At 38.3% G+C, this 566,816-nt stretch overlaps 23 protein-coding genes across 61 annotated transcripts; 4 read left to right on the top strand and 19 right to left on the bottom strand.

The window, feature by feature from the left end:
- Positions 1-37,218: 37,218 nt before the first annotated feature.
- LOC308683729 (protein mono-ADP-ribosyltransferase PARP14-like) lies at positions 37,219-52,738 on the top strand. Of its 2 annotated transcripts, XM_081354410.1 has the most exons (20): positions 37,315-37,494; positions 37,783-37,901; positions 38,134-38,164; positions 38,417-38,535; positions 38,856-38,886; positions 39,716-39,919; positions 40,800-40,838; positions 40,943-41,176; positions 44,870-47,274; positions 48,007-48,228; positions 48,482-48,691; positions 48,872-48,980; positions 49,120-49,269; positions 49,392-49,454; positions 49,587-49,769; positions 49,941-50,144; positions 50,255-50,872; positions 50,964-51,115; positions 51,232-51,406; positions 51,489-52,738. In XM_081354410.1, the coding sequence occupies exons 1-20, from the start codon at positions 37,320-37,322 to the stop codon at positions 51,767-51,769; spliced, it is 5,724 nt and encodes a 1,907-aa protein (XP_081210536.1). In that variant the 5' UTR covers positions 37,315-37,319; the 3' UTR covers positions 51,770-52,738. The 2 variants fall into 2 exon arrangements, with proteins under 2 accessions (XP_081210537.1, XP_081210536.1); XM_081354411.1 differs by lacking the exon at positions 40,800-40,838 and having other exon boundaries at positions 37,219-37,494.
- Positions 52,739-97,043: 44,305 nt separating this feature from the next.
- LOC308683410 (uncharacterized protein) lies at positions 97,044-123,510 on the top strand. Its single transcript, XM_081353881.1, has 33 exons — positions 97,044-97,306; positions 97,696-97,814; positions 99,901-99,931; positions 100,218-100,421; positions 101,295-101,528; positions 101,656-102,375; positions 104,099-104,332; positions 104,461-106,146; positions 106,238-106,300; positions 106,403-106,585; positions 106,690-106,896; positions 106,980-107,579; positions 107,665-107,816; positions 107,946-108,120; positions 108,441-108,720; positions 110,248-110,328; positions 111,911-112,167; positions 112,657-112,775; positions 113,833-113,860; positions 114,146-114,349; positions 115,203-115,436; positions 115,565-117,969; positions 118,209-118,445; positions 118,665-118,874; positions 119,044-119,152; positions 119,494-119,643; positions 119,735-119,797; positions 119,901-120,083; positions 120,181-120,387; positions 120,488-121,093; positions 121,179-121,330; positions 121,471-121,645; positions 121,970-123,510. The coding sequence occupies exons 1-33, from the start codon at positions 97,132-97,134 to the stop codon at positions 122,248-122,250; spliced, it is 10,764 nt and encodes a 3,587-aa protein (XP_081210007.1). The 5' UTR covers positions 97,044-97,131; the 3' UTR covers positions 122,251-123,510.
- A 111-nt stretch (positions 123,511-123,621) lies between these two features.
- On the bottom strand, positions 123,622-125,490 carry hrh2b (histamine receptor H2b; the record flags this gene model as incomplete). Its single annotated transcript, XM_081353880.1, has 2 exons — positions 123,622-123,954; positions 124,870-125,490. 2 exons carry the CDS (start codon positions 125,488-125,490, stop codon positions 123,622-123,624), a joined length of 954 nt encoding a protein of 317 aa, XP_081210006.1.
- Positions 125,491-142,651: 17,161 nt separating this feature from the next.
- LOC308683554 (uncharacterized protein) lies at positions 142,652-151,604 on the bottom strand. Of its 2 annotated transcripts, XM_081354040.1 has the most exons (5): positions 151,194-151,604; positions 145,293-148,169; positions 144,936-145,010; positions 144,444-144,488; positions 142,652-143,601 (listed from the first exon to the last, which is right to left on the bottom strand). In XM_081354040.1, exons 2-5 carry the CDS (start codon positions 148,103-148,105, stop codon positions 143,109-143,111), a joined length of 3,426 nt encoding a protein of 1,141 aa, XP_081210166.1. In that variant the 5' UTR covers positions 148,106-148,169; positions 151,194-151,604; the 3' UTR covers positions 142,652-143,108. The 2 variants fall into 2 exon arrangements, with proteins under 2 accessions (XP_081210166.1, XP_081210167.1); XM_081354041.1 differs by lacking the exon at positions 144,444-144,488 and having other exon boundaries at positions 151,194-151,539.
- A 9,123-nt stretch (positions 151,605-160,727) lies between these two features.
- Positions 160,728-162,814, bottom strand: cbln17 (cerebellin 17). The gene is made up of 5 exons (XM_081354020.1): positions 162,624-162,814; positions 162,470-162,511; positions 162,189-162,251; positions 161,937-162,065; positions 160,728-161,857 (listed from the first exon to the last, which is right to left on the bottom strand). The coding sequence occupies exons 1-5, from the start codon at positions 162,793-162,795 to the stop codon at positions 161,574-161,576; spliced, it is 690 nt and encodes a 229-aa protein (XP_081210146.1). The 5' UTR covers positions 162,796-162,814; the 3' UTR covers positions 160,728-161,573.
- Positions 162,815-196,805: 33,991 nt separating this feature from the next.
- Positions 196,806-356,515, bottom strand: LOC308684032 (protocadherin gamma-C5-like; the record flags this gene model as incomplete). Of its 21 annotated transcripts, none has more annotated exons than XM_081355038.1 (5): positions 196,806-198,602; positions 200,663-200,781; positions 202,533-202,591; positions 338,967-341,290; positions 341,395-341,458. In XM_081355038.1, 4 exons carry the CDS (start codon positions 341,217-341,219, stop codon positions 198,370-198,372), a joined length of 2,664 nt encoding a protein of 887 aa, XP_081211164.1. In that variant the 3' UTR covers positions 196,806-198,369. The 21 variants fall into 21 exon arrangements, with proteins under 21 accessions (XP_081211164.1, XP_081211161.1, XP_081211152.1 ...); XM_081355035.1 differs by lacking the exons at positions 338,967-341,290; positions 341,395-341,458 and adding exons at positions 201,806-201,859; positions 263,466-265,879; XM_081355026.1 differs by lacking the exons at positions 338,967-341,290; positions 341,395-341,458 and adding exons at positions 201,806-201,859; positions 243,265-245,924 and having other exon boundaries at positions 196,806-198,599.
- On the bottom strand, positions 211,030-213,221 carry LOC308684185 (protocadherin gamma-C5-like; the record flags this gene model as incomplete). Its single annotated transcript, XM_081355303.1, is given in 2 exon segments — positions 211,030-211,064; positions 211,067-213,221. Coding segments are annotated over 2 exon segments (2,190 nt in total).
- On the bottom strand, positions 215,370-217,901 carry LOC308684184 (protocadherin gamma-C5-like; the record flags this gene model as incomplete). The annotated part of the gene is made up of 1 exon (XM_081355302.1): positions 215,370-217,901. The coding sequence occupies one exon, from the start codon at positions 217,899-217,901 to the stop codon at positions 215,370-215,372; it is 2,532 nt and encodes an 843-aa protein (XP_081211428.1).
- On the bottom strand, positions 227,671-230,184 carry LOC308684183 (protocadherin gamma-C5-like; the record flags this gene model as incomplete). Its single annotated transcript, XM_081355301.1, has 1 exon — positions 227,671-230,184. One exon carries the CDS (start codon positions 230,182-230,184, stop codon positions 227,671-227,673), a length of 2,514 nt encoding a protein of 837 aa, XP_081211427.1.
- On the bottom strand, positions 239,706-242,177 carry LOC308684181 (protocadherin gamma-C5-like; the record flags this gene model as incomplete). The annotated part of the gene is made up of 1 exon (XM_081355299.1): positions 239,706-242,177. One exon carries the CDS (start codon positions 242,175-242,177, stop codon positions 239,706-239,708), a length of 2,472 nt encoding a protein of 823 aa, XP_081211425.1.
- Positions 269,419-271,798, bottom strand: LOC308684180 (protocadherin gamma-A11-like; the record flags this gene model as incomplete). Its single annotated transcript, XM_081355298.1, is given in 2 exon segments — positions 269,419-269,470; positions 269,472-271,798. Coding segments are annotated over 2 exon segments (2,379 nt in total).
- Positions 286,454-309,936, bottom strand: LOC308684179 (protocadherin Fat 4-like; the record flags this gene model as incomplete). Its single annotated transcript, XM_081355297.1, is given in 12 exon segments — positions 286,454-289,984; positions 290,590-292,914; positions 293,947-294,937; positions 296,060-296,271; positions 297,303-298,656; positions 299,497-299,624; positions 300,749-302,181; positions 304,478-306,798; positions 307,006-307,013; positions 307,534-308,943; positions 308,945-309,873; positions 309,876-309,936. Coding segments are annotated over 12 exon segments (13,587 nt in total). The 3' UTR covers positions 286,454-287,569.
- On the bottom strand, positions 348,528-352,338 carry LOC308684178 (protocadherin beta-7-like; the record flags this gene model as incomplete). Its single annotated transcript, XM_081355296.1, has 2 exons — positions 348,528-348,533; positions 349,927-352,338. 2 exons carry the CDS (start codon positions 352,336-352,338, stop codon positions 348,528-348,530), a joined length of 2,418 nt encoding a protein of 805 aa, XP_081211422.1.
- A 1,372-nt stretch (positions 356,516-357,887) lies between the features above and the next one.
- LOC308684031 (protocadherin alpha-C2-like) lies at positions 357,888-427,885 on the bottom strand (the record flags this gene model as incomplete). 5 transcript variants are annotated; one of them, XM_081355025.1, is made up of 4 exons in its annotated part: positions 357,888-360,607; positions 373,621-373,709; positions 379,541-379,599; positions 425,519-427,885. In XM_081355025.1, the coding sequence occupies 4 exons, from the start codon at positions 427,883-427,885 to the stop codon at positions 360,297-360,299; spliced, it is 2,826 nt and encodes a 941-aa protein (XP_081211151.1). In that variant the 3' UTR covers positions 357,888-360,296. The 5 variants fall into 5 exon arrangements, with proteins under 5 accessions (XP_081211151.1, XP_081211150.1, XP_081211149.1 ...); XM_081355024.1 differs by lacking the exon at positions 425,519-427,885 and adding an exon at positions 421,831-424,203; XM_081355023.1 differs by lacking the exon at positions 425,519-427,885 and adding an exon at positions 403,609-406,073.
- On the bottom strand, positions 399,088-401,530 carry LOC308684034 (protocadherin alpha-2-like; the record flags this gene model as incomplete). Its single annotated transcript, XM_081355049.1, has 1 exon — positions 399,088-401,530. Exon 1 carries the CDS (start codon positions 401,461-401,463, stop codon positions 399,088-399,090), a length of 2,376 nt encoding a protein of 791 aa, XP_081211175.1. The 5' UTR covers positions 401,464-401,530.
- On the bottom strand, positions 407,128-409,536 carry LOC308684177 (protocadherin alpha-2-like; the record flags this gene model as incomplete). The annotated part of the gene is made up of 1 exon (XM_081355295.1): positions 407,128-409,536. The coding sequence occupies one exon, from the start codon at positions 409,534-409,536 to the stop codon at positions 407,128-407,130; it is 2,409 nt and encodes an 802-aa protein (XP_081211421.1).
- LOC308683728 (protocadherin Fat 4-like) lies at positions 409,714-421,055 on the bottom strand (the record flags this gene model as incomplete). The annotated part of the gene is given in 6 exon segments (XM_081354409.1): positions 409,714-409,725; positions 411,173-413,290; positions 413,334-413,429; positions 413,433-413,480; positions 415,301-417,640; positions 418,637-421,055. Coding segments are annotated over 6 exon segments (6,978 nt in total). The 5' UTR covers positions 421,001-421,055.
- A 226-nt stretch (positions 427,886-428,111) lies between the features above and the next one.
- Positions 428,112-484,100, bottom strand: LOC308683408 (uncharacterized protein; the record flags this gene model as incomplete). The annotated part of the gene is made up of 6 exons (XM_081353879.1): positions 428,112-428,123; positions 428,819-429,877; positions 476,205-478,633; positions 480,424-480,536; positions 480,717-480,778; positions 481,686-484,100. 6 exons carry the CDS (start codon positions 484,098-484,100, stop codon positions 428,112-428,114), a joined length of 6,090 nt encoding a protein of 2,029 aa, XP_081210005.1.
- A 12,149-nt stretch (positions 484,101-496,249) lies between these two features.
- Positions 496,250-503,090, top strand: fgf18b (fibroblast growth factor 18b). The gene is made up of 5 exons (XM_081355020.1): positions 496,250-496,660; positions 499,394-499,433; positions 499,537-499,714; positions 500,870-500,976; positions 501,176-503,090. Exons 1-5 carry the CDS (start codon positions 496,629-496,631, stop codon positions 501,458-501,460), a joined length of 642 nt encoding a protein of 213 aa, XP_081211146.1. The 5' UTR covers positions 496,250-496,628; the 3' UTR covers positions 501,461-503,090.
- A 1,372-nt stretch (positions 503,091-504,462) lies between these two features.
- On the bottom strand, positions 504,463-522,335 carry fbxw11b (F-box and WD repeat domain containing 11b). 4 transcript variants are annotated; one of them, XM_081355015.1, is made up of 13 exons: positions 522,150-522,335; positions 519,449-519,505; positions 516,144-516,384; positions 515,085-515,271; positions 514,771-514,861; positions 514,282-514,419; positions 512,777-512,895; positions 512,374-512,623; positions 510,306-510,424; positions 509,267-509,377; positions 508,538-508,616; positions 505,408-505,572; positions 504,463-505,321 (listed from the first exon to the last, which is right to left on the bottom strand). In XM_081355015.1, exons 1-12 carry the CDS (start codon positions 522,186-522,188, stop codon positions 505,411-505,413), a joined length of 1,593 nt encoding a protein of 530 aa, XP_081211141.1. In that variant the 5' UTR covers positions 522,189-522,335; the 3' UTR covers positions 504,463-505,321; positions 505,408-505,410. The 4 variants fall into 4 exon arrangements, with proteins under 4 accessions (XP_081211141.1, XP_081211142.1, XP_081211143.1 ...); XM_081355016.1 differs by having other exon boundaries at positions 516,144-516,363; positions 522,150-522,294; XM_081355017.1 differs by lacking the exon at positions 519,449-519,505 and having other exon boundaries at positions 522,150-522,225.
- A 430-nt stretch (positions 522,336-522,765) lies between these two features.
- On the bottom strand, positions 522,766-529,749 carry etf1b (eukaryotic translation termination factor 1b). Of its 10 annotated transcripts, none has more exons than XM_081354853.1 (12): positions 529,510-529,684; positions 529,057-529,165; positions 528,135-528,243; positions 527,814-527,989; positions 527,438-527,577; positions 527,215-527,353; positions 526,935-527,125; positions 526,721-526,850; positions 526,399-526,569; positions 526,236-526,300; positions 524,271-524,418; positions 522,766-524,193 (listed from the first exon to the last, which is right to left on the bottom strand). In XM_081354853.1, the coding sequence occupies exons 4-12, from the start codon at positions 527,974-527,976 to the stop codon at positions 524,111-524,113; spliced, it is 1,230 nt and encodes a 409-aa protein (XP_081210979.1). In that variant the 5' UTR covers positions 527,977-527,989; positions 528,135-528,243; positions 529,057-529,165; positions 529,510-529,684; the 3' UTR covers positions 522,766-524,110. The 10 variants fall into 10 exon arrangements, with proteins under 10 accessions (XP_081210979.1, XP_081210978.1, XP_081210974.1 ...); XM_081354852.1 differs by having other exon boundaries at positions 528,125-528,240; positions 529,510-529,670; XM_081354848.1 differs by having other exon boundaries at positions 528,135-528,240; positions 529,510-529,625.
- A 12,660-nt stretch (positions 529,750-542,409) lies between these two features.
- Positions 542,410-557,817, bottom strand: trpc7a (transient receptor potential cation channel, subfamily C, member 7a). The gene is made up of 12 exons (XM_081354223.1): positions 557,280-557,817; positions 550,300-551,062; positions 547,579-547,761; positions 547,329-547,493; positions 547,008-547,224; positions 545,665-545,898; positions 545,204-545,468; positions 544,025-544,220; positions 543,715-543,936; positions 543,564-543,641; positions 543,407-543,482; positions 542,410-543,130 (listed from the first exon to the last, which is right to left on the bottom strand). The coding sequence occupies exons 1-12, from the start codon at positions 557,678-557,680 to the stop codon at positions 542,991-542,993; spliced, it is 2,940 nt and encodes a 979-aa protein (XP_081210349.1). The 5' UTR covers positions 557,681-557,817; the 3' UTR covers positions 542,410-542,990.
- A 3,547-nt stretch (positions 557,818-561,364) lies between these two features.
- avd (avidin) lies at positions 561,365-564,457 on the top strand. The gene is made up of 4 exons (XM_081353782.1): positions 561,365-561,535; positions 561,643-561,853; positions 563,164-563,284; positions 563,371-564,457. Exons 1-4 carry the CDS (start codon positions 561,446-561,448, stop codon positions 563,411-563,413), a joined length of 465 nt encoding a protein of 154 aa, XP_081209908.1. The 5' UTR covers positions 561,365-561,445; the 3' UTR covers positions 563,414-564,457.
- Positions 564,458-566,816: the final 2,359 nt, after the last annotated feature.

Raw genomic sequence — 566,816 nt, 5'->3', positions numbered from 1 at the left:
ATTCACTTTTACATGGTGTTTGAACATAAATGTGTGTCAGCAGTGTTTGTACACAACCATAATGCTAAAAATCCACCCACTCGTCTTTTTTTAATCCCCATAAATCATGTCTCAGAACAAGTCGTTTGCAGATTGTAGCTTTTGTGATGTCACAAATGCTTAGGCCCTGCCCATGACTGCTGACAGACTCCGCCCTATTCGCATAGACTCCGCCTCGAGTGAGCTGTACACAGTGCCACATGTTTATCTTCTCGCCAGAGCATTTAACAGCAGCATTCAAGTAAGAAATGTATTCTTATTAAAGCTATACTAAATTTATTCAATCAAGACCAGTGAGTGATTTTCTGTTTTTCTTTTGTTGTTTTATTCATATTATCAGCATGTATAGCAGGTACTGTATATTATGCTGCTGTCACTTTAATACAGATCTAATATACACATGTGATTTCTTTACTTGCTGTTTACGTTCATAGACATAACCGACTGTATTAATGTGAACCTTGTGTGTATTTGACAGTTTAAGCGCAATAAGACGTGAAAGAGAACTTAGTTTAATACTCACGGGACGCACCGTCTGACATCCAGCTTCGGATGTGTGCGTTCAGAAAACCATATATCAGAAGTTAGACAGATATGGCTTTAAAACGCATGCAGATAATAAACTTTTTTTGAATTTTAACAGATTATATAAGTTTCTGTTCCATTCTATTCTATAAATTCCCATTATATTCTAATCTTTTCTGTTAAAGATTATATTTCATTAACATTTTTTTTACATCTATCTATTCTGCTAGCCTCTTTCTATAGAATAAGTTTCTATTCTGTACTATTTTACTCATTTGTTTGATTATATTTATTAATATTCTGCTTTATTTTCCTAGATTCCATTCTATTAAAGTTTCTACTATAGTCAGTTGAATTATACTTTATAACTTTCCATTATATATTCTGTTAAAGATTATATTCAGAATATCAATAACATTTTGCTTGGTAAAATATTGCTTGTTTGAAATATCAATGTTTCCAACCCCCAAATTCCCACGCACAACCCACTCCAACCTCTTACCCTCATTTTTCATCCTTGCCCTAACTGAGGGGAACCCAAAATAGTCAGACAGAATACGAGGAAAGTGATAGAGAAAGAGGGAAGAGGTAATGAGAAGTGACAGCTCTGATAGATGGCAGGATGATGCCGGAGGAATGAGACAGATAAAGTTAAAAGAAAATATGGGAAGAGATGGGTGATCTGTCTCTGTATTCTCCAGAGAAAAAGACCCTGGAAATATCACATGTGTCTCCGCAAGGGTTTCAGAAGAGATTTCAACAATGTCTCAAACTGTGCTCAGATAAGATACCAAAGTCTGCAAAGTAAGAGATCTGAAATATGAACTTTTCAAATGTCTAAACTATGTGCAATGAAATCCACATTATTTGTATATTTATACTGTACAGTATGTCAACAACTGTTTAATTTTAGATTAAGCTGAGACCTGAGAGCTCCTTGGAAACAATAACTTCTATGCGGTAAAATTTACCTTTAGGCATAAGGCGACATTTTTTTTAATGTCACTCTAAATATAACAGTAACTTGATAATTGACTATTTGTTTCTTTGTTTTAAACCTTTATTTCAGTAGGGGGTTTGTAAAGGTTAGGTTTAGCATGTCCCCAGAGCAGATGCTTCTTATTCTATTAGACATGCTCAGAAAAGCCCTTTTATGTCCTGTGTTGCATATTGAAATATTTTTGGACTATGTGGGTGGAAGTGCAAAGTGGATCGAGAGCATGCAAGACAGAGTGAGAATTTTGTATTTATTGATTAGGAGATTTAGATAAGAATTTAGACTTCAGTCTCCAGTTTTCCTTTTATATTTCAGTTCTGCCTCTGCAAGATTCTGAATCTTTTATGTGCACAGATGAAACTAAAAGAAGTTATATTCCTACCTAAAACAAAAAAGAATAATGTTATCACATAATTATGAAGTAACATGTGCAGTAAAACTGCAGTAAAATTCAGTGGTCACAATATGCGATAGTATTCTGTAAAGCATTTCAGAATGCTTGTGTTTGTGTGTTTTATGTTGTAAGAGAGCAGCAGGATTCATTCAAAGCAGGAGTATCAGCTCACAACAGCTGCAGTGATGTTCAGTCCTACAGAGATGTGCTTCAACTCTGCAGGTTTAACACCCCTATTTCTGCAAGCTGCTGGATGCATTTGATGCAGTCAAATGGCATTTGAAGAGGAAAACAATGATATATTCAGAAAAAAAGCATGTTACAAATAAGTATATGTTTTCTTGTATAAGTGCTTCATAATGTATTCTTATGTTATGAGTATTGTGTTCTTAAAGGGATAGTTCGCCCAAAAATGAAAATGTAATCACCCTCAGGCCATCCAAGATGATTATGTAAATTTTCATTTTTGGGGCGAACTATCCCTTTTAAATGTTTATATGAATACATCTTGAATTGCAAGATCAATATCTAGAACAGGGCAATTAATTATAATATAATTTAATATAATAATGTAAAAATCTGAAGACTATTTAATATTGCTGTTTAATAAAAAGTGTAAATTATATAATAATTTTAACTAAAACATACAAAATAAAGCGGAATCTAAAGATAGACCCAATAGGCACAATATACCCTTTGGCGCATAAAGTCCACTGGAGTGGACAAAATGTATTTTCTGTCACAGAAAAAAAATTACAAGAAAAATATGATTAAAATCTGGATAAAAGTATTTCTAACATCTTTATTATATATTTTTTGTACCTGTCTGGTTTTCTGAGAATAAGAGGATTTAACACTTGTTCCTGAGGTACTTGATAAATCTCCTCTTTCTTCCGCCATTTTGAATGTATGATGCAATGTCTCTAAACAACAAAGAGATACAAAGACAATAATTAAATGGAATCGTAGACAACCCTTTGGGGGTTCACACTTGGTGGTTGGGACATGGCACTACAACTTAAATGGCCCAAAATGGCTTCCAAATATCTGTACACTGTAGTGGACGCTATGCATGAAAGGGTTAATAATCCATACGAGCAAACAATCCAAAAGGCAGGCGAGCAAACGCAATCTAACATTAACGTGACCAGACAAATGAAAATGCAAACACAGCAACTTAAATAGGAAGGCAAACGAAGGTAATTAATGACACACAGCTGAACAGAATGACTAATATCAGTAACCATAGTAACTCAAGAGTGGTGGGAAACTAGAACAAAGGAAACATGTGACTAAATATAAACAAACTAAAAGTCTATGAAATTAATTTAACAGAACATAACTGTGATAGTACGCCCCCTCCTGGAAGGAGCGACCTCGTGCCGTATCAGAAGAGAAGAAGGAGGGAGGGTGGGGGTTTAGGAGGTGGACGAGGAGCAGGTGAAGGGCTGCAGAGTGGAGCCATAATGGTGACTTGGCTGACGACATTCGGGGGGCGACTGACCGAGGTGAAGCCAATGAAAGTGCAGCTCTAAGCGCAGATGGAGTGATGGGGCGCTGTTGACCTGGGTGGCCACGACAGCGCGGCAGCGACAACTCCCTGAGATGGAAGTGGGGATCCGGAGGGCTGAGGTTGAGCTAGAGTGACCGAGAGCGGAGGTGGAGCCCAAGGGAGAGCCAGTCCGCAGCGAAGGCATGGCGATGTCCGACCCTGGTGGAGCATGCAGTCCGAGGGATCCCGGCCACTGAGAGGAGGTAGAGGTGGCACTGGAGGTACAAAGGGCAACTTTTTGAGCGATGTTGCTGTCAATTTACTTGCCTACGACGGGAAAGTGCCCTAGCAACATCGCTCGGCAACATTGTTCAAAAAGTTGCCCTGTGTATCATCACCTTGAGGGATCGATGGGGGACGATGATGACTGAGTGGCAGGAATGGCTGAGGACTGAGTAGGAGAATGGAGAACAGCACAAAAACCAACAAAAAACATAGCATTCCTGATAGCAGTCTGAAGAGGATGTGGGAGAGGGAGGCTGGACGGGGTTAACAGGACAGAAGAAGACAAAACACATTCTGGCAAGATCAAGGGACACAAGGAATTCATATCTCCACACTTACATGAACTGTCTATTAGGTCCAGCTAGTGCTCACTCTCAGTGGCTGGAGGTTTGGGCGGGGCTCACTTCCATGACGCCAAAATACACACCTGGTCAGACTCACTGAGGTGCTTCGACTCCAGGGTGATGATGGGCGCTGTCCTCCCTTCCTTGGGAGTAGGCTCACACATCGTGGCAGGTGGAAGCTTATAGTCGATTGGGGATGGTGACAGGCTGGGCTCTGGGTCAGGCTGTAGCTGAGGTGTGGATTGGGAGTAGACACTCTCCAGACACCTGATGATGGCCTCCCTCCACATAAGTCCTTTGGTGTCTGGGAGGTCTACTGGCTGGTAGTAGTTTGCCCTGATCCAATATAGTGATTTGAGGGTTTCAGATGATAGATAGATAGATAGATAGATAGATAGATAGATAGATAGATAGATAGATAGATAGATAGATAGATAGATAGATAGATAGATAGATAGATAGATAGAATCTTTGGTTGACCTCTAATTTTTTATATACTTTAGAAAGTGGCTCCTAAAATATTGAGCAGCAAACATCTCCTTCCATATTTTCTGATCTGTTAAACGATCCTCCAGCTTATGATCCTCCAGTGTGCCCAGTAAAAATGCCATCCCGTCCCAATCTATCCCACAAAGTCTGTGCACCTCAAAAATGTCTAAATGTTCCTTGAAACACACAGACTCACACCAGACACTCAGTTGCCATTGCATCACACTGTCTGAGAGCACCCATCTCAGGCTATTTTTTACTGCTAACCATTTAATGAAGCTGCCACGGCTCACATTTACACACAAACACACAGTGATAAACGCACACATGCTTAGGGCAAGAAACTGCACTCAGCACTGTTGAATTAACCTTCAGACTTTAGCTTCCTTGCATCTGTTCTATCCCACTGCACTGAACGACACAGTCTTCTAGACCGCTAAGAGCACACTTTAGTGTGAAATTATAATTAAAGAACTGAATCTATTATAACAGAACTTTTTTAAATACTTAAAAAAATAAACAGACTACCAAATAATCATAGATCATGAATGAGTCAGAACTGCAGTATTTTTGCTGTTCCATTTTAGACGGAAGCAGTAGGTACAACAGAACACATAAGACCAGATGAAGTTTATTTTGAGTAAAACAATATAATAATAATATATCCTAATATATCAAATGTCTAACTACCTTACCTGCCCACCTGAAGAGTGTGCTTGCTTGCCCTCAATGGACAGACTTTCAGTTTCAGACAGACTGTACTGTCTGACTGACTCATTCACATTCAGTTGCAGCTTGAGTACACACACCTCTTCAAACACTCTTGTCCTTTTCCAGCACTCTTCTTACTCACCTGTAATATTTGAGCTGTACTTATCTTCAAAACTTCTTAGTTTTGTTTATAATCCAAAGCCTATTTAGAGTACTTGACTCCTGCAATAGTATCTGCTATTTGTATTTTGAGTTTAGTACTTTTCACAGTATGATCTTTCTGCCTACAGATATAGTTTTGTGGTCTAGGACATTAGCACCCAAAACACACCATATACTGGTCACTAGCAATGCTGCTTCTGGTAACTGAAATTTGCAAATGTCTGGGGTTATGAATTTCACCATGGTTCCCTGAGAAGGGGAGAACGAGACGCTTTGGGGAGCGCCTCCAGCGTGACCGGTGTCTGAAGCACGTGTCTAAATGCAACAATAACATTGGGCGGCGACAGCCTATGACCTGTTGTACAACTTCTTTTGTCTGAAGGAGACGTGGGCAGGCAGAAACGAAGCATGGCAACGGTTCTCAGGGAACCGAGACGTTTCCTTTCGAATGGGAACTCGCACTTGTAACACACAGCAGATGGTCAGATCACCAGCTATATCTCTCTGTATGTTAATGTACTGAAATTAGCCTGTCTTCTGCTCTGAGACCTAATTAAATCACTGGTGTCCTAATCCACAAACACCTCTATTGCCTCAAGATTCTGCCTTCCTGGATACCAGACCCAACGGCGCCGATAAATGGCGCAAATCATTAACTGCCTAATCTGAAAACAGAGATTCCTTACTGCTGACCTCGGAATTATGGCTTGGCGAACATCCGCTGACCAATAAGAGCAATCTCGAGAGAACCCCAAGGATCCTCTCTCTGACATTTATTTACATTTAGACACTCATTTAACACGCTCAGAAAACAAAGAGCTCTGTCTAACCAGATGTGCTAAACTGATAATCTCATCAAGACCAGAAAAGCGCACACACACATAACCTCTCACCCCTCCCTCAAGGACGAAAGTTCAGCGCCAAGCCTGAACTCTCGAACTGTGTCAACACACACACACACACAGAAACACACAGATCCTACCACGTGTGAATCAAAATCATCTTGTGAAATGTTTAAAATGTATTCTCTTGATGTATGCATGATCCCTTGTCCCCAAATATTATGCCTATATAGTTTATTGATTTGTAATCCATTTGATGTGACTATAATCGCGAAAAATCATGTATCCATGGGTGACTATGTCATAGAGATACCATTCGTGGTATCATTGTGTTCCATAAATCCCAACGGTGTGGAATCTTTAACCCAAAATCTCCGAAGACGCATTATTTTATTAAATCCAGTGTTATTAACGATAGGAACAAATTTAGCTTCTCCTTAACTATTAGGAAGGGGCGTGAGCCTCCACAAAACGTCAGGAGGTAGTCACAATCGCCCTTCCAGGCGATTGGGTCACGCACCTAAAGAGGCTGGGCTTAACCCCTTCAAAATGCCGCGCTTCTCTGATCTCAGTGCACATCGCCAGAGAGAGAGAGACGACACGCCTTCTTCCATCCTTGGAAGCTTCGTTCGCGTTTATTTTCATTTTTCTTCCCAGTTTTATTTTCTTCAAACTACCTTACTTCAGTTTTGATAGTCTCCTTCAACCAACCCAAGATACCAACTTAAAGCTAAAGATCCTTTTGCTGAGTTCCGCTCGCTTCAAGTCGCTATAGCAACTAGACGCTGTAATCACGTGACTCTGCTTCCGTCCAACACAGACGAGACCACACAAAGAGGGCCGATCTACAACTCAGACGTAACGTAGACCTTAATTTCCAATCTGAAGTGCTGTTTAAAGTGTCTAATATTGCTGTGCCTGTTGGGGTTTCATGTGAATGACTGAACTGTTCTACCTATCTCTCATTTCTCTTCACTCACACTTACACACTCTTTGACGCACACATCTGCACCTACACACACCCATACACGTCCACATCTTCACGTGTTTCCTAGACATAAACACACGGCCACATGCTGCTAAAGGCGTGCTCCTACACACACACACACACACACACACCTCTCCTTACCACACTCTCAGTGTACACACACAAAACCTTTTCTTAAAATTCTCTCTCTCTCTCTCTCTCTCTCTCTCTCTCTCTCTCTCTCTCTCTCTCTCTCTCTCTCTCTCTCTCTCTCTCTCTCTCTCTCTCTCTCTCTCTCTCTCTCTCTCTCTCTCTCTCTCTCTCTCTCTCTCTCTCTCTCTCTCTCTCTCTCTCTCTCTCTCTCTCTCTCTCTCTCTTATATTCTCCCTTTTCTTCCCCTACTCTAACCTTTGATCTTACGTTTATTTTGTTATATTCCTTATTTGCGATCGTATATTGTTTTGTTTATGCATATTTACTCCTGTGTGATTTAAAATTAGTATATGTAACCAGTAGCTCGTTTGAATAAACTTTGTTAAATCATTTGAATTAAGTTTGCCTGTTTGTTTCAATACTGAGTCCCTGAGTAGTGCAGATCTTTACCTCTTAACGCTCTACGATAAATTTTGCTATTGAAAGAAATCTCAAATGGTCTAAAACACTAAGATAAGTTATTTTCTTGTGGCCACAGAAAAGAAATTGTCTATCAGTGTTAAAGACGTGAGATTTCCGTTCAGATATTGTACCTTTTGTGTGCTGGACATACAGTTCGTACAATAAATGAACATTCTTCAACTTATACCTACAATTTCCCCAAATTGAACATATTCTACCCGTCTATATCAGGGAGTACTACAAGTAATTGTGTAACCGCTGATATAAGCCGAGGTTTTGACCAATTCCCTATTTGGTAATTCTTTAATTCATGAAAGCAACATATGCATATTCACATTAAGGCTAATTTGAGCTAATTAATTCCCTAACATAAGTCATTGTTGTTACACACTGCATCCTAGGATGCTTTGGGGAACAAATACCCACTCTGCTTTGCTGCAGGAATGAATGCGGTAACCGCTGAAATAAAGTCAATGACTCCATGGAACTAGATCAGGAGTCACCATTTCCAGTCCTAGATGGTCCCCAAAGCTCAGGGCCTGGTATTCTTCCGAATACTTTCAATGGAATGTGGGAAAGGATAAAGAATATCCTTTGAAGAGATCCATTTTCAAGAAAATATATCTTGTTTTTAAAATGTTTAGATATTGTAGCCTATACTGAAAAACAAGAAAACAAAATAAAAATACAAAAGTGTGGGTCTTTTGCAGCACTGACTTCTTCGGAATACCAATGGCTTCTAACTTTGGTTAGTTTATGGGGGAGAGAACGAGAGAGAATGTAAATGATCTAGATTGAGTTAATATGATAAAATAAGGTGGTGGTATGACATAAATGTAGAGTAATTTATGAAGAGATGTAATAATACATTAGAATATAATGAGATAAAGCGAGACTAATTTGTACTCACAAGTCAAATTTATAAAGCTATATGACACCTAATGGATAACACCACACCACCCCTATGCTATCCTGCTACAACTGGAAATGCAGTCACTGTAAAGTAAATTACCACAGCCTCTATTTAGCACAGCGTTATATGTGATAATGGACAGAGTATGTGTGATTTAAGTGCATTTGATAGGTGACAGATAGCAGGTGTCAGCCAGTTGTGGCACCACATCTCAAAAGTGAACTTGGATGTAGGTTTCAAACTGACAGAAAGGTACACACCTGCGAAAGCTTGAGCTTTCGGTCACAGCTGAGAACGCTATAGAAATGGTTCAAATGGGTTAGTTTATAGAATCACTGCTACGAATATACTTCTTTTTACTTGTTTACATCTGGTATTAGCAGGCGTTTCAAATGATCTCACTGCTTTTTTTTCAGAATTCGTTAAGACAACCCCCCACCCTCTCCTATTTCGGCACTTTTGTTGGAGTGCCAATGAGTGAATACTTACTTAAATGAACAAACTCATGTTCATGTGGCTTACCAGTGAGTGGAAAAGAAAGGAAGCAAATTAAAAGGATAAGGAAAGCAGCTGCGATTTCCACTGCAATCAATGTATGTGGTAAAATGCAGCAAAGATAAAATTGCTTGTTTTGGTGTTCTTTCTTAAATAATGTTCACATGTTAGTGACTGGTCGGTGGTGCTTCTGAGCGTTTACTGTGATGTGGTTACCTACATGCGTGGTTTCATTGAATAGATGAAGTCTGAAGTATGCATGCTGCAGCACCAATAAGCATTTCCCAATGGGTTATTGAACCAAAGAACCGGTTATAAATTAACTATTAAAAAATAACGGAATGAGCTGGTTCTAAGTGTTAAATTTTTCAGAGCATAACCTCAACATGACCAAAAAGCTGACTTTCAACTCTGCCTGTTGGTTTGATTTGTCAATTTCAAAAATATTCTTTGGTAAACAGGGTTGTTCCAATGTGGTCCATGATGCCCTAGGCATGTTCATAAACCTATTTTAATCTCTTTATTTTAACCATCAAACATCTTTAGGGTATAGTTAATTTGAGCTATGGTTACTCATCAAAATTGAGTGGGAATGTGATTCATGATATACGTGAAGAAGACAAACAATAGGCCTACATGAAGAAGCTTCAAGCTTCTCATGCACTCAATTGCTCTCAAAATACCAGGATTTGGGAGGGTAATGGCAATGCAGCATGTATCCACTTTCTCCTTGTGTGCTGGAAGGAAACAGTGTTAAACCTAATATCACCTGAAGTAAAAATAGACACTGTCTTCTAGTTCCTGACTCGCATGTATGCCCCTGAATGAAACCATGTGATGCGGCTCTTCTCCCCCATCTCCCTTTATTCCTCTCTCTCCTCCCTTTTATTTTCTCTCTACACAATATAAACAATTTTAAGAAACGTACAATCCACTGTGCAGGCTTTTTCTAACACCCAGCTCAGAAATATCCCAGGCTCATTTTACATTAAGAGCGAGAGACATAACGTTGTGCTTGTTTCACTCATATTCACTCGTTTAGGTAATTGTTTTCTTCATGTTCCCCTGGGGAAAGAATGTGTGCTTTAATCATGCTGCTTCTCTTCAGCGCTCTGACCATCCATGTCCAAGAGAAATCCCTCCAGGCTCTTTCTGTCATCATAATCTTGCTTAATGTGGATGTTTTTTCCTGGTTGCTGGTCTCATGCGATTGGCCATGTTCTGGTGTTTTACACTTTTGGGGTTCTTTGCAGACATATGAAGGTCTGTATTGCATTACACTCTAAATAAAGGTTCCAAAAAGAGGTTTCTGTAATGCCACAGAAGATGCATTTTGGTTTCCCCTAAGAACATTTCAGTGAATAATTGTTTAAAAAGAAATTCATTTTAATAATCTGAAGAACCCTTTTCCACTATAAAGAACCTTTTGTGTAGTGGAAATTGTCCATGGATGTTAAAGGGTCTTTGTGGAACCATTGATGCCAAAAATAACCTTTATTTTTAAGAGTGTGTTGGATAAGTCTTCAGTCTTGCTTCCTTCACCTTTTGCAATGAAATCAGGCTCTGCTAAAAAAGAATTTTAATTTAATATACCATTATACTGCTTCATTTTAAGCTATCATTGTCATTCTTGTAAAATGTATTGAGAGCATTTGTGGAACCAACGGTTTGTGTTACTTGAATATTGCAGTAGGAGTGCTCCTTGATGATTGGACCATAGTGTCATGTGACCCATTACATCAGCACATTTCAGCTGCCCTGAACAGAAACGGTGAACTAATCAAAGTCTCGCCCTTGTGAGTAAAATAGAGCACATGTTTTACGATCATTAATTATGAAAGACTAAGAGTAAGCAATGGAGATGCTGGCATTAGGAAATTTACATGGAAATCAATGCTGTGAGGTTTAAGGGCAGGGAGATCCAAGAGAGTGTTTGGGCTAAATTTACGTAGTGCACAAACACTAACACTCAAACGCACATCATAGTTACGTAACCAAAAGAGATAGACCGCTTTTAGAAAACAGTGTTTCATACATCACTGGGCCGGAGACATTTTCAGTGGCTCGCTCTCTTTTTCTCTGAGTCACATAGTGCTTCTTGTTGTAATATTTGGTTATGACTGTCATAACTCATCTTCTGAAAGAGTGAAAGAGAAAAAAGTGATCCACATAGTGTCCATGAACAACCCACTCACATACACCAAATCCATGTCCAAAGCTCTTCAGGGGGTAAAAACAGCCAGAGGTATAATATTTTATTATGCATTTATATATTTTGTATCCTGGCTGCTCTTTTCAGTGTAATAAAAGTTAATTAGGATCTTATTTTGTAATGTTCTACAGAATAGTGAAAGTCATTCAGTTTTGGAATGAAATGAGCGTGTATATTGATAGATTTTTCCTTTTTGGGTGAACTATGCCTTCAAGTTGTGAACAGAATCATTCTTTTGGACCAACACTTTTCAATGAATTGGTTGATCCAGTTCACAAAATCAATCTGAATGATTTGTGTAATCTGAATCTTGAGTTCAGCTCACTGGCTCAATAGGGTACAAGTCATATGGACAACTTTTATGACACTTATAGTACTTTTGAGTATTTTTTGAAGCTTAAAAGCTCCAGTCCAGTCATTGCAACTGCATTAAAAAGAGAAACTAGTATAACCATAAGTACTTCTTTTGTGTTCTACAGATGATAACTCATACAGAGGTTGGAATGACATTAGGGTGAGTTAATGCAGGTTTCTTTTGATATGTTGAATTCATCCTTGCAGAGGTCATCTTTGATGCGCATGTTACCAGTGCTCCATCTTTATTGATCCTAGAAGTGGAGCTTAAAAAAATGCTCACAGTCCTACTAACTTCATTACTTCCTAAAACCAATAGCAGAAATAATGTACTGTCCTCAACAAAACTTCACGCTGACTTCTCCTTCGATCTCTGTAACAACACTGCATACAAAATCAATGAAGCATAGTCAATCTTCTCTCTCTCTTTCTCTGTTTCTGCTTCAATTTCCAGGGATGAGCTTTTGTGTACAGATGGAAAGATTGTAGAGGGGGAGCTTAATTCAATATTTCATGATGGATGGTTGAAGGGGGACATGGGTTGCATGTGTTGTGCCATACCACTAATTTGTGCATATCTGCATGTGTATGGTCTATATTTCACTAGTCAGACGTGTGATCTATAATGAGGCTTTGCCAACATTAATTCTATTATCTTGTCTTATATATTAGGTACACAACTGCATGTTTTAGTCGCACCTCCAATGTTTGTGAATTCTACGCTCCCATGCTTCTTTCTCTGTGAAGAGAAGTAATTGCTGAAGCTTTGTGTAGGGCCAGGACTCAGTGCTGTCAGTAATAATCTTTTATTTAGGGCCCTGCTTGCAAATGAAGAATTGCTATTCCACCCCTCACACAGACGCTGCCCTCCTTCCCTGTCTCTCATATCTATACAGGTAGGTGAATAAAGGCTAATAACGTTAAAGAGCTGTTACTGAACTTAAGCTGGAAAAGGTGACATGAGATCAAACAACTAATAACAGCCCAAACCTCAGGAGGAACACCTTGTAATAAAAGTTTGCATGTACTTTAATGTGATTGGATGAATGGTAATTACAAGATTTATGCATTCAGGTCTAATTACAGAAGAGAGAGAAGAGGCTTAAACTTTTAAACCTGCTCCATTTGACCATGAGAGGAAAGCCCTGAGGTACGAATGAGAGGCCAGAAAGTGTATCTTAAAAGCTTTCTTATACATATGAATTTAATTAAAAAAGACTGAAGAGAATGACACAAGTAAATAAATAATGTTTAACCATGATATTTATTATATTTTGATGCAAATTTAGTGTTAAAACATTCTATTCGTCATTGCGTGAAAATACTATTTCACAAAATAATTTGGATGCCTTGTGACCAATGTCTCAGTTTTAACGTTGATATCCATGAACTAGTTAGTTATCAGACAGTCAGGATAAGGCTTTACTGCCATCTGTTGGTTGTAGAGTGCTGTTTAACCCAAAGGGGCGGTTTCCCGGACAGAGATTAAAGGGATAGTTCACCCAAAAATGAAAATTAGCCCATGATTTACTCACCCTCAAGACATCCCAGCTGCATATGACATTCTTCTTTCAGACGAATATAATCAGTCATTTTAAAAAATGTCTTGGCTCTTCCAAGCTTTAAAATGGCAGTTTCTGTTTTGAAGTCCATAAAAGTGCATCTAGCCATCATAAAAAGTTTTCCATGCGCTTCCGGGGGGTTAATAAAGGCCTTCTGAAACGATGAGTTTTTGTAAGAAAAATATTCATATTTAACACGTTACAAAGTAAAATTCTAGCTTCCGGCCAAACGGCCATACGCAGTCTACCCTTGCGAAAAATACGTTTATTCAAGTGTTCTATTAGTATACTTCTTTTAAACTAAAAATAAGAAAGAATATTTTCAGTCTACATTTTATATACTTCTCAGAAATATACTTATGTACTAAATATACTTAAAATTACACTTAAGTGTACTGGACTTATACTGAGAGAAATATCCAATAATGTTTGGCCTGTACTTGTACTCAAAATTTTGAGTAAAATATACTTGAAAGTATAGTTAGGTATTCAAAGTACTTGGCTTGTAGTTGTGTTAACTCTTTTGATCGAGTAGCCTATTAAATATACTTTTTTTACATAGTTTTTCATATACAGTCTTATGAAACTTACATTGTTTGAAAATATTGATTAGAATACTGATATAAAACAGATATGTTTCTAATTCTGCGTATATGATTTTTTGTGTAGGCTAGTCCACTGGTAGAGTACATAGGAATTTACTCTTAATTCTACTTTTCCCCTAGCCTGGATGCTAGCCAAATTTAGCCACAACATTTTTAGGTCGGGAAGTTCGGTCTGGACTTGGGACTTGATCCGTTTGTTGAGGAGCTATTATGCCAGAGCAAAAGTTGATCGGACCAATCAAATTGTCAGGGCGGGCTTTATACGATAATGGACAGATAATCAACAGTAACATAATCATCCACGTCACCAACGAGCGCTTGGGTTGAATTCGTTTACAACAAAGATGACTGCCGCTGGAGAATTGAGATTTCACGAGTTCACACTTACAAATAAGAACAGATAGAATAAATGCATATTTGGCGTGCTGTCCGAGGAGAGGGCTCTGGATAAGTATTCGGCCCGAACCCCAAGTACTCCCCTTATATTTTATTAATACAGTATATACTTTTTTCTTGATATACCCCGAAAGAATGGAAGTGAAATGTGACAACATGCCCCATAGTACATTGTAACATGAACACAAACAAACATACAAGACAAACTAATAATTTCTCAACAAAATACAATTAATAAACTTTTTCATATAAAATAATGCTATTTTTTAATAATTAAATATATGAACACAGGAAAACACAGCTATACAACATAGTTCAAAACATATTAATAATTACTCATTTCTGAGCATTGACTCTCAGTCTTTATTCACCTTTTTCTCATGGTTCATATAGGTTGTCTACAAACCAGAAGGTTGGTGGTTCAATCCCCGGTTCCACCTGACCAAGTGTCGAGGTGTCCATGAGCAAGACACCTAACCCCAGCTGCTCCCGACGAGTTGGATGGTGCCTTGCATGGCTGACACCGCCGTCGGTAAATGAATGAATGGGTGAATGTGAGGCAATATGTAAAGCGCTTTAGTGGCCATGTGTCTGTTGAAAGTGCTATATAAATGCAGTCCATTTACCATTAGTAATTTCTGAGCATTGACTCTCAGTCTTTATTTATGTTTTCTTAATAAAATTCAAAAAAGTATAGAATAGAATAGCATATTTCTAGGGGCGCATTGTAACACAGTGTGACAACATGCCCCCACTTGCACAACTGGGATTTAAACCCTGCTAGTGTCTTCAGCTAGTTTGCGAAGCATTAAAAAACTATATCAACCGTTAAATAACATTGGAGATTATAATAATATCAGATTTGTCTAATTTTAAATAAACTCATAAGTTGCGCTTTAGACTTAAGTGGAATAAGTATGTTTGTTTGGAAGCAAATTTTTTTTACTTTATACATTTTTACATATGGATATCTTTCTCAAACAAACGCATCACTTCGCTTCAGAAGGCCTTTATTAACCCCCCGGGCACTTTTATGGACTTCAAAACAGCAATTCACTGCCATTATAAAGCTTGGAAGAGCCAGGACATTTTTTAATATAACTCCGATTGTATTCGAAGAAGAATGTCATATACTAGGGTGACTTGAGGGTGAGTAAATCATGTGCTAATTTTTTGGGTGAACTATCCCTTTAAGCCTAGTCATATGGTAGTGTGACCGGAGCAGTATTTTCGGTGATGCAACTCTATACAGATAGCCTGACTACGCCACCTTGGGAATTACACCCAAGGAAATATAAAAAAAGGAACCCAGGTTCGGTGGTGCAGAGAAAAGTCCGAGTCATGTGATTCAGAAAACAATTGATTTTATTTAAAAAAAAAAACAATATTCTGCTTATATCTTCCAATAGTATAAAATTAACTAGCTATAAACAACTGTGCGCTCAACCATTTATGTGTGCACGGCAAACCAAATAAGTCGAGGTGCTCAACCCTGGTGCTCCAACCTCACAGCAAATGTGTTCACCCCAGGTGACTAGCCTCCCCTTTGGCGCACTCAGCCTTGACTCAAACAAAAAGAAACAAAAATAAGAAAAATTAGTGGGAACGATACAAATACAAAATCACCACAACAATCACATCAAACAAGAAGGAGACAGATTAACCAAAGCAATAATTATTAGTCTCAACAGGTGACCATTAGAGAGGCGCTGATATAATATGATGTAATGTAATTAGCTACACCCCACGACCAACGGCCCAAATCACACTGGTTAAACCACCCTCAATCAAAACACAACAAAAATAACCCAAACCATAAAATGAAAACAGCACCAAACACGACAATAATTAAATTATAAAACGGTCCGTCCACAAAAAGATAAGGGAACTAATCGAGTCATGAAAAACAGCAGCACGACCTGAATTAATCACGTTGTTCACGGAAGACTGCAAAACAAAACATAACACTTAGATCAGAATCTAACGTTACTCCAAAGAATATAGAACATGTACTAAATCATACGTACCACATGAGAATCACACACACACCTCACGAACCACACATAATGCTATCACGACGTCAGGATGCACTCATTGAATGTCCAGCTAAAACACAATAAACCCCGTTAAACTCAACTAACCCCATAAAACCCACTTCGCAACAACATTTAGACTACTAATCATACGTACCACATGAGGATCATATACACATCACGTTATCACGAAGTCAAGGTACATTCACGAATGTCCAGCTTAACGCTTTCAATGAGCGCTTAACGCAACTCCAGGGTGTTCAGCCAAAAACGTTACAGGAATCCTTCAAAGATAAAACACATACTCTAAACACTTTGAAACTCCATGAAACAGTGTATGACCTCCGTCGCTTACCTTGACTCTAATGAAACCGGAAGAGGGGCGGGTATGACAAAGCCTACATCCTAGGGATCCCAGTCTACGCACTTAAATATACCGGTACTGATTACCTTATCCTCCCATTTCCATATAAGGTTAATGACGCAAAGAAAGGAAACAGGGAAATCCCCTACTGCTACAGTAGCCTACCGCCCAAAATTGCATAATTTTACAAATGTGTAATTATCTTAAAAACTATTAATGATAGAGAAGTGCGGTTTTTTGCCGTCTTCCTCAGATTCCGCTGAAAACAGTGGTATCCAGTTTACACATTCCTTGTTGCGTAAAACCACTGCGCAAAAAGGCCAATCGATGTTGTTAGGCAGATTCCACGCTCAACGACCAATGGAAAAATGTAGGGTGGTACCACAGTAAGGGACAGCTATGTACAAACAGCGTCGAGTGGAGGAGAAGGAGACAGAAAGCGAACAGAGTTCGGGATCGTTTCGTCACGTCGCAATGCATTGTAGGAACGGTACGTAGATGTAGCTACTGTATAGTAGGCAGTAGGTAATTAAAAGTGTAACGTTTGTCATTTGATAATATGGTTTAATTTAGGTTATTTTAAGGAAAATGGTTCAGTATTGCTGTATTGTGAACTATAAGTTAGATCAGGGGTCACCAAACTTTTTTCTCTGGGGGCCACATTATCGTTCCTGACTGTGATGGGGGGCCGGGGCCGGGTCAGCTATATAACATAGAATTGTATGACCCAGACCAAAATGACCACCAGCAGGCCTCATTGTGTAGTAGAGATTACTAGCCTGGCACAGCCATCCCCACTACTATATCCACACTACTATATCAACACTTGATTCCTGGCACATATTTGTTTATCTTTACTAGTGGTTTGCAAAAGTTGTAATCGAGTCTTCACACTTTGTTTTATTTAAAGTTATTCTTCACAAATAATCGTTGGTCCACTGTTCTTTGAAAACTCTGCACTCTCTTTTAGGGGTGGAACGGTACACAGAAGTCACGGTTCGGTTCATACCTCGGTTCAGACATCACGGTTGGGTACAATGAAGGGAAAAGCAAAACAAAAGTACAGAAGGCTTGTGCATGTCTCAGGCTGGACCACCAAAAGAAAAATTAATGTCTTAAGCCTTGTATTTTTTTTAAATAAGTTTTATTAATAAAGTAAAGGCATAGAACCTGTTTATTTGTAGTGCACTGACAATAGTTTTATATAATTAGTTCATTAATTAAATTAATAAAAATACCTTGATATGTTTGGTAATTGTACCTTAATTGAAAATTAATCTGCTACATTTCAGATTAATATATTTGTTTTCCTTAAAAATGTAATTAACAGTAACTTAAACACTTTGCAGTTTGAATGATGTCCTGCATAAACTAAATGACGGAGTATGTTTTTATCTTTCCACTGTTCGATCGCGGCCGCGCCTCACACACTCACTCACACACACACACACACACACACACACACACACACACACACACACACACACACACACACAAATATAAGTAAACACTTTACGACTTTTCGATCGCGCCCACACCTCTCTCTCAACATATTCCAGCATTGCAATCTTTACACCGCAGCCTGCTTCAGAGCTAAGGCGGAGCTACAGATTAGGTGTCCCTAAGAATCCGCGTATCTAACAGGAGTTCCGCATTACATTAGGCTAATTAAATTGCACGCAAGTTTTATTTATTTTTATACCGTGTATTCTCCGTGTAAATGTATGCACCAAACTGTGACGCCCATACCATAACGTACCGTCCATGACGACTTTTGGGGATTGCCTCATAGGGCCGGTTCAAGTAGTGGGGGGCAGAGGGGCCAGTCAAAGGGGGGTGGCGGGCCTGAGTCGGCCCGCGGGCCTTAGTTTGGTGACCCCTGAGTTAGATTCTGTAGTATTGCCGGGGTTTTCAAAGTGAGGGCCGCAGCAAGTTGGAAGAAAAAAAAAAAGGAAAAAAAATGTAAACATATTTATATTATTTTGAGTAGCCTATTGTTATGAAATACAATAGCATTATAATAATTTGTTGCATAGCCTATCTGAACATTATACTTTATAATGTAATACATTATACTTTTAATGCTAATCTTTTAGAGATGCACCAATTGATTGCCTGGTGACCGGAATTTCATAGCTTCATAGCTCAGAAAGACAAGCTTCATAGCTCATAGAATCTGACAAGTCTGTGTGTGTCACCACTGATGCTTGGTTAACGTTAACGTTACCTTAGTGCGAACGATTGTATTTTCCGCGTTTACTTTGTAGATCTGCAGATCTTGCACCCATCCATTTGTGAACTGCAGGTGAGCCTCCAGTGACTTGAAGTTTTTAAATTGATCAGAGGTGTAAGCGCTCACTCCACACAGACCAGGTAGGAGAAAATATCAGGGAAACTGAAGCTTGGTAAACTTTCATAATTATTACACCATACTCTATGTTCATAGGTATTGATTCTGCCTATATTCTCAATTTTTTTTTTTAAGTAGCGTTGTTTGGCTTCATTATTAAGTTCGTCAGTATACGGTATAGCCAACTTTTTTTGTCATGGTCCATAACTCTTTCTCGATGCCGGTGGAGACGGCTGGCTACGCTATTTTCTTTATTCCAAACTGGCCTTTGAGTTGCCTCTAAAATGGTTGCCGTTACCCACAATGCACCATTCCATAACGTCTACACCCGAGCTCTATTACAGAGCGCACAGAGATCTATATGAGAGAGAGACAGAATAACTTCATAAACAGCATTATTATTGTATTGTTTAAGGACTTTTATGATGGCAAGCAGTAAAAGATTTATGGCAGAACAAGCTCTGGAACAATTACTGGAAAGTGACGAGGAGAAATCCGGAGCAGACAGCTTTTTCACAGATGACGAAATATTTTATCAGGATGGGGAAGATCCTTTTGAGGACTGGTATGTAACTTAAAATAACCTCTTTATCATTAAAATGTATTGTCTCATAGATCTTGAGTATGTGTATGTATTGGATTTTTAGTCAGAGAGAGATTGAGACATGAAATGTTTGTTTTATACTCCCCCTTCCCTGTAAGCTCAGTTCAAGAGAGGTAAAATGTTTTTTCAGTGTTGTTATTTTTTTTACATTGAATTTTGACACAAAAAGAAGCTTCCAGTTTCATTGTGTAATTGCTCTCTCCTTTTACATTTATTTCAGTAATGATAATGACCCAAGCACGTCATCTACACCGGCAACAGCACCTCAGCTTCCACCGAGGAGAGAAATTTCAACACGCAGACAATTTACACAGAGTGTTCAGAAGCCCACACTGAGCCGCTCAAGATCACGCTCCCCACACCGTACAACACCTGAACAACACTGGAAAACCGAAAGCGATCCAGATGTGGCACCCACTCTCCCCAGGTTTACCCCTGCCAGGCCCCCAGGAGTGCAACTCGATAAATCCAAAGTGTACAGTCCGCTTGATTTGTTCCAGCATTTTTTCAGCAATAATGTCATCAGACAATTATGCAGTAACACAAATAAGCAAGCTACAAAGAGGATAGCACAAGGACTTCAAATCAAATGGACTGATGTCACCCCCACAGATTTCCTAAAATATCTTGCACTTGTTATTTTCATGGGACTGCTAAAACTTGGATCAGTGAAAGCTTACTGGAGGCAAAAAAACATTTTTTCAGTGCCATTTCCAAAGAAAGTGATGCCAAGGGACAGGTGGCTCTTCATTTCCTCAAATGTGCACATGAGCGATCCAGCTGAGGACGTTGTGAATGACAGCAAAAAGGGCATATCAGACTATGACCCACTGTTTCGCCTCAAGCCTCTGATGACAGAAATCAAGGCAGCATGCAAGTCCTTTTACCAGCCCCATAAAAATCTGTCAATACATGAGAGGATGGTGGCAACAAAAGCCAAAACAGGAATGACACAGTACATGAAGGACAAACTGACTAAGTGGGGATTCAAACTGTTCATCTTGGCCGACTCTTCAAATGGATACACGTCTAGCTTTACCGTGTACACGGGGAAGGCAAAGTTCCCCACTGGCTTTGGACTTTCCTATGACGCTGTTGTGGGCCTCCTGGACAAACCGTATTTGGGAAGTGGTTATCACATTTATTGTGATAACTTTTATACAAGCCGTCAGCTATTCAAACACCTGTCGTCTCTGCACTTTAGAGCCTGCGGTACATATAGAGAGGGAAGGATGGAACTCCATAAATCCACTGTGAATGGCCTCTCCAAAAATTCCCAAAGAGGCACAATCAGATGGATCCGAGATGGTGACTTGCTCTTTGTCAAGTGGATGGACACAAGAGAGGTGTCCATCTGCTCGACCATCCATCAAGCCTACACATCTGAGAAGGTCACGAGAAGGCAAAAAAAGAGAGATGGAACCTGGGAGAATGTGAGCATTCCAGTTCCCACTCCAGTTCTGGAATACAACAAATACATGGGGGGTGTGGACTTGTCCGATCAGCTCATCCAGTACACCTCTGCTCACCGCAAAGCACATAGATGGTATAAGACTATGTTCTTACACTTTGTGGACACAGCCACATGCAACAGCTACATCCTCCACAAAGAACTGTGTAAAGAGCAAAAGACTACACCGCTGACACACAGAGCCTTTATGGGGGAGCTCTGTGCTCAACTTGCCGGGGTGACAACTGAGGTAACAGTGGCTGCAGACAGGACAACTCATCACACACCCCTGCCCATTGCACCCTTGGACACAGCAAACCCTGCACACAAGCCTGCAGATATCAGAAAGTACTGTGAGCACTGCAAGGTAAACAGAGTGTACAACAAGACCCCCTGGCAGTGTGGAGCATGCCAGGTGCCCCTCTGCAACTTTCTGGAGAGGCCTTGCTTTGCTCACTGGCATGCCTAAGAAAAAGCGCCTGGGACTGTTTGTAAAAAAAGAACAATTACAAATGTCTGTGAAGCAAAAGGTTTGAAAAATATATATTTTTTGTTCAAAAACTGTTCACTATTGTTGTGTCGAGGTGTTATTACATGTTTTTGAAATTCTCAAGTTTATTGTAAATTTTTCACTCATACTTCCTTTATAAACACATTACATGCATGCTTATGTTAGCTTAGGGTCCTCTGATTGAATCCATAGATACCAAACACATGGTGTTCCATCTCCATTACATATGGTTTACAAGCCCAAATGTAAAAATAGAGAAAACGGACCAAAAAGGGCTTAGTCCCCAGAAATCAGCTTTCTCTGTCATGGGTTTAAATAGTTCTAGACTTAGTCTAGTCCAGAGTTTAATAAGCTGAGTTCCTGGAGGAAGACTAGAGCTACTCAATGACTAAATTGAGGCTTAAAGGGTTAGTTCTAAAGGGTTAAAGGTTAGTAGGGTAGGGTAGGTATGTAAAGCGCTTTGGTGGCCATAGGTCAAGTCAAGTCATCTTCATTTATATAGCGCTTTTAACAATGAAGATTGTTTCAAAGCAGCTTTACAGAGATAAACGTATCATTTATGGTAACAGAGATTGTTTTGGCTTTATAGCGGTTCTTTAATAAAGTTATTTTCCAGCTAAGGTTAGTTATGATTGATTCGCTTCTGTCGCAACAATCATTTGTTATTAAATTAGGGGCCGCTAAGACGACACAATTCTCTCTACACAGACTTTAAATGCGGACCTGTGAGAAACGGTGATGGCGTTCACATGCACATTAAGAATTGGTTCTATAGTTATGTGCGTTTGAATATATGTGCGCAGGTTTGGAATTCCCTACAAACCAAGCCTAAACAAAGTACTGGTGTTTCCTTATAATTTTTGATACAGAATTTTATTTTATTTTATCAATTCGGGGTAGATACGCGATTCGAGTTTCCCGACAACGCTTTATCTGTTGAGTGGTAAAGGGTGGTAAAGGCTATCCTCCATAGGGAGAGACTAGTTGGCACTTCAGCACTGCATTGTCATCGGGTCCAGGCGAAGGTCCTTCATCAGATCTGGGGCCTCATTTATAAAGCTTGTGTACGCACAAAATGGGGCTGAAAACATGCGTACGCCAGTTCCTGCGCAAAAGGTGGGATTTATAAAGAAAAAATTGACGTGAAAATATGCGCACCTAAACGCAAACTCTGACCCATGTGTACGCACATTTTGGAGACGGAGCAGTTTGGCGACACCGATGGTGAGTTGGAGTTAAATGTCTTTTTGGTCACTTTTAGAATTTAGAATTAAAATTAAACATAATACAGAAAGATAATACAAATATAATTTCACTCACCAAGCCTGTCACTTGAAGCAAATATCCATTCCTTCTTAAAGGTCCGCGCCAGCGAGCGCGTTGGGCCGTTTAGTGAAACTGACGCAGTTTAAATAAATAAAATAATGATTTAAACTATGTTTTACTTCTGATATAAACATTTAGATTAAATATGCTATTCAAATTATGGAGTTAAACACTTAAACATGAAATCATACTGAAAAGTTACAACATTTTTTTTATATTCAATCAATAGAAATATTTGTTGTGGATGCGATTGTTTTTGAACACTTTTCCTGTGGCGTGCTTTAATGTTTTAACCACAGAGATAACTGCTTTGATAATACCAGATTGTCTGAGAAAATAGTTTCGTGCAAATAATGCCCAAGGCCTATCTGTTTTCATTAAAAATATTAATCAATTAAAAATACAATTCGGCAAGTGGAAAAGACTTTCTCTGAAATGTATTTTACACTATTTGATTTATGTAGGCTATTCAAAAACAAGGCAAGGATAGACAACTACTTGATTTGTATTAATGTAATGTTTCTTGTACCGTTTATATCATTTGCATATGATTAATAATCCACGTGATAACGTTTAAGTTATCACGTGGATGAATAATCATATGCAAATGATATGTAGATGAGGATCTGCATAGTAAAACTAGGCGTTGTAAGCTCCATATATGGTTATTTCGGGTGGAGACGCATGTACGCACAATCTTCCGCTGACTGGGATTTATAAAGTGAATTCTGCGCAGGTTCTGGCGTACGCACGGTTTTATAAGTCTGAATATTTTTTTGCGTACGCCATTTTTGGCTTTTGTGCGTACGTACACTTTTAGTAAGGTTCCTACGCACAGTTTTATAAATGAGGCCCCAGGATACGGCCTGGATCCGGCAGGCTGCAGGAAAACCTTGGGATAAACAAAGACACTAAAATTAGCGTAGATGCCATTCTTCTTATGATGTAACGAGTACATCAGGATTTATGGGAAGTGTTCCCGGTTCCAGCTGACCTAATCTATGCAGCCTAACATTGAATTATAGAAGTCTATAATGTATTATGTGAATGCTAGGTCAAAGAGATGTGTTTTTAGTCTAGCTTTGAACTGACAGAGTGTGTCTGCTTCCCGGACAATGGTAGGAAGGCTGTTCCAAAATTTTGGTGCTAAATAGGAGAAGGATCTACCGCCAGCAGTCGATTTTGATATTCTAGGTATTATCAACTGGCCGGAATTTTGAGATCGCAATAGACGTGAAGGACTATAATACGTTAAGAGCTCGCTCAAGTACTGCGGAGCTAAACCATTTAGTGCTTTGTACGTGATCAGCAATATTTTAAAATTGATGCGATGTTTAATAGGAAGCCAGTGCAGTTTTGACAGAACCGGGCTAATATGATCATACTTCCTGGTCCTGGTAAGAACTCGAGCTGCTGCGTTTTGAACTAGCTGTAGTTTGTTTATTATGCGTGCAGGGCAACCACCCAGTAGAGCATTACAATAATCTAGCCTTGAGGTCATGAACGCATGAACTAATTGTTCCGCATTTGTCAATGAGAGCATATGACGTAATTTAGATATATTTTTAAGATGGAAAAATGCAGTTTTACAGATACTGGACACGTGACTTTCAAATGAAAGATTGGTATCAAAGAGCACACCCAGGTTCCTAACCGACGACGAAGACTTAACAGAGCAGCCATCAAGTGTTAGACAGTTTTCTAGGTTATTTTGTGAGGAAGTTTTTTGTCCAATAATTAGAAACTGTTTTTTTCATAATTTAGAAGTAGGAAATTATGAGTCATCCAATTTTTTATATCCGCTATGCATTCCGTTAATTTTGTGAATTGGTAAGTTTCGTTAGGTTTTGAAGAAATAAAGAGCTGAGTATCGTCGGCATAACAGTGAAAGCTAATGCCATGTTTTCTAATGATATCTCCTAATGGTAGCATGTACAGAGTGAACAGCAGCGGTCCTAGTACTGAGCCTTGTGGTACGCCATACTGAACTTGTGATCGATAAGACATCTCTTCATTTACTGCTACAAACTGATAACGGTCAGATAAGTATGATTTAAACCATGCTAGTGCAATTCCACTAATGCCAACATAATTTTCGAGTCTATTTAAAAGAATGTTGTGGTCGATAGTATCAAATGCAGCACTAAGATCGAGTAACACTAATAGAGAGACACAACCACGATCGGATGATAAGAGCAAATCATTTGTGATTCTAACGAGAGCAGTCTCAGTACTATGGTACGGTCTAAATCCTGACTGAAAAATTTTGCAGATATCATTTCTTTCAAGAAAGGAACACAGTTGTGAAGATACTGCTTTTTCTAATATCTTTGACAGAAAAGGTAGATTCGAGATCGGCCTGTAATTGACTAATTCTGTAGGATCAAGTTGCGTTTTTTTAACAAGCGGTTTAATCTTAGCCAGCTTAAAGGTTTTTGGTACGTATCCTAGAGACAAAGATGAATTAATGATATTAAGAAGAGGATCTATGACCTCTGGAAGTATTTCTTTCAGTAGCTAAGTCGGTATAGGGTCTAACATACATGTTGTAGATTTAGATGATTTAACGAGTTTAGTAAATTCTTCCTCTCCTATAGCAACGAACGAATCTAATTTTTCCTCCGGGAGACTACAATGCACTGCCTGATGCGATACTGTAGTAGACGGTTGCATAGTTATAATTTTCTCCCTGATATTATCAATCTTATAAGTGAAGAAGTTGTAAGATTAATAAGGGAATTAAGATCAATATAACTCAAAGGGGATTGAATTACAGGGAAGAACCGAATTATTATGCAAATTATTCAGAATTAATATTTAACACTTTATCAACTATTCGTCCACCGATAAGTTGAGATTAGGGTATTTTATCAATTCTGGACAGAATATATTATCCCGTGGCCTACGGTAATAATATCATAAAGTTATGATAACTGATTAATATGAGCAAGGTAGCAAAATCTTTTTAGTTTAAGGCAGTAACTTGTAAGCACACAGCACAAGACGCTTGTATGTAAAATCAACCAAGACTTTATTGAACTACTCTAATACACACAAACTAAACTAACACGAAAACACACAAACATTCATTCAAACAGTGACAGAGAGTGATGTTATTAACGGAGTGTGAATGGAGTCCCAAATGTCTAGCGTTAGACACTATTTCTTGACCGCAACCTGAGAGAATCAAACTACTAGCACTTTAATCTTAGTTCGTTTTCTTAATAAGATTTGCACCAGTTCACTTCAGCCAGAATTAGGAGAATTGTGTACTTGCGTTTAGATGCTCCTGAGCGCGTGCGTTCCCTGTGACGAAGTTGCTGGAGAGGGAATCTCTTCGGCGCTGATTGGCTGGCAGTCGGTCGATGATGCGTTCTGAGGGACAGCCACTGATCTATATAATAGGCTTGTTTGAGATGCGCCTTGCCTCGCCTGAAATGTAGTCGAGAGTAGGCGGCTGCAGTGAGAGGAGGAGTGAAAAAAGCGCAGGCAAGCCGGACAGATCTCTCTTCTCGCAGTGGATCTGACACCTGTGAGATCAAAGATGGATATCGCGGGATTCACGGGATTCACGCTCGTGCACAGTGTTGCTAATAAACTGGATGTAATTCAAGTTCTGTTGCTTTTATATGGAAATAAATAAAATGAACAAGACACCCAAAGTACTTGTTATTTAATTCCATTCTAAATACATGTTTATCAATCATTTTTTCTTTAATACAGACATATGTGTTTTTATTTTTTATTTTATTTTTATAAAAATTAAACTGCATAACCCAAAGAGATCGCACTGTCAGATAGTTTGGGAATATTCACACATAACATATACACATAAAACATGATATTAGAGTTTTAAAATCAAACATTTTAAAAGAGAACAATACATCACGGTTGTTTAAACCAATGAGCATTAAGCTGTGTCGTCAGCAAGTCGTTTCCCATCATGCTTTTGATCAGCGCAGTCGGTGGAGAGCAACTGCGCGCGACTGCAGAATCCGACAGGTGTGCCTTGCGCTCGCGAGAGATTTTTGACATACGTCAGCATGACATCAGAGCAAGGCGGACCGCTCTCGGACACATTTCTAACCGGCATGCATCTCGCGCTGATCACCGGTGATCGATTCTGCGCAGATTTTGCTCATCTCAAACAAGCCTATTGTCATTCTATATAGGCGGATCTTTTGTGACGTCATTGTTTATGTTTGCCGCGTTGCATCACGGGAATCGTGTGGCAGGAAACACCGCTAGATACCTGTAATTTGATTGTTTTGCACGTTTGGAGGAGGATTTAGAGAAGAGGATGGTTCACTCTTGCTGTGTGGTCGATTGTACGGCTCGTTGGGGACCTGATAAAAAGTTTTTTCGAATTTCCTCCGAAAAGGATTGCGAAAACCGAAAGAAATGGTTGCGTGCAATTAGGCGATTGAACCTGGACGCTCGAAGCCTGGATTCCTAACGTTACTGATCGAGTTTGTGAGGCTCATTTTGTTCATGGTAGGCCTACGTCTTAGTGACTATGTATTTATAGAAGATTGAATAAAATAAAAAATAATAAAACTGAGTCAAATCAACCGAGTCATATGTTTTCGCGTTCTGATTCAGGTGTCCCAAACCGCGATCCACAGCACCCAGACTACCATATTTTCCGCACTATAAGCAGAGGCGCACCTTCAATGAATGGCCATTTTTATAACTGTTTTCATATATAGGGCGCACCGGATTATAAAGCGCATAGAATAGAAGATACTGCAGTCAAATGTTTGACTGGGTTTGCGTTATGCAATGGTCACCAACCTTTTCAAGCTTATAAGATCACATCCAAGTCCAAATGTAAACCAAGATCTTCCACTTGCAAAAAAATATGAAAAAAACAAGTGGCTGAGCTGTAAAACCTTGTTTATACTCGACGCGTCCGCATGAGCGCGAAGGTAATAAAAAAAACTAATATCCGTCTGCTCGGGCAGATTCGGCTTAACAGCGCGCGCGCCCCCGCAGATGCACGACTATGGCTGTGTCCAAATTCAGGGTCTACATCCTCCTTAGGATCCTTCCTACCCGGTTGAAGGAGGAGGGGTCCTCCGACGACCGCAAAGCCCGGAAGTCGGTGTTTGTGAATTTGGACAGCCTACCCTTCTTTCACATATTTTCAGAGGAGAAAGGCCGCGAAATTTAAAAATACTACTGTTACTGTGTCACGAAATGTAGTTTTAAGAGTTTTTCAGTCGACAATGTAGTTGTGTAAAGCTCAAATCTGTGGTTTATTTATAAAGAGAGCGCCATTTTAAAAATGTTTTCTGACGGTTTCGGAGTTGTGAGATCCAGGGATCACCGGGCGCTCAGCGCTCATGTACCCCGCCGAGAACAGCTTTGCCTCGGCTAGAGCTTCTAGACGTTCGCCGCTGTCAGTCTAGTGAGAATAATTCGTCTTGTGTTTATCTAACAGGCGATCTTTGGTTTCATAAATCTATAATTTGTTCCTTGGCAGATTGTTGTGGCTGAGGGCAAAGTGAAGTTTCATAACTTTATATATTTAGGCTTATTTAACTTTAACGTTGTAGCCTGCTGTATGTTTGACTGAATCGTTTACTTTATTTCTTGACTTGTAGCTTCTTATACCTTTTAAAAACCGAAATTTAACAAAAAGAGACAGGGTTGCGTCATTTTATTTTATATAGCCTATGTAATAATATGTTAAAATGTATAAATTTACATTATTTATTATTGTTATTATAATAATATACCACTTGACTAATAATAAACCAACTATTTACTATTAGCCTACCTCTCACTTTATCTTATATTTACTATTTGCATTGCACTGTAGTTGTACCATATCATATGTATTACCATAAAGGATCCCACAATAAGAAAACTTTATTTAATTTAATGTGAAAATTAAATTATATCTCAGTATGGGGGTGTTCACAATTCTTATTCAAGAATGAAAAGTTAAATACATGACAAGCCTGAGCTTTGGCCATTCCTTAAAAAAAAAATAAAAAAATAAATTAAACCACTGAAAAAAAAATATTTTTTTGAAAAGCCAGTTTTTAAAAAACTTAAATCGAAAAGCATACTCCTCTCCCACTCCACTACCGCTCGCTTCGTCCGCCATTACGCTCTGCCGAAAAGAATTATGGGATAGGTAGGACGGGAAAGGATCCACCACACCCATCCTTCCAATTCGGGGAAAAGGAGGACGTATTTGTGGGCCGCATTTGAAGGATCCTACGAATTTGGACAGCCTTCGTCGCGGCGCTGTGACGTAACATCCTTCAAATGAGTACTCCGAAGGATGTAGACCCTGAATTTGGACACAGCCTTTGAGCCGAATCTGCCCGAGCAGACGGATATTAGTACATCTCATCATCACCCAGTTTGCGCGTCTAAATCAGTTGTATGGTCTGGTGTTCAGTTTAAAACAAAACAGTTGCGTCAAGTATAAATGCCTCGTCTGTTTGGGGAGTTGCACGCACAGTCAGCGGAGATCTCATATGGGCTTTGAATAACTTCGATTTTGTCACCAATACAAATTTTGAGCTTCTCTCCAAACCTCCTCCGGTCTTCAGATGTTAAAGTGCTTATATATTGTGGATTTTGCCCGCTAACTCTCTTGAAAGTGCTCGTCGCGTCTTTACAGCCCGCAATACTGTTTGATTTGTTGCCACACAACCACTCGCGCATGCGTACAAAGATGTCAACAAAGATCCTCCTATAGATCAGTGGGGACAGCACTCGATGGTGAGTGGTTGGTTGGCTTTGCCGGGTGGCGCTTCGTTCGCGGGATTTCCTGGATTGCGGGTTGCTATGCAACGGAGTTTCCTCTGAGTCTGGAGCGACTCTGAGAGGGGTTTCTTTGACGAAGTTCAGCGAAGGATCTTACGGAAGAGTTGATGAGTTTTGCGTGAGCTCTTGGTGGTTTGAAGAGTATGTAAGCATACACGCTGGACGATGGAAAGGTCAGCGAGAGCAAAAGTCACTGCAAAAGCGAGGCACAAGGCGGGCAAAAAGCAAGGCAAAAAGCAACTCATAGCTGCTTGTCATTGGGTTATAAGCGTGTCCATCTGACCCGTCCTTCCTAGTGCGACAGCCAATCAGATATTGTCTTGGGCGGGACCTACGCCCCGTTCTCCGGTTCTTGCATGTAATTAGCGTAAAGTCCACATGATCACGTGTGCCCAAACTCCTGAGAGTTTAGTTAAACGCTTTAATAAGTAAACTTAATAGTTTAAATATGGTGCATCCTACACACATCTACTTTATATCAAAATTCTAGAAATCATTTACCCATCAAGTAGGTACCAAAATACATATACTTCCCATAGTTGAGGTGGGAGTAAATAAGGATTTAGCTGTGATAAGTGTTTAACACACAAAATTAACTTGAGTAATATAAAGCATACAGACTACAGAGAATACACATGTATGAGGCAACTTCTGGTGATTAGTTCCTATAGCTGAGGTAGAAAACCTTACAAATAGGCTGTAATGAAAGTTAAACACACAGAAATAACTCCACAGGTTACATAAAATATACATGATACTCAGTGGTGTGCCGTCAGAGCCAGCAGGGCCTTCTCTGCTGGCCCTGTCAAAATAGAAAAATATTTTTTTTTTCTAAAATTAAATTAATGTGTGTCTGAACATGTCTAAATTCAATTACTGTCTATCAGTACGTTACGATTATATTTCCAGAAAGAATATGGTTATTTTTTGTGAGTCTGAGCTAAACGCAGCTCCGTGGACCAGCACTAATAGTATAGCTAGCCTTCCGTTGAAGCTGCCGTTTTCCAATTGATCATAACTTTGACTGACGTGTTTTATCAGCCAATCAAATTGTGATGCGTATGACAGAACGCCCCAGAGGCCCAGCGATGTGTCGACGGCTAGCCCGCGCTGATGTCATCGACATGGGTGGGCAGATACAATACATGTTTGTGTACAATAACAATTTTCAGGAAAAATAACATTACGATGTCCAGAAATAAGTTTCATTAGTACATTGGGTCATTTTGGGCACATCTGTCATTCTAGATTTACTAATTTTGTTAGTACCGAGAATTTCCACGTGAGTAAATGCATTGATAACTATGTACATTTTGTATTCTACGATGGTCTAGTGGTAGAACTTTTGCCAAGCGTGTCAGTGGTTCTGGGTTCGAATCCACGCTCGTATATTTTTTTTATTTTTATTTTACCGAATATGTTCATCAGTGGTTGTATATCAAGCAGGGCGTTTGTGTGCATTTTGTTTTGTAAGATTTCAACGAATAGAAAGTCTCCGCAACGGCGATAGATTGAAGCGCGCATCTAAGTGAAAACTGTGCGCGAGCCACAAGAGAACACTCTATCCGCGCCACTGATAACAGCGGCAACGAGCACTCAGCTTGAACACATTTCAGCGCTAGAATGCATCTAATTCAACAAACGAAAATGAATGTCCTGCTAGTTAACCGGAGATGTTTTATTTATTTGTATTAGGTAACTTACATCCGTGCGCGAGATGTTTCAGCTCAGCTTTTATAATGTACAGTGGTGTGAGTGTGCGCTGAGGTTGAAGATCAGCTGTCTCGTCGTTGATATTACGCAGTGCATACAGTGCATGATTGTATTTTGCATGGGGGGGGGGGGGGGGGGGGGGAATTAGATCGTTACTGAAGGCCCTGACTGAAACCCCACGGTACGCTACTGATGATACTTAAGATATATGTGAGGTAAATACTGGTGATCAGTTCAGCTTATTGGAAGCAATTTTGAGACCGTTGTTTGTATTAAACAACGAGTGGGTTAATTTCAGTCTATTGGTTTTGGAGACAAAAAGTCTCTGGAATTTACAACTGCAGAAAGGGGGGTGTCCCCTGGTTGAGGGTTTCTGGTGATTCTGGGCCATAAGAATGCTTTAGCATCCTTCGTTTCCTGATAAGGCTGTGGATTTATGCATTGGGGTCACCACAGGGTTCTTGGCCATTTGGTCTTAAGTTTGTGGAACAAAGAGGAATCTTTTCCTGCTGTCCTGGCATCGCTGGTTTGAGATTAGACACACACAAAAAGGGGAAGGGGGGTGACATCTCCTTTAGCCATCTCGCCACCATGACTGTGTTTTATGACTTACTAATGGTTCACTAGGGAATCGTTCCGAACTGTGGAATGTGGTGTTGGTTTCATATGACATGGACTGTTCAAGGATAATCCTACAAAGTTCATAAAGTCATCACTGCTGTGTTGCTTGGAAACTTCGGTGCTTGAAGCTTTCTTTTTCGTTAGTTTAGCCACCGTTTCAAATAAATACCTAGGATTATTTTTATTTTCTTCTAATAGGTTTGAAAAATAAGCAGATCTAGCAGCTTTTAAGGCCTCTCTGTAAGCAATCGAGCTCTCTTTCCATGAAATGCGAAATACCTCTAGTTTTGTTTTCTTCCAGTTGCGCTCCATTTTTCTGGCTGCTCTCTTAAGGGCCTGAGTGTGCTTGTTGTACCACGGCGTTGGACTATTTTCTTTAATCTTCTTTAAGCGCAACGGAGCAACTGTGTCTAAAGTGCTGGAAAAGAGAGAGTTAAAAGTTTCTGTTGCAATATCGAGTTCTTCTAAGCTATCTGGGATGCTGAGATGGTGAAACTGATTAGGAAGATTATTAATAAAGCAATCTTTAGTGGCAGAAGTGATAGGGCTAACATATTTAAAACACGGAGTCGGCTTTGCAGCCTTGGCTAAATGAAGTTTACACGAGACTAGATAATGATCTGAGATGTCATCGCTCTGCTGCAGAATTTCAACGGCATCAACATCTATTCCATGTGATAATATTAGATCTAGAGTATGATTACGACAATGAGTAGGTCCTGACACGTGTTGTCTAACTCCAATTGAGTTTACAATGTCTTTAAATGCCAATCCCAATGCATCTTTTTCATTATCGATGTGTATATTAAAATCACCAACAATTAGTACTTTATCTGCAGTCAATATTAATTCTGATAGAAAGTCCGCAAATTCTTTGATAAAATCTTTATGGTGCCCTGGTGGCCTGTATACAGTAGCCAGCACAAATCTCAAACTTGATTTATCATTTATACTATATATTTTTACATTAAGTACTAACACTTCAAAAGAATTATATTTAAAACTTTATTTCTTAGTGGTTTTGAAAATATTACTATAGATTACAGCAACTCCTCCCCCTTTGCGTTTCAGACGAGGCTCATGTTTATAACAGTAATCTTGCGGGTGGACTCATTTAAAGTAATGTAATCGTTTGGTTTTAGCCAGGTTTCTGTCAAACACAGCACATCTAGGTTGTTATCTGAAATCATATCATTAACAATGAGTGCTTTTGAAGTAAGCGATCGAATATTCAGCAACCCAAACTTTAGCATTTGCTCATCTGTATTATAGCTGTTTTTTTATTTGTTGAACATCAATTAAATTTTTAACCTTAGAGGGGGTTTAAACGTTTTTTTGGATTTCCAAATTCGGGGAACAGACACAGTCTCTATATGATGATAGCTAGGTGAAAGAGGCTCTATGTGATAGGATTTATCTGACCTTGGTGACGCGAGGCCGCTAGCAGACGGTCGGTTTAGCCAGTCTGTCTGCTTCCTGACCTGAGGCCCAGATTGTCATGTTTCAGCTCTAAGACTATGTGCCATATTACTAGAGAGAAGAGCAGCACCATCCCAGGAGGGATGAATACCATCTCTTTTCAACAGGTCAGGTTTGCCCCAAAAACTTTTCCAATTGTCTATAAATTCTATATTATGTTGCGGACACCACTAAAGCCCCATTCACACTACAAGCGACTTTATCGCTGCATGTCGCCAGTGGCTGGCGATGAGGTCGTTAGTGGGCGTTCTCACTTGTGGTTGCCTAGGTAATGTTTGTGAGTGACATTCACGGATGTTACGTGTTGTAGACAACAAATCTGTTTTCTTGCCGCTACAACCTAACATTTTGGAAGGAAAAGTCTAAATATAAATGGGATCAGTACATAAAATGCATAATATTAAAGATGAATGAGAAACAGCGAGTGCCCTGTGCTATCGCGGCTATTTAACTGCAGAAAATGGGCAAATACTGGTCTTTCTGAGTTCACGAAACCATTCGGCCTCAGAGTCAGCACGACGAGCACTACTGTATGTACACAGAGACATATCATAAATTATTGGACAGTTTCTGACTGCTAAAATAAACTTCTCATTCATCTTGCCTCGGTCAGACGCTGCACTGAAGAGTGACGGATCACGTGTGCTCCACTGACTTCACTGCTATTGGTTGTCGCTCGCGAAAGTCGCTCTTCATTTGCATAAAGTTAAACATTTCTCAACTTTGTCGCGTCGCCAGACACGCCCCATCCAGTCGCCAACGGTTGCGACCGCGCATGTCGCCGGAAATCGCCCGCTCCCCATTGAAAATGAATGGTATCGCGTCGCTTGGTCGCGTGTAGTGTGAACGCAGCTTTAGACAGCCAACCGTTAAGCGAACACAATCTACTAACTATCTCATCACTCCTGCGAACAGGAAGGGGGCCAGAGCAAATTACAGTGCTTGACATCGTACCTGCGAGTTCACATACCTCTTTAATATTAATTTTGGTGATCTCCGACTGGTGGAGTCGAACATCATTAGTGCCGACGTGAATAATGATCTTAGAGAATTTACGATTAGCATTAGCCAGCACTTTTAAATTTGCTTTGATGTCAGGCGCTCTGGCTCCCGGCAAACATGTGACTATGGTGGTTGGTGTCTCTATTTTCACGTTCCGTGTAATAGAATCGCCAATAACTAGGGCACAATAATTTTCAGTGGGTGTTTCACTTTGGTGTTTTTTGATCCGCGACTAGAGCGATCCCTCACTGTCACCCATTTGCCCGGCTGCGCAGGCACTAATTCAGCTGGAACCGAATCATATAAAGAGTTCACTATGCTAGGCGCATCCAAAATAGTATCTGAAGCTCTAGCACTCTTACTATCCTCAATTAAAGTTTGGATGCGTGTTTCTAGTTCTGAAATCTTCTCTGTCAGCCTAACTGTCTCCTTGCATTTATCACAGATAAATCCTATATTGCCAACAGAGAAGGCTATGCTAAACATGTGACATGAAGTGCAGGTGACAATAACAGGACAAGACATTACTCACCGTGTTTGTTGAGTGATTCTTACTCACCTGAGCTTTTATGAACTCAAAGGTGTGAGCGTGCGAGAGAAAAATAAATAAATAATAATAGCTGAGCGCACGGGTGGCGCGTTAACAGGCTAGCGAATTACTAGCGTGTTGTGCTAGTAGTAACGGAAGCTAGCGATGTCAGGTTAATCTGAGATGTTGGGTAAGCTGTATTTAGTAGTAGTATAAACAACTAGAAATTGTAGTAAATGATGGTTCAAAACAAGGAAATACGAGGCTAAGACGGAGCTTACAGCACCGAATTGCAAACACACTCACAGCATAGGTCCCTTTCATAGGTCTGTGAAAGTGCTATATAAATGCAGTCCATTTACCAGTTCACCTGAAAATTCTGTAAGTAATTATACTCATCCTCATGTTGTTCCAACCCTGTAAGACTTTCATTCATCTTCGGAACACAAATTAAGATATTTTTAATGAGATCTGAGAGCTGGCTCACTTCTTCATAGGCTCCTAGGTAATTTCATCTGCTGGCCCAGAAAAGTTAGAGCACTACTCCATCTTTCCACAGTGTCCAGATCCAGATCCTCTGTCAAAGTCCATGCATGTTGATATGCTTTCCTCTTAAGTTTTCAATGTTTCAGGTCAGGGGACTGGGATGGCCATGCAGAATTCTTTTTTTTTTTTTTTTTTGGTGGTGGTGGTGGTTGTTGATTTTTGTCATCTGTATTAATCAGTGACTTCAGTGTTATCAGACAGTCAGGAAAAGGTTATACTGCCATCTGTTGGTTGTATGGTACTCTTATAGCCCAAAGGCCTCATGCCACTAATGAACCAATTAAGATATTATGATTGCAATTCACTGCTGGAAACTAATTTGTACTGAACTTTGTGTGACCTCGCAGGAAAAAAAATAATAAAATAACTACGTGCAGTTAATTTAGACAGTTTAACACAAACTGATAAATAAGCATTATTTTGAGTCATAGCACAAACATTACAAATGCACAGTATTTAGCTGCCTTGTTTATAGGCATTGCATACTATTGGGCAGTTAAATGCTTGATTTTAATTGGTTGATGAACATTAGAGGTGTGCAATTATTTTCCAGAAAATGCATAGAAGTATAGTTCCGGGCAGGTCTGACAGGTTTTTTTTTTTTTTTTTTTTTTTTTCTTTATTTAACCAGGAGAATCCCATTGAGATTAAGAACCTCTTTTGCAAAGATGGCCTGGCCAAGACAGGCAGCATCATATAAAAAATAACACAAACACATAGGTACAGACAAATAACACAGAAAACTAAATCTAACACTTCATAAAATAATTTAAAATCATTTTTACAATCTAAAAACATTTACATATTAAGGCATCTGCTACGTCTAGTTATTTCAGTCATTTCAAATGTCCAACAGCAAAATAACCAAAACCCACAAAGACTGTAGCCTAGCTATATGATATTAAAAAATGACAAACTATGCTTTCCTCTCACGAAATTACGTTGTATTATGGAAAGCACGCCCTCTTTCTCCCGCTCCCTCTCCCGTACAAACGCACACACCCGCAGTGGATATAAAAAGTCTATTAAAACAGCTGTTTTTTGTTATGCAAAATTAAACAAAGATAAATTGTATCAGAACTTCTGTTTAATGTAAATTCACATTTAATGTAAAAATTCCAACATATGCAATGCCACTGAAAACCGAGAAATAATAAAATTATAATTCAATCCCATTAGGCTACCGATTCCGAACGGCATTAGTGTGCACTCCCTCTTGTGGCTGTTCAACTTCAGAATTAATAATCAATCTCATGTAAAACAGCTCGTACCTGTCTTAATCTGATTGATTAACATCTAGCCCGTCGTCAGTTATCGCATAAATAGTCTAGTTGCTTTCGTTAAAAAGGCCACGTGCACCCAGGGTACTTTTACACGTCAAAGATAGGCTACTAAAAACGTAGTTTTTTCCTTTGCGTTTTTCACTGCGTAGCCTAGTACGACAACGTTGTCAAAACGATCCCATTTCACACGAATAAACGCCCCATCAGTTTCACAATATCTCAGAAACAAAAGTGAAAATAAGTAGGAGGGCGTGTTTTAACTATAGCCTATTGACATTGACTCTCTAGTCATTTCCTCATAAACCAGAACGATCACGATGCCGATGGACGAATATCCCCTCACTGTCGAGGGAGACTGGGGAACTGAACACGCTAAAAGTGTGAAAAATAAACTTCATATTCACTTTCAGAGTAAGAAGAAATCTCAGGGAGGAGACTGCGTCGTGCAATATAATGGCGAGGGCAACTCTGCTACGATTCTGTTCAAATCATCTGACAGTAAGTGCTAAACACAAAAGCATAACATATTAACAAAATAACACGTTTTTACATATTTTTATAATATTTTAATGTATTAAATGTAATCAAGCTGTTAAGATGTTATCATGATATAGGCTAATAAAACTGCTCTAATTAACCATCACTTTCACTTTTAATTAAAAAGAAGGAAGGGAATGTGAAAACCATTAGGTACAACAACAACAACAACAAGAATATATTCCATTTGTGAGAGAAAAATGTTGTATTGTGATGTGATCTGACTAAGTGTGATTGTTTGTGTTTAAGTCCGAGATGCCGTACTCCTTCAGGAAGAACACATTATTACTATTGGTAGTCAGAAAATCAAGTTGAAAGTGTACAAACCCAGTGATGCAGAGAAACAAGCAGACAGCACCGGACAAAAGGTGAGTGTAATTAGACGTTACAAAATGATCAGTTATAGTTCTACAAATCCTTGACTGCATCAAGTAAATACTATTTATGTTATTGTACAGACATGTTTTACAGTTTCTTGATGACAGATGATTGTCATTTCTCTATATTGTTGAAAGAGGGCGGAGAGAACAAACATACTCTACACGTTTAGTAATGTTCTCCATTTATGTAGTCATAAATGCTTTATATGTTTGTGTACAGACGGAGCAGGCATGTGGAAATCAGAACCCAAGTAAGTCAATCATCTGAACTTTGTCTCCAGCTGCTTGCATGTGTTCTTTTATTAGTTTAGGTTATCTTACTGTTATTGCCCATGTATTTACTTCTTTTCAGATGTAAATACATCAGTCTTGTAGTTACCTAATTTGTACAAAATCTTATTTTGCTGTATAGTTGCTTATATAGGGAGTCTTTAACTCCTTCCATTTACAAGAGAAAAATGTGTTGTGGTGTTTCTGACTAAGCATGATTGTTTGCATTTAAGGCCAAGATGACGTGCTCTCCCGGGCAAAACATATTAATACCACTGACAGTCATCAAATCAAGTTGAAAGAGTTAAAATCCAGTGATGCAGAGAAACAGGCAGACAGCAATGGACAAAGAGTGAGTTGACATATTTGAGAATGCCAAATTAGGAACAACAGTGCTTTTCCAAACAAACCATGCACAATTGGCAAGAGCAAACCAAACCCTTTAGATTACTTCAAGTCACTGCTATGGCCTATTAGAACATTAGTCATTAAAATATTACTGTTTTATGGTTGAGATGTAGACACATTTGAGAGTTTCTCTATAGGAAGACTGTCATTTTTCTGTAATGTCTCAAAAGGGTGGAGATTAAAAAAGAACAAATAACTTGCCCTACTTGTTTAGCATGTTTTCTATTCACATATTTTTAATGTTTTACATTCGTGTGGTTTCAGTTGGAACAGGCAAGTGGATATCAGGAACCAAGTAAGTAGTTATCTGGACATATGTAAATGTGATCTTTTTTTATTGGTTAGGTTATCTTATTTTTATAGCTAATGTCAGAGGTGGACAAAGTGCACCACTTCTTTACTTGAGTGAAAGTACAGATACTACTTGTCAAATGTTACTCCGTTAAAGTTGTAAAGACCGATTTTTACTTAAGTAAAGGTACAGAAGTACTCGTTTTTAAAAGTACTTGAGTATCAAAAGTAAATGTCAATGCAATGTTTTATTATTGTTGCATTGTTGTATGTAATACTTAATACCTTATTCCTCTGAAGCAACCTAGAGAATACACCTATAAGTTAGTAGTATCTGTGCAATTTAAGAGCTTTTAGAATGTGATAAAACCTATAGAAATTAAACTGAATTGACAAAAAAAGACAGCCATAATCATAATTTTTATTTAACACTCCTACCACCCCTACAAAAGAAGTACACATCTATGAACATTTCAATCAATTGTTTCTATAAAAATCCAACCTGGTTTAAAACCCAGCTCCACAACCATAGCTGTATAACTGCCCAACAGTAAAACTGCTTTAAGTACGATATTTGTCTTTAAAATGTTAAAGTAAAAAGTTTCCAGAAAAAATAATACTTAAGTAAAGTACTGACACTGAAAAAATGTACTTCAGTACTCAAGTAAATGTACTTTGTTAGTGTCCACCTCTGGCTAATGTACATAAAACATGTTCATATTCAATTGAAAAGACCTGAATTCTGTAGTTACCTAATCAGTATAAAATGATCTAGGTCATGATCATGTTAATTGTAGGGAGACCTAAACAAGTCACTTTTAATTTTCCTGAAGATCGAGGTGTCCCGCAATTCAAGTTGGATGTGAAGAAGCCTCAAGAGTCAAATGCTGTGGTCTTGGAGAACCTTGCAGATGCTTTTAATTCAGATGTTGTGACTCTTTTGGTGGAGAACATTACAAGTCTTTCTGAAAATGACTTTGCCATGGAATTAATACCAGAATTAAGAAAAGCAGTTGTGACCTTTAAAAATCCCGGTGGTAAGTTGTTCTACTCATATAAAAATATATTTACATTTATTATTTATATAATAACATTTACATTTCACATAATAATAATAATAATAATACAATAATAAAATAATCCTCTTAAAAAAATACTTGGTCGTTAAAAACTTAATTTAGCTTAATCTCTCTATAGATGTATACATCAGACTCTTTTTGGACTAGAATCTAAAAGGACCTTGGTAGGGTAATTTGGCTGGCCAAACACAATGACCTCAGATTTGTCTTCGTCTAACATTAAGAATTTTTTTGCCATCCAGTTTTTTAACATCATTTTGGCAATCTAAAAGACAATCCAACAATTTCGTCGGGTGCCTTAGTGGTAAATACAATTGAGTGTCATCTGTGCAACAGTGGATGTTGTAATGTTGTAACACTAAATTTGAGATCCACCAATCCCGAATCTCAATCCATATATATATTTTTTTTTTGGTTAAAGTGCCCCTATTATGTTTCAGATATCACCTTTTATGTTGTGCATAATATTGCTTTTAGTGAATGTAAAAGGTCTGCAAAATTTAAAGATTAAAGTGCATGATAAATAAAGTTATTGTCTCCCAAAAGAAAGAATCGATCCTGAACTTCCAAAATGAGTCGTCATTCCAGTCTTACTTCTGTAACATTCATACGTATCGATGTAACAAATTTGCATAATGCGATACAACAGCAGTATAACCTTTTGACAGTTGTTTCTCCAATCTCTGTGAGGTCAAGGCGGGATTTGCTAAAGGCTTATCCATTAATGCTGATTTACATGCTTAGTTAATATCGCCACCTATATGGTGGTTGTGCAATCATTTTTCAATCTGAATAAATCAATCTAAATAAGTAAACTAAATATTATGTTCTTGCAAAGATAACGGGTTATTCATTTTGCTTCCACATTACTTGAAAGGTAAGAAATAAATGCTTTTATTATAGAAATACATTTATAGGCAAGACATATTGTACTTACATTAAATGTGTCTGGGACTTTCTGTAAAATTTAATTTCGGACAGATGCAGGACAGTTCCTTGAGGACAGCAGGACACATGAAAAGTTCAAGAAGAGTAATCTGAGGGCCCGTTCACTGGAGAGAAGCACATGTGTACGGGTGGAGAATCTTCCAGCTGAGGCCAACAACAACAAGATGCTGCTGGAGCTGTATTTTGAGAAATGGGGTGGTCCAGTAGAGGAAGTTATCACAATTCCATCAGAACAAGCAGCCATTATTACCTTTCTGGAGGAAGAAGGTATAGTTCAAGTTCAATTTTATTTATATAGCACATTTACAACAGCCCTGCAGACTGACCAAATTGCTTTACAGAACAACAAGATTAAAAGAAGACATAACATGCATAACAAATAAAACAAAAAATAAGAGCAACATAGCTAAGAGTAACCTTAAAACAGGAGTAGCAAAACAGCGTCAGACTCAAATATAAATTAGTAAAACAACCGAAGAAAATAATCAATAAAGAAAACAGGTAGTTTTTATAAAAGACTTGAAAGCAGACAGAGAAGGGGCCGTTCTAATCTCTAGAGGCACTGGTGTTCCAGAGTCGTGGTCCTGCCACCGCAAATGCACGCTTCCCTCTATGCTTGAGTCTAGAGCAGAGCCCGGTCACAGGTTCTTAGGCTTCTGGACGGAGTGTAGGGATGAAGAAGTTCAGAGAGATAGGCAGGAGCTAAGTTATGTAGAGATTTAAAAACAAAGAGTAGAATTTTAAAATCTATTCTCTGGTGAACTGGCAGCCAGTGTAGAGATCCGAGAATAGGAGAGATGTGATCATATTTACGACACTTGAAGAAGTCTGGCCGCAGCTTTTTGTTCAAGCTGAAGACGAGCAATTTGAGACTTGGATACACCGCAATATAAAGAATTGCAGTAATCTAGCCGAGATGTAATAAACGCATGAACTGCCATTTCAGAGTTTTCAAAGTGAGAAAGCCTTTGATTTAAGACAATAGACGAAGTTAATAGAAGCTGGGACCGATTAGCGAGGAAATAGGTTTGTCAAATTTTAAAGGCTGGTCAACAAGAACACCCAAGTTCCGCATCCTTGAGGATTTAAAAACGGACAGAATCTCTAAATCAGGACTTATACACTGAGAATGTTCATTTGGGCCGAAAACAGTGACCTCAGTCTTGTCTTCATTTAGGAAGAGGAAATTTTGGGCTAGCCATGATTTAACCTCATCTAAGCATTGCAGAAGAGATGTAATCGCTACAAGATTGTTTCTTTTGATTGGTATATAAATTTGAGTGTCATCTGCATAAATATATAAGGTTCCCTTAGAATGTTTCCTTAGAATAAAGCCCAGAGGTAGCATGTAGAGAGAAAATAGACCACAAGTCAGATGTGCCATGGAGGAGGAGAAATTACCCATCTTTACTAAAAAAATTCTGTCAGACAAGTATGACTGAACCCATTTCAGAACAGTAGCTTTTAGATCTAGACTAGAGTCTTGGGTGGGTCTAAAAGTTACTGTTCTGAAATGGTTTCAGTCATACCTGTCTGACAGATTTTTTTTTAGTAAAGGTGGGTAATTTTCTCCAACAGCTTAGAAAAGAAAGATAAAACGGAAATAGGCCGATGTTTTTTTTTTTAAACAGAAGGATCTAGTAAGGCTTCTTGAGCAGAGGAGTGACCGTAGACACTTTAAGATTGGCTGGAACAGACCTCGTTTGGAGGCACTTGTTGATAAGAGATAACCATACCTGGCCCAATCGAATCAATAAGTCATTTTAAAAATCTTGGGTGAATGATATTGTTCGAACAAAATGAAGGTTAGAGCTTGAGCTTCACAATCACTTCCTTCAGTGTCTGGAGGTTGATAGGTTCAAAAATCTCTCAAAAAGCAGAAACAGGTGACAAGATTGGGGAAACATTTAAAGGACAAATCAAGTGAAAAATGAACCTAGGGGTAATTAACACATGGTTACCGAGTCGATCGTTCCCTGCGATGCGTTTTCATGAAAATCGAATGTAAAGAGTTTTATTTATAAAAACAGATTAGCTCATAACACTAGTATATGGGGCAGAGAGTAAGTAAAAGTAAATCGCTAGTTAATACCACTAACTAGGCTCAAAATAGCCTCACACTAACACGGGAGCATAATGAGGGTCCCTACATACAAACCGAAGCATTGAGAACTTTGTAAGTGTACAGACAGTTTAATAAGAAGATACTTTATAAAGACAGTACATTACGCATTTACAGGCAGGATCCATCTTGGAAAACAGTCTCGACTAGTCGAGCCACGAACGCCGTGCTACATTAGATTTCACAAACGTAATTCCTATCGACCAGCTCAGATCGCACGGCGTTCGTGGCTCGACTAGTCAAGACTGTTTTCCAAGATGGCTCCTGCCTGTAAATGCGTAATGTACTGTCTTTATAAAGTATCTTCTTATTAAACTGTCTGTACACTTACAAAGTTCTCAATGCTTCGTTTTGCATGTAGGGACCCTCATTATGCTCCCGTGTTAGTGTGATGCTATTTTGAGCCTTGTTAGTGGTATTAACTTGCGATTTACTTTTACTTACTCTCTGCCCCATATACTTGTGTTATGAGCTAATCTGTTTTTATAAATAAAACTCTTTACATTCGATTTTCATGAAAACGCATCGCAGGGAACGATCGACTCGGTAACCATGTGTTAATTACCCCTAGGTTCATTTTTCACTTGATTTGTCCTTTAAGTTAGGGCAGAAGCTAAGTCTTAAGTTAGTAATATTGTAAATAAAAAAATCTCACAAATCCTTCACATAGAGCATCAGAGGCAACAGACAATGTGTTAACAGAAGGATTAACAACGGACTGAATAACTGAAAACAGAACCTTTGGTTTAGAGTGATTGGATTCAATTAAATTAGAAATATAAGTGTATAAATATACACTACCGTTCAAAAGTTTGGGGTCGGTAAGATTTTTAATGTTTTTAAAAGAAGTATCTTCTGCTCACCAAGGCTGCATTTATTTGATAAACAATAAAAAAACGGTAATATTGTGAAATATTATGACAATTTAAAATGAATGTTTTCTATTTTAATATATTTTAAACTGTAATGTATTCCTGTGATCAAAGCTGAATCTTCAGCATCATTACTCCCAGTCTTCAGTGTCACATGATCATTCAGAAATCATTCTAATATGCTGATTTTATGCTCAAAAAACTCATTATTATTATCAATGTTGAAAACAGTTGTGTACAGTTTTTTTTTCAAAATGCTTTGATGAATAGAAAGTTCAAAAGAACAGCATTTATTTAAAATAGAATATTTTCTAACATTATAAATGTCTTTACTGTAACTTTTGATCAGTTTAACTCATCCTTGATGAATTAAAATATTGATTTATTTTATTTCTTTCCCCAAAAAATTAAATTAAAATTCTTACTGACCCCAAACTTTTGAACGGTAGTGTTTAATGTTACAAAAGCTTTAGATTTCAGATACATGCTGTTCTTTTGAACTTTCTATTCATCAAAGAATTTTGAAAAAAAAAATTGTACACAACTGAATGTTTCTTGAGCATCAAATCATCATATTAGAATGATTTCTGACGGATCATGTGACACAGAAGACTGGAGTGATGATGCTGAAAATTCAGCTTTGATCACAGGAATAAATTACACTTTACTGTATATTCACATAGAAAACAGCTGTTTTAAATTGTAATAATATTTCACAATATTACTGTTTTTGTTTGTATTTTTAATCAAATAAATGCAGCCTTGGTTAGCAAAAGATACTTCTTTAAAAACATTAAAAAATCTTACTGACCCCAAACTTTTGAACGGTAGTGTATATTTATGAATACATGTGCAATTGCTTGTACACTTTGCTGTTATGGTTCTAGATTTGGTAACATTTATTTACCTCATTTAGACAATATTAGTGCATTTATTCATTGCACCTGCAACTTTTATGCTTTACAGCCAAAGAAAAAGTCTTGAAGCAAGAGAATATCATCTGTGAAGTTCCAGTCAAGATATATCCCTACTTTAAATCACTGGATACAGTCTTGTATGGTGGCAACAGACCACAATTGAAGCTGCCTGAACCCATTACAGTCAGTGTACATCCTGCCATCAGGGAGTTCCTCCTCAAGAAAGGGGAGATTTCCTCTATTAAAGACCAGATGAGCTCACATTTCTGCCAAGTAAACATGGACAAACCTGAAGCTTTGCTCAGTCCTGATCCAGCATTACTGAAACAGAAAGGAGTTACCAGAAGACACATTGATGGCTGGAGTAAGAATGCCTGTGATGCCTTCAAGAAAATAATCTCAAACTACACAACATCTGAGTGGCCGGTGTCAAACCCCTTGTGGTCTAAAGTGGAGAGTGATGTAAAGGAATTGGTGAAGGATAAGGTTTTCACAGATATGGATGCCTCTAAAGGTGTCCTGACACTGACGGGAATGACCCATGAGATAACTGGACTGAAGCCCATCATGGAGAAAATTATAGAGAGAACAACAAATCAAATGGAGAAAGAGAAGAACAGTGTGACAGAGCATATGGAGATTTTTCCTGCCATGTACTCTCTGCTTTTACAAGATGGCCTGAAAAGTGCTGTTCCTCCACACCTGCACATTGACTACAACAAACAAATAAACAGGCTAAATTTATCAGGTATTCATTCAGAAATTCTTGCCTTCAAGAATTGGGTCCTTGAGAAGAAAATAAAAATGAAACAGAAGTGCTTAAAGATTGACCGTTCAGTCCTTGAGTTCCTGAGATCAGTGAACTGTGATGAAATGTCCACAGATCTCTTTATATCTCATAAAATAACTGCTGTCTACACAATCGAAAATGAAGATGTTGTTGTGACTGGGAGCACAGAAAAAGCACTTGTTGAGGCAGAGAAGAGGGTAAATATGGTTCTTACATCCAAAGACCTCATTATAGAAGATCAGGGTGTCCTTCAAATGCCAGAGTGGCAGGATCTCAAAAAACAATTGCAAGAAATGTTCAATACTTCCAAAAAGACATCTGTGATTATAAACTTTTCTAAACAGAGAGACAAAATAATAGTGACTGGATTCAGAGAACCAGTGATGGAGGTCAGTGAGAACTTGGGACGTTTCATTGTAGAACACACTAGAATTGAAGAAACTGTTCGTGTCAAATCACATGCAGCAGTTGAATTCATAAAAGACAGAAAATCACAAGACTGGCAGCGTTTTATGAAGTCTGAGAAGATGAAAGTGAATTTTGATTCAAAGAGACCCTGGATCAGACTGTCTGGAGAGCGTATATTTGTCCAGCCAGCTATGACTTTCTTTAAAAGTTTGGCAGATGCTCTCTACACAGACACACTCATCATTAAAAAGGCAGGAGCAAAGAAGTACTTCAAGGAACAGGGTAAAATGATGCTCTCAATGCTGTTGAAGGATAAAAGATTTGTGGTGGTGTTCCAGGAAAATAACATGCTGCAACAAGAAGAGAATGAATTTACTGAGCGCAGTTTTGAAGATTTTGGCCAGGTCTCTTGTGAAGTTCGAGCACCAGGTGGAATAACTGTTACTGTCAGGATGGCAGACATTTGCAAGCTCAGTGTTGATGCTGTGGTCAATGCTGCTAATGAAGATCTAATGCACAGTGGTGGTGTAGCTTCCGCACTTCTACAAGCTGCCGGACCATGTCTAAAGCAATACTCTGACCATTACATAAAAGTAAATGGGCCTCTGAAGCCTGGAGATGCCATCATCACTAACGCTGGTCGTCTTCCCTGTAAATATGTGGTACACGCTGTTGGACCTCGCTTCAGCAATTCAGACCGACGTACCACAGTGCAACGCCTGAGACGTGCTGTGAGGGAAAGCTTGAACCAGGCGTCGAGCAAAAACTGCTCCTCCATTGCAATTCCAGTTATTAGTTCAGGGATATTTGGTTGTCCTCTTGATCTTTGCACTGAATCAATCGCCAAGGAAGTGCGTGAGTACATTGAAGATAATAACCGGAGAGGCTCCAGTAGCACATTAACTGAGATTCACTTGGTTGACAACAATGGCAACAGTGTAAAAGCCATGGCTGAAGCTGTCAGAAAGGAGTTTGCTGCGTATAACCCCCAAATGACTTTCCCTCAGCAAAACAAACCTCATGGGAATAGTAACTATGAACAAGGCTGTCGTGGTCGTGGTCGTGGAAACTATGACCAAAGAAACCGTGAGTTTGAAGGTCCCAAAGGCCGGGGTAATAGATACTTTGAAGGACAGGCACACTCAGGCTCTGGTGGCAGATCTGATCATTTTGAAAGGTTGAGTGTTCTTGAGACCAAAACTACAAATGAGGGACTAAAAATCTTTTTGAGCAAAGGAAACATCCAGGATGCACATGTAAGTGTTAATGTTGAGGGTTTTTTTTTAACTTGTTTTCCAGCAAAAATATCAAAAAAATCTAAAAAAATCTATACTGCATATAATTATACTTGTGAAATAGTCTGTCATCATTTCACTCACCCGAATGTCAATCCAAACCTTGTGCTCCATAACAGAATTTACATTTTAGACTGAACTATCCCTTTAAAGGTGCTCTAAGTGATGTTGGGTGATGTCACTTCTTGTTGATGTTTAAAGTATTGTCAAACAAAACGGTGGCTAGCTAGACCCTCCCTCCTCCTCATCTGCGCACTAACCCCACAAACTCCACCCCTAAATCATTCCTGTCGGTTATTGGCTGGAGCAGTTTGTTATGTTTCGTGGCGCGGGTTAGCCCAGTTTATTTCTCTTGCTGTTTGTGGAGCCTGTGTTCTCTACAGAGAACTGTGTTCTTTTACATTGTGTTCAGGGGACAGGCAGCTAGCGGATGGTGAGGAGATGTTTGCTGTATGTGACAAAAATGTTTTGGCCTAAAAAACGCGCGACATCACCTAGAGCACATTTAATGATACATTCTCTGAAGAAAAAAACAAAAAAACAAAAAAAAAAACGCCTCAACATGTTATGCAGTGTTTTTATTTTTTTTTACCAGCATACAGGCCAGATCAGAGTTAGGTATTTTATATTGTTTTTATGGTAATGGTGACCATTTCGTCCAAAAGTAGTATCTCCTTTTTTTTTCTCCTGCAGGCTGATATCATTGTAAACACAATGTCGGAGGACTCGGACCTCAGTAAAGGTGCCGTTTCCAAAGCACTCCTTCAGACTGCAGGTCATCAGATCCAGTCAGAAATCAATTCAGCTGCTCGCAAAATCAGTTATGGTGATATGGTCATCACAGATGGTTATAAACTAAAATGTCAAAAAGTCTACCATGTAGTTTGTCCATTTTGGAAACAAGGCTCCGATATGGTGAGTAACAATTTTCTAATCGAAATTTATCAAAATTGTCATTAACTGTGTTACTGCTGGATGATTAAATGATGTGCCTCATATGTAGGTTCCAATTCTTTATGAATGAATGAATGAGGTATTTATATAGCACAATTCCTAATGTACTACTGTACACCCAAAGTGCTTTAAAGTCATGTCAGGGGATCTCTCCTCAATGATGATGGTACTTATTTAAATATAATAATAGATATATTTATTTACATTTTAAAAGGTACTCGTTCAGATCATTAGAGATTGCCTGAAAAAAGCAGATTCCCGGAGAATGGCTTCAGTCGTCTTCCCAGCTATCGGCACTGGGAATCTTGGCTTTCCTAAAGATCTGGTGGCCAGAATCATGCTGACAGAATTCCAGGAATTTAACTGTGCAAATCTCCGAGAGGTAACTGTGATCGTGCACCCTTCTGACAAAGAGAGCATTCAGGTGAGTGAAGGAAAAATAGATTCAAGAACCATAAAAAGACAAAGTCAAGGTTGTTCCCAACACATAAAGTATGATCAATATGTGTTTTTTATTTATTTTTAAACTATAAATTATTTAAATAATTTACCATAGTTGCTCATGTTAATTTTGTCTTGTATATTTCTGTGTTTTAACTATTAGTGCTTTACCAGCATCTTTAGAAATGGGATCCAGGGTCCCATCACAAAAGGAGCACATCAACATTCAGTGCCTAAAATAAATACTTCTGGCAAGTCAGCTCAGACCTCTGGTAACTTTCTCATCCCACTTATTTTTTGAGTACATTTTATTAAAAGATTTATTCTGATAAAAAATATATCCAAATGCCACAGAATATATTTAGGAGAGTGACAAAAGAGATTTTCCATACACTGTACATCTTTATGTAGAGCTTGTTGGCAAAGTCTCCTCTCCCTCTCTTGGGGTGCACACTATGCAGCTGGGTCGAGTGACTCTGGAGGTTTCATCAGGAGATATAACTAAAGAGAAAACTGATGCAATTGTCAACTCCTCAAATCCGACATTTTCTCTGAAAACAGGTTAATCCAACTTCACACACTGTCTTGCTTATTTGAATGAATCTCTGTTTCATTTATAATTTATTTCACATTTGAAGAGAATTATAATGTAACTGTCATTTATTTTATTTTATTTTATCCAGGAGTATCAAAGGCCATTTTAGATGCTGCTGGATTTCAAGTGGAACAAGAATGTTTACAGATTGGTTTGTATTCTTTTTTTCTCCATTATCATTTCTTGTTGATGGACATTACCTTTTTGAATACTTCAAAAGTAATCAAATGAACTTCACAGACAATTGGTAAACGTGTTTTTTTTGTTTTGTTTTTTCCAATAGTGGGATCATCAAACATGCATCAAACAGAGATTGTGACCTCAGCCGGGCGCCTGTCATGTGGAAACATCATCCATATTATTGTACGCAGTGGTCCATCTGACATTAAGGATGTCGTTTTGTCTGTTCTGAAGTTGTGCGAATCACGCCAAATTACTTCTGTTGCCTTACCAGCTCTTGGCACTGGTGAGATGCTTTACCAGTAATATAAAAAGTAATATATATATATATATATATATATATATATATATATATATATAATAAATTACTTTTTGTAAATTTATTTCAGACTTTTTATACTGAAATTATGTGTGAATTATTTACTATTCTTTTCGATTTTTGTCTGTAACCCTTTAGGTCAGGGTGGTGCAAAACCAGCTGATGTTGCAGATGCAATGGTTGATGCAGTTGTTGACTTTGTGAAGAAAAAGAAACCAGTGCATGTAAAGCTTGTGAGGTTTCTGATATTCCAGACGAACATGTTGGGAGATTTCCACCAAAGCATGGTCAGAAGATCTGGTGAGAAAGTAGAGGATAAAGGTCTGTTTACCAAAATTAAAGGTCAGTAAACAATAATAAAAATAATGCTAATCCTATCCTTTCTTGTTTTTCTTAAACACAGTAATTAATTCCTCTTTTTCTTTCTAATAAATATGGTCCTTGAAAAAAAGAGGTTTTTTCACCCTTGATTTGGGGGGGAAGTTCAGAATCTCCCTCAAATGAAGAGTTTGTGATGGTGGGTGAGGAAATTGAGCCAGCTGTGTTCCAGCTGTGTGGAGAGACACCAGAGGACCTGAAGGAAGCCAGAGACATGATCAACGGCTTCGTAGTACGGGAGCATTTGACCATCCCAATCCGTGATCCAGCCATTGCTCATTTCACAAGCGAGGATTTAGAAATACTGAAGGGCATGCAGAGGGAGTTCACAGTCAGTGTCCAACTTGAGAAGAAAGGCCAAGACTCTGTCGTCACATTGGAGGGACTGACAAGAGACGTTCACTGTATAGAGAGTCGTATTCGGGACATGATCCGCAAGGTGGAAAGGAATGAAACCCGAAGACGTGAGGCATTTATGTTCAGCAGTGTAGTCAAGTGGCAATATCAGGAGAATGGACGCAGCATCATAGACTTTGATATGCTGACTAATTATGACCTGGAAAAGGCCTTTCAGAACCAGCAACCTTCAGTGAGAATCAAGATTAATAATGATGAATATGATGCCGATTTAGTTCGCAATGAAGCCAGAAGAGGGAGAATGAGGATTGAACTGAACAGAGTAGATCTGCAAGGTACAGTAAGATTATTTGTATAATTTAGACAATGATCATAAGGCCATCATGTACAAAGATTAGTTATTCATGTTTTTGTTCTTGTCCATAGATGCAGCTGCAGCTCAAAGCCCTTTGCCTTCACACTGGGAGGACATGAAAGGAAAGTCAGTTGTTCTTGTAAAACTCAAAGCAGACTCAAAGGGATATGCTGAAGTGGAGAAAGAGTTCAGAAGAACCGGTCTAACCGCGAAGATCATTGAAGTAAGACTAGATGAAGGGGAAAGAGACGTCTCCTGTTTATTAGTTTTGAAAGTTTTGATTAGTTTTGATTTTAGTACAATAGTGTAATACTAATATATATATTTTTTTGTCTTCAGATTGAAAGAATCCAGAACAGCGCACTTTGGAGAACCTATATGATCAAAAAGGAGGAACTGGAAGAAAAAAACAACCACAAAAACAATGAACAGCGTCTCTTCCACGGCACTGGCCCTGATAAGACAGATCAGATCAACAATCACGGCTTTAATCGCAGCTATGCTGGGACACATGGTATCAGTCAAATTCAGTATAAACTTTATTTGCACTTGTATTCATATGTGTCAACAGTCTAATGCTCTTGTTCTGTTTTTAGGAGCCATGTATGGGAATGGTTCATATTTTGCTGTGGACCCGAGTTACTCAGCCCAAGGCTATTCTAAACCTGATGTCAACGGACATAAACGCATGTACCTCGCCAGGGTGCTTGTTGGTGATTTCACTCAAGGAAAACCAGGCCTTCCTGTTCCCCCTGCGAAGAGCTCCAATAGTGCTGATCTTTATAACAGTGTGACTGACAGCATAAGCAACCCAACCATGTTTGTGATCTTCAATGATGTACAGGCTTACCCAGAATACCTAATCACCTTCCAGTAATGATCATTAGATCTCAGTGTCTGTTTTTGCTGCTGTTTTACATTTGATTTGGTGTATCTGAATACACTGGTATGGGTAAGTTTTACTGGCAATGTAGACTAGCATCATGCTTATAAATGACAAAAACTGAGACAGCTGTAATTTATCCTGAGAAAGTTTTTGTCCAAATCCCAAGACATTTAGACAATCCCAAGATATATATTTTTAAATGAAACTTAGCTGTTTAATGTTATGGTTTCCTTCTAATATTTACTTACCCTAATCAGTAGTTATTTGTTGTCATATATTGAAGTATTACCTAACAAAGAACACAGTTTGTGCTGAACATATGGGGATTATGTTTATGTGGATTAAAGGGGCATATTGATTAAAATAGATATATCATTCTGTAACAATAAATATAACAAAGGACTTCAATTATGATTGGATTTTTTTTTACTACATCCTGTAAAATAAATCAGATTTTCTGTGGATGTTTTAATATTTTTCTGTGTAATCTTGCACAAATTTATTTACTATAAAATACATGATGACCTTCAAATAAGATCAAATTCAATCAAAGTAAGAACAAAAGGTAATGTCACATGGCTGGTTCATATACCACAATGAGAACATCTTGACTTGTTATCTTGGAGGAAAGTAGGCTACTTTATAATAAAATAAGTCAAATGTATTAACAGTGGATGTGCCAACATTTTTGCAGCTGGCAAACATTTTATTTATCAAAAAAGCAATATAAATATATTTTTATTCCATCACCATGTCCCTTTTAGGGTCTCCATATTAACTTGTCCAAGTTGCTGCATTCGACATAGCATACTAGGGTTAGTTTCAGTTGTTGGAATTCACCTTATTAATCAAAAACAGGCAAGACCTATATCTTTTTCATATTATCAAAGGGTAGATAAATATTCCCCCTTTAGCAATGTGCATTTTTTTCTGTGAAATAAAAGTAAAATCTGTCTGGTTATCCTAGTTTTCAGTGGCAATTAAATAAATTATAAACCAAGTATGAAAAAGAGTTTTAAAGTTAGATTTTTAACAAAAAATACATTTGTACCAAGGGATATTTTGCCCCAAGGGGGGTAAAGTGCACCCACTCTGACAAAGCAATTTGTTTCATCCATTTAAAGCAAAACCATCTTAAAATTAAAAAGACAAGCCAAAATGGCAATGGATAAATATGAACATTTATTTATGAACCATGCTAAAAATCAGCCTATTTGAAAATAATGTTAGCTAATGCTAACTCCAGGTAATTTTTAAATATAAGTCCAAATAGTTTTATCCAACCACCTAGTCAAGTCATCTTCATTTATATAGCGCTTTTAACAATGTAGATTGTTTCAAAGTAGCTTTACAGAGATAAGAGTGTAATTTAAGGTAACAGAGATTGTTTTGGCTTTATAGCAGAGTTAAGTTATTTTCCATCTAAAGTTAGTTTTGATTGATTTGCTTCCGTCGCAACGATCATTTGTTATTAAATTAGAGGCCGCTAAGTCAAGTCAAGTCAAGTCATCTTCATTTATATAGCGCTTTTAACAATGTAGATTGTCTCAAAGCAGCTTTACAGAGATAAGCGTATAATTTAAGGTAACAGAGATTGTTTCGGCTTTACAGCAGAGTTAAGTTATTTCCATCTAAAGTTAGTTTTAATTGATTTGGTTCCGTCGCAATGATCATTTGTTATTAAATTAGGGGCCGCTAAGACGACACCATTCTCTCTACACAGACTTTAAACGCGAACCTGTGAGAAACGCTGATGGCGGTCACATGCGCATTTAGAATGGGTTCTATAGTTATGTGCGTTAGAATATACGCAGGTTTGGAATTCCCTACAAGCCAAGCCTAAACAAAATACTTGTCTTTCCTTATAAATTTTGATAAGGAATTTTATTTTATTTGTTGCTTTGGGGTAGGACCGCAAGACGAATTTTCCCGACAACGCCTTATCTGTAGAGTGGTAGTGGGATCCTCCATAGGGAGAGACTAGTTGGCACTTCAGCACTGCGTTGTCATCGGTCCAGGTGAAGGTCCTTCGTCAGATCTGGATACGGCCTGGATCCGGCAGGCTGCAGGAAAAACCTTGGGATAAACACAGACACTAAAATTAGCGTAGATGCCATTCTTCTCGTGATGTAACGAGTACATCAGGATTTTTGGGAAGTGTTCCCGGTTCCGGCTGACCTAATCTATGCAGCATAACATTAAATTATAGAAGTCTATAATGTATTATGTGAAAGCTAGGTCAAAGAGATGTGTCTTTAATCTGGCTTTGAACTGACAGAGTGTGTCTGCTTCCCGGACAATGGTAGGAAGACTGTTCCAGAGTTTTGGTGCTAAATAGGAAAAGGATCTACCGCCAGCAGTCGATTTTGATATTCTAGGTATAATCAACTGGCCGGAATTTTGAGATCGTAATAGACGTGACGGACTATAATGCGTTAAGAGCTCGCTCAAGTACTGCGGAGCTAAACCATTCAGTGCTTTGTAAGTAATCAGCGATATTTTAAAATTTATGCGATGTTTAATAGGGAGCCAGTGCAGTTTTGACAGAACCGGGCTAATATGGTCATACTTCCTGGTTCTGGTAAGAACTCGAGCTGCTGCGTTTTGGACCAGCTGTAGTTTGTTTATTAAGCGTGCAGGGCAACCACCCAGTAGAGCATTACAATAATCTAGCCTTGAGGTCATGAACGCATGAACTAATTGTTCCGCATTTGTCAATGAGAGCATATGACGTAATTTAGATATATTTTTAAGATGGAAAAATGCAGTTTTACAGATACTAGACACGTGACTTTCAAATGAAAGATTGGTATCAAAGAGCACACCCAGGTTCCTAACCGACGACGAAGACTTAACAGAGCAGCCATCAAGTGTTAGACAGTATTCTAGATTATTACGTGAGGAAGTTTTTTGTCCAATAATTAGAAACTCTGTTTTTTCAGAATTTAGAAGTAGGAAATTACAAGTCATCCAATTTTTTTTTTTTTATATATCCGCTATGCATTCCGTTAATTTTGTGAATTGATAAGTTTCGTTAGGTTTTGAAGAAATATAGAGCTGAGTATCGTCAGCATAACAGTGAAAGCTAATTCCATGTTTCCTAATGATATCTCCTAAGGGTAGCATGTACAGAGTGAACAGCAGCGGTCCTAATACTGAGCCTTGTGGTACGCCATACTTAACCTGTGATCGATGAGACATCTCATCATTTACTGCTACAAACTGATAACGGTCAGATAAGTATGATTTAAACCATGCTAGTGCATTTCCTGTAATGCCAACATAATGTTCTAATCTATTTAAAAGAACGTTGTGGTCGATGGTGTCAAATGCAGCGCTAAGATCGAGTAACACTAATAGAGAGATACAACCACGATCGGATGATAAGAGCAAATCATTTGTGACTCTAACGAGAGCTGTTTCGGTACTATGGTACGGTCTAAATCCGGACTGGAAATCCTCGCAGATATCATTTCTTTCAAGAAAGGAACACAGTTGTGAGGATACTGCCTTTTCTAATATCTTTGACAGAAAAGGTAGATTCGAGATCGGCCTGTAATTGACTAATTCTGAAGGATCAAGTTGCGTTTTTTTAACAAGCGGTTTAATCAAAGCCAGCTTAAAGTTTTTTGGTACGTATCCTAGAGACAAAGACGAATTAATGATATTAAGAAGAGGATCTATGACCTCTGGAAGTATTTCTTTCAGTAGCTTAGTCGGTATAGGGTCTAACATACATGTTGTAGATTTAGATGATTTAATGAGTTTAGTAAATTCTTCCTCTCCTATAGCAACGAATGAATCAAATTTTTCCTCAGGGAGACTACAATGCACTGCCTGATGCGATACTGTAGTAGACGGTTGCATAGTTATAATTTTGTCCCTGATATTATCAATCTTATAAGTGAAGAAGTTCATAAAGTCATTACTGCTGTGTTGCTTGGAAACTTCGGTGCTTGAAGCTTTATTTTTCGTTAGTTTAGCCACCGTTTCAAATAAATACCTAGGATTATGTTTATTTTCTTCTAATAGGGTTGAAAAATAAGCAGATCTAGCAGCTTTTAAAGCCTCTCTGTAAGTAATTGAGCTCTCTTTCCATGAAATGCGAAATACCTCTAGTTTTGTTTTCTTCCAGTTGCGCTCCATTTTTCTGGCTGCTCTCTTAAGGGCCCGAGTGTGCTCGTTGTACCACGGCGTTGGACTATTTTCTTTAATCTTCTTTAAGCGCAACGGAGCAACTGTGTCTAAAGTGCTGGAAAAGAGAGAGTTAAATGTTTCTGTTGTAATATCTAGTTCTTCTAAGCTATCTGAGATGCTGAGATGATGAAACTGATTAGGAAGATTATTAATAAAGCAATCTTTAGTAGCAGAAGTGATAGGTCTCACATATTTGAAACACGGAGTCGGCTTTGCAGCCTTGGCTAAATGCAAATTACACGAGACTAGATAATGATCTGAGATGTCATCGCTCTGCTGCAGAATTTCAACGGCATCCACATCTATTCCGTGTGATAATATTAGATCTAGAGTATGATTACGACGATGAGTAGGTCCTGACACGTGTTGTCTAACTCCAATTGAATTTACAATGTCTTTAAATGCCAATCCCAATGCATCTTTTTCATTATCGATGTGTATATTAAAATCACCAACAATTAGTACTTTATCTGCAGTCAATATTAATTCTGATAGAAAGTCCGCAAATTCTTTGATAAAGTCTGTATGGTGCCCTGGTGGCCTGTATACAGTAGCCAGCACAAATCTCAAACGTGATTTATCGTTTACACTATATATTTTTACATTAAGCACCAATGCTTCAAAAGAATTATATTTAAAACTTGATTTCTTAGTGGTTTTGAAACTATTACTATAGATTACAGCAACACCACCCCCTTTGCGTTTCAGACGAGGCTCATGTTTATAACAGTAATCTTGCGGGGTTGATTCATTTAAAGTAATGTAATCGTTTGGTTTTAGCCAGGTTTCTGTCAAACACAGCACATCTAGGTTATTATCTGAAATCATATCATTAACAATGAGTGCTTTTGAAGTAAGCGATCGAATATTCAGCAACCCAAGCTTTAGCATTTGCTCATCTGTATTATAGCTGTTTTTTATTTGTTGAACATCAATTAAATTTTTAACCTTAGTTGGGTTTAAACGTTTTTTGGATTTCCAAATTCGGGGAACAGACACAGTCTCTATATGATGATATCTAGGTGAAAGAGGCTCTATGTGATGGGCTTTATCTGACCTTGGTGACGAGAGGCCGCTAGCAGACAGTCGGTTTAGCCAGTCTGTCTGCTTCCTGACCTGAGCCCCAGATTGTCATGTTTGAGCTCTAAGACTATGAGCCATATTACTAGAGAGAAGAGCAGCACCATCCCAGGAGGGATGAATACCATCTCTTTTCAACAGGTCAGGTTTGCCCCAAAAACTTTTCCAATTGTCTATGAATTCTATATTATTAAGCGGACACCACTTAGACAGCCAACCGTTAAGCGAACACAATCTACTAACTATCTCATCACTCCTGCGAACAGGAAGGGGGCCAGAGCAAATTACAGTCCTTGACATCGTACTTGCAAGTTCACATACCTCTTTAATATTAATTTTGGTGATCTCCGACTGGCGGAGTCGAACATCATTAGTGCCGACATGAATAATGATCTTAGAGAATTTACGATTAGCATTAGCCAGCACTTTTAAATTTGCTTTGATGTCAGGCGCTCTGGCTCCCGGCAAACATGTGACTATGGTGGTTGGTGTCTCTATTTTCACGTTCCGTGTAATAGAATCGCCAATAACTAGGGCACAATCATTCTCAGTGGGTGTTTCACTGAGCGGGGCAAATCGATTTGTTATGGTAATCGGAACGGAAGAGTGGTTTTTAGATCCGCGACTAGAGCGATCCCTCACTGTCACCCATTTGCCCGGCTGCACAGGCTCTACTTCAGCCAGAACCGACTCATGTAAAGTGTGCACTATTCTATGCGCATCCAAAACATCTAAAGCACTAGCACTCTTACTATCCTCAATTAAAGTTTGGATGCGTGTTTCTAATTCTGAAATCTTCTCTGTCAACCTAACTGTCTCCTTACATTTATCACATATAAATCCTATATTGTCGACAGAGAAGCCTATACTAAACATGTGACATGAAGTGCAAGTGACAATAACAGGACAAGACATTACTCACCGTGTTTGTTGAGTGATTCTTACTCACCTGAGCTTTTTATGAACTCAAAGGCGCGGACGCGCGAGAGAAAAATAAATAAATAAAATAGCTGAGCGCACGGGTGGCGCGTTAACAGGCTAGCGAATTACTAGCGTTTTGTGCTAGTAGTACTAATAACAAAAGCTAGCGATGTCAGGTTAATCTGAGATGTTGGGTAAAATGTAGTAGTATAAACAACTAGAAATGGTAGTAAAATGATGGTTCAAAACAAAGAAATATATGGCTAAGACGGAGCTTATCGCACCGAATCAAGCTAAGACGACACCATTCCCTCTACACAGACTTTAAACGCGAACCTGTGAGAAACGCTGATGGCGGTTTTTAGATCCGCGACTAGAGCGATCCCTCACTGTCACCCATTTGCCCGGCTGCACAGGCTCTACTTCAGCCAGAACCGACTCATGTAAAGTGTGCACTATTCTATGCGCATCCAAAACATCTAAAGCACTAGCACTCTTACTATCCTCAATTAAAGTTTGGATGCGTGTTTCTAATTCTGAAATCTTCTCTGTCAACCTAACTGTCTCCTTACATTTATCACATATAAATCCTATATTGTCGACAGAGAAGCCTATACTAAACATGTGACATGAAGTGCAAGTGACAATAACAGGACAAGACATTACTCACCGTGTTTGTTGAGTGATTCTTACTCACCTGAGCTTTTTATGAACTCAAAGGCGCGGACGCGCGAGAGAAAAATAAATAAATAAAATAGCTGAGCGCACGGGTGGCGCGTTAACAGGCTAGCGAATTACTAGCGTTTTGTGCTAGTAGTACTAATAACAAAAGCTAGCGATGTCAGGTTAATCTGAGATGTTGGGTAAAATGTAGTAGTATAAACAACTAGAAATGGTAGTAAAATGATGGTTCAAAACAAAGAAATATATGGCTAAGACGGAGCTTATCGCACCGAATCAAGCTAAGACGACACCATTCCCTCTACACAGACTTTAAACGCGAACCTGTGAGAAACGCTGATGGCGGTCACATGCGCATTTAGAACTGGTTCTATAGTTATGTACGTTTGAAAATACGCAGGTTTGGAATTCCCTACAAGCCAAGCCTAAACAAAGTACTTGTCTTTCCTTATAAATTTTGATAAAGAATTTTATTTTATTTTGTTGCTTTGGGGTAGGAACGTGAAACGAATTTTTCCCGACAACGCCTTATCTGTATAGTGGTAGAGGGATCCTCCTTAGGGAGAGACTAGTTGGCACTTCAGCACTGCGTTGTCATCGGGTCCAGGCGAAGGTCCTTCATCAGATCTGGATACGGCCTGGATCCGGCAGGCTGCAGGAAAACCTAGGGATAAACACAGACACTAAAATTAGCGTAGATGTCATTCTTCTTATGAAGTAACGAGTACATCAGGATTTATGGGAAGTGTTCCCGGTTCCGGCTGACCTATATGCAGCCTAACATTGAATTATAGAAGTCTATAATGTATTATGTGAATGCTAGGTCAAAGAGATGTGTCTTTAATGTGGCTTTGAACTGATAGAGTGTGTCTGCTTCCCGGACAATGGTAGGAAGACTGTTCCAGAGTTTTGGTGCTAAATAGAAGGATCTACCGCCAGCAGTCGATTTTGATATTCTAGGTATTAGTAACTGGACGGAATTTTGAGATTGCAATAGACGTGACGGACTATAATGCGTTAAGAGCTCGCTCAAGTAGGCTACTGCGGAGCTAAACCATTTAGTGCTTTGTACGTGATCAGCAATATTTTAAAATGTAGCCTATGCGATGTTTAATAGGGAGCCAGTGCAGTTTTGACAGAACTGGGCTAATATGGTCATACTTCCTGGTTCTGGTAAGAACACGAGCTGCTGCGTAACCTAGCTAGATTAAATTTGATGGAAAAACAAAGGATGTGTTCTGTTCAGAACATGGTAACTACAGTAATTATGATAGTGAGAAGCGATGCCCCCCTGGGGGCTTTTTTTCTCCCACAGACTAAGTTTGAAAAAAATATTGTGTCATTCTGAAAATATTATTTTATTTTCCTTAAAAAGCATGTACTCCCTAACTACAGCAGTGTTAATTTTGGCAGCCATTTTTGATTTAGTCTTAGTCTTCATCTTCAGATGAAAATGCATATTGGTCTTAGTCACATTTTAGTCATTTTGTCTTTCATAGTTTTAGTCTAGTTTTAGTTGACGAAAAGTCACTGCATTTTTAGTCAAACTGCAGTTACCGACATAAAATTTGATGTAGTCTTTAGACAAAAAAATTCATCATAATTTTTCTGTCTAGGCCAATTCAATTATGAGAAATTTAAATTAAGGTAACAGGCTGTATTGACATTGCACTCTTTAGCAGTAGCACTTGTGCAATTCTGCATAGGCCTACCCCTTTTCCCTAGTTCAGTGGTTTTTAGAGTACCGTACCCCTTCTCCTCCACTAAGACTGCAGTCACACCTTTTCCATTAAGGGACAATATTTGCCCCCTTTAAAGGTCCCGTTGCATGCGATTCCATGTTTCAAACTTTAGTTAGTGTGTAATGTTGCTGTTAGAGCATAAATAATATCTGTAAAATTATAAAGCTCAAAGTTCAATGCCAAGCGAGATATTTTATTTAACAGAAGTTGACTACAAAAAACGGCTCGATTGGACTACACCCCTCTACATCCTGCATTAGTGATGTCACCAGAACCGTTTCTTGACTAACCTCCGCCCACAGGAATGCTCCCTCAACTCTACTGGCAACTTGCGCACTTCTTATAACTTAGCCTACTGTGTTTACTCAGCTCTTACGGTGATTTTCTGAAGTAAAACTGACGCTTCATCTTTTGTGTGATGTACAATAAACTTTATTAAACTCATCAGTACATGTTTGATCATCATTCAGACAGCAGACTTGTAGGCTATTAATAAATAATGGATACATAGCCTACAAGCAGATGACAAATACGTTATAATAACCGTAATTAAACTACTAAACCATACCTGTTTCATCTCTATACAGCACTCTGACTCTGTAGGCATTATTGTCCGACTCGAAATGAACGCCGTTACTGAGAGTTTCTGATATTATTATCATTCCGTGAGATGAATTTTTCCTGACAGACTGAGCACGAGCTCATGAAGCTCCGCCCCCTGTGTCGTCCAGCAGCACCTCATTTGCATTTAAAGGGGACACACTGAAACGGCTCGTTTTTCTGAGCCCCAAAAAATGTCAATTTAAACATGCTGTAAAAAATTATCTGTTGGGTATTTTGAGCTCAAACTTCACATACACACTCTGGGGACATCAGAGACTTATTTTACATCTTGTGAAAAGGGGCATAGAACGGGACCTTTAATCGATTTTTCCTGTTCATTTTTTACCTTATAAGTACCTTTATAAAATAAATAATGCTTTAAATTAAACAATGTTCAATAAATATGCAATGATGGTATACGGAGAGATACTTTTAAATATTAAATTAAAATCGCCTAAATAGTAGGCCTATGTGACATTAGTAATTGTCAAAACTATTTAGGGCAGATAGGGCGAATAGTAGGCTATGCACATTGGGACGCAGGGTTTGTCTTTATGAGTGAGTCATGGAGTCATTCATTCATTCAGTAATGAAGCAAGTTATAAACGGGTCAGGGGTCATTGAATCCCACGATTTAAGCCACAGATTCATTCACGAATCACCGCTATAGTATGTGCTGCAGTTCTGCTATGGCTTTTGTTGCAAAATACAGCGATAAGCCTACTGACAATACTGTTTTAAATTTAGTAGGCTACATCACTTAATATTACCCTTCTGTTTGTTGAACTGTTGTAAAAAATCAATGTCACATTTGAAATCGTGTGGATATTCAGAAAACACTGCATTCTTGCTCGTATAATATGATCAACATATAAAAACACTGCTGGATATCAGCCTGCATTTTGATCGCAGATTTAGTCGCACGCAGCGCAAGCAGCTCGTGACAGAACACAGACCGACTGGATGACACTTTAAGTAGAAAATCTCAAAAGATCGCTGAACTCCAGCTTACTTGTCTGTGTTTTCAGATCATCGCACTTCTTCAGCAGTGTAGAGAGCGCGCGCGCATAACAGATACTATTTATTGAAAAGGCCGGGTGGAAAACGTGTTCTTTTAACAGAACTGGGGGGGATAAATTATTGAAATCTGGCAACCGTAAGCCTGAACGCTCGTAAAAAGAGTCAATGTGTTGTCGTCAGTGGCGTAGGCAGAAATTGTATTTTGGGCGGGCCAGTGAAAAAGTGAGTGGGCCAATAGTTTTTCCTAGAAAAAAAATTACTTAAATAATAATTAAACCTTAGAGAGTAGAAAAAAATAATAGATAAACTGCAAAAACAGTTACACCTTTATTTTGCAATATTGGGCAAAGGCAATAACAAAACACTGTCTAATAATCCCAGTCAAAAACACACATCAAAATGTCAGAGCACGTCACGTGATGCATCTGAACGAATCACGTTGTCAGAAATTGACATCAGCCAATGAGATTTCGCTTTTAGAGTTAAATGCCCCATTGTACTTTCACGATTGGTTGCTGATTAAAGGAAATTACCATATTTGGATCCGACAGCATTGTGTTTGTGTACAGGAGAAAGTAGAGAGCTTTAATTTCAACGGTGTTTGTGTTATGACAGGTGCAGACAGCGATCGCGGAGCAGCATATTGATAAACAACGCCAACTTTTGTTGAATTTAGGAGAAATATACAGACGCAAATAGACAAAATGTAGTAAAATAAAGACCTAAATGTGTATTTTGGATTTTTTTTTCACCACAAGTCTGAAATAAGGCATTGAAGAAGACAAATAGCCCAAAATCTTAAAATTGGCCAGTGAAAAAAAAACCCGATGTTTTTGCCGTGTCTCGCCTTAAATCACTTCACGGGCAAAAATTAAGGAAATTAGTTAAACAACTGGCCTACCTTTGTTGTTTTCATTCTACAAAACAAGATGCAAGTGCCTGGGTTTAGTATTAAAAACAGAAATGATCTCATCATAGTCCAAAGAGTCACAGAGTTATTTTTGAAAGAACTAAAGGCCGCCAGAGCCCGCCACCTAGAGAGTCTTCCTGTCGGACTCGGAACCCCTAGCAACCATAGCAACCAATTACGTTCCGGAGGGAGGCTTTCACGCATTTTATTCGGAAAAAGAATTAAACACACACACCAGTCAACAATAAATCAGGTTTATATTAATATATTTTCTTAAATACATTTGAATAATAAAAATAAACTAAAAATATATTTTGATCAAACTTGCCTGGGCGGGCCAGTGAGTTATGTGGGCGGGCCAGTGCCGCCCTGGCCCATTACTGGCTACGCGCCTGGTTGTCGTCTCCTTTATTTGACACAAACAAGTGGTTTTGGTCAAGTAAAATTATTATTTTTTTAATTGTTTAAACACATTTCAGTCTCGTCTTTTTTCGTCAACGATATTGCATGTGTTGATATAGTCACAGTTATCGTTTAATTGGTGTCGTCTCTCATCGTCTTGTCTTAGTCGGGAAAAAAAGGTCGTAAACGAACATTTTTCGTCATAGTTTTCGTTAACGAAATTAACACTGAACTACAGGCCTTACTATTCTAACTATATAACATAACCACAATATAACATCACAGTCATATCATGGGGGGGCTCTGCGTTCGGGACAATTTTTACTGCTGTGTTCCAGTCCAAAATTGTCATGCCCTTCACTTGCTAACTTCCCTTCATCTCGTTAGCGCACTAAGAGACAACGCCAGGTAAGATGCGTATGATGCGTAATGGAGATTCCAAAGCGCTCTTCTTTGGTCAGAAACATGGAGAGCGATCGTGGATCGGTCCGTCCTATGCACCGAAACTTTTTACAATGCAACAATGCATCAAGCTATTCAAATCTATATTATGTATACTCACAGATAATATAACAGTATATTCAGTAATTTTTATTAGGTTAAACAGTGATTGGATAACGTTTTTAATGTAAAGTTTTTAATTTAAGGCCCACCCACAATTGGTCTGGCCCATCCAAAACTGGAATCCTGGCGCCGTGCCTGCTCTGAGGAAGTCCACTCCGGAGTGCGCCATTTGGGACAGGCCAGAGCCATAGAGAGAAAGAGTTGCGACACTCTTTGGGTGCTTCTCAATTCTTATTTGTGCATCCTCGTTTCCTCTCCTCGCTTCCTTTCCTCGCGTCTCAGCTCCGCCCCCTGTAGGATGCGAGGGAAGGCTGCAAGGAAAAGACGCGAGGATGGAGGGATCGAATGAAAGCTTTTTTTATACATTGGATAAAATCCAATCCTTGATCACTCGAGCGTCACTTCATCGCGTCATCAGCAGCCCTCAGAGGATCTGCCCTCATGTTGTTGAAATTTGTTTATTTAAGAAATTCATAATAAATAATAATAAAGAAAGATACCCTGTTGAAATATGTGAGGTGTGTGGTTTATATAAACTGCAAAAGTAAAGTATAAATCAAAATTATTGTGGCCGATGTGAAGGGGGAGGAGAATTTATACGTGCGTCACGTTTAAGTCGATAAAACTCTTCCGCATAGGATGCACCTGTGTATCCTCGCTCATGACTCCTCAGGAAGCCTCCTCACTCCTCGACTCCTCGCGGTGCAATTAGAGAATTGAGATGTCCTTCAAGATGGCTGTGCTCGATCGGTTTCCGGGTCATAGGATGGAGGACGGAGGAGAGAGGAGACGAGGAGGGATATTGAGAAGCACCCTTTGATGTCGCCGCTATGGCTGTCACGTGGTTCATGTAAGCCCCAATAGTTCTAAAACATACGCTGGCTGTCATGTTCTTCTATGGGACAGACAGCAGCGATTGCATTATTGAACGGTAAATATAAAATAAAACACACCCCAAGTACTTTTTCAGCTGTTATTGCATTTTGTTAATGTCAGTTTTGCATTTGGAGACAAGTTTTAGGCTATATTTTCGGAGGGAAAAGCTTAGTGTTCATGTTCGCATGGTAGTAGCACTGGCTTTAGCGGCTCTAACTTAACTTTTCCATATCATTCATCTGATGATGGACGTCTCGTGATATTTATTTTAGCACAACTGGGCTGTATTAGGCTATTGATTCCCGTGATTTTGCTTATAAATTTTGATTCAGCCATTAGCCTACCTTCGTGATCACGCAAAGAGGTCTGCCGTGGCGGTCCGTTCAGAGTTCGCTTAAGCTAGCTCACTTCTTCTGATGAAAGTGGCCACCCCAGGACCACAACGTGGAACATTATCATGTTAAGAAGACTAAGAATATTATTTTAATATTAAGCCATACACATTATCAAAACTATAACAGATTAAAAACGAATTTAAGCATTGCTGATACAAATGAAGGTTTTCAAATAAACTATTTTTATTAAACAATGACAGACAACAAAAAATGTGTGCTTGTGTGAAAAAGAAAAGCAAAAATCAGGGGCAGGTGATCCATAAAACAGACAGGACTGGTGATGGCCATAACAATCCTAGAGGTCCAGCATTGTTCTCACAAGCCGCTTCACTCAAGACAATAAAACATAATGAAAAGTTAGTATATCCAAAAAAATTAAATTAAATAAAAGTTGCTATAAAGGTGGCAGCGATTCATTACCGAACTCTTAACTGACGAAGTCGCGTTAGCTAAGTAGCTAAGTTAGCAGGCAGTGCTTGAAAATTGGTTGAAACAACTAACATAAAATATAAATAATTACGCTGTGCATGTACAAATGAAGACCAGTATAAGCATCGCAAAGGGCCTCTGATACAAAATAGACAGTTGACAAATCAAAAGAGGTCGATATTTCAACAACTTAACTCTGGAACAACTCGACGCGCAGCAATGTAAGTGAATGGGGTCCAACGCCAAAATGACTTAGAACTATTCCGCTCTTCAAATCCCGGAAGTGGGCGGTTAAAAGCGCCGCCATTATTTACAACGGAGGTCTATGGGAGTGTCGCAACTCTTTCTCTTTATGGCTCTGGGACAGGCCATTGAGAAGCACCCCAGTGCTGCGTTCCAGTCCACTTTTAGACACGCACTTGCGAACTTCCCTAAGCACTTCCCCTTGGGGGAATCCCTGCCGCCATTTTGAAGTGAGTTCCACTTCGTGAAGTGGACGAGGGAAGTTTATATGGACAGACCCTCGTTCCCTCGATTTTGACCGAGGGAGCGAGTCTGCTTCAAATGTACACTTCAGGCACCTATATGTCCCACAATGCAGTACGATTGTGACGTCACCACATATCTCATCTAATCACCACCACAACAGACAACTCTATGATATATTAATTATATATATTTTTTGTTTAAAACAACCCAAACACACATAAACATTTGGATGCTGCATTAAACAAATTCTTAAAGGAAAAAAAAAAGTAAAATATAGCTGCGAGCAGCGATGGAGGGCCCAAGCCGGTGGCACCGCAACCCCGGTGCCTTTAGTTACCTAAAGGCACCGGGGTGGCGGTACCGCCGGCTTGGGCCCTCCATCGCTGCTCGCAGCTATATATATATATATATATATATATATATATATATATATATATATATATTAGGGCTGTCAATCGATTAAAAAATTTAATCGCGATTAATCGCACGATTGTCATGAGTTAACTCGTGATTAATCGCAATTTTTTTATTTGTTCTAAATGTACCTTAAATTAATACTTTTCAAGTTTGTTATACTCTAATCAACATGGGCATGGATAAATATGGATGCTTTATGCAAATGTATGTTTATTATTTAAACCATAGTCAACATAGAGCATGAAGACGAGACATGTTTCAAAGGTCATAGATGTTTTTCAAAGAACTTGTTCATGTCTATTAGACACATATAGAAAGAACAAAGAAATACCAGGTTCCCATTACTTCTCTTTCTTTGCACTGAGCAATTCACTAACACAAACATGTTTAGATTTTTGCATGACAGGGCAGCTCTTCTGAAAATGCTAAATGTACATTTACTATTTATTATTACATTAGTGTGTCTCTCTATGCCCATTTTGATGAAGCTAAATTCTCAATAAAACTGTTTTCTTTGGTATATTTTACTGTTTCTGTTGTCAAACAACGGAATGAATATGAAATAGTGACTGAAACGCGACCCATTAAGACATAACCAGCTCTCAGCGCGCGAGAGAGAGAGAGAGAGAGAGAGAGAGATAGATAGAGAGAGAGAGAGAGAGAGAGAGAGAGAGAGAGAGAGAGAGAGGGTTGCGCGCGTGCTGGGAGAGCAGTACCGACCGGCGGTACCGGTAGATTCTCAGAAACTAAATATGGTTTGGGCGCTTTTTTGAAGGGAAAAAATCGCTAAAGGGGTCTGCAGTGTCGCTAAGTTGGCAACACTGTGTATCTCCATTTCTCCAACTAGGGGTTGGGCCACGGGTCAAACAGAAAATATATATATATATATATATATATATATATATATATATATATATATATATATATATATATATATATATATATATATATATATATATATTATTGTTCAAAAGTTTGGGGTCAGTAAGATTTTTAATGTTTTTAGGAGAAGTCTCTTCTGCTCACCAAGGCTGCATTTATTGATTAAAAATACAAACAAAAACAGTAATATTGTGAAATATTATTCCAATTTAAAACAGCTGTTTTCAATTTTTAAATATTTTACATAGTAATTCATTTCTGTGATCAAAGTTGAGTTTTCAGCATCATTACTCCAGTCTTCAGTGTCACATGATCCTTCAGAAATCATACTAATATGATGATTGATGCTCAATAAATATTCATTATTATTTTCAATGTTGAAAACAGTTGTGTACAGATTTTTTTTTTCAAAATGCTTTGATGAATGTTAGTTCAAAAGAACAGCATATATTTCAAATATATATATTTTTAACATTATAAATGTCTTTACTGTAACTGTTGATCAGTTTAACTCATCCTTCATAAATAAAAGTACTGATTTATTTTATTTATTTCCCCCAAAAATAAAATTGTAATTATTACTAACCCAAAACTTTTGAGCGGTAATGTTTAACGTTACAAAAGCTTTAGATTTCAGATAAATGCTGTTCTTTTGAACTTTCTATTCATCAAAGACTGTACACAACTGTTTTCGACATTTAAAATAATAATGAATGTTTCTTGAGTATCAATCATCATATTAGAATAATTTCTGAAGGATCATGTGACAGTGACGACTGGAGTAATGATGCTGAAAACTCAGCTTTGATCACAGGAATAAATAACAGTTTAAAATATATTAAAATAGAAAGCAGCTGTTTTAAATTGGAATAATATTTTACAATATTACTGTTTTTGTTTGTATTTTTAATCAAATATATGCAGCCTTGGTGAGCAGAAGAAACTGTTATGTGCGCGCCACAGACTGCACGCACGTCCGCTTAGAGTTCCGCCTTTTGCCTTCCGTCAATATTACGTTATTAGAAAAATATTTTTTTAGAGAATCGATTTTTTGACATTTGTGAATCGATTCAGAATCGTCCACGTCCGCATCGCGATGCATCTAAGAATATTTTTTTTCTCCCACCCCTAGATTTCATACAAATAAACAGTTACAATTAAGTCACTTACATTTTAGATGCAATGTTGACTGTTTTTGTTCTGTTTCAGCAGCGAAAATAGTTAAACAAAGATCACGGCAGAACCATCACTTATCACGTGTTTTCTCATAACTGAACGATTCAGCATTTTTAACGAATCGGTTGACTCAAAGATTGAATGATCAATCCATAAACATCTGTCTTAATCATGATCGACTCATTTGAACGAATCGTTTGAACGAATGAATCAATGACTCGCTTATTAAGATGGATGCCTGGCGACACCTAATGGCGGTTTAGTGTTGTTTATTCTTTCCCACATGTGTGTGATTTGTGTGTGCAACATTATCATTATTTTTCTTTCACTATTATATTAGCGATTTAAAAGCACCCACTCGTGTCACACGTCGATTAACCGGTGGGAAAATATCCTCAGACACATACCTAATAAATGTATATTTAAATACAATATTGGCCTACCTGGTAAAAAGTTTTATATACTATTTTGATGTCCTTTTGGACACAAGAGGGCAGTATAGCCCTATGTTTGCTTTTTTGTTGAACCAAATAGCACTAAATAGCCTGTTTTAACTTTTTCATTCTTCTTGAATTGCAAAAACAGAATAAAATGGGTTTAGTTCGATATTTGTATACTTTTATATAGAAATAAATGGTATATAATTACATTTTTAGAAGATTTTTAGTGTTTCCTTTTTGGACATTACTTCCCTCGCCATAGCAAAACCGTTTAAGATATTTATTATCCATTCACAATTTAGCATATTTAATGTAGTTTCATCATGTTGAAAAAGTTTGGTACGAATAAAATAAATAGTTTAAGAGGAGTGGCTAAAAATTCAGAGGCTGATTTAGCAAAAAAAATCACATTCAGACCAAAATATCTGACTTCCTGATGGCCAGAGCTATTGAATGTAAATTAGAAAGTTGTCCGGCTTGATGAGAACAATATACAAACTATTTTTTCTTTACTGTAGTTAAAACTAACCCCCCCACTTTTGTCAAAAGCATGTTGAAAGTGACACACTTCCTGCTGCCAGTTGGTGGCGCTATAACTTTGACTCACAATAGCTACATCCATCTGATCGGCCTCTTACCACGAACACACTGCTGAAGTTTCATCAAGATCAGTTAATGTATGCAGAAGTTATTCCACTTCGTGTTTCTCTTTTCTCGCCATAAATTCGATTCCTCGCCACAGCCAAACCGTTCGAGATATCAAAAATCCGTTCGCAATTTAGCATCCTCAATGTCTTGACTTCATGCTGACTGAGTTTGGAGGTGATTGAATGAATTCTCTAGGAGGAGTACATCACATTCCACAGCAAGCGTTTTCCAAACAACCCATAATAGCCGACTTCCTGTTGGGCTGGCGTGAAACTTGACAGAGGGAAAGTTGTTCGGCCCCATGAAATCTATATGTGTACCGAGTTTCATATTAATTCATGCAAGCGTGTTTGATATATGGACCAAGTTTTCAGACCCTGTTCAAGAGGGCGCTGTTGAGCCCCCCTGCCACGCCCGTTTCTGAAACTTTTCACATGTCTACTGGCTAATAAGTGTTATGTGTCTGTCGAGTTTCATCCAATTTCAAGCATGTTAAGAGTCTCAAACGCATCCGAAAAGAATATTAAAATTTGATGCGTTGCCACGGCAACAGTATCTAAGATATCAATAATCCTTTCACAGGTCTACATCTGCCGTGTGTTTACATTATACACATAAAGTTTGAAGCAAATCGTGTAAAATTAAGAGGGTGACTTCAAAGCATTTTGAAAGTGACACACTTCCTGCTGCCAGTTGGTGGCGCTATAACTTTGACTCAAAGTAGTCACATCCTTGTGATCGGCCTCTTACAACAAACACACTGCGAAAGTTTCATCAAGATCAGTTAATGTATGCAGAAGTTATAACACACTTCCTGTGTCCCATTAATCGCCATAAATTCGTTTCCTCGCCACGGCCAAACCGTTCGAGATATCAAAAATCCGTCCGCAATTTAGCATCCTCAATGTCTTGACTTCATGCACACCGAGTTTGGTTGTGATTGGACGAATATTCTAGGAGGAGTATTTCAAATTCCAGAGGATGCGTTTTTCAAACAACCCATAATAGTTGACTTCCTGTTGGGCTGGTGTAAAACTTAGAGCACGAAAGTTGTTCGGCCCGATGAGATCTATATGTGTACTGAGTTTCATATTATTATATACAAGCGTGTTTGATTTATAGACCAAGTTTTCGGACACCATTCCAGGGGGCGCTGTCGAGCCCCCGTGCCACGCCCGGGTACCAGCTTCAGTCCGGCCCTGATGGCCGCAGGTTCTGATGTGTGTGCAAAATTTCAAGAGTTTTTGAGCATGTTAAGGGCCCCAAAAGTGCCCAAAAGTTTGACAAAATAATAATAATAATAATAATAAAATATAGCTGCGAGCAGCGATTACGGGCCCAAGCCGGTGGCACCGCAACCCCAGGCACCGGTGGTGGCGGTACCGCCGGAATATATATATATTTATATGTATTTATATATGTATATATATATATATATGTAAGGGATAATGTATAGTGAGCCGGTTGTTATTGTGAATAACAACCCCGACAGGCTGAACGGGATCCCGACGCGAAGCGGAGGGATCTTGAATCAGCCTGAAGGGGTTGTTATTCACTATAACAACCGGCTCACTATACATTATCCCGCTTATTACATGGCTACCTACAAAATAAATAAATAATTTGCCGCGAATTATTGATTTTAAAAGGAGTTTATTGATTTAAAAACGATTGTATTGCTTCCGCCAAAGAAAATAGTCCATTCCGCGTCCATAGCAACGCGCTGTTTTTCATGGCAACGGTCTGTTATACTTCGCAGCGGTCTGTTATAAAGAAATAACAGACCGCATTCTACATTGGAATTCAGCCAAGCCATGTAATAAATATATATATATATATATATATGTGTGTGTGTGTGTGTGTGTGTGTGTGTGTGTGTGTGTGTGTGTGTGTGTGTGTGTTTTTAGGAGAAGTCTCTTCTGCTCACCAAGGCTGCATTTATTTGATTAAAAATACAAACAAAAACAGTAATATTGTGAAATATTATTCCAATTTAAAACAGCTGTTTTCTATTTTAAAATATTTTACACTGTAATTAATTTATGTGATCAAAGTTGAGTTTTCAGCATCATTACTCCCGTCTTCAGTGTCACATGATCCTTCAGAAATCATTCTAATATGATGATTGATGGTCAATAAATATTATTATTTTCAATGTTGAAAACAGTTGTGTACAGATTTTTTTTTTCAAAATGCGCTGATGAATGTAAAGTTCAAAAGAACAGCATTTATTTAAAATATAATTTGTTTTAACATTATAAATGTCTGTACTATAACTTTTGATCAGTTTAACTCCTTCTCGATGAATAAAAGTATTGATTTATTTTATTTCTTTCACCCAAAAATAAAATTAAAATTATTACTGACCCCAAACTTTTGAACGGTAGTGTTTAATGTTACAAAAGCTTTAGATTTCAGATAAATGCTGTTCTTTTGAACTTTCTATTCATCAAAGACTGTACACAACTGTTTTCGACATTTAAAATAATCATGAATGTTTCTTGAGCATCAATCATCATATTAGAATAATTTCTGAAGGATCATGTGACAGTGACGACTGGAGTAATGATGCTGAAAACTCAGCTTTGATCACAGGAATAAATAACAGTTTAAAATATATTAAAATAGAAAGCAGATGTTTTAAATTGGAATACTATTTTACAATATTACTGTTTTTGTTTGTATTTTTAATCAAATAAATGCAGCCTTGGTGAGCAGAAGAAACTTTGCTTAAAAACATTAAAAATCTTACTGACCCCAAACTTTTGAACAGTAGTGTGTATATATATTATATAAAAATGTAAGGGACAAGACACAGATAATTTTACTTGCCTGACCTGATTAAAACAATGAAAAAACTTAAATGAAAAAATAACTTGGGAATCACTAAAACGAGTGAATTAATCTGATTTTATGATAGAGTCAAAATATTCTACAACATTCTTTAAATTCAACGATGTTGAGAACGGAACAAGAATAAAAAAAGAACTATAAACAAGCTGAAACTAAATAAAATAAAAATGAAAACGAAATTAAGCAGTGTTGGGCTCACACAACTCTCTCATTAGAATCAAAATGTTTCAACATTTGCGATGAATTTGGATGCTAAACTATCCTTTATCATAGGCTTTGTACTTCACTCACTTTCCAATATCGACGGAAAAAATCATCCTATTCCAATAGAGTCTGGCTGCAGACTTGCACTTGCACTCTCAGACTTGCACTCTCAGACACCAGCGCTTCCTCTGCCTGTGACGTCACTCGCAATCGACACAAATTAACCGGAAATATGTTTCCAACAGTAAATATGTTATATTATTTATTTTTTCAGAAAAAAAAAAAAAACGGCATAATTTTTTAAGTTATTAAACATTGTATCGTTAAAGTTGGTATTATACCTTATATTGCTATCATATACTGTTGTGTCCCAACATTAACACAACATTTCCCCAAAATCATGTTTAATCGGAGATACTAGATTTATGACTTGGGAGCAGGGAGATACGAGGTTAGGTTACGCTGTCATTGATAAGAGTGGTACGGACACTGAAGTCGCTGCTGCCGGTGTTCTGACGGAACGACTGGCAGTGTTCATCAAAGTCTGCGGGCGCGTTGAGCCTTTTGACAAGAGAAGGCTTAAAGAGCTATTCAAATCTAATGATTGTGGTTACATACATCTTCCTAAACTCCATTTTAAACGTTTAAGAGATATGAGTGATGCAATACCAAAATACTAGGCTGTCTAGGCGGAAATTAGCCTAATCTGCACGCAAACTTGCCTTCGTGGCTCACGGGCTTCCTTCTGCACCGAAGCATTACAGTTATCGATTTTTAACAAAACATGCCTACTCAAATGTATCTAACCTAACTATTTTCACTCGTTATTGTCTAAAAAACATACAGAATTATCCAAAGATAGGCTTACTTAGCGCCAGTAACTTAGGCAGACCTTTTTTCTCCCATAAATTAAAACCTTGCTACTTGGGGTATTTTACATGCACAGTGCCAACTTCCAGTCAGTAAAATAATAATAAAAACAATAATTTAATGCTGGTATCCAAAACATTTAATTCAATTCATTATATTAGATACCTTTTAAAACTTCAATGTACACGTGTAATAAGTAGACATTTAAAATACATCAATAACTGATATCATAGTTTAACACAGATAAAATCAGAGTTAAGTCTTGCTTTACGTGTTGCTCGATGAGGATTTCTTAATCGCTGCGACTTTCAATCCTGAGGAGACAAAATGCCGCGGAGTGAAGAAGAGGTGGAGTTATGAGGATTCTCAGACAGTTGAAGTGTCCAATGGAGTTAAGAGATTTGCTCTCTAACTATTTTCAACACTTTAGATTGGTTAATAATTTGTGAAAATAACAGAACGTGGGGACTGACCAATAACATCGATTTGTGAAAAAATATTAAATTGACAAACTTTGAACATACGAGGTTTCCGCCAGACAGTGACCATATACATATATATATTTATGGTATATTATGATAACAGAAAAGATTTTTGAACGACATTGGGAGCTGTTCTCAATCCGACACAAACCACACTATGCGTCGATTGCAAGTGACGTCACTTGCAGAGGAAGCGCTGGTGTCTGAGCGTGCAGGTCTGAGAGTGCAAGTCTGAGAGTGCAAGTGCAGGTCTGCAGCCAGACCCTTCTCTGCTATTCACACGCGCAAAAATGTGCTTGGAAACATCACAGTGGAGCGGTGCTTACCAATTGAATGGTACGAATTGTAGTACTGACTATTTAAACAGAGCATTGTAAATTTTATATGTTAGGTTGACTATTTTATTAATATATTTTATTAAGGCTATAATGAACAGGCTACCTGGTTTTGAACACAAGAGGGCAGTATAGCACTATGTTTGACTTTATTTATTTATTGTTTAGACTAAACAACCATTCTGGCAGTTTTTAAACTTAAACTTCATTCTTAAATTGAAATAAAAAAAGAATAAAATGAGTTAAGTTCTGATATTTGTATACTTTTATATAGTAATAAATGGTGTATAATTACATTTTTAGAATAAATTAGACTTTTAGCATTTCCTTGTTTGACATTACTTTAATCCCTCACCATAGCAAAACCGTTTGAGATATTTATTATCCGTTCACAATTTAGCATCATTAATATATTTTTATCATGTTGAAAAAGTTTGTTGGGAATAAAATAAACCACTTAGATAAAGGTGGCTAAAAATTAAGAGGCTGATTTTGCAAAAAAATCCACATTCAGACCAAAATATCTGACTTCCTTATGGTCAGAGCTAATGACTTTAAGTTAGAAAGTTGTCCGGGTCGATGAGATCAATATATGAACTGAGTTTTTTTTACTGTAGTTAAAACTAACCCCCCCACTTTTGTCAAAAGCATGTTGAAAGTGACACACTTCCTGCTGCCAGTTGGTGGCGCTATAAACTTTGACTCACAATAGTTACATCCATCTGATCGGCCTCTTACCACGAACACACTGCTGAAGTTTCAACAAGATCAGTTAATGTATGCAGAAGTTATTCCACTTCGTGATTCTCTTTTCTCGCCATAAATTCGATTCCTCGCCACGGCCAAACCGTTCGAGATATCAAAAATCCGTCCGCAATTTAGCATCCTCAAAGTCTTGACTACATGCACACCGAGTTTGGAGGGGACACGGTGAATTTTCTAGGAGGAGTATTTCACATTCCACAGCAAGCGTTTTCCAAACAACCCATAATAGCCGACTTCCTGTTGGGCTGGCGTGAAACTGGACAGAGGGAAAGTTGTTCGGCCTGATGAGATCTATATGTGTTCCGAGTTTCATATTAATTCATGCAAGCGTGTTTGATATATGGACCAAGTTTTCAGACCCCGTTCAAGGGGGCGCTGTTGAGCCCCCCTGCCACGCCCGTTTCTGAAACTTTTCACATGTCTACTGGCTAATAAGTGTTATGTGTCTGTCGAGTTTCATCCAATTTCAAGCATGCTAAGAGTCTCAAACGCATCCAAAAAGAATATTAAAGTTTGATGTGTTGCCACGGCAACAGTGTCTAAGATATCAATAATCCTTTCACAGCTCTACATCTGCCGAGTATTTTCATTATACACATAAAGTTTGAAGCAAATCGGGTAAAAATAAGAGGGTGACTTCAAAGCATTTTGAAAGTGACACACTTCCTGCTGCCAGTTGGTGGCGCTATAACTTTGACTCACAATAGTCACATCCATGTGATTGGCCTCTTACAACGAACACACTGCTGAAGTTTCATCAAGATCAGTTAATGTATGCTGAAGTTATAACACACTTCCTGTTTCTCTTTTCTCACCATAAATTCGTTTCCTCGCCACGGCCAAACCGTTCGAGATATCAAAAATCCGCTGGCAATTTAGAATCATCAATGTCTTGACTTCATGCTGACCAAGTTTGGTGGTGATCGGATGAATTCTCTAGGAGGAGTGTTTTAAATTCCATTGCACACGTTTTTCAAACAACCCATAATAGCTGACTTCCTGTTGGGCGGAGCTAATGACATAGAGTGCGGAAGTTGTTCGGCCCGATGAGATCTATATGTGTACCGAGTTTCATACAAATATGTTCTTGTATGTGTCCAAGATTTCAGATTGCATTCTAGGGGGCGCTGTTGAGCACCCCTGCCACGCCCGGGTACCAGCTTCAGCCCGGCCCTAATGGCCGCGGGTTCTGACCTGTGTGCAAAGTTTCATGAGTTTTTGAGCATGTTAAAGGCCCCAAAAGCCCCCGAACCCTTGAAGAACAATAATAATAATAAATATAGCTGCGAGCAGCGATTACGGGCCCAAGCCGGTGGCACCGCAACCCCGGTGCCTTTAGTTACCTAAAGGCACCGGGGATGGCGGTGCCACCGGCTTTGGCCCTCCATCGCTGCTCGCAGCTATATTTATATATATATATATATATATATATATATATATATATATATATATATATATATATATACATACACACACACACACACACATATATATATATATATATATATATGTATGTGTGTGTGTATATAAATATCTATCTATCTATATCTATATATATAGATATAGATAGATAGATATTTATATACACACACACACACACACATATATATATATATATATATATATATATATATATATATAAGACAGAAAATATTACTTGTCTTACCTTATTCTGATTTTATGATACACTCAAAATATTCCACAACAAATCCTTTAAATTTAATGTAAAAATAAAAACGAAAGTAAGCAGTGTTGGTCTCACGTAACCCTCTCATTAGAATCAAAATGTTTCAATTTTTGCGATGTATTTGGATGCTAAACTATTCTTTATTATAGGCTTTGTACTTCACTCGTGTTCCAATATCGATGGAAAAAATCATCCTCTTCACACGCGCAAAAATGTTCTTGGAAACATCACAGTGGAGCTCTGCTTACTGTGAATGGTACAGATTGTACTACTGACTATTTAAACAGAGCAGTGTAATTCGTTTATGTTAGGTTGACTATTTTTATTATTATATTGTATTAGGGCTATAATGAATGTCAAGATTGCAATTCTGGAATGTGTGTGTGACGCGGTTGCGGTTGAACAGTGGACACAAAAACATAAATAAAATGTTTTAGTTAATTCCTACATCCATAGGAATACATTGAAAATGCTCGCTCTACTCCGCACCATTATCAATGTCTGTGCGGACGTCTGTATTTTACTAGTATATAGTATACTATAGTTAGCGATTTAAAAGCCCTCAGCGGTGTCACATGTCGATTAACCGGTGGGAAAATTTTATCACAGTCACATCCCTAATATATTTATATATAAATACAATAGGCCTACCTGAAAGAGAATTTTACTTGCCCGACCAGAGTATAGCCTGATTAGAACGTCAATAACAAAAAAAATAACTTGGGAATCACTAAAACGAGAGATTATTCTAATTTCATTACATTCATTTTAAGTTGCAATCAGCAGTTAATAATAAATGTATTACTGATCAATGGTAACAAGGTTGCACTGCTGAGGCTCATGCTGCTTCTCCAGGAGAATTGTAAACAAATGAGCGCAGCACACAAAAAAGCAACCCAGTTAACAACATACTGACTATAAAAATTACAAATATGGAGTTTTTATATATTTTATAACATATGATAGAGTTAAGCAACCTCACTTGACGAGTAGGCAACTATTTCCTGAATACAATCACGATTGAAACTGTGACATTGATTTCATACAACAGGTTAATAAACAGTTACAATTAAGTCACTTACATTTTAGATGCAATATTGACTGTTTTTGTTCTGTTTCAGCAGCAAAAATAGTTAAACAAAGATCACAGCAACTTGTTTTCTCATTACTGAATGATTCAGCATTTTGAAACGAATCGCTTGACTCAAAGATTCAATGGTCAATCCATAAACATCTGTCTCAATCATGAATGACTCAGTCATTGGAATGAATCGTTTGAACGAATGAATCAATGACTCGCTCATTAAGATGGTCGCCTGGCGACACCTAATGGCGGTTTAGTGTTATGTTTAAAAGTATCATTCTTTCCAACGTGCACCATTATCAATGTCCGTGCGGACGTCCATTTTTTTACTTTCACTTTTATATTAGCGATTTAAAAGCACCCGCTCGTGTCACACGTCGCTTAACCGATGGGAAAATATCCTCACAGTCATATACCTAATAAATTTATATTTAAATACAATAGGCCTACCTTGTAAAACGTTTTATATACTATTTTGATATCCTTTTGGACACAAGAGGGCAGTATAGCCCTATGTTTGCTTTTTTGTTGAAACAAATAGCACTAAATAGCCTGTTTTTAACTTTTTCATACTTCTTGAATTGCAAAAACAGAATAAAATAGGTTTAGTTCTAATATTTGTATAATTTTATATAAAAATAAATGGTGTATAATTAAATTTTAAGAATATATGAGATGTTTTCTGATTCCTTTTTTGACATTATTTTAATCCCTCGCCATGTCAAAACCGTTTGAAATATTTAATATCCGTTCACAATTTAGCATCTTTAATGTATTTTCATCGTGTTAAAAAAGTTTGGTGTGAATAAAAAAAAAACACTTAGCAGGAGTGGGTAAAAAGCAGAGGCTGAATTTGCAAATAAATCCACATTCAAACCAAAATATCTGACTTCCTATTGGTCGAAGCTAATAACTGTATATTAGAAAGTTGTCCGGCTCGATGAGACCAATGTACGTACTGATTTTTAAAACTGTGGGTAAAACTAACCCCCCCACTTTTGTCAAAAGCATTTTGAAAGTGACACACTTCCTGCTGCCAGTTGGTGGCGCTATAACTTTGACTCACAATAGTCACATCCATCTGATCGGCCTCTTACCACGAACACACTGGTGAAGTTTCATCAAGATCCGTTAATGTATGCAGAAGTTATACCACTTCGTGTTTCTCTTTTCTCGCCATAAATTCGTTTCCTCGCCACGGCCAAACCGTTCGAGATATCAAAAATCCGTCCGCAATTTAGAATCCTCAATGTCTTGACTTCATGCACACCGAGTTTGGTGGGGATTGGATGAATTCTCTAGGAGGAGTACTTCGCATTCCACAGCAAGCGTTCTCCAAACAACCCATAATTGCCGACTTCCTGTTGGGCTGGCGTAAAACTTAGAGCACGAAAGTTGTTCAGCCCGATGTGATCTATAGGTGTACCGAGTTTCATATCATTACATGCAAATGTGTTTGATTTATGGACAAGTGTTCGGATCCCATTCCAGTGGGCGCTGTTGAGCCCCCCTGCCACGCCCGGGTACCAGCTTCAGCCCGGCCCTGATGGCCGCGGGTTCTGACTTGTGTGCAAAGTTTCAAGAGTTTTCGAGCACGTTAAAGGCCCCAAAAGCCCCTGAAACCTTGAAAAACAGGAATTTTAAACAAATCTCACTCAAAAGACAAATCCCCCCTCCCCTCTCACACACAGAGACACAGAGAGAGGGAGAGAAAATTCTTCAGAAAATCCACATTCAAACCAAAATATCTCTCTTCCTGTTGGTCGGAGGTAGTTAATGTCAATTAGAAAGTTGTCCGTCTTGATGAGAACAATACACATACCAAGTTTTGTTGCTGTTGATAAAACTAACCCCCCCACTTATGACTAAAGGTGGCGCTACTGAGCCCCTCACCACGCCCGTTTCTGAAACTTTGCACATGTCTACTGGCTAATAAATGTGATGTGTCTGTCGAGTTTCATCCAATTTCAAGTATGTTAAGAGTCTCAAAAGCATCAAAAAAGAATATTAAAGTTTGAAGCGTTGCCACGGCAACAGTATTAAAGATATCAAAAATCCTTTCACAGGTCTACATCTGCCGTGTGTTTACATTATACACATAAAGTTTGAAGCAAATCGGGTAAAAATAAGAGGGTGATTTCAAAGCATTTTGAAAGTGACACACTTCCTGCTGCCAGTTGGTGGCGCTATAACTTTGACTCACAATAGTCACATCCATGTGATCGGCCTCTTACAACGAACACACTGCGGAAGTTTCATCAAGATCAGTTAATGTATGCAGAAGTTATAACACACTTCCTGTTTATCTTTTCTCGCTATAAATTCGTTTCATCGCCACGGCCAAACCGTTCGAGATATAAAAAATCCGTCCGCAATTTAGCATCCTCAATGTCTTGACTTCATGCTGACCGAGTTTGGTGTGGATCGGATCAATTCCCTAGGAGGAGTACATTAAATTCCACAGCATGCGTTTTTCAAACAACCCATAATAGCTGACTTCCTGTTGGGCAGAGCTAATAACTTAGAGTGCGAAAGTTGTTCGGCCCGATGAGATCTATATGTGTACCGAGTTTCATACTAATACGTTCTTGTATGTGTCCAAGATTTAAGATTGTGTTCTAGGGGGCGCTGTTGAGCCCCCCTGCCACGCCCGGGTACCAGCTTCAGCCCGGCCCTAATGGCCGCGGGTTCTGACCTGCGTGCAAAGTTTCATGAGTTTTTGAGCACGTTAAAGGCCCCAAAAGCCCCCGAACCCTTGAAGAACAATAATAAATATAAATATAGCTGCGAGCAGCGATTACGGGCCCAAGCCGGTGGCACCGCAACCCCAGGCACCGGGGTGGCGGTACCGCCGGAACATATATATATATATATATATATATATATATATATATATATATATATATATATATATATATATGTATTTATATATGTGTATATATATGAAGAGTTCAGATGCAAAAGCCTCTAAGTGCCATCTGAAATTTGCTTCCAGAATGATCATTTTTATCAAGCTTGTATATTTATGTTCAATAATTTCACTTAAATGGCAATGCAAATTACCTATTAATTGTCATTTAAGTGAAATTACTTAACTTAAATATACAAGCTTGATAACATTCTAGAAGAAAATTTCAGATGGCACTTAGAGGCTTTTGCATCTGAACTCTTCATATATATATATATTAGGGCTGTCAAATTTAGCGCGTTAATATCGCGTTAACGCAAAATCATATTAACGGCACTAATTTTTTTAACGGACGATTAACGCAGCGCGTATTTTCTGTTTGACCCGTGGCCCAAAACCTAGTTGGAGAAATGCAGATACACAGTGTTGGCAACTTAGCCACATTGCAGACCCCTTTAGCGATTTTTTTCCCTTCAACAAAGCGCCCAAACCTTATTTAGTTTCTGAGAATATACCGGTACCGCCGGTACTGCTCTCCCAGCACGCGCGCGCGCCTCTCTCTCTCTCTCGCTCTCTCTCTCTCTCTCTCTCTCTGCGTCTCACGCGGAGGAGCAGCGCTTTAATTCAGTTAAACACAGATATTATGTTGCTTCTCTAATTTTACAAATATATCCGAAATCAGAGCACGGATATTGTCTTTAGCTTATGTGTATTTGATTTCACCAGACGACGGCTCGATTATCAGAATTTTTGTGCAGATTAACGTCTTGGAAGGGAGAGCTGGTTATGTTTATTTGGTCGCGTTTCAGTCACCATTTCAAATTCATTCCGTTGTTTGACAACAGAAACAGTAAAATATACGTTTTATTGAGAATGTATTGAGAATTTAGCTTCATCAAAATGGGCACAGAGAGAGACAAACTACAATGTAATAATAAATGCTAAATGTACATTTAGCATTTTCAGAAGAGCTGCCCTGTCATGCAAAAATCTAAACATGTTTGTGTTAGTAAATTGCTCAGTGCAAAGAAAGAGAAGTAATGGGAACCTGGTATTTCTTTTTTCTTTCTACATGTGTCTAATAGACATGAACAAGTTCTTTGAAAAACATCTATGACCTTTGAAACATGTCTCGTCTTCATGCTATATTGACTATGGTTTCAATAATAAACATACATTTGCATAAAGCATCTATATTTATCAATGCCCACGTTGATTAGAGTATTACAAACTTGAAAAGTATTAATTTAAGGTATATTTAGAACAAATAAAAAATGTGCGATTAAATGCGATTAATCGCGAGTTAACTCATGACAACCATGCGATTAATCGCGATTAAAAAATTTAATCGATTGACAGCCCTAATATATATATATATATATATATATATATATATATATGTGTGTGTGTGTGTGTGTGTGTGTGTGTGTGTGTGTTTTTAGGAGAAGTCTCTTCTACTCACCAAGGCTGCATTTATTTGATTAAAAATACAAACAAAAACAGTAATATTGTGAAATATTATTCCAATTTAAAACAGCTGTTTTCTATTTTAAAATATTTTACACTGTAATTAATTTATGTGATCAAAGTTGAGTTTTCAGCATCATTACTCCCGTCTTCAGTGTCACATGATCCTTCAGAAATCATTCTAATATGATGATTGATGGTCAATAAATATTATTATTTTCAATGTTGAAAACATTTGTGTACAGATTTTTTTTTCAAAATGCGTTGATGAATGTAAAGTGCAAAAGAACAGCATTTATTTCAAATATAAATTGTTTTAACATTATAAATGTCTGTACTGTAACTTTTGATCAGTTTAACTCCTTCTCGATGAATAAAAGTATTGATTTATTTTATTTCTTTCACCCAAAAATAAAATTAAAATTATTACTGACCCCAAACTTTTGAACGGTAGTGTTTAATGTTACAAAAGCTTTAGATTTCAGATAAATGCTGTTCTTTTGAACTTTCTATTCATCAAAGACTGTACACAACTGTTTTCGACATTTAAAATAATCATGAATGTTTCTTGAGCATCAATCATCATATTAGAATAATTTCTGAAGGATAATGTGACAGTGACGACTGGAGTAATGATGCTGAAAACTCAGCTTTGATCACAGGAATAAATAACAGTTTAAAATATATTAAAATAGAAAGCAGCTGTTTTAAATTGGAATACTATTTTACAATATTACTGTTTTTGTTTGTATTTTTAATCAAATAAATGCAGCCTTGGTGAGCAAAAGAAACTTTGCTTAAAAACATTAAAAATCTTACTGACCCCAAACTTTTTAACAGTAGTGTATTTATATTATATAAAAATGTAAGGGACAAGACACAGATAATTTTACTTGCCTGACCTGATTAAAACAATGAAAAAAATTAAATGAAAAAAATAACTTGGGAATCACTAAAACGAGTGAATTAATCTGATTTTATGATACAGTCACATAAAAACATACTTTGTCATTTTGTTCAGAACATCATTCAAACTGCAAAGTGTTAACTTATATTTTTGTACAGTAGCAATAAAACACAACATTGTGCTTTTTTAAAATACATTCAAGCAGTCCGCCCCCGAAAATGAAACTAAAATGCTCATGACTGCACGGGCATTCATAATGGTGCTCGTCCTCAGCGAGGAACGAGCAGAACAGAGTCAACGTTTTTTAGGTCATTCCTCCTTCCATAGGAATTTATTGAAAACGCTCGCTCTGCTCCGCACCATTATCAATGTCTGTGCGGACGAACATATTTTACTTTCGTTTTTAAGTTAGCGATTAAAAAGCCCCCAGCGGTGTCACACGTCAGTTAACCGGTGGTAAAATATTCTCACCGTCACATACCTAGTATATTTTTATATAGATATAATAGGCCTACCTGATTTTGAACACAAGAGGGCAGTATAGCACTATGTTTGACTTTATTTATTTATTGTTTAGACTAAACAACCATTCTGGCAGTTTTTAAACTTAAACTTCATTCTTAAATTGAAAAAAAGAATAAAATGAGTTAAGTTCAGATATTTGTATACTTTTATATAGTAATAAATGGTGTATAATTAAATTTTTAGAATATATGACGTTTTTAGTGTTTCCTTTTTTGACATTACTTCAATCCCTCGCCATAGCAAAACCATTTCAGATATTTATTATCCGTTCACAATTTAGCATAATTAATATATTTTTATCATGTTGAAAAAAGTTTGGTGGGAATAAAATAAACCACTTAGATAAAGGTGGCTAAAAATTCAGAGGCTGATTTTGCAAAAAAATCCACATTCAGACCAAAATATCTGACTTCCTGATGGTCAGAGCTAATGACTTTAAATTAGAAAGTTGTCCGGGTCGATGAGATCAATATATGAACTGAGTTTTTTTTACTGTAGTTAAAACTAACCCCCCCACTTTTGTCAAAAGCATGTTGAAAGTGACAGACTTCCTGCTGCCAGTTGGTGGCGCTATAAACTTTGACTCACAATAGTTACATCCATCTAATCGGCCTCTTACCACGAACACTCTGCTGAAGTTTCATCAAGATCAGTTAATGTATGCAGAAGTTATTCCACTTCGTGTTTCTCTTTTCTCGCCATAAATTCGATTCCTCGCCACGGCCAAACCGTTCGAGATATCAAAAATCCGTCCGCAATTTAGCATCCTCAATGACTTGACTTCATGCACACCGAGTTTGGTGGGGATTGGATGAATTCTCTAGGAGGAGTACTTCGCATTCCACAGCAAGCGTTTTCCAAACAACCCATAATAGCCGACTTCCTGTTGGGCTGGCGTAAAACTTGACGGGGGAAAAGTTGTTTGGCACGATGAGATCTATATGTGTACCGAGTTTCATAGTAATTCATGCAAGCGTGTTTCATCTATGGACCGAGTTTTCAGACCCAGTTCAAGGGGGCGCTGTTGAGCCCCCCTGCCACGCCCGGGTACCAGCTTCAGCCCGGCCCTGATGCCAGGGGGTTCTGACTTGTGTGCAAAGTTTCAAGAGTTTTTGAGCACATTAAGGACCCCAAAAGCCCCTGAAACCTTGATTAACAATATAAAAGCAATAGTCAGATCCCCCCTCCCCTCACACACACAGAGACACAGAGAGAGGGAGAGAAAATTCTCCAGAAAATCCACATTCAAACCAAAATATCTCTCTTCCTCTTGGTCCGAGCTAGTTACTGTAAATTAGAAAGTTGTCCGTCTTGATGAGAACAATACACATACCAAGTTTTGTTGCTGTTGATAAAACTAACCCCCCCACTTTTGACTAAAGGTGGCGCTACTGAGCCATTTCACCACGCCCGTTTCTGAAACTTTGCACATGTCTACTGGATAATAAATGTGATGTGTCTGTCGAGTTTCATGCATTTTCAAGCATGTGAAGAGTCTCAAAACCATCCGAAAAGAATATTAAAGTTTCATGCGTTGCCACGGCAACAGTATCTAAGATATCAATAATCCTTTCACAGGTCTACATCTGCCGTGTGTCTACATTATACACAAAAAGTTTGAAGCAAATCGGGTAAAAATAAGAGGGTGATTTCAAAGCATTTTGAAAGTGACACACTTCCTGTTGCCAGTTGGTGGCGCTATAACTTTGACTCACAAATGTCACATCCATGTGATCGGCCTCTTACAACTAACACACAGCTGAAGTTTCATCAAGATCAGTTAATGTATGCAGAAGTTATAACACACTTCCTGTTTGAATTATTCGCCATAAATTCGTTTCCTTGCCACGGCCAAACCGTTCGAGATATCAAAATTCCGTCCACAATTTAGCATCCTCAATGTCTTGACTTCATGCCGACCGAGTTTGGAGGCGAATGGATGAATTTCCTAGGAGGAGTACTTCAAATTCCACAGCATGCGTTTCCAAACAACCTATAATAGCCGACTTCCTGTTGGTCTGGCGTAAGACTTAGAGCACGAAAGTTGTTCGGCCCTATGAGGTCTATATGTGTACCGAGTTTCATATTATTACATGCAAGCGTGTCTGATTTATGGACAAGTGTTCGGATCCCGTTCCAGGGTGCGCTGTCGAGGCCCCCTGCCACGCCCGGGTACCAGCTTCAGCCCGGCCCTGATGACCGCGGGTTCTGACCTGTGTGCAAAATTTCAAGAGTTTTCGAGCATGTTAAGGGCCCCAAAAGTGCCCGAAAGGTTGACAAAATAATAATAATAATAATAATAATAATAAATATAGCTGCGAGCAGCGATTACGGGCCCAAGCCGGTGGCACCGCAACCCCGGTGCCTTTAGTTACCTAAAGGCACCGGGGTGGCGGTACCGCCGGCTTGGGCCCTCCATCGCTGCTCGCAGCTATATTTATATATATATATATATATATATATATATATATATATTAGGGCTGTCAATCGATTAAAAATTTTAATCGCGATTAATCGCATGATTGCATGAGTTAACTCGCGATTAATCGCATTTAATCGCACTTTTTTAATTTGTTCTAAATGTACTTTAAATGAATACTTTTCAAGTTTGTAATACTCTAAATCAACATGGGCAAATATACTGTAGATGCTTTATGCAAATGTATGTTTATTATTGAAACCATAGACATAGTCAATATAGAGCATGAAGACAAGACATGTTTCAAAGGTCATAGATGTTTTTCAAAGAACTTGTTCATGTCTATTAGACACATGTAGAAAGAACAAAGAAATGCCAGGTTTCCATTACTTCTCTTTCTTTGCACTGAGCAATTTACTAACACAAACATGCTTAGATTTTTGCATGCAGGGCAGCTCTTCTGAAAATGCTAAATGTACATAGGATTTATTATTACATTGTAGTTTGTCTCTCTCTGTGCCCATTTTGATGAAGCTAAATTCTGAATAAAACTGTTTTCATTTGTATATTTTACTGTTTCTGTTGTCAAACAACGGAATGAATTTGAAATGGTGACTGAAACGCGACCCAATAAACATAACCAGCTCTACCTTCCAAGATCTGCACAAAGATTCTGATAATCGAGCCGTCGTCTGGTGAAATCAAATACACATAAGATAAAGACAATATCCGTGCTCTGATTTCGGCTATACTTGTAAAATTAGTGAAGCAACATCTGTGTTTAACTGAATTAAAGCGCTGCTCCTCCACGCGAGACGCAGAGAGAGAGAGAGAGAGAGAGAGAGAGAGAGAGAGAGAGAGAGAGAGAGAGAGAGAGAGAGAGAGAGAGAGGCGCGCGCGCGTGCTGAGAGAACAGTACCGGCGGACGCGGTACCGGTTCTCAGAAACTAAATAAGGTTTGCGCGCTTTGTTGAAGGGAAAAACATCGCTAAAGGGGTCTGCATTGTCGCTAAGTTGGCAACACTGTGCATCTCCGTTTCTCCAACTAGTGGTGGGGCCATGGGTCAAACAGAAAATACGCGCTGCGTTAATCGACCGTTAAAAAAATTAGTGCCGTTAATATGATTTTGCGTTAACGCGTGATTAACGCGCTAACTTTGACAGCCCTAATATATATATATATATATATATATATATATATATATATATATATATAACATACATACACACACATACATATATATGTAAATATATATATATATATATATATATATATATATATATATATATATATATATATATATTATTGTTCAAAAGTTTGGGGTCAGTAAGATTTTTAATGTTTTTAGGAGAAGTCTCTTCTGCTCACCAAGGCTGCATTTATTGATTAAAAATACAAACAAAAACAGTAATATTGTGAAATATTATTCCAATTTAAAACAGCTGTTTTCAATTTTTAAATATTTTACATAGTAATTCATTTCTGTGATCAAAGTTGAGTTTTCAGCATCATTACTCCAGTCTTCAGTGTCACATGATCCTTCAGAAATCATACTAATATGATGATTGATGCTCAATAAATATTCATTATTATTTTCAATGTTGAAAACAGTTGTGTACAGATTTTTTTTTTCAAAATGCTTTGATGAATGTTAGTTCAAAAGAACAGCATATATTTCAAATATATATATTTTTAACATTATAAATGTCTTTACTGTAACTGTTGATCAGTTTAACTCATCCTTCATAAATAAAAGTACTGATTTATTTTATTTATTTACCCCAAAAATAAAATTTTAATTATTACTAACCCAAAACTTTTGAGCGGTAGTGTTTAACGTTACAAAAGCTTTAGATTTCAGATAAATGCTGTTCTTTTGAACTTTCTATTCATCAAAGACTGTACACAACTGTTTTCGACATTTAAAATAATAATGAATGTTTCTTGAGTATCAATCATCATGTTAGAATAATTTCTGAAGGATCATGTGACAGTGACGACAGGAGTAATGATGCTGAAAACTCAGCTTTGATCACAGGAATAAATAACAGTTTAAAATATATTAAAATAGAAAGCAGCTGTTTTAAATTGGAATAATATTTTACAATATTACTGTTTTTGTTTGTATTTTTAATCAAATATATGCAGCCTTGGTGAGCAGAAGAAACTTCTCTGTTATGTGCGCGCCACAGACTGCACGCACGTCCGCTTAGAGTTCCGCCTTTTGCCTTCCGTCAATATTACGTTATTAGAAAAATATTTTTTTAGAGAATCGATTTTTTGACATTTGTGAATCGATTCAGAATCGTCCACGTCCGCATCGCGATGCATCTAAGAATAATTTTTTTCTCCCACCCCTAGATTTCATACAAATAAACAGTTACAATTAAGTCACTTACATTTTAGATGCAATGTTGACTGTTTTTGTTCTGTTTCAGCAGCGAAAATAGTTAAACAAAGATCACGGCAGAACCATCACTTATCACGTGTTTTCTCATAACTGAACGATTCAGCATTTTTAACGAATCGGTTGACTCAAAGATTGAATGATCAATCCATAAACATCTGTCTTAATCATGATCGACTCATTCGAACGAATCGTTTGAACGAATGAATCAATGACTCGCTTATTAAGATGGATGCCTGGCGACACCTAATGGCGGTTTAGTGTTGTTTATTCTTTCCCACATGTGTGTGATTTGTGTGTGCAACATTATCATTATTTTTCTTTCACTATTATATTAGCGATTTAAAAGCACCCACTCGTGTCACACGTCGATTAACCGGTGGGAAAATATCCTCAGACACATACCTAATAAATGTATATTTAAATACAATATTGGCCTACCTGGTAAAAAGTTTTATATACTATTTTGATGTCCTTTTGGACACAAGAGGGCAGTATAGCCCTATGTTTGCTTTTTTGTTGAACCAAATAGCACTAAATAGCCTGTTTTAACTTTTTCATTCTTCTTGAATTGCAAAAACAGAATAAAATGGGTTTAGTTCGATATTTGTATACTTTTATATAGAAATAAATGGTATATAATTACATTTTTAGAAGATTTTTAGTGTTTCCTTTTTGGACATTACTTTAATCCCTCGCCATAGCAAAACCGTTTAAGATATTTATTATCCATTCACAATTTAGCATATTTAATGTAGTTTCATCATGTTGAAAAAGTTTGGTACGAATAAAATAAATAGTTTAAGAGGAGTGGCTAAAAATTCAGAGGCTGATTTAGCAAAAAAAATCACATTCAGACCAAAATATCTGACTTCCTGATGGCCAGAGCTATTGAATGTAAATTAGAAAGTTGTCCGGCTTGATGAGAACAATATACAAACTATTTTTTCTTTACTGTAGTTAAAACTAACCCCCCCACTTTTGTCAAAAGCATGTTGAAAGTGACACACTTCCTGCTGCCAGTTGGTGGCGCTATAACTTTGACTCACAATAGCTACATCCATCTGATCGGCCTCTTACCACGAACACACTGCTGAAGTTTCATCAAGATCAGTTAATGTATGCAGAAGTTATTCCACTTCGTGTTTCTCTTTTCTCGCCATAAATTCGATTCCTCGCCACAGCCAAACCGTTCGAGATATCAAAAATCCGTTCGCAATTTAGCATCCTCAATGTCTTGACTTCATGCTGACTGAGTTTGGAGGTGATTGAATGAATTCTCTAGGAGGAGTACATCACATTCCACAGCAAGCGTTTTCCAAACAACCCATAATAGCCGACTTCCTGTTGGGCTGGCGTGAAACTTGACAGAGGGAAAGTTGTTCGGCCCCATGAAATCTATATGTGTACCGAGTTTCATATTAATTCATGCAAGCGTGTTTGATATATGGACCAAGTTTTCAGACCCTGTTCAAGAGGGCGCTGTTGAGCCCCCCTGCCACGCCCATTTCTGAAACTTTTCACATGTCTACTGGCTAATAAGTGTTATGTGTCTGTCGAGTTTCATCCAATTTCAAGCATGTTAAGAGTCTCAAACGCATCCGAAAAGAATATTAAAATTTGATGCGTTGCCACGGCAACAGTATCTAAGATATCAATAATCCTTTCACAGGTCTACATCTGCCGTGTGTTTACATTATACACATAAAGTTTGAAGCAAATCGTGTAAAATTAAGAGGGTGACTTCAAAGCATTTTGAAAGTGACACACTTCCTGCTGCCAGTTGGTGGCGCTATAACTTTGACTCAAAGTAGTCACATCCTTGTGATCGGCCTCTTACAACAAACACACTGCGAAAGTTTCATCAAGATCAGTTAATGTATGCAGAAAAGTTATAACACACTTCCTGTGTCCCATTAATCGCCATAAATTCGTTTCCTCGCCACGGCCAAACCGTTCGAGATATCAAAAATCCGTCCGCAATTTAGCATCCTCAATGTCTTGACTTCATGCACACCGAGTTTGGTTGTGATTGGACGAATATTCTAGGAGGAGTATTTCAAATTCCAGAGGATGCGTTTTTCAAACAACCCATAATAGTTGACTTCCTGTTGGGCTGGTGTAAAACTTAGAGCACGAAAGTTGTTCGGCCCGATGAGATCTATATGTGTACTGAGTTTCATATTATTATATACAAGCGTGTTTGATTTATAGACCAAGTTTTCGGACACCATTCCAGGGGGCGCTGTCGAGCCCCCGTGCCACGCCCGGGTACCAGCTTCAGTCCGGCCCTGATGGCCGCAGGTTCTGATGTGTGTGCAAAATTTCAAGAGTTTTTGAGCATGTTAAGGGCCCCAAAAGTGCCCAAAAGGTTGACAAAATAATAATAATAATAATAATAATAATAATAAATAATCCTACCGGAAACAATAGGGCTCTTCGCCCTTTCAGGGCTTGGGCCCTAAATATAGCTGCGAGCAGCGATTACGGGCCCAAGCCGGTGGCACCGCCACCCTGGTGCCTTTAGTTACATAAAGGCACCGGGGTGGCGGTGCCACCGGCTTTGGCCCTTCATCGCTGCTCGCAGCTATATTTATATATATATTTTATATATATATATATATATATATATATATATATATATATATATATATATATATAAGACAGAAACCTTATTAGCTTATTCTGATTTTATGATACACTCAAAATATCCCACAACAAATCTTTTAAATTTAATGTAAAAATTAAAACGAAAGTAAGCACTGTTGGGCTTACGTAACCCTCTCATTAGAATCAAAATGTTTCAGCATTTGCGATGTATTTGGATGCTAAACTATTCTTTATTATAGGCTTTGTTCTTCACTCGTGTTCCAATATCGACAGAAAAAATCATCCTCTTCACACGCGCAAAAATGTGCTTGAAACATCACAGTGGAGCGGTGCTTACTGTGAATGTACGAATTGTACTACTGACTATTTAGAGCAGTGTAATTTTTATATGTTAGGTTAACTATTTTATTATTATATTTTATTAAGGCTATAATGAACAGGCTGCGATGTCAAGATTGCAATGCTGGAATGTGTGTTTGTGTGTGTGTGTGTGTGTGTGTGTGTGTGTGTGTGTGTGTGTGTGTGTGTGTGTGTGTGTGTGTGTGTGTGTGTGTGTGTGTGTGTGTGTGTTCATGTTTTTCTATCCCGGTGGGGACTTCAACCTGAATGCACACAGACTCATGGGGACTCGTGTCACAGTGGGGACCTAAATAGAGGTCCCCATGGGTAAACAAGCTTATAAATCATACAGAATGAGTTTTTTTTGGAAATGTAAAAATGCAGAAAGTTTTCAGTGGTGGGTAGGTTTAGGGGTAGGGTTAGTGTAAGGAGATAAAATATACAGTTTGTACAGTATAAAAATCATTAAATCTATGGAGAGTCCCCACAAAGATAGTAAACCGTGTGTGTGTGGGTGGGTGTGTGTGTGTGGTGTGGGCGCGATTGAACAGTGGACACATAAAAACATACTCCGTCATTATACAGGACGACATTCAAACTGCAAAGTGTTAACTTATATTTGTGTACAGTTGCAATAAAACACAACATTGTGCTTTTGTAAAATAATTTCAAGCAATCAACCCCCGAAAGGCGCTAATTTTAAAATTAAACTAAAATGCTCATGGCTGCACGGGCATTCATAACGGTGCGCATCCACGGCGAGGAACGAGCAGAACAGAGTGAACGTTTTTCAGTTAATTCCTACTTCCATAGGAATTCATTTGAAACGCTCGCTCAACCACTATCAATGTCAGTGTGGACGAACATATTTTACTTTCGTTTTTAAGTTGGCGATTCAAAAGCCTCCAGCGGTGTCACACGTCGATTAACCGGTGGTAAAATATTCTCACCGTCACATACCTAGTATATTTTTATGTAGATACAATAGGCCTACCTGATTTTGAACACAAGAGGGCAGTATAGCCCTATGTATGACTTGACTTTTATGGGACTAAATAGTACAATTACTATTTTTAAACTTATAAATATTTATTAAATTGAAAAAAAAAAAGAATAAAATGGGTTTAGTTGTGACATTTTTATACTTTTATATAGAAATAAATGGTGTTTAATTACATTTTTAGAAGATGAGGCTTTAAGTGTTACTTTACTTTAGTCCCTCACTATAGCAAAACCGTTTGAGATGTTTAATATCCGTTCACAATTTAGCATCTTTAATGTATCTTTATCATTTTGAAAAAGTTTGGTGTGAATAAAATAAAACCGTTAGGAAGAGTAGCTCAAAAACTCAGAGTCTGAAATATCCAAAAAATCCACATTCAAACCAAAATATCTGACTTCCTTTTGCTCGGAGCTAATAACTGTAAATTAGAAAGTTGTCCGGCTCGGTGAGACCAATATATATACTGATTTTTGTAACTGTTGGTAAAACTAACCCACCCACTTTTGTCAAACGCATGTTGAAAGTGACACACTTCCTGCTGCCAGTTGGTGGCGCTATAACTTTGACTCACAATAGTTACATCCATCTGATCGGCCTCTTACCACGAACATACTGCTAAAGTTTCATCAAGATCAGTTAATGTATGCAGAAGTTATAACACTTCGTCTCCTCTCTTTTCTCGCCATAAATTTGTTTCCTCGCCATGGCCAAACCGTTCGAGATATCAAAAATCCGTCCGCAATTTAGCATTCTCAATGTCTTGACTTCATGCTGACTGAGTTTGGAGGTGATTGAATGAATTCTCTAGGAGGAGTACATCACATTCCACAGCAAGCGTTTTCCAAACAACCCATAATAGCCGACTTCCTGTTGGGCTGGTGTGAAACTTGACAGAGGGAAAGTTGTTCGGCCCGATGAAATCTATATGTGTACCGAGTTTCATATTAATTCATGCAAGCGTGTTTGATATATGGACCAAGTTTTCAGACCCTGTTCAAGAGGGCGCTGTTGAGCCCCCCTGCCACGCCCGTTTCTGAATCTTTTCACATGTCTACTGGCTAATAAGTGTTATGTGTCTGTCGAGTTTCATCCAATTTCAAGCATGCTAAGAGTCTCAAACGCATCCGAAAAGAATATTAAAATTTGATGCGTTGCCACGGCAACAGTATCTAAGATATCAATAATCCTTTCACAGGTCTACATCTGCCGTGTGTTTACATTATACACATAAAATTTGAAGCAAATCGGGTAAAAGTAAGAGGGTGACTTCAAAGCATTTTGAAAGTGACACACTTCCTGCTGCCAGTTGGTGGCGCTATAACTTTGACTCACAATAGTCACATCCATGTGATCGGCCTCTTACAACGAATACACTGCTGAAGTTTCATCAAGATCAGTCAATGTATGCAGAAGTTATAACACACTTCCTGTGTCCCATTATTCGCCATAAATTCGTTTCCTCGCCACGGCCAAACCGTTCGAGATATCAAAAATCTGTTCGCAAGAATTGATCCTCAATGTCTTGACTTTATTCTCACCGAGTTTGGTGGCGATCGGATGAAATCCCTAGGAGGAGTATTTCACATTCCATTGTATGCGTTTTCCAAACAACGTATAATAACCAACTTCCTGTTGGGCTTTTGTAAAACTTAGAGCACGAAAGTTGTTCGGCCCGATGAGATCTATATGTGTACTGAGTTTCATATTATTACATGCAAGCGTGTTTGATTTATGGACCAAGTTTTCGGACCCCATTCCAGGGGGCGCTGTCGAGCCCCCCTGCCACGCCCCGGTACCAGCTTCAGCCCGGCCCTGATGGCCGCAGGTTCTGACGTGTGTGCAAAATTTCAAGAGTTTTTGAGCATGTTAAGGGCCCCAAAAGTGGCAAAAAGGCAAAAAAAAAAATAATGAAGAAAAAAAAAAAAAATAATCCTTACGAAAACAATAGGGCCTTCGCCCTTTCAGGGCTTGGGCCCTAATAATAATAATCCTAACGAAAACAATAGGGCCTTCGCCCCTTCAGGGCTTGGGCCCTAATAATAATCCTAACGAAAACAATAGGGCTCTGCGCCCTTTCAGGGCTTGGGCCCTAATAATCCTACCGGAAACAATAGGGCTCTTCGCCCTTTCAGGGCTTGGGCCCTAATAATAATAATAATAATAATCCTACCGGAAACAATAGGGCCTTCGCCCTTTCAGGGCTTGGGCCCTAATAATAAATCAACTCCACAGCTGATTCCAAGTGATCAAGGGCTTAGGACGTTCCAGTTCAGCCCATTGCAGTTTCCGGAGGTGCTGCTGTATGCTCCCAAGGTACGTGAAGCTATTTACGACCCCAGTATATTGCCGACAGTCACGCACCCCACTGGACCGCCTACCGACATGGACTTCGATTTTTCGGCGTTTTCGCAAACCGACCTTCCCTGTGTAACCGTGGCGATTATGCCTAACTTAGTCCCGACTACGCCACCGGGGTTATATATCCCCGGAAATAACAACAACACAAGTTCAAATAGATAATATTTGATAGAAGAACGAAGACGTGACTTTCAAGATCAAATAGTTTTATTGACAATGAAGCATAATTCTCTGAAATAAGCACTTTCATTTAGTAATATAAAAAAGGAATAAAAATTTAATACACATGGACATTGGTTCAAATTATTTAAATTTCACAACCCACCCGTCTTACAGTAGGAGAGACCAAGCCTGTGTGAAAAAGAGGAAAAGTCATTGGGCCACGGACCCGCCGCCCTAAGAGTACAAACCACACGTGCATGGTTCTCAATGAGATTAATAAAACCACTTCTAAGAAAAGTACAGTGAATAATACAAACCACTCTACACTCCCAAACCAATACACATGCAGTGCAGGAAATCTCACGCCACATGCAGTGAAGGAAAAGGCCCAGACGACCCCAGAGAAAGGCACTCCCACACAGGCTGGCTCCTAAAACAACAAGGAATATAGATTAAAACTCTCATTTACGCATCACATACACCACAGCGGTTGGTCTAAACCAAACTCAAATAATAAAAAACAATTTACAAAAATAAATCATAAACAAATTAGCAGGGCCTAGACGTCAGAGGTCCACATGTATCGGACTCCAAACAGCAAGATCTCTGATGTACTCAAAGTGAATTATAAACTGGGTAATACAGCTCGTTGCTATGGGTTAAACACAGCATCCAGCGCTCGACACTAACCCCATTCAAACGCCACGCGCTCTCACTCTTACATCAAGGACTTCCTCCCTCTGATGTACTCAAAGAGAATTATAAACTTGGGTAATACAGCTTGTTGCTATGGGTTAAACACGGCATCCAGCGCTCGACACTAACACCATTCAAACGCCCACGCGCTCTCACTCTTGCATCGAGGACTTTCTACCTCGCTATAGCGCTTCGGGGTCACAGCACCGGAAGTAGACGGAAAAGGTCAGAACGTCAGGAGGGTGTGTCAGCTACTGACTGTTGCGCTATTTATAGTGAAATAAACACACGCCCACCCCATACCGAATCCTTATCCACTCGGTCACAATCTGCTTCAGGCGTGTCGTGGAGAGTGTAAAAGATTTGGTCCTTACAACAGAAATGATTAAATATAAAAGTAATATTGACACAAGATGCTCATTTTGCCAAGGTCACATAAATTGTTTATCATTTATTTTGGTCATGTTTCTATACTGAACAACTATGGAAAAATATTGAAATATTTATTAAAGATAATATCCAGCAAGATATCAGTAACCTTTAAAGACATTATTTTTGGATACTTTGATTCTGACCCCAATAAAAAAAGCCTGCTTTGTTATTAATTTAATTTAATTTTATTGGCAAATTTTATATCCATAAATGTAAATTCACCAATAACAAACCAATTTTTATTGTTTTTTTTTTAAAGAATTTAAAATGTACCTTAACACTATTTCATCCTCAGTAAATAAGAAAGCAATTAAAACAATTTCAAATTGTAATGACTTTAATTTGTGTACACTAAATGATGTATAAAATGTCTTACCCTCATGATTCCTTTTTTATTCCTTAGTTATGCACTGCTATTTTGTATGTTCAGATGACATTGTACATATTATTATATTTTGTATTGACATTTTTGTAATTGTTAAAAAATTGTATACCATGTTTGTCATCTCTGTTGTTTGCAAGCATAATAATAATAAAAAAAAAGTGTCGTGGAGAGTGAAACACACTGAGTGATCTGTTACATCTTAGGCTACAACATTTAAGCAGAATATTATTTATAAATGTTAAGATGTGTTCACTGCGATGTATGCTGAAATAAAAAAAACGTGTTGTCTTTTAATGATAAATCATAAGTAAAGGTTTGCTGGAACAACCAGAAAGCTCCCAACACTACAGATAAATGTTAATATAATACGCATGCACCTCACAACTATACGTTCATTAAGTAGGCTATACCAATGCGGTCAAAGTTTATATAAACAATCGCACTACTATCGTTCATGTGTTGTGGTCACGCTCTCGGTTTCACGGCAAACTGACGGAGAAACGAAAGTGAAAATAAGTAGGCGGGCGTGATTATAAACACTGACACGCAAGTCGCTTTTAGCGGTTGACCAGAACGATCACGATGGACGAATATCCCCTCACTGTCGAGGGAGACTGGGGAACTGAACACGCTAAAAGTGTGAGAAATAAACTTCATATTCACTTTCAGAGTAAGAAGAAATCTCAGGGAGGAGACTGCGTCGTGCAATATAATGGCGAGAGCAACTCTGCTACGATTCTGTTCAAATCATCTGACAGTAAGTGCTAAACACAAAAGCATAACATGTTAACAAATTAAGTGCGATTAAACTCTCACGAATTAGCCTAGGCTCATCTGTGAATCTTCCGATTCGGCCTACTACTCTTATAGCCACCGTTGTCATCCTTTTAAAGAAAAGTCATAAGTTATGAATACTTAGCAGGCTAAACCTGAAATTTGCATACTCTGTAATGAATAAGATAATAGCAAAATCCATGTTGTCACTCATTGTCATACATTTTAGAACATATTTTGGGACCCACTACAAGATGTGAGCTTACAGCCTATCACGTAACGACATAAAACTCTGTTTTTTTTTTTTTTGGTATGTTCTTTGTTTTAAAGTGTTGTGATGTATCTGACTAAGTCTGGTTGTTTGTGTTTAAGTCCGAGATGCCGTACTCCTTCAGGAAGAACACATTATTACTATTGGCAGTCAGAAAATCAAGCTGAAAGTGTACAAACCCAGCGATGTAGAGGAACAGGCAGACAGCACCGGACAAAATGTGAGTAGACATTGCAAAATGCAGGTCAAACAAAATGAACAAAATGGTCTATCATAAAATATTAATTCAGTTATGGTTGATGGTTGTCATTTCTCTATCTTGTTGAAAAATGCTTGAGTAGAGAGAACTAATAACTTGTTTAGTAGTGCATCATGTTTGTAAACAGTGTTGGGAGTGATGCATCATGAGTTTCATAATCAGATTACTTTTTTACTAGTAAACTAACGCATTACTTTTAAATTTACAACAAAATATGAGTTACCTTTTAAAATAACTAACGTAAATTACTTTGATTTCACATTTAATAACTGACAGCTCTCCTGTCTCCATGTTGAGAGAATTCGGGAACGAGGTGCAGAGGCATTGTGTGCGCTGTGTGAACATGATTAGTTTTAAATTAAAAGTGTTTCCCATTTATTGACTGACACCTCTCCTGTCCCCATGTTATTGTAGTTTAAGACTAAATGTGAGCATGAATTTACTCATCTCACTTGCACAAAAACAGATTCAGTATCCATCAAATTAAATACAAACTCTGAATATTATGCAAACCTGCAATAATTAAAGGAACACACTGACTTTTTGGGACTTAGCTTATTCGGTGATAGCTTATTCACCGTATCCCCCAGAGTTAGATAAGTCCATACATACCCTTCTCATCTCCATGCGTGCCGTAACTCTGTCTGACGCACCCACCGCTAGCCTAGCTTAGCACAAAGACTGGAGGTAAATGGCTCCAGCTAGCATACTGCTCCCAATAAGTGACAAAATAACGCCAACATTTTCCTATTTACATGTTGTGATTTGTATAGTCACAGCGTACAAATAACAAGGTGACCACCCTATTCATGTAATAGTGTCACTAACGTTACATTAGATCTAGCTAATTGCACTGTTACTGTAGGCTAGTCATCTAAAAACATAACGGAACACTTACCGCAGCCGCAGGTGATCCACTTTGTCCTGTCTGTACTATAGATGGGATGGCCGTATCCTTCAGCGCACGTTTCATGGTCCGTGTGGCAAATTCCATTTTTTCAAAATAGTCATCCTCAGTGAAATGTTCTGAGCAAACACGATTGTACTTGATGATGGCTAAAGGTGTGTTTGGATCTATATCCAGAGCAAGTAGCCATTGATTCATCAGGTCAGCGTTTTTTGGTTGGAATTCTATGAAACATCATGGTATTACCAGGTCTCTCCTGTTTATTGTCGCAGCTCTTTACAATATAGCGAACACCCATGATTGTAAACTATGCATTTACTATCTAGTATTTGCTAACTCTATTACTCCAACTCTGAGCGAACTCTCTGCTCCTCACCACGGGCTTCTCAGGTGCTGCGAGCAAATCACTCTGCAGAAGTAGCAGTGCTTCGCCTTCTGAGATTATCATTCCCAGTATATATATGGTTAGAAGATGGCTGGGTTTCATGTGACCTTGTTATTTGTACACACTGTCTGTGACTATACAAATCACATGTAAATAGATAGATAGATAGATTTTTATTTGTCCTCGAGAGGAAATTTGGCCTAACATATTAACAACATAAACATATACCGCACGCACGGAGATGAGAAGGGTATGTATGGACTTATCTAACTCTGGGGGATACGGTGAATGAACTAAAGTCCCAAAAAGTCGGCGTGTTCCTTTAAATTACACAGATATACTTTGTATTAAATCTCATTTTATTAACCAATATCTTTGCTGCTTCGATGATCCAATTCAATCATAATAATGAGCAAACATGACTTTACATTTCTTCTCCTGTGTCCTGTTCTTCTGCAATCCAGAATGGCAGCACAGCCGAAAGGTTTGTTTGAGCTGCATCCTCTACTGTGCAGGCAGATGTGAATTTTCCTTTCCATCAGCCTGAGGCTTATTCATTGTTAAAAGGGCATTTACATCTGCAAAAATATACATTTTTGTTGATGTTTATTAAAAACAAACAAGCCCAGCCTAGATGAGAAAACTTACATAAAAAGTAACACCATTAGTTACTTTTCAGGGAGTAATGCAATATTGTTATACATTACTTTTAAAAGTTACTTTCCCAACACTGATTGTAAATGCTGTGCTTTCAGGTGGAGCAGGCATGTGGATATCAGGAACCAAGTGAGTAAATCATCTGGACTTTGGTCTCTGACTGCATACATGCATGTGATCTTTTATTAGTTAGGTTATCATACTGTTATTGCTGATGTACTTTTTAACACATTTGTTTTCAATGTTAAAGATATTTATTACTAAATGATACAAAACATTATTTTGTTGGTTAACAGTAGTTGATACTGTTTGAACTGACTTTACAAAACATTATCCTTTAATGCTTTTAATCATCCTTTTTTTACATCCTGCAATGACATTTTATAAATATGTGTCACTTTTATTTTGCCTGAAGATCAAAGTGCCGCTCAAACTGATTTGGATGTGAAGAAGCCTCAAGAGTCAAGTGCTGTGGTCCTGGAGAACCTTCCAGATGAGATTAAACAAGATGTTTTGACTCTTTTGGTGGAGAACATTACAAGTCTTTCTGAAAATGACTTTACCATGGAATTAATACCAGAATTAAGAAAAGCAGTTGTGACCTTTAAAAATCCCAGTGGTAAGTTATCATATAACATATACATACTTTTTTTATCATAATGTAAGCATATTTCAGTTAGTCAAACTCTTTTGCACCAAAAGCTTAACCTTGACTACATAATGCTTGAGCTTTACATGATAGTCTTTTTGGCCTGGAGGAAATTAGAAAACTGAAGAAAATTGTAGATCTAAAAATGAGATTTTTATAAAATGAACACCTTTGATATTTTCTGGTATATATAGTTGTATGCTATTATGACTTGACATGGGCGTGGGAAGAAGGTTTAGGTTGGGGTTGCTGTGGGTTTTCTTTTTGGTCACAACATTTAAATAAGAAATATTTTCGAATCTATAAAACATGCAAAACTCCACGAAGCACAACAAGCGTATCAGTGAGAACAATCGTTTAAACAGCATACACATATTTGACTGCACATCACTTTTTTGACATTATTGATACTACTTGCAATCGTAATCCAACAGACCGGTATATGGGACATAAAAAATAAAAAATAAAATGTGCAGATTTTTAGTTATTATTAACATTTCTTAAGTGAGCCATTTTTAACTTTTTTGAACCAGAAGTGCCTTGAATCTTTTTTCTATAAATACAAGTTTGAAACCCAACCAAAGAGCAGCTTCTGGGACCTTCCAGCAAGCAGCGCTCCAAGATGTTTTCCTTGATATGTAAATAACACTTTTTTTTTAAAATAGCCCACTTAAAATGTTTTTATCACAAATAAATTATCAAATGCTAAAATAAATAAATGTAAATTAAAAGAATTTGCATTGAATTTACAATCCTGTGAAAATGGGGTGCTGCAGCACCTGTACTTCCCGCACCCCTGATCAAATGTATCTAGCACATTCTGTAAACTATAATTTCTGACAGATGCAGTAAAGTTCCTTGAGGACAGCAGAACGCATAATAAGTTCAAGAAGAATGATCTGAGGGCCTGTGCACTGGAGAGAAGCACATGTGTGCGGGTGGAGAATCTTCCAGCTGAGGCCAACAACAACAAGATGCTGCTGGAGCTGTATTTTGAGAAATGGGGTGGTCCAGTAGAGGAAGTTATCACAATTCCATCAGAACACACAGCCATTATTATCTTTCAGGAAGAAGAAGGTATGAATACATGTGCAGTTGCTGGTAGCCTTTGCTGTTATAATTCTAGAATTGGTTACATTTTTTTACCTAATTTTAACAATATCGTTACATTTATTCATTGTACCTGCAACTTTCATCTTTATAGCCATAGAGAGAGTTTTGAAGCAAGAGAATAACATCTGTGAAGTTCCAGTCAAGATATATCCCTACTTTAAATCCCTGGATACAGTCTTGTATGGTGGCAACAGACCACAATTGAAGCTGCCTGAACCCATTACAGTCAGTGTACATCCAGCCATCAGGGAGTTCCTACTCAAGAAAGAGGAGATTTCCTCTATTAAAGACCAGATGAGCTCACACTTCTGCCAAATAAACATGGACAAACCTGAAGCTTTGCTCAGTCCTGATCCAGCATTACTGAAACAGAAAGGAGTTACCAGAAGACGCATTGATGGCTGGAGTAAGAATGCCTGTGATGCTTTGAAGAAAATAATCTCAAACTACACAACGTCTGAGTGGCCGGTGTCACACCCCTTGTGGTCTAAAGTGGAGAGTGATGTAAAGGAATTGGTGAAAGATAAGGTTTTCACAGATATGGATGGCACTAAAGGTGTCCTGACACTGGCGGGAATGACCCATGAGATAACTGGTCTGAAACCCATCATGGAGAAAATTATAGAGAGAGCAACAAATCAAATAGAGAGAGAGTCAAGTGCTGTGGTCCTGGAGAACCTTCCAGATGAAATTAAACAAGATGTTTTGACTCTTTTGGTGGAGAACATTACAAGTCTTTCTGAAAATGACTTTACCATGGAATTAATACCAGAATTAAGAAAAGCAGTTGTGACCTTTAAAAATCCCAGTGGTAAGTTATCATATAACATATACATATTTTTTTATCATAATTCACTTAGTCAAACTCTTTTGCACCAAAAGCTTAACCTTGACTACATAATGCTTGAGCTTTACATGATAGTCTTTTTGGCCTGGAGGAAATTAGAAAACTGAAGAAAATTGTAGATCTAAAAATTAGATTTTTATAAAATGAACACCTTTGATATTTTGCTGGTATATATAGTTGTATGCTATTATGACTTGACAGGGGCATGGGAAGAAGGTTTATTTTGGGGTTGCTGTTTTTTTTTTTTTTTTTTTTAACAACATTTAAATAAGAAATATTTTCGAGTCTATAAACATGCAAAACTCCACGAAGCAGAACAAGCATATCGCTGAGAACAATTGTTTAAACAGCATACACACCGGGATATTTGACTGCACATCACTTTTTTGACATTATTGATACGGCTTGCAATCGTAATGCAACAGACCGGTATATGGGACATAAAAATAAAATAAAATGTGCAGTGTTTTAGTTATTTTTAACGTTTCTTGAGTGAGCCATGGTTTAAAATGAAGGCTTTTTAACTTTTTTTGAACCAGAAGTGCCTTGAATCTTTTTTCTATAAATACAAGTTTGAAACCCAACCAAGGAGCAGCTTCTGGATTCTTCCAGCAAGCAGCGCTCCAAGATGTTTTCCTTGATGTGTAAATAACACTTTTTTTTAAAAAATAGCCCACTTAAAGGTCCCGTTCTATGCCCCTTGTCACAAGATGTAAAATAAGTCTCTGATGTCCCCAGAGTGTGTATGTGAAGTTTGAGCTCAAAATACCCAACAGATCATTTTTTACAGCATGTTTAAATTGACTTTTTTTGGGGCTCAGAAAAACGAGCCGTTTCAGTGTGTCCCCTTTAAATGCAAATGAGGTGCTGCTGGACGACACAGGGGGCGGAGCTTCATGAGCTCGTGCTCAGTCTGTCAGGAAAAATTCATCTCACGGAATGATGATAATATCAGAAACTCTCAGTAACGGCGTTCATTTCGAGTCGGACAATAATGCCTACAGAGTCAGATTGCTGTATAGAGATGAAACAGGTATGGTTTAGTAGTTTAATTACGGTTATTATAACGTATTTGTCATTTGCTTGTAGGCTATGTATCCATTATTTATTAATAGCCTACAAGTCTGCTGTCTGAATGATGATCAAACATGTACTGATGAGTTTAATAAAGTTTATTGTACATCACACAAAAGATGAAGCGTCAGTTTTACTTCAGAAAATCACCGTAAGAGCTGAGTAAACACAGTAGGCTAAGTTATAAGAAGTGCGCAAGTAGCCAGTAGAGTTGAGGGAGCATTCCTGTGGGCGGAGGTTAGTCAAGAAACGGTTCTGGTGATGTCACTAATGCAGGATGTAGAGGGGTGTAGTCCAATCGAGCCGTTTTTTGTAGTCAACTTCTGTTAAATAAAATATCTCGCTTGGCATTGAACTTTGAGCTTTATAATTTTACAGATATTATTTATGCTCTAACAGCACCATTACACACTAACTAAAGTTTGAAACATGGAATCGCATGCAACGGGACCTTTAAAAAGTGTTTATCACTAATAAATTAGCAAATGCTAAAAACGAATAAATGTAAATTTACAAAAATTTGCATTGAATTTACAATCCTGTGAAAACGGGATGCTCCCGCATCCCTGATCAAATGCATCCGGCATATTCTGTAAACTATAATTTCTGACAGATGCAGGACAGTTCCTTGAGGACAGCAGAACGCATAATAAGTTCAAGAAGAATAATCTGAGGGCCCGTTCACTGGAGAGAAGCACATGTGTGCGGGTGGAGCATCTTCCAGCTGAGGCCAACAACAACAAGATGCTGCTGGAGCTGTATTTTGAGAAATGGGGTGGTCCAGTAGAGGAAGTTATCACAATTCCATCAGAACAAGCAGCCATTATTACCTTTCAGGAGGAAGAAGGTATGAATACATGTGCAGTTGCTGGTAGTCTTTGCTGTTATAATTCTAGAATTGGTTACATTTTTTTACCTCATTTTAACAATATCGTTACATTTATTCATTGTACCTGCAACTTTCATTCTTTACAGCCATAGAGAGAGTTTTGAAGCAAGAGAATAACATCTGTGAAGTTCCAGTCAAGATATATCCCTACTTTAAATCACTGGACACAGTCTTGTATGGTGGCAACAGACCACAATTGAAGCTGCCTGAACCCATTACAGTCAGTGTACATCCTGCCATCAGGGAGTTCCTCCTCAAGAAAGAGGAGATTTCCTCTATTAAAGACCAGATGAGCTCACACTTCTGCCAAATAAACATGGACAAACCTGAAGCTTTGCTCAATCCTGATTCAGCATTACTGAAACAGAAAGGAGTTACCAGAAGACACATTGATGGCTGGAGTAAGAATGCCTGTGATGCCTTCAAGAAAATAATCTCAAACTACACAACATCTGAGTGGCCGGTGTCACACCCATTGTGGTCTAAAGTGGAGAGTGATGTAAAGGAATTGGTGAAAGATAAGGTTTTCACAGATATGGATGGCACTAAAGGTGTCCTGACACTGGCGGGAATGACCCATGAGATAACTGGTCTGAAGCCCATCATGGAGAAAATTATAGAGAGAGCAACAAATCAAATAGAGAGAGAGAAGAACAGTGTGACAGACCATATGGATATTTCTCCTGCCATGTACTCTCTGCTTTTACAAGATGGCCTGAAAAGTGCTGTTCCTCCACACCTGCACATTGACTATGACAAAAAAATTAACAGCTTAGTTTTAGCAGGTCTCAGAACAGATATCGTCATGTTCAAGAATTGGGTCCTTGAGAAGAAAATAAACATGAAACAGAAGCCCTTAAAGATTGACCGTTCAGTCCTGGAGTTCCTGAGATCAGTGAACTGTGATGAAATGTCCACAGATCTCTTTATATCTCATGGAATAGCTGCTGTCTACACAATCGAAAATGAAGATGTTGTTGTGATTGGGAGCACAGAAAAAGCACTTGTTGAGGCAGAGAAGAGGGTGAATATGGTTCTTACATCCAAAGACCTCATTATAGAAGATCAGGGTGTCCTTCAAATGTCAGAGTGGCAGAATCTCAAAAAACAATTTCAAGAATTGTTCAATACTTCCAAAAAGACATCTGTGATTATAAACTTGTCTAAACAGAGAGACAAAATAATAGTGACTGGTTTCAGAGAACCAGTGATAAAGGTCAGTGAGAACTTGGGACGTTTCATTGTAGAGCATGCTTTGGTGGAAGTCTCCCAACATGTGCACACTAGAATTGAAGAAACTGTTCGTGTCAAATCACATGCAGCAGTTGAATTCATAAAAGACAGAAAATCACAAGACTGGCAGCGTTTTATGAAGTCTAAGGAGGTGAAAGTAAATTTTGAGTCAAAGAGACCCTGGATCAGACTGTCTGGAGAGCTTATATTTGTCCAGCCAGTTATGACTTTCTTTAAACGGTTGGCAGATTCTCTCTACACAGACACACTCATCATTAAAAAGGCAGGAGCAAAGAAGTACTTCAAGGAACAGGGTAAAATGATGCTCTCAATGCTGTTGAAGGATAAAAGCTTTGTGGTGGTGCTCCAGGAAGATAACATGCTGGAAGAGGATGTTGGCAAAGTCTCCACTCCCTCTCTTGGGATGCACACTATGCAGCTGGGTCGAGTGACTCTGGAGGTTTCATCAGGAGATATAACTAAAGAAAAAACTGATGCAATTGTCAACTCCTCAAATCAGACATTTTCTCTGAAAGCAGGTTAATCCAACTTCATTTCAGTTTTATTTAGAATTTATTTCACAAACAAAGAGAATTACAATGTAACTGCCAATTTCTCTTTGTAATCCAGGAGTATCAAAGGCCATTTTAGACGCCGCTGGATTACAAGTGGAAGATGAATGTTCACAGATTGGTTTGTAGTCATTCAAATTTGATATTTTATCTTTTAGATTTATACGTCAACAGTGATCTAATGAACTTTTTATACTATTGGTAAACCCATTTTTTTCCAAAGTGAGATCATCAAACATGCAGAAAACAGAGATTGTGACCTCAGCCGGGCGCCTGCCATGTGGAAACATCATCCATATTATTGGTCGCAGTAGTCCATCTGACATTAAGGATGTCGTTTTGTCTGTTCTGAAGTTGTGCGAATCACGCCAAATTACTTCAATTGCCTTCCCAGCTCTTGGCACTGGTAAGACTCTTTGTCTGGTCTTATGTTTATACAGTAGTTGCAGTTCATTGCTGATTTATTTATTTTTTTTATTTTTTTTTGTAAATTTGTCTGTAACGTTTTAGGTCAGGGTGGTGCAAAACCAGCTGATGTTGCAGATGCAATGGTTGATGCAGTTGTTGACTTTGTGAAGAAAAAGAAACCGGTCCATGTAAAGTTTGTGAAGTTTCTCATATTCCAGACGAACATGTTGGGAGACTTCCACCAAAGCATGGTCAGGAGATCTGGTGAGAAAGTAGAGGAGGATAAAAGTCTGTTTACCAAAATTAAAGGTTAGTAAACAATACAAATAATGCTTTTTCTATTAATCTGAATTTGTTTTTAAATGAAAAATAATTGATCTCTATTTTTTTAGAATTCTACTTTCTTTCAGAATTTCCCTCAAATAAAGAGTTTGTGATGGTGGTTGAGGAAATTGAGCCAGCTGTGTTCCAGCTGTGTGGAGAGACACCAGAGGACCTGAAGGAAGCCAAAGACATGATCAACGGCTTGATAGTACGGGAGCATTTGACCATCCCAATCCGTGATCCAGCCATTGCTCATTTCACAAAGGAGGATGTAGAAATACTGAAGGGCATGCAGAGGGAGTTCACAGTCAGTGTCCAACTTGAGAAGAAAGGCCAAGACTCTGTTGTCACATTGGAAGGACTGACAAGAGACGTTCACTGTGTAGAGAGTCGTATTCGGGACATGATCCGCAAGGTGGAAAGGAATGAAACCCGAAGACGTGAGGCATTTATGATCAGCAGTGTAGTCAAGTGGCAATATCAGGAGAATGGACGCAGCATCATAGACTTTGATATGCTGACTAATTATGACCTGGAAAAGGCCTTTCAGAACCAGCAACCTTCAGTGAGAATTAAGATTAATAATGATGATTATGATGCTGATTTAGTTCGCAAAGAAGCCAGAAGAGGGAGAATGAGGATTGAACTAAATAGAGTAGATCTGCAAGGTGTGAATATTTGATCATTTAGACAATGATCCAAAGGCCATCATGTACAAAGATTAGTTATTCATGTTTTTGTTCTTGTCCATAGATGCAGCTGCAGCTCGAAGTTCTTTGCCTTCACACTGGGAGGACATGAAAGGAAATTCGGTTGTTCTTGTAAAACTCACAGCAGGCTCGACTGAATATGCTGAAGTGGAGAAAGAGTTCAGAAGAACCCGACTACGTTCTAACATCATTCAAGTAAGACTAGACTAAGGAGGAGGAATGTATATTTATTAGTTTTGAAAGGTTTTGGTTTTATAATTTAGCACTATAGTAATAGTGTAATAGTAATCTTTTATTAAGCTGAATGTTTATTCTTGTCTTTAGATTGAAAGAGTTCAGAACAGCACACTTTGGAGAAACTACATGATCAAAAAGGAGGAACTAGAAGACAAAAACAACCACAAAAACAATGAACAGCGTCTCTTCCACGGCACTGGCCCTGATAAGACAGATCAGATCAACCACCACGGCTTCAATCGCAGCTACGCTGGGGCACATGGTATTAGTTTGTTACAAAGTTCAGTTTAGGGAAGCAGAACCGGCAAACATTAAACGTAAACTTTAATACTAAAATAAACATAAATAACAAAATGAAAAGAGTGGCAGTTGGCAAGAATACAGCTCATATAAACAATCAAAATAACAACTTAAAATGTCCCAGGCCTTGTCCTCTTTCACCCTTCACTGTCCGCACTCCGCTCCCGTGGCTTTTGGCCCCGCACCTGCTCTCGATGCTGTTAAATCCAGCATAAACTTTATTTGCACTTGTATAAATTTGTCTTTTAAACCAACATTCTATTTCTTTTGTTCTATTTTTAGGAGCCATGTATGGGAATGGTACATATTTTGCTGTGGACCCGAGTTACTCAGCCCAAGGCTATTCTAAACCTGATGTCAACGGACATAAGCGCATGTACCTCGCCAGGGTGCTTGTCGGTGATTTCACTCAAGGAAAACCAGGCCTTCCTGTTCCCCCTGTGAAGAGCTCCAATAGTGCTGATCTTTATAACAGTGTGACTGACCGCATAAACAACCCAACCATGTTTGTGATCTTCAATGATGTACAGGCTTACCCAGAATACCTAATCACCTTCCAGTGATTTGTTGTTTTTGTTGCTATTTTTATTAGGTTGAACTGAGTGGTGTACAATCTGTAAAATATTTACTAGCAGGAATTACAGAAATGATTGCAATAATCTTTGCTGTGGCAAATGAGAATGAGGGAAAAAAAACAGTAATATAGGACAGTAATATAATCCTTAGATTAGGCTTGGCTTTGTCCAAACCTAAGCACATTCAGATATTTCAGATTTTGGTTTAATCTGGTGGTTCTCTTTCAATCTTCGGGTTAATCAGCAACATATTTGTTTTTAGCCTGTTAATTTAACATAATAAATAAAAACCAATAAGGAAAATGATTTGTGATGAGCATTTCTGTTTTACAGTGGATGAAAGAGCACATTGATTCAAATTATATTTTGTAAATGTAACAAAAGTGTTGACTGAAATGCCATTAGCAAATAAAACATTATTTGAAACATTTCAAATAAGTCTAATTTTACAGTACGTCACTGTATATATCTCTGTATAATGTTACAGTTAACTGCTAAAGTCGACTCACCCGGGGCCGGATCTAGGCATGGGCAGGGGCGGGATGAGCCCCCCCTAAACACCTGTCTTGGCCACTCAGTCACATCAGGCAAATAAAGAATTAATCTTTTTTTTTTTTTTTTTTTTTTTTTTTTGTGCATTGTCAAAAGCAAAAGCTGAATGTTGAGAAGTTTAAGGAATTTTACTGCAGTGGTTGAAAGTCACTAATGAAATGGCCTCGGTGTTGTAGAAAAGCTGAGGCTGTCGGTCACGAGCGATAACAAGCATACATATTTCCATGCAATGCACACATTTTATTCATGTAGAAGTAACTATTTTCTGCAGATGTGCAAGACTTCCAATTCCTTCTGATGTTATTGCCAACTATGTCAATATAATAATTAAATAGTGCATTTAGTGCATTTGGATTGTCTAGGTAGCATATATATAACATTCTAGGTAGCATATATATATACCATTTATATATTGTTGATTTCTGGTTTTATAATTCAATAGTCATTGCAGGCCATTCTTAATGTATTATGCATTCATGCAGTTATTTTCTCAAAGTGTGAAATGAGCCCTGGTATCCACTGCATGTTTCGTTGAATAGCTATGAGTCTGTTTCTTTTAGAAGGGAATTCATTGTTCAGACAAAAGGCAAATCCCCCTGATTGCTGCGTCTACAGCAGAGCAGCTGTGCGCACGCCCGATGGAAATCCCGGTTCAAGGCTGGGTAGAGAATGGGGTTGAGTGCAGAGTTGAGGTATCCCAACCAAAGAACGATAGAGTGAGTCAGTTTGTTCGGATGGGTCTCTGCCCACATTCCCATGTATAGGGGAACCAGCAGATGACAAAAGCACCAAGCACCGCTGCTGTTGAGTTAAGTGGTTCTAACTTAACAAATAAACAGAGATTTCCAAAGAGTGCTCTCAAAGCATGACTTTATTACAGTGCCTGGTTTACACGCTCCCCTGCCTAACCACCCCGGGGCAACGTCACTTCATGTGTCCTATAAAACCCCTTAACACTACAGCTGCCAGGGTCACTGTGGCTTTGTGTTCCCGCGCAGTGGCAACTGCATTGGCAGCCTGAGCAAAGGATGGAGTGGTTGCCCGTTTCCACCTTATTCTTCTCTAAACAATGCGCGCTGCCATAACGACGACTCCGGTTACCTACTTCCGGTTCGTAGCGCTTGACCTGTACTAGCAGCGAGATAATGAGTTCAAGCTCCTCATGTGCTGTTGTTGGTTGTTTTAACAATTCAAAGAAGATTTCAACACTCAGTTTCTAAAAAGTTTGAAATCTTCTGATAACGCTAAGTGACGCTGTGAAGTATTCCAATGTATAAACAAGCTTTAATTCGATTTCTCCATCCTCATTTTCTTTCCTTGCGTCCTTCCCTCGCATCCTTGGGGGTGGAGCTGCTCCGAGGAAAGGAAACGAGGATGCACAAATAAGAATTGAGAAGCACCCAGAGTTATGAGCAAGGATGCACAGACCGGGGGTGCTTCTCAATATCCCTCCTCGTCTCCTCTCTCCTCCGTCCTCCATCCTATGACCCGGAAACCGATCGAGCTCAGCCATCTTGAAGGACATCTCAATTCTCTAATTGCACCGCGAGGAGTCGAGGAGGAGTTAGGAGGCTTCCTGAGGAGTCATGAGCGAGGATAGTCAGGATACACAGGTGGATCCTATGCGGAAGAGTTTTATCGACTTAAACGTGACGCACGTCTAAATTCTCCTCCCCCTTCACATCGCTCACAATCATTTTAATGTATACTTTACCTTTGCAGTTTAAATAAACCACACATCTCACATATTTCAACAGGGTATCTTGCTTTATTATTATTTATTATGAATTTCTTAAATAAACAAACTTCAACAACATAAGGGCAGATCCTTTGAGTGCTGCTGATGACGCGATGAAGTGACGCTTGAGTGATCAAGTATTCCAATGTATAAAAAAAGTTACATTCGATTCCTCCGTCCTCGCATCTTTTCCTTGCAGCCTTCCCTCGCATCCTACAGGGGGCGGAGCTGAGACGCGAGGAAAGGAAGCGAGGAAAGGAAACGAGGATGCACAAATAAGAAATGAGAAGCACCCCGGCTATCCTAAGCGGAAATCTTTCTTGTCGAGAAACCTGACGCACCAATGACGTCACTCAAACAATGAACTCTAAATATTTCTAAACAAAAAATACATATTTTCCCTCTGTCTTGCAGAGCAAAATAAAGATTATATATATATATATAAAGAATAATCTTTATATATATATATATATATATATATATATATATATATATATATATATATATATATATATATATATATATAAGAATAATCAATTAATTGTTTAACATAATTAATTGTTTCAGAGTTGCAGAGGTTTTTCAAATCCTGCTGCTGTTGACAGTGCTCCCAAAGTAACATTTAAGCAGGATATTAATTATAAATGGTAAGATGTTCACTGTCTGTCTAGCGATGTTTATGCTGGTTTGTCTTTTAATAATAAAACATAAGTAAAAGTTTGCTGGAACACCAGACAACTCCCAATACTACAGTTAAATGTTAATATAATACGCATACCACTGCGTTTATTAACTATTTTCGGGTCAAAGTTTATAAACAATCGCACTAGCGTTCATATGTTGTAAACAGGCCACAGCACTCTCGGTTTCATGACCAACTGACGGAGAAACGAAAGTGAAAATAAGCAGGCGGGCGTGATTATTTACACTGACACGCAAGTCATTTCCTCGTTGACCAGAACGATCACGATGGACGAATATCCCCTCACTGTCGAGGGAGACTGGGGAACTGAACACGCTAAAAGTGTGAGAAATAAACTTCATATTCACTTTCAGAGTAAGAAGAAATCTCAGGGAGGAGACTGCGTCGTGCAATATAATGGCGAGGGCAACTCTGCTACGATTCTGTTCAAATCATCTGACAGTAAGTGCTAAACACAAAAGCATAACATATGTTAACAAAATAACACGTTTTGTGTTGTTTAGTAATGTAATAAAGCTGTCGAGACATGTAAGGTAATTTCAGGTTCAAATACAAAGTGCGATAAACTTTCACGAATTAGCCTATAGGCTAATCTGTGAATCTTCTGATAACTCTTATAGCCACCGTTGTCATCCTTTTAAAGAAAAGTAAAAAGTAATGAATACTCACAAGGCTAAACCTGACATTTGCATACCTTGCAAGTAATGAATAACAATAATAGCAAAATCCCTGTTGTCACTCATTGCCATACATTTTAGAACATAGGTTATTTTGGGACACATGTAAGAATTGTGAGCTTACAGCCTATCACGTAACGACATAAAACGCTGTGTGGTTTTTTTTTTTTTTTTTTTTTTTTTTTTTTGTGGTATGTTCTTTGTTTTAAAGTGTTGTGATGTATCTGACTAAGTCTGGTTGTTTGTGTTTAAGTCCGAGATGCCGTACTCCTTCAGGAAGAACACATTATTACTATTGACAGTCAGAAAATCAAGCTGAAAGTGTACAAACCCAGCGATGCAGAGAAACAGGCAGACAGCACCGGACAAAAGGTGAGTAGACATTGCAGAATCCAGATTTAAGACCACACTGCTTTTACAATAAAACCTGAGCTTAGTGGCTTAAAAAATCAAATCCTTTGCAGGTCAAACAAAATTAGCAAAACGGTCTATCACAAAATATTAATTCAGTTATGGTTGAGATGTAGATGCATTTTAGAGTTTATATAAAGATGGTTGTCATTTCTCTATTGTTGAAAAATGCTAGAGTAGAGAGAACAAATAAATTGTTTAATAGTGTTCGTTACATAATTGTAAATAGTGTTGGGAGTAATGCATTACAATAACATGAGTTTCATAATCAGATTACTTTTTTACTTGTAAAGTAACGCATTACTTTTAAATTTACAACAACATATGAGGTACCTTTTAAAATAAATAACGTAAGTTACTTGACTGACTGACACCTCTCCTGTCCCCATGTTGAGAGAAATCGAAATCGGGAGTGAGGTTCGGAGGCGTTGTGTGCGCTGTGAACATGACGGTTATTGTAGTTTTAGACTAAATGTGAGCATGAATTTACTCATCTCACTTGCACAAAAACAGATTCAGTATCCCTCAAATTGAATACAAACTCAGAATATTACGCAAACCTGCAATAATTAAATTACACAAATATACTTTGAATTTGATCTCATTTTATTAACCATTGTCTTTGCTGCTGACCTTCGATGATCCAATTCAATCATATTAATAAGCAAAAATGACTTTAGTTAAACATCACATTTCTTCTCCTGTGTCCTATTCTTCTGCAATCCAGAATGGCAGCACAGCTGAAAGGTTTGTTTGAGCTGCATCCTCTACTGTGCAGTCAGATGTGAATTTTCCTTTCCTTCAGCCTGAGGCTTATTCATTCTTAAAAGGGCATTTACATCTGCAAAAATATACATATTTGTTGATGTTTATTAAAAACAAACAAGCCCAGCCTAGATGAGAAAACTTACATAAAAAGTAACACTATTAGTTACTTTTCGGGGAGTAATGCAATATTGTTATACATTACTTTTAAAAGTTACTTTCCCAACACTGATTGTAAATGCTGTGCTTTCAGGAGCAGGCATGTGGATATCAGGAACCAAGTGAGTAAATCATCTGGACTTTGGTCTCTGACTGCATACATGCATGTGATCTTTTATTAGTTAGGTTATCATGCTGTTATTGCTGATGTACTTTTTAACACATTTGTTTTCAATGTTAAAGATATTTATTACTAAATAATACAAAACATTATTTTGTTAGTTAACAGTAGTTGATACTGTTTGAACTGACTTTACAAAACATTATCCTTTAATGCTTTTAATCATCCTTTTTTACATCCTGCAATGACATTTTATAAATATGTGTCACTTTTATTTTGCCTGAAGATCAAAGTGCCCCTGAAAATGATTTGGATGTGAAGAAGCCTCAAGAGTCAAGTGCTGTGGTCCTGGAGAACCTTCCAGATGAGATTAAACAAGATGTTTTGACTCTTTTGGTGGAGAACATTACAAGTCTTTCTGAAAATGACTTTACCATGGAATTAATACCAGAATTAAGAAAAGCAGTTGTGACCTTTAAAAATCCCAGTGGTAAGTTATCATATAACATATACATACTTTTTTTATCATAATGTAAGCATATTTCAGTTAGTCACTTTTGCACCAAAAACCTAATCTTGACTGCTTAAGCTTTATGTGATGGTCTTTTTGGCCTGGAGGAAATTAGAAAACTGAAGAAAATTGTAGATATAAAAATGAGATTTTTATAAAATGAACACCTTTGATATTTTGCTGGTATATATAGTTGTATGCTATTATGACTTGACAGGGGCGTGGGAAGAAGGTTTAGGTTGGGGTTGCTGTGGGTTTTCTTTTTGGTCACAACATTTAAATAAGAAATATTATCGAGTCTATAAACATGCAAAACTCCACAAAGCACAAAAAGCGTATCGGGAAGAACAGTCGTTTAAACAGCATACACATATTTGACTGCACATCACTTTTTTGACATTATTGATACTGCTTGCAATCATAATGCAAAGGACGGGACAGAAAAATAAAAACATAAAATGTGCAGTGTTTTAGTTATTTTTTTACGTTTTTTTTCAGTGAGCCATGGTTTAAATGAAGACTTTTTAACTTTTTTGAACCACAAGTGTCTTGAATCTTTTTTCTATAAATACAAGTTTGAAACCCAACCAAAGAGCAGCTTCTGGGTCCTTCCAGCAAGCAGCGCTCCAAGATGTTTTCCTTGATGTGTAAATAACACTTTTTTTAAATAATGTGTTTATCACAAATAAATGATCAAATGCTAAAAATGAATAAAATGTAAATTAGCAAAAATTTGCATTGAATTTACAACCCTGTGAAAACGGGGTGCTGCAGCACCTGTACTTCCCACACCCCTGATCAAATGCATTCTGTAAACTATAATTTCTGACAGATGCAGGACAGTTCCTTGAGGACAGCAGAACACATAATAAGTTCAAGAAGAATGATCTGAGGGCCCGTTCACTGGAGAGAAGCACATGTGTACGGGTGGAGAATCTTCCAGCTGAGGCCAACAACAACAAGATGCTGCTGGAGCTGTATTTTGAGAAATGGGGTGGTCCAGTAGAGGAAGTTATCACAATTCCATCAGAACACACAGCCATTATTATCTTTCAGGAGGAAGAAGGTATAAATACATGTGCAATTGCTGGTAGTCTTTGCTGTTACAGTTCTGGACTTGGTTTCATTTATTTACCTCATTTAGACAATATCAGTGCATTTATTCATTGTATATCCAACTTTCATTCTTTACAGCAAAAGAGAAAATTTTGAAGCAAGAGAATAACATCTGTGAAGTTCCAGTCAAGATATATCCCTACTTTAAATCACTGGACACAGTCTTGTATGGTGGCAACAGACCACAATTGAAGCTGCCTGAACCCATTACAGTCAGTGTACATCCTGCCATCAGGGAGTTCCTCCTCAAGAAAGGGGAGATTTCCTCTATTAAAGACCAGATGAGCTCACATTTCTGCCAAATAAACATGGACAAACCTGAAGCTTTGCTCAGTCCTGATCCAGCATTACTGAAACAGAAAGGAGTTACCAGAAGACACATTGATGGCTGGAGTAAGAATGCCTGTGATGCCTTCAAGAAAATAATCTCAAACTACACAACGTCTGAGTGGCCAGTGTCACACCCCTTGTGGTCTAAAGTGGAGAGTGATGTAAAGGAATTGGTGAAAGATAAGGTTTTCACAGATATGGATGCCTCTAAAGGTGTCCTGACACTGGCGGGAATGACCCATGAGATAACTGGTCTGAAACCCATCATGGAGAAAATTATAGAGAGAGCAACAAATCAAATAGAGAGAGAGAAGAACAGTGTGACAGAGCATATGGAGATTTCTCCTGCCATGTACTCTCTGCTTTTACAAGATGGCCTGAAAAGTGCTGTTCCTCCACACCTGCACATTGACTACGACAAAAAAATTAACAGCTTAGTTTTAGCAGGTCTCAGAACAGATATCGTCATGTTCAAGAATTGGGTCCTTGAGAAGAAAATAAACATGAAACAGAAGCCCTTAAAGATTGACCGTTCAGTCCTGGAGTTCCTGAGATCAGTGAACTGTGATGAAATGTCCACAGATCTCTTTATATCTCATGGAATAGCTGCTGTCTACACAATCGAAAATGAAGATGTTGTTGTGATTGGGAGCACAGAAAAAGCACTTGTTGAGGCAGAGAAGAGGGTGAATATGGTTCTTACATCCAAAGACCTCATTATAGAAGATCAGGGTGTCCTTCAAATGTCAGAGTGGCAGAATCTCAAAAAACAATTGCAAGAATTGTTCAATACTTCCAAAAAGACATCTGTGATTATAAACTTGTCTAAACAGAGAGACAAAATAATAGTGACTGGATTCAGAGAACCAGTGATGGAGGTCAGTGAGAACTTGGGACGTTTCATTGTAGAACACAGTAGAATTGAAGAAACTGTTCGTGTCAAATCACATGCAGCAGTTGAATTCATAAAAGACAGAAAATCACAAGACTGGCAAAGTTTTATGAAGTCTAAGGAGGTGAAAGTAAATTTTGAGTCAAAGAGACCCTGGATCAAACTGTCTGGAGAGCGTATATTTGTCCAGCCAGTTATGACTTTCTTTAAACGGTTGGCAGATTCTCTCTACACAGACACACACATCATTAAAAAAGCAGGAGCAAAGAAGTACTTCAAGGAACAGGGTAAAATGATGCTCTCAATGCTGTTGAAGGATAAAAGATTTGTGGTGGTGCTCCAGGAAGATGACATGCTGGAAGAGGATGAGGTTAAATTTTCTGAAAGCAGTTTTGAAGATTTTGGCCAGGTCTCTTGTGAAGTCCGGGCACCGGGTGGAATAACTGTTACTGTCAGGATGGCAGACATTTGCAAGCTCAGTGTTGATGCTGTGGTCAATGCTGCTAATGAAGATCTGATGCACAGTGGTGGTGTAGCTTTCGCACTTCTACAAGCTGCCGGACCATGTCTAAAGCAATACTCTGACCATTACATAAAAGTAAATGGGCCTCTGAAGCCTGGAGATGCCATCATCACTGACGCTGGTCGTCTTCCCTGTAAATATGTGGTTCACGCTGTTGGACCTCGCTTCAGCGATTCAGACCGACGTACCACAGTGCAACGCCTGAGACGTGCTGTGAGGGAAAGCTTGAACCAGGCGTCGAGCAAAAACTGCTCCTCCATTGCAATTCCAGTTATTAGTTCAGGAATATTTGGTTGTCCTCTTGAACTTTGCACTGAATCAATCACCAAGGAAGTGCGTGAGTACATTGAAGATAATAACCGTAGAGGCTCCAGTAGCACATTAACTGAGATTCACTTGGTTGACAATAATGGTAGCAATGTAAAAGCCATGGCTGAAGCTGTCAGAAAGGAGTTTGCTGCTTATAACCCCAAAATGACTGTCCCTCAACAAAACAAACCTCATGGGTATAGTAACTATGAACAGGGCTATCCTGAAAGTGGCCACAGAAACTATGGCCAAAGAAACCAAGTGTTTGAAGGTCCTAAAGACCGGGGTAATAAAGACTTTGAAGAAAAAGCGCACTCAGGCTCTAGTGGCAGATCTGATAAATCTGAAAGTTTGAGTGCTCTTACAAGCAAAACTACAAAAGAGGAACTAAAAATCAATCTGAGCGCAGGGAACATCCAGGATGCACGTGTAAGTGAATTCTAGATTATTTGTTACTTATAAAACCAGAAAAATAGCTTTTAATAAACAGAGCAATTCCAAGAGGGTCCTCGCACCATCTGTGCTTGGGCCCTGATTAGTCTTTTTTGACTGGATGCCAAATATCTAAAAATCATTTAAAAAAATGACCTGAGAAGATATTACACTGCAAATATATATTTTTTTAAGATTCTCCCTCTTCAGAAATTACTTATTAGTTTCTCCTGCAGGCTGATATCATTGTAAACACTATATCGGAGGACTTGGACCTCAGTAAAGGTGCCGTCTCCAGAGCACTCCTTCAGACTGCAGGTCATCAGCTCCAGTCAGAAATCAACAGAGCTGCTCACTCAGACAATCTGAATTATGGTGAAATGGTCATCACAGATGGTTATAATCTGAATTGTTCCAAAGTCTTCCATGTAGTTTGCCCAGTTTGGAACGGTGGACAAGACTCAGCAGATAGGGTGAGACATAATTTACCTCAAGTTATATTTATTTTTGTTTTTCAGTTAATCATTTTTATGTTAAATTTAAATTAATATTATTTATTAACAGTAATTGCTGGCTGATTGTAAATTGTTAAAGAGTAATGCAAATGTGCCTCATATGTAGGCTTTATTTATTTACTTCAGTTATACCTTTTTTAAAGATCATAACAGATGTGTTTATTCAAATTTTAAAAGGTACTTGTTCAGATCATTAGAGATTGCCTGAAAAAAGTAGATTCCTGCAGAATGGCTTCAGTCGTCTTCCCAGCTATCGGCACTGGGAATCTTGGCTTTCCTAAAGATCTGGTGGCCAGAATCATGCTGACAGAATTCCAGGAATTTAACTGTACAAATCTCCGAGAGGTAACTGTGATCGTGCACCCTTCTGACAAAGAGAGCATTCAGGTGAGTGAAGGAAAAATAGATTCAAGGACCATAAAGCACACATTTTTTAAAATCTCAAAACATATTGTTGTTGTTGTTGTTAAACCACTTTTTTTTTTTACATTTTGATAATCTACCATAGTTGCTCATGTTAATGTTGTCTTGTATATTTCTGTGCTTTATCTATTAGTGCTTTACCAGCATCTTTAGACAAAGGATCCAAGGTCCCATCACAAAAGCAGCATATCAACATTCAATGCCTATAATAAAAAATTCTGGCAAGTCAGCTCAGACCTTTGGTAACTTTCTCATCTGATGTCCATCCCACTTATTTTTATGTTGTTCTCACTGAATGCAAAGATTTGTAATTAAAATATTTATTCTGACACATTATAGCTAATTTATTATTCAACCAAATTATAAAACCAGATGTTGATTAGTGGTCAATAGTAAATGTTTTAACATACATGACAAACAGTTTCGTTTATATGATATAAAGTTTATTATAAGAATATTTTCAATTTGTTAGCAAAAGTTAATTAATATATTGAATTATATAGAGCAGTTAAATTGTGTAATCAGGTTAACATTTTGTGATTTTTCCATGCATCTCTGCGTTGTATTATTTTCTTATAATTAGGGTTTGTTGGCAAAGTCTCCACTCCCTCTCTTGGGGTGCACACTATGCAGCTGGGTCGAGTGACTCTGGAGGTTTCATCAGGAGATATAACTAAAGAGAAAACGGATGCAATTGTCAACTCCTCAAATAAGACATTTTCTCTGAAAGCAGGTTAATCCAACTTCATTTCAGTTTCATTTAGAATTAATTTCACAAACAAAGAGAATTACAATGTAACTGCCAATTTCTCTTTGTAATCCAGGAGTATCAAAGGCCATTTTAGACGCCGCTGGATTACAAGTGGAAGATGAATGTTCACAGATTGGTTTGTAGTCATTCAAATGTGATATTTTATCTTTTAGATTTATACGTCAACAGTGATCTAATGAACTTTTTATACTATTGGTAAACCCATTTTTTTCCAAAAGTGAGATCATCAAACACGCAGCAAACGGAGATTGTGACCTCAGCCGGGCTCCTGCCATGTGGAAACATCATCCATATTATTGGTCGCAGTAGTCCATCTGACATTAAGGATGTCGTTTTGTCTGTTCTGAAGTTGTGCGAGACAAGCCAAATTACTTCAGTTGCCTTCCCAGCTCTTGGCACTGGTAAGACTCTTTGTCTGGTCTTATGTTTATACAGTAGTTGCAGTACATTGCTGATTATTTTCTTTTTTTTTTGGTAAATTTGTCTGTAACCCTTTAGGTCAGGGTGGTGCAAAACCAGCTGATGTTGCAGATGCAATGGTTGATGCAGTTGTTGACTTTGTAAAGAAAAAGAAACCAGTGCATGTAAAGTTTGTGAAGTTTCTCATATTCCAGACGAACATGTTGGGAGACTTCCACCAAAGCATGGTCAGAAGATCTGGTGAGAAAGTAGAGGAGGATAAAGGTCTGTTTACCAAAATTAAAGGTCAGTAAACAATACAAATAATGATTTTTCTATTAATCTATCTGAATTTGTTATTAAATTAAAAATAATTGATCTTCATTTCTTTCTATCAAACCTGCAGACTTTTTTTGGGGGGGAAATTCAGAATCTCCCACAAATGAAGAGTTTGTGATGGTGGGTGAGGAAATTGAGCCAGCTGTGTTCCAGCTGTGTGGAGAGACACCAGAGGACCTGGAGGAAGCCAAAGACATGATCAACAGCTTGATAGTACGGGAGCATTTGACCGCCCCAATCCGTGATCCAGCCATTGCTCATTTCACAAAGGAGGATGTAGAAATACTGAACGGCATGCAGAGGGAGTTCACAGTCAGTGTCCAACTTGAGAAGAAAGGCCAAGACTCTGTTGTCACATTGGAGGGACTGACAAGAGACGTTCACTGTGTAGAGAGTCGTATTCGGGACATGATCCGCAAGGTGGAAAGGAATGAAACCCGAAGACGTGAGGCATTTATGATCAGCAGTGTAGTCAAGTGGCAATATCAGGAGAATGGACGCAGCATCATAGACTTTGATATGCTGACTAATTATGACCTGGAAAAGGCCTTTCAGAACCAGCAACCTTCAGTGAGAATCAAGATTAATAATGATGATTATGATGCTGATTTAGTTCGCAAAGAAGCCAGAAGAGGGAGAATGAGGATTGAACTGAACAGAGTAGATCTGCAAGGTGTGAATATTTAATCATTTAGACAATGATCCAAAGGCCATCATGTACAAAGATTAGTTATTCATGTTTTTGTTCTTGTCCATAGATGCAGCTGCAGCTCGAAGTTCTTTGCCTTCACACTGGGAGGACATGAAAGGAAATTCGGTTGTTCTTGTAAAACTCACAGCAGGCTCGACTGAATATGACGAAGTGGAGAAAGAGTTCAGAAGAACCGGTCTAGCCTCTAACATCATTCAAGTAAGACTAGACTAAGGAGAAGGAGGAATGTGTATTTATAAGTTTTGAAAGGTTTTGGTTGTATAATTTAGCACTATAGTAATAGTGTAATAGTAATAGTGTAATGTTTTATTAAGCTGAATGTTTATTCTTGTCTTTAGATTGAAAGAGTTCAGAACAGCACACTTTGGAGAAACTACATGATCAAAAAGGAGGAACTAGAAGACAAAAACAACCACAAAAACAATGAACAGCGTCTCTTCCACGGCACTGGCCCTGATAAGACAGATCAGATCAACCACCACGGCTTCAATCGCAGCTACGCTGGGGCACATGGTATTAGTTTGTTACAAAGTTCAGTTTAGGGAAGCAGAACCGGCTTAATTAATATTAAACGTAAACTTTAATATTAAAATAAACATAAATAACAAAATGAAAAGAGTGGCAGCTGGCAAGAATACAGCTCATATAAACAATCAAATAACAACTTAAAATGTCCCAGGCCTTGTCCTCTTTCACCCTTCACTGTCCTCACTCCGCTCCCGTGGCTTTTGGCCCCGCACCTGCTCTCGATGCTGTTAAATCCAGCATAAACTTTATTTGCACTTGTATAAATTTGTCTTTTAAACCAACATTCTATTTCTCTTGTTCTATTTTTAGGAGCCATGTATGGGAATGGTACATATTTTGCTGTGGACCCGAGTTACTCAGCCCAAGGCTATTCTAAACCTGATGTCAACGGACATAAGCGCATGTACCTCGCCAGGGTGCTTGTCGGTGATTTCACTCAAGGAAAACCAGGCCTTCCTGTTCCCCCTGCGAAGAGACCCAATAGTGCTGATCTTTATAACAGTGTGACTGACCGCATAAACAACCCAACCATGTTTGTGATCTTCAATGATGTACAGGCTTACCCAGAATACCTAATCACCTTCCAGTGATTTGTTGTTTTTGTTGCTATTTTTATTAGGTTGAACTGAGTGGTGTACAATCTGTAAAATATTTACTAGCAGGAATTACAGAAATGATTGCAATAATCTTTGCTGTGTCAAATGAGAATGAGGGGAAAAAAAATTAGAGGACAGTAATGTTATCCTTAGATTAGGCTTGGCTTTGTCCAAACCTAAGCACATTCAGATATTTCAGATTTTGGTTTAATCTCATGGTTCTCTTTCAATCTTCGGGTTAATCAGCAACATATTTGTTTTTAGCCTGTTAATTTAACATAATAAATAAAAACCAATAAGGAAAATAATTTTTGATGAGCATTTCTGTTTTACAGTGGATGAAAGACCACATTGATTTCAAATTATATTATGTAAATGTAACAAAAGTTTTGACTGAAATACCATTAGCAAATAAAACATTATTTGAAACATTTCAAATAAGTCTCATTTTACAGTACGTCATTGCATACATCTCTGTATACTGTTACAGTTAACTGCTAAAGTCGACTCACCCGGGGCCGGATCTAGGCATGGGCAGGGGTGGGATGAGCCCCCCCTAAACACCTGTCTTGGCCACTCAGTCACAACTTAGGCAAATAAAGCATTAATCTTTTTTTTTTTTTTTTTGTGCATTGTCAAAAGCAAAAGCTGTATGTTGAGAAGTTTAGGGAATTTTTTGCAGCAGTGGTTGAAAGTCAATAATGAAATGGCCTCGGTGTTGCAGAAAAGCAGAGGCTGTCAGTCACAAGAGCGATAACAAGCATAAATATTTCCATGCAATCCACACATTTTATCCATGTGGAATTATCTATTTTCTGTAGATGTGCAAGACTTACGATTCCTTCTGATGTTATTGCCAATTATGTCAATATAATGATTAAATATTAGTGCATTTCTAAATGTCTAGGTAGCATTTACCATTTAACATTCTAGCATACTTAATGTATTATGCATTTATGCAGTTATTTTCTCAAAGTCTGAAATGAGTCCTGGTATTGTAACGGTCACTTTGTGCTTTTATGTTAATCTGAGGTAAAATGAGAACTGCGCATGTGCGTAGAGTGTAAGTAATAGATTTGACAGGTGAGGAGAAGAGATAACCGCTCTACCGACCTTTGTACTCTTTCTTTTATTACCTTTTATATTTGTGACCAGAGTTGGATGTTTGTTTGTATACTTTTTCTCACTCGATTCCCATGTATGCGGACGAGTGGGACGTTTGAGTAATTTTATTAAACACAGGGAAAATACGCCATCTCTCGTCTCTCATTTTTTCTCTCTGGGCAACATCTCAACTTTGCGTTACAGTATCCACTGCATGTTGAATAGCTATCAGTCTGTTTCTTTTAGAAGGGAATTCATTGTTCAGACAAAAGGCAAATCCCCCTGATTGCTGCGTCTACAGCAGAGCAGCTGTGCGCACGCCCGACGGAAATCTCGGTTCAAGGCTGGGTAGAGAATGGGGTTCAGTGCAGAGTTGAGGTATCCCAACCAAAGAACGATAGAGTGAGTCAGTTTGTTCGGATGGGTCTCTGCCCACATTCCCATGAATGTGAAGTAGGTAAAATAGGGGAACCAGCAGATGACAAAAGCACCAAGCACTGCTGCCAGGGTCACTGTGGCTTTGTGTTCCCGCGCAGTGGCAACTGCATTGGCAGCCTGAGCAAAGGATGGAGTGGTTGCCCGTATACGACGCACCTAAAAGTGAGACATGAAGAGAGAGTGAGAAAGGGAACAGAGAAATTTTGTTTTATTCTGGGGGGATGCAATTAGATATTTGGTATGATAGTTATGAGGTGGGTCAATGACAAATAAGGGTCTCCACAAAAAAAAAAAAAAAGTGTTGGAATGTGCCATTTATTTTTTATTTTTTAGGAATGTACTCTTTCTAGTCATATTTGTGTCATATTGTGTTAAACACATTTAATACCAACAACGTTAAAATTAGTGACTACTGTCACTTAGTGTAACAATAAAAAAACTAAAGCTAAAAACGTTTTTTTAATGCAAATTTCATGATTTACTCAATTAAATACACTTATTTTACAACACAAAAATGTCAAATTATGATATTTTAAGAATGATTATGATCTTGATTTTGATCTCTCTATGATGTCATTTCCTGTTTCATGCATGCTTGTAGTCTGCTTCACTTATTCTAAATATTAAGCAGTGCGACTTTGAAATATTTAAGAAGATTATGTCAAGCTGCTTCATAATGTTTTCTTTTCAATATTTTAACTTTCTACATTCTACATTTTTCTTCATTATTTGGCAGTTGTATCACCCTGAATAATTATAGAATAATTTGTAAAAAAATAAAAATAACTGCAGAGCTATCAAAACATTTGCTTCAGATTCCCAATATGCCCTGGCTGCTTTAACAATGGTGTGAGTTTGAGATGGGGCTATTCGTTTTGACCAACCAATAGCTGACATTTTTCTTTTACTTTATTCTCATACCTCCACACAAATACAAAATGAATTTTAATTCAGAAATTAAAAACATGCATCATAGAAGATGTTTATTCAAATCATTGCATGTTTGAATTGAATAATATACATAGATCGGGACATAATTGTCATGTCATTTACCCAAGTGAAGAAACGTACCTGCTCACGTGCAACACAAAATATTCGATGGTACATTCCACACATGACCAGCAGAGGGAGGTAGAAGATTCCAAATGCTTTGAGAAGCACATACTTATTATTCCATTCATAGCGGCAGGTCCTGCCTTCCTCTCCTTCATCCCACATGACCCAGTCCAGGTTTTGCACTCTGAAGTTAGGTGTGTTCCAGCCTAGGTTAATAGACACAAAGGACACAGCCAGAGAGCACGTCCAGATTCCAGTCAGTGTGATCGCCACCCGTCTAGGTGTGACCCTCCTGGGATAGCAGAGCGGGCTGGAAATGGCAAGATAACGATCAACACTAATGGCTAGTAGAGTGAGGATTGAAGCACTACAGAGCATCACATCCAAAGAGATGTAGATGTTGCAAAAAACACCTCCGAGAGGCCATCTCCCATTGCGTAATTCCAGCATGGCAGAGAGCGGAAGGACCAGCAAACCCAGCAGCAAGTCTGTCACAGCCAGTGATAGTATAAAACAGCTACTAATCTGGTGCAGACGCCGACTGGTGGCCACAGCCAGACAAACCAGTACGTTTCCACAAATGGTCAGAGCAATGAAGGCCACCAGTACCACCCAGCGCAGGGTAGTGAACGTCATTGTTAGCTGCTGAAGCAGGAAAGCTTGGAGATTTTTGTCCTTAAATGTCAAAGTGATATCCAAACTAGTTTATTCAGGACACCACGTGTCATCTGTTTTTCTCAAACATTTACATTGGGTGCTATAAAACTGCCATAACATTACCATCTATGGCCACTGCTCAGATATCAGCCCAGGCTCTTTCCTACAAGAAAAAAGAACATGGTTACAGAAAAAAGCAGCCATTTGGGTAATTCATTTAGAACCTTTAGTAATGTGTAATACTTCAAATGTTACAGTACTTAATCCCATCTTAGTTTAAAGTGCTGTAGGTTAATTTGAAAAGTTTAACTCGGTGGCGCTATCAAAACATTTGCTTCACATTACCGACCTGCGCTGCATTAACTTTACCAATGGTGTGAATTTGGGAAAGGGTGAATCAAGGAAAGGTTGATCAATCTATCAGATTGACAAGGCAAGGCAAGGCAATCTATCAGATTGATCAACCAATAGTAGGTGGGAGCATGTTTAGAAACATTATTCAAAACCAATATTTATTTTTGACTAAATAGATAGTAGACATTTTCTCCCTGGTTTCACAGACAAGGCTTAAGCCTATAATCCCAGACTTAATTACATGTTTGAGCTGGTTTAACTGAAAGCAACTTGCACTGACACTACATTTCAGTGCCGTTTGTTTTGTCTCAAGATGCACACCTGTAATGTTTTTTTTTTTTTTTTCAAAGGCATGTTTATAAAAGCTTCTTAAATGTCCTAATTGAACTAAGGTCTAATCATCAGGCTTAATCTAAGCCCTGTATGTGAAACCAGACCTTCATCAGGTTATTAACTATTGTGAGATTTTATTTTAGGATTTATTTTGTATGTAAATTGGGTAATTTGATTTTCTGTTCATGTGTGATGCAATGGTTACGTTATGATTAGGTATGGGGAATTGGCGCTGACATGCGCAGTTATTGTTGTGTAAAAAGAAAGGGACATGTGCAGAAAAAGTGTGTGCACAGTTGAATAGAGAGTGACTGCTGTGTGTTACACGAGATGAGCTCGGATAATAAAAGAAGTCAGTAAAGTCCCATATTTCCGTGTATGCCTGCATTACTACGCTGAACCCATTTACAAGAGACTGGAGCTTCCTCTTATGTTCCACAGCCCCTCTTACACTATTATAGGCTTATTGGAAAAACATGTCTCTACCTAGTGATGGGTATTTTAAAAATGCTTTGTGAAGCTTTGAAAATTCTGAAAATCATTTCTTTCGAACCTGTCATTAGCATGTTATTCCAGGTTAGGGTATGGGGTAGGACTTAGTATTTGTTGTAGCATTAGGTTTGACAATGTGGCGTTGTGCAGGCACCAAACAAACGCAATGCATTTTGGTTAGAAAGTCTATCCGACTTTGGTCATGTGCAATTAAAGTAATGCAAGAGCAATGATGCCAGCCACCTGGGTCAGGGACTGCACTTGTCCCAAATCGGTTGAACACAGGACACAGCTGTTTCACGATTGGCTGGATTCACCGAAGACAATGATCACATGTGTTTCGTGGTTTATTCGAACACATTCAGCTCAGCTGATGCTCACAAATTCACTTTTCATGTAACCTTAATGTTGTGTCATGCTTATCAAAAGAACACGAATAAAAAATAGACCCACTTTTATGTTTTTGTGGCTTATGTTGAACTTTACTCTAGTACAAATTGGCTCTGTATTAAGCAGTACATAAAGTCTTGAATGAAAAGTGTCCCTGTTCCTTCATGAAATCGTCTGAAAGGTCTGTGCATTTGACAAATATTGCATCTAATCCACATCATATAGTAATATATAATATAGTAATATATTAATAAAGGATGCAAACATCTCACAAGCATCACTACAGGAAGCAGAAAGTGTCCAGCATCAAGTTTCATTTGTCAAATCCTCCCCGACCGCAACTGATCTAACCTATTAGTGGATGCATAGTTCAACTCAAACACATCTTAGGTATCAGCAATCAACTGTGATTGACATGACCGGTGAAATCTTATCATATATCGATTTATCATATATCGGGCATATTATCGATTAAGACTTATTTAGAATTATCATGCGGTATCCTGTCCAATATGACCTCAAGCACCTTTAGCACAATGCATGATGCATAACGTATGCATTTAAAAAGTAATACATTTTGACATTTGCATCACATTATCAGCTCCAAATATGTGGCTTTTCTGTAAACTTGCTTGGAAGCTCACCTGGTGCAGCCTTACAAGTCACAGTAAAAGAGACAAAGGACTAAAATTACATGGTTCCTTCAGAAAATGCTTTTTTATTTCACTTTTTCTGTTGATAACATTAGTTAGGTGTGGTTTAGAGTATGGTTTAGTGTAGGTGGTATATTACTTGCTTCAAATGCAATATAGCATTAACCTTTTAACACCACTCGACAGATATTTACGTACAAAAACTGACATACTAAAACGTTGCAAGATTCATCTATTTCGAATAAAACTGAACATGATTTTACTGTCACTCACTGGACATTTCACTATTATTTTGTCACTAAAAGTGCAAGGAGCAACATATTGTCACTTTGCAGAAATATCACCAAATGCATGTTTTTCCAATGAGCCTGGGTTGGCCTATTCTCTGCCATTCATATTTTGAAACGTATGTGTTGGCGCAAAGAAATGTTAATGAATGCGCTTGTCTGATATGGTGTGGTATTATGTCTTCTGGAAGGTCACCCAAAAATAAAATGTATGCAAATCTGAATCTAAATTGAATGCAAATTTAATTCAAAACTTCGGCCCCTGTTTACTGCAAGGACAAAAGGCCTGAGTTATACAAGATCTTAGAGAATCAGATATCTCTCAATTGTAGCTTATCTCTTTTTCTCTTGTTTGTTTTTAATATGAATTTTTGATTTAAATCACAGTGGTGGGGTGCTTGGATGTTGATTTATTTTTCCTTTATTTTGAATTCAACATTAGTTGCCGACAATGAACACTGTTGTGATAAAATCACAGTAGGACATGACAACGGGTTAAACATATACTTGTAAAGGGAAAAGAAAGCACACAATCACAATGTCATCGGTATCCACGTGGATTTTACAGCACCAGACATGTTTGCACAAGTGAGAAATATACAATCGAGACACCATAATTGCTGGGCAATCTCATTTATTCCTTTGACATCCATATAAACACTCAGGGATGTTTGTCTTATTTGGATTATTTTATACACCCTCATAAAATAAATTAAATTGTTTGCCGCCATACTATATATGATGGCCAGACTTTCTGCACTTGCAAAAAAGGACAACAGAGTGTCGTTTGTCCCTACACTGTTGAAACTAAAAATTATCTGCTCAGATCAGGTCATTTTCTGGTAATGAAAGATTTATTTTAAAAAGGTAACTGGAAATCAAATTTAGCCAAATTAACAGGGTCATAACAACTACATTGAGGGACTAGCAGGAAGATTTGTCCCATCAAAATTCTGAATCTTTTTTTTTAACCCAGCCTAATGTGCAGCTACGTCTATAAATAAGACATTCATAGCTTGATTTTCCCTCAAGCCTTTGCAGTTCTGATTTGCTGCTAGTGCAAAATTACACTTTGCAGCTTTAAACTACTAATAAATTCTGGTTACAGCCTTGCAACGTAGCAATAGTTATTAATCACAAGCAGACAGTGTTACAAGATTTTCAGTTTCAGTGGGAGAAGAACACAAATTCATTTTTGTTCCTCCATTGACAAGTCTACGCAACGACCATTTCTGAACCAACCCTGTTTCCAACCCTGGAATCAAACCAGTGTTTACCTTTTATTAGCAGTTTTTATTAGTACTTTTTCAGAGTGTTATGCTCTTCCTTTGCACCTTGTGAGGCTTTAAAACAGTGTATTTTATTATTAGTAAATATAATTTGTTGAATACATCACTGCCTGTAACAACCAAATCATCATTTGTTCTTTGACCATTTGTCACTGTGTACGTGGATGATGCCCAAAAATGATCATTGAAACAAATGGATTATCTATTTTGATAAACAACACATTCAGTATTATTTATAGGTCATAAAGGTTTATAAACATGCATGTTCTTTAATTATGAATGAGCTTTGAATTTAATCAATTTTTTTATCGTAAGTGGTTGCACATAATTGATCAATTTTGGTTCAACTTAATGCATTTGTTGAAATGTAGGTAAAATCAACTGTGTGCAACCACTTATGATAAAAAAAAATTTTTTTCAGTGTTGGGGGAAATTTTTGACTACTTGAAAATTTGTAAACTTTGGATTTGTTAAAACTTACATAAAGATTGGATTATGGCCTTTATTAGTCTTTGATTATTGAAAGTTAGTGTAAAGTGTGATGGAGTGAACAACTACATTATTTAAAGGAATAGTTCACTTCAAAATGAAAATTCTGTCATCATTTGCTTACTCTTAAGTTGTTTCAAACCTGTATGAATTTCTTTCTTCTGCTGAACACAAAAGAAGATATTTTAAAGAATGTCAGTATAACCAAACAGTTGATGGACTCCATTGAGTTCCATAGTATTTTTTTTCCTATGGAAGTCAATGTCCATCAACTGTCTGGTTATTGTCTCGACATTCTTCAAAATATCTTCTTTTGTGTTCGGCAGAAGAAAGAAATTCATACAGGTTTGAAACAACTTAGTGAATAAAGGATGACAGAATTTTTTTTATTTAGCCTAACTAGTCTTTTAAGAGTTGAAATTGTGTTGAAAGCAGCACAAAAGCTTTGCTAACCTTGCTCGGTTTCATAACCCCGCTTTTCTAAATTACAAGTGTGAGATGTTCCTTTACCCGGGGTTAAAAGCGATGTTCAGAGTGATGATAACGCAGAGCTGTGTGAAAGGGCTGTGTGAAAAGCCCTTGAGTGTAAACATGATGAAATACTGATAAAAACTGTATGAGAAACCTCTGTTAGAAGCAACTGATCAAAAACACTTAATATTTTCATTTCCATGAAGTATAGTGCCATAAATATCATAACATCTTTTAAAGGGAAATGTCACAGCATAACGTGGCTGGAAAGAAAGTAAGAAATACATAAAAATGCATGCATGAGCATGCAAATGTAAAATTTGGTTGTAGGGGAAGGGAAAATTGTAAAAGATTAATCTCTTTCAGTCAAAGGGTAGACAAATTTAATGGTAAACAAATTGAATAAAAGTGTGACTAAAGACAATGTCAATTTGCATTGTGCAATTTATTGACTGTAATATCTCTCCCCCTTTTAACCATTCGTTTGTTACCACAGAAACATATTTACACAAGACCAAGCATTTTCATTTTGCACTTTTATGGCAGAGGTCAAATAAATGTTAGATTGCATGGAATGCTCAAACATAAATGCAGGTGAGAGATGGCCGATAGCAACGACGCAATTAAAGCACTTTCATTCAGCATTCTCTGCAGTGTAGAAACATGAGCTTAAATATGTTTCCATGACAAAATTCCAAGCTCACCAAGTTATACAACATTTGCCCGGTGTTAGACCTATTAACAGACCTTTTTTAAAACAGCATGAACTTTAACTCAGATGGATATCATGCTCTGGCCCTTTCACATGCACAGAAATGTGTGACCATGCACTAGATGAATCATGCTCAGTGAATCATGCTGAAATAAATGAATGGTTTAAGTGTGCAAGTATGAGGTTGATGACAGTATTGTTCCTTCAATTAACAGTAAATCAAACAGTTGGAGTGGTAATTGCAGTAGAGAGCCTGAACTCCCTGGGCTGGGAGCAAACGGCCAACTAAACGAATATCTTATACAAATCTATAAAAATATAAACAAACAGAAAATTCATTTGCTGAAGTGTGATCAAGCATTACAGCCATGATAACAATGGACAGTTTCTATGTGTGCGGTCTCACGTCAAACAAACGGTTCGCTGAAGTGTAGCCTGAACAGAAGATGATGCTAACTCATCCATCTTTAAACAATGAGGAAAAGCAATAATTCTTTCAATAAACCATCTGGCTACCTTCTTCAATGTTTAGTTTCTTTGCTTGGAATCCAAAAATAAATAACCAGGCGGCAGTCTGCAGGTTTTCCAAAATATAGGACAAACAATAGCATCTATATTTCATCACTTGCTTATGTTAAACATAACTACTTATCGGGGGTTGCTTATGTGATTTAGAATGCTTTTCACAAAGGCAAATCTTTAAACTTAATCAAGCTTTAAGTTTTGGGTCAGTAAGATTTTGCTTTGAAATTTTTACTCAGCAAGGATGCATTCAATTCAACAAAAGTGACATTAAACACTTGTATATTGCAGGTTTATATTTAAAATAAATGTTGTTCTTTAAAATGCTTTATATCAAATAATAAAAAACAGAATGTATCAGGGTTTCCATTCAAATATTTAGCAGTACAGTAACTGTTTTCAACATTGATAATAAAATGAAATGTTTTTGAGCAGCATATTAGAATGATTTCTGAAGGATTATGTAGCACTGAAGACTGGAGTAATGATGCTGAAAATTCTCCATCACAGGAAAAGAAAAAAATCGATAAAACGATATCTTCTCTTCTCAATAAATTAAACCTTGAATTTGATATCCATGTCCTGCAGTTTAGTATATAAAACTGCATGGAAGGTATGAAACTATTTTCACTCCAAACTTAACATTCTTTCAAAAAGGAGAAAGGATGTAACTCACATTCTGCAGGTGTATCACGGCCACAAAGTGGAAGAAGGTTCCTGCATGAGCTGGTGTTCACATCACCGTAACAGCGAGATAATGCCGGTCTGTTTGCTTTTGTGTGTCTTTCAGTGCTTCTGTGCTCTTATTCCACAGTTTCACACCTCTATTTTCCCTCCTTGTGTCGACCACTCCCTCTATCACTCTTAGTATTTATAATCTGCTATGAAATAAACATTGTTATCTTATCACTGTACACGCTCACTTAGTTCTCTTTTTCTCACGGTAGCCTACAACATGCTACTGTTTTGGACAGATATTAGACTTTGGGACAAACATGGATAAATACAGAATTTCTGTCTACTTTTTCTTGATCTTGTTGATCTTCAAACATATTTATATAGGAAATATTTATCAGGAGGGTTAATAAAGTGATCGTTGCAGGGGTTTGTGTGCATCTGATGCGTAACAGAGAAGCTGAAGTTTGTGACGTGTGAACTCATAGAGCCACACAATCCAGAAAACAACAAAAGAGCCATGGAGAAATATATATTTTTGTAATTATTGCAACTGCAAAGCGACCATGCAGGCTGCAAATGCTTTCGAATTTTTGAAATAGTCCTCGTCAACACCATTAAATGGTTGCATGTTAACAGGTTGTAGCATTCATACTTAAACTCTGTAAGCCTTTTTAATAGAATTATCTATTGCAATATAGGATTTTATGAAGTAATAGATTAATGCAGAGAGCTGCTACTCACCCATTGTATAAAAAATACCCCTGTCAGTCTTGATGCAAGTTCCAGTGATAGGATCATACATGCCACTCATGTAAATTCAGTTTATTCCTGATCATGTTTGTAATTCTCATAGGCGGCTTTCTATTAACTATTTTATAATTTCTGTCAATTTTTAAAGGAAATACTCAATGTACTAACTCAAAAATCTTTTATACAGCAGAAGCGCTGGTGGTGTGAAAGCACAGTTCAGACCTGCTGTTGCATTTACACTGTTTACACTTACTCGCTGCTTACGCACATAGGGTGTTTTAATCAAAGTGATAAGGATTCTAAGACAGATTCTTCTCATGTATTAATTATTAGTTGATAAGGTGTTTGACGTGACCCTTAATGATTGACAGCCTAATAATTATTTGTTAGTTTTATCTGTGTAATTAGGGAGCATGCAGTGTGGAGTGATAAGAACATACAATATGTGGTCTGTTATTAAAGACAGGGATGCACTGATAATTTTCCAGCCTTAAATGACTGTGTGAAACCTAAAGGGCAGCTGTATCATGTGTTTATGACACTCGACTAGAGAGATTATCATCATACCACTTAATTAAGTCAGATCTACTGATTTAGAAGAATGGGAGTAACGGTCTTGAAAAAATGTAATAAATTCTAAACTTCTAAAGGTAAGTTAATACACAAAAAAAACAAAACTCTTCTGTAATGCTAAATAGTTTTACATTTTACAATAAGGTACACATTAGTTAAGGCATTAGATATCATAAACAAACAAATACAAATATTTTACAGCATTTTTAGGTTTCAAAATCTAGGTTAGCATTGATTTATATATAAAAATGTATATAAATATATTGCTGAATTATAAATAATGTTCGTTCATAATACACTGATTAAAATTCATTTATAATAAGCGGACAGTGCACGTACAACAGAAATTACGTACACATTCACCTTACGCATGCAGTATTGTATGAATGTGCACAGCCGAAAAATTTACACAAAAATTGAGCTGGACGTGGACGGTGTGTGCGGACACACCTGATGACAAAATTATGTCGCGTAACGTGGACGGCCGAAATATAGACCTTTAGGCTTGGGTATACTATATAATTTTCCACATTCCGCGCATAGACTGTAAAAAAAGATGCACTGTACAAAAGTGAAGCCACCAATGTCCCAATATGGCACTGACATCTTGCGCTGATTCGGGACCTGAGTTTGCACAGTAGTGAGCATGAAGTGGAGCCGCGATAGGCCCCGCCCACACTCCTGCAGAATCAGTTAGTACAGATTACTGCAGAACAACTCATTATGTCAGTGTGAAAGAAACAGTTATGGAAATGTAGAAATTGAAGTTAAAGCTCCAATCTCCTGCCGAAAATCCAGAAAAAATTCAGTTGGTGCTTCAGTGACTACTTCGCTCAGAGAAGCTGTCAAGCTTTCAATCATGACATCTTTATAGCATCAAATAACTAACTAAAACCAAACTTATTTTAAAAAAAAAGAACTCTAGAACACATCAGCATGATAAAAACTACATAAAATGACAAAAACCAACTTTGGAAAAAAATTTGAAGTGTAATTTGATTGTTTAGTTTGTCTCACGTCCCATTAGATTAGATAAAGAGAGGGCAGGGTTTATGACCTTTACTGGGACCAGCCACCTGGGGGCGATAGCTTCACTTTTCAGGACTTGTGCCGCACACTTAGTTCTGCAATGGTCACCACATGATGCATCCGCATGACGTAACTTCAGCCCAATTTTTGTGTCCGAGTGGACGGTGCATGTACAACAGTGCATGCACAAGGTGAATGTTGAGACAAAAGAGTCCACTAGATGGCAATACGCAGTTGTGATGTTTGTGAAGTAGTCGAAGAAGAGTACGGAAAGAGCGATTCAAAACAACAGGCTGTTCCAAGAACAGTAAACAAAGCAGCATATCATTCTCCATCGTTTTGTTTTTGGTTCTTCTAAACTTTGCATGCAATGGCGGATCTGCTACTTTTCATCTTCTGTCCTTCTGACAACCTGTAAATGACATGACTTTGCTGCCCTCTGACGTCTTGTAGAGTATAGAAATGCAATTGTCTCATCTACCCCACGCACATCCGCATGAGTTTACTTTGAAAGCTTGCAACTCTGCATGAGACGGCAGTGGAACATGGACATTTTTTTAGATTAATAAAATAGTGCAAGAATTTTTGATGTCTTTTTGTTACTGTGCCAGTCAACTTTCATCAAGTTGCAGAAGACCTTCAATCAGAGATACCTGACAAAACTATGAAAGAGCGAAAAACAACTTTTTACAGCATCTGAATTATATGGCACTCTACAAATTACTGTGTTTGTGTCTAATGATGTGTATTTCGGCATCTCTGTCATAGGGGTTTGTGATTGTTTGAAGGACGTTTCCTGTCAGCGGGATTATTTTCGCTCCATGCCTCTTCTGGGCCAATTAACAGGGATTCAAAATATCTTCTGGTGCTTAGATCCTGTCTATGTATATCATTCTCATCTGAGCATGTGTGTGTGTGTGTGTGCACACGAACAGGCCAGAAGGAGCCTCTACTCTTTGCTTGTCATTAGCCAGCCCAAACAAGACCAATGACGTCTCAGCACTAAGCTCGATGTCAAGGGTCTACAGTCACGTCTGTTCTCTGATCTTCCTGTCCAGAGTCACCTAGCAACTCCAGAACTCCACGACCCCTTGTACTGCTCAAAAGAATGGACCGCAAAGATGAACAGCTGAATCGAGATGATATTAAGACAGAGAGCAAACATTGAAACGAGGTCGTTGACTCAATATCAAGTCTCTCCTGGCTGTTGTTTGTTGTTCCATCATGATGGAATATTCCAAGTAAATAAATTAAAGGCTTTTAATGAAGGTGAGAGAAGAGATCATTTCTTCTTGGCTAATGTATCAGGAGACTCTTTTGGTGGTTGTTTAACTTTAAAGCTGTTATTGAGACACATTCTTTTGTATCTGATGCCTTGTTAAAGAGAACCAAAGTTTCTCTTTGCAAGCAAAGCTTCTGTCAAAGAAATTGTTCCTCTGGGGTGATGTGTGTAATTTTTTAGAAGTTAAAATAGTTTCTCCCATTCCTCGCTTAATGCGCGGAGACAAATTTACGTAAGCCGCTTGAAAGTTGATTTCCTCAAAAAGTGTAAACACTGGTTCTGTGGGTCTTTCTGCATTGCTCATTTGTTTGCGCAGGCCGACAAAGCAACATTGCTCAACCAAAGCTGTCCAAACAGTGTCTGCAAAATGGGGAAAGAGAGTGCGAAACCTCTTTTTTTTCCAATTCAGTTTGGTGCTGCTAAAAATGCAAAAATAACACATAAAACCTAACTTTACAAAGAAAATTTCTGTACAGTAAGACACTTTGATAAAGAGCTTTTAGCTTCTAATAGAATACAATAATTACAATTAAACTTTTAGTCTTTAGAAAGCAGAATGAAATAGTCATTTTACATGTAAAAAGTGCATGTAAAAAATGACTAAACACTTTCATATTTTATATTCAATATCTAATAAATAAACGTTAACTTTGACAGCCTATTGTTCAAAATTTGGGGGTCTGTGAGACTTTTAAATGTTTTTGAAGTCTCTTACACTCAAGAAGGCTTTTAATTGATCAAACATACCCAATAATATTGTGAGTTTTCTATTTTAATGTATGAAAATGTAATTTATCCCTGTGATTTCAGCATCATTACTCCAGTCTTCAGTGTCACATGATCCCTCAGAAATCATTCTATGATGATTTTCTGCTCAAGAAACATTTCTTATTATAATTGTTGAAAACAGTTAAAGACGCCATGAAATCAAAATATACATTTTTGGGGCTTTTAGTATGAATATGTTAGTCTTACTGTAATCTATAATTTAGTGTGCTCCAAAACAATGACAAAATTTGCATTTCTAATAATTTAAATAATTTATCACTCTGCACTTCAGCTTCTCATTAGATCTTCTGCCCAATCAAATGCTCTCTAGAATCTAAAGTGTCCTGCCCCCTACATTATAAACAAATTCTGAAGCTGCAGCTAAAATCGGTCACTTGTTCACACAATTACTATTTTCTACATGGTGAATGGTACATAGTGCACGAGGGGATAGGCAACGATTCATACAGTGCAAATATGCTTTCCATTGGGGCGAATTAAGTCTGGTTTCACGTTTGTGTCACGCGAACAGTCGCAACGCACACACATGATCTGCTCCGTTATGCAAGTCGGAAAGTTTTCTGCATACCAGAAAACGTATAGGACCCATTTGAATTATACACAGAATGCTATATTTTAAAGCGAAATGGAGAGATTAGGAGGATAAACTGTTAGGGATTATGAGGAAACTGTGGCTTTACTGGGCTCAATGGCTCTGGTCGAGCTGTGATATTAACTAAACACTATTGGCTGTTTTAAAAAAGGGGAGGAGCTGTTCGATATGTCCCGTCCTGTCTTCCTGTTTCAGTGGAAATTACGTCAACACACTGAATAATGCTGTTGGCGCATACAAAAAAGAAAGAAAAAGAAAAAATCTGCATTTTGTGGAAGAACATTATTTTGGTTGTGCTTTGGCTCTGCATGTCTGTGCAGACGAATATGATTATTCTGCTCATAAAACATTCACTACTAGGCTTAAGAAATATAACCAGTTTGGATTGGAAGGATATCAAGCTAGCTGAAGACGTTATTCCCGTTAATTAACACTTTAATTTATAGTACTTGAAAATAAATTCCAGCACAGTGCTACAGTACAACAACCATAATGAAATGACCTTTCACAATCGATTATGCTTTAAAATTAACTCTTTTAGAGAGCTATATGGCAATTTATCTGTTCAATAAAATACCTTACTCGCCTATTGTTGTGTAATAAAAACACCCTTTCTGCTTCACTTTTACAGCATTTTAAATCCCTCAGATCCCAGTGTTGTTTTTTTGTGTTATTGCAAGCTCTTTCGCGTTCTGTTTGCCAGCAGACTCTCCTCTGTAAAATGGGGGATTCAATGGAAGTTTGAGATTTAGGCCTAGCTGCTCCACGTCAACCTTTCTCGCTCATTGTGACAACTAACCTATGCCACTCCCAAACCATACATGCATCAAAGTAGACGGAGCAACTTTTCTCTAATTACAGATATGACGAGACACGCACGGGCAAGGTATGTATGTACGCATATGTTTTCTCGTGAAAACAATCCCTGCTGGGTCTAAAATATAAAGACTTATAATAGGCTTACCATAGTGGTTAGACAAAAACACATTTTGGAAATAAGTATTGATGACTAATTATTTATATTTTGTTCATTTTGAACAAAACATTTACAATTGCTTAATATTTTTGCAGAGACTGTTACGTGTTTTTTTTTTTTGCTTGTCATAAAGTTCACAAGAACAGCTTTTATGTGAAATAGAAATATTTTGTAACATTACAAATGTCTTTACTGTCCTCTTGATCAATTTAATACAACCTTGCTAAATAAACTATTAATTTATTTATTTCAGAAAAAGTTAAATGACTATTTACTTACAAGATCTGAAAAATAAGTCCAATATAGGCCAGTTCAACATGCCTTATAATCATGGATATTACTGATTTTTTTCCCATTTATGAATCAAATGTCAACTGCAGCCTAAAAATAGTAACAAGGGGAAATTTATTTTGGACCTTGTTACCATAAAACACTTAAAGAATCTAAACAGATGGTTTCATCCAAAGTGACCTATGCTGGTCTGACTCATTCCCCTGAAGCAGCATGAGGTTAAATGTCTTGTTCAGGGGCAAAACGGTGATACAGCAGGACTGTGATTTCATTGGCTCTTCAACTGATAGTTCATCCTTACGTCTTAGCAACTTTGGCACACAAAGTACAACCTCTCCGGAAACAGCTTGGAGCCGTGAGCACAAAGCTATCATCATCCCCTCTGCCTGTCAGGATCTCTCCTTGAATATGTCAAGATATTTAGAGCAGCAGCGAGATATTTAGAGATATTTACTGAGCTGACTGATTTCAGGTCAGCCCCTTCATTGAGATGACTATTTGTTTGTGATTGTGTTTTACCATTTTTGGTTTTGTAGCTGAGTGTGTGCACACACATTATAGCGTGTCAGTATCTGTGCATGTAGTTCTAAGTGTGTAAGCTGTGGCCATTCGCTGCAGTCTGTCATATCATATTTTCATCTTACGAAACATCGACCTTATATCTCCAGAGACACATGCTGCTCCGATCTGCACCCCGCCTCTGGAGAACCCCACCGGGAGAAGAATGGAGAGAGTTAGTGCACCCTCATGTCCCACCCCGACTAAAACACAAGCTCCCCTGGGAGGGGTCAGAGAGAACGCAGCCCGTCACACATTGTCTCCAGCCTCCTCCATCTGAGTAACAGAAGCACGCTTGCTTCCTTTTTTAGGAGAAGTGATAGGAAGGCGCTGTTCTACTTTTGAGATTAGCAGAGAGAGAGAGAAAGCATATGAGAGGGGTGAGAAAGAAGAGATGTTGAGACAATAAAACTGAAGAGAGAAAGGCAGACTTGATGTTCATATTTTCTCTCCCACTACTGTACAAAATTTTACAATATTACAATGTTACAATATTTTTTATGTCGTAATCTGTGCATAATGTATTCGCAATTTTATGTTTCAACCAAAGATGGCGACAGAGAGCCCATGCTATAGTATACCTTCAAGAAATAAATTCCTATATGAATTCTTTATGTAGAATTATATACTTTTTAGTCTCTAATATGTCAGGGTTTGTGTTAGCACTCAGCTACATGGCCTTTAAACACACCACAGGCTGGAAGCAGGCAGTAAATTATTCATTTTTACACAACATTATGAAAGTGACCTAATCTTGCTGACAAATATGCATGCACTGATCCCAGCCTTGCTTAGTAATGCTGCCCTTACTGGTTTGTTTTGTTCCAGAGACAGAGTGTATTGCAATGGCACTCGCTCTCTTGTACGAGGGCAGGCTGTGAGGTCCACTTGCTCTTTGGCATGGAGAGAGAACCCAACCCCTCCAGAGCAGTGGAGAGATGCTGACATTTGGGGCTCCTGTCACTTTACTTGCACTGCAGAGATTCAATTTTTTTAGATACTAAGTTAAGGCAGAATCTAGTCCAAAATAGTGCATAGCCCCTGGCAACAGCTTATTAATCAAAGGAAGCTACCAGGGCATGAATAGCTCTGGAGTGGATTTGCTTCTACATATAAAGCCATGAGTGTGTCGGGCAGCCAAACTTTTAATTCATCATAGGTTCTTCATGCTTCGCCACGTTCTTCCTACATTGTTTGACTTTCAAAGTCTTTTAAGAAAGCCTGTTAGGCCACAGATTGTTTAGGGCTTTGGAGACCTGAAGCATGCGTCCACTTCCCTTTGGGAGAGTCAGGAGTGAAGCTGATTGCTTTCAGACCAACCGCCTGTCTCTCCTCATTGTGTACTAGGACAGTCGATTGGATATACATTTAAAACACTGTTTGTGAACAACAATTTCTCGTATGAAATATACAGTCGAAATGTTTGTTGATGACAGGTTTTTAAATTTAGTCAATGAAAACGAAGAGAAAACGGAAAATGCATAGCATGAGGATAATATTAAAAAGAATAATCAAACAAAATAAAGGATGATCTATATTTTTTATCGGATATATATTTGGACTGTAACACTGCATGCTGACAACAATTTCTAATAAGAAATTACAGAAGAAATGTTTGTTAATAAATGGTTTTGATTTAGGAGTAACACTTTACAATAAGGTTTCATTAGTTAACATGAACTAATAATAAACTGCACTTCTATAGCATTTATTAATCTTTGTTAATGTTAATTTCAACATTTACTAATACATTATTAAAATCAAAAGCTTGTATTTGTTAATGCGCTGTGAAGTAACATGAACAAACAAGCTAACGTTAACGAAGATTAACAAATACAGTAACAAATGTATTGCTCATGATTGGTTCATGTTCGTTAATACATTAACTAATGTTAACAACCTTGTTGTAAAGTGTTACAGATTTAGTCAATGACCAAATCAAATAAGAAATGAAAAATGCATAGCATGTGGACACTTAAAGAAAAAAACAGAATCCCTTTTGATGAGCAGTTTTTACAACAAGGAACGTTTTCGCATATTGTTGTGTTAAATGTTGATATATATTTGAATTGATATGAAAAATGTTTGAAGATTTGGTTTAATCTTGTATTTCTCATTAGCTTAAATGTTATTTTTGACTAAATTTAGATGCCATTAAAATTGACCAAAATGTTTGACATGACAAAACTTAAAGGGGACCTATTATGCAAAATTCACTTTTATACTGTTTTGAACATATATGAGTCCGCAGTGTGTGTACAAAACCACCCATATTGTGGTAAAAGTCCATGTCTCAAAAAAACAGTATCTCAAAATGAGCCATTCAGGAATGTGCTCCAATGTAACATCACACTGGAAGATATATAGCAATAGGTATACTGTGTATTACACTGCTGTCACTTTAGTGCACAGATCTAATATACACATGGCATTTCTTTACTTGTCATTACTTGATTTCTTTTCTACAGTAGCCCTAAACGGACAAACGCGTTTCATCACTATGTTGTTCTTCGTGCAAAGAAGCTAGCTAAAGTCAGTGAATAAAACACTGACACAATGATGAACAAGCAACAATAATATTCGCAATAACATATCGTTTTAGTGAATAATTAAGTAAACCTAATTTCTTAATTTATCTTTGTAAAGAAACCTCATTGCTTAACTGGCTACTCTCTGCTGTCTTAGACGACATCTTTTCCTGTCGGCCACCGTAACTTCTGTTGGTTGCAATTCGCAACCTCACCTCTAGATGCCGCTAAAAATGACACAGTGCACCTTTAAGTGCAATAATATGTGGCAGAGAAATAAGTTTGATATACGCATGTCTGACAGCCAGCTTTCTGTGTGTGTGCTTCGGATGTGTACGCTCAGAATATTAGAAGTTTAAACTGATATGGCTTTAAAATGCATACAAATAAAAAAAAACTTTCATGATAATGAAGAATTGCAAAGTCTGTACAGGCTCCGCCCTCTTCTGGAAAGCTCATTTGCATTTAAAGATACATGCACGAAAACAGCATGTTTTTCCTTCCACTCAAAAATGTTCATTTACAACATGGTATAATAAATTATTTGTGAGGTATTTTGAGCTAAAAAATTCACCAACTCATTCTCATTTAATTATATTACATCTTGTATAAAATGGCATACTAGGTCCCCGATATCTTTGTCAAAAGACAAACAAGAGCCACAAGTTATATATTTCTTCATATAGATGTGGATATAATAATTGTGAATAAAGTATATTATAATATTTAAATATTTCCAAAAACATTGAAATTGAAACTGTAACAATAATATTGCTTAATGCTGGTCACATAATTTCATGCAATGACAGTTTTTGCGATGTAAGATTGGAGCAATACAGTTATTTGACCGTGTAACATTTTAATTTCCACATAATTTTGTTAATAAACAACCTTAAAAGAAGTTTCTGGAAATTCAATTTAAGTTCACCTAATGCTCAAACATCTCGGAGGTGCAAAGAAATGACAAATTGGACAGATTGCCGCTGCAAACTCTTACTAAAACAAAAACAGTAAATTTACATGATTATGTATGTTTGGGCATAAATCTTCTTTCTAAATCTCGTTGATTTAGAAGAAAAGAGACAAAACACCCATCTTTGTTGCATAACCTTGAATCTGTGGTTTATTTAGCAATAATTCAGCCATTGAAGCTCCATATGTCAGTCCCATCACAATCATCTGGCTTTAACAGATGATAGCTGTCCATTTGGAAGATCAAAAAGGAAGTGATGTGTATCCTCATCATGTCATGTCCTAAAAAAGCATCGTAAGTGCAAAACCCTTCATGTTTAGTCAAGGCAAGCATATTGTTCATTGTCACTGTAGGGAACTTAGAATACATTTTTAAAGTAAATCTTGTGCAATAGCATTTGCCAAGGAAAACTAGTTTCATGGTTCAAAATCCTTGGTAGTTCACAGTCACAGAATGCCATGAAATATTGCTCCGTTCCATAAAATATGTCAGACTTCAGATTGCATTTCGACCAAAAGGAGTTGTGACTCCGCATACCAGAGGGTTGAGAGTCATGCATGAAAATCAGATTCTTGGCATGATGTAGTCATTTTGTTTGGACTTTGTGTGGCAGCCAGCCGAACAGCTTCCTGCATAATTTCTTCCTCTTGATTTTGGCCTTGAACAGGCACTGATTCTCTGGGTGAGCCTGAGACTGAATCTGAGGCATAATCTCAGTCTGAGATTGAATCTGAGATATAATCTGATTCTGAGAGTGAGGCTGAATCCGAGATATAACCTGTGGCTGAGCCTGAGGCCGAGACTGAATCTGCGACGGCGAATGAGTTTGAATTTGAGACTGAGCCTGGAGTTGGCACTGAATCTGAGAAATAATCTGAGGCTGACTTTGAGTTTGACTCTCAGATTGACTTTGGGTCATAATGTTGGCATTTAGCTGGTGTAATTTGTGATTGTGAATGAGTAAGGTGAGTAAAGAAAGAGATTCTTCATATCCTTCTCTCCTCTCTGGGGATGGTGGACACAGACTCTGGAAGAGCTCCTTGAATCTTCTCTCCTGTTTCCGGAAGTCATACTCCACACTATCCCAAAGAGTGAGTAAAAAAAGCAGGAGAGAGAGAAGAGAAAAGGTAGGGCGATATAGAAACGAGAACATTTCAAGTTACTTCTATTTCTCATAGTTTATGCTTCATAGTTATTTTTTCCCTTTGGAATTAGATACATTTACACTATTGGTCAAAAGTTTGGAGTCAGTGAGATTTTTTAAAATGTTTTTGAAATAAGTTTCTTTTGCTCACCAAGGATGCATTTATTTGATTAAAATACAGTAAAAACAGTAAAAACTGTGAATCATTATTACAATTTTAAATAACCGTTTTCTACTATAATATGTAATTTATTCATGTGATGACAAAGCTGCATTACCAGCATCATTACTCCTTTCCTCAATATCACACGATCTGTCAGAAATCATTCAAATATGCTAATTTGATGCTCAATAAACATTTATTATTATCGTCATTGTTGATAACACTTGTGCTGCTTCATAGTTTTTGAGGAAACTGTGACAAATTTTATATAATATTATATAAAATTTGTCACAGTTTCCTCAAAAATGAAGCAGCACAAGTAAAAAATAACACATAAAAAATAAAATAAATAGAATAACAAATTTTATTTTATTCTCTATACATTACATACTGTACAAATATATGTTTGTGTGTATGTAATTGCAAGTCAAATGTGTTTTTTTTGTGTGTCTATTTTGTCTGTTATTTTCTCCCAAATATTATTATTATTAATATATTATATTAATATTATATTAATCTAATTGTATCGAACTAGAAGACACACTAAGGTACAGAAGCTCATGCTTAAAGGGATAGTTCACCCAAAACTGAAAATTCTGTCATCATTTACTCACCCGTTTTCGTTCCAAGCCTTTATGTCATTCCTTCTTGTGACATTCCTTCACAAAAGAAAATAAGATAAGAACGTTGGGGTCCAACATTGGACCCCATTCACTTTTATAAAAAAAAAAAAAAAAAAAGAAAAAAACATTTGTCAAAATATCTTATTTTGTGCTTCACAGAAGAAAGAAGCCTTACAGGTTTGGAATGACATGAGGGTGAGTAAATTATGACAGGAATTTTGGGGGAACTATAGGTAATACGGTAATTACACACCATACCGTAATTACCGTAATTACAAGATTTTAACTTGTAAAAAGCATGTGACTGCTGCAGATTCATTTAGGCATTAAAAGTGTTGCCATAGAAATGCATAATTCCTAGTCCGACGACGTTGACCGCTCAGAGTAGAATGTGATGTCATCTTGAAATTACGGTAATTAAGACATGGTGTAAATGCAGCATATCTCTTTAAAATGGTTGGTAGTCCCACTGGGTGCTCTCACCTGTAGACAGCACATGCAGTCTTCTGACAGGTGGAACAGTCACTAAGGTCTTGGCCAGTCCGAAAACATCGCCGCCTACATAAATAGAAAACATGCAAGGAAAGGGATTTTAAACAGCATTGTTTTAGAATGCCTTTGGCCTTGCACTCACATCCATAAATTCATTTAGAGCTCATTTACAGACCTTATTGACCTACGCTTGGATATAAAAACCAAATGTACATCAAATTAAACCACGACTACCTTCTTTTCCTGCCGCTCCGCTCTGAGAATTTCTCACAATTACCTTTAACACATCCAGCACGCCAGTCACACTTGTCTATTATCTGCTAATTTTTGAATAACTCTGTCTCTCACCATTTGCTGAGTGCGTGGCTCATCTCCAGGTCCTGGATGCAGTTGAGAAGAGTTGTGACTCTTTCCTTGTTGGATTGCAGACTCTCCTCTACCATCTCTAGTCTACGCTTAGGGTCCCGACGACTGCCACAGTGAGGCGAAGCAGGCAGCAACCGGACCGCAGAAGCCGGATGGTCGTGCTCTAGGGAACAGTGTTCATTTGGGACAGACCCAATTGCTTCAGAATGAGATTCCATTTGTGTTTTGGAGTTCTGGAGATTCCCTCCATTCTGTGAGTGCTGCTTAGGCAAAGTGCCTGACGGTGTCAGAGGTGAGTTTTGGTTGGAGGCCACATTCAGGCCTCTGTTTTCACTGCCCCCCAATATGTATTTAAAAGTTGGCGCTTGCGGAGGTGCAGAAGAAGGTTTGGGAGGTCGACAAGCAGGAGTCACAGAAGGAGTTGGTTTGTTTGGAGGCTGAAGAAAGTGTTTTGAGCCATTTATCATTTGACTTTCTGGTTCTTCTGCCTTTATTTCAGTTTGTTTCTTTGACTCTGTGTCATTCCAAGACTTAAACTCATTCCCATTGAGTGTTTTAGCTTGAGGAAAAGCTCTAGCCGAAGCGATGGCTAGTAATGAGGACTCAAGAGTGTCATTATTAAGCTGATTCAGGACAGAGCGTCTGAGAACTGTAGGCTCTGTCTGTCTATGTGGCGTTTTTGAATGAACACACAAAGCGCGCGGGGCAGCTTTGACCCCCGGGCTAGTTTGAGAACATTCTTTGGTGTACGTTTGCACCTCCACCTCAGTCTGAGTGGTGGTAAATGCATTTGAGAGGTTCTGATGGTTGATTGTTTGCGTCGTAAGTGTTGCTTTGTGATGGGTTGACATATTTGGGGCATGTGAAAACAAGCGAGTGTCATTTTGGCTTTTTGACTCAAGATAAGGATGTGACAGTGCGTGTTTATGTGCGGATATACCCTGCAGTGATGTTCCATTGGTGTTTGTTCGTTGAGTGGATGTGTGGGAAGCTTGCTTGTGCGTGTCGGCGGGCGAAAGAGTGCCGGTGTGTATTGACGCGTGACGTGATTCACCGTGAGGCCCTGAGAGTTTATGTGTGTGTGTTACCAGCGCAAAATGCAAACGTGAATCCGAGGGTGAGGATTCTGACTCTGTGTCAGCACAGATTTGCGTCCTGCTTTGAGGTTTAATGCCGAAATTTGTGTGTGAGCACATTGATGGTTTAGTGTGCGTGTCAAACTTGGACTCTAATCCATTAGGGAATTGAACCTGTCTGTGAAGGTTTGAAGCAGTGGGGGATATGACACCTTCATTCACACAACTCTGCACTATAGTTTGGTGTTTAACATTTGAATGTAAATGAAAACAGGTAGGAGATTTAGAAAGTGTACTTGTCTGATTCAATCGTGAGCAATTGCCATTTTGAAGTTTGGAGTTCTGTGGTGTGCTAGTTTGGGGGAATATCTGTGGTTTCAAAGTAGTTTGCAAAGGTTTGATGTGTGTTTTATTTTGTGACTGGTTAGGCTCTGAGTGTGTGGGTGCAGCTTGGTTTTCTTGATTTGGACGTTTCTCATCAGGGTTTGGCAGGTGAGATGATCTTAAGTGGGTGTTCACATGTGGTATTCTGGTACTTGTCACCTGTGGGGCTGCTAGCTTCTCAGTTGGGCTGTTTTTGTGTGTTTTGGGAGGGTTAAGAGACACAGGTCTGCGGGGACAAGAGTTATGAGGTTTGTTAGCGTTCGAGAGTGTGTTTACGACCTTTGTCGGAGCTCCATCCTCTTTCACGGTAACAGTGAGCGTGTGTGTATTTAGAGCCGATGAACAACCGGTATGATTAATGTGTGTGTCAGCACTAGATTCCCTCTTGACTGTGTGATGATTAGTGAGGTTTGATGCCTCACTCTGCTGAGCAGGCAGCAGAGATAATGGCCATTCCTTGTTTATATTCATGTTGAGATAAGAATGAAGGTTAGGGCTCATGGGGTGCTGCTCTGACTGTGTAACACTGCGTTCGGTGTGCCTTTCTATCTGCGTGTATTTCTGCACGTCACTCCCAGGGTAAAAAGGGGATGAATGTCTCGACTGGAGTCCTAGAGAACCAGCAGAAGTTGGAGGCGTGATCGCCCTGGATTGGCTGTGGAGTCCAGGAGGTTCTGTATTCTGCCTGCCCCCACAAGTGCTGCAGAAGGTCAAGAGAGGTCTATTAGGAGGTGAATGCAGAGGTAAAGTTTTTTTCTGTCCAGTTGTAGACTCCTTCCCTTCACTGATGTCGCTGCTGATCCCGCCCATTACCTCAGAGTCAACCACACTCCCATTGGTGAAGTGACAATTCCGTCTCGGTTTTAGCCTGCTGTTAGCCACACCTCTTAACGGAGGACTGGTTCTGATTGGACGGTTATGGCACTGCACTTCTTCCCTGATGCTTTTACAAATATCCCTCTCCATCCCCTCAAAGGTCACACCCTTTTTTATTTTAGCCTCTAGACTTCTTCGTTTAATAATGATACTTCTTGTTTTTTCTTTCCCGCTATCTTCCTTTTTACCAGCCTCATTTAGGATGTTGCCATTAGGTGGCATGATCACTGTTTTTTCTGATTGATTTCTACCAGTGTCCCTATGTTTAATGCCCAGCTGCAGTTGGTTGTTTCTCATTGCAGGTGATGTCTGAACACCGACGTTACAGTGATGAGTCAGTGCGAGAGCCGCCATACTACTGGTCCCATTTGCCACGGTCCTCCAGACACGTGTCCCCACAATGGCGGGCGCTCCGAGAACTGGCACCGGAGTGGTGTGATCAGCTGCCCGTCTACCCATCTCAAGTATAACTGGTCCAGGCAGACTTGAGTAGAAATCAATGCATTTGACGACTATGGTGCACCTGAGGTAGAAGGAGAAAGAGAACTCTTTAAAATAAATAGACTGAAAAAGGCAGACAAAAGGTGAATAGTAATGAATGTTATTTGGACTGCAAAAAAAACTGATACATGAGTCATACTTAAAAAGACCTGTGCCATTCTTGCTCTAAAAAAATCTGAATTTATTTGTTTGTTTTCAGGTCTAACATTTTTTTTAATTCTCAGAAAATTCTATTAATTATAAGAATAATGACATTTTTCTTCTCTTTTGTGTCAACCCAGTTTAATTCAAAATGTTTTGGGGTTGTATGTGAAAAAATGGCAGTGATTAACTATATCAAATATTCTTGTGCTTTGTGCCAAGTATAATATTTATCTGTTAAAAATAAATGTTTTTTTTTTCCCATAACAGAGAAAGATTGAACTAGATGAGGCCAGTATAAGTATAAACATATAAAAACATAATAATAATAAAATAAGGACTTTAAGAGGAATGGCTCTCTGTTTGAGTTATGTGTTATGACGTCACTCTCTTAAATATGTCAGAAATGCATTAAGTATTTTAGGAAAAACAATCTATAGTGTAAGCAAGATTTCAATAAACTCAGGTTAGTCAAATATATATATACGTAAACATGTTTTATATAACCCATGTAAATGTAATGCGGATGAAAGGTGATGTGAATTGTTATATTCAGATAAAAAAAAAAAAACTTTTAAAGAAAATGAAAGTTATATTTGTTTGAAAATTTAATTTGCATTACAAACTTTTCAGAGTAGAATCCATCAGATAATGAGACTAAGTTCAGTATTCTGTAAATGATATCATTAGTGAGTCATGGGGACACACACTCATGTAGCACAAATGGCACTGTTTTCTGACAGTGACCCACATACAAAAACTGCAAACTATAAACCATCTGCTACCGCCTGCAGTTAGTTTTGAAATGAATACATTATATCAAGACATTAAATAAAAAATTAAAATTGGGGTGCAATCTATTATGAGGTGTATGATGCAAAAAAAAAAAAAAACCCTCATGCTTCATATAATAAAACTCAATGCTTCAATAACAACTGTGCTGATTTCAGAGCACAAGACCTCATAATAGAATGTACAAAAGACTTTCCTGCCTAAACCACATGAATCCAATTTGGAAAGAGTAAGCAAAAAGATGAGAGAGAACAGGGTGAAATCAAAAGAACAGAGTGATATCAAACAGAGAGAGAGAGAGAAAGAGAGTAAAAGTGTGCTCTAACACATTCAGATTCCATTATCTCTGATCTATCTATTCAGAAAACTAATACGTACAGTTTCCAGAAATATAGAGAAATATATAGAGAACTGTGGTCTGTTTGCTCTGAGTTAAACTGTGTCAACCTGAGTGCGTGCGTGCGTGTGTGTGTGTGTGTGTGTGTGTGTGTGTGTGTGTGTGTGTGTGTGAGACTAATTAAATATTTCACACACTGACACACGTTTTGTTCTGCTCTGACCTGACTCTCTCTCCTTTCCGCTGTCACACCTGGCCCCCCTCCAGCCAGGCTCGGCTGCCCTCTCTCTCATTCAACACACCTTGGGCACCTTGATAATTTGCCTGACAAAGAGGGTGTTAATCAGTGACTGACGGTAAATTTTCTAACGAACCACTCTAATAAGTGGCTGTTATAAAAAATGTGTGTGTGTGTGTGTGTCATTTTGCGTACATTTTAGGGACCAAATGTCCTCAAAAGGAAAGTGCGAACTCCACCTATGTGGAGACCAGCTCATGTGGAACGATGCTAAATACCATACTCAATCTAATGTATACTAGTGTAATATATACTAATATATTAATAGATATGTTTTCAAAAACAGAAAAAAAGTTACACTTTGTTGCACATGAATTGCTTCTTGTACTTGAAAAAATTTGACTGCACGCTTAATAAAGATACAGATTAAAAAGTCTAATAAAAATATTATATATATATATATACTGTATATATATATATATATATATGTTTATATGTTGTACGTTTATATCTAAAATATTTTTCTATTTAATTTATGAAATATATATATTTATTTGTTATGTTATGATGTTATTTTATATATATATATATACACAAATATATATATTTATATTATATATATATATATATATATAAATACATTTTTTATTATATATATATATATATATATATATATATATATATATATATATATATATATATATATATATATATATATTTTTTTTTTTTTTTTTTTTTTTACATTAGCAGTCACTCACTTTTTACTCCACTATCTTTATTCAGTGTGTGGAGAGTAGTTTAGAATGAATGCAAGTTTAAAAAATCTGAAGGTTTTGTTAAAGGTTGGATCATTACCTGCTCCATGCTACCTGCTCGGTTTTGCTCCATGATAGAAAAACAAACATGTCATGTACGTATGTATGAATGTATGTGTTTTTAAAATATATCACCATGACATGAATAAATGGAATCATGGGACTCTGAAGTGTCACGATAAACTATACTGTGACTGTGAGCCAAACCTCGTCACTTTCCGTCATCACTTACTGTTTCGCCATCACATTTCCAGCGAACACACACACACATTCCCTCAGCCCCCAGCCTTGAATGTGCAAACATTTCAGATCATCTTGCTGTTCATTCCCCCTAGCATCTCTCTTTCTTGATGTTCTGTTGTGGATGTCAAGCTGACCCCTCTGGGTGGCACCAGGCTGTGGCACCACACATGTCAACAGCCTGAAGTCAGTCTAGGAAAGATTGTAGTCTATGAAGCACAAGACTCACAGTCTTTCCTTCAGAAATCACAACAATCATGCAGCCTTTTATTGCAGTGAGAAAAAAAGGGAAATGGGATCAGTAAGTGTTGCGAGCAGGATTCAAACTGGTATCGCCACAGCTCATGCACTAACCGCTATGCCACGGCTCTGGCACAACAACTAACCGATTTTAATCAGTATCAATGTTACATCATGCAGAAATCCGATAAAGACCACAACACAAACAATAGACTTTTATTTTGTACATACACAAGCTCCTACCTTCAGTTACATCCCGAGACGCAAACCTCAGAGCTTCCTGGCATGTTGCAGGCATTTGTTTCTGTAGATTTCAGTATCCACGAGAGGTCTTGTTGTCCAGTAAGTGGGTGCAGTGAAGAGACACTAAGATGACTCAAATCCACACATACGCTTGTGTTGAAACAGCACCTGCCTTGACAGTCACTCCTCTAGCCCTCCGCAGACAGTGATCATCCTCCCTCAGAGGCTGTTTGCTTCTCTCCAGAGGCGTCTGCTTTTTATTTGTTTTGATTTGCTCTCACCTTCACTTGCTGAGGCAGCAAGCACAAAGATGCATTGATCTGTGTCCTCAGCCTTGCGCACTCTCTCTATTCCTCTGTCTCTCTCGCTTTCTCTCGCTCTCTCTCTCTCTCACACACACACATTCACTCTGAGTCACTCTTCCTGTCTGTCCCTGACCCTCTCTCGTTGTCTCACCCTCTTTCACATATGCATATCCAGTGCTGGGTCAAAGGCATCCTAAATTCAGCTGAAATTAGGCAGGGTAGAGAGAGAGAGAGAGAGAGAGAGAGAGAGAGAGAGAGAGAGAGAGAGAGAGAGAGAGATGTTCTGCATGCCAAGGGGCCGTTTGAAAATTACCAACATAATAGAAAAGCAGATTGATGGATGTAGTTAAGGGATGTTTGAATTTTTACATGAAATAAAATTTCCACTATAAAATAAAATGTAATTTGTTATATAATATATGTGATGCATGTTAATATTAAAACTGTTGTAGGTAGGGAAATGCAAATAAAATAGTAAAAATACAATGAGTAAAAATACAATGACGTTCGCATTTAAAGCGTCTCTTCGTTGTAATACAATGTGATTTCTATTATTTTTAAAACTGTAGGAAAGGAAATACATAAATAACTTTTAAAAGTTCATATTATTGTGAGCATGGTCAGATTTCTACAGATAATATAGGCTACAAGAGTTTAGACCAGTTTAAGCTAGTCCCAGAATCAAACAATTCCCACTTGACTGTCTCAAACATTTGTTTAAAGTTCTCAAAGTAAATGTTTTTTAATTTACTTTGTATTGTTACTTATTATAAATAGCCAAAATAGCTTATTTAGCAATATTTTTTTCACTACATGTTCAGAGTTTAAAAGCTTAACACTAGATGTCACCATTTAACAACAATATGACCAGAGTTTGCAGACAAATGCAATTCACTAAAACCACTGGGATATCCCTATTCAGTCTTTTTCAATGATTGTTATGTTGCATAATACTAAAATATTATTATCACATACCTTACAACAGTAAACAATGCAGATTTTTTTACTCTTCTTTTAATCTATCTAACACTAAGAGGGAGTGATTGCTTTTGAAAGTCACTTGCGACATTTATAATTTTCTGATAACTATTTTTTTCAAACTCATCCTAGGCCGTTTGTCCGAGTCTCATTCATTTTATTTATAGTATTTATTGTAATATTGAGGTGTTTTATGGTAATTGGTCATTTCGATTTTAGAAAATTCATCTTGTGATCGCTCTCCTCACAAATCAACTGGTTCTTATTTTTGACATGTAGGCATAAAGGACTAGTGCATCTTTGAACCTACATTCAGCATGAGTAAAATATTTAAATACTGTTCAAATCTGATAGACCTACTCTTTACTCAAGTGCTATTGGAATTGATAACTTGTAACTAGTAATGGAGTCATTTTCACTAGTAAGGTATCTCTACTTTAAGTAAAAAGTATGGTGTATACTTTCTACACCTCTGCAAAATTGGGTTTGCAAAAGTTTAGAATTTAATTTGTATTAATTTTTGATTCGTTTAATCGTTGTGGGCTGATATATATTTTTGATATATTTACTAATATGTTTTGTGAATGCAATGTCCAAACTTGGTAGTTGTTACACATGAACAACAGGACAGTCTGTGAAAACATGCCAAATTTCGGGTCATTGATCTCAAGGTGAACACATTAACAGTGTCTGATTTATAGTTTTTAAATATCTTGGATCTGTTCATTAATTGTATTCATTTTGAAGTGTGAGAGACAACAGATGACAGTTGTTGGCCCAAGTTCATGACAAAGGGCTCTGGGGCCATAGTGGATCAAAAGAAAGCTCAAACAGCTCAAAAAAGATAGTACTCAAATCTAATAGCCTATCATTTGAAATTATATAATTTGCTGTGTCGTGTATATCGAGGTCTGACTCTGTATATATAGCCGTGCAATATGGAGGACCAACCCTGCAGAAATTAAAAATGAACAAATGAATAAATAAATGAATAAATATGCAAAGAAATGTAAAAACAAAATGACTATTTATACTTTTATTTCCTTATTTATGTATAATTATATTTTTTTCCACATTTATTTATTTATTCATTTATTTATTTATGCATTTATTTATTTCCACTTTTATGTATTTTCACATTTATGCATTTATGTATTTATTTCTACATTAATTTAATTTCACATTTATTTATTTATACATTTATTACTCTGTATGCTAATGGGGGGGGGAGGGGGGGTTACCTTAGACATAGCAATCGAGCTCAGAGTGGCAGTGCTGAAGCTTTGAGGCCACAGGGACACCTTGTGGTGTGACAAAACAATACACAAAAGGTTTGTGGACTGACTTTACAGGTCACGCAGGGAATAAATGACTTAGATATGGGCAGTACTGCCAACATCTTATATCATGGTTTATGTCCTTTAATATCACCCTAACTGTATGTAGCTATATAGGTTTACCATACATAGGCCTACTCTTTATTCCGGACATGGCCGTAAAACATCAGCAGGTCGGGATTTCTAAAATGTCTGGGCACACATGAATCCGCTGATAACAGACACTTTGACACGGAAGCGCCTCAAATTATCCACTATTAACCACATTTTATGCCATGCATTGTAGATCCGTACACAGAAGCTATAAATGCATTTTTAATGTAGGCTATCTTCTAAAAACAATGTTGACAACAACAGAAACAAACTTTTCAATAAAGAGGTGATATTTCCGATATAAATTGATTTCCTGTGGTATTTTTAAAAACCTTATTAAAAAGTAGGCTGCATCATCATGTAGCCTATGGGCCCTATCTTGCACCCAGCGCAATTGACTTTGTACACCGACGCATGTATCATTCCTATTTTGCACTTGCGCAAAGCGGACTTTTCCCTCCACAGACGCACGTCGGTTAACTAAGAAATACACTTGCGCTCCTGAGGGCGGTTCAGCGCAAAGAGGAGGTATGTTCCGGCGCAAACGTTCCCTCATGCTATTTTGCAGGTTTAGAAAACAATTGCGCCACTAACCAGGAAAAAATTTTTTAAAGTCAGTGGCGCATTGCGCATGTTATTCATTATGCTATTTTAAGGGCGCATGCTTGGCCATAATCAATGTAGCGTGTGCACAACGCGCATACACTTTGATTCTCTCATCTACACAGAAGCAGCCGTTTTAATTTTTGCAAATCATACATTATTACAATAGATAGATAGATAGATAGATAGATAGACAGACAATTTATTATAAAAGCATACATAGCTTACACATTTACCCAAATTATCATACGCCTGTTTAACCGAAGTTAATTTGGGTGTGTTTCTCCATTTCAATGTAACTTCTCTCTCTTTTACGGCCGTGACAAGAGCGTTGCTCTCCTCGGCTGTGAACCGCTCCTGGCGCGCGCCTGGCAAGTCCGCCGTTACAATAGCAATCCGCTATGGAAAAAGCGCGTCTACTCTTAAAGGGAATGCGAGATGACTCTCTGATTGGTTTATTTCACGTTAGTAACTTTGTGGGCGGGTCTTGTGCGCTGTTGCTATTATACCAGCGGGATAAATGACTCTTGTGCCCGACGCAAATCTAAAATGGGTTGGTCTGAAGTAGCTTCATTATTCATAGGTGTGGTTTGGGCGTAACGTGAAATAAACCAATCAGAGCGTCATCTCACATTCCCTTTAAGAGCAGACGCGCTTTTTCCATGGCGGATTGCTATGATAACGGCGGATTTGCCAGGGGCGCGCCAGGAGCTGTTCACAGCCGAGAAGACCGACGTTCTCGTCAGGGCCGTAAAAGAGAGAGAAGTTACATTGGGGATGGAGAAACCCACCCAAATTAACTTTGGTTAAACAGGCGTATGATAATTTGGGTAAATGTATAAGCTAGATGTATGCTTTTATAATAAATTGTCTGTCTATCTATCTATCTATCTATTGTAATAATGTATGATTTGCAAAAATGAAAACGGCTGCTTCTGTGTAGATGAGAGAATCAAAGTGCATGCGTTGTTTGCACACGCTACATTGATTATGGCCAAGCATGCGCCCTTAAAATAGCATATGAATAACATGCGCAATGCGCCACTGACTTTAAACTAGTTTTCTCCCGGTCAGTGGCGGAATTGTTTTCTAAACCTGCAAAATAGCACCAGGGAACGTTTGCGCCGGAACACGCCTCCTCTTTGCGCTGAACCGCCCGGTGAGCAAGTGTATTTCCTAGTTTACCGACGTGCGTCTGTGGAGGGAAAAGTCCGATGTGCGCGAGTGCAAAATAGGAATGATACATGCGTCGGTGTACAAAGTCAATTGCGCTGGGTGCAAGATAGGGCCCTTTAAGTTTAACTGATCAATTCAGTTAATAAGGCACTACTATAGGGCTGTTACCAGTAAAATAAAATCAGTTTCAACAAAATCCATTAATGGCATTAGATATTATTTACACAGACTGTTAAAGAGCCATGGATGCATCTACAGTGCAATTACAATTGCATAAATAATGTTATGAGATTATTTTTTTAATATAACATTTTGAATATTGAAATATGAAATGATAGAATCGATGAAATTATACGTTTAAATATTAAACTAAAACAGCCAGTAGGTGGTGCCAAGCCACCGTCTTAACAAGTGAGTTAAAGCAGCACTGCCACTCTGAGCGCTTTGTCTGAGGTAAAACACGCCCCCCTCAATAGCATACAGAGCAATAAATGTATAAATAAATGTATGTATAAATAAATAAATGTGGAAATAAATAAATGTAGAAATAAATATATATATACAGTACAGGCCAAAAGTTTGGACACATTACTATTTTTAATGTTTTTGAAAGAAGTTTCTTCTGCTCATCAAGCCTGCATTTATTTATTATATATTTATTACAATTTAAAATAATTGGTTTTCTATTTATTATACTTTAAATTATCATTTATTTCGGTGATGCAAAGCTGAATTTTCAGGATCATTACTCCAGTCCTCAGTGTCACATGTGACATCCAGTCTATCACATGATCCTTTAGAAATCATTCTAATGTTCTGATTTATTATGAGTGTTGGAAACAGTTCTGCTGCCTCATATATTTGATGAATAAAAGGTTAAAAAGAACTGCATTTATTCAAAATAATTTTTTTTTTATATATAAATCTTCTTTATTATCACTTTTTATCAATTTAACACATCCTTGCTGAATAAAATTATTGATTTATTTTAAAAAAAAAATAAAGAAAAAAATGACTGACCCCAAATTACTGACCAGTAGTGTATATTGTTGTTATAAAAGATTTCTATCTTGAAAACATTTGCTTCTTTTTTTTTCTTTTCTTTTTTCTTTTTCTTTTTTTTATTCATCAAAGTATCCTAAAAAAGTATCACAGGTTATGAAAAAATATTAAGCAGCAGACCTGTTTCCAACTTTGATAATAAATCATGATATTATAATGATTTCTAAAGGATCATTTGATAGTGTAACGATCACCAGCTGGAGCTGCCCTTGTGAGCCACCAGAGGGCAGTCCACATCAGACTATCATATTCACTCACTAACTACATTTCCCATAACTCACTGCCCGGACTCATCATCACTTATCACTGATCACATTCACCTGTACCTCATTCACTGATTGCATTCACCTGTCTCATCCTGTTAGTCTGTCTATATATACCTTGTTCATTCATTCACTCACCGCGAAGTCTTGTTAAGTGTTACACTGCTATTCTGAGCGTTTCCCTAGTTGTCTTGTTTCTTGTTTTTGGATATCTTGCCCTGTTTCCTGGATTACTCTCTTGCCTCTGGTCCCTGGATTACTCTCTTGCCTCTGGTCCCTGCCTGTTTTGTTTGTTTGTTTGTTTCTTTGTTTTGGACTGCTTTCCTGTGTATGACCCTAGATTGTATGTTGGATTACGCCTCTGGATTGCCCCACAAAATAAAGCTGCATTTGGATCTCCTACTTCGTGTCTCTGAGCAGTACGTGACAGAAGACTTTGCCGCACTTCAGATCCAGCAGCTATGACCTCCTGTAATACAGCAGTACGGATCTCACCTGATCTTCCCAGTATGAGCCGGGAGTTCGCTGGACAGATCGCGGCCTTAGCCCTGGATAGCCTCGATCTGTTCCAGTACACCTGGGAGTTTTTTCCTCTCGCTGCCTCTTGCTCTCTGGGTGACGAGGCTATTAAGTTATGTTACCGGCTGGGGGCTAAGGAGGTCGACCCGAGGGAGCTCCCCGATCTCTCTGGTCTGGATTGGAGAGAGGCACTCTCCAGATGTCTGGAGAGCTTCCTTCCGTGGCACCCCAGTCCAGCCGAGCCCGCACTTCACGCCAGTCCAGCTAAGCCTGCACTTCAGGCCAGCCCAGAGCCCTCTTCACTGCTGGTCCCGTTCAGCACAGAGCCCTCTTCACCGCTGGTCCCGTCCAGCACAGAGCCCTCTTCACCGCTGGTCCCGTCCAGCACAGAGCCCTCTTCACCGCTGGTCCCGTCCAGCACAGAGCCCTCTTCACCGCTGGTCCCGTCCAGCACAGAGCCCTCTTCACCGCTGGTCCCGTCCAGCACAGAGCCCTCTTCACCGCTGCTTCCGTCCAGCACAGAGCCTTCACTGCTGGTCCCGTCCAGCACAGAGCCCTCTTCACTGCTGGTCCCGTCCAGCACAGAGCCCTCTTCACCGCTGGTCCCGTCCAGCACAGAGCCCTCTTCACTGCTGGTTCCGTCCAGCACAGAGCCTTCACTGCTGGTCCCGTCCAGCACAAAGCCTTCACTGCTGGTCCCGCCCAGCTCAGAGCCCTCTTCGCCGCTGGTCCCGCCCAGCTCAGAGCCCTCTTCATCGCTGGTCCTAACCAGCTCAGAGTCCTCTTCGCCGCTGATCCTACCCAGCTCAAAGCCCTCGCCGCCGCTGGTCCCGTCAAGCTCAGAGTGCGCTTCTGCTGATCCAGAGACTGTTCACGTCGCTTCTGCTGATCCAGAGACTGTTCACGTCACTTCAGCTGATCCAGAGACTGTTCACGTCGCTTCAGCTGATCCAGAGACTGTTCACGTCGCTTCTGCCGATCCAGAGAGTGAGCTTCACGTCACTTCTGCCGATCCAGAGAGTGAGCTTCACGTCACTTCTGCTGATCCAGAGACTGTTCACGTCACTTCTGCCGATCCAGAGACTGAGCTTCACGTCACTTCTGCCGATCCAGAGACTGAGCTTCACGTCACTTCTGCCGATCCAGAGACTGAGCTTCACGTCACTTCTGCCGATCCAGAGACTGAGCTTCACGTCACGTCCGCCCGTCAAGTGTCTCGTCCCGCCGAGACTGAATCTCTTCCTGAGCCTGAAACTGATCTGGATACTGAGCTTGAATCTGTTCCTCTTCCTCTTTCTGCGCCTGTGTCTTCGGACAAGATGGCCGACTCCACGCCTGTGTCTTCGGACAAGATGGCCGACTCCACGCCTGTGTCTTCGGAAAAGATGGCCGACTCCACGCCTGTGTCTTCGGACAAGATGGCAGACTCCACGCCTGTGTCTTCGGACAAGATGGCCGACTCCACGCCTGTGTCCTCGGACAAGATGGCCGACTCCACGCCTGTGTCTTCGGACAAGATGGCCGACTCCACGCCTGTGTCTTCGGACAAGATGGCCGACTCCACGCCTGTGTCTTCGGACAAGATGGCCGACTCCACGCCTGTGTCTTCGGACAAGATGGCCGACTCCACGCCTGTGTCTTCGGACAAGATGGCCGACTCCACGCCTGTGTCTTCGGACAAGATGGCCGACTCCACGCCTGTGTCTTCGGACAAGATGGCCACCGCCGAGCCAGTGTTTCAGGACAAGATGGTCTCCGCTGAGCCGGTGTCTGTTCCTGAGCCGGTGTCTGTTCCTGTACCTGAGCCGGTGTCTGTTCCTGTCCCTGTGTCTGTTCCTGTTCCTGAGCCGGTGTCTGTTCCTGTGCCCTGGCCGCCTGAAGGGTCTTCTCCTCCCTGGCCGCCTGAAGGGTCGTCTCCTCCCTGGCCGCCTGAAGGGTCGTCTCCTCCCTGGCCGCCTGAAGGGTCGTCTCCTCCCTGGCCGCCTGAAGGGTCGTCTCCTCCCTGGCCGCCTGAAGGGTCGTCTCCTCCCTGGTCGCCTGAAGGGTCGTCTCCTCCCTGGTCGCCTGAAGGGTCGTCTCCTCCCTGGTCGCCTACACAGCCTGCTCCGCCTGCACAGCCTGCTCCGCCCTGGCCGCCTGCACAGCCTGCTCCGCCCTGGCCGCCTGCACAGCCTGCTCCGCCCTGGCCGCCTGCACAGCCTGCTCCGCCCTGGCCTTCCGCCCTGCCGGAGTCTTCAGGTCCCCTTCCGCTGCACGGGCCTGGCCCTCCGTCCCGCCCCCGGGTCCGCCTCCGCTCCACCTCCCTCCTGGACACTTTTAGGAGCGTCTGGAATCCGCTCCTTAAAGGGGGGGCTATGTAACGATCACCAGCTGGAGCTGCCCTTGTGAGCCACCAGAGGGCAGTCCACATCAGACTATCATATTCACTCACTAACTACATTTCCCATAACTCACTGCCCGGACTCATCATCACTTATCACTGATCACATTCACCTGTACCTCATTCACTGATTGCATTCACCTGTCTCATCCTGTTAGTCTGTCTATATATACCTTGTTCATTCATTCACTCACCGCGAAGTCTTGTTAAGTGTTACACTGCTATTCTGAGCGTTTCCCTAGTTGTCTTGTTTCTTGTTTTTGGATATCTTGCCCTGTTTCCTGGATTACTCTCTTGCCTCTGGTCCCTGGATTACTCTCTTGCCTCTGGTCCCTGCCTGTTTTGTTTGTTTGTTTGTTTCTTTGTTTTGGACTGCTTTCCTGTGTATGACCCTAGATTGTATGTTGGATTACGCCTCTGGATTGCCCCACAAAATAAAGCTGCATTTGGATCTCCTACTTCGTGTCTCTGAGCAGTACGTGACAGATAGACTGGAGTAATGATCCTGAAAATTCAGCTTTGCATCACCGAAATAAATGATAATTTAAAGTATAATAAATTGAAAACCAATTATTTTAAATTGTAATAATATATCACAATATTACATTTTTTTCTGTATTTTTGATCAAATAAATGCAGGCTTGATGAGCAGAAGAAACTTCTTTCAAAAACATTAAAAATAGTAATGTGTCCAAACTTTTGGCCTGTACTGTACATAAATAAATGTGAAAATAAATAAATGAAAAAATAAATAAATGTGGAAAAAATATATAATTATACATAAATAAGGAAATAAAAGTATGAATAGTCTTTTTTTTAAACATTTCTTCGCATATTTATTCATTTATTTATTCATTTATTCATTTTTAATTTCTGCAGGTTTTGTCCTCCATAGCGCAACACAGTGTTTGACACTTTAATGTGAATGAGAAACAGGAACTGATGGAATTTTACAGTTACAGGTTACAGATATTACAGTTTTTTTTAAAAAAAACTGCTTACACACAGAATCTTTACATCTCACACAATTTCTGAAACCTGACGCTCAAACACCAGAACTACACACCAAATCTGCAAAACCATACACTAGTCCTCGGCCTTCGACTCAGTTTTCGATTTCATAAAACACTTTTTCCAAACCACAACACACAATTCTCTATGTAGCATACAAACATCTAACAGGAAGTTATTTTCCTTTTTTCAAACACAACCTATCAAATTGCCACAATAATTCATCAGTGCCTCACACTAACTCATCACATGTGCAACCACTCATTGCTTTACTTACTGTAACACCAACCAATCATGGCTTTAGTTAGGCCAAAGGTCAAGTTATAGGTTTTTCCAACTGTGTAATACTGTATTCACAACCACAAATGCTTAAAGTAAAAAAAAAGAAAAGAAAAAAAATACTGTTATTTAATAATACAAATCATATTGATATTGTTACTGACTTTTCCATGGTATAGTATCAGATTAATACAGCATGAGTGTAATTGTGAATTTTCTGAGAGCAATCATTTATGAAGATTGTAGTTATATAATTGAAAATTTAAAACGAATGTAGAAAGAGCACAGATAAATGAATTGTCTTTTGTTAGAGAATGAACATCCAGAAAATCAATAGAAGCATTCATGTTTTGTCAGTGTTCAGTGGTCAATCACTATATTGGGTAAATGAGGAATCCACTGAAAGTGCTGAGGTTATCTCGACTGTCATAGATAGTGTAACCTGGGAGGAGCTTCATGCAAACTACATCACCCACTTCCAGCTGCAGGACAGCTCCATTTGATGCATATCGGTGCTGATCGTGATGAAGCCATTGACCCACTGACACAATATTCTTCCCATTTTTATATAAATTTGCACCCGTTGACTTGTTGATTTGAATACCACATATAGTGAATCTGAAGTAGTAGACTCCTTTAACTGGTGCCGTGAAGAGACCTGCCATTGACAAAACCGTCAGATCAAATGTAAAATGCGTCTGATGAAAAGGAAAGACATTGGCTATAGCTTAAAGTACCTGTTTCTGGGTTGTAGTTGTTACCAATATTTGTTAAGACGTTGTTGAATGCCAATGTGATCTCATTAGTCTGGGGACCTAAATGGCCACGGATCCCCAAGTCAGCTGAAAATGCCACTTTAGTTTGTTCTGTGAACAGAAAATTATTTCAAACCCAAATTAAAAACACATGTTCAGAGTTATATTTACTATACATTAAATGCTGACTGTAAATACCTTAACTGTTTAAATAAAAAAGGAACATTTTATTACCTGCATTTTCTCTCTTTAATTCTTCCAGCTGGGTTTCACTGACCTTCATGCGCTCATTCAGCCCTAAAATGATTCAAATCATTAATTCTAGCTGAAAATAATATTATTTAAAGGAGCATTGGATGCATTTCCTTCGTGAAATAAAGCTCTGCATTATTTTTTCCTCCCACATCGGAACATATCAAGCTTCTTAATAAGGAATTTTAATTGTAATTTTCACAGATTTTGTTAAATTATTCCATTCTGAAAACTGGGCGGCATCTAAATACACTTTTGAGTACCTGCATTCTCTTTCTTCAGCTCCAGTATTTGTTCTGCCATTTCTATAAAACAGTATGAGTCTATTTATTTAAATGACTTATTTAATGTTGCTTTGAATCCGTTATTTTAAAGATAAGTATTTAAAGGGTGACAGAAAAAGCAACCACTACTAACTTGAATTGTCGTTCATCACCATATCCAACTTGACTCTGAGCTCCACCACCATGTCTCTTACATCGCTCACCTCATTCCAGATGTTTGGCTTACAGTTTTCTTCTTGCACCTTAGTTTGTCCATCAGTGAGTGACAGACAGCACAGCATCAGCAGAGCAATACTCACCTTCATCCTGGAAGTCAGAGACAGAAACTCTTGGGTTTATGAAAATAACACATATAGCTTTTGGACTTTGAGGTAGTTACTCATTACAGTTTATTATTGACGCAGATATTTCACAATCCAATTAAATTGCAGAAAGTAACAGGAAGGGTAAAGTTCTGTTTCTGTTTCTCAAAAGGGCTTTTGAGTTTGTAACTGCACGGCTAAAAAGCATATAGAATAATTTCTCCAAATCAACAAAAAGAAAAATCTAAATAATATTTATCTTTTCCTTTTTGTTTCCTTCCTATTTAAATTTCATTAAAAAAGTCAAAATTGAAATGTATTAGGTATGCATAGTAAAATTGAAAGCACATCCCTCTCCAGCTCATTACTCTCACAGCCCAATTTATTTCCAGAAGTTTTGCTGTAATTTTGGCACCTCATAACAGCAGAGCGAGACTTACTGTAATTTCAGAGAGACAAAAAACTCTAAAGTTTATGTAAATAACACACAGTATAAATATAAATATAAATATATATATAATTTTTCTTTTTTTTGTGCTTTTTTTCTTTTTTTGCTTTCTGAATGTTAATCATTACTATTCATTATTGACACACGTTTCTCATCTGTGTATATACAAATACAGAATTTGTAAGTCTAGAAGTTCTGTTTGTTTCTTGAGATTCTGTCTGGATAAATTCAAATAACTTATGAAATTATTTTAAGTAAAACAATGATATAGTGTAACTTAAGAAGCAGAGATTTAGAAATGAATCACAGTCATTATAAAATGAAAATAAAATTACAGTTTTTCTCAATTGCTAAAACACTAAAACCCATTGGCTGAACAAAGTTCTCAGTTGCCTGAACTTATTTAGCTAACTGTGCAGTTTGTTGTCAATACCCTAAACACATTCTCATTCTCAAAACACATTCTGCACTTTAATGCACACGTCATCCATACTGGTAAACACAAGTGGCAACGATCAAATACAAATAGAGAACACATGTCATTGTTTGAACACAACCACTCAAACTTGATTTAACCTGTTTCAAATGATGCCCAAAGACAAGAAGAAGCACACTGATCACATGTTTACTTGTATGGCCCTGAACATTGTGCTTTCCATTTGTTAACAATACTGACTGGTCAATAGATTTTGACTGGTTTCAGGTTACAGTTTTTCTCGATTGTTTACACACATTGCATGCCTCTACACACAAATCAAAAAAGACACACACAATGGGCAAAACCCCTCAATTCTCCTGCAAAATGAAACTTTACATTCAAAACAATGTTATTTCTTCTCAAAATGGTATTTTGTTTTCAAATGACACACACAAACCATCATATAAATAAACATTTATAAGAACCAGTTGAACACTGATGTGCTCAATGTAAAACACTATGATGAATGGAAATCACTTCTTCTCCGTTCATCATAATGACTTAGGCCTTTTTTTTGTTCAGTGTTACACTTACTACAGACAGTACATACATAAGTGTGTTGTAAAATATTTGAGAATATTGTTTTTATACTCACAAAACACACAAATACACGGTAACAAATATATTTTATTTTTCCCACAAAAACAATGTACACAGTGCACATCCCAACCACAAAGTTGTACATACAGTGGTCTACATACAAAACAACAGAAGAATTGACTGTATACAGTTACAGTAAAAAAAAATACCCCCCCCCCCATGTTGGCATCCATTGCTCCATTGAAGAGCTCACCTGTTGCCCTTTTATGCTAAAGCTCTGATTGCTAATTGTAAAACTGTGTGACGGCCCTGACGGGTGTTTGCCCATGTGAAGAGTCAGTGTGCATATTTGAATGGCAGTGTGTTCCTTGTGAAAACAAGAGATTTTCTTTCAAAATTGTGCCAAAAGCAGAGAATTGTGTGTAGTGTTTTGAAAAAGGTGTGTTTTAGAGCTGCAATTTGAGTGTAAAGCAGGAATTGTGCTTGTAGTTTAGCAGAATTGGTTCAGGGGGTTGGTGAATGAGTTACATGTTGTGGTCATTGTGTCTCAAGTACCAGTATTTGTGTAAACAATTGAGAAAAACTGTAATATCAACAAAGAACAAGAATTACAGTATCACAGAGACAAAGGACAAGTTTGTGAGATGCAGGGTACAGTACTGTAAAAATAGGGGTACAAGGAGGAGGAAGTACAAATACATTTTGCAAAGAGCAAAACAGGGTAGTAATTTCTGATCAATTTTCTACTATGATAGATGTGATAGAACATGTTTTCGTTCATCAAAAGACAATGACAGAAAGATATGAAATTTGTTTTGAGATTAAAAATGTACTTCTCCCTAAACCTTTTGATGGTACAGTAAGGTGGCACGGGTAAGTCTACAAACAAAATAGCAGTCCATAGATATCTTTCGAGAACTATGTTTTTTTGGTGTATTGTTTACTGACTGCTTGATAGTGTATATCATTTTGATCACTTTGTTTATGATTTGAGAGCAGTGTTTGATTTTGAACACAGGTAAAACTGTTTTGAGGCGAAAGTTTCATTTTGAAAGAGGAGTCAGAGGTATTGTGAATAGTGCTTGAAGATGAGGTTTTGTGTTTAATGTTTTCAGAAAATGGAGCAAGGTTTCAGAAATTGTGTTTTAGCAATTAAGAAAAACTGTAAAACGACCCTGCAGTGAGCAGAAACAATCTGGTTTAATGTCACTAGATGTCGCCCTTTTACTACAAATGATAGTCAGTCTGTCACTCTTGGGAGCTTGGGATTGGCAGAAGATGATGTATCAGATGCTCTTAACACTTATCTTGTATTTACTTATGGATATTATTTGTTTGATTTACACTTGTGTTACTACACACATGTAGGGATTCAACACAATTGTATTTTTTATGAAAATGAATTGGGTTAAATGACAACTTGCTATTGACTTGGAATGTAGATGCCTTAATGCAAACTATATTTTTAAATATAATATTATTGTTATATTTTAGATTATATTAAAATATCTTAATATAAAATAATAATTTAAAACCTTTAGATATACACTTCATGTGAAATAAATACTTTTAAGAAAGAAAGAAAGAAAGAACAACATTTCCATTTATATTTCAGGGTTAAAGTACCTCAGTAAGATTAAAGGGACAGTTCACCCAAAAAATAAAATTCTGTCATTTTTACTCACCCTCATGTCGTTCCAAAATTCTTAAGACTTTCGTTCATCTTCGTAACACAAATTATATTTTTAATCAAATCTGTTATATCTTTCCATTGACAGCTATGCAACTACCACTTTGAAGCTTCAAATTGTTGATAAATATAGATCATTAAACTAATCCATATGAATTGAGCGGTTTAGTTTCTGAAGAGACACACTCACTTTATATGATAAACAGATTGAATTTAGTCTTTTATTCACATACAAACATTCATCAACTCACATCCGTTCAGTTGTGGTAAATGGAAGCGCAAGCATGTTCGCTTAACATGCAAGAACAAATTAGGTTTATTCTCATTTTACGCAACACGTTTGAGCTTCAGCAAGAACCAATGAGGTTCATTCTCGTGTTACGCTTCATGTTTGAGCTAATGAGCAATTGATGATATCATTTTCATTTTTGGGTGAACTATCCCTTTAAGCTCCAAAGTCATTAAAACAAGTCTGCAGAGAGGTTTTAGTTGCAGGCCATTTCATGAAAATGGGAATAGCTCTAGGCCACCCTTGCCTGTTTGGCTGTTTTCAGTTCTGTCAAATGTAAATAAAAAGAGTTTGCCTAATGCTGTGCCAGTGTCATCATAGTGCTGCAGTCAAGTGCACTTTTTTGCCTGCCTGATGCCCGTGAGACTCAAGCACAGCTCTTTAAAATGCACCGAGTGTTGCCAGGACTGGACTGCAGCAAAATACTCTTTATGTTTCTTCATTATGTGTCCCATTTTATCAGCCAATTACACATTATTGTGCAAAATTTTTTATTTTTGTTAATATAAACATCACCATTGTTTAACTGTTGCATATTTTTATATCTTTGTTATTTTATTTTAATATTGTATCTATTATTATTATTATTATTATTATTATTATTATTATTATTATTATTATCATATTTTGTACTATTATTGATTAATTAACATCATCTAAGGTTGTTCTGGGTTGGGTGGGGAGGGATTGAAAATGTAAAAAAAAAAAAAACTGTACAAACAATAGCATTTATAGTTGAAATAAATAAACTTAAAAAGAAAACTGGCATATATTATTGAAGCTTTAACCTTCTGTTAAATCACAAAGTAGCAATGCCCTTTTTTTTATAAAAAAATATTTGGTTTCACAGATGTGATTATATATGTAAATAATTACAGAAACAAACATTTAAGTTATAGAAAAAAAAAATTGACAGCATATTAGGGTGGCATCTAAAAGTGCACAAATTTGGGTAACACTTTATTTTACAGTGTCCTTGTTACATATGTTACACTTACTATAGTAATAACAGTAAATTATGCATAACTATATGCAACTAACCCTCAACCAAACCCTAGTCCTACCCTAACCCTATAGCAAGTACATGTATTTGCTTAATATCACTAAGTACTTAAATATATAATTACACTGTAACAATGACACCTTAAAATAAAGTGTAACCCAAATTTGTTTCCAGGACTTTTCCAGGAAAATTATCGCATACTCCATATTCAGTATGGCTATCTAATATTGTGAAAAGTTTGGAAAACTTTCTGCTTGATATTTGTAATTGTAATGTTACAGACTTTAGTACCATGTTTTAAAGATTTTGGGTTTAAAATATTCTTCATGTTGTTAGGTGAATGAAACATAATACAATAATTGTATTTATTATTATTATTATTATTATTAGGAGGAGAAGAAGAATAATGAGATCATATCAAAGTTGTATCGATATAAAGAGCAAAGTCATTTGGTAAGGCTAGTAGTTATTATTGAAAGATTTTATATAGGAATGGAACAAAAATATATTGTAATAAATAAATACATGTGTCAGACGGGGTTGCATTTTTTGTGCGAATATTTCATTAGCTTAATTTATATTTTTGCGCTGTTTTTAACACAAAAAAATAAAAATTCTATTTAAAATAAAATATCCACTTGTAGTTACACAACTCAAACAGCAGATGTGCGCAAGTGAGCCACTCTGAAACCCCTCCTCCTGGGCGGATCTTCCCTGGTTAGACCCTCCCGCTTCCCGTCAGACATCCTCCCATTTCCTCCCCCTTCTCCAGGCCCACCCGACCATCTGCCACAGGCCCGACATTTCCTGCGCTCCAGCTGCCAGCCCCGAGTTTATTCTCTTCCTGCTTTTCTGCAGCTAACAGGATGAACGGATCCCATTCATCCATCGCCCCCCTCCCTCCTTTTCCCCTTTATTCAATCTCCCGGGAAACAAGCAACTTTGAGGCAAAAGAGAATAAACACGCATGCTGTTCTCGCGCCAAGCGTAAAGGTATTGTTTGCGGTTTAAAGAGACACAATGCAAACACTTTTGACTCATGGAAAACAGAGGTTTTTCTAACCACAACAACGACAGAACAACATGACAAATGATAATATATATCTATCTATCTATCTATCTATCTATCTATCTATCTATCTATCTATCTATCTATCTATCTATCTATCTATCTATCTATCTATCTATCTATCTATCTATCTATCTATCTATCTTCTTTTATTTATTTATTAAAGAGAGAAAGTTTGGTTATTGGGGAGTTAACACAAGATGGATCAGGTTTTCTTCACATTATGTTGAAATTCTAGGTCAGTCCCACTCCCTCACTTCTGGCATTCAGAGTAAGTCCACTGCTCAATACCTTTTAAGGGAAGAAAAGAGTCAGAGAGAAACTTGAGCAGAGACAGAACTAATAATGTTACACATTAACTCTGTGTGGATGAAAACACAGAAGTGAATGTGACAAGAAAATGTGGCACTTTCGTGTCATCATACAAATGGAACGACCATATTATCTGCTGTTACGTGTCCTTGAGAAAGACAAAAGTGAAAAACTGTCCCGTGAGCAAAGCTTTTGTGCACATACACTGCTTTGCATTCTTTTCTTGTTTTGAGTGTACATGTGATGATTATTATAGAGTCTGCTGATGTCTGGAAATATCATGTGGTTCTAGTTTATACCACTGAGTGTTGAAATTCAATTAGTTTGGGATTTTTCTTCTGTTTGTCTTTCCCTCCACCTTTTTAGCAGTCAGTAGGGGGAGCTATTGAGCTATGGATGAGGTTCTGTTTGCCCCCCCCCCCCCCCCCATTCCACAGATGTTTTATAACTTAAAACTCTTATCCTCCATGTTAATAATATACCACAGTACTTGCATCAAGTGAGAGATATTTTATTCTAAATCTTTCATTATTCTGTCCAACCCCTCCCCCTATTTGAATCATGCTTAGTCACTCACCAACAGGAACACTGACACATATTTGGCTTGGAAGAATGAAAGAAGGGAGGTTTAAGGTGGGCTCTAAAAAGGACAGACATGTTGACTACCAAGGCACTTTGTAGCAGTTGTGGATTAGTAAATTCAACCATCTGTCTCATTCTCTCTTTCAACTGTTTTGTGTGTGTGTATCAAAAACAGAAAAAGAGCCCATGTATCTCTCACTTTCTGTTATGTCTAAAAAAATAACAATAATAAAAAAAAGACTACCACGTCTGATTTTCTTGAAACGAAAAAAATAAACATCATAACAATGATAATATTATTAAAAGTTTAGGGTCGGAAAGATTTTTGAAAGAAGTCTCTTATGCTCACCAAGGCTGCCTTTGTTTAATCAAAAACAGTACAGTAAACAGTAATATTGTGAAATATTATTACAATTTAAAATAACTGATTTATATTTGATTTTTATTTTTTTAAATGTAGCCTAATTTATTTCTGTGATGGCAAAACTGATTTTTTACTCCAGTTTACAGTGTCACACAATCCCTCAAAAATAATTTTATATGCAAAGTCTCTTTTTCTTTTATATATATATATATATATATATATATATATATATATATATATATATATATATATATATATATATATATATATATATATATATATATTTATGTGGGTAAAAGAGAGAGAAAACCCATTGCCTATGACCTCATTCTGTCCATAGAGAGATTACAGAGCATGATAATCATAAGCATTACATTTTATTTTTAAAAATAATTGCTGTCTTGTTCCTCACAGGACATGCATTCCAGTGGTCTCCCATTCATTCTCTCTCTCTCTCTCTCTCTCTCTCTCTCTCTCTCTCTCTCTCTCTCTCTCTCTCTCTCTCTCTCTCTCTCTCTCTCTCTCTCTCTCTCTCTCTCTCTCTCTCTCTCTCTCTCTCTCTCTCTCTCTCTCTCTCTCTCTCTCTCTCAGATAGAGTGGTGGGGTCCCCCTTAGTAAGAATGTCAATGGATGCAGCTGCTTGTTTGACCCCTGTAGTGTCAGGTTATTCCTGGAACAGCTGTCAGATTGTGTCTGGGTGAGTGTGGGTGAATTGTCTAAAGGAAACTACTGGAATAGAATAAAAAGTGCTGGTCTTTTGTGCTCTTATGCAAAGTAGCGTTTTACTTTTGGTAAACAATCCATGTGTAGGCCTCGCCACATGTCTTAAATAGATAGTTCATCATCGTGAAGAGGAAGGAAAAATCATTTCCTCCCAATGCTGTTCCAAAACTGTATGACTTAGTTTTTCTTCTGTGGAATACAAAGGAGATATTTTGGGAAATGTGAACTTTTTTGTGAACTATACCTTTAAAAAATATTCAAAATATGGATGTGGCTAGTACTTACATCTAGTGTTGTGAGTTGGACTAAACAAAACCTAACCATTTTGGTCTCATGTAAATCAGCCTCCATTTGTTATCCATCAGGCTTCGAATAAGTGTTTGCATTCAGGGTCACATATTTTGCAAATTTGCAAATAAAAGACAGTATTTGCATTCACAATGTTGCGCCCAGCTGTGTTAGAAGAGGTTTAGGCCAGTATGTGATTTTGTTCATTATCGTATGTTCTGTGTAAAACATTTTACTGTGTAAAAATGTGGCCTTTTATATGACTAATAGCATTGTTTGGCTTGAAATAAATAGTTTTAAAAACGGGACTCTGTATATCTGAGAGTACACCACAATCTGCTCTTTCATTCCTTATGCAGTTTTATTGTAAGGACAGTTGGGGGCACTCCAACATCATAGTATGTCTGTGGCTGATAAAGGTGTGTGTTTGTCTTGTGTCTCCTGTTTTTCAGTAAAGACCTTGGAAAAAGAGTCCTGCTGTTTAGAGACTGTAAACCCTCTTATCAGTGTAGGCCACTGCCATGTGGGATGTGGGAGGATGGGAGCAAGATTAGGACAATCATACTGGGATGTATGGAAGTGTTTTGGGTACGAGGTGAAGGTTACTTGTTTAGTTTATCGGCTTAGGCCCAAAAGAGAGAAACCACATATCTCAAAGCTTCTTAGAGCAAGTTGCAACTCAAACTGGCAAAGACTGATTGTGTCTGAGAGGAGAGAGCAGGAAAGGGGGGGGGGGGGGGGGGGAGCATGAAAGCATCTAATCCACTTATTCTGCTGGAGATGTGGGACTACACTGGTAATCTGGGACTCTGTATGAGAGCTTTGTCTGAGCGTGAAGTACAAGAGGGTCTCATGTTTCTCTGCTGAGACACTGCAATGTCCTTTATGTAATACTGCATGTCCTTTTTATCTCTCTTTGCTTCCATATTCATTTTTCTCATAGAAAGTGTATGTGCACTTAAACCACATTTAAATTGCCATTCAGATAACACAAATACAAACTAAGTGACACAGAGTGATACTAAAAAAAATATTTAAAGCCTGCTGGTCCCAAAGTTTTACTTGTTTATCTATTTATTTATTTATTCTAATAAAAAGCCTGTTATGCTCAAGTTCATGCAGGTGAAAGAAAGTTTATCACATTAAAACACTAATAGCATTAATAATAATATAAGTAAAAATATTTTAAACAACTTTTTTATGAACTATGAAAAAAATGCAACTTTCTGTCTGATGCAATGGCATTTATACTTTCTGTGAGTCTTTGAGGCTACCTTATTTTATATTAAGATATTAATTAATGCATGCATGTTTGCGTATGTTTAATAACAGTTTTGCGCACAAACTACACAGCCTTTCTGCTACTGCAGTCCAGTTGTTTCTGCCAGCTCTGCGTTCTAAAGCCCCATGAGTGTTTTTCTGAGTGACTGAGCACATCTGTTTCTAATCAAGCTGTCGTACCCCACATTCCTGTGTGAGAGTTATGACTTCTAGTCTCCCACACTTTCATAAACAAAAAATGGCATGCAATCTGACTTTGTATAATGAATTCAAGTTGCTTATAATTTAACCCAAAGAATGTTTCCTTTGTTTTTTATTTTTTCGTTGTTCAGGATGTTTTGTAATACATGAAAATCCTGGGGTGGACTTTTTTCCGGTTGATGAGTCAGAGTTTTTCCTTCCTCCTCCATTACTGGCCAGTTGAGAAAGCAGAAAAGAGAAGGAGAAAGAGAAGTGCTGTTGACTAACCTGTGTTGTTGTTGGTTTTAAAGCGTTTAACATTATAGACCATTTAGGTGTAGTTTTCTGTCTTGACCAGTAGAGGTTAGTGTTGTTTTGTGAAGCATTTTAAGCGATTATTATAGTGTGTGTGTGAGTGTTTGTGTGTGTGCGCGCGCATGTGTGTTACTAGGTCAGCTGTAGTAATGCGGTGTGTCCTGTAGTAGTCGCTATTGCTGGGGAAATTTGCACCAGGAGCTGTGTCACTGTAACTGAAGATGTTCACGATTTTAGCCAGATGGTGCTCTTGTTGCTTGAAGTTAAAAAGGAATCAGTCAGGTTTAAAGCATCTAACCGGTTCAGATATCAGATATTATTTTCCCTCCTTTCAGAAGTTAAGTAGACACATGGTGGGTGCTGTTTAACAGGGCTTTTTTTTTTTTTCATCTTTGTTTACTTTTACTTAAGGCTAGATTCCTCGACTTGAAACACAATTAAATTATCTTAATTGTAAGATATAGGCTATTTTCAACTTATTTATACGTTTAAAAGGTTTAATCATTTTTTTAAAACTCCGTTTAATGTGATTTAAGTTGAAATGAATTAAACATCCAAGTTGATTGTACTTAAATTTAAGGCAACAAATTTTTTTCAGTGTATTTGCGCTTCACGTGGAGCCTCATTCTTGAATCTGGGGAATATGCCCACTAGATGGGGTATAGGACCTATACTGTAAGAAAGTGCCGATGTCATGTGGAAGAGACCATCAGAGAAATACAGTGGGGGAGTTTTGCGTGAAAGTGTGTCAGTAGGGGAATTATGTCAGTGTAGAACAGCCATAGAAAGTGAGCTGTGAGAGAAAAGGGGAGAGGGAGTGCTTGCTTCAAATTTGATTGGGATTTGTAAAGCAGGGCGGGAACATTGTTTGTCCTGTTTCCAGGTTATGAGGCCAAAGCATAAATCTATTGCTATTTAAGTCATGGCTTTAAGCACATGGGATATGCATGTAATATAATAATTGTATGTGTATGGCTCCATACAAGCTTTTAAATATTAATCATTTTGGTGACGATTTCTTCTCTAATTCATCGAGGAAGATAATGTTTTATCGTGTAACCTATTTATGACCAAGAGCTAGATCACTGTGACTCTGTGAGGATTTATTGTTGTCTGTTCTGAAACATTCATAATCCTGTGACTGTGGTTCTGTAGTACGGTGACGCATTGCTGCCACATACATTTTATTTTTTCCCCCCAATTATGTCGTAAAAACGATATCTTATGTCGTTTTAACGACATCTTTTCTCGTAATAACGAGATCTTATGTCGTTTTAACGACATCTTCTCGTAATAACGAGATCTTATGTCGTTTTAACGACATCTTCTCGTAATAACGAGATCTTATGTCGTTTTAACGACATCTTTTTCTCGTAATAACGAGATCTTATGTCGTTAAAACGACATATTTTTTTGCCCTTATAAGGACATGTGTTATCATGTACAAAATATGCCTTTATCCACATACAGTTGAAAGCCTATCGCGCCTATATCACACATTCAAAAAGCTTAAGCAAATAGTAGTAGCCCCCAATCATGCAAAATTAATCAATGAGGCCCTTTTTAAAAATATATTTTATATAGGCTAAGTTTTTTTTAATATGATATATTATATAGGCCTAATAAGATTTATTTTTGTTAATAGGCTATATCTTCATTACCTAGAGATATAATTAAACAAAAAGTATTCAAAACACATATCTAACAGAACATAGCCTGAGTTGTTTATTTTTTACAACATTGTGTTCTTATTTTGTTTAATTAACGAAATGTCAATCTTCGTCTTTATAAGAAGATACAATAAAATACAAAAATCTTCAAGATGTATAACGGATTGTCACCTTATAAACAGTCCTTTTTAAATGGAATAATACACCCTTATAATAATAAAGAAAACGCGTCAGTTATAAAGAATATGAACGCAATGCATTTAATTATACATTAAGCGTTTTCCTTCCCTTTATTATAAAGAAAATAGGTGGCTCTTAACGTGTCTTTCTATGGGAGGGTGGTATTGCGTGCACACACAGCGAATATTCAATGCATTCAATGAAAATATTCAATGGTATTCAATGCAAAACAAAAATGAAAAATACAATTAGCCAATAAAATAAACAAATTATTGTGGCATTAATTAGCCCATAAACAATATTTATTTTAAAGTCTAAACGAATTTGTTTAAAGAAAAACACCAGCGTTGGGCGTTTATAGGCTAAGTGTTTCAGCCGCCCTTTTCAAACTGGCGCAATAAAATGCAACAGAATTTGATTAGTTAAACATGATGAGGATTATCTGTCTGGCATGACCGCTCGCTCTAACGTTAACCTAGATAAATGTTTGCTATTATGAAGCGCATATCCAAGTGTTTGTGCGGAGTGTGGAGCGCGCACTATGACATGGATGAAGGCGCCGGTGCCATCACTCGCATTTTCCTATCAACAGTGGAAACAACTTAAAATACTCCATAATTTCTGGTCATACAGAACATAATAATACATCAGTCGCAACTACTTTTATTTGTATAAACTCACAACAACAAGAAAACGGTATGCCTTTGTAAAACAAAATAAAACGAACAGGGCGCGCTTTCATGATCTCTGTGAATTGGAGCGCGCCTCAAAAATTAACTGACAAACAGTGTATAGACAAGCCTCACAGACATGAGAAATATAACTATAAAGTTAATAAAAAAAATGTCCACCAACGAAAAAAAAAATCCAATCGAAAGCAAATACGGTAGCTACTATCTGATTAATCCTGTCCGTAATAAAGGCGCATCTAGGCTACATTACAGCCGAGATGTATGGAGATATGTATGCAGGCAGCCTACACTGATTTAGAAAAGACTAGTTAATTAATAAACAATTAAAATGCTTCGTTATTTTTTTCAGATACATTTATTATATCATTAGCCTACTTTTGCTGGTGCTTTGCGGCAAGTTTTATGCATGCGCTTGAGCGCGGAATATAGGCTATAGCCTACATGCACCTAGGATTGAATATAAACGTTAGTCCTAATTGCTTAAATTAATGACTAGAAAAATCCTTTAGTGTATGGCAACTCTAATCAATAGCCTACATTTAATATTTGACATTATTTCATTAGTAATTAGTGTCCAGCTCGTCACATTTAATTAGCTGAGTTAGCATAATTAATGAACTAATGAAATAATAAAATAAAATTTAAATCAAGATACTAACCATATATTTCTATATAGCATTACTTATTCCACCACACAAAGGACTGTTTATAAGGTGACAATCCGTTATACATGTGAAGATTGTAGGCTGTATCTTGAAGATTTTTGTATTGTATTGTATCTTCTGTTATAGAGGCGAAGATTGACATTTCGTTAATTAAGCAAAATAAGAACACAATGTTGTAAAATTTTCTTTTAGATGTGTTTTGACTACTTTTTGTTTAATTATATCTCTCGGTAATGAATGAAGATATAGCCTATTAACAAAAATAAATCTTATATATAATATATTATATAAAAAAAAACTTACAGGCCTATTTAAAATATATTTTCAAAAAGAGCCTCATTGATTAATTTTGCATGATTAGGGGCTACTACTATTTGCTTAAGCTTTTTGAACGTGTGATAAAGGCGGGATAGGCTGTCAATTTTATGTGGATAAAGGCATATTTTGTACATGATAACACATGCCCTTATAAGGGCAAAAAAAGATGTCGTTTTAACGACATAAGATCTCGTTATTACGAGAAAAGATGTCGTTAAAACGACATAAGATCTCGTTATTACGACATAATTGAGGGGAAAAATAATATGTATGTGGCAGCAATGCGTCACCGTACTATAGAGATTTACATTTTATTGGATATATGTGTGTGTGTGTGTGTGTTTAAATATAATATTGTTATCATATATAATTGTCCTAACATTGTCCGGGACCTAGCATGCACATAACACATTATAAACTTCTATAATTCAATGTTAGGCTGTATATTAGTGCATATTAGATATAAATCCTAATATACTCGTTACATCATAAGAAGAATGACGTCTATGCTAATATCAGTCTCTCTGTTTATCCCGAGGTTTAAAGCAGTCTGATGAAGGACCTGCGCCTGGACACACACACACACACACACACACACACACACACACACACACACGCACGCACTAGATCTGATGAAGGACAACGCCTGGACGCGACGACAACGCAGTCCTGAAGTGTCAGCTTGTCACTCCCCTGTGAAGGCCCCCTTCTCCTTCCCTTTACCTCCGTACAGATAAAACGTTGTCAAAATAGTTTCCGGTTCACATGGTTACTCGGAAGCGAAATAATTCTGTATTACAAAGTAATTTATTGAGGTAAGTTTGTAAAGAAAGACTACACGACTGCGCACATATTCAAACATGCATACTGTACCTATAGATGCATACATATATTTTCTTCAAGGCTTGCACCTTGGAACCTATTTCAAGGTTTGCGTTCTCCAGCCACCAGGCACTGTTGTAGTGCGAATGAGCGGGCCGGAGGGCGTTAAGGGTCTTCTATTAGAACGGTGTCGTGTAAGCGGCCCCTAAGTTAATAACTAATGATCTTTGCAACGGAAGTGAATCAATCAAAACGTCTCGGGTTACGTATGTAACCCTCGTTCCCTGAGTAGGGAACGAGACGCTGCATCGATACTCGATACTTCGGGGAATGCCTTCGGCATGAAGCGTCTGAAGTCTACTATACAACTATTCCAATCTTGATTGGTGCAACGTCATTACGTCACGCGTGACGTCGCATGTGACGGTGATCTGGAAGCTATAAAACGGTCACAGGAACCAGGAAGTGTTAGCTTCTAATTGGTCAAAGCAAGTCGTTCTCAGGGCGCGAAAAGTATGGCCGAGTGATGCAGCGTCTCGTTCCCTACTCAGGGAACGAGGGTTACATACGTAACCCGAGACGTTCCCTTTCGTAAAGGGAACTCCCGCTGCATCGATACTCGATACTTTGGGGAACGAATACCCACGCCGCCATACTGAGAGAAAAACGCCCTGGTACAAAGCATCTGGTACATCTCACGGACGATAGAATAAGTGGAGTACAGATCCAAACTAGCTTGTCATAAGATTTGGTTGTAAAAAAGAGGAGGTCAGGAACTAGAGGCTCGACTGACCTCCTGGATGAGAGCCCCATACAATAGAAAGCATTGAATAAGAGGTGAAGGCAAAAGCGCACCTTATACTTCAGATAAGCCTATTGGTTTATAGAAAGCCAGCTGCTCACTTAGTAATGAAGGGAAATAGCTCCTAACCCTGATCTAGCTAGATGGACTGACTCCTTTCAGCCTGAGGCCTACATAGAACCCTCCAAGGCTATGACCTTGACCATCCGACACATGCGATGGAGGATAGAATACCTTGAAGAATCATAATTATTACCCACCGGCACCTCAGTACCGGAGCAAAAAACAATTCAGAGTGGCTCCTCCAGTAGTAAGTGAGAGGGGGCAGCATCACCACTCTTCCAGGGAGTAAGATAAACAGGAAACCGACTCCTTAGATTCTTCTATATATATTTATATATACTCATACATATAATATATGTCATCCACAGGACATGATGGGTGCCAGGGATACCCCATCAGCCTGATGCCAATAAGCTGGACGAAAGGATTTATCCTCCAATCTACTGGAACATGGAGTTTGAGTGGGAATGTCCCTACATATACACCCTTAGAGGCTTGCGGAGGGCACTAAGGCCGCCACAGAGGCCCTAAGCATGAACGGGAGGTCCCGTTAGAGAGTAGGATGGAACACCAGAACTGAAGCCAGTGGGCAGTAATAACACTGGGTTCGATGCCCTCCCTAACTTAATTGTTTAGTTCCTAGTAGAATGAGGTTCTAGAATGGCCGTCCTAACCACCTCAGTGGAAAGGCAACCTGATTATGGATGGGACCCCCTCAGGGGCCAGACCCATAGTCTCCATAACTCTGGTCTGGGATGAAATATTGTACCCCCAGCCTGGGACAGAAGATCTCTCCTAACAGGAATTTTCCATGGAGGACTCTCCAGGAGACTATTAAGGTCCGAAAACCAAATTCGGGCCGGCCAGTACGGGGCTACAAGGAGTAGTCTCACTCCGTACCTCCTGACCCTTTCTAGAACCCCAGGGAGCAGAGCGATCGGGGGAAAAGCATACAGAAGTGACCTCGGCCACCTCTGTACCATGGCATCCAAACCCAAAGGAGCTGGATGTGAGAGAGAGTACCAGAGCGGGCAATGAGAGTTCTCATAAGAAGCGAACAGGTCAACCTCCGCCCAGCCAAACTCTCTCCATATAAGCTCAACCACCTCAGGGTGGAGCCGCCATTCCCCGGGCCTCAGCCCCTGCCTCGACAGGATGTCTGCTCCCATATTTTCAACCCCAGGAATATAAATGGATCTCACAGAGAGAAATTTGCCCTGGGACCAAAGAAGGATTTGATGCGCAAGTCTACAAAGAGGGCGAGATCTCAAACCTCCTTGGCGGTTGATATACGAGACCACCGACATATTGTCTGTCCTAACAAGAACATGATGGCCTCTGAGGTATACAAGGAAGTGCCTCAAGGCAAAGAATACAGCCAACATCTCCAAACAATTAATATGTAATGAGAGATGATGGTCCTTCCAAGCACCTCGGGTGTAACGGCCCTCCATAACCGCACCCCAGCCCGTGAGGGAAGCATCCGTAGTAAGAGTTCTTCTCTCACATGGTGCTCCCAAAACCGGACCTTGAGACAGGAACCATGGTTTCTTCCACATGACCAGAGAACGAAGACATCTGTGCGTAACTCTGATCGTGCGAAAAGGGTTTCCCAGAGGAGAAAAACCCTTGTTCCTGAGCCACCACTGCAGGGCTCTCATATGAAGCAGACCAAAGGGAATTACCGTGGAAGCTGCAGCCATAAGCCCTAAAATTCTCTGAAAATGTTTTACAGTGATAGCCTGGCCTAACCTGATACTCTTCATTGTGTTTAAAATAGTTTCAATACGAGCGGGAGACAACTGTGCCCGCATCGTGACTGAGTCCCACTCTACTCCCAGGAACGTAGTCCTCTGAAGAGGAGTCAATGAACTCTTCTTTACATTGAGTCTCAGCCCCAAGCACCTCAAATGGTTCAAAACAACATCTCGATGTTGAATTGCCAGTTCTTCCGACTGAGCTAGAATCAGCCAGTCATCTATATAATTCAGGATACGAATCCCCTGAAGTCTCAAAGGAGCAAGGGAAGCATCCATACATTTAGTGAAGGTGCGAGGTGATAAGGCTAGGCCGAAAGGAAGAACTCTGTATTGATAAGCTTTTCCCCCAAAAGCAAATCTAAGAAACTTCCTATGATGTGGGATGATGGAAATATGAAAATATGCATCCTTAAGATCTATCGTTACAAACCAGTCCTCGGATCTGATTTGTTGAACGATCATAGGTATAGTCAACATTTTGAACTTAAATCTCCTCAAAGATTTATTCAATACCCTGAGATCTATAATGGGACGCAGCCCACCATCCTTTTTTGGAACTATGAAGTACCGGCTGTAGAACCCGGAATCCCTCTGCTCTAAGGGCACATATTCTATGGCCTCCTTAGCTAGAAGAGTCTGAACTTCATCTTCCATCACCTGAGCCTGATCAGGAGCTACCAGTGTATGAATAACGCCACTAAACTTAGGTGGTCTAAACTGGAACTGGATTCTATATCCCTTCTCAACTGTATTCAGGACCCACTGAGATATATTTTGAAGACCTTTCCAGGTGTCTAAATAATCTACTAAGGGAATCAGTCTCTCAGGACTGACCTCAGGTGCTATATTCACATCTTTATTCTTTTCCTTATTTTTGTATTTATTTTTATTATCGGTGACCTGAAGCAGTTTCCTGGCAGGAGCTAACCGAATAATTTTTTTCTACAGGCCTCGTGAGAGGTAGCGAACGCTTTAACCCACTAGATGTTATAGAAATATTTTGTGTGATACGTTCGCTGGAACTCGATGCGTCCCGAGGCGCACTCGGCGGCGGGAAGCAACATCGATTTCCTGAGGGCTCCGCGGAGCGAAGTTTTAAAAATCTCACGCGGAGGGGGATGCCCTCAGAGGCCTGGGTGTCCCGTCATGGCCTCTTAGCCGAAGCCTTCTTCGCCTGAATAACAGTCCTCAGATCTGTTTTCGGCTTAGAAGACTTCGACTGAGGGTGTTGCTTCTGCCTCCAGGCCCCTTGGGGGGGAGCATGAGAAGCAACACTCTCCTTCTGCCTCAGCAGGTGTGAGGAGCTGGCGGCGGCCTCCTGGGACTGCCCCCTGGCAGCAGACCCACGAGACCTGGAACGACGGCGGGGGATAAGTTCTTTAAATGCGGCTGACGGTCGCTTCGCCTCCTGAAACCTATCGACGACTTGGTTGACTCCATCGCCGAAAAGGCCAGAAGGCGAAAGCGGGGCATCGAGGAGACAAGCCCTGTCCTTGTCCCCGATGCCCGACAGATTCAGCCACAGGTGTCTCTCCGTAGCTACCAATGCTGCCATGGAGCGGCCGATGGCGCGGGCCGTCTCCTTGGTAGCACGGAGAGACAAGTCAACCACACGACGCATCTCCCTGATGTCATCGTAGGCGACCTCCCCGCTGTCGTCCACCTCTTTGAGGAGGTCGGCCTGGTATGCCTGCAACAGCCCCATTGTATGCAGACAACTACCAGCCCGACCTGCCGCCATATATGCCTTTCCCACCAAGGCCGATGTTGTACGGCAGGGCTTGGTGGGAAGCGTCGGAGCCCGCAGGGATGATGCAGCGTCAGGGGAGAGGTGCGATGCAAACGACTCTTCAACCCTGGGCATCATCCCATAGCCCTCCTCCTTAGCACCCAATATATTGGAATATAAATGAATATTGGGGCCAGATATACGCGAGGAGAAGGGCTTATCCCACGATCTCGACACCTCAGTGTGGAGATCGGGGAAAAATGGCAGGCTCTGACGTAGAGGTTGTGACCGAGGCTGCAGGAAGCGCTCATCGAGCTTACTTTTTACTGTCGCTTCCTGCACCTCAGGTGGCCAGTCAATCTTTAATTTATCTACTGCTCTGGTCACAACCTCTAGCAGCTCCTCAAATGCAGGGGAATGGATGGATGTTTGATTTTCACATTCCCCCGCGTCGATGCTCATACTCTCCAATTCCTCAGAACCAGAGAGTTCGAGCATCGGTCCCGCTACCGGGGCGGAAGAAGCCGCAGCGCGGGCTTCCGCACCCTGAGCGGAACCACGGGAACTAGTTTCAGAATGCTGAGAAAGGGCCGAAGCCGTCTCAGCATTATCCACTAGATCCCGCTGCGATCCCCATGAATGCAGACGCCGCGCTGCCTCGACAGACGCGGGACCTGATCCACGAGGATCGCGGGGCTGGCCGGTTTCATTGAACATAGCTCGCCGGGAGCGGAGCGTTCTCAGGGGCATGATCTCACAGTTAGCACAGACAGCGCCCTCGAGCGCTGCCTGTGCATGCTCCACTCCCAAACAAACTACACACAGTGAGTGTGTGTCACCCTCGGCGAGAAAACGTGGGCAAGGGGACGCACACTGTCTAAACTGCTTTCTCTCGGCCATACTCATACCATATAATAATAATAGGACAAAACAACACCAAATAAGACAGACAAGTTGTACATAGAGCGCTTGCTGAAGACCAGAAGCTAACACTTCCTGGTTCCTGTGACCGTTTTATAGCTTCCGGATCACCGCCACATGCGACATCACGCGTGACGTAATGACGTTGCACCAATCAAGATTGGAATAGTTGTATAGTAGACTTCAGACGCTTCATGCCGAAGGCATTCCCCGAAGTATCGAGTATCGATGCAGCGGGAGTTCCCTTTACGAAAGGGAACTAACTTTAGCTGGACAATAATCTCTGTTACTTTAATTTCCTATTACTGTAAAGCTGCTTTGAAACAGTCCATATTGTTAAAAGCGCTATAGCTGTATATATAACAATATATAGTCAATATAAAAACAATATATAGTCAAGTCACCTTCATTTTTATATATAAAAATGAAGGTGACTTGACTATATATTGTTTTTACAATGGACAAAATCTATATGAATATACAGTATATAGTATGGATGAAGGCCATCAGGTAAAGGAGGATAGGGATGTGCCATCTGTTTTCATTACAGTATTAGAGTAGCTTTCAGCCTCCTTGCAGTCACATGATCACTAATCATCATGTTTGTGTTTGTGGTCTCCCTAAGATATCTGGATGGCAGACATGATGGGGTGAATGGGCCTGATGAGCCAGACTGGAGTCTTTATCAGATTACAGACCCTATTAAGCGATCTGCACAGCAGCAGTGCCGGATGCAGCATTAGCTGTGATCGTATCTCAGTCTTGTGAGAGGTCAGTGTATTAGAGACTTTGGTAACACTTTACAATAAGGTCTCAGTTGTTAACATTATTAATTCATTAACCAATATGAACTAAAAAAGAGCAATATAATCTTACAGCAATAATGTTACTTAAAAAAAATGTCATGTTAGTTCACAGTGAATTAATTAATGTGAACAGATAGAACTGTTGATCTTAAAAATGTATGATTAAATGCCAAGATTAACATGAATTTAGATAATACATTCTTGAAGTATTTTTTCAGTGGTAGTTCATGTTAACTATAGCTATAGCTAACTTATGTTAACAAATGAAACCTTTCTGAAAAGTGTTACTGAGATTTCTTAAAACTGAAACAGCTTATTTGGTAAAAATGATTATAATCATTAATAATGATAGTAGTAGTAGTAGTAGTAGTAGTAGTAATTTTCAGTGCATAAACACTCTTAGTATTTAATCGAGTTAGGGGAAATTTTGTCCAAAAAACACATAGATGATTCTGACCCGGTTTCACAGACAGAGTTTAGATTATGACAGAATTAGGCTTGAGTTCAATTAGGGCATTTAAGTAGCTTTTATAAAAGTGCCGTATAAAAAAAAAAACAGTACTGATGTGCATTTTGAGACAAAACAATGGCACTGACACATTTTAAGATAAGCCAGTGCTATTTGCTTTCAGTTCAAACATGCATATTAGTCTGGGACTAGGTTTAAGCCTTGTCTGTGAAATAGGGGGATTGATAGATAACATATATAGTCTCTCCATATATATTCATTTAAAATGTTTGGCAGTGTTCCTGTGCTTTCTTTATCAGCCAGCATTTGTGGACGCTGGCTTGTTTTGCACATAAACAAAGTGCTATTCTTGGGTTAAATAGATGTCATCTTAGGCAGGATCTGAATCTTAACTCCTTTTCTATGAGAGAGCGTGCGTTTTGCTGCAATAATGGTCACATTAAAGCTACAGGCTGAATTACTAATGTATTCATAACTGCATCCTCCTCCTGGACACACTTCCCTTCTCTCACAAAATCCGGATGCCTTTCTGTCTTTCCCCCAGCTTTGTATCAGAGAACAAAGGCTGAGCGTGTGCCACTGTAAAGAGCCTGGCCTGCTGTGCTCTGTGTTGGCATAGAGCCTTTGTGTGTGTGTGTGTGTGTGTGTGTGTGTGTGCGTGTGTGTGTGTGTGTGTGTGTGTGTGTGTGTGTGTGTGTGTGTGTGTGTTACTGGTAAGAAAATGTCCCCACAAAATGATGGCAATATCCAAAATCCTTGTGGGGACACTTTTTGGTCCACTTGAAGAAAACATCTAGGGGATATAATTTACAGTTTGTACAGTATAAAAATCATCATGCCTATGTTCCCATAAATGAAAGGGACATCTGCACAGCCATCACACACACACACACACACACACACACACACACACACACACACACACACACACACACACACACACACACACACACACACACACACACACACACACACACACACACTCAACATTTTGCATTTTACATTTTACTCCAGTACTGAGCTGAAGAGTAACACTTTAGAGTTGACTCGGAAGTTTAATCTCAAACTTCAATATATTGTTCCCATATTTAGTATTGTGTTTAAAATGTCTCTTTAACTTTGTGACCTAATTTGATATGTCTATCTTCAGGGCAGAGTGATTTAAGTTTTATTCCCCAGGTATCCAGGCATTATACTAGGGCATTTGTGCAAAATTCAATTAGTGTTTTGCTTTTTTTCTGCTCGCGCCCTAACACACTGTTCCTCACAGGGACGGAGTTTAAATGGAACTTGAACGCAGTCAGATCCTAGAATAGAACCTCTAGAGGCGACTCAGACTAGTTTACAGACATATATTTACTCTCTTCTCCTTCTGCAATATAGATAGTGCCATAGGCAAGTCAGTTTCATTAAAGAACAGCGGATAGAGGTACAGAGAGAATTAATGTTCAGGATCGCAGTGTCTTTGTCCTGGATCACTCAGACTGTGTTTAGGAACAGATGGACCATTAGTGCACTCTGGCTTTACATCTGCACATATCAAACCTGGACTAAAAATAGTCAGGGGATTGAAGGTGACGTCACATATCTCTTATATGACCAGTGTGACCTGTAAAATTGTGCGTGAGACCACACGCATGTGCACTGTCACCATAAACACATACTGGCAAGCCTTACATTTTTAATGGCGTATTGAAACTGCAATACTGCCAGGCACCACTAGTTGGTAGCACTAGTGATCACCTTTTTATTCTCCCCTCCTCGCTTTTTTTCCCCTTTGTTCTTTGATTCTATTCTATGCTCTCCTCTCCTCATCTGACATGTTTTTTCATCTGTAGCCCTTTTTCCTTTTCTCACGCTTTGTCTCCTTAACTGACGTCTCTGTATTTTCTTTTCTTTTTTTTGTTATACTGTAATCATTTTTATGATTTTAATGTTTGATACTGTTATGTGATTGTTGTTTTCCACATATATCTGACCTAAATCAGACATCTGCTCCATCAGCTTTGGCTGCGTGACAGATTCTCGTCACACATACAGCCAGCAAACTGTTCACCTTGGCAGTCAGGCGAGTCACTGCGGTTTTCCTTTCAGAATGTCTCCACTGAACACTGTGTTAGCTTTAATGCCATCAGTCGGCTGTCAGTCATCGTCTCTTTTACCCTACCTAACCACCATCCATTTCGCACATAGACCCATGGGATGGCATAATCAAGGGTTAAAGACACCAACCCCACCCTTTCAGAATCTCACTGTGACCTATATAATCCAAAATGGCTGCTACAGAGCTTCATATATGAAAATGTATCTCACCCCTCCCTTTCTTGTTTTCCATCCTCCTTCTCTTTCTCTTCTTATTCTCTTTCTGCATTCATTCATTACTGGGATTTGACTTGAAATCATTTTAATGTGCTTTTACATGTCTTTTCATATTTTCAAGTGGTCAAGAACAGGTTTTTTTCAGTGTAGCTCTGCAGGATGAACGTTTTGATTTAAATGGATATATGAGGATGCTGTCAGCTGATCCGAAGTCCCGTGGTCTCCGTCAGGAGCATGGTGTTAACAGCAGGCGCATTCGCTTAATGTGGGTGTGTGGTTCTGGACTGGTGTGTGATGATCAGTGTGTCTCACCGTGTGTTTCTCTGCAGGGATGAGCTCTGTTAATCCTTCGTCTCTGAGCTTAACACAGATCAGATCGGCAGCTTGGGTTATTTGTTTCTTTTTCTGGTACGTGCCATAGGAAGTTCACCTCACAATGGCACAAATGTGTGTCAGGGAGTTTTTAGCATCATAACTCCCCCTGTCAACCTCCATCGTTTGAGCGAATGTTGTATTTGCTTTGTGTTTGCATGAAAGTCACTGGACAAATGTAATTTTATTCCTTATGAAACTTAAGTCAATCTCAGTCTAACAACTAGAAAGTAGGCCTCATTGGTCTCATTTTTTATTTTTTTTTAAATTATGAATTATTTCATATTAGTTTTACAGCAAACTTCAAGAGTTGAGTGACTTCTGAGAAATGGTTAGTAATGGCTGTGCTTTGATAATAATGATGCATTTTATTAAAACATGAGAGGAAGATGAACTTATGACCGTTGGCATGTAAAGATATTTATATATTTTCGTATAGTTAATGTCTCACTCTCATTTCTTTTTTTGCTACTGGTGGTAAAGCTGCAAACTCTTCAGCAGAACCGAACAGTGTAGGTATCGTATATCAGATCGATGTGATTTTTTTTTTATTTGTTGTAGTTTAGAAACGGGTCAATCAGATTATTTGCTCTTCACAGGCTCAAAGAGACTGACATGTCAACTTAAAGTACTTTGTTAGCTAGTTCTGTGATCCTAAAATATGACATAAATGTAGATGATTGATTCTCAATGAATTCATATTGGTAAAAACCCCATTTTCAGACAATGGAATCGCTTCAATGTGCTTCAGGTTGGCTTATAGCTGTTGAATAATAAGATTTGATATTTGAATGGCTACAAAAAACTTTTTTTATTTTTCTAATTTTTTTTTATTTTTTATTTAGCCACCCCCTTAGAAAACAAAACGTTAATTACATGCTTGAGGTCACAGCCAGATCAGACTGTCTCCCTTAAACTGCCGGCCCACTGCTTCAGTCATCACTTCAAAGTATTATTCTGCCTGAGGGCACAGACAGCCAATCAGCTTTGAGAACTAGATGTAGCTACTAGCTGATTGGAAGAGGTTTGTGGGAGTCTCCAGGTAAAACTCTTTGCTCACCCTTGTGAAAAAAATAAAAACATCCCTACCACTGTTGTTTTCCCCTCTTGTTGAAGTCAGCAACATAGACAATTTAGCTAGATAGCTAGATAGATAGCTAGCTAGCTAGATATATAGATAGATACATAGATATATTCATCGATAGGTACATAGTACATAGATAGTTACATAGATAGATAGATACATAGATAGATACATACATATTATTTAATCTTTTCTGATAAGCATAGAAAGTCTGGTTGTCTGAAGTGACGTCTTCATCCCTGTTAAATTACAGTCACCCTCATTAGCCCTTATGAGAGCAATCTCAAACATACGCTGCAGATTACATGGCTGTGTGTAAAACGTGTACAGTGTGGAATCACACTTCCATGGCTGTTTAGAGCAGAACCAGAGAGAGAGAGGCGTCTTATCTCCTCACCCTGCCCTTCATCTGTCAGTCTGTCACAACTCAATTAGCTTCAGGCTAACCCCACAAAATGGCTTCCGTCACCTCATCACCACCTCATGTTCACATTCGAATATGGAGAAATGGATGGGATAACGGTGGTTGTTTGTGCATAGAACGACTACAAAATACTTACCAGGTGCTTTTTTCAGGTCTGCTAAAGATGTTTAGCCTACTGTATTGTAGCTAAATTAATAGCATGTGAGCAAAACCCTTGTGAAACCCGTACACTTTTTAAAACGGGTACATATTACGGAAATAATACGTTTTAAAATAATATGAACGTGTACTCTCTTTAAGTAGTCCTTTCTATCATCATTATTAATGCATTATCTGCAAGTACATTTTAAAAAATATTCTTTTAAGATTTGAAGTACACTGTGGGTACAATATAAATGTTATAGATATCAAACCCTGTGGCATTAAGAAAGAAAGTTAGCACAAACACCTTTTCAAGCATAATATTTTACTGAAATATTAACATTTTATGTTCAAAATTATGTCAGACTGGTTAACAAACGTGTATGTGATTAACTACACCTGTGGTTACTCTGCTATAGGACATTATACATCTTAAATTAACTATGAGACCAGTTGGGTTGTTGCAGAAATAGTTATAAATTTGATGTTATATGATTCATAAGTATAGTCCAAGTGTCCAAATACATTTGGGGCAACTGTATTGAGGCTGAAAATGAATCACTGGTTATGTGGGCAGCAGATTTCCAATAATAGGTGACATTATACGGTTTCTGTTTGTTGTTTGTTGTGTAAGGATTCACCACCTTGCTTCCTACACATAATTCATGAGTAAATCTCTCCAGGAAAAAAGAAACACCCACTTTCTGCTAATCGAATGTGAAGGAGGTGTGTGGTTTAGTGTGTGAATCTGGGGCAGTTGTCCTAGTCATAGTCAGTGCTGATGTGATTGGTATGATGGTGGGGTGGGTCGCTGTGTGAGGTCACATCCTCATGAAGCCTTCAGGCCGTGTGTATCTGAATGATCATCTGTTACGATACTTCTGTCTGACCCAGATGTGTGTATTAGACCGACTCGCTGACTGACAGAACTAGATTACACTATATTGTCTCCCCCTTTTTCAATGCCAGCTTGTATCGACCGTGACATCAGACCAGTCAGTGGCTCGACCCACAATCGGATGGCAGGGGGGCCATAATCAGCCTGAATAAAAAAATAAATAGTGGAGGGTAGTCCCTGCACAAACAACGACACATTTGACCGACTGAACGGTCATCTGCCTCTTAAGCCCTTCCCACACTCGCCCCCTCACACTCTCACAGCTGTTTATGCCACCACTATAGCACACATATCCAAAACAGCCAGAAAATGAAACACTAGATAGCATTTAGATAACACATTTAATTGAAAAGGAACTATTGGGGACAAAATTAGCACTTGCATTCGTGTTATACGTGATGCAGATAAAAATAACATGCGGTCTTATTGCAAACCATTTCCTTCCACTGTTCACCCTACAAAATGTCGTCATCCCTTCTTTGTCCGTTGCCATAGTTACCTTGCTCCTTGTTCATGATGAGGTTCCTCTCCCCCATCCTGTGTGTGCATGTGTGTGTGTGGTTGTGTGTTCTTGCTGCAGGCATCTCTCCATGTGTGCTATCATACACACTTTTTACCTGCCAGAAAGACGAACAAAAGAATGAAAATAAAAGCATGTAAGGAACCAGGTGGGATTGATTCAGAAGGAACGCAAACAGAAGGACTAAAAGGGGGATGGGGGAGAATGACAGTAATCTTCTTACATTGATGCCACTCTGTGTGCTGCTTTAAACTTGATATAGTTTTGGCACGAAGCTAAAAGAAAAGACGATACTCTGAACGGATAATAGACTCAGTGGGTTGCGTACAATTATTTTCAGTACATTTCCTACTCCACTGACCTGTGAAATGCTCACAGCTGCTTCTCAGGTGGGTTAAGGTCGGGCTGTAAGCCTGCGGTAGAGAAATGCAGACTGGCATGTAGGTTTAGGGATGCGAGGTTGCTATGGATACGGCCACGGTGGATGGAAGTGGGGGGACAGACCGGTTTTATGAACCCAGCTCTGCGGAGCCTCTGCGGTCTATGAATATTATATAGGACAAGGACTCACTCCACTGACGAGAATCTATAAATATAGACAGCCATTGAAAGAAACGATGTATAGCAGAAAAAGGAAGGTGTTTGGCAGTAGGGAGAGAGAAAAAAAAAAGATGGTGGGGGTTTAGTGGGAAAAGCTGACGTCATGTTGCATCCCTTTGGTAAGCGTTAAGTGGGGCAATGAAGCATTGCTTTTCTTAGAAGACTTCATAAATCTTTCACACTTGCAATCTGCTGCAGGGCCTAAAGCAAGAAATGGATTGTTTTTTGAAGGTTCTTGTTATTTTAGTTACAAACTTGGTGATTTTGGGGGGATTTTCTATGTGGTTGTGTTTGACTCTATTTTTCTCAAGAATTAACACTTTGGATTTGATTTATTTGTCACTATCACATTTGCTTTTACATTACACATGCACAAAGCTGAGATGGAGAGTAAGACAATCACACCGTCTCCCTCCTTTTAGGGTCTCAAAATGTCGTTTTTGGATGCTCAAAATCCCTGTGTTGGTGGGAGGGCTCGGCTGACGGCCTTGTTTCCATGACAACAGCAGCTGCAGAGGGTTTTTTGTGGCTGTCGACTCTATATTCAGTGTGTCTGAGCAGGGTGGGGGGGAGGAAAGGAATGGAGGGGTGGGGTGCGGGTGCTCGTTCGCCTGGCAGATGGAGTCCTTTTATTCCTTGCTTGCGTTTTCTCACTGAATGACTTCAGTGCTGTCTCACAAAGCAAAGAGAAGCCGCAAATCTGTGTCCTGAAACACCAAACCCATCCGGTTTTGTGAGCAAACTAGTGCACGAAAAAGCCAGTTCTTTTGAGGAATGCGTTAGAGCCATCTGACAGTGATGAGGAAGATGGTTTTGATGTGTGCATGGTTTGGAAGAACCAACCTGCTGAGTGTGAAGGACGTTACTGGTCAGCTGACATTTTACCAGATAATTGTCTGCAGTGTTTTAAGAGGAAATGACCTTTCCCTGATGGAATGACCAGTGGCACTGTGTAATGGCAGCTGAAAAGACCATCTGCCCTGCTAGTGTGTAGCGATGCTTCTGTTCGTGTGGGGCATTTACTGGCAATCCACGTGGTCTGGGCTCTGATCAATGACCTTGTTTATGCTGGTTAACAGGCAGCTCTGATTGAGCCGCCTAAACAGAGCCATTCAGTGTTGCCAGATAATCAGAGATGAGAGCTTTTTTGTTGTCATGTGATATCATTTTATTTTTGTGATGTAAAATGAAAAGCAAGTTAAAATAGGTATACTATTTCTATAATTATTTTTGGGTCAGTGAGATTTAAAAACATTTCATTTTTATTTTTTATTATCCTCCGGTTTCACAGATGAGGCTTAAGCCAAGTCCCAGACTAAAACATTTGAGCTGTTTTAGATGAAAGCAACTTGCACTGACATATCTTAAAATATTTCAGTGCCATTTTTTGGTCTTAAGATAAACACCACATTTATTGGGCATATTTATAACAGCTACTTAAATGTCCTAATTGAACCAATGCCTAATCCTGGCTTAATCAAAGCCCTGTCTGTCAAACCAGGCCTTATACTTTTATTGAACAAGGATGCATTAAATTGATCAAATTTATATTTATTGTAGGTTTTTATGTTTACATTAAACTTTAGACTTTAATAAATGCTGTTCTTTTGAACTTTCTAATCATAAATGAATCATGAAAAGCCAAATGTATCACTGTTTCCACAAATATATTAAGCATCACCACTGTTTTCAACACTGATAGTAATAATACATTTTCTTGAGCATCAAATCAGCATATTAAAATGATTTCTGAAGGATCATGTGACACTGAAGACTAGAGTAACAATGCTGAAAATTCAGCTTTGTCATCTCAGGAATAAATTAAATATTATAATATATTAAAGTAGAAAACTGATATTTAACATTTGAATCATATTTCACAGTATTACTGTTTTTACTGTATTTTCAGAGATACATATATAAATATATAATAATATACATATACATGCATACATACACAAATATATATACAGTATTTTTGTATGTTTATTTATATCTGTATTTTTTAAATTAAGTTTTCTGTGTAGAATATATTTGCTCTGTGACCACAGCAGTGATTGGTCTTTCATGCTGCTCTGAGTGTGATGTTGTGGACTTTGCTGATTGGCTGCATAATCTCTGTGGCAGAGAGGAAATGGAGAGTTTAGCTCTGTAAGAAGCAGCTGCTGTCTTGGAGAGTTGCCCGTCTGAAGCAGTGCGTTAATGTTGTCATGTCCCAATACAGCGTCTTAGACAGATCATATAGGGACAGCTTCCTATATCTATAATGCCTTCAATTGGATAGCACATAAAATGATGCTAGATAGACTGTACTTAATAGGAAGTCATATAAATGACCTCTAATCCAGCCATAGTCTCTTCCCTGCAGCGTTTTCAAGCTTCTTTTTGCAGTGGTCATTTGAGGTTCAAATTGTGTCCTTTGATGCAACATAAGAAATATCTAAAAATTGTAATTTTTAAAGAGAACCCGCATCGTTATTTTGTGTATTTCACAGATGGACACTTCAGTATGAGGTCAGGGTTTTGTATCGTTTGCTGTGTGTATGGATGCTGTATTGTGCACATTTCACCTGACTGATTCTGATTCTGCTGTTTCTCAGAATATTGGAGTCCTTCTCTCATCACCAAGGCAACCGCTGCAGTTGTGCGAGGTATCGGCCATTTTGTGGGGGAGAGGAAACTGCTTTGCCGAGAGCAGGTCTGCTTTAATAAAATGGAGGTTTAAGCCTTTAAAGTAACTCATCTAATTTGACCATGTTCTCGGCTGTGCTCGATACAATCTATAATGTGATTGTGTAAGTGAATCCAAGAACACATGACCTTCAGTTTAAAATGCTCTATGGACTGCGGTCAGCTTTTCTAGTTACATCAATACAATCACTTTAACATAGAAACTAACAGGTCTGTAAGTGACGGACACTTTGCCCATGACATTTCGATGCTGTTATATAATAGCTGGTGAGTCAGTGAATACATGCAGAGGTGGAAAGAGTAATAAAATATTCTACTCAAGTAAAAGTACTATTACTACAATTTTTTTTTACTTAAGTACAAGTAAAAGTACCGGTCGAAAAATCTACTCAAGTAAAAGTAAAAAGTAGCTCATTTAAAATGTACTCCGAGTAAAAGTAACTGAGTTACTTTTTTAACAGCGGGGGTGGGTTGGGGAGTCCCCCGAGTAGGGTTGTAAAGGTATGAGATTTTCACAGTATGATAACCGACTAATATAATGGTATTAAACAACTAGATTAAAAAGTTCGTCGAGACAAACTTTAAGTTGGCTTGAGAAAGCCGGACCAGAAAGTTTGAAGAAGTTTGAAGTTTAAAGTAGTTTAAAGTTTAAATTAGTTTGAAGTATAAAGTAGTTTAAAGTTTAAATTAGTTTAAAGTTTAAAGTAGTTTAAAGTTTAAAGTAGTTTAAAGTAGTTTGAAGTTTAAAGTAGTTTGAAGTTTAAATTAGTTTAAAGTAGTTTGAAGTTTAAAGTAGTTTAAAGTTTAAAGTAGTTTGAAGTTTAAAGTAGTTTAAAGTTTAAATTAGTTTGAAGTAGATAGATAGATAGATGAGTTTGTTAGTTTAAATTTCACACACAGACATGCTCACTAACTCTGTCTCACACACACGCACACACGCACACACACTCACACACACACACACACACGCGCACACAGACACGCTCACTAACACACACGGACAAACACACACGCTCACTAACTCACACATACACACACTTTCTCACACACACACACACACACACGCAGACACACGCAGACACGCTCACTAACACACACACACACACACACACACACACACACACACACACACACACACTAACTCACTCACACACTCACTCACTCAGACACACACACTCAGAGTTTATGAGTTTTGGGCGGTTGCTAGGGTGTTGCTATGGTGTTGCTAGGCGGTTGCTAGGGTGTTCTGGGTGGTTTCTATGTTGTTGCTAGGCGGTTGCTAGGGTATTCTGGGTGGTTGTTAGGCGGTTGCTAGGGTGTTTTGGGTGGTTGCTAGGCGGTTGCTAGGGTGTTCTGGGTGGTTGCTATGGTGTTGCTAGGCGGTTGCTAGGGTGTTCTGGGTGGTTGCTATGATGTTGCTAGGCGGTTGACAGTTACAGTAAATGGGATGAAAACAGTATTTTTGGAAACATTTGTTTTGTTTATTAAAATTTCAATAAAACATGTCTAATCAACTAATTTCAATAAATGATTATGAATTTGATTAAAGGAGTAGTTCACTTTAAAATGAAACCAGCCCATGATTTACTCACCCTCAAGCCATGTATATGACATTCTTCTTTCAGACGAATACAATCAGAATTATATTAAGTCAAGTCTCCTTCATTTATACAGCGCTTTAACAATATAGATTGTTTCAAAGCAGCTTTACAAAGATAATAGGAGATTACAGTAACAGAGAGTGTTTTGGCTTTACAGCCGCTCTAGAATAAAGTTATTGTCCAGCTAAAGTTAGTTTTTGATTCATTCATTTTTGATTGATTCATTCGTTGCGAAAAGCACATTAGTTATTAACTTAGGGGCCGCTAACACGACACCGCTTTAACAGAAAACAGAAAACTTTAATGTGTTCTGGCCGTTCATTTGCACGACACTACTTCTGACGTCATGAGTTGCATAAGTTGCGTTTAAGGTGTAAGTAGACTGTGTATGGTGTACTTTTTTGAGCTTTAAACTGATGGTTGCAATCCACTGCCATTATAAAGCTCAGAAGCATCAGAGTGTTTATTAATATAACTCCGATTGTATTCGTCTGAAAGAACAAAGAAGAAAGTAATATAGCCTACACCTAGGATGGTTTCAGGGCTGATAAATCATGGAGTAATTTTCATTTTCATTTTAACTACTCATTTAACAACTTATTTTTTATCATTAATAATTTATTAAAATGTTCAAGAACAATAGACTTCTATGAAATGTATTTAATTCAGAAAAATCCTTTTTGTTTTTATGATTTAAAACAAATATATTATCCAAAACGGTGGTAATCAAATCAAAGTTTAACACATTTTTTTATCCTTTTATTTTTTGGCAAAGTGCTGCAAAACAGATTTACTCAATTCAACCATGGACAAAAATCCTTAAATAATGTTTAAATAATCTGTATTATTATTGTTGTTGTTAATATTATTATGAGAAGTACATTCTATTGTAGGCCCACAACAGTTATGTCATCATTTCTTCGTAGTTAAACCAAACTTTTATTTTGATGGGTTGTAATGAAGTCCTGTTTCAGAGTGTAGGCTATTTGACAAGGTTTTTCTCAAAGGTCATTCTCTCAGAGCAGCTCTGGAGATGTTCATGTTTTCATGTTCTCATTGTTTGTGAGATGCTGAAAACACTATTAGCGCGTCGCGTACTTGAGTATGTAGTAGACGAAACGGTTCGTCTCATTCGCACTGATTCACACAGACACGCATATTATACATTTATATAGCAGTCTCTTGTGCTTTAATATATAGACTACAGACCATGTCGCAATTTGATTTATTGTACAGCTTTACTTTCATGTGATTTACGTGATCTGCGTTACTGTAGGCTAAATTCCATTTTCATGATAATGAAACTCCGGGATTCCCTCTGCATCACAGAAATCCTTCGACCTTAAATTATAAACGGGACATATCTTAATCTGCACGGAGGGATGGTGTTCCCGAACACGTTCTATGTGTTTCCTTCTTTTGCAGCCAATTTGCGTCCACAATTTTTGCAAAATGAATAGGCTATGCTCGAGCCTCGAGGACAACCACGCGTTCGTTTTTCTATATCCAAAGTATCCCCATACTTACCAGGGGTTCGCCTCACGTGTGTGTGTAAAGAATCTGTGTTGTCCGTCTCCATATTTTTTGTGTTTTTTTTGCGTGTCTGTTCTCCCGCCCTTCAATCAATCAATGCTGAGCACGAGCGCGCGCGCTGTTTTACCCATAGTAGGCTAGTTCATTTTTTTTATGTTTTTTTTTTTTTTTTTTACTCAGTAACGGATATGTTTTTAAATGTAGCGAATTACAATACTTTAAACAAAACATACTTAAGTAAAAGTAAAATTACAGATTTTAAAAACTACTTAAAAAAGTAGAAATACACAAAAAAACTACTCAATTACAGTAACGCGAGTAAATGTAATTCGTTACTTTCCACCTCTGAATACATGTCTGTGATTTCTGAAGCTGAAAATGAGAGCGGTAATTCTTCCCACAATTCATTTAGACAAAACAGCAATTAAACTAAATGTCCCCTGAACGTACGAATAGCAGATTGGGTTAATGGTTTTTAAAGTAATTACATATTTCAAATGTTTTGTGCTTGCTTTAATATGAGCAGGTGTTTTGGATCTTGCATAAGCTTCAGAATATATCAAGATGTTTGATTCATCTTTTGTTTATCCAATTTTCTGGACTTTTTCCAGCGATTCCTTCATAGTATACGGGCACGGTGAGGAGTCGTGTTTCTCTGCCATTTGGAGTGCCTCCGCACGCGTATGTCTCTGCTATATATGGATACACGAGAACAGAGCTGATGTCCTACTTCTGAAATCTCTGCAGAGCTCGCTCCTCCTGACGCCAGCAATCTTATTCTTCTTTCTGAACTGAATCAATAATGATACTTAAATTGGGTCATGTGCATTGAAGTTGCAGATATGAACATTTGGAATTCTTTCTGGGCATCAGTGAGGCACATCCTGGGAAAATGGGGTCGGTAATGTTTTAAAAATGTTTTAGAAAGAAATCTCAAAAAGCAAGGCTGCATTTATTTTATAAAAACACAATAAAAAACAGTTATAGAGTGAAATATTATTAGAATGTAAAATAACAGTTTGTTAATATATTTTAAAATGTAATTTATCATTTACAGCATCATTACTCAAGTCTTCAGTGTCACATGATCCTTCTTAAATCATTCTAATATGCTGATTTTGTGCTTAAGAAACATTTACTATCAATGTTGAAAACAGTTGTGCTGCTAAATATAAAAAACAGCATTTATTTGATATAAAAATCTTTTGTAACATTATAAAAGTCAACTTTTGATAAATTTAAAGCATCCTTGATGAATAAAAGTATTAATTTCTTTCAAAAACTCTTACCGACCCCAAACTTTTGAACTGTATATACTTTGTTTACATGTCCACAGACCAAGAAACTTAAAAAATACAGCTCAGCCATGACTGTGAGTTCTGACAAAATTTTATTTCAAATGTAAGTGTTCCAATAATAAAGTAAAACATAAATCAACAGCGATATAAATATTAGCTTGTAAAATAAAAAGGGTAACATGAGGTGCTAAGCATTTCTTAAAAGGAATCACAGTCAAATACATAAAGGTAGCCAAGCAGCAGACAGACATTTATATATATAGATAAGATATTCATAGTCAAACAGACAGGATTGGCATTCCAGTATCATTACCGACTGATTGGAATTACAAGCACAGAAAAGTACAGTCAGATGTGGGGAGGGGAGGTACTCTAATGACAGTAAGTATCATCTGTTATCTTTCAAGGTGATTGGAGAAATGGAAAGAAAGTGTAATCGAAGGGGAAAAACACAAAAATATGCACATAGTCCACAAGCCTTAAACTACGATTGCGTGTCTTCAGAGGTTTCGTAGTATGTACAGTTTGGTTAGTCAATGATCTTGAACACTACACTGGATCTTTTTTTTTTTTCTATCGTCTTTTTTGTTGCTTTTTTAAAAAATACTGAAACATTCCTGTAACAGCCAGCCCTTGTGGCTCTAATGTTTGTACAGACAGGTTACACATTTTATATACACTGTGGTGGTGGTTGGTGCAGAATCCTTCCATCTAAGATCCATTCAAGTACAGTGTTGCGCTGAAGTTAGTCATTAGTCTTTCCACATATTAATTGTTTTCTTTCATTTTGGTTGACTTCATGGTTTCCACCGACTCAAAGTCTTAGCACATTCACTTTTACACCAATCAATCTCGGATCTTGACCTTACAAAGGCTGAGATTATCTTTTCTGATCTTTAAAAAACACTGTTTACATTACTTGCAATTCCAAAGGATTTTTATATACCACGTTAACCGGAAATAATAGCAAAGAATGGTCAAACGGTGTTAACCTAACATTCAGCTCTGCTTAACTGGATATTAATGAGAAGACTGATCTATTTTTAAATACCATGCCAACAGTCCAGTGTCTCACCATCTGGTTTTAGACAAATGTGAATGTATTCTCTAACAACATCCTCTTTGCACTGCATAGTTCAGCTCAATACTCATTTCAGTCAAGGTAAGAGTTGTGGCACATTATGTTAAAAAGCCTAACAGCGTTTCATTTTGTAACCACAAGAAGCATCTACTTTGCTTTGAAAAGAACACAAAAAAGCCTAAAACATGACATTTGAGGGGGAAAAAAAATAAAAGAAGAAATGCATGTTTTCTTCTTGTTTTAGTAATGCTATTTACAGGACAGAGTTTTCTGTCGAAGAACGGGCTTCAGGAATCTGAACACATCTCCTTTCGTTCAGTCATTTTTCAGTGACAGGAAATGTTAGATTTTTTTGCGGGGTTATTGAGTACTATATTGTATTGGAATTCAAAATTGAAAAAACAAACAAAAACAAAGTCAATCTCAATCAAACAAATGAAAACCTCTCAGACATAAACACTGAATCTTAATCTTTTGATTCTTTGACCAACCCTGTGGACACGTTTTGTGAGGAGAGATGCTCAGATCCCGGCAACATATTTCTGCAGCTTGTGCCTTACTTCTTGTCTTTCTTGGTGGGCTTCTTCTTGCTGGCGGGCGTCTGAGCTGCTTTGGGGACCTCGGCGGGGGGCAGGGCCTGAGGAGGGGGAAGGGCCTGCTGGGGTACCTGTTGCTGAGGGTTGGCCGTGAGGGTGGCGGTACTGCCTGGGATGTACACGTTCTGGCGGTACTCTGGGCCGTACTGTAGATTGTAGCGAGGGCCGAGAGTTGCAGTGGCTTCACTTGCTTCTGAGAGCAACGGTAGGGTGAGAAAGAAAGAAAAATGGCAAGAAGGACAGGAGAGAGAGAGATGGGAAAGGTTAGAGATGGGTTGGTTCAGCACAGAGCTCATAATTCAGTCACTCAGGAACCGCATTGCAGCTCCTTCAGTGACCTGCTTCTGCCTGCCCATCCCCCATGCATTATGAATGGCGTAACATCGACATGCATCTCATACTCAGCAACACTCTTACAGGGACAGAATACATGTGTACTGTATATACAAGAATAGAACGCACTATTTTCACAGTTCTTGTAAAATGCATTGCAAAGGGATGTGGCATTGTCCTCTTATGGCAGTGAGGCAGGTCTGCCTTTGTTTTCACGCAATAAATCTGATTCCCACCCCCCAAATTCACAACAAGTCAAAGCTCTGGTCAATTTAACATGGACCCACCCTTGTGAAAAAACAAGTGCACTTAATGGTCTTGAATGTGCATTTGTAGTGTACTCTTAAAGGTGTGTGTGTGTATATATATATATATATATATATATATATATATATATATATAAAAAACTTGCAGATAATATAAATGAAATAAAAGGCCACTTAAATGTACTTAGAGAGTAAAACGTTCATGTTTCTTAACACACTTAGTATGCTTTAAAAAAATCCACTTTGAAATAATGTCAAATTAAACTTACATTTTAATACATACATCGCGCTTTAAAGAAGGACACTTATTTTGTGCTGACAAACATACTAAAGCACACGTGGAGTATTTGATTATAATTTTAACGCTATTGTGTTTTTCGAACATACTGTAACTTTAAATTTTATATATTTTATAATGTGTAAATGCAAATGTTTCAACAGAAATGGCACTTAAGTGTATTGTAGTTTACAATTAATGCTTGTCATTACATTCAACAGTACACTTTAACCATATTTCAAAGACAATAGAATATTTCAAAGACAATAGAAGTAATTACAAAATTACATATACTTAATGTACTTAATTTGTAAAGTTGTACTTAATTCTTAAGTGGGACAAAAAAGGAACTCTAAAATTCAGCTAATTGCATTTAATATAAATTATAAAATTTCATTTCATTTCATTGCCATTTACAATCCAATTAAGTGTCCGAAAACATTGCATTCAGTTCCTACTTAAGTAAATTCTTAAGTAAAGTATTTACTTAATTCTTCGGAAAGTATTTAATTTCCATAATAATACTCTTTTTGAAAGTACAGTAAAGTGTTATCGTGTTACTAAATATACATTTATCTCTAAATAAACGTACAAAGTACATTTGCATGGCCATACAAGTTTAATTTAATCAGACTAAAACAATTAGTCTTTTAAATATCTTGAAAATGTTATATTCTGACTAAAATCATACCAGCCCAGAGTGAATTTGAACTAACAGATCTAGATGATGTAATTGTATAGCTCAGCTTCATCTAGCATGTATATTTGTGAACATACTCTTGAGATTCTGTTTCTTAGAAAGACTGCATTCATCTTGGCTAGAGAAGAACATCAGCACATTGTTGTTGTGTTGACTGCAGCTGCTGAGAGGGAGAAAGTCTCCTTTGTCTCTTTACACTCAATTAGTTTGACTCTATAACAGTCAATAAATTGTGAAATCCATTGTACCCTAGAAGCTGCTCTCTCTCTCTCTCTCTCTCTCTCTCTCTCTCTCTCTCTCTCTCTCTCTTCCTTACATCACCCAGTTACTAACGCTCTTCAGAATCTGATCTAGAGGACTGGTGGATCAAACACAGTATGTGTATAGGCTTTCCTCCTTTACAGACGAGCATATGTTGTGTTTTGGATGCCGGTGGGCTGATTTGCCCCCGGCGGGTTGCTTAATTAGCTTAACCAGCAAGATTAAAATGAAAATTTAGCTTGTAAAGCTGATCAGCCAGAAGGACATTTTAGTTTTGCTGACTCAAAAGTTAAATTGCATATAAGTGAAATATAGTAAAGGCTAAATGTGCTAATGCTTTCTCCCCATGTTCTTATTCGCTCTCTTTCTGATGCAGTTTTCTAAGAGAAGGGGTTATAAGCGAGATTGAGATTCACCGTTCGCTGCCGCCATCAGAGCCTGGAGCTGTTCAGCTTCGGTAGGGGGGTTGGGCCACGGTCCTGTTCCCGCTATCACACCAGCGCCGGCACCTGCCTCGTCAGGACGCACTCCAGCCCTACACAAGAGAGAACGGGGTTAGTGACTCGACGTGCTCACACACATTCATGGTGCTTTTTTTCTCACATTTTATCTCTCGCACACACATATGAGAACAGCAGCCACCAAGTTTGCTAGCATAAACGCACCCGGTTCATTAGCTGAGACAGCCATTTTGTGTGACAGGGCAGGACAGTGCAGTTCAGTCAGAAAATGGAGGCTAAAGTCGACAGAACCGAGGTAAGCATGATGTAAACAGACAGATGAGCTGATCAGAAACAGTTTTTGTCTGTTTACACATACACTTTGCCCTTTGATTAAATCACAACAAGCTTTATTTAAAGGGATAGTTCACCCCGAAATGAAACTTTTCTCATTTACTCATCCTCATGTTTTTCCAAACCTGTAGGACTATTCTGTGAAAGAAAAATGGGGTCCAGTGTTTTAAATATCTTGTTAAAAAAAAAAAAAAAAAAAAAAAGGTAATACAGGTTTGGAACGACATGAGGGTGAGTAAATGATGACAGAATTTTCATTTTTGGGTGAACTATACCTTTAAGTATATTTCTTGTTATTACAGGCTGCTCAGTTTCAAAATGTCACATGAGTAAAAAGCAGTTTTTCTTTTTTACTCTCTCTACCCACACAAACAGATAGCGTGGTCCGTACATGAGGACAGAAATATTTCTCTACTCTTTAGGGACATACTTCACAGACTTGGCTCTACAAAGCCAAAATAAACCAAATTGGAACAAACAAGTTTACTAAGCACAGGTAAACACAGTGCGACGACAACCCGCAGGGCAAGATGCAACGAACAGCTATCAGCGATACACATACATCCAAAAGCCTTATCCTTGAATGAACCGAACTGCATGTAATTTGCGTTTACATATATATATGTGTTGGAACAGACTGGACAGCATGTCGCTGGAAGCTGCAGGACACATAATCTGAACGACCTAAACACAGCACTAGAAGGCCACACACCAGGTGAAGCCAAACGCTACCACACACTAGCCTTCTCTTCGCCTTCACTCTACCTGGACTTCTCGTATGGAGTCCATCTCTGCTGCAGGGTGTGGAACCTGTGTTGACTGAAAGATAAGCACAGGAGCATGCAGCTGTCACTCAATCGCCCCACGTCCAGTGAGGACGAGACTGATCAGAGCACATGGATGGGTGTTCCCTTGAAGTTAAAACCTTGTATACGGTACTATAAAGATGTTGTGTCTCACAGGTAGTTGGTTAGCATTTGTATGTTTTAATCTGATGATTGCTGTCATAAATAATATATCTGGTGTTTTTGCAAGATTTTTTTTTCACGTGATTTCTTTTGCAGGATTTTCTACACAGGATTCTTTTGCAGGATTTCTTTACAAGATTATGGAACAGTGGTGACTTGTCATTGGGATCTATAATATCAATAATGACAGTATTTTGGACTAAATGTAGAGATGAAAACACAAAGGAAGGAAATGTTAAAAATCTTTTCGGTTCTAATCTACATGTTTTTGTCTATGAGTATTATCTCCTTAACTCTTCTTGCTGACTAACTTCAGAAGATAGCGACCACTGAAAGTCTGCATGGGCACTCAAATGTTTACGGGTTATCCCTGATTTTGTTCTGCTATTATGCTCTGTTATCTCATTCCAATCAGACAGATTAAATTCGAATTATTACTAAACATAGAGGGTAATACCACGTGGATAATCTCAAATGTTATTTATAGGTTTTTGCGAGACAAGTAAATTGAATCCAACACTCACCCGCTTGGTCCGGGCCTCTGGTTTGGAGGAAATCGCCAATCAGAGTTTGGTGGCTTTTGCTGAAAATAAGAAGAAATGATTTTTGTCAAAATCTTGTTTTGCACAGAGATTCATATGCACTAGTTGTATGTTCTGGAGAGCAGGTCCCTCCATCCCGTCATAGGAGGTTGTAGTTCTGAAACACAAATTTGTATTATTGACATCAAAGTACACTTTGAAACACATCCTCTGTTTCTCCTCAGGACTGTTTGAAACTGCACCTTCGCCAGAACATAAGGAAAAAAATTGAGGGCAGTAGTGAGAAACAGAGCAACAAAGAAGAACATAGGGTTGGAAATAGGTTGAGGGAGAGTGTGTGTGAATAATTGAAACTTCGATCATGTCGCCGTCACGCATGAGTGCGTGTGCATGAGGAAAATACACACAAGGCTGTATTAAGCAAAATATGAGCTCACCTGTGGGTGGATTGTGGATAAATCCCCCCCCCCCACCATATTTCATCATTTTGTCTTATTTCTTTTTCATTTCCTTTGTATCCCACACAATTATGCTGCATGTCCCCACACCGGGTTGAGCCATTATGTTGCAAGAGGCTATTCAAGGCATGTGCAACGTCACAATGATCCTCTAAACTCTAGTGCGGAATTCACAAAAGACAGTCTGCTGTTTTGGACTGCATAGCATGCATACAGCTTCATCCAACTGCTTCTATTTCTAAATTATAATGATGACAAAAGTCAGCTTCACCTCACGGCAGAACATTTGACTATTTTTTAATCATAACTCTTCTCAGATTCATATTGTTGAATTATCCGCTGTGTCATTGGACCTAGAAATAGCTCTGAACATGGCCTGATTATTAATACACTTGGCATTACAGAGTGCTTTGTCCAAAAAGTGAGTCATAGAGACTGAAGCCTGCGTCAATAGAAATTTATGGACGTTTACTGTACAGCATGATTTTCATGTTACCACAAACACATGACGCTTATAAGTCAAATTAGTCAAAGACAACAGTAAAGACATTTATAATTTTACAAAAGATTTATATTTCAAAAAAATGCAGTTCTTTGTCATTTTAAATTGTCTAAAATAAAAAATCTAAAATATTTCATGAGCACCAAATCAGCCTATTAGAATGATTTCTGAAGGATCATGTGACACTGAAGACTGGAGTAATGATGCTGAAAATTCAGCTTTGCCATCACAGGACTGAATTACATTTGAACATATTAAAATAGAAAACAGTTATTTAAAATTACTCTGCATTTACTGAAGACGAGTAAAATAGAGTAGTCTTTGGTGAGCATAAGAGATTTCTTTCAAATACATTTAAAAATCTTACCAACCTCAAACTTTTAAACGCTAGTGCATAATATTTCTGGAAACTCTCACCTTCATGAGTGAGTGAGTGAAGAGTCTTTTTGACAGTCGCATGCTTAGAGCGCTCTGTGGCGCCTTAACAAACACAAAGTCACTTCTGCTGGAGATGGTGGAGAAACCAGGTGCATATGTGTGTTTGTGGAAATCCCGAGAGGCCCCCACGACCTCCATGTATCTAACAGGACCATCAGTATTTAGCTGCAGGTGGAGGTCATTGTGTTGGTGCTCGCGAGGTGTGTGCTTGAAACCAAGCTTTTGCATGAGGCACATAATGTAGCCGCGGTGGCCGAGCCAGCGCACTGCTAAAACAATGATAGCCAGGAATGAGACCGCAATAATGAAGGATAAAGTGATTATAATATACAAAGTGAGGTCAGGCCCAGTTGGTCTTTTGGAGTTAGAGCTCACGCGTTCAGAAGAGGCGTCTGAGGCTTTTTCAGCCAGGGTGATGTTAACTACCACACTAGCGGAGAGAGAAGACCTGCCGTTATCTTTTACAATCACAGTGAGACTAAAGACAGATTTGTTGTCCTCTGCTGTAAGTTTACGAGCTGTGCGCAGCTCTCCGGTATGTGCACCTATGTGAAACATTTCAGCATCTAGGCCTGAGATACTGTAGAATAACCAGGCATTGTGGCCACTATCACCATCCACAAATGTGATGCGATTGACTAGGTATCCGATACCGAGTGTGCTAGGTACTAAAAACTGCAGTGTCCCATCAGATGGGGGTGCAGGGTATATAAGGACAGGAGGGTGATCATTCTGATCTTTAATAAACACATGCACTGTGGTGTTAGAGCTTTGACCTGGAGTTCCTCTATCAAGAACCCGCACCACGAATTGAAACGCATTCAGTTGCTCATAGTCAAACTTTCTCATAGCATATATCTGCCCACTATCTGGGTTAATATACACATATGAAGACACGGACATACCGAGAGCCTCGCTCTCCAGAATCGAGAAAGAAACTGTAGAATTCTCCCCCACATCTGGATCTGATGCAGACACGGACAGAAGGAGGGCATTTGGGGCATTGTTTTCGGCTATGTCTACTGAGTAAAAAGGCTGTGAAAAGACTGGGGGGTTATCATTAACATCTGAAAGACGTAACACAAAAGATTCCTGCGAGGAACGAGGCGGGGAACCAGAGTCTGTGGCAATCACAGTGATGGTGTATTCAGCCAAAGCCTCTCTGTCCAGCTGGCCATCGGTCATTAAAGTGAAAAGCCCCTTATATGGCGAACTCATCTTGAAAGGCAACCCATAAGGGATGTGCACACTCACTTCGCCATTTTCCCCTGTGTCTTCATCTCTGACTTTGATGAGGGCTATGACAGTGCCTGAACTCACATCTTCAGAGATTACAGGGGAAACCACATTAATGGTGATAGCAGGGGTGTTGTCATTCACGTCAATAATCTCGATTTTGATGTTGCACGAGCCCTCCATGGGGGGTATTCCTTTGTCCCTAGCAAGAAGAGTGACGTCATACACGTTAGCGAGCTCGTGATCGACTAGTCCTGTAACTCTTATCTCGCCAGTCACAGAATCAACGCTAAAGAGTTTCAAAACGTTATCAGGGGTGTATTTATCGAACATGTAAGATATTTCACCATTTTGACCATGATCGGCATCGGAGGCATTAAGAGTTGCAACTAACGATCTATGAGGTGAATTTTCTAAAAGCGTGACTCTTTTTGTAGGATTATGAAAGTGTGGCGCATTGTCATTGACATCTAAAATATTTATAAAAATGGCACTATTTCCAGACTTTTCTGCACTTCCACCATCAACTGCAGTTAAAATTAAGCTAAATTCACTTGTCTTTTCTCTGTCAAGAGGCTTGTTTAAGACTAAAATTGGGATTTTACTTCCGTCACTCTTAGTTTCTACTTTTAGGATGAAACAATCGTTTTGACTAAGAAAATAAGCGCGCAAAGAATTCAAACCCACATCAGGGTCATGCGCACTTTCTAAGCGAAACATTGTGCCGGGCGCAGCCGCTTCTGAAACTTCCAACGAAGTGTCTCGGCTTTGGAAAAGTGGCGCGTTGTCGTTAACATCCACAATTTCTATCGTAACGCTGTGCATTTCCAAAGGATTTTGAAGAGAAATCTGGATCCGAATGTGACAATGTAAACTTCCTCCGCACATACTTTCTCTGTCCATTGTTTGCTTGACCACCAACGCTCCAGATGTCAGGTCTACGTCAACATATTTATCATTAGATTCCGAGATTATTCGCATCTCCCTTAGAAGTATCACTTGAACGTCCATTCCTAAGTCTTTAGTCAAGTGTCCAACAACAGTTCCTGGTTTCGATTCCTCCGCTGTGGAATATAAAAGTTCCGAAGCGTGCGTTCCAAAACACAAAGCGTTAAGCACAATCCAAACTGCAGCCCAGTCAAAAGCTCTCTGAAAACGCTCTTTACTCTCCATTTTTAAATTAGTATTTTAACTAGCAGCTATAGATTCCTTCGAGATTAAAATTTTTGCATTTCCTAGAAACGTTTTGTTTTGTATCCATCTCCACCATTGATTGTAAGTTTCTAAAACAACAATACAGCTCTTGGCTTGCGAGCAACAAGTGTGGGGGTCTTGGAAAAGAGTGAAAAGGGGCGGGGTTAAATCGTGCTTTTCTATTGGAGGAAAGTTACTTCGCTCAGACAAAAGCACACCTGGTGCTGTCCAAGGTGCTGAAAGCAGCGCAACTATATCACTGTTACGTAATATACTGAATGTATAAACATTAACTTGTTTAAATGACATTGTTTGACTTGAAACGAGTGTGTCTCACCTGTTGGCTCTCGAACGTCCACGCGCTGTCTGGTAATGACGCATCAAGCACGTTTAGCGTGTCTGTAAAGTTTGTGGTGCTGCTGGGCTTAACGAGGGTGAGATCACTGAATTCTGACATTGGAGAGAGATAGGAGCCAAAGGACTGACTCTGAGACATCATGTCTCCTCCCAGAACCTCCACATACTTAATGGGCCCGTCAGTGTTGAGCTGGATCTGCAGGTTTCTGTTGGGGTTCTTGTATCCAGAATCAGTTCGCCTGATACAGCAGCTTGAGCCGCCTCTACTGCCTCGCGCACATTTCACCAGTAAGATGAAAAATGTCACCAAAGACAACAAAGACACAGCGGCTAAAGAGATGATCAGGTATAAAGTAATTTTTCCACTTTTTTTGCTAGGCTCTACGGTTTTCTTATAATAGTCTGAGATGGGCTCGTGAAATCCGTCCTCTATCAGTATATCCACCGTAACCGTAGTGGAAAGCTCCGGGCTTCCATTATCCTTTATCTCTATCATCAGTCTCTGAGAGGAGTCATCCTGCTCTGAAACGGCGCGTTTGGTCCTCACCTCTCCCGTATGTAAATTCACACTGAACAGTGACGCGTCCGTGGCCTCCGCGAGCCTGTAGAAAAGCCAGGCGTTATGGCCCGAGTCCGCGTCCACTGCTGTTACCTTAGTAACGAGATGTCCTGCTTTAGCAGAACGGGGCATCCTCTGATGAGGGACAGACCCCATGGATGTGGACGGGTAAATGACTGCAGGAGCGTTATCGTTCTGGTCCAAAATAAAAACATACACTGTGGCGTTGCTGCTCAGAGACGGAGAGCCATGATCTTTAGCCTGAACGATGACCTCAAACACTTTTATTTTTTCGAAGTCAAACGAATGCATGCTAAATATGCTTCCATTGTCAGAGTTTATGTACAAATACGACGATATTGGGGTATCCCAAGCTTTAGGGTTCTCAATAGAGTATGATATTTTGCCATTTACGCCGACATCAACGTCTCGGGCGGATACTGACCAGATAATAGAGCCTGGAGTGTTATTCTCTCTTATGTACACATGATACACGCTATCAGAGAACTTAGGGGAATTGTCGTTAACATCGAGAATTTTAACTGGAATTATTGTTTTGCTACTTAATGGCGGCGAGCCTGAGTCAAATGCAGTGATTTCCACGTTATACTCCGGGAACGTTTCGCGGTCTAAAACACCGTTTGTGACCAACGAATATTCATTTGAGAAAGAAGGTTTTAAAATAAATGGAAGGCCAGACTGTGTCTGTAGTCTGACTTTTCCATTGTCACCAGAGTCGATGTCCCGTGCGCTTATTAACGCTACAACTGTCCCGCTTGGCGCGTCCTCGCGCAAAGGACTTGGTTTAGACGTAAGCAGTATCTGCGGTGGATTGTCGTTAATATCCGAGACTTCTATTTTTACCGTGCAATGGCCCTCCATTTCGGGGACACCTCTGTCTCTGGCACGTATCTCAATGTTGTACATAGGAGTGGTTTCATAATCCAACTCCCCGTTTAGAAACATTTCCCCGGTTTTCTCATCGATGTGAAACAACGAGCGCAACGCATCAGACATGTGCTCCCCTAAGGAATATTTGATCTCTCCATTTGGGCCTTCGTCCAAGTCTTTTGCCTCAACTTTTAGAAATGTCGTACCTTGCTTACTGTTTTCAGCTATAGCTACTTTGTAAACATTTTTCTCAAATACGGGGTTGTTGTCGTTGATATCCAGCACGGTGACATTAATTTGTGACGTTCCAGATCTAACCGGGGTCCCTCCGTCTATGGCAGTTAACATCAGCTGATGCATCGGTTTCTTCTCGCGATCCAGATGTTTCTCCAGTACTAATTCAGGTACCTTTCGGCCATCACCAAGATCTTTTATTTTTAAACTGAAACATTCGTCTTTACTCAAAGTATACGATTTCAAAGAGTTACTGCCTACATCTGGGTCTACTGCGCTCTCCAAAGGAAAGCGCACACCAGGAACAGTAGATTCTGCTATTTTTAAAACGCTGTCAGTTGACTGAAAATGCGGGTAATTGTCATTAATATCCTGTATTTCGACTTCCACTCTATAAAGTTGTAAAGGGTCCTCGATAACTATTTGAAGAGGCAACAGACAATTTGCGTTTTCTCCACAAAGGATCTCTCTGTCGATTCTCTCGTTAACCACTATCTCTCCTCTGCGTGAATCCAAGCTGAAATACTGCTTACCTGATTCAGAGGCTATTCGCAATTTACGGTCATACAGCTCAGATATTTTCAAACCTAAATCTTTTGCAATATTCCCAACAACAGCGCCCACATTTAATTCCTCTGGAATTGAGTAGCGAGTCTGTCCTTCTGTCATACTCCACAAAAGAAGAAAGAGAAAAAAGAAGAGCAAATAATGCCTCCACCATCTGAATGCCATCCTCTTTGTCATTTTGATTTAAAATCCAGTCAATTCACCGTGCTGATAAAAAACTAGGGATCCCAATACACGATGACAATTTAGCTTGTCCATTTTGCCTCAAAAATATGTTAAAATCCATTTTTAATCGGAGTGATTAGAGCATCCCTCGCCTCCGCTTGCACTGAACGTTGTGATGTCAGTGGGGGAAGGAGTAGATCTCTTTGTGCAATTCTGCATGTGATTGGTGTAGGCATAAGTCGCAATAACCAATAGCAAGAGAACTGCTTCTTAAAGGCACAGCACCTGCTGTTAAACTCACAAAAACAACCTTGCAATGGAAGAGTGATGCACCATAGTTTTATTTATGATCTCTATAAAAATTACAAATTATATATTTCTATATTAATTATTTAAAGCTAAATAATTTGATATTATTATTATTATTATTATTATTATTATTATGATGCAATAATGTTCAGATGTCAGCATAATATTTTATATCCAAAGGACGTTTATCATAAAAATAAATCAGGAACCAGTGGGTATTTCATGCAGCTGTTAAAGTAACATTTGTAGAACAATTATGAACTCAAATGTAACAATATCGGAACATTTTGAAAAATTTATATTTTAATCAATTTTTACATTTTAATTCATAAAGTAGAGCCAGATTTTCACTCTTGTGCCTTGTTGTTTCCTCACTGGGAAGTGTTCATACACAAACATATACTTTTGAGCAGATTACCTCTGTACCTCTCGTTGGTTTCATATGGATTACATAATTAATTTCACATTTCAAGCTTTCTATAGATATAATTCTTATCGTGACTGAGGCACATAGACTAAGTTTCGGTTCATTTTTGTGACACGCACCAGAAAGGAGACAGAGACAGCAGAAAGCGCATCCTGTTTCCTAGTTTGTTTCGTTTCCTTTACTTTATAAAAGCATAACGATTTGTTGTTGTGATGAGTGTATACAAATAAAAGAAGACCCTTTACAGTTTCTAATTTACCTTACTCTTGTATGACCAAAAACTACAGGGTATTTTAAGTTATTTCCAATGTTATGAGAAAGAAAGAAAATCCCAGCTCGTTTGCGCATGCAGAATTAAAACCCGATTTTAGAAAAATGCATAGCGCCATAGTGTTTAAGACTAAAATTGGGATTTCACTTCCGTCACTTTTAGTTTCTACTTTTAGGATAAAACAATCGTTTTTACTAAGAAAATAACCACGCAGTGAATTCACACCCACACCAGGGTAATTAGTATTTTCATTAGTAGCTATAGATTCCTTCGAGATTTTAATTTATGCATTTCCTAGATGCATTTATCTTAGACGTTTTAGAAACGTTTTGTTTTGTATCCAACTCCAACATTGGTTGTAAGTTTCTAAAATAACAATACAGCTCTTGCGAGCAACAAGTGTGGGGGTCTTGGAAAAGAGTGAAAAGGGGTGAGGTTAAAAGTGGGCTTAAAATCGTGCTTTTCTATTGGAGGAAAGTTACTTCGCTCAGAATAAAAGCACGCCGGGTGCTGTCCAAGGTTCTGAAATCAGCGCAACTATATCACTGTTACATAATATACTGAATGTAAACATTAACTTGTTTAAATGACATTGTTTGACTTGAAACGAGTGTGTCTCACCTGTTGGCTCTCGAACGTCCACGCGCTGTCTGGTAATGACGCATCAAGCACGTTTAGCGTGTCTGTAAAGTTTGTGGTGCTGCTGGGCTTAACGAGGGTGAGATCACTGAATTCTGACATTGGAGAGAGATATGAGCCAAAGGACTGACTCTGAGACATCATGTCTCCTCCCAGAACCTCCACATACTTAATGGGCCCGTCAGTGTTGAGCTGGATCTGCAGGTTTCTGTTGGGGTTCTTGTATCCAGAATCAGTTCGCCTGATACAGCAGCTTGAGCCGCCTCTACTGCCTCGCGCACATTTCACCAGTAAGATGAAAAACGTCATCAGACACAACAAAGACACAGCGGCTAAAGAGATGATCAGATATAAAGTTATTTTGCCGCTTTTCTTCCTGGGCTCTATAGTTTTCTCTCTATAGTCTGGAATTGGCTCATGAAACCCGTCTTCTATCAGTATATCCACTGTGACTGTGGTGGACTGGATCGGTTCTCCATTATCCTTTATCTCTATCATCAGTCTCTGAGAGGAGTCATCCTGCTCTGAAACAGCGCGTTTAGTCCTCACCTCTCCCGTATGTAAATTCACACTGAACAGTGACGCGTCCGTGGCCTCCGCGAGCCTGTAGAAGAGCCAGGCGTTATGACCCGAGTCCGCGTCCACTGCTGTTACCTTAGTAACGAGATGTCCTGCTTTAGCAGAACGGGGCATCCTCTGATGAGGGACAGACCCCATGGATGTGGACGGGTAAATGACAGCAGGAGCGTTGTCGTTCCCATCCAGAATAAACACATGAACAGTGGCGTTGCTGCTCAGAGATGGAGAGCCATGATCTTTAGCCTGAACTAGAACACTGAACAATTTTACCTTTTCATAATCAAAGGTGCTCATGCAGTAAATGGTTCCATTCTCAGAGTTGATATAAAAATAAGATGACGCTGGAACGTGATTAGAACTTGAGTCCAGGATTGAATACGTAAGTAGAGCATTTTTATCCTGGTCAATATCAGATGCAGATACAGAAAACAATGAAGTGCCTGCAAGATTGTTTTCGTTAATGTAAACGTTATATGAGGTCTGTGAGAATACTGGAGAGTTGTCATTTACATCAAGCACTTTAATATTTAAAGTCTTCACAGTTTTTAATGGTGGGACACCAGAGTCTATGGCCAGTATTTCTACACTGTACTCTGAATGAACCTCACGGTCAAGAAATGAGTCAGTTATTAAAGAATAATAATTATGGGAAGGTTTCAATTTAAATGGAACATCTGCAGAGACAATAAGCTCAACTTTGCCATTATTACCGGAGTCCAAATCTTTGACGGTAATCAGAGCCACCACAGTTCCCACCGTTGCATTTTCAGGTACAGGGCTCGGTAAAGATGTCAATATAATCTCTGGAGGGTTGTCATTCTCATCTATGATATCTATTTGAACCGATGACTGTCCCTCGAGCTCTGGATTCCCTTTGTCTTTAGCACAGACATCAAACGTGTACGTTTTTTTAGTCTCGTAATCTAATTTTCCAATGACTGTTATTTCACCGGTTTCAGCGTTCACAGTAAACGCATTTCTTACAAGTTCAGGCGTGTGCGCACCGAATGAATACTGTATCTCACCATTAGGACCTTCATCCAAATCGGTTGCTTTTATTTTGATCACACTTGAGCCAACAACGGCGCTTTCTAAAACAGATGCTTTGTATGCAGCAACTTCAAATTTTGGTTCGTTGTCGTTTATATCTTGAACAATTATTTGCAGTAAAGATGTGCCAGATTTCACTGGATTACCACCATCCAGAGCTGTTAATATTAGCTTGTGTACAGACTGTTTCTCTCTATCTAAAGGTTTTTCAACCATAAGTTCTGGTACCATTCTTCCATCTTTTAAAGTTTTTATATTAAGACGGAAAAAATTGTTATTACTCAGAGAATAAGTCTTTAAGCTATTGCTGCCAACATCGAGGTCCTCGGCACTTTCGAGGGGAAATCGTGCGCCGGCAGCAGTCAGTTCATATATTTTTAATGTGGCATCTTTAGTATGAAAGTTTGGTGCATTGTCATTAATGTCTTGTATTTCTATCTCTACGCTATGCATCTGTAATGGATTCTCAATAACGATCTGCAGTGGCATCAGACAACTGGCGCTTTGTCCACAGAGCGTTTCTCTGTCTATTCTGCCATTTACTACCAGATCACCCTTCCCTGAATCCACATTGAAATACTGTCTATTTGATTCAGAGGCTATCCGCAACTTACGCTCCGCGATATCTGAGATGTCAAACCCAAGATCCTTCGCGATATTCCCAACGATAGATCCTTCCTTTAACTCTTCAGGTATTGTGTAGCGAATCTGAGCTTCAACTGTATTCCACAATAGAGAGAAAGCGAACAGCCAAAGCGCTGCCCATTTCCACCCTCTGATCCTCCTGTGCCTCATTTCTCTGTTGCACTTGATATTCCCATCAACAAATCTTGATCTTATATCCATAGAAAATCAGAATGCTGTTCTCCATTTTAAAAAAAAATACGTCTATTCAACGCATCCTCGTTGTGTTGATCAGCCTCATAAAGCGTTCATGTTTCCTCTCGCTCTACAGCTCTCATCATTGTACTCCTCCTCTGGCTGGGGGAGGGAGTAGATCCCTTTGTATGGTCTGAAGCACGATTGGTACAGAGCTCAACGCTCACTCGTCCAATAGATGCTCTGCTGTTTCTTTAAAATCTTAACCAGCCCCTTGTAGTGTGTTACGGCATCTAGCGGAGAACTGTGAGCTAAAACGTGCAATTCAGATAGTATTATTCTAGTTTCTGAGCTACTTAGAGAGGCAAATGTTTCTGTACGCAAAACGACTTTTAAATGACAGCGTATGATCATTGAGCATATAGGGGAGATGAGCAAGTGTAACTAGTTTGTTCTTAAAATTCAGTATAAAACAGTTCAAGTAATTTAATGTGCTATTTAAGCCCTTTTGCATATTTTATTTGGTATTTGCATTTTCAATTTCTATGACGAGCAAATTGTCCCAATAAAAATTATCATAATTTTTTTTTTTTTTTTTTTGGTTGTTGTTGCAACAATGCCTTTTAAAACTTTAGAGCAGGAATAGACAACGTCCTGGTGTGCCGCTGTCCTGCAGAGTTGAGCTCCAACCCTAAAAAATAAATAAAACTCATTGGTCTGAAGCCTTAGTGATGTCCTGAAGACATTGATTAGTTTGTTTCAGATGTGTTTGATTAGGGTTGGAGCTAAACTCTGCAGGACAGCGGCACTTCAGGACTGACTTTGCATGTCGCTGCTGTAGAGTCGCAGCGTTACGGGAGCTCTCCAGTCCAAAGTGCTGACCGCAGCCTGAAAACGTTTATCTCCAGGAGTTTCGACATGACATCAAATATTGTGCGAAAAGGTGGCTAAATATAGAATTTGCACGTCAGTAAAATTTATTAAACGTTTTTGAATTCAGAAAAAAACCTTTAATGATAGCGTTGCTGAGTCATGGTTTTAGAAATATTGATGCTAAACTGTTTAAAATTAAATCCATTTTATTTCACTGCACGCAATGTGGATCGGCACAAGACGTTTACAACTATTATAATGAAACCAACGCTATCTCACGACCAATTCGTACGAATTCGTACGAATGATAAAAAATTGGCTAATTCGTACTAATTCGTACGACCTCACTCGTACGAATTTGTACGATTTGTCTAAACCCACGTGATGGGTAGGTTTAGGGGCGGGGTCAGGGGTAGGTCATTCGTATGAATTCATACGAATTGGGCTATTCGTAAAATATGTACGATTTTGCAAAAATCGTACTAATTCGTACGAGTCAGGTCGTATGAATTCGCACGAATAAGCCACCTCGTAGAATTTGTACGTTTTCCCGTTTAAATGCGAATTCCCGTTATTGGTAAGCTCTATCAAACGAATAAACGTCTTAACCCCCCGGTTTCACAGACGGCTTAAGCCTAGTCCCAGACTAAAATGAATGTTTGAGCTGCTTTAACTAAAAGAAACTTGCACTGACATGTCAATGTCATTGTTTTGTCTCAAGATGCACACCAGTAATGTTTTTTTTTTTTTGTTTGTTTTTTTTTTGTTTTTTTCTAATGCACGTTACGAAATCTACTTAAATGCCCCAATTGGACAAATGCCTAATCCTGGCTTAATCTAAGCCTTGTCCGTGAAACCGGGCAAACATGTCCAAGTTTTCTCTACGATTCCTCAAAAATTATTATTATTATTGTATATTTATATTATTTATTATTTATTTAATTTTTTTTTACAAAAAATAAAACTACAGAAATTCTAGCTAATGCTGACTTCTGTCCAAAATAGAGACGCTCAGATAAACAAGAGATCTCTGAGCCAAGCCAAGCCAACCACCCCGTCACACACACACACACACACACACACACACACACACACACACACACACACACACACACACACACACACACACACACACACACACACACACACACACACACACGTATCAAAAATGTGAACCATCACACTTTTAAAGGTGAAATTTATGTGAAATTATATTTATGCACCGTTTCGAAGAATACAATTATGACAATTCTATATGGATGCTGAGTTAAGTATTCTGCGTCTCACCTGTTGGCTCTCGAACGTCCACGCGCTGTCTGGTAATGACGCATCAAGCACGTTTAGCGTGTCTGTAAAGTTTGTGGTGCTGCTGGGCTTAACGAGGGTGAGATCACTGAATTCTGACATTGGAGAGAGATAGGAGCCAAAGGACTGACTCTGAGACATCATGTCTCCTCCCAGAACCTCCACATACTTAATGGGCCCGTCAGTGTTGAGCTGGATCTGCAGGTTTCTGTTGGGGTTCTTGTATCCAGAATCAGTTCGCCTGATACAGCAGCTTGAGCCACCTCTACTGCCTCGCGCACATTTCACCAGCAAGATGAAAAACGTCATCAGACACAACAAAGACACAGCGGCTAAAGAGATGATCAGATATAAAGTTATTTTGCCGCTTTTCTTCCTGGGCTCGACTGTTTTCTCTCTATAGTCTGAAATTGGCTCATGAAACCCGTCTTCTATCAGTATATCCACTGTGACTGTGGTGGACTGGATCGGTTCTCCATTATCCTTTATCTCTATCATCAGTCTCTGAGAGGAGTCATCCTGCTCTGAAACAGCGCGTTTAGTCCTCACCTCTCCCGTATGTAAATTCACACTGAACAGTGACGCGTCCGTGGCCTCCGCGAGCCTGTAGAAGAGCCAGGCGTTATGACCCGAGTCCGCGTCCACTGCTGTTACCTTAGTAACGAGATGTCCTGCTTTCGCAGAACGGGGCATCCTCTGATGAGGGACAGACCCCATGAATGTGGACGGGTAAATGACAGCAGGAGCGTTATCGTTCCGGTCCAGAATAAACACATGAACAGTGGCGTTACTGCTCAGAGATGGAGAGCCATGATCTTTAGCCTGAACTACGATACTGATGAGTTTCATTTTCTCATAATCAAAGGTGCTCATGCTGTAAATAGTTCCGTTCTCAGAGTTGATATAAAAATAAGATGACGCTGGAACGTGATTTGAATTTAAATCCAAAATCGAGTAAGCGAGTATAGCGTTTTTATTTTGGTCAATATCAAACGCAGACACAGAAAACAATGAAACACCTGCCAGATTATTTTCGTTTATGTAAACATTATATGATGATTGTGAGAATACTGGAGGGTTGTCATTTACATCAAGCACTTTAATATTTATAGTCTTCATAGTTTTTAATGGTGGTACACCAGAGTCTATGGCCTGTATTTCTACATTATATTCAGAATGAAACTCACGATCTAAGAAAGAATCCGTTATCAGTGAATAATGGCTATCAAAAGTTGCTTTTAATTTAAATGGAACATCCGCAGAGACAATCAGCTCAACTTTGCCATTATTACCGGAGTCCAAATCTTTGACGGTAATCAGAGCCACCACAGTTCCCACCGTTGCATTTTCAGGTACAGGGCTCGGTAAAGATGTCAATATAATCTCTGGAGGGTTGTCATTCTCATCTATGATATCTATTTGAACCGATGACTGTCCCTCGAGCTGTGGATTTCCTTTGTCTTTAGCACAGACATCAAATGTATATGATTTGGTAGTCTCGTAATCTAGATTTCCAGCTACTGTTATTTCACCGGTTTCAGCGTTCACACTAAAAATATTTCTTATAAGTTCAGGCGTGTGCGCAGAGAATAAATACTGTATCTCACCATTAGGACCTTCATCCAAATCTGTTGCTTTTATTTTGATCACACTTGAGCCAACAACGGCGCTTTCTAGAACAGATGCTTTGTATGTAGCAACTTCAAATGTTGGTTCGTTGTCATTAAAATCCTGAACAATTATTTGCAGTAAAGACGTGCCAGATTTTACCGGATTACCACCATCCAGAGCTGTTAATATTAGCTTGTGAACTGATTGTTTCTCTCTATCTAATGATTTATCAAGCACCAGCTCAGGTATTTGCCTTCCGTTTTTAAGTGTCTTTAAATTTAAACGGAAGAAGTTGTTATTGCTCAGAGAATAAGTCTTTAAGCTATTGCTGCCAACATCGAGGTCCTCGGCAATTTCAAGGGGAAATCGAGCACCTGGAGCAGTCAATTCAGAAATATTCAATACGCCATCTTTATTGTGGAAGTTTGGTGCATTATCATTTATATCTTGTATTTCGATCTCTACCCTGTGCATCTGCAATGGATTCTCAATAACGATCTGCAGTGGCATCAGACAACTGGCGCTTTGTCCACAGAGCGTTTCTCTGTCTATTCTGTCATTAACTACCAGATCACCCTTCCCTGAATCCACATTGAAATACTGTCTATTTGATTCAGATGCTATCCGCAATTTACGATCGGCGATATCTGAGATGTCAAACCCAAGATCCTTCGCGATATTCCCAACGATAGATCCTTCCTTTAACTCTTCAGGTATTGTGTAGCGAATCTGAGCTCCAACTGTATTCCACAATAGAGAAAAAGCCAACAGCCAAAGCGCTGCCCATTTCCACCCTCTGATCCTCCTGTGCCTCATTTCTCTGTTGCGCTTGATATTCCCATCAATAAATCTTGATCTTATATCCATAGAAAATCAGAATGCTGTTCTCCATTTTCAAATAATTACGTCTATTCAACGCATCTTCGTAGTGGTGATCAGCCTCATAAAGCGTTCATGTTTCCTCTCGCTCTCATCATTGTACTCCTCCTCTGGCTGGGGGAGGGAGTAGATCCTTTTGTATAGTCTGAAGCACGATTGGTACAGAGCTCAACGCTCACTCGTCCAATAGATGCTATGCTGTTTCTTAAAGGCATAACTAGCCCTCTGTGGTGCTACGGCATCTAGTGGATAACTGTGAGCTAAAATATGCAATGCAGCTTATCTCAGACTTATTTCGTAGCTAGATGGGCAAATGTTGTTGTAAGCAAAAATAAATAATAAATAAATAAAAAATCGTTAAAGTAACAAGATGAGCATAACAGAGAAGAGCAAGAGCAATTTAGTTGTTCTTAAAATTAAGTGCTAAATCATTATTACAGCAAATTTTATTTATTTATTTATTTATTTATGTTTTTTTTTTTTGTAATGACGCAACAATGTCTTCCAAACCAGCATGGGCGGCGCTAGGGAGGGGCTAGCAGGTGTTTCAGCACCCCCAAGAAAGACCAAAGCACCCTGATAGCACCCCCAAAAATAATGTCTGGAAGCAATGTATATTCAGGCTGTATTCTTTGGAAGCCTTGAACCGCATGGTGAAAAAAAAAAAAAAAGTATCTTGTTATTTCGAGATATTAAGTCGTTATTTCAAAATAATATCTAGTTATTTCGACATAATTAGTAGTTATTTCAACATAATGTTATTTCGACATAAGTCGTTATTTTGACATAATAAGTCGTTATTTCGACATAATAAGTCGTTATTTCGACATAACATCTGTTATTTCGACACAATATCACGTTATTTCGACATAATAAGGGGACATTCTGCATTAAGCCACATTAAGCGTTATTATAATGGTTTTCTAAGGGAGGAAAATGCTTAACATGTAAACACGTTGCGTTCATATTCTGGGCACATCTGATTTTTTGTACATAGTATTGCCTACTTTATTATGATTTTAGTCTCATAATGATTAATAAATGCACAAACAATTATCAGTGACCTTGATAAATGTTGCAGATATGTTTTACTATGCACAAACAAATGCATTTCAACTTATTTTTGCAAAATTCTGAATTAAATTAATGTGCAGCAATTTTTACAAATAGAGAGTCTGTGGGCCTTCTATATGTGTTGTAGCCATTAAATAAGTGCATTTAGTTTCATATTTGTTCAAATATTATAATGGTTTTTTTTTTCATCTATGCTAATTATGAAAAGTGAACAGCAGGAATAAGATAGGATGCACAATATATCGGGAGACATGGAGTGGGTCAGACATGATTTTGACCACTTTATTAAGTTTTGTTTTGTAGAAAGCCTTTCTTTGAAGGGAATTTCGTTTTGTATAAACTGTATCTTAATTTTAATACATTTTTCATCAACCAATTGCCTGGATTTAATAAATAAGAATATAGCAGACAATATAATCATGACATGGAGACAGGCGCGATTGCATTGCAGGTGAACTGGAGTGCATCTCATCATAAATTAACCGAAACTCAGCATATGCCTCGCAGACATGAGAAATATATCTATAGAAAGCTTGAAATGCCTTTAAACGAAACAATTCAAAACGAAATGAAATAGGCTACTCTCTGATTATGTAATCCATTATGTGCATTTTCTCTAGGCGCGTTCACTACGGAGCTTTGCAGCCAACACTGACACAGAAAACACTAGTTTATTAATAAAATTCAATGCACGTGTGTCACCGGATTTACAAATGTACATCTCGCTTGTTCCATGCACACATTATGTAGAAATAACGAGATATTATGTTGAAATAACATTATTAACTAGAATGTACATTTCCTGAAGAAAATGTGAAGTGGTGCTTGCAGTGGCAAAACTCTCCACTTGGTTGCTAGGGTGTTGTACATGATTGCATTCGAGCCAACAACCATGTCTGTACAATGTTGTGGAGCTGAAATATGGCTTCTATATGTTGCAATATGGTTGCTAGGTGGCTCTAAACGGTTGCTAGGGTGTGAAATCAGTTACCATGGTGATAGTTACAGACAGTTTCCCAACCAAAACAAAAGAGCCAACCCCCATCTCTATGTGATGTTCTGATGCAGAGACATGGGTCATGATAAACGGTTGCTAGGGTCCTCTGTTTGGTTGCCAGGGAGTGACTTGGCAGGTGCCAATGATGAAACTCCAAAGGCTGATTGTCAGTATAAATGATTTAAACCAACTCCCATGCCTCTGTGACATTCAGAATGGAAGATATCCCTCTTTGGAATTTGGTTGCTAGGGTCCTCTGTTTGGTTGCAAGGGAGTGACTTGGCAGGTGCCAATCATAAAACTCCAAAGGCTGCTTGTCATAATGAATGATATAAACCAACTCCCATGCCTGTGTGACTTTCAGAATGGAAGATATCCCTCTTTGGATTTTGGTTACTAGGGTACTCTGTTTGGTTGCTATGGAGTTACTTGGCAGCTGCCAATGATGAAATTCCAAAGGTTTCTTGTCAGTATGAATGATATAAACCAACTCCCATGCCTCTGTGACATTCAGAATGGAAGAGATCCCTGTTTGGATTTTGGTTGCTAGGGTACTCTGTTTGGTTGTTATGGAGTTGCTTGGCAGCTGCCAATCATGAAACACCAAAGGCTTCTTGTCAGTATGAATGACATAAACCAACTCCCATGCCTCTGTGACATTCAGAATGGAAGATATCCCTCTTTGAATTTTGGTTGCTAGGGTAATCTGTTTGGTTGCTATGGAGTTGCTTGACAGCTGCCATTGATGAAACTGCAACGGCTTTTTGTTACTATGAAGGATATAAACCAACTCCCATGCCTCTGTGACATTCAGACTGGAAGATATCCCTCTTTGGATTTTGGTTGCTAGGGTACTATGATTGGTTGCTAGGGAGTGGCTTGGCAGCTGCCAATCATGAAACTCCAAAGGCTTCTTGTCAATATTGAATTATATAAACCTTCCCCCATCTCTATACGATGCTCTGATACAGAGATATAGGCCTTGCTAAATAGTTGCTAGGGTACTCTGTTTGGTTGCTATGGAGTGGCTTGGCAGCTGCTAATGATGAACTCCAAAGGCTGCTTTTCAGTATGAATGACATAAACAAACTCCCATGCCTCTGTGACATTCAGAATGGAAGATATCCCTCTTTGAATTTTGGTTGCTAGGGTAATCTGTTTGGTTGCTATGGAGTTGCTTGACAGCTGCCATTGATGAAACTGCAAAGGCTTTTTGTTACTATGAATGATATAAACCAACTTCCATGCCTCTGTGACATTCAGAATAGAAGATATCCCTCTAGGATTTTGGTTGCTAAGGTGCTCGACAATGGTTGCTAGGGAGGGGCTAGGAAGTGTTGAGGTGATTCATGATTGGCCATTTGATGCCCTGAGTGAAACGAGACCACCTTGGTGTTTCTATGATCTACTAGAGCGTTTCTAGACGTTGCTAGGGTGTTCAGGATGGTTGCTAAGGTATTTTTGGTAGTTGCTATTTTGTTACTAGGTGGTTGGTAGTTGTCAAAGATGGTTACTATGGAGTTTTTATAGAGTTATTAAAATCTTTAATAACGAGTGCCTTCAGTACGGCACTCGGCCTGCGGCCTCGTGCCTATGGCTGAATAGGCACAAGCATGGAGCAATATCGCAAGGCCACGAGTGTAATATTGCGTTAAAAAATACAAAAAAATGTAAAAAAAATTTTTTTTTGGTTTAGGGTGGTTGCTAGGGAGCTCTTAGTGGTTGCTAGGGTGCTAAAACTGGTTGCTAGGGTGTGGCTATGAAGATTTTAGGCCATTACTTATTGGCTGCTTGATAATATAAATCCTCTGAGGGAGAGAGAGAGGGAGAGACGCAGGGCTGTCAGGCCCTTTGGAGTGGTGTGTGTGTGAAAACGTCGGTTGGGATTCAAATATTTTTAGAATGCCCAATGTAAAGTCAATGGGGACTTTTTTGGCCGCTTTTTCGTCCGCTGTGCGAACATCGTACACCCGATCGCTTAGAAAAGTCATAGCACACCTCTCCTCAATGAGCCGGTCGATTTGACACTTTACTCAGGGGTCTGTGACAAACGGTGCGGGGCGCATTACGCGCCAAACTTTGTCCAGAATAATAATAATAATAACTAGAATGTACATTTCCTGAAGAAAATGTGAAGTGGTGCTTGCAGTGGCAAAATTCGCACTTGGGCAGATGCTAACACAATTAATATGTCGTGATACCATGATATACCACGTTTTAACATTATTCACCACGATTTACCATGTTTCTAAGATGATTTACTACGATTTAACACATTCCAGCATGATTTATTATGATTAACATGTTGTTAGAATGATGCTAGCATGATTAGCATGTTGTTAACATGATTAGCATGTTGGTAGCATGATGCTAGCATGATTAGCATGTTGTTAGCATGCTTTTAACAAGATGTTAGCATGATTAGCATGTTGCTAGCATGTTTTTAGCTAGATGCTAACATGATTAGCATGTTGCTAGCATTATGCTAGCTTGATTAGCATGTTGGTAGCATGATGCTAACATGATTAGCATGTTGCTAGCATTTTCCGGGTGGTTGCTAGGCAGTTGCTAGGGTATTCTTGGTGGTTGCTAGGCAGTTGCTAGGGTATTCTTGGTGGTTGCTAGGGCGTTGCTAGGTGGTTGCTAGGGTGTTCTGGGTGGTTGCTATGGTGTTGCTATGCAGTTGCTATGGTATTCTGGGTGGATGCTAAGGTGTTGCTAGGCAGTTGCTAGGGTGTTCTGGGTGGTTGCTAGGCAGTTGCTAGGTGTTCTGGGTGGTTGCTAGGCAGTTGCTAGGGTATTCTTGGTGGTTGCTAGGGTGTTGCTAGGTGGTTGCTAGGGTGTTCTGGGTGGTTGCGATGGGCTTGCTAGGCAGTTGCTATGGTATTCTGGGTGGATGCTAGGGCGTTGCTATGCAGTTGCTAGGGTGTTCTGGGTGGTTGCTAGGCAGTTGCTAGGTGTTCTGGGTGGTTACTAGGCAGTTGCTAAGTGTTCTGGGTGGTTGCTAGGCAGTTGCTAGGGTGTTCTGGGTGGTTGCTAGAGTTTTTTGGTGGTTACTAGAGCATTTCTAGACATTGCTAGGGTGTTCAGGGTGGTTGCTAAGGTATTTTTGGTAGTTGCTATGGTGTTACTAGGTGGTTGGTAGTTGCCAAATATGGTTACTATGGAGTTTTTATAGAGTTCTTAAAATCTTTAATTACGAGTGCCTTCAGTACGGCACTCGGCCTGCGGCCTCGTGCCTATGGCCGAATAGGCACAAGCATGGAGCGATATCGCAAGGCCACGTGAGTAAAATTGCTTTAAAAAAATAAATAAATAAATAAATGTTTTTTTTTGGTTTAGGGTGGTTGCTGGGGAGCTCTTAGTGGTTGCTAGGGTGCTGAAACTGGCTGCTAGGGCGTTGCTATGCAGTTGCTAGGGTGTTCTGGGTGGTTGCTCGGCGGTTGCTAGGGTATTCTTGGTGGTTGCTAGGGCGTTACTAGGTGGTTGCTAGGGTGTTCTGGGTGGTTGCTATGGTGTTGCTAGGCAGTTGCTATGGTATTCTGGGTGGATGCTAGGGCGTTGCTAGGCAGTTGCTAGGGTGTTCTGAGTGGTTGCTAAGGTGTTGCTAGGCGGTTGCTAGGGTATTTTGGGTGGTTGCTAGGGCGTTGCTAGGGTGTTCTGAGTGGTTGCTAAGGTGTTGCTAGGCGGTTGCTAGGGTATTCTGTGTGGTTGCTAGGGTGTTGCTAGGCAGTTGCTAAGGTGTTCTGAGTGGTTGCTAGGGTGTTCTGGGTGGTTGCTAGGGTGTTGCTAGGCAGTTGCTAGGGTATTTTGGGTGGTTGCTATGGTGTTGCTAGGCAGTTGCTAAGGTGTTCTGGGTGGTTGCTAGGCGGTTGCTAGGGTATTCTCGGTGGTTGCTAGGGCATTGCTAGGTGTTTGCTAGGGTGTTGTGGGTGGTTGCTAGGTGGTTGCTAGGGTGTTGTGGGTGGTTGCTATGGTGTTTCTAGGCAGTTGCTATGGTATTCTGGGTGGATGCTAGGGCGTTGCTAGGCAGTTGCTAGGGTGTTCTAGGTGGTAGCTAGGTGTTCTGGGTGGTTGCTAAGCAGTTGCTAGGGTGTTCTGGGTGGTTGCTCTGGTATTTTTGGTGGTTACTAGAGCGTTTCTAGATGTTGCTAGGGTGTTCAGGGTGGTTGCTAAGGTATGTTTGGAAGTTGCTATGGTGTTACTAGGTGGTAGGTAGTTGTCAAAGATGGTTACTATGGAGTTTTTACAGAGTTCTTAAAATCTTTAATAACGAGTGCCTTCAGTATGGCACGAGGCCGCAGGGCTGAATATGCACAAGCATGGAGCAATATCACAAGGCTACGAGTGTGATATTGCTTTAAAAAATGTAACAAATTTTTTTTTTTATTATTTATTGGTTTAGGGTGGTTGCTAGGGAGCTCTTAGTGGTTGCTAGGGTGCTGAAACTGGTTGCTAGGGTGTGGCTATGAAGATTTTAGGCCATTACTTATTGGTTGCTTGATAATATAAATCCTCTGAGGGAGAGAGAGAGGGAGAGACGCAGGGGTGTCAGGCCCTTTGTGTCTGTGTGTGTGAAAAAGTCGGTTTGGATTTGAATTTTTTGGAATGCCCAATGTTAAGTCAATGGGACTTTTTTGGCCGCTTTTTCGTCCGCTGTGCGAACATCGTACACCCGATCGCTTAGAAAAGATATAGCACACCTCTCCTAAATGAGCCGGTCGATTTGACACCTCACTCAGGGGTCTGAGACAAACGGTGTGGGGCGAGTTACGCGCCAAACTTTGGTCCAGAATAAGTATGAGCAATAACAATAGTGTTGCTTTGAAAAGCACCACTAACTAGAATGTACATTTCCTGAAGAAAATGTGAAGTGGTGCTTGCAGTGGCAAAACTCTCCACTCGGTTGCTAGGGTGTTGTACATGATTGCATTCGAGCCAACAACCATGTCTGTACGATGTTGTGGAGCTGAAATATGGCTTCTATATGTTGCAATATGGTTGCTAGGTGGTTCTAAATGGTTGCTAGGGTGTGAATACACAGTTACCATGGTGATATTTACAGACTGTTTCCCAACCGAAACAAAAGAGCCAACCCCCATCTCTATACGATGTTCTGATGCAGAGACATGGGTCTTGATAAACGGTTGCTAGGGTACTCTGTTTGGTTGCTATGGAGTTGCTTGTCAGCTGCCAATGGTGAAACTGCAAAGGCTTCTTGTCACTATGAATGATATAAACCAACTCCCATGCCTCTGTGACATTCAGACTGGAAGATATCCCTCTTTGGATTTTGGTTGCTAGGGTACTCTGTTTGGTTGCTAGGGAGTTGCTTGGCAGCTGCTAATGATGAAACTGCAAAGGCTTCTTGTCAGTATGAATGATATAAACCAACTCCCATCTCTATACGATGTTCTGATGCAGAGATATAGGTCTTGCTAAACGGTTGCTAGGGTACTCTGTTTGGTTGCTAGGGAGTGGCTTGGCTGCTGCCAATGATGAAACTGCAAAGGCTTCGTGTCAGTATGAATGATATAAACCAACTCTCATTTCTCTGTGACATTCAGAATGGCAGATATCCCTCTTTGGATTTTGGTTGCTAGGGTACTCTGTTTGGTTGCTATGGAGTGGCTTGGCAGATGCCAATGATGAAACTGCAAAGGCTTCTTGTCACTATGAATGATATAAACCAACTCCCATGCCTCTGGGACATTCAGAATGGAAGATATCCCTCTTTGGATTTTGGTTGCTAAGGTGCTCGACAATGGTTGCTAGGGAGTGGCTTGGAAGTGTTGAGGTGATTCATGATTGGCTGTTTGCTGCCCCGAGTCAAATGAGACCACCCCCATGTTTCTATGACAATTTAGTCTGGAGATATCTCTTTGAACTCTTTCAATGGAAGTCTATGGAACTTGTTGCTAAGGGGCTCTAAATGGTTGCTAGGGCGTGGTTTGATAGCTTCACAATGATCCTGAGAGACTGATTGGTCGTCTGAGTAAAATGAGCCCTCCCCCTTGTCTCTATGACACTTTGATCCAGAGCTACGTTCAATACAAAATCTCTATGCAATTTACCATAGTAGGAAAAGCATGTGTGTTTCACGGGACGTTCCTTCCCCATAGTAAGTCAATGGGGCAACTTTGGGACGCTCCTGCCCCCCATGGGTGCAACTTTTACCCCATTGTGAGGTATGTTCTTACAGAGCCTGTCAGCCTCTTCAAATGTGGCAAATCACACGTTTCTGCGAAATCCTCGCTTAGAGCTACGTGTGGTCAAAATTTGTCTCAATGTTAAGTCAATGGGACTTTTTTGGCCGCTTTTTCGCCCCTGGGGCGAACACCGCACCCCCGATCGCTTATAAAAGTCATAGCACACCTCTCCTCAATGAGCCGGTCGATTTGACACCTCATTCATGGGTCTGAGACAAACGGTGCGGGACGAGTTACGCGCCAAACTTTGTCCAGAATAATAATAAGAATAATAAGTATGAGCAATAACAATAGTGATGCCTTGCTTTCAGCAAGCACCACTAATAATAATAAATCCTTAAGAATATTTGATTGGATGCTGAATGTTGTGCTTGTTCAATTTAATAAAATTAAAACTTTAATTGTGATAATTAAAAAATAGAATATTAAATTATGAGTGGCCAAGTTTTGCTCATTATATATATATATATATATATATATATACAAACCAGCACGCATAAAGTAGCACCTAAAACTGTGCAGCATCACATCGTTACGGGAGCTGTCCAGTTCAAAGTGCTGAACACACAGTTCAAAACCTTCGCCATTATCTCCGAAAGTTTGTTTCGATATCATAAATATGGTATGAACTGTGCCTTGGCGATACACAACAGTCTTACAATGACGGGCATCAGCGCTCTATATTCCCATAAAGAGAAACGCGTCGGGCATTAATAGATCAAGATTACCATTTACCAGGCCCATTATGAGACATGCACACATATCGTTTTAAAATGTGATTTTATTTTTCCGATTGTCACGTTTTATTAAACTTAAAAATGTCTTAGAAATTATTTGTTTTCCTTTACGTTTTATCTAAATACAAAAACAAAAACAAAACAAAACAAAAAAATCACCCTTTTTCTTTTAAAATTCTAGCTGATGCTGACCTCTGTCCAAAATGGTTATGCTCAATTAAACCAGGTAGCGATATTTGTGCTAACCGCCCTGCCGCGGCCGCTGTCACACACACACACATACACACACACACACACACACACACGCACACACACACACACACACACACACACACACACACACACACACACACACACACACACACACACACACACACACACACAACGCGCGCGTTTTCATGTTTTATGGGGACTTTTCATGGACATGTTTTTTTTATTATTATTTTTTATAGTGTACAAAGTGTATATTATATCCCCTTACACTAACCCTACCCATCACATAAAACTTTCTGCATTTTTACATAAAAAATAAAATAAAATAAACAACATCACTTATAAATTATAAGCTGTTTTCCTCATAAGGAACAAAAAATGTCTCCACAAGGATTTCGGATATTGCCATCTTTGTGGAGACATGTTGCCCCCATAATGTAGGGTTTACCAGGCCACGCACCCACCCACATACACAATCAAGCATGTGCACCATCATATGTATATCTTAAATTGTGTGTATGCACTGTTTAGAAGAATAAAATAATCACATCAAAATATAAATTTATGCTGAGGTAATTAATTATTCTGCGTCTCACCTGTTGGCTCTCGAAAGTCCACGCGCTGTCTGGTAATGACGCATCAAGCACGTTTAGCGTGTCTGTAAAGTTTGTGGTGCTGCTGGGCTTAACGAGGGTAAGATCACTGAATTCTGACATTGGAGAGAGATAGGAGCCAAAGGACTGACTCTGAGACATCATGTCTCCTCCCAGAACCTCCACATACTTAATGGGCCCGTCAGTGTTGAGCTGGATCTGCAGGTTTCTGTTGGGGTTCTTGTATCCAGAATCAGTTCGCCTGATGCAGCAGCTTGAGCCGCCTCTACTGCCTCGCGCACATTTCACCAGCAAGATGAAAAACGTCATCAGACACAACAAAGACACAGCGGCTAAAGAGATTATCAGATATAAAGTTATTTTACCGCTTTTCTTCCTGGGCTCGACTGTTTTCTCTCTGTAGTCTGAAATTGGCTCATGAAACCCGTCTTCTATCAGTATATCCACTGTGACTGTAGTGGACTGGATCGGTTCTCCATTATCCTTTATCTCTATCATCAGTCTCTGAGAGGAGTCATCCTGCTCTGAAACAGCGCGTTTAGTCCTCACCTCTCCCGTATGTAAATTCACACTGAACAGTGACGCGTCCGTGGCCTCCGCGAGCCTGTAGAAGAGCCAGGCGTTATGACCCGAGTCCGCGTCCACTGCTGTTACCTTAGTAACGAGATGTCCTGCTTTAGCAGAACGGGGCATCCTCTGATGAGGGACAGACCCCATGGATGTGGACGGGTAAATGACAGCAGGAGCGTTATCGTTCCGGTCCAGAATAAACACATGAACAGTGGCGTTGCTGCTCAGAGATGGAGAGCCATGATCTTTAGCCTGAACTACAATGCTGATTAGTTTCATTTTCTCATAATCAAATGAGCTCATGCTGTAAATAGTTCCGTTCTCAGAATTGATATAAAAATAAGATGATGCTGGAACGTGATTTGAACTTAAATCCAAAATTGAATAAGTGAGTAGAGCGTTCTTTTCTCGGTCAATATCAGACGCAGACACAGAAAACAATGAAACACCTGCCAGATTGTTTTCGTTTATGTAAACGTTATATGAAGACTGTGAGAATACTGGAGAGTTGTCATTCACGTCAATTACTTTAATATTTACTGTCTTCACAGTTTTTAAGGGTGGTACACCAGAGTCTATGGCCTGTATTTCTACATCATATTCAGAATGAACCTCGCGGTCTAATAATGAATCCGTTATCAACGAATAGTGGTTATCGAAAGAGGGTTTCAATTTAAATGGAACACCCGGATAGGTAATAAGCTCAACTTTGCCATTATTACCGGAGTCCAAATCTTTGACGGCAATCAGAGCCACCACAGTTCCCACCGTTGCATTTTCAGGTACAGGGCTCGGTGAAGATGTCAGTATAATCTCTGGAGGGTTGTCATTCTCATCTATGATATCTATCTGAACCGATGATTGTCCCTCGAGCTCTGGATTCCCTTTGTCTTTAGCACAGACATCAAATGTGTACGTTTTTTTAGTCTCGTAATCTAATTTTCCAATGACTGTTATTTCACCGGTTTCAGCGTTCACAGTAAACGCATTTCTTACAAGTTCAGGCGTGTGCGCACCGAATGAATACTGTATCTCACCATTAGGACCTTCATCCAAATCTGTTGCTTTTATTTTGATCACACTTGAGCCAACAACGGCGCTTTCTAAAACAGATGCTTTATATGCAGCAACTTCAAACTTAGGTTCGTTGTCGTTTATATCTTGAACAATTATTTGCAGTAAAGACGTGCCAGATTTCACTGGATTACCACCATCCAGAGCTGTTAATATTAGCTGGTGAACGGCCTGTTTCTCTCGATCTAAAGGTTTTTCAACCACAAGTTCTGGTACTATTCTTCCATCTTTTATAGTTTTAACATTAAGACGGAAATAATTGTTATTGCTTAGTGAGTAAGACTTTAAGCTATTGCTGCCAACATCGAGGTCCTCGGCACTTTCAAGGGTAAATCGTGTGCCTGGAGCAATCAGTTCAGATATTTTTAATGTGGCCTCTTTAGTATTAAAGATTGGTGCATTATCATTTATATCTTGTATTTCTATTTCAACTTTATGTAACTGTAATGGATTCTCAATAACGATCTGCAGTGGCATCAGACAACTGGCGCTTTGTCCACAGAGCGTTTCTCTGTCTATTCTGCCATTTACTACCAGATCACCCTTCCCTGAATCCACATTGAAATACTGTCTATTTGATTCAGATGCTATCCGTAACTTACGCTCCGCGATATCTGAGATGTCAAAACCAAGATCCTTCGCGATATTCCCAACGATAGATCCTTCCTTTAACTCTTCAGGTATTGTGTAGCGAATCTGAGCTCCAACTGTATTCCACAATAGAGAAAAAGCGAACAGCCAAAGCGCTGCCCATTTCCACCCTTTGATCCTCCTGTTCCTCATTTTTCTGTTGCACTTGATATTCCCATCAACAAATCTTGATCTTATATCCATAGAAATTCAGAATGCTGTTCTCCATTTTCAATTAATTACGTCTATTCAACGCATCCTCGTTGTGTTGATCAGCCTCATAAAGCGTTCATGTTTCCTCTCGCTCTACAGCTCTCATCATTGTACTCCTCCTCTGGCTGGGGGAGGGAGTAGATCCCTTTGTATGGTCTGAAGCACGATTGGTACAGAGCTCAACGCTCACTCGTCCAATAGATGCTCTGCTGTTTCTTTAAGGCGTAACCAGCCCTCTGTGGTGTTACGGCATCTAGTGGAGAGTTGTGCTTGAAATATGCAATGCAGCTAAACTCAGAGTCATTTCTTAGCTAGATGGGCAAATGGTGTTGTACGCAAAAAATCGTTAAAGTAACAGGGTGAGCATTTGAGCATAACAGAGAAGAGCAAGAGCAATTATGTTGTTCTTAAAATTAAGTGTTAAATAATTATTACAGCAAATTTTATTTATTTATGGTTTGATTTTTGTTTATTTATTTGTAATTAATGATGCAACAATGTCTTCCAAACCAGCACGCATAAAGTAGCACCTAAAACTGTGCAGTGTCATAACGTCACGGGAGCTGTCCAGTCTAAAGTGCTGAACACACAGTCCAAAACCGTCGGTAGTATCTCCAAGAGTTTGCTTCGATATCCATATGTACCGAATTGTGCCTGAGAGGCTATACACAACAGTCTTACAATGATGGGCATCAGCGCCCTGAACTACTCCACAAATATATCCCCATAAAGAGAAACGCGAGCATTAATATATCAAGGATACCGGGTTGCATTATGAGACATGTAGGCCTACACATATCGTTTTAAAATGTGATTTCGTTTTTCCGGCTGTCACGTTTTATCAAACTTATGAATGTCTTAATATTTCAAATTGTTCGTTTTCTCTAAATACAAAAAAAAAAAAAAAAAAAAAAAAAAAAAAATTCCCTACAGAAATTCTACCTCTGTCCAAAATTATTATGCTTAAATAAACCAGGTAGCGATCTTTGTGCCAACCGCCCCGCTGCGGCCGCCGTCACACACACACACACACACACACACACACACACACACACACACACACACACACACACACACACACACACACACACACACACACACACTTACGCACGCACGCTAACGCGTATTTTCATGTTTCATGGGAACTTTTCATAGACATGTTTTTTTTAATACTGTACAAACTGTATTACACTAACCATACCCCTAAACCTACATATCACAGAAAACTTTATGCATATTTACATAAAAACAAAACAAAAAACAAACAAAAAACAAACAAACCATCACTTATGAATTATAAGCTGTTTTCCTCATGGGCAAGGACAAGGATTTCGGATATTGCCATATTTGTGGAGATATTTTGCCCTCATAATGTAGGGTTTACCAGACCACCCACACACACAATCAAGCATGTGCACCATCATGTGTCTAACTTAAATTGTGTTTATGCACTGTTTGAGAAGAATAAAATAATCACATAAAAATATCTATTTATGCTGAGGTAATTAGTTATTCTGTGTCTCACCTGTTGGCTCTCGAACGTCCACGCGCTGTCTGGTAATGACGCATCAAGCACGTTTAGCGTGTCTGTAAAGTTTGTGGTGCTGCTGGGCTTAACGAGGGTGAGATCACTGAATTCTGACATTGGAGAGAGATAGGAGCCAAAGGACTGACTCTGAGACATCATGTCTCCTCCCAGAACCTCCACATACTTAATGGGCCCATCAGTGTTGAGCTGGATCTGCAGGTTTCTGTTGGGGTTCTTGTATCCAGAATCAGTTCGCCTGATACAGCAGCTTGAGCCGCCTCTACTGCCTCGCGCACATTTCACCAGCAAGATAAAAAACGTCATCAGACACAACAAGGACACGGAAGCCAAAGAGATGATCAGATATAAAGTTATTTTACCAGTCTTCTTGTTGGGCTCGATAGTTTTTTCACGATAGTCTGAAATTGGCTCATGAAACCCGTCCTCTATCAGTATATCCACTGTGACTGTGGTGGACTGGATCGGTTCTCCATTATCCTTTATCTCTATCATCAGTCTCTGAGAGGAGTCATCCTGCTCTGAAACAGCGCGTTTAGTCCTCACCTCTCCCGTATGCAAATTCACACTGAACAGTGACGCGTCCGTGGCCTCCGCGAGCCTGTAGAAGAGCCAAGCGTTATGACCCGAGTCCGCGTCCACTGCTGTTACCTTAGTAACGAGATGTCCTGCTTTCGCAGAACGGGGCATCCTCTGATGAGGGACAGACCCCATGGATGTGGACGGGTAAATTACAGCAGGTGAATTATCGTTATGGTCCAAAATGAACACATACACAGTGGCGTTACTGCTCAGAGATGGAGAGCCATGATCTTTAGCCTGAACTACGATACTGATGAGTTTCATTTTCTCATAATCAAAGGTGCTCATGCTGTTAATAGTTCCGTTCTCAGAGTTGATATAAAAATAAGATGATGCTGGAATCTGATTTGAGCTTAAATCTAGAATTGAGTAACTCAGTATTGCGTTCTTATCTTGGTCAATATCAGACGCAGATACAGAAAACAATGAAGCACCTGGTGGGCTATTTTCCTTTATATACACTGTGTACGAGGACTGTGAGAATACTGGAGGGTTGTCATTCACATCAAGTATTTTTACATTTAAAGTTTTCCTAGATTTTAAAGATGGTACACCAGAGTCTGTTGCTTCTAATTCTATGTCATATTCTGCATTAGCTTCACGGTCCAAGAGTGAGTCAGTTACCAAAGAATAATGATTGTCAAATGCTGGTTTTAGTTTAAAAGGAAAACGAGCGGAGATGGTAAGATTTACTTTCCCGTTATTACCCGAATCTAAGTCTTTAACGTTGATTAAAGCTACAACTGTACCGACTGATGCATTCTCTGACACTGGGCTAGGTAAAGATGTCAAAATGATTTCGGGAACATTGTCATTCTCATCAATGATGTGCAGCCTCACTGAAGAACGGCCCTCCTGTTCTGGGCTCCCTTTGTCTTTAGCGCAGACATCAAATGTGTATAATTTTGTTAATTCATAATCTAGTTTTCCAATCACTGTAATATCTCCGGTTTCAACATTGATACTGAAAATGTTTCTCACGTGATCTGGTGTATGTGCACCAAAAAAATACTGTATTTCGCCGTTAAGACCTTCATCTAAATCAGTGGCTTTTACAGTTAAGACACTTGAACCTAATGCCGTACTCTCCTGCACAGACGCTTTATATTGCGATTGTTCAAATTTTGGCTCATTGTCATTAATGTCTTGAACGATTACTTGTATCATAATAGTTCCAGATTTGACAGGATCGCCACCGTCTAATGCTGTTAAAATGAGCTTATGTACAGACTGTTTCTCTCGGTCAAGTGGTTTATCAATTATTAACTCAGGTACTTTCTTACCATCTTCAAGTGTTTTCACATTTAAACGAAAAAAAGCGTTATTACTCAAAGTATAGGATTTGAGACTATTGCTACCGACATCTAAATCCTCGGCACTTTCAAATGGAAATTTTGCGCCCACAGCTACTGATTCAGCTATTTTCAAAACGTCATCCTTTGTATGAAAATTCGGTGCATTGTCATTTATATCTTGTATCTCTATATTCACACGATATAACTGCAATGGATTTTCTATAACCAGTTGTAACGGCATCAGACAACTGACGCTTTGTCCACAGAGCGCCTCTCTGTCTATTCTACCATTGACTATCAGCTCACCATTCCTTGTATCCACACTAAAATATTGCGTACTAGAATCAGAGGCTATCCGTAACTTACGATTAGCGATGTCTGAAATGTCCAGACCAATGTCCTTTGCAATGTTTCCAACAACAGACCCTTCCTTTAGTTCCTCTGGTATGGTGTAGCGAATTTGAGCTCCAATTGTATTCCATAATAGAGAGAAAACAAACAGCCAACGCGCTGCCCGTTTCCACACTCGGATGCTTCTCATTTCCACGGTGCTTTGAACCTTTCCATCAATGAGTGCTTCGCATATATCCAGAAAAAAACGTAGTTTTTCTTCTTAATTAAGATCGCAAATCCATTTCGATCGAGGGGTCGGCTTAGAAGTGATCAGCGTCATAACCGCGAGTACATTCTCCTTCAGCTCATATCACTCATTGTAGCCCTTTCCTGCTAAGGGAGGGAGTAGATCCCTTTGTGTAGTCTCGCACCTTATTGGCGCTGAGCTCAGTGCGCTGCTGTCCAATAGAGGACAGAGTCTCTCTTAAAGGCGTACATGCTACTTTTTCCCCCCTGGAAATTATGTGTGAAATTAACTGTGAATTGTTACAAAATGAAAACACCTATAAATGTTTACTTGCATTTATACGAATGGACAAAATATTGTCTTAACATGAAAATTGCATTTGTTACCATTTTACATGTAATGTTCACACTAAGCAAATTTTACTCTTTATATAGAAAGTGTCTTCTTGCATGCAACCACGAAATGATGCTGTGAAAAAAGAAGAAATTGAATAAAAATAAATAAAGCTAAATAAAGCTAAATTCAGTCGAGTGTTATCTCCAAATTAACTAGCTGCAGTCATATAAGTCAATAAGAATCTCAAAACAACCCGTTAAAAATGTATTCTATTTGGGCAAACTATCAACATTATGATCGTGTCGCTGTCCACTGCTGCGGTTCTGAAATGTGCTCAATGAATTGTTTTCAGCACCCTTTAACCCACACAAAGCATACGCGCTTAAAACACGCAGTATTTCAACAGAATAGAAATATAATTCTTTCTCCCTCACTCTCTCTCTCTCTCTCTCTCTCTCTCTCTATCTCTCTCTCTCTATATATATATATATAATGAACTAGCAAAACACATAATGCGATTTTTTAGAGACATATTTGTTTTTAGATACAAATGACAGCTCTGAATGTAGCAAAAGTTTTATTTGTCTCACCTGTTGACTCTCGAACGTCCACGCGCTGTCTGGTAATGACGCATCAAGCACGTTTAGCGTGTCTGTAAAGTTTGTGGTGCTGCTGGGCTTAACGAGGGTGAGATCACTGAATTCTGACATTGGAGAGAGATAGGAGCCAAAGGACTGACTCTGAGACATCATGTCTCCTCCCAGAACCTCCACATACTTAATGGGCCCGTCAGTGTTGAGCTGGATCTGCAGGTTTCTGTTGGGGTTCTGGTATCCAGAATCAGTTCGCCTGATACAGCAGCTTGAGCCACCTCTACTGCCTCGCGCACATTTCACCAGCAAGATGAAAAATGTCATCAGACACAACAAAGACACAGCGGCTAAAGAGATGATCAGATATAAAGTTATTTTTCCGCTTTTCTTCCTGGGCTCGACTGTTTTCTCTCTATAGTCTGAAATTGGCTCATGAAACCCGTCCTCTATCAGTATATCAACTGTGACTGTGGTGGACTGGATCGGTTCTCCATTATCCTTTATCTCTATCATCAGTCTCTGAGAGGAGTCATCCTGCTCTGAAACAGCGCGTTTAGTCCTCACCTCTCCCGTATGTAAATTCACACTGAACAGTGACGCGTCCGTGGCCTCCGCGAGCCTGTAGAAGAGCCAGGCGTTATGACCCGAGTCCGCGTCCACTGCTGTTACCTTAGTAACGAGATGTCCTGCTTTCGCAGAACGGGGCATCCTCTGATGAGGGACAGACCCCATGGATGTGGACGGGTAAATGACAGCAGGAGCGTTATCGTTCCGGTCCAGAATAAACACATGAACAGTGGCGTTGCTGCTCAGAGATGGAGAGCCATGATCTTTAGCCTGAACTACGATACTGATTAGTTTCATTTTCTCATAATCAAATGAGCTCATGCTGTAAATAGTTCCGTTCTCAGAATTGATATAAAAATAAGATGATGCAGGCACTTGGCTTGAACTTAAATCTAAAACTGAATAAGTGAGTAAAGCGTTTTTATTTTGGTCATTGTCAGATGCAGATACAGAAAACAATGAAACACCTGCTAAATTATTTTCCTGTATATAAACATTATATGAGGTCTGCGAGAATACTGGATGGTTGTCATTCACGTCAAGTACTTTAACATTTACAGCCTTTAACGTCTTTAAGGGTGGTACACCAGAGTCGGTCGCTACTATTTCTATGTTATATTCTGCAATTACCTCACGATCTAAAGATGAGTCTGTGACCAGTGAATAATGATTGTCAAAGGACGGTTTCAAGGTAAATGGGACCCCGGGAGATATATTAACGTTTACTCTGCCATTAACATCATAATCTAAATCATTTACGTTAATTAAAGCTACAACTGTTCCGACAGAGGCATTTTCAGGCACTGGGCTGGGTGATGATGTTAAAATAATCTCTGGAGGGTTATCATTTTCATCAATTATGTCTATTTGAACCGACGAATGACCCACTAGTTCTGGATTCCCTTTGTCTTTAGCACTCACGTCAAATCTGTATGATTTAGCAGATTCGTAGTCAATATTTCCTATAACTGTAATTTCCCCCGTGTCCGGTTTCAAAGAAAAACATTTTCTCACAGGTTCGGGTGTATGTACACCTAAAAAATATTGTATCTCGCCATTGTCACCTTCATCTAAATCTGTGGCTTTTATAGTTAACACAGTCGAACCAACGGGAGCACCTTCTCGTATGGATGCTTTGTATGCTGGCAGGTCAAATTTTGGAGCATTGTCATTACTATCCACAACATTGATCTGTATTAAAGTAGTCCCAGATTTGGCAGGCTCACCGCCATCTACAGCAGTTAAAATTAGTTTGTAGACAGATTTTTTCTCTCTATCCAGTGGTTTATCAACAACAAGCTCTGGTACTTTCCTACCATCCCCAAGCGTTTTCACATTTAATCGGAAACATTCATTATTGCTTAGCGAATATGATTTCAAACTATTCCTCCCTACATCCAAATCCTCTGCACTCTCAAGCGGAAATCGGTCTCCCGGGGAGATGGATTCAGCTATTTCCAAAATACCGTCTGATGTGCGGAAAATCGGTGCGTTATCATTGATATCTTGTATTTCTATCTCGAATCTATGCAGTTGTAACGGATTTTCTATAATAACCTGTAATGGCAAAATGCAGCTAGCGCTTTGAGGACACAGACTTTCTCTGTTAATTCTGCTGTTCACGACCAACTCACCCTTTTCTGAATCAACGCTGAAATACTGTCTGCTGCTCTCAGAAGCTATCCGTAAATTGCGATTTGCAATAGCTGAGACATCAAGACCAAGATCTTTAGCGATATTTCCAATGACTGACCCCTCATGTAGTTCTTCTGGTATAGTATAGCGAGTCAGAGCTCCGACTGTATTCCACAAAAGAGAGACGCCGAGTAGCCAAAGCGCTGCCCATTTCGATTCTCCATTCCTCCCGCGTCTCATTTTCACGATATATTTTCCCATTCCCGTAACATATTCCTCTATTATGAACAATTTAACCAAGAAAAGATCTTCATTTTGTGGTAATACAATCCACTGAAGGTGTCCGTTTTGTTGTAATCGGCTTCATAGCAGCATGTGAAGCTACCTCTCTCTGTCTTCAGCTCTCTTCATTGTTCTGCTGCTCTGACTGGGGGACATAGTAGATCACTTTGTACGTTCTGTTACGTGATTGGTGCAGAGCTCTCTCATGTCTCGCTGTCTCCCCCCTTAACTGTCACCGTCCTACCAGTGGGACGTTTGCTATTATATATTTAAAACAATTATATCATAGTCTAAACCTAAAGTAATATTGAAAAACTATATATCACTTGAAAGCTTACAAACTCTAATTTTCATAGATGGGGTCTGATTTTCAATGCAAATAAAATTACAGAGGAAAAGTTATTATTTTGCATGACTCATTTCATAAGAAGACGTCTGAAATAGCGATGCACATTTAAAAGAAAATCATGAAAGATTGGTGGAAACCTCAGTTTGTTTGTTCAGGTCTGAAAATGTTTTTAAATATTGAGAAAAAACCGTTAGATTCTCCAGTTGTGATGCAGTGACGAGCTATAACGCACATCCGTATTCTTTTCGCATGTGTTTTATGCGTTTGTTCGAGGTTAAGAGCCATAATAATGCCAGGTCCGTGACCGTTCATTCGTTTTTTGATTTGATATTGAAAGTAGAAAAACGAGAAAACAGTACCTTTTTCTTTTTTAATAAAAAAAAAAAAAAACGAAAAACAAGTATTCAGCTTGATCTTTCGTTTTTCATTCTCAGGTAGAAAAATGTATAAACGGCTTGAAAATTCGATTTCTACATGTGGGCGGGAATGAAACGCCCCTTTCCTCTGATTTGTCAGCCGAAGATCAAACTGTTCCGTCATAAATTCTTCCTCGGTTCTGCACAGCAGGTCTACGTGAATTTATATCTACACAGAATAAAATCCCTGTCTAGGCTCTTCCCCGGTACAGGTTGTGTCGAGCCATATCTGGTTGTTTGACGAGAAACATTTGAAATGTACTAGTTGCAATAAACGCGTTAAGAATCCGTACAACCGCAGCAGCGGAGGACTTTTATTCTGCTGTCCGGAACTGAGGAAGAATTGACGAAGGAACAATTTGATCTTCGGCTGACAAATCAGGGGAAAGGGGCGTTTCATTCTCGCCCACATGTAGAAATCGAATATTCAAGCTGTTTATACATTTTTCTACCTGAGGACGAAAAATCAAGCTGAATACTTGTTTTTCGTTTTTTTTTTTTTGTTTTTTTTGTTTTTTTGAAAAAAATAAAAAACGAAAAAGGAGCTGAGCTGTTTTCTCATTTTTCTACTTTCAATATTAAATAAAAAAACGAATGAACGAAACGTACACGGACACAGGTCATCTATTGGAACTGATTGGTACTGCGCCCAAACAAAATCTACTGAAAGCTACTTTTTGAGATATCAACCTACAATTTGGAACACAACTTGTTCAGATTTTTGCCTTTGGTTTTCTTGCAGTTTAAGAGTCAAACTATGTTTAGTAATATATATATGAAATATAATTTTACACTTTTCTCATAAGATTACAAATTTTTTAAAGATTAAACTTCCATAAATTTCTATAATTTTACTTTCAAATGTTTTTCACTTCTACAGTAATCTGCCAAGTGTCTTCTTTAAAGAAGCGACCAAACTTAAGTAATAAATATTAATTTTGACTTCAATAGAAACACACAATTTAGATGTATAAATCTATCTTCTACATCGTTCTCAGACTTATACTTCTTTTAAGCTATTTTTAAGAACTGATTATGGTATATAGATAGATAGATAGATAGAATGCATACATGTACATGGATGTGAGCAACATATAATGAATGTCGCTGTCCAGTATTTAGGTGCTGAAACATAATAGTTTCTGTCTTTGTCGCCTCCACTCATATTATAGCAAAACATTGGCATATGCACACATTCCTCTCACAAATATAAACACGTTAGAACCTGAATTGACCCAAACAACAGACAGTACTGTCAATGCTAACATTTGCAATACAGATTATGTTTTTATTTTCCGTCTCACCTGTTGGCTCTCGAACGTCCACGCGCTGTCTGGCAATGACGCATCAAGCACGTTTAGCGTGTCTGTAAAGTTTGTGGTGCTGCTGGGCTTAACGAGGGTGAGATCACTGAATTCTGACATTGGAGAGAGATAGGAGCCAAAGGACTGACTCTGAGACATCATGTCTCCTCCCAGAACCTCCACATACTTAATGGGCCCGTCAGTGTTGAGCTGGATCTGCAGGTTTCTGTTGGGGTTCTTGTATCCAGAATCAGTTCGCCTGATACAACAGCTTGAACTTCCGATGCTACTTCTAACGCACTTCACAATCAACGTAAACAATGACAACACAGATAAAATTGACACGGTTCCCAAAGAGATGATCAAATATAAAGTGATTTTGCCGCTTTTCTTGTTGGGCTCGATAGTTTTTTCACGATAGTCTGAGATGGGTTCATGAACACCGTCCTCTATTAGTATATCCACTGTGACTGTGGTGGACTGGATCGGTTCTCCATTATCCTTTATCTCTATCATCAGTCTCTGAGAGGAGTCATCCTGCTCTGAAACAGCGCGTTTAGTCCTCACCTCTCCCGTATGTAAATTCACACTGAACAGTGACGCGTCCGTGGCCTCCGCGAGCCTGTAGAAGAGCCAGGCGTTATGACCCGAGTCCGCGTCCACTGCTGTTACCTTAGTAACGAGATGTCCTGCTTTAGCAGAACGGGGCATCCTCTGATGAGGGAAAGACCCCACGGATGTGTACGGGTAAATGACAGCAGGAGCGTTATCGTTCCGGTCCAGAATAAACACATGAACAGTGGCGTTACTGCTCAGAGATGGAGAGCCATTGTCTTTAGCGAGCACGATCATATTAAAGACCTTCATTTTCTCATAGTCAAAAGAGTGCATGCTAAATATACTACCATTTTCTGAGTTGATGTATACATATGAAGAGACAGGTACGTCTCGAGTATTAGTGTCGAGAACCGAATAGACAATTTTGGCATTTTCTCCCGTATCTAAATCTGATGCCGTCACTGATGCTAAAATTGATCCCGGGGCGCTGTTTTCTTTCATGTAAACCGAGTACACGCGTTCAGAGAAAACAGGAGGATTATCATTGACATCTAATATATTTACTGTAATGAGTTTGCTAGATACCAGTGGAGGTGATCCAGAGTCTGACGCTTTAAGCTCAATATCATATCTAGGAAACTTTTCTCGATCTAACTGTGAATCTGTTACTAGTGCGTATTGGTTTAAAAACGTTGGCTTTAATTTAAAAGGGGTGCCTGGTGACATGCTAAGTGTTACGTTTCCGTTTACGCCTGAATCCAAATCTTTAACATTTATTAACGCTACCATAGTCCCAGCGGGCACATCTTCTCGCACAGGTTTGGGTGAGGAGGTGATGGTGATCTCAGGTGCATTATCATTCACATCTAAAACATTCACTTGGACTGTACAATGTCCCTCCATGACAGGCGCTCCTTTGTCTCTGGCGCGTATGTCAATTTTATATGAGGTGCTGATTTCATAATCAAGATTCTTGGAAACGACTAATTCGCCTGTCACATGATTAATAGAAAACACATTTTGAATTATTTCAGGAGTATGTGTCGCAAAAGAATACTCAACCTCACCGTTTATACCATCATCCAAGTCAATCGCTTTTACAGTAAGTATCATTGTACCCGGGACTGTGCTCTCCATTACTTTAACCTCATATAAGTCGTGTTCAAATATTGGAGCATTATCATTTGCATCGACAATTTTTACAGTAATCTGGGTGGTACCTGACCTCGCTGGATCACCTCCATCAATACCTGTCAAAATTAGATGGTGCACAGAATTTTTCTCTCTATCTACAGATTTCTCTAAAACTATTTCTGGGACTTTTGTTCCGTCTTTTTCGTTTTTTATATGCATAACAAAATGTTCATTTTTATTAAGCGCGTATGTGCGCAAGGAGTTCGTTCCAACGTCAGGATCTTGAGCAGGTTCCAAACGAAATCTCGCTCCAGTTAGCGTTAACTCTGGTACCTCAATTGTGTTTATTTCCGACAAGAATATTGGAGAGTTGTCGTTAATATCTTGAATGTCCACTTCGACACGATAAAACTGGAGTGGATCCTCGATTATGACTTGTAATGGTAACACACAGCTCGCGCTTTGTCCGCACAGGGTTTCTCGGTCTATTACTTCATTAACAAGCAGCTCGCCATTCCGCAAATTCAGACTAAAATATTGCTTACCAGACTCAGATGTTATCCGTAATTTACGATTAGATATTTCAGATACATCCAAACCGAGATCTTTAGCTACATTTCCAACAATGGATCCCTCCTTCAGCTCCTCCGGTATTGTATAACGAAGCTGTGCGTCTGTCTCGCTCCACAAAACAGCGAAACACAACAGCCACAGCGCCTGCCAGAACAAAATTCTCCTTTGTATTTGAGTCCTCATTTCCAAACACGATAAAAGATCGTTGATACCAGTATCCTGACATACATCTTACGCGTGTAAGCCGTCACAAAAATAATGTGACATTTTAAAATGTATAGAACTCCAGGTTATATTCCGCTGTTAAATAAATTGCAGCGAGTGCAGTGCATTTTGTCTCAGGTCTGTGCGTAATGGTTTTCAGCATTATGTCAGAGGGAGGGAGTAGATCCCTTTGTGCAGTGCAGTCCCACTATTGGACAAGGGCTCACCAGTCACAACACGAATCAGTCTTAAAGAGGCAGAGCAAAGCCACGCGCAACACCCATACAGACAATATACATTTCATGTTTAGCTCACTTTACATGGAAACGACGATCCCCCACCCCCATTTACTCGTTTTTAAAAACAGGATACATTTTGAAATAATATATTACAATTGTAGTTTTTAGTACTCTTTAAGGAGATGCTGAGAAAAGCACATGGACGCACAAATATGAAAAGGAATATCGCTTTAAAGTATTACTCTATAACCACAATTTCCATAATCCAAAACAAACAAACAAATACACTCATAAATAACATTGTTTTTGCATCAAAACTATTACTATAATAGTTTTGATGAAAACAAAATGCTATTTATTGTGGATTTCTAAAATGGTTAGAATAACCTGTGTTTGTACATAATCAAATCAATAACGCCATATATATATATATATATATATATATATATATATATATATAGATAGATAGATAGATAGATAGATAGATAGATAGATAGATAGATAGATAGATAGATAGATAGATAGATAGATAGATAGATAGATAGATAGATAGATAGAATGCATACATGTACATGGATGTGAGCAACATATAATGAATGTCGCTGTCCAGTATTTAGGTGCTGAAACATAATAGTTTCTGTCTTTGTCGCCTCCACTCTCTTAAAAACACACACTAATTTCATCATATTATAGCAAAACATTGGCATATGCACACGTTCCACTCACAAATTTAAACACGTTAGAACCTGAATTGAACCAAACAACAGACAATACTGTCAATGCTAACATTTGCAATACATATTATGTTTTTATACTTTCTGTCTCACCTGTTGGCTCTCGAACGTCCACGCGCTGTCTGGCAATGACGCATCAAGCACGTTTAGCGTGTCTGTAAAGTTTGTGGTGCTGCTGGGCTTAACGAGGGTGAGATCACTGAATTCTGACATTGGAGAGAGATAGGAGCCAAAGGACTGACTCTGAGACATCATGTCTCCTCCCAGAACCTCCACATACTTAATGGGCCCGTCAGTGTTGAGCTGGATCTGCAGGTTTCTGTTGGGGTTCTTGTATCCAGAATCAGTTCGCCTGATACAACAGCTTGAACTTCCGATGCTACTTCTAACGCACTTCACAATCAACGTAAACAATGACAACACAGATAAAATTGACACGGTTCCCAAAGAGATGATCAAATATAAAGTGATTTTGCCGCTTTTCTTGTTTGGCTCGATAGTTTTTTCACGATAGTCTGAGATGGGTTCATGAACACCGTCCTCTATTAGTATATCCACTGTGACTGTGGTGGACTGGATCGGTTCTCCATTATCCTTTATCTCTATCATCAGTCTCTGAGAGGAGTCATCCTGCTCTGAAACAGCGCGTTTAGTCCTCACCTCTCCCGTATGTAAATTCACACTGAACAGTGACGCGTCCGTGGCCTCCGCGAGCCTGTAGAAGAGCCAGGCGTTATGACCCGAGTCCGCGTCCACTGCTGTTACCTTAGTAACGAGATGTCCTGCTTTAGCAGAACGGGGCATCCTCTGATGAGGGACAGACCCCATGGATGTGGACGGGTAAATGACAGCAGGAGCGTTATCGTTCCGGTCCAGAATAAACACATGAACAGTGGCGTTACTGCTCAGAGATGGAGAGCCATTGTCTTTAGCGAGCACGATCATATTAAAGACCTTCATTTTCTCATAGTCAAAAGAGTGCATGCTAAATATACTACCATTTTCTGAGTTGATGTATACATATGAAGAGACAGGTACGTCTCGAGTATTAGTGTCGAGAACCGAATAGACAATTTTGGCATTTTCTCCCGTATCTAAATCTGATGCCGTCACTGATGCTAAAATTGATCCCGGGGCGCTGTTTTCTTTCATGTAAACCGAGTACACGCGTTCAGAGAAAACAGGAGGATTATCATTGACATCTAATATATTTACTGTAATGAGTTTGCTAGATACCAGTGGAGGTGATCCAGAGTCTGACGCTTTAAGCTCAATATCATATCTAGGAAACTTTTCTCGATCTAACTGTGAATCTGTCACTAGTGCGTAATGGTTTAAAAATGTTGGCTTTAATTTAAAAGGGGTGCCTGGTGACATCATAAGTGTAACATTTCCGTTTACGCCTGAATCCAAATCTTTAACATTTATTAACGCTACCATAGTCCCAGCGGGCACATCTTCTCGCACAGGTTTGGGTGAGGAGGTGATGGTGATCTCAGGTGCATTATCATTCACATCTAAAACATTCACCTGGACTGAACAATGTCCCTCCATTGCAAGTGGCCCTTTGTCTCTTGCGCGTATGTCAATTTTATATGAGGTGCTGATTTCATAATCAAGATTATTGGAAACGACTAATTCGCCTGTCACAGGATTAATAGAAAACACATTGTGAATTATTTCAGGTGTATGTGCCGCAAAGGAATACTCGACCTCACCGTTTATACCATCATCCAAGTCAACAGCTTTTACAGTAAGTATCATTGTACCCGGGACTGTGCTCTCCATTACTTTAACCTCATATAAGTCGTGTTCAAATATTGGAGCATTATCATTTGCGTCAAGAATTTTTACAGTGATCTGGGTGGTACCTGACCTCGCTGGGTCACCTCCATCAATACCTGTCAAAATTAGATGGTGCACAGAATTTTTTTCTCTATCTACAAATTTCTCTAAGACTATTTCTGGTACTTTTGTTCCGTCTTTTTCGTTTTTTATATGCATAACAAAATGTTCATTTTTATTAAGCGCGTATGTGCGCAAGGAGTTCGTTCCAACGTCAGGATCGTGAGCAGGTTCCAAACGAAACCTCGCTCCAGTTAGCGTTGACTCTGGTACCTCAATTGTGTTTATTTCCGACAAAAATATTGGAGAGTTGTCGTTAATATCTTGAATGTCCACTTCGACACGATAAAACTGGAGTGGATCCTCGATTATGACTTGTAATGGTAACACACAGCTCGCGCTTTGTCCGCACAGGGTTTCTCTGTCTATTACTTCATTAACAAGCAGCTCGCCATTCCGCAAATTCAGACTGAAATATTGCTTACCAGACTCAGATGTTATCCGTAATTTACGATTAGATATTTCAGATACATCCAAACCGAGATCTTTAGCTACATTTCCAACAATGGATCCCTCCTTCAGCTCCTCCGGTATTGTATAACGAAGCTGTGCGTCTGTCTCGCTCCACAAAACAGCGAAACACAACAGCCACAGCGCCTGCCAGAACAAAATTCTCCTTTGTATTTGAGTCCTCATTTCCAAACACGATAAATGATCGTTGATACCAGTATCCTGACATACATCTTACGCGTGTAAGCCGTCACAAAAATAATGTGACATTTTAAAATGTATAGAACTCCAGGTTATATTCCGCTGTTAAATAAATTGCAGCGAGTGCAGTGCATTTTGTCTCAGGTCTGTGCGTAATGGTTTTCAGCATTATGTCAGAGGGAGGGAGTAGATCCCTTTGTGCAGTGCAGTCCCACTATTGGACAAGGGCTCACCAGTCACAACACGAATCAGTCTTAAAGAGGCAGAGCAAAGCCACGCGCAACACCCATACAGACAATATACAGTTCATGTTTAGCTCACTTTAAATTGAAACGTCGATTATGTTTCCAATTAGTTGTTTCAAACGCAATTACAGATCATTAGAATATTTAGAAATAAAGTGCAGAACATAAATCTGTATTTAAAAAGAGAACAATGTGCATTTACTTTTAAATTGTAATTAGATATAGGTTTAGCAGGCAGAATGATGATACATCAGTCAATATGTTATTAAGGGAATGGAAACTTTAAGTTGCCATATTGTAAAATTATTTGCCCCACTACTAAGATGCCCTCCTGCATAAGGTCAACTGGGACTTTTGTGAAAATTTTTAAAATGTAGAAAACATTAATGTACCTGCAATTCCCTGATAAACAAACACCAAACTTATATTTAACATAAGTGATCACTATTTTCCAGAGACACAAAATTAGTTTTATTAACCTCAAAACTGTTTTTTAAATCTCACAAATGTGGATATATCCGATGAAATGACATGAGATGTTGTGCCATCTATGGCCAAGAGAAAAAAAAAAGTGTGGTGTGGGTCATCTTGCCCAATGGGACCATTTTACCCTACTATAGATGCTGCAGAAAACGTCGGTGCTCAAACATGTAACACACGCACAAGTATAAGAGCCAGGGGTGCGTTCTCCGAAACTACCTTAACGCTACGTCGTTCTTAAGTTGTACCTTAAGAAGTACCTTATCGTTAATACGTGGTTTCCGAAACCTTCTTAGTTAAGTATACCTTCTGTAAGTCATACGTTCGTAAGGTTGGTCTGGAGCGCTCTTAGCTATACCTTATCGCTGCTGACGGTTCATACCGCTAGTGGCCACCACTACGCAAAAAGCTTTTTTACATCGCAGTTTAATTACACATAGAAAATGTTATATGAACATTTAATATAAAATCTGATTTAGTATTAAAATTACATTTTTACTTTACTTTAAAATTTTACACATAAAATACTTAAGTTGTTATAGCCTACACCCAGTGTATGGAAGTGTTTTCATTAATAAAGTTTCCATACACTAATGGTTGTTAGCTTTTTTAATTACTATCCTAAGGCACATCAGCTGGCGAACCATTTGACAGAAAAGGCTTAGGAGTCTATATAAAGAAAGATGAGTTTACACAAACTTTATAGCTATGGCAGCGAGACAGCGAGTACTTGTTTTAAATCAAAGACGGCGCCGTCCGCGGAGCCAGTTAGTGTATGTCAACTACATGGCTGGTGGATAATCAGCATACGTTGTGGAGAACATTAACACACTTATGGCCGTGAGGGTTTGGGATTGCACACTTGCTAAATTATAAACACATACTCATATTTATTTCTGCATGTACATATTTCAATGAGCCCCGATAAATGCAGTTTGTACTATTTCTAAAACGCTTCTTTATAAAGAACATTGTTTTCTCAATACTTTACCTATACCGCTGTGAAGGAAAGAGCGCACAATCGATCATCGAGGCATCGATATCAACCTATTCAGCGCCTCCACCATGGACAGCGCCTGCTAAGGTCGAACTAAAGAAGGTTTACCTTAAGCAACATCCTAAGGTATAGTTCGGAGAACACACGTAGGAAAGGTATACCTGTAGTTAAGGTGTACGTTCTGAGTCTTCGTAGCGCGCTAAGAGACAACGTTATCGGAGAACGCACCCCTGATCATTTTGAAAGTAAAACCCATAATCATAACAAACACTGTATTTTCAGCAGAGCTATTACAACTACAAAGCACCAGTAATCTACAGTAGTTTTGATGCAAATACAGTGTTACTTTATGATTATAAAAGTGGTTAGAATAATTAGTGTTTTCACATAATTAAATCAATAACGCCATATAATATAAATATTCATACATATAGCATAATATTCAAAATATAATTTAAACAATTTCACGCGCTCACCTGTTGGCTCTCGAACGTCCACGCGCTGTCTGGTAATGACGCATCAAGCACGTTTAGCGTGTCTGTAAAGTTTGTGGTGCTGCTGGGCTTAACGAGGGTGAGATCACTGAATTCTGACATTGGAGAGAGATAGGAGCCAAAGGACTGACTCTGAGACATCATGTCTCCTCCCAGAACCTCCACATACTTAATGGGCCCATCAGTGTTGAGCTGGATCTGCAGGTTTCTGTTGGGGTTCTTGTATCCAGAATCAGTTCGCCTGATACAGCAGCTTGAGCCACCTCTACTGCCTCGCGCACATTTCACCAGCAAGATGAAAAACGTCATCAGACACAACAAAGACACAGCGGCTAAAGAGATGATCAGATATAAAGTTATTTTACCAGTCTTCTTGTTGGGCTCGATAGTTTTTTCACGATAGTCTGAGATGGGTTCATGAAACCCGTCCTCTATAAGTATATCCACTGTGACTGTGGTGGACTGGATCGGTTCTCCATTATCCTTTATCTCTATCATCAGTCTCTGAGAGGAGTCATCCTGCTCTGAAACAGCGCGTTTAGTCCTCACCTCTCCCGTATGTAAATTCACACTGAACAGTGACGCGTCCGTGGCCTCCGCGAGCCTGTAGAAGAGCCAGGCGTTATGACCCGAGTCCGCGTCCACTGCTGTTACCTTAGTAACGAGATGTCCTGCTTTCGCAGAACGGGGCATCCTCTGATGAGAGACAGACCCCATGGATGTGGACGGGTAAATGACAGCAGGAGCGTTATCGTTCCGGTCCGAAATAAACACATGAACAGTGGCGTTGCTGCTCAGAGATGGAGAGCCATGATCTTTAGCCTGAACGAGGATTTGAAACACTTTGATTTTCTCGTAGTCAAATGACTGCATGCTAAATATGCTGCCGTTTTCTGAGTTTATGTAGATATAAGAAGATGCAGGCACGTCTTGAACTTTAGAGTCCAAAACAGAGTAGGAGATTTTAGCATTTTCGCCCAAGTCTGGGTCATGGGCGGAGACTGAGCACAATATTGAGTCATGAGCGCTGTTTTCTTTAGCGTAAACCGTATAAGACTTCTCAGAAAACATTGGAGGGTTGTCATTTACGTCTGAAATGCCGATTGTGACTGTTTTCCCACTAGATAGCGGTGGCGAACCTGCATCAACAGCGTTTAATTCAATTTTATATTCAGAGTAAGTTTCTCTATCTAGAGGACCGTTAGTAACTAGTGCGTAATGATTGGAAACTGTAGGGCTCAATCTAAACGGTGTCCCAGGAGCCAACGTAAGTTTCACTTTCCCGTTCTCTCCTAAATCTGCATCTTTTGTACTAATTAATGAAACGACTGTGCCATTTGAGGAATTCTCAGGAATTGGACTTGAGAGTGAAGTTATAATTATATCAGGTGCGTTGTCATTTACGTCATTAACTTTTATCTTTACACTGCAGTGGCCCTCCATTTGAGGATTTCCTTTGTCCTTTGCAACTATATCAAATTTATGTAAGCTTGCTTTTTCATTGTCAAGTTGTCCTTTAACTGTGATGGCACCAGTTTGTTGGTTAATATTAAACAAAGCTGTATCTGATGTTTGGTCTGAAAAAAAATATTCAATCTCTCCATTTAACCCTTCATCTAAATCTATAGCCTTGACTCTTAAAATTTCTTTATGGATTATTTCGTTTTCATCAACAACAGTCTCATAGAAAGGCTTTTCAAATTCAGGAGCATTGTCATTATTATCCAAAACTACAACCGTGATCTCACATGTGCCCGTGCGCACTGGATTCCCTCCGTCAGCTGCCGTTAATATTAACTTATGAACAGCCTGTTTTTCTCGGTCAAGAGGTTGCTTGAGTACTAGTTCTGGAATTTTGACAGCATCTTGAGTTTTCACGTTTAAAACAAAATGATCATTAATGCTCAGACTGTATGATTTTAAAGAGTTTGACTGTACATCTGAGTCAATAGCGCTCTCTAAAAGGAATTTTGCTCCTGAATTAATAGATTCTGGAATGTTCAGTACACGCTCATTAGATTTAAAATTGGGCGTATTATCATTAATATCTTGTACTTCAATCTCAACTCGATGCATCTGCAGAGGATTTTCTAAAACGGCTTGAAGAGGCAAAACACACGGGACATTGTATCCACATAAACCCTCTCTATCAATTCTCTCATTCACAATAAGATCACCTTTTTCCACATCCAAAGCGAAATACTGCTTACCAGTCTCAGATGCTATTTGTAGTTTACGATCTATAATCTTAGACCCATCCAAACCTAGATCTTTAGCGATATTTCCGACCACAGATCCTTCTCTTAGCTCTTCTGGAATTGTGTATCGAATCTGTGCCTCTATTGTACTCCAAGGAAGAATAAAGACACAGCACCACCAAATTCTCCTCAAAAACAAAAGAGATTCCATCATCTCCGGCTCCAAGCTTTTGACGATTTATCCAAGTTTTCTCAAGGTTTCAAAATATTTGCAACAGTTACATAATCCCAAACAATATATTGATGGCATATTCCTTTTTAGTGTAAGAGGTCCTTTTTGATAAAAACGAGTAATTCATGCGTTCTCTGTGCTCAAGCTCAGAAAGATGCCACAGCCGTGGGAGGGAGTGGATCTCTTTGTCCAAGTCTGCACCTCATTGGTCGACTGTGCATTTATCTTGAACCAATCCAGTCATTTAAATATATTAAAGGGGTAGTACGAGTGAGGAACAGGCAAAGTGAGTCAGAGGAGAGAAACAAGAATCTAGAAGCAAGAAATTAAAGTATAATATGAAATAATAATAATAATAATATGAAATAATTATAATAATACTATGCAATAATAATATTAATAACAATAATAGTAATAATGTGGTATTTTTATTAATGCTATTTTTATTAGTGTTATTGTTGTTATTTTTTATCAGTATTATTAACCATCTATTGTGTGTGTGTGTGTGTGTGTGTGTGTGTGTGTGTGTGTGTGTGTGTGTGTGTGTGTGTGTGTGTGTGTGTGTGCTGTATCTTAAACAGAAAGAATATGAACGTGTGCCGTCATGTGGCGACAGAGAGAAGCGCAACCGTACATGTCTATCGTTTGAGCGGTGCGTGCATTGCAGTGTGTGTGTTAAAGTTATTGCTGGAGGAGCGTGAGATTTTTACATTGTAACCAAATAAATTATCAGACGTATTTACATTTCAGTTATAATTATCGCCTTTAAAAACAATGAAATTATATACATATATTCCAATATTAGTCGATAAAATGCCCTTTATCCGTAAAAGACTGCATGATCCTCTTGCAACAAAGGACTCAACCATGAGTGGGGGGAGACAGCAAGCAGCCAGAGTGAAGAGAGCATTTCAGCACCACGCGGGTGGACAGCGCCACACAGGCGGCCTGTTCCAGCAGCTACACTCATGTGTTCAGAAGGAAAGAATGTATATTCCCATGCTTTCCATCTCGGTCAATCCAGGCTGTTTGTCTTTTTATCTTCGCAAACATACTTACGCATGCCACAGCAGGAATAGTTCTTAAAAGTATCATAACGTCGTTCAGAAGCAGTAGAAAACATTGAGACTTATTTTCCCCAGGAAAAATTCACAGAAACGTCTTGCGCGAGCCACTCACTTACCTGGATATGTGCATTTGAAAATCTTCTTTTCCTTTTTTCTACCTTGCGTAACAGCATCAAGTTACAGAAACATTGATCGTCTATTAATACCGTGTCTTGTGCACTGACAGTGGCGGACTTTGTACTATGAGAGTTGTTATTGTGTTTCTATGAGTGTGTGGAATAAAAATGGCAATACACATCTGCCTAACCTATGGAGCAAATAGATTTGGGTACAATGGGGCTAAAAGCGTCCTTAAGGAATAATTTTTCCCTTATCATTGTGTATGACAATCAAAATGTTGCTTTTTAAAAAAAAATTTAAATGGAGCAATATAATTCAAAATACAGTAAATGTAATTGCAGCTAGAGGGGTCTTTTACCTAACATTCTGGATAAAGGCCCCCCATCCCAGTGCAGTCTATAATGATGTTGAGGCAATAGTGATGTCACTATATGATATAGCAATACAATATGCTATGATATTTAATAATATTTATGCAAGTACTAAGTATTTGAGTATAGATTAATAGAACAACTTATTTTTCAATTTAATTACATTGAGATTTAAAATCATAAATATTCATATCATAATATTATCATAATATTTTGTCTCAAAATCATTTAATCATTACTTCAGGGATTTTTATTAACTACATAAAGTTTTTAATATCATGTTAGATCCAGTACCCTCAATTTCTTTTTATTTGCATATGATGACCCTTTCTCGGTGCATATAGTGACAAAGGTGTTGTTGTTTAGAGCTTAGAGAGAGAGAGAAAAGCGCATTGAGACCCACTGTACCCTACATCTGAAGAAAAGAAAAACATATTGTACCCATCCAATTTCATCTTGAAAATATTTAATTATAAGAAATAGTTTGCTCTAGTAAATATAATACATTCAATTTTAGAGGCAAGTGTCTTTTTGTTATTGCTAAACACATTTTTAATATACAAAAAAGGAAATTTGCTCTTACCTTTGTTGGTGAAAGCCAGGTAAAGAGGTGGAATGTGCCAGACAAAATAAGGAGAGAAAAAAGATAAACACATTGTTAGAATTGTAATAACAATGTATTCATCTGTGTTTGTATTCATCTGAAATTGACTATTGCAACTTTTTATTATTTTATGATGCGGTGCGGTTTATGTATATAATTTCTACATAGATTGTGATGCACAGCAATTAGTTAGTTGCTTCCTCCAGTTTTACCATCTCCACTGATAAAGGAGCAGATCATGAGCAGTATGCAATCAAAACAACTACCACACTCAATTATTTTACCAAAAGTAATTGAGCAGTACAAATTTAAGAAAACATGTAAACTGATAATAACACAGTGGTATACACTTCTATTAAGCACAAGAGGGAGCATGGGAGAGACGGGGGGATGGACAAGACCATCCCCCACAAACATATGGACAGGCTCCCACCCCTATAAAGAGGAAATGGAATGGTCTGACTCAGTCTGTTGTCATAGAAACGCATGTTGTCAAGGGAGTAATATGTGTGTCAAAGGAAAATACAGTGTATGGACATGCATATACATAGGTGGAGTGGGTTGCGTTTAAGCTGTCCGAGCAAACAGATAAAGGATACAAAATAAGAAGGATTTGTTTAAAGCACTGCATATAAATATTTATATTACACATGTATAGACCTGAAAATATGTGCACACAAAATTCTGAAAATTTATGCAAAGAAATTTGCTATATAATTTCAAGCTTTTTGACAGCATCAGTGTTTGTATCCAGCTCTGGTAGAGGTTTGAGGAGGCAGAAGCAGGACAAAGACTCTCACTGCAGAGAGAAAAGGCCCCTCCTTCCCCCTGGCTGAGAGTCAGCATTCTCACAAACACCACCACAGATCTCAACTGCTGTCTGAGCTTTACTCACATTGATAATTGTAAAATTCACTATAATACATTTTCATTGATCACTGTATGTAGATAAATGTTGGCAATGTATATATATTGACCAAATCAGTGTTTTACAGTTTTCTGTAACTATAAACAGGGAATCCAACGTTTTTGGCGTACTGAAAACATCAGAGAAAGGGATTTTTTCTTTATGAATATAAATGTGATATTTATGAACACTGGGCAGTGGACCCAGTAATGCTTCAGCTGACACAGATTTGATACTGAATGATGTTTCAGATATCTGGCTGCACTCGCACTCAGAGAAGCCACTCCCAGCATCTATGAGAGTTTAATGCAGAACCCACACCTCCTTCAGCAGCTCTAATACTAATAACACAATACAAATAATTATATGATGTTCGTCATTAATCTGAGTGTGAATTAAGAAGGGGGATTTAAAATCCAGATGTGTCAAATACACAAAGGTATTGACAGCAAAGAAGAAAGCAGAAGAAAATAGACTATTCACTAATTTACTTCTCCATAGTAACTTTTTGGGTATGCATGCATTGAATGCATAGAAAGGGTTTTGTAATTCCTTATACACAGAGAATGTGAGGCGAGTGTGTCAATTTAATGCACAAAAGCTTACTGTGCAGGGTTTCTATTCAGCACTGGAGTAAAAAGAGACTCATTTAACAGAGAGTGAAAGAAAATCAAAGCAGTAAAACTCTATTCCATTCTAAACACTGTATCACTGTAAAAGTACTTTGAGTATTTGTTGTCTGTATTTTAACACTTTATTCAACTTAGTGAGATTATGAAGCTAGCAAATACATTGACTGACCTAATTTACAATCTTCTCACAACAAAGTTAGCATGAAAAGCCAATCAAAATGGATGTTCATGATGTATCAGGCTATCATAAAAAAAAAAAAAATCAAGTTGATTACTGAAAAGCATGCCTGCATCTGATAAACCGTTCTATGGACATTTTTGATATTGTATTTCAGTTGATAATTATGGTAAAAAAATACACAGATTTTGCATCCAAGCGATACCTTCAAGAAAACATTCAAAATTATTTTAGCATTGCCAGAATCCTAAACATAATAATGCAGAAATAACAAAATAATATTTGCAGTATTACAAATCCCTGATATACTGAGATAGTGAAAAGTATAAAAAGGAGCAAACGTTGAAGCAATATTTATGGCAAATCCACCATAAAGCAAATCCACCATAAAGCCTGGACAAATGTACCATAGAATTGTCTGACAAAACCACACAGGAGTGTAACAAAACACAAAGCAAAAAAAAAAAAAAAAAAAAAAAAGAAACATCTGTGTATGTATGTACTGCTATAAATTTAAATATCATGATATTCATGACTTTAATGGAGTAGCAGAAATCTCACTCTCTCTGTGCGTGGGTGGAACCGAGTTCACTGTGCACCAACATTGTGATGTGTTTGTGAAACTGAATAAGAAGTCCAATTTCTCAAAACGATATATACAACATCTGCTAACATATGTGACCCTGGACCACAAAACCAGTCTTATGGGTAATTTTTTAAAATTGAGATTTATACATCATCTGAAAGCTGAATACATCATCTTTCCATTGATGTATGGTTTGTTAGGATAGGACAATATTTGGCCGAGGTACAACTATTTGAAAATCTGGAATCTGAGGGTACAGAAAAATCGAAATATTGAGAAAATCGCCTTTAAAGTTGTCCATTTCTATTGGCAATAGTGCTGCATCCATTCACAAAAATAAATGTTTTATATATTTAAGGTGGGAAATTTACAAAATATCTTCATGGAACATGATCCTTACTTAATATCCTAATGATTTTTGGCATAAAAGAAAAATCTATCATTTTGACCCATACAATGTTTTGTTGGCTATTGCCACAAATATACCCGTGCAACATAAGACTGGTTTTGTGATCCAGGGTCACATATAAGGTTTTAAAATGGATAACTTAGTTTCTTTTCGAGAAAAAACACAAACAAACTTAAAGTGCTTAAAGCTTCAAACTCCTGCAGCAATGAGCGATTATGAGAGAGTCTCACCTCTAAAGTCAGATCATCAACCTCCTGCTCCTTCTTTTCTCTCTGAACTGTCCCCAAACGACTCTGGCTCACCAGTGTGTTCTGAGTGTAGGGCCTGACAAACTTCACGTCACTCATCCTTGAATCAGTGGTCCCGCACATTTCATAATTATACACATGCTGTAATGTGCCGTCTGCGTACACTGGAGGGTAATATGGAATTACAGGTAGATTTGCCCCTGATTTAAAAAATAACTTATTCTGCCTCCATCTGTAGATTTTCACTGAAATAATTGAAATAATTGAGACTATGAAGAGCAGGGAGACCACAGCAAGAGCCAAGACTAAATAAAAAGTCAGGTTGTCGTTATATTGTTTTTCATGCGTAAAGTCTGTGAACTCTGACAACACTTCAGGAAAGCTGTCAGCCACAGCCACGTTAATGGAGACCACAGCTGAGCGAGAGGGCTGTCCGTTATCCTCCACAACAACAGTGAGTTTCTGTTTGACAGCATCTTTATCAGTCACTTGTCGCACAGTTCTTATTTCTCCATTCTGTAAACCCACTTCAAACAGCGCTCTGTCTGTAGCTTTCTGTAGTTTATAGGAGAGCCAGGCATTCTGTCCAGAGTCCACATCAACAGCCACCACTTTAGTGACGAGATATCCAACATCTGCAGCACGAGGCACAATCTCAGCCACCACTGAACCGCCAGTCTGTACTGGATACAGAACCTGAGGAGCATTGTCATTCTGATCTTGGATGATGATGTTTACAGTCACATTGTTTGATAAAGGAGGAGAGCCCCCGTCTTGAGCTTTGACTTGCATTTTGAACGATTTCAGCTGTTCATAATCAAAAGATTTTTCTGCATAAATTACTCCATTTTCTGAATTTATAGAAATGTAAGATGCCAAAGGTGCTCCATTCAAATCTCCATCGATAAGAAAATATGAAACCTTTGCATTTGGTCCCCAGTCCATGTCTTCTGCTTTGACAGTCAGAATAGTTGTAGATGGCGGGTTATTTTCAGCTATAAAGGCATTATATGATTCCTGTTTAAACTGAGGCGCGTGATCATTTACATCAGATATCTTAAGGTTCAAAATCTCTTTGCTTGAAAGAGGTGGGTTTCCCCCGTCTACAGCAGTTACAGTGATATTGTACTCTGCTGTCTGTTCCCTGTCTAGTTCTGAGTCTGTCACCAGATTGTAATAATTAGTTAATGAGGACATGATTTTAAAAGGAGAGTTCAGATCAATAGAACATGCAATCTTACTGTTGTCACCTGAATCCAGATCCTGTACATTTATCATTGCTATAACAGTTACAGGTTCTGCGTCTTCAGATACTGCACTGGAAAAAGACATTATTGTAATTTTGGGCGTGTTATCGTTTATGTCAATGACGTCAATAATTATCTCACTCGAGTCAGTCAAACCTCCTTGATCTTTAGCTTTGACTTTGACTGTAAACTGCTTGTGTTTTTCATAATCTATATCACCTCTGACTTTAACCTCACCAGAATCCGCATCAATGGAGAACAAAGCTTTTACCGCAGATGTCGCGTGCTCAAAATAGTACTGGATGCCGTGACTAGACTCATCAGCATCGGTCGCACTGACTTTTGTTACGACTGTGCTTTTAGGAGCATTTTCAACAACTGATGTTTTATAAGACGACTGGCTAAACACAGGCGCATTGTCATTTCCATCAAGAACAATAATATTAATCATTACAGTTGCTGACCTCTGTGGTTTTCCACCATCAATAGCCGTCAGTATTAAGTTATGATTCTTTTTCTTTTCTCTATCTAGGGCAGAATGAAGAACCATCTCGACGTTTTTATTCCCACCAGCACCATTCTGAACATTAAGCTTAAAATGATCGGTGGGTTGAAGAGTATATTTCTGTAGCGTGTTCACTCCCACGTCTGGGTCTATTGCGCTCTCTAAAGGAAATCGCGCACCCAGTACCGCTAATTCGCTGATTTCTTGTTCAATTTTAGATTTCGGAAAGACGGGGCTGTTGTCATTGATGTCCTGTATGTCAACGGTAACTCGATAAAGCTCCATCGGATTATCAAAAATGACATCAAAACTGACACTACATGCTGATATCTCTCCACATAGCTCTTCTCTGTCAATTTTATTTTTAACAACCAGATGCCCGTTCTCCTTGTCCAGTCCAATGTACTCACTGCTGTCCGCCGTGAAAACACGCGCTTTTCCTGAAATCAGTCTCTTCGGCTCAAGCCCAATGTCCGAGGCAATATTTCCAACAAACGAGCCCACTGGCATTTCCTCAGGTATAGAATAACGAATCTGTCCGGTCACACGAGAGGAAAATAAAGCCAACGCGCACACTGTATAGAAGAATAGCGACCCATGTAAGCAGCCTTTTCCTCCCGACTCCATTTTTGATCAACAAAGATCGAGCAGTAGCATCCAAAGACAATTTGATAGATTATGTTTCCAACTAAATGCACCTTTCTCAGGCTTGAAGAGTCTGGAGACAAAGCTGAAAGCGGTTTTGCGGTCTTGTTTTGTAGCTTTCACAGTTATCTGTTGACGATGTTTAAATTATGCCTTTGCTTTGGGTTGAAGGGGAGGATAAAAACACTAGCTTTATAGGTTGAACAGCGGCACTTAGAGTCCAAATATAGTACTACGGAATAGTCACTCTCGAAAAACCAACACTATCAAGGACTGAAACTAGAAAAAGTGTTAAATATCCCATATATAAGGTTTTGCACTGTGTAATGTTATAGGCCTACATACCAAAAAAAAAAGAACATGTCTCTGTTGAAAGAGCAAAGAGTGAGAGGGCAGAGATGATTGTGACAAATGCTTCACAAATCTGAGAACCTCAATCTACAAGAAAGCATTGTATTACTAGGTTGTACCACGTTTAGTTTAACCTATTATTAAAGGGATGTTCCCTGCAAAATGAAATCTGTATATAAAAAAAGTTTATTTCATGGAACACAAAAGATATTCTGAAGAACATTGGGAGCCAAACAACATTGGACTACATTGACTTCCATTGTATGGACATAAAAACACTAAGACATTTCTCAAAATATATTATGTGTATATGATGTATATGAGTATATATATGATGAGAATTTTCATTTATGAGTGGACTATCCTTTCAATTCATTGGTTAAATTGATGAGGAACATCAGTCTCCTGAAGTGACGGCAGCTGTTGTAACACTGTGTAAAAATATGAAAAACGTATTGTACTCCTACTACTAATAATAATAACTTTGAGGTACAAAATCAACATTTCACTTCTGGTTTATTATTTGGTTTGTGATCAAGTTAATTCATGGAAGACAAGAGAACATATATCATCTAATTCAGCAGATTCTCTTGTCTAATATGAAATATAACATATCTTCCAAACATTTACCAAAAATATAAATTGATAAATAGAAATATGTTTATTTAATATCATGGAAACAATATATTTCCTATTGACTTACTGGACAAAAAACTGTACAAAGCGGCACAGTGTATAGACCGACATTGAGCACAATTGTGAAACTGACTAACACACACAAACTTTCTGTAATTTATTATTATCATATTTGTGCACTTGTTTCATTTTTTTTTTTAATGCCAAAGATAAGTATGTCATAGATGTATACCCTTTCTTCAAAACAACTTTAAGCTGTAGTGCATAAATGTGCTGAACTTATATCATAGTCTAAGTTACAGAAATAAAAGCAAAAAGTATTACAACACTCCCTGGGCTCTTGTTAATTGAATCTTAATAAGTTAATTTTAAAACATCAAACAAGGTCTCACCTCTAAAGTCAGATCATCAACCTCCTCCTCCTTCTTTTCTCTCTGAACTGTCCCCAAACGACTCTGGCTCACCAGTGTGTTCTGACTGTAGGGCCTGACAAACTTCACGTCACTCATCCTTGAATCAGTGGTCCCGCACATTTCATAATTATACACATGCTGTAATGTGCCGTCTGCGTACACTGGAGGGTAATATGGAATTACAGGTAGATTTGCCCCTGATTTGAAAAATAACTTATTCTGCCTCCATCTGTAGATTTTCACTGAAATAATTGAAATAATTGAGACTATGAAGAGCAGGGAGACCACAGCAAGAGCCAAGACTAAATAAAAAGTCAGGTTGTCGTTATATTGTTTTTCATGCGTAAAGTCAGTAAACTCTGACAACACTTCAGGAAAGCTGTCAGCCACAGCCACGTTAATGGAGACCACAGCTGAGCGAGAGGGCTGTCCGTTATCCTCCACAACAACAGTGAGTTTCTGTTTGACAGCATCTTTATCAGTCACTTGTCGCACAGTTCTTATTTCTCCATTCTGTAAACCCACTTCAAACAGCGCTCTGTCTGTAGCTTTCTGTAGTTTATAGGAGAGCCAGGCATTCTGTCCAGAGTCCACATCAACAGCCACCACTTTAGTGACGAGATATCCAACATCTGCAGCACGAGGCACAATCTCAGCCACCACTGAACCGCCAGTCTGTACTGGATACAGAACCTGAGGAGCGTTGTCATTCTGATCTTGGATGATGATGTTTACAGTCACATTGTTTGATAAAGGAGGAGAGCCCCCGTCTTGAGCTTTGACTTGCATTTTGAACGATTTCAGCTGTTCATAATCAAAAGATTTTTCTGCATAAATTACTCCATTTTCTGAATTTATAGAAATGTAAGATGCCAAAGGTGCTCCATTCAAATCTCCATCGATAAGAAAATATGAAACCTTTGCATTTGGTCCCCAGTCCATGTCTTCTGCTTTGACAGTCAGAATAGTTGTAGATGGCGGGTTATTTTCAGCTATAAAGGCATTATATGATTCCTGTTTAAACTGAGGCGCGTGATCATTTACATCAGATATCTTAAGGTTCAAAATCTCTTTGCTTGAAAGAGGTGGGTTTCCCCCGTCTACAGCAGTTACAGTGATATTGTACTCTGCTGTCTGTTCCCTGTCTAGTTCTGAGTCTGTCACCAGATTGTAATAATTAGTTAATGAGGACATGATTTTAAAAGGAGAGTTCAGATCAATAGAACATGTAATCTTACTGTTGTCACCTGAATCCAGATCCTGTACATTTATCATTGCTATAACAGTTCCAGGTGCTGCGTCTTCAGATACTGCACTGGAAAAAGACATTATTGTAATTTTGGGCGTGTTATCATTTATGTCAATGACGTCAATAATTATCTCACTCGAGTCAGTCAAACCTCCGTGATCTTTAGCTTTGACTTTGATTTTAAACTGCTTGTGTTTTTCATAATCTATATCTCCTATGACTTTAACCTCACCAGAATCCGCATCAATGGAGAACAAAGCTTTTACCGCAGATGTCGCGTGCTCAAAATAGTACTGGATGCCGTGACTAGACTCATCAGCGTCGGTCGCACTGACTTTTGTTACGATTGTGCTTTTAGGAGCATTTTCAACAACTGATGTTTTATAAGACGACTGGCTAAACACAGGCGCATTGTCATTGACATCGAGAACAATGATATTAATCTGTACAGTTGCAGACCTTTGTGGTTTTCCACCATCAAAAGCCGTCAGAATTAAGTTATGATGCTTTTTCTTTTCTCTATCTAGGGGAGAATGAAGAACCATCTCGACGTTTTTACTGCCATCCTCACTAGTCAGAATGTGTAGCTTAAAATGATCGGTGGGTTGAAGAGTATATTTCTGTAGCGTGTTCACTCCCACGTCTGGATCTATTGCGCTCTCTAAAGGAAATCGCGCACCCAGTACCGCTAATTCGCTGATTTCTTGTTCAATTTTAGATTTCGGAAAGACGGGGCTGTTGTCATTGATGTCCTGTATGTCAACGGTAACTCGATAAAGCTCCATCGGATTATCAAAAATGACATCAAAACTGACACTACATGCTGATATCTCTCCACACAGCTCTTCTCTGTCAATTTTATTCTTAACAACCAGATGCCCGTTCTCCTTGTCCAGTCCAATGTACTCACTGCTGTCCGCCGTGAAAACACGCGCTTTTCCTGAAATCAGTCTCTTCGGCTCAAGCCCAAGGTCCGAGGCAATATTTCCAACAAACGAGCCCACTGGCATTTCCTCAGGTATAGAATAACGAATCTGTCCGTTCACACGAGAGGAAAATAAAGCCAACGCGCACACTGTATAGAAGAATAGCGACCCATGTAACCAGCCTTTTCCTCCCGACTCCATTTTTGAACAAAGATCGAGCAGAAGCATCCAAAAAAGCAAAATACGGTCAGTTATGTTTACAGCAAATTCCGTCTTCGTTCGGGTTAAAGAATCCGGAGGCCAATTTGAACTCGATTTGGTGGTCTGCTATGTAGCATCCGATGTTAGTTGTTGATGATATCTGAATTATGCCTCTGCTTTGGGTTTTGTTAAACGGAGGGATACAAGCACACACCAAAAAGACTACAGAGGTTGAACAGCGGCACTTAGAGTCCTAGATGCAGCACTACAGAATTGTCACTTCATCAAAAATATACAATCAAGGACTTAAAAGAGTTAAAAAGCATATATAAAGTTATGCGCTCTATTGTGTAACATGGCTCAAAGTAAAAAATAAAAAATAAATAAAACAAATTGTTGTCCTCTGTTAGGGGACTGAGGGGGTTGTGACAAATGCTTCACAGGTCGGAGCACCTAAACAATCCCGGAGACTGGGAGAGAAATTCGAGTTTAACCAGTTGTAACTTATGTACAAGGGTGAAATCCTTATACATGACCATGACGTTCCTAAGGTGACAGTGGAAGTTATAAGGCTCTGTGTAAAATAAATAAATAAATAAATAAATAAATAAATAAATAAAGTATTTAGGTAATAAAATCAACTTTTCACTTTTGGTTTACAATTTGATTGGTCATATTAAATACCAAAATGCATATCATCTGATTCAGCATATTTTCCTCTTTCATTTATGTAACATCTACTTAAAAAATATACATGTTTTTAAAAATGCTCGAGGAGATGGAAAGGGCTGTAACATGACTTTCTACATTTAATTCTACTGGGCTCAAAAAGACTGCACAAAATGAGATGGTGTACCAATATAGAATCTGCAAGTAAATGATAGTAGAGCTTTCCTCAGAACTAACTTTACTTTTCTAAGACACTTTTTAAAATTGTTTTGGTTCCACTTTATTTCGATAGTCCACTTAGACATTCTACTAAGTAACTATTCAACTACATGTCAACTTTCATTAGAGTATTAGTAGACTGTAGTAGACTGTCAGTATGACTGTTATGTTATGGTTATGGTTATGGTTATGGTTATGGTTAGGTGTTACTGTTCGGGTTAGTAGAATAAGTTGACTTGTAGTTGCCAAGTTACTTATAGTCAGTAGAATGTATGTTGGGGGACCAACAAAATAAAGTGTTAACAGATATTGAGCAGACAGTCTACTAATACTCTAATGACAGTTATTTGACATGTAGTTGCAAAGTTACTTATAGTTAGTAGAATGTCTAAAGTGGACTATAAAAATAAAGTGTTACCACTGTTTTTAACTGACTGGTCTTAAAGCCATTATTTATTGGTTCATATTTTTAAACCTAAGAAACTTTCACTTTATGAAATATTTTCATTGAAAAGTGTGTTTGTGCTATATTTCTTTTAAAATAAATGCCACTTGCTTTGATATTATGTTATATTATGCAAATACAGTACATTTAGAATTATGGCTTAAATGTCCAAATATATTTTGGGGCCACTATAAGTGAGATACAGTTGACACAACTGTGAGAGTGAAAAGCACATGCAAACTTAATATCAACGTAATATATTTGTACATATTTATTAAATTATTTTTACTCCAATTCCGAGTAATTAAATTAGGTATAACTTTCAACTTTAATTTGAAATATATATACTTGGGGAACTTACTGTATATCCAAGTTTGATACACAAAGTACAACACAAATACTGTTTTATTTTTCTCCATTTTAATTCAGATGAGATGATTTTAAAAAATCAAACAAGGTCTCACCTCTAAAGTCAGATCATCAACCTCCTGCTCCTTCTTTTCTCTCTGAACTGTCCCCGAACGACTCTGGCTCACCAGTGTGTTCTGACTGTAGGGCCTGACAAACTTCAAGTCACTCATCCTTGAATCAGTGGTCCCGCACATTTCATATTTATACACATGCTGTAATGTGCCGTCTGCGTACACTGGAGGGTAATATGGAATTACAGGTAGATTTGCCCCTGATTTAAAAAATAACTTATTCTGCCTCCATCTGTGGATTTTCACTGAGATGATTGAAATAATCGAGACTACGAAGAGCAGGGAGACCACAGCAAGAGCCAAGACTAAATAAAAAGTCAGGTTGTCGTTATATTGTTTTTCATGCGTAAAGTCAGTGAACTCTGACAACACTTCAGGAAAGCTGTCAGCCACAGCCACGTTAATGGAGACCACAGCTGAGCGAGAGGGCTGTCCGTTATCCTCCACAACAACAGTGAGTTTCTGTTTGACAGCATCTTTATCAGTCACTTGTCGCACAGTTCTTATTTCTCCATTCTGTAAACCCACTTCAAACAGCGCTCTGTCTGTAGCTTTCTGTAGTTTATAGGAGAGCCAGGCATTCTGTCCAGAGTCCACATCAACAGCCACCACTTTAGTGACGAGATATCCAACATCTGCAGCACGAGGCACAATCTCAGCCACCACTGAACCGCCAGTCTGTACTGGATACAGAACCTGAGGAGCGTTGTCATTCTGATCTCGAATAGTAATTTTCACTGTCACGTTACTACTGAGTGGAGGAGAGCCTCCATCTTGCGCTTTTACCCGGAAGTGGAAATGTTTCAGTGTCTCATAGTCAAAAGAGCGCATAGCTGTAATCACTCCACTGTCAGGTTGCACTGACACATATGAGGAGACAGAGACTCCATTAACAGTGCTGTCTTCTAGAATATAAGAAACACGAGCATTCTGATTCCAATCAGCGTCACTGGCTTTAACTGAAAATATAGAGACACCAGGTGTGTTATTCTCCACCACATAGGCCTCATAGTTAGTTTTCTCAAAGACAGGAGCATTGTCATTCACATCTGATATCTGTAGAGACAGAGAGGCGCTGCTGGAGAGCGCAGGCACCCCCTGATCAGAGCATGTGACACTGATATTGTATTCAGCATCTTTTTCTCTGTCCAGCTGCTGCTCTATACGCAGACTGATGAAATTGCTGGATGATGATGTCAGAGCAAATGGAATATTGTCATTTATGATACAGTGAATCTGGCCATTAACACCTGAGTCTGCATCATCTACTTTCATCATAGCAACAACTGTGCCTGGTGTGGAGTCCTCAGACACTGAGTTTGACATCGAGAGTAAGTTTATCACTGGTTTGTTATCATTAATGTCCAGCACATCAATAATCAGCTTACAGGAATCAGAAAGCCCCCCTTGGTCTTTAGCCTGGATACCAATCTGGTAGTGACTTGCCTTTTCAAAGTCGATTAGGCCATTTAAAGTAACTTCGCCACTATGCTGATCAATAATAAACATTTCTCGCACAATATCTTCTTTGCTTGCAATGTAGTACGTCACCTGACCGTAAGATCCTTCGTCTGCGTCAGTAGCACTGACTGTGGTCAGTTTAGTCCCTTTCGCTGCATTTTCAGTTAATGTGGCTTTATATACTTTTTGCGTAAATATGGGAGAATTATCATTAGCATCAAGTACAGTAACATCTATTTGAACAGTTCCAGACAACTGCGGATCACCGCCGTCAATGGCGGTTAGTAATAACGTAACCACTCCTTTCTTTTCTCTATCAAGAGGTCTTTGCAAAACCATCTCGACGTTTTTATCACCGCCTGGTTGACTGAGCAGTTCAAGGACAAAATGATCAGTTGGTTTAAGAGAATAGCTTTGAAGACCATTAACTCCTACATCCGCATCCACGGCTCCCTCCAGCATGAATCTCGCGCCCGGTACAGCCGACTCGCTGATTTCAAACTGAATTCGCCTTTTCTGGAAAGTGGGTGGATTGTCGTTTATATCCGTGATTTCAACCGTAATCGTGTATAATTCCATCGGGTTTTCCAAAATCAGCTGAAGGTGCAAAGCACACGGAGTCGTTTTCACACAAAGAGACTCGCGATCCATTTTCTCTTTGATGAGCAGCAATCCAGTGTCTTTATTGAGGCCAATGTATTCAGTACTGTCCCCTGTATATATGCGCGCTTTTCCTAACCTCAATCTGTGTAAATCCAAGCCCAAATCCTGCACGATATTTCCCACAGTGGAACCTTTAGCCATTTCTTCTGGAATGGAGTAACTGACCTGTCCGCGTGCCGAATGAAGCAGGAAGAAGGCAAACAATACCGAGTACCACATCACGACACCAGACATTTCCTCGGTAGCGCCAACAAACCATAAAAACGATCTTAACGATTTCCAAAAGGTGTGTTCTAATGGAAGAATGCTAAATGCAAATCCTATGAATCGGACAAAGTAAATGATGTCGCGTTTGTTTCAAGACACTCGGAAATAATAAACGATCCAAAAGCTTTCCCCTTTTCCTCTCTCACTGAAAATGGGGATGGGTTTAAAATACACACAGTTACTGTGTTACATTGACAAACAGCGGCCCTGTGAGTCTAAACCAAGCACTACAAATAAAATCACAGCAAAACTATAGCAGACAAGGGTTTTTGAAAATGTTTATGAAAAAAATAATAATAATAAAGAATACTGGAAGAAATGATTTTGAAAAATTTAGATTTTCTGGATAAATTATTTGATTTAGCAGATGGAAGGAAAACATTTAACCGTTTACTGTCTAATTTAAATAACTGGCATGACTATGTCGCTGTCCAAGAGGTGGTGCTGAAAGTAGACTAAATTAACATTTAATGAGACAACAAATAATAATAATATTTTCATTAATTATTCTGTACACTGTGAACAGGTTTGTTTTGTAACTTAGTATAAAGCATTTTTCTTACCGATGTCGAATATTCACCTTCCAAATCATTGTTTTTCTTGATTGTATGCTGCATCGTCTCAGTGAAACTCGGGTCCACCACTAACACACTCTGTCCACCGAGTGTCGAAAACTTACAGTCACTCTTCCTCGAGTCAGTCGTCATGCACACTTCATAATTATACCCGTGCGGCAGAGTTCCAGTGACTCCTGTGTCTGCGTAATGCGGTGGATAGTACGGAATAACAGGTAGATTGGAATGATAGAGGAAGCGAGACTGTCTCCATCTGTAGATCTTTACTGATATTATCACAACCACACAAGTGATAAATAGGAAAGAAACAGCAGCCAGTGCGAGAACTAAATAAAAAGTCAAGTTGTCGTTATATTGTTTTTCATGCGTAAAGTCTGTGAACTCTGACAACACTTCAGGAAAGCTGTCAGCCACAGCCACGTTAATGGAGACCACAGCTGAGCGAGAGGGCTGTCCGTTATCCTCCACAACAACAGTGAGTTTCTGTTTGACAGCATCTTTATCAGTCACTTGTCGCACAGTTCTTATTTCTCCATTCTGTAAACCCACTTCAAACAGCGCTCTGTCTGTAGCTTTCTGTAGTTTATAGGAGAGCCAGGCATTCTGTCCAGAGTCCACATCAACAGCCACCACTTTAGTGACGAGATATCCAACATCTGCAGCACGAGGCACAATCTCAGCCACCACTGAACCGCCAGTCTGTACTGGATACAGAACCTGAGGAGCGTTGTCATTCTGATCTTGGATTATAATGTCCAAAGTCACATTAGTGCTGAGAGGTGGAGAGCCTCCATCTTGCGCTTTTACCCGGAAGTGGAAATGTTTCAGTGTCTCATAGTCAAAAGAGCGCATAGCTGTAATCACTCCACTGTCAGGTTGCACTGACACATATGATGAGACAGAGACTCCATTAACAGTGCTGTCTTCTAGAATATAAGAAACACGAGCATTCTGATTCCAATCAGCGTCACTGGCTTTAACTGAAAATATAGAGACACCAGGTGTGTTATTCTCCACCACACAGGCCTCATAGTTAGTTTTCTCAAAGACAGGAGCATTGTCATTCACATCTGATATCTGTAGAGACAGAGAGGCGCTGCTGGTGAGCGCAGGCACCCCCTGATCAGAGCATGTGACACTGATATTGTATTCAGCATCTTTTTCTCTGTCCAGCTGCTGCTCTATACGCAGACTGATGAAATTGCTGGATGATGATGTCAGAGCAAATGGAATATTGTCATTTATGATACAGTGAATCTGGCCATTAACACCTGAGTCTGCATCATACTTTCATCATAGCAACAACTGTGCCTGGTGTGGAGTCCTCAGACACTGAGTTTGACATCGAGAGTAAGTTTATCACTGGTTTGTTATCATTAATGTCCAGCACATCAATAATCAGCTTACAGGAATCAGAAAGCCCCCCTTGATCTTTAGCCTGGATATCAAGCTCATAATGATTTGCTTTTTCAAAGTCGACTAGGTCATTTAAAGTAACTTCGCCACTATGCTGATCAATAAAAAACACATTTCGCGCAGAATCTTCTGTGCTTGCAATGTAATACGTCACCTGACCATTAGATCCTTCGTCTGCATCAGTAGCACTGACTGTGGTCAGTTTAGTCCCTTTCGCTGCATTTTCAGTCAGTGTGGCTTTATATTCCTTTTGCGTAAAGACAGGCGCATTATCATTAACGTCTAATACAGTAACATGTATTTGAACAGTTCCAGACAACTGCGGATCACCGCCGTCAATGGCGGTTAGTAATAACGTAACCACTCCTTTCTTTTCTCTATCAAGCGGTCTTTGCAAAATCATCTCGACGTTTTTATCTCCACTTGCTTTAAGTTGCTGTTCAAGGACAAAATGATCAGTTGGTTTAAGAGAATAGCTTTGAAGACCATTAACTCCTACATCCGCATCCACGGCTCTCTCCAACATGAATCTCGCGCCCGTTACAGCCGATTCGCTGATTTCAAAATGAATTCGCTTTTTCTGGAAAGTGGGTGGATTGTCGTTTATATCCGTAATTTCAATCGTAATCGTGTATAATTCCATCGGGTTTTCCAAAATCAGCTGAAGGTGCAAAGCACACGGAGTCGTTTTCACACAAAGAGACTCGCGATCCATTTTCTCTTTGATGAGCAGCAATCCAGTGTCTTTATTGAGGCCAATGTATTCAGTACTGTCCCCTGTATATATGCGCGCTTTTCCTAACCTCAATCTGTGTAAATCCAAGCCCAAATCCTGCACGATATTTCCCACAGTGGAACCTTTAGCCATTTCTTCTGGAATGGAGTAACTGACCTGTCCGCGTGCCGAATGAAGCAGGAAGAAGGCAAACAATACCGAGTACCACATCACGACACCAGACATTTCCTCGGTAGCGCCAACAAACCATAAAAACGATCTTAACGATTTCCAAAAGGTGTGTTCTAATGGAAGAATGCTAAATGCAAATCCTATGAATCGGACAAAGTAAATGATGTCGCGTTTGTTTCAAGACACTCGGAAATAATAAACGATCCAAAAGCTTTCCCCTTTTCCTCTCTCACTGAAAATGGGGATGGGTTTAAAATACACACAGTTACTGTGTTACATTGACAAACAGCGGCCCTGTGAGTCTAAACCAAGCACTACAAATAAAATCACAGCAAAACTATAGCAGACAAGGGTTTTTGAAAATGTTTATGAAAAAAATAATAATAATAAAGAATACTGGAAGAAATGATTTTGAAAAATTTAGATTTTCTGGATAAATTATTTGATTTAGCAGATGGAAGGAAAACATTTAACCGTTTACTGTCTAATTTAAATAACTGGCATGACTATGTCGCTGTCCAAGAGGTGGTGCTGAAAGTAGACTAAATTAACATTTAATGAGACAACAAATAATAATAATATTTTCATTAATTATTCTGTACACTGTGAACAGGTTTGTTTTGTAACTTAGTATAAAGCATTTTTCTTACCGATGTCGAATATTCACCTTCCAAATCATTGTTTTTCTTGATTGTATGCTGCATCGTCTCAGTGAAACTCGGGTCCACCACTAACACACTCTGTCCACCGAGTGTCGAAAACTTACAGTCACTCTTCCTCGAGTCAGTCGTCATGCACACTTCATAATTATACCCGTGCGGCAGAGTTCCAGTGACTCCTGTGTCTGCGTAATGCGGTGGATAGTACGGAATAACAGGTAGATTGGAATGATAGAGGAAGCGAGACTGTCTCCATCTGTAGATCTTTACTGATATTATCACAACCACACAAGTGATAAATAGGAAAGAAACAGCAGCCAGTGCGAGAACTAAATAAAAAGTCAAGTTGTCGTTATATTGTTTTTCATGCGTAAAGTCTGTGAACTCTGACAACACTTCAGGAAAGCTGTCAGCCACAGCCACGTTAATGGAGACCACAGCTGAGCGAGAGGGCTGTCCGTTATCCTCCACAACAACAGTGAGTTTCTGTTTGACAGCATCTTTATCAGTCACTTGTCGCACAGTTCTTATTTCTCCATTCTGTAAACCCACTTCAAACAGCGCTCTGTCTGTAGCTTTCTGTAGTTTATAGGAGAGCCAGGCATTCTGTCCAGAGTCCACATCAACAGCCACCACTTTAGTGACGAGATATCCAACATCTGCAGCACGAGGCACAATCTCAGCCACCACTGAACCGCCAGTCTGTACTGGATACAGAACCTGAGGAGCGTTGTCATTCTGATCTTGGATTATAATGTCCAAAGTCACATTAGTGCTGAGAGGTGGAGAGCCTCCATCTTGCGCTTTTACCCGGAAGTGGAAATGTTTCAGTGTCTCATAGTCAAAAGAGCGCATAGCTGTAATCACTCCACTGTCAGGTTGCACTGACACATATGATGAGACAGAGACTCCATTAACAGTGCTGTCTTCTAGAATATAAGAAACACGAGCATTCTGATTCCAATCAGCGTCACTGGCTTTAACTGAAAATATAGAGACACCAGGTGTGTTATTCTCCACCACACAGGCCTCATAGTTAGTTTTCTCAAAGACAGGAGCATTGTCATTCACATCTGATATCTGTAGAGACAGAGAGGCGCTGCTGGTGAGCGCAGGCACCCCCTGATCAGAGCATGTGACACTGATATTGTATTCAGCATCTTTTTCTCTGTCCAGCTGCTGCTCTATACGCAGACTGATGAAATTGCTGGATGATGATGTCAGAGCAAATGGAATATTGTCATTTATGATACAGTGAATCTGGCCATTAACACCTGAGTCTGCATCATCTACTTTCATCATAGCAACAACTGTGCCTGGTGTGGAGTCCTCAGACACTGAGTTTGACATCGAGAGTAAGTTTATCACTGGTTTGTTATCATTAATGTCCAGCACATCAATAATCAGCTTACAGGAATCAGAAAGCCCCCCTTGATCTTTAGCCTGGATATCAAGCTCATAATGATTTGCTTTTTCAAAGTCGACTAGGTCATTTAAAGTAACTTCGCCACTATGCTGATCAATAAAAAACACATTTCGCGCAGAATCTTCTGTGCTTGCAATGTAATACGTCACCTGACCATTAGATCCTTCGTCTGCATCAGTAGCACTGACTGTGGTCAGTTTAGTCCCTTTCGCTGCATTTTCAGTCAGTGTGGCTTTATATTCCTTTTGCGTAAAGACAGGCGCATTATCATTAACGTCTAATACAGTAACATGTATTTGAACAGTTCCAGACAACTGCGGATCACCGCCGTCAATGGCGGTTAGTAATAACGTAACCACTCCTTTCTTTTCTCTATCAAGCGGTCTTTGCAAAATCATCTCGACGTTTTTATCTCCACTTGCTTTAAGTTGCTGTTCAAGGACAAAATGATCAGTTGGTTTAAGAGAATAGCTTTGAAGACCATTAACTCCTACATCCGCATCCACGGCTCTCTCCAACATGAATCTCGCGCCCGTTACAGCCGATTCGCTGATTTCAAAATGAATTCGCTTTTTCTGGAAAGTGGGTGGATTGTCGTTTATATCCGTAATTTCAATCGTAATCGTGTATAATTCCATCGGGTTTTCCAAAATCAGCTGAAGGTGCAAAGCACACGGAGTCGTTTTCACACAAAGAGACTCGCGATCCATTTTCTCTTTGATGAGCAGCAAGCCAGTGTCTTTATTGAGGCCAATGTATTCAGTACTGTCCCCTGTATATATGCGCGCTTTTCCTAACCTCAATCTTTGTAAATCCAAGCCCAAATCCTGCACGATATTTCCCACAGTGGAACCTTTAGCCATTTCTTCTGGAATGGAGTAACTGACCTGTCCGCGTGCCGAATGAAGCAGGAAGAAGGCAAACAATACCGAGTACCACATCACGACACCAGACATTTCCTCGGTAGCGCCAACAAACCATAAAAACGATCTTACGATTTCCAAAAGGTGTGTTCTAATGGAAGAATGTTAAATGCAAATCCTATAAATCGGACAAAGTAAATGATGACGCGTTTGTTTCAAGACACTCGGAAATAATAAACGATCCAAAAGCTTTCCCCTTTTCCTCTCTCACTGAAAATGGGGCTGGGCTTAAAATACACACAGTTACTGTGTTACATTGACAAACAGCGGCCCTGTGAGTCTAAACCAAGCACTACAAATAAAATCACAGCAAAACTATAGCAGACAAGGGTTTTTGAAAATGTTTATGAAAACAAAAAAAACAAAAAAATAAATAAAGAATACTGGAAGAAATGATGTTGAAAATTTTTGACTTTCTGGAGAAATTATTTGATTTAGCAGATGGAAGGAAAACATTTAACCGTTTACTGTCTAATTTAAATAACTGGCATGACTATGTCGCTGTCCAAGAGGTGGTGCTGAAAGTAGGCTAAATTAACATTTAATGAGACAACAAATAATAACAATAATAATAATAACAATAATAATAACTATATATATATATATATATATATATATATATATATATATTATAAATACATTTACTGTTAATATTGATTTAAGTAAATATTTGAAATAATTTTCATGAATTATTCTGTACACTGTGAACAGGCTTGTTTTGTAACTTAGTATAAAGCATTTTTCTTACCGATGTCGAATATTCACCTTCCAAATCATTGTTTTTCTTGATTGTATGCTGCATCGTCTCAGTGAAACTCGGGTCCACCACTAACACACTCTGTCCACCGAGTGTAGAAAACTTACAGTCACTCTTCCTCGAGTCAGTCGTCATGCACACTTCATAATTATACCCATGCGGCAGAGTTCCAGTGACTCCTGTGTCTGCGTAATGCGGTGGATAGTATGGAATAACAGGCAGATTGGACTGAAAGAGGAAGCGAGATTGTCTCCATCTGTAGATCTTTACTGATATTATAACAACCACACAAGTGATAAATAGGAAAGAAACAGCGGCCAGTGCGAGAACTAAATAAAAAGTCAGGTTGTCGTTATATTGTTTTTCATGCGTAAAGTCAGTGAACTCTGACAACACTTCAGGAAAGCTGTCAGCCACAGCCACGTTAATGGAGACCACAGCTGAGCGAGAGGGCTGTCCGTTATCCTCCACAACAACAGTGAGTTTCTGTTTGACAGCATCTTTATCAGTCACTTGTCGCACAGTTCTTATTTCTCCATTCTGTAAACCCACTTCAAACAGCGCTCTGTCTGTAGCTTTCTGTAGTTTATAGGAGAGCCAGGCATTCTGTCCAGAGTCCACATCAACAGCAACCACTTTAGTGACGAGATATCCAACATCTGCAGCACGAGGCACAATCTCAGCCACCACTGAACCGCCAGTCTGTACTGGATACAGAACCTGAGGAGCGTTGTCATTCTGATCTTGGATTATAATGTCCAAAGTCACATTAGTGCTGAGAGGTGGAGAGCCTCCATCTTGCGCTTTTACCCGGAAGTGGAAATGTTTCAGTGTCTCATAGTCAAAAGAGCGCATAGCTGTAATCACTCCACTGTCAGGTTGCACTGACACATATGATGAGACAGAGACTCCATTAACAGTGCTGTCTTCTAGAATATAAGAAACACGAGCATTCTGATTCCAATCAGCGTCACTGGCTTTAACTGAAAATATAGAGACACCAGGTGTGTTATTCTCCACCACACAGGCCTCATAGTTAGTTTTCTCAAAGACAGGAGCATTGTCATTCACATCTGATATCTGTAGAGACAGAGAGGCGCTGCTGGAGAGCGCAGGCACCCCCTGATCAGAGCATGTGACACTGATATTGTATTCAGCATCTTTTTCTCTGTCCAGCTGCTGCTCTATACGCAGACTGATGAAATTGCTGGATGATGATGTCAGAGCAAATGGAATATTGTCATTTATGATACAGTGAATCTGGCCATTAACACCTGAGTCTGCATCATCCACTTTCATCATAGCAACAACTGTGCCTGTTGTGGAGTCCTCAGACACTGAGTTTGACATGGAGAGTAAATTTATCACTGGTTTGTTATCATTAATGTCCAGCACATCAATAATCAGCTTACAGGAATCAGAAAGCCCCCCTTGATCTTTAGCCTGGATATCAATCTGGTAGTGACTTGCTTTTTCAAAGTCGACTAAGCTATTTAAGGTGACTTCGCCACTATGCTGATCAATAATAAACATTTTTCGCACAATATCTTCTTTGCTTGAAATGTAGTACGTCACCTGACCATTAGATCCTTCGTCTGCATCAGTAGCACTGACTGTGGTCAGTTTAGTCCCTTTCGCTGCATTTTCAGTCAATGTGGCTTTATATTCCTTTTGCGCAAATACGGGAGAATTATCATTAGCATCAAGTACAGTAACATCTATTTGAACAGTTCCAGACAACTGCGGATCACCGCCGTCAATGGCGGTTAATAATAACATAACCACTCCTTTCTTTTCTCTATCAAGAGGTCTTTGCAAAACCATTTCAACTTTTTTATCACCGCCTGGTTGACTGAGCAGTTCAAGGACAAAATGATCAGTTGGTTTAAGAGAATAGCTTTGAAGACCATTAACTCCTACATCCGCATCCGCGGCTCCCTCCAGCATGAATCTCGCGCCCGGTACAGCCGACTCGCTTATCTGAAAATTAATTCGCTTTTTCTCGAAAGAGGGTGGATTGTCATTTATATCCGTGATTTCAACCGTAATCGTGTATAATTCCATCGGGTTTTCCAAAATCAGCTGAAGGTGCAAAGCACACGGAGTCGTTTTCACACAAAGAGACTCGCGATCCATTTTCTCTTTGATGAGCAGCAATCCAGTGTCTTTATTGAGGCCAATGTATTCAGTACTGTCCCCTGTATATATGCGCGCTTTTCCTAACCTCAATCTGTGTAAATCCAAGCCCAAATCCTGCACGATATTTCCCACAGTGGAACCTTTAGCCATTTCTTCTGGAATGGAGTAACTGACTTGTCCGCGTGCCGAATGAAGCAGGAAGAAGGCAAACAATACCGAGTACCACATCACGACACCAGACATTTCCTCGGTAGCGCCAACAAACCATAAAAACGATCTTAACGACTTCCAAAAGGTGTGTTCTAATGGAAGAATATTTAATGCAAATCCTATGAATCGGACAAAGTAAATGATGTCGCGTTTGTTTCAAGACACTTGGAAATAATAAACGATCCAAAAGCTTTCCCCTTTTCCTCTCTCACTGAAAATGGGGCTGGGTTTAAAATACACACAGTTACTGTGTTACATTGACAAACAGCGGCCCTGTGAGTCTAAACCAAGCACTACAAATAAAATCACAGCAAATCTTTAGTAGACAAGGTTTTTTGAAAACGTTTATGAAAAAATAATAATAATCAAGAATATGTGTAGTAATGATGTTAAAAAAAATATAGATTTTCTGGAGAAATGTTTTGATTTAGCTGATGGAAGGAAAACATTTAACCGTTACTGTCTAATTTAAAAATGAATGGCATGACTATGTCGCTGTCCAAGATGTGGTGCTGAAAGTAGCCTAAAATATTATTGTTTTAAATAAATGCTTGATATAATTTTAATTAATTCTCATGAACACTGTGATTTTGTTTGTTTTGAAATTGAGTATAAAAAATAGTCTTACCAATGTCGAATTTTCACTTTCCAAATCGTTATTTTTCTTGATAGTATGCTGCATCGTCTCAGTGAAACTTGGGTCCACCACTAAAACACTCTGTCCACCGAGTGTAGAAAACTTACAGTCACTCTTCCTCGAGTCAGTCGTCATGCACACTTCATAATTATACCCGTGCGGCAGAGTTCCAGTGACTCCTGTGTCTGCGTAATGCGGTGGATAGTACGGAATAACAGGCAGATTGGACTGAAAGAGGAAGCGAGATTGTCTCCATCTGTAGATCTTTACTGATATTATCACAACCACACAAGTGATAAATAGGAAAGAAACAGCAGCCAGCGCGAGAACTAAATAAAAAGTCAGGTTGTCGTTATATTGTTTTTCATGCGTAAAGTCTGTGAACTCTGACAGCACTTCAGGAAAGCTGTCAGCCACAGCCACGTTAATGGAGACCACAGCTGAGCGAGAGGGCTGTCCGTTATCCTCCACAACAACAGTGAGTCTCTGTTTGACAGCATCTTTATCAGTCACTTGTCGCACAGTTCTTATTTCTCCATTCTGTAAACCCACTTCAAACAGCGCTCTGTCTGTAGCTTTCTGTAGTTTATAGGAGAGCCAGGCATTCTGTCCAGAGTCCACATCAACAGCAACCACTTTAGTGACGAGATATCCAACATCTGCAGCACGAGGCACAATCTCAGCCACCACTGAACCGCCAGTCTGTACTGGATACAGAACCTGAGGAGCGTTGTCGTTCTGATCTTGAATAGTAATTTTCACAGTCACGTTACTACTGAGTGGAGGAGAGCCTCCATCTTGCGCTTTTACCCGGAAGTGGAAATGTTTCAGTGTCTCATAGTCAAAAGAGCGCATAGCTGTAATCACTCCGCTGTCAGGTTGCACTGACACATATGATGAGACAGAGACTCCATTAACAGTGCTGTCTTCTAGAATATAAGAAACACGAGCATTCTGATTCCAATCAGCATCACTGGCTTTAACTGAAAATATAGAGACACCAGGTGTGTTATTCTCCACCACACAGGCCTCATAGTTAGTTTTCTCAAAGACAGGAGCATTGTCATTCACATCTGATATTTGCACATGGAGAGAGACACTGCTGGATAGCGCGGGAACTCCCTCATCAGTACATATTACACTGATATTATACTCAGATTCTCTCTCTCTGTCCAGTTCTTGCTCTGTTTGCACGCTGAAGAAACTGCTAGACTGAGATGTAATGGCAAAGGGAATATCCTCACTTATGAAACACTGAACCTGGCCATTTACACCTGAGTCAAGATCATCAACATTTAGCATTGCAACAACAGTACCAGACTTGGACCCTTCAGATATGGAATTGGAATTAGACACGATATTAATACTAGGTGGATTATCATTAATATCCAACACATCAATAATTACTTTGCATGCGTTAGTGAGTCCTCCTTGATCTTTTGCCTGAATGTTAAGCTCATAATGGCTCACTTTTTCATAATCAACTGGACCATTTAATACTAGTTCACCAGTTTTTTCGTTAACAAGAAACATGTCGGCCACATTACTGGCCATTGTGTCAGATATGTAATACGTCACCACACTATTAGATCCTTCGTCTGCATCAGACGCGCTCACGACTGTTAATATAGTATCCTTTAGTGCGTTTTCTGTAATGGTGGTTTTATATACCCTTTGTGCAAACACAGGAGCATTATCATTAATATCTAACACAGTAATGTGTATTTGTACAGTGCCAGAGAGCACTGGATTGCCTCCATCAAAGGCTTCTAACAACAAAGTAAATGAGCTTTGCGTTTCTCTATCAAGTGGTCTTTGTAAAATCATCTCGACATTTTTACTACCATCTTCTTGGCTGTGCAATTCAAGCCGGAATTTATCAGTCGGTTTCAGAGAGTAACTCTGAAGACCATTTGTTCCTACATCCGGATCGAAAGCTCCCCCGAGCATAAACCCAGCTCCAGCCACCGCCGATTCGCTGATCTCGAATCTAAAGTCCTTTTTCTGAAAACTGGGAGCGTTATCATTTATATCTTTGATTTCGATTGTAATGGTGTAAAATTCCATCGGGTTGTCCAAAATCATTTGAAGATGCAAAGCACACGGAGTTGTTTTTGCACAAAGGGACTCGCGATCCATTTTCTCTCTGATAAGCAGCAAACCCGTGTTTCTGTTCAGTTCGATGTATTCCGTGCTGTCTCTCGTATATATTCGCGCTTTCCCTGATTTCAGTCGTTGTAAATCCAAGCCCAAATCCTGCGCAATGTTTCCCACCATCGATCCTTTTGCCATTTCTTCTGGAATGGAGTAACTGACCTGTCCTCGCGCTATGTGAACCAGAATACTCAAAAACAGCACCGAATGCTGTATCATTGCATCAGGCATTGTCTCAACTGCACAGATGGTTAAAACAATACAACAATCGATCAGTGTATCCTTTAAATATATATATAAAATACCACGTACATTCGCTTGGGTTATCCGTGTACACGACAATGGGTGTTGTAGAAAATCCGCGCAAGAGAATAATTTCTGAGGTGGTGGCTTCTCATCCTTTCTCTCTGATATGTTGTGATGCTGGGGTGGATATGTAAAATACAGTTTCTCCACAGTTTGTCGACGAACAGCGGCCCTCTGAGTGTAAATTGGGAATTGCATTTCAAATTGATTATTTTCTAGGCGCATATCATAGTGCATAAAACTATTTTTGAAAACCCCAGCTGATTAAACAAACCAAATACATATGTTGGAAGTAGAAAAGAAAATATGAAGAATAAATCAATATGCAACCAACGATGAGATTAACAAAATTATAATACGTGGAGGTACAGCACATAATTAGTAAGACCAAAGTCCTCTATTCAGCAGCCTATAACTTTTCCAAAGAGGCGCTGTTCAGCGAAAGCGGTGCTGAACAGTCAAATTTCCCTTTCGTTTTCATGAAATAATTCCTGATCATATACTTGAACAAACTTTAACAAATGCGGCATAGCCCATGGCTGTGTGCATTGTGCACAATACCACGCTGCTGGGAAGTTTCATCATCAAGTAATTTTTGTTTTTTAGCGCGATGCAATAGTCTCAGTGACGCCTTTGTTCATCACTTAAACAGTGTGACCTAATTCGTCCTCAAACCACCTGTCAAGCACACTTACAAATGATACAAAATGAGCTGAGTTTCATTCTAACAAACATATTAATATAACAGCACCCATGGCAGTTATACAGCCTTACGCCTGTCTATATTGTCTGATACAATTTCAGATTATTTCAGTCAGACCTGGCAATTAGCAACACAGCGAGAAACAAACACCGATTCCAAATTTTTCAACACCCTGAAACTTTTCTAAGTGCAAGATGCATGTATTAGAATTAAGAAGACCGTGATATGATTGTTTATAAAAAATAAAAATAAAAAAAATAAAAAAAACATTGACATTGAGATCACTTGCTTGTGTTCGCACCAGGACAAAGCATGACAGAGAAAGTGTATTTTGTTTTACTTTACACATAACAAGGTGGTACTTTGAATATAATGACTTGAAAATGTTAATCGTATTAACGTACTTATAAGATGTGTATGATGTGATGTGTCTGCAGGAATAGACAAAACGGAGGGCAAAAGGAAATATTCAGTTAGGTGTTTACTACAGTGTTGTGATCGGGTGGGATATAATGCAGGAATTGTATTGCCTCATTGATAAATATTTAACTTATATTTTGTTTATTGATTTCAGAAAAAAATACATTTCCATAGCTAACGCACCACCAGTTACTCGTGAGTTCTGAGTAAGTATATTTATTTACGGTCAACTTTAACCTTAAAAAAAAAAAAAATGATATAGGCCTATATATATTTACGGGCAGCTTATATATAGCTGCTTGCCGTTATATTAGTTGTATTTTCAGTTTAAACGAACAAACAACTAGTAGTCTAACCATAACTTTCTTACCGATTCTGTAGACCCGAGACCGTCGATGGAGTTATTTTTCTTGATTGTATGCTGCATCGTCTCAGTGAAACTCGGGTCCACCACTAAAACACTCTGACCACCGAGTGTAGAAAACTTACAGTCACTCTTCCTCGAGTCAGTCGTCATGCACACTTCATAATTATACCCGTGCGGCAGAGTTCCAGTGACTCCTGTGTCTGCGTAATGCGGTGGATAGTACGGAATAACAGGCAGATTGGACTGATAGAGGAAGCGAGATTGTCTCCATCTGTAGATATTTACTGATATTATCACAACCACACAAGTGATAAATAGGAAAGAAACAGCGGCCAGTGCGAGAACTAAATAAAAAGTCAGGTTGTCGTTATATTGTTTTTCATGCGTAAAGTCTGTGAACTCTGACAACACTTCAGGAAAGCTGTCAGCCACAGCCACGTTAATGGAGACCACAGCTGAGCGAGAGGGCTGTCCGTTATCCTCCACAACAACAGTGAGTTTCTGTTTGACAGCATCTTTATCAGTCACTTGTCGCACAGTTCTTATTTCTCCATTCTGTAAACCCACTTCAAACAGCGCTCTGTCTGTAGCTTTCTGTAGTTTATAGGAGAGCCAGGCATTCTGTCCAGAGTCCACATCAACAGCCACCACTTTAGTGACGAGATATCCAACATCTGCAGCACGAGGCACAATCTCAGCCACCACTGAACCGCCAGTCTGTACTGGATACAGAACCTGAGGAACGTTGTCATTCTGATCTTGAATAGTAATTTTCACTGTCACGTTACTACTGAGTGGAGGAGAGCCTCCATCTTGCGCTTTTACCCGGAAGTGGAAATGTTTCAGTGTCTCATAGTCAAAAGAGCGCATAGCTGTAATCACTCCGCTGTCAGGTTGCACTGACACATATGATGAGACAGAGACTCCATTAACAGTGCTGTCTTCTAGAATATAAGAAACACGAGCATTCTGATTCCAATCAGCATCACTGGCTTTAACTGAAAATATAGAGACACCAGGTGTGTTATTCTCCACCACACAGGCCTCATAGTTAGTTTTCTCAAAGACAGGGGCATTGTCATTCACATCTGATATCTGCACACGGAGAGAGACACTGCTGGATAGCGCGGGAACTCCCTCATCAGTACATATTACACTGATATTATACTCAGATTCTCTCTCTCTGTCCAGTTCCAGCTCTGTTTGCAAGCTAACGAAACTGCTAGACTGAGATGTAATAGCAAAGGAAATATCCTCACTTATGAAACACTGAACCTGGCCATTTACACCTGAATCAAGATCATCAACATTTAGCATTGCAACAACAGTACCAGACTTGGACCCTTCAGTTACTGAATGGGAACTTGACAGGATTTTAATACTAGGAGAATTATCATTAATATCCAACACATCAATAATTACTTTGCATGCGTTAGAGAGTCCTCCTTGATCTTTTGCCTGAATGTTAAGCTCATAATGGCTCACTTTTTCATAATCAACTGGACCATTTAATATTAGTTCACCAGTTTTATCGTTAACAAGAAACATGTCGGCCACATTACTGGCCATTGTGTCAGATATGTAATACGTCACCACACTATTAGATCCTTCGTCTGCATCAGACGCGCTCACGACTGTTAATACAGTATCCTTTAGTGCGTTTTCTGTAATGGTGGTTTTATATTCTTTTTGTGTAAACACAGGAGCATTATCATTAATATCTAACACAGTAATGTGTATTTGTACAGTGCCAGAGAGCACTGGATCGCCTCCATCAAAGGCTTCTAACAACAAAGTAAACGAGCTTTGAGTTTCTCTATCAAGTGGTCTTTGTAAAATCATCTCGACATTTTTACTACCATCTGCCTGATTGTGAAATTGAAGCCGGAATTTATCAGTCGGTTTCAGAGAGTAACTCTGAAGACCATTTGTTCCTACATCCGGATCGAAAGCTCCCCCGAGCATAAACCCAGCACCAGCCACCGCCGATTCGCTGATCTCGAATCTAAAGTCCTTTTTCTGAAAACTGGGAGCGTTATCATTTATATCTGTGATTTCGATTGTAATCGTGTATAATTCCATCGGGTTGTCTAAAATCATTTGAAGATGCAAAGCACACGGAGTTGTTTTTGCACAAAGAGACTCGCGATCCATTTTCTCTCTGATAAGCAGCAATCCCGTGTTTCTGTTCAGTTCGATGTATTCCGTGTCGTCTCTTGCAAACAGTCGCGCTTTTCCTGACTTTAAACGTTGTACATCCAAGCCCAAATCCTGCGCAATGTTTCCCACCATCGATCCTTTTGCCATTTCTTCTGGAATGGAGTAACTGACCTGTCCTCGCGCTATGTGAATCAGAAGCGTCAAAAACAGCACCGAGTGCTGTATCATTGCATCAGGCATTGTCTCAACTGCACAGATGGTTAAAAAAATAATACAACAATCGATCAGTGTATCCTTTAAATATAGGAAATTCCAAATGCAGACATTAACTCCGTAGACGACGACGAGAGATGAATAGAAGCATCGTGTAGGAAAAATATTCGCGGTGGCAGCTATACTGCTTTTTTTTTTTCTCCGTGGTATTGTGTGATGCTGGGGGTTGGTCTGTGAAATACTGTTTCTCCGCTGTTTGTCGACGAACAGCGGCCCTCTGAGTGTAAATAAAGAACTGCATATCAAAATTAGAACCTTACATCTAAGAAGCATTTTATCAACGAATATTATTTTCTAGGCCTATATCACACTGCAAATATCATACGCAGAATGCCATACTTTGTTCCAGGACCTTTTGCTGATTAAATAAAAAATATAGGTCCCACTTTATATTAAGTGGCTTTAAGTACTATGTACTTGCATCGAAAAATAAGTACAATGTACTTATTGTGTTCATGTTGTGTTGCAAAACACTTTGCTGCTATTGAGGTGTATTACGGGTAAAGTTAGGGACAGGTGTGGTGGTATTGGTAGGTTTAAGGGTGGGTTAAGGTGTAAGGGAAGGGTCCACGTGTAATTACAAATGTGATTACATAAATTAATTACCACTGTAATTACATAAATTAATTACCGCTGTAATTACATGCAGGTATTTTCAAAATATAAGTACAATGTAAAAACATGTACACAATAAGTCCATTGTATCAAACTATTAATTTCAATGTAAGTACATATAGTACTTAAAGCCACCTAATATAAAGTGGGGCAAAATTATAATGCGCAACACACAAAAAAGACCATAGTCCTCTTTAATAGTTGCCCTTCATCTAACGAGGCGCTGTTCAGCACAAGTGGTGCTGAACGGTGTCAAAGTTCCCTTGCGTTTTTATTTTCTCGATAATTCACTTGAACAAATCTGAACATGTTGTCTATATAGACCTACATCAAACATAAAACGCTGTTGGTCATTTATGATATCATTTGTTCTATTTACCACAATACATAATTTTATTCACTTGTTTGTCCACGACCAAAACATTCTAAAGAATGAATAGGCTTAGGCTGCATAGCAAATCATAGGGTCACTCTCTTCTGGCATACATTTAGCTAAGAATCATATAACAATTCCAACACTTTACAGGGATGAATTTCATGATCCCAATAAAACTCAGTCTAATCTCTATGTTCCACAAAGTTAACATATGTACAGCCACACTTCCTCGAATCAGTTGTCATGCACACCAAAACAATTATGGACGAGATTTCCAGTTCCTTGTCAAACAAGCAGATGAATATAACAGCACATATGGCAGTTATGAATATAACAGCACCAAAAGGCTATTGTTTGATACAGTCTCAAAAAATTGTAGCCTGGCAGTAAGCAACATGGCAAGCAATAAACAAAAAGATCTTTGTTTCCAACATGTGGAAACTTATAATTATGAGATACTTTCATAGAATTTGAGAAAACCAATGGAGTATCATGCCAATCCATAACTATTGTATGTTTTTACAAATTTGTAGAAAATTCATATAAATCTCATTCGTATGTTTTGTATTTGTTCAGGTTAAGGGGTTCAGGTTATGTTGGCATGACGATGGTGAGAATGTAAGTTTTGTTTTACATTTATACCATAGATGGAACAAGTTAGTGCTTGTGTAAATATTAATGCTATATGCACTTGTAAGGTGAGAATGTTGTGATTATACAGTATATATCCAGACATATAGTATTTTCATAGACAATGCAGATTAGTGTAGGTCATATTCAGTTCTATAGTCAATGCAGGTATTTGAGAGATTCAGTTACTGATTTCACTTACATTCAGGTTATTAATTCGGACACCTTGCACTTTATTTAAGTGTTCTTAGCCTATTTATTTGTTTATAGTATACTTAGTTGGCCTTGTATTACTTTTTCAGTTAAAATAAAAATAACAATAATGGTCTAACCAAAACTTTCTTACCAATTCTGTAGACCCGAGACTGTCGATGGAGTTATTTTTCTTGATAGTATGCTGCATCGTCTCAGTGAAACTCGGATCCACCACTAACACACTCTGTCCACCGAGTGTAGAAAACTTACAGTCACTCTTCCTCGAGTCAGTCGTCATGCACACTTCATAATTATACCCGTGCGGCAGAGTTCCAGTGACTCCTGTGTCTGCGTAATGCGGTGGATAGTACGGAATAACAGGCAGATTGGACTGAAAGAGGAAGCGAGATTGTCTCCATCTGTAGATCTTTACTGATATTATCACAACCACACAAGTGATAAATAGGAAAGAAACAGCAGCCAGAGCGAGAACTAAATAAAAAGTCAGGTTGTCGTTATATTGTTTTTCATGCGTAAAATCAGTGAACTCTGACAACACTTCAGGAAAGCTGTCAGCCACAGCCACGTTAATGGAGACCACAGCTGAGCGAGAGGGCTGTCCGTTATCCTCCACAACAACAGTGAGTTTCTGTTTGACAGCATCTTTATCAGTCACTTGTCGCACAGTTCTTATTTCTCCATTCTGTAAACCCACTTCAAACAGCGCTCTGTCTGTAGCTTTCTGTAGTTTATAGGAGAGCCAGGCATTCTGTCCAGAGTCCACATCAACAGCAACCACTTTAGTGACGAGATATCCAACATCTGCAGCACGAGGCACAATCTCAGCCACCACTGAACCGCCAGTCTGTACTGGATACAGAACCTGAGGAGCGTTGTCATTCTGATCTTGAATAGTAATTTTCACAGTCACGTTACTACTGAGTGGAGGAGAGCCTCCATCTTGCGCTTTTACCCGGAAGTGGAACTGTTTCAGTGTCTCATAGTCAAAAGAGCGCATAGCTGTAATCACTCCACTGTCAGGTTGCACTGACACATATGATGAGACAGAGACTCCATTAACAGTGCTGTCTTCTAGAATATAAGAAACACGAGCATTCTGATTCCAATCAGCATCACTGGCTTTAACTGAAAATATAGAGACACCAGGTGTGTTATTCTCCACCACACAGGCCTCATAGTTAGTTTTCTCAAAGACAGGAGCATTGTCATTCACATCTGATATCTGCACATGGAGAGAGACACTGCTGGAGAGCGCGGGAACTCCCTCATCAGTACATATTACACTGATATTATACTCAGATTCTCTCTCTCTGTCCAGTTCCTGCTCTGTTTGCACGCTGAAGAAACTGCTAGACTGAGATGTAATAGCAAAGGAAATATCCTCACTTATGAAACACTGAACCTGGCCATTTACACCTGAATCAAGATCATCAACATTTAGCATTGCAACAACAGTACCAGACTTGGACCCTTCAGTTACTAAATGGGAACTTGACAGGATTTGAATACTAGGAGAATTATCATTAATATCCAACACATCAATAATTACTTTGCATGCGTTAGAGAGTCCTCCTTGATCTTTTGCCTGAATGTTAAGCTCATAATGGCTCACTTTTTCATAATCAACTGGACCATTTAATATTAGTTCACCAGTTTTTTCGTTAACAAGAAACATGTCAGCCACATTACTGTCCATTGTGTCAGATATGTAATACGTCACCACACTATTAGATCCTTCGTCTGCATCAGACGCGCTCACGACTGTTAATACAGTATCCTTTAGTGCGTTTTCTGTAATGGTGGTTTTATATTCTTTTTGTGCAAACACAGGAGCGTTATCATTATTATCTAACACAGTAATGTGTATTTGTACAGTGCCAGAGAGCACTGGATTGCCTCCATCAAAGGCTTCTAACAACAAAGTAAACGAGCTTTGCGTTTCTCTATCAAGTGGTCTTTGCAAAATCATCTCGACATTTTTACTACCATCTGCCTGATTGTGAAATTGAAGCCGGAATTTATCAGTCGGTTTCAGCGAGTAACTCTGAAGACCATTTGTTCCTACATCCGGATCGAAAGCTCTACCGAGCATAAACCCAGCACCAGCCACCGCCGATTCGCTGATCTCGAATCTAAAGTCCTTTTTCTGAAAACTGGGAGCGTTATCATTTATATCTGTAATTTCGATTGTAATCGTGTATAATTCCATCGGGTTGTCTAAAATCATCTGAAGATGCAAAGCACACGGAGTTGTTTTTGCACAAAGAGACTCGCGATCCATTTTCTCTCTGATAAGCAGCAAACCTGTGTTTCTGTTCAGTTCGATGTATTCCGTTTTGTCTCTTGCAAACAGTCGCGCTTTTCCTGACTTTAAACGTTGTACATCCAAGCCCAAATCCTGCGCAATGTTTCCCACCATCGATCCTTTTGCCATTTCTTCTGGAATGGAGTAACTGACCTGTCCTCGCGCTATGTGAATCAGAAGCGTCAAAAACAGCACCGAGTGCTGTATCATTGCATCAGGCATTGTCTCAACTGCACAGATGTTTAAAAAAATAATAATACAACAATCGATCAGTGTATCCTTTAAATATAGGAAATTCCAAATGCAGACATTAACTCCGTACACGACGACGAGAGATGAATAGAAGCATCGTGTAGGAAAAATATTCGCGGTGGCAGCTATACTGCTTTTTTTTTTTTTCTCCGTGGTATTGTGTGATGCTGGGGGTTGGTCTGTGAAATACTGTTTCTCCGCTGTTTGTCGACGAACAGCGGCCCTCTGAGTGTAAATACAGAACTGCATATCACAATTAGAACCTTACACATAAGAAGCATTTTATCAACGAATATTATTTTCTAGGCCTATATCACACTGCAAATATCATACGCAGAATGCCATACTTTGTTCCAGGACCTTTTGTTGTTTAAATCAAAATATATATATCATGTAGGTTGGATGTGCAAATGATCAGTTGCAGTATAAGTGAAATTTGTAACAGTAGGAATTTGAGCAAAATTATAATGCTGGCACTAATCACAACACACACACACAAAAAGACCATAGACATCTTTAATAGTAGCCCTTCATCTAACGAGGCGCTGTTCACCACAAGTGGTGCTGAACGGTGTCAAAGTTCCCTTGCGTTTTTCTTTTCTCGATAATTCACTTGAACAAATCTGAACATGTTGTCTATATAGGTCTACATCAAACATAACACGCTGTTACTATTTTTTTATATATTATTTATTCTATTTACCACAATATATCATTTCAGTCACTTATTTGTCCACGACCAAAACATTCTAAAGACAACTTGTGGAAACTTATAATTTTGATATACTGGTCATGGAATAAGAGAAAACCAACAGAGTATCATGCCAATCCATAACTATTGTATGTTTTTACAAATTTGTAGAAAATTCATATAAATCTCATTCGTATGTTTTGTATCTGTTCAGGTTAAGGGGTTCAGGTTATGTTGGCATGACGATGGTGAGAATGTAAGTTTTGTTTTACGTTCATACCATAGATGGAACAAGTTAATGCTCGTATAAATATTAATGCTATATGCACTTGTAAGGTGAGCATGTTGTGATTATACAGTATATATTCCGACATATAGTATTTTCATAATAGACAATGCGGATTATAGGTCATATTCAGTTCGATAGTCAATAGTATGCAAGAATTTGACAGACTCAGTTTCTGATTACTGATTTCACTTACATTCAGGTTATTAATTCAGACACCTTGCACTTTATTTAAGTGTTATTAGCCTATTTATTTGTTTATGGTATACTTGGTTAGCCTTGTATTACTTTTTCAGTTAAAATAAAAATAACAAAAATGGTCTAACCAAAACTTTCTTACCGATTCTGTAGACCCGAGACTGTCGATGGAGTTATTTTTCTTGATTGTATGCTGCATCGTCTCAGTGAAACTCGGGTCCACCACTAAAACACTCTGTCCACCGAGTGTAGAAAACTTACAGTCACTCTTCCTCGAGTCAGTCGTCATGCACACTTCATAATTATACCCGTGCGGCAGAGTTCCAGTGACTCCTGTGTCTGCGTAATGCGGTGGATAGTACGGAATAACAGGCAGATTGGACTGAAAGAGGAAGCGAGATTGTCTCCATCTGTAGATCTTTACTGATATTATCACAACCACACAAGTGATAAATAGGAAAGAAACAGCGGCAAGTGCGAGAACTAAATAAAAAGTCAGGTTGTCGTTATATTGTTTTTCATGCGTAAAATCAGTGAACTCTGACAGCACTTCAGGAAAGCTGTCAGCCACAGCCACGTTAATGGAGACCACAGCTGAGCGAGAGGGCTGTCCGTTATCCTCCACAACAACAGTGAGTTTCTGTTTGACAGCATCTTTATCAGTCACTTGTCGCACAGTTCTTATTTCTCCATTCTGTAAACCCACTTCAAACAGCGCTCTGTCTGTAGCTTTCTGTAGTTTATAGGAGAGCCAGGCATTCTGTCCAGAGTCCACATCAACAGCCACCACTTTAGTGACGAGATATCCAACATCTGCAGCACGAGGCACAATCTCAGCCACCACTGAACCGCCAGTCTGTACTGGATACAGAACCTGAGGAGCGTTGTCATTCTGATCTTGAATAGTAATTTTCACAGTCACGTTACTACTGAGTGGAGGAGAGCCTCCATCTTGCGCTTTTACCCGGAAGTGGAAATGTTTCAGTGTCTCATAGTCAAAAGAGCGCATAGCTGTAATCACTCCACTGTCAGGTTGCACTGACACATATGATGAGACAGAGATTCCATTAACAGTGCTGTCTTCTAGAATATAAGAAACACAAGCATTCTGATTCCAATCAGCATCACTGGCTTTAACTGAAAATATAGAGACACCAGGTGTGTTATTCTCCACCACACAGGCCTCATAGTTAGTTTTCTCAAAGACAGGAGCATTGTCATTCACATCTGATATCTGCACACGGAGAGAGACACTGCTGGATAGTGCGGGAACTCCCTCATCAGTACATATTACACTGATATTATACTCGGATTCTCTCTCTCTGTCCAGTTCCAGCTCTGTTTGCAAGCTGAAGAAACTACTGGATGATGCAATAGCAAAAGGAATATTGTCATTTATGTGGCAATGAACCTGACCATTCAATCCGGAGTCAAGATCATTTACGTTTAACATTGCCACAACAATGCCAGGTCTAGACTCTTCGGATATTGAATTTGACATAGATACGATGCTTATCATTGGTTTGTTATCATTCATATCTGAGAGATCAATTATAACTTTACATGAATCAGACAGTCCTCCTTGGTCGCGTGCTTGAATGTTTATTTGATAACGACTTGCTTTCTCAAAGTCAGCTGAGCCTTTTAAGGATATTTCCCCGCTTCGTGCGTCAACCATGAATAAATCATTTACATCTCCAGTGCCTGACATGTAGTACGTTATAATTGCATTCGAACCTTCATCTGCATCAGAAGCGCTGACGGACGTGATAACAGTGTCTTTAGGTGTATTTTCAGCAAGAGTGGCTTTGTACACCCTATGATTGAACACAGGGGGATTGTCGTTATTATCTAACACTGTTACATGTATCCGCACAGTACTGGTCAACTGAGGCTCTCCTCCATCCATTGCTGTTAACAACAAAGATAACTGTTTTTTGTTTTCACGGTCTAGAGCCTTTTGTAGCACCATCTCCATGTTTCTGTCGCCATCCGTTTGACTTTGCAAACTTAATACAAAATTATCTGTCGGTTTAAGTGAATAGCTTAGATGACAATTAGATCCAACATCCAGATCAATCGCGTTTTCCAACATGAATCTGGCTCCGGTTACAGCTGACTCGCTTATTTCAAATGTAATCTCACCTTTTGGAAAACTCGGAGCGTTATCATTTATGTCGGTAATTTCCACCGTGACATCGTACCATTCCATTGGATTTTCCAAAATCAGCTGAAGATGTAAAGCGCAAGGAGTCGTTTTAGCACAAAGAGCCTCGCGGTCTATTTTTTCCTCGGTGAGAAGTATCCCCCTCTCATTATTCAATCCGACGAATTCGGTGTTGTCTCCAGCAAATATGCGCGCTTTCCCTGACTTCAGTCTTTTTAAATCCAAACCCAAACCTTGGGAAATATTTCCGACGATAGACCCTTTTGCCATTTCTTCTGGAATGGAGTAGCTGATCTGCCCTCTCACCGAGTATTGACACATAATCATAAAAAACGCCGCAGCCTGCCACATTGCAGAGCTGGCCATTTCCCCCCTTTGTTCTGCAGATCCTGAAGATCGGTTAGTTTAAATAGAAAATAAAGACGAGATGTGTAAGAACTAGCATAAAATCTACTGTACGACGAGGATATCTATTTACAGAACATCCGACAAAATAATTGTTTCGAGTCATCAGGCTTTCGTTCGCTGTTCTCTGACATCACTGAAATGGGGGTATAGGTCTGAGAAATATAGAGCGAATGCGCTGCGTTGATCAACAGCGGCCCTATGAGCCTTATCTTTGAATTGCATTCATTTGTTTCTGATAAATCATAGAAAACTAGGACACAAGTGATTTGACAAAATACAAATGTAATAAAATTATTATTATCATTAATAATAATAATAATAATAATAATAATTTGTTGTGAAATTTTTTGACTGAACTCAAAAGAAGCGGGAAAAAAAGATTATTACTGCGTTTGGCGCTGTCCAGTGGTGCTGAAACCTGTCCGTGCCATCTTAAACGAAGCACTTTTGCAGTGTCTTTGAGATTAGCCATCAAATACACCATTAGAGGACAAACAATTTATAAGAAAAAAAAACTTTTAAAAAGGGCTTTATCTTACCAATTCCGAAAGACTGTTTTCTTCTATAAAGTTCTTTTCTTGGATTGCGCGCTGCATCGTCTCAGTGAAACTCGGGTCCACCACTAACACACTCTGTCCACCGAGTGTAGAAAACTTACAGTCACTCTTCCTCGATTCAGTCGTCATGCACACTTCATAATTATACCCGTGCGGCAGAGTTCCAGTGACTCCTGTGTCTGCGTAATGCGGTGGATAGTACGGAATAACAGGCAGATTGGACTGAAAGAGGAAGCGAGATTGTCTCCATCTGTAGATCTTTACTGATATTATCACAACCACACAAGTGATAAATAGGAAAGAAACAGCAGCCAGCGCGAGAACTAAATAAAAAGTCAAGTTGTCGTTATATTGTTTTTCATGCGTAAAGTCTGTGAACTCTGACAACACTTCAGGAAAGCTGTCAGCCACAGCCACGTTAATGGAGACCACAGCTGAGCGAGAGGGCTGTCCGTTATCCTCCACAACAACAGTGAGTTTCTGTTTGACAGCATCTTTATCAGTCACTTGTCGCACAGTTCTTATTTCTCCATTCTGTAAACCCACTTCAAACAGCGCTCTGTCTGTAGCTTTCTGTAGTTTATAGGAGAGCCAGGCATTCTGTCCAGAGTCCACATCAACAGCCACCACTTTAGTGACGAGATATCCAACATCTGCAGCACGAGGCACAATCTCAGCCACCACTGAACCGCCAGTCTGTACTGGATACAGAACCTGAGGAGCGTTGTCATTCTGATCTTGGATTATAATGTCCAAAGTCACATTAGTGCTGAGAGGTGGAGAGCCTCCATCTTGTGCTTTCACACAGACACTAACACTTTTCATTTGCTCATAGTCAAAACCGCGCAGCGCGTGCACCACTCCACTGTCAGCATTTACTGATATAAAAGAGGAAACAGGGGATCCACCCACTGTAGTTTCATCTAGAAGATACGAGATACGAGCGTTCTGGTTCCAGTCATCATCTTGAGCACTCAGAGTGAATATGGATAAACCAGGTGAATTATTTTCAGTAACATATGCAGTGTAAATACTCTTTTGAAACCTGGGCGGATTGTCATTAACATCTGATACTTTCAGATTTAAAGTTTTCTGACTGGAAAGCGCAGGAGACCCTGAATCTGTAGCTGTGATTGTGATATTATATTCTGCCACACGTTCACGATCTAAAGCAGCATCAGTAACTAAAGTGTAATAATTCCGCAGTGAAGACTGAAGTTTGAATGGTGTGTTTCTATTAATTGTACAGTCAACGTGTCCATTGTCTCCTGCATCTAGATCTTTGACACTGAAAATAGCGATAGTGGTTCCAACAGTTGCGTCTTCAGTAACCGGGCTTGAAAATGACATTACACTGATAGCTGGTGCATTATCATTAACATCAATTACATCAACTATGACTTTAGCCGAGTTTCCTAAACCGCCTTGGTCTTTTGCTTCGATATCAATTTCGTATTTTTTTGCTTTTTCGTAGTCAATAAGCCCAGTTAGTGTTATAACACCGGTTTTTTCATCGATTTTAAAAATGTCATTTATGTTCCCTTTAAAATTAGCAAAACTGTATAAAATCAAACTATTTGCACCACTGTCTGCATCACTAGCATTAACAATTGTAATATAGGTTCCTTTAGGTGAATTTTCTTTTACTGTTGCTCTGTAAAGTGACTGGTTGAACACTGGCGCGTTGTCATTCGCATCTAGTACAGTGATTTCTATTTTCATATTACCAGATCTTTGAGGGGTTCCTCCGTCGACCGCTGTGAGAATGAGAGACAGTCGTGGATGCTGCTCTCTGTCTAGAGGTTTCTGCAGCACCATTTCAGCATATTTGACTCCATCTGGGCGCGAGTGTTCTTTAAGAATAAATTTATCATTAGGTGACATAGTATAATGTTGTAGTGCGTTTAGACCTACATCAGGATCATCTGCGCCTCCCAGTAAAAAAAGAGCTCCAGGTGCGGCCGATTCACTTATTTCAAGATTAATTTCATCCTTAGCAAATGTTGGAGAGTGATCGTTTACATCCAGTATTTCTACCGTAACATGATGTAGCTCCATTGGATTATCAAGTATTATTTCAAATGTGAAGCTGCACGGAGTGGTTTCAGCGCAAAGCTGCTCTCGGTCAATTCTCTCCTTCACAACCAAAATCCCTTTGTCTGTTTTCAGCTCTACGTATTCAGTGCTGTCGCCAGACACGATACGAGCCCGACCCGAGCGCAGTCTTTGAGCATCCAGACCAAGATCATGAGCTATATTCCCGATAAGAGATCCTTTCTTCATTTCCTCTGGAACTGAGTAACGAATCTGTGCGTTTATGTTTGAGATCAAGCAAACGGCCATGATGTATAAAACCCTCCGTAGGAAAACACCATCCAATAGCTGTCCTCGCGATTGGAAACAATGAATCCTTCTACAAACCGTAATCACAAACATTTTAATATATTAAGTATTCAGATTACAATCTGAAGATGGTGTTCTACATTCGAAATATCCACGGATTAATCCAGTTAGGTCGCTGTTAGTCAGTGACTGTGTCCCTTCATCGACTCTCTTTAGTCTCCTCCACAATCTCCTAACCAGCATCAGCACAGCTCCACCAATCACAGGATATCACCTACATGCTTTTCTACAAATCAACAGCGGCCCTTAGAGTTGAGAGCGAGAAACGACACTAATGAAAGCACTGCAATATGTCAGAACTAGAATTGAATTCCGTCCTCTGATCTCAACAAAAATAGAACAGGATAAAATATCCCAAAAGAACTATATAATCAAACAACCTTCCAAATCTCTTATAATAAATTTTAATATTGTTTTACGTTTAGTAGTAAAGAGATTTATTATCAATATTCTTAGTAACGTGAGATAACCTCCTTTACAGATAGAACCTTATGAATGGCGCTTTTATTTTTTAAAGATAATGCTGTCCAATCAGCTTCAGTTCGTTAACACTGGCTAATGCACTAGTTATGAACTAGCAGTGAACAAAACAACATTTGTTAATCTAGGTCAGATTTGATTAACAAATACTATTGTTTATTGCAAATTAATTTTCGGTCAAAACACGTTAACAAACATTGATTCATAAAACCTGAGAATATGTTACAATGTTAGAAATGTAAAGTATATATAAAAATGAGTAATTAACAATACAAATAAATGTTGTAAAAATGCTATTTATTTTTAGTTCATTGTTGCTAATGCATTAATTAATGTTAACGAATTAAACCTTATGGTAAAGTGTTACAGATAATGTAACAGGCTTTTTTATTACTAGCCACAATTTACTGCATGTTATTACATTATTTCAGTCTTTTAAAGAACAGCCGATCTTACCATTTCTTGCGATTCTGGATCTTCTAAGAAGTTCTTTTCTTTCATTGCGCGCTGCATCGTCTCAGTGAAACTCGGATCCACCACTAACACACTCTGTCCACCGAGTGTAGAAAACTTACAGTCACTCTTCCTCGAGTCAGTCGTCATGCACACTTCATAATTATACCCGTGCGGCAGAGTTCCAGTGACTCCTGTGTCTGCGTAATGCGGTGGATAGTACGGAATAACAGGCAGATTGGACTGAAAGAGGAAGCGAGATTGTCTCCATCTGTAGATCTTTACTGATATTATCACAACCACACAAGTGATAAATAGGAAAGAAACAGCAGCCAGTGCGAGAACTAAATAAAAAGTCAGGTTGTCGTTATATTGTTTTTCATGCGTAAAGTCTGTGAACTCTGACAACACTTCAGGAAAGCTGTCAGCCACAGCCACGTTAATGGAGACCACAGCTGAGCGAGAGGGCTGTCCGTTATCCTCCACAACAACAGTGAGTTTCTGTTTGACAGCATCTTTATCAGTCACTTGTCGCACAGTTCTTATTTCTCCATTCTGTAAACCCACTTCAAACAGCGCTCTGTCTGTAGCTTTCTGTAGTTTATAGGAGAGCCAGGCATTCTGTCCAGAGTCCACATCAACAGCCACCACTTTAGTGACGAGATATCCAACATCTGCAGCACGAGGCACAATCTCAGCCACCACTGAACCGCCAGTCTGTACTGGATACAGAACCTGAGGAGCGTTGTCATTCTGATCTTGGATTATAATGTCCAAAGTCACATTAGTGCTGAGGGGTGGAGAGCCTCCATCTTGTGCTTTCACACAGACACTAACGCTTTTCATTTGCTCATAGTCAAAACCGCGCAGCGCGTGCACCACTCCACTGTCAGCATTTACTGATATAAAAGAGGAAACAGGGGATCCACCCACTGTAGTTTCATCTAGAAGATACGAGATACGAGCGTTCTGGTTCCAATCATCATCTTGAGCACTAAGAGTAAATATGGATAAATCAGGTGAATTATTTTCAGTAACATATGCAGTGTAAACACTCTTTTGAAACCTGGGCGGATTGTCATTAACATCTGATACTTTAAGATTTAAAGTTTTCTGACTGGAAAGCGCAGGAGACCCTGAATCTGTAGCTGTGATTGTGATATTATATTCTGCCACACATTCACGATCTAAAGCAGCATCAGTAACTAAAGTGTAATAATTCCGCAGCGAGGATTGTAATTTAAATGGAATATTTTTATTAATTGTACAGTCAACGTGTCCATTGTCTCCTGCATCTAGATCTTTGACACTGAAAATAGCGATAGTGGTTCCAACGGTTGCGTCTTCTGTCACTGGACTTGAAAATGACATTATACTGATAATTGGTGCATTGTCATTTACATCAATTAAATCAACTATGACTTTAGCCGAGTTTCCTAAACCACCCTGATCTTTTGCCTCGATGCCAATTTCGTGTTTTTTTGCTCTTTCATAGTCAAACATTCCAGTTAGAGTGATAACACCTGTTTTTCTATCGATTTTAAAAATGTCATTTCTGTTGCTTTTGAAATTAGCGAAACTGTAGGAAATTAAACTGTTTGCTTCACTATCTGCGTCACTGGCATTTACAGTTGTAATATAAGTACCCTTAGGCGCATTTTCCGCTATTGTTGCCCTGTAAACTGACTGGTTAAAGACAGGTGCGTTGTCATTTATATCTAGTAGAGTGACTTCTATTTTCATATTACCAGATCTTTGAGGATTTCCTCCGTCGACCGCTGTGAGAATGAGAGACAGTCGTGGATGCTGCTCTCTGTCTAGAGGTTTCTGAAGCACCATTTCAGCATATTTGATTCCATCGGGGCTCGAATGTTCTTTCAGAATAAAATAATCATTAGGTGACATAGTATAATGTTGTAGTGCGTTTAGACCTACATCAGGATCATCTGCGCTTCCCAGTAAAAAAAGAGCTCCAGGCGCGGCCGATTCACTTATTTCAAGACTAATTTCATCGTTAGGAAATGTTGGTGAGTGATCGTTTACATCCAGTATTTCTACCGTAACATGATGCAGCTCCATTGGATTATCAAGTATTATTTCAAATGTGAAGCTGCACGGAGTGGTTTCAGCGCAAAGCTGCTCTCGGTCAATTCTCTCCTTCACAACCAAAATCCCTTTGTCTGTTTTCAGCTCTACGTATTCAGTGCTGTCGCCAGACACGATACGAGCCCGACCCGAGCGCAGTCTTTGAGCATCCAGACCAAGATCATGAGCTATATTCCCGATAAGAGATCCTTTCTTCATTTCCTCTGGAACTGAGTAACGAATCTGTGCGTTTATGTTTGAGATCAAGCAAACGGCCATGATGAATAAAACCCTCCGTAGGAAAACACCATCCAATAGCTGTCCTCGCGATTGGAAATAATGAATCCTTTTACAAACTGTTATCACAAACATTTTTATATTTTAAGTATTCAGATTACAATCTGAAGATGGTGTTCTACATTCGAAATATCCACGGATTAATCCAGTTAGGTCGCTGTTAGTCAGTGACTGTGTCCCTTCATCGACTATCTTTAGTCTCCTCCACAATCTCCTAACCAGCATCAGCACAGCTCCACCAATCACAGGATATCACCTACATGCTTTTCTACAAATCAACAGCGGCCCTTAGAGTTGAGAGCGAGAAACGACACTAATGAAAGCACTGCAATATGTCAGAACTAGAATTGAATTCCGTCCTCTGATCTCAACAAAAATAGAACAGGATAAAATATCCCAAAAGAACTATATAATCAAACAACCTTCCAAATTTTTATAATAAATTTTAATATTGTTTTACGTTTAGTAGTAAAGAGATTTATAATCAATATTCTTAGTAACGTGAGATAACCTCCTTTACAGATAGAACCTTATGAATGGCGCATTTATTTTTTAAAGATAATGCTGTCCAATCAGCTTCAGTTCGTTAACACTGGCTAATGCACTAGTTATGAACTAGCAGTGAACAAAACAACATTTGTTAATCTAGGTCAGATTTGATTAACAAATATTATTGTTTATTGCAAATTAATTTTCGGTCAAAACACGTTAACAAACATTGATTCATAAAACCTGAGAATATGTTACAATGTTAGAAATGTAAAGTATATATAAAAATGAGTAATTAACAATACAAATAAATGTTGTAAAAATGCTATTTATTTTTAGTTCATTGTTGCTAATGCATTAATGAATGTTAACGAATTAAACCTTATGGTAAAGTGTTACAGATAATGTAACAGGCTTTTTTATTACTAGCCACAATTTACTGCATGTTATTACATTATTTCAGTCTTTTAAAGAACAGCCGATCTTACCATTTCTTGCGATTCTGGATCTTCTAAGAAGTTCTTTTCTTTCATTGCGCGCTGCATCGTCTCAGTGAAACTCGGATCCACCACTAACACACTCTGTCCACCGAGTGTAGAAAACTTACAGTCACTCTTCCTCGAGTCAGTCGTCATGCACACTTCATAATTATACCCGTGCGGCAGAGTTCCAGTGACTCCTGTGTCTGCGTAATGCGGTGGATAGTACGGAATAACAGGCAGATTGGACTGATAGAGGAAGCGAGATTGTCTCCATCTGTAGATCTTTACTGATATTATCACAACCACACAAGTGATAAATAGGAAAGAAACAGCGGCCAGTGCGAGAACTAAATAAAAAGTCAGGTTGTCGTTATATTGTTTTTCATGCGTAAAGTCTGTGAACTCTGACAACACTTCAGGAAAGCTGTCAGCCACAGCCACGTTAATGGAGACCACAGCTGAGCGAGAGGGCTGTCCGTTATCCTCCACAACAACAGTGAGTTTCTGTTTGACAGCATCTTTATCAGTCACTTGTCGCACAGTTCTTATTTCTCCATTCTGTAAACCCACTTCAAACAGCGCTCTGTCTGTAGCTTTCTGTAGTTTATAGGAGAGCCAGGCATTCTGTCCAGAGTCCACATCAACAGCCACCACTTTAGTGACGAGATATCCAACATCTGCAGCACGAGGCACAATCTCAGCCACCACTGAACCGCCAGTCTGTACTGGATACAGAACCTGAGGAGCGTTGTCATTCTGATCTTGGATTATAATGTCCAAAGTCACATTAGTGCTGAGAGGTGGAGAGCCTCCATCTTGTGCTTTCACACAGACACTAACACTTTTCATTTGCTCATAGTCAAAACCGCGCAGCGCGTGCACCACTCCACTGTCAGCATTTACTGATATAAAAGAGGAAACAGGGGATCCACCCACTGTAGTTTCGTCTAGAAGATACGAGATACGAGCGTTCTGGTTCCAGTCATCATCTTGAGCACTCAGAGTGAATATGGACAAACCAGGTGAATTATTTTCAGTAACATATGCAGTGTAAACAGTCTTATGAAACCTGGGCGGATTGTCATTAACATCTGATACTTTCAGATTTAAAGTTTTCTGACTGGAAAGCGCAGGAGACCCTGAATCTGTAGCTGTGATTGTGATATTATATTCTGCCACACGTTCACGATCTAAAGCAGCATCAGTAACTAAAGTGTAATAATTCCGCAGCGAGGATTGTAATTTAAATGGAATATTTTGATTAATTGTACTGTCAACGTGTCCATTGTCTCCTGCATCTAGATCTTTGACACTGAAAATAGCGATAGTGGTTCCAACAGTTGCGTCTTCAGTAACCGGGCTTGAAAATGACATAATACTGATAACTGGTGCATTATCATTTACATCAATTAAATCAACTATGACTTTAGCTGAGTTTCCTAAACCACCTTGGTCCTTTGCTTCGATATCAATTTCGTATTTTTTTGCTTTTTCGTAGTCAAGCAGCCCAGTTAGTGTTATAACACCAGTGGTTTCATTTAACTCAAATATCACACCAACGACCTTTATATTCGTAAAACTGTAGGAAATTAATTTATTAGCACCGCTGTCAGCATCACTTGCATTAACTGTTGTTATGTAAGTTCCCTTTGGCAAATTTTCTGCTATTGTTGCTCTGTAAATTGTCTGGTTGAATACTGGCGCGTTGTCATTTACATCTAGTACATTCACAGCTATTTTTACGTTACCTGATCTTTGCGGATTTCCTCCATCAATTGCTGTAAGAGTGAGAGAAAGTAGTGGATGTTGTTCTCTATCTAAAGGTTTCTGAAGCACCATTTCTGCATATTTGACACCGCCTTGTCGTGCATGCTGTTTTAAAATAAAATTATCATTCGGTGATAAGACATAATTTTGGAGAGCATTCACGCCCACATCAGGATCATCTGCGCTTCCCAGTAAGAAACGAGCCCCAGGCGCGGCCGATTCACTTATTTCAAGATTAATTTCATCTTTAGGAAATGTTGGTGAGTGATCATTTACATCCAATATTTCTACCGTAACATGATGCAGCTCCATTGGATTATCAAGTATTATTTCAAATGTGAAGCTGCACGGAGTGGTTTCAGCGCAAAGCTGCTCTCGGTCAATTCTCTCCTTCACAACCAAAATCCCTTTGTCTGTTTTCAGCTCTACGTACTCAGTGCTGTCGCCAGACACGATACGAGCCCGACCCGAGCGCAGTCTTTGAGCATCCAGACCAAGATCATGAGCTATATTCCCGATAAGAGATCCTTTCTTCATTTCCTCTGGAACTGAGTAACGAATCTGTGCGTTTATGTTTGAGATCAAGCAAACGGCCATGATGAATAAAACCCTCCATAGGAAAACACCATCCAATGGCTGTCCTCGCGATTGGAAACAATGAATCCGTCTACAAACCGTAATCACAAACATTTTAATATATTAAGTATTCAGATTACAATCTGAATATGGTGTTCTACATTCGAAATATCCACGGATTAATCCAGTTAGGTCGCTGTTAGTCAGTGACTGTGTCCCTTCATCGACTCTTTTTAGTCTCCTCCACAATCTCCTAACCAGCATCAGCATAGCTCCACCAATCACAGGATTACATGCTTTTCTACAAATCAACAGCGGCCCTTAGAGTTGAGAACGAGAAATGACACTAATGAAAGCACTGAAATATCTCAGAACTAGAATTGCATGCCGTCCTTTGATCTCAACAAAAATTGAACAGGATAAAATATCTCAAAAGAACTATATAATCAAACAACCTTTAGATTCTCCCATAATACATTTTAATATTGTTTTACGTTTAGTAGTAAAGAAAGTAACATGTGAGAAAACCTCATTTACAGATAGAACATTAAGAATGGCGCATTTTATTTTTTAAAGCTAATACTGTACAATCAGCTTCCGTTCGTTAACACTGGCTAATGTACTAGGTATGAACTAACAATTAACAATACAACATTTGATAATCTAGGTCAAATTTGTTTAACAAATATATTATTGTTTATTGCAAATAAAATTTTCGGTCAAAACACGTTAACAAACATTGATTCATACAACACAAAAATATATTAAAATGTTAGAAATGTATAGTATATCCAAAATATAATAATTATCTATATAAATAAATGTTGTAAAAATGCTATTTATTTTTAGTTCATGGTTGCTAAAGCAATAATTAATGTTAACGAACTGAACCTTATTGTAAAGTGTTACAGATAATGTAATAGGCTTTTTTTATTACTGGCCACAACTTAATAATAATATTAATAATTTATTATATTTATATAGCGCTTTTCGCTTTTTTCTGCACTCCAAGCGCTTTACATAGAAGGGGGAAATCTCACCAACCACCACCAATTTACTGCATGTTGTTTCAACATTATTTCAGTCTTTTAAAGAACAGCCGATCTTACCATTTCTTGCAATTCTGGATCTTCTAAGAAGTTATTTTCTTTCATTGCGCGCTGCATCGTCTCAGTGAAACTCGGATCCACCACTAAAACACTCTGTCCACCGAGTGTAGAAAACTTACAGTCACTCTTCCTCGAGTCAGTCGTCATGCACACTTCATAATTATACCCGTGCGGCAGAGTTCCAGTGACTCCTGTGTCTGCGTAATGTGGTGGATAGTACGGAATAACAGGCAGATTGGACTGAAAGAGGAAGCGAGATTGTCTCCATCTGTAGATCTTTACTGATATTATCACAACCACACAAGTGATAAATAGGAAAGAAACAGCGGCCAGTGCGAGAACTAAATAAAAAGTCAGGTTGTCGTTATATTGTTTTTCATGCGTAAAGTATGTGAACTCTGACAACACTTCAGGAAAGCTGTCAGCCACAGCCACGTTAATGGAGACCACAGCTGAGCGAGAGGGCTGTCCGTTATCCTCCACAACAACAGTGAGTTTCTGTTTGACAGCATCTTTATCAGTCACTTGTCGCACAGTTCTTATTTCTCCATTCTGTAAACCCACTTCAAACAGCGCTCTGTCTGTAGCTTTCTGTAGTTTATAGGAGAGCCAGGCATTCTGTCCAGAGTCCACATCAACAGCCACCACTTTAGTGACGAGATATCCAACATCTGCAGCACGAGGCACAATCTCAGCCACCACTGAACCGCCAGTCTGTACTGGATACAGAACCTGAGGAGCGTTGTCATTCTGATCTTGGATTATAATGTCCAAAGTCACATTAGTGCTGAGAGGTGGAGAGCCTCCATCTTGTGCTTTCACACAGACACTAACACTTTTCATTTGCTCATAGTCAAAACCGCGCAGCGCGTGCACCACTCCACTGTCAGCATTTACTGATATAAAAGAGGAAACAGGGGATCCACCCACTGTAGTTTCATCTAGAAGATACGAGATACGAGCGTTCTGGTTCCAGTCAATATCTTGAGCACTCAGAGTAAATATGGACAAACCAGGTGAATTATTTTCAGTAACATATGCAGTGTAAACAGTCTTATGAAACCTGGGCGGATTGTCATTGACATCTGATACTTTCAGATTTAAAGTTTTCTGACTGGAAAGCGCAGGAGACCCTGAATCTGTAGCTGTGATTGTGATATTATATTCTGCCACACGTTCACGATCTAAAGCAGCATCAGTAACTAAAGTGTAATAATTCCGCAGTGAAGACTGAAGTTTGAATGGTGTGTTTCTATCAATTGTACAGTCAACGTGTCCATTGTCTCCTGCATCTAGATCTTTGACGCTGACAATAGCGATAGTGTTTCCAACAGTTGCGTCTTCAGTAACTGGGCTTGAAAATGACATAACACTGATAACTGGTGCATTGTCATTTACATCAATTAAATCAACTATGACTTTAGCCGAGTTTCCTAAACCACCCTGATCTTTGGCCTCGATGCCAATTTCATATTTCTTTGCCTTTTCATAATCAAGTACCCCTATTAGTGTTATAACACCGGTTTTCTCATCGATTTTAAAAATGTCTTTTATGTTACCTTTTAAATTAGCAAAACTGTATGAAATCAAACTATACATTCCACTATCTGCATCACTTGCATTAACAGTCGTAATATAAGTTTCTTTACGTGCATTTTCCTCTATAGTTGCCCTATAAACTGACTGGTTAAAGACAGGTGCGTTGTCGTTTACATCTAATAGACTGACCTCTATTTTCATATTACCAGATCTTTGAGGGTTTCCTCCGTCGACCGCTGTGAGAATGAGAGACAGTCGTGGATGCTGCTCTCTGTCTAGAGGTTTCTGAAGCACCATTTCAGCATATTTGACTCCATCGGGGCGCGAGTGTTCTTTAAGATTAAAATAACTATTAGGTGACATAGTATAATGTTGTAGTGCGTTTAGACCTACATCAGGATCATCTGCGCTTCCCAGTAAGAAACGAGATCCAGGCGCGGCCGATTCACTTATTTCAAGATTAATTGCATCCTTAGCAAATGTTGGAGAGTGATCGTTTACATCCAATATTTCTACCGTAACATGATGTAGCTCCATTGGATTATCAAGTATTATTTCAAATGTGAAGCTGCACGGAGTGGTTTCAGCGCAAAGCTGCTCTCGGTCAATTCTCTCCTTCACAACCAAAATCCCTTTGTCTGTTTTCAGCTCTACGTATTCAGTGCTGTCGCCAGACACGATACGAGCCCGACCCGAGCGCAGTCTTTGAGCATCCAGACCAAGATCATGAGCTATATTCCCGATAAGAGATCCTTTCTTCATTTCCTCTGGAACTGAGTAACGAATCTGTGCGTTTATGTTTGAGATCAAGCAAACGGCCATGATGAATAAAACCCTCCATGTGAAAACACGGTCCAATGGCTGTCCTCGCGATTGGGAACAATGAATCATTTTAAATACTGTAATCACAAACATTTTATACATTAAGCCTACGTATTCAGATTACAGACTGTAGATGATGTTCAGCAATTGAAATATCCACAAAGTAATCCTGCTCGGTTGCTGTTAGTCAGGGACTGTGTCCCTTCATCGACTCTCTTTAGTCTCCTCCACAATCTCCTAACCAGCATCAGCACAGCTCCACCAATCACAGGAGATCACCTACATGCTTTTCTACAAATCAACAGCGGCCCTTAGAGTTGAGAGCGAGAAACGACACTAATAAAAGCAACAAAGTGTTTCAGAACAAGGATTCAGTTTCGTAATTTGCTCCCAACAAAAATAAAACATAACTATAAACAATCAAATAACGCACAAACGTTCTCGTAAATTTTAGTCTTACTGTACATTGCAGAATACTTAAATATAAGAAATCAATCATTATTCCGGAGATAGGGAAAATAAGGTAACACTTTTATTTTGATGGTCCTTTTTGAAAAGTCTGTTGACTATAAGTAACTTTGCATCTACATGTCAACTACTCTCATTAGAGTATTAGTTGACTGTCTGCTTAATATCTGCTATCCTTTAATTGTAACGGTCCTCCAACAGACATTTACTGATTATAAGTAACTTTGCAAATACATGTCAACTTTTTTTTAACCCAGCAGTCTACTAATACTCTGCAAACACTATAATGCGAGTCTATAGACATGTAGGTGCAGCGTTACTTATAGTCAACAGAATGTGTTAAATTTACCACCAAAACAAAGTAAAACCGAAAATAGTTTCACATACATTTTAAAGTAAGATTCAATGAAAGCGTGAATTAATGGCAGTGCGACAAATCATCTCTTTTAGAGACAGAACATAGTCTTAATATCAAATAAAGATTGAATGAACAACATTTATAGAAATTATTAAACTAGTATAATATTATCAAATGAACTAATATCTTTGGAATTTTTTATAAATAACGTATTATGAACAAAAATTAATTAACAGTGAGCAATAATACATTTATATTAATACATTCTATAAACATGTTAATTAATGGTAACTGATAAAAAGTAATGCATTAACTTACGTTAACGAACCAAATCTTATTGTATACTAATTTTAAATAGTGAAAATCATTTCTAATATTACAAAGCACTTTTAAGTTTAATATTATATATACTTTTTTATATATAACAGGTGATCTTACCATTTCAGGACACTTGTCGGGATCTTCTAAGAAGTTATTTTCTTTAATTGCGCGCTGCATCGTCTCAGTGAAACTCGGATCCACCACTAACACACTCTGTCCACCGAGTGTAGCAAACTTACAGTCACTCTTCCTCGAGTCAGTCGTCATGCACACTTCATAATTATACCCGTGCGGCAGAGTTCCAGTGACTCCTGTGTCTGCGTAATGCGGTGGATAGTACGGAATAACAGGCAGATTGGACTGATAGAGGAAGCGAGATTGTCTCCATCTGTAGATCTTTACTGATATTATCACAACCACACAAGTGATAAATAGGAAAGAAACCGCGGCCAGTGCGAGAACTAAGTAAAAAGTCAGATTGTCGTTATATTGTTTTTCATGCGTAAAGTCAGTGAACTCTGACAACACTTCAGGAAAGCTGTCAGCCACAGCCACGTTAATGGAGACCACAGCTGAACGAGAGGGCTGTCCGTTATCCTCCACAACAACAGTGAGTTTCTGTTTGACAGCATCTTTATCAGTCACTTGTCGCACAGTTCTTATTTCTCCATTCTGTAAACCCACTTCAAACAGCGCTCTGTCTGTAGCTTTCTGTAGTTTATAGGAGAGCCAGGCATTCTGTCCAGAGTCCACATCAACAGCCACCACTTTAGTGACGAGATATCCAACATCTGCAGCACGAGGCACAATCTCAGCCACCACTGAACCGCCAGTCTGTACTGGATACAAAACCTGAGGAGCGTTGTCATTCTGATCTTGGATTATAATGTCCAAAGTCACATTAGTGCTGAGGGGTGGAGAGCCTCCATCTTGTGCTTTCACACAGACACGAACACTTTTCATTTGCTCATAGTCAAAACCGCGCAGCGCGTGCACCACTCCACTGTCAGCATTTACTGATATAAAAGAGGAAACAGGGGATCCACCCACTGTAGTTTCATCTAGAAGATACGAGATACGAGCGTTCTGGTTCCAGTCATCATCTTGAGCACTCAGAGTGAATATGGATAAACCAGGTGAATTATTTTCAGTAACATATGCAGTGTAAATACTTTTTTGAAACCTGGGCGGATTGTCATTAACATCTGATACTTTCAGATTTAAAGTTTTCTGACTGGAAAGCGCAGGAGACCCTGAATCTGTAGCTGTGATTGTGATATTATATTCTGCCACACGTTCTCGATCTAAAGCAGCGTCAGTAACTAAAGTGTAATAATTCCGCAATGAAGAATGTAATTTGAACGGAGTATCAACAGTACACTCAACGTGTCCATTGTCTCCTGCATCCAAATCTTTGACACTGAAGATCGCGATAGTTGTACCAAGAGGTGCTTCCTCAGACACTGGGTTTGAAAATGACATAACACTAATAAACGGCGCATTATCATTTACATCAATTAATTCAACTATGACTTTGGCAGAGTCTCCCAAACCACCTTGGTCCTTTGCTTCGATATCAAATTCGTATTTCTTTGCTTTTTCGTAATCAAGCACTCCATTTAGAGTTATAACACCTGTGCTTTCATTCATCTTAAAAATCTCAGCAATGACTTTCAAATTCCCAAAGCTATAAGAAAACAATCCATTTGCGCCGCTGTCTGCATCACTAGCATTGACGCTGGTTATATATGTCCCCTTAAGTGAATTTTCTGCTATTGTTGCTCTATATACTGATTGGTTGAACACTGGCGCGTTGTCATTTACATCTAGTACATTCACAGCTATTTTCATATTACTAGATCTTTGAGGGTTTCCTCCGTCGACCGCTGTGAGAATGAGGAACAGTCGTGGATACTGCTCTCTGTCTAGAGGTTTCTGAAGCACCATTTCAGCATATTTGACCCCACTTGGCCGTGCATGTTGTTTTAAAATAAAATTATCATTCTGTGATATGACATAATTTTGTATACCATTTCCACCTACATCAGGATCATCTGCGCTTCCCAGTAAGAAACGAGCCCCAGGCGCGGCCGATTCACTTATTTCAAGAATAATTTCATCGTTAGGAAATGTTGGTGAGTGATCGTTTACATCCAATATTTCTACCGTAACATGATGCAGCTCCATTGGATTATCAAGTATTATTTCAAATGTGAAGCTGCACGGAGTGGTTTCAGCGCAAAGCTGTTCTCGGTCAATTCTCTCCTTCACAACCAAAATCCCTTTGTCTGTTTTCAGCTCTACGTATTCAGTGCTGTCGCCAGACACGATACGAGCCCGACCCGAGCGCAGTCTTTGAGCATCCAGACCAAGATCATGAGCTATATTCCCGATAAGAGATCCTTTCTTCATTTCCTCTGGAACTGAGTAACGAATCTGTGCGTTTATGTTTGAGATCAAGCAAACGGCCATGATGAATAAAACCCTCCATAGGAAAACACCATCCAATGGCTGTCCTCGCGACTGGTAAAAATGAATTCTTCTACACAATGTAATTGCGAAAATGTTATACATTATGTATTCAATTTACAAAATGTATTTAATGCTTATCAATTGGAATATCCACGAAGTAATCCAGCTCGGCAGCTTTTAGTCAGTGACTGTGTCCCTTCATGGACTCTCTTTAGTCTCCTCCACAATCTCCTAACCAGCATCAACACAGCTCCACCAATCACAGGATATCACCTACATGCTTTTCTACAAATCAACAGCGGCCCTTAGAGTTGAGAACGAGAAATGACACTAATAAAAGCTATAAAATTGATCTCAACAAAGATAGAATATATTTATATATATTATATGAGTATTTTATATAATATAAAAGCTTCATTTCGTTAACTAATAATGACTAATACAGCATTTATTATTCACGGTTCATATTGATTAACCAATATACTATTGTTTATTGTTAATTTTCATTAGGCCTAATAATATCGTTAATTGTCAGATCATTCGTTTACGGACTAATTTATACAACGTTCAATGTATTATATTCAGAAATTAACAATAACCAAGATAAATGTTGTAAAAATTTTTTTTTTTTAGTTCATGGTAGCTAATGCATTAATGTAACGAAACTGAACATTGCTGTAAAGTGTTACAGATTCAACACGGTAGGCTATATAACAAGCTTCCTAATACTAGCCAACATTTACTGTTTGCAATTTCAAAATTATAAAGATTTTATTTCAGTCTTTTTAATTGCATTTGGTCTTACCATTTTAAGACTGTCAGGATCTTCTACGAAGTTTGTTTCCTTTATTGCGCGCTGCATCGTCTCAGTGAAACTCGGGTCCACCACTAACACACTCTGTCCACCGAGTGTAGAAAACTTACAGTCACTCTTCCTCGAGTCAGTCGTCATGCACACTTCATAATTATACCCGTGCGGCAGAGTTCCAGTGACTCTTGTGTCTGCGTAATGCGGTGGATAGTACGGAATAACAGGCAGATTGGACTGAAAGAGGAAGCGAGATTGTCTCCATCTGTAGATCTTTACTGATATTATCACAACCACACAAGTGATAAATAGGAAAGAAACAGCGGCCAGTGCGAGAACTAAATAAAAAGTCAGGTTGTCGTTATATTGTTTTTCATGCGTAAAGTCAGTGAACTCTGACAACACTTCAGGAAAGCTGTCAGCCACAGCCACGTTAATGGAGACCACAGCTGAGCGAGAGGGCTGTCCGTTATCCTCCACAACAACAGTGAGTTTCTGTTTGACAGCATCTTTATCAGTCACTTGTCGCACAGTTCTTATTTCTCCATTCTGTAAACCCACTTCAAACAGCGCTCTGTCTGTAGCTTTCTGTAGTTTATAGGAGAGCCAGGCATTCTGTCCAGAGTCCACATCAACAGCCACCACTTTAGTGACGAGATATCCAACATCTGCAGCACGAGGCACAATCTCAGCCACCACTGAACCGCCAGTCTGTACTGGATACAGAACCTGAGGAGCGTTGTCATTCTGATCTTGAATATTAATATTTATTGTCACTTCAGAGCTCAAGGGCGGGGATCCTCCGTCTCGAGCTGTCACGTTAAATGAAAACGATTTTAACTGTTCAAAATCAAATGATTTCACTGCATGAATAGTTCCAGTAAGTGAATCCACAGACACGAGAGAACTTAGCGGTGCACCACGCATGTCTTCATCCTTCAGGAAGTAGGACAATTGCGCGTTGGGACCCCAGTCAGCATCTTTTGCTTTAACAGTCATTATAGTCAGACCAGGAGAATTATTTTCACTAACAAATGTTTTATATTCGTCAGAATCGAATATAGGCGGGTTGTCATTGACATCGGATATTTTTACCGTCAGTGTTTTGTTTGCGTGTCGCGCTGGACTTCCTTGGTCTGATACCAAGATCGATATGTTATATTCAGAAAAACTTTCTCGATCAAGCATATCATCAGTAATTAAACTGTAATAGTCTGTGAGAGATGACTCAATTTTAAACGGTATGTTTTGATTAAGTAAACAATGAACAAGGCCGTTTTTACCCGAATCTGCGTCCTCTACGTTAATGACGGCTACGGTTGTTCCCACTGGGGAATTTTCAGGAAGGGTGTTTGAGAAGGACATAAGCTGTATGGTGGGAGAGTTGTCGTTTTCATCAATTACATCTAATGACCATTTTGCAAGTATCCGACAAATCTCCTTTATCTCTTGCATAAATGTTTAATTGATAGCTATGCTGAGATTCATAATCTAAATTAGCAAGTAGTGTAATCTCACCTGTATCTGTGTTTATCCCAAAAAGCTCCCTCGCTTCTTTGCTGGCTACAGCGAAGGAATAGGAAACATGACCATTTACACCTTCGTCAGTATCAGAAGCACTAACAGAACCAATGACTGTACCAGCAGGTGACTCTTCCCTTACTTCAGTTTTAAATACTGACTGTTTACACACCGGGGCATTATCATTAACACCCATGACAGTAATATGAATTCTTGCAGTGCCTGATTTTTGAGGTGATCCACCATCAGCTGCTACAAGAACCAATTTAATCTCATCGCGCTCCTCTCGATCTAGTTCTCGCTGTAAAACCATCTCAATGTATTTGTTGCCATCTGTCTGACTATGCACCTCCAGTTTAAAACTATCAGCTGGATGTAGTTTATAGCTCTGTATACTATTCAGACCGACATCTGTATCTATAGCGCTATCCAAAGGGAAGCGAGCTCCTAAAATGGCATTTTCAGCTATTTTCAGGTTAACATTTTCTTTCGGAAATAACGGAGCATTATCGTTTATATCTTGCACCTCAACAGTGACTCGGTGCAGCTGGATAGGGTTTTCAACGATAAGATCAAAACTGAAGCTGCAAGGCGTCGTTTGCTTACAGAGCTCTTCGCGATCTATCCTTTCTTTAATTACTAGAGTCCCTTTGTCTCTGCTCAGATCGACATACTGTCGTCCGCCCTTTGTTACGAGGCGAGCTTTTCCAGATATTAGTCGACTTATCTCTATCCCCAGATCCTTAGCGATATTGCCTACGAATGATCCCTCTGGCATTTCCTCCGGGATGGAATATCTCATATTGCAATTTACACGTCCATTCCGTAGAAGCAGAGAATGAAAACAACAACCTGCCATTTTGAATGCGTGGAAACCATCCAAGGAATGTCCGAATTGCTTAATAAACTGAAGAAAGCCATCTACACTCTGTGGTCAAACGAAGTGGTACCAAGTATGAAAAACAAATCAAAATCCTAAATCCAAAATGACTCATTCACCGAAAACCGCTGCATATGTCCAACCTGCAAACGCGTCAGTAAGGGACTGGCAACACAGACTATACAGAGAGAGACGTGCTCTTCTCACATGTTAATCAACAGCGGCACTCAGAGCTTTAAAGTCGCAAATACAAGACCAGTAGCCTCACCGAATCTGTATAAGCCAAACGCAAAACATAAACATTACTATAATAATAATAATAATAATAATAATAATAATAATAATAATAATAATATGTATCTGCTTCATGTTGATATTATATGTGACTGAGTCACATACTGTTCAATCAGGCAACTGGATGAAACCGTTGACAATTTCAGCACCATCGGAATGAACAGCACCCGAGGAATTAAATCCTTAATAAAATGTTCGACTCTCAGACTCTAATTAAAATGTAAGTTAACAGAAAGTTATAAAAAATGAAAACGAAAGAGCACAGCTTTCAGAAATACACCGTTTAGTCAATGACAAATGCACAACATTTCAACACAATTTCTTTGGCTAGGAATATTATTTCTGAATTATATCATCCTTGTTGTTTTTATCAGCAGTGTCCAACTCACAATAACATAGCGAAAGATCTAGCCAACCAGTTTTATGTGACACTGATTAAACATATCTGTTTTATAGTTTCAGCATGTTAAATTGTTAAGGTAGATATAGGCTATTTCAGATTCAAGTTTCAACAACATCAACAGGTTGCGCAAACGAATATATATATGGTCTTACGGCCATAAAAGACACACAGCAAATTATTGTTGTTATTATTATTTTTATAATTATTATTATTATGTGTACATTCAGTCATTCCTGCAGTGCTCTTACCATTTCATGTAGTTCAGAATTTTCAAGAATGTTATTTTCCTTGATCGCGCGCTGCATCGTCTCAGTGAAACTCGGGTCCACCACTAAAACACTCTGTCCACCGAGTGTAGAAAACTTACAGTCACTCTTCCTCGAGTCAGTCGTCATGCACACTTCATAATTATACCCGTGCGGCAGAGTTCCAGTGACTCCTGTGTCTGCGTAATGCGGTGGATAGTACGGAATAACAGGCAGATTGGACTGAAAGAGGAAGCGAGATTGTCTCCATCTGTAGATCTTTACTGATATTATCACAACCACACAAGTGATAAATAGGAAAGAAACAGCGGCCAGTGCGAGAACTAAATAAAAAGTCAGGTTGTCGTTATATTGTTTTTCATGCGTAAAGTCAGTGAACTCTGACAACACTTCAGGAAAGCTGTCAGCCACAGCCACGTTAATGGAGACCACAGCTGAGCGAGAGGGCTGTCCGTTATCCTCCACAACAACAGTGAGTTTCTGTTTGACAGCATCTTTATCAGTCACTTGTCGCACAGTTCTTATTTCTCCATTCTGTAAACCCACTTCAAACAGCGCTCTGTCTGTAGCTTTCTGTAGTTTATAGGAGAGCCAGGCATTCTGTCCAGAGTCCACATCAACAGCCACCACTTTAGTGACGAGATATCCAACATCTGCAGCACGAGGCACAATCTCAGCCACCACTGAACCGCCAGTCTGTACTGGATACAGAACCTGAGGAGCGTTGTCATTCTGATCTTGAATATTAATATTTATTGTCACTTCAGAGCTCAAGGGCGGGGATCCTCCGTCTCGAGCTGTCACGTTAAATGAAAACGATTTTAACTGTTCAAAATCAAATGATTTCACTGCATGAATAGTTCCAGTAAGTGAATCCACAGACACGAGAGAACTTAGCGGTGCACCACGCATGTCTTCATCCTTCAGGAAGTAGGACAATTGCGCGTTGGGACCCCAGTCAGCATCTTTTGCTTTAACAGTCATTATAGTCAGACCAGGAGAATTATTTTCACTAACAAATGTTTTATATTCGTCAGAATCGAATATAGGCGGGTTGTCATTGACATCGGATATTTTTACCGTCAGTGTTTTGTTTGCGTGTCGCGCTGGACTTCCTTGGTCTGATACCAAGATCGATATGTTATATTCAGAAAAACTTTCTCGATCAAGCATATCATCAGTAATTAAACTATAATAGTCTGTGAGAGATGACTCAATTTTAAACGGTATGTTTTGATTTAGTGAGCAATGAACAAGGCCGTTTTTACCCGAATCTGCGTCCTCTACGTTAATGACGGCTACAGTTGTTCCCACTGGGGAATTTTCAGGAAGGGTGTTTGAGAAGGACATAAGCTGTATGGTGGGAGAGTTGTCGTTTTCATCAATTACATCTATGACAAATTTGCATGTATCTGCGAGACCTCCTTTATCTTTTGCTTTAATGTTTAACTGATAACTATTTTGAGATTCATAATCTAAATTACTCAGTAGTGTAATCTCACCTGTATCTGTGTTTATCCCAAAAAGCTCCCTCGCTTCTTTGCTGGCAACAGCGAAGGAATAGGAAACATGACCATTTGCACCTTCGTCAGCATCAGCAGCACTAACAGAACCAATGACTGTACCAGCAGGTGACTCTTCCCTTACTTCAGTTTTAAATACTGACTGTTTACACACCGGGACATTATCATTAACATCCAGAACAGTAATATGAATTCTTGCAGTGCCTGATTTTTGAGGTGATCCACCATCAGCTGCTACAAGAACCAATTTAATCTCATCGCGCTCCTCTCGATCTAGTTCTCGCTGTAAAACCATCTCAATGTATTTGTTGCCATCGGTCTGACTATGCACCTCCAGTTTAAAACTATCAGCTGGATATAGTTTATAGCTCTGTATGCTATTCAGACCGACATCTGTATCTATAGCGCTATCCAAAGGGAACCTAGTTCCAGAAATCGCATTTTCGCTTATTTCCAGGTTAACATTTTCTTTCGGAAATAACGGAGCATTATCGTTTATATCTTGCACCTCAACAGTGACTCGGTGCAGCTGGATAGGGTTTTCAACGATAAGATCAAAACTGAAGCTGCAAGGCGTCGTTTGCTTACAGAGCTCTTCGCGATCTATCCTTTCTTTAACTACTAGAGTCCCTTTGTCTCTGCTCAGATCGACATACTGTCGTCCGCCCTTTGTTACGACGCGAGCTTTTCCAGATATGAGTCTACTTATCTCTATCCCCAGATCCTTAGCGATATTGCCTACGAATGATCCCTCTGGCATTTCCTCCGGGATGGAATATCTCACATTGCAATGTACGACGTCCATTCCGTAGAAGCAGAGAATGAAAAACACAATCTGCCATTTTGAATGCGTGGAAACCATCCAAGGAATGTCCGAATTGCTTAATAAGCTGATGAAAGCCATCTGTGGTCAAGCGAAATATAGTACCAAGCATGAAAAAAAACACATACAAATCCAAAATCCAAAATAACGGATTCACGTTCTCTTCACCGAAAACCGCTGCATATGTCCAACCTGCAAACGCGTGTCAGTAAGGGACTGGCAATACAGACTATACAGAGAAACACTCTCTCTTCTCACATATTAATCAACAGCGGCACTCATAGCTTTAAAGTCGCAAGTACAAGACCAGTAGCCTCACTGTATCTGTATAAGCCAAACGTAAAACATAAACATCATCATCATACTACTACTACTACTACTGCTACTACTACTACTACTAATAATAATAATAATAATATGTATCCGCTCCATGTTGATATACATATGTGACTGAGTCGCAGGTTGTTCAATCAGGCAACTGGATGAAACCGTTGACAATTTCAGCACCATCGGAATGAACAGCACCCGACGAATTACATCATGAATAAAATGTTCGACTCTCAGACTCTCATTAAAATGTAAGTTAACAGAAAGTTATCAAAAATGAAAACTAAAGCGCATAGCTTTCAGAAATACACCGTTTAGTCAATGACAAAGACACTACATTTTAACACAATTTCTTTGGCTTGGAATATTATTTCTGAATTATATGATCCTTGTTGTTTTTATCAGCAGTGTCCAACTCACAATAACATAGCGAAAGATCTAGCCAACCAGTTTTATGTGACCTTGATTAAATATATCGATTTTCAAGTTTCAGCATGTTAAGTTGTTAAGGTATATAAATATATTTCAGATTCAAGTTTCAACAACATCAACAGGTTGTAACAGGTTGTACAACCGAATATATTTATGGCCTAACGGCCATAAAGACACAGCAAATTATTGTTACTGTTATTATTATTACTATTTATGTGTACATTCAGTAATTCCTGAAGTGCTCTTACCATTTCATGTAGTTCAGAATTTTCAAGAATGTTCTTTTCCTGGATTGCGCGCTGCATCGTCTCAGTGAAACTCGGGTCCACCACTAACACACTCTGTCCACCGAGTGTAGAAAACTTACAGTCACTCTTCCTCGAGTCAGTCGTCATGCACACTTCATAATTATACCCGTGCGGCAGAGTTCCAGTGACTCCTGTGTCTGCGTAATGCGGTGGATAGTACGGAATAACAGGCAGATTGGACTGAAAGAGGAAGCGAGATTGTCTCCATCTGTAGATCTTTACTGATATTATCACAACCACACAAGTGATAAATAGGAAAGAAACAGCGGCCAGTGCGAGAACTAAATAAAAAGTCAGGTTGTCGTTATATTGTTTTTCATGCGTAAAGTCAGTGAACTCTGACAACACTTCAGGAAAGCTGTCAGCCACAGCCACGTTAATGGAGACCACAGCTGAGCGAGAGGGCTGTCCGTTATCCTCCACAACAACAGTGAGTTTCTGTTTGACAGCATCTTTATCAGTCACTTGTCGCACAGTTCTTATTTCTCCATTCTGTAAACCCACTTCAAACAGCGCTCTGTCTGTAGCTTTCTGTAGTTTATAGGAGAGCCAGGCATTCTGTCCAGAGTCCACATCAACAGCCACCACTTTAGTGACGAGATATCCAACATCTGCAGCACGAGGCACAATCTCAGCCACCACTGAACCGCCAGTCTGTACTGGATACAGAACCTGAGGAGCGTTGTCATTCTGATCTTGAATATTAATATTTATTGTCACTTCAGAGCTCAAGGGCGGGGATCCTCCGTCTCGAGCTGTCACGTTAAATGAAAACGATTTTAACTGTTCAAAATCAAATGATTTCACTGCATGAATAGTTCCAGTAAGTGAATCCACAGACACGAGAGAACTTAGCGGTGCACCACGCATGTCTTCATCCTTCAGGAAGTAGGACAATTGCGCGTTGGGACCCCAGTCAGCATCTTTTGCTTTAACAGTCATTATAGTCAGACCAGGAGAATTATTTTCACTAACAAATGTTTTATATTCGTCAGAATCGAATATAGGCGGGTTGTCATTGACATCGGATATTTTTACCGTCAGTGTTTTGTTTGCGTGTCGCGCTGGACTTCCTTGGTCTGATACCAAGATCGATATGTTATATTCAGAAACACTTTCTCGATCAAGCATATCATCAGTAATTAAACTATAATAGTCTGAGAGAGATGACTCAATTTTAAACGGTATGTTTTGATTTAGTGAGCAATGAACAAGGCCGTTTTTACCCGAATCTGCGTCCTCTACGTTAATGACGGCTACAGTTGTTCCCACTGGGGAATTTTCAGGAAGGGTGTTTGAGAAGGACATAAGCTGTATGGTGGGAGAGTTGTCATTTTCATCAATTACATCTATGACAAATTTGCATGTATCTGACAAACCTCCTTCATCTCTTGCATTAAAATTCAATTGATAACTATTTTGAGATTCATAATCTAAATGACCAAGAATTGTAATTTCACCTGTATCTGTGTTTATCTCAAAAAGCTCCCTCGCTTCTTTGCTGGCAACAGCGAAGGAATAGGAAACATGACCATTTGCACCTTCGTCAGCATCAGCAGCACTAACAGAACCAATGACTGTGCCAGCAGGTGACTCTTCCCTTACTTCAGTTTTAAATACTGACTGTTTACACACCGGGACATTATCATTAACATCCAGAACAGTAATATGAATTCTTGCAGTGCCTGATTTTTGAGGTGATCCACCATCAGCTGCTACAAGAACCAATTTAATCTCATTGCGCTCCTCTCGATCTAGTTCTCGCTGTAAAACCATCTCAATGTATTTGTTGCCATCGGTCTGACTATGCACCTCCAGTTTAAAACTATCAGCTGGATGTAGTTTATAGCTCTGTATACTATTCAGACCAACATCTGTATCTATAGCGCTATCCAAAGGAAAGCGAGCTCCTAAAACTGAATTTTCAGCTATTTTCAAATAAACATTGTCTTTCGGAAATAACGGAGCATTATCGTTTATATCTTGCACCTCAACAGTGACTCGGTGCAGCTGGATAGGGTTTTCAACGATAAGATCAAAACTGAAGCTGCAAGGCGTCGTTTGCTTACAGAGCTCTTCGCGATCTATCCTTTCTTTAACTACTAGAGTCCCTTTGTCTCTGCTCAGATCGACATACTGTCGTCCGCCCTTTGTTACGACGCGAGCTTTTCCAGATATGAGTCTACTTATCTCTATCCCCAGATCCTTAGCGATGTTGCCTACGAATGATCCCTCTGGCATTTCCTCCGGGATGGTATATCTCACATTACAATTTACGACGTCCATTCCGCTGAAGCAGAGAATGAAAAACACAACCTGCCATTTTGAATGCGTAAAAATAATCCACAAACCATCTGAAATGCTTAATAAGCAGCAGAAAGCCATCTTGATAAACTGTGTGGTCAAACAAAGTGGGATCAAACACGAAAAAACATTACATTCTTAAATCCAAAATAACGCATTCATGTTCTTTCCGTCGAAAAAACGCAGCATATGTCCAACCGAGCCAGTAAGGGACTGGCAATACTGACTGTACAGAGAAACACTCTCTCTTCTCACGTTAATCAACAGCGGCACTCAGAGCTTTAAAGTCGCAAATACAAGACCAGTAGCCTCACTGCGGCTGCAACCAAATGTAAAATATAAACATCACTATAATAATAATAATAACAATAATAATAATAATAATTATTATTATTATTATTGTTATTGTTATATGTAACTGATTCATGTTGATATATATGTGACTGGGTCACAGGCTGTTAAATCAGTAACCAGCACTACACAGGCAATTGGATGAAACCGTTGACAATTTCAGCACCATCGGAATGAACAGCACCCGACGAATTCAATACAGAATACTATGTTCCACTCTCAGACTCTCATTGAAATGAAAGGTAGAACAAAAACTGGAATAGTGTCAACAGGTCGTGCCTGGTTGTACAAGTGAATATGTTTATGGTCAGTTGTTCAAATAGATATCCAAGCTTTTCAGTCTCTATTAGACACATAATAATGTAGAATCATCCATCATAAGCATGCATCTGGTAATTTAGAGTAAAAAAGAGTTTTTCTTACCTATAGAAGAAAATCCAGTATTGGTTCATAGAGGATAGCATGAAAGACAAAAGTGAGATTAAACAAGTTAGGGCAGTTTAAATTAAACCTTCAAACCATTCAAGCTGGTGGGGAAAAAAATACAATTTAGGGTTAAATCAAATCAATAGTAGGCCTAATCATACTTTTACTCTTTTTTTTATTTTAAGCATAGAGGTATGTTATTATACATATTATTATTATTATTATTATTATAAAGAAAGTGAGTATATTGAGTAAAGTGACAAAAACCTTTAATTTGTCTTGGAATTTGAACTTTATTTGACAATTACTTGTGTGTGTGACATCCACAGTACAATAAGGTATACATTTTTTCAGACACTTTCTTACAATTAATATGAATTTACAGATGAATTAATACACATGTGTAGTTTGAAATCGTTAAATAAACATGACAGAAAACCTCAAATGACTATAACTCCGAGAGAGAATAATGTTGACTGCACTGTAAAAAGTGGACATGGAGGTATTACCTGATTCTTCCTACAAATTCTATTTTGGTTATTGTAACCTACTTCAATCTGTTTAACGTAACATAAAACAAGGGAATGCTGTTTTAACTTAATTGAATTACATTGACCCAAAATACAATTTCCATTAAAGCTCAGGATGGATACATTCGACACATGCGCACCTGTTTCTTGCTGATCTGCGAATTTTGCTTCAATGAAAAATTGTGATTTTATTTAACACATTAAGTTGCATCAAAGTGAAAATCACAATTGACAGCGCTACTCTTCAGCACAATGGTAACCACAAAATTCAATAACAGAAACTCCTCTAAATGTCCAACATTGAACATTAACACATCTTTCCCTTTACTGAAAAACACATAAAATAACACTTAATCCCTAAATTTACTCTCCTAATGCAGTCCCTTGCCAAGCATGCTGGGAACTACAGATCCACTGCCCAGGGCTGCATTTCTCAAAAGCACCATGAGCTAAATTGTGTTATGATAGAGACCATTGGTGGCAAAGGCTCTACAATCTACTTAGGCTTACTATGATTTTGAGAAATGCAGCCCTGGGCAGTGGATATGTAGTTCCCAGCATGCTTTGCAAGGGACTGCATTTGCAGAGTAAATTTAGGTATTAAGTTTCATTTTATGTGTTTTTCAATAAAGGGAAAATATGTTGGTAGATTATATTAATGTTCAGTTAAGTTGAACATTCAGAGTTGTTTCTGTTACTGAATTGTGTTGTTACCATTGTGCTTAGGCTGTGTGTACTCAGAGTTCTATGCTCAGTCTGATACCTGTCTTTACTTAGTAGTTCATTATATACATTGTGCTTAATGATGAACAACACTGTTAATCCAATTAAAATTATTTTTAATAAACTAATTTAAGTTGTGTGTAGAAATGTCTATTATATATTGTATTATTATTTACTTTATTATAATTATTATTATTTTAATTATTAAAGGGTAATTTTTTTAGTGTATTTACATAAAGGTGGAAAATGACTTTCATCATATTAAACAACAACAACAACAACAACAACAACAAATATTATATCAAACTTATTAAGTAAATTTACCTAGCTGGAGAAATGAGGTTATACCTACTGAAAGTTATGCTTCAGTAAAATCTTGTTTTTTCAGGTTGGTTGAATTCCATTATAATCAGTTATCTTAAATAATTTATTTCATTTCAACAAAATCAGTTATTGTAGACCACATGAAGTACATCTTTTAAGTTGAATCGACTAAACATTTTTTTTCAGTGTGTATAGCTGACACCACAGATCAGAACTTTGTACAATCTCATAAATGCTTTTACAGAACTCAAACCAGGAAAATGAAGAGGTAGTGACCTTAATACTCACACACACTCTAAAAAAGAAAAAAAGAAAGAAAGAAATGAAAATGTGAAGTCAAAACTAATCAAATGATTTATTTTCCAGAGTGGGGTAGCTTAGTCCTTCACCATTGGTGTTACTACATGTGTCTGTTGGTTTTGTGTCACACAAAGCTTGAGAGAAAGGGACAGTGTTTTCATTGTAAGACGTGATGAACTTGAAGTCACTTGTGCGCGAGCCTGTGGTTAGATACGCGTCATAATTGTAGGAGCTGCGGAGAGTTCCTGCTCCATCCACCTCTGTATAGTTGGGAGGCAGATAGGCGCTGGGAACAGCAACTGCTCCATCAAACAACAGTCTGGGCTTTCTCCTGTGACAAAACTTCACTGCCAAGATCAGTATGATGAACGTCAGGAAGAAGGTGCACACGGAAACTAATGCAATGATCAAGTATGACGTTACTTTAGAGTTACTGTCCTCATAAGTCATATCTTTAAGTTCAGGAACTTCAGAAAGGTTGTCAGAAATCAGTAAATTCACAGCACAGGTTGTAGACAGAGAGGGCTGACCGTTATCCTTCACTGAAATAACAAGGTTCTGCTTCATATTGTCAGATTCAGAAATGTCTCGTTGTGTTTTGATCTCTCCACTATGGAGACCAATGGAGAAAAGTCCCGGATCAGTGGATTTCAAGATCTGATAGGACAGCCATGCGTTCTGTCCAGAGTCAGCATCTACAGCGATCACCTTGGAGACCAGAGAGCCTAAGAGAGTCGCTTTAGGGACCATTTCAGTCATTAAAGACTTTCCATCTGGAACAGGGTATAATATCTGTGGAGAGTTATCATTCTCATCTGTTATGAAGACTTTCACAGTCACGTTACTGCTGAGTGGAGGAGAACCATTGTCTCTGGCAACAACTTTGACACTGAAGTTTCTGAACTGCTCATAGTCAAATGATCTTACAGCATGAATCACCCCTGTATCTCCATTAACAGACAGAAATGAGGACACTGGGACCCCATTGACTTCACTGGGAACCAGAGAGTACAGTACAGTCCCGTTCTGTCTCCAGTCTGGGTCATTTGCACTGACAGAACAAACAGAAGTGCCTGGTTTGTTATTTTCACTTATATAAGCACTGTATGTCTGCTGCTCAAATACAGGAGGATTGTCATTCACATCTGAGACAAATAAATGAATTGTCATGGATGTGGATAATGGTGGAGATCCTCCATCTGTGGCTGTGATGGTAATGTTGTAATCAGATTCTTTCTCTCGGTCTAGAGCTTTTGTAGTTACTAGAGAGAAATAGTTTTTAACAGATGGGTTCAGTTTGAAAGGAACATTTTGCTGAACAGAGCAACGAATCTGCCGGTTTTCTCCTGAGTCTTTGTCTTGAACATTAATGATTCCCACTTCAGTGCCTGGATCAGAGTTTTCAGGTATCGGGTTATACAAAGATTTAAGGATGATTCTAGGTGGATTATCATTAACATCAGTTATATCTATGATAACTTTAGCAGTTGATGCCAATCCAAAGGCATCTTGGGCATGAAGTCCCATTTCATACTTTTTGTCTTTTTCATAATCAATTTCTCCAGTCACCACAATTTGTCCTGTTGTTTTATCAATAGAAAACAATTTTGCAGCTTTATCTGAAATTCTGCTGAATTCATACATCACTTCCCCGTTTGGACCTTCATCATCATCAGTGGCGCTCACTCTGATTATTTCTGTTCCTGAAGGAGTATTTTCAGCCAGAGTCACCTTATAAACAGGCTGACTAAATACTGGGACATTATCATTGGCATCTAGAACAGTGATGTGTATGACAGCAGTGCCAGATCTCTGCGGTGAACCACCATCAGTGGCTGTGAGGATCATATCTATCTCCTTCTGCTGTTCACGATCCAGCTCCTTTTCCAACACGAGTTCTGCGTATTTCCCTCCATCTGCACTATCATGAATATCCAAAACAAAATTTGTGTTTCTCTCCAGTGAATAGCCATTGACCGTGTTGTGTCCAATGTCTGAGTCATGAGCCTCATGCAAACGGAATCGCTGGCCTTTAACTGTCGATTCGGTGATTTCAAAATTAATACGCTCATTTGAAAATCGTGGCGCATTATCATTTATATCCTGAATTTGCAGAATTATTCGGTGCACTTCAAGAGGGTTTTCCAGTACGAGCTCATAACTGAGAATGCAGGGAATTTGAGTTCCACAAAGCTCTTGGTCTATTGTCTCTGCCACGATTAAATCACCAGTATTCAGATTAATATCACAATACCGTTTGCTGCTGTCCTCCGTTTCTATCCGAGTTTTACGAGCAGATAATTGTTTCACATCTATCCTGAGATCCTTGGCTATATTTCCAATCACATACTGGCGCTTCGTTTCTTCCGGAATATTGTAGGTCAGATCTGCACAGGCGATTTTCAGAGGAAACAAAAGGAGAGCCACGAAAAACGTAAACAAACGACCTGAAAACAATCCGTATTCCATGTTTGAAGCAGTGGCGTAGCCACGAGGGGGCCTGGGTGGGCCTAGGCCCCCTCATTTATTCAATTCAATTCAATTCAGTTTATTTGCCAGACTCATGTCCAAAAGCCACGCAAGACAGAACAGATAAAAACAAACAAAACAAACAAGCAAACAACAATAATAAAAAGCAAATACAATAATTAAAATACATACAGACATTTCAGCCAATGCACTCTCAGTCTGGATTTGTACCTGGAGCAACTCACTAAGGGATTTGAGAGTGCCACCATGATACTGTTGTTAGACTCATCCAGACGTTGCATAAACTTAAACATCAAGTTTCTTAAAAGTGCTTTCAGTGTGATTACTCCTACAGATACAAACATCTGACTAGCACTCCCTCCTCTGGGAACCTTAAGCAAAATTCTCATTCCATCATTGTAGGCAACTTGTAGCTTCTGCATGCTGGATTTTTTATAAGAAGACCACAGATGGGCAGTATAGAGTGGTGTACAGTAAGCTTTAAACAGAGCCACTTTAACTTGAGTAGAACAGTAGCTAAACTTACGTGCTATGGTGTTTGCCTGTGCATATAACTTATAACACTGTCTGTATATGTCATCATCATCGTTCATATCATCTGCAATACAATGACCAAGGTATTTAATCTTTTTGCAGACCTCAAGACACTTATTGGCTAGCGTGAACACAGGAAAATTAAGCCATTTATCCTGTTTCGTTCTGCATATTAAAACAGCGCTTTTGCAGGAATTGAATTTTATATCAAATTCCACCCCATAGTCAGAGCATATGTTAAGTAGCTCCTGCTGCCCAGCACTACTCGGACTAAAAGTAACAAGATCATCTGCATACATAAGATGATTCACCAGCATGCCACCAATCATACAGCCAGTGTTGCAACCATTAAGTCTACTTGACAGTTCATCCATATATAAATTAAATAAGACAGGGGACAAAATTCCTCCCTGCCTAACACCATTGGACACTCTAAAGGGGGCAGATATGCTACCCCCCCATTTGATATGCATCTGCTGGTGGGCATACCAGTAGGCAAGAACCCTCACAATATACCCAGGGACTCCCCTTTGCTTTAGCTTAATAAAAAGCTGTTTGTGATTCACTCGATCAAATGCTTTGGAGGCATCAATAAAACACATGAGAATAGTGGAATTTTTAGACTTATACAGATTCACTATTTCCTTTAGAGCATAAATACACATGTCTGTGCCATGGTTTGGCTTAAATCCAAACTGATTATCCAGGGATGAGATATACCCACACACTCTATCAAGGAGGATTCTTTCCATGACCTTGGATAAAATACTGGCCAATGCTATAGGTCTATAATTATCCAGGCAGCCAACTTTTCCAGCTTTGTCCTTGATAACTGGGACAAGCAGAATAGACAACATAGAATCTGGTAGTATGCCATGGATCAACAAACCAGTAAAGTTGATTGCTAAAAGGGAAGCAAGCCTAAGACTGGCATTTTTCAGATGCTCTGCAGTTATTGAATCCATACCACATGCTTTATCGTTAGGTAATTTACATATGGCATCAAATACCTCATGTGTCAGAATACTTATTGCTTCATTACTGATAGGAGAGTCCTCCACATGTGGATCATGTTTTAAACAGTTAAAAAGGGAGCTATAGGGCAGTCTCCATATTTCAGCTACATTATCTTCTCCGGAGACTCCTTCAACAGTACAAGGAATGGAAGATTTACAGTTATTGAGGGACCTCACATCCTTCCAAAAGTCAGTAATATTGTTTCTCATCATTTTACTGGCCATAGAGTCAGCCCTCATGGCTTGTTCATTTCTAGATATAAAACGTACAGCATACTTATATCTGGCATTGGCAAGCTTTTTATTTTCAAGCTCAGGGCCCTGCCTAGGTCTCCCAGCCAGGGCCCAAAGCTTGTAAGCTTCCCGAGCTTCAGCGTGATATGGTGCTACATGCTCATTCCATCCTGGTCTAATATTATAGGCCCTATTTCTCCTATGTTTTTGAAGAGGTTTACCACCCTCCAACAGAGCAGCCACAACATCATCATACATGGCACATAGATTACTCTTGTGCTCCTCAATCTGACAGTTGACATCCTTACACATAATAGCTTCTCTGGGCAGATAAACATTGCTTAAATAATGGTCTGTGTTAGTATAATAAGCCAAAAGATCCTCTTCAGAAAGAGTTGACCAATCTAATTTAGTACTCACATTACCACAAATAGCATTGTTGTTGCTGACTGTAGATGGTAATTCTTCAATGTTAATTGTGAGGGCCAAGGGTATATGGTCTGTTATTGTGACCCCGTACTTAATACCCATATTTTCTATGGCTGCATGCCCATCAGCTGTACTAAAACAATGGTCAAGCCATGATGTTGAGTGCCAGGCTTCACTTATGTATGTATAACTGTCTGCAGGCAACAGTACTCTACTTGATAGAATGAAGTTATTATCTTCACTGAAGCAGGTCAGATGCTTAGCAAATAATGAGTTACTGTCATTGAAATCAGCATTCATATCCCCAACAACATATACACTGCAAATGCTATTGTCTTGAATAAAAGCATTTATAAAAGCCAATCTATTTAGATATTCAACCTCATTCTCACTAGACTCATATGGAGTATAAACATTTAAAATGACAAAGTTATTACATTTATAAGTATATTGTATCCCAATACACCAGTCAACATCAAGCCTGATCGGCTTTATCACAGCATCAAGCTTTTTATCCCAGAGCATAAACCCCATTTATATGTCTGGCCCCCTCAGATTTCTGATGGCTTAAAATAAAATAATAAAAATAAGAAATTTTTGATGTGTTAGTCTAATTGATAGATTGATCAATCAAAATACTGCGCGGTAAAATGCGGCTGTTTTCAAACTTGATTTGCAAGTTGTGCCTACGCTGTCATCTTCGCGTGAGACTCACGGTGAGAGTTCATGCGGTGAATATGGCAGCGTTGTGCAAAGTACAATATTACGCACGAAAATATGAGCGAGAAGGAGAAAATAAGTCATCTACATCTGAGTTTGATTTAGCTTACTACAAGACGACAGCGAGTGAAGCGGCTAGACAGAAACGCACATATTTCATCACAGAATAGCGGTGAGACTTCGACTCAGATCGGCACATTGCGCAATGACTTGTTTGCAATTAATGAAACGCCTTCACAACCAGTGATGACCACATTTCCTGTATAGCCTATCTGTTGTATATGAAGAGTTTGGTTTCAAAACGCGATAAATTCATTATGATTAATTTTGAGTAATAATGTGTTTTCTTTACCAAGAGAGTGGACAGATTAAAACCACTAGGCTATTTTTTGTTTTAAACTTTCACATAGCATATTTTAGGTTATAATAACAATTTCAAATCCATATTTTGATTTTCAAATATTTATTATAAAAAAGGATTAGTTTTCCCCCAAAATGCAATAAATTCATGACACCTTTTTTTTTTTTTCTCCAAAATGCAATTAATCCATTGAATCACTATAAAAGTTTTTCATATTTTAACTGTTGAAATACACAACAAAGTAAGTTGATCCACATATGACAGCCTCTGAACTCGGTCAATACTAATCTTATATAGCCCTACAGGCACTGGACTAAAAATAGCCGACATTAAATCACCATCGAAATAGCCTACCTCCTGAACTTTTTTTTTTTTTACGGCGATCAGCTGTAAAATGGCTTGGTCCTGCTCGGTTTTCGTTGACTTTGAGTAAAACAATTGAAAGTTTTTCAAAAGATCCCCTGGGTCAAAGTGTCAGCGTGACAGAAGTTTGATGCTGTCGTGTGAGAACAAGCAACAGTCGACATTTTTCCTCCTCCAGCGTGCCTCATCTTCTTAATCTCCTCAAGTAGCCTAAATTATTAGATTTCGATGGCTTACGTTTCTTCCCCACCGCAGAAACCACCACAGGGTCACCAATGCCGTCAAAATTATTATTATTATTTTTTGTGGATCACAAAGAAGAAGGAAAACTAGGATGCCGGGTTTATTCAAAGCGCTGCCGTTACGGTTTACAGAGCGGGGAATGGTGCGCTCACTGCGTGGATATCGCATTTTACGTAAAATTAAAAATGGACTTTTCAACACCGACCAGAACACAATACAGATTTTTGCGGGAACTAAAATAATAATGTAAAAGATAATAATCGCCGAGCTATGTCCTAGGCTGCTATATATATATATATATATATATATATATATATATATATATATATATATATATATATATATATATATATATATATATATATATATATATATATTAGTTGCCCCCTCATTTTAAGATGGGCCCCCCCAAAAATAAAATTCTGGCTACGCCCCTGGTTTGAAGGTCCGATGTCGCACCTGCACAACAGTAAATTAATATTTGACGGATGATATCTGAATAATATCGGCGTCGACGGACTGTTACTCCATTTTGTGAGGCGTTTATGTTACCAGACAGAGCTTTTACGGCATACATTAAGTGTGGGAGAAGAGACGCATCAGTCTGCACTCTTGGTGAATAGCGACACTGTGAGTATTTTTCTGTTCATTGCATCGTTCATGTATTTATTTAAAAGACAATAGTGAATAACCAAGTGAAGTCATTTTTTTCATCGCGTAATTTTGTAAAATAGTCAGTTACATACATCAAAATATATTGGAAATTAACTAAAAACTTCACGCATTTAGAGATAAACAAAAGACAGCGCTGTCGCTGTTCGTGCATGTGGTGCTGAAACCTGATGACCTCAAATATATTGGACAATAAATTTCTTACGTAACTTTGAAATCATATTAAATAAAGAAGTAAACTCGTTTTAAAAGAAAATGGAGGCTTAACCTTTTATTCACCGCTTCAAACTAATTTGTTTATTTAGTAAGACTTAAAGTAGATGTAGATTGTACTATAAGCCTCAAAGTGAAAATTCAAACCCTTTAGACCATCTACCTTAAAACTTATTAAAAAACTAAGTTTGGGTTTTAGACTAAAACAACAACACAATATCGTAACAAACTGTTAAATATGACAGAGATCAAATACACAACTTTATCAGACAATGCCATATTATATTTTCTAAACTCGTTTGTAGACCGCTATACCCATTAACACAATATAACAGGGGGGAAAATATGTGCAGGGACATTTCTCAAAAACAGACTTTTATATTTGTGTCCATATTTGATGAATGCATCAAGTACTGTTAAAGGTGTGTATGAAGTATACATTAATGAAATAAAAAAAAATTGCGACCTAAAAAATCTGGACCATTAAAATTGTTTCCATTATAGCAGTGGCAAAAGCATTTGATAAGATAATTTGAAATGCGGCAAAAGAAGAAATATGATAGTACTTTTATACATTTGTAATGCAGCGTCAGGTTCTAACAAATTATCACTCAAGTCCTTTCTTCAAATTGGAACCCCCTTAGTGAAATAAGTGATATTATTAATTCTAATATAATTTAAAATGTATAATCAGCGGAGACACCACGAAATGCAAAAATAAAAAGGAGTCCAGAGGAATTAATCCTCTCTTACCTCATCTTCAATTCCTGTAACATCTAGTGTTATCATGCTCGAGCCAAACTGAATATTATCTTCATTTTTTAGAGTCCCACCAGCAGGAAGTGTGTTTTCATTATACGATCTCACAAACTTGAAGTCACTTGTGCGCGAGCCTGTGGTTAGATACGCGTCATAATTGTAAGAGCTGCGGAGAGTTCCTGCTCCATCCACCTCTGCATAGTTGGGAGGCAGATAGGCGCTGGGAACAGCAACTGCTCCATCAAACAACAGTCTGGGCTTTCTCCTGTGACAAAACTTCACTGCCAAGATCAGTATGATGAACGTCAGGAAGAAGGTGCACACGGAAACTAATGCAATGATCAAGTATGACGTTACTTTAGAGTTACTGTCCTCATAAGTCATATCTTTAAGTTCAGGAACTTCAGAAAGGTTGTCAGAAATCAGTAAATTCACAGCACAGGTTGTAGACAGAGAGGGCTGACCGTTATCCTTCACTGAAATAACAAGGTTCTGCTTCATATTGTCAGATTCAGAAATGTCTCGTTGTGTTTTGATCTCTCCACTATGGAGACCAATGGAGAAAAGTCCCGGATCAGTGGATTTCAAGATCTGATAGGACAGCCATGCGTTCTGTCCAGAGTCAGCATCTACAGCGATCACCTTGGAGACCAGAGAGCCTGAGAGAGTCGCTTTAGGGACCATTTCAGTCATTAAAGACTTTCCATCTGGAACAGGGTATAATATCTGTGGAGAGTTATCATTCTCATCTGTTATGAAGACTTTCACAGTCACGTTACTGCTGAGTGGAGGAGAACCATTGTCTCTGGCAACAACTTTGACACTGAAGTTTCTGAACTGCTCATAGTCAAATGATCTTACAGCATGAATAACCCCTGTATCTCCATTAACAGACAGAAATGAGGACACTGGGACCCCATTGACTTCACTGGGTACCAGAGAGTACAGTACAGTCCCGTTCTGTCTCCAGTCTGGGTCATTTGCACTGACAGAACAAACAGAAGTGTCTGGTTTGTTATTTTCACTTATATAAGCACTGTATGTCTGCTGCTCAAATACAGGAGGATTGTCATTCACATCTGAGACAAATAAATGAATTGTCATGGATGTGGATAATGGTGGAGATCCTCCATCTGTGGCTGTGATGGTAATGTTGTAATCAGATTCTTTCTCTCGGTCGAGAGCCTTTGTAGTTACTAGAGAGAAATAGTTTTTAACAGATGGGTTCAGTTTGAAAGGAAAATTTTGCTGAACAGAGCAACGAATCTGCCGGTTTTCTCCTGAGTCTTTGTCTTGAACATTAATGATTCCCACTTCAGTACCTGGATCAGAGTTTTCAGGTATCGGGTTATTCAAAGATTTAAGGATGATTCTAGGTGGATTATCATTAACATCAGTTATATCTATGATAACTTTAGCAGTTGATGCCAGTCCAGAGGCATCTTTGGCCTGAATTGTCATTTCATAGTTTTTTTCATCTTCATAATCAATTTCTCCAATCACCACAATTTGTCCTGTTGTTTTATCAATAGAAAATAGTTGTACAGCTTTATCTGATATTCTGCTGAATTCATACGTCACTTCCCCGTTTGGCCCCTCATCATCATCAGTGGCGCTCACTCTGATTATTTCTGTTCCTGAAGGAGTATTTTCAGCCAGAGTGACCTTATAAACAGGCTGACTAAATACTGGGACATTATCATTGGCATCTAGAACAGTGATGTGTATGACAGCAGTGCCAGATCTCTGCGGTGAACCACCATCAGTGGCTGTGAGGATCATATCTATCTCCTTCTGCTGTTCACGATCCAGCTCCTTTTCCAACACGAGTTCTGCGTATTTCCCTCCATCTGCACTATCATGAACATTCAAAACAAAATGCTTGTTTCTCTCCAGTGAATATCCATTGACCGCGTTATGTCCGATATCCTTGTCATGCGCCTCATCCAAACGGAATCGCTGGCCTTTAACTGCTGATTCGGTGATTTCAAAATTAATACGCTCATTTTGAAATCGTGGCGCATTGTCATTTATATCCTGAATGTGCAGAATTATTCGGTGCACTTCAAGAGGGTTTTCCAGTACGAGCTCATAACTGAGAATGCAGGACATTCGAGATCCACAAATCCCCTCTCGATCTATTGTCTCTGCCACGATTAAATCACCAGTATTCAAATTAATATCACAATACCGTTTGCTGCTGTCCTCCGTATCTATCCGAGCTTTACGAGCAGATAATTGTTTCACATCCATCCTGAGATCCTTGGCTATATTTCCAATCACATACTGGCGCTTCGTTTCTTCCGGAATATTGTAGCTCAGATCTGCACAGACGATTGTCAGAGGAAACAGAAGGAGAGCAAAGATCCACGCAAAGAAAGGAACTGCAAATAATTTGTATTCCATTTTTGAAGATTTGATGTTGCACCTGCCCAACAGTAAATAATCTTTTGACGGATGATATTCAAATAATTCTCTCGGCGTCGACGGACGGTCACTCCATTTTGTGCGGCGTTTGATGCAATCTTCAATTTTCTACCAGACAGAGCTTTTACTGCATACATTAAGTGTGGGAGGAGAGGCACATCAGTCTGCACTCTTGATGAATAGCGACACTGTGAGCATTTTTCTGTTCATTGCATCTTTCACGTATTTAACGAAAAGACGACAGTGAATAACCAAGTGAAGTCTTATTTGTCAACGCGTATTTTTCTAAAATAATTATTTACATACATCTACGTATTGGAAAGGAACTATAACTGTCACGCATTCAGAGACGAATAACATACAGTACTGTCGCTGTCCACACATATGGTGCTGAAACCTGATTACCTCAAAGATATTGGACAAGAAACAACTCACGTAGCTTTGAAATCACATTAAATATACGAGTAAATCCGACTGTAAAAGAAAGGGAGGATTATCCTTTTATTCACCGCCTCAAACTGGCCTAATTTAGTAATTTAGTAAGACTTAACGTAGATGTAGATTGAATCAGCGTCAAAATTAAATATTTAAAATAAATTAGGCCATCTACGTTAAAGCTTAAGAAAAAAAATAGATATATATGTTTGGTATTGACTAAAACAACAACACAATATCGTAACAAACTGTAAATTATTGCAGAGATTAAACACACAACTTTACTAGCAAATGGCATTTTACTATTTTTTGGAAGACCGCTATACCCATTAACAAAATATTATAGTAAAAAAACAACAAAAAAAACAGTATATATATATATATATATATATATATATATATATATATATATATATATATATATATATATATATATATATGTATATATGTGTGTGTATATATATATATATATATATATATATATATATATATATACTGAGAAATCCCTCTAAATTTTTGTGTCCAGAATTGATTAATGCAGCGTTCAAGTACTGTGAAAGGTTTGTAGGAATACATTTATGAGATCAGAAATTCGCGACATAATGTGGACTATTTAAAATGTTTTCATTAGCAGAGGCAAAATCATTTGATATGAAATGCGGTAAAAGAATAAAAATTATACATTTATAGTACAGCGATAGCTTCTAATAAATAACCACACAAGTGTTTTGTTTTTGTTTTGTTTTGTTTTTTAAACTGGAACCCCCTTAATAAAGTCAGTGGTATTATTTATGCTACTATCATTTAAAAACGTATAATCAGCGGAGACACCACGAAATGCAAAAATAAAAAGGAGTCCAGAGGAGTTAAACCTCTCTTACCTCATCTTCAATTCCTGTAACATCTAGTGTAATCATGCTCGAGCCAAACTGAATATTGTAATCATTTTTTAGAGTCCCACCAGCAGGAAGTGTGTTTTCATTATACGATCTCACAAACTTGAAGTCACTTGTGCGCGAGCCTGTGGTTAGATACGCGTCATAATTGTAAGAGCTGCGGAGAGTTCCTGCTCCATCCACCTCTGCATAGTTGGGAGGCAGATAGGCGCTGGGAACAGCAACTGCTCCATCAAACAACAGTCTGGGCTTTCTCCTGTGACAAAACTTCACTGCCAAGATCAGTATGATGAACGTCAGGAAGAAGGTGCACACGGAGACTAATGCAATGATCAAGTATGACGTTACTTTAGAGTTACTGTCCTCATAAGTCATATCTTTAAGTTCAGGAACTTCAGAAAGGTTGTCAGAAATCAGTAAATTCACAGCACAGGTTGTAGACAGAGAGGGCTGACCGTTATCCTTCACTGAAATAACAAGGTTCTGCTTCATATTGTCAGATTCAGAAATGTCTCGTTGTGTTTTGATCTCTCCACTATGGAGACCAATGGAGAAAAGTCCCGGATCAGTGGATTTCAAGATCTGATAGGACAGCCATGCGTTCTGTCCAGAGTCAGCATCTACAGCGATCACCTTGGAGACCAGAGAGCCTGAGAGAGTCGCTTTAGGGACCATTTCAGTCATTAAAGACTTTCCATCTGGAACAGGGTATAATATCTGTGGAGAGTTATCATTCTCATCTGTTATGAAGACTTTCACAGTCACGTTACTGCTGAGTGGAGGAGAACCATTGTCTCTGGCAACAACTTTGACACTGAAGTTTCTGAACTGCTCATAGTCAAATGATCTTACAGCATGAATCACCCCTTTATCTCCATTAACAGATAGAAATGAGGACACTGGGACCCCATTGACTTCAATGGGAACCAGAGAGTACAGTACAGTCCCGTTCTGTCTCCAGTCTGGGTCATTTGCACTGACAGAACAAACAGAAGTGCCTGGTTTGTTATTTTCACTTATATAAGCACTGTATGTCTGCTGCTCAAATACAGGAGGATTGTCATTCACATCTGAGACAAATAAATGAATTGTCATGGATGTGGATAATGGTGGAGATCCTCCATCTGTGGCTGTGATGGTAATGTTGTAATCAGATTCTTTCTCTCGGTCTAGAGCTTTTGTAGTTACTAGAGAGAAATAGTTTTTAACAGATGGGTTCAGTTTGAAAGGAACATTTTGCTGAACAGAGCAACGAATCTGCCGGTTTTCTCCTGAGTCTTTGTCTTGAACATTAATGATTCCCACTTCAGTGCCTGGATCAGAGTTTTCAGGTATCGGGTTATTCAAAGATTTAAGGATGATTCTAGGTGGATTATCATTAACATCAGTTATATCTATGATAACTTTAGCAGTTGATGCCAATCCAAAGGCATCTTGGGCATGAATTCCCATTTCATACTTTTTGTCTTTTTCATAATCAATTTCTCCAGTAACTACAATTTGTCCTGTTGTCTTATCAATAGAAAATAATTTTGCAATTTTATCTGATATTCTGCTGAATTCATACGTCACTTCCCCGTTTGGACCTTCATCAGCATCAGTGGCGCTCACTCTGATTATTTCTGTTCCTGAAGGAGTATTTTCAGCCAGAGTGACCTTATAAACAGGCTGACTAAATACTGGGACATTATCATTGGCATCTAGAACAGTGATGTGTATGACAGCAGTGCCAGATCTCTGCGGTGAACCACCATCAGTGGCTGTTAGGATCATATCTATCTTCTTCTGCTGTTCACGATCCAGCTCCTTTTCCAAAACGAGTTCTGCATATTTCCCTCCATCCGCAGTATCATGTAGGGTCAAGATGAAATTTTTATTTTTCTCCAGTGAATAGCTATTAATAGCATTTTGACCGATATCCGTATCATGCGCCTCATGCAAACGGAATCGCTGGCCTTTGTCTGCCGATTCTCTAATTTCAAAGTTAAAACGGTCATTTGGAAATTGTGGTGCATTGTCATTTATATCTTCAATATTCAGAATTATTCGGTGAACTTCAAGAGGGTTTTCCAGGACGAGCTCATAACTGAGAATGCAGGGAATTTGAGTTCCACAAAGCTCTTCTCGGTCTATTGTCTCTGCCACGATTAAATCACCAGTATTCAGATTAATATCACAATACCGTTTGCTGCTGTCCTCCGTGTCTATCCGAGCTTTACGAGAAGATAATTGTTTCACGTCCATCCTGAGATCCTTGGCTATATTTCCAATCACATTCTGGGGCTTCGTTTCTTCTGGAATATTGTAGCTCAGATCTGCACAGACGATTTTCAGAGGAAAAAGAAGGAGAGCCACGAAAAACGCAAAGAAAGGGACTGAGAATAATTTGTATTCCATTGTTGATGTTGCATCTGCCCAAAAGTAATTAATCTTTGAAGGATTATATTCCAATAATACTAACGGCATCGACGGATTGTTACTCCATTTCGTGAGGCGTTTATGCTACCAGACAGAGCTCATACTGGGAGGAGAGACGCATCAGTCTGCACTCTTGGTGAACAGCGACTCTGTGCGTATATTTCTACTCATTGCATTTTGCTTGTTTTCTATTAAAAGACGATAGGAATGAACCAAATAAAGTCTAACATTTTTCAAAGCCCGTTGCTGTGCAATATTTATTCACTTAAACGAATTATACTGTAAAAGCTGAAAACCGGAGACTCTTTTCGAGGTATAGCACTACAGTCAGTGATGGCGCTGTCCAGGCATGTGGTTCTGAAACAGGATGACCTCACAGACAGATTTGATGAGAAAATTTTGACGAAACCCTACATTTATATTAAGTGAGTAAATTCGTTGTACAAAGAAAGTCTTTTTCACCAGTTCAATCTTATTTTTTTATATTAAATTGTAAATGTTGTGCATTGTTTTTATTATTATTATTATTATTATTGTTGTTGTTGTTGTTTTTTATTTTATTTTTTTATTACTTGAACAAAAATTACAGAACAGGAGCAAATAAAACAAACAAACAAAAACAAAAATGCCAGGGTTAAGGATACAAAAATATAAAATACAAGAAAGTGATTAAAAACAAAACTGAATAATAGACCAAACAAAAAATAAAAGTCTTTGTTATTTCACAAAATCTTAAATGTATTCAATGAATGAATGGTTTTAACAGCTTTTTTAGTTTGTACAGTCATTAATGGAAACCATATAATTTATTTCAATACCACATAAATAAAAGGTTTCTGATTACTAAATTTACAAGACTTAACAATATACGTTTCATTTTACAGACTCTTTTCATATTTGAAGAAAAAAAAAAAAAAAAAAAAACATGTTGGTATAACAAAAGAAAGTTGCATTCCAATTTGTCATTAATAAATAAAACTTCCTACCATAACCTCTTTGTATTGACAGTGCCAAAATAAATGACATACAGTTTTAGCAAAAAACAAAATGAATAATTTTTTGTTCAATGTCTTTGTTAAACTTGGATAGAAAATTTTTAGCGGGGTAAAATTTTTGCAATATCTTAAATTAAATTAAATCATTGACCTAATTTGTAGTAATATATTTATTAGGTAACAGCCAGACCTTACTCCAATAAATAGTTCCAATAAGCCTTGACCAATAGGAAATGACATGTGGTTTACTCACTACTTCTTTTTGAAAAAGGGAATGTATAGCCTTATTATTTTTGCTTGTCGAAAAACAAACTTTACCACAGAACGCATCAGCTAAATGAAATAAAGACACATGTTTAGAGTATGAAATACCTCTACATAAAGAGACAACACCCGAAGAAATAGCACCAGTTACAGAGGCAAATTCTTTAGGGGAAACAGGGAAGTTGAAGCATGAAAAGAATTCATATTCCACACAGAATTAGTGTTTTTTAGAAAATATTTCAACCAGTTAATTTAAAATAGTGTTATTTATAATAGATTTCAAAACATAGAAAAAATAGAATTAAGCCCACCATTTTTATATGAATGAACAATTACAGATTTTCTAATATAATGTATACGGGTTTTCCACAAAAAGTTCAGCATTTTTTGATCAGTTTTCTTATTTATTTTAATATCTGTATGTATCAAGCTACATAAGTAAGCCTAGAAATACCTTCAGCCTTAGCCAGCAGAACAGAACGTTTGAGAGACAAGTCCCTCTGTAACCAAATATTAAATCTGTTCTTTACTTTTTTATTCACAGGGTCAAAATTTTGTGAGATTCTCTCCTGCACATTTTTAGTAATAACCCTACCCAAGTAAGTTGGAGCATCCTTTACAGGAATATTACAAATTGTTCTGGCATGGCAACTTTTTAAAGCAAACACTTCACATTTTTGTAAATTAAGGCATAGACCTATAAGGCACTGGAAAAAAATTCTATGAACTTGACAGCTGACTGAATTTGATCAACATTTTTCAAGAAAAGAGCTGTGTCATCAGCCAACTGACTTATCAGGACACTTCTCTCTTCAACTTGAATTCCTTTTATCTTGCATGATTTAATGAAGTGACAAAACGCCTGAGCAACAATGAGAAAGAGGTAAACAGAAACTGGGCAACCTTGCCTAACTCCTCTTTCCAGATAAAACCTTTGTGTAGTGCCATTATTTCAGTGGCGGCTGCTGGTCTTTCAAAGAGGGGAAGCTCATTTTCGGCCTACATCATAAAAATTATTCATTTATACGTAAATTCTACGTTCCTTTTCAAGAAAATGCTCTGTGAAAAATGAATGTAATAATATAATAAAAGTATAAATAATAATAATATAATAAAGTATAATAATAATGCTAGCCTAGTAATAATAAGATATTTTTAAAATGATTTTTGAATTATTACTAATAATAATAATATAAAAAATACAATAAGTAATAATATAATAAAGGTATAAATGTATAATTGTGTGAAATGTATTATAAAAAATATGTGTATTCATATTAAACCCTTTTAAACGTAAATTTAAAATATCCTGGCTGACCCCTGTGAGTTTCCATGGTGACGCGTCATTGCTTGTCACGTGACAAATCTGCTTTTATTTCATTTTTTTATTCAAAATATTCACAAATTTATAAAGTTATAAATTAATTAATTAATAAAGTTAGCTATGGCATGAAATATCTGATATTCCGATTGTCAAATATATGCAAGTGGAAGTGTTATGTTGTTTAAACACCTTTTAATGATGCCGTTGCCCATCACTGCGGATACTGGAGCTCATTAAACACACCATTATTTAAAACGATCGCGTTAGTTTGTGCCACTGTTCAGAGAATCGGATCTGTTGGATTTACAGCACGTGAATTCATCCACTTCTCCCGAAATACATGAAAGTAAGTGGCCGGTGATCTGGGAGAAGAATATAGTTAGCTTAAAGTTAAAGTTACTTACACAATGCTTACACAATCTGATGAATAAACTGAGTTTGCCGTTGCCCATCACTGCGGATACTGGAGCTCATTAAACACACCATTATTGAAAATTGGCTAGCAATTTCGACAAGCAAATACCAAGAAATAGGTTGCAGCAGTTTGTCTTTGAAAAATCCGCGATGGGACTGAGCTCGAACAGCTTCAACATCAGCGACTTTTTATTGTATGAAATCGCTGTCAATCAAAAGCAGACACAGCCTTTCGACAGACCCTCCAATCATCACGCGGAAGCCCGGAGTCCAGGCCAGCCCACTCCCCGTTCACCCCCAGAGAAGCTGAGCTTCCATGGGCGGGACATAATCGCAGCATTTATCCAATCACCGTCTAGTTTCGAAGCGCAGAAAAAAACTGTTTGAAGCAGCCCCATAGAAGTCAATGGAAGCTGGGCTTCAACAGGGAAATGCGCTGTCTGTGACGCTACGGGAATGTATGAGAAGGAAATCGAGTCAGCAGACCTGCTGTATGTAGCTGATTCTGAACGAACTCGTCTTTGAGACGAACGTTTTCTAACGCATTTTAGTCAATAAAATGTTAATACAATAGTACATATTTGACCGTTAATTTTTTTGACATTATAGGGGAAGCCGAGCATCCCTTGCAGTCTTAAACAAATCGCCACTGCATTATTTAATTTCACAGAACTATTTCCACCTGCATAAAGAGTTTTCATGGCATTACAGAAATAGGCCCCAAACCCAAAGTGTTCTAAACAGTAAAAAAATAAATGGATGCTCAACAGAATCAAAGGCTTTGAAAAAAAATCTTTAAAAAATTTATAAAGCTATCATCTTTTATAAGGTCAGAATAATCAATAAGATCAAAAATAAGTCTGATATTATTAAATATACGTCTGTTTCTCACAAACCCAGATTGATTTTCGTCAATAATGGAATCTAATACTAATTTGAACCTTTGGGCAAAGACATGAGCAAATATTTTATAGTCATTATTCAACAGACTAATGGGTCTCCAATTATCAATAAGCAACAAATCTTTCTTGGACTTAGGAATCAAACAAATTATACCTTGCGTCATAGTTGTAGGAAGTTGTGAGCACTTTAAGCTTTCAGAGTATACTTCAAAAAGAAATGGGGTAAGAATCTCAGAAAACTGCTTATATAACTCCGTAGTAATTCCATCGTTACCAGGTGATTTAGTCAATTTTAAACGTTCAATAGCTTGCTTAATTTCCGTAATAGTTATTGGGAAATCACATAACTTTTGGTCCTTTTCAGTAATTGTTTTGACATTCTTAAAATGTTTACAAAAAGATGTCATATTATGCTCACTGATTTTAGAAGTGTATAAATTAAAGTAATAATTATGGCAAAAGCTAGAAATTATGTCAACATTTTCTGTAATAGATCCATTAATATTCATTTTAGAAACAGAATTTAGTTTAGCCCTTGACTTTTCAAGTTTAAAAACATAAGCAGACACATGCTCTAACCATTTTTGCCTTGATCGAATAAAGGCTCCTTGTGCTCGCATTCTGTACATATTATCAAGCTCGTTTTGCAGCTCTGTTAGATGCAATCTCTGTCCTTCTAACAGGTCCACTGTGGGAATGGCTAAGCTTTCACTAACTTTTTTCTCTTCCATAAGACATTGTGATTGAACTAATGTGCTTATAAACTTTCTCAAATTTTAATAATTCCCAATTATGACTAAACAAACCTTCCTTTTTGGCTTGAATCCATGTTTAACAACACTCAATTTAAGCAAAGAACTATTCATTTTCCAGTATGAATTATACAATTTGTGTTTGGAGAAATATTAATTTTGATTAATATGGCCTTATGGTCAGTTAATGGTGTTGCCATAACATTAAAAAAATATTGTTCCAATCAAAATGGTTAGAGACAAGCCAAAAATCAATCTAGAGCCATCCTTGTTAGTCCAAGTATACACAATATCATCTAAATGTTTCTCTCTCCATATGTCAATCAGATCAAATCTGTCCATAAACAATTTTAGATTAATTTATATTTTTATATTTAATATTTAAATTTGAAAGCCGTCTTGATGACCACCTATCTATTTATTTATTTAAAACAACATTGAAATCACTCCCTATTGTTAAATAAGAATCAGGATATTTGGATAACCAATGTGTAAGCCTTTCCTCCAACAAACATAATAACTGGTCACTATCAGATTTACAATTATATCCATAATTTTAACTACTATAAAAATACACTAAAACATTTTAAAATTAAGCATATAAAGTGGCCATTTTTATCACAGTCCAAATGCAAAACCTCACCACCATTATTTTTCGGGCAAGAAACCCCTGCTGAGTGTTCTGTTCCATGAGACAGCCAAATATCACTACCCCATTGTGATCTCCAAAAATATCTCCAACTAACTCTGAATCAACAAAACAGAGAAAAAAAAAAACCTGGATAAACAGCAAACCTTATGAAAATGAGTCCAGAGGAGTTAATCCTCTCTTACCTCATCTTCAATTCCAGTAACATCAAGTGTAATCATGCTCGAGCCAAACTGGGTATTGTGTTCCAGAGTGCCACCAGCAGGAAGTGTATTTTCATTATACGATGTCACAAACTTGAAGTCACTTGTGCGCGAGCCTGTGGTTAGATATGCGTCATAATTGTAAGAGCTGCGGAGAGTTCCTGCTCCATCCACCTCTGCATAGTTGGGAGGCAGATAGGCGCTGGGAACAGCAACTGCTCCATCAAACAACAGTCTGGGCTTTCTCCTGTGACAAAACTTCACTGCCAAGATCAGTATGATGAACGTCAGGAAGAAGGTGCACACGGAAACTAATGCAATGATCAAGTATGACGTTACTTTAGAGTTACTGTCCTCATAAGTCATATCTTTAAGTTCAGGAACTTCAGAAAGGTTGTCAGAAATCAGTAAATTCACAGCACAGGTTGTAGACAGAGAGGGCTGACCGTTATCCTTCACTGAAATAACAAGGTTCTGCTTCATATTGTCAGATTCAGAAATGTCTCGTTGTGTTTTGATCTCTCCACTATGGAGACCAATGGAGAAAAGTCCCGGATCAGTGGATTTCAAGATCTGATAGGACAGCCATGCGTTCTGTCCAGAGTCAGCATCTACAGCGATCACCTTGGAGACCAGAGAGCCTAAGAGAGTCGCTTTAGGGACCATTTCAGTCATTAAAGACTTTCCATCTGGAACAGGGTATAATATCTGTGGAGAGTTATCATTCTCATCTGTTATGAAGACTTTCACAGTCACGTTACTGCTGAGTGGAGGAGAACCATTGTCTCTGGCAACAACTTTGACACTGAAGTTTCTGAACTGCTCATAGTCAAATGATCTTACAGCATGAATCACCCCTGTATCTCCATTAACAGATAGAAATGAGGACACTGGGACCCCATTGACTTCACTGGGTACCAGAGAGTACAGTACAGTCCCGTTCTGTCTCCAGTCTGGGTCATTTGCACTGACAGAACAAACAGAAGTGTCTGGTTTGTTATTTTCACTTATATAAGCACTGTATGTCTGCTGCTCAAATACAGGAGGATTGTCATTCACATCTGAGACAAATAAATGAATTGTCATGGATGTGGATAATGGTGGAGATCCTCCATCTGTGGCTGTGATGGTAATGTTGTATTCAGATTCTTTCTCTCGGTCTAGAGCTTTTGTAGTTACTAGAGAGAAATAGTTTTTAACAGATGGGTTCAGTTTAAAAGGAACATTTTGCTGAACAGAGCAACGAATCTGTCGGTTTTCTCCTGAGTCTTTGTCTTGAACATTAATGATTCCCACTTCAGTACCTGGATCAGAGTTTTCAGGTATCGGGTTATTCAAAGATTTAAGGATGATTCTAGGTGGATTATCATTAACATCAGTTATATCTATGATAACTTTAGCAGTTGATGCCAGTCCAGAGGCATCTTGAGCGTGAATTCCCATTTCATAGTTTCTTTCACTTTCATAATCAATCTCTCCAGTAACTACAATTTGTCCAGTTGTCTTATCAATAGAAAATAATTTTGCATTCTTATCAGACAATCTGCTGAATTCATATGTCACTTCCCCGTTTGGACCTTCATCAGCATCAGTGGCGCTCACTCTGATTATTTCTGTTCCTGAAGGAGTATTTTCAGCCAGAGTGACCTTATAAACAGGCTGACTAAATACTGGGACATTATCATTGGCATCTAGAACAGTGATGTGTATGACAGCAGTGCCAGATCTCTGAGGTGAACCACCATCAGTGGCTGTGAGGATCATATCTATCTCCTTCTGCTGTTCACGATCCAGCTCCTTTTCCAACACGAGTTCTGCGTATTTCCCTCCATCTGCACTATCATGAACATTCAAAACAAAATGTGTGTTTCTCTCCAGTGAATATCCATTAACCGCGTTATGTCCAATATCTGAGTCATGAGCCTCATGCAAACGAAATCGCTGGCCTTTAACTGCTGATTCAGTGATTTCAAAGTTAAAACGGTCATTTGGAAATCGTGGCTCGTTATCATTTATATCCTGAATTTGCAAAATTATTCTGTGCACTTCAAGAGGGTTTTCCAGGACGAGCTCATAACTGAGAATGCAGGACATTCGAGAACCACAAAGCTCTTCTCGGTCTATTGTCTCTGCCACGATTAAATCACCAGTATTCAAATTAATATCACAATACCGTTTGCTGCTGTCCTCCGTGTCTATCCGAGCTTTACGAGCAGATAATTGTTTTACATCCATCCTGAGATCCTTGGCTATATTTCCAATCACAAACTGGCGCTTCGTTCCTTCTGGAATATTATAGCTCAGATCTGCACAGACGGTTTTCAGGGGAAACAGAAGGAGAGCCACGAAACACTTAAACAAAGGACCTGAAGAAAGTATGTATCCCATTTTTGAAGATTTGATGTTGCACCTGTCCAACAGTAAATAATCTTTGAAGGATGATATTGTAATAATTAAATCGGCGTCGACGGACTGTTACTCCATTTTGTGAGGCGTTTATTCTACCAGACAGAGCTCATACTGCATACATTAAGTGTGGGAGGAGAGACGCATCAGTCTGCACTCTTGGTGAATAGCGACACTGTGAGTATTTTTCTGTTAATTGCATCTTTCATCTATTTATTAAAAAGACAACAGTGAATAACCAAGTGAAGACTGATCTTTGGCAACGGGGATATTTGTAAAATAATAATTTACATGCATCTATATATTTTGGAAAGGAACTAAAAACGTCACGCATTCGGAGATAAACAACAGACAATGCTGACGCTGTCCATGTTTGTGGTGCTGAAACCTGATGACCTTAAAGAAAATGGACAATAAATTACTTACGTAACTTTGAAATCATATTTAAAAAACGCGTAAATTCTTTTTAAAAGAAAAGGGCTTATCATTTTGCTAGCCGCTTCAAACAAACTCAGAAGTACTGTACTATGAGACTCATAGTGAAATGTTGAAACACATTTAGACCATCTACGTTTTTAGAGTAAAGGAACGTTTTTAGAGTAGAACAATAACACAATATCGTTAAAAAAATAAAAAAATAAAAATAAAATTTAATCTGGCAGAGATCAAATGAAGAGTTCAGATGCAAAAGCCTCTTAAGTGCCATCTGAAATTTTCTTCTAGAATGATCATTTTTATCAAGCTCGTATATTTAAGTTCAGTAATTTCACTTAAATGACAATTAATAGGTTATTTTCATTGCCATTTAAGTGAAATAGCTGAACTTAAATGAGCTTGATCAAAATTATTATTCTAGAAGAAAATTTCAGATGGCACTTAGAGGCTTTTGCATCTGAACTCTTAAAATACACAACTTTACTAGCCAATGCCTAGACTTTTGTTTTTGGGTTCAAAAATTGATGAATGCAGCGTTCAAGTACTGTAAAAGGTGTGTAGGAAGTAAATACATTTATGAGATAAAAAAATTTGCGAGCCAAATAATCTTGACCATTTCAATTGTTTTCATTATAGCAGTGGCAAAAGCATTTGCTAGATGAGATATGAAATGCTGTAAAAGAATAAAGATGGTAGTACTTTCATACTTGTGTAATACAGCGTGAGCTTTTAATATATTAGCACCCTAGTTCTTTCTTTAAATTGGAGCCTCTTTAATGAAGTAAGTGATATTATTAATGATAATAACATTTTAAAATGTATAATCAGCGGAGACACCACAAAATGCAAAAATAAAAGGAGTCCAGAGGAATTAAGTCTCTCTTACCTCATCATCAATTCCTGTAACATCTAGTGTAATCATGCTCGAGCCAAACTCAATATTGTCTTCATTTTTTAGAGTCCCACCAAAAGGAAGTGTGTTTTCATTATACGATGTCACAAACTTGAAGTCACTTGTGCGCGAGCCTGTGGTTAGATACGCGTCATAATTGTAAGAGCTGCGGAGAGTTCCTGCTCCATCCACCTCTGCATAGTTGGGAGGCAGATAGGCGCTGGGAACAGCAACTGCTCCATCAAACAACAGTCTGGGCTTTCTCCTGTGACAAAACTTCACTGCCAAGATCAGTATGATGAACGTCAGGAAGAAGGTGCACACGGAAACTAATGCAATGATCAAATATGACGTTACTTTAGAGTTACTGTCCTCATAAGTCATATCTTTAAGTTCAGGAACTTCAGAAAGGTTGTCAGAAATCAGTAAATTCACAGCACAGGTTGTAGACAGAGCGGGCTGACCGTTATCCTTCACTGAAATAACAAGGTTCTGCTTCATATTGTCAGATTCAGAAATGTCTCGTTGTGTTTTGATCTCTCCACTATGGAGACCAATGGAGAAAAGTCCCGGATCAGTGGATTTCAAGATCTGATAGGACAGCCATGCGTTCTGTCCAGAGTCAGCATCTACAGCGATCATCTTGGAGACCAGAGAGCCTGAGAGAGTCGCTTTAGGGACCATTTCAGTCATTAAAGACTTTCCATCTGGAACAGGGTATAATATCTGTGGAGAGTTATCATTCTCATCTGTTATGAAGACTTTCACAGTCACGTTACTGCTGAGTGGAGGAGAACCATTGTCTCTGGCAACAACTTTGACACTGAAGTTTCTGAACTGCTCATAGTCAAATGATCTTACAGCATGAATCACCCCTGTATCTCCATTAACAGACAGAAATGAGGACACTGGGACCCCATTGACTTCACTGGGTACCAGAGAGTACAGTACAGTCCCGTTCTGTCTCCAGTCTGGGTCATTTGCACTGACAGAACAAACAGAAGTGCCTGGTTTGTTATTTTCACTTATATAAGCACTGTATGTCTGCTGCTCAAATACAGGAGGATTGTCATTCACATCTGAGACAGATAAATGAATTGTCATGGAAGTGGATAATGGTGGAGATCCTCCATCTGTGGCTGTGATGGTAATGTTGTAATCAGATTCTTTCTCTCGGTCTAGAGCTTTTGTAGTTACTAGAGAGAAATAGTTTTTAACAGATGGGTTCAGTTTGAAAGGAACATTTTGCTGAACAGAGCAACGAATCTGTCGGTTTTCTCCTGAGTCTTTGTCTTGAACATTAATGATTCCCACTTCAGTACCTGGATCAGAGTTTTCAGGTATCGGGTTATTCAAAGATTTAAGGATGATTCTAGGTGGATTATCATTAATATTAGTTATATCTATGATAACTTTAGCAGTCGATGCCAATCCAGAGGCATCTTTGGCCTGAATTCCAACTTCATAATTCCTTTCATTTTCATAATCAATTTCTCCAGTCACCACAATTTGTCCTGTTATCTTATCAATAGAAAACAATTTTGCAGTTTTATCTGAAATTCTGCTGAATTCATATGTCACTTCCCCGTTTGGACCTTCATCAGCATCAGTGGCGCTCACTCTGATTATTTCTGTTCCTGAAGGAGTATTTTCAGCCAGAGTGACCTTATAAACAGGCTGACTAAATACTGGGACATTATCATTGGCATCTAGAACAGTGATGTGTATGACAGCAGTGCCAGATCTCTGCGGTGAACCACCATCAGTGGCTGTGAGGATCATATCTATCTCCTTCTGCTGTTCACGATCCAGCTCCTTTTCCAACACGAGTTCTGCGTATTTCCCTCCATCTGCACTATCATGAACATTCAAAACAAAATGTGCGTTTCTCTCCAGTGAATATCCATTGACCGCGTTATGTCCAATATCTGAGTCATGCGCTTCATCCAAACGGAATCGCTGGCCTTTGTCTGCTGATTCGCTAATTTCAAAATTAATACGCTCATTTGGAAATTGTGGCACGTTGTCATTTATATCCTGAATTTGCAAAATTATTCTGTGCACTTCAAGAGGGTTTTCCAGGACGAGCTCATAAGTGAGAATGCAGGACATTCGAGATCCACAAATCCCCTCTCGATCTATTGTCTCTGCCACGATTAAATCACCAGTATTCAAATTAATATCACAATACCGTTTGCTGCTGTCCTCCGTGTCTATCCGAGCTTTACGAGAAAGTAATTGTTTCACATCCATCCTGAGATCCTTGGCTATATTTCCAATCACATACTGGCGCTTCGTTTCTTCCGGAATATTGTAGCTCAGATCTGCACAGACGAGTTTCAGAGGAAACAGAAGGAGAGCAACGAAAAACGCAAAGAAAGGAACTAAAACTAATCTGTATTCCATTTTTGAAGGTTTGATGTTGCACCTGTCCAAAAGTAATTAATCTTTGACGGATGATATTCTAATAATTCTCTCGGCGTCGACGGACGGTCACTCCATTGTGTGCGGCGTTTATTCTACCAGACAGAGCTCATACTGCATACATTAAGTGTGGGAGGAGAGACGCATCAGTCTGCACTCTTGGTGAATAGCGACACTGTGAGCATTTTTCTGTTAATTGCATCTTTCATGTATGAAATGACAACAGGGATCAACCAAGTGGAATCGTAGTGTTTTTCATCGCGTAATTTTGTAAAATAATAATTTACATAAATATATAGGCAATATATTGGAAATTAGCTAAAAAAAGGTCTCGCATTCAGAGGAAAAAGTAAACAGAGAGTGTTGTCGCTGTCCATGCTCGAGGTGCTGAAACTGTTTTTTTTATTATTATTTTTTTATTCACAGCTTCAACCAAACTTCTGTAGTAGGTTTAAACGCACATGATACACTGTACTATTGGCCTCACAATGATAAATGTTCAAACACTCAAACCATCTACGCTAAAACTTACCAAAGAACTAAGCTTGGATTTTAAACTAAAACAAAAAAGAAAACAAAGCAACAAAACTTAAATCTAGCACAGACCAAATACACAAGTTTACTAGCCAATGCCATGTTATTTTTTTCTAATCAAAACAGACCGCAATTCACATTAATAAAATATAATAGAAAAAAAAAATAGTACAGATCATTTTCTTCAAAAACAGACCTTTTTCGGAACTGATGAATGCAGCCTTCAAATATTGGTAAAGGTGTGCAGGAAGTATGAGATCAGAAATTCGCGACCAACATGATTTAAAGTATTTAAATATAGCCTTCGTTATTAAAAGAAGAAAGACGATAGTAGTTAGAGATGATAGGAGTTTTATATGTAATACAGCGTGAGGACTAATATGTTTCCCAAAATACTTTTACATTTTTAAACAGGAACCGCCCTAATAAAGTATGTGATAATAATGCAAATATCAATTAAAAATTTCAGCGGAGACAACATAAAATACAAAAATAAAAAAGGGTCGAAAAGAGTGAAGCTGCTCTTACCTCATCTTCAATTCCAGTAACATCTAGTGTAATCATGCTCGAGCCAAACTCAATATTGTGTTCCTTTTTTAGAGTTCCACCAGCAGGAAGTGTGTTTTCATTATATGATCTCACAAACTTGAAGTCACTTGTGCGCGAGCCTGTGGTTAGATACGCGTCATAATTGTAAGAGCTGCGGAGAGTTCCTGCTCCATCCACCTCTGCATAGTTGGGAGGCAGATAGGCGCTGGGAACAGCAACTGCTCCATCAAACAACAGTCTGGGCTTTCTCCTGTGACAAAACTTCACTGCCAAGATCAGTATGATGAACGTCAGGAAGAAGGTGCACACGGAAACTAATGCAATGATCAAATATGACGTTACTTTAGAGTTACTGTCCTCATAAGTCATATCTTTAAGTTCAGGAACTTCGGAAAGGTTGTCAGAAATCAGTAAATTCACAGCACAGGTTGTAGATAGAGACGGCTGACCGTTATCCTTCACTGAAATAACAAGGTTCTGCTTCATATTGTCAGATTCAGAAATGTCACGTTGTGTTTTGATCTCTCCACTATGGAGACCAATGGAGAAAAGTCCCGGATCAGTGGATTTCAAGATCTGATAGGACAGCCATGCGTTCTGTCCAGAGTCAGCATCTACAGCGATCACCTTGGAGACCAGAGAGCCTGAGAGAGTCGCTTTAGGGACCATTTCAGTCATTAAAGACTTTCCATCTGGAACAGGGTATAATATCTGTGGAGAGTTATCATTCTCATCTGTTATGAAGACTTTCACAGTCACGTTACTGCTGAGTGGAGGAGAACCATTGTCTCTGGCAACAACTTTGACACTGAAGTTTCTGAACTGCTCATAGTCAAATGATCTTACAGCATGAATCACCCCTGTATCTCCATTAACAGACAGAAATGAGGACACTGGGACCCCATTGACTTCACTGGGAACCAGAGAGTACAGTACAGTCCCGTTCTGTCTCCAGTCTGGGTCATTTGCACTGACAGAACAAACAGAAGTGCCTGGTTTGTTATTTTCACTTATATAAGCACTGTATGTCTGCTGCTCAAATACAGGAGGATTGTCATTCACATCTGAGACAAATAAATGAATTGTCATGGATGTGGATAATGGTGGAGATCCTCCATCTGTGGCTGTGATGGTAATGTTGTAATCAGATTCTTTCTCTCGGTCTAGAGCTTTTGTAGTTACTAGAGAGAAATAGTTTTTAACAGATGGGTTGAGTTTGAAAGGAACATTTTGCTGAACAGAGCAACGAATCTGCCGGTTTTCTCCTGAGTCTTTGTCTTGAACATTAATGATTCCCACTTCAGTACCTGGATCAGAGTTTTCAGGTATCGGGTTATTCAAAGATTTAAGGATGATTCTAGGTGGATTATCATTAACATCAGTTATATCTATGATAACTTTAGCAGTTGATGCCAATCCAGATGCATCTTGAGCATGAATTCCCATTTCATAGTTTCTTTCACTTTCATAATCAATCTCTCCAGTAACTACAATTTGTCCAGTTGTCTTATCAATAGAAAATAATTTTGCATTCTTATCAGACAATCTGCTGAATTCATATGTCACTTCCCCGTTTGGACCTTCATCAGCATCAGTGGCGCTCACTCTGATTATTTCTGTTCCTGAAGGAGTATTTTCAGCCAGAGTGACCTTATAAACAGGCTGACTAAATACTGGGACATTATCATTGGCATCTAGAACAGTGATGTGTATGACAGCAGTGCCAGATCTCTGCGGTGAACCACCATCAGTGGCTGTGAGGATCATATCTATCTCCTTCTGCTGTTCACGATCCAGCTCCTTTTCCAACACGAGTTCTGCGTATTTCCCTCCATCTGCACTATCATGAACATTCAAAACAAAATGTTTGTTTCTCTCCAGTGAATATCTATTGACCGCGTTATGTCCAATATCTGAGTCATGAGCCTCATGCAAACGGAATCGCTGGCCTTTGTCTGCCGATTCTCTAATTTCAAAATTAAAACGGTCATTTGGAAATTGTGGCGCATTATCATTTATATCCTGAATGTGCAGAATTATCCGGTGCACTTCAAGAGGGTTTTCCAGGACGAGCTCATAACTGAGAATGCAGGACATTCGAGAACCACAAAGCTCTTCTCGGTCTATTGTCTCTGCCACGATTAAATCACCAGTATTCAAATTAATATCACAATACCGTTTGCTGCTGTCCTCCGTGTCTATCCGAGCTTTACGAGAAAGTAATTGTTTCACATCCATCCTGAGATCCTTGGCTATATTTCCAATCACATACTGGCGCTTCGTTTCTTCCGGAATATTGTAGCTCAGATCTGCAGAGACGATTGTCAGAGGAAACAGAAGGAGAGCAACGAAAAACGCAAAGAAATGAACTGAAAATAATCTGTATTCCATTTGTGAAGGTTTGATGTTGCACCTGTCCAAAAGTAATTAATCTTTGACGGATGATATTCTAATAATTCTCTCGGCGTCGACGGACGGTCACTCCATTTTGTGCGGCGTTTATTCTACCAGACAGAGCTCATACTGCATACATTAAGTGTGGGAGGAGAGACGCATCAGTCTGCACTCTTGGTGAATAGCGACACTGTGAGCATTTTTCTGTTAATTGCATCTTTCATGTATGAAATGACTATACAGGGATCAACCAAGTGGAACCGTAGTGTTTTTCATCGCGTAATTTTGTAAAATAATCATTTACATAAATATATGAGTTCTCAAACCGGTTCCACGGAGGGCCTAGTGTATGCAGGTTTTTGGTCTTTCCCTTCAATTAGTGCCCAATTAAGACCTAGACTACCAGGTGAGGGGAGATCTTAACCAATTAGTGACCTACTCAATCAGTCTGGTTCAAGGTAAAAGAGAAAACCTGCATACACTAGGCCCTCCGTGGAACCGGTTTGAGACCAACTAAAAAAGGTCTCGCATTCAGAGGAAAAAGTAAACAGAGAGTGTTCTCGCTGTCCAGGCTCGAGGTGCTGAATAAATATATATATATATATATATATATATATATATATATATATATATATATATATATATATATATTTATTATTCATCGCTTCAACCAAACTTCTGTAGTAGGTTTACACGCACATGTAGGATATACTGTACTATTGGCCTCACAATGATAAATGTCCAAACACTTTCAAACCATCTACGCTAAACTTACCAAAGAACTAAGCTTGTTTTTTAAACTAAAACATAAAAGAAAACAAACCAACAAAACTTAAATCTAACAGAGACCAACTAGCCAATTCCATGTTATTTTTTTCTAATCAAAACAGACCGCAATTCACATTAATAAAATATAATAGAAAAAATAAATAAAAAAATGCAGATCATTTTCTTTAAAAACAGACCTTTTTTCGGAACTGATGAATGCAGCCTTCAAATATTGGTAAAGGTGTGCAGGAAGTATATGTATGAGATCAGAAATTCGCGACCTACATGATTTAAAGTATTTAAATATAGCCTTCGTTATTAAAAGAAGAAAGACGATAGTAGTTAGAGATGATAGGAGTTTTATATGTAGCCTAGTACAGCGTGAGGTCTAATATGTTTCCCAAAATACTTTTACATTTTTAAACAGGGACCGCCCTAATAAAGTATGTGATAATAATGCAAATATCAATTAAAATTTCAGCGGAGACAACATAAAATACAAAAATTAAAAAGGGTCGAAAAGAGTGAAGCTGCTCTTACCTCATCTTCAATTCCTGTAACATCTAGTGTAATCATGCTAGAGCCAAACTGAATACTGTCTTCCTTTTTTAGAGTCCCACCAAAAGGAAGTGTGTTTTCATTATACGATCTCACAAACTTGAAGTCACTTGTGCGCGAGCCTGTGGTTAGATACGCGTCATAATTGTAAGAGCTGCGGAGAGTTCCTGCTCCATCCACCTCTGCATAGTTGGGAGGCAGATAGGCGCTGGGAACAGCAACTGCTCCATCAAACAACAGTCTGGGCTTTCTCCTGTGACAAAACTTCACTGCCAAGATCAGTATGATGAACGTCAGGAAGAAGGTGCACACGGAAACTAATGCAATGATCAAATATGATGCTACTTTAGAGTTACTGTCCTCATAAGTCATATCTTTAAGTTCAGGAACTTCGGAAAGGTTGTCAGAAATCAGTAAATTCACAGCACAGGTTGTAGACAGAGAGGGCTGACCGTTATCCTTCACTGAAATAACAAGGTTCTGCTTCATATTGTCAGATTCAGAAATGTCTCGTTCTGTTTTGATCTCTCCACTATGGAGACCAATGGAGAAAAGTCCCGGATCAGTAGATTTCAAGATCTGATAGGACAGCCATGCGTTCTGTCCAGAGTCAGCATCTACAGCGATCACCTTGGAGACCAGAGAGCCTGAGAGAGTCGCTTTAGGGACCATTTCAGTCATTAAAGACTTTCCATCTGGAACAGGGTATAATATCTGTGGAGAGTTATCATTCTCATCTGTTATGAAGACTTTCACAGTCACGTTACTGCTGAGTGGAGGAGAACCATTGTCTCTGGCAACAACTTTGACACTGAAGTTTCTGAACTGCTCATAGTCAAATGATCTTACAGCATGAATCACCCCTGTATCTCCATTAACAGATAGAAATGAGGACACTGGGACCCCATTGACTTCACTGGGAACCAGAGAGTACAGTACAGTCCCGTTCTGTCTCCAGTCTGGGTCATTTGCACTGACAGAACAAACAGAAGTGTCTGGTTTGTTATTTTCACTTATATAAGCACTGTATGTCTGCTGCTCAAATACAGGAGGATTGTCATTCACATCTGAGACAAATAAATGAATTGTCATGGATGTGGATAATGGTGGAGATCCTCCATCTGTGGCTGTGATGGTAATGTTGTAATCAGATTCTTTCTCTCGGTCTAGAGCTTTTGTAGTTACTAGAGAGAAATAGTTTTTAACAGATGGGTTGAGTTTGAAAGGAACATTTTGCTGAACAGAGCAACGAATCTGCCGGTTTTCTCCTGAGTCTTTGTCTTGAACATTAATGATTCCCACTTCAGTACCTGGATCAGAGTTTTCAGGTATCGGGTTATTCAAAGATTTAAGGATGATTCTAGGTGGATTATCATTAATATTAGTTATATCTATGATAACTTTAGCAGTCGATGACAACCCAAATGTGTCTTGGGCATGAATTCCTATTTCATAGTCTTTTTCATTTTCATAATCAATTTCTCCAGTCACCAGAAGTTGTCCTGTTGTTTTATCAATAGAAAATATTTTTGCAGCTTTATCTGAAATTCTGCTGAAGTCATACGTCACTTCCCCGTTTGGACCTTCATCAGCATCAGTGGCGCTCACTCTGATTATTTCTGTTCCTGAAGGAGCATTTTCAGCCAGAGTGACCTTATAAACAGGCTGACTAAATACTGGGACATTATCATTGGCATCTAGAACAGTGATGTGTATGACAGCAGTGCCAGATCTCTGCGGTGAACCACCATCAGTGGCTGTGAGGATCATATCTATCTCCTTCTGCTGTTCACGATCCAGCTCCTTTTCCAACACGAGTTCTGCGTATTTCCCTCCATCTGCACTATCATGAACATTCAAAACAAAATGTGTGTTTCTCTCCAGTGAATAGCCATTGACCGCGTTATGTCCAATATCTGAGTCATGAGCCTCATGCAAACGGAATCGCTGGCCTTTGTCTGCTGATTCTCTAATTTCAAAATTAATACGCTCATTTGGAAATCGTGGCACATTGTCATTTATATCCTGAATTTGCAGAATTATCCGGTGCACTTCAAGAGGGTTTTCCAGGACGAGCTCATAACTGAGAATGCAGGACATTCGAGAACCACAAAGCTCTTCTCGGTCTATTGTCTCTGCCACGATTAAATCACCAGTATTCAAATTAATATCACAATACCGTTTGCTGCTTTCCTCCATTTCTATCCGAGCTTTACGAGCAGATAATTGTTTCACATCCATCCTGAGATCCTTGGCTATATTTCCAATCACATACTGGCGCTTCGTTTCTTCCGGAATATTGTAGCTCAGATCTGCACAGACGAGTTTCATAGGAAACAGAAGGAGAGCGACGAAAAACGCAAAGAGAGGAACTGAAAATAGTCTGCATCCCATTTTTGAAGGTTAATGTCACACCTGCGCAAGGGCAAATTAATCTTTTGACGATGTTATTCCAAAAATTCTATCGTCATCGACGGACTGTTACTCCATTTTGTGCGGCGTTTATTCTACCAGAAAGAGCTCATACTGCATACATTAAGTGTGGGAGGAGAGACGCATCAGTCTGCACTCTTGGTGAATGGCGACACTGTGAGTATTTTTCTGTTCATTGCATCTTTCATGTGTTTATAAAGACAACAGTGAATAACCAAGGGAAGTCTTATTTTTGTCTAAGCGTTTTTTTTTTTTTTTTTTTTTTTGTAAAATAATAATTTACATACATCTATATATATTGGAAAGGAACTAAAAATGTCAGGCATTCAGAGATAAAGTACAACAGATAGCGATGTCGCTGTCCGTGCATGTCGTGCTGAAACCTGATGCCCTCAAAGACATTGGACAAGAAAGCACTTACTTAGCTTTGAAATCATATTAAATAAACGTTCTTTTTTCTAATCTGTTTAATTGTTTGAATTTCCCCCCTTTGGTCTGCTATTGAATGGTTTTGTCCAGAGTACTGTTGCCTTTGCTCGTTCACTGCTAAACGCTTGAGCCTAAGGTACTGTTGCTTTATTGTGAGATGCCCCAGTCTACAACTCAACTTTGCTATTGTACAGGTGCCTTGTTTTTTTTTTTTTTTTTTTTTTTTTATTATTATTATTATTATTTTTTTTTTTTTTGCTTTACCAGTTAAGCCGTTATCCTCCTGATTGTTGTTTTTTCTTTATAACTTGGGAACGGTAGGGAGGGCGCCATTTTATATTGTGATCCTCTGTTTTCCCCTGGTTTGTGGCTAGGGAGTGAGCGTACATTTCTGTTCTTGATTTGTTCTTTTCTGTGACAGGCTTAGTAAGGGATTAACTAATGTAGTCCCAAGGTAGACTAAACTTGTGTTTGATATTTTGGCATTGCCCCCTCCTGCATTCTTTGTTATGGAGGAGGAGTTTCCCTAAGTTGTACGGTTTATTCACAAGAAACCTTGCTATATATTGTGAGCCTTTAACAAAACTGTTAAAAAAGGACCTTGTTGTTTTGCTGTGGCAGGGCCCATGTGAATGTTCTCCTTAATCTTGTTGTGTTCTGCTAAAAACCCCTAGACATATGACGTAACAGTGTCCAGAATTGATGAATGCAGCGTTCAAGTGCTGTAAAAGGTCTGTAGGAAGTAAACATTTGTGAGATCAGAAATTCTCGACCTACATGGTCCATTTCAATTGTTTTCATCAGCAGCGGCAAAAAGCATTAATAGATCAAATAATATGAAATGCGGTAAATTAAGAATGATGATACTGTAGCTTTTTGAGCTATCAAAAATACACGGAGGCAGGACTGCAGCGTGAGAACAACAACAGTTGTTTTTTTATTAAACTTATATATCAGAAAACGCACATCTACCAACCCCCCATACTCTCTCTTGAACTCCTTCTTAAAGGGAACGTGTCAAATATGCATGCTGTCGGTGATGTGTGAATTATGTAGATCCGTGATGTGTGAGCTTGTATCTGCCCCTAAAATAGTATTTTTATACAAATGTAATACAGCGTTTTATTAATGCTAATAACATTTAAAAATATATAATCAGCGGAGACACCACGAAAAGCATAATAACAATAAAAATTAGTCCAGAGGAGTTAATCCTCTCTTACCTCATCTTCAATTCCAGTTACATCTAGTGTTATCATGCTCGAGCCAAACTGAGTATTGTGTTCCAGAGTGCCACCAGCAGGAAGCGTGTTTTCATTATACGATGTCACAAACTTGAAGTCACTTGTGCGCGAGCCTGTGGTTAGATATGCGTCATAATTGTAAGAGCTGCGGAGAGTTCCTGCTCCATCCACCTCTGCATAGTTGGGAGGCAGATAGGCGCTGGGAACAGCAACTGCTCCATCAAACAACAGTCTGGGCTTTCTCCTGTGACAAAACTTCACTGCCAAGATCAGTATGATGAACGTCAGGAAGAAGGTGCACACGGAGACTAATGCAATGATCAAGTATGACGTTACTTTAGAGTTACTGTCCTCATAAGTCATATCTTTAAGTTCAGGAACTTCAGAAAGGTTGTCAGAAATCAGTAAATTCACAGCACAGGTTGTAGATAGAGACGGCTGCCCGTTATCCTTCACTGAAATAACAAGGTTCTGCTTCATATTGTCAGATTCAGAAATGTCTCGTTGTGTTTTGATCTCTCCACTATGGAGACCAATGGAGAAAAGTCCCGGATCAGTAGATTTCAAGATCTGATAGGACAGCCATGCGTTCTGTCCAGAGTCAGCATCTACAGCGATCACCTTGGAGACCAGAGAGCCTGAGAGAGTCGCTTTAGGGACCATTTCAGTCATTAAAGACTTTCCATCTGGAACAGGGTATAATATCTGTGGAGAGTTATCATTCTCATCTGTTATGAAGACTTTCACAGTCACGTTACTGCTGAGTGGAGGAGAACCATTGTCTCTGGCAACAACTTTGACACTGAAGTTTCTGAACTGCTCATAGTCAAATGATCTTACAGCATGAATCACCCCTGTATCTCCATTAACAGACAGAAATGAGGACACTGGGACCCCATTGACTTCACTGGGTACCAGAGAGTACAGTACAGTCCCGTTCTGTCTCCAGTCTGGGTCATTTGCACTGACAGAACAAACAGAAGTGCCTGGTTTGTTATTTTCACTTATATAAACATCATAATTCTGTAACTCAAATGTAGGGGAGTTGTCGTTGATGTCTGAAACTCGTATGTTCAGAGTTATATTGGAGAATAAGGGGGGTGTACCTCCGTCCTTTGCTGTTATTGTCACATTGTAATTTTCGAATTGTTCTCGATCAAGCGAACTAGTTGTTGTGATAATGAAATAAGACTTGATGTACGGCTGTAGTTGAAATGGCAGACTCGTCGAAATGGAACAAGTAACCAGGCTATTCTCACCTGAATCCTGGTCCTTTACGTTTATCACTGCGATCTCTGAACCAGGTGGGATGTTTTCTGGGATTTGGTCTTTTAGAGACTTTACAGATATAACCGGCGCGTTGTCATTGACATCATCTATTTCAATAACAACTTTACAGTGGCCTGTCTGACCTCCACCATCCTCCGCCTGCACTTCCATCTCGAACGAGGAGGCCTTCTCGTGGTCCAACTGTCCAGTAACAGATATTTCTCCATAATTTTCGTCAATTTGAAACAATTCTTTTGTGTTGTCGGATAGGTGATTGATGTAATACGTTATTTGCCCATTTGCACCCTCATCCAAATCGGTTGCAGTAATTTTGATCACAGACGTTCCGAGTGCTGAATTTTCAGATAAACGAGTCTTGTATAAAGGCTGAGAAAACACTGGTGCATTATCATTCATGTCTAACACGCGTACTTCAATAACAACAGTTCCAGATTTTGGAGGATTTCCCCCATCGACAGCTGACAAAATCAAGGAATGCTCTCCCTTTGTCTCTCTATCCAGGCTGTTTTTCAAAACAATGTCCACATGCCTGTCTTTATTTGATTTTGTATCAAGAACAAAATGTTTGTTTTGACTGAGAATATACGTCTGAACTGAATTAATTCCAACATCCAAATCCCGTGCGCGAGCTATTTGTAATTTGCTTCCCGTCGGTGCCGCTTCGCTTATCTCAAGTTTAATTGAATCTTTGGGGAAAATAGGAGGGTTGTCATTGATGTCCTGGACCTCCAAAACAACGTTATGAAGCTCTAAAGGATTTTCAAGAATAAATTCAAAGTGCATGAGACAGGGGGATGTTGTACCGCATAGCATCTCTCGGTCGATTCGTTCCGAAACAAAAAGATTTCCAGAATCTAGGTCTACATCACAGTACCTTCTCTCCCCTTGGTAATCCAAACGGGCTTTGCGAAACCTCAAGCGATTAGAATCCAAATGAAGCTCCTTACTTAGACTTCCAATAACATATTTTGTCTTTGTTTCCTCCGGCACAGAATAACGAACATCAGCATTGGTAACGCAGAAGAGAAGCGACGTTATCCATAATCGCCATTTGGCCCAACACAATTTAGACGTTTTCGCCATGTTTTCTTGTATGTAATAAAGTAAAAACGCTGTTTCGAAATCTTCCTCACAAACAACTGATTTGCGTGGATAGCACTGCTATTTCGACAAATGACTGTTGTTAACAGAATAGAAAAAATATTCGCACCAAATGGGTGTGTACTTATGCCCCCCAAAAAACAGAGTTAATCAACAGCGACACTGTGTGGTTCAGTTGAGTTTAGGTAAACAGCTTGTGAGGTTAAATGTATGGTTTGTGCAGACGCTTCATATTTACAGAGATGTGTCTCATAATGTGGGTTTAAATTACATTCTCGCATGGCATATCAAATATAACCTTGAAACATTAATATTGACTAATAGAGAAGTGATTCCTTCAAAACCCTCAATACAAACAAAATATTTAAAACAAAATAGTTTTTTTTCTCACACTGCAGATAAACCAACAGAAGCGCAGTATTATGACAAAGTATTTAAAAGGGTTTATATTTTAAATACATACTCTAACTTTTGTGAGCATTTATACTGGTCATTTATATCGTATATATATTTTTTTTAGAACTACATCAATATACATTATTGGTGTTGTTCATACTAGCTACACACGCCACTAACGGACACACATGTATTTCAGCACCATGGATAGCTACGCAGTAGTCGCCGGACAAAACTCTTGTAATGTGCTATTACGTGCGTAGGATGACATTTTATTTCAAAATGTATTCAGTACACAGCAATGGAATGTCAAACAAATATAAAAGATTGCACATTAGAGAAGACAATGACTGGTAAAAAGATATTTTGTTGAACTGCACACATTCGGTCTCCTTCGTAACAGTCAGCACACATCTGACGTTCATTAATCCGAGACCAATGCCTTGCCTTTGTGTTTTATGTGTACAACGAGCAAATAAAAAAGAATAAATAAGAATCTTGCTGAAGCATCATGATCAGAAAGATGACAGTTCCAAAGCACACACTATTTACCCTTCACCAAGTCTGCCTAATTGTATTGTTTTTCAAAGTATTCTCGTTCCAGTATTATAAAACATTTAAAACAGTTTTGGAATTCTCTTCAAATAATTCCCCAACCAAACATGCAAACATATAGCTCAATCCTATTTGAACAAATCAACAAATCAAGGGCAGTTTGTTTCAGAAGAAGTTGTATTTTGTGCAGGTGAAACGTTCAGGTCCATCTATTCTTAACAGCCTGAAAGTCTTAAAATAGAAAGCTCAGACAAGTTACCATATGGCCTGCCACTGTAAAATAAGCTTATCTTTGGGAACCAGATTTATGACAAATATCCAACTGGTAAAAAAAATGGGTCAGCACTTCGGATGTTTAAGATAAAAATCCATATGTGGACATATGTAGTGCAGAAAATGAAGAAAATATTTAATAGAGAATATTGTATAAATAATGCTATTACTGACAATATAGATAGGTAAAATCAAAACCACAGAAAAACCTTAAATACTTATGAAAGAAAACTTTATTTGTGATTTATAAACAAAACACATTACCAGATTTCATAAAGTAATATAAAATAATAAACACCATTACACTGATGAGCAGGTGTACAAAAATCTTGTCCAACATATTTGCACCGTCAAAGTCAAAAGCATAGTGCCACTTAGGCACTGGATGAATTTATATATAATTACTACACACAAGCAGAATACATAGACCCTTTTTATTTCTCTTTTATAATTTTTTGACATTTTTGTATTTTGTATTTTTTTTTGTATTTTTTTTTTCCAGAAGGAAGAGGCTTATATCATAGGGATGTATGAACTTGTTCACAATACAGTGTTATTGATTTCAAAGCCTAGCACAAAACGAAGGATTGATCCTTTCAAGTTGCAAAAATCATAAAGTTGTAAAGAAAAGCAATTTAGACCATAACACTACAGCTTACATATATCTAGAATGTTAATGTTAACGTTGATCGCCACAGAGCAGACATCGGTTCTGTGTCTTCTTTGTACACTCTATGCATGTATGTAATCAGTTTATGTTTGAGTATGTCTGAGTGAATAATTTGATTTATGTCTACATACTTCAGCAGAGACGATACACATCTCCAGTTCCATCTTAAATGAGAAAAAAATAATTATGAAAAACATATCTGTTCATTTATATCTATATATAATTTTTGTTTTAATTGCGTTTAACATGCAAAACAGTCACTTGGTGATCTGACAGCACTGAACCACACCTGAAAGAGACTTGAGTGAGTGTGTGTGTGTGTGTGTGTGTGTGTGTGTGTGTGTGTGTGTGTGTGTGTGTGTGTGTGTGTGTGTGTGTGTGTGTGTGTGTGTGTGTGTGTGTGTGTGTGTGTGTGTGTGTGTGTGTGAGCGCTTTGTGATGATATGGTCTCATAGCAGCACAAACATCTTTCCTTTACTGAACAGTACCTCTACAGACTTAGAAGGGAAAGAAAAGAGAGATGTGATCCCTCTGAATGTTAAAAAAAAATCCCATTATTTACAACAACTATGTCATGAAGCTATGTCTCGCCATTGATTATATACAGTAGAAAAAATCTGTTCTGTCCACTACTGTGGTCTTTTCAGTCTAATCTCCACTCACCCTCTATCATTGCCCTATAAAGCACCATACGCCATAGCTAAACATCTCCACAATAAGCTTGGCTACATAGTCCATGATGGTTCCACTGCTGTGAGAGCATAAACACTGGAGTGTATTGAGTTTGTGTGTGCATGTAGGGGCCAGTACATGTGCTTATGTTTCCAGCAGAAGGAGTGAAAATGATATTGGCAATTTCACAGGCTTGATTTTTCACCTCTTTCTTGTCACACTGTACAATACGAGCCACCAGGGGGCAGTACTGACATGGGGCCAGCACAGCACACCAGATAAAGGGAGGTTGGCAAAATGAGATATGCAAAAGTTACAAGCAGTAGGTGAGGGCAAGAAGCTGGACTAAGACATTAAGCCGGCAGAAAGTGGGATGACGTCTATCAAACATTCAAAACAGCAGCAAAGGAAGTAGGTGTGTTTGAAAAGAAGCAACAAGCATCCATTCTACTATTTTACAGACTTTTGAGAGGCTGTTGTGCTTCAGTCCTGTTGTGGGTTTAGCTTTACAGCGAGTGGAGAGCCTATGTATTAGAGAGCAAGAATCTCTTTAGCTGTATGCACGTAATTTGTCTGTGCATGATTTTGGACTATATAAGATGAGATTTACTTGCTCTTATAAAATATACTGCGATTTCAGCGTTAGTTTAGGAGCAGGAAAGAAGCTTTTTTTCTGAGTGTAAAGCAAGTGTCTTGGATTTTGCTGCTACATTCCCATCTCTGCAGAGGTTTACTTTAGATCTGCTCTAGAAATCAGACACTGGTCTTTCTGATAATTGCAGTTAGATTTGTGTCTTTTTTTTGTGTGTCTTTTACAAAGTTTTGTTTCCAGCAGATCAAGGCGTGAGACGGGGCCAGGGGAGGTTGTTTCTTCCCCATTTGAAGTTGAGGGAGGAAGGCAGGGATGGAGTCAGAGAAAACTCTTGGTATGACAGGAGTTAATATCCAGTTTAACTGGACATTTGTTTGATCCTTTTAAAAGAGGAGAGGGACTTCCCTTGATGTGGTTGAAAATGTCATTCACAAGGTGCACGCAGACTTGGTTTGCATTTTGCAGACATTGCTGATAAATTTCTGCACAATAGAGTAGAGTTAGAAAAATAGCCAATCAGAGTCAAGGAAACATGTTTACAGGGTTAATTTGTGATTTTTATGTTCACTTGAATTGGTAGGTATGGTATATAGAAGGATCTTTCTCTCTTTACATTTTCAGTATTTTTGGTTTCCTCTTTCTGTCAGCGTTTGCTACAAACACAAGTTGATCGCTGTAATATTGTAGACGTTCTTCATTACTCTTCGCCATCATCTTTCCCTTTATCCTTCTTGTCCTTCTTTTCCTTCTTCTTCTTTTTCTTCTTCTTGGACTCCTCTTTCTTTCCGAAGGTGATGAACTCGCCCTTCTCATCAACAGCACCTGGGTCCTGCCGGATGGAGATGATGGCAGGGGAGCCGGGAATGATGAAGGCTTCAGGAGGAATCTCTCCCGGCTTCAGGGCTTGTGGAGGACCGTAGCCGGGGCCCGCACCGTAGCGGAAGCTCCAGCTGTTACTGTTGATTCCAGCTCCAACAGGAGGGGACAGCTGTCCCTCTCCCTCCCCATCTGAGAGAGAAAAAATACAAGGATTAGATTTTATCATCATCACTTAAAAAAAAAAAATCTGATTCAAAACTAAAAATAAACTGACCCAATTACTAATTACTATTATCTAACACCTAACTCATAGTTTCTCCAGGGATACTACACATGTAATTCAAGCCTTATTAGTAGCTTTCACTGAAGAAATCCTCTAAATTTCTAGGTGTAATTTTTTTGTGTGTGTATATATATATATATATATATATATATATATATATATATATATATATATATATATATATATATATATATATATATATGGGGAGACAGAAATGTCAGGGTGATGCAACTGTCTTGATATTACAACAAACAAACCAACAAAAAATCATCATTGAAAGAATACAATTCTTGAAATGAAAACCTTAAGAAGTTTGACGAAATGAAAATAAAAACAAGGTTGCATAAAGTAACGAGTAACTGATTAAATTTTTTTAAATAATTTACGCAATTAACTCAACTTCCGTTTTTTTTTTTTGTTTGTTTTTTTGTTTGTTTTTTTAAATCAATTGACAGCCCTTAAAAACAGCTTCATTGCTTATTACTATTTTCAACATTTTTGTCATGTTGTGCAACCAACAAAGCTGAAACCATACTGGAAAAAAAGGAAATGATGTCATAGAGAGACCTGTTTACTGTATGTCTGTAAATAAATCGCTAAATAAAATGTTATTACTTTTTACTTGATGGTTACACCGCATGACAAGAATCATTACATTTTCATTACATTTTAAAATGTTATTACTTTTTACTTGATGGTTACACCGCATGACAAGAATCATGTTAAATGTTTTCAAAACTATATCAAACAAACATAAAACACAAAGAGAGCACTTCTAATAACTATTTTATTTTTTCTTTCTGGAGACGAATGGCAAAAACAATCTGCATCAAATGCATGATTGGAGAAGCATGTTTTCTTTGCTTTATTTAACACTGATCTAAACCTACAAGTAATGCGCGCACACAAACACACACACACACACACACACACACACACACACACACACACACACACACACACACAGACAGACAGCATCACTCTTGAGTGCACTTTCATACAATGTTCATGTTTGAAAGTGTACTACCCCAACAGGGACAGAGAGCTGAGTACAGAGTGAGAGACTTATGTACTACTTTCCCTACAGAAGCAGGGCTCTTTGCCACACCAGTTACTCTATGACCTACTTTCATTTCTGTGTTTTATTTAGATCTCACCATGGCCCTGAAATGCAATTCTGTTTGTTTTTTGATCTGTACGTTTATGACAGTACCGCACGGCTTATTTCAATAAATGCAAACCCTAGCAGGGATTATCCATTTTGATATTCTTTCCTCAGCTTAAATGAATCTGCATGGGTGGATTGTGCATCTATGTGTGCGTGCAACAACTTACTAGACTAAATTAGGAATCCTTCTCGCGCTCAGTTTCAGGCACGTCTAAATTTAGACACTTCAAATACAGCCATTAATATGCAAACTGCTTTTTTTTCTATGGCTACTGATCCAATATGTGTAACTGTTCAAAATCTTGACCATGCTGAAAATATACCACCTCTGCATCAATACAGAACACTCATGGCACGCAGATGGTGCAGCGAAGAGTCAATGAGAGAGTGTTCACATGCACACTGTATGCCGCCACCCCTGGGCTTGACGGATCACATTTGGCTGAGAAGGTCAGAAATTGTGGTTTAGAGTGGTAGCATTTACTTGCAGAGTGGTCAGATCTCTAGTGAGAGAGTAACTCATGTGTTCATGTGTTAGTCACACCTCACTCCATCTCCCTGTGGCTTTCATTATGGCAGTAATATCAGTGCATGTGTGTGTCTGCTTGTTAAGTTTCATGTCAGAGCATGTCAACTGAGCAGACTAGTTCTCGTCCTCATGAGACCAAAGGGAAGATAAGCACAGTGAAGCTTTAAGCAACAGTTTAAAACAAACTTTCATTGCATTTCTCTCTTTGGTGTAAAGTTCAATAACAAATAAGTGTTACTGATTTAAAGGAAAAAAAAAATTAAAAAACACATTTTGCCAAGTTTTTAGAAATGTATTCATTTTGCTTTCAATTTGATGACTGTACTGTAAACATAAAAGTAATAAAAAGCAAAGTTATTTTCTGCATTTTTGTACTTGTTGGTTGCACCACATGCCTTTGATTCTGCAAACATTTTTGAACTATAAATAAGCAGCGAATCAATTTTCTTAATTGAATCCATTTTTTATTTTTTAAAGAATCCTAAGAATTAATAAACGATTTTGCCAAATTACTTCAGCGTTTCTTTTCAAGAATTGTATTTATTTAATAGTTATTATTATTATTATTATTATTATTAGAAGTAGTAGTAGTAGTATTACTATTATTATTGTTGGCTGTCTATTATTATTGGCTATCTGGCACTCTAAATTTATGCAAAATTAATTTTATTCCAGAAATTAAAAACATTATTTTTATAGATTGTGGATTTGCAAACTGTCTGTAAAAACTGCCCCAGATTAGGCTGTTCTTATGAGGGATAAAAATCTCCAACATTCACTGCTAAAAAATCGTGTAATTCCATTTGAGCTTGATTTTTGGTAAAATGTCAATAATATGATGACACACACAAGCGTCTGACCATTTATAAAGCCACAATACCAACTTTGACAACACACTGCTTAATAACTTTTTTTTTTCTTTTTTTTTTCTCTAATAAGTAGGATAGTAGGACCTAATATATATATATATGTGAGGATATATATATCATGTGACACAGAATACTGGATTAATGGCTGATGAAAATTCAGCTTTGCATTGCAGAAATAAATTACATTTTAAAGTTTTTAAAATTGTAATAATATTTCACAATATTACTGTTTTTTTTCAGTATTTTTGATCAAATAAATGCAGGCTTGATGAGCATAAGAGACTTCTTTCCAAAACATAAAACATAGTAATGTTTAACATTGTAAGGCATCAGATCAGCCAGATAAATGTGTGCATTTAAAGACAAATATGTGATCTAATATGCATTCATGTGTTGGATGTGCTTTCCTACATTCTAAAAAAGAATGTTTGCATCAATTTTTTTGAGTTATATTTGAGTGAATTCTTCAACCAGCAAACTACATAGAGTTAGAGGAACTTAATAATTTGTATAAACACAAATTTTTAAGTTGATTCCTCAAAAAAATTAAGCCACTGCAACTTCCAGAGTTGTAACCCTGGGACCAATTAATCTTATCTATGTCAGTTCAAATCAACAGCTATCATAGCACATGCTAACATAACATGTATATTTAATGAACAAGCAAGGTATTACTCGTCACTGGCATTAGCGCAGTCATTGCTTATAGAGTCAATGTGTTTACCTTTATGTATCTACTCTTCAGCATAATGGTAACCACAAAAACTCTTTTAAATGTCAAACATAACAGCATTTAACACTAACAGGTCTTTCTCTTCACTAAAAACAAATAAATTAACACTCAATTTCAACATTTATTCTCCTTATCCAGTCCTATGCAAAGCATGCCGGGAACTAGAACTCCACTGCCTAATTTCCTAAGTTATCAAGACAATTTCATTAAGTTACTACAACCTAATTAAAAAATAACGATAATAATAATTAACACAGAAATTTGAGTTTAAATTACAGACAATATTAAGTTGATGTAATGATCAACATTATTATATCAACAGAACTCTACAAAATAATTTTCGCAACTTAAAAGGTTTAATTAAAACGATACTCGGTTACTCACGTAACCTCGGTTCTCTCTAGAGAGGGAACGAGTATTGCGTAAGCTTGCTTACGCTGCGGGAAAGTCTTCTTTTCTCGAGATACTGAAGCCAAAAATTATCCTTAATTTCATTTTTTGTCAACGCAGTGCAGCTGCGGGCAGCTGAGCTAGAGCGGCATACTGCGCGCTCATTGGCTGCCGCGCGGCAACTGCTTAAGCCTACCAGTGAGCCTGGCGTGACGTCACGCCCAATGAGGGCGCGCGCGCCCTAGCGCGTCACAGCCCGCCAGAATGGGCGGCGTCAGAGCATATATAAGGAAGGCTCGTAGGCTATATTCTCTGTTTTCTGTCGAATGAAGCGACACGAGCTACAGGCTTCAAGCACGGCAGGGAACGCAATACTCGTTCCCTCTCTAGAGAGAACCGAGGTTACGTGAGTAACCGAGTATCGTTCTCTTACGAGAGGTTCTCTCGTATTGCGTAAGCTTGCTTACGCTGCGGGAACCCCTTGTCCACGCCGTGCGAGCCTAACAATCACATATGACTCTATGAAGAGCATAGAGGTGAAAAACAGGTGGCCAGCGGTGCGGGCCAACACATGTTCATAAGCACATCTAGGGAACGCACGAACGGCAAGGCCGGTCTATGTATACTGACCCTGAGCGTGCGGCTCAACAGACAAGCTAGTCAATAGTACAACCTGCGCATATGGGCAGGACATGAACACGACTAGACTGACAGAAGTTTCGCCTGCAGAGCGGGAACTTCCAGGTTATAAAACCTAACAAAAGTGGAGGGGGACGCCCAGCCCGCCGCCATACAAATGTCATGAATGGAAATCCCGCTGGACCATGCCCACGATGAGGCCATGCCTCTGGTGGAATGAGCCCGTATGCCCAACGGACATTGCAGGTCTTTTGACGCATATGCTGCCGCAATAGCGTCCACTATCCATCTGGATAGCGTCTGTTTCGAGGCGGCGCGACCCTTAGCGCGCCCTCCAAACGAAACGAAAAGCTGCTCTGAGAGCCTGAAGGCTGCAGAGCGCGTGACATAACACCTTAACGCCCTGACCGGGCAAAGGCGGTTGACACCCTCCTCACTGCCGGATGACGGCAGGGCCGATAGGGTAATGACTTGAGCCCTAAAGGGAGTACCTAACACTTTGGGGACATAGCCGTGCTTCGGTTTGAGAATGGCTAACGAGTCGTTAGGTCCAAACTCGAGGCACGACGCGCTGACAGACAGCGCATGCAAATCGCCCACTCGTTTGACTGAAGCCAGAGCTAGCAGAAAAACGGTTTTAAGCGTCAAGTATTTCAACTCCACAGAGTCCAAAGGCTCGAACGGATGCACTTTCAGGGACTCTAGGACCAGGGACAGGTCCCAAATAGGGACTGACGGGGGCCGGGGAGGGTTCATCCTCCTGGCCCCTCGCAGGAAACGGGTGATGAGTTCATCCCTGCCCAGTGAGCGGCCGCGCGCCGAATCGGCGAACGCTGCTATGGCCGCGACGTAAACCTTGAGCGTGGAGGGGGACCTGCCCGCGTCCAACATCTCTTGGAGAAAGTTCAATACCTGTGGGACTCCACAGGACTGAGCATTAGAACCCATTTCCACACACCATTTGTTAAACACTGACCATTTAGACGCATAGAGCCGCCTCGTCGAGGGGGCTCTGGACTGCGTGATCGTGTTAATTACCCCTTCTGGCAGATCAACGAATATCCGTTGATTTCCCACGCATGCAGAGACCAGTGCTCTGGATGGGGATGCAGAATCGATCCTCGAGCTTGAGAGAGAAGATCTCTCCTCACCGGGATCGGCCATGGGGCTGTGTCTGTCAGCCTCATCAGCTCGGAAAACCATGGTTGGTTTTCCCAGCGCGGGGCTATGAGGAGCGCTGCGCAGTTCGTCTCCCTGATCCTCGCTAGCACTTGAGGCAGCATCGAGATCGGGGGGAACGCATACAGCGGAACGCTGGGCCATGTCTGGGCCAGCGCGTCCTCGTGTTTCGAGAAAAACCTCTGGCACTGAGCGTTCTCGCTCGCGGCGAAGAGGTCGATCTCCGCTTTGCCAAAGCGATGCCAAAGCGCTTGGACCGTCTGGCGGTGTAGAGACCATTCCCCTGGGGGAACGTTGTCCCTGGACAGTCTGTCCGGGCCGTCGTTGAAGCGACCGGGTACATGAGCTGCCCTTAGGGAGCGCAGCGGGCCCTGAGCCCAGGATAGGAGGCGCTCTGTGAGAGCGCGCAGGGCTCTGGATCTGATTCCGCCCTGGCGGTTCACGTAAGACACTACTGACATGTTGTCCGAGCGGACTAGCACATGGTGTCCCCGTAGGAGTGGTAGAAAGTGCTTCAGCGCTTTCTCGACCGCCAGCATCTCTAGACAGTTTATGTGAAGGCTTTTCTCCGTATTCGACCACCGGCCGCAAATCGGACTGCCCTCGTGAGTCGCTCCCCAACCCATGTTGGACGCATCTGTCGAGACCACTTTGCGGTGTGCGATGACCCCCATCGACACTCCCCGCTGAAACCATTCGGCCGCCAGCCAGGGCTGCAGGGCTGAGACGCAGCGCTGAGTCACTCTGACTGGTGCACGGCCCGAAATCCATGCTTTGCGGGACACTTCCGACTTTAGCCAGCACTGAAGCGGGCGCATTCGAAGTAAACCCAGCTGCAGGACCGCTGCGGCTGACGCCATATGGCCCAAAAGCCTCTGAAAGGTTTTTAGGGGAAAAACTTTTCCCACCTGAACGGAAGCGGCGAGGTGCCGAACACGGCGCGCGCGCTGTGTTGACAGTCTGGCCGTCATCGCCGCCGAATCCAGATCTATACCCAGGAAAGTGATAGACTGGCTGGGGGTTAGAGAGCTCTTGTCCCAGTTCACGGAAAGACCCAGGCTTTCCAAATGACCGAGAAGCGCTTTCTTGTGAGAAACTAGTTCCTCTGTTGACTGCGCTATAATGAGCCAATCGTCCAGATAGTTCAGAATTCGCATCCCTTTCGATCTCAGGGGTGCGAGGGCCGCGTCCATGCACTTCGTAAAAGTACGGGGTGCCAGGGACAAGCCGAACGGCAGGACGGTGTACTGATATGCCTGACCGTCGAAGGCGAATCTCAAGAATGGCCTGTGACGGGGAATAATCTGAATCTGAAAATACGCGTCTTTCAGATCGAGAGAGATGAACCAGTCCCCCGGGCGAATCTGCGCGAGGATTTGACCGGTCGTGAGCATTTTGAACGGTCGTTTCACGAGCGCTTTGTTCAAATATCTCAGATCTAGTATAGGTCTGAGCGCTCCGCCCTTCTTGGGTACGAGGAAATAGCGGCTGTATAAGCCTGCCTCGGCAGCCAGAGGGTGAACCCGTTCTATGGCACCTTTGTGCAGTAAATTCGCTATCTCTGTGTGAAGCAGATGGGCTGCATCTGCTTTCACTTGTGTCTCGACCCGGGCGCGAAAACGCGGGGGGCGGCGAGCGAATTGAAGCGAATAGCCCTTTATCACTGTGTTTAATACCCATTCCGACATTCCCGGAATAGCTTTCCATGCATTCGCACTCATAGCTAGGGGTCGGATAGCCTCCGGGTCCCGCCCGCCGCACAGCGCGGGACGGGGAGCCTGTGGCGGTATGTGCGCGAGTCGCGCAGTGACAGTGAGGGGAGACGGGGGCTCGCTGATAGCGGCAGCCGGCTGAATGACGCTGTGAGAGAGCGTTTTGAGCAACGGCTCGCGGCGCGGAAGCGGGGCGGGCTCGTGAGTGTGTACATGAGAGCGTGCGTGCTGTATAGCGGGCACAGGACTCTTTATTAACGCACAGCCGGCGGTGGAGTGCTTTCGTCCCCGAATGTGTGAGGCAGAGCGGGCACTGTGTAGGTGTGAGCACTGGGTTGTGGGCACGTGACCTACAGCTAACACTCGAGTGGCCGTAGCGCGCTTTATGTGAGTGCACTCTGTGGGGTACACAGGGGGGATTGTGCTTGTGTGTAGTGATGAGCACTGGGGTGTGGGCATGTTTACTACACTCATAGCACTGACGGCGTGAGCCGGATGACCAGATTTTACACTCTTTATTCGATTTATCTGGGTCGCCGTAAAAACGGCGTTTGTGTGCAGGCGAGAGAGTTGAGAAACTGGCTCGTTGGCTGCGGTGGACACTACTGCAGTAGCCTTTATCAAGGGGACTGGCAGAGGGATACAGGTTAGCTTCGACGGCGGTCCGGCCGCGGCGGGACTCAACCGTCTTTTCCTCCTTGCGAGTGCTAGGAGGATTTCGCAGGCTCGGTTTTCAGCGAAACTCTAGGCCGGGGACCCCGCGGGGGTGGCGGCCTGTGTTGGCTGGTGGAGCGGGACCTGGGTCGGCCGCGCTGACGCTGCTGCGATGCTGGAGGTCGGGAGGGGCGCCGCGTGGGACTGCGTGCAGGAGGCTGAGTTTTAGAGCGGCCTGCAGCGGAGCTCGAGCGGCGGGGCAGGAAGAGGTTCATGGCCTGTGACGCCTTCTGAACTTCCGAGAAGCTGTCCACGAGGCCACTTACCGCGGGGCCGAAGAGGCCGGCGGGTGAGAGCGGGGCGTTGAGAAAAACGGACCGCTCTTGCTCTCCCATGTCGGCTAGCGTTAGCCAGAGGTGGCGCTCAATGACAGTCAGCGCAGCCATAGATCGTCCGATCGCTTGGGCTGCTGTTTTCGTCGTGCGAAGAGAGAGATCCGTCGCACTGCGCAGGTCGGTCAAAGCAGATTTATCAAGTTTTCCCTCGTCGAGCTGGCTGAGGAGGTCGGCTTGAAAAACTTGTAAAACCGCCATTGTGTGCAGGGCTGAGGCGGCTTGCCCAGCAGCGGAGAAAGCGCGGCTGGCAAACGCCGAAGTAGTCCTGCAGGCCTTGGACGGGAGGGCAGTCTTTGAGCGCCATCTCGCGGATGGGGGGCAAAGATGCGCTGCAACCGCTGGTTCGACCGGTGGGATCCGGTCATACCCTTTCTCCTTGGCTCCGTCTACGCGAGAGAGAGTAGATGAGGCCGGAGAACGGAGTCTGGCCGAAACTGGAGCGTCCCAGGATTTGGTAAGCTCCTCGTGAAGCTCCGGCAGAAAAGGCGCTGGCCTGGACACTGGAGCTCGTCGACTGGCGGGCAGAAAGCACCCGTCGAGTCTGTTGGGCGGAGTCACCGCTGGCGGGGACCATTCGAGGCCCAGGTGTTCGACTGCTGCCGTGAGGAGGCGGAGAAGCTCGGCGTCCACACTGGCGTGAGTCCTGCTGGACGCTCTGGTGGAGGAGGCGGAGCGGACAGAACCGGACCATTCCTCGCTGTCCGACGCCATTAGTGAGCACGTGTCCAGTAGCGCGTCATCATCCGCTTCATCCCCTGAGGCGACGGCATCGAGGGCGTGAGCCGTCGGCTGCGCGTCGGGAAGCGGGGGCGGAGAAGGAGAGAGCGAGGCTCGCGGGAGAGGCTCCGGCGAGGCCTTGGCTCGAGTCTCGGGCTCCGGTGGTCGCTGCGAGCGGCGTTTCTTCTTACGCGGCCCGAGGACAGTTGGAGCAGATTCCGCGAAGAGGGCGAGTCGAGCCCGCAGGGTCGACATCGGCAGCTCTTCACAGAAAGCGCAGCCGCCCGTGGAAAGCGCGACGGCTGCGTGGTCCTGGCCCAGGCAGAGAGCGCAGAGAAGATGGCGGTCTCCGTCGCTGAGCGCGGAGCGGCATGAGCCGCACGTGGTGCGAGGCATTTGCAACAACGCCTCTGCTCTTTTAGAAAGTGCTGCGGAAGCAAGAACACACACAAAAGAGCTTGCAAAGGATATTCGCCGGATAGCTGAGCTGGCACGGCAGGCTGAAGGCGGCGAAGATCGTCCGGCTTCCTCAGGCTGACCTAAGCTGGCTCGTTAGCTGGGCCTTGAAGGACAACGGCGACGGCTTCCTCTCCGAGATCAGCGATGCGAGTGCTTCGCTGAAAAGACAGAAATCAGAGAATATAGCCTACGAGCCTTCCTTATATATGCTCTGACGCCGCCCATTCTGGCGGGCTGTGACGCGCTAGGGCGCGCGCGCCCTCATTGGGCGTGACGTCACGCCAGGCTCACTGGTAGGCTTAAGCAGTTGCCGCGCGGCAGCCAATGAGCGCGCAGTATGCCGCTCTAGCTCAGCTGCCCGCAGCTGCACTGCGTTGACAAAAAATGAAATTAAGGATAATTTTTGGCTTCAGTATCTCGAGAAAAGAAGACTTTCCCGCAGCGTAAGCAAGCTTACGCAATACGAGAGAACCTCTCGTAAGAGAACAATAAATAAGAATTGTTTTTATCTTGTAACCACACATGTATTTAAGTTGTGGTAGCAAGTCCCCTGAATTCAATTTAGAGTGTATAATATTTCTACCTCTCTTTTTCTCTACCTTCCACTCCTCTCCCCTTCCACACCTTGCTCGTTCTTCCATTTTGAGTACGGCTGGTTGCCATGGAAACCTCCTCCCCCATCCCCGCTCGCCCACTCCCAGCTGCTCCTGCTGCAGCATCTAAGATTCATTGTTGTTGCCTGGCAACAAGTCACACAGTGTTTCCTAGCAACAGGACCACCGGAGGGGTCTGCCAATCCTGAACCTCTGTGCATCTCCAACCCCCACATTCCCCCTTCTCTTTCAGCATCACTCTCATTCTATCATCTCTTTCCTTCCTCTATTACTCGTCGTCTCTCTCCATCCCACATGCTTTATCTTTTAAATGACTCTCGGTATAGCAACCTCATATATCTTAAATCAAATTAATCTGTGTCTCAGTTTCCTGCTTGGCCTCTTTTCTGTTCCTCCTGTTCCTATGACCTCAACTGTGTTATAATTTACAAGCACTAAACCAGCCCTTACACAACACACCTGCACTGGTTCAGTAACACAACATTAGCCTGTTTATAATCACAACCCCGATTTTAAATGGACAACTAGACTGGTTTTCATAAGTCTATCAGATTTACAGTTTATAGTTCATACTTCAAACCTCTCTGCAGCCTGCTAGAAAAGAATCAATGTATTTCTCTTTCACCTCTCCTCCTTTCTCTTTCTCTCTCGAGTCGAGTGTGCCTCTCTCGATCTGTCCCACTTACTCTATCCATTTCTTCCCACTGTCTGCTGTCATTCCAGTCCGGCTCTGCTCTATCAGCCTGTCAATATCTCCACCATCCACCCCCTAGGAGACCAGCCACTCTTCCTTCATTCCTCTAATGGCACATTAGATTGATCGTCCTCTGTCTATCTGGCTGATCTTTGAGGAGAAGCATATCTCAGTAATGCAAATTCAATAACAGGCTTCATGCATCACAATATTTAGATACTTTGGTACTGAACTTCAGTAGAGTAGATGAAAGATGCCATCCAAGGCACATCATGCTCTTACTCAAAATAAACACATTTGGTTTATTGTGTCAACTAATGATCATGTTGCCTAATTATGTGTTAGGCATTTGAGGGACGCAGCACTAAATTACAAATGAAATCCTGTCAGAGGAGGACTTGCCTTGATACATCTATATTTGTTAAAGGGAATCTATTATACCTTTTTTCAGTGTAGTAGAATATGTTTTCATGCTTGAATGTTCAAAAAACACCTTGTTTTTCAAACATTTTACATTATTGCAGCACCTCTCTTCCCGGTCTGTCCGTAACGCTCTGGGGTGCGTTTCCCGTACGACGACGTAACTCGTTGCTTAACTACCATAGTACGAGGCATCATTGAAGAAATTTGTTTCCCAAAACTGTATTGTCGCTAATTGGACGTTCAACCACATTGATTAATGATGTCACGCACGAGGTGGAGTAATAACTACTTTTAATTAATCTGTTTGAGATCGAATTAACGCTAGATGTTTTGCTATAAATTACGGACATGGCATCTGAGGACTATTTCTCATTTTTTTCAGTTATTTTGCTTTATTTACAGATTCAATCATAGGCTCGTTCTTACGTACTAGAGCACATTCGCACATGCACACTGTTCAAAAACGGTGATTTAAATCTAATGACAAACTAAAAGACGTAAATGACATTTGTATGTATTCTAAATAAAATATATAGATTGTACTGAATGTTAGCTTGTTTATTTGATTAAGATAAGGATTTATTGAGTCCACATGCAATGCAAACAAAGAACTCTGCTTCACAACTTTGCGATGCTGTTTGCGAATGTTTGTTGGAACTATGGTTTCAGGAAACACAGACTCATTGAACTATGTTGATAACGACAGAACTTCCGAACATAGTTGGCTAACGATGCTTTTGGGAAATGCACCCCTGTTTAGTTCCTGTCTCTATGAAGCTCCTCCTTCTGAAAAGCACAATGTGCTCTGATTGGTCAGCTGGACCAGTGTGTTGTGATTGGTCAGCTGCTTAAAACGTGTTTCAGAAATGTTTCCATTACTCTGAGTTTCAACACACTAAAGCAACTCATCCAGGCCTCGCCCCCTTTTTTTTAATGCCTTGAGCGGGAATTATTTAAATGAAGAATATTGTGATTTGTTCGTTCCTGGAAGAAAACTGAAGACTAAAATCATGGCATTTCAGGGAGTTCAGAAACAGTGCTTGCTGATATAGAGAATAACTCTCTTTGAAGTGGACTTTGTGCATTGTAAAAGCATAATAGGAACACTTTAATAAAAATAAACTTTGGAATAAGTAAAGTAAATATGATAGTATATATATATATATCTAAGAGAATGACGCACCACTGAACCACAGCAAGTAATTGTCTGGATTGCTAGTAACAGGAAGTCTGAAATAATTAATGGTAAAGCTCAAGCCAGACTTGCAGACTTGTTCCCTGTCATTTTAGATCTTGGGAACAGTATTGCAATAGAGAGTGACAATGGAAAGAACACTCTGTACATGGATTGGAGATCTTTTAGGGCATGCAAAACAGTAAAAGAGCAGAGAAAGAGCTGACATTTTTTGGATGAATGAGTCTAACCTGCTTTAAACAGGTTGTTTTAAACATGCATGAATCCATGTCAGTTGGAATCAGCTTCAATTTGGGTCAAAAGTTTTGGCCGGCCCTGATTTATTCCTAAGATTCATTACAAGAAATCCAGAATTCCCATATGCATTAGGCACGTTCATTTAAACAGATGTAATAGGTTGATAAACATGATAATTTAGCTAGAGAGAAAATTACCAGATTAGCAAGAGCATGAAGTTTTGCGAGAAGATGATGGAGTCGTCGGTTTCGATTGATTAAGATTTAATTACACTCAGTTAGCAATGCGGATGTCTTTAAGATGTGACCTCACCTGCTGCGCTGGAGACCGTGGGCCAGTTCTGGACCAGCATGCCTTGTGCTCCTTGCATCACAGCTGAAGCCTCCTCCATATGCACAGAGCTAAAAACAAAACCAGTTGACGTCATTAGTCTTGAAATTTCAAACTTCTTTGGGCTGCTATTAAAAAAAAGGAAAATGCTCAATAAAACTGATGTTAAATATATCTCACATTAAAATGCAGCTTCGCTTTTGGGCTGTGAAAGTAAATGAGATGTGCAACGGGGACAGATGTGTTAGCGTGTATTTTTCTGAGCTTTGGTCTGAAGGTGCGTGTGATGGTGAAAGTACATGTGACAGTGTGTGCTAGACTATCTGTGATCTAATGTGTCTGTGCGTGAGGTGATGTGTGTGTGGTGTGCAAGTTGTCTCGGTGGTTGTCATGATGCTTTAACTCCTTCAGACATGTTCACTGGAAAGCACATTGACAGAGTGTCTAAATATATAGGCCGAAATGATACAAAGATACACAGAAATACACAGAAATACACAATCCCCTGGTTTCTCAGACAAGGCTTAAGCCTAGTCCCAGACTAAATTGCATGTTTTGAACGCAACACTGGCATATCTTAAAATAATTCAGTGCCATTGTTTTGTCTCAAGATGCACACCAGTGATACATATATACATAAAAAAAAAAAAAAAAAAAAAAAATAAAAAAAAATATATATATATATATATATATATATATATATATATATATATATATATATATATATATATATATATATATATATATATATATATATAACTCCTTCATAACTCCTATAATATAATATATATATATTATATTATATATATTATATTATATTATATATATTTTTTAAAGCATGTTTATAAAAGCTTCTTAAATGTCCTAATTATACTAAGGCCTAATACTGGCTTAATCTAAGCCCTGTCTGTGAAACCAGGGCAATATGATACAAAAATTACCTCTTGGTAATTTTACTTGAATAGAAAACATCACATAAGATATTATGTTTGTATCATGATTATAACAGTGACATTGTGTAATATTATTACAATTTAGAATAGCTGTTTTCTATTTTAATATATTTTAAAATTGTAATTTATTCCTGTGATGTTTAAGCTGAATTTTCAGCATCATTACTCCAGTCTTCAGTGTCACATGATCGTTCAGAAATCATACTAAGATGATGATTTGATGCTCAATAAAATGTTCTTATTAATATCAATGTTGAAAACAGTTGTGCTGCTTAATATTTTTGTGGAAATATTATAAATGTTACTGTCAATTTTGATCAATTTAATGCACATTGCTAAATAAGTCAATTAAAGTAAATTTCTTAAAAATAATAAAAATAAATCCTGACCCCAATCTTTTGAATAGTAAGTTTACAATATTTTGATTTGGAATATTTTTGTTTTAACATGTTTATGATTACGCTTAAAACATGACAAAATCTGCCAAATGTCAAAATAAGCATGTGTTAAATAAACATTCATCTTAATATATTATGAAGTGTTGTTACAAATAAATGTATCTTGTTTCAATAAACTGAAAAATTGGACAAATATAAATGTTATGAACATGATTTTTATTTTATTTTTGCAATCCAGAAATGATAAAGAAATACTGGAGGAATGTAGAAAGAAAGATGATATAAAGGAAAAGCGTTCATCAGAGAGAGAAAAAAGCGGATTGCGTAGAAAATTTATTACATTTTCAACATCTCCCTTCTCTCACAAGGGCCCATTTCATAATCTGATTTCCCCTAATACATTGTTGGGTTTCTTTACCATCTTTATCTTCCCTCCATTCCTCTCTTCATTTCTCATTCTCGGTCTGTCAGCAGGCCATGCATAACATAAGCCTGGGAACTTGTGGTAGACAGCAGAAGATGTACTATGTACTTTCAGCAAATACCGCGATGCACCCTAGAGCTGCGAGCATGCATTACATTAAAGGGACTTTTCATTACCTATATACACTTTTCAGCGATGGCCTTTTGCTTTTAGCACGGCTCTGTGTGTTTGTCACCATGGAAACCACGATCAGACAAGCACCCACATAAAGAGCAGATCTGTGAATAGTGCCACAGCACTCCTATACATCCATTATGAATGTACAGACATGAGGAGCAGAAAGGAAGTGGGTATAGCAGGGCATCTGCAATGCAGCACAGGGTGTGCCCAGCCGCTACAGCTTCCATAACTCTGATCCAGTGTGTGTGTGTTAGCATGATGGATCCTTCTAATTCCCTTAAAGCTGAAATGCACCCTGTGCCATGAGGCAGAGTGAATCAGTAACTTTTCTAGCCTTAGGAGAGGCTTGTCGATTGAGGGGTGTGGATTTAAAGCCACTGGAGAGGAAGCTTGGATACTGGAGCTGTTCAGAATAAGTCTAAATGAAGAGAAAGCATGGCAGAGAGTTCCAATTCTGGAATTAACCATCGTAATTATTGGCTCATTAAGGGTCAAAGGGAAGTTATGAATAAATAATGTAAATCTACAATATAATAATAATAATAATAAGGTGACATACTGAATTTACAGATACCTTTAAACATCCTCTCCTGAAATTAAGCTACAAGTAATGGTTTAAATTGAAATAATGAATGTAATTAAAGATATGCAATATACATAACTGTTTAAAAGTTTGGGGTTGGTAAGATTGTTTTTAATGTTTTTGAAAGAAGTCTCTGATGCTCATCAAGACTGCATTTATTTGACCAAAATACTGTAAAAACATTTGTGAAATAATATTACAGTTTTAAAATAACTGTTTTCTATTTTTAATATATTTAACTTATTCCTGTGTTGACAAAGCTGAATTTTCAGCATCATTACTCCAGTCTTCAGTGTCACATGATCCTTCAGAAATCAGTCTAATATGCTGATCTGCTGCTCAAGAAACATTTCTTTATTATTATCAATGTTGAAAACATTTTTTTCAGGATTATTTTATGAATAGAAACAACAGTCATTTGGAATTTGGAATGTTTTTAATTAAAATGTTTGTAACAATGTAAATGTAAATGTTTACAAGTCACTTTTAAATACTAATTTATTGCATCCTCACTGAATAAAAGTATTAATTCCTTTTAAAAAGTACATGTTTATTTCTCCTATTCTTACATTTAGGCTATATTACCTTTACTTTCCTCTAATGCTTACTTTATCTTTAAAAACACTATTAATTTAATAATACTGTAAAATATGTACTTATAATAATATTTAGCAAATCTCAAATTGAATATTCCTTTTTATTCTTTTAATTCTGTACATTATAACCTTGTGATACCTAAATTCACAAAATTCGCATAAAAAATATTGATTTTAATTCTTAGTGCTTCATTAATAATTTCTTTAGACAAAACAGTAAGGGATTTTAATATCTACTTTTTTTTTTCGATAATCAACCATAACATAATAATTGGCTTCTCTGCCAGAATTTTAATGTTGGTGCATGTCTAAATGAAATTTTTAATGTTGTACTATATTTCAATGGTGCTCAAAGTGGCTAACACAGTTTCTACATCAGATGCGACGGTCCTCGCGTCGTAAAAGCTAGAAATTGTCCACATTGGACGCGTCAAAGCACCCGTTGGCCGTTGCAAAACCATTTGTCCTTTGTATCCGAAGTAGCGTGAACGCTTGAAGTATGTCAGAAATTGAACGGGGCAACGGTTTATCGTTAGGAATTAATTGTGTCATGCTGTGCCGCACCACATCCAGTGTAGACAGCATCACTGATTATAATGGGTTTGCTTTTGTCGCATCGCACTGCTCGCCTCTGGTGTCAATACGGTGTTATCTATTTTTTCCCTTGTGTGTACTGTCTCCTGTGCCCCTTTTTGCACCAGCCTTCAGTCACAGACAAGCACATAAAACACACACAGACTAAACCATCCCTGGAGATGAGCCCACAGGGTAGCACAACATTATCACATAAAACAGACAGCCCTTCACCCTTTGGAAACTGTATATGTGTGGTGGTAGAGGAGGGGGCCTTGTTGTCTCTGTAAGTGTGTGTGCGGGTATGTGTGAAGAGTTAGGGAGAGAATAAATATTTAGCATTTTAGAGATGACTCATTTTGTCAGTATTTGTGCACTGAAATGCTCCCCCTGAGATTCAAATTGCCTGCTTATCGGGCGTTGGTAAGCTCACACAATCAGCTCATCTGCTAGCTTGTCCTTTATGCTTGGTTGTGAAGGACTGTGCATCTGCTGTGGAGAATGCTGATGACCTACATACTCAAGATCAGACTTGCAGAGCCACTATGCCAGGGAAAGGCCCTTAGCAAACGCTTCAAAGCTTGTGTTTGTGCGTGATAAAGGCAGACAGAGCACAGTTGGTCCACAGAGGAAGAGGCAAGAGGTCAGGAAGAAGTCAGAGAGCTCCTGGTGGTCATGATTCTGGTGGCTCTCTATAGCCATCAGCAAACATCAACACTGACAATCTTTTTGTGCTTTACTAATATGCTCCCTGTCCTCTGTAATTCTTCATTCCATCTTGTTTTGTTAAACTCTATCAACAGCAAACTTAAACGGACACAAACTGGAAGTTGCAAGCGACTTTCTCCAGTGTTATGACGTATTTCCCAGTGAAAAGGAATATTGAACAGAGGGCAGGGTTTTACTCTAGCGCTCCTCCTCTCCATCTCTGCTCATAGCAGACTAACGGTTTGAGGGGAGTGGTTAAGCGTTGCCCAAACCAATTCCTCAAACCTACGTCATCAGAGAAGTTCCTCCAATGCAGAGGGGAGGGGCATTTTCAGATTTTGATTAAAGATTACCATGGTAAAACATTTTTTTTTTAAATATTTTCTTGCACGGATTAATTGTTCACCACAAGACTAGTAATATGCGCTAACAAAGTAAATAGGGTCAATTTTGATTTCATGGGGACTTTAATAAAATAAGTTGAAGTTGAAGTTCTAAATGTATGCTTTTGCCATTTTTAGCTTTAATTTAAACTAACTCAAAAAAGAAAATTGAAAATATAAAAATAAAAGCTCATTCAAAATATAAATACTATAATAGTATTTAAAGAATATTAAAACAACACTGATATGAATTACCATTAGTTATTACAAGTATTACAAGTGAACATCAATCAATAACATATTCATGAATTCGGTTACATTTTATGGTGACACTTTATTTTATAGTGTCCTTGTTACATATCTTACATGTACTTACCACAGTAATAACAGTAAATTATGCATAATTACATGCAACTAACCCTCAACCAAACCTTAATCCTACCCTACTATATGTACTTACGGTTAGGGTTTGGTTTAGGGTTAGTTACTTGTAATTATGGATAATTTACTTTTATTACTATAGCAAGTACATGTAGTAACGTGTACATCGCCTTGAACAACATTTTTACCATAAATTAAAAAAATAAAACATTAATCTAGATTATTAAATGCTGTAAAAATTATTTTAATTGTTAGTTCATGGTACCCAAAGCATTAATTACTGTTATAAATCTAACCTTGCTTTAAAGTATTATCAGTATTTTTCCAATTCTTAAGGTTTAATGAAAAATTCAACAGATGTTTTGTGTAATGTATAATATTTTGAGGATGCTTTTTAGCTTCTGCTCTCCCTTCAATTAGATTAAGTTCAAACAAGATGGTTTCCTGCATAATGACATCGAGGGTCAGAATTTGATTATTGTGGGTCAGGAAATGAGGAAATTAGAATTGGACATGATTCACAGTGCTTTTACACTTTTACTCAGCAACCAAACCGTGGTCTAAAGGTCTTTTCTCATAAATTGAGAAAAAAGTTACTACTATATAGTACAGAATAAAACCTAATATTTAATTCTTATAGCTACAGAGAATGAGGTGTGTTCCATTTCGGTTCAGAGAGGACTGTAACTCTTTCAGGACATTATTAACAGCAAAAGTGCTTACCTCTGCACTCCTGCCCTCAGTGACGCAGAGTAACGCCAGTCAGCATTTGGCCCTTTGGGCTGGAGGAGAGAAAGAGGGAAAGAAGGGGTGGAAGGACAGAAAAGGGTTAGATACATTCTCATCAATAAATCATGGTGCTCTGTGTGTGTGTTTCTACCTTGCATTTTAATATGAACCACAGCTAAAGGAGACCAGGGACGATTATTGGCACTACGCCATGGCCCATGACTCACTTTGTATAATCTTGTGATTGTGGAGAGAGTGCTTCATAATAAAGCATATGAAGGACACTTGGCATTCACCTAATAACATACACAACCCCATTGTAGGGATGCACAATATTGGTTAATGGACAATATTAGTGATTTTTAACTTATCGATATTGGCCGATATTGGATATTTCATTTTGCAATGCATGATCATTTTTGGATTTAGAGAGTCTTTGCCATCATCTAAAAGCTCATTCAAAATTGATACTTAATCATTTAGTAACACTGTTAAATTTAATCTTGAATGAATATCTGTCTTTCATATGTCCAATTATGATGTTATGCTTAAATTCACTTTACAGCTTTTAAATCTCTCTCTCTCTCTCTCTCTCTATATATATATATATATATATATTTTTTTTTTTACAAAATATTATAGGATTTAAATATCAGTCATAACATTGACATATTTATTTGGCATCCACCAAAATTTTAATATTGTGCATCCCTAGCCATTACCACACATTTTTAAATGACCCTACAACTTCTACTCAAAACCAAGGCCCTAAATGTCTTTTTTCTTCTCCCAACATCCATCCCATTCCCCATGGTACAGGAATGATATCATCCTGGGATACCAGCTGACCCCATGTAATATGATACTAGAGCATTTTCTGCCCTCAACTAGAGCAACTCAATCTGAGCACTGGTCAGAAGATGACCATTTACATTGTAACCAAATACAAAGCCTCAAACACAAGATGGTCATCTGTTTCTCCACCAATCCACAGTAAATGAATGAATTGGTCTCACACAGAGGGAGAGCACAAGCACGTAGTTGCCATTTATATTTGCCCTAGTAAAATCCTGAAAAAAAAAGAAAAAAAACCTGGGTCATAGAATATGCGATGGGATGAGGCATTAGAGAATGGCCCAGATAATTTGAGTAAATAACATTCTTTAATCAGGTGAATTCAGAGGGGGGAGAGAGTGCGTGCAAAGAGACTCTGCCTCGCTCTCACAATGTAATTTGCAGGGCTTGAGAATCAAAGGCTGGAGGTTAATTTCATTGCCTGCTCTCTTATCTCTGACAGACGGCCTCTGCTCCTAAATCCTCTGCAGTGTCAAATGAGCTGCAGTGTCTGTGCTGCCTCTCACCAACACATGTGAGAGGATCTGGCGCTGTCAAGAGCATCACTCCATAAACTCTAGCTATTCTTGTGCTGCAGACATTTTTAGACTTTTTTTTCTTCCTTTATATCTTTTTTAAACCATCTGCAACATCCCATTCCATGAGCCAGAGATCAAGGCCACACAGCCTTTGGATCATGTTCTGGCTAATTAAAACACATTTCACGAATCCATGGCTGACAGAGTGAACATGAATTCACGCCAATTACACTGACAAAAACACATCAGTTGAATATCTATGACAGCAAATGCATTGCACAGGCATGAAATACAGTTTATCTGCATAAACTGTAAGGGTTTTTGCGTTTGGTTTGCAAAATTGTGACATCAGGTTTTGTTTTCTCAAAAGTCCCTTATTTTTAGTGTATACAAAATAATGTTGAAATTCAAACACAATCTTGGAGTAAAGACACAGTGACATGACCTGGAGTGGCAATGGGTGGAAGGTAATAATCCTGAAAATGTGATGACATCCTCAAGCGTGGGAGCAAATGCCTGAATCATCATAAATGCAGTGTGCTACTCTAGAAAGTCTTGATGTTTGACACTAATGCAGGGTGAAGCAAAGCACTGTAAAGCTGGACTAGATAACCACACAGTACAACAGGAAATGACAAGGTCAAAAGCTTCTGACACATGGACACAGAGCTTCATTGCAGCTTCTGGTTGGACTTAATTGCTTTTTACACTAAAACATATTAGACATACTGGAAAGCAAAGTTGGGGTATACTGAGCTAACGTTTAGTTCCCTGCATGATGCATCACATATGATTATATTTTATTTAAATAGTTATTCTTATTAGCTTCTTATATATATATATATATATATATATATATATATATATATATATATATATATATATATATATATATATATATATACATATATATATATATATATAATTGTGCTGTATTTTATGTTATGTTTCTGTCATCATAATTTTATCCAGAATTTCTGGCAGAATTTTCTATTTTGTGTTGTTGTGTTTTTTATATAAATGTTGTTACTGTAGATGTGACAGGGTTTTTTTTTTTTTACAGATATTTGACCCTGGACCACAAAACCAGTCACATGGTTACATTTTTCGAAATTGAGATTTATACAGCACCTGAAAGCTGAATAAATAAGCTTTCCATTGATGTATTGTTTGTTAGGATATGGCAATATTTGGTCGAGATACAACTATTTGAAAATCTGGAATCTGAGGGTGCAAAAAAATCGAAACATTGATAAAATCAATATTTTATATATTTACGGTAGGAAATTTACAAAATATCTTCATGGAACATGATCTTTACTTAATACCTTAATGGTTTTTGACATAAAAGAAAAATCGATAATTTTGACCCATACAATGTGTTGTTGGCTATTGCCACAAATATTCCCGTGTGACTTGTGACTGGTTTTGTGATCCAGAGTCACATATATACTTTGTGATAGGACACACCTGCATTGCTGCATCTGGCATACTAAGCCTGCGAACAAATCCGCTCCCTCCTGTAAAAAAGCGCTCGGAGCCCCAGGTGCCACTGATGGGTCTGCCTGTGTTGTAGAACATGAAGGTGTCACTGCCCGACGTGGCAGTCAGACAGGTCTTGTAGCAATAGGTCTTGGTCAGAGAGCCATTACCCCGGACCTCAATATAATGAGGCTCAACCTTGAGGTCTCGTCGAAGCACCACGTTGTTATTGGGTTGAGCACCACCACCACCGCCGCCTCCTCCTCCACCGCCCCCTCCCGAGCCACCTTCTGCTTGGGCCTTCTGGGACACGCAGCATGGCGAACAGGATCCAGGCTGGGTGCAGTATGCATGGCAGCGCACGATGGCCAGCACAACAACCGTCACCAAAAACACAAAGGTTGTGGCGCTCAAGGCCACGATGAGGTACAGTGTCACTTTAGAAAACAAGAGAGCGCTGTGAGGGCGGATGATTCGTTTGGGGTCAGGCATGACTTTGGGTGGCACCTCCATGACAGCGACGTTAATCGTAGCAGTGGATGACAGAGGTGGTTCGCCATGGTCCCTTACTAGTACGGTTAGACCAAAAGAGGTGGAGTTGTCTTCAAGAACGCGCCTCGTTGTACGAATTTCTCCTGTGTGTTCATGCACTTTAAATAGATCCAAATCGCTGGCCTGGTCCAACAGATAGATGACCCACGCGTTCTGTCCTGCATCTGCATCATAGGCCACCACTTTTGAGATCAATGTACCTGGCTCTGCATTTTTCAGCACTGTCTCTGTTGAGCGCGTGCCGTTGGCTGGGGGATTCACAATCTCAGGCGGGTGGTCGTTTTGATCCATTATGTATATGTAGACAGTGGCTACACGACTGAGTGGTGGGATACCACCATCCTGAGCTTTAACCTGGAAGTGAAACTCCCGTAATGACTCATAGTCAAAGGAGCGAAGGGCGTAGGCAACACCAGTGTCCGCTTTAACCGACACATAGGAGGTGACCAGGATCCCGTGATTGTTGTCGTTTAGGACCGTGTAGGTGATGCGAGCGTTTTCATTGACATCTGAGTCCTGAGCCTTGATGGTGCAGAGCGAGGCTCCAGGTGCATTATTCTCCATGACGTACACAGTGTAGGAGGTCTGGTCAAAGCGTGGAGGGTTGTCGTTCACATCAGCGACATCCACCTGAATGGTCTTCTGAGACGAAAGTGGAGGGTTGCCGCCATCTGTAGCGCTGAGGGTGACATTATAGGCTGCTGTGTTCTCACGGTCAAGAAAGGCTGAGGTTACCAAGGTATAGTAATTTCTAAATGACTTGATTTTGAAAGGAAGACCAGATGGAATTTCAAGGGTGACCTGTTTGTTAGGGCCAGAGTCCCGGTCCGTCACGCTGATCAGGGCCACCACGGTGTCTGCACGGGCATCTTCCCGCACTGGACTGGACAAAGATGAGAGCACAATCTCTGGAACATTGTCATTGACATCAACAACGTCCACCACCACTTTGCAATGGGCTGCCACTGGAGCTGGGCCTTTGTCCATGGCCTGGATGTACATTTCATACGTATTGGTGTCCTCGTAGTCCACATTGCTCTTGACTCTGATTTCTCCAGTGTTGGTGTCCATGCTGAACATCTGCCTGACCCTATCTGAGGTGTAACTGCTGAATGAATAAAGCACCTCCCCATTTGTTCCTTCATCTTGGTCTGTGGCATTCAGTTTGATAACCAAAGTGTCTTTGGGCGAATTTTCAAGCAGTTTGACTTTATATACTGAGCTGTCAAAAACGGGATTGTTGTCATTCGAATCTAAGACGCGAACGTTAATTTTTGCGGTACCTGTTCGTGCTGGTGTGCCACCGTCGGTCGCTGTCAGGATTAACTGATGGTAAGGTGAGAGCTCGCGATCCAAGGGCTTTTTGAGAACGAGCTCGATATGCTTAGAATTCAATGAAGGCTTGTTGGAATCGAGAGCAAAATGCTCGTTTGGGCTGAGCCGGTACAATCGAACCGAATTGGTTCCAATGTCCGGATCTTGCGCGTGTTCGATCGGAAAACGAGAGCCCGGCAAAGCCGATTCTGTGATTTCCAATTGATACTCGTCTCTGGGGAACTGCGGCGTATTATCATTCACGTCTGTAATCTCCACTTCGACATTATGGTCTTCAGATGGGTTTTCAAGAAGAACCTCAAAATTCAAAACACACGCGGTGCTCGAGTCACACAATGTCTCTCTGTCAATTCTCTCGTTTACCAATAATTTTCCATTCTTATGGTCCACGTACCTTCTGCCGCTGTCAGAGGTTACCTTAATTTTTCGGGTGGAGAGCTTTCGAATATCCAAACCCAAATCCTGTGCAATATCACCTACAATCGTTCCACTATCCGATTCCTCTGGCACGGAATATCGTATTTGTCCGAGAGCAAGGCCACAAAATAATAAAAATAGCAAAAAAGAAAGAGGCACTTTTTTGTCTAGGCAATCACATATCCCTGCAACAGCCATCGCAAGATCATAGGATCCGCAGACGGATTAAAAACAGCACTCCGCCTTGTCAGTTTGCAATATCTTGCCTCCCACTTCAGCATTAAAGGTTTTTCATTTATGTGCACAATGGCCTAATTGTCAATTCCATTCTAGAAGCGCACGGATACTTCTCAGATGCGTCCATGTTTCCTTTGTCCGCGCTTATCCTTTTTTTTTTCCCTCTGCGCGCCGCTGACGGGTGTGTTTCCTTGCCACTGGTGCTGCATATTTCGCCGTGCGCGCTCTCTCTCTCTCTCTCTCTCTCTCTCTCTCTCTCTCTCTCTCTCTCTCTCTCTCTCTCTCTCTTTCTCCCTCCGCTTCAAGTCACCCCTCCCATTCTACTCCTTTTCCTCCTCTTCCTCATAGCTCGATGGTGTTGGTGCGGCACACAGGGGGAGGGGCTGCCTACTCAAATATAATGCATTCTGATATTCGAGACCTTGTAAGAAAATATAACAGCTTGATGGAAGCCGCCACAAAGCAAAATATAGCGTAGGGGAGAGCGGGGCACAAAGTAACGCTTTTTGACTTTCTCAGTTAGTGTAAATCTACTTATGGTTCAGATTATTTATCTTTTCCCACATTAATTTCCCACATGTCCAGTACAATTATGTGTTTTTGTTTTATTAATACAGTATATACTTTTTTTCTTGATATACCCCGAAAGAATGGAAGTGAAATGTGACAACATGCCCCATAGGTGGGGTACATTGTAACATGTGTGGGGCACATTGTAACATAACATATGACAGCTTAAAATGTTATCTGATCTAAAAAAAATATATACAAGACAAACTAAAATATTTTCTAAATAAAATACAATTAAAAAACTTTTTCATATAAAATAATGGCAATTTTTAATAATTAAATATAAACTCATTTTTGAGTTTTGACTACGAACACATGAAAACACAGCTATACAACATAGTTCAAAACAAATAAATAATTAGTCATTTCTGAACATTGACTCTCAGTCTTTATTCACCTTTTTCTCAATAAAATTAATAAAAGTATAGAATATAATAGCATATTTCATTGTAACGCAGTGTTACAACATGCCCCGCCTGCACAATTGGGATTTAAACCCTGCTAGTGTCTTCTGCTATTTAGCGAAGCATTAAATAACTATCTCAACTGTTAAATAACATATTGGAGATTAAAATAATATCAGATTTGTCTTATTTTAAATAAACACAAAAAATAGAGATGAAAAATTAACTTAAGTACGAAATTTACTTTTGCTATGGTTTAATAAATGTCTATGGATATCTTCCCAAAAAAAATAAAAAATAAATAAAATTTGGCGTGTTTAAAACAAGCGTGTTACAACTAGCCCCGTGTTACGTTGTGCCCCGCGCTCCCCTATGCATTGCCATCAAACTAGCCTATCAGGTTTATGGTAATTTGAAAAAGAAAAAAAAGCTACACGTACTTGGAAAATATTAATATCGTTGCCTTAACTAGGACAGTGCGTTCATCACTTTAAGGGAGTCGGATGAGGAAAAACACTCAAAATGAAATGCGTTCGAAGTGGTTTTCTGTAAGAGATTGAATTCTGTTGTGAGTTCTACTTAATATGAGTGGCCGTGATACTTTCCCTACACTGTAAAAAAAAAAAAAAAAAAAAAAAAAAAGTTTTTTACATGGTAAAAATGGGTAAATTTATCATATATTTTATTTATCACATATATATATATATATATTTTATATATATATATATATATATTTTATATATATATATATATATATATATATATATATATATATATATATATATATATATATATATATATATATATATATATATATAATTTACCGTGTTTATCCTTAGGTTGCTGTCAAATAAATAGCCTGACAATCTCGCGCACTGTCATGACAGGCTGCGACTTCTCAAACCTTCTCAAAATGTTCATCGTTGTCAGTGCTCCCAAAGAACGGCAGTCCAAATCATTATAACCAAGCGGCTCAATTGTTTCACAAAAATGTTGCTAATGTTTTGGGAAAATACAAAATACCTTTATTCTATATTGATCACACAACTTCTATATCCATCATAAAAAGCTATAATTATCATTGCCCCAGAATGCGTTTTTTTCTTTCCGCCTCCCTCTCCCCGTCTGTGGCTTTGACTTCAGACAGACCAGGTCATTCGGGCGTGCGCGCCTTGGGCGCGATCTCTGTGCATTCGTCAAAATGCGCCACAGTGAGGGAGCGTGTCACTCTGAAACCGATGACATAAACTAAACCAGGGCAGACTGTCAGCGTAAACCCGTCGCATTAGGGTCGCCTCATGTCATCACCAAATAAAGCAATAGAAAACAATCTTCATTCAGATGAGAATTCATTTAATTTTGAAATAAAAATAATAATCAAATAATTGTATTATATATCAGATTATTATTGTTGTTTTAACGTTAGACATTTTGTGCAGTATATTTAAAGAATAAAATGGGCCATTCATATGTCAAAGTTCACAACAATTTTAAAGGGATAGTTCGCCCAAAAATGAAAATTCTGTCATCATTTACTCACCCTCAAATTGTTTCAAACCTGTATGACTTTCTTTTTTCTGCTGAACACAAAAGAAGATATTTTTGAAAAATGTCGGTAACCAAACAGTTGATGGACCCCATTGACTTCCATAGTAAAAAAAAAAAAAAAAAAATACTATGGAAGTCAATGGGGTCCATCAACTGTTTGGTTACCGACATTTTTCAAAATATCCTCTTTTGTGTTCAACAGAAAAAAGAAATTCATACAGGTTTGAAACAACTTGAGGGTGTGTAAATGATGACAGAATTTTCATTTTTGGGCGAACTATCCCTTTAACTCTAACCATACTTTTTTCAGTATGGGGTCACTGGAACACAGAACAGCTGGTGGTAATCACATGTCTTTATTTGTTCTCTGCCAATATTAGATGAAACAACAGGATGAATAGGCAGTATGTGTATGTGAAACACTAGGCAGTGTTTATTCATTGTTTTCGTAATGTAATTGTTTTGCTCTTTTTGGAAAGTACTGTGAGTGATACCACATGTTTGGCAGCACAAATGCTCTGTAAGCCACTGGGTCAGATCCCCACATGTTTACTTTTGTTCTGACTTTCAGATATCTACAATCCAGATTTAGTTTCTGGCCCCACCTGCTGTATCTCCTGAACACACACACAATGCACATACATGTTTATTGACATTTAATTGCCAATAAAGATTACCCAGACATATTTACAAACCGATTACATCATTTTTTATTGTATTATAAAACTGAAATTTTGCACATGCATGAATGTCAAAATGAAACTTCATTGCAGAGATAAAAAATACAGACTTATTACAAGCAGTTGCAAGTATTGCTTTCATTCCCTCCTCTTCCATCTCATCTTTCCTCCCTGTTCTTCTTTGTCCCCTTTCTCTGTGTATTGCTATTGGGTTCAACATAGTTTAAAAAGAGATTGTAAAAAAAAAAATGTATGGTGAAAGCAGTCTAATATCAAAAATCAAGTCTTTTAACCATGGATTTGACTGCTTTGGTCCATGTTCTTCTAGATCTATTAACTCTAGGTCTCTGCTTCAGCAAACCTACAGGAAATTTAAAGGCACAACCAGGCCTCATCCTGCATGCATGCACTTTCACTGTCAGTGTGCAATAATAAGACTGTCTTGACATTTGCAGAAGTGAGTTGTAGCCTTGAGGAACTGAGTGTGTTAAGTTGTGAATGATAGAGAAAAAGGGATGAGTATAATACTGCCAATTGACATCCCCAAAAATAAGGCTCCTATTTAAGAATAACAGTCAAATTCTCAAACATTGCTACACTAAGTGTTGTCTATTTGTGATAGGCTAATCACACTAGGGAGCATCAGACTAATTGCACTAGGGAGACTGAATAAGATGTAAATGACTCCTAAGAAAACAGGATCTTTTTTTTTTAATTGATAACATTTAGCTGGCTATAATGTATAAAGAGAATCGAGAAAATAAACGGATTAAAAAAATCAACAAATGATCTTATTATGTCACCTATATATAAAGCTAGACTTCTGTCATTAGTGGTCACAAAGACAAGCTAAACAGTTGAAAATGGAAAGATATTACACTGTGTTGAGCTTTGACTTGTGAACTTTGACCTTTGCCATGGCAGAGACCCATACAAGTGGTACTCCTCCTCCCCTGACCCTACTTACATAAGTGTGCCATATTTTAAAAGAGATGCACCCATCTGAGAGACACCGCACAGACAGCCTGCACCAACAGTGCCCTCAGCAAGGGCATCCAGAGTCACACCACTCACCGCAGTGTGCACTAAAAAAAAATCTCTCTTTCTCATGTTCTCTCCATCTCTCTTTCCCACTCTCTTTGCATGCATGCCGTCTTCTCTCATTCTTTCTCTCTACTCTGCCAGTTGTGGCCTATATTAGGTGTTGATGATGTAGGTCATAGAACCGAATGGTAAAATTAGAGTGAATGGTAGATATATTGGCTATGAACCAACTCCCAGACTGGACAACATAGTCTCAAGTTTCACAGGCCCAGATATCGGTCTATATATAAACATACTATTTTACTAATTAAGAAGCAATACTGTATAAGACATTAAGATTCTTTTTCAGAGAACATACAAATTATGTAAATGTAAAAATGCAGTGAAAACCGTACTATTGTGAAATATTTTTATAATTTAAAATAAGTGTTTTCTATTTTAATATATTTTCAAATGTAATTTATTGCTGTGTTGGCAAAGCTGAATTTTCAGCGTCATTACTCCAGTCTTCAGTGTCACATGATCATTCTATGAATCATTCTAATAAGCTGATTTGCTGATGTGAAAGATAGGGATAAAAATTATGTTTATTCAGCCAGCGCAAATACCTGTATTTACATCCTGTTTTCGGTCGAAGTCCATAGTAATTGATTGTCGAGTTCACGCGCGTGATCATAGGTACTAAACCAATGCGCGTGAACTCGACAGTCGATTACTATGGACTTCGACCGAAAACAGGATGTAAACACAGGTATTTGCGCTGGCTGAATGAACATCATTTTTATCCCTATCTTTCACATCTACTGCAGTCAGATTCACCCGTGTTCACTCCGAAGGAATCACTCACATGAACTGTGCACTTGTAATGACACATCAAGGATGTTAAGAGGCTAAAAGCAGGTTTAAAACTTGCCCCATTGAAGTCAACAGGGTGCAAATTTTAAAAAGAGGATAACACGGTGTAGGCAACACCGATTTTTGTCGTTGTTCTCTGTATTGACAGCACTCCAAATGTACAAAAAAATGAGCTCAATGTTAAAATTGACCGGATTTCTCCTTTAAGAATATCCTTTTAGGATTATTTGATGAATAGAAAGTTCAAAAGAACAGAATATATTTGAAATAGAAATCTTTCATTACATTATACACAGGGCTTGACATTGTAACGCAGTCACTACTAGCCACTTTGGCGGGTTGAATTTTATATAGGCCTAATATACATTTACAATTGCAGTCTTTTAAAAAGGCATCTAAAACAATAAACTAAGTGCAAACTAAAACAATCTAGTGTTGTCAAAAATATAGATTTTTCGATACATATCAATACTGAAATATCTGAAACTGTTCCGCAGGATACACAATACCAGCTGTGCGTTCTCGCTCTCTAATCTCTCCGATAGCGAGTTGACACACAAACCCGCGTCCCTTTACTCACTCGTTTCATTAGCTACGGATGAATATTGTTCGTGTTACAGGGCTTGAATTTCGGCATGGGATTGCGCGTTTTGAGCATAATTTTAGTAATTCCCGCAGATTTTGTGCACACACCCAAAGTGCGTGCACATAAAGACAAATATATTGGCTATATATATGGTCCGTGTGTCAGGCCTAATTTACCGGCTGCCAAATTATGAGATATTATTAAAATATGGCAGTTTTTCTCTATGGTATCGATGTCAAAATTGTGGCCAGTGAAAATGCTAAGTGGCTAGTAACTTTAGAAAACCACTAGTAGCCACAGTGTCTGGTGTTAAAAAGTTAATGTCAAGGCCTGATTATACATGTCTTAACTGTCACATTGCTGCTTATATATTTTACATTTTAAGAATAAACAGGTCAAGTAAAACAATCTGCTGTAGAGTGAGACAGAATACACTTAAGATACATCGAAACAAGTCTTAGTATTTTATTTGCTGTCTTTTAGTAAATGAATCTTGTAAATTGTAAAGTAAATGAATCTTTAAAGGATTTGGTTTAGATATTTAAACTTTTTTTGCAGTGCCCTGTTTTGTTAATGATAGACAACCTTCTTTGTTACTGTTTATTTGCTTAATCTGTGTTGCAAAAGACACTTGCAAAATTCCTAGATATTAGTTCCTGAAATTATTTCATGATGCAGTGAGTATATGTGAGAAGACAGAGAGAGGGAATTTTCTTTAAAAGGACTGCACGTCCTCAAAGAAATGAGAGGCAAAACATTATGGGAGCAGAAGGCATGTTGTGCATAACACAAAGTGACAGTAAAAAATAGAGAGAGAGAGAGAGAGGGTGTCTGAAAGGATTGGGCACAGAGGATGCTTGAAAAGGATGGCGTAAGACCCCTACTGGCTGAGGTTGGAAATAAAACACTTTATAGTAAGGATCCCACACAGCTCTGAAACCAACAGAGGGCACTAGCAAGCCATCCAGAGCCCCCCCCCCCCTCCATCTCTCTCTCTCTCTCTCTCTCTCTCTCTCTCTCTCTCTCTCTCTCTCTCTCTCTCTCTCTCTCTCTCTCTCTCTCTCTCTCTCCCTCTCTCTGCATTCTGTTCAGCTTGACTCATTCTGCCACCTGCAGCCCTCTGCAGAGATGACCCACCCATCCTCTCACTGATACACTGCAGGGAATCATCGACTGTTCTTTCTACTGCCAGACCCAGCAACCCGAGAGAGGCAACTGAACAGAATAGATATGCAAACTAGCATAAGCAAATAAATGATGACTTAAAACAATAATATATGTTATAGCACTATAAGTGCTCCTAAAATGCTTTGCTGAATGCATTAGCATTTCATTTGTACAATAATGACAACCTAATGGATCACTGCAAAGTGATCATTTTCATTTTCAGCGAAAGCGAATCTGCAGAGATAATAACCTTGTAAACAAGAAATTATGCAGATCCACATCTAACTTTAGGGAATTTAGAGAACCCGCAGGACCTGCGGAGACAAATGGGCAATTTGTGAAAACCAAGAAAGGAACATTTGTCATTCATGGCAATCTGTTTATTGTGCTCTGAACCTCCATTTCAGGGTAAAAATGCATCCATCCAGAGGGACAGAAATCCCAGTGTGATCTTAACAAAAGGCTCAGGTCATTCTGTCTGATAGAAACACAAGCCAGCAGAGACACAGTTTATGTCTTGCAGTGCACAGACAACAGCTTAGCAGTTTACAGTCAGTTCACAATAAATAACACTGAAGTAATGATAGTGTCTGTATTTACCCACAGTCTGTACTATGACTCATAGTATGTCACAATGCTTAAGCTATAAGTTCCATGATTCTGCCAAGCTTATATTCTAATGAATAACATACACAAGCACAAACAGACTTATCCACTTTCTTGGGTAAACCTCATAGCATTACACTCTGCAAATAGACTTGAAGTTTGCCCATATTAACCACAAATTCACAGCTGGCTGAAGCAGTAATGTCATAACTGAAACATGATCCTTGTGCGCAAGACAATGCAGACAGACTGAGGAGAAAAAAGAGGTGAGATTCTATTAAACCTTGATTTGCATGTGTATATGTCGGGACTTGGGTAGAAAGCTATACATAGGAGCCTGATAAAAATGTTAATATATATATATATATATATATATATATATATATACAGTATATGAAGACTTCAGATGCAAAAGCCTCTAAGTCTGACTAAAGTTTTTTTTTTTATATATATATTAACATTTTTATCAGGCTCCTATGTATAGCTTTCTACCCAAGTACCGACATTTCTGAATGGGCTGAGGCTGGGATTTAGTGAGTTTGAAGTGAAAGTATTTGATGAACGAATACTATGTGCGGAGAGCATTCACTCAATATTATTATCTCATTTTTGACAGAGGTGGCTTTTAGAGGCTTTTGCATCGGATAATATATCTCTGTCTTCTCTGTCATTTATATGTCTGCAGTTTAATGTCATTAATATATTATAAAATATATAAAATATATTTGCCTTGGTCAACTGTTTAATTTTTGTGATAATATAATAAAACATGCCAAATTGTGCAGACAATTTTTGGCCAGGCCGTCATACAAAGTAATTATGAACACATGCGAAAACAATAGAGAACCAATGAAATATTAATAACTGATTATGTTGTAGTCAGTGTTTTTCTGTGAGCTTTTTGTTTTTGTATTTTTTTAAAGTAAAATAAAACCTTTAAATAAAGCCTTTTTTTTTGCCAAATAATTTTGTCAGATATAAAATACCTTAACCAAGTTTAGTGTTTTAAAATATTAAAGAAATATATACAATATCTTCCTCATATTTTTGATGGTTTAATTAAACTATCCCATTCCAGACAACTTTTTGCCACTAATATGACAAATTACAATAAACTGCAGACTGAATGGCACGTTTATCGGAATAATGTGTCATATTAAGTTAACAATTTAATAGCACTCTCATGTGAAAACTCACAGGGGTGGAAAGTAAAATGCCCTGGTGCCACTAAAGAATTCATTCCATCTGTCATGTTCAGAAGAGGGATCAGTGGAATGAGACATTCAAACAACAAGAACCAAAATGTAGTTAGAGATGAATACCACATATACCAAACTAATGTCATTAAAGTAACAAACTTGTGAATTATTTAAACAAATATAAACATAATAAATAAAAACACTGTAAGCACAGCAGCATGAAATGGGTTGCACATAGAGGGAAAGAGAGGATCAGTTTCTTTAAACAGCATACTGCTGTGTCTTTTTCTCATAGAGTCTGCAGCTTATTATGCATTGAGTGGAGGGGGCTTGAGAGAATTCGATATAATGCAGGTGGGACTGCAGCACTCCAGCAGCCCAGAGACCCACAGACTTCTAATCCATCTATCTCCCTCAACCAGCCGGGCAAAGCAGAACCCAGTACTGACCCAATTGCACAGAAATTTACATGGGCCCTGATCCCTGTCCTCTCTCAAGGACTAAGGGGAAAAAAAAGACTCAAGAGGCATTACTAACTATGAGACGAAGGAACATGGAGCATATGTCTGAGACCAACCAACTCACATTAAACATACATATTTACATTTATGCATGTAGCAGACACTTCTATCCATATATTGGCAGTATCACTGAACATGCACAAAAAAGTGCAGAAAGTGTAAAAATAAAGCATTTGGTGACTTAACATGCAAAACTCAAAACAAAACTAAAGTTCTACAAAAACTTTTAAATAAATCACCATTTCAATTCTGTATTCTAAGCAGTAGGTTAGTGAAGCTTATTAAACATCATTTAAATTCTCTTTGAAGACTAGGGAGTAGCTGTCGCAACCTGCTTGAAACTGCAGTTTAATGTAATTAAAGAGTTATAATTAAAACAGATGTCTTTGATTAATTAATAATCAAATCATTAAATCTTGAGTGCAATGTGAGAGCAGTACTACCAAGCTCTTGGTGTGCCTGTGTATCAGTGAGGTGGTGCTGTCCATCACTGATGGTGCTGAAACTACACTACATACAAGCTTTGCAGTCAGAGTTGTGGTAATAATTGAAACAGGAAAACTCTAATCATATAAATGTGATGGAAAGAATGGTAACAACTTGCTAAAACCAAAAAGACTGCTATTTTTAAATCAGGATCATTGATATAATTTAAGTAAACTGAATGTAGCAGGATTTGTTATGCAAGTTGCAACATCTGTGCATAAATCACATATTCAGCATAATTTTAAGTAAGTAGCGGGCCAAAAATAAATTAAGAAAACTGAATGATGTTTTGCTTCACTTCTATATTTTTCTAGTAACTAAATAAGAACAAATAAAAGCATGTGAATATGTGAATAGGCCATAGGCCAAGTGAAAATTCAGCTACTTCGTAAACCAAGGTCTTAAATAATGCTCACCTTCCCAGTGGTAGGAAGAGTTTGGGTTTGTGTAAAAGTATCTTCTCCATGAATGCTGACCAGTTCAGCTTCTGCAGACGGAAATGGTGAAGGGAAAACCACCATGTCGCTCTTCATTGTGTCTGAGCTAAAACACACATCATATTGTTGTGTAGATTTGGAGTAGGACCAGCTTCCGTCTGGATGGGTGCTGATCACTGGAGCGCTGTACCTGCTGAAACTGCCGTCTGTCCTGTAGCATTTAGCTGCTATCAAACCCACGAGACTCAGTAAAAAGATGACTGATACTGAGACGATAGCGATGAGCAGATACACATTCAGATCTGAAAAACTCTCCTCTTTAACAGGAACTTCTCTGAATGATGTCTTTATGTCATCCAGACTCTCAACAACCACAACATCCATGGACATAGTCGCTGAGAGTGATGGCTCTCCATTATCAGACACTGTAATAATAAGTGGGTGAGTTTTTAAGTCATTGTCACTCATTCGTCTCTTAGTCTTTATTTCTCCAGTGCTGCTTCCAATGCGGAAGAGATTCGTTCCTTTGGGTTCACTTATATGATAAGACAGAAGAGCGTTATATCCAGAGTCAGCATCAACAGCTCTGATCTTGGCTACAAAGTATCCCGCTTCAGCAGAGTAGGGAATGTTCTCAGTATTAACTGATCCAGGATCAGAATAAGGCGGTAAAATAACTGGACTGTTGTCATTCTCATCCAGAATAAACACATTTACAGTCACATTACTGCTCAGAGGAGGAGCACCAGCATCTATGGCCTGAACATGGAAACTAAGGGTTTTCTGCTCTTCAAAATTGAAAGACTGTAGGTTATACAACTGGCCTGTCAATGAGTTAACACTAACAGAATGTATGCTTGTTGCTTTACTATCCACAATAGAGTAAGAAATCTCAGCATTTTCATTTGAATCTCTATCAACTGCTGACACAGTGTGAATAAGGGTTCCTGGTGGCATGTTTTCTTTTACATAGACACTAATGCTTTTTCCATTAAACTGCGGAGGATTGTCATTCACATCTGAAACATCAACAGAAACCACACTGGTGCTGGAAAGAGGTGGGGTTCCCTCATCCACTGCTATTAGGGTAACATTATACTTGGAGATTTTTTCCCTGTCAAGCTGGCCTTCTAAAACAACAGAGTAATAATTTCTGTAGGAAGACTCAAGTTTGAAAGGTAAATTTCCTTGCAGCTTACAACTCACTTTCCCATTCATTCCACCGTCCTTGTCTGAAACTGTGACCAGAGCCACAGCAGTGCCAATTTTTGCATCTTCCCTTAATGACGACAGCAGGGATGTTATTACTATTTCTGGTGCATTATCATTTACATCTATGACTTCGATTAGTACCTTACAATTAGTTGTCATGGGGGAAGAGGCTTTATCATGGGCCTCTACTCTGATTTCATAAAAAGCTTTGTCCTCAAAATCAATATTTCCTTTTACTTCAATCTCCCCAGAATCAGGACTGATTGCAAAAGCATCAAGATTTTTTTCCTGACCATGACTGCTAAACAAATACGTAACTTCTCCATTTGAACCTTCATCCATGTCAGTAGCATTGAGTTTGATTATCTTAGTTCCTCGTGGTGTGTTCTCTGTCACACGGACTTTATGAAGCGGATTGCTAAACACTGGAGCATTATCATTTGTATCTAAAATGTTAACTATAATTTGTAATGTCCCGGATCTTGACGGTTTCCCTCCATCGGAAGCGGTCAAGACTAGTCGAATTACAGGTTCTCTCTCTCTGTCTAAAGCTTTTCGAAGGATTAACTCTGCAGACATGCCGTGTTCACCACCCGGGTGCACTTCTAATGAGAAATGTTCATTAGGACTCAGTTTATAGCTTTTAACAGAGAAAGGTCCAACATCTTCATCCAATGCATTGATCAAGGAAAATGTAGCTCCTGGCTGCACTGATTCAGATATTTTCAAAACTTGAGTTTCAACAGGGAATGTAGGAGAATTGTCATTCACATCATTAACATTAACTATCACTCGGCTCAGACTAAGAGGGTGGTTAACTATCGCTTCAAAATTCAAGGAGCAGGATGGAGTATTAGGACATAGCTGCTCGCGGTCAATTCTTTCAGCAACATACAAGACGCCAGATTTCAGATTCACATCGAAATACCTCGTCCTCGTGCCGAATACAAGCTGAAACGCCCGTGATTCCAAATCTTGGACGTTTAAATGCATGTCCTTTACCACATTCCCGACGACAGTTCCGATATTTACTTCCTCGGACACGGAGTAGACAATCTGACCATCCGCAGGCACTGAAACACACATCACGAGCCAGAGGAAAATGAAATGCGGGAACGTAAAGTCCATTCTGTCTGCCATCCTTCCGTGTGAGACGCCAACGTGATCAAAACACTACAGCGGCGATCAAAACTCTAAACACCCAGAATAAAGAATGACATATACGAAAACATGCACGCGAAAAGCATCTAGATTGTGACGCCCGGTTACAGCATGTCACTCAGTCAAACTGTAGGCGGAGTTCAAAGGCTATATGGAAATTATAAAAGTTTCGCGGTCTGCAGTGACACCACGCGGATTACATGCGGTTCTGTGCGACGAAACCACACAAATATTACAGGCTACAGCACCACAAAACAAAATATCACCTAGAGTAAATGAAGTTACCACAGGAAAAGCTTTGCTTGTCTAATAAAAGTCTATAGGCTACACCAAAACACAGCACAACTTCAAACGCGCATGCGTTCAAAATGCACATTGGCACAAACCGTTAATTATAGAGCTTCCCCCCCCCCCTCAATAGTCTCATATTACAAATTAACTTATGTACCATTTGAAATTCACTTAATTCTGTTATAAGATGGTCGTAAATTATTTGCAAAAACATGTCAAAAATAAATGAATAAAATACTAAATCGAAAAAGTATATTTGTTCTTGAAATTTTAACGCTGAAAATTAGTGACACTAATTCAGAATCAGATTTGAAACTGTATTGTAAACATACTAGCATGAAGCTATGAACAGAAGAAGAAAAAAATCAGCTAAAAAATGATTATTTTATGGCCATTTATCTTTCTGTTTACTTAAACAGAACACTTGTTTTCAGATTTACTTTCACAGTCCTTCATGCAGACTCTGAAATATGTGACAGCCTTCCAACAATGCACATTTCCAACAACAAGCCTCTTTTTACTTTCCCTGGAACAAACTACATGATCTGAAAAGAACGATAGACACACGGAGATGCTCTCAGAACAGCAAAAATAACAATTATTAAGAAATTATAACATGGCAAATGTAGTGCTTGTTTGCCATTACATCCACCCTGGCTGACATTTTATCACTTGCACGACAACCTACAATCTGATCAGCAGTGACAAGACTAAATGCATGTTATGTACATCTTGGTGGTACCAACATAAAGATATCATATTAGAAAAATGGAACTGGAATGCCAATGTAACACTGGAGTAAACAATGCTGAAAACAATCAGTGTATGTGTGTGTACTCTTGAACACAACTGCCCATTCACAACTTTCCTTAGCGTGATATGTGACCCTGGAGCACAAAACCAGTCACATGGGTAAATTATCTGAAATTGAGATTTATACATCATCTGAAAGAAAATCTGGAATCTGAGGGTGCAAAAAAATTGAAACATTGAGAAAATCGCCATTAAAGTTGTTCATTTATGTTTGCGATTGTGCTGCATTCACTCACAAAAATAAATGTTTTATATATTTACAGTAGGAAATTAACTAAATATCTTCATGGAACATGATCTTTACTTAATATCCTTATGATTTTTGGGATAAAAGAAAAATCTATAATTTTGACCCGTACAATGTATTGTTGACTATTGCCACAAATATACACGTGCGACTTGTGGCTGGTTTTGTGATCCAGGGTCACATATGTGAAAATGAACAACTCCACGTACTTAAACCATGTTTCAAAATCACACATTCACTTGCATAGTAAAACTAATCCAAACTTCTACCAAGAGTCTGTTCAGTATGATACTATTTTCAAACTGTAAGATATAAGTTTTATCTTACCTTGCCAGTGCTTGGAAGAGTTTGAGTCCTATTAAAAGTGTCTCCTTCATTAATGCTGATTAGCTCTGCATCTGGCAATGGAAACGTCGAGGGGAAAACGACTACATCACTCTTTATTGTGTCTGAACTAAAACACACGTCATACTGTTGTGTAGATTTAGAGAAGGACCAGCTTCCGTCTGGATGGGTGCTGATCACTGGAGCGCTGTACCTGCTGAAACTGCCGTCTGTCCTGTAGCATTTAGCTGCTATCAAACCCACGAGACTCAGTAAAAAGATGACTGATACTGAGACGATAGCGATGAGCAGATACACATTCAGATCTGAAAAACTCTCCTCTTTAACAGGAACTTCTCTGAATGATGTCTTTATGTCATCCTGACTCTCAACAACCACAACATCCATGGACATAGTCGCTGAGAGTGATGGCTCTCCATTATCAGACACTGTAATAATAAGTGGGTGAGTTTTTAAGTCATTGTCACTCATTCGTCTCTTAGTCTTTATTTCTCCAGTGCTGCTTCCAATGCGGAAGAGATTCGTTCCTTTGGGTTCACTTATATGATAAGACAGAAGAGCGTTATATCCAGAGTCAGCATCAACAGCTCTGATCTTGGCTACAAAGTATCCCGCTTCAGCAGAGTAGGGAATGTTCTCAGTATTAACTGATCCAGGATCAGAATAAGGCGGTAAAATAACTGGACTGTTGTCATTCTCATCCAGAATAAACACATTTACAGTCACATTACTGCTCAGAGGAGGAGCACCAGAGTCTGTTGCCATCACTTCAAACTGAACTCTTTTTGTTTCTTCGTGATTAAATGATTGTAAACTGAATATTTCTCCACTCAGAGAGTTTATATTGATCAGTGTTGTTACAGGAACACTGGAGCTGGAACTGTCTAACAGTGAATATGAAAGTTCTGCGTTCTCTCCAGTGTCTGAATCATCAGCTGTCACTTTTGTCACGAGTCCTCCAGCTTGACCATTCTCACTTAGAAAAGCGTTAATAACGGGTGCTGGGAAATGTGGGGCATTGTCATTAACATCAGAGATATGTACAGTTATAACAGTGCTGCTGGAAAGAGCCGGAGTTCCTTCATCTGAAGCTGTAATTGTGATGTTATACTGAGAAACACTCTCTCTGTCCAGAGGTCCGTCTACCACTAGAGAATAATGATTGTTATATGACGTCTCCAGTTTGAAAGGAAAGGAGCCTTTCAGCGCACAGTGAACAATGCCATTCTTACCTCCATCTTTATCAGACACTGTGACTAAAGCAACTGCAGTTCCTGACTTTAGGTCTTCTTTCACATTTTCCAAAAGAGGAGTCACAATTATCTCTGGTGCATTGTCATTTTCATCCATAACTTCTATTAAAACTTTACATTGGGTGCTCTTTGGTGGACTGCCTTTATCTCTTGCCCGAATTCGCAATTCAATTGCAGCATTTATCTCATGGTCTATTTGACCCTTTACAACAATATCCCCGCTTTCAGGAACCACAGTGAATAGACTTTGCTTTTTTATGTTTCCATGTTCAGCTATGGAATAAATAATGTCACTATTGGTGCCCTCATCCAAATCAGTAGCAGTCAAAGAGATGATTTTTGAACCAACATAAACATTTTCTCTCACCTTGATCTTGTACAATGGTTTGCTGAAGATAGGCCAGTTGTCATTTATATCCAGTACATTCACTATTACACTTAATGTGCCTGTCTTTGCAGGCTTTCCCCCATCAACAGCTGTTAGTACAAGAGAAATAACCGATTGCTTTTCACGATCTAAAGGTTTTTGGAGCACTAATTCAGCAGACACACTTTGCTCTTCAGTTTGCACGTCAACAGAAAAGTGTTCATTCTTGCTCAGTTTGTAGTCTTTAAGTGCATTAATGCCAATGTCGTTATCTTCAGCTACAGGAAGATGAAATCTAGCTCCCGGAACAACATCCTCGGTAATGTTTATCATCACAACGCTGTCCACAAAATATGGAGCATTATCGTTAACATCCAGAACATTAATTTCAATTCGATAAAGACTATGAGGATTTTGAACAATAGCCTCCAAATTAAGAGCACATTCCTGATTAGCAAAGCATAATTCCTCCCGGTCAATTCTTTCATTCACGAACAACGCTCCCGTTTTCAAATTCACGTCAAAATATTTTCTGTTGGATCCGGATACAAGCTGCAAGATACGAGATTCCAGCTCCTGAACACTGATCTTGAGATCTTTTGCTATATTTCCGACAACAGTTCCCTTGTTTACTTCCTCCGACACCGAATAGATAATCTTGCTGAATGAAAATTGCCATAAACCAAAATGAAGAGCTGTTATGACCCAAAAATATTTTAAGATTTCCATCGTTGTTCCTTCAAACCTTCAAAGATTAATCATGTTTTTTTTTGTTTTTTTTTTTAAACGTATGTGTGTCTTGTTGCTGCCAGGCTCTTCGTCTCGGAAGCATTAGGCTACTGTATAATACCTTATCATTTGCTCATAATAGGCGTTTGCTCTTCCACTTTAGGGGAGGAGCCTCATTTTAATACGAGAAGTGCTTCAAATTCATGGTCTACAACGACATCGCGCGTTTTAACTGCATGCTGAATGGGGATATTTTATTTAGAGTGCAATATTCCACACTTCAAATATATAATGTTTAAAAAAAACGAATTATAGTGAATTGCAAAGTATGAATGCAAATATAAAGACACATTTTGGGTAAAGATCTGCAGCACTCGCTATAATAAGTAAATTATGATCATAGAAGGAAGCTAATTAAATAAAATATATTTACATCTAACCAAGATTACCAAAATGTACGGAAAGAAAAGCGAGGATATGAGGTGTTCTTTGTCCATGGTGCTGAAGACCCCCTCTCTCAAAAAAGAATCGAAGTACCCTTAAGTTTATAAATGTTTAATATAAACAGCATAATAACTTTAATATAAGATGCGGACTATGATTTATTATTATTATTATTATTATTATTATTATTATTATTATTATTATTATTATCAGTCGTCATCGTCTTTTATTATCTTTAGTAATTAAAAATCGCATTTTCTTGCATCTGAAAAAAAAAAGATTCATTGGATTTAATCAATTTTTTTATGGTAAGTGGTAGGGCTGGGTATTGACACAAATTTCACAATTCGATTCGATTTCGATTCGCAAGCTTGCAGTTCGATTCGATTTCGATTACGATTCGATTCGATTAAATATCGATTATTTTGGATATCAGGTTCAATACATGGCAAATTTTCTCAAGGAAAATAAATCACTTAACTAATGCTGTTAACTATGGGAGTCAGTTAGCCTGTAGGCTTCATTAGCCTACTATAATATAGCTTAAAAATAAGGTAAAAATTAACTGATTTGTATACAAACACTTAAATTACACTTTTATTTATTTTTATAATAATAAAGTTATATGAAATATAAACATTTAAATGGTGGCTGTCATAAAAACCTGCCAGATTTATTCAAACATGCATTAAAAATAGAAGAACATTAAAAATTATATATGTAATATGGTGCATATATTTAGCAAAATGCTCCACTCTAGAGTTAATTTTTCTAGCTGACTAACGAGTTTATGGTCACTGAATATGTTTTTTCTGAGGTAAATGTGACGTTACATGACATTGTTTGCAAGCTGATTTACTGACGTCTTTCCACGGTAGAAACACTGATTTGAGCGATCCCATGTCACATGATACGGATTTCGATAAGTTGTACACTATCTTTTAACACACTTTCAGATGCTCATTCATGTTTATTCCGCGCTGTAACTGGTATTATTAAGGCGGAAGAGAATATCACGTGCGCTCCGCGCTGCTTCTCTTGAGCTCAGCTGCGCCAGAGCGATCTCACGCCACAGCGCCAAAACGGTATTTATGTTTTTGAATTGCGTAATAAAATGGACGTAATTTGAATCTGAGACTTTGTTTCATATCAATAATATCAAAGCACAAAGATTAGTGCGATTTATTGGATGGGATGCACGCAACAATGTTACATTCATTCATCAACTGAAAACAGGATGACTAATCGATTCTTGGGATTTAAGAATCGATATTGTTTCGTAAAAATGAGAATCGATTAAAATCGAGAAATCGATATTTTTTACCCAGCCCTAGTAAGTGGTTGCACACAACTGATTTTAGCTAGATTAAAACAAATGTATTAAATTTAACTAAAATTGATTAAGTCAACTTAATGCATTTGTTTAAATGTAGCTAAAATCAATTGTGTGCAACCACTTACCATACATTTTTTTAATTAAATTCAACGAATCATTTTTTTCAGCATCGATATTTGTACTTGCCTTTTTGTTGTCATTGACAAATAGCTACGAGGAAATTGTTATTCAGTTCAGCGAAATCAAAGAAAAGAAGCGATAAAATTTTTTTTTTTTTGCAAATACCAACACAACTTAAGTGACAACAACAAAAATATTTCAAACTCCACAAATTTTACACAACTAGGGTTCCAAAGTCTTCTTACCTTCTCGGTGGTAGGAAGAGTTTGTGTGCGCGTAAAAGTGTCTTCTCCACTATTAATGCTGATCAACTCCGCGTCTGCTGGTGGAAACGGCGAGGGGAAAACGACTACATCACTCTTTATTGTGTCTGAACTAAAACACACGTCATACTGTTGTGTAGATTTAGAGAAGGACCAGCTTCCGTCTGGATGGGTGCTGATCACTGGAGCGCTGTACCTGCTGAAACTGCCGTCTGTCCTGTAGCATTTAGCTGCTATCAAACCCACGAGACTCAGTAAAAAGATGACTGATACTGAGACGATAGCGATGAGCAGATACACATTCAGATCTGAAAAACTCTCCTCTTTAACAAGAACTTCTCTGAATGATGTCTTTATGTCATCCAGACTCTCAACAACCACAACATCCATGGACATAGTCGCTGAGAGGGATGGCTCTCCATTATCAGACACTGTAATAATAAGTGGGTGAGTTTTTAAGTCATTGTCACTCATTCGTCTCTTAGTCTTTATTTCTCCAGTGCTGCTTCCAATGCGGAAGAGATTCGTTCCTTTGGGTTCACTTATATGATAAGACAGAAGAGCGTTATATCCAGAGTCAGCATCAACAGCTCTGATCTTGGCTACAAAGTATCCCGCTTCAGCAGAGTAGGGAATGTTTTCAGTATTAACTGATCCAGGATCAGAATAAGGCGGTAAAATAACTGGACTGTTGTCATTCTCATCCAGAATAAACACATTTACAGTCACATTACTGCTCAGAGGAGGAACACCAGAGTCAGTTGCCATCACTTCAAACTGAAATCTTTTTGTTTCTTCGTGATTAAATGATTGTAAACTGAATATTTCTCCACTCAAAGAGTTTATATTGATCAGTGTTGTTACAGGAACACTGGAGCTGGAACTGTCTAACAGTGAATATGAAAGTTCTGCGTTCTCTCCAGTGTCTGAATCATCAGCTGTCACTTTTGTCACGAGTCCTCCAGCTTGACCATTCTCACTTAGAAAAGCGTTAATAACGGGTGCTGGGAAATGTGGGGCATTGTCATTAACATCAGAGATATGTACAGTTATAACAGTGCTGCTGGAAAGAGCCGGAGTTCCTTCATCTGAAGCTGTAATTGTGATGTTATACTGAGAAACACTCTCTCTGTCCAGAGGTCCGTCTACCACTAGAGAATAATGATTGTTATATGACGTCTCCAGTTTGAAAGGAAACGAGCCTTTCAGCGCACAGTGAACAATGCCATTCTTACCTCCATCTTTATCAGACACTGTGACTAAAGCAACTGCAGTTCCTGACTTTGTGTCTTCTTTCACAGATTTCAGAAGTGGAGTTACCGTTATCTCTGGTACATTGTCATTTTCATCCATAACTTCTATTAAAACTTTACAATGTGTGCTCCTTGGTGGACTGCCTTTATCTCTTGCTTGAACTCGTAACTCAATAGCAGGATTTTCCTCATAATCAATTTGCCCTTTTACAACAATATCTCCTGTCTCAGGGATAATGGTAAAACTGTCTTGTTTCTTTCCGTGACCAGCAAACGAGTACACAATTTCACGATTTATTCCTTCATCCAAGTCAGAGGCAAAGACAGATACAACTTTAGTACCAGCAGCAACGTTTTCTTTTAGTTTGACTTTGTAAAGAGGTTGACTGAACACTGGGTTATTATCATTAACATCCATGACGTTTATAATAATATTTAAAGTTCCTGATTTTGGTGGTTTTCCTCCATCCGTCCCGGTGAGAACTAACTTAATAGTCGCTTGCTTCTCTCGATCTAAAGCCTTGCTCAGCACTAACTCTGCAGACACACTCTGGTCTTCACTCTGTGTATCGAGACTGAAATGTTCATTCGGACTCAGTTTGTACTCTTTCAGTGAATTACTGCCAACATCAGAGTCCTCGGACACAGGGAGAGGAAACCTCTCTCCAGGATTTGCTGTTTCAGTTATATTTATAGTAAACACTTTAACAGGAAAATGTGGCGCATTGTCGTTGATATCGAAGATCTTAATCTCCACCCTGTAAAGATGATGAGGATTTTCAGCGAGGGCCTCTATATTCAAAGAGCATTTCTGGTTCGACATACATATCTCCTCACGGTCAATCCTTTCATTAACAAACAGCACGCCAGTTTTCAGATTTACATCAAAATACTTCTTATTTGATCCAGTCACGATCTCAAACATGCGAGATTCCAGGTCGTGAACATTTATGTTCAGGTCTTTCGCTATATTGCCAACAACTGTTCCCTTATTTACCTCTTCCGGTACGGAATAGACGATCTGAGCAAACGCAGAATCCAGCAAAGAAAGGAAAATTATAAATCCACACTCGAAATATCCCGTAAATGCCATGATGGTGATTCACAATGGGGTAATGACAGTAAAAACAAAAAATTAAACGCACGAGAATCTTCTTAGCATTCAGACAACACGAGACGGAACAGAAACCAACATCATGTCTCAACGACAGATACACTATAACACTAAGATTCTGAGAGAGGCTTCAGAATAAATCCTTTAAACCTTTAACTGACGGTCTGCAGCGACACCATGTGCTGAAACTATGCCATAACAGGAATAATATAACCAAAACAGCTGAAGGGACAACACAGTGCTTGAAGACACCAACAAAGATAGTGATTTTCAAAGTAATCCAACAATAAAAAGCACCGCAATATATTTATAATTTAATGACAGATTACTTGTTATATAATCCACTTGTTAATGCTGCTAATTAGCTAAGACTGCAAACAAAGTGAAAAAAAAAAAAAAGATGGGGGGCAAAAGACGCTGGCTAAAAAATACTCTCCACGTGGCAGGTTATGAGATAACACTGCTTTGCAACAAAAATAATGATCCTCTTGGGGAGCTGCACAGAGACATAGTGAAGAGGTCAAAGCAGTTACTATATCATGAAAAATAAAATGGTCGGAATGCTGTATTGACCAATTAGGATTGGAATTATTATTATTATTACTATTAATATTATGAATAATATTATTATTATTTCGTTTCTATTTTACAATTTAATTTCACATTTCCTGTAACGTACGTCTGTACTTTTGTTACTTTTGCTTGACATCGCTTTTCTGTTTGGTAAACTATATCGATTATTATTACATTATTTTAAAATATTAATTGTTTTGATACTTGAAAACGGCAAAAAATAAAAAATAAAAAAAAAAACACCCATGCAGGATAAGATTAATCATAGTATGTTCGTAAAACTGCAGATTAAACGTACTCATAATTTATCACAAAAACTTTAAAATCAAGTGTTCGCGTGCATATGATACGCAATTTATGGCGTGTAATACGCACGCTCTCCTCACCCCTAATCCTACCCAAGGAGTTTACAGTGCGTATCATTTGAACGCAAAAACTCTTTTAGGCGTAAATGATACGAGAAATATCATTCGTGCTATAGATATGCACTTTCATGAGATCGTGTTGGAAAACCAAACCAACATTTATGACAACCATAAGAAATAATTGTGTGAACAATAATTAAAATGTAAATATTTTAACACTAATTTTCAATGATCTTCTTACCTTCTCTGAGTTAGGAAGAGTTTGTGTGCGCGTAAAAGTGTCTTCTCCACTATTAATGCTGATCAGCTCCGCGTCTGCTGGTGGAAACGGCGAGGGGAAAACGACTACATCACTCTTTATTGTGTCTGAACTAAAACACACGTCATACTGTTGAGTAGATTTAGAGAAGGACCAGCTTCCGTCTGGATGGGTGCTGATCACTGGAGCGCTGTACCTGCTGAAACTGCCGTCTGTCCTGTAGCATTTAGCTGCTATCAAACCCACGAGACTCAGTAAAAAGATGACTGATACTGAGACGATAGCGATGAGCAGATACACATTCAGATCTGAAAAACTCTCCTCTTTAACAGAAACTTCTCTGAATGATGTCTTTATGTCATCCTGACTCTCAACAACCACAACATCCATGGACATAGTCGCTGAGAGGGATGGCTCTCCATTATCAGACACTGTAATAATAAGTGGATGAGTTTTTAAGTCATTGTCACTCATTCGTCTCTTAGTCTTTATTTCTCCAGTGCTGCTTCCAATGCGGAAGAGATTCGTTCCTTTGGGTTCACTTATATGATAAGACAGAAGAGCGTTATATCCAGAGTCAGCATCAACAGCTCTGATCTTGGCTACAAAGTATCCCGCTTCAGCAGAGTAGGGAATGTTCTCAGTATTAACTGATCCAGGATCAGAATAAGGTGGTAAAATAACTGGACTGTTGTCATTCTCATCCAGAATAAACACATTTACAGTCACATTACTGCTCAGAGGAGGAACACCAGAGTCTGTTGCCATCACTTCAAACTGAAATCGTTTTGTTTCTTCGTGATTAAATGATTGTAAACTGAATATTTCTCCACTCAGAGAGTTTATATTGATCAGTGTTGTCACAGGAACACTGGAGCTGGAACTGTCTAACAGTGAATATGAAAGTTCTGCGTTCTCACCAGTGTCTGAATCATCAGCTGTCACTTTTGTCACGAGTCCTCCAGCTTGACCATTCTCACTTAGAAAAGCGTTAATAACGGGTGCTGGGAAATGTGGGGCATTGTCATTAACATCAGAGATATGTACAGTTATAACAGTGCTGCTGGAAAGAGCCGGAGTTCCTTCATCTGAAGCTGTAATTGTGATGTTATACTGAGACACACTCTCTCTGTCCAGAGGTCCGTCTACCACTAGAGAATAATGATTGTTATATGACGTCTCCAGGTTGAAAGGAAACGAGCCTTTCAGCGCACAGTGAACAATGCCATTCTTACCTCCATCTTTATCAGACACTGTGACTAAAGCAACAGCAGTTCCTGACTTTATGTCTTCTTTCGCAGTTTTCAGAAGTGGAGTCACTGTTATCTCTGGTGCATTGTCATTTTCATCCATAACTTCTATTAAAACTTTACATTGTGTACTCTTTGGCGAATGGCCTTTATCTCTTGCACGAACTCGTAACTCAATAGCAGGATACTCCTCGTAATTAATTTGCCCTTTTACAACAATATCTCCTGTCTCTGGGATAATGGTAAAGGTGTCTTGCTTCTTACCATGATCCGCAAACGAGTACACAATTTCACTGTTTATTCCTTCATCCAAGTCAGAGGCAAACACAGATAAAACTTTAGTACCAGCAGCAACATTTTCTTTTAGTTTGACTTTGTAAAGAGGTTGACTGAACACTGGGTTATTATCATTAACATCCATGACGTTTATAATAATATTTAAAGTTCCTGATTTTGGTGGTTTTCCTCCATCCGTCCCGGTGAGAACTAACTGAATAGTCGCTTGCTTCTCTCGATCTAAAGCCTTGTTCAGCACTAACTCTGCAGACACACTCTGGTCTTCACTCTGTGTATCGAGACTGAAATGTTCATTCGGACTCAGTTTGTACTCTTTCAGTGAATTACTGCCAACATCAGAGTCCTCGGACACAGGGAGAGGAAATCTCTCTCCAGGGCTCGCGTTTTCTGTAATATTTAATGCAAATACTTTAACAGGAAAATGTGGCGCATTGTCGTTTATATCCAAGATCTTAATCTCCACCCTGTAAAGATGATGAGGATTTTCAGCGAGGGCCTCTATATTCAAAGAGCATTTCTGGTTCGACATACATATCTCCTCACGGTCAATCCTTTCATTAACAAACAGCACGCCAGTTTTCAGATTTACATCAAAATACTTCTTATTTGATCCAGTCACGATCTCAAACATGCGAGATTCCAGGTCGTGAACATTTATGTTCAGGTCTTTCGCTATATTGCCAACAACTGTTCCCTTATTTACCTCTTCCGGTACGGAATAGACGATCTGAGCAAACGCGGAATCCAGCAAAGAAAGGAAAATTATAAATCCACACTCGAAATATCCCATAAATGCCATGATGGTGATTCACAAATGTCTTGAAGATAGCTATAAAAAGATAAAGGCGAGAGAAGCCAATATTTCTTCTTTGCATTAGGAAGCACGAGACGAAACAGAAACCAAGATCATGTCTCAACGACAGATACACTATAACACCAAGATTCTGAGAGGCTTCAGAATAATTCCTTTAAACCTTTAACTGACGGTCTGCAGTGACACCATGTGCTGACATTATGCCATTACAGGTATATTATATTTCCAAATCCACTGAAGAAACACTTGACGCATTTGAGATGAAATGACACCACTAAAAACAAATCATAGTTACCAAACACACACACACACACACACACACACACACACACACACACACACACACACACACATACACAAACAAGTCTATGATTTATCGTAAATTATGATAATTTTAAATGGCCAAAAAAACAGAGAAGCACATGTTCAAATTCATCAGAAATGTAACATTTTCACGCTAGAACTCATATTACTGTGCTGCTGTCCATGGTGCTGATCGATGCAGTCGCAACTCACTAACACCAGTTGGATGCGATATTAAACCAGTCGGCCACAAAATACAAAAACACACAAGTACATACATATTTCAAAATGTCAATTAATGTATTGTTAAATGGTATTAATGCCGTTAGTACAGTTGATGTAATTACTAAACATAACAAACTGCGCGTGAACTCCTTTCCAGTGACGTGAGTCGCACGTCTGTAAAGGTTCAAGTTGACAGCAATTAGTCAGGGGCGATTCTAGGATTTCAAAATGGGGGGGGGGGGTCTCTGAGCCTCCAATGATGATATGATTTAGAAAATAAAAAATAAAAATAAAATATTAGTAATAAATTGTTGACACTTGGGTAGGAATGAACAATACAGAATGTTCTATCAATCCCTGAATATTGAATTCATTTCTAATCATTTTAAATAACCAGCTAAAATTCATAACAAATTTTAGCAATTTTATTTCACTGAATTATAAAGTATAGAAAAGTCACAAAGTCTCATGCCATTTAGATTAAATGAATTTCATTTTCTTTCTTTTTTTCTTTTTTTAAAGCCCAGATTTTACTTGATTTGCTCCCGCATCATATGTAAACTCAGTTTATGACAAAAAAAACTACACAGATGCAGATATCATAATCTATTAATAAAAGCAAACACGTTGTCTTCTGCTTCTGACGCGGCACGCGGTGCGCCGATGAAGATTGAAGAACACGAATAACGCTGACTAAAATACGGGGATGAGCCGAAGCCTGACGCCGGTTTCATTTGTGTTTTAAAGGGGACTGAGGCGATAACGAATTAGTGTAGAGATTACGGAGTTAATCGTAAGTTTTTAGGGGGGCAGGGCGGAAATTTAGGGGGACTAAAGAACTTGCTGAAACTGTCGTCTGTCCTGTAGCATTTAGATGCTATCAAACCCACGAGATCAATTTACGCATCAATTTACGTTTTTAGTTTTCAGATACAAATATCTGGATGGCATTTTTGTTCACTTTTTAAGATTTTTAAGCTACTTCATTACCAAAATAAGGAGCAGTGTGTCTCTGAAGCGTTTCACACAAATTGTAGCGTGTAATTTAATTGCAGTGAAATTATATTTACAGATAAACAGTAGCCTAGCTTACCTTTCCAGTGGTAGGAAGAGTTTGGGTGCGCGTAAAAGTGTCTTCTCCACTATTAATGCTGATCAACTCCGCGTCTGCTGGTGGAAACGGCGAGGGGAAAACGACTACATCACTCTTTATTGTGTCTGAACTAAAACACACGTCATACTGTTGAGTAGATTTAGAGAAGGACCAGCTTCCGTCTGGATGGGTGCTGATCACTGGAGCGCTGTACCTGCTGAAACTGCCGTCTGTCCTGTAGCATTTAGCTGCTATCAAACCCACGAGACTCAGTAAAAAGATGACTGATACTGAGACGATAGCGATGAGCAGATACACATTCAGATCTGAAAAACTCTCCTCTTTAACAGGAACTTCTCTGAATGATGTCTTTATGTCATCCAGACTCTCAACAACCACAACATCCATGGACATAGTCGCTGAGAGTGATGGCTCTCCATTATCAGACACTGTAATAATAAGTGGGTGAGTTTTTAAGTCATTGTCACTCATTCGTCTCTTAGTCTTTATTTCTCCAGTGCTGCTTCCAATGCGGAAGAGATTCGTTCCTTTGGGTTCACTTATATGATAAGACAGAAGAGCGTTATATCCAGAGTCAGCAACAGCTCTGATCTTGGCTACAAAGTATCCCGCTTCAGCAGAGTAGGGAATGTTCTCAGTATTAACTGATCCAGGATCAGAATAAGGCGCTAAAATAACTGGACTGTTGTCACTCTCATCCAGAATAAACACATTTACAGTCACATTACTGCTCAGAGGAGGAACACCAGAGTCTGTTGCCATCACTTCAAACTGAAATCTTTTTGTTTCTTCGTGATTAAATGATTGCAAACCGAATATTTCTCCACTCAGAGAGTTTATATTGATCAGTGTTGTTACAGGAACACTGGAGCTGGAACTGTCTAACAGTGAATATGAAAGTTCTGCGTTCTCACCAGTGTCTGAATCATCAGCTGTCACTTTTGTCACGAGTCCTCCAGCTTGACCATTCTCACTTAGAAAAGCGTTAATAACGGGTGCTGGGAAATGTGGGGCATTGTCATTAACATCAGAGATATGTACAGTTATAACAGTGCTGCTGGAAAGAGCCGGAGTTCCTTCATCTGAAGCTGTAATTGTGATGTTATACTGAGAAACACTCTCTCTGTCCAGAGGTCCGTCTACCACTAGAGAATAATGATTGTTATATGACGTCTCCAGTTTGAAAGGAAACGAGCCTTTCAGCGCACAGTGAACAATGCCATTCTTACCTCCATCTTTATCAGACACTGTGACTAAAGCAACAGCAGTTCCCGGTTTTGCGTCCTCTTTCACACTTTCCAACAGAGGAGTCGTAACTATCTGTGGCACATTGTCATTCTCATCCACGACTTCTATTAAAACTTTACAGTGTGCACTTTTTGGAGGACTGCCTTTATCTCTCGCCTGAACACGGAGCTCAATTGCAGAATCTTCTTCGTAATCAATGTGTCCTTGAACAACAATTTCCCCAGAGTTAGAATTAATGCTAAACAGTTTCAGTTCATCGGTATTTCCATGAAATGAATATTGAATTTCACTATTGATGCCCTCATCCAAATCACTGGCAGAAACAGAAATTATTTTGGTTCCAATTGGTGTGTTTTCTTTCACTTTAACTTTATATAAAGGTTTACTGAAAATAGGCTTATTATCGTTTATATCCATGACGTCAACAACAATACTCAAGGTTCCAGATTTTGGAGGTTTTCCTCCGTCAACAGCGGTTAATATTAAGTGAATAACGGCTTGTTTCTCTCGGTCTAAAGCTTTCTGAAGTACTAACTCAGCAGAAATACTCTTTTGCCCGCTATGAACATCTAAAGAAAAATATTCATTTGAACTGAGTTTGTAATCTTTCAGAGAATTACTGCCGACATCTGAATCTTTAGCATTTGGAAGAGGAAATCTGTCCCCCTCATTTGCATTCTCTGTAACATTGACAACATGCATGCTGTCAATAAAAAACAGAGCATTGTCGTTCACATCCACAATTATAATTTCAAGCCGATAAAGTCTGTGAGGATTCTGAGCAAGAGCCTCTAAATTCAATGTACATTTCTGATTAGAGCCACACAACTCCTCACGATCAATCCTGTCCTTGACAAACAGCGACCCCGTTTTCACATTTACATCAAAATACTTTGCATTTGATCCAGGCATAATCTGAAACATGCGTGATTCTAGTTCCTGAGCGCTGATCTTGAGGTCTTTTGCAATATTCCCGATCACGGTTCCTTTATTCACCTCCTCGGAGACGGAATAGACAATCTGGCCAAGCGAAGATTTCCATAACAGAAATAAAACGATCCAGAAGCCATAATATTCTGTGACATCCATGATCGTGCAAGAAAATGTCCTGCTATTTAAAGCGATTAAAACAACTAAATAAACCTCTCTCGATACAATCCGAAATCACGACGCAAAAGCTACTATAAGCCTTGGTTATTTGCACCCTTTCAACGCATATTCTGTTGCTGTAAAGGAGGAGCTCAGATGACTCTCAAAGTTGTGGTCTGCAGTGCCACCATGTGTTGTAACAGTGATGAAACAATGAGATGTTACTTCATACAGGTTTCTATAAACAAAGAGTGAACTAAACGAAAACATACCTTCATAAATTCAAATCGAAATCATCATATCAACTCAATCATTACGAAACAGAAAAAGTTTTGTATAACAGCAAATACAAATATCGAGAAGGAATAACGTCATTGCCGCTGTCCGTGCTACTGAATCTATTTAGCTTTTTAAATACAAAATAGGCCACAGTTAAACCATAAATAAAAAATAAAAATAAAAAAATACAATCAGCAGTTTGTTTGATAAGGTCATTATTCCAGCACTGTATTTCCAAAGTCACGAGATAATTAACTAATTTGAAAAACTAAAATGCATCATCTTAACAACAAGTGAGAAATTTAAATAATATTTCAAAATTGACTAAGCTGTCCAGTATGTTACGTATTATCTTGAGTATCGGGTTATACGTGTAATATAAAAAACTAAATATATATATATATATATATATATATATATATATATATATATATATATGTGGTGAAGTGCCCCTTTAAGCATGACTCCGCCCCATGATTATGTAGCGGGCCTTATTTGGACTATATAAAGGGCATTCCCAGAGTGGTAGGACATGGCGTCATCCTTTCGTTTTTCTGGGTGTCATGGTTGCTGGTGCCCGCTTGCTCTGTGAGCTGACTTTTCCACGCAGCTGATGTCTGTGTGGAGGTATGGAGCGTACTGCTTGAGGGTTTTTCTCCCTCTGCATTGCTGCTGTAGTTCCAGTGTAGAAAAGAGATCCGATCGCACGTATAACACGGCGTGCTGTGAATGACTGCTGCTCTTCGGCGCGGTAGGTCCATTGTATTGTGTATATGCAGGCGGGCAGGCTAGGGCAGGCTAGCCATCCGGTGCCTGGTGTACAGCAATCCTCCTTAAATGTGTGGTATAGGTTTTCTTGTAGTGGATTTCACCAGTGTGTGTGTGCTTTGGAAGTTTTGGGCACGGTGTACTCTTTGCGGGCTGATTCGAGCCTACTGCTGCTCAGCCTGCCCAGCTCCGTCACGAGAATCTACATGTCCGGTTATTGACTGAACTTCAATGCTCATATACAAACTAGTGGTCTTGCCATCCAGTACCATTGTTTTACGGACTCTAGTAGTCTTTTAAATTATATATGACCATCAAATAAAGAATTCTATTTTTCTGTACGTATTCACGTCTTGGTGTCTTGTAATTGTGGGAGGGAGAAACGAACTTGTGTGCCCTTTTTATGGGTATTTCCCCAGCTGGATTAATGCTGGGGTGGCGTAGTCGTGATTCATTGTAGCCCTGTATTGGAGGGCGTGGCCTCAACACGGCCATCCCATCCTCGTAACACCACATATATATATATATATATAAAATAAAAAAAAAAAACACGATATTTACTTTTTTATTATTATTTTCATAGACGTCTAAACTGGAATATAAACTGTAAAGATAGTTTATAAAATCAAAACTTTCAACTTATCGTTTCTAAAAAAATATAATAATAATAATTTTACAAGTCAAGCAGTGATTGCAATGCACAAACAAGTTGCAATGTCTTACCTTCTCTGAGTTAGGAAGAGTTTGGGTGCGCGTAAAAGTGTCTTCTCCACTATTAATGCTGATCAACTCCGCGTCTGCTGGTGGAAACGGCGAGGGGAAAACGACTACATCACTCTTTATTGTGTCTGAACTAAAACACACGTCATACTGTTGTGTAGATTTAGAGAAGGACCAGCTTCCGTCTGGATGGGTGCTGATCACTGGAGCGCTGTACCTGCTGAAACTGCCGTCTGTCCTGTAGCATTTAGCTGCTATCAAACCCACGAGACTCAGTAAAAAGATGACTGATACTGAGACGATAGCGATGAGCAGATACACATTCAGATCTGAAAAACTCTCCTCTTTAACAGGAACTTCTCTGAATGATGTCTTTATGTCATCCAGACTCTCAACAACCACAACATCCATGGACATAGTCGCTGAGAGTGATGGCTCTCCATTATCAGACACTGTAATAATAAGTGGGTGAGTTTTTAAGTCATTGTCACTCATTCGTCTCTTAGTCTTTATTTCTCCAGTGCTGCTTCCAATGCGGAAGAGATTCGTTCCTTTGGGTTCACTTATATGATAAGACAGAAGAGCGTTATATCCAGAGTCAGCATCAACAGCTCTGATCTTGGCTACAAAGTATCCCGCTTCAGCAGAGTAGGGAATGTTCTCAGTATTAACTGATCCAGGGTCAGAATAAGGTGGTAAAATAACTGGACTGTTGTCATTCTCATCCAGAATAAACACATTTACAGTCACATTACTGCTCAGAGGAGGAACACCAGAGTCTGTTGCCATCACTTCAAACTGAAATCTTTTTGTTTCTTCGTGATTAAATGATTGTAAGCTGAATATTTCTCCACTCAAAGAGTTTATATTAATCAGTGTTGTTACAGGAACACTGGAGCTGGAACTGTCTAACAGTGAATATGAAAGTTCTGCGTTCTCACCAGTGTCTGAATCATCAGCTGTCACTTTTGTCACGAGTCCTCCAGCTTGACCATTCTCACTTAGAAAAGCGTTAATAACGGGTGCTGGGAAATGTGGGGCATTGTCATTAACATCAGAGATATGTACAGTTATAACAGTGCTGCTGGAAAGAGCCGGAGTTCCTTCATCTGAAGCTGTAATTGTGATGTTATACTGAGAAACACTCTCTCTGTCCAGAGGTCCGTCTACCACTAGAGAATAATGATTGTTATATGACGTCTCCAGTTTGAAAGGAAACGAGCCTTTCAGCGCACAGTGAACAATGCCATTCTTACCTCCATCTTTATCAGACACTGTGACTAAAGCAACTGCAGTTCCTGACTTTGTGTCTTCTTTCACATTTTCCAAAAGAGGAGTCACTGTTATCTCTGGTACATTGTCATTTTCATCCATAACTTCTATTAAAACTTTACATTGTGTGCTCCTTGGTGGGCTGCCTTTATCTCTTGCCTGAACTCGTAACTCAATAGCAGGATTTTCCTCGTAATCAATTTGCCCTTTTACAACAATATCTCCTGTCTCTGGGATTATGGTAAATAGATCTTTCTTTTTTCCATGACCAACAAAAGAGTACACAATTTCACGGTTTATTCCTTCATCCGAATCAGTGGCGAAGACAGAGATAACTTTAGTACCAGCAGCAACATTTTCTTTTAGTTTGACTTTGTAAAGAGGTTGACTGAACACTGGGTTATTATCATTAACATCCATGACGTTTATAATAATATTTAAAGTTCCTGATTTTGGTGGTTTTCCTCCATCTGTCCCGGTGAGAACTAACTGAATAGTCGCTTGCTTCTCTCGATCTAAAGCCTTGCTCAGCACTAACTCTGCAGACACACTCTGGTCTTCACTCTGTGTATCGAGACTGAAATGTTCATTCGGACTCAGTTTGTACTCTTTCAGTGAATTACTGCCAACATCAGAGTCCTCGGACACAGGGAGAGGAAATCTCTCTCCAGGGCTCGCGTTTTCTGTAATATTCACAGTAAATACTTTAACAGGAAAATGTGGCGCATTGTCGTTGATATCCAAGATCTTAATCTCCACCCTGTAAAGATGATGAGGATTTTTAGCGAGGGCCTCTATATTCAAAGAGCATTTCTGGTTCGACATACATATCTCCTCACGGTCAATCCTTTCATTAACAAACAACACGCCAGTTTTCAGATTTACATCAAAATACTTCTTATTTGATCCAGTCACGATCTCAAACATGCGAGATTCCAGGTCGTGAACATTTATGTTCAGGTCTTTCGCTATATTGCCAACAACTGTTCCCTTATTTACCTCTTCCGGTACGGAATAGACGATCTGAGCAAACGCAGAATCCAGCAAAGAAATGAAAATTATAAATCCACACTCGAAATATCCCGTAAATGCCATGATGGTGATTCACAATGGGGTAATGACAGTAAAAACAAAAAATAAACGCACGAGAATCTTCTTAGCATTCAGACAACACGAGACGGAACAGAAACCAACATCATGTCTCAACGACAGATACACTATAACACTAAGATTCTAAGAGAGGCTTCAGAATAAATCCTTTAAACCTTTAACTGACGGTCTGCAGCGACACCGTGTGCCATAACAGGACTAATATATAACCAAAACAGCTGAAGGGACAACAAAATGCTTGGAGATCCAACAAAGATAGTGATTTTCAAAGTAATTCAACAATAAAAATCACCGCAAAATATATATTAGTGACAGATTACTTATTATATAATTCACTTGTTAATGCTCCTAATTAGCTAATAAGACTGCAAGCAAATTGGGGAAAAAATAAGCTGGCTAACAATGAGAGAACACTGTGCAGCTCCCCAAGAGTATCATTATTTTTGTTGCATAGCAGAGACATATTGAAGAGGTCAAAGCAGTTACTATATCATGACAAATAAAATGGTTGGAATGCTGAATTGACCAATCGGTATTTAGGATTGGAATTATTAGCTTTATTATTGTTATGATTATTATTATTTCGTTTCTATTTCGCATTTGAATTTCACATTTCCTGTCTGTTTAACTTTGTCACAATTGCTTGACGTTGATTTTCTGTTTTGTAAACTGTATCGATCATTTGTTTTTTTAAATATGCTCTAACTGTTTTGATACTTGAAAACGAAAAAAATAATAATAAAAAAAAAACATCCGCATGCATGACAAGATTATTCATAGTATGTTGGTAAAACTGCAGATTAAATGTATTCATAATTTATCACAACAACTTTAAAATCAAGTGAAACAACCACGTTGTGAAACCCAAACCAACATTTGCGACAACCATAAGAAATAATTGCAGAACAATAATTAAGATGTAAATATTAAAACACTAATTTTCAATCATCTTCTTACCTTTCCAGTGGTAGGAAGAGTTTGTGTGCGCGTAAAAGTGTCTTCTCCACTATTAATGCTGATCAGCTCCGCGTCTGCTGGTGAAAACGTCGAGGGGAAAACGACTACATCACTCTTTATTGTGTCTGAACTAAAACACACGTCATACTGTTGAGTAGATTTAGAGAAGGACCAGCTTCCGTCTGGATGGGTGCTGATCACTGGAGCGCTGTACCTGCTGAAACTGCCGTCTGTCCTGTAGCATTTAGCTGCTATCAAACCCACGAGACTCAGTAAAAAGATGACTGATACTGAGACGATAGCGATGAGCAGATACACATTCAGATCTGAAAAACTCTCCTCTTTAACAGGAACTTCTCTGAATGATGTCTTTATGTCATCCAGACTCTCAACAACCACAACATCCATGGACATAGTCGCTGAGAGTGATGGCTCTCCATTATCAGACACTGTAATAATAAGTGGGTGAGTTTTTAAGTCATTGTCACTCATTCGTCTCTTAGTCTTTATTTCTCCAGTGCTACTTCCAATGCGGAAGAGATTCGTTCCTTTGGGTTCACTTATATGATAAGACAGAAGAGCGTTATATCCAGAGTCAGCATCAACAGCTCTGATCTTGGCTACAAAGTATCCCGCTTCAGCAGAGTAGGGAATGTTCTCAGTATTAACTGATCCAGGGTCAGAATAAGGTGGTAAAATAACCGGACTGTTGTCATTCTCATCCAGAATAAACACATTTACAGTCACATTACTGCTCAGAGGAGGAACACCAGAGTCTGTTGCCATCACTTCAAACTGAAATCTTTTTGTTTCTTCGTGATTAAATGATTGTAAGCTGAATATTTCTCCACTCAAAGAGTTTATATTAATCAGTGTTGTTACAGGAACACTGGAGCTGGAACTGTCTAACAGTGAATATGAAAGTTCTGCGTTCTCACCAGTGTCTGAATCATCAGCTGTCACTTTTGTCACGAGTCCTCCAGCTTGACCATTCTCACTTAGAAAAGCGTTAATAACGGGTGCTGGGAAATGTGGGGCATTGTCATTAACATCAGAGATATGTACAGTTATAACAGTGCTGCTGGAAAGAGCCGGAGTTCCTTCATCTGAAGCTGTAATTGTGATGTTATACTGAGAAACACTCTCTCTGTCCAGAGGTCCGTCTACCACTAGAGAATAATGATTGTTATATGACGTCTCCAGGTTGAAAGGAAACGAGCCTTTCAGCGCACAGTGAACAATGCCATTCTTACCTCCATCTTTATCAGACACTGTGACTAAAGCAACAGCAGTTCCCGGTTTTGCGTCCTCTTTCACACTTTCCAACAGAGGAGTCGTAACTATATCTGGTGCATTATCATTTTCATCCATAACTTCTATTAAAACTTTACAGTGTGCACTTTTTGGAGGGCTGCCTTTATCTCTCGCCTGAACACGGAGTTCAATTGCAGAATCTTCTTCGTAATCAATGTGTCCTTGAACAACAATTTCCCCAGAGTTAGAATTAATGCTAAACAGATTCAGTTCATCGGTATTTCCATGAAATGAATATTGAATTTCACTATTGATGCCCTCATCCAAATCACTGGCAGAAACAGAAATTATTTTGGTTCCAATTGGTGTGTTTTCTTTTACTTTAACTTTATATAAAGGTTTACTGAAAATAGGCTGATTATCGTTTATATCCATGACGTCAACAACAATACTCAAGGTTCCAGATTTGGGAGGTTTTCCTCCGTCAACAGCGGTTAATATTAAGTGAATAACGGCTTGTTTCTCTCGGTCTAAAGCTTTCTGAAGTACTAACTCAGCAGAAATACTCTTTTGGCCGCTATGAACATCTAAAGAAAAATATTCATTTGAACTGAGTTTGTAATCTTTTAGAGAATTACTGCCGACATCTGAATCTTTTGCTATCGGAAGAGGAAATCTTTCCCCCTCATTTGTAAACTCTGTAACATTGACAACATACATGCTGTCGGGAAAAAACGGAGCATTGTCATTCACATCCATAATCATAATTTCAAGCCGATAAAGTCTGTGCGGATTCTGAGCAAGAGCCTCTAAATTCAATGTACATTTCTGATTAGAGCCACACAACTCCTCACGATCAATCCTGTCTTTGACAAACAGCGACCCCGTTTTCACATTAACATCAAAATACTTTGCATTTGATCCAGGCATAATCTGAAACATGCGTGATTCTAGTTCCTGAGCGCTGATCTTGAGGTCTTTTGCAATATTCCCGATCACGGTTCCTTTATTCACCTCCTCGGAGACGGAATAGACAATCTGGCCAAGCGAAGATTTCCATAAAGACAGAAATAAAATGATCCAGAAGCCAAAATATTCGGTGACATCCATGATTGTGCAGTCAATGTCTTGCGATTTTTTTTTAATATAAAAACGATTAAAACAACTAAACAGACCTCTCTCGATACAATCCGAAATCACGACGCAGAAGCTACTATAAGCCTTGGTTATTTGCACCCTTTCAACGCATATTCTGTTGCTGTAAAGGAGGAGCTCAGATGACTCTCAAAGTTGTGGTCTGCAGTGCCACCATGTGTTGTAACAGTGATGAAACTGAAATATTACTTAATAGATGTTGTTATAAAACAAAGAGTGAACTAAACGTATCTGCAATTCAAATTTAAACCTTCATATCTACGCAATCATTACAAAATAGAAAAAAAAATGTTGTGTTGTGTATTCAGGTAAATGCAAATATTGAGAAGGAATATACGTAATTGCCGCTGTCCGTGGTACTGAAGTTATTTTTCCCTTTAAAATACATACATTTAAACCTAAAATAAAAACAATACAAACAGTTTGTTTGATAAGGTCATTATTCCAGTACTGTATTGCCAGAGTCACGAGATAATGAACTAATTTGCAAAACTAAAATGTATCTTAACTTAACAACAAGTGAGACATTTAAATATTATTTCCAATTTGTCAAAGCAGTCCAGTATATGTATTATCTTAAGTACATTTAGGATACTATATAGGATGCGCGTAATAAAATAGAAAATGAAATAATACGATATTTCCTTTTTTATATTATTCCCATAGTGAAAATGAACTGTATTGAGAGTTCATAAAATCCAAACATTCAACTTAATCGTTTCTAAAAATGTAATTGTGCAAGTAAAACAGTGATTGCAATACACAAGCAAGTTGCAATGTCTTACCTTCTCTGAGTTGGGAAGAGTTTGTGTGCGCGTAAAAGTGTCTTCTCCACTATTAATGCTGATCAACTCCGCGTCTGCTGGTGGAAACGGCGAGGGAAAAACGACTACATCACTCTTTATTGTGTCTGAACTAAAACACACGTCATACTGTTGAGTAGATTTAGAGAAGGACCAGCTTCCGTCTGGATGGGTGCTGATCACTGGAGCGCTGTACCTGCTGAAACTGCCGTCTGTCCTGTAGCATTTAGCTGCTATCAAACCCACGAGACTCAGTAAAAAGATGACTGATACTGAGACGATAGCGATGAGCAGATACACATTCAGATCGGAAAAACTCTCCTCTTTAACAGGAACTTCTCTGAATGATGTCTTTATGTCATCCAGACTCTCAACAACCACAACATCCATGGACATAGTCGCTGAGAGTGATGGCTCTCCATTATCAGACACTGTAATAATAAGTGGGTGAGTTTTTAAGTCATTGTCACTCATTCGTCTCTTAGTCTTTATTTCTCCAGTGCTGCTTCCAATGCGGAAGAGATTCGTTCCTTTGGGTTCACTTATATGATAAGACAGAAGAGCGTTATATCCAGAGTCAGCATCAACAGCTCTGATCTTGGCTACAAAGTATCCCGCTTCAGCAGAGTAGGGAATGTTCTCAGTATTAACTGATCCAGGGTCAGAATAAGGCGGTAAAATAACCGGACTGTTGTCATTCTCATCAGTTATAAACACATTTACTGTCAAGCTGCTGCTTAGTGATGGAAGACCCGAATCTGTCGCCTGAATTTCAAACTGAAATGATTTAAGCTCTTCGTAGTTAAATGATTGTTTACTGTATACGTCTCCACTCTCACTATTTATGTCAATCATAGATATCAATGGAATCACAGTTTTGTCTCTGCTAATTAAAGTATAGGAAATATGAGCGTTCGTGTTGATATCTGGATCGTGCGCGGTCACTGTCGTTATAATGGCACCTGCTGGGCTGTTTTCCTTTAAAAACACGTTCATCACAGCTTCTGGGAAGCGTGGCGCATTGTCATTCACATCAGATATATGAACTGTGATAACACTGGTACTAGAGAGTGAAGGGGTCCCTTCATCTGAAGCTATTATTGTGATATTAAAATGGGCAATTTCTTCTCTGTCCAGTGCTCCATCTACAACTAAAGAGTAGTAGTTTTTATAAGAGGACTCGATCTTAAAGGGCACCTGACCTACAATACTGCAATGCACTATTCCATTTCTACCTCCGTCTTTATCAGAGACTGTAATAAGAGCCACGGCTGTTCCGACTTTTGAGTCCTCTTTAATAGTACTGGCCAAAGAAGTCACCAGCAGCTCGGGCGGATTGTCATTGACATCAACTACTTCAACTAACACCTTACACTGTGAACTCTTAGGAGGCTGGCCTTTATCTTTAGCCTCCACCCTCAACTCAACAGCAGCATTTTCTTCATAATCAATATTACCTTTAACTGTTATAAGACCGCTATCTGGATCAATTGAAAACAGATCTGACGCTTTGCTACTGCCTTGCTTGACAATAGAAAATGTTATATCACTATTTATTCCCTCATCTAAATCAGAGGCGGAAAGGGAGATGATTTGGGACCCCAGAGCAATATTTTCGTTCACTTTCACTTTGTAAAGAGATTTGCTAAAAACTGGAGAGTTGTCGTTGACATCCAAAGCATTGACAATAATATCTAATGTTCCAGACATCGCAGGTTTCCCTCCATCAACAGCAGTCAGTGTTAGATGAACGACAGGCTGTTTTTCTCGATCTAAAGCTTTAATCAGCACCAGTTCGACAGTAACACTCTGTTCTACGTTCTGCACATCCAGAGAAAAGTGTTCGTTGGGACTAAGCTTGTAGGATTTAACCGCATTGTTTCCTGAATCCGGATCTTCAGCCAAAGGAAGAGAAAATTTCTCTCCAAGAGAGGAGACTTCTGTTATGTTCAGTACCTGACTGCTAATCGGAAACGATGGCGCATTATCGTTGATGTCAATTATATTTATTTCTATTCTATATAGGCTCAGTGGATTATGAGCCATCGCTTCTAAAAGCATCGTGCATTTCTCATCAGCAAAGCAAAGCGATTCTCGATCAATTCGATTATTCACAAACAGAGTCCCAGTCTTTACATTCACCCCAAAATACCTTTTGTTGGTTCCATATACAATCTGAAACACACGAGGTTCCAGTTCCAGCACATTGATGTGAAGATCTTTTGCTAAATTGCCGACAATGGTTCCCACATTCACTTCCTCTGAGACTGAATAGGCAATCTGACCGGAGGATAAAGTCCAACAATAAGACAGCAGAATCGCAGTCCATATGGATCCAACATATAGATTCATCTCTGCACAAAACCACAATTCAAAATCTAAAAGAAACAAACTAATATTTAAGAAAAGCAAATGAGACCAGCTGAATTGTGGCTCACTACACAACCGCAGACGACAATGCTGATATGAGGTGGTTTGAGAATGGTGCTTTGGAAGGAGGAGATATACAAATACAAGAGTATTTATGGTGCTCTAAATTTTCACGGTTAACAGCGACTCCAGGTGGTTTCTAATGGAATCGCAGTGCATTATTAAAGTTTCTCAAGGAATAGCTTCAAATTTAAGGAAATAAAAGCTCTGTAATGTGTGATTTTGATTTTTAAAACTCACTTCCACGACAAAATACAACAGAGAGGAAAGGAAGGATTTGTGGGATTATATTATCTTAAATATCAGATGAACTGTTTAATCACATTCCACAATAAATACCCATTTCAATTCCACAATTAATAACCATCACATAATCTAGTGAAGATGTTTTACACAAATAAATGCACATTTGTAAAGAGGAAAGACTTAACTTAGTAGGTTCGTGTTTAAATCATTGACAAAATAAACTGTGATGACAAAAAAATGGCAGTTATAAAAGGGATGTGACACTCAATAAGCGCAGTTGTCGCTGTCCAGTTCTGAAATTCTGCTTTAGGAAATCTGATACTTTGAAAAGACAAACACGAAATGATAACCATCACCATCACCATCATTGTGAATAGGTTTTTGCAAAGGTTTTGTGAATAAGTCCTAAATTTAGGTTGAAAACTATACAATTAATATATATATATATATATATATATATATATATATATATATATATATATCAATTGTTATCATTTTCTCTATTTGCTGAAATAGAAAAAAAAATGCTTAATTTTTAATGAAAGTTAAAGGCGCTTTTTGTACATGATTAATGGAAAATGGAAATAAATAATAAAACAGTCCTCCATCATTGTTGGCAAAAGGTTAGCACATGATAATATTTAAATATGCAGTAGCAAAATGCAACGTGGATTATCAGGATTCCAGAAACTGTTAAACAAGTGGCTCTGAATGTTGAAATATCTTCATAGGTAATACAAAGTCAACAATGAGCTTTCACCACAAATAAGTAGAGATATAGCTATAATATAGCTATAAGTATCTTTTCTTTCCAAAGGAAGAAAGTGTATGTGTGCGCATATTTTCCCAAGCGGCTTTACATTGATAGAGTAATGGACACATAATTAAAATTCCAGAACAAATGTAATGAGAACTAAACAATTTCTTCAAAATTGATTTTTTTTTTTTTTTTTAATAAATAATAGTATGTAAGGAGAAATCACCAGTGTCTTACCTTCTCTGAGTTAGGAAGAGTTTGTGTGCGCGTAAAAGTGTCTTCTCCACTATTAATGCTGATCAACTCCGCGTCTGCTGGTGGAAACGGCGAGGGGAAAACGACTACATCACTCTTTATTGTGTCTGAACTAAAACACACGTCATACTGTTGAGTAGATTTAGAGAAGGACCAGCTTCCGTCTGGATGGGTGCTGATCACTGGAGCGCTGTACCTGCTGAAACTGCCGTCTGTCCTGTAGCATTTAGCTGCTATCAAACCCACGAGACTCAGTAAAAAGATGACTGATACTGAGACGATAGCGATGAGCAGATACACATTCAGATCTGAAAAACTCTCCTCTTTAACAGGAACTTCTCTGAATGATGTCTTTATGTCATCCAGACTCTCAACAACCGCAACATCCATGGACATAGTCGCTGAGAGGGATGGCTCTCCATTATCAGACACTGTAATAATAAGTGGGTGAGTTTTTAAGTCATTGTCACTCATTCGTCTCTTAGTCTTTATTTCTCCAGTGCTGCTTCCAATGCGGAAGAGATTCGTTCCTTTGGGTTCACTTATATGATAAGACAGAAGAGCGTTATATCCAGAGTCAGCATCAACAGCTCTGATCTTGGCTACAAAGTATCCCGCTTCAGCAGAGTAGGGAATGTTCTCAGTATTAACTGATCCAGGATCAGAATAAGGCGGTAAAATAACTGGACTGTTGTCATTCTCATCCAGAATAAACACATTTACAGTCACATTACTGCTCAGAGGAGGAACACCAGAGTCTGTTGCCATCACTTCAAACTGAAATCTTTTTGTTTCTTCGTGATTAAATGATTGTAAACTGAATATTTCTCCACTCAGAGAGTTTATATTGATCAGTGTTGTTACAGGAACACTGGAGCTGGAACTGTCTAACAGTGAATATGAAAGTTCTGCGTTCTCTCCAGTGTCTGAATCATCAGCTGTCACTTTTGTCACGAGTCCTCCAGCTTGACCATTCTCACTTAGAAAAGCGTTAATAACGGGTGCTGGGAAATGTGGGGCATTGTCATTAACATCAGAGATATGTACAGTTATAACAGTGCTGCTGGAAAGAGCCGGAGTTCCTTCATCTGAAGCTGTAATTGTGATGTTATACTGAGAAACACTCTCTCTGTCCAGAGGTCCGTCTACCACTAGAGAATAATGATTGTTATATGACGTCTCCAGTTTGAAAGGAAACGAGCCTTTCAGCGCACAGTGAACAATGCCATTCTTACCTCCATCTTTATCAGACACTGTGACTAAAGCAACAGCAGTTCCCGGTTTTGCGTCCTCTTTCACACTTTCCAACAGAGGAGTCGTAACTATCTGTGGCACATTGTCATTCTCATCCACGACTTCTATTAAAACTTTGCAGTGTGCAATTTTTGGAGGACTGCCTTTGTCTTTTGCCTGAACACGGAGCTCAATTGCAGGCTGTTCTTCGTAATCAATGTGTCCTTGAACAACAATTTCCCCAGAGTTAGAATTAATGCTAAACAGTTTCAGTTCATCGGTGTTTCCATGTCCAAGAAATGAATATTGAATTTCACTATTGATGCCCTCATCCAAATCACTGGCAGAAACAGAAATTATTTTGGTTCCAATTGGTGTGTTTTCTTTCACTTTTACTTTGTATAAATGTTTGGTGAAAATAGGCTTATTATCGTTTACATCCATGACGTCAACAACAATACTCAAGGTTCCAGATTTTGGAGGTTTTCCTCCGTCAACAGCGGTTAATATTAAGTGAATAACGGCTTGTTTCTCTCGGTCTAAAGCTTTCTGAAGTACTAACTCAGCAAAAATACTCTGTTGCCCGCTATGGACATTTAAAGAAAAATATTCATTTGAACTGAGTTTGTAATCTTTTAGAGAATTACTGCCGACATCTGAATCTTTTGCGATTGGAAGAGGATATATTTCCCCCGCATTTGCATCCTCTGTAACATTTATAACATACGTCGTGTCAATAAAAAACGGAGCATTGTCGTTCATGTCCACAATTATAATTTCAAGCCGATAAAGTCTGTGAGGATTCTGAGCAAGAGCCTCTAAATTCAAAGTACATTTCTGATTAGAGCCACACAACTCCTCACGATCAATCCTGTCTTTGACAAACAGCGACCCCGTTTTCACATTTACATCAAAATACTTTGCATTTGATCCAGGCATAATCTGAAACATGCGTGATTCCAGTTCCTGGGCGCTGATCTTGAGGTCTTTTGCAATATTCCCGATCACGGTTCCTTTATTCACCTCCTCGGAGATGGAATAGACAATCTGGCCAAGCGAAGATTTCCATAACAGAAATAAAACGATCCAGAAGCCATAATATTCTGTGACATCCATGATCGTGCAAGAAAATGTCCTGCTATTTAAAGCGATTAAAACAACTAAATAAACCTCTCTCGATACCATCCGAAATCACGACGCAGAAGCTACTATAAGCCTTGGTTATTTGCACCCTTTCAACGCATATTCTGTTGCTGTAAAGGAGGAGCTCAGATGACTCTCAAAGTTGTGGTCTGCAGTGCCACCATGTGTTGTAACAGTGATGAAACAATGAGATGTTACTTCATACACTTTCCTATAAAACAAAGAGCAAGCTAAACGTATCTACGTCTTAATAAATTCAAAACTAAACCTTCATATCTACGCAATCATTACGAAATAGAAAAAAATGTTGTGTTGTGTATTCCGGTAAATACAAATATTGAGACGGAATATACAACGTCAATACCGCTGTCCGTGGTACTTAAGTTATTTTGCTAAATACAAAATAGGCCACAGTTAAACCATTATATATATATATATATATATATATATATATATATGTTTGTAATATATATGTTTGTAATATATACTGTTTGTAATATATATATATATATATATATATATATATATATTGCAAACAGTTTGTTTGATAAGGTCATTATTCCAGTACTGTATTGCCAGAGTCACGGGATAATGAACTTATTTGCAAAACTAAAATGCATCATCTTAAAAACAAGTGAGAAATTTAAATAATATTTCCAATTTGTCAAAGCAGTCCAGTATTATCTTAAGTACATTTAGGATACTATATAGGATGCGCGTAATAAAATAGAAAATTAAATAATACGATATTTCCTTTTTTATATTATTCCCATAGACATGTAAACTGGAAAATGAACTGTAATGAGAGTTTATAAAAATCCAAACATTCAACTTAATCGTTTCTAACAATGTAATTTTGCACGTCAAGCAGTGATTGCAATACACAAGCAAGTTACAATGTCTTACCTTCTCTGAGTTGGGAAGAGTTTGTGTGCGCGTAAAAGTTTCTTCTCCACTATTAATGCTGATCAACTCCGCGTCTGCTGGTGGAAACGGCGAGGGGAAAACGACTACATCACTCTTTATTGTGTCTGAACTAAAACACACGTCATACTGTTGAGTAGATTTAGAGAAGGACCAGCTTCCGTCTGGATGGGTGCTGATCACTGGAGCGCTGTACCTGCTGAAACTGCCGTCTGTCCTGTAGCATTTAGCTGCTATCAAACCCACGAGACTCAGTAAAAAGATGACTGATACTGAGACGATAGCGATGAGCAGATACACATTCAGATCTGAAAAACTCTCCTCTTTGACAGGAACTTCTCTGAATGATGTCTTTATGTCATCCAGACTCTCAACAACCACAACATCCATGGACATAGTCGCTGAGAGTGATGGCTCTCCATTATCAGACACTGTAATAATAAGTGGGTGAGTTTTTAAGTCATTGTCACTCATTCGTCTCTTAGTCTTTATTTCTCCAGTGCTACTTCCAATGCGGAAGAGATTCGTTCCTTTGGGTTCACTTATATGATAAGACAGAAGAGCGTTATATCCAGAGTCAGCATCAACAGCTCTGATCTTGGCTACAAAGTATCCCGCTTCAGCAGAGTAGGGAATGTTCTCAGTATTAACTGATCCAGGATCAGAATAAGGCGGTAAAATAACTGGACTGTTGTCATTCTCATCCAGAATAAACACATTTACAGTCACATTACTGCTCAGAGGAGGAACACCAGAGTCTGTTGCCATCACTTCAAACTGAAATCTTTTTGTTTCTTCGTGATTAAACGATTGTAAACTGAATATTTCTCCACTCAAAGAGTTTATATTGATCAGTGTTGTTACAGGAACACTGGAGCTGGAACTGTCTAACAGTGAATATGAAAGTTCTGCGTTCTCTCCAGTGTCTGAATCATCAGCTGTCACTTTTGTCACGAGTCCTCCAGCTTGACCATTCTCACTTAGAAAAGCGTTAATAACGGGTGCTGGGAAATGTGGGGCATTGTCATTAACATCAGAGATATGTACAGTTATAACAGTGCTGCTGGAAAGAGCCGGAGTTCCTTCATCTGAAGCTGTAATTGTGATGTTATACTGAGAAACACTCTCTCTGTCCAGAGGTCCGTCTACCACTAGAGAATAATGATTGTTATATGACGTCTCCAGGTTGAAAGGAAACGAGCCTTTCAGCGCACAGTGAACAATGCCATTCTTACCTCCATCTTTATCAGACACTGTGACTAAAGCAACAGCAGTTCCCGGTTTTGCGTCCTCTTTCACACTTTCCAACAGAGGAGTCGTAACTATCTCTGGCACATTGTCATTCTCATCCACGACTTCTATTAAAACTTTACAGTGTGCACTTTTTGGAGGACTGCCTTTATCTCTCGCCTGAACACGGAGTTCAATTGCAGGCTGTTCTTCGTAATCAATGTGTCCTTGAACAACAATTTCCCCAAAATTAGAATTAATGCTAAACAGTTTCAGTTCATCGGTATTTCCATGTCCAAGAAATGAATACTGAATTTCACTATTGATGCCCTCATCCAAATCAGTGGCAGAAACAGAAATTATTTTGGTTCCAATTGGTGTGTTTTCTTTTACTTTAACTTTGTATAAAGGTTTACTGAAAATAGGCTGATTATCGTTTATATCCATGACGTCAACAACAATACTCAAGTTTCCAGATTTGGAAGGTTTTCCTCCGTCAACAGCGGTTAATATTAAGTGAATAACGGCTTGTTTCTCTCGGTCTAAAGCTTTCTGAAGTACTAACTCAGCAGAAATACTCTGTTGCCCGCTATGAACATCTAAAGAAAAATATTCATTTGAACTGAGTTTGTAATCTTTTAGAGAATTACTGCCGACATCTGAATCTTTTGCAATTGGAAGAGGAAATCTTTCCCCCTCATTTGCATTCTCTGTAACATTGACAACATACATGCTGGCAGAAAAAAACGGAGCATTGTCGTTCACATCCACAATTATAATTTCAAGCCGATAAAGTCTGTGCGGATTCTGAGCAAGAGCCTCTAAATTCAATGTACATTTCTGATTAGAGCCACACAACTCCTCACGATCAATCCTGTCCTTGACAAACAGCGACCCCGTTTTCACATTTACATCAAAATACTTTGCATTTGATCCAGGCATAATCTGAAACATGCGTGATTCTAGTTCCTGAGCGCTGATCTTGAGGTCTTTTGCAATATTCCCGATCACGGTTCCTTTATTCACCTCCTCGGAGATGGAATAGACAATCTGGCCAAGCGAAGATTTCCATAACAGAAATAAAACGATCCAGAAGCCATAATATTCTGTGACATCCATGATCGTGCAAGAAAATGTCCTGCTATTTAAAGCGATTAAAACTAAATAAACCTCTCTCGATACAATCCGAAATCACGACGCAGAAGCTACTTTAAGCCTTGGTTATTTGCACCCTTTCAACGCATATTCTGTTGCTGTAAAGGAGGAGCTCAGATGACTCTCAAAGTTGTGGTCTGCAGTGCCACCATGTGTTGTAATAGTGATGAAGCAATGAGATGTTACTCTATAAAACAAGTGAACTAAACGTATCACCATCTTCATACCTTACTCAACGTTCATAGTGTAGATAGTCATTACAAAACAGAAAAAATCATGTCTTTAGTGTATTACAACAAATATGTATGAGAATAAATATACAACGCCATTGCCGCTGTCCGTGGTACTGAAGTGACTTTGCTCTAATACAACATAAGGCTACAGTTTGGCAATAATTCAAGCTAATAAAGAAAGTAGAAAGGCCGTACAAGCAAATCAAACGATGACATCCCAAAGCTGCTCATCAATATATGAACAAAAATACGACAGAGTCACAAGATGCAGAAATAAATTAAAATAAAATGTATCATCCTATCAACAAGTGAAAAATCTACTTTTATTTTTTAACACTAAGTAGAAAAAAATATTTTATAATATTTTATAAACATACACACTAAAGAAACTGTAAAACTGTAGAAAATAAGAAAAAAAAGTCTACTTAAACGTTGCTAAACATGACCAGTTTGCACCACTAGATGACACTCAAGTTTCCTAGTTGTAGTTAATTGTGACGTAAGAGGATACAAGAGTAGCGAGAATGCTGAGCATGTGTGTGCATGTTACAATGCTGGCTCTGGCCATATATTAAAGTTTCCTAAATTAAATATTATTTTTGTGTTTCTTGTCTACATAAGACACAACACTATCAAACCGATAAGACTCAATAAAATATGACTGATACTGAGACAACAGAGATGAGTAGATACAGATTCAGATCAGAAAAAAATCCTTTAGATCTCCACCCCAGGTGTATTAGAAGTTCCAGTCTCTTTACCAGATCCTGTCAGAAGACAACAAGTTAACAAAACTGTATTTTTTGGGGTACCCAAACAGTGTTCTATTAGCCTGAGAGGTTGACAGATGAAGTCAAATAAGACATGGATTAAATGCAAGCTAACTTTCATGATCATTACCATGATCAATTTGAAAAGCTTGGTGATCAGGCCATACTCTTCCCATTCTACAAGTCATTTAAAAGAACATGTCCCTTCTGTCATAGCATGTACCAGCATTGTTTAGGTCTCTTATACAACAGTTAAGTGATCTGACAAAGCAAGTAAACACTCTCATTGATGTGATCTGGAGTAAGTTGCTAAAACTGCAACTGTTAAAAATGCTTCAAGTTATTCCAAAATGTCTCACTTGCAGTTTCTCATTTGGATGAGAAAAGAGTATAGCAACCTGTTCCACCATAACTTCAGCTGTATTGTTGATGAAATCAAACATCTGCAAGGCCATTATGCTCATGTTATTTTGTCAAATTGTAGAGATCAAATCAGACAGGGACCCCCCAAAATCCCCCAAAAATGAAAATTGTCATCATTTACAAACAACAACACAGACACCGACACAGACAAACGGACACGGACACACCGAAATGGACACGACACGTCAAAAAACGTGAATTTGACTTGGTTACACGTGAGACATATACAATACAATGTGAGTATTTTTTTACAAATTAAAATAACTGTTTCTATTTTAACCCTTTCACGCATAGTGGTCACTACAGTGGACAGCTATTAAAGAAGCATTTTCTTGAATTTGCACGGGTTTTTATGGCAAAGTTGCACATCAGCCTCTTCATTGGACCCTGGTGCATCATCCTATAAATTGCAACCAAGTGGCAAGCCGTTGTTTCGATTTTTTACCCCTCCAAAAGAAGATGGCCAAGGGTCAGTCAGACATGCCAAGTTGCTCCGGAATATCCACCCATTCCTTCTATCCTAGGAGACTCTTGTAGGTAAAAAAAATATTGCAGCATCAAGCAATATCTAATGAGTCATATCACAGTAAAATTCTCCAAGTTTTGATTTTAGATTGAGAGAAAACTCTGATTAATCACATGTCCACTGTAGTGGACGTCATGCATCAACTGCTATATTTCAGCTACAATTAATAATTATAATGTGAATGTTGTTTTTGAAACTTAAAACTTAAAAACTTAATCTGCAGTGACGTTTTTACTGTAAATAAATGTATTTGTATTATTAGAATGTAATTTTCATTGACATTGAAAAAAGTCATGTGGTTACATAATGTATGACACTTGTAATGCATTACTTGTTAGATCAAAAAGTAATCTGATTTCATAATGCACGTTACTTGTAATGTGTTTTTTACTCATAACATCAAAAAGTAATCTGATTACGTAATGCATGTTACTTGTAATGCGTTTCTTTACTCATAACATCAAAAAGTAATCTGATTACGTAATGCGCGTTATTGTAATGCGTTTCTTTACTCATAACATCAAAAAGTAATCTGATTTCGTAATGCACGTTATTGTAATGCGTTTTTTTACTCATAACATCAAAAAGTAATCCGATTATGTAATGCGCGTTATTGTAATGCGTTTCTTTACTCATAACATCAAAAAGTAATCTTATTACGTAATGCATGTTACTTGTAATGCCTTTCTTTACTCATAACATCAAAAAGTAATCTAATTTCGTAATGCACGTTATTGTAATACGTTTTTTACTCATAACATCAAAAAGTAATCTGATTATGTAATGCGCGTTATTGTAATGCGTTTCTTTACTCATAACATCAAAAAGTAATCTTATTACGTAATATATGTTACTTGTAATGCTTTCTTTACTCATAACATCAAAAAGTAATCTGATTACGTAATGCATGTTACTTGTAATGCGTTCCTTTACTCATAACATCAAAAAGTAATCTTATTACGTAATGCATGTTACTTGTAATGCGTTTCAAAGTAATCTGATTATGTAATGCACGTTATTATAATGCGTTTCTTTACTCATAACATCAAAAAATAATCTGATTATGTACTGCATGTTACTTGTAATGCGTTTCTTTACTCATAACATCAAAAAGTAATCTTATTACGTAATGCATGTTACTTGTAATGCGTTTTTTACTCATAACATCAAAAAGTAATCTGATTACGTAATGCATGTTACTTATAATGCGTTTCTTTACTCATGACATCAAAAAGTAATCTGATTACTTAATGAGAGTTATTGTAATGCATTTCTTTACTCATAACATCAAAAAGTAATCTGATTTCGTAATGCATGTTACTTGTAATGCATTTCTTTACTCATAACATCAAAAAGTAATCTGATTACGTAATGCATGTTACTTGTAATGTGTTTCTTTACTCATAACATCAAAAAGTAAACTTATTACGTAATGCATGTTACTTGTAATGCGTTTCTTTACTCATAAAATCAAAAAGTAATCTTATTACGTAATGCATGTTACTTGTAATGCGTTTCTTTACTCATAACATCAAAAAGTAATCTGATTATGTAATGCGCGTTATTGTAATGCGTTTCTTTACTCATAACATCAAAAAGTAATCTTATTACGTAATGCGTGTTACTTGTAATGCGTTTCTTTACTCATAAAATCAAAAAGTAATCTGATTACATAATGCATGTTACTTGTAATGCGTTTCTTTACTCATAACATCAAAAAGTAATCTGATTACGTAATGCGCGTTATTGTAATGCGTTTCTTTACTCATAACATCAAAAAGTAATCTGATTTTGTAATGCACGTTATTGTAATGCGTTTTTTTACTCATAACATCAAAAGTAATCTGATTACGTAATGCATGTTACTTGTAATGCGTTTCCTTACTCATAACATCAAAAAATAATCTGATTATGTAATGCATGTTACTTGTAATGCGTTTCTTTACTCATAACATCAAAAAGTAATCTTATTACGTAATGCATGTTACTTGTAATGCGTTTTTTACTCATAACATCAAAAAGTAATCTGATTACGTAATGCATGTTACTTGTAATGCGTTTCTTTACTCATAACATCAAAAAGTAATCTGATTACGTAATGCATGTTACTTGTAATGCGTTTCCTTACTCATAACCTCAAAAAGTAATCTGATTATGTAATGCGCGTTATTGGAATGCGTTTCTTTACTCAAAACATCAAAAAGTAATCTTATTACGTAATGCATGTTACTTGTAATACGTTTCTTTACAGATAACATCAAAAAGTAATCTGATTTCGTAATGAGCGTTATTGTAATGCGTTTCTTTACTCATAACATCAAAAAGTAATCTGATTATGTAATGCGCGTTATTGTAATGCGTTTCTTTACTCATAACATCAAAAAGTAATCGTATTACGTAATGCATGTTACTTGTAATGCGTTTCTTTACTCATAACATCAAAAAGTAATCTGATTATGTAATGCATGTTACTTGTAATGCGTTTCTTTACTCATAACATCAAAAAGTAATCTGATTATGTAATGCATGTTACTTGTAATGCGTTTTTACTCATAACATCAAAAAGTAATCTGATTATGTAATGCGCGTTATTGTAATGTGTTTATTTACTCATGACATCAAAAAGTAATCTTATTACGTAATGCATGTTACTTGTAATGCGTTTTTTACTCATAACATCAAAAAGTAATCTGATTACATAATGCATGTTACTTGTAATGCGTTTCTTAACTCATAACATCAAAAAGTAATCTGATTACGTAATGCACGTTATTGTAATGCGTTTTTTTACTCACAACATCAAAAAGTAATCTGATTACGTAATGCATGTTACTTGTAATGCGTTTCTTTACTCATAACATCAAAAAGTAATCTGATTACGTAATGAGCGTTATTGTAATGCGTTTCTTTACTCATAACATCAAAAAGTAATCTGATTTCGTAATGCATGTTACTTGTAATGCGTTTCTTTACTCATAACCTCAAAAAGTAATCTGATTACATAATGCATGTTACTTGTAATGCGTTTCTTTACTCATAACATCAAAAAGTAATCTGATTTCGTAATGCACGTTATTGTAATGCGTTTTTTTACTCATAACATCAAAAAGTAATCTGATTACGTAATGCATGTTACTTGTAATGCGTTTCTTTACTCATAACATCAAAAAGTAATCTGATTGCGTAATGCATGTTACTTGTAATGCGTTTCCTTACTCATAACATCAAAAAGTAATCTGATTATGTAAGGCGCGTTATTGTAATGCATTTCTTAACTCAAAACATCAAAAAGTAATCTTATTACGTAATGCATGTTACTTGTAATGCGTTTCTTTACTCATAACATCAAAAAGTAATCTGATTACGTAATGAGCGTTATTGTAATGTGTTTCTTTACTCATAACATTAAAAAGTAATCTGATTTCGTAATGCATGTTACTTGTAATGCGTTTCTTTACTCATAACATCAAAAAATAATCTGATTATGTAATGCATGTTACTTGTAATGCGTTTCTTTACTCATAACATCAAAAAGTAATCTTATTACGTAATGCATGTTACTTGTAATGCGTTTTTTACTCATAACATCAAAAAGTAATCTGATTACGTAATGCATGTTACTTGTAATGCGTTTCTTTACTCATAACATCAAAAAGTAATCTGATTACGTAATGCATGTTACTTGTAATGCGTTTCCTTACTCATAACCTCAAAAAGTAATCTGATTATGTAATGCGCGTTATTGGAATGCGTTTCTTTACTCAAAACATCAAAAAGTAATCTTATTACGTAATGCATGTTACTTGTAATACGTTTCTTTACAGATAACATCAAAAAGTAATCTGATTTCGTAATGAGCGTTATTGTAATGCGTTTCTTTACTCATAACATCAAAAAGTAATCTGATTATGTAATGCGCGTTATTGTAATGCGTTTCTTTACTCATAACATCAAAAAGTAATCGTATTACGTAATGCATGTTACTTGTAATGCGTTTCTTTACTCATAACATCAAAAAGTAATCTGATTATGTAATGCATGTTACTTGTAATGCGTTTCTTTACTCATAACATCAAAAAGTAATCTGATTATGTAATGCATGTTACTTGTAATGCGTTTTTACTCATAACATCAAAAAGTAATCTGATTATGTAATGCGCGTTATTGTAATGTGTTTATTTACTCATGACATCAAAAAGTAATCTTATTACGTAATGCATGTTACTTGTAATGCGTTTTTTACTCATAACATCAAAAAGTAATCTGATTACATAATGCATGTTACTTGTAATGCGTTTCTTAACTCATAACATCAAAAAGTAATCTGATTACGTAATGCACGTTATTGTAATGCGTTTTTTTACTCACAACATCAAAAAGTAATCTGATTACGTAATGCATGTTACTTGTAATGCGTTTCTTTACTCATAACATCAAAAAGTAATCTGATTACGTAATGAGCGTTATTGTAATGCGTTTCTTTACTCATAACATCAAAAAGTAATCTGATTTCGTAATGCATGTTACTTGTAATGCGTTTCTTTACTCATAACCTCAAAAAGTAATCTGATTACATAATGCATGTTACTTGTAATGCGTTTCTTTACTCATAACATCAAAAAGTAATCTGATTTCGTAATGCACGTTATTGTAATGCGTTTTTTTACTCATAACATCAAAAAGTAATCTGATTACGTAATGCATGTTACTTGTAATGCGTTTCTTTACTCATAACATCAAAAAGTAATCTGATTGCGTAATGCATGTTACTTGTAATGCGTTTCCTTACTCATAACATCAAAAAGTAATCTGATTATGTAAGGCGCGTTATTGTAATGCATTTCTTAACTCAAAACATCAAAAAGTAATCTTATTACGTAATGCATGTTACTTGTAATGCGTTTCTTTACTCATAACATCAAAAAGTAATCTGATTACGTAATGAGCGTTATTGTAATGTGTTTCTTTACTCATAACATTAAAAAGTAATCTGATTTCGTAATGCATGTTACTTGTAATGCGTTTCTTTACTCATAACCTCAAAAAGTAATCGATTACGTAATGCATGTTACTTGTAATGCGTTTCTTTACTCATAACATCAAAAAGTAATCTGATTTCGTAATGCACGTTATTGTAATGCGTTTTTTTACTCATAACATCAAAAAGTAATCTGATTACGTAATGCATGTTACTTGTAATGCGTTTCTTTACTCATAACATCAAAAAGTAATCTGATTACGTAGTGCGCGTTATTGTAATGCGTTTCTTTACTCATAACATCAAAAAGTAATCTGATTATGTAATGCGCGTTATTGTAATGCGTTTATTTACTCAAAACATCAAAAAGTAATCTTATTACGTAATGCATGTTACTTGTAATGCGTTTCTTTACACATAACATCAAAAAGTAATCTGATTTCGTAATGAACGTTATTGTAATGCGTTTCTTTACTCATAACATCAAAAAGTAATCTGATTACGTAATGCATGTTACTTTTAATGTTTCATTACTCATAACATCAAAAAGTAATCTGATTATGTAATGCACGTTATTGTAATGCATTTCTTTACTCAAAACATCAAAAAGTAATCTTATTACGTAATGCATGTTACTTGTAATGCGTTTCTTTACACATGACATCAAAAAGTAATCTGATTTCGTAATGCACGTTATTGTAATGCGTTTTTTTACTCATAACATCAAAAAGTAATCTGATTATGTAATGTGCGTTATTGTAATGCATTTCTTTACTCATAACATCAAAAAGTAATCTTATTACTTAATGCATGTTACTTGTAATGCATTTTTACTCATAACATCAAAAAGTAATCTGATTACGTAATGCATGTTACTTGTAATGTGTTTCTTTACTCATAACATCAAAAAGTAATCTGATTACGTAGTGCGCGTTATTGTAATGCGTTTCTTTACTCATAACATCAAAAAGTAATCTGATTTCGTAATGCACGTTATTGTAATGCGTTTTTTTACTCATAACATCAAAAAGTAATCTGATTATGTAATGCATGTTACTTGTAATGTGTTTCTTTACTCATAACATCAAAAAGTAATCTGATTACGTAGTGCGCGTTATTGTAATGCGTTTCTTTACTCATAACATCAAAAAGTAATCTGATTTCGTAATGCACGTTATTGTAATGCGTTTTTTTACTCATAACATCAAAAAGTAATCTGATTATGTAATGCATGTTACTCGTAATGCGTTTCTTTACTCATAACATCAAAAAGTAATCTGATTACGTAATGCATGTTACTTGTAATGCGTTTCTTTACTCATAACATCAAAAAGTAATCTGATTACGTATTGTGCGTTATTGTAATGCGTTTCTTTACTCATAACATCAAAAAGTAATCTGATTTCGTAATGCACGTTATTTTAATGCGTTTTTTTACTCATAACATCAAAAAGTAATCTGATTACGTAATGCATGTTACTTGTAATGCGTTTCTTTACACATAACATCAAAAAGTAATCTGATTACGTAATGCATGTTACTTGTAATGCGTTTCTTTACTCATAACATCAAAAAGTAATCTTATTACGTAATGCGCGTTATTGTAATGCGTTTCTTTACTCATAACATCAAAAAGTAATCTGATTTCGTAATGCACATTATTGTAATGCGTTTTTTTACTCATAACATCAAAAAGTAATCTGATTACGTAATGCATGTTACTTGTAATGCGTTTCTTTACTCATAACATCAAAAAGTAATCTTATTACGTAATGCATGTTACTTGTAATACGTTTCTTTACAGATAACATCAAAAAGTAATCTGATTTCGTAATGAGCGTTATTGTAATGCATTTCTTTACTCATAACATCAAAAAGTAATCTGATCATGTAATGCGCGTTGTTGTAATGCGTTTCTTTACTCATAACATCAAAAAGTAATCGTATTACGTAATGCATGTTACTTGTAATGCGTTTCTTTACTCATAACATCAAAAAGTAATCTGATTATGTAATGCATGTTACTTGTAATGCGTTTCTTTACTCATAACATCAAAAAGTAATCTGATTATGTAATGCATGTTACTTGTAATGCGTTTCTTTACTCATAACATCAAAAAGTAATCTGATTATGTAATGCATGTTACTTGTAATGCGTTTTTACTCATAACATCAAAAAGTAATCTGATTATGTAATGCGCGTTATTGTAATGCGTTTATTTACTCATGACATCAAAAAGTAATCTTATTACGTAATGCATGTTACTTGTAATGCGTTTTTTACTCATAACATCAAAAAGTAATCTGATTACATAATGCATGTTACTTGTAATGCGTTTCTTAACTCATAACATCAAAAAGTAATCTGATTACGTAATGCACGTTATTGTAATGCGTTTTTTTACTCATAACATCAAAAAGTAATCTGATTACGTAATGCATGTTACTTGTAATGCGTTTCTTTACTCATAACATCAAAAAGTAATCTGATTACGTAATGAGCGTTATTGTAATGCGTTTCTTTACTCATATCATCAAAAAGTAATCTGATTTCGTAATGCATGTTACTTGTAATGCGTTTCTTTACTCATAACCTCAAAAAGTAATCTGATTACATAATGCATGTTACTTGTAATGCGTTTCTTTACTCATAACATCAAAAAGTAATCTGATTTCGTAATGCACGTTATTGTAATGCGTTTTTTTACTCATAACATCAAAAAGTAATCTGATTACGTAATGCATGTTACTTGTAATGCGTTTCTTTACTCATAACATCAAAAAGTAATCTGATTACGTAATGCATGTTACTTGTAATGCGTTTCTTTACTCATAACATCAAAAAGTAATCTGATTACGTAATGCATGTTACTTTTAATGTTTCATTACTCATAACATCAAAAAGTAATCTGATTATGTAATGCACGTTATTGTAATGCATTTCTTTACTCAAAACATCAAAAAGTAATCTTATTACGTAATGCATGTTACTTGTAATGCGTTTCTTTACACATGACATCAAAAAGTAATCTGATTTCGTAATGCACTTTATTGTAATGCGTTTTTTTACTCATAACATCAAAAAGTAATCTGATTATGTAATGCGCGTTATTGTAATGCGTTTCTTTACTCATAACATCAAAAAGTAATCTTATTACTTAATGCATGTTACTTGTAATGCATTTTTACTCATAACATCAAAAAGTAATCTGATTACGTAATGCATGTTACTTGTAATGTGTTACTTTACTCATAACATCAAAAAGTAATCTGATTACGTAGTGCGCGTTATTATAATGCTTTACTTTACTCATAACATCAAAAAGTAATCTGATTTCGTAATGCACGTTATTGTAATGCGTTTTTTTACTCATAACATCAAAAAGTAATCTGATTATGTAATGCATGTTACTCGTAATGCGTTTCTTTACTCATAACATCAAAAAGTAATCTGATTACGTAATGCATGTTACTTGTAATGCGTTTCCTTACTCATAACATCAAAAAGTAATCTGATTATTTAATGCGCGTTATTGTAATGCATTTCTTTACTCAAAACATCAAAAAGTAATCTTATTACATAATGCATGTTACTTGTAATGCGTTTTTTACTCATAACATCAAAAAGTAATCTGATTACGTAATGCATGTTACTTGTAATGCGTTTCTTTACTCATAACATCAAAAAGTAATCTGATTACGTAATGCATGTTACTTGTAATGCGTTTCCTTACTCATAACCTCGAAAAGTAATCTGATTATGTAATGCGCGTTATTGTAATGCGTTTCTTTACTCAAAACATCAAAAAGTAATCTTATTACGTAATGCATGTTACTTGTAATACGTTTCTTTACAGATAACATCAAAAAGTAATCTGATTTCGTAATGAGCGTTATTGTAATGCATTTCTTTACTCATAACATCAAAAAGTAATCTGATCATGTAATGCGCGTTATTGTAATGCGTTTTTTTACTCATAACATCAAAAAGTAATCTGATTACGTAATGCATGTTACTTGTAATGCGTTTCTTTACTCATAACATCAAAAAGTAATCTGATTACGTAATGCATGTTACTTGTAATGCGTTTCCTTACTCATAACATCAAAAAGTAATCTGATTATGTAATGCGCGTTATTGTAATGCGTTTCTTTACTCAAAACATCAAAAAGTAATCTTATTACGTAATGCATGTTACTTGTAATGCGTTTCTTTACTCATAACATCAAAAAGTAATCTGATTACGTAATGAGCATTATTGTAATGTGTTTCTTTACTCATAACATTAAAAAGTAATCTGATTTCGTAATGCATGTTACTTGTAATGCGTTTCTTTACTCATAACCTCAAAAAGTAATCTGATTACGTAATGCATGTTACTTGTAATGCGTTTCTTTACTCATAACATCAAAAAGTAATCTGATTTCGTAATGCACGTTATTGTAATGCGTTTTTTTACTCATAACATCAAAAAGTAATCTGATTACGTAATGCATGTTACTTGTAATGCGTTTCTTTACTCATAACATCAAAAAGTAATCTGATTACGTAATGCATGTTACTTGTAATGCGTTTCTTTACTCATAACATCAAAAAGTAATCTGATTACGTAGTGCGCGTTATTGTAATGCGTTTCTTTACTCATAACATCAAAAAGTAATCTGATTATGTAATGCGCGTTATTGTAATGCGTTTCTTTACTCAAAACATCAAAAAGTAATCTTATTACGTAATGCATGTTACTTGTAATGCGTTTCTTTACACATAACATCAAAAAGTAATCTGATTTCGTAATGAACGTTATTGTAATGCGTTTCTTTACTCATAACATCAAAAAGTAATCTGATTACGTAATGCATGTTACATTTAATGCGTTTCCTTACTCATAACATCAAAAAGTAATCTGATTATGTAATGCACGTTATTGTAATGCATTTCTTTACTCAAAACTTCAAAAAGTAATCTTATTACGTAATGCATGTTACTTGTAATGCGTTTCTTTACACATGACATCAAAAAGTAATCTGATTTCGTAATGCACGTTATTGTAATTCGTTTTTTTACTCATAACATCAAAAAGTAATCTGATTATGTAATGCGCGTTATTGTAATGCGTTTCTTTACTCATAACATCAAAAAGTAATCTTATTACGTAATGCATGTTACTTGTAATGCATTTTTTACTCATAACATCAAAAAGTAATCTGATTACGTAATGCATGTTACTTGTAATGTGTTTCTTTACTCATAACATCAAAAAGTAATCTGATTTCGTAATGCACGTTATTGTAATGCGTTTTTTTACTCATAACATCAAAAAGTAATCTGATTATGTAATGCACGTTATTGTAATGCGTTTCTTTACTCATAACATCAAAAAGTAATCTGATTTCGTAATGCACGTTATTGTAATGCGTTTTTTTTCTCATAACATCAAAAAGTAATCTGATTACGTAATGAGCATTATTGTAATGCGTTTCTTTACTCATAACATCAAAAAGTAATCTGATTTCGTAATGCATGTTAATTGTAAAGCATTTCTTTACTCATAACATCAAAAAGTAATCTGATTACGTAATGCATGTTACTTGTAATGCGTTTCTTTACTCATAACATCAAAAAGTAATCTGATTACGTATTGTGCGTTATTGTAATGCGTTTCTTTACTCATAACATCAAAAAGTAATCTGATTTCGTAATGCACGTTATTTTAATGCGTTTTTTTACTCATAACATCAAAAAGTAATCTGATTACGTAATGCATGTTACTTGTAATGCGTTTCTTTACTCATAACATCAAAAAGTAATCTTATTACGTAATGCATGTTACTTGTAATGCGTTTCTTTACACATAACATCAAAAAGTAATCTGATTACGTAATGCATGTTACTTGTAATGCGTTTCTTTACTCATAACATCAAAAAGTAATCTTATTACGTAATGCGCGTTATTGTAATGCGTTTCTTTACTCATAACATCAAAAAGTAATCTGATTTCGTAATGCACGTTATTGTAATGCGTTTTTTTACTCATAACATCAAAAAGTAATCTGATTACGTAATGCATGTTACTTGTAATGCGTTTCTTTACTCATAACATCAAAAAGTAATCTTATTACGTAATGCATGTTACTTGTAATACGTTTCTTTACAGATAACATCAAAAAGTAATCTGATTTCGTAATGAGCGTTATTGTAATGCATTTCTTTACTCATAACATCAAAAAGTAATCTGATCATGTAATGCGCGTTGTTGTAATGCGTTTCTTTACTCATAACATCAAAAAGTAATCGTATTACGTAATGCATGTTACTTGTAATGCGTTTCTTTACTCATAACATCAAAAAGTAATCTGATTATGTAATGCATGTTACTTGTAATGCGTTTCTTTACTCATAACATCAAAAAGTAATCTGATTATGTAATGCATGTTACTTGTAATGCGTTTTTACTCATAACATCAAAAAGTAATCTGATTATGTAATGCGCGTTATTGTAATGCGTTTATTTACTCATGACATCAAAAAGTAATCTTATTACGTAATGCATGTTACTTGTAATGCGTTTTTTACTCATAACATCAAAAAGTAATCTGATTACATAATGCATGTTACTTGTAATGCGTTTCTTAACTCATAACATCAAAAAGTAATCTGATTACGTAATGCACGTTATTGTAATGCGTTTTTTTACTCATAACATCAAAAAGTAATCTGATTACGTAATGCATGTTACTTGTAATGCGTTTCTTTACTCATAACATCAAAAAGTAATCTGATTACGTAATGAGCGTTATTGTAATGCGTTTCTTTACTCATATCATCAAAAAGTAATCTGATTTCGTAATGCATGTTACTTGTAATGCGTTTCTTTACTCATAACCTCAAAAAGTAATCTGATTACATAATGCATGTTACTTGTAATGCGTTTCTTTACTCATAACATCAAAAAGTAATCTGATTTCGTAATGCACGTTATTGTAATGCGTTTTTTTACTCATAACATCAAAAAGTAATCTGATTACGTAATGCATGTTACTTGTAATGTGTTTCTTTACTCATAACATCAAAAAGTAATCTGATTACGTAATGCATGTTACTTGTAATGCGTTTCTTTACTCATAACATCAAAAAGTAATCTGATTACGTAATGCATGTTACTTTTAATGTTTCATTACTCATAACATCAAAAAGTAATCTGATTATGTAATGCACGTTATTGTAATGCATTTCTTTACTCAAAACATCAAAAAGTAATCTTATTACGTAATGCATGTTACTTGTAATGCGTTTCTTTACACATGACATCAAAAAGTAATCTGATTTCGTAATGCACTTTATTGTAATGCGTTTTTTACTCATAACATCAAAAAGTAATCTGATTATGTAATGCGCGTTATTGTAATGCGTTTCTTTACTCATAACATCAAAAAGTAATCTTATTACTTAATGCATGTTACTTGTAATGCATTTTTACTCATAACATCAAAAAGTAATCTGATTACGTAATGCATGTTACTTGTAATGTGTTACTTTACTCATAACATCAAAAAGTAATCTGATTACGTAGTGCGCGTTATTATAATGCTTTTCTTTACTCATAACATCAAAAAGTAATCTGATTTCGTAATGCACGTTATTGTAATGCGTTTTTTTACTCATAACATCAAAAAGTAATCTGATTATGTAATGCATGTTACTCGTAATGCGTTTCTTTACTCATAACATCAAAAAGTAATCTGATTACGTAATGCATGTTACTTGTAATGCGTTTCCTTACTCATAACATCAAAAAGTAATCTGATTATTTAATGCGCGTTATTGTAATGCATTTCTTTACTCAAAACATCAAAAAGTAATCTTATTACGTAATGCATGTTACTTGTAATGCGTTTTTTACTCATAACATCAAAAAGTAATCTGATTACGTAATGCATGTTACTTGTAATGCGTTTCTTTACTCATAACATCAAAAAGTAATCTGATTACGTAATGCATGTTACTTGTAATGCGTTTCCTTACTCATAACCTCGAAAAGTAATCTGATTATGTAATGCGCGTTATTGTAATGCGTTTCTTTACTCAAAACATCAAAAAGTAATCTTATTACGTAATGCATGTTACTTGTAATACGTTTCTTTACAGATAACATCAAAAAGTAATCTGATTTCGTAATGAGCGTTATTGTAATGCATTTCTTTACTCATAACATCAAAAAGTAATCTGATCATGTAATGCGCGTTATTGTAATGCGTTTCTTTACTCATAACATCAAAAAGTAATCTGATTATGTAATGCATGTTACTTGTAATGCGTTTCTTTACTCATAACATCAAAAAGTAATCTGATTATGTAATGCATGTTACTTGTAAAAGCAATTTTTATCTCACTTGGAAAAACAGCATCACAGGTGTAAGACAACACTCAAAAGGCAAAATTGTAATATAGAAGAAAAGGCTTTATTCTTTGAGGAATCTTTTCGCAACCGCAGCCACCCAGATGTGAAACAGAAAGCCTCCTGACATAATAAAACTGAGACATTTTATACAGGTTTCTGACACTCTTGACTCCTCCTTTCCCAGTCTCTGTAAATTTCCTTAAAGACATCTAGTATGGACTGGTTCTACCCCCCCCCCCCCCGGGCAGGTCATGCTGTTCTTTGTCCCTGAGAAGCCAAAAGGCCTTCATTTACAGTCTAAATGACCTCCTGCTTTCCTCAGGAGGGGGCCTGGGACCCTACTATATGACATCCTGTATTCTTCGACTAAGATTCTTTCTCGTGCCTAGGTGTTTGTTATCTCCCCGGGCTATCTGGTTTATTACATCTGCTCTTTCCTACCCCCAATTCAGCTGTTAGAAATGCTTTTACACACACTCAAATGAAATCAACAAGTTTTAAATGAATGGACACAAGAACAATGAATTTTTCATTAACATCTCCCCCCTGTTTATCATTCTCTGATAACCAATAAAATAATAAAAATTCATTTCTGTTTTCTAATCAAACCCATTATACTATTAAATCTTTAAGAATAGAATTAATTCAAGTCTTAATTCAAGAACAATTATACCCTTCATGTATATCAATACTAAGCCCTAATTTGATTCAATCAAATAAAATCGCAAAACTTTTCTTCAACCATTAATTGGTCAACATTTTCTCCAGATATGTTGATCATCTCGTTGCCTCATGGACGTTCCATCTTCACCAATATGACACTTTGCATGCCGTAGAGAGGATTTTTTCCAACGTTGGCAGGGGAGATTTGTTTCTAGCACATATCATTGATCCCCTACTTTATTCTTTGCGCTGGCGTGTGAGGTTGTTGATGTTGGTTGGTATAGTTTAGGTCAGATGCTTGGACCCAGGTCTAACATCCTTCAGTCATTTTCAAATCCTTACAAGATTTTCCCTTAGATCACGATCGCACCCCCACTGGAATGAGTCATTTACTGTCTACTGTCACCTGCGAATGGAGGCCTTAAGTGATTTTGTTAGTGAGCGCGTGTCTTGTCGTTCCTTTGGTGTGACCTGTGAAATTTTCAACCTGAAACATATCACCGGATAATTTCTTGCTCATTGAATAGCACTCAGGGTCCTTGTTCCCCTGAAAAAAACATTCAACCCATGTTGTTCATGTTAACAAAACAATACAGAATCAGTTCTGTTTGGTTCAATCCATCCTGACATCCTGCAAAATGAAAATTTTTAAGTTAGGCATTACACAGGGTTAGGCAGTGTTTCTTCACTTTGCTCATGCCATGCGCAAAAGTCTGCATCTTCTGTAAAGAAAAACAAATGTTGAGGTTATTGTCACAAATTTTTTTTTTTTTTTTTTTTTTTTTTCTTCTGCTGTGCTGCCACATCTGCTCCGGCGTTTCCTGTTGAAACAATTCTTGTTATTAGCACACTTAAAATACAAACAATGCACACAATTAAACCCAATGTCCTCCCAACATTTATCTTCCCACCTGTGCGATGGCTTTCAGCAAATGTGAACCCCTTAGTAAACCAGATCTAGCTGGTTAAGACAAATAAAGTTCTTCTAATAAACCCCTCCTGGACTTTTACTGTCCTCATATACCAATGAGGTCAAAGCTAGATAACCTCTCAGCCTGCTGTGAAGACAATGGGTTTAGCCCTCCCCCCCTGGATTTACTGTTTTTCCCACCTGTGAGGCCGAAATGTCTTTGTTTGTGGCCTGAATACAAATTATCCATACTAAAAAGTTCAAAGACTCATCTGACCACTTGTTTTACTGTGCGTTCTCTTGTTCCTGCCATGAGCATATTCATCCTCCTCTTGATGCACGACACCCATCTCGTGCATAAATTTAACATAATAAAATTCTCTTACTTTTATCAGACGCTTTTATCCAAAGCGACTTACATTTCAAGGTACACATTTGCATTCTTGTCAGGTCAGGTCGTGGTGTGCACACTTCGTCAACGTCAGTCGAATAGCAATCTCCCCTTTTTTTACAATACATAACTGTTAAGGGCTCTCTGGATAATCTGATATTTACTTAGCCTACGTGTTTGTTGCTGTCAAATCTATAACTTTTTCTCAACACATGACTGACGGCTATCTACGACTTCACAATTCTAATTTACACATCAATACCTAAACCTGTCCAGAAAGTAATTCAAATCTACTGCACATCATAAATGACCAAAATAATAAATAGACAGAGCTCGATGATCAATCAACTTAAAGCTCATCCTGTTCTGTGTTGCCTTCTCATCAGATTGACTCACAATCCTCAGCTTACTTTTCAAATTTGTCATTCGCCTTAACCCATCTATAATGCTAAAACACCTATGAACTGCTCATATTTCTTATTCATATCTTTTCTCTAAAAAGATTTAAATTTTAAATGACATTTTAACCTTACATTTTCCTGTATCTTTTATCTAATGTTTTTATGGCCTCTTAACCAGTTTCAAAGCATGTCTGTTCATTATTCATCTGATTTTAGAAAAGTCAGCTGGATTGTTTTGGTGCATAATTATTACTTTGCTTCAGCTTTCTTTGGCTGACTGATAACAGAAGAACAGACAGAGTACCATCCTCTTCCTCCACTCAAGCAGTCTCTTTCTCTCTCATTATAAGCAAATAATCTTTTCAACAGCCTCCTAGGACTGTAACTAAAATAATCATAGTCATAGTCAATCCTTAATAGTTCACAAATGTCAAAATACAAATGTTTGACTCAAATTAGAACCGTTACAATAATCTAAAATACATTATGCTATGATCTTTTTTCTAAGGTTATTTTTAGTTTAAATACTCAATTCACCTAACCTTCGTTTTTCAGAAATTTCTCTTGACTCATCACAAGCTGTTCTCATCTTTAGCCACCACCATGTCTAATGACCTTCAGGAGTTAAAAACTAGTTCAATATCAAACATTTTTCTTTGCCCATAAGGCAACCAACATCATGTTCCTTATGTCACATCTTTGATCTTCTGTTAAAACAGAACGGTCAAATGTTTAAGGTGACAAGCTATTCGAAGTCCCCGTAATCAAGATGGTTGTTGGTTGTGCTCTGTGATTCTATTTACATATTACTGAGATTGGATGTAATTGTCCCTATATGATAATTAAGCTCTTTTAAGTGAAGGAACATTTTGATATATATATATTGGAGTGGAAGTTGTAGGGAACAGACCCCTCTTTGATGCTCTTGGCCCCAAGTAGCATCACAACCACTCCCTTCTTGTAGGTAACACCTCCCGAACCTGGTGGGCAGGTGCCCCAGTGGCGGCGATAATCCCTGCCTTAGGTTGTTCCCATCTATGGCCATCAGAGAATCTTACCCGTCTTTGGGATCTACGCCTCCTGCACACTGAGTTATGGCTCTACTTCACTTGAGCAAAATTATCATAGTTTGTGGTAATGAAATTTTTTTTTTTTTTTTTTTTTTTTTTTTAATCGAGGTAATCAAGAACCATCATATCCACTTGGAACATTTAATATTGACATTCAGTGTACTGTTACTTCTGTAGCCGGAGCCATCGGCCCTGTTTTATGGTGGAGGCTAAAATCAGACAAAGAAGCGGTCAAAAATGTCACTTCTATCATTTAAGGTCTGCATTATTATTTTAAAGACTTCTTTAAAATCATTCAGTTTTACTTTTAAAACATATACAAATTGTCCTCTAAATTTGTCAAATCTGATTTGTTTTAGCTTTTCCACATCTATGAATCTTTTCAACTGAAACACTGTGCTTTACACAGCCTCAGACAACAGCTTTCAGCTGATATTGAATGAGAGAGAGACTCTTGAGGCATTCAGGACTGGTACACTGCATTCTCATAAACTTTTAACTTCAGACTTTATCTACCATCTTTTTCAACTGTAGCCCATCTTAAGGCATCTTTTCCATGAATTACATGTATTGTAATTTAGACATAATATCCACTCCGAATGAGTCTCTGTTGCACTGAAACTGTGGCAGTTTCAGTCACAGCACGTGCCAGATTCAGATAAGCAAACCTGTTTTGGCCAAATCACAATCTTATCTTTTAAAATCAACATTAACAAGCCTTTGTTTAATCAAATGCCTTTTACACATTTTACATTTAGCAACTGTTAATCCTGTAACACTGCTTCTGTTTATTTTATCTTAAAGAAATAATACGAATTATTCTAGTTCTTAATAACAATTTCATTTCAATTTTACTTCAATGTTTTCTCTAGGAGTTTATCAATCTGCTTCTATGATTCACTTTTGAGGCTGCTCCCTGCTTGTGATACATTTTTTTGATTATCATTATAAATCATTCATTAGATTTGTCTCTCCATATCATCTAAAACCTTATCAAAGCATTTCATTCAAAAACACAATCATCCTTTTAGTGACCGGTACCTTTAAAATATTTTGCAACTCATTTAGTCTTATCCGTAATTTTATGTCAACCGGTACTTTTTATAGTTCTTTCCTTTCAAAAGGAATTCCTTACACTTAAATCTTTCAATCTTCTTACAACTTTCAAAAGTTCCAACTATCAACTTTATTTCTCCCTCATTTACTTTTACAGTCATACAGTGCGCATACAGTCACTGAATGACCCAGCTGACTGCAATAAAACACTCTCTGTTATTCTGCCTTTTATCTTTCTAACTGCTTCACCCTATTTTGCACTTCTGAAACATTGTGTTGTATTCAGGAAATGCAAACAGAGCCACTGATAAGTTCTCTGCATTCTCCCCCACTGTCCCAGCTGCAAATTCAATTACAATAGCCGAATTATAATCTTCATCATATTAACACTGATCTACTTTCTAACTCATATTAACACAGACTTTTCTTTAAATTTGTGTTAGTTTGGCACTTTCTTTGTTTGGAGCCAGTCAAGTTACTATTTATCTTTCCAATCAGAATCAAACTTTTACAAAAACATAATCTGCAAATCTCTTTAAACTGAGAGCTTCAGAGCAGAGCTGCTTACAGCATTTGCTCTCTTTTGTATCAGGACTATTCAGTTACTCTTCATACAGTATTAAAACATTAACGTGTAATTAATTTCATCAACACTGGTTTTAAAAGCTTATTCTTCTATCAAATGGTTAGTTTGCAGATTCAACATAAATCACAAGATTGTATTATAATTATTCAGTCCTACTTATCTCTACTGTTTCACAGAGACCACAAGATTCCCTAATTCTTCTCAGTCTCTAAATTACACAGACAGCTATCCTCAACTCAAAAATATGGCAATCTATTCTTCAATACTCTTGTTTTCATGTCATTAATACAATAAAGCATTCACATCGTAATTTCAATCATTATTTTATCTCCAAAATATAGAATTTTTCCCGTTTTGCTTACATTTGCGTACATGATTCCTAATCTTTATATCATGTTAATCCCTGTTAATCATACTCAATGCCTTATTTTATCTAACACTCTTTCCCTACATGCCACTTCCTTCTGTATCTGTTCAATCCAACAATTTCCATCAGGAAAAACATCCTATCTTCCCCTACATGCCAGTTCCTTCTGCATCTGTTCTCTTTTATCTGCAATCCAACAATTCTCTGTTTATAATTTCCATCAGGAAAAACATTCTATCTTTCCCTATCTTCTTTAGTTCAACAAACTACTGTCTGTTCACAGTTTTCTTCCATATCTCTTTCTCATAGCACAATACTTTCACGTTCCTATCGATTCTTTAACCACTTTTAATCTTGTTGTACTCAATGTTTCCTCTTCTGGAAAATCATGATATTTTATCAATTTCCCTATGTCAGTCATAATTACCACCATAATTATTTCTCCTTTGACAGAAAATTGGTGTAAAAAAAAAAATTATCTACTTTACTGTTAGATGACCCCATTTTGGCTGAGTTCCTCTCTTCTGGATTTCACAATTCGACACGTGTCTTACAGAATCTGTCAAACGTCTTCGACAGACCCGATCTTTTACTCCGAGATCGGACGGACCTCTGCTTGTTTACGTTCCACTCAAAGTTTTCTCACGTGCGCTTATTCGCTCGCTCAATTCTTTTGACTTGATTAATTCAACCTGGTCTTGTAATTACGTTCCACTCAAAGTTCCCCCACGTGCGCTTATTCGCTTGACTCAATTCAATGTGGTAAAACTTCGAGTAGAGCACAATCACCCAGAAACTTCTTTTTTACTTGATTAATTCAACCTGGTCTTGTAATTACGTTCCACTCAAAGTTCCCCCACGTGCGCTTATTCGCTTGACTCAATTCAATGTGGTAAAACTTCGAGTAGAGCACAATCACCCAGAAACTTCTTAATCCTGTTTTAAACTTTCTCTAAGGTTTACATAAATTTCGAGTAGAACGTAATCATCTCAGCAGCTGTGATTTCTCTGAATCACCAGTGGATCCCCTGTCCACTAACGAGCTAAGTGAGGCAGAAACTGGTCTGCTTTGTCAGATCAATTTCTCCCCATAAAATTTGTGATTAACTGACTCACCTCTCGCTCGTACCAAAAAGCAAAACTCAGCCAATATGGTTCACGTTCACTCACAATTATCAAATTACACTCAACTTCAATAAAACAATTTGCCGTGTCTTACCCAGAGATGCTTTTCTGTTTTTTTTTTTCTCGCAATCGTCGCAGATTTTTTAATCCTGGTGGGAGTTTTCTTTCACTGGCCCTGAGTGCGGGGTTTTGCCTCTCTCTCTCGTAATCTGTTGAGTTTCTATCTCAAACCGTCGAGGTATGAGACGGCCGCCTGTTGCTGCCGAGGTCGTGCACTTTCCCGTCAAATCCGTTCTCAGGACCAGGAGAAGAAGCGTCCGCACAGGATCCCACTTCTGACACCAGCTGTAAAAGCAATTTTTATCTCACTTGGAAAAACAGCATCACAGGTGTAAGACAACACTCAAAAGGCAAAATTGTAATAAAGAAGAAAAGGCTTTAATCTTTGAGGAATCTTTTCGCAACCGCAGCCACCCAGATGTGAAACAGAAAGCCTACTGACATAATAAAACTGAGACATTTTATACAGGTTTCTGACATTCTTGACTCCTCCTTTCCCAGTCTCTGTAAATTTCCTTAAAGACATCTAGTATGGACTGGTTCTACCCCCCCCCCTGGGCAGGTCATGCTGTTCTTTGTCCCTGAGAAGCCAAAAGGCCTTCATTTACAATCTAAATGACCTCCTGCTTTCCTCAGGAGGGGGCCTGGGACCCTACTACATGACATCCTGTATTCTTCGACTAAGATTCTTTCTCGTGCCTAGGTGTTTGTTATCTCCCCGGGCTATCTGGTTTATTACATCTGCTCTTTCCTACCCCCAATTCAGCTGTTAGAAATGCTTTTACACGCACTCAAATGAAATCAACAAGTTTTAAATGAATGGACACAAGAACAATGAATTTTTCATTAACATCTAGCCAAAAGGCCTTCATTTACAGTCTAAATGACCTCCTGCTTTCCTCAGGAGGGGGCCTGGGACCCTACTATATGACATCCTGTATTCTTCGACTAAGATTCTTTCTCGTGCCTAGGTGTTTGTTATCTCCCCGGGCTATCTGGTTTATTACATCTGCTCTTTCCTACCCCCAATTCAGCTGTTAGAAATGCTTTTACACACACTCAAATGAAATCAACAAGTTTTAAATGAATGGACACAAGAACAATGAATTTTTCATTAACATTACTTGTAATGCGTTTTTACTCATAACATCAAAAAGTAATCTGATTATGTAATGCGCGTTATTGTAATGCGTTTATTTACTCATGACATCAAAAAGTAATCTTATTACGTAATGCATGTTACTTGTAATGCGTTTTTTACTCATAACATCAAAAAGTAATCTGATTACATAATGCATGTTACTTGTAATGCGTTTCTTAACTCATAACATCAAAAAGTAATCTGATTACGTAATGCACGTTATTGTAATGCGTTTTTTTACTCATAACATCAAAAAGTAATCTGATTACGTAATGCATGTTACTTGTAATGCGTTTCTTTACTCATAACATCAAAAAGTAATCTGATTACGTAATGAGCGTTATTGTAATGCGTTTCTTTACTCATAACATCAAAAAGTAATCTGATTTCGTAATGCATGTTACTTGTAATGCGTTTCTTTACTCATAACCTCAAAAAGTAATCTGATTACATAATGCATGTTACTTGTAATGCGTTTCTTTACTCATAAAATCAAAAAGTAATCTGATTTCGTAATGCACGTTATTGTAATGCGTTTTTTTACTCATAACATCAAAAAGTAATCTGATTACGTAATGCATGTTACTTGTAATGCGTTTCTTTACTCATAACATCAAAAAGTAATCTGATTACGTAATGCATGTTACTTGTAATGCGTTTCCTTACTCATAACATCAAAAAGTAATCTGATTATGTAATGCGCGTTATTGTAATGCGTTTCTTTACTCAAAACATCAAAAAGTAATCTTATTACGTAATGCATGTTACTTGTAATGCGTTTCTTTACTCATAACATCAAAAAGTAATCTGATTTCGTAATGCACGTTATTGTAATGCGTTTTTTTACTCATAACATCAAAAAGTAATCTGATTACGTAATGCATGTTACTTGTAATGCGTTTCTTTACTCATAACATCAAAAAGTAATCTGATTACGTAATGCATGTTACTTGTAATGCGTTTCTTTACTCATAACATCAAAAAGTAATCTGATTACGTAGTGCGCGTTATTGTAATGCGTTTCTTTACTCATAACATCAAAAAGTAATCTGATTATGTAATGCGCGTTATTGTAATGCGTTTCTTTACTCAAAACATCAAAAAGTAATCTTATTACGTAATGCATGTTACTTGTAATGCGTTTCTTTACAAATAACATCAAAAAGTAATCTGATTTCGTAATGAACGTTATTGTAATGCGTTTCTTTACTCATAACATCAAAAAGTAATCTGATTACGTAATGCATGTTACATTTAATGCGTTTCCTTACTCATAACATCAAAAAGTAATCTGATTATGTAATGCACGTTATTGTAATGCATTTCTTTACTCAAAACTTCAAAAAGTAATCTTATTACGTAATGCATGTTACTTGTAATGCGTTTCTTTACACATGACATCAAAAAGTAATCTGATTTCGTAATGCACGTTATTGTAATGCGTTTTTTTACTCATAACATCAAAAAGTAATCTGATTATGTAATGCGCGTTATTGTAATGCGTTTCTTTACTCATAACATCAAAAAGTAATCTTATTACGTAATGCATGTTACTTGTAATGCATTTTTTACTCATAACATCAAAAAGTAATCTGATTACGTAATGCATGTTACTTGTAATGTGTTTCTTTACTCATAACATCAAAAAGTAATCTGATTTCGTAATGCACGTTATTGTAATGCGTTTTTTTACTCATAACATCAAAAAGTAATCTGATTATGTAATGCACGTTATTGTAATGCGTTTCTTTACTCATAACATCAAAAAGTAATCTGATTTCGTAATGCACGTTATTGTAATGCGTTTTTTTTCTCATAACATCAAAAAGTAATCTGATTACGTAATGAGCATTATTGTAATGCGTTTCTTTACTCATAACATCAAAAAGTAATCTGATTTCGTAATGCATGTTAATTGTAAAGCATTTCTTTACTCATAACATCAAAAAGTAATCTGATTACGTAATGCATGTTACTTGTAATGCGTTTCTTTACTCATAACATCAAAAAGTAATCTGATTACGTATTGTGCGTTATTGTAATGCGTTTCTTTACTCATAACATCAAAAAGTAATCTGATTTCGTAATGCACGTTATTTTAATGCGTTTTTTTACTCATAACATCAAAAAGTAATCTGATTACGTAATGCATGTTACTTGTAATGCGTTTCTTTACTCATAACATCAAAAAGTAATCTTATTACGTAATGCATGTTACTTGTAATGCGTTTCTTTACACATAACATCAAAAAGTAATCTGATTACGTAATGCATGTTACTTGTAATGCGTTTCTTTACTCATAACATCAAAAAGTAATCTTATTACGTAATGCGCGTTATTGTAATGCGTTTCTTTACTCATAACATCAAAAAGTAATCTGATTTCGTAATGCACGTTATTGTAATGCGTTTTTTTACTCATAACATCAAAAAGTAATCTGATTACGTAATGCATGTTACTTGTAATGCGTTTCTTTACTCATAACATCAAAAAGTAATCTGATTACGTAATGCATGTTACTTGTAATGCGTTTCCTTACTCATAACATCAAAAAGTAATCTGATTTCGTAATGCACGTTATTGTAATGCGTTTCTTTACTCAAAACATCAAAAAGTAATCTTATTACGTAATGCATGTTACTTGTAACGCGTTTTTTACTCATAATATCAAAAAGTAATCTGATTACGTAATGCATGTTACTTGTAACGCGTTTTTTACTCATAATATCAAAAAGTAATCTGATTACGTAATGCATGTTACTTGTAATGCATTTCTTTACTCATAACATGTCAAGTCAAGTCAAGTCAAGTCAACTTTATTTATATAGCGCTTTTCACAATACAGATTGTATCAAAGCAGCTTCACAGTATTAAATAAAATAGTACATCAGTGTTTGTTTCTAGTGTAAAACGTGCACGTTTGGTAATGCTGATCAATAGTATTGTTGATTGATTAATTAAATTAAGTATCCCCAACTGAGCAAGCCAAAGGCAACAGTGGCAAGGAACCGAAAAACTCCATCAGGTGACCTAATGGAGAAAAAAAAACCTTGGGAGAGCACAGGCTCAGTCGGGGACCAGTTCTCCTCTGGCGTTTATGAACTAGAGACCGGATTTAACTGTAAGATTAAAAATATTATATAAATGCATCAAACATCAAAAAGTAATCTGATTACGTAATGAGCGTTATTGTAATGCGTTTCTTTACTCATAACATCAAAAAGTAATCTGATTTCGTAATGCATGTTACTTGTAATGCGTTTCTTTACTCATAACATCAAAAAGTAATCTGATTACGTAATGCATGTTACTTGTAATGCGTTTCTTTACTCATAACATCAAAAAGTAATCTTATTACGTAATGCATGTTACTTGTAATGCGTTTTTTACTCATGACATTAAAAAGTAATTGATTAAGTAATGCATGTTACTTGTAATGCGTTTCTTTACTCATAACATCAAAAAGTAATCTGATTACGTAATGCGCGTTATTGTAATGCGTTTCTTTACTCAACATCAAAAAGTAATCTGATTTCGTAATGCACGTTATTGTAATGCTTTTTTTTACTCATAACATTAAAAAGTAATCGGATTACGTAATGCATGTTACTTGTAACACATTCCTTTACTTGTAACATCAAGTAATCAAAAGACATCAAGTAATACAAAAGTAATCTGAATGCGTTATGCATGTTACTTGTAATGCGTTACCTCCAACACTGATCATTTCAGATGAGATTTAAAGGGCACCTATTATGACATTTAAAATGTTCCTAATGTTGTTTTGGGAGTCCCCAACAACAGTTGTACATGCATGCAATGACAAAAAACACTTTTGTTGTCGTATAATATGCATTTATTTTTACCTGATTTGCTCACCGACTCCCAAATGATTCGTTTCAACGACTCATTTTTCCAAACCCCTCCTTTGCGCGACGCTAATCTGCGGTGATTGGTCAGATGACCCAGTCAGTTGTGATTGGTATACTCTGTGCAGAGATTGTCGGAAACGGAACGCCCATTACCATTAATGGATTATAGCTTGTCAAGTGTTGAAAATTGTATACGAACAGACATGGCAGCAATTTTGCCTTATCAATTCGAGCCAGAGTCCGAAGAGGAAACGTCCAGAGATGCCGATGAACCAGAAACCCAATCACAAACACGACTGGAGCAGGACCTTTCCCAATGGTAAGTGTCAGTGTACAGTAGTTTATGGCACTTCAGGTCCATGGAACATGCATAATCGGAGTAATAATGTCTGATAAGTGACGTGCTGTAATCGGATTAATTTTGCTGTCGTAACGTGAGTAACAGACGAATTAATTGGCAATTTTTTTAGGTGCATGTGTGGGAACTGTATCAAAATGCCAAGCGAGGCTGAAAATCTTTGCTGCAGGGAAGTACGACAGGTAGTGTTGGGCCCTGTCCCAAATGGCACACTCTGGACTTGCGGACTTCCTCAGAGTCCACACTTTGGTGACGTAATGTAGTGCAGACCTATAGGGCCCTTGGCGCGAATCCACGAGGGCGCATTGAGAGGTATTTTTGGGACAGACTCGATCGTCACGCCGAAAATAACGGCCTGGTTGTTGTTGGACAGGAGAAATCACGTTTTTGCGCTCCGACGTCTTATCTCCATGTCAACTACACAGCTTAATTTTACTGTTCTATATTTTGATATTGTGCATGCCACCTGGGCATTAGACAATAGATACATCATGCTTATTTAAAAGATGTATACAGTTGTTGCTAGCTACATAATAATACATAATGTTCCATTTGAACTAAGATTACAATTTTAACACATAATGAAAATGTGCATGAGTTTCAGATGAATTTACAGGTTTCAATATTCATACTATGTTTACATATGACTCAGTAAAGCCCCGACATTCGGTTCTATTTATAGAGAGCCTAAGTCCCTCCCCTTCCGGTCGACCACCATGGGACCTTATTTCGGAAAAATATTGTATGGTAGTCAATGGCGAGAGACAACAAATATTTTGATCTCGTTTGAATTGTGCCCTGATTTACACATATGATGTTTGTCAATTTAAGAGATACATTTTAAAGTCAAGAAAGTCGCAGCTTGATGTAAAACTGCTGAGGTATAAGACTGTGAAAATACGTAATTACAAAGACTACAAACCCAGAAGGCGCACATGCGACGTCATACCTTTTCTCTCAATGAATGAAGCTAACTTTACTGAAGCTAACGTCTGTCATTTTTTCTATAGTCTTACATTATAATCGTAACGTTACGCCGTCATGCCTGAGTGTTTTGAACCAGAATACACACATACGAGCAACGGATCTTGTGACGTACATAGTGCGAGACGAGAGATGTAGTTCATTAAACGATTTTCACATAAAACTAAACGTTACTCTTCTGTTTTATGACAAACTGCGACTTTCTTGACTTTCATAATTACCTTTTAAATTGACAAACATCATATGTGTAGTTCAGGGCACAGTTCAGACGGAATAAAAAGATAAGTTATCTCTCGCCATTGACTTCCATACATATTTTTTCCGAACTAAGGTCCCATGAGCCGGAAGCGGGGGGGCGGGACTTAGGCTCTCTATTATGACCGCCGCTAGCGTAGCTAGCGAAAGCGGTCATATAGGGATTGTCAAAGTTTTTTTTTTTTTTTTTTTGTCACCTTACTGATTTTTTCGTCAACGATACCAGGGACACCGAAGCACCGGGGAACATGAAATTTGGTGGGCATGTAGCCCCACTAGACTTCTAAGGAAAAATTTCGTTTTGTCCCCGGGGGCCACTCCCCCCCCCGCGCTGGGCCCCCCCAAACCCAAAAAAATGCAGTTTTTCCTAAATAACTACCTGAACCGTGGCACCGAGGATGAAGAAATTTTTATGGTATGTTGGTCTACTAGACTTTTACGGAAAAAAATCGTTTGGTCCCTGGGGGCCACTTCCCCCCCCGCGCTGGGGCCCCCGTAAATTTTTCGTCAACGATACCAGGGACACCGAAGCACCGGGGAACATGAAATTTGGTGGGCATGTAGCCCCACTAGACTTCTAACAAAAAATTTCGTTTGGTCCCCAGGGGCCACTCCCCCCCCGCGCTGGGCCCCCCCAAACCCAAAAAAATGCAGTTTTTCCTAAATAACTACCTGAACCGTGGCACCGAGGATGAAGAAATTTTTATGGTATGTTGGTCTACTAGACTTTTACGGAAAAATTTCGTTTGGTCCCCGGGGGCCACTCCCCCCCCCCGCGCTGGGGCCCCGTAAATTTTTCGTCAACGATACCAGGGACACCGAAGCACCGGGGAACATGAAATTTGGTGGGCATGTAGCCCCACTAGACTTCTAAGGAAAAATTTCGTTTGGTCCCCGGGGGCCACTCCCCCCCCGCGCTGGGCCCCCCCAAACCCAAAAAAATGCAGTTTTTCCTAAATAACTACCTGAACCGTGGCACCGAGGATGAAGAAATTTTTATGGTATGTTGGTCTATTAGACTTTTACGGAAAAATTTAGTTTGGTCCCCGGGGGCCACTCCCCCCCCGCGCTGGGCCCCCCCAAACCCAAAAAAATGCATTTTTTCCTAAATAACAACCTGAACCGTGGCACCGAGGATGAAGACATTTTTATGGTATGTTGGTCTACTAGGCTTTTACGTAAAAATTTCGTTTGGTCCCCGGGGGCCACTTCCAATCCCGCGCTGGGGCCCCCGTAAATTTTTCGTCAACGATACCAGGGACACCGAAGCACCGGGGAACATGAAATTTGGTGGGCATGTAGCCCCACTAGACTTCTACGGAAAAATTTCGTTTGGTCCCCGGGGGCCACTCCCCCCCCCGCGCTGGGCCCCCCCAAACCCCAAAAAATGCAGTTTTTCCTAAATAACTACCTGAACCGTGGCACCGAGGATGAAGACATTTTTATGGTATGTTGGTCTACTAGACTTTTACGGAAAAATTTCGTTTGGTCCCCGGGGGCCACTTCCCCCCCCCCCCCCGCGCTGGGGCCCCCGTAAATTTTTCGTCAACGATACCAGGGACACCGAAGCACCGGGGAACATGAAATTTGGTGGGCATGTAGCCCCACTAGACTTCTACGGAAAAATTTCGTTTGGTCCCCGGGGGCCACTCCCCCCCCGCGCTGGGGCCCCCGTAAATTTTTCGTCAACGATACCAGGGACACCGAAGCACCGGGGAACATGAAATTTGGTGGGCATGTAGCCCCACTAGACTTCTAAGGAAAAATTTCGTTTTGTCCCCCGTAAATTTTTCGTCAACGATACCAGGGACACCGAAGCACCGGGGAACATGAAATTTGGTGGGCATGTAGCCCCACTAGACTTCTAAGGAAAAATTTCGTTTTGTCCCCGGGGGCCACTCCCCCCCCCGCGCTGGGCCCCCCCAAACCCAAAAAAATGCAGTTTTTCCTAAATAACTACCTGAACCGTGGCACCGAGGATGAAGAAATTTTTATGGTATGTTGGTCTACTAGACTTTTACGGAAAAAATTCGTTTGGTCCCTGGGGGCCACTTCCCCCCCCGCGCTGGGGCCCCCGTAAATTTTTCGTCAACGATACCAGGGACACCGAAGCACCGGGGAACATGAAATTTGGTGGGCATGTAGCCCCACTAGACTTCTAACAAAAAATTTCGTTTGGTCCCCAGGGGCCACTCCCCCCCCGCGCTGGGCCCCCCCAAACCCAAAAAAATGCAGTTTTTCCTAAATAACTACCTGAACCGTGGCACCGAGGATGAAGAAATTTTTATGGTATGTTGGTCTACTAGACTTTTACGGAAAAATTTCGTTTGGTCCCCGGGGGCCACTCCCCCCCCCCCCCCGCGCTGGGGCCCCGTACATTTTTCGTCAACGATACCAGGGACACCGAAGCACCGGGGAACATGAAATTTGGTGGGCATGTAGCCCCACTAGACTTCTAAGGAAAAATTTCGTTTGGTCCCCGGGGGCCACTCCCCCCCCGCGCTGGGCCCCCCCCAAACCCAAAAAAATGCAGTTTTTCCTAAATAACTACCTGAACCGTGGCACCGAGGATGAAGAAATTTTTATGGTATGTTGGTCTATTAGACTTTTACGGAAAAATTTAGTTTGGTCCCCGGGGGCCACTTCCCCCCCCCCGCGCTGGGGCCCCCGTAAATTTTTCGTCAACGATACCAGGGACACCGAAGCACCGGGGAACATGAAATTTGGTGGGCATGTAGCCCCACTACACTTCTACGGAAAAATTTCGTTTGGTCCCCGGGGGCCACTCCCCCCCCCCGCGCTGGGCCCCCCCAAACCCAAAAAAATGCAGTTTTTCCTAAATAACTACCTGAACCGTGGCACCGAGGATGAAGAAATTTTTATGGTATGTTGGTCTACTAGACTTTTACGGAAAAATTTCGTTTGGTCCCCGGGGGCCACTTCCCCCCCCTGCGCTGGGGCCCCCGTAAATTTTTCGTCAACGATACCAGGGACACCGAAACACCGGGGAACATGAAATTTGGTGGGCATGTAGCCCCACTAGACTTCTACGGAAAAATTTCGTTTGGTCCCCGGGGGCCACTCCCCCCCCCCCGCGCTGGGCCCCCCCCAAACCCCAAAAAATGCAGTTTTTCCTAAATAACTACCTGAACCGTGGCACCGAGGATGAAGACATTTTTATGGTATGTTGCTCTTAAGGGCCCACATCAACCTAGCCCATAATCACTCATTTGTGATTTGCGCCCCTCCCATAAAAAATGAAAATGCAATATTATTCTGCTTTAATCGCCCCTATCTTCAGTGGAGATGTTCAGAACTGCACCATATTTCATGTGTATGATTAACTTGACATCCTCTGGGGGTATCCTCTGCTAAGTTTTGTAGAATTTCATCCATGGGGGGGAAAAAATAAATTAATTTATGTGCACATTTAGTGACTGTACACTCATCGGCCTGTAGATGGTGCTGTTGAGCGAAGGGTTGCTGGTTTAGGATGATACTGTCACACACACACATGCAGGAATACAAACAAATGCAAGCATGCACACACACTGACATCCACACGCACAGACACACACCCATACACACACATACAAATCCACATGCACAGACACACACACACAAACACACACGCGCACACATGTACGCACACATACATACACGCACAGACACACACACACACACACACACACACACAGACACACACATACACAAACACACACACATACACACACAGACATGCACATACTATTACTTTTTTTAGGTATATACATAAACACGCAATACAGCCAAATTACTCCACGTCATTTATTTTTGTGGAAAGCCAGTGCAGGCCTGAGCGGCGGTCATATTTTGTACCGCGATGCGGTACATCTAGTTTAATGAATTATAATGTGATCGTATTATTCAACACACTATTATTATGTTTGAGACATCAACCACTGCTCGATGACCATAATGTTTGTATAAACTGTAGGTAACAACTAGTAAAATATACATCTAGGTAATAAAAAATGTAATATTTTCTTCTCAGCCATGTCAACAATTATCCGTGAGCGAAATCTCCTCCCATCTGTTGTCTGATTGGCCTTTCGCAAGGATTCCTGGGTAGTTAAAGTGCGTGGAGCCTGCTTCTATGCGGGCTTCGTGGAAGACCGCTTCAAGGGTACAAAGGGGGCGCTGCTGAGCACACTTCAGAGCGTTAAAATGCTGAATGGGACGGTCTACGGACTCGTAGACTCGGCGAGCACGCGCAATTCAAGTCCACGAGACCGAAAGTCCACATGAAGTGCGCGATTTGGGACAGGGCCTGTTGATCTATTTTTATGCAATACTTGTTGTGCCTTTGACACTAGTACATGTAATGCTTAATAAAAAAATTACATGTAATAGATTAAAATAACAATAATAAGTGAAAAAAGAAGTGAAAATATTGTATATATATATATATATATATATATATACAGCACACACACTTTTACTTGTTCTGTGGTGACGGATCTTTTTTCACTTTAGGTTGTAAAAAGAATAAACCAGCTTCCAGTCCCACCAACATGCATGGTGCACCATCCAGGCTTTGAACCTAACTGTCTAAATCCCTATACACTGCAAAACATCTACAACATCTATAGATGTGACTATGGCCATATAAGGCGTAGAACCCCAGAGGAGTAAGTGTAGTTTGATAACCCTACAAATAATCAAATATATATAATATCATAACACATTTTTTATTGCATAACTTGAACACGTAAATGACGACATTTGAATAAGATTTGTTTCTCCAAAAAATACAAATTTTATTTGTGTACACGTTTTATTTGGTCATAAGGACAAAGTTTTGTCTTTAATTTTTAGACAGTTCCGCCATGTTGCATACCGCAGCTTTGTCAGCTGGTGCTGGGGCTACTTGGGTCGAAGTGTCCGTGTTGTCATTCCAAGCTACGTTGTAACCCGGATACGCCAGGTGTTTCCAGATCCGGCTGGTCAGTATACTGGCTTTCGACCCCCTCTTGACTGAATCTGGAAACACGGCGGGCAATTGCTTCATCCTTTGATGGTCTGTCATACTCTGCACTAAGTGGCTTTGGTATGGGGATTGACTTCAGTTCATCAACAAATGGAGAGGGGTCCATGACAACTTCATCAAAGACAAGCTTCAGTAGCTCATCAACATAATCTGTAAGAATTTATTTTTTTATTACTTCTTACATATTTAAAATATATTACAATTTATTTTTTTACTTGTTGGTTGTAATAAAAATAGAATATTATTTGCATTACTTATTACATATTATAATTTGTTTGTTTACTTGTTGGTTGTAATAAAAATGTTTTATTACTTACTATATGTTGACTCTGTCTTTAATGGCCGTGCTATGCATTGCCCTTTTTTTTATTTCGGGAACACCATTCTGTACACCCCCTGTCCTGCCGATGTTGTGGCTTGTTCTCTGTTGGCGTATTCGTTGTGATGAAGCGCAGCAAGATACAGTCTGCAATAACCGTTAAACAAAAAAAGACCGTAAAGGCCAGCTCCTCTACAATATGTTTTTTAAATTTTTTGTTAATAGTCCTATTACCTGCACAACATTCCAATGAAAGGGAACACTACATTTTTAGGTGCAAAATGTAGAATTAGGCTGTGGAAAGCCTCCAAGGAAGATGTCTGGAAACTGTGACTGAGCTTCTCCACATCTTTGAGCACCCTCTTGTTGCAAAGTATTTTTTCAATTTTGTGGATAGGCATCGACCCTGCATTATTAGAAAAGAGTGTCAGTAATACCCAAATAATAATAATGAAAAAGTACCTCCAATTTTTTTCAGTAATAAATATATTTTTAAAATATAATTTTTTAATAGTAATAAAAATGTAATATAAAAAATATTATTCATAAAATGTAACAGAGACAAACTTATTTTTAAGAATTACCTTGTTGAAACCATTTCTTTGGGTCATTTGATGCTGTGAGTGGATGTGCACACTTGGGAAAGATAGGATTGTCATGTGTGTGCACATTCTGGAGGTGGTTGACCAGTGAAGTCCACTTAGCCACCTTCTCTGGTCCTGATGTTGAGGAAGTGGCGCACCAGTAAACATGATTTCTGATGCTACGCTGCCACTTCCTCAGCAATCCACAGTCCTTGTTTTTTGCCAGTTTGTCTACTTTCTTAGACAAACCTGATATACAGAAATTGAACGATAAGTTAAAAGAAAAACACATACAAATAATTTACCACATCAATAGTAAAATAACTATATGGTTAGAAAGTCAAACACTAACCTTTCTCAAAGTGCCACATATCATAGAACTGGGTTATGTCACGCTCCCTGAGATACTTCTGGATCTGTGGATGACGGTCAGTGACAATGTAATCCACTTCTAAATCGTTTGACTCCAGCAGGTCCAGACATCTCTTTAGGCCTTCCTTCTCCATGTGGTAGCTACCACCAACCTCATTGCTCTAAGTAAGCATCATAACATACATTTTTAATACAAATAATTATTTCATTTAATTTTAATAGTCAATCATGTACTCTATTGTAAAAAGGTTGCACACCTGAACAAGCTGGAGGTCAACAATAGTATTGCTATGCATGTCCATAAGCGTATAGCTGCCATATTTGGCAGAATGTCCTACATAAAACAAATAAATGTAAACATAATTATGTTTAAACATGTAATGATATAAATGTTCACAATAATAATTAACTATTAATTTATGAAAAACGTATGGCTTACCTGGGGAATCTGCACGCATATCTCCAGATACTGCAATTTTTCCTCCCTCTTGTAACTGCTGTATAATTTTTCGCTGTTCACTTCTCCACTTGTGTACAATTGCTGGCTCCAAAAAACTCCTGCAATGTCTCCTGAATGTGTCGTACTGGTGAATTTTTAATTCCATGGCCTTGCAAATCTATGATTTTGAAAAAATCATAACATACATTTATAAATAATATTAACAATTGTAATTTTACAAAAAAAATATATACATTTATATTTTTTTCTTGTATTATTGATTACATGCCAACCTTTTGTAGTTGGATGAATGATCCCCCAGTAAAATATGTAGCAGCTGATAACAGGAGGTTGCCCATTGGTGTACTTCCAACTATGGGCTGGCTCTGCCATTTCCGGTTGTACAAACACTTGGGGCAAAGCTGCCTGATTGCAACATAAGTGCCCATTCGTTGTAGCTTCATATCAGATTGTGAACTGCAAATTGGACACGTGGAGAACAACTCACGCAAACATGTTTCAAACACAATGTATTTTGTGTCTGCACATGTGGAGCTTTGCCCAAACCTAATAAATAAGTAAATATGTGTAAGTAAAAACAAAAAACAAAACATGTATTAGTGACAAAGTGAACTTATAGATGTGTATTACTTACGACATTTCAGATTTTTGTGAAATTGTTGTGTCATCATCAGCGGGGTTAAAAGTTGAATCATGAGGTTCTGTTGTAATTTGTATGTCTGACTCTTCCTCCTCCTCTCCCCCCTCTTCTTCCAACAGCAGATGAGGTATTTTTGGTGGTCTGAAACCAGACTTTACTGGTGTTGATGCTAATGGTATATCATAGGTGGTTGATGTGGTTGTTGTGCCAACAGTCACACAAGCAACCATAGCCTGTGAACCTTAAAAATAACATACAATTGTTGACAAATGTAAAAAAAAAAAAAGACATTTAAAAAGTGATATTAAAATCTAAAAAAAAAAATTTATGAAATGTATACCTGTACTCCGAATGTGAACGTTTTTCATTGTACTAGAGGACAATTGGGTTCCAACTGTTTGCGTCATCACAGAAACAGTTTGTGGACAGCCAGTCTGACAAGCCACATCAGATTGTAAAACTCTACTTTGACTGCTCTGATATGATGTACTCTGAAAGAATAAAAGCAAATAATTTATTTGTTAACGAAATGTTGGTGCATAAAAAGGAATAAAAACACATCACTTACGTAAAAATTACAAAAACAACATAAGTTTATTACAACATTGGTGCACATATTGTATCCAATGTGTGTATATAAGTAAAATGTTAGCAGTGTTTACAGAGATAATACTTATTGTTTAACACGGAGTACAATGATGCTTTTATCAATTAAATTGTGTTATAATAATGATTATAGTCCACTGCTTTGTAGTTTGTAGTAAAAAATTAAAAATAAGATAAGGAATTTAATGTTATGTTAGCGAGCATAGCCCAGAGTTCATACTGTAAAAGCACAATCAGTCTTTGTTTGCGTTAGCCCGATGCATAAACATAACGTTTCAAAAAAAAAAAAAAATGCAGTTACGTTACTACGAGGTATTACCACTGATCTATATAGAATGTCATTATATAGATCAGTGGGTATTACTCTATTCTTTAAGACAACTCCGAAAACAACGACAAACACTTCACATATCTCAATACAATTGTCATTGAAGACTAGAAGCTAAACGGTGCTTACACAACAAACAAAATAATTATTAAGCATGCTACATAAAACATAAAAGCAACAATTATTAATAACACTTACAGGTTGTGATACGGAGGAGGAAGCTGATGCAAATACACTTGGAACTGAACCTTCCTTCAATATCAGCCGGCTCGCGAATCCAAGTTTGATTGCATTTAAGTTGGTAAAGCAATCGTCTTCAAAATGGCGCGAACAAAGAACAAGGCTCGGACTATACTTCTGTGGTATAGTTGTATATATGAATTGTAGCCACTTAGTCTTCAAATGCTCCTCCTTGGGCAGATGAAAAAAGTTTGCTTTTGAGTCGCACTTCAGAACACAGCGTCTCGTCGCCATGATGTTTTCACTGGCGTCTTGGAGCGCAATAAGTGGGCGTATCGTATTCAAATAACTTGACAAGTTGACGTCATCTAGTCAGAGAAAAAGCTTCGGTCTTCTAACGATTCATAAAAATGACTCAGAGTCGACTCTTACTTTTGAAAGACAATAGCTTTATATACGGTGCACTTTCATATTTCAAACTTTGCAGGATGTTTTTGTTGACTTAGATCTATGTTACACACTACATGAAAGGTAAATTTCAAAATTCCATAATAGGTGCCCTTGAAATTTTTTCTTCCCTGCACCAATGAGGTACAATGTAACCTAAAAAAAATGTACTGATATTCATAAAAAATTTTTTTTTTTTAAATCTATGGATTATTTCATTTATTTCATTGACATTTACATTAATTTATTTACATTTTCAAAAATAAATAATGAAATGAAATAAATAAAATAAAATTTCATTTTAACATTTTGAAAATAATTCTTGTTTAATAATTTTGTTGAATAATCTTTTTTAATTATTTATTGTTTAAATCGACAAAAAAAAAAGAGAGAGAAAAAGTTTTAAAAATGCAGTGGTTTTACTTGATGTTGCGTGTTTAAAGTTGACCTCAACTTCTTCTAGAACATAAAAAGGCAGAAGAGCACAGTGCAGTCCTCCTGAAGACACCACAGGGAAACAAACAACACTTAGCACTTGTATTCATCTGAGATAGAGTACTTATCTCAATATAAACTTCACTGAAACACAAGAGATGAGCCATGCCAATGCAGACATTATATATGATGTCAGAACAGGGACGGAGGACTCAGATGCAAAGAGACTTCCGTGCACAGGTATACACACTCTCCTCATTATGATAATGAACATGAACACACACAGAGAACATGTTGAACATTTTAAGCTAAATAAATGTTTGTCATATTTGTCATTTTTAGGAAGTGATTCTGTGTTGAACAGAATGTACAGAGCAGTTCTGGTGTGTTTGGTGCCGCTGTGTGTTCTTCTACTGTCTGTCATCATGCTACACGTTCAGCTCAGTGCAGAGACTCGCCAACATCACATGGACAGAGAGAACTTTGCAAATGAGAAAAATTACAAAATGAGAAAACCGTGCTCAAATATAATAAAACCCAGTTACTGAGCACGATTGCCAACCTCAAGAATGAGATAGAGCAGATAACAAACCAGTCCTAAACCAATATGACCAGTACAATTATACCTCATTGATCCATGAGTGAGAAGACATCAGCCTATATATTAATTACTATCTAATAATAATAATAAAGAACTCAGACAGCAATGAAAGTCTGATCTGGTGATGGAAGACATGGAGATCTGGAGAGTCCAAAAAAAACTGCGCTGTAACTAGCAGAAACAAAATGTTTCTAAAAAGATTTCCCTAATAACCCATTTTACAAATATGTGTTTATTTGTAACAATGTAAACATTCATAGAGGATATTATCTCTGCAACACCATGACATACATGTGACATGTTTTTTTTTTTAATACATTGCTTTTGTATATTTAACATTTTGTTTTTGTGATGCTGCATTTTTTCAAAATAAAGCTTTGAAGTGATGAAACCAGACTCATTTCAAATTTGTCATCCATGCAGAAAAAAAAGTAACTGCAATTAACATTAAAGTATGTGGTGGCAAATAATTGAACTTCATGTAATGTATGTGCTTGCATGAAACAGCTCCTCTGTCTTGGGTCTAGACTAGAGAATGATAGACTGATAGATACGATCTAAACCACCGTAATGCCTGTCCCTGAATACCAGTGTAATTTTGTAATCCATCTAAGAGTATTTTATGATCTATAGTGTCGAACGCAGCACTAAGATCAAGTAAAACTAGTATAGAGATATAGCCTTGGTCAGAAGCTAGAAGTAAGTCATTTGTAATTGTAACGAGTGCAGTTTCTGTGCTATGATGGGGCCTAAATCCAGACTTAACTTTTTCATATATGTCATTATTTTGCAAAAAAAGAGCCTAATTGGGCACGACTTTTAGTGTTTTAGACATAAATTGAAGATTTGAAAAGGGTCTGTAATTTGTTAATTAATTTGGATCTAATTGTGATTTCTTTATGAGAGGCTTAATAACTGCCAGCTTGAACGATCTTGGAACATAACCTAGAGATAAAGACGAGCTGATATTGAGAAGAGGCTCTTCTGCTACAGGTAACAATACTTAATTATATAAGTATATCTTGATCAAAAGATTGAGTTCAAGTGTAGGCCAAATATCCTTAGATTTAAGTATACTTAAGAGTAATAGTAACTATATTTATGAGAAGTACACTACCAGTAAGTGTTTTAATGTTTTTAAAGGAAGTCTCTTCTGCTCACCAAGGCAAATTTATTTGATTAAAAATTACAAAAAAAAGTAATATTGTTAAAAATTCTGACAATTTAAAATAACTGTTTTCTATTTTAATATATTTTCAAATGTAATTTATTCCTGTGATCAAAGCTGAATTTTCAGCATTATTACTCCAGTCTGCAGTGTCACATGATCCTCCAGAAATCATTCTAATATGCTAATTTGATGCTAAAAAAAATTCATTATTATTATCAATGTTGGAAACAGTTGTGTACGATGGTTTTTTCAGGATTCTTTGATGAATAGAAAGTTCAAAAGAACAGCATTTATTTGAAATAGAATATTTCGTAACATTACAGATGTAATCTTTGATCAATTTAATTCATCCTTGATGAATAAAAGTATTGATTTATTTTATTTATTTCCCATAAAAAATAAAATAAAAATTCTTACTGACCCAAAACTTTTGAACTGTACATAAAAAGTAGACTGAAAATATGCTTTCTTATTTTTAGTTCACAAGACGTATACTAATACAATTCTTGCATGTAAGGGCAAGAGATGTATATATTTTAAAGATATATAAATGTGTATTTGTGGACAGAGATTGTGCACTCTAAATTAAAAATGGAGGAATGAAAAATTAAATGGCATTCCTGTGTTTTGGAGCTTCGGGTGGTATTATACAGATAACAAAGAAAAACACTGAGCAAAGAATGCTGGGTTCCATGTATGTTGCCTGTCATGTCAAGTAAGAGACTTTATGTGCTACAGTACAGAAGCCAGTTGAAGTGTGCCTGTGGTGAGATGCTGTGAGAGATCTGCAAACTGCTGTGTCAAGCTTTTTGCGTGCTAAATAGCCCCTACTAGTGGCAGAAATATGTAAAACGCATCTAGACGGTGTCAGCAGTATTTCTCTCCTGCCTATTCAAAACTAAATCACCATTTATTAGGTTGTGTGTATATCCTTGACTTCCCAAGTCAAAAAGAAGTCAAATTCCAGAAGTACACCAACACAAATTTTAAATGGGCAGCTCATTGAGACTGTCTAATTATTTTATTATATTTGTGTATTTTATAACTATCGCTTCAGTTAGATGTTTGATGCAATACTCAGATCTGTCTGAATCACAGTATAAGCATATCACGTATCAAGGCCTGAAAACATACGTGCGTGAGAATCTGCAGAAAGAAAGAGGCAGAGGGAGAAACAGGCAGTTTGACTGTACGGGGAGGTTAAAAAACGGGTGTGCTTCTCTAAATCTCAAGAGATGGAGGTGTTGTCATGGTGACTGTTTCTATGGAGGCAGTGTTGCCTAGGTCAGCACCAATGAGACGGTGCGTTTTGCCATTATGTGATCACACTTCACAATTCAAGAAGTGAGTCTGAAACTCCAGAAATACTGTAAAAGCTTTTATTTACAGCTGTATTTACAAGCAAAGGGCAAATCATAAAGTCCAGCAAGGACACAAAGGCATTGTTTACTTTGTTTGCATAAGGACATTTCGCAAGTAAGGCAACAGAAAGTAAATACAAATACCGAAACGAGCAACCCAAGGCATGTCGATGAGATTGTGATGTATGAGTGTGCTAATAGTATCACAATACTAAACCTCATCCAGTTTTTGCTGTTTTATATTTCAGGCACACTTTTCTCTGCCCTAAGGCACACAGCAGTTTTTTTTTTTTATTGTGTCATTTATCTCTAAATTCTCAAATCTGCTGTAAGGAACTCCAATTTGAGCTGTCACCTTTCAGCACAGTTATTTCAACTGAATTACAAGGCTTTCAATACTATAATGGTAACTTTGAGTGTTTGTTAAATCTAAATACAGATCATATGTTTCAAGTGACCTATATTGCGGTTTTTTTTCTCCTTGTTCCTCCTACACCACATTTTCTTGCAACAAACTCACTCATTTCCACCTTCCCACTCCTTAACTGCGATAAATCATTTTAATATAAGGAAAGGAATGGAGTTTTGATTTCTGTAATGATATAATTAGGTCTACATAATGATATAACGAAACTGCCAAATTTCTCACCACACATAATCATTTCTTAAAACATTGCACTGTCATCATAAAAGAAGCAGCATTAAATACATTAACAAGCATTTCTTTTCTTGTTTTCATAATACAAAACAATATAAACTTCAAAAACGTCAGTAAATAAGGCCTAAAATGACACTGAATAGCAATTTAATAATATAATTGTTGATTCTCGTACAAAAAAGGTGTATATTATTGTTGTCAGTTATTAATTTTTGTGGCAGGATAATATTCTGGCTATATATCTGCAAAAAGCTTGTTTTGACCTTTTTTTGGATTTGCAAATTTTTTATCTCCTTGGTTTTCAGTCAAATTTTGGCACATCACTATGGCAGTTGCCATGCTGATGTAATTATTACTTTAAATAATTTAAAATACTTTCATTTTAAGCCGTTTACAGGGCAGGAGAAAAATAAACATTAATCTATGTGTACATGTGCACTACATAGATGTCAAACCAAATGTTCTGAGGTATAGACAATGCCTGGCTCATTCGCTTGTGCTCATCTGATCACAGCTTTCTCATCAGCGCGTTTAAACTAGGCAAAAATAGAGCATCATTGATACCAGAACTTTGATCCATCTTTGTCTTTGTAGTTCATATCTTACTGGAACCCCAAATGGGTGAAAGTCCAGGTTCTTCTGGTAGTCATGAAGTACCACCAGTATCTCTCTCTTCTGTCATAGAATCTGTATAGAAATCTTTTAGATACAAAAAGTCTATCTTGTTTGTCTTAGCCATGCAAAGTCATGCTCAATGTGGTTACAAATGGCTGACATATAGCTCTTAGACCCAGCATTAAATCACCACAAATATGAGATCCGGCCGCGCTGAATTAATGTCTTTCTCTGACACAATGTTGGTCTTGGTCTCTGAAACTGTCAATTTGAATTGAAGTTAATTCTTCTATTAGCCCAAAAGGCAACGTGAAGAACATGAAGCAGGAGAAATTACGGTAATAAATGAAAGGACAAATTATATAAATGAATATAAAACATGAAAGAATCTCTCTCTTGAAGCTACACACACAGGTTGCTCAAGTTAGATCCTTGACCAAAACGTCTTGAATCTAAAGAAACCCTGATAAACGGTTTAGAAGTTCAATCTGTCCCTCATGGACAGAGCCTGGTGTGTAAGGTTGTAAACCATCAGACAGCGTGTCCAGATCATGGTAAATCACTGCTTGACTCCTGTCAATAGAGGGAAACATAATTAATCCAACAGTCAAGACTGCAGAACAGAATGTTTACATTTTACATTTGGCAAAGCAACTTACATTGCATTCAAAGATCTGCATTTTATAAGTTTCTGCACTTCCTGGAAATCAAACCTTGCCATTGCTATAGTTTGAGCTACAGAAATGCTGAACCTCATGCATTTTTCTAGCTCTTGAATAGTTTAGTTGTTGTTTTTATGTAATAGTAACATGGAACATTAGATTTTAGAAACAAAATAGAGTGAAAAACAACATAACATTACTGGGCCGACCCTGTAAAACACAGCAAAATATATTACAAAATGTACTTCAATGGACAAGAAAATACATTTCCAATCTTAAATACACAACAATACATTTTAGGTATACATTATATTGCAATTTTAATGCAATATGTGCAATCTCTTATTTGAGAAATTGCAGTCATATTGAACAGAGGTCTAGACTAGACTCTAAAATTAAGGTTGCATATCTGAGTATGATTAAGTGTGAGTGATAGAGAGCTTTTGCTGAGACAGATTTGGGCTGACGTAAAGGGAGAAAAGCCGAGCTCACTTTTACTTTTCTTTTACTTTGATCAGGAAAAGGGAATTATACGATCAGTCTAAATATGTGGAAAATTCTCAGTCTTCCTTTACTTCACAGCTCCATCACTGCATGTCCCTCGTTCTCCCACTCACATCCAAATTTAGACACATACTAATGCGTTAACACTGGGTGTTCCTTCTTGATGTATAATAAATATAAAAAAACAGATCTGTTTTCTCGTTTACAGTGCACACTTTTTATACTTTTTTTGTCCCAAATCTTCTTTTAACAAACAGGCCCAAAGTCATTTTCAGTGGATGTTTGAAGTAAGGTTTACACTTATACATTTAATGCCTGATAATCAAAATGTGCCTTAGTGATTTTGCACAATATTAGTTTATTAATTTGAACCCTCTGGTAATATTTGCATGTGGGTCAAAAATGACCAAAAAAAATAAATATTTCAATGAAATGATTGTACTATATTTTAGTTTGATAATGTTTTTTTTATTTACCTTTTTGGGGTTTGTGGTACTAAATCATATTCATGCAGAAGTTATAATCCATTGATTCACTTTTTGAGCATGGAATTGAAAATGAAATTTCCAACTTAAACTTTCGTAAATCTTGAATGCTTTGGAGCACAGACTTAAAGATTGGTCTGTTTTTAACCCTCTGGGGTCTGGGCTGTTTTTGGGGCCCTTGAGATGTTCTGACATGCCCTGACATTTGTGCTTTTTTCAGTTACTTATAAACATATTAATGGCAAAGGTGTAAATTCACTCTATAAAGCACAAACAGGGCTACCATAATATGTGAGCCACGTGTATGTACATGTTTTCATTTTTGAGAGAATAATGTTTATGCATGGTTATTGAAAAAACTAAAAACTAAAATTTCTGAAATAAGGCCACAAAACACATAGTAAATATGTGTCAATAAGACTTTTGACTAATGGATGTCCTCGCCTAGAGTTTTTTCTTCAAAATTATGTGAAAATAGTCTTGCTTTATCGTTCACATAAAACCATACATTGATATAAATTGATGTAAAACAGGTTTTGCTTGGAAAGCCAATATGCGAAGAGGCGTGAACGAGGAGTGGTTTACACCTTAGAATACAATGTCCCACCCACTCTGCGTGTGACTATTTTTTCAGGACCGTTTAACCTTTTCGAATCATGTCCATGTTTTTGTAGTTGTTTTTTTGTTGTTTTTTTCTGTTCACACGGCAAGTGCCAAAACCTTTACCGAGTTTCGTTCCACTCTGATGAAGTAAAATAATTCTAAAAAACAAAACATAACATTTTTCCATCAAAAAATGACTGAACAGCACCAGAGGGTTAAATGTTTTGCTTAAAAAGTGTCCTTGAGCTATATTTATTTAAAATAAATGCACTTGGCTTGATGTTAATGCAGACTTTTTTATGTGTTCATTACTTTTTGGGGTCACTGTATATGCATATATGGTGGTTCCAGTACCTGTAAAGTGGAAGATCTTGATGCACTGGTCTCAGTCAGCGCTGCACTTCCTGGGATACTTGACACAATAAACCCTGTTCCGTCAGGAAGGGGCTGCCGCACCACCACCTTCCCTTTTCTAGTCTCTGCCAGAAACAGACTGTACCAGTAGGCATCACTTGAGATGAGAGTAGAGTCAGCGATGGTGGAGGAGTTCCTCTGGCTGAGGATGCTGTTCCTACCCTGTGGAGCCGCTTGTGAGGGCTTCGGTTCCTGACATTTCAGCACGATGATCACCAGGATGGTGATTAGCAGCATAAACAACACCGACCCCAAACCGATCAGCAAGTACAGGTTTAGATCGGTGATCAGGTCGTATTCGACAGGCACCTCTGTGGTTTCGGTTAACTGCGTGACCACTTGGTCCACTGTGGAGATCTTGATGGTCACCGTGGCGGAGCGGGGCGGTTCTCCGTTGTCTCTGGCTATGATGACCAGGTGTTGATCTTTGGGGTCTCTGTAACTGAACATCCGCGTGGTTCGTATCTCGCCGTTGTACTGATCGAGGCTGAACAGCGGCGTGTCTGTGATCTGCAGGAACTGATACGTTATACGAGAGTTCTGCATGGAGTCGGCGTCCAACGCGATAACCTTAGTGACCAGGGATCCTTTATCGCTCGACCTTGGGATTTTTTGCTCTATGACAGTGCCCTGTGGACGCCAGGGAGAAACTATGAGGGGCGTGTTGTCGTTTTGGTCCAGGATGATGATGTGTACGGTCACATTACTGCTAAGAGGAGGGAGCCCAGAATCTCTCGCTTCAATGTGGAACAGAAACTCCTTCTCCCTTTCGTAGTCAAACGTGCGTAAAGCGTAGAGGTTGCCGTTTTCAGGATTGATGGAAAACAGCATGGACATTGAGGTGTTGGCTATCTCCTTTTCTATGATGAAGTAAACCAGATACTGATTTTCATGCAGGTCTGGGTCATGAGCGGTTAGTGAGGCTAGCAACGCTCCGGGCTCGTTGTTTTCCATCAGATGAATGGTATAGAGGGTTTGAGGAAACATTGGGCCGTTATCATTGACATCTTGAATTGTAACACTGATCGTTTCGTTATCGGTCAGAGGAGGGCTTCCTCTGTCAGTCACGTGAAGAGTGATGTCATAACTGTGGATGCGCTCACGGTCAAGTGATTCGGTGACTATTAGCGTAAAAAAGTCTTCCGATGACTTATTAAGTGCAAAAGGTAACATCTCAGCATTGTGGATGGAGAGAACAACTTTGCCATTATCTCCAGAGTCCCTGTCGCTCACGCTGATGACGGCGATCACCGTTCCTACAGGGTCGTTTTCTTTAATCAGACTCTGTGAGGATTTGATCGTAATCTCAGGATGGTTGTCGTTTAGATCGGTGATGAACACTAATATTTTACACTGACCTGAAAGCGGATTCACTGCCTTGTCCTTGGCTTCAACGTACATCTCAAAACTCTTCACTTTTTCAAAATCGATCACGTCTTTTACTCGTATTTCTCCACTGCTGGGATCCAAAGAGAACTTTTCTTGTGTTTTCTCAGATGTGTATAAAGTGAAAGAGTATATGACGTCCGCATTGACACCCTCGTCCAAATCTGTTGCATTCAGCTGCATAATCAGCGTCCCTATAGGCGCGTTCTCAATGAGGTCAACCGAGTAAACTTGTCGATCAAACTGAGGGGCGTTGTCATTGATGTCCAGCACTTGAATGATAATGCTGGCCGTGCCTGAACGCGCAGGTTTGCCGCCGTCCACAGCGGTGAGGGTTAGTGTGTGGACGGCCTGTTTTTCTCTGTCCAAACTAGCTTTTAGCACCAGGTCGACATATTTAGTCCCGTCACTTCCAGTCTGGATTTCAATGGTAAACTCGTTACTTTCACTCAGGTAATAGGTCTCGATCGAGTTCTCTCCAACATCTGCATCCACCGCGTTTGTTAAAGAAAATCTCTCTCCAGGTGTTGCTGATTCCGAAACATCGAGCGGTATTCTCTCCCGTCTGAACTGAGGCGCGTTGTCATTTATGTCCATAATTTCCAATTCGATATTAAATATGCGTAATGGTCTCTCGATTATCACATCCATCTTGAGGAAACAGAACGATGATGTTTTGGCCGGGCATAAATACTCCCGATCAATTTTCTCAGCGATAAACAGTTCTCCGGTGTCTTTATTTATTTCTAGGTATTTCTTGCTATGGATATAATCCAGCTTTACCTTTCTTTCCAACAGGCTGTGCTCGTCGAGGCCCAAATCCGAGGCGATATTTGCGATCACGGAGCCCACTGGAATTTCCTCGGGGATGGAGTATCTTGTTACAGCCGAGGCGAGACTCCACAGCGCGGAGAGGACTGCGAAACCGAGGCGCCATCTCCTCCTTTGATCCATTGCAGTGCGCACGTTAACGCTTTCGCTGTCTTTCACAAGAATTATAGCAATGTTTTCGAAAACGAATGGAGGTTAGCGGGTATTTGGAAAGCATCTTAAAAGCATCCAGCAGAGCATCGCCATAGCGCCGTGCCGTGGATCCCGCCCGCTGATCAGATTCATCTGAGCTTCAGTGCTGCTCTGACAGTCCAACAGCATTGTGAAAGCAAAGCATGGGTTGTGCTCGCATTCCCCTTAAAGTGAATAGCATTAGTGTGAAGTGTGAAGATACACGTTTACATAAAAAAAAAAAAAAAAAAAAAAAAAAAAAATATATATATATATATATATATATATATATATATATATATATATATATATATTAGGAAAATGAAAAAAATATTATTGCTGAAATTACATTTGACTTTAGCTTTCTGGAACTCTTGTTAATGCCAGTACATGTAATGTACAGTTTGTCTGCAAATGTTGAAATTAATAAAAAAATTATTTATATAAGGTACTATTATTTATTTTTCTCGACAAATTCAGACTGTTGTAGGGCGTCATCAAACAAGAAGCAAGTTCAGCACCACGGACAGATCCATCTTGTATCTTGGTTCCGCTGAAAAGCCAAGCAAAATAAAAGCATGTTTAGGGCGGAAAATTAACAGCTACAAAAAATCATTTCTGCGCGACAATCCTCACTTTATTACTGTAAAGAACATTTTTAACATTATTATTATTATTCCTAAACTTAGATGTGTAGATGGTGCGGTCTGCTAAAATTCCACACAGGCTGCTATAATTAATTGTAATTATATATCTAATTGGTAATTTAATGCACCTAATCAGTAACAATTAGGTGTGTCATTTATAAAGAAGCACTGTGAATACATGTCTCTTCAAACCATTTGTAGATTAATGCCAATGTGTAAACTAACCATAAGCCATGTAATTTAATGTTATACATGTAAAATCCACCTATAAATTAAAGCTCTATATATTTTGCTACTCTACTTTTTTTCTGTCAAAAAGGGTGGGAATAGACAAGAAATGCACAGTTTTATACCATCATGCTGTTTCTTGTCATTTTGGCACAGCAAGAACCACTGCAGTGATTTTTTATTTATTATTTTTTTTTTACATTGAGAAAGACAAAAGAGCAATATTAAATCAATTCTATTGATATTCTTTATTCTGTACATTTCGGAAACAAAAGGGATATCATTTTGGAAAATATAAGCTGAATTCTCACCAATATGGGTGATTACAATTAAAGCAATCATCTGTTAAATGCTTTCAGAAACAATGCAATAACAATTACAGAATAATCAGAGTATTTTATGTAAGTATGAAGGCAAATTATACAGCACATTTAATCCAAGTGGAATATATACAATTATATACAGGAAGAAATCTACAGATGAAAAATACAAAATGGAAAAATCATTTGAAAAAATCATTGGTTATTATTGCATCCTCTTGGCGGTTATTGTTCGGCTTTTTCTTTTTGCCAAAAGTTGAGAATGAGTTGTAGACTTCAATCTCCCCATTGTTTGCCATCTTGAGTGTACAGAGTGTTGATGGTGTTCCGGGAATGTAAACATTATGTTGATAGTCTGGTGAGGGTTGAATTGAATCCGGTTGGTTGTAACGTGTCCATGAGCGGTTTGGAAAGCCCCCAACCTTAGGTGAGGTCTTATAATCTGTTTTAAATGACAAAGAAAAGTTCAATTCGATTAAATAACAAGGAAGCTATACAGAATATATAAAGCTGGTCTTTTTGAGCATGCCTTTTAACTGAACGTGTTTTTAGGGATGACAAATATAATGATTTTACCATGCATGTGATTTCCCCAGGTCCAGTACTGTGGAACAGATGTGTAAGCATAGTTGTCTGAGTCCTGAATCAGTCTGCGCTGCAGAGTCCTACCTGTGTTTATTGGAGTATGGCTAAAAAAAAAAAAAAAAAACATGGACATGTCAGATGCTTTGTGTGTGTGTGTGTGTGTGTGTGTGTGAGTGAGAGAGAGAGAGAGAGAGAGAGAGAGAGAGAGAGAGAGAGAGAGAGAGAGAGAGAGAGAGAGAGAGAGAGAGAGAGAGAGCAATAGAATCAGCTTTTACTTTAATCACCTTTTGTATGTATAATTGAGCTGGTTCTTAGTCAGTGTTTGGTCTTTGTTTCCCTGTTTGAGCTGCAAAGAAAAAAAAAAAAAAAAAGAGTTGAAATATTTACTCCACGCACTTATACATGAGAGGCACAAGAATGTACTACAAGCACAATGTCGTTGCCAAGAAGAAGAAAGACCTCAGAACACATCAAAAACAGTCACTAAAGCACTAAGTGACTTTACTAATTCATCACCCTGTTGCAGTATACATACAATTGGCAGCAGTGACAAAAAATGCATTTGTTTATTTATTTATTTATTTATTTATGAACTGTGCATTAAGAATTTTAAGGTCTAGTTCACAGAAAAACAATGAAAATCCAGTATAGCTCAAAGGAAAAATAAACAATACACTATTGTTTGCTCAATAGTTCATTTCAGTGCTGTTCTGCAAATAATAATAATATGTATTTTATTTATTTTATTTAGTAATTATTGCTTTTGTTATTATTTAATTATTATAATTGCCAATTATTATATTAGATTATATATTTGATTATATTGTTGTAATGTGTTATATATTATTGTTATTTTTAAATAATACAGAGTTAGCTCAACATAAGGACAGGAGAGCTGTCAGTCAATAAATGGGAAAACAAAGTAACTTGCGTTAATTATTTGAAAAGTAACTCAGATTGTTTTGTTGTAAATTTAATTTTACTAGCTACTTGAAAAAGTCATTGATTACGTGTTATTCCAACAATGTTGTTGTTGTTGTTGTTGTTGATAGTATAGTCCTGCGTGTGGTACTTGCATTGGCATATCCAAATATTGTTTATATTTGTAATTAAATTACAATTTACAGGCTATTGTTTACATTTTATTATTTAATCTCTTGCCATTTTCTGGGCTGATTAAAGAACAAGTATTTGAAAGTCTCCATCTAGTGGACAAACTTTATATATATATTTTTTTTGTCGTTGATTATTACCTCGTTTGGAGAGGTCACATTCCTTGTACCAAGACTGTGGCTGGTTGGGCTCCAGGTCAAAGTTTTATTTTCCATTTCCTTGATGTTATTTCGAGAAGATGTTCCCATCGGGCTACAAGGCTTGAGGAACATGAAGTCACTTTTAGATGACTCTGGAGTTAAACACATTTTATAGCAGTAGTTTTGACCTATTGGGTGGTTCGCGTTTACTTCCACGCAGTGCGTGGGTCCCTTCGATCCCGGTGATATGTGAATGTTCAAGTTAGACTTTTTAATGACGTCACTGGAGGGGTCCTTAGAATGAAACCCACAGCACGAGTTTCTGTCCTTGTGTCCCTTAATTGTGGCCAGGACAATAATAGCCACGAGAAACGTGAATGAAACCGCGCCCAGAGACACGATTAAATACAGCGTGAGGTTTGACCTGTACTGAGGGCTGAGCGCGAGGTCACCAAAATCAGGCAAGGATTCTGGCACGCTGTCAACAACTGACAACATGATGGAGGCCGTGGCCGAGAGGGGCGGATGACCGTTGTCCTTGACCAAAACCACTAGCCTCTGCCTCCTGGGGTCGTTGTCCATCAGCCGGCGGATTGTCCTGATCTCCCCAGTGTACAGCGCAACGCTGAACAAACTGAGATCTGTAGCTTGAAGGACTTCATAGAAAAGACGCGAGTTTTGCCCGGCATCCGCGTCCATGGCGGTGATTTTAGCCACTAGGTATCCGGCATCAGCATTCCTAGGGACAACTACAACCGCTGTGGTGTCATTCTCGGGCATCGGGGATACAATGATTGGAGGATTGTCATTTTGATCCAAAACAAACACGTTCACTGTTACGTTAGCGCGGAGAGGCGGAAAACCAGCATCTTCGGCTTGAACCACGATCTGAAAGTTTCTGAGCTGCTCGTGGTCGAAAGAACGCAGTGCGTAAATGTTGCCGTTATCTGAATTGATGGACACGTAGGTGGACACTGGCATTCCATGGATGTCGTTTTCTTGAATAGAGTAGGATAAGTAAGAATTCTGATCCGCGTCTGCGTCTTGTGCGGTGATGGTGCAAATCGAGGCTCCTGGCGCGTTGTTTTCGGTCAGGTAGACCGTGTAGGAGGGCTGTTTGAAACGCGGCGCGTTGTCGTTTATGTCAGACACTTGCACTAAAATAGTTTTCCTGGTAAAAAGAGGAGGCGAGCCCATGTCACGCGCCGTGAGGGTGATGTTATACTCTGAAATGGTCTCTCTGTCCAGAAAATCACACGTAACCAAAGTGTAGTAGTTTTTAAAAGAGGAGTGCAGCTGAAAGGGAACGTGATGAGGAATTTCACAATCAACATTTCCGTTTTCCCCAGAGTCTTTATCCATAACGCTAATGACTGCTATCACTGTGCCAGGGGGAGCATCCTCTTGGACAGGCGTAGATACTGATGTAAGAATCACTTCTGGAAGATTGTCGTTGACGTCTATGATGTTAACCATAACTTTACAGTGCACTGCCACCGCAGACGGTCCCTTGTCTTTGGCTTGCACATAAATCTCGTGCATTCGTGCCTTTTCATAATCTATAAGTCCTTTTACTTTGATTTCTCCAGTGCGGGAATCCACGCTGAACAGCTCGCGCACTCTCATTGGAGCGTGGCCGCTGAAAGAGTATGTGATCTCTCCATTTGGTCCTTCGTCGATATCAGTGGCGTTTAGTTTTATCACGACTGTGCCTCGCGGTGCGTTTTCAGCCAGCTTCACTTTATAAAAGTTCTGATCGAACACAGGCGCGTTATCGTTGGCATCCAGTACCGTTATGTTTATTTGCGCAGTGCCCGACCTCTCTGGCGAGCCTCCATCCACCGCTGTAATAACCATCAAGTGAGTCTTCTGCTGCTCCCGGTCCAGCGGACTTTCAAGGATCAGTTCTGCGAATTTACTGCCGTCACTACGCGTCTGGACGTCCAGGACGAAGTGCTCGTTTACGCTCAGCAAATACGAGCGCATAGAGTTCTCACCGACGTCCAGGTCCTGCGCGCTTTCCAGTGGGAAGCGCGATCCAGGCGCGGCGGATTCGGAGATATCCAGGTTAAATTCACTCCATGGAAAGACTGGAGAGTTGTCGTTAACATCAAATATTTCAACTTCGACCCTATACAATTCTAATGGGCTTTCGATCACAACCTGAAGATGGAATGAACAATATGGATTTTGTTCGCACAACTCTTCTCGATCAATTCTTTCATTGACAAATAAAATCCCGTTTTCTAAATTCACCTCTAAATATTGCCGTTTTGCACCTGAGACTATTCTAAATCGGCGGACTGAGAGTTTGTTGGTGTCTAATCCCAGATCCTCCGCAATATTTCCAACAAAAGCCCCGTGCTCCAGTTCTTCTGGGATCGTGTAACGAATCTGTGCCAGAACTACATCCATCAGAGACGCGATGAGCGCCAGGCAGGTTACCTGCCATGTCCATATCCACAGCTCCATTTAAATATAGTCTCCTTCCTGTGTGCCTTCAAATGAACGACCAAACAAAACACTCATAGCTTTAAAATGGTAGACAAAAATCCACCCAAACCCACAGTAACATTTCGTGAGAGAATGAGCACCCTAATGACAATGAAGTGGTAAATCCCTGAACCTCGTACTTTAGCGCTGGAGAGCGCGCCTTTGGCCAATGGCACGTGCGCAAGAGTGAGAGAGCGTGAGTGTGTTTGCAAGAGGGAGACAGAAGGGGAGGAGGTGAACACTAAACACTATACTTTATTGTGTCTTCATTTTCAATAAATTTCTTATTACATTCTGTTAAAATTCGAATCGTTTCACAATTGGGGTTTGTTTATCTCCCACCGCCATTTCGTACAAAATAAAATAAAATATTATTCCCATTTGCCTGTTATTAACCGTAATTGCATTCATTTTACATAATGGTATCTTTTTTTATATAGATAATTGGGTCATTGATTCAGTGCCTTTTGTGTCCCCAGTAAAGATCATGATCTTACAAAAAAATGTTGAACAATATACATTTTAAACCTGTCTAAGTCATAAATAACATAATTTGAATATTAAAGTTGATATATTGAGACATTTTACAGCATTTTGAACCACATATCATCATTTTTCCTATGTCCCCAGGTCTGTGTATCACAATTACAGGATAAATACAACACTTAGGGATTTTTATTTTCTTTCTTTTTTTTCTACATTGTTGGGTATATCAGTAAAGATTCTCTCTAATTTATTTTAGCAATTATAATCAAGATTTTAGCTAGTTGCCTCAATTTATTGTCCACCCTGTTATTTTTGACTACTGTCCCTTTAAATGAATGTTGGGAAAAATTAAATAACATCATATCATAAAGATGTCCAACACTACTGTGGAGGGAAAACAATTTGGGAAAGTGAGTGAGATCCTACTGATATTTAACTGTCAATTTTGACAAATTTTATCTTTCAAATATGATGTGGTCAACACTAGTACATCCACCCTGTTAAGAAAAAAAAAATAAAGACTATGCTATTCTTTATTAGATAAACCTATGTTAGCTTATTTTTGCTCAGATGTGGTGCAGTGGCTGATTTTAGGTCAGAATGTCCACCCTGTTTCCACCCTGTTAAATAAGACCTAACAGAGTGGACACTGAGAGTGTAAATAGTGATTGTTAAAGTAATTTATGTCTGAAGTTGAAGTATTTAAATTTCTTTGGCAATGTTTTACATGTTGTTTCCCATCTCAATCCAGTTCAAACTAAAGTAATAATGTAACTGTTTGTATATGAGAGATAGGAAATCATCCACCCATCTTGTCCACGTCCACTCTGTTTTTATTTTGTGCATCTCAATCAAAAATGAATGTATCCTATAAATGAGGGGAGAAAGCTGAGCCAACAAGTCGTCATTATAACCCTTATGCGCCAGAGAAACAAATGCGCATTATTTAAAATTTTCTTTGAACTTCCATTTCAGTGGTCGATCTGGCATTTCTATGGCATCGCTGTTGAAGAGTAGTTAGATGGTGAAGTGGATTTACTTATTTAGAGTTAATGAAAGTTATCACAAGCATTGTAATGTTTAAAGCGGATGTCATAGAAATGTCAGTGGACTGGCAAGATTTTAAAACGAGTGGCTAATTCATAAATCCGTAAGATCCAACGCTATCTCACGACCAATTCGTACGAATTCGTACGAATGTTAAAAAGTTGGCTAATTCGTACTAATTCGTACGACCTCACTCGTACGAATTTGTACATTTGTCTAAACCCACATGATGGGTAGGTTTAGGGGCGGGGTCAGGGGTAGGTCATTCGTATGAATTCATACGAATTGGCCAATTCGTAAAATATGTACGATTTTGCAAAAAACGTACTAATTCGTACGAGTCAGGTCGTATGAATTCGTACGAATAAGCCACCTCGTAGAATTTGTACGTTTTCCCGTGAGATCGGGCTCTAAGATCTTACCTTCATGCTGTAGAAATACAAACCGGAAGACAGAACACAACGTGCAGCGCTGAAAAGGGGCGTGGCTACATACGGTCTATAAGCATTAAAACAAACAAAACAAAACAAGACACAAAATAGGCCTAATCTTAAATAATTTTCGATATTAGTTCAGGAAAAAAGTGTGAATTGGGCCTACATTTAATATTCAGTCTAACATTTAACATTAAGCTATTATTATTATTATTATTATTATTATTATTATTATGTGGTGGGTTACAAAAGCAGACCACGAAGCTGAGACAACAAAGCTAAGACAAAGAGGTTTCAACGTATTTTAAAATAACTCTATAGCTTCTTCCCCATGTCATTTCTGCAGTCTTATCCCTTTCTCATTCCTCCTAGCTTTCCTGACAAGTAAAGACATTCTGTTTTAAATAAGCGCCAAACACAATCTGTCTGTGGAATGAAACTGCGGCAGATGGCACGATCTTCCAAGGGCTCGTGCTCTTTTTAATTAATGTAGTGGGGATTAAAGGGCCGCGGGTCCGGATCATTAGTGAACAGAGGTATTAAAAGGTTTTGTGAGGCATAATCCAGCCGCTCGCGATTGGTTGAGCAGGAGACTACATGGTTCCCATGATATTCTCCTGCTTTCCATTACCTTAAGTGCATACTAAATGGCATAGAGCCGAGTCGGAAATAAAGCAACTTAAATCGACCCACCAAACAAACACATTTACTCTCATTAATGGCCAAAAAGAGGCCACGAATGTTGAGTGGTGTAAACAGTTGTTCTTCGTGGTCGTTGTCATTGAGGGCCAGTGGAAAGGAAGTCGATTTTTTCACGCCACCGGTAAATATTTTACAGTGATGCATAATAATTAATGATAGAAGCTATTTATATTTTGTCAGTGAACAAAATCGAACTGAAAGTGCTACTGATTCTATAAGCGAATGCGATTTTTTTCTTGTAGCCTAATCTAACTTTTTATTGTTCGTAAAACATTTGAAATTGAAAACTCTGATAGCCTAGCCTATAGCCTTTATAGCTAGCCTATCAGGAGGGGATCGAAATGTAATTAGGGGGCTCGGTACCCCCTCCCCCCAACCCCCCATTCACTGCACCCTACATTTTAACACTGAAAAAAAAATCTCTGTGTTCATATAAAACAAGTTGTGAATACTGTGCTTTTTTTTTACAGCAAAAGGCTTAAAAATCTAAATTTGTACTAGAGATAGTCTACGCAACTTAATAATAGTGACAAAATGAAACGTAAAAAATGTAACCACCCCGACTAATTTTAGGGTGTCATGCGGTCCAGACATTAGACTGGCACTAATTAATGGCTCATTTTCTTTCTATCTCTGAATTGATTTTTAGGAGAGTGGTTTAATGATTTTAGATTAGTCTGTAGCCTACATTAGCCTTCAGTGAACTCCATAAATGCGGATTGACCTACAACAGCATTAGGCGACACAACTGTTTATAATCCAAATAGTCTGAGATAGAATTTGACAATTGAATAAACAGATAGGCTATTTATTGATATTATAAATTCAAAGAGTCACTCATTTATACTTGTTAGGTACACCTGTTCAACTGTTTGTTAACGCAAATATCTAATCAGCCAATCACATGGCGGCAACTTAACGCATTTAGGTAGGCTATGTAGACAAGGTCGAGACGATCTGGTGAAGTTTAAACTGAGCATCAGAATGGGGAAGAATGGTGACTTAAGTGATTTTGAATGTAGCGTAGTTGTTGGTGTCAGGCGGGCTGATCTGAGTACTGTTGATCTACTAGGGTTTTCACATAAAACCATCTCTAGGGTTTACAGAGAATGACCAGACTGGTTCCAGCTGATAGAAAGGCAACAGTAACTCAAATAACCACTTGTTACAACCGAGGTCTCTGAACGCACAACATGTCCAACCTTGAAGCAGAAGGGCTACAGCAGCAGAAAACACACCGGGTGACATTCAAACAGAAAACTGAGCTACAATTCACAACTGCATGACGCTATCATGACAACATGGTCCAAAATCTCTGAGGGATGTTTCCAGACTCTATGCCACGAAGAATTAAGACAGTTCTAAAGGTAAAAGGGGGTCCAACCCAGTACTAGCAAGCAAAGTGTACCCAATAAAGTGGATGATTGTGTGTGTGTGTGTGTGTGTGTGTGTGTGTGTGTGTGTGTGTGTGTGTGTGTGTGTGTGTGTGTGTGTGTGTGTGTCTTTATTCACTAGACAAATTCCTTGTGTGTATAAACATACTTGACATTAATCTCATTCTGATTCGGATATGTCAATCACTATTTACATTGCACCAAATACAGTGCATTAAAACTTGCTTCCTATCCGTAAGGAAATTGCAGGACTTGGAGCCTTAATAGTTGAACTTAGACTTTGGTTCTGAGTAATTAAAGCAACACCATCTTTGCAGTGCAAAAGTGGATATAAATGGTTAAAAAAAATGAATGTACATGAATGTAAATGTAAGAATCTTTATTCTCTTATATTTTTTTCATAATTATAATTAAGTGAATATATATCAAGTAATTCTTGCTGAAATAATTGCAGAATTCTACAGAAGTAAGAGGAATATCATTAGACCTAACAGTGTTGCCTTGCAAGCTGTAAATGCATAAACTGAAGCACTCATGGTTCTGACTGCAGATGTAGACCTATATACTAATCTCACCTTCGTGAACTGCCACGGGGTGGAGGCAGAGTCTTCTGCTAATTACCCCATCCTCCAGCTGGCCCGCGGCAACCAATCAAGAGAACAAAGTGTACATTTTCATTTACGCACCAAATCTCTCTCACACACGCATACAAGCAGTGCAGAGATGGGGCAGAGTGCCACAGACGGGGAATTACAAGAATGCCATAGGAATGCGGGCACTGCCCTCACCTCATTCTCACACACAAATGCTTCCTTCTCACACATTTACACAGATATGGACATGGTTTGTCATTTTAACATGACTGGTAGAGAGGGATCACTCTGTAAGGCCTGCTGTATGACTGGTGGTGGTGGTGGTGGGGGGACAAAAACAAGCAAAAGACACACAAAATGAAGATAGATTGAAAGAGCAGCTGGAAGGCCAGGACTCAGGAGTAGAGAAGACAGTGAAGATGAAGGGAATGAGGGGCAGAGGGAGGGCCCGTACCTGCTTCTCAGCTGTGTCAACTGAAGGATTCCCACAGAAGACAGACAGATATTTATGGAGTGGCTGAGGAAATTATCCAGCAACCACACTGCTATTGACACACATGTGATGCTCTGAGCTATTCCCATCTAAGCCCAACCAACTCACCACCCGTCATGGAGAAAACAAAATATACAAAAAAATGACCTATACATATCTCTATTATTTTATATTATATTAATTCCCATAATAAATATATTTATATTGTTTATAAATGATTGCTGTTACCCAATAAACCTCAAGATTGAGAAAAAAAAAAAAAAAAGCATTTTCTTTCCCCTGAAGAACATTTTGTATTATTTTGCATTTGGAGGTTTAAACCAATATTTTTGGCCAGAAAAATAAATAAAAATAAATAAATAAATTGAAAATATAAAATAAATAAACAAATAATATTATTTTATTTGTTTTAAATGTATTATTTTCAAAATTATATTATATTATGTAATTTGATCTAAACATATTCATTTCCTTTCAAACTAAATATATTTATATTGGTAAAAAAATATATATTTTTTAAGAATTTTAAGATTTAATTAACATGCATTTTATATCCTATTGAAGTACATTTTGTATTATATTTTGGCATTTGGAGGTTTAAACATATTTAATATAAATATATAAATAAATATATATAATATTATTTTTATGTAGTTGTTGAAGTATGTTGAACATATCAAATAAATAAACAAATAACTACATATTATTTTAAATGTATATTATTTACATATTTTAGTTATTTGTTTTTTAAAACAAATTAGTTATTTGTTTTTTGTTTATGCTGTATGGGAAACATAAACCCTCTGTAGATCAGAAAGCAACGCCATTTAAAAAAAAAAAAAAAAAAAAAAAAAACGCAAAGCATGTTTGTATCTAGAAATAGCGACTTTTTTCATGTCAACAATTATGAAACATTTGGGCAACTTTTAAAGCAGTTCTCTATATGTCCGAAGGGTGGCAGCAACACTGCTCCTGACTCAAACTTATAAGTGAAAACAGATGAGGCACGTGGCAAAAAGCCACATGTAATGCATTTAAATCAGATTTTGCTCTCAAAAATGTTTTAGAGCTAAATGACTATCATAGAGTCGTAGTGTAACCTAAACCACAAACTTATATGAACAGTGAAATCTTATATAAAACTAACCCTGATCTGACCCTGATCAAAACACAGGTTATGTAGATGCTTAATTGCATATCAGAGAATGTAATATTGTAAATAGATACACTATCCTGATCTACTTAATTACAGATTAAGCAGTGTGGATTCTCTAATCCTCTAATGACAGGCATCTCAGTAGTTGGATGCATTTGTGAATTGAAGCTGTTTTGATTCCAGCTATTGTCAATCAGAATAACACTTACCTGGAGTTCCAGGAATCCTTTTGTCTCACATCTGCTCATAATTTCACAAAATAGTTGAACATCTCTTTGAACATCGTTTAACGGTTTCAAAATATGTTCTCTTTGAACACTAAATCTACATAATGTGGTGGAAAACAAAGGAGAAGACTAAGATAATTCAGTGTTATGTGCAACATCATCTGCAGGTGGAGTCCAGAGGAAAGCACCACAGACTGGCAAATGCACAGCAGGTGCATTAGGGTTTGACCTTGATACAGTTCACCTTGTGTGTGTGTGTGTGTGTGTGTGTGTGTGTGTGTGTGTGTGTGTGTGTGAGAGAGAGAGTGTGTGTCCGCAGGGCTGTGCATGCGCGTGTCCTCCCAACATCTGTCAAATGCATTATATTTCATTATCTAGTCTTTCACAACAACTGCTCTACCTGCATACAACAAAACACTCCTACACTGATACTTTATTAAAATGCATTCTTTTTAGAAAACATGAAAGCTGTTTCACATCAAATGTTTCATCCGTTTAGTAGGCCAGGAGAGAATAGCATGTTTCTGATTTCGGAATATGTAAACCGCTAAGTTAAATATATGTGGTCCTTTTCCAAAAATTTGTTTTTGGTTTCCTTGTAAATAATAAAAATATAGATAATAATAATACATTTTAAAATGAATAACCACAGACATTTCTAGGTACTTAAATGAGAAAAAAATAATTACATTTACAATTTACATTTACAACATTACATTTTAATATATTAAATAAATAATATTATTTTTAATAAATAATAACCCTGGTGTCTGATTATGTGAACAGCTAACAACATTTTAAAGTTAAAATCAAAATGCTTTGTACTGAAATATGATTATTATTATTATTATTATTAATAGAAATTTCCAGGTACTTCAATGAGTAAAATAAAATAAATGTAAAATACAGAATTTATAATTATATAATATGTATAATATAATGTATTATATAATTGTATATAATATGTATGAAAATAAATTAAGGAAAATATTTTTTTTATAAATTAATATGATTTTTTTTACATTTACAATTATTTAATAATTTATTATAATTATTTCATAATTTAAAATAATAACAAAAGTATTCAAATAACATCTTTAGATTATTGAATATATATATATATATATTCACACACACACACACACACACACACACACACACACACACACACACACACACATACATACACTATGTTATGGATTGCACCTGATCTAATTTTTGTTTATCCATCTCATATTTCATCTCAGCCTTCATTCTCTTGATTTCAGGGCAGTTAATCCTTCTGAGTCAAAGTTGTTGCTCAAACCGCTGGGTTAAAACAACAGTTCCCCAAAATATACAGACGTACTCTGTAGAATAGCATGTTTGCTAAGGCACCTGGCAGCCGCGCAGCTCTTGCAAAACTTGACGATAATGCAACCCAACATTCCAGCATCAGAAAAAACACACAAAAAAAACTGCTCCTCACAAGACAAGAAATTTTCCCTTTTTTTCCTCTCAGCGTATGTGTGTATGTTTATTTGCCAGGAGCCCTAAGGTCAATGATGTTGTAGCAAATTAGAGGTGAGTGACAGCTGGCTAGCATGGCCGACAGATTTGAGGAATTCGGGCAGTCTGTGAGGACGGCCCTGCCTGAATGTTAAACACTTTTTCCACAAAGCTCAAAGGAACAGTTCTACCTATTAGCAATTCAAACGCACACGCATTCTTTTTCCTCTTGCTACTTACAGAAATGGTTCGTTCTGGATTCAGAGTTGTTTTAGGCAGTGCTAAAATCACTTTTGCAGGCAGATTGGATTAATTAGGTGTTGAAAGTACAAAATGCGACGATAATATTCTCCAAAACATGCACGAAAATGAAAGCGCGTCTGCATGCGTATGTGTCTGTGTGGTTACAAGAGGCCTGTGGTCGGCAGACTAAAGCAAATCCATCTCCAATATGCAGAAAGGAGGTAGAGAATGTCCATTTACGTACGTGCAGCTCAGTGGCTGCGGTCATGTGCTTTCGCCAGCGCACAGAGAGAGGAGACCTGTGGTTTTAACCCAGCCGGATCACACCAGAGGAGGGGAAAAGAGAGGGAAGGAGGGAAGGGGAGAGGAGTGATGACAGCTCACGATGTTATACATTGCAAACGTGACCGAGTACGGGTTAATAAGCCGTAGAGTGAGGAAAGAGTCCAGAGATGATAATGCAGCGTATGTAAGGACATGGAGAAGCTAAAAACAGGCTTGTGAAAGCAGCGAAAACACGCAAGGTATTTGGAAGGCGTTTTAGGGGCGCAATCGCCAGCATGATGACATCCATCACAGCTGAGTTTCAAAAGAAAAACGATTTTGGCGTCGGGTGCGAGCCAAACAGCGTGTTTCTGTTACCTACAGTGACCTTCTTTCCTTCTGTCATTCCACAATCTTCCTTTCCCTTCATTATTCAGCTCCTCGCTTCCTTTTTCCATCGCTCTGTCCCTTTCTTTTCACACTTCACTCCCTTTTACACCTTCTTCTCCCTTCGGTTTTGCCGCCGCTTCCCCTTCCTCCCTGGCCCTGCTAATCTATTCCAGAAGAAAAGGCTACCATGGAGAACGCATAACAAGTGCTCATACTTCAGCACGGGCCAAGAGAGAAATAACACAGGGAAGGAAAAATGGGAGTGGGGTACAGACAGGCAGAAAAAGGAGAGAAAGTGTTTATTCAAACTCAAAGCTGACTCCTTTGTTGTGGTAAGGACCTGTCTTATATTAGAAGTCTGAACTCCCTTCAAAGTCTGGAAAGATGGAAGATGAGCCAAAAGGAAGAGAAAGAACGAGACAGAGGGAGACGAACAGAAGAAGGAAAACTCCTATTTTGTCTGAAACTGGTAGAATTGGACATGAGAAATGAGTGGAGGATGAAAAAAAAGAGAAGAGTTTGGTACTTCATTGAGAGAATAGACGAACTATGCCTGGTTCTATGCGCACATGTTCAAACCATTCAGCCAGAGCTTTGACTGAGCCTTTGATTTCAAATATTGATATTCATAAGCACCATGGTATCTGAGAAATCACATAATCAATCTACAGCATGTTGGCGTCCACAAAAATTCAAATCTGGCTTGAAAACATAACTATTTTATGAGGCTTATGAGCAAAAAAACTTATTCATGAAGGTCCACGCCTTATGTTTATCATCAGTTGGGTGTAAGCAGATTGTATGAATGAGATTGTACTAATTCATACGAATTTGCCAAAACTTAAAATAGTTATGAATTGCCATGAGAGTATGTGGGCTAATTCATAAATGTTAAAATACTCACTGTTTCGTCACAATTTGTGTGTTAATATAATAATATTAATAAAATATTTAAAGGGATAGTTCACCCCAAAATGAAAATTCTGTCATCATTTACTCACCCTATATAAGACTAACTTATCTATATAAGATATTTTAAAGAAAGAATGTTGGTAACCCTTTTAGTTGATGGCAGCCATTGACTTCCTTTGTATTTCTTTTTCCATTGAAAGTCAATGGCTACCGGTTACCAACATTCTTCAAAATATCTTCTGTGTTAAGCAGAAGAAAGAAACTCATACAGGTTTGGAGGTGAGTAAATGATGGCAAAATTCTTTAAAACTGTTCTTTGTAAAGTAAGTTATATAGGCCTATTTAGTTTTACTTTTACAACTTTATAGCTACGACAAAGCAACACCATAAACCACAAACCTTAAAACAAAAATGATTAAATAATTAGCTTTACAGCTCAAATAATGCACAATATAAGAAATTGTATGTGTATGTGCCTCTGAAAAGAACTAAATCAGGCAGATTTTTTTCTGAAGGATTTAGAACACTGTAACCTTGACTTTTTCTTTAAAACAACAACAGATGAGTAATTTTGTGTGTGCGTCTGTGTGGCAATCAACAAAAAAAAATTCCTTTAAGAAAACTAAAACAGATTATTCTGAAATTCAAAGAACTCTGAGAGAAAGTGCATTTGATACCTTTCACATGAAGATCTCTGGACTTCATCTAAAAATTCAATCTGGGTGGAGGGCCTGAAGTCCAGACACTGAAAGACAAAGAGCAGAAAAATGCTGGAACAAAAGGTTATACAATCACAAGTTCACAACGGTGAGTGTCATCCAGTCAACCAGGCTTCCTAATTCAGTCTAACGTGGCTGTTCACACACCCGGGTGTGTATACGTTGAATATCAGGTCATTTTGACCTTCTAATTGCTCAGTGTACTCTCCAGTGGAGCTAAAATATCAAACCATTTCACTAATCAAAAATGTTTGTTGTCTCTGGAAATTATGGGATTTTTAAAGTGAGAGGAAATGAGTTATTGAATTTTGGAAGTGTGACACGGCTCATTTAGGATGTTCAAAAACCGCCAAGCGGCCCATGACCTGTCTAGTTACCCGCTAATTTACATCTCTCTCCTTCACTTGCACACATCTATTGCTCCTCACGGATGGGGCACAGGGGGTGCTGGGGCGAGAAAAGGGGGGTTGAGGAGCATGCTGCGCTGGCGCTTGTTGGCTGACCCTGGTGTCTGCGGTTCTGTCGTGGTCAGAGGAGGGGGGGGGGGGGGGGGGGGGGCTGTGTTTCTGAAATCCCTGTGAAATGTTCATTTTGGAACGACTTGTTGCTTGCATACCTCTCTCACACCCTCTCTTCTATTTTGAAGTGTTCAAATATGGCCTAATATTGCTCAGTACTCCTTTTAGGCTGTACAGAAATCACATTTGTAAAGGATGCACTAAGTAAGTGTTTGTTTAGGTTTAGCTGGTTCTTATTTGCCCCAACATTACCAGTGTTTTTGGAATTTATACTGACACCTGTTGGTGTGGATGCATGAGGTTTGTTTGCTAACGGCTGTTGCTGCAAACAAGCTTGTGTGTGCGTGTGTGTGTGTGTGTGTGTGTGTGTGTGTGTGTGTGTGTTTATCGTTTCGTTCCTGCTCATTTGTTTTTCTCTATCTTACACTACACATGTCCATATAGTGGACATTAGATTTAATCACAACAGATTTTCATGACTGTATTTGCGGGCTGTAGCCTATAGTTGGTTTGTGCAGCATGACACGGAAATGTGATGTCAACATGGCGGCGACCATGAGGGGGCGCCCCGCTCCATGTAGAATGAAACAGTTTTTTCCCACATGACTGACAGGACTGGAGTCTCTATCGCACATGGTATTTTATAAAACAAAATTAATTTCATAATTAGCACAAAATATGACTGAATGCACCTTTAAACGGGACGTCCATACTTTCACGAACATTTTCCATTTACGAGTCCTCTTAAAAGGTCACTCGGTTTATAAAAGCAGTTTTAAAGTGCTGCAAGTTTTCATTTAGGTTATTACTGGACAGTCGAACCGCTTCTCTTGCATCGCCCCACCTTGGTGATGATAAGTGAGCTAGAAACATCGTCCCATCACCATCCCTGCCCCTGCGCGCCGCGCACCCCGCCCATCTCCGTTCCACTTCAGCTGCGCTTCCTTCTCATTCAGCAAACGCACTGTCCTGTGGCGAGAGAGGGGTCCTTTCCACCCCACAGCCAAACAAAAGAAGCCTGGAAAAGGAGAAAATCTAGCAAAGACTTCTTAAAGGGCAGGAGGACCCCTGAATTCTGCGTTTTTGTGTGAAGACAGCAGCGGTCTTAAGGATATTGCAAGAAGGAACACTGGGAAGCTTTTTAATATCCATCTATTGTCAGTGTGTCATGTGGAGTGTGGGGTCACACAGGAGGATGACCTGTTTTTCACCTGTCGTTCTCCAGTGTCCATCTGAACAGGTTTGCTCGCGAGAAGACTCTCTCTGAACAATCCTCCAACGCGCGCTCAGATGCTCACCTGGGTCTGTGTCCGGTTTTGGCTCCAGTTTTTAAAACCATCGCCTCAAAGATCTCACTGTCCGGGGTGATTGAAGCGCTGGAGCGATGCAGTCCATCCTGTCCGCTGCTGTCCTGCTGTAAGTTTCACGTGTAAGATCATTCAGTATGAGTTGAAGGCTTTTTCTGGTTAGTGTCCATCTACCGATAGGTCCAGCCTGAGCATTTGTTGTGTTTCTCATCTTTGGCTCAGACCACGACATAGACTCAGCAGATGCTGTTCTCATAATAACACATCCCACCTAGTCTCCTCAGATAACAGCACTGATGATGATGATGATGATGATGAGACTTTCTATGTCTGAATCCTGCTTGCCCTGTTCTATAAAAGTCATGTGTGTCAGTCAATTACAAATAAGGATGTCTTAAAATATTATATATATATATATAAATGGACAAATAATTCTTGAATAATTTGCTACAAAATACTAACATTTTACATATATTATTTGTAAAGTAAAAAAAAAAAAGTTATGAATATCACAAATATTGGTTACTCCATTTGACCCGAAAAAAAATTTCTTAAAATGTCAAAATGGATTTTTTTTAAAAGTAAAACAAATGTTAATCATGGCACAGTATAAAGGGGTCCCTTCTGTTTTATGTTTTTCTTGACACATTGCAACAAAATGGCTTCCTGCTTGTTGGTTACACAACAGTGACTTTAAAGGGTTAGTTCACCCAAAAATGAAAATTCTGTCAGTAATTACTCACCCTCATGTTGTTCCAACCCCATAAGACTTTCGTTCATCTTCGGAACACAAATTAAGATATTTTTTTATTAAATCTGAGAGCTGGCTCACTCCTCCATAGGCTTCTCTGAAAATTGCCGGCCCAGAAAGTTAGTAAAGACAATGTTTAAAATAGTCCAAGTGACTACAGTGACTCAACCATAAGTTTATAAAGCGACAAGAATACTTTTTGTGCGCAAAAACAAACAAAAATAACGACTATATTCAACTATTTATTTTCTTCTGTGTGAGCCTCTGAATGAGTTCACGTAGTGTAACAGCCCAGCACTTCGTCAGAATGTAGGCTCACTATTGGCCAGCATCACACACATGACCAGCGTCGTGAGGCTACGTTCTGACGTACAACCCAGAAGCGCTGCGCTGTTACACTACGTGAACTCACTCAGAGTCCCACACATAAATAGTTATATAAAGTCGTTATTTTTTTTGGGGGGGGGGGGGGGGGGGGGGTTTGCGCACAAAAAAGTATTCTCGTCACTTGATAAACTTATGGTTGAGCCACTGTAGTCACGTGGACTATTTTAAACATTGTCTTTACTAACTTTCTGGGCCGGTAAGTTTCAGTTACAGAGAAGCCTATGGAGGAGTGAGCCAGCTCTCAGACTTAATCAAAAATATCTTAAATTGTGTTCCGAAGACGAAAGAAAGTCTTATGGGGTTGGAACAACATGAGGGTGAGTAATTACTGACAGAATTTTCATTTTTGGGTGAACTACCCATTTAATTAAGTGGCCAGATTTTTCTTTTCAATATTTTAATAACAATTTAAAATAACAATTACTTTACGGCTTTTTTTTAATCATGTTATACCAAACTACTTATGCCAAAAAATGTCAAGTATTACAGCTTTTAAATCTCCACCAGTTACACCACTTAGACATTTACTTTAAGCGCCAGATAAAAATATCAAAGTTATGTGAATTCAGAAATTGAAAACATGTCCCATCATAGATTAGGTATTCAAGCCATTGCATATATGATTAGCTTTTATTTATTTTGTAATGCTCACTGTAAAAAAGAATTGCTGTGATTATGTATCACAACTTAAAATTCAACATAAGAATAAGAAATAATGTGTGGTTTCAACTTAAAAAAATTTGTTTGTGCTTGACTTAAAATATTAAGTTTAGTTAACTTTAGTTAAGTTGGATATTTAAGTTATCTCAACAAATTAAGTTGTTATAACTAATTGCAGTTTTTTTTATTACATTGTAATAGATCCACACAAAAGCACATCACATTTACCCATTTATTAAAATCAGTAATAATACTTTGTTGAATAAGAAGCGTTCATAAAATAGGAGAGACCTGTATTGGTTGGATCAGGGTTCATTGATGGGTCATGATCAGGTGCTGTCGCAAAATTGTGACCTTTGAGTGTTTGATCTACATTAATAGATTAAAACTTGCGAAGGTGAGGTCTTTTTATGACTTTTAATGTCAAAACAAAAAGCCCTTAACCCCATTCAGCTAAAACAAGGATTTAAAATAATTAGAGGAAGATAAAATATATGAATGTTGGTTAATAAAGATTGGAAGCAATTATATTAGGGTATAAAACTTGAAGGCCTGTGATACATTATGATGCCTCGCTGACATCATTTAAGAAAAGAGAGGGAGTGAACTTGGTTGGCATATGTACAAAGTATTATTAACAATTCATAGCAGACCTGAACATTGATCTTTAAATACACGCAGACACTCACATGTGGTGTTAGTTTGGGTTAAAATAAACATTTTCATATTTTTTCCCCCTTGTTGCCTCCCTCTTAAAACTGTAGTTTTTTAACACTGTGCTAACCAACCCTACAATAAATACATTTAAAAAAAGGGGGAAATATTTTGTTATACTAAATGTATGGATTGTATTTTACCTCAGGACTTAAGCTTTCATTTGCCTCTAGTAGGGTTATCATAATGTTTGATTCACCAGAAATATTCAACAAAGAATGAAAAGTGTGCTAACCAACCTCATTCTCCCCTAAATAGGTTAGAAAAGCGACTCTAATGAATGCAAATGTCACTGAATCACGTGTGTCTTTTCTATTTCTCTTCGGCCAGATGCTTCCAGGTCGTGTTACTGTTCTACAGCCCATTACAGGTGCTTATAGTCTGCAATGTGTTACCGATAATAAAACCATATATCAATTGATAGTTCAAAAGTCAATAAAAGTGATTTGTGGCTGACTCGTGTGTTTGTGCAGGTGTTAGCAGTGGAAAATGTTAACTTTGGAGTTCACGTAGAGAATCAGACAGGGGTGCGGGATGGCCTGAGCCGGAAGCACCATCGGGTTTACCAACTATACAGCCGGACCAGCGGGAAACACATCCAGGTGCTCGGCAAGAAAATCACCGCCATGGGAGAGGATGGGGACAAATATGGTAAGAAACAATCTGAATGTGTCGGCCTACCTGTACATTTAGGAAGACATTAGATTAACACTCTTTAAATAACTGACTGATAAAAAAATGAAATAAATGTGTGTGTGATACATATAATTATAATGTACATAAATAATATATTTAATAATATTCTGAATTTATATTAAATGTTATATATTTCTCTGTATATACTACTGTTCAAAAATTGTTAAGATTTTTTTATGCTTTTAAAAGAAGTCTCTTCTGCTCACCAAGGCTGCATTTATTTGATCCAAAATACAGCAAAAACATTATTATTGTGAAATATTTTTACAATTTAAAGTAGCTGTTTTCTATGTGAATATATTTTAAGATTTATTCCTAAGAATCAAAGCTGAATTTTCAGCATCATTACTCTAGTCTTCAGTGTCACATGATTCTTCAGAATTCATTCTGTAATATGATTTGCTGCTCAAGAAACAGTTATTATCAAATGTTAAACACATTATACAAAGTTCATTATCAATGTTGAAAACAGTTCAAAAGAACAGCATTTATCTTTTTGAAAAAAAAAAAAAAATCCAGCAAGAATGCATTAAATTGATCAAATGTGACAGTAAAGACATTTATAATGTTACAAAAATTATATTCCAGACAAATGCTGTTCTTTTGAACTGTTTTCAACATTGATAATAATAAGAAATGTTTCTTGAGCAGCAAATCCGCATATTAGTAGGATTTCTGAAGAATCATGTGACACTGAAGACTGGAGTAATGATGCTGAAAATTCAGCTTTGCATCACAGGAATAAGTTACATTTAAAAATATATTCAAATAGAACATTATTTTAAATTGTAAAAATATTTCACAATATTAGTTTTGCTGTATTTTGGATCAAATAAATGCAGCCATGGTCAGCAGAAGATACTTTTAAAAACATAAAAAAAATCATACCAATTTAATATCCAAGAATAAATGTATATTAAATAAATCTCTAAATATAGTAAATGTTATATACCTTTGTACCACAGCCTAAAAAAAAAAAAAAATCATCTGCCAATTACAGCTGCCTACAGCTAAACTCAGTTTTTATGACAATACATCTATTGCTTGTAAGTATAATTTACGCCATGTTTATATTCCTGTCCGTCTGTCTTTTTTGTGTTTCTTCACAAGCCCAGCTCGTGGTGGAGGCCGACACCTTTGGGAGTCAAGTGAGAATACGAGGGAAAGAGACCAACTACTACTTGTGCATGAACCGTAAGGGGAAGCTTGTGGGGAAGGTAAGTCACTGAAAGATTACTTAATATTGCATCACCTACATCCTTTAAATCATTCCCATTCTGAAAAGGGTTCAGACTGTAATTTATCAATGTGAAAGCCCTACAAATTAAACATCTTTGTTGAGCTGTTGTTGAAAAAGCTGGCAAAAAAAAACAAGCTTATTTCACAATGATTCCAGTGAGATTTCTTCCATTTCAGAAAGACAGCGGCGTAAACGGAGGCTGCGCTTTCATCGAGGTAATGCTTGAGAATAACTACACTGCTTGGATGTCGGCGCGCTATGTGGGCTGGTACGTGGGCTTCACCAAAAAGGGCCGACCGCGCAGGGGCCCGAACACGTTACCCAACCAGCGAGACGTGCATTTCATGAAACGCTTCCCTCCAGGAGAGCAGCCCGACCTGCAGCCCTGCAGCTTTACAACAGTCAGCAAGAGAAGCAAAAGAGTCCAGCTGACCTCCACCGCTCCTCCACCACTCCCATAATACAACAAACACTCGTGCGCAAAGATCCCTTCTTACAGAGGATCTAGAGACGCTCTTCTTTGAAACGTAAGTAGGTTAGACTTTAGGACCGACCTCTTCGCAGTCACAGTCAAAGGACGGGGTTGCTTAAACACTGTGTAATCATGCAAACATAACCAAAGACTCCTGGGCAAGTGTCCAGTCACTAAACCCTGTCAATAAGGGGACCAAGCACTTCAGAGGCCAAAGAATTCCCCTCTAATGTCCTGTGCCACAGATTTGTCCCACCATGAAAGAGCAAAGCACTCTACTTGCGTGAAGTTGTATGGCTGGAAGTGCACGTCATGCCAAGACTTGCCGACTTGGATGCTCATGAGCAAAAGGACAATTAAAGGACCTGTTGTGTACTCATCAAAAAGTCAGCCTCGGGCCTGTAAGAGTTATGAGATTGTAACCAAGAACCAAAGTCTATCACAGTCAGGAAAAACTTCTTAGACTCTCCTTTGGTTTTGCCCTACTTTGCCTTTCACATTTCACCAGGAGCATCGAGAGCCGTTCATATTCATCAGTGTTGAAGGAACCAGCAACCAATGAAATAAAGTTTCATTTCAAGAAAGCGAAATACACTACCATTCAATAGTTTGGGGTCAAATTTGAGGGGCCATTTACACAACGCAGTTTTTCAACTAAAAACATTTAGTACGTTTAGGCCGTCCATTTACACGGCAACGGCATTCTGGCGGCCTGAAAACGCGAACTTTTGAAAACGTTCCCATTATCGTCTCTGTGTAAACTACAAAGAAGCGAATTTGTAAAAACTGTGACGTAATGCGCGTGCGTATTACACGTTTAGTCTATAGACCTTACTCAGAGCAGCGGCATTATAGGTATGAAAGCGAGGGGATAGTTAACGTATTTTCAATGGCATCCGCTGTAAAAAGCTCCTAGATCACTTAAGTCTTATATTTTTCATATTGTCTGGGATTTTTTGTCTAATGAAGTTTGTCAGATGTTTGTGCAGTGTTTCATCAGCAGAACAATCCATAAACACATTAAACAACAGTACAGCCCACTGAAGAGATGTCTATCCCTCACAGCCTCGCTTTCATTCCCGTTAATAATCCAAGCTGCTGTGAATAAGGTCTATTAGGCACGTAGTGTTTCTTTACACATTAACTTCGATTCGCCAACTACTGGCCTGGCGTGAATACAGCGGTTTTAGTCGTTTAGTCGCGGATCAGTGTGAACGGGGATCGTTTTGACAACGTTGTCGTCTGTGTACGAAAAACGCAAAGGAAAAACGTTTGTTTTTAGTCCATCGTTGTCGTTTAAACATACCTTGAAAGAAGTCTTTTAAAAAAATACAGTAAAAACTGTAATTCTGTTATAATATTACAATATTAAAATACTATTACAACTTTCTATTTTAAAATGTAATGTAATCCTGTGAAGCAAAGCTGACTTTACAGCATCATTACTCCAGTCTTCAGTGTCACATGATCCTTCAGAAATCATTCTAATATGAGGAGTTGCAGCTCAAGCAACATTTCTTATCACTAATGTTAAACACAGCTGTGCTGCTTATTTTTTAAGAAAACTGTGATAAATGTTTTTTTTTTTCAGGATTCTTTGATAAAGTTCAAAAGAACAGCTTTTTATTTGAAATAGAAATCTTTTGTAATATTAAAAATTATCGATCAATTATTGATCAATTCAATGGCTAAAAGATTATATATATATATTATATATATATATATATATATATATATATATATATATATATATATATATATATATATATATATATATATATATATATATATATATATATATATATATATATATATATGACCCCAAACCTTTGAACTATAGTGTATTAGCAGCACAGAATGACAAATTCAATATTTTGACTACTAAAAAGAGTATAATATCCATTAGAGCTGAACGAATTGAAAGACAGCCTATAGAAGTCATATTTGACCAATCGCTGATCTACACTGACACTCCTGGCTTTTTCAAAACAAAATATCCATTACAGGCCACAACGGGAGTTGATTTTCACTCTAGATAGTTAAATATATCAGTTATTCAAACTGACCTCGGAGCTTCCAGCCCTGCAAGTGTTGTAATGCAAAACGTTGCTGTAACTGTTGCAAATTACTCTGTCCCTAAACCACTTGGGGCTGGTGAAATCTTGAGAGATATTTTGATACTATTCATGTTATTAAAATATTTATTTTGTGGATGCATTGATCAACGGGTGTTATCTTTCCATGACACATTCAGTACACCTTGTATTTTGGGGTCAAAACTCTCACTGCATCTCCAACACTGTTTTATCGCCACCTGGTGGACCCAGAAGGTACCAACTACAGCCCTAAAACTCAAACACCAGCTTCGCTTTGAAATGGACTAGTCAAACCATCTCATATACAAGAGCTAGTTTAACTAGTCATAAGAAAGCTGAACTCTGAACAGCAGAACTAAGTTACTCAGAACTTCTGTTGTTCTAGTCGTCTGCTACATTCTTGATCACCCATATTGGGCAGTAGTCATCTCTCTCTCCCACTCTGCAGAATGACTTTGATCCTCCCTCTTTATAATGTCTCCATCTGTCTCACGTCCACCCTTGCGTCTCAAACTCTGACAGTAGCCTACTATCATTCATACTAATGCCTTGTTCCAATGGAATTCCATTCTGCAGTTCGCACAGAATACAGAGATTCTTGAGATTCAAGACTAAAATATTGCTCTGCATTCAAACATTTTTAAATCGTTACAGTGCTGAAATTATGTATTGTGGCTGTTGCCATGGTGGCGATCGTAAGACGAAAATGACAGTACTGCCAATTTCCACATATTCGGAGCAGGAGGTAAACTTAAATATTTGAACAGCGGCCTATGCTTTTGGAAGGTCTTGGCAGCCGTCACGGCAGGTTCCTGAAATTTGGGCCTGTTGGAAAGCCTTTATCTCAAAGGGGCGAATCATGCGTACGAACACGCACACTAAAAACACGACGCGCTTGTGCAAGCTCCTTAACACTCCTTCACAGTCAAGTACTTTATTCTTATTAATAACGCTTTTTTCTTTAAAAAAATCTTTTCAATATACAACACCATTTTAGACAAGACATTTCTGTTTACAACTAAATTCAGATCAGTTATGGGTCATTCAGAACCTAGACAAGCAGACAATGAAAAGGGGAACGAGACGGACAGCGCTAAAACGAGAAATGGAAGGACATATCAGGAGAAGTCAAAAACTACAATTATTCATACGATTTCACAAGAAAAAAAAATATGAAGTCAATTTCCCAACTTAAAAAAAGGAAAAGCATTTTTTTTTTAAAAAATCAGAAACCGAGGAGTTGACCAGCACACATTATACGTCCCATCGCTCGCTCATTCATGCAGAACAGTCCCGAGAGAAGGAAGGCACTCAGACCTTGCCTTCTCCCTTTAGTTTTTCTTTTTTTTAAATCAAAAACAAAACAAACAAAAGATAGATACAGAGTTCATGGGCCCAGGGGGCGGAGCTGGGGCAGCCGTCACCCTGTACGCAGTGGCGGGGGTGAGAGGGGGGGCTCCACGCCCACCCTCAGGTTCTCTGCTTAATGGCATCGCTCTCTCCACCGTTTCTCCACCTCCTCCTCCACAGAGAGGGAGAAAGAGAACTGACGCAGTTTGTGTTTTGTGGGGCGGCCCTCAGTATGACCGAAGAGGGGAGAAATAAAACGGACAGATGGAGAGAGGAGGGTGAAGGGGAGGGGGGTGGTGGTGGCGTTCCTCGACCTTTGATCCTGGCACACTTCCACAGAGACTGGGTCACCCGAACAGTCCCCACACACACTCGCACACACTCCGCACGCCACCAGAGCTTCCCTGTCAAGAGATCACGTGCATGCGAGTTAGTTTTAATTTTGACGTGTGAATTTGAACGAAATCGTACAAGTCAAAACATGCGTTACCTGCTATCTGGATATATAGGTATACGTGCGGGACGGCGATCGTCCTTCCGTCTGCCCGTTGGTTGACACGTTTAGGAAGTCCCAGATAAGGATAGTGTCATCGTGGGAGCTGCTGATGATCTGGAACTCATCGAATTGGAGCCGGAACACTCGGCCAGAATGTTCCTATACGCAGACAGACTATTATTGAAGCGACATCGCTGCTGTGGATCAAAATCAGGCACAGACTGGGAATGACGTGATGCAGTTCAGACCATCTATGGTGCTATAAATGCGTCACCATGCAGAGGGCGGGTTAACTACACATGACAGGGATGCGGGACAGATCAGAGATTATTAGGAATTAATAACAGAGTAGAGTAGGTAGGCATAGGGCTGGGTGACATGGCCAATATATCATCTCTTTATTTTTGGCTGAATGACAATATAGGGCAGGGCTATTCAATTAGTTTCATTCGAGGGCCGCATTATCAAATCGAAAAGTTGAGGTGGGCCGGTGGGTGGGTTTTGGGGGTTTAGCTTATTTATTGAAACATAACAGTTTCAATAAATAAGCTAAAGTAACCCTAAAGAAGTGTGGTATTTACTTGGAAATGTGGTACCCAACAGTATGCAAATATATAAAACCATAATAAATAAAAAACTTGATCATTTACAGCTGTGTACAACTATTTTCCTTGGAACAAATAAATTATTTATACAAACTTATAGCTGTTGGTGAGAAATAATAATTATTTTATTTATAATTGTTATGCTTAAATGAAAATATTCTGATAGTGTGACTTGTTAACCACAGGCTACTCACTCCCACTGTATAAAAAAATGCCTAAACACAAGTTAAAAACTATACCACCTTTACAAATAAACTGACATTATTCATAACAAGCATTAATTATATATTCCTCTACCCACCTAATAAAACTAATGCAATATAAATCACTATATTTACTATTATACTATATAATATTATAGTATATTTACTATATTTATTTATTACTACATAGTATTCAATATAAATATTGCACATTTCTGCCCAACCATGGTAAATTACTACAGTAGCCTACATTCATGGTAAATGTTTGTAAGGGTGATTAGGGGATTTAAAGTCTTCTAATTTCGTTCATGCCTCTGTGTTTCTCCTGCTTTCCTCATCAGTCTTGTTGGGAATGAGGCTGTTTGATCCGATTTAATACTAATTAAATCATCAAGTGATTTGTGGTTTGTAATAGAGAGGTTTCTGTCGAACTGAAACGCGGTTATCGCAACGCTGTTTAATATAGTGTCCGGACCGGGAGTAAACGCAACTCCGTGCTGGGCCATTTTGAAACAACTAGTGAAACAACTGAAAACAGCGCTATTTGTTGTTACTGTACTGGCCGAGAAACCGCTTCAGATGATTCAGTGACGGAGCGGTCCGAATGAATCCGAATAGTTTTAGACCGTTATGAAAGCGCGTTTAGAATCGAACCAAAAGAATGATTCATTCACGAATGATTGGTAGTCTATCGCTGGTTCAGTCGACATAAATTCGGGACACATAACTGCTGAAATATTCGCACGTAAAACGTTTCTCAGGTCAAACGGCGCGAGTATCAAACTGAATTAGCCGCACCGCCAGGAAAAGAGGAGGAGGGAGGTTGGTGCCGTCGGGCCGCATGGAGATGATTGGCGGGCCGCCAATTGAATAGCCCTGATATAGGGTATACATCTCTGCATTTTCTTATTTTTCTCATTTTTAAATCTGCATTTAACAAAATTATTACATTACATCCTGCCCAATGTTGTCCAACAAACAATGCTTATATTGAAGGCTATGAAAACAAATGTAACCATGTTATATATTGTGCAAAAAAAGGTAAAAAAACAAAACAAAAAAAATACACTACATTCTAACAAAATATAAAAACAAAAATCATTCCTTTTAAAGCAGAAGTTAGACTAAAAATGATAAGAAAAGCACTGACTAAATGTTAATTGCTAAGAGGAACACACATTGACTCATCTGAGCTTAATCAAATGTAGGCTAATCTAATTACCTCATTACACTAGGCACTTTACAGTTACCCCTATCATAAAAACACGCTTACTTGTAGGTTTAAAATTCTACAAATTTAAGTCCAACAAATATTTGAGCAAAATGTATATTTTAGTTACTGCGCTCCTATTCTATTGCACTTCATCTGTTCAATGAAGTTTACTGTCTTACATTTACAGAAGTAGAACATACCTATAAAATGCAAGTAACGTCTGGAGGAAAACACCATGTCTCAAATGCATTAAACAGCACAAGTATCTGTCAGAGCAGCTGACAGTGAAAGCTCTTTTAAACTAATGCATTAACAATATCGCACAAGTTATTTTTAAGCCCTTAATATAAAGCATGTCTCATGTTTAGGACAAATTGATAAACTCGATATACCGACCTTCCCTAGCACCAATTAACCAGCTGATATTTGAGCATTTTGAGATTATCAGTGACAGCGCTGTTTTTCATCAATTCCAAGTGCACACTATAACACTGTACATTTAAAAAAAAGACGAGATATTTAAAAAAAAAAGGAGAACTTGGAAACATGGAGGGGCTTTACATCAAAATGTTACACACTTTAGTCATGCAGTGTTTTAGATTCCACATGTTAATTTTAAAAGCTTGGTAAAATATTTTCCATTGTTTCAGTGATCTTCAAGTTTACCAAAATTAAGTAAATATTGTCTAAAGACAAGTGTTCATTCAACTCTAAAATTAAATTTTTTACATTAAATAAAATACTAAATACACACACACTACTGTTTAAAAGTTTGGGGTCAATAAGTTTATTCCTTTTTTTCTACTCTCTTGTGCCAACCATATTACAAATTTAAAATAACTTTATTTTAAGAGATTTTAAAATGCAATTTAACTATGGATTAAACTATGGAAAGCAAAAAAAAAATTAAATTCAAGATTCTTTGATGAAGAGAAAAATCAATGCGGAATATTAAATAAAATACAATATAAATTACTTGCCTCTAACATTATTTTATTTTGTGCGGAATTTACAGAGCACCCATTTTGCAGTTTTGTTTAGAGATAATGAATTGAGCCCATGTATATTCTGTAGTGTTGTGTGTCAGGTGGCTGGGAACTCACCACTAGTGTACGTAGACACAGAGTGCTGGCTGGGGCTCGTGGATCGAGAGCAGCTTGTAGGTCCCATACTTTAATTTTACTGCACACACACACACACAAACATATTAAAGAACATTAGATAATGGACAAAAATATTACAATCATAAATCCACAATACATTGGTTAAAATATCCCTCTCTCATTCTTCTGTTGTAAAGCAGCTCCACGGCCGCATTTCACGCATAATCTACAGATAATCTGTGATTCAATTGTGGGCTTTCCAGGATTAAAAGTGACTGCTCCCTCGGCTGTGTGGGTATAGCATACTGCTCAAGTATCAGATTAATGACTGGAGCACAGGGAGCAGACAAATGCAACTCCGCAATTAAAGATGTGAGAATAAAGAGATTATTCACATTAAGGCCAGGAATAAACCAGCCATAATCCAGACAAAAAAATAAAAAAATCTGGCCAAAGTTAATCCTCCAGACTAGAATGCATTTCAGCAAAAGCATCTTAATTTGTCAAGTGTTCAATCTCCAACGCTACAAATTTTGAAATACTGTTTTCTTTTTTAATTAAAACTTTTTACAGGAACTTTCCCCTGTCTTTTTTGGCTGCTATCAAACAATTGCAAAAATTGTTTTTCCACATTCTGTTATTCTTCAATGCACTGTAATGCAATGCAATGCAAAAAAAAAAAGCCAATAAAACTCATTTCAACTTTGAATAAATCAGACTTGGGCATACCCGTCATACGCTCCACTCACAATCCGCTTGTTATCAAACCGAATACAGCGAACAAGCTCCTCATGCCCTTCCAAAACCCGCAAACAGGCTCCACACTCAATATCCCAGAGCCTAGAGAAAGAGATTAACAAAGATTTCAAGAGAAAATAAATCAAATGCAAGTAATACTAACTGGGAGAACCCAGGTCACATTATACCCAAAAAAGAACAATTATACCAACAAGGAAAAGAAGAATTCGGTTATATTCAGTATTAAGAAAAGAAAGTTTAATATCAAAACCCTTAAAGGAACACTCCACTGGTTTTTGAAATAGGGCTTATTCACCGTCTTTCCTACATTTAGATAGGTGGGCAAACGCATTTTTGTCTCAGTGCATGCATTGTTTTAGTTTGGAAGCACCACCCTCTTCGTCTCTCACAAAATCCGCCATGTTCATCGCCATTCACTATGTCTACTGTAGGAAAAATAGCCGGCTACTATTCACGCTGGTATGTTGACGGAAGTTGGGGGATTTCAGGTGTTGCGTGATATCTCTGTGCCCAAGTAGAAGTGCTTCGCCTGTGCTTCCCCCCAATATAGTCTCATGTCAATATCTGCCTAGGAAATCGCCTAGTCTTAATCTGCATCGCTATTTGTACTCGTTGTGAATACGCAGGCCACAAGAAGTAATTCGTTTTTTTTATTTTTTATTTTTTATCACTTTTACTCACGGCATGCTAGCTGGCAACAAAGGATTCCATTCATTATGCTAAGATAAGCTATCGGCAGCATTGCCAAACTAAAACAATGCATGCACTGAAACAAAAATGCGTTTGCCCACCTATCTAAATGTAGGAAAGACGGTGAATAAGCCCTATTTCTAAAAACGGTGGAGTGTTCATTTAAAATGTTTTGGTAAAAAAAATAGAAAAAAAATATTCACTTTAATTGTCCTAGGGTGAAATGTGACCTGGACATATTTTTCTTTTTCCCACGTTTCTTGAGATTCACCCAATTACTTTTATATGTAAACTCAATGTATTATTTATTGGCACAGACCTGATGGTGTTGTCTGAAGAGCCACTGACCACGAGTCTGTCTCTGTACTGTAGGCAGGCGATTCCTCGCTTATGACCGTTTAGTGTCCGAACAAACTCACAGGTGCTTGTACTCCACACCTGCAAAACATTACATTAAACACTTTAAAACTTTGTGATCTAAATGTGTAATGTTTAACCCTTATATGTATATTTTCTAACCAGTGCCACTTTTCCTTTAGAATAATCCATTGGCGTATTTAATAAAGCACCAGTACATTCAAACTCAGGAAGTTGTGTGTGTGCGCACATGTGAAAACACCCCTAGAAAACCCACACACACCAGCCCATACTGCCCTGCCTCATTATTTGGGGAATGTTTTCAGAGGGTGGGGGCTGCAGAATGACTTGGCACCCCTCCCAGAGCGATGGGTGTGCTGGCTCAGGGCTGTCTGTTCCTGGAATCCCGATTGCCCCGATTCCAGCATCTAGGAGAGAGCGGCTGGAGAATACGAGTGCTGACGAGGGCTCTGGGCAAGAGCAGCGGACTGTAGCGCTTCTCCAGTCTACAGAGAATTGAGAAGCCATTACACTGCTGCCCTCTGCTGGGTATTTCTGGCTTTGGACAGATCAAGCGGAAACCTGAATAGTCCAAGCCTGGCTGCACGACAAATTAGTCAAGTCCATTGCAGCACAAACCATTGAACTTATTTTGGCGGAAAAATGGAGGACCAGTTCCCTGCAGAGTTTAGTTCCAAATCTAACCAAACACACCTGAACAAGCTAGCCGAGGTCTGAGTTACTAGAAAACTGCAGGTAGGCGAGTTTGATCATAGTTTGAGCTAAACTCTTTAGAACAGTGGCACTCCAGAGCTGGATTTGAGTAACCCTGCCTTGTCGCTTCTTTGTTGACAACAGATTTATAAACTATTCTCATGACGAATGTTGCGTTCCCAAATGCAAATTATGAGTGACTCAAAACACACAGCACTTGCAGAGTAGAATTAACTGTGAAACGAAACTGAAAACAAAGTGCTGTTACAGTACTCTGAAACATGCAGCGCGTCAGACTATATTTTTATAGAATCACACCACAACCGCTGCAATCTGATGATCGCATTAAGCCATATCACATTCTCACAACCATGCATTGTCAATTCATAAAGTTACCAGGCAACTGCCGAGTGACAGTTTCAGAGTGACTGATTTTTACTTGCATTTGGTGCTTTGAACCCTGGCTAACCCACACACAGCTTGTGCAGTACAGTTAAAAACAATCTGTGCATTAAATAAAGGTTTTAGAAAACGTAAAATTTTGCAGTTTATTTAATAATTGTTTTAGGCCATTTCAATCATCATACAGTAACAGGCACTAAGGATGTAAACGTGCCAGACAGACATCTGACCAGTGCACTCGTGTCTCGCACAAGAGAGCCGCATGTTTAGAAAGACATGTAAAGGTAAATAAAACTTAAAAAAAAATTATGTCTTGAGACTTTGTGGGGGGGAAGGGGGGTTCCATTCCACTGCATGTCATGTTTTTAAACGCAAAAAAAGTACTGTGTGATTGGAGCTTCGAATCTTTGCGTTAAACTGCATAAATAGATGATGCTGTTATGTACATAATTGTTATGCAATTTACGAAATAATATTTGATTTATAAATGGTAGTTTAAACTTTATGCACTACAAACAGTAATGTTATTTAATTGTCTTGAATAAACAATTTAATGCAGTGCATTAATATTTTGCTCATAGCACCCTCTTGTGGCATGGAGACAAGCAAAAAAGCTCTAACTGAAATTATGCCTTTTAAATACAAATATTAGTAATAAGCAAGTATGGAATTCGAATTTAGGTTTTGAGCCATTTTGAGAGCCCTAACCAGCACACCATCCACCCAAAAACCATTTCATGGTCATACTTTTCAGGCCGTAAAATACAGAAATCTGTATAAATATAGAAAAGAAATTACCCCCCTGTGATATATATTGGGTGCAGACATATTTGAAATCAGATACAACTCTAAGAGCATTGATTTGTGGTTTGATTGACAGCTGATAACAGTCATTCAGAGAGAAGAGCACTGACCTTTATGGTCCGATCACCAGAGGCAGAGACAATGTACTTGTCGTCAAAGTCGACCACATTGACGGCGGCCCTGTGTCCGACGAGGACTCGGCGGAGGCTGATGTCTGTGGGAGAGGCCATGTCCCACACGGCAATGGAGCGATCCTTCGAGCAGGTGACCATCAACCCGTTACAGAATCGCAGGTGGAGCACGGCCTCGTTGTGATGGATCAGAGTGTTCAAAACCTCCCCCGAGTTCACATCCCAAACTCTGGGTAAAAAGAGATGGCAAGAGAAGTCAGCACCGATTTTATCAGTCCCTTACTCATTCCAGCTGAACAGACATGTGGAGTGATGGGGGGTGGGGGGGTGGAGAAATGAACAGAGGACTTATAGAAAGCGAGAGAAACGATAGAAATCTGACCTGACAGTGGAATCAGAGGAGCCGGTAACAATGACTCTCTCATCGTATTGCAGACACAGCACAGAGCCTGTGTGCCCTGTCAGGATCTTCAAACACTCCAGAGTCTGTTTATCCCATATCTGAATACAAAAACACATACGACATCTTTTCACATTTGCAAACACCATGAATTTCACAAACTCAAAAATACACTTCTTTTAACGGGAACGGACTCATTATTGGACATTAATTAAATTTTGCAATAATTTCACATTGCTAGATGAGATTCGGCAATATTTTGGCTAATGTTGTTGTCAGCCAATAATTATTTATATCATGGCCAATATCAATTAGAATTTTTTTATCTAATATATTCAATTAAATAAACTGTGGAACAGTAGTTTATTTTAAGTTTTTGAGGTTGGCAAGATGTTTTAAATGTTTAAAAATCACTTATGCTCACAAAGGGCCAAGGCTGTATTTATTTAAATATAAACAGAATATAAACAGTAATACTGTGAAATATTACAATTTATTATTTTTATTTATTTTTCTATTTTAAATGCATTTTAAAATGTAATTCCTGTGAAAGAAAAGCTGAAATTTCAGCATCATTACTCCAGTCTTCAGTGTCACATGATCCTTCAGAAATCATTCTAATATGCTTGCTGATTTGATGTTCGAGAAACATTTATCATCACCAATGTTGAACACAGTATATTTTTGCTTAAACTGTGATAAAATTCATAATATATATTTGAAACATAAATCTTTTCTAACAAATGTCATTACTGTACAAACCTTTGTTTAATAACAACAACCTTTTAAAAAAATACAATAACATTCATCGTTACTGCTATAGTCACCAATGAGACATCCCTAGAGATACACAAGCCGAATTTCAAGAACAGGAAATAAGAGATGAGAAAATCAGATGTAAGAGTGCATTTAAACAAACCCCTAACACTACATATGAGCAATAAAGAGTAGTCAGCATTTGAAGTGGAACCAAAAAAGTTCAATGTTGTCCTAAGACGAGAACGGGTATTGTTCAAAATTCATGCGTAACTTTGATGAAAGGTTTTGACCCACTTCAAATGTTGACTACTGTAATTAGTCATTCTTGCCTTAGAGTCACTTGAATCATCTCACTGGTTTCAATACACTCCCACTAGTTTTCATATTATAATATATAAGGGGAGAGTTTCAATTGTGTAAATCTAAAACTCGAGTCGTGTTTCTGTTTTGAGAGTTTTAAAAGCATCCTCCATCTGAATGCAGACATCTTGAACCCCTTTGGTTCGAGTAACATCAGTTCAGCAAACAATCACAAAATTGTGCATTTGCAAAATGTGATTAAATGCGTCATAATTCACAAGAACAAGCTTGATGTCAAAAGTGGTTAGCATTTTTAAATGGCACCTGCGTAAGGAAGGATGCAGTCAGACTGTGGTTTTTACCAGTGATGACTACAGTGAATCCCACACGAGGTTCACGAGAAATACACAGGCAGAGTGCGGTCACACCTTGATGGAGTTATCTCGTAGACCGCTGATGATCTTTTCGTCATCATACTGGAGGCAGTAAACACCTTTGCTGTTCTCCGACCTACACTGGATCCTTTGCAAGTTATGTCGGCCACACCTCCAGTTCGCCTCGATGGTCTGGGAACAGGAACAGCAATTTAAGTAATTATTTTACTTGATTTGATCAAAATGATTACGCATTGACATCAAATAAAAAAAGTGAACCATTTGAAAATGTGATATTTAAATAGCTGATGGTTGCACAATCTGATTACTATGAAAAAGACAGCTAGGTTGCATGAGGCCTGCCGCCCACCCCTGAGGTTAAATCACTGCTCCTGCTTGCTCAAATGAACAAACAAATGCTCAGAGTTACTACCTCCCTTCCCTTAAAAAAAAACATTGGCTCGTTTCTGGCATGAGCAGACAAGAGCTAATCTCATATTACACCCATAAAAGACAGAAAGCAACAATGATTGATTTGCCCACCTCGATGTCCTGAATGATTTTCGGATAAAGAGAACGGTAGTATGAGTTCGGAGGAACTTCTGTTGTGCGGTTCTTGAACAGGTATTTTTCCCTGTGAATCAAACAGCAATAAACATCCCTGATAAACTGGCATAAACAAGCCCCTTTATAATTTAAGGCCAAATAAGATGTACAAGACAGTCTAAATGGAGGTTCCTAGAATGTCTGGTGGAGAATTACACCACTGAGAGATAATGACGAGGTGGTTGTTAAACCTCATGCATAAATGAGGGGGTTTGTGGGATGTAAACAGTCATATCAGCACCATGACTCACCACTGGTGTCTCTCTGAAAGGCCTTTCCACAGCGGGTCTGTCCGAACCATCCTCTCGATCAGCTTCTTCCACAACATGCCTTCAGAAATCACACGCTGCCACTCCTTACACACCAGCTCGGCCGAACACAGCGAGCGTGCGTCCAGGAAGGACAAGATATTCTCCGCTATATGATCCAGACCCTGAGCTGGAACACAAAAAGAAAGATTTTTTTTTAAAAGGATGAAAAAATTACAAAAAAAAAAAAAATTACATTCACAACACATTTGACTTTACAATCTGATGCATTTTCTAAAAGAAGTAAAAAGTAAAAAAGTGTAAAGATGATGCAGGATACACTGTTCAAATTTCTTTCTTTTTTTCAAAGAAGTCTTTAATGCTTACAAAGATTACCATTATTTGATCAAATGCAGTAATATTGTGAAAAATTACATTTTAAAATGACTTTTCTATTTCAAAACATGGTAATTTGCATGTACATTCTTGTGATGCAGAGCTGTATTTTCAGCATCATTACTCCAGTCTTCAGTGTCACATGATCATTCAGAAATCATTCTAATATGCTGATCTGGCGCTAAAGAAATATTTCTTAATATGAAGTTGCGTAATATTTTTTGTGGAAATTATTTTCGGAATTCTTTAATGTAAAAAAAGGTCAAAAGAAGAGTATTTAATTGAAATGTATTTTTGTTGTAACATTATAAATGTCTTTACAGTCACTTTTGATCAATTCAAAGCATACTTGCTGAAAAATGTATAAATTTCTTAAATCTTACTTGCCCCAGACTTTTGTATGGTAGTATGTTTTAATGAAATATGAACATTAACTTTTAATCTTAGAATAACATGCACTGATGAATTATGAAAAATAACACCAGGAACATGTGTTAAATGATTAATTTGATTGAAATTAAAGTTTGATTTATATATAATATTAGAGATAGGCTATACTAAAACAGTCTTATACAAACATGGTCTATCTTTAATCTTAAGGCTAAATTTCATGCATGGATCCTCCGTCAAAAACAGCACTTTCAGAATAAGGACTATATGTAATACCTGGCAGTGCCGTAATGAAGTCCCTTTGGAGCATGGGTTTGAGGTAGGAGTTTATGTGGCCGTGTTGGTAATGGCACATGCGTGAGATCAGGTGTTCCACAAACTCCACCTGGTCCGCTTCAGACCACTGATCAAAAAGCTGGATACACACGTCCTTCTCCTTCTCGTAATTTCCTTCCGATGGCCGCTTCCTAGAGCCCGTCAAAGGTCCATTACTCACCTGAGGACAGATAAAGATAGGCTGGGAGAGTCGTACAAGGAAAAACAAATAAATAGATATGTTAGATGAGACCAAAAAAAATCTGTATTGGAAAAGGATTGGGCAAAGGGAGAATAGAAACAATCATAGTATTTCAAGGCAGATGCATTTACTCAGAAAAGAGTTAAACTATTAACCCTTTAAGCCCTGAAGGCATTTTTCAAGCAATTTTTTTTGAGTGACACACAAATGTAAAGACTCATTTCACGTACAAAACTTGCTCAAGTTTAGTCAAAGCCCAAAACAACAATGTTTGATGTTTTCTACTCCGTGCACTACACTGTACTACTTAGGAGTTAACCAAATTGGTTGCATGCATGTAAAGTTGAGACTAAGCTTTCAAATGACGCCTATTTTGTGTTGATCAAGCCAGTAGTTTTGAAAAATATGATTATTAATTGTTTTGTTGCTAGGTGGTGGCCGCCGGCGGTACAGTACGGTTTAGAGACAACTCAGCACTTGTAAGAGTTGATCAAAATGGTTACATACATGTATTAAAAAGCTGAGTTTCTAAGCTTTAACATTATACATATTTTGTGTTAATCCATTCAGTGGTTGTTTAGCAATTTGATTACAAATGTTTTCACGTGGGGTGTACCCCCAGCAGAACACACTTACTTGACTTAAGATACAGATATAGTTTTAACATTAAACTCTCCTGCTTTTAATCAAAAACAACATTTATGCCTAGTTTCCACCAAGCAGTGCGCAAGCTGGATCAGGGTTTCCCGTCCCAAATCATACTGTACTGCTCAGTGGAAACGAGGCATTAAAAACACACAAAAAGCAGAAAACAAACTGAAAAACATTTCTCAAAAAGATGTTTGATTCTTTGTTGAAAAAAAGATTCTGGGCACTTTCATTTTCTGGTAGTCAAATGTGTGATCTAATTTGTGGTTGCTCTGCTAGGACATCTGTGTGAGCTTCAGGGGAACTGAACATGCACTAAAATAACTTTGGCTTTATTAAAAGTAAATGCACAAATGTCTCAGATAAGTGAAGTTGAGTGAGAAAAAAAGTTTATCATTGTATGTTTGCAGATGCCACTTGTTTAAATATCAAATTCAGTTAGTTTGTACTGAAGTGTGACTTGCATCACCGTTCAAACGTTTTTTTTGTTTGTTTTTTTTTCAAGAAATTAATACTTTTATTCATCAAGGATGCATTAAATTGATCAAAGGTTACAAAAGATTTCTGAATAAAAAATTATCACGGTTTCCATTAAACACTAAGCATCAATGATTATAATTGATAAGAAAAGTGCCTTGAGGACTAAAGCAAATTAGAATGATTTCTGATAGATCATGTGACAGCTTTGCCAGGAAAAGATTTTATCTTTATATAGATTTTAAAATGTAATAATATTTCACATGATTAGCCTACTGCTTTTACTATATTTTCGATCAAATAAATGCAGTCTTGGTGAGAATAAGAGATTTCTTTCTAAAACATTACAAAACCTTAAGGTAGTATAAGTGTCCGGATCATTTTGGGCTAGGGCTGCACGTTTTCAAGTTTTTCATTAACCGTTAACCGAAGCCCTTAGCGGTTAATACTCGGTTAACCATATGTGCGCGCCGCAACCCCGAGATAGGCGTAATTTGTGGGTGGGACATGTCCCCACCACTATTTTCTAAGGTCGATATTGTCCCCACCACTTTTGAAACATCTCGCGGCAGGAATACCAATAAATAAACAAAACATCTCCAGTTAACTAGCAGAGCATTCATTTCGTTCGTTTTCTTTTTTAGGCGATCTAGCGCTGAAATATTTTGTTTTTTAAATCAAGTGATCAAAGTGCTCGTTGCCGCTGCGATCGAGAAGGGTCTTGTAAAACGTGCTGAGGTATTATTAATTCGTGGCCACGAAACAATTCACCTGAATATTCACCAATTCACATACAAAAAAAATGAATAAAAAGCTGTACGAGAATATCGGCCTTCACTGAAGAGCTATCTTCACAGGTAAGAAAAACAGTTTAATAATTATTATTAGCCTAATTCGTGGCCACGAAATAATTCACCTGAATATTCACCAATTCACAAAAAATAGGTCTTTACCATTTACTAATTAAAACTATAAAACTGTTTTTGGCCACGTTGTAATTCTTAAATCAAAATGAGGGAGGGAATTAGTTCAACGTGTCCATGATTTATTAAAACAAAGGAACAAGTAAGTCGTCGTAACAACTAATTATTTAGATCAGTGGACAGGGCGCATAAGAACAAACAGTGAGAGAGCCCCGGCCGCGCGCGCGCACACTCTCACCGCCTTCAAACAACACGAGCGTTGCATTGCTCTCTCTCCCTCGCGCATATCAACACAATAGTAAAAGGTCGGAAGACCGATTGTGTTTTATAGATTAGTAGGCTAGTTTGTTCATATAAAGTGTTTGATTAGCAAGTACATGTTTAGGAAATGCATAATACAAATTGTATGGGTTAATGTAACGGTAAACGGACTCTGCGGGTAAAACTGTGGTGATGAAACTGCGCATGCGCGGGGTAAAACTGCTGTGGTAAAGCTCTGTAGACAGATGTTATTGTGCTGCGATCAGTGGCGCGGATACTATGTTTGTTCCTTCACTCTCGGACGCGCGCTTTCTTTGCCCGCTTCATATTAGAAAACTGGTCTAGCGGTCTCTGGTGGTGCAAAAATGTATTACAACTAAATTCAATGCACGCCATTGACGCCACTTAACCGAGCAAAATGTTTCACTCGGTTACGCAATTTTTAACGGTTAATCGGTTAACCATGGACACCCCTACTTTGGGCCCACTGTTACTACACAGGACATCTCAAAAATGCAAGAGAGGACACACTGATCCTAAATACGGATGCAATAAAGTCTTGCGGAAATGGTCACAGAGGTTTTCCAGACACAGATTAGGCAGTGCCCTACAACAAAACCCTAAGTCAACAGTACTTCAATATGGAAAATCCTTCATGGTCCAGGGAGAGGCTACTCAACTGGTCCTTATTCTAGTATCTGTTCATTATTTTTACTGGCTTTGACAAACACAGAGGTATGGCTCATCCACCTCACCTTAAAAATTGTGATCTTTGGGGAGTCTGCAGTTTGCGAGTCCATGACAGAGGTGTTCTGCCGTAGGAAAACACAAAAACAAAACATTATTTCACAGTGTCGTCTTTACATCGTTACACTGGACCACAATATAAATCGGAACCACTCCTATACGAGACCTATTGTCGCTGTCGGGCGGAAATCTCCATATTTTGTCTTATTTTTTCATAAATCATTACTATTGGTCACCCTTTATATCTGTATGTGGGTTTCGCAAATTTTAAACCAATGAAAATCATTAAAAAGAGCTTGTGACGGAAACATGTAACTCCACTGGATCCTCAAACTGTCTTTAAAACACTTTATTCTCTATCGTGAATGAAGTGCCGCACACAGTTTGCACCGTCTCTGCTTGTTTGCAATGCAAGGGTAAATAAAGTACTGGTTCTATTAAAAAGTAGCATTTTCTTTACTCAAGAAACAGATATGGAAAATGTTTTATGTATTTGAGAAGTGGAGAAGAGTGTCTTAGTCTAGCATTTATCATCGAGTCATGGCCAATACGGTCTTAAAAAGCCAGTGCATAGCACTTCATCTTTCACAATATGAGATTTCAGCCAAAAGACAGAAAGAAACTGAGTGCTCAGCCGCCCACATAGCTACAGTAAACTTTATAACCTGCAAGTTGACGAACACATAATGCGATGCACTTATTGGCGTTCTAACGACGGACAAAACATGTCAAATACTCCAGTCAAAAACCTTGCAACTCAATTGAGCTTGATTTTGGTCAAATGTTAATATAATGACATATGCAAGTGTCTGACCATATAAAGACACAACATCCACTTTGACAATGCAGTGTAGAGCTTTTTTCCATTTCCTGAAAAGCAATTTTTGGAGACACAAGGTTTCCGCTTGACAGCGACGCTAAACATAACCCGCTCGCATGCGTTCATAATTCCATCGCATTGTTTGTTGGAAAGCAGATGAAAGCACTGAGCACCAGCCTACGATCTCTGCGTGCTGAATAATTGGACAGATTCTCCATCAGCATGCTGTTAAGATGTGGGATGGGGCAGGGCGTGTAGGCGTTTGGGTATCGTGTCAACAGCTGTCCCCTAGCCAAGGCCACCACAAGGATATGCTTACATCCCAAACACAGGCGACACAGAGATGATGCCCTTAATATCCACGACTCAGCACCTGCTTTAATCCACAATCACCATTCATATCGTGAATATCTTTATAAACTTGGGCAAAAGCTCTCTGGACTGAAAGGGGTGTGATATCAAAGATAGACACCAGTGTTGTTTTACCATCACTGAGATAGTAGTATTATAGTTTTATAAATATATTGAATTAGTTTGTTGTGTTTTTGACATTTGCATGATTTTGTTTCATTATGAGTCCTCTGCTGTGTCTATACACAAATGCACGTGGCTTGTTATCTTCAACCAAAAACCATCTATCTTTCTCAAGCTTCACAATACAAAGTGGACAAACTCAAGAACATTCACTCCTACCTTTACAGTGTATCCATAGCAACAAGCAGCAAATCCAATCTGTAAAACTGATTCGATAATGATATTGTATTGGCAAGATGATATTGATTCAGAGACAGCCTCATTAATAAAGGGCATATTTAAATAAGGGAATACACTTAAAGGCACTATAAAAATGTTTTAGATTAACATAAATGTTTTATTTAATTTAGATTGATAATGAGACTACACAGATGTAAATCATGTCAAATGTGATGTTAAACTAGTGAAGGACAAACTTGGAGGAATTCAGTTTATTTTTCTTGTGAGTCTTATACAATTTCTATTCATAAAAGTATGAAACAAAAATCAATGAGTTTAATAAGAAAATGTCGTAATTAGTTGGCGTAGGCTAATGGTTTGATGCGGTTAGCCACCTAGCAGCTTGCTATTACTTCCTTCACATCAACAATGAAGATTTGTATTTCCCTAAAAAGATGCGTGGTTACCAAAATACAACTATTCATTCACATTAAACCACGATTCTTGTAAAAGTTACAATTTTTGTATATTTCCTCATCGTTTGGCTCAGAAATGTCATTTGCAATTGACAGCACGAGCGGTTACTTCCTATTACGCAGCTTTAAACTCCAGTTAAAATATGTCGTGTCACGTAAATGAGACGTTTTTGTGTGAGAGAAATGGTTGTTTTGAAAACTTCAAAACATAGTGAAGGATTCTGAGACTGCATATGAACCACAACTGGTCTGTACGATCAGATTATAGGCTGGAGTGAGTGGCGCAGAGGCGCCGCAGTGAAGCTCAAGTCACCGGCTAAAGTCGACGAGCCTCGGACTCACCACGATGCCGCGGCAGCTTCACTCCCTCCACATCCGCCACTAACTCAATAAATATCCTCAACCATCACCAATAACACCTGACGGTCTTGTCTACTAACGTATCAGCTTTGGTATAAAACGGAAAACAAGGGGGAGAGACGTGAAAACCACCAAGTGAGACAGCGATACATAGCAGGGCCCTCCTTGTCAGCCGAGCCAGCCATTTCTCTCTCTCGCTCCTCACCCCTCCTTCCCCCTCAACTCAACCGATCCCTACCCACTCCACAAGCTGGTTATGTTCTACCAGGCTGTGCTTGTAACCGGTAACACGAATGTATAAACGCGAAAGTCTTTAGGACATACCAGAAAATCTTTCTCGAAGCACAACCGAGTACTCACCATTAGCTCTAAGGTTTTGTCCTCCATCTCCGGCTCCATGTTTGTTCCCCGAAACTCGCAGTGAAAATGGAAACCCCGCCCTGCGACACAAGCACGTCACGAAAAAAAGGCGGAGATAGAATTCTTGATTCGAACTCTCCGATTGGACGTCAAATAACCAAAGCTGACCAAATGGGCGTTGTCCGCGTTGTGATTGGATAATTCCTGCTGCTAAGGTACAAAGCGGGTACAGACGGACTACGTCATGATCATAATCTAACAACATTCGTGGTTGGTCACCGATTGACAAAAAGGGTTTTGTCCGTTTTGTAAAATGTACAGCTATTGGCTGCCGTCTGGTACTAGGGTAAAGAATAGGGTTATCCCCAATGATTCACATGTTATTAAGAATATTGCTGATTGTGTGCTGGTGACAGCTATGCCAGAAGCATCAAGTAGATCTAAAAAAAAATAATAATAATTAATAAATGCATCAGAAAAATATCTGCCTTCCCTTTCCCGCTTATAATTAATTGACTTCCTCAACCTGAATGTGTTAATTTGGCAGGCAAACTAATGTTATCAAATTCAGAATCAAGTAAGATAAAATAGCTTTGCAAAATAATCAAGCTATAAGTGCAATTTGCAAACAATGAGAACGTTTAATGTCTGTGTCCAGATGTAACAAATGATTTATACAAAATAGTGACGGATCAAAGAAAATGAGAAAATATACAACATAATACTTGCTAAAATATTTTGGGCCCGTTATTTGGATATTTCTCTCCTTTTTTCATTATCGGGTTATCTGTTCGTTTTAGTAGGCTTCAGAACACCAACCATGCCATAATTGTTAAAGGTCCAAAATATCACTGATTTGCAGCTTGTCTTTCTAAAAACCAATCTGCTAATAAAATATGACTGGACAAAATGGATAGAAATTAGAGGCTTGTAGTCTGTGGCAGGTCTTCTAAAAGGGAATGAAACAGCCAAACTGACGTATACTCACTCACACATCACAGTTAACACAGTAACCCCCCCCACCCCATAATCGGTCCGAAAGGACATTCCCATGCATGTGTTCTGCCGGTAAAGCCGTCGTATACCAATGAGTGCTGAAGGCTCGAGCTAAGATTTTTTGTTCAGAAAGAGCAGGAGGCTGAAGTTACGGTCCAGATGCTGGTACACTGTGCTCACATCTCACAAACTGCAAAATTCAGGCACTCATATTGTTTATTTCGAGAAGTAGCATCTCCTGGGGGCTGAGGAAAACAAGCGAGGGAAATGTACTGTTAAAAGACGCTTCTCGGTCTTCATGGAGGGATGGGTCCAGTTACTAATATGGTCCATTTGAGAGCAAGACACGCCTCAACGTGGGCACAATGCGATGGGGGGAGCAGGTGTACCGCTGGCTCAGAGTGCACCACCACCACACTGGTTTACAGCAGAAACAAGGCAACAAATCAAGTCTGGACTAACCAGGAAATTAAAACGCAGGCCTGGCAATGGGCTTGAGGTGGCTGGGTAAGCAGCACTGGTCTAATAGTTTGCTACTGCTTTCTTCATACACTGAATAAGAGAAAATATAATACATTTGAATAAAATACAACAGCAGCAGATGCCATTATAAAAGGAGAGGCAAAAGGAAAAGAGTGAGGAGTGAGATTAGAAGGGAAGAAAAAGTAGATCTGAAAGCCTAGAGTGTTTTGTGAAGAGCTGAGGCAGGACAGGCAAGACGGGCCACGGCCATGATGGTTGCGATGACCAGCTAATTGGTGGAGAGGAGAAAACTCCACCTATTCCAGTCCAGAGATGGAGTCACTGTATTCTAAAGCCAGGGACACGCAGACCATCCGCCAACATCTCAAATTCTTATTCTCCCTCCTGCTGATTCCATCTCCTTCGCTCCCCTGCCGTTTGCGGGGTAGGTGAAGAGGGGGGAGGGGGATTTTATGTTTGAATTTTATGTCAGTCCCGACTACCTAGTAGTCATCTAAATCAAAGAACTCATCGTCATCTCCCTGGTACTCCATGCCTTGGAAATCCACCCGGTACCTCAAGATTCCTGGGGGGAAAAAAATTTATATTGATAAAACAATATTGTTCCAGTTCCTAACAAATCAACATCTGTGGAGTGCTTACCACCGATGCCTCCGAACCCTTTCACAAACTGCGAGCCCTCCTGACTTTTGTCTGTAACTATTTCCAGTGTGGCCCCAAACTTCTTGTAGTTATTGGCAAACCACTCAAGCAGTGGCATGCTCTCGATCAGCTCATGCTCCTGACCCGTCTAAAACAAACATATATGGTACCGTTAACATTATACATCGGCACACATTGGTTATAGTGCAAAGAAAATATTACGCGAAAGGGATAAGTGATCAGTGCAGCCAAGTGTGCATGTGGTGAATGCATGGATCCAACACTGATACACGTTATCTTTCTCAGCTGTTTACGTATAATTAAGACATAACCGACCGAAGGGTTAGTTCACACAAAAATCATTGTCGTTCCAAACCAGTAAGACTTTCGTTTATCTTCGGAACACAAATGAGGATCTTTTTGATGAAATCTGAGAGCTTTCTGTCCCTCCATAAACAGCTAAGCAACTGAAATTTTAACGCTTCAAAACGTTCATAAAGAGATCATAAAACTAATCCATATGAATTGAGCGGTTTAGTCAAAACTGGATCGCTTTATATGATGAACAGATCGAATTTAGGATTTTATTCATATATAAACATTGATCAGCGAACATAAACAGAAGCTCAACCGAACCTCCTTGACGCACAAGAAAAAACATCTTGCTTACACTCAAACGTGCTGCGAAAAAACGCGATCCACGCTGCCTGCCCCCTGCTGCCCCACCCAACGGCCAATTTTTGAGGTTGACCACATTACCTTGTCACAAAACAAATTTTTCTTCCTTGACATTTGATTTATTTTCATGTCTTGTGTACAAGACGAACCACTAACCACCAATAAATCGCAATAAGCTAATAATAATCGCTAACTTATTAACTAACTAACAACACCTCATTCTACAGGGAAAAAAAATCAATGTTCTACTCTTATAAAAGGAGTGCTCTTTACTTGCTTTCTGTGTGATTCAGTCACAATTTGACAAAGTTTTTGTTTATCATGAGACTGACTTTTCTATATATTAGGGAGTGGAAATTGTTAAGTCAATAAGTGCTCCTCTGCTGCCATCTACTGGTTATAGTGGTATTTTCATGTCTTTTTTAATAAAAGTGTTTGTTTGCAACAAAGTGTTAGTTCTCCATCTATCATCTTTAAACTTTTAGTTTAACAAATCATCAAATTAAAAAAAAAAGCATTAAAATTGATTATTTAGAGCCTTGAAGTGCTGGAAAAGGTGTTGAGCACTTGAAAGTCATTAAAAATGGCTTGAATTTCACTCTCAAAAGGTTGTACGAAGCCTGAGATGAATAATGTAAAAACATTTGACTATTTCTGCCACAATGCCATGGTTACAGTTAGTGTAACTACATTTAATCCATGGTGAATGTTGTGGATTCTATAACTTGTTCGTTCATGGCACAACGTTGTCTCGGTTTCCACAACTCTGTTTGATCTAATATCTGTGGTTTATAACAGAATTTTTCTCCTCACTGGATCTCCCAGCACTGTGTAGTAACGGTGTCGTGTGATCGAGCTCGCACTGCGCTGTCTAATATTGGTCAGAGCTGATAAACAGTCAGTGCTGCGCAGAAGAACCTTTAACATCCATGGAAACTTTCTTTTGCACAAAGGGCAATGCATTCAATGTAGTCTCAGACTTTAGGATCTGCAATGCATAATCCCAATAAATCAAAACAGAACTGCAATGAGCTTGATACTAATTGGCTGATAAAACCCTAAAGATCAAGGTTTTTAACTCAAAGGCTGCTGGTCTCATTTCAGGCCATGAGATCATCAATGTTTGCTTGAGTATGGCCCTTAAACTCAAGTCATTCAGGGGAAAGAGTTCCACACAACTGAGAATCTGCACTACTCTTTTTTTTTTCTTTTTTTTTTTTATAAATAAGAAAATCTGCTGTATAACATACAATTAATAATCTGAATTTAGCTGACAGTTTCACATACCTCTTTGTCAGTGAAATGAGACTTGTCCTTCTCCTGTTCTGGTGTCAGATAGAGTGTCTTTTCATCTGATAAAAAAAAGCAATGAAATTAAACCGAGAAAGGAATCATTTTATATTTTGCAAATATTGTGCAATTGCACGTACAAGAGTGAGGGTGTGCATACCATTTTCTGGTGTAGTATTTTCTCCATGACAACGTAGGACGTAACGCATAGTGTCCAGGTTCTCGTAAACTATAAGAATCTCCACCGCTCCCATTTCCAGCGCTTTGAGCGTGTCTTCAACTCCAAAACAATACTTCCCTGTGTCCTGACTGATCTCATCAAAATATCGTCCTGAAATCAGAGACACAAGTCACTACACAAGAAAAGAAAAAAAAAAAACAGCATGAAAACTACAGAAAGCCCAGTGTTTCAGGCCACAATTTTTTTTCCCAGCATGTCTATCACCTTTATCAAGCCTGTAAATGCCTCTTGGATTAACTACCTATTAGTTTCTTTTCTTGGATGAACTTGACATTGGAGAGCACTTCCGCTGAGAGCTCAATGGCCTGGTTGAAACCGTTTTCTCCTCCATATGATATGTCAACCAGCTTGAGAACCTTTGCTTGTAACCTCTACATGTGCAGAAGAACCAAAGTCAGAAAAGAACCAAAACTCTGAATTAAGTTCGCAAATCAGTTGACGCTAAGAGAACATACTGGATCAAACATGTCTGACTGGCTGAGCTCCGTCTTGAAGTCGGCCGATCCGGCAAGAACCAGTCCTGCCACGTTGACTTTGTCATTGGACACGAAGAGTTGCACAGCAGTCTCCGCTACCTTACGCACATAGTTATGTCTCTTCTCCATCCTCAAACGGGCAAATCGAAGAGCGGACTGTCCTCCTCTACCTAAAAGAAGGTTAAAGGAAACAAGTGGGTGAATTCAAAATCCTATAAAAGAACAAGAGTCACAGCAAGCGATTTGAAGACACGTTTACCATGTTTTTTGGGCAGGTCCACGGTAAATTTGTGCAGCACCTCCCTTGTGTTGCCTTGTAAAGTCCCAAACAGGGCACCGCTACCATCAATCACAATGAAGCCAAACTTGCTGTCGTCTGACAGCAGAGCTGTTAGAGCCTGTGAACAAAAAATGTAATAATAGTTGTTATGATAAGAATAGAAGGATAGATAGTTAGATAAACAGACAGCTAGATCATTTACCTCAGTATGGAACTTGTTGTCACATAAATACAAGGATGTGTTGATTGGTTTAAAAGGCTCAAAATCAATGTTTACTTTCTTCTCTTTGCCTTCCTCAGTCACAATGGTGCCACAATACACCACCAGGCCATTAGGAGGCACTGCAAGATAAACAGCAGACTGGTGTGAGGGGATCAGGAGAGACCACACCTAATGAAAAGATTAAATCAGGCGCCACTCTCTATCATACCCACACATACACAGCAAATGTGTATCAACTGCCAGTTTAATATTTGAACAGCACCAGTTTGGAAAAGTTAAACATACCAAGCATAATGAAATTCCATCATCTGAGAAGTTAAATGGCTCTTAGATTAAACTAAACCCACATATTTACCTTTGTTGTAGAGTTTGAGTCTCTGCTGTACGGAGGTAATGGCTCCTAGAACAGACAGTCTGTTGACTCTGCTCTTGATGTTCGAAGCCGTACCGAACTCATCGGCCAACATCTTAGCAACACGCGAAATCTGGTCCTTGGGTGGGATGATGAGGGATATCATACTGGTGCCATTTCTGAGGAAGAGGAGAATAGAACAGTCTGAGACCTTTTCATGAACATTCAGTACCGTTCAAAAGTTTGGGGTCAGTAAGATTTGTTTTTATGATCATATTGTGAAAGAATAAAAATTAAAATAAGTGTTTTATTACGTGAATATACTTATAAATGTAATTTATTCCTGTGATGGCAAAGCTGAATTTTCAGCATCATTATTCCAGTCCTCAGTCACATGATCCTTCAGAAATCATTCTAATATGGTGATTTGCTGCTGAAGAAACATTTCTTATTATTATCATCAATGCTGAAAACAGTTGTGCTGCATATTTTTGTGGAAACAATACATTTTTTTGAGGATTCTTTGAATAGAAAGTTCAATCTTCTGTAACATTAAGTGTCTTTACTGTCACTTTTGATATTGTTCCCTTGAACAGTAAGTTACTGAATGAGCATCATGCTAACTTTACATCCAAACTGTTTGAGTATATTTGTCAAGGTATATTCAGTACATTTGAGTCAACATTAAATGGGTAGTTCATAACTTAAAAAAGAGAAGATAACTGAGGCTGTCATTCTGTTTAACATTCACTTTCATTGTAAAAAAGATGGAACAAAACATACATACGTCAAGGAGACTGGTTGAATAGCCATAGTACACTAAAACAACTACAACAACGATGTTATCAAAACGTAATGATAAAATCTGACATAAAAAAATACTAATCTTCTCACACAAAAAAAAAAACATAGGATATTAAGCAGTCTCTCCCATAAAGCTCACGTCACCTCCACCAGCCCGTTTTAAAGCGGCATCCCGAAGGTGCCTGACATTTCAAAAGACACCACATATATAATTTCCCGCTCTTTATCCTACAATAACACAATATGTTGGAAATAAAGAGCTGTACAATAAGCGGTCTCGTTCTCCGTCCACCATGCTTCTCTCTACAACAGCTGTTAGCAAGCTGGTTAGCATGTGGTCCCCCCCCGCCAAAGAACGAATCAAATCGCACACTAGAGGTGTTATTATGTGTCATTCAACACCTGTATACAAATATAGAGGATCTGACAGAGCGAGCCTCACCCTCGGGCCGCCTCAAGGCTTTTGATCAACTTCTTAATCTTCCAAATTTCCACGTTCCTGTCCGCTGCGCTGGGGTCGTCCGCCATCTTCCTCGCGCTGTCTGGACCTGCTGAAAAACAGAATCCAACTTTAGCTTGCTAGCGCGAAGTGCTTGAATTGTCAGAGATTTTAAAGGCGGGTCATTCACTATGAAAATCTGAATGGATCGGACAGAATTTTTACTTGATTAAAAGAAGGCTTGTGGGTGGAAGAGAAAAGAGCGACTCAAGTTTGATGCGCTAGCTGGCTAACGCAGCCCTGCGCGCGGGCCTCTCGCGCCCGAAAACATCCCTGCTGCTGCTGCCGCTGCCACGCGCCGCTCGTGCAAAACCACCCTTTTACAATATTTTCTCTTCAACACGTGATTCAAATAATCGAATGCCTTATTAACAGACATTATAGCAGCGTACTCACAGACTAGAATGATCTGCTCCGCCGCGTCCGTACGGCAGGTATTTTGTGGTCCAGAACTCGCTCGCCGCTGTTTCCCAGTGACGTGATATACTTATCGTTAGCAGCCGGTTTGGTCTTGCTGCGCGTGGTGCTTCGATGGAGGCTCACGTGGGGAAAGGCACAAATTCCATTTAGTATCACTTCCTGAAAACGCCACGCGTGGGGGTGTAGTGAGATGCGTTATTGGAGGATTTTGCTGTCAAACAAAAAGGGTGGAACAATGACTTTTGGGGTCTCCACAGAACTCGGCGAGATGGTGTTTGTGGGTGATTCGTACGAAAACGTTCAGGACAGGGCAGGGTTGCGTTTCTCAAATAATGCATCGTAAAAAGAGTGCCAGTGGTCTCTCTACGATCACGATGCCTCTTGAGAAACGCAGCACAGTCCACGTTTCGCCCTTGATATGTTGTTTTTGCATCGTTTTGCATTATTTTCCTTAACTTACATTTCCCCTCCTTTATTAGGCTACTGTAATGCATTTCTTAAAGTGTTCATAAATGCTTAATTGTCATGTAAATAATGCCAAAACAATTAGAAGAATGGGTATTGCATTAGAAAATTAAGCACAACCAGGAACTTTCGATATAATTTTATTTTCAGATTTAAAATACATTATAATAATGTTCAGTACTACCACACACAGATCTGTTGTTTTCATGTTCTATTTGACATTTGATAATGTTGCATTGTGACATTTTTCCGAGAAACTGGAATTTAAGTCTTAAAGGACTTAGTCACAATGAAATCAAAATTGTAATTTTCTTTTATGGAATATTGCATTATTTATTATAAATTATCGGTGCACAATCATTATTTATAATTAGTATTACTCATATGCCCTCGTAATCTGTAATCAAAATAACTTCCTTGCAGTGACATATCTCTTCTCTTCTCTGATGACACGTTTACTGGTGCAAGGTCAGGACAACCTGTCATTCACATCACATCAATAGCAAACCCAGGACGACCTGCGGGGGGCATTCATAATTCTTTAGTGGGCCATCACAATCCAGGGATGGGGGGATTTGGAGATGAATTAGGGTATGTCCTCCCTTTTGCCCCCTTATATCCTGAGCAAACCAAAACCATCAACTCAATTCCCCATGGACAAAATCAAATCCCACCCTATTTTTATTTTTATTTTTATTTTTCAGTTTGAGAAGCGGTTTCACGCAGATAGACATAACAATAGGGAAGAAAAGACTATCACAACTTCAGTTTCGTTCCAACTTTAACAGTCCTTTTTAAAAAAGGGGCTTCATTTTCTCCAGGCAAAATATAATGTTTTTTTTTTTTTCTCATGTGTTTGGGGTGAAATATGACTTGGGCAACTTAACGCTTGTACATTAATGCAGTAGTCATCACATATGATTTCAATAATAATAATAATAAAAAATTGAGAAAAATTATATTGCATCTCTGGAGTTCCCCATGCATGTTTTTTGATGTCTTTGTCATAACTAGGGCTTGCATAGACTCGAGTAGTCGATAGATCGACTACTTCAACCACTATTCGACGCTGTCGGAAACAATCGACTACTCGAGCGTCCATTAACCATAAATGAATTAAAATGGCGAACGACACCAACAGACAACACACGTCAGATGTGTGGGAGTATTTAATCAAGGATGACAAAAATATTGTAATTGGCCAACTCTGCAAGAGGCCGTTCACATACACTGTAAATGCAAACATCGTATTTAATTAAAAATAGTAAATTGACCTTAATATTTTTTTTTCAACCTGCTATTAACACTCACTTTTAGTAAGTTACTTGTACTTTGAGGTTGAAAAATCTTACCAGCTCAGTCTACTTGAGCTGGATTCATTTAGAAAAAGTAAGTTTAGGACCTGTGAGCATGCGCAGATCAGTCCTCTCTACGCTAGACGGCGATATATGGCCACGCCAAGACTCGCCCTTCAATAGCTACTATTGGCTGAAGGTGAAAACCGTAATTTTAAGCCACCATTGTGGTGATTAGTGTTACTCTTGACCCTTATATAATTAATTTAACATTTTGTTTAGCTGCTGTATCTGAGTTATATCAGCCAGATGAACAAATAGAAACGGTGATCTGATGGTGATGGTTGTGTTTGAACTTAATCGTTATTTCACAATCATTTGACCTGATTCACTGAACTCATATAGAGCCCAATTTCTGAGTTAGGTTTACTTTAATAATTATAGCAGCACTGTCCTGGTACAGCATATTATTTTTATCCATTTCAATGAAATCCAAAAAAAAAAAAAAAAAAAAACTTTTTTATAAACTTTTTTTGTAGGCACACAGACATCAAGAATTAGCGTATGAATCTCATCAATGGTGAAAAACAGATCACCCCTGATCATAAGCTCATTATTTATTCATGCAGCAATGCATGATGGGAGCCATGAATGAGTTTTGATTGGTTGCACCCAGAATGCACTGCAACATGCTTTATAATTGTCACCATTGTTGAGATTCACAGGCTGATTCTTGATGTCAATGTGTCTAAAAACTAAAAAAAATAATAAAAAAATTTGTATAATGGAAACTTTTAAGAAATTCTAAATATTATGCTGTACAAGGACAGTGCTGCTATAATTAATAAAGTAAACCAAACTCAGAAATTGGTTTCTTTAATTTAAGTGAACTTGAAAAATGAGTGAGCAGAACTAAAAGTGTTAAGTTATAGGTATTTAGTAATTCTAAGTGGGGTTAAATTCATATAAAGCAATCCACACAAAAGGAAAAAACTAAGTTAACACTAATCATGGCTATTAAGTTACATGAACATAAAAAAACGTGCTAGTGGTACTACTTGATTTAGTACTTCACACTTAAAATAAACAAGCTTTTCTAACTCACTAATCTTAAGCTTACTTTGCTTAATTTTTTTGAGGCAACGAGTTTGCATACTTTTTTTAAGTAAGGTGAACTAATTACATTTTACAGTGTATTGCGTCTAAAAAACGTGTGGAAAGCGCGCGTGGCCGTGCAGCTGTCTCCTACAAGCGCTTGCGCTCCCGCGGCGTCGGTCGTCGCTATGCAACCAAACTGCGCTCTCCATGATGACGACGAGGAAGTTATCATTCAGCAAAGGATTCATTTATTTCTAGCCCTTGCATTAGCTTTACTACTAGATATATTTATGGAGATGAGAAGGAAAAACCCGCCTGGAAAAACTAGCGCACCATGTTTCTTTCATTATGAGCGCGCTCGCCGCGCGCCTACATTCTCGAGGTCGGACATCCGGGACTTGTGCTCCCATAATGCACTGCGCACGCATAGCAACCACGGCGAAGGGTAAAACAAACAAGCGCCCACCATTAAAGGGGGGGTGAATTACTGTTTCATGCATACTGAGTTTTTTACACTGTTAAAGAGTTGGATTCCCATGCTAAACATGGTCAAAGTTTCAAAAGTTAAGTTGTACGTTTGAAGGAGTATTTTTGTTCCAAAAATTGTCCTTCCGGTTTGTCACAAGTTTCGGAAAGTTTTTTTCGAGTATGGCTCTGTCTGACGTAAGAGAGGGTGGAATTTCCTTATATGGGTTTCCTTCTCCGGTAAGATCGCGGGCGCGCGCGCACTCATAAAACAGAGCAAGAGAGTGAAAGCAGTTCGCCATCAAAGCGCCCTGCCCGGCTTTTGGGAAGTCAATGTCACCAAAGAAGTGTGTTTTTGGTTGCCAGGGCAAGACAACCCTGCACAGATTCCCAAAGAACCCAGCGTTAAGGCACCCGTGGATGGAGTTTGTTTTCCTGAGCATAAACGGAGTTGTGTAAGACTGTTGTTCCCTGCATTTCGACGATGATTGTTTTATAAACAAAGCCCAGATCGTTTAATGCTTAAGGATCGAGCAGTCACAATGATAAAGGTTCGCGGTCGTGCATTGGAACGGTGAGTAAAACTGTTGAACAAATGTCTCTGTGTGTTGTTAACGTTACTAGCTCGGCGCGTTAGCACAGCTTTAGCTTCGCCCACACGGCCCACCCCCAGCCGCTCGTTTTTTTCCGGAAAGACTCGGTACAGCCAATCTTTCAATTAAAAATATAATAAAACAAAAGACTTTTTGGAGATATGAAGGATGCAATATTACTCTATAGGTACTCAAGATTAACAGGAGATTGAGTGACAATGAGCATTTCACCCCCCCCTTTAAAGGGTCATGAAACCCCCCTCTTTCAGCTCAAGTCTAGCTCAAAATCTTTTTGAAAAATGCTACTTAAATGGGCGTGGTGGCTGTGAGAAGAAGGGAGGGGGAGTTGGTGTGGTCAAAGCCAGTGGCCAATGCATATCGACCGTCACTGTCAGTGGTAAAACGTGAGGAAATGCTAGATTTTTTATAGCTGGCAAAGTTAAAGTCTAATGAAATACACTGACACCTTATTTTTGTCCTTAAAAAGTAACTGAATGCCCTGCTACACATATTAGCCTACTACAGTAATCATTCTATTTAAAACATATACATGTACATGCATATCGGCCATTATAAAATATATATTTGTTTATATACACTAACACTATAAATGCATATATTTGAAAATAATAAATTTTCCGCTTAAAAAAAAAAAAAAACGTTCCGTAAATAGCCTAGACTACGCGCCCCCTAAACCCACTAAAGATGGACAATGAATGTGACATAAATTTGCACAAACTAAGCATGCGTTGATGTATTATCGAAATATCTACATTTTAATAACAAGTGATTATTTAACAAAAAACAAGTAAAAACGGTCAGGGTTACATTTAGACACAAACACACACACACACCTCTGAAGCGATAGAAAAGTCCTCGGGACCGCATCACTAGCAAGACGAAACCTGCATTGGTGTACAAGGCTGAAGTCCACCATTCTCCAGTTGAATGGTTGCTACACACACATATAGTTTAGATGTGCCCGTGGTTGATGGCCAACCAACCGCCCGCAGTCAGAGTCCAGCCCTGGCAGCACCGCGGGGAAAGATGCACTGGAACTTTTGCACCATGAAAACAAACGCGCGTCCCATCATTGCCTCTCTCATCTACTACGCGATATCACAGTTTGACATGTCTGTCTTTGGAAAGATCCACGTGGTATCATGATTAATTCAGTGAAGTGTCTTCTCATTGGATATGAAGGCTCAGCCTCATTAATAATTATGAGAGAACGATGAGTCATCAACGGACGATCCGTACAGAAAAACGTCACATCCTGTGACGTGGACTCGATGAAGATTTCAAACCCGGAAGACGAAAATAGCCGATACAAACTCAAATTTAACCATTTATATCCTATTATTCAATTTTACAGATTATAACATTGTCTTCTATGGTTTTCAACACACCTACCTCTGTTAAAATCTCAGAAAAATTGGTTTAGGGTTTCATGACCCTTTAAGCAACACACGAAGCGGAAGACAAACGAGCGCCTAACTCTTTTCCTTTGGTTGCAAATCATGCCGAAAAAACTGTTGTGTTGTTGGTTGCACCAACAACAATCTCAACTCTCAGATTCTGTCACTTTTATTACGAAATTCAGACAATAAATAGCGTTTTGGCGTTTGTAAATGTGACGCGACCATAGACAGTATAAGGACGCGACAGGTCCCTAGCGGCACGTGAACCAACCGATCTTCTCTACTAGCTAACAGTAAATAAACACGAATGAACAATGTTGAAAGATACAGTACAAGTTACCGAAATGTATATTCCTCATACATAATATCGTCCAATCAATCAAACAAAAGGGGTCAATAAAACAGCTGGAGAACATGTCACATTACATTTACCCGGAAATCCCTTGGCAAGAAAAAAAGAGCTATAGGGAGTATTTAGCTAAATATGAATAATACTGCCAGCTGATGGGGCTCTCTGTATCATGTTTTCAGCATTAGGCGAGTTGTTTTTTTCTTGAGAAAAATTAATGCCTATCTTACGTAGCCTACCTAATATTTATCCAAATGAGTCAATATTAAATCAAATCCCAATAATTTAATTGAAATAATAAAAAAGCGTAACGTTAGCTTACCAGAAATTGTACCATGTAAACATTGTAACATGTTGTCACTAAACCTAATCAAATTCAGTTTAGTTACTAAAATGTTTTGACAATCAAAATACACTTAATGTGATGCAATATATTTTTTTTTTTTTTTTTTTTTTTTACAGACGCTAGGAGACTGTCTACTGATAAGACATTTTGTAATAGAAGAAGATCTGTATTCATATAGCGCCTTTCACAGACATGTAGTTAGTCACAAAGCACTTTACATGAGTGTTTTATTACATTCACTTCTCACCACCGATATACATTCGCATACAAAGATATCATTCATCATTAATACAAAGTAGTCCGTTAGTATCCATAATTGACATAGTCCACAGCAAAACTTCCGTGAATAGATACCTTTTTGATTTGCCTCGGGCTTTGCCATCGGTTTGTTTTACCCTTCAAAGGCCCTGTCCCAAATGGCGCACTTCATGCGGACTTTCGGTCTCGTGGACTTGAATTGCGCGTGCTCGCTGAGTCTACGAGTCCGTAGACTGTCCCATTCAGCACTTTACCGATCTGAAGTGTGCTCACCAGCGCCCCCTTTGTACCCTTGAAGCGGTCTTCCACGAAGCCCGCATAGAAGCAGGCTTCACGCACTTTAACTACCCAGGAATCCTTGCGAAAGGCCAATCACACAACGGATGGGAGGAGACTTCACTCACGGATAACTAATTGTTGACATGGCTGAGAAGAAAATATTAGTTTTTATGACCTAAATGTACATTTTACCAGTTGTTACCTACAGTTTATACAAACATTATGGTCATCGACCAGTGGTTGATGTCTCAAACATAATAATAGTGCGTTGAATAATACGATCACATTATGATTCATTAAATAAATAGAACCGAATATCAGGGCTTTACTGAGTCATATGTAAACATAGTATGAATATTGAAACCTGTAAATTCATCTGAAACTCATGCACATTTTCATTATGTTTTAAAATTGCAATCTTAGTTCAAATGTAACATTATGTATTATTATGTACAACAGTATACATCATTTAAATAAGCATGATATATATATTGTCTAATGCCCAGGTGATATGCACAATATCAAAATATAGAACTGTAAAATTAGGCTGTGTAGTGGACGTGGAGATGAGACGCTGGAGCGCAAAAAATGTGATTTCTCCTGTCCAACAACAAGCAGACCTGTAATATTTCTGTCAGTAAGGTTATTTTTCACTCTGATGTCTCTGAAAATAAAAAGCTAGATGATATATTAAACTTTTTCTGTACGATGGGTAAATATCATATTCACAAAGCAATATACCTTACATTCAAACCTAGTTGCAATTTTTTTGCTTATGATTTACAGTTATTCTTCACTTCAAAAAATCCCCTCCAATAAAAGAGCTTCGAAAATATCCTGTATTATAGAACAAGTTTTATATAAATTGTAAAAATATTTTATTTACTGTTATTATTTACTTTCATTTTCTCTCCCAGCAAGCAATAGCCGTCTTTTCAACGTCTGGGTTAAATATAGACCCGATATAGTCCGGCTATGTGTAACCCACTTTTAGCCCAAATAACATTTAATCTGGATAAATGTATTTTTTTCCAAAATAACTTGTGAGATGTATGATATTCCATCATGTAAGCAAAGTCTACTGTGATTACAAGTTGTTTGGTTTGCTTTATTTTACATGTATGCTGTGCGTAGCCACGATTTAGCTCGTATTCAGACCCGGCTATGCGTAACCCACTTTTAGCCCAAATAACATTTAATCTGGATAAATGTTTTTTTTTTCCAAAATAACTTGATAGATGTATGATCCATCATGTAAGCAAAGTCTACCGTGATTACAAGTTGTTTGGCTTACTTTATTTTAGGCTACATGTTATAGGCTGTGCGTAGCCACGATTTAGCTCGTATTCAGACCCGGCTATGCGTAACCCACTTTTAGCCCAAATAACATTTAATCTGGATAAATGTATTTTTTTCCAAAATAACTTGTGAGATGTATGATATTCCATCATGTAAGCAAAGTCTTCTGTGATTACAAGTTGTTTGGTTTGCTTTATTTTACATGTTATAATATGTGTAGGCTGTGCGTAGCCACGATTTAGCTCGTATTCAGACCCGGCTATTGTAGCCCACTTTTAGTCAAAACTGATTAATTGTAGTTTTTTGCCAGGCAGTGCATGAAATGGTTGATATTGCATCATGTTCGCATTGGTAATGATATCTACAAGGTTCAATGTGTCATTTCAAGACATGGTCGATCTGTAATCACGATTTAGCTCTGAATTGGACGGGCTATATGCGGTCTGCTTTAGACCTGGCGAAATGAAGGCAATCTGGTCTACGTACGGCTTGGCTATAGCCCTGATTCAGACCAGCGATATAGTATAAGAATATTAGTCTTAAAAATGTTTTCGCTCAGACAGCTTAATGTTTGCTGTCACACATAAACATAACATTCATACATAATCTACGATATGGCTGTCTATCATTTCAAATTAAATCAAATGCAATTGCATTTCTCAACCGCTAGATGGCACAATCGAAACACTACTGAGACATGACTACTGGGACTACTGGCATTGCGCGACTAGATCACTTTAGCCAGATCTCGCGATACACATTTCCTCCATTTTCAATTTTATTTTACACGAGGCCGCTGTCGGAGAGCAACGGGCGAGCGACACTCTGAAAACCTTCAAATTTCTACTTCGATCTTGTAAGTATGCGTGTTATTTTTGTTATGTTTATTGTTTAAAGTAGTTAGTTTTTATAATGTGTAGACCGTGACATTTTAACATTACCAATGCAGAGTAAGCCTACTATTTTTCTCCAACAAGTTAACGTTACCTGCACGTGTTATTGCAACTGTGCCCTTAATCTAAAATGTATCTAAATTCAAGGTGGTAAGCATGAAACTATGAAACTTATTTTATTTTTAAAATGAGAAGTTTCATGAAACTATGAAACTTATCATTTTATTATTAAAGATACTAATATATTTTTGTTTTTATATTAGATTAGAGTAAGTAATAATAGTTTTTGATTTAATGCAAATTTTCAAAGTACTTTACATAAAACTTAACAGCAACATATGCAACATGAAAAGAAATTATAAAAAAAATATTTGTTCCTTTCCAATTAATAAAAGGTAGTGGCAAACAGTAAAGTCTTTAAACTTGATTTAAAAGAATTCAAATATGCAGCATACATTCAGTTTTCAGTGAATTTGTTTCAGATATATGGTGCATAAAAACTGAATGCTGCTTCTCCATGTTTTCTTTTGACTTTGGGGATATAAAAGTAGCTGGCTAGTGGCTACTGTCCCAGATGACCTGAGAGGTCTGCTCTGGATGGTTCATAATGCATCAGAAGATTAGAAATTTACTTTGGCCTTAAAATGTTAATTTAATAACTAACTGTAGTATTTTGATATTAATTCTTTGACAGACAGATAGCCAGTGTAAAAACATCAGAACTGGAGTGATGTAATCCACTTTAAAGACACTATCGCAAATTATCCAGCAATCAGTCAACAAACTACAGCAATTGAATATACAGAACACTTGTCACTGACTACCATTAAATGTCTTGTTACCAACATTATTCATAATATATATTTTTTGTGTGTGTTCAACAGAAGAAAGCCATCCAGGTTTGGAACCAAGTGAAAGTGAGTAAATGATTACATGATTTTTTTTTTTCTTTTTAAGTGAACTACCCCTATAAGTATCCTTTTATGTTTATTAGAGTTATATGAGTAAGTGATAAAGAATGATTTATAGGGATAGTTTGCTTTGAAATTAAATTTTGGTATGTTTTAGCTTACCTTAAGGGCATCCAAGATGTAGGTGTCTTTGTTTCCGCAGTAGTTTTAATTTTGATATTTTAGGGTCAAACCGTTCTTGTCAGTCAGTCATATAATGCAGGTCTATATGGTCACTACCTGAAAGAGCATGATTGTTGTCACGATTTATGATTTCTCTTACATTAAGAGCAGGCTTTTTGACGTGCCTACATTTGTAATTAAAAAATTTTGGTTAGAAGGAAAAATTGTCTAATGAACAGTTCTGTTTAAAAATCCATACTGAAATCGAACCAAAAGCCTCGTACAGAATCGTTCAATACGTGTATCGTTACACCCCTAATATATATATATATAATTAGTGCATCACCATTATGCAGGCAAAAAATTTCAATTATTGATATTAATTTATTAATAATATTGATATAAATTACATAGTCTCAATCTATATTCCGTTAACTCTATATTGGCCAGCTCTAGTGTGCAACCTAGCAAAAGTGAATGACTGTAATTAGTTAAAAATGATTGTCAACAATGCTTTTCTTGAGCAATAATATTTTTCTTTTTCTTATTTGACAGACGCAGTGATGACCAACTTTCCTTCGGCGACTGAATGGGAAATAAAAAATTAAATTTCTGGTCTTTTTAAACAAGCATCAGGGAGAGCAGGGAGTGGTGGTTATGAATATAAAGCTAACAATTAATTTTTAAAAATTTTAGTATCTTAAGTCGTTTTACAAATTTTCCACTATTTTATGTTCATTTTTATGTTTGAATGTTGTCTAAGTTGTTAATATAATTGTTCTAAATAAATCCTTTATATTCAATTAGTTTGGATGGATTTTCCTTTATGAGAACCTGTTATATTTGAGTGAAAATCCTTATGCCTCATTTTGTTGTCTATTACATGTATATGTAGTGTAATTGATGTCTATTCTTGGGCTATGGTTAGACGTCTATTAGATTTTCACTGACAGCCCAAATTCAGCCTTGGTTTAGCCTAGACCCATATTGCCTGTCTATTAGACGTATATATGTAGTCGTTTAATAGCCGTATAATTAATGACTAGTTCTTGGGCTATGGTTAGGCGTCTATTCTTGGGCTATGGTTAGACGTCTATTAGATTTTCACTGACAGCCCAAATTCAGCCTTGTTTTAGCCTAGACCCATATTGACTGTCTATTAGACGTATATATGTAGTCGTTTAATAGCCGTCTAATTAATGATTAGTTCTTGGGCTATGGTTAGACGTCTATTCTTGGGCTATGGTTAGACGTCTATTCTTGGGCTATGGTTAGACGTCTATTAGATTTTCACTGACAGCCCAAAATTAGCCTGATTTTAGCCTAGACGTCTAGGCTATGTTTAGACGTCTATTAGACGTCTATTAGACGCAAAATTGCTTGCTGGGCTGTATCCCCACATGTTCATGTTCATTGTTTTGTATTATTTCTAGGGGTGCACCGAAATTTCGGTCGCCGAAATTTTCGGCCGAAAATGCCATTATCGGTTTCGGGCCGAAATAAAAAAAACTGCCGAAAACGTAAACCGAAAGTGAATGCCACCCGCCCCTCCCATCCGTGCGCAAGCGCTTAAGGTTTCACTCACGGTCGAGCTGTTATCACGCGTCTGCCTATCAAAGATTAAGCATGTCAGAGGGCTGTCACTTATTGCACAAGCGATCGGACCAACCAACACATGTTTCGAAAACGAAAATAGGGAACGGCCTTCTCTCGGAGCGCGTCCAGCTCGTCACGATACGCCCGCAGCGAACGCACGTCACACAGCAACTGCAGGTTCTGACACACACACACACACACACACACACTCACAAAATAGCCTATTTATATATAATATAGCGCATAATAAATGTAGCCTTCAGTAATGTTTTTCATTGATGTTATGGCAGTCCACATTGCTGACTTGTGTGCGTCTCAAGCACTGTCTTTACGTTCGTCCTAATGCCTGTTTAGTTGTCCGTGGATTTGCATGTTGAAAACGCATCAACGCCAAATATAGGCAATTTACTAACGATTCAATGAACACTTATGTCTCAAAAATCGAACAGGATTTTTTTCACAAAAGTGACAGCCCTATACGTGAGGACAACAAAGTTGCAATATGTAACATTTGTTCTGCAAAAATCTCCAAAATTGTGGATTTTTTTTTTTTGCTCAACTTTTAAAAAACTATTTTATTTAATGGAACATAAAACTTGAAGGATAATATTATTTGGTATTATTATTTATATTTATTGTTAAAATATTGTATGTTTTGTTATGTAACTGTTAATAAAAGTTTGATTATTATATTGTGATTTTTCATTTAAGATACATTAATTTCAAGCAATTTAAATATATATATAAAATGTATAAGTTTTTTAAAAGAAGCCATTTTCGGCTTCAGTTTCGGTTTTCGGCCAAGTGCATCCTAAATTTTCGGTTTCGGCCCAGAATTTTCATTTCGGTGCATCACTAATTATTTCCATTGTAATGATTTATATTATTTGTAATGCAAAAAAAACAAAAAAAAAAACAGGCTGTAATTTCCGGCGTGCCGATCGAGTCTGTCCCAAAAATACCTCTCAATGCGCCCTCATGGACTCGCGCCAAGGGCCCTATAGGTCTGCACTACATGACGTCACCAAAGTGTGGACTCTGAGGAAGTCCACAAGTCCGGAGTGTGCCATTTGGGACAGGGCCAAACATTGCGGCGGCTTGTTGCTACGCAGGTCACATGATTTGTGACGTAACGCCGACCAAGAGAATTTAACGACCTTGAGCGCGGAAAAGACGCGATATGTGAACGGCCCCTAGAAGCAGACGTCTGAAATGAAAGGCAAGAACGGCTATTTATTTGGCTTTAGACTTGTACATGAAAATTTAAAAATGAAATGTCATAATTATAATGTTTTGAGAGTTTACTTATGTAATTGTTGCATTAGGCTATGAATTAATAAATGTTTATTGATAAGATCTAGCTATTTCATTTACAGTAGCATGAACGACGAGTAGTCGAGTAACTCGAGTATTGTTTTGATAAGAAATCGACTAGCAGAAATCAGTAGTCGTGCAACCCCAAGTCATAACACACCTTTATTTATATCATAAGCTTATAAGTCAAGCATCCAAGACCATAATGTGCAGCACTGGGATACTCCAGGACCAGGACTAATGTCATAATATTCAAAACTCATGTTGATTGCTGCAACCTTTTTTAAAATCAACTTGGATGTTTAAGTCATTGCAACTTAAATGACATTAAACTGACTTTAAAAAAATTAGTTGAATCTTGTATAGCTTGTAAAAAAAGTTTAAAATTGCTTAAAATATTTGGTGAGTTAAAGCTATGTAAAAACATATGTTGTCATAACTTAAACATTATATTTTTACAGTATAGGTATTGTGTGGTAATACATTCACCTGCATTTATTGGTATTATTATATAGCATTGCATCTATCCCGTGCTACTAGAATTACTTTATTAAATAATGGCAACCACAAATCCTACTTCACAAACTAATGTCTTCAGAGTATAAATAGACTTTAAAGTTTGTATCTAAACTAAATATTTCAGCAAATCTGTATTTAATGACCTGTAGTTTCAGCCTAGGACACTTCCAGCTACATTCACAAGAGTTCATTTTTCATGGTCTCTTGGTTCCTTTGCTGAGTTTGTCTCCAAGCTCCTGGATCAGTTCAGCAAGTTCTTCAGTGGCCTGTGATTTTTCCTCCAGGAGCTCATAGCGGAGGCTGGAAATGTCCTGCTTGATTTCCTTCAACTCACCTGTGGAGAAGAGGCAATGCAAAAACAAGGGTTTGACCGGTTTCAAGAAAAACTTGGCTCAGAAATCATAGGTTTTTAGCCTTGGATGCATGAAAACCTATCGTAGGAAATCTCCAAAACAAAATTAGGAACCTTTAAAATAGCATAATAGGAGCACTTTAATACTTTATGGTTTATCGCTTGACACGTGATCTGGCATGTAAAACATCAGTCAGTAAAATATATTTTAAGGAAAAAATAAATCACACAAGAGACAATAAAACGGATAAATCTTACCTTCATTGATCTCATCACTTTCACTGTCAATTTGGGCTTTCAGGACGTACCGCTTGATGAGACGCTTCATGAGTTTCTAAGAGAGAAGGTTTAGAATAAGGTTTTCCCTGGGAAATACTGTACAGGAACATTTTAGGATAATAAAGAAAATCAGTACCTGATATCTTGTGGGGTGTTTGATGGGATTCCTAACTGTGAAGCCCTCTTGTGCATGGCAAGGTCGAAACCGATGAAGCTGTAAATATATAAAAATGAAGAATGGCCTTTTCTTGATCAGAACAATTTGAAAAGCCTTGCTGATCTCTGACCTTAGACCGTGAATTGGCCATTCCCATGTCCTGCTGGCCGCTGTTGCTAAGGACCCTGGCCTTGCATAAACTCACTAGGCATGCTTTGGTGCGCTGAGCCATGTAATAGAAGGATTTGGGGCTGGGCATTAGATTAAAGGGGGGTGGAAGAGTGCTGCCTTCATCAAAATAGGAGAGCCACAGCTTTGCACGAGCAAACTTCCATTCTACATCAGAATCCTCCTGTTCTCACACACAAAAATACCATATCCATTATGACAAATGGTCATTTTAAGTATTAAAATTTGTTTGCAAAATACATTTGTCTCACCTCAATTTCCTGGTATGAGTGGTTAATCATGGCTATGAGCATATTAAGCAGGACCACCACCATTGTGACATTATAGACTCCATAAAGTATGTAACCAATGTTTTCAATGAACTTATGATCATACTTCAAGACCACAGAGATCACCTCAGATAAACCAAAGATGGACCAGAACAGCGTTTTAAAGCTTTCCTCTACCCTGAAACAGAGACATACATGCAAAATGACAAGGAAACTATTCACAAATAGTTCTTAAATTGCACCATAATTTATTCAAAACCTGTATGACTGTCTTTCATTGATGGAACACAAAAAGAGGCATTTTTGAGATATCAAACATCAAAATTTAAGGCATTAATTGTGAGAGTTGAGGGGAAGATTATCATCTTAAATTTTACTTTTTCACACAAGCTATTTATACACTAACCATTCCAAAAGTGTGCGTTTCTGTTACTGCTTTTGAAAGAAGTCTCTTTTGCTGACCAAGCCATTTTTTTTTCTTAAATACAGTAAAAACAGAAATATTGTGAAATATTATTACAATTTAAGATGACAGTTTTCTATTTGAATATATTTTTAAAATGTCATTTATTATAGTGACGCAAAGCTGAATTTTCAGCATCATTACTCCAGTCTTCAGTGTCACATGATCCTTCAGAAATCATTCTAATATGCGGATTTGATGCTCAAGAAACATTTCTTATTATTGTCAATGTTGAAAACAATTGTGCTGCTTAATATTTTTATGAAAACTGTGATAGTTTTTTTATTCTTTTTAAGATTTTTTATTTTGTTTGTAACACTATAAATATGTTAACATTTTTGTTCATTTTTTTGCACTCTAGCTAAATATGAAAACATTAATTTAGCAAAAAAAAAAAAAAAAAAGTCAGGCCCCAAACTTTTGAACTGTATCTTTCAATAGACTTGGAACATAGTGCACAAGTCATATAGACTAATTTTATTGTACTTTATTTCTTTTATTTATTAATTAGCTTGGTCACAAAAGAGCAGCCTGAACATTCTGCAAAATATCTTCTTTTGTGTTCCACAGGAGACATTTGTGAAACCTTTTAATTTGTAACAACATGAGGGTGAGTAAATGACAGAATTTTTCTTTTTTTGGTGAACTACTCCATTAGCAAATCTAAAATCATTATCATTATCCTTTTATGGACTTACGTGGTAAAAGCAGGGTTGTATTTTGCTCCCAAGTAGTAGGAATACAAATTAAACATGCCGATCATGAAAGCAAGGAAGACCATGATGAATATGACCATGAATTTAAAAATATCTTTAACAGTGCGCCCAAGGGATATTTGTAAGGGTCCGAAGCTCTCGTTGGCTGGCAGAACGTAGGCGATACGAGAGAAACTGAGCACCACAGCGATGGAGTACAACCCTTCAGAGATGAGCTGGGGATCAGAGGGAAGCCACTTGTTCCTGGCTAAGAGAGAGGAAGCACTTTTTGGTGTTACCACTTGATGGCAGCATTATGTTTCATTTCAGACAGCTGCAAGAAAGTCTGCACAACTTTTTTTTAGCATTTCATTGAGAACAGAGAGAAGACTTATGGTCTTATACTGGTATGTTACAGTTCGTTAGATTTTTATGTATTGAATAAACTTTTTTTTGTGACATACCATAAGTGAAGTAGGCCACGTCTGCTGGTAATGAGGCATTGATCAAGTCTGCATTGGTCACATGCAAATCCACATACAGCTGCGCATGGGAGGCTCGCAGGAAAGCCATGAGCCGTGCAGTGAATGACGCCACGAATACTGACAGCATGCCGAAGTCTAACACATTCCACAAATGCATGATGTACTCACGCGGCCCATCAGCCCAAACTTCCTTACACTCCGTCCAGATCATTCCTGTTCAGGGAAATCAAAGAAAAGGCATAAGGGAAATCCATCATGTTTATTGTCAAGCCCTACAGAAACATGTAGTAGAGAGAACCTTAGCAAAAATTGTAAATCACAGTTTAATAAAAATTAGAAGAAAAAAAACTATATTGATCAAGCTGACATCAAGCTATTGTTTTGTCCGGATCTATTCATTTATTTTTAATTCAGAATTAATAATTCATGATATTTGTAAAAAATATTTGAAATGTTTAAATATACTATCATTCAAAACATTTGGGGTCAGTAAGATTTTTTTAAAGAGAAATTACTACATTTATTCATGAAAGATGCATTAAATTGATCAAAACTGACAGTTAAGACATAATGTTACAAAAGATTTCTGAATATCAGATTCCAAAGCATTCTGGAAAAAAAAATGCATCACGGTTTCCACAAAAATATTAAGCAGCACAACTGTTTTTAACATTTAAGATAATAATAAGAAATGTTTGTTTTTAAATCAGCATATTAGAATGATTTCTGAAGGCTGTGTGACAAAGTACTAGAGTAAAGGCCCGTTCACACCAAGAACGATAACTATAAAGATTTCTAGAACTATATTTTCCTTACATCATAGTTAATATTGGTGTGAACAGGCCTTAAGGCCCGTTCACATCAAGGATGATAACTATAAAGATAACGATAAAGATATAATTCTAAAAATCGTTCTCCATATTAAAGAATAACAGAGTTCACACCACAACTATAACGATAAAGATATGAGGAACGATATCGTTGGGATCATTTTCAGAACGATTTTTTTCCAGCTGTCAAACGATAAAACACTGACAGCCAATCAGAATCCATTCTAGCAGGTCATCCATTTTCGTTACTTTGAAACCGCAGCGCGGGCGCGCTTAGAATAAAAAGACCGTTATCGGTCGTTGGTGTGGGCGCATATATAGTTATCTTTATCGTTATCTTTATAGTTATCGTGCTTGGTGTGAACGGGCCTTTAATGATGCTGAAACTTCAGTTTAGCATCACAGGAATAAACTACGTTGTAAAATATACTGACCCATATGATTATCTATGATCTAACACTGATCTGCAGCTCATGCTTGACTGATGCTCACCAAGTACCCACTTCATTATCAACATCTCTGTCCAAGAGAACTGAGTGGTTTTGATGCGAAAGATTTGCCGCGGATGATCAGTGATGGTTTCGTTAGGAAGGTTTTTGACTCCTGCGAAGCGGTCAGAGGCATTGAGAACCAGAAGACCCAGGAAGAGGGTGAATGACACTGCGTGAGCTACAAACTTCATAAAGGGACTGCGGAGAACCTGGCCCACCTGGAGAAAAGATCAAATGCAGACAATTTTGTAACAATAGAAGAAAAGGGAAGCCTTCCCAATGTTATTAGCTGAACTGAATCTGCATGATGATGATGATGTACCTTGCTGCAGGGCATAATCCAATATGCAATGGCAAGAAATGGCAAGCCCACCATCACTCCCAGCACTGTCCAACATTTCACACCGATTGACGTTTGCCTAAGGCCTGATAGATTCTCATACCACAGCGTCAGCAACTGCTGCTGGCAATTAGGATGAGCCACGAACTGTAGGAATATCACTGAATTAGACATTTCCTTGCAAGCACATGGGAAACCGTTCCACTTTAGCCTATAAATCATTACCCAGTACCTTTTTGACTTCGTACTTAATGGCCAGTTTGACCCGGCTAAGGCAGGGCCGGTGGTGTTCGCTCGGAGGGCTCTGGTCAACATCTCCGTTCAGAATGGCCTCCACTTCCTCTGTGTTTCTGCAGAGATCCAGAACGCCAACCACAAAGTCCTTACACTGCATGGAGAGTTTCCTATAATCATTCTAAATCAAAACAGAGCCACAGTATTATGACTTCAGACGGTCTATTAATCACATGTAAAAAATAACTCACTCCAACTGGGATGATAATTGCATCTAGCAAACAGTGAACGCTCTGCTATGAAAGACATAGATGTGCGCAACGCCTGAACATTCGCGGAAATCCCATGTCGCACCTCTAAATGGAAGTCTGATTGATGTTTGCATCGGATCTTCTCAAACAGAAATGTACCTAATGGAGGGCACCCAAGAGAAGCCCATCCTGCTAATTATAGCATTGCATTGTTTTACGAGAACAAACATTTTATGTGGAATTACAGAAGCGGAATCACTGACACGCCATTACAACTGTCGAAAGTGATCGTCTGTAAAGAAAAACGGTGATGAGAGAATAATAACGGGGTGATTACTGGAAGCTCTCGATGGAGCAGTTTCAATTAATAGCTCGCTTACCACAATAAGGGGGAAAACTGTCTGGATTTGAGAACTCCTGATTAGATATTTCCCCAGAGTGACTTTCAGTGAAGAAAGTCTCTCGTACATATTTAAATATAAAACAACACACATCGCCGAAGCGCATGAAGCTCCCTGGAGGAACGTTTTCTTTTGGAAAAATGTTGTGTACTGAGATTCTACTGAACCAGAAACTGTCATCCAAAAGCCTCTAATTTATAATGAGGCTAATCTCAAGGGTGGGAAATTGGTTTTCGTGTGGAATATTCTGCTGGTCTATGAGCTGGAATGAGCATAGACGTTTCTCTCAGAGAGACGCAGCTCATCACAGGGCCATAAGCACACTCTTTACGATTGGACACTTCCTAGATTAACTGAGAAGCTGTTTAAAATGTGCTTTGAAATAATCATGAGAGCGCCTTATAGGAGTTTGCATTATCCACAAAGAACATAATGATTCATAGCAGTGATTCCACTCATTGTACCCACATCATAAGGGGGAATGTTGTCCCACATCTTGTGACGAGAGGGGTCAATCAATCAATCAATTTTAGAAACAGTGTTGTCTATACAATACCATGCACTATTTTATTCTATTAACAGCCCTATGGCCCTATTTTAACGATCTGAAACGCAAGTATCAAGCGCAAAACGCAAGTAACTTTGTGGGCGGATCTCGCAAATCGAAAATGGGTTGGTTGAAGTAGCTACATTACTCATAGGTGTGGTTTGGGCGTAACGTGCAATAAACCAATCAGAGCGTCATCTCACATTCCCTTTAAAAGCAGGCGCGCTTGTTCCATGGCGGATTGCTATTATAATTGTGGAATGTCTTGCCACTATTGGTCAAATAGGTTTGATCCGTCATTACTACAATTAGCCTGAATAATTTGGGTAAATGTGTAAGCTAGATTTATGCCTATTTTTTCACATCTTTATGGACACCACAATGATTTCCCTCGTGTGGTAATATTTTTCCTTGTAATTATGTATGGTTTGCAAAAATGGGAACTGCTGCGTCTGTGTAGATGAGAGAAGCAAAGTGTATGGGCGTTGTGCACACACTATATTATGGCCAAGCATGCCTCCTTAAAATAGCATCTGAATAACGCGCCACTGACTTTAGACTAGGTTTTTCCTGGTCAGTGGCGGACTTGTTTTCTGGAACTGCAAAATAGCACCAAGGAACGTTTGCGCCGGAACAAGCCTCCTCTTTTCGCTGAACCACCCCTGGAAGCGCAAGTTTATTCCCTAATTTACAGACGTGCATCTGTCGAGGGAAAAGTCTGCTGTGCGTCGGGTGCAAAATAGGAATGATACATGCGTCGGTGTACAAAGTCAATTGCGCTGGGTGCAAGATAGGGCCCCGAGTTTTTAATAAATGAACATTTTTTTTCAGCTTTTTACAGCTTTGATTAAATAAACAGATAACACAAAAAAAGTAGAATTTTGAGATAAAAAGTCAAAATTATGACATATAAAAAAATTATAACACAAAATCCACATTATAAGATAAAATGTAAATTATTGCATAAAGCCTTTAAGTATGGTGACCAAAAGTTGAAATGATGAGATAAAATGTATGACTTATGTCATAATACATAATTAAAATTATATCATAATTATATGATTTATATAAAAATAATGACCTTTTTATCTAATAATTATGACTTTTTTTTTTTCAGTGAGGAAAACGGTACACCCAATGTTGTTCTAAACCTGTGAGACTTTCTTTCATCTGTGGAACACAAAAGAAGATATTTTGAAGAATGCTTGTAACCAACCAAACAACAAAACTGTTGAAACATTCTTCAAAATATCTTCCACAGAAGAAAGAAAGTCATACAGGTTTGGAATGAAATGAAGTTAAGTAAATGATGATAAAATTTTCCTTTCTGGGTGAACTATTCCTTTATTATTTTTCTATATGGGTCTTTATATGAAATATTCAGATATATATTGCATTTTCTATTTAAGGGGATCATCACAAACTTTTAATGTAACCTACACATCCACATCTAATAATTCTGTCCTGGGTCCGTGAATTTGAGTGACCCCTGGAAATGGTGTAAGTGTGCACCTCCTCACCTTAAACTCAGTCTCAATGTTGGCGAGTTGTGCCAACTCATTGCTGAGCTCCAGGGCTGTGAGCACAGGGTCTTCACTAGACAGTGACAGATAAGCAGCGCTGGCGAGGCCTTTGTAGGCGTTCATCCTTAATCGAGAGTGACTGAAAGAATCCTGCTTCTGTTTCTCCGCACACTCGCCGCACTTGCAGAAATAGTCGTGGGGTTTCTCAATGCGAGCCCCCTTGAGTAACAAGATGTGCACGATCTCGTACTCCTTGCAGTGGGCCGCCAGGATCATGGGCGTGATGTCCTGAGAGAAGCGAGTCCCGTCCTCATCGTACGCGTAGAAGTCGTCATCGCGTAGCTCTTGCTCCAGGGGACTCAGAGTCAGACGGAGGCCACCTTCGAATGCCGGATGGGCCAGGATGGCCTCCACTATCCGCACGTAGCCCTTGCTAATGGCTAACAGCAGGGCATCACCCACTCGCGCCAGCCCCTCTTTCTTCAGCAACAGTTCTGTGACCTCCAAATGCTCGTTTCCTACAGCAAGCTGCAATGCATTCTGGCCCATGTAGTCCACACAGTTTACATTCAGCGTCTTGGACTCTTCAAGCATCTTACGGACCACAGGGATGTTTCCGTACTCCGCGGCATCTAGGAAACGCTCCTCCTCTTCGGTCAGATTGGTGCCTCTTTCGCTGAACATGTACGCGGGGCCACGGACGGCCTGTCTGCGGCATTTCTCTCTCAGGGTGGTGTGTCTGCGCTGCATGGCCTCAAACCTGCAGAACCCAAAGAATGAGGTTGATCATAGGATTTGGTGAAACTAGGAAACTTGAATGCTTTGGGAGAAAATTGGTTTATGACACCAATTCATCTACAAGAACATCTGGTCCACTGGTTTTGGCCATTCAAAATTAGCCGTGTATTCTGACAGAATGCATTTTTAAAGCAAAAAAATATATACAAGACCATTCAAAAGTATTGAAACAATATTAACTAACTCTAATTAGAATATTAGTAGACTGTGGCCTGGTTACACAGACAGGGCTTAGATTAAGCCAGGATTAGGCCTTTTTTTAATTAGGACATTTAAGTAGATTTTATGAATGTGCCTTTGAAAAAAACATTACTGGTGTGCATCTTGAGACAAAACATTGGCACTGACATATTTTTAGATATGTTTGCTTTCAGTTAAAACAGCTCAAACGTGCATTTTAGTCAAGGCATACCTTGTCTGTATCTGTTTAATATCTGCTGACACTTTATATTGATGGTCTCCGAACAGACATTGACAACTACATGTTGTCAACTTATTCTTCTAACCCGAACCCTAACACCTAACACTTAACAGTCTACTACAGTGAGTCACCTAATAATCTAATGACAGACATGTAGTTGCACAGTTACTTATAGTTGGTAGAATGTCTAAAGTGGACCATCAAAATAGTGTAACCAAATATTTGAATGTTTTTAAGTCTCTTCTGCTCATCAGCGTTTATTTGATCAGAAATACAGTAAAAAACTTAATATTGTGAAATATTATTACAAGTGTTTTGTATTTGAATATATGTTGTGATGCAAAGCTGAATTTTCAGCATCATTACTCCAGTCTTCAGTGTCACGTTATCTTTCAGAAATCATTCTAATATGCTGATGTGATGCTAAAGAAAAAAATCTTATTATTTCCCATGTTGAAAACAGTTGTACTGCTTAATATTTTTGTGGAGATGGTGATTCTTTTACCCCCCCGAGATAAACAGATCAATGGAAAGTTCAGAAGAACAGCATTTGTTTGAAATATAAATCTTTAGTAAGATTATAAATGTCTTTACTGTCCTTTTTTAATCAATTTAATACATCCTTGCCATGTTCATGATAAAGAAAATGGGAAATCTTTTAATATTCCAAGTTCTTTAAAAATGTAATGACAAAAAAAAAAAAGACTAAAACTTGTATCTGCTGAAACAATCAAAATAAAATTGTAATCATTAATTCCACAAATGTCAGGATTATGTTTAGTTTTCATTGTGTTTTGTTTTCATTGTTTCCGGTCATGTTTGTCTTCATGGTTTCTGATTGAATAGGCTCTATGCACGATCGCTTCCGCGTTTTGTCTCAGCCCGCCCAGTTACATCCGGTGCTGCGTCAGAAGCCGTTTTTGCATTAGGTGGAGATAATGGCAAATTACACTCTCTGTTTACAAGAACTTCCAGCGGTTAACGTGAATGATGTTAACAATATTGTGAGGCAGTTAACTGTCACACATATGAGTAAGAAAGAGAAGTTCTTTAAATTAAAAATTTCGAGCTACATCGACAACTTTGAGGGTGAGTATTCTCTCATATCACGCGAAATCCGACTAGCGAATCAGTTTCTAAAATCGTTGTCTCCGTTTCTGAGAAAATGAATTTTATTAAAGTGAATTGTCCTATAGAATGCGCTATGCGGAAGTAAAGACGCCGGCTGAGATCCTACCGGAAATATGTCAGCAGCGTTCGTGCATAGAGCCTATTACGCACCTGTTCCTTGTTTTGTTAATTATTCCTGTGTGTATTTATGCTGCCTACATGTGCTATGATCGTAAATACTAGTTTCCTAGTTTAAAAAAATGGACATGAACGACCTCTCAAGTCAAAATTTTTATGTGATGAGATGAGCTCGAGACTTCAGAAGTGGTAAGCAGAAAATGTCCGATAGCACATGAAGGCAGCATTAAACTCTGAGTTATTTCTGTTCATTGTGTGTCATTTACATTACATAGTATTCTAAAACAGTACACTGTAAAAAGTGATAGTTGACTTAACTTAAAAAAAAGTGAGGAAACCCATGCCGAGATTGTGAAAGTGTGCATTCGATGGACAGTTTACCATGCCATGAGGCCACAGGAGAGGATTTATGAATAGAAGTGAAGAGACCTTTCTATAGGTTCTATATTTCTATACCTATTTTGATACCTCAGTTTTTTCAGCAGGGTGTGATAGCCTTCTATTTTAGCCTATTTTCCTTCTTAAGTGTTGGATTATGAGTCCCTTCTAACCAAGCAGGATGTCTATTTCCATCTTATTAAGTGCAAACAGAATAAGGCTCCAGGGCCAGATGGAATTCAGGTCTTGAAAAACTGTGCCCTGGAATTAACCCCCATTCTTCATTCTCTTTTCCTTCGATCACTTCAACAATACTTCAATAATAATTTCATACGGAAAACAGTTGTTATTCCTGTCCCCAAAAAAACTCATCCATCATCCATTAACCTCATCATCCGATTTTTTCATCACCCATTAACCTCTATCATAATGAAATGCTTTGAGAAAATGGTTCAAAATATTATGCTTTTCCCTTAAGTTTCACCATTTTTGGATAGTCTCCAATTTGCATAAGCAGAAGAGAGGTACGGAGGATGCAGTAGCTTGTCTTTTGCACTGTCTACTTCAACACCTGGATATCCCAGGAAATTATGCCAGACTTCTTTTCATTGACATTAGCTCCGCCTTTAATTCAATACAGCATCATCAGTTAATCAAGAAACTAGCGTCTGCAAGTTCCATCACCACTAATACACTGGGTTTATAATTCCCTTTCTGATAGACCACAAGTGGTAAAGGTGGACAAGGCATTATTGCCCACCATTGTTCTCAACACTGGTGCGCCTCAGGGGTATACATAGCCCTTTTTTTTATATTCTCCATACAAATGACTGTCAGAGTCCAGTTACAACTACACATTACTTTAAATACGCAGATGATACAGCAATTATTGCACTGCTTAATAAGGACAACGATTCTTTAATGCTCCACAGCATATTTTAGCACATGGTGTGATGATAACTTTCTCCAACTTAATATTTCAGAGTCTAAGGAACTAGTTTTTAGCTCCTCCAAAACACAGATCCATCCTTCCAGTACTATCATTAACGGAGAGATGGTTGTGAGGTTGGGGCATTTCAAATATATTTGCATTACACTGGATAAACATCTCAACTTCAATCAGCACACTCTAGGTATTTTCAAGTGGTCAACAGAGATTACAGTTATCCATAAACGTGAACATCGGTCTGTTCAGCCTAGTCTTCTTTTTCTTTATTGAAGTGATATTGAGCCAGTTCATATGGTGCCGTTTGTTTCTGTCATATGCTAACAGCTACAAATAAGAACTATCTATCCATCCATCCATCCATCCATCCATCCATCCATCCATCCATCCATCCATCCATCCATCCATCCATCACGTCGCATTTCATTACTATAGAGCTGGTAAGTCCCGCCCCTTCCGCTAACCCCACTGGACCTCTAGGTTGAAAAATCGTCAATGCAAGTGAATGGGAGAAAATAATTATTTTCTGGTCCCGTTTGAATTGTGCCATGAATGTGAACATATGTTGTCTGTGAATTTTTTATATAATTTTTCGTGTAAAGAATGCTACAATTTAGCGGGTAGAAGTTTGATACGGTTAGACTTTGTGTGAGAGCACTTTGTGGACTACAACTCTCGACGCGTTTGAAACGTCAACACCACTCGCACACGGACACTAGCTCACGGATCCCGCTAAACATGGCTGTGTCTTTGGTGCACTTCACCGCCTTCTTTCAGGGAGAGGGCAAAATCGTTGAAGTTGGCGAAAACCACGGGTAAGTCAACTTTATGGGGTGACGTCACATAGGCGACATGTAGTCTTTCTCGTTATGTCTTTTCCACAACTGCTAGCCGAAGAATCATACCATATACTGTCAAACTCGTAACATGAAAAATTATATAAAAAATTCACAGACAACATATGTTCACATTCATGGCACAATTCAAACGGGACCAGAAAATAATTATTTTCTCCAATTCACATGCATTGACGATTTTTCAACCTAGAGGTCCAGTTGGGGTTTTACGGATGGGCGGGACTTACCAGCTCTATACATTCATACCATATAGACCAGAGCTTTCTTTTTCAAAGGTTGCGAGGTAAATTCAAATTCAAATGTAGTACCTAATCAGGCAGTACGTGATTTCGGACACAGCGTCTGATTTTGCAGGCAAAAGTGTTTTTTTTTTTTTTTTTTTTTTTTTATAAACAGTGAAGCCATTTGTAAAAAAAAAAAAAAAAAATCTTAGAAATAATAAAAATGGATTATTTTAAAAAAAAATTCTAATATTTTAATTATTTTATTTTTATATTACCTATTTTTTTATTCTTTATGAAATAAGGACAGGTTAAAAACATGCTCAACACAGAGGTATAAGTTATTGTGTCTAGGCTATTTGTAAAAAGAGATAAGAGATCAAATTAGTCACATGACGGACCCATAGTAGATAATGATAACGTATTGCTTTCTCCAAGTGTTACAGATCTCTTTGGGTCAACCACACACTGCATGGCTTTACAGTAACAGTACAGGACCATCAATTACAGTGACGGTCAATGAGATCAATGCAGATGGACTTCTAATTACACGCATCCTTTACTAGAGCTTCATCTCATTACAGGAACCACCTCTAAGAACAGATGTTCTTAACATCCTATTATAGTGTGATCTTTACCTCATGACTTCATTTATTTTCTTTATTGAATTAACCGGAACTGCTTTGTAGTGTCCATTTTCCTTGAACTTAAAAAGCCTTCAAAGACGCTGAACTAAAATCGTAAGCAAGTTATATTCAAACACAAGCCAGGTAGACAGCAAAGGATGAAATCAAATTTTATTGCATTTTTGCAAGAGCCTCGGCACAAATTGTACTCTGTAACGGATCACAGTTGTGGGTGTCACTTGGAATAAAACTCATTCTCATGATAAATCAAACATTACGATTTTGTAGTGTGCAAAATGGCATTTTGTTCCATCTCTAAATCTTTACTGATCAGTTTTTGGAGCGCACAGGGACAAAGAATTGTAAGCCTGCAAATGTATCTGTCAACAGCCCTGAAATTAAACGAGATTGAAATAAACAGGCTAAATTATTTACGTTTCAATATGGTCTGTGTGAACTGTGCCAATCTAATAACTGCAATGTTAATGTTCATTCATGAGAAGGCCAAGGAGATTTCACTGCTCAGTGCCCTTTCACAACTCACTTTAATTTAGGAATCAACTTTGTCTCAGATTAATTTATAAAAATAGAAACAAGTGATACTGTTGACATAAATTAAGAAGAGTATGAAACTATAATATTAACTTAGACCAGACGATTACTTAGACCAGGTCTTGAAAGTATCTGGTAAAATACATTATTGTTCAAAGTTTGAGGTGGGTAAGAATTTGTAATGCTTTTGAAAGTTGTCAAATCAGAATTTCATGTTGAAGAGTTGAGAATTAAAGGGACACTCCACCCAAAAATAAAAATTTACACCAAGTGTGAACTCATGAATGCACATATTACAATTAGCCGAAAGCGATGGTTTTTAGTTGAAAAAAGTTAAAAAACACACATATCATTTCACTACAGAAGGCACTGATTCATCAACTGGGGTTATATGGATATTTGTAGTATTTGTTTCATTGTTTTTAAAGTGTGAACTTTGGGGGTCCTATACATTGACTCACAGAGATGGATTATTTTTCTAAAAATCTTTGTGTTCTTCTGAAGAAAGACGACTGCAGAGTAGAGTGCTAAGAGAATGGTAACACTTTATTTTTATGATCTCCTTTAAATATTCTGTTGACAATAAAGTAACTTTGCAACTTGTCAACTTATTATAACCATACCAGCCTACTAATACTCTACTAACACTCTGACAGTTAGTAGACATGTGGTTCAACGTTACATATAGTCAACAGAATGTGTTAAAGGGACCATCAAAATAAAGTGAAAGTTTAATGTGCTTAGCTGCAGTTTATGAGGTAGAACACATTAAAAAATGCCTTTAAACAAGAAAATAATAAATTAACTGCAAAATAGTAACTGAATCCAAACTCATGTAGATCAGACAATCTTTTGAACGAAGTCATTTACAGAATTCCAGTCCAAATTTTGTTACGCATGATGACAACTGATCACGTGATGTGTACTTACGAATAGTGCGAGCTGCTATCATGAGGATGCCAGTGGTGGTGGGCAGGATAGTCCAGGTCATCATCGCTGTCGAATAACTTGTGCGCGTGATGGCCAAAATCGTGTTTGGATCCCTCAACTTCATTAATATCTGATAACTCTGACTTGGTGGGGTCGTTTTCTCCTCGACAGTCTATCAGAGTACCAGGAAGAGTCCTGCACCTGTTTAACATGGGCACTTCAGGGCGACAGCAGGTGTCTGTATCGCTGTAAGGAAACTGGTCTCCGTGAGTGTCGGTCTCCGCTGAGGGGACAGCATCATCTCCCGCGGTGAGCGCGAGCGGTATAGTGCAGAGTGCGGCGTGAGATATGATGAACTGCTCCTTAGCATGCATATCGCGCTCGTCTCTATCACTCAGCATTTTAAAAGCAAAGAAACTGCTGATCAGCGAGAGGTCCGGTGTTGTGCCGGTCCATGTCTTGTTCCGCAACAAGTGTGACAGCCTGTCCCTCGTCTTTTTGTAAAATACGCACTTTTTCTACTGGTTCTCCCTCCCCCACCCTTCAGGTTAACACCTCCCACCATTTCAATACTATACTTTTGTTTTAATTCATTAAAGGTAGTATTGTTTTATATGTTTTAATAATTATTCATTTAGATTATTGTTTATTTACTTTTTAATAATTCATTCAGATGAAAATTCTAATATTCATTTATTAGGCTGTGTGTGTGTGTATAGCTTTTATATGTTTAAATAATTATTCATTTAGATTAAATTTTTAATTAATTTGCATTAATTTAATTAATTAATTTATTTTAGAATATATATATATATATATATATATATATATATATATATATATATATATATACTCAAATAAAAACAAATGAACAACTAGCCCCAATCTGTTTTTTATTTTATTCTACCTATAATTTAACGGCCCGTCGTCAATTATTCCTTACTTATATTATATTAATTATGCCAGTAGAGTTTGATTGTGTTATTGATAATAACTAATTCATAAAACAATTTATTAGAAATTACCAAAAACTCTTAAAGTTTTAATTTATGAGATTTTTTTTTAATTAGTTGTTTGAAACTCACATTAGAGAGAACAATCACATGCATATTTGAACCTTTGAGCTATTGCGTGACAACTAGACGCGGTCTCATTGAAATCAACCCACAAATAGCCTGATTCTAAACCCCTCCAGGCTAAATGCAGAGCAGCTGTTAGATGGACATCACCTGTTGAGGTGCTTTGATGCTCATCAAAGGCTTCATGCAGGGAGTTCTTTCTCTGAGATCTGGCCCATCTCATCTCATGCAGCTCGCAAACTTAATTATGTGATGTCAGAGTTTACAATTCAAAGGGACAGTGATGAAGCCAACTGATGCTGGGAAATCTCAAAAAAGTGAAATCAATCTCCATGTAGTGTCCTAAAGGTTACAAATATACTTAACATCCCATCAAATCATGTTGTAACCACAAATAATCTCAGAGACCAGGCTTGATCGATATAAATCTGTCAAAGTCTTTACGCACAGTGCTGCTCACAATCTGGAGATTCTTCTGCAATTGGGGAAATAAAAGAGGTGTCAATCAGGGAAGAGATGTTGCAGTAGAATCTCTTTCTGTAGATGGAGGTGAGGTGAGGTGAGATGAGATGAAGGCAGGTTATAAGGGGACATTTCTACTGTTTTAGTGGAAAGAATGGCAAACAGCATGAAAACAGAGAGAGTGTTTTATAACCATCACAACTGTAATCTTGTCACTGATAATACTGTCAGCTTCAACTGGATTTACACTGGAGTTCAACTGGGGAACTTTCTCTGTTGTTTATTTAAGTTTTTAAATAGCTATACATTATCAAATATATTATGACATCTTTAAACTTTTTTACTGTTTCATAATTTTTAAAAGCGTAAAAAATTTACATTTGACATTTGGGCTTGTTTTCTAGATTTTTCCCCCTGTGAAAAGCAAGAAAATTCTACTTTGCATTTTTTTTTTCAACTTATGGATGGACAGACAGATAACCATTCAAAAGTTATTTTTTAAGAATTGTTTTTTCATCAAATATTTTGTTATAAAAGATTGGAAGATGTATATTTCAAATAAAAGCTAAACGTTTGAACATTGTTTTCATCAAAGAATCCAGGAAAAAATGTTTCATGGTCCACAAAAATATTGTTTTCAACATTGATAATAATAAAAAATGTTTTTGAGCACAAAATCTGCATATATATTTCCAATTTCGAACTCAACTTTTGATTTTCCATTCAAATTCCTTTAATATTTTCCTCTGACCTATAAGTATTTATACTATAAATTAAAAATAATAATAACCAGAATAACAAAATTAGATGGAATATTAAAATTCGTTTTTAGATAATGCATCTTGAATATTAGCAAATGTTTTCACTTGTTTTAGGCATAGACTCAACTATATTATTCTATTTATCTTCTTCTTATTATTATTCTTGGTGTCCCGTGACCCTACTGAATAGAAGAGGTGGAGAATGGATGGATGGATATTTTATTTTATTTTTACTGTGTATTTTGAGGTTTGTTGTTAAACTAGGAATGATGTCCAATGGGACAAGGATTACTGATGCAACCATTGCCCAAGTGACACAATAATCCTTTCAGAGAGAAAGCAAAGGTACAGAGATACACACACCTGTTCTTCCAAAAGGAGAGGGACAGAAAAAAAAATCAGGCCAGGCACAAGCTGCAACTTCTATTAATATTTATACATCAATCTTCTGCACTCTAGCCTCCCAAAAACTTGTATATCAGGAGAGCGCAGCTATTTTGATTCAGCAACATCGCCTGATAAAATATAAATAAAACATGTCGGATGACCACTGCTGTGATGTTACTCGCATGTGTGGTGGTTTCATCTATACTAACTTTGGCTGATTCAAATTCACAGAAGAAATTCTAGCAAAAAAGAGAAAAGACAAAGTGAAATAAAAAGCTGGATATGAGCACATGACATAATGCTCTCTGAAATGCCAAATAAGAATTGCTTCCTCTCCGCAGCTGTTGAGTGAAAACCCATTAATGGCACACAGGGCCGTGCAGCAGCCTGGAGTAACCTGTCATTTCGCACAATGTTTACTTGCTGAGTCATTACAGGAAGATTTTCTCATACAGCGGAAGCATATACTTTAAAATCAGCCGAGGCAGACTCGCATTAAATACCAGATGTACTGGGAATTGAAAAGGTCAATGGCACTGGATGATAATTACTATTACAGAGTTTGGGATTATATGTCACCTGCCATTTTTGCTTTCACAATTCTGTTTAATTAGTAATTGTTTAGTTTGTTCATAACTGTTTTACCATTCAACTGAAAAACCTAAAATAGGATGTTTAATGGCAGGTTCCATTGTGACGACTTGCCCCACTATTGGCCTACACACAAAAGTTTCATTTGTTTGATCAAAAATGCAGTGAAAAATAGTAATACTGTGAAATATTGTTGCAGTTTAACATAAGTGTTTTCTATTTGAATATATTTTTAAATGTAATGTATTCCTGTGGTGTCAAAGCTGAATTTTCAGCGTCATTACTCAGTGTCACATGACAGTCTTCAGTGTCACATGATCCTTAGGAAATCATTCTAATATGCTGATATTTTTGTGGAAACCATTATAGGCCTATTTTTTCAGGATTATTTGAGAAAGATAAAAAGGACATCATTTATCTGAAGTATCTGACACTTTAAATCAATTAGAAAATGTTACTGTTCTGTGGTCTATTGGGTAAAAAAAGGGTGGAAATGTTCATTAGATTTGTTTTTTTCTCAATAGATTTTGTGAACATATAGTGACTTTCTAAAAATAATCGTACCCTGATGGGCTTTTCATCGGAGTAAAAAGTGTGACAACTATCCCCGATCTTCCTTATATTGTGTAACCTTTTGATAGTCCGGTAAATAACAAATCATTATTAATCAGTCATCTTAAAATTCTTTTTAAATATGTATCTTCTGAGACAACACTGCCTCCCTCTGGTAGTTCTAATTACTAGTTCCCAACAAGGGAAAAATAAATACCCTAATTTAAATGCGACCAATGACATGATTACCTGCATATGCAAATTAATTAACTCCAAATTACCATAAGCAGGGTAAAGAGTGAAATATGAGTCTGACCCACAGCTTTTGACCAAGATGAGCTCATTAATGTGGTATTTGCTCTTTGTGACTTTGATAACCTCTCCAACTGTGCCTGCAAATGAGTCCTCAACGCAGGGCGTGAAGGTATTTGATTTTTAAGTGTAAAGAATGACGAATCGAGAGCATTCAATAACGTTTTGAAAAACAGACTTTTTCATTTATGTGATGAAAGTAATCGTTGATCACTTAAGGTCGACGCTTGTAATATTACCGGCGTTTGGCGCAATGAGCTGGGCTCCACGATGCGTGTGAAGGCGGAAGGGTCAGAGGTCAGAGGTGTGTATCAGACCACAGTGGAGAGTATGAGCGGCGCCGCTGGGTTAGACCGCACAGCCCAAATCCTCGGGATAGTTGGTGATGGGGCTCAACCTACCGTGTCATTCTCCGTGCTGTGGGGGAAAGGTACAATGCACTTAAAGTAACCACACATTCCCTCAACAATATTTGGTTAGGGGTGACTGGTCAATGTAACGCATATAACGTTAGGGACTATAAGGAAAAGCTGCTTCATGGGTCGGCATCACATTCATGTGGTTTTAGGCTTTATTAACATCCATGCATACCCTTACCCTAAACCTAGCCTTAAAACAATGCAAGTGTTGGCATTATTCGGCAGAACAACGGCGACCGGAAGCAAACTGTTGACTCTTGACTGCCCTAGCCAAGTAACCAACCACAATAAAGATTGCGGCGTAATCATTTAACAATACAAAAAGTATTTTTTTTTTAAAGTAATCTTAAAAGTAAGAGTGGTTGCTTTTGGCATCAAATTATATAGAGATAGGCTACAATTAAAATGTTTCATAACCATAAAATATAGCATTTAATTACTTGTCTAATCTGTTAAATCAGCTGTTTTCCTGTAGTAGACCGTCACATAGAATATCACGAAGTAGCAGTTAAAGTCGCGCAATGACGCGCATGCGTAGTAGAACGGCGTTGTATGTCTTAGACTTTGATATACTATTCCCATAGGCTATCTGCTACAAATTAATATTTTCATGAAGATGCAGTATTTATCATGCTCTTTAAATGCATACAAAGATACACCAGATTTGGTATTAATTCAATTTGTGGTAATCATATTTACTTGAAAATGGCTACAAATGTCATATTTCAGCTGGCAGATGTTGTCACCAACTTTCATATATAGCCTACACAGGAGGTGTTCTAGAATATTATAAACCTTTATTACTTATTTTTAAATTCTAAACTAAACTAAAGGTCATTAAAATATGCATGTCTAAATATGCCAATTGTAATGTGGTGAAAGACTATTTTTTGAGTCGAGTTGTCAGTTGTTAAAAAAAAGTATTAATATTAAAAAGCTGAATGCATTCATTGTTGAAAGATAATAATAAAATAAAACCGATGAAATACCACCACTTTCATAGAATGGCTTACCATGGCAACCACACTAGGCTATATGCCAAACTACCTTGCTTTTTTTTACATTTTGTCAAGATGCATGGTTACTTTTGAATGGACGTCATTGGGAAAAGCTTTTTGAAAGCATAATGATGCTGCTACTGCATTTATCAGCAGTGCTTAAAAAGGTGACCTTTTTTCCCCTCACTTCCTGCTGGTAAATGGTAATTTGTTAGAAACTATGGTTTTAGTTTTTTTTTTTTTTTTTTCTCCTCTGTATAATTTTGAGTTGACTTGTTACGAACACAATCCTATAATTATGTGTTGTTTTTGCATATTTGCAGGTTCATGTTCTGCTTGGGTTGGTCAGTGCTTCATTTTAGGTGACGGTGCACAAGTGCTGAAAACTTTCTGGATGTTGCGCAGTGTAGCCGACAACTTGGCTGGTGACTGGGGAAGTACCAGGTAAGCTGTGCGTAAATTCAAGGATTTCTTTGAAATGTCTATTGAATGTCAATGACTCCATGTTTCCCTCTCTTTTTGTATTCTAGGTTGGGAGAAGATCTTTTTTTCAAGACTTCAATTTCAAATTAACTCCGTAATGGATTCAATGTCATTTAAATTCCTTAAAAGGTGTTTCTTCAAGGAGCTTGAGCTTGTAGAGTTTAAACCTACTGAGACATTTAAAAGCCTTGTATAAAACCCTCAAGCTTAATAAAAGACGGAACAAAAACGAAACCACTAAATGGTTTGTGACAGTCTTTACACAGCCGATATTTCTTCACCTTTAGGCTGACATGTCTTGTTTGAGCTTTTAATACTAATTCTATACCAAGTATTGTTGGGTATAAAAGTGATTTTAATGTTAAAGTACTTAATTTGAGCTTAACATGCAGAGACTACTATACAAATAAAACCATTCATAGGTTAATTTCCTTGAAGTGTAAACTGGTGCGGTGTTTGAGCCTCCCAACCAGGTCTACATGGCAATGTTGACACAATCAGTGGTGTGAATTTAGGGATTCTAGTGGTTCAGAAATGGAATTGAAAAATGCAGCAACAAACAGAATTGAGAAATTGGCTTCCCAATTCCCAAGCACTCCACCGGCTCCCTTTGGCCACCGAAACCTCCAACTTCTCTGCAGGTAGTCTAGTTCAGTTTAAATTATGCATGATCTTGTCATTTCAGTTACAAATGCTGCTTGGAGATGGGGAAACTAGAGTAAAAAAATAAATAAAAAATCATCCAGTTTTGGGAGAATATATGATGACCTGCACTACTGTTCAGTTTTTCCAAACTAGTCTCTACAGGCCACCTTCTTAACTGATCTAACCTGAGCTGGACATTTCATCCAGCAGCTTCAGGATTTAAGAAGGTTACATAATCCATTTGATTAACATTAAATGAATGCAGAGACTTTAGGTGACGCCAACTTTGGTTCGACATACACGCCTGTCAAATATTATCTTCAAATTGTAAGAATGTGATCACAATCTGTATTCATTGCCTAACATGATATTAATAGTGCAGATGAGTCTTTGGCAGAGCAAGAATGGTTCTTATGTTTTCTTCAAATAACTACACAAGCTATAAATGTATGTATGCACACCATACAAATAAACTCGACTAATTTTTTTTTATCTTTTAAAACCAAGTATACACAGCAGCATTATGGTTTAAGATCATTTGAGATAATGAGGATTGAGTAACTTTTAATGGCCTAATGAACTCATTTCTACACACTTTTGTTTCTCTTTCACATTCTGTGAACGTTCTGCAGCCTATTAGTCAAGATCTCTAAGGCCTTCGGTGTAGCGCATGGCTTAATACAGCTATCAGTGCACTCCCATTGAGAACAGCATGCTTCAGGTGATGCGCTCTGATGGATCTGAGCCGAAACTATTGCTATATATACCCACAAAATAGGCGGATTTTTAACTGCAGTTGGTATGTACAATGCACTTAGTTGAGTAAGTCCCAAAAGGGGCCTAATGTAACCAATTAATCATTGTATTCTTCAGGCAGGAGACTTCATGAGCATTTTAAGTACACAGGTTCTTTGGTGGCTGGTTATAGATGAGATATGCCAGATATTAAGGCACGCACATTCAATTTCAGAAGAATCTTATGAGTATCAGTAAGGTACGCTAAATAAACTATTGGTGATGGTAACAGTGCAAATGAGTCTTTGGTAGGGCAAGAATGGTTCTTAAAATCTTTTGTTTAAATAATTACACAAGCTAAGTCACAAATCTTGTTGTGCATCTGCGCTAAAATGAAATAATGGGTCAATGCATCTATAATAAATGATGTTTACACACACCAGTTCTTTTGTGTTATTGCTGTAATGTTATTTATTTGTCTTAAAACTTGGGATGGACTAAAATTAAAATTGTAGCTGGTAATTATTCAAATAAATTGCCATGGCCAATATTAAAATTCATTAATATTTTGTCTAAAAAAAAAAGTAAATGCTAAAGTTAACTTGTTCCCTGCCATTGAAGGGATTTTCCGTCATTTATGACACAATAATTATATGAAACTTAGCAAACTAACAGCTCCAGTAGTAATGAAAGGATTCATCTTCAACTCTGTCATGGAAACTATGTATAAATGGCTGCCTAGCCATTGACGTAATTTCCGGCAAACCATGTTTTCAATGTTATGCAGTAATTGCCCCCATACCCTTAAATAGGGCACCATTTGAAGGGACAGCCATTTGTAGTGGTGTCCAAAACCACAGTGGATGTTATCAAGTGCACTCATTCAATCGCCCAATGCGCTGCAACCACTGTACGCTTAACCGGCTCAAAGGCTAGAAAATACCCATAAAGCACTGTGAGAGTCACGTGCCGAATGAATTCCCGCGACTGACCAGAAGATGGCGCCCGCAGCTGAATCATCCATAGACATAATATACATAGACGCCCTATTGGCCGCTGGATCGTACGTCAACGGCGCCGCCATACTGCGGAGGGCAACTTTCCCATACCTCTCATAACGAGAATTGAGAAAAATGCCTATTTCTTGTGCTGCTTGGGGCTTTACAAATCGCCACACAATTGAAAACAGGTCTCAGGGAATTACCTTTCTCAAGCAAAACTGAAAATTTGTTTCTGGTTGCATTTCATTTACTATTTTTATTTTCAGAGGAGAAAGGCCACGAAATTTAAAAATACTACTGTTATTGTGTCACGAAATGTAGTTTTAAGAGTTTTTCAGTCGACAATGTAGTTGTTTAAAGCTCAAATCTGTGGTTTATTTATAAAGATAGCGCCTTTTTAAAAATGTTATCTGACGGTTTCGGAGTTGTGAGATCCAGCGATCCCCGCGGGCGCTCAGCGCTCATGTACCCCGCCGAGAACAGCCTTGCCTCGGCTATAGTGCCTGTCGTACACCGCTTCTGAGTTCTGACGTTAGTCGCTGTCAGTCTAGTGAGAATAATTCGTCTTGTGTTTATCTAACGGGCGATCTTTGGTTTCATTGATCTATAATTTGTTCCTTGGCAGATTGTTTTGGCTGAGGGCAAAGTGAAGTTTCATAACTTAATATATTTAGGCTATTATAACAGTGTAGCCTGCTGTATGTTTGACTGGATCGTTTACTTTATTTCTTGATTTGTATAGCTTCTTATACCTTTTAAAAACTGAAATTTAACAAAAAGAGACAGGGTTGCGTCATTTTTTATTTTATATAGCCTATGTAATAATATTTTAAAATGTATAAATTTACATTATTTATTATTGTTATTATAATAATATACCACTTACAATTATCAATCTATTATAGTTATGCTGTCAAATTATTTTACTATTCATAGTAACTATTTAACCTATTATTTTTTATTGTCTATATTCTGTAATTGATATTTCATATTGCTATTATTAAAGTATACATAAACTATATGCTATTATCAATATATTATTATTATTATTATTATTATTATATTAGTACTTATGATATTATATAATTATACTTACTTTTCATTACTTTCAT

This window comes from Scardinius erythrophthalmus (genome assembly GCF_964197995.2).
Source record: "Scardinius erythrophthalmus genome assembly, chromosome: 23".
NCBI classification, from domain to species: Eukaryota; Metazoa; Chordata; class Actinopteri; order Cypriniformes; family Leuciscidae; genus Scardinius; species Scardinius erythrophthalmus.
The sequence above is the reverse complement of the archived record's forward strand: the minus strand, read 5'-3'. Positions and strand labels throughout refer to the sequence as shown.

Bases quoted from the DNA above. Each gene is read 5' to 3' on its own strand.
- LOC308683554 (XM_081354040.1), bottom strand. From the start codon at position 148,105: ATGGGTAGACGGGCAGCTGATCACACCACTCCGGTGCCAGTTCTCGGA. The intron at 145,011-145,292 runs GTGAGAGACAGA...CTATTTATGTAG, and splicing joins AGCCACGCACTCAGCAAATG to GCGGCGATGTTTTCGGACTG. The intron at 144,489-144,935 runs GTGAGAGCACCC...TCTTTTGTGAAG, and splicing joins ACTGCATGTGCTGTCTACAG to GAATGTCACAAGAAGGAATG.
- etf1b (XM_081354847.1), bottom strand. From the start codon at position 529,142: ATGGCGGACGACCCCAGCGCAGCGGACAGGAACGTGGAAATTTGGAAG. The intron at 526,851-526,934 runs GTATGTTCTCTT...CTGCACATGTAG, and splicing joins AGTCAGACATGTTTGATCCA to AGGTTACAAGCAAAGGTTCT. The intron at 526,301-526,398 runs GTATGCACACCC...TTTTTTTATCAG, and splicing joins AAATACTACACCAGAAAATG to ATGAAAAGACACTCTATCTG.
- fbxw11b (XM_081355015.1), bottom strand. From the start codon at position 522,188: ATGGAGCCGGAGATGGAGGACAAAACCTTAGAGCTAATG. The intron at 516,385-519,448 runs GTGAGGTGGATG...CGACTCTCCCAG, and splicing joins CAAAGATCACAATTTTTAAG to CCTATCTTTATCTGTCCTCA. The intron at 512,896-514,281 runs GTGTGACCGCAC...TTTTGTATTCAG, and splicing joins TACGAGATAACTCCATCAAG to ATATGGGATAAACAGACTCT.
- LOC308683729 (XM_081354410.1), top strand. From the start codon at position 37,320: ATGGACGAATATCCCCTCACTGTCGAGGGAGACTGGGGAACTGAACAC. The intron at 38,165-38,416 runs GTAAGTCAATCA...TTTGCATTTAAG, and splicing joins ATGTGGAAATCAGAACCCAA to GCCAAGATGACGTGCTCTCC. The intron at 51,116-51,231 runs GTAAGACTAGAT...TTTTGTCTTCAG, and splicing joins TAACCGCGAAGATCATTGAA to ATTGAAAGAATCCAGAACAG.
- trpc7a (XM_081354223.1), bottom strand. From the start codon at position 557,680: ATGCTGAGTGATAGAGACGAGCGCGATATGCATGCTAAGGAGCAGTTC. The intron at 547,494-547,578 runs GTACTGGGTAAT...ATATTCCTACAG, and splicing joins TTAAGTACGAAGTCAAAAAG to TTCGTGGCTCATCCTAATTG. The intron at 547,225-547,328 runs GTACATCATCAT...TCTTTTCTCCAG, and splicing joins GGATTATGCCCTGCAGCAAG to GTGGGCCAGGTTCTCCGCAG.
- fgf18b (XM_081355020.1), top strand. From the start codon at position 496,629: ATGCAGTCCATCCTGTCCGCTGCTGTCCTGCT. The intron at 496,661-499,393 runs GTAAGTTTCACG...CTCTTCGGCCAG, and splicing joins CTGTCCGCTGCTGTCCTGCT to ATGCTTCCAGGTCGTGTTAC. The intron at 500,977-501,175 runs GTAAGTCACTGA...CTTCCATTTCAG, and splicing joins AGGGGAAGCTTGTGGGGAAG to AAAGACAGCGGCGTAAACGG.
- cbln17 (XM_081354020.1), bottom strand. From the start codon at position 162,795: ATGAAGGTGAGTATTGCTCTGCTGATGCTGTGCTGTCTGTCACTCACT. The intron at 162,512-162,623 runs GTTAGTAGTGGT...ACTGTTTTATAG, and splicing joins GGTGATGAACGACAATTCAA to AAATGGCAGAACAAATACTG. The intron at 162,252-162,469 runs GTACTCAAAAGT...GAATCATTTTAG, and splicing joins GCTGAAGAAAGAGAATGCAG to GGCTGAATGAGCGCATGAAG.
- LOC308683410 (XM_081353881.1), top strand. From the start codon at position 97,132: ATGGACGAATATCCCCTCACTGTCGAGGGAGACTGGGGAACTGAACAC. The intron at 115,437-115,564 runs GTATAAATACAT...CATTCTTTACAG, and splicing joins TATCTTTCAGGAGGAAGAAG to CAAAAGAGAAAATTTTGAAG. The intron at 119,153-119,493 runs GTAACTTTCTCA...TCTTATAATTAG, and splicing joins CAAGTCAGCTCAGACCTTTG to GGTTTGTTGGCAAAGTCTCC.
- avd (XM_081353782.1), top strand. From the start codon at position 561,446: ATGAGCTCATTAATGTGGTATTTGCTCTTTGTGACTTTGATAACCTCT. The intron at 561,536-561,642 runs GTATTTGATTTT...TGATCACTTAAG, and splicing joins CCTCAACGCAGGGCGTGAAG to GTCGACGCTTGTAATATTAC. The intron at 561,854-563,163 runs GTACAATGCACT...GCATATTTGCAG, and splicing joins CTCCGTGCTGTGGGGGAAAG to GTTCATGTTCTGCTTGGGTT.